Below are 561,497 nucleotides of genomic sequence, written 5' to 3'. Positions count from 1 at the left end.
TCCCTATAAAAGGCAGAGCATGGGGTGGTTGTACCTCTCTCACAGAGAGCCCTCAGCTGGAAGGAAAACTTCCCTGCGGTCCCCTGAGGAAGGAAGCGAGGCGACAGTGGCTGATGACAATAACCACAAGCCTTAGATCTGGGCCTCTTTCACTTCCATTCCCGTGTTTGATGATGTCAGTAGGGCAGGGACCATTATCCCATTTTACAGATGAAGAAACTGAGGCTCAGTGAAACTAAGTGCCTTATCCAAGGCCACACAGGTAAAGTGTGGCTGGGCTCACCCCTGAACCAAGTCTTCTGTTCAGTGCTCTTGAGAGGAATATCCATATGTGGCCTTCCTCCGTGCTCACTGCCCTCACTCCCAGGCCCTCCTGGGCCAAGCGCCCTCTGCTCACCATCAGGGCCCTGGCAGCCAGAGGTAGTGAAGGCCGAGGGGTGGCCAGGAGCAGAGAAACTCAGGGCAGCCATGCGGACTTCCGAGTCTGGGCATCCCAACTTCTCCACAAGTTCCCTGGGAAGCGTCCGCTGGAATGGGGTGCAGGGAACGAACTTTATAAAATTCTCCACGACCAGCCAAGCGGAACCTATTTTCCCTCACAATGCAATTAACGGCACCAACATTTACAAAATATGATTACAAGCGCTTTGGTTAAGTAGAGGAAAGTATATTAGATAGCAGTGAGGGGTTGATCTTAATGTGCATTTTTTCGAGAGACTTGCATTTTCTTTGTGCAAATAAAGAGGCCCTAAATTCTCCATAGGCACTAAAATCAATGCAGTGGAACCATGATAACAAACACAGGCTCCACTTTTTGCTACATCCCCCAATTAATTAAGCCTTTCACGGGCATGTAATTAGGAACATTAGCAAGTCATAAAATTGCCGTGAGTCTTTAAATTATGTGCTGGCCCTCAGCAATTTGTTTTTAATTCCTTCTGAAGACAATGGCACTGCGGGGCCCAATAGATCTTCACTCGGCCTACTGTGCTCTCCTTTATGGCGGGAGGGCCGGCCTGCCAGGGCTCCCCTCCAGGCAGCTGGGGTGCCCTGAGTTTGGCTCTCAGGGCCCAGGAGTGCCGTGCGGCTCCGCTCTTTCTTTCCCTTTCCTTTCTCTTCTTTGTTTTTACTTCCCCTTTATTTCTCCTCTTTTCCTCTCTTCCTTCTCTTTTCCTTCTTTCTTCTCTTCTCCTTCTGATCTCCTTGCCTCCTCCTCCTGTCTTTCCTTCTCTCCTTCCTTCTCCTTCCTCTTCACTGCTTTCTTCTCTTGCTTCCTCCTCCATCTCCTCTTGTTTCCCTGCCCCCACCTCCCTGGGCCACAGCACCAGGCTCCTCCCTCCCTTCCCATGATCCTTCAGGAGCAGACTGGACACACTTTCCCTTCCCTGCCCTCCCGCAGGACCCAGCTCTTGGCCCCACGATTCCTATCTGTGTTGTAAAGGTCCATGGAGGCCATCTAGCTGGACTGCCACCTCTATGATTTGTGGCATCAGCTACACTCCTTGAGAGCCAAACCCTGAAGCAATCTGGAGGTGTTTGGGGGAATGAGGGGCAGGGGTTATGACCCCACTCCTGCCACCCTCCTCCTCTGAGGGAAGGGCAAGTGGGAGGCACTTCTGACTTCTGGCTGGGGCCCCCTTCCCTTTCCTCTGTACTGTCAGCATCCCCTCCCCACTCCTGGAGATCACAAGGCTTCTGCGAAATCTTAGAATCTCAAGGTTTAGAACTGGGAGGAGCGTTATGAAAGAGCCACTGAGGCCCATACCAAGCCAGAAGCCAGGAACAAAAGACCTGCTTGCTCAGTAGCCAACAATTGTAACCATGTCTTGTTCATGGCCACCATGGGGCTATGTGGCTCCTCTCCTTCCGTCTCTTCTCAGCTTTTCCCCTCACCAAGAACTAGTTCTCTCTCTCTGTATTCCCCAAGTGCAATAGACATTACTAGTGCTCAATGGTATTTTGGGTTCTGCTTACCTTCTGGGAACACAGGAAGCTTGTACTCCCTGCCCCACTGAAGTTAGGCAAGGCTGTGTAACTTATTTGGGCCGATGAAATGTGAGAAGTTGTACGTGTCACTTCCGGGTAGAAGGATTTAAGAGCCGATGTACAATTCTACATGCCTTCTTCCATGGCCCTCATGGAAGCACTTGTTGGTATGGAGGTGCCGTGGTGGAACTGGCCTGGAACGCTCAGCTCTGACATGGTGGCAGCTGCCCTGGAGAGTGGCCCAGACCCAGCGAAGAATTTGCATGAGCCAGAATGAGGTCTTTGTTGTGTTAAGTCACTGAGATTGGGTGATGTTTGTTACCACAGTGTAACCTAGCCTGTCCTGACTAACCCACTGAGGAAGAGCCTCTGGCTGCTCCAGCTAATCTTTCTGCCCAGGCCAGGCCATGAATTGAGCCCGTGTGGGGGTTAGTTGCTTTTGAGTCAAATGCATACCCTACCCCAGTCAGGGAAAACAGTTCCTCAATTTGTAAGTTACCATACCAAACAGAATCAATGTTTAACTTGTTTTGGGCTACAAGGTCCTCCGTGGGCTGACCCCTGCCTGCCCCTCCAACCACATTTCCTGCTGCTCCCAACCCTGTTTCACATCTCAGGCCCCACAGACACTGAGTTTCTCCTCATTTCCTCCTCACATTGAACTCTCTCACAAGCCATCTCTTTATACATGCTGTTCCCTTTGCCTAAAATGCTTTTCCACTCTTCTTCTCCCAAGGAGATTCTACTGATTTTTAGAGTCCCAGGTCAAGTATTATGTGTTCTTTTCAGCCTTCCCTGGTCCATCCTGATCTGTACCCCTCATAGCACACACCCCCTACTTTGCACATAGTTAGCTTATCATGTGTACTTGTTCTTAGTGGTTTGTCTGTCTGTATGCTCAGTCCTCCCTAGACTGTAAGGTCCTCATGATGTGACCAGTGCCTTGGTCATCATTTCGTGTCCCCTTTCACTCCAACACATTGCCAACAACAACAACTACGGTGAGGCCAATGTGTATTGATTGCGCTCCACTGCCCCACACAGGGCTACACACCGTACCTGGCTGGTCTCTTTGAACCAGTCTTCTTATTATCTTCATTTATGTCCTCCAGAACCTCTACCATTCTACCATCTCCACTTAGAGTCCTGCAGATTCTCAGGAACACTCTGTTGAATGCATGAATGTTGCCTGCATGAAATGAATGAATGAATGAGTGAATCCTGACTTAGACACAAAGAAGCAGCCAGGACTTCATGTCACACACCTGCGAAAGCACACCTCCTCCCCTGGTCATATATGTCTGCTTTCTAAGCTTCCCAGGCAGCTGGGAGCTCGTCTGCAGGGAATCTGTGGACAGTCAGGGCTGTCCCCAGTGGGAAGGAGGCACACTTCCCGCACCCAGCCCACAGCCAGCACATGCAGGCACTCCCTGACTTCGGAGCCTTCCAGCCCCAAGCAGCGCCCACCTGCTGGCTCAACACCCAGGAGCCCAGCCTGGGGCTCTGCGGGGCCCATTTTGAGGCAACTGCCTTCCCTCAGGACAGGGTGCTGTGACTGGGGGCCTGGCGAGCAGAGTCTAACCTTGAGTAAGTGCTTTCTCGTTGTCATCTGCAGATCTAACTCAAAGCCTGCTGAGACTGTGCGGTGGAGACATATATTACAGCCGGAGCTTTTTATCTCGCACATGTGACCCTGCCCATCATGAGCTGTACGTTTTATTCTCGCTGGTGGGACAAAAACCACCTCCCACTGCAGCATATATCAAGGGGAAGAATGTTGAACTTTCTTTGCATTAATATAAATAGCTGTTTAGGTCTCATTCCCCAGCCTGGGACCCTCTGTGCCCCTGTCCTTCATCTACTCTATTTGGCATCTAGTTCAAGTTTGGTTTATTTAGAGCCCAGGTCTGCAGGCTTTTACATATTAAAGGTGCATTTTAAAAGAGCATTTTCTATTCTAATTTGGGGGAGCCAAGCTCTTTAGGGCTTTCGGGAGCCGTGTCCACCTGATTTACATTTCCCCCACTGGAGCTGTGCCACAAACGCACATTAGAATGTAAATAATAGTGATGGATACATGTATCTTTAAAGATCCATTTTCTCTCCATTTTTTCTCTCTTTCAGGGGAGGGGACAGGCCAGGGAGGAACGGAAGTACCCAGGCTGTGGGGGCAGAGGAAAGAAAGAGGAGGCGGGGAGAATGCGATGGGTTTCTTGGAAAGGCTGCCTCCGAGGGAGGGAAGGTGGCGGTTCAGAGGTCCAGTTTCTGCAAGATGGTGGTCAGCAAGCTTGGCAAGGCCAATGCCTCCTTTGTCTGGGGAGAGGCTAGTGTGTTGCAATTAAGCCAGTGTTCAAATATTGGCTCTAGTGTGGCTTTGGGAAACTTACTTCACCTCTCTCAGCCTTAGTACACCTACTGGGTACTATGGGGATCATCATAACCCTCCCATACTGGACTCTCGTGAGGAATGACACCTGTAAAACGCGGCACAATGCCCAGCACACAGCAGGTGAGCAACTTAATACATGTTAGCCATTGTTGATGATTATTATCCTTGTAAATCGTGTCTTCTATCCCAAGCCCCAGTGCCCTGCACATGGTACCCACTTTATTAGAGTGTATTAGCTGAAATCCACTCATTCAATCTCAAAAAATTTACCTGGTTCCTACTCTGGGCTATCAACCAGCACTAGGCCCTGGAGAAAGATGATGACTGAGGCCTGGTCTCTCGTGTCTGCCCACCTGCCCCTCCCACCAACGGCTCCTGCCTTACCTGCCTTTAGGGGTTCCCATCTGAGCCATGATCTCTCGTGCTTTCAATGCCCTTGGTCCAAGACCTCCTCTCCCCTCTTCTTCCCCTGAATAGATCTCATTCACCCTCTTCCAGGAGGACTTTCCAACTCTCCAAGTTGGGTTAGGTGCCCTCCTCAGGGTCCAGAGCGCCCTTCGCTTCCCTCCACCACATTGCTTACCATCCTCTATGTGACTCTTTTGTGGGTTTATATCCCCTACAAGAGTGTAAGCCCCAGGGGAAGAGGAATTGTGTCTGTTTTTGTCACCAATACATCCCCAGCCTGGCACACAGTAGGTGCTCAACAAATCTTTGCTAAATAAAAGGATGAAGTTGATCCTTTCAAGGGACTCACAATCCCAACAGGGATGGACTCACATAACAACTTGTTACAATGCAAAGTGGTCTCAGAAGGGGCAGCTGGGTGAGTCAGGAGGACTTCCCAGAGGACGTGGCAGTTGAATAAGGCCTTGAAGAATAAGTGGGGATTGTTCCAGAGAAAGAGAGAGAGAATTTGAAGGGAGTGGAGATTTTGACAGAAGAGAGACCTTAAATGGGAACAAAAAGAGGTGGAATTCTTTTCTGGATCTTGGACCAAGATGCTCTTACAGGTAGCATGGGACCCATGTGGGAGGTGTTTCCCAACTGTGGGCACTAGACAGAACTAATTGCAGAGGGCAAGGGGAGGTCGGAGGGAATGGGAAGAGGAGTGCCTGGCCTCAGCCATAGGTGGGAGGGGAGGCAGAGGAAGGAGAGGATGCCCACCTCCAACCCCAAAAGGAGGCCTGGCTTAGGTGCCAGGGGCCACGGACCACACCTGGCTCTCAGACCCTCTGAGGGGCCAGGACAGCAAGGATTGAGAAGGAGATGAGAAGAGGGCGCTTCATGTCCTCAATTTCCCCAGCCAAGAAGCTTTGGCTGATATGATTGCTTCAGAAATCCAGGGAGAAAGCCTGGGGCCTTCGCTCATGAGCCATCGCGGTGGGGCGGAGCCGGGGCGACGTCAGAGGTAAAGACAGTGAAGAGAGGGAAAACGGGGAGAGGGGAGGAGAAGGAAAGAGAATGGGGCTGGAGGTGCTCTTGGTGCAGAGAAAGGGGAATTAGAGGGAGAGAGTGGGAACTGGGGAGGTGGGGCAGCAGGGGCAGGGGGTACAGAATGGGAGGGGGGCAGGGAGAGCCTCCAGGAAGACTCAGAGGAGGTTTGATTACGGCCTGTGCTGGGAGAGGGGACGAGCAGGCAGGGAGGGAGGCCAGGAGCTGAGAGAGGAGATGAAGATGTTCTTTCATCTTCTTCCTGGAGAGAAGGGGCCAGGCTCTGATAGGGAGAATGACGGAAAGTCTCATTGGAGCTGTTGGTTTGAAAGAATTTGTCTTTGGAACAAGCTTTTTATCAGTCAGCTTTAAAGATCAGGATTCCTCCGAGGCCGCTCCATCTTCCTTTCTCTCTGTTTCTCTCTGTCTTACCCTCCTTTCCCTGTCCCTGCTGTCTCCCTTCAAAGCTCACGTTCCCTTTTTCGGCCAGGGTCTGTCTCCGTGTGCGCTTTTTTCAGTTCCTGGGAACCTCTGGCCATCCTTCTCTGCCCTGCTCGCTGCTCCCTGACAACAGGCCAGGCCCTCCTCCAAATCTCAGGGAGGCCTGGGGCCGAGAGGGCAGTGGTCGAGGCCTAAACCTTCCACAGCCACCGGTGCGTGCTGCGCCTCTTCTTGGACCAAACCATGGAGGCTGGCTGGACCTCTGTTTCCTCTTCCATAAATTGACAGGGCTGGACATCAAGACCCTGTAGGCAGCGTGTGGCAGTCCTGAAGGCTGGAGAGCCTGGAGGCTGCCCAGGAGAGGAGATGCCCTAGTTCTGGGGGGCCTTTACCCTCCTTTATCAAATGAGGTCCCAGGAAGGGGGTGCCTGCCCAGAGTCCTACAATCCTGTGCTGACCGACACCCTAACCTCACCCAGGGAGGGGGCAAGGGAGACGTCTGTGCTTCAACACCACCTGTGATGGGGTGAGCATTAGGGCCCCACTGAGATCTTTAGATGCCGCTCCCCAAATGTAATTTAACGACCCAACAACTCAGTGATGAATAGGTGTAAGGAAGGCCAACAAATTTCCAATTCCTTCATATTACTTATATGCTTTCTTTGGAATATTAAATTCTTTCCAAAACTGTATTCAGGTGGCCCCACTTTGCTAGTGCTCTTGGCATGTGCTCGGCCTGTGCAGTGTCTGATCCAGCAGGACACATCAAACCTCAAGATGGTCGGTGAGCCGAGGGCACAGCCACAAACCCCCTTCCAAGCTGTACACAAGGCAGTGAGGTTGGGGCAGACGGGGACAGGCCCCTCCTGAGGAAGAGGTACTTTGGGCTAGGCTGCTGAGGCCCTGAGTTCCCAGGGAGGAAAAGGGGTAGGGACAGCCTGGGGGCCGTGGGGCCCTTGCCCCTGCCACAAACCCCCACAAGCCGAAGCTACTTTCCCACCATGGCCGACTGTCCAGGTGTGGCTCGCACCTGTCCTGTGTCCTCAGCAAAGGCAGGTTTGAGGAGCAAAAGGAGAAGGGACTGGTCCTGAGACCCCTGCCCCCAGCCCCACCAGCAGGCCTTAGAGGGGGTAGATGGCAGGAGCTGGCCTGGAAGGAGTTCAAGAAAAATCATTTGTGACAGTCGGTAGAGACAGTAAGACAGGCTTGGTTCAGGACCATCACAATAAATGGTGGGACGGCTGCAATGGGGTTTTACAGGGATTTGGGGCTCAACTCTAAATACCGCAGGGGCAAGTGGGCCTTTATGGCAAGGAGCAGGGTGGAGGCAGTGGATGGGAAACTTCAGGGGTGTGGGGGATCCTGACTAAGCTGACCAAACAGGATTCTTGCTGAGGACAGGCCAGGGCGACCAGACATCACCTGGGTGGGGGGTGGGGGACGCGCAGGGACCTGACACAGCAGGATTCTTGCTAAAACTGGATTTTACAAGGAAGTGCACGGTTGCCCTTTCTAGAAGGTTCAGGAGGCAGACTAAAGTTTGGTCAAGCAAAGAATCTGTGTCCAAGGGAGGGGAGGAATGGGAAGCCACCGGGGCACCAGCATGGATGGAGCGCTTATGGTGGGCCAGATGCTCCCCACGTCAGCGAAGAAGGAGGCTTGTCCCCATTTTCCCCAGGGGAAACTGAGGTGTTTGCCCAGGGTCACGCAGCAGGTGAATGGAATCCAGGGCAGGAAGGGCGCTGACTTGAAGGTGAGAAGGAGGCCAAGCCAGAGAAGGGGGAGGACTGGGCCTCCTGCCTTTTTCCTGGAGTAGTGACATTTTATATTCGTCACCACCATTGTCCAGGAGAACCTGGCTCTTGTCTGTGCCCTGGCTGATGGCCTGGAGGACTCTCATTTCCCGCCCCTGGCTGTTAATGCTAAATTGTTAATGATTTGTTTTTCTTGGAAGGGATAGGGCAAGGGGTCAGAGCTTTCCTTGGAGCCACCAGGAGCTTCCTTCTTCCAATTCTGACTCCGGGTCTGAGGGCCCCCAACCCAGGAGGGGCTGTGACCTGGGGAGGAGGGAGAAAGGAGGTAGCCTGGCGGCCGTCAGACCTGAGCTGCTACCCCAGAAGCCCCACCTCGGGGCCAGCGACACAGATATCTCTGGGGGGCCTTATCTGCATCCCAACCTCCAGAGTCTGGGGGTGACCCTCTGGGGCACCCAGGTGCCCTCCTCTGCCCAGGCCTGCTTTTCCCAGGCGCCTGGGATGGGAGGGGGCCGTGCTCAGGGAGGAGGAGGGAGCAGGCCAGGCCGTGTGTACAGAGAGGCCTCAATTTCACAGGGCTTGCTCCTGAGTGAGTTTCGCATAAAAGGATTAAGGCGAGAGGAAGTGCAGAGGAAATGGGATGTTGGACACCTTGTTAAACGGGCTGTCAGGGCTCCCAGAGCGTGGGTGTTAACTCTATTCCCTGCCTCCGCCGGAGAGCAGGCCAGGCCATTACCTGAGCGATCAAAGAATCAAAGATAGGGGTGTGAGTCAGCGCCTGGAGGACCAAGAGGCTGACTGAGCTCCCCCCAACACACACACACACACACACACACACACACATTCTTTTCAGGCCTCATTCCTGAGGGAATTCCAAGGGGTCAGGGAGAAGGGGAAATGGAGGTTCAAAGTGTCTTCCCACCTGGGCCTGGAGAGCTCTCCGCCCTGGGAGAGGGAATGGGGGCTGGGGGTCATCTGACCTAATGATGTGTAGATTATCATTTCCTCCCTTATCTTAACACCGAGGGACATTCTTTTTCCTGAGCCCAGGGAATTGGCTCAGTTTGTGAATGAGTCTGATCGGATCAGCACTTTTCCTGAAGAGATAACGGGGTTATCAGGATAGGGGGGAGTACTTCCTCTGGGGAGAATGGCTGCCTGAGGACCTGGGGTGGGTGGGGGGACGTGCTGTGGGGAGGGTCCCAGTGGCCTGCAAGCTGGGACGGCTCACACATCCATGCAGGCAATCCCTGCCTTTGTCCCCGTCTGTCCCCTGCCCTGCCTGGACCATCTTCTGCGCACGTCTCCCAGGCCAATTCCGACCCATCGTTTAGGGGGTTCACAGCCCTGGTTGCACATTCAGATCACCTGGGAGCCTTTACAAACTTCCCCAGGCCCAGGCTCCACTTGAGAGGCTGGGGCGAGAATCTCTGGGGCCTTGGGTATTGGCATGGTTTTCGAAGCCATCTGGGTGATTCCCACGTGCAGCCAGGGTTAAGCTCTGCTTGTCCAGAAAGCCTTCCTAAGCTGCGGGCTGGGTTAGGCACCGCCCCCTGCGTCTGCTGCACTCCAGGGCGCATCTCCAAGTCACACCTACCATGTGGTGGTTTTCTGTTTACCTGTCTGTCTAGACCTCCTGCCCAGAATGTGAACCCCTGAGTGTAGGGCCAAGGGGCGCTGCCATTGTCCCTGGGGCTTCCTCCTGCCGTGGTGGGTTGTCAATACCCAGCCCTGAAGGAGGGAGTGGCAGAAGCAGGTCTCTGTTATCTTTCTCTCTCCACTCCCTACTGCAGAGGCTGATGAGGGCCGGTGCTCCTAAATGTGATAACGGGGCCTGGAATGCCTGATGACCACCTTCCTCCTCTGAGATACGGGGATGCTGGAAGAGTTAGCAGACAGTTCCCTCACCTCGCCTCCTAGGGGGAGGGCTTCAGGACCACTCCTCTTCTGTTCCCCCCCACCCCCAATTGATTTTTAAATGCTTTCAATTGGGAGAAATGAATTTAGATCAGGAGTCAGCTTTTATTTTATTTTAGGCTTTGCAGGCCATACTATCTGTCTCAACTACTCTGCTGTGATGGCTCAAAAGCAGCCACGAACAACGCGTAAATGAGTGGGCCTGTCTGTGCTCCAGTGACCCACTATTTATGGATACTGAAAGTCGAATTTCATATAATTTTCACATGTCACAAAATTTCTTCTTTTGATTTTTTTCAACATTTTTAAAAGTCATTCTTAGCTCGTGACCATATAAAAACAAGGGTGGGCCAGCTGGATTTGGCCTATGGGCTCTCATTTGCAGATTTCTGGTTTTGATGAAATTGTTAGTGGTAGTTTCCCAATTTGAAGCCTATAGCTGAACACAGCTCTCCACCCACACACCCTTGGGGTTACCAGAGGTCTAGGCCAGCCAGCTGCCCCCTCATAAGATAGAGGTGTGTAGATAGAGGTGTGTGTGAGGGAACACAAACCCTGATCCCTTCGGGGATGGGGGTGGGAGCATGAAGGCTGTGAATCCTAGAGGCACGCTGATAAGTAATGTGGTTTCACTTCAGGTCATTTCCTGAAAGTCAGATCCACTTTGCACGTGAGGACGTGAGCGGGAGCTTCAGAATTCACTCTCGGGGCCTCCAAATTAAAAGCCAAATAGGATGTAGCTTTTGCCTGGGCTGCGTCTTCATCTGTCAAGAGCAGTTATCTTCATCGTCCACCTCTGGGGCCTGCGGCTGTCAGTCACCAATGCCCAGCATTGTTGCCTCCTTGGCATGACACACCCAACAGGGAGAGGTGTCCCCTAATGGGCCCAAGACCTCACTGGTTATTCAAACGGGGAGGGAGGTAAGATTAGGGGCCCCCATGGGGGGACTCAACCAAGGCCTTTAAAGGAACCTGCCACTTCTGGCCCAAACTCCTCTCCAGAGCTTCACTACTTGGGGCCTGTGCCAGACTCCTAGAGGTTGTTCTCTGGAGAAAGGGGTGGGAATTCTCTATAAAGGCCCAGCTATCTCCAGAGCAGAATGGCCGAGTCTGGTGCCCAGAAACCATCAGCTCCGACCCCCGGAGGAGAGATGGGAAGGGAGGCAGGAAGATGGATGGAGACACAGAGAGGACCCAGAAAGCAAAGGCTGGAGTTATGCACTCAAGTCTAGTCCCAGCTCAGACCTTTACTTGCTGTGTGACCTTGGGCCAATTGCTTCACCTCTCTGAGTTTTAGCTTCTTCAACTTGGACAGTCTTACCAGCCCCACCCCTCTCAGGATTGAACATTTTAAGGCTCACAAGAAGCCCAAGAGAGCATCGTGTAGGCCTCAAAGTGCTATTACTGTTCAGGGCTGTGAGTCAGTGTGTCCTGGAGGAGAGCCTAGGAACTCTACAGCAGGACCACCAAGTTGGTGGGGGCCCTTGTTCTCTCCCTGGTCTCCCCCCAGCTGTTTGGGGAGAGGGCTTGGAAGCTGTGTTGGGCTATTTCTTTGTCCCCTTCACGACCCAGAACTCTCAGTTCTTTGTAATCAGAAGACTTGGGTTAAGAGTCCTCTCATCACTAGTTGTGTGATCTCTGGCAAATTACTTCCTCTCTCTGAGCCTCAGGATTCTCATCTGAAAAATGGGGATAACATCTCACTGGGCTATTGATGACAAGACCTTAGGAATGTGAAAGCACTCTGTACACATAAGAGGCCACACACATAATCGTGCAGATTTATGTATCCCCTCCTCGCTCCAGCCAGTCACAGGGGTCTCACCCAGTCCTACTCCCATCCCCCAGCCTTGCTCTGCTGACACCTCCATGCCCCCCAACCCCAGGCCATTTGTCAGTGCCAGAGCCTGGCCTAGACTCACTAGACTCGATTCACTGGAGCTTGGGGCTCTTATCCCCACTGACTCAAACCATCTCTGGGGGGGTCCCTTCTCCCCTGTGGCTGAGCCAGGCCAGGATGAAGCCTGCAGCCCTGTTCTCCGTGCCCAGTGGACCTGGCCCACAACCTTGGCTCCCACTGCAAGTCATTCAAGGCCTTGAACCTGGCCTTCCTGCCTTGCTGTCTGAGGGTCCCATACCCCCGAGCCTACTGCAGTTGAGTCCGGGAGAGTGTGAGGCCTCTACCCACCTTCTCCCAAGCCTCCTGCAAATGGGCACCATGCCTTCTCAGTAAAAAATTCAATATTTTGAGTTCTTGAAAAAATTACAAGTGCAAAACGTGCTCCTTAGAAAATATTTAAATACGAGAATATACGGAAAAGGAAAGAAAGAAATGCACTCGGCTTTCCTTCGTTTCCTCGCTGCCCCCGTCTCTATGATGTGCTCCCGACCTGCCCCTGCTGGAGCCCACCTGGCTCTGCTCTGCTCCTGGCTCATGAGTAGCGGGGGGCAGCGATGTGGCCTCCCTGTCTCTGGGCCTCCCAGCACCAGGCCCTACACACAGTAGGTGCTCAGCGAATGTCGTTTGTCGAATGACCAATCGAGGGCATATTTCCTTGGACTTTAGTGAAATCCTCTTGAGAGCAGAAGGCTGAGGTTGCCTTGCTCTTGGGGGCCAGCAGGATTTATATACCAATAGGGGTTCAGAAGTTAAGATGTGGATGGAGCGGCTTGATATCAGCAAAATGATGGTGCTTTTCACGGCCAGATAAAGATGGGGACTCAGGCTCCGTTTCCTGACTGTGGGTAGAAAGAGATATGCTGTCTCTTTTGAATGGAATTTTATCCCTTCATTCATGTACTGGGCAAACACTCACTGAATCCCTACTGTGTGCCGGCCTCTGGGCTCAGCAGTGGAGGGAAGGGCACCAAAATGAGGGAACCATGGCTAAAAAGTAAGGATGTTTTCCTGGAGGAAAAGGAAGGCAGAGTGGAGGCGGGGAGGCTGGCTCTTTCCAGTGGGTGGGGGAGCCCTGGAACCATGAGTGGTGGGTTGACCGTGAGTCAGCGGGGTGCCCTGGACTGAACCCCTAACCCGCCGCCCGCTCTTTGCTCATCTTCTACCGTGGAAGCTGCCTGCCACAGGAGGGGCTGCTCAGCTCCTGAAACCCAGCCATGCTTGTGGGGAGACCCGGGAAGGACTGGTTTGATCTGAGTTAGCCCCTTGGGGCCTGGAGGTAGGTGGGTAGGGGAGGAAAACTAGTTAGGTGAAAAAAAGAATAGCTTTGTGGCTGAGATTTCTCAACTGGAACTGCCCGGCAGCTGGGCCCAAAGCCAGGAGGCAGGTCCTAGGAGCTGGCGACCTTTTCGTGCCATCAGGAAGGCTTTGGGGAGTGAGGGGGCCTGCTGCTCCCTCCCCAGACCAGCCTCCAGAGCGTGTTCTCTCTTCCTCCAGCCTCAGGTCTCATTAGGCTCCTTAGTCTGGGGCCTCAAGAGCAATAGGGCCTGGCCCAGGGACTTCCAGAATGGGGGCGGGGGTGGGGGGGGCAGTGAGCTCTCACTTCATGAGCCCAGCTGGGCCTCAATGCCTGCTGCCCCCGCCCCTGCCAGGCAGCCCCATGCCAGTCCAATGTTAGTGCGAGGCACCAAGCGTGCAAAGACAGTAAAGCAGGTCTGCCCCTGTGGACCCCTGCAGTGCACACAAACTGCTCGGACAGTGTGATCAGTGCCATAGTGGTGGGCAGGTGCTGGGCAGGCTCAGAAATGGGAACAGTTCCCTCTCCCTGGGACCAGAGAGAAGAGGGGATATCAAGCAGGGTCTTGATGGGTGAGTAGGAGTTTGCCAGGCAAGGAAGTAGTGGGAGGGCATTCTCAGCAGACGCAAGACGTGAGCAAAGCATGCAGGGGTGAGGAAAGCTGGGTTTGAGAAACTGTGAGGCCACTGTAGGGGAAGGCCCATGTTTGAAGTCCAGCTCCACTTTCTAGCTGTGTGAGTTTGGGCAGTTTGCTTAACCTCTCTGTGCCTCCATTTCTTCATCTGTTAGGTGCTAAGAATAGCTGTGGCAGCCATTAGGTAGTCAATAGCCTTAGGCGCAGGTAGGAGTGTGTTTTCTGCCCACCTGTGGTTAGGTGGGGGCACGTAACTAGTCCAGGCCAATGAGTCGTGAGCAGAAGTGTGGATGCCAGGCCTGACGTCCGAGGAAGAGCCCCCAGAGCTCTCTGTTTCTTATTTTTCCCCTGGCCCAGTGCAGTGCCCAACAACAGAGATGCGACTGTGCCATCAGTCCGAGCCCCTGAGTCTGTCCGATGAGCAGAGTCCCTGCCAGCGCACAGTGGACGCGGAGCTTCAGCAGGACAGGAACCTTGGTCGTTTAAGGTGCTGGGGTTGGGGGGGTTGTTTGTTATCACAGGTGACTCAGCCCGTGTTCACAGGGTTGTGCTGGGGACGCCATGAGCGGGTACAGGCAAAGCACCTCACATGGCACTGGCACTGTCCGTTTGCTAAGAGTCGGCTGCTAGTAGTGTTCGTGATGCTAGATGGGCAGAGAGGAGGCTGCAAAGGGAAGCAGAAGCTGGCTTGTGCAGGCTCTTCAACAGCAGGCTCAGAGCTGGGGATGGATGCTCAAAGCGCCAGGGGGGAATTCAAGACTTTTTCAATAGAAGAATGACATGTTTTACAGACAGTTCACTCCAGGACCTGGCAAACAGCAGGCATTTAATAAATACTTCTTGAATGAATGAACGAATGAATGAATAGAGCTTGGAGGCAGACGGAGCAGTGAGGAGGCCATCTCAGCTACCCAGGCATCCCATGGGGAGGGGCAGATCCAGGGCAGGTGCCGTCCCGCTGGGTGGGACCCACAGCTGGGCACTGGGCTTCCACGCCCACCCCCAGCCCAGCCTGGGCAGGCAGGTTCTTTGGCACTGCTGCTGGTGTGCAGTGCACAGCGCCGCCTTGTAACTCCCCGTGTTCATGATGAAGCGGAGCGGTTGTTTGGGAAGACAGCCACTCTGATACCCAGCAGCCCCCAGGGCCATTTCTGATGTTTCTCCTCCACCATCCACTGCTTAACATGCCAGCTCTCTCTCCCGCACCCTGCTCCCCACACCCCCACCAATGGTACGGATCTACCCCCCCCCCAAGCCCCCGTACACACACAACCCTCCGCCTGCCTCTCCAGCGCAGCAGCCAGGAGGAAATTTATTGCAGCCCCAGACTGCTATGGGCAAATACTAATAAAATGGTGTTTTGCTGCAATTTGTTTAATTGGCCACAGAAGAGATGTCTTGAGCATGTGCAGGCTCTGCCCGCCTCTGCCGCCTGCCTGCCCGGCTCACAGATGCTCTCTCCTCCCTGGGCCTTGTCTGCCTGGCTGTGACCACCGAGAACGGGGCAGTGGGGAGAAGAGGAGAGAGGAGATGGGAGGGGAGGCAGAAGGAGGCTGCCGGACTGGACAGGGCAGGAATGAGCCCACCTCCATTTATCCTTACGGCACTTTATTGAGCCCCTTCACCCACAAACCCTGAGATCCTTGTGATCAGCCAGACTGTCTGGGTTCAAATCCCACCACTTCCTCTTAGCTGTGTGACCTGAGGCAAGCTACAGAACCTCTCTGTGCCCCAGTCTCCTCATCCGTAAAATTGTGAGGATTCAATGAGTTGATCCACGTGAAACACTCAGAACGGTGCCTGGCCTATAGGAAGCACAAAATCAATGTTCAGAACTTAGACTGCTTGGGTTCTAATCCCAGCTCTGCCACTTACCAGCCGTGGGACCTTGGGCAAGTTAGTTATCCACCTGGCAGCTCAGTTTCCCCATCAGTGAAATGGGGATAATAACTGCACCTACTTCCCAGAGTTGTGTGAAGAGTAAATGAGTTAATTGACGTAAAGGGGTTGGAACGGAGCCTGGCACATGGTAGGAGCCACGGAAGTGTGAGCTGTTGTTGCTCAAGGAACCACGGCAGCAGAGTGAGCTAGTGCCCTGTCAGGGTCTTTGGGAAGACTTTGTGCCCCGTGCACCTTCCCTGGAGTGAGTTGTGGGGCAGGGGTGAGTCTCCAGAGATGGGCGTTCCCAATGGTAAACAGCTTGAGCTGGTGTGCTGTGGCCGGCTGGCGTGGCTAGCAGGCAGTGGGAGACCCTCACAAAGTGTCTCAGGGGCTGGAAGGGGCAGGGACGCCACTGCAGCTCCCCAGACAGAGCCCTGGGGCTGGGCTGCTGCTCATGGGGTCAGCCCAGCCTCCCAGCTGCTCCCCTTTTGGCCCTTGGCACCCATACCCCGGGGGTGGGCACCTTGCCACCCGCCAGATGGCACCAGCAGAGGCTGGGGCAAGGGGTGGGATGGAGAGGGTTAGGCCAGGCTACAGGAGCTGGGCACCCGGGTCTTGGGACAGATGGGCTTGTGTCTGTCCCTAGCACAGGACGCCTGGGGCAGGGAGGGGGCAGCCCCCTCCTCACGACAAATCTGGGCTTCAAGACTTCCCCATGAGAAGGGGTCCCTTCCCTCCTCTGAGTCTGTTCCTCCCCTGGAAGAGAAGGGGTTGCACTAGGTGGCTTATCTGATAATCCAGGTGAAATGGTTGGCCCAGTGCCGGGAGCGCAGTAAGCCATCAACACCTGTGTTATTGTTGTTATTTCACAATAGGGCAGATGTTAAGGTTGTGGACTCAGGGGTCAGACGGCCTGAGTGCAAATCCTGACTCCCACTTTCCAGCTGTGTGACCTTGGGCAAGTGGCTTAACCTCTCTCTGCCTTGTTTTCCATCTGTAAATGGGCCAATGATGGAAGGTACCTCAGAGGGTGTTGTGAGGATTAAATAACATAGTATCGAACCCTCACTTTGTGCCCTATCAAGTAGGTGCTATTTTTCTCCATTTTTCAGATGATGAAACTGAGGGTCAGAGAATTGAAGCCACTTGCCCAGAGCCTCACGACCATGTAAGTGGAAGTCCGGCAGCATTCTCAGCTGCTGTGGCCTGATGCCTTAGATCTACTCCTGGTTCCCCCTTAAATGGGGCTCCTGATCGCTGACTCTCCGATGCCCACAAATGCGGTGCACATGCGTGTTCATGCATGCACAGTCACCCACGCACATCTATGTTCTATGTGTGTCTGGTGACCTTGACCCAGCTGGCTCAGGAACCTTTGTCCAAAGAAAGCTCGCCCCCCGGAAGAAACCTCTCCCCCTGACCTTCAGGCCGTGAATCTCGGGGGCGCCCCAGGTGCAGGAGGCCATAGGGCATCTTCACATGCCCTACAGTCAGATCCGCCTGGGACTGAACATGGCTCGCGAGTCGCTTACCCAGCCCGTGCCCTGCTTCCCTGTCCCCAGAACGGGAGGAGGTGCGTGAGGAGACGGCCGCTCTGAGGTCTCTTCCCTGGACTCCTTGGGGAGGAGGCAGGATGGCCCAGTTTCAGTGCCGCCTCTTCCCCTGGGAATTCAACTCTGTGCTCTTGGACCAGGAACTCCCCCTCTCTGTGCCTCCCTTTCCTCATCTCTCAAATGGGATGGTGAGGATGGTACCTGCCTCCCAGGGGAGTTGTGAGGTTAAAGACGAGTTAATGCTCATGAAGGGCAGGACAGAGGGCACGGCACCCTGGCCATCCGTGGATCTGGGCACTCAGGCGCTCCTTCCCAGTGGCAGTTTCCGTGGTTTTGCTGGGCTCTCTGATGGCCAGGAGCAGATACTTGCCTCTTCCCTGGCACACGGCGGGCATGCGGTAAATGCTTGCTGGCTTGTTAGCCAGATGAATGGCCTGTGTCAGGGCCTGGTCTGCCGGTGTGGACAGGTTGCTGGACAGCACCCCAGGCCATCCTCCTAGGCCCTGGGCCCTGCTGCTTCTTTGAGGATGGTGCCATGGGCAGGGCCATAGGCAGCCCCACCCTAGCCCTGCCCTGGGAGGGGTTCCTCCACTCTGCAGCTCTGGGCCCTGGGCTCTGTGCTGCCTTCGCCTCTTCCCACAGCCTCTTCCCGGCAGCGTCTCTGCCCGTGATTGCTCCCCTCCCCAATTCAGGCACATCCTCCTCCAGGCAGGGCTCCAATCCTGGCTCCTCACCTGGAACCTTTCCCATGACCCCCTGGCACTGCCCAGGAAAGTGTGAGTACCCTCTGGCCTATCAAGGCCCTTCCCCATGAGGTGAGGGTCTTCCTGAAGCAGGCTACTCCCCATTGCACAGAAGAGAAAACAGAGGGCCCGGAAGGGTGACTGGCACCGCCTCTCACAGTTCTGAGTGAAGGCAGCTAGGAAAGCCAGGACTCAGGAATTCAAGGAGGAAGGGAGGAGGGGACACCATCAGTCTGGGCCTAGGACCGAACAACCGTGTTCTGTCCCCAGCCAGGAACATCCCCAGGTTCTGCTCACTCTCATCCAATCTCAGGCATTAAATGGAGTGGGGGGGAGGGAGAGGGCAAAGCTGATGCAGCCAGCTGTGGCGAGCAACAGCTGGATACACACACCCGGATGCATGGTCCCACGCCCTCTGCCAGGGCCGGGCAGCTGGAAAGGAGAGGGAGGGCCTGGGCCCAGGCAGCTGCCAGGGAGGGCAGTGCAGCAGCTCGTGAGGCTGGGGGCAGAGCGGGGGAGGCCTGCTGAACACTCAGCCAGCCCCAGAGCCCAGGTCTCCTCCAGGAGGCCACTGCGACTCAGGCAACCACACCCGGACTTGTGGGTGACTTTAGGGTTTCTTTAAAAGTAGCCCCAATCGGGAGCCTCGTCCCCCGCTCTCCATCTCTGGGGAGTAGGCTGCTCTGTGGGAGCAGGAGGGTGGCAGGAGCCCTCTGGTTAGGCCGGGTCCCAGGAATGGGTGGGGAAGATAATCCTTAAGAAAAACTCAGGTTATAATAGCAAAAAACTGGAAACAACAGAAGAATGAGTGCATAAATTGTGATAGGGCCGTATAGTAGAATACCATACAGGCATTAAAAAAGATACATCAGGGGCCAGCCCGGTGGCACAGGGGTTAAGTGTGCACGTTCCACTTCTCAGCGCCCTGGGGTTCACCGGTTTGGATCCTGGGTGCGGACATGGCACTGGTTGTCAAGCCATGCTGTGGCAGGCGTCCCACATATAAAGTAGAGGAAGATGGGCATGGATGTTAACTCAGGGCCAGTCTTCCTCAGCAAAAAGAGGAGGATTGGCAGTAGTTAGCTCAGGGCTAATCTTCCTCAAAAACAAACAAACAAACAAACATGGACTGAGAATTGCCTGTGAGCTTGCCTTCTGTCTGTCTCTTCCACTGGACTCTAAGCTCCAGGAAGGCAAGGCCTGTGTGCCTAGTTACTGGGATCCGTTCTCAGTGAATATTGTGAAGGAACAAGCACTTGACAACATCCCCTGGTCTCTGGATTCCTTTAACTCCTCAAAGGGACTTGGGCAGAGAACTCTTGGGGGGCAGGGAACGGAGGTCATGGAGCCCACCCTGGGTTGTTCTTTTTTTTTTCTTACTTTGTCAATTGCCTTTTAATGTTTATGATATTTTTGATGTACAGTTTAAACCTTTAACTTTTATTTCAAAAATGAAATATATCATTTGCACAAAAGGACTTATAAATAACATACATAGACTGTTTGAATAATAATAATAAAACAAGGAAGCCAGTACTCATATCCTAGGTTAAGAATGGCATATTTCTAAAACTTTTGAAGCTTGTGTGAGCTCCAGTCATATCACGTTTCCACTTCTCTCCAGAGGTAACCAATTTCCTCAGTTGTGTTCTTATTTTCTTTCTAGTTTTATCACATATGTACAATTGCTACGCACTATGTTGTTTAATTTTGTATATTTTTGAACTATATATAATTAGAATGATGCTTTATGAATTCTTTTGTGACTTTCCTTTTTTTAAACTAAATATTATCTATTGAGAATCACCTACGCTGATTTTTTTTTTTTTGAAGGCTGGCCCTGAGCTAACATCCATGCCCATCTTCCTCTACTTTATACGTGGGTTGCCTACCACAGCATGGCTTTTGCCAAATAGTGCCATGTCCGCACCCGGGATCCGAACCGGCGAACCCTGGGCTGCCGAAGTGGAATGGAAATGGCGCACTTAACCGCTGCGCCACCAGGCTGGCCCCTCAGTCCATGTTCTAAGGGCTGTAATTGGTGCGTGCAAAAGCTTGCTTGGACAAGTGGGCACCCAAGTCGGTAGGAGCAGGGCGTGATGAGGAGGAGCCAGCTGTGAAAGGATCCAGGGCAGGGAGGAGTGTTCCTAACAGAGCTGGGTATGTGCAAAGGCCCAGGGCAGGGTGAGGGGGGGCTTCCTGAGGAACCCAGAGTTCAGTGTGGCCAGGAATGACAGGAGGTAAGGCTGGAGTGGTGGGCCTGAGCCGGATCCTAGGGGAGTTGAGACATTTGAACTGGATTTTGAAGGCCTTGGAGGCCCCGGAAGGTTTAAGCAGAGGAGGGACAAGCTCAAGTTTGCATCTGAAGAAGGGTTCTCTGCTTGCAGCTGGAGAGTAGACTGGAGGCCGGGAGGCCAGTTAGAAGGCTGTTGCAGCAGACATGGTGGCAGCCCTGGTGGCCAGATCTAAAAGAAATGTGTCCGATGCAGAACTGACAGGACTTGGCAATGACTTGTTGGTGGGGTGAGGGAGCAGCAGGTGCGGAGGGGAGAGTCAGGAGTCTGCTTGGCCAAGTCGTGGCTGTGGTGCCAGTCACCAAATATGGGACACCAGGGCATGAGCAGAGTTGACTGATGGGGCTGGAGCAGACCCTGGGTTCACCTTTGGGCCTAGAGAGTGTGAGGGGCCAACTCCTCCTGCATCCCTCTCCCCTGGGGTTCCTCCCTGCCCAGTGTTCCAAGCGTCAGGTCCAAGTTTGCGCATTCACTCAGCAAACATCCTCAGCATGTCAGCAGTGTAGTGAAGACACAGAAATATACAGCCACCTGGTTCTTGCCCCTTGGGCCCTTCCAGTCAGCAGGGAGGTGGGCCACGGACACAGATGGCAGCAACACAAGGTCTGATCTGTCCAAGTCAGAACTTTATTGCTTTGAGCAAGGCTGTTTGCAAGGGCAGTAGTGATGAAGGGCCGCATGAGTGGCGCAGATGGTAACTACCTGAGCCGGTCAGAGAGAGCAAAAGTCCTCCTCTTAGGGCCTCGGCGGGGGAGAGGGGCAGGGCTGCCGGCAGACTCGCACCCAGGGCACTGGGTTCAAAGTCCCAGCTACGCCCTAACGTGGGTGACCTTCGCCCAAGGGCTGCATCTCTCTGGGCCTCTGTTTCCTCATCTGTAAAATGGGAACAAGGACAAAGCTCAAGCTCCCTATTCCCCAGGCCAGTGTGGGCTCCACAGAGCGAACAGACCCAAGCCACCTCTGAGAATAAGAGTCACTCCTTTGCACGGGGTTGGGGTCCACTCTGCCCTGGTCAAAGGCTTTGTTCTGGAAGCCAGGGTTTTTGGAATCAGGCAGACCAGAGTTCAAATCCTGGTTCTGCCACTTTCAGGCCTGGCACCTTTAGGCAAGTGAAATAACCTGTTCAGGCCACAGTGTCTGTAAAATGGGATGGATACTCCCGCCCACAGGGTGAATGAGATCACTGTCTATGCTGGAAGGGCTCCAGCAGTGACACCCATTGCTGTGGGAGTGGCACCAAATCTCTGGGACAAGTTCACCCCCGCTCCAGATGCCCCAGGGCCCTGGCCATTCTTAACCACAAATCTTTCCAGCCACACAAGAGATCCTCATCGCCCCCTTCTCTTGTCATCCAGAAGCTGCCCAGTGGGGGAGGGGACCCCCAGGCCCCAGCTACTGGGGCCCAGATAACACACACACGCCAGTGGGGACCCCGGCCTGCAGAAACTTCCCAGAGAAGCGCTGCCTGCCCCAAATGTCAGAGACCTATCAGCCTGTCATCTTGTTCTGGTGATAAAGGGATTGCATGCGGCTGCATCTGCCCGGGCCCAGGGGGGCAGGTTTTCACAGGTTCTTTTCCCTCTCTCTCTTATTAACGACAAACGTTTGGCCCCTTCCGGGACAAACCAGTCCTCTGGCAGCCAGTGTCTCACAGCTCAGCTTCCCCTTCCTCCCTCCCATGCATCTCTTTGCAAGAGGGCCATTTGTCCCGTTTGTTGGACTTCCAACGGAGGAAAGGAAGGATGGGAGATGGGCTTAGGCAGTGGCAGACAGGCAAGTTCTCTTAGGGGTCAATGTGGTTATAAAAGGCTTGGGGTGAGGTCCCCTTGTTATAGGGACACCTCTAACAACCAACATCTATTCAGTGCTTATTCTGTATTAGCTATAGTTTATTTGTTCCAATGGGAGAGGCCTCTGACATGTCCCCTTTGTTTCCATTTCACAGGTAAGGCAACTGAGACTCAGAAGGTCACAGACACAGCTGGTAAATAAAGCTGGAATTGAAGGCCAGGTCTGAAGGCTCCAAACCTGTGCTTTTGCTCTCTGCATGCTGTTCCCAAAGTCCGCCCCTGCGTCTGGCCATTGCTGGGGCGTGGAAGAACACAGGTGGCTGCTCTCCTAGGGACAAGTAGGAAAGTCTGAGCCACAGCTGGAAGCTGGCTTTGGGCCAGGGCTGGGGTGCTGGGCAGAGCACCTGGGCCTGCAGGAGTCTTGCTGGCCCCCCAACTCTAGGGTCTTCATACCCCAGGGCTGGAACGGCCTTGGAGGTCATCTAGAGCCAGGGTCTCATGGGCCAGATGGGGAAACGGAGGCAAAGAGTAGAGATATGATGTGCCCGGGATCATCCAACTAGTGAGTACACAATCTGAGGATTTGGGCTTCAACTGGTCCCAACCCGCTGATTTTACAGATGAGGAAACTGAGGCCTGGAGAGGGGGAATGACTTATAAAAGGCTACACAGGTAATTAAAGCAGAGCTGGGAATCAAACCCAGCTGGGAATGGAATCGATCTGCAGCATAGGGCTATTTCCACTCTCCTGTGTTAGACACGCGCCACCAGATACAGACCCTCACACAGAAACATACCCACAGACCCGCACGGACAGAGGCTCAGAAGCCCAAGCAAGGGGCCACCCAGGTGGACACAAGACTCACGCACACTTCCAAGGATACATGCTCACGCTGACATTCCCACGACACTGAGGGGCCCACTGTCCACCTCCCCCGCCCAAGGCCTGGAGGCAACACCACCGCTTGACTTGTTCTCACTCCCCTCCCCCTCGCCCCACCCCGCCAGCCCCCCACCTCCAGAACAGCCCCAAGCCAAGGAGCTCCATGCTGTGCTTAAAAAGGGCACTTAATTTTTCATTCTTAAATGCTGGGATGCTCTTGTCTTCCAGCTTCACCCAAACCCCTTGGTGGAGATGGATGGGGGCGCGGAACACAGTTATCAGAAAGATTAAGCCGGGACTTGTCATTTTTTTATATCACGGAGCAGTCAGCCCTGCGAGTGATGTCCTCCACTCCGCCAGGATGAGTCCAGAACCTTTAGTGCCAGTAGTAAAAAAGACTATAAAAAACACCATCGGAGAAAGGGTAATGATGAAATTTAACTGCTCCCGATCACACACCTGGGGTCTGCTCACCGCGGAACCGGGGGTTCGGCCACATCATCCTTTACTGCCGTGTCCTTGTCTTGGAGTTTAAGGTCCTTCCACTGAACCAGAACATTGTGTCCACTGCTGGGGCCCTGGGGCCCTGGGGCCCGTCTGCCCCACCCTGCCTTGCCTGGCCAGGAGAAAGGAAGGGCACTGGCCGACTTGGTCATGGGAGGCCTTGTGGCCCATTGGCCTGGCAGAGGGCTCGTGGGGCTGGGTATCCCAGGAGGCTGGCTGAACCACAGGTTATGGAGGAGCTCCAGCCACAGCTGCTGCTGAAAACTGACGTGAGGCTTGACTGTGGTTGGCTCAAATTTTATTTCCTTCCTTTTTTCTTCCTCCCTCCTCTCTCCCCCTCCAGCTCACTTTTATGTGACAGGTACCACGTCACATACATAATGGCTACCAAGGTCTTCCATTGCTCTCAGGACACAGTACTCTGCTTACCTAATTTCTAGCCATCCCCCTACTCCCTCTTGCCCCACAACCCCATACCACGCTGCCGCTTTATTCCCCCTAATGCTCTGTTCTAGCCGTTTTGAAATTCTTCAAAATAATTTGCTCTCTCCAGCCTCTGGGCTTTCGCACATGCTGTTCTCTCTGCCTGGAACACTCCTTGGTTAACTCCTACTGGTCTGCAGGTCTCAGCTGTGAGTTCCTCCAGGAAGCCCTCCCTGCTATTCTCCGGGTCCACATTCGGCTTCCTCGCCAAGAGCTCGCTTAGCTCCCTGCGTTTGCCTTTCAAGACATGTATCATCACAGTATGTTTGTTTAATTGTGAGGTCTTTGAGGCCCTTGTTGACGGCACTATTCTGGGTCTGGGGATTTAGTGGTGGACAAAACAGACAAAATCTCCAGCCTTCATTAAGCTTCTACTCCAGTGGAGGTGGGTGGACCAGGCCTGTCGGTCTCCTTCAACCTTCGCGGACATGTCACTAAAGGTGTAGTTGGGTTTCAGCCTCAGAAGGCCCTGTGAGGTAGTGGTATTGTCCCGACTGTATAACCAAGAGCCTTCAGGTCACCAGTTAGGGAAGAGCAGGACCGAGGTTCAGACCCATATCTGGCAGGCGCCGAGCTGCAGGATCTCCACTGCACAGTGCTCCCTGCTCAGGCCTTGCTAGCCTCCTTGCTAGTCCTTAGCATGCCAGGCATCCCCTTGCCTCCAAGCCGTTGTATATGCTGTTCCCTCTGCCTGGAATACTCTTCCTGCTGGTAACCTTGGCTCACTCCCTCACCTCCTTCGAGTCTTTGCCCCAATGTCATTTTCTCAAGAAAGTCTTCCCTGAACAACTGCACACGCACCCACACTCCTGTGCCCGCTCCTCTATCTTTCACCTACTGTGTCTGCCCTTACTGGAGCATTAGCTCTGTGAGGGCAGGGATTTTGCCTGTTCTGTTCGTTGTCATATCTCCAGGGCCTGTAATAGCTGCTCAGTAACATTTGCTGGATGGACGGATGGGTGAGTGAATAGACTCGTACAAGAGACAGAGATCTGAATAAGGCTGAGTCCCCGTCCTGAAAGGCCTGGAAGTCCAGCCAAGGGAGACTTTGTCTAACAGAGGTGTGTGCGGAGAAAGAGCAGCACTCCCAGTACTTGTCCCCTCCCCACCTCAGGACATGGTCTTCTCCAGAGACTCGCCGTCCTCTGAACACCCAGGCTGTTGGTCTGTGGACAGAGAGGACCCCAACCTGGCCCAGGGAGGGCAAGCTGGATGGGGCTGGATGCAGACGGCTAACCCTGGCACAGCTGGCACAGTCTCTGACCCCGGCACGGCCCCTCATCAGTTCTGGAGCATAGCAGGGGCGGGGGGCGGGGGGCGGGCGGGGGGAAGGGCAGCGAAAGCACAGGATATGGAGCCCAAGCCCCAGCCCCAGCCCCAGCCCGTGGAGGGCGGCCGCTCCTGTGCCCCCAGTGCCTGAAAAGGGCCGTTCCCCAGGGCCCAGGAGGCTCGAATGCCCGTTCAAGACCCCCACCCCTGACCCAGCAAGGGACCTCGAGCAAGTCACCTTCCCTGAGTCCCAGTGTTTTTCTCTCCTGTAAAATGAGAAGATTTGAACACATGGATCTTTCCAGACCTTTCAAGTATGAGAATCTCCTTCCAAATGTTTTTATTGAAGCATCATGTACATACAGAAAAGTATGCACATTATATTCAACGATTTTCACAAAGTAAACACCTGCATATGACTAGCACCCTGATCAAGAAATAAAACATCACCAGCTCCCCGGAACCCCTAGGGGCCCTTCCCAGTTCCTATCTCCCCTGAAGGTAAAGATTCTCCTGATTTTTAACATCATAGGTTAAGTTTTGCCTGTTTTTTTGAAGCTCGAGGATCCCTTTTAACCTCTACAAAATGCTCTTTTGATTTCAGTATCTGTGGTAGCCAGCCTCCAAGATGGTCCCCAGGGATCCTGCCTGCTGGTGTTCATACCCTCGTGTAGCCCCCTGGCACGCTGAATCAGGGTGGTCTTTGTGACCCGTAGAGTATGGCAGAGGTGACAGTGTATAGTTTCTGAAGCTAGGTCATAAAGGGCACTGTGGCTTCTGCCTTGCTCTGTTGGGTCACTGGCTGAGAGGAAGCTAGCCAACATGTTGTGAGCTATCCTGTGGAGAACTCCACACGAAGAGGAACTGAGGCCTCCCACCCACGGCCAGCACCAACATGCCAGTCATATGAGGGCGCCATCTTGGACGCAGATCTTCCAGCCCCAGTTAAGCCTTCAGATGGCTGCAGCCCGGGCCAACATATGATTGTAACCTCATGAGAGACCCTAAGCCAGAACTGCTAGCCAAGCCACTCCTGAAGTCCTGATCCGTGGAAACTGTGAAAGATAATATATGCTTATTATTATTTTAAGCTGCTAATTTGGGGGTAATTTGTTCCCAGCAACAGATAAGTAAGATAGTCTTCATTGATTAAGCAAATATCCAATGAGCCAAACCTCCTGTGCTTTCAGTAACCCTTTAAAGGAACTCCTTTAAAAAATTATCTTGAAAGTATCTACTCACACCTGAAAAAAGGGCCTCCATTGTGGTGAATGACTAAGACATGGTTTGGGCTAAGGACTGCGAGGACTTCAAGGTCCCTCCAGGGTCTGAGGTCCCAGGACTGGGCCAGGGTGGGGAGCTGCTGCTGACTCAGTTGATCTCCATAGCCCTTCTCCTGCTAAAACTGCAATCAGAGCCTTCCAGGAACTTGACTCCCATTCCTTGCTCCCTCCATATCGGGCGACAGAACGTGATAGCGAGAAGCCCAAGCTTTGAGGTCAAGCAGACCTGTGTTCAAACCCTGGCTGCTCCTCTTCCAAATCCGTGGGACCTTGAACAAGTAGCTGCACTTCTCTGAATCCCAGTTTCCTCATCAGAAAAATCAGAGAACCGACGCCTTGCTCATAGGTTGTTGTATAAAGCGGAAATAACACTTGACCCTTGGGAAACACTCAAGAGGCAGGTAGTGATCATCAAACCACAGACTGGCGGGTGCTCCCAGGGCTGTTGGGGACTATAGTCCCCCTCACCGAGGCTGAGGTTTGGTCCTATTCGGCTGCCCCGTGTGCTGCTGCACCCCCTCCTGGCTCGGCCGCGCCCTGACGGCGAGTTTGAAGGGCCAAGTGAGCATATGGCCTCATGACAGAACTTGGTTGGAGACAGGTCTGCTTCCTCTCCCTCGTTAGTGTCGCCCGGGGGCCTCGCCCTCCTTAGCAGAGGCCTGGATAACGAAGGCCACAGCCTATTAATTGCGCTGACAGTGATAAAGGAAGAGGGGGAGGCTGCTATTTGTCTTGCCCGTAACCTCTCGCATCATTCCAAGATGAATGAAAACTCATTTTCTGCTTTGATTCGGTCTAATTTCTCTGGGCCCCCTGGGCCTCGTGGGGGGAAGGGACTCATAGCCCCTGCTGAGAAGGAATTGAGGGGAGGGGGACAGGGGTCAGAGGTCACAGAGGGAGGAGGCTGGGCTCCACCAGGGAACCAAGAACTTGTTGGGGGGAGTAATGGGAGCATCCATTCATTAAGTGTGGGGCTTACACAGGTGCTAACCGATTGGATTCGCAAACTAATCCTGTGAAGGGGGAATCTGCTACCCATTGCATGGATGACACCATGGTGGTGGCAGAGAGAATGTGGCTTGACAAGGTCACACAGCCAGTGAGGGCCAAAGCCCAGCGTCAGCAAGGAGGGTGTGTCTAGTACCATCACTGCTCTTTCCTGTTACCACCACGTTGCCTCCCAGCTGGACAGTTGACTTCATCAGCACCCAAACCCCTTGGAGGGGAATTGACAGTCCAGGTCGGGGAGCTGCCCACCCCAGCTGTCCGTTCTCCCCCTGCAGACGAGGAGAGGAAAGGGATGGAGGGTGGACCTTTTTCCGCATCAAGGAACAAAGACTGACTGGGGGCCTTGTTGGAATAGCCATTTTCTCTTTTGTAAGATGGAGCCTGCCTCCCAGGACCACAGGTGGCTGGAGAGAGGGCAACGAGAATGTGTGTGAAGGTCCCTCACACCTGGCACTGCCTCCTGTTTGTGGAAAGGGAGAGGGAGCCAGTAGCCCCGAGCGACTGGAGCTGCTTTATCTCACACTGATCAACCATATGTCCGGGGGTCCTGTGAGGCCCTGCACGGCCCCTGCCTAGTTGCTCTCTGCATCAACGGGGTCCCCTCTGATGATCCAGAGGACCTATGAGGCCCAGAAAATAGGAGGAGCCTGGGCCCCATGACCTGTCTCCTCCTGTGGCCTTGGAGCCCCAGAAAGCCGCATGGACTGTGAAGAAGGTAGAGATGCCCCCACGTCGGGTTCACAGGAGAAACTCAGCAAAGTGTGTTGAACACGCTTCATACAACATCCTCCCAGGTCTTTGGGGCAGAAAGTGGAGGGGTGCCACTGGGAGGAAGTTTTAGGAGGCGTGATGCATGAATAACAATGTAGGCCCTGCAGTCAGGCAACCTGGTGTGAGTGCCGGCCCTGCTGCTGACTACTGTGTGACCTTGGGCAGGATGCTTTACCTGTCTGGACCTCACTCCCCTTATCTGTAAAATGGGGTAATAATGGCATCTACCTCAAATGATTATCAGTTAACTTATGTAAAGTACTTTGAGCAGCGGTGGGTCCAGGTCAGAGCCTGGGTCTGCTCTGAGGGGTAGTGGCCAGGAAGGGCTGCTCTGGGGTCGGGATGTCGGGATGTGTGTGAGAAGTAGGCAGCTGACTCCACCCATGCCCCCCACAATGAAGTCCTCCCATCTGCCCCACATCTGAATTGCAAATGGCCTTCCCTTCCCCACCCCTCCGGCTGCAGCTGGAGCTGAGGACAGAGGAGTCCAGCCAGACGGGATGCGTTCCGGCCCCTGCAGGATGCCTGAAGCCTGGCTTTGTCTCCAGGGGTCTGCAGGCAGAGCCCTCAGACCAGGGCCCCTTCCCAGCAGCCTGGGAACGAGGAAGCGCGGCCCAGTTAGAACCACCCAGCCTGGCATTCATGGCCCTCACAGCCTGGTCCCACCTTCTCTCTCTGCTCCTGTAAGAAACACCTGCTCCCAGCCCTGCCCCCAGTCTCAGCTTTGCCTCCCTCTACCCAGTGGGGTGTGTGCTGCTGATAGTCCCATTCTACAGACGGAGGTGCTGAGACTCAGAGAGGGTCATAGCTAGCGGGGGACAGAGCTGGGTTGCACAACCATATCCTGCTCACTCCAGAGCCCAGCTCTTAACCATTGCCCTGGACTGCCACAGAGCAGACTCTGCCAAATATACAGGAGAAATGAAGCCAGGGAGTCAGGAACTGTACTGAAGATATAAAGCAGCTTCTACAGGAGGGCATTGATTCACCGATTGGACATTTACCAAGCTCCTACTGGGTGCTAGGCACTCAGCGATACTGGTGATGATGAGAACAGCATCAAGCATAATAGCGGCACTAACGCAGTAATAATGTGAAGCAATTGCTGACCTTGCTGAGCTCCTGCTGGGCACTCGGCTGAGCTGGGGGCATGTGCACAGAGCTGTAGTCCTTAGAGTAGACCTGCTGGGCAGTTATTGGGATTATTATCACGTTATAGGTGAGTTAGCTGAGGCTCAGAGAGGCTAAGTGTCGAAGGTCACGCAGATTCATGACCTGAGTGAGAATTCGAATCCTGGCCTGTCTTTGAATAACAACAAAACAGCAATGACGCTCACTGCCCAGCAGGTGTGGGCTACTTTCAGTGTCCCAGTCAGCGCTCAAAATGACCACGTAAGCTTGAGGAGAGGGGACAGGGTCTAGACTCGTTAAGCGGGTCCATTCACCTACTTCCAGGCTTACTGGGAGCAGAAGGCCTGGCCTCGGCCTCTTCCCAGATAGTCAGGGGCTGCCTGCAGGGTTAGACAGTCCCGGGTTCGAATCCTGGTCCCACCTCTTCTTGTGGGACTGGGATGTGTTGCTTATGTCCTCGTCTGGAAAATGAGGAAATACTCCCCAACTCACAGGACTGTTGTGAATGTCTGGAACATACCTTACCCGGTAGGACTGACATTTTCTAATCTGAGAATAGACCTCCCAGCTAGGGCATGGGAACCAGGACATCACAGGTCCCAGGGCATCCCATCTTCCTCCCTCCTCGTCTCTCACCTCCACCCCTTTGGGGCCCTCTGTCTCCATGAGAGTCTCAGCTGCTTCTGCAGTATGTGCACGCTGGATTTGTGTTTCTTCCATTAAATTGTAAGTAGGGACATAGCAGAGACACTTGGGGTTTCTGGTAAAGGGAGAGTCTGAGACTTAGAGAGAGAAGCGGGGAAGGGGAGGGGAGAAGAAAGAAGCCAAGAAGGAAAGGAAATTTAGGTAAAATAGGAAAAAAAAAAAGACCAAGACACTAAGGGACACAACAGAGATGGAAAGATGGAGACAAAACAGAGAAAGAATGAGAAATGACGGAGAAGTATTGGAAGCTGGAAAGATGCTACCACAGAGAAAGTGGGTCAGAAGGGAAGGGTGCCTCAAACAGCTGGGCAAGGACAGACGGAGCCACCCCTCCTCAGCCCCCAGCTAAGCAAGGCTTTCAGAGGAGGGTACCTTCTGCTGCTGAGGAAGGCGAGCCTCTTCTCCCACATTCGAACGAATTTGATATTCAATCAATGAAGATTAACTCGCCCAAGGTAAGGGGGTTTTTACATCCTAAGGAAGTCAAATACGATTATGCAGATGAGAAAATTATCCTGAGATGAGGAGCGGCTCATATGATAATTCCTTGGAAGGGTGGACTCCCACACTGATTAGCATATCTTCAAGACAGACGAGATGGAGGAGGCCAGGACCCAGAGATGGGCTCTCGGGGATGCGCTGACCAGGAATCCCACTTGGAGAAGTTGGTCACAGATATCTGCTCCCTGATGGCCTTTTCTGGAAAAGATGTTTTGTCCATGAAGCTTTGGTCAGTGAAGACCTTGACAGAGAGGCTTGATCCTGCTGTGGCAATCAAAACTCCCCGGACCTAGGGGCTGGCTCCATGGCCGAGTGGTTAAGTTCGCGCGCTCTGCTGTGGCGGTCCAGGGTTCGGATCCTGGGCGCGGACATGGCACCACTCATCAGGCCACGTTGAGGCGGCGTCCCACACCCCACAACTAGAAGGACGTGCAACTAAGATATGCAACTGTGTGCAGGAGGGCGTTGGGGAGATAAAAGCAGAAAAAAAAAAAAAAGATGGGCAACAGTTGTTGGCCCAGGTGCCAATCTTTGGGAAAAAAAAAAGAAACTCCCCGGACCTCGCCTCGCTCTTCTCTCAAACCAGAGAGCATTCCAGAGCAGGGCGTCTCAAACTTTCAGATGAACACAAATCACCTGGAGACCCTCCTGAGACACAGGTTCGGATTCAGCAGGTCTGGGATAAGCGTCTGCTTTTCTAATAAGGTCCCAGGTGGCACTGATTCTGCTGGTCCACAGCCCGCACTTTAGAGAGCCCAGCTCAGCTGTTCTAATGATGATTCCAACATGCAGGCAGGGTGGGACCCTCTAGCCTGAATAATGCCTGGGATCTTGAGAAGACCACGGATCTATTAAGTTTCCAGGGACCCTCAGGCCCACAGGCCCTCAGAAGCCACAGCCAGGGGCAGGGGCCAGGTTGGGGCCATGGAAGAGATAGGGAGGGACAGGAGAAAGGGTGAGTAACTCAGAGTGGGAATGAGCCAAGGACACTGCTCTGGGCCTGCTGGGGAACCTTGACGGTAAATGCTAAAAACAGCCATTGTGTGTTAAATACCTACTATATATAAGCCTACACATATATTCTCTCCAACCCTTACGTGGAGATATGATCATTTCCATTTGACAGATAGGAAATTAGGCTCAGAAGGGCTGGCCCCATGGCTGAGTGGTTAAGTTTGTGCACTCTGCTTCCAGTGGCCCGGGGTTCGCTGGTTCGGATCCTGGGCAGGGACCTAGCACTGCTCCTCAAGCCATGCTGTGGCAGCATCCCGTGTAGAACTAGAATGTTTTACAACTAGAATATACAACTATGTCGTGGGGCTTTGGGGAGAAAAAAAAAAGAAGATTGGCAACAGATGTTAGCTCAGGGCCAATCTTCCTCACCAGAAAGACACAAAGAAAGAAAGAAAGAAATTAGGCTCAGAGAGGCAAAGTGATTTGCCCAAGGTTGCAGAGTCAGGATTCAAACTCAGCTTGGTCTGACCCCCAAAGCCCATGCGCTTTCCATTTTCCTTTGCCTCCCACACCCTGGGTGACATTGCTCAAGGAAGTTAGTGACTGGACCCTGGGCCCTACAGCCTGACTGAGCCAGGGGGTCCCTCCCTGCCTGCTGTGCCTGAACTAGGCTGACCTCACGTGGTGGAGGGGAGTGAGCAAGGGCTTGGCAATCAGGCAGCCCTGGATTCAGATCCTCTCTTATTAACTCTGTGGCTTTGGGCAAGTCATTCCCTTTTCCAAGTGTCAGACAGGCTCCTCCTTGGCCAAATAAGGGTGATAAGACCGACTTCCAGGGTTGCTGAGAGAAGGAGATGAGGTCAGGTAGCACATGAGTGGCATGGAGTTCAGACAGGCTAGATTGTCCCCTTGCAAGGGGATGGAGGCTGGCTGAGCCAAGGCTCAAAGATTCTAGAACTTATGACTCTTCACTCCCAGCCTCAGTGGCCCAGAGCCTTGGTTAAGTGACCACAGGCTCCTCCTCCATTCTGTTGGTGTGACACCAACACCAACATTGACCCCGTGCTTCCCAAGCGATGAGTCAGGGCCCAACCTAGTGTTAAATACCTACTATATATAAGCCTACACATATATTCTCTCCAACCCTTTGGGCAATCCCTGTGGATTGAGCCGAGCCTGGGCTCGTAACCACTATCCCCACAGGACGAATGGCTGGGACTGGACCCTCTGCCCAGGAGCCCACCAGGGCAGGTCCCCTCTGCCCTCCCCAAGGAAACATGGGGTGCGGCCCCCAGCACCTTTCCCATGCAGACACCCCATTACCTGTTGACGAGCAGGTGTGAGGGAGCTCTGGCCCTTGAGTTTCCCTCTGTAAAGAGAGGCAGTGGGCCACATCCAAGGAACCTTCTAGCACCAGGCAGCTTTCCTTTCCTTTCCCAGGAATTCGCCTTGGAGAACCATCACGTGTCCACAGCTGCCGAGTAAGGTTGCACCCTACGTGAGGGGCTGAGTGGGGCTGCAATCCATCCCCTGATCCACTCACCAACCTGTGCTGCTTTTCCTAAATGTCATGAAAGCACTCTGTGTGTCACTGGGGAAGAGCGTACCTTCTGTGGGCCTCAGTCTCCTCCTCTGTAAAACGGAGACAGTAATGGTGTGCAGGGAAGGGTAAATCCCTTCCTAACTCCCTCCCCCTTTGTGTACGCAACCTCTCCTCACTGCTAACCCCACCCCAGCGCCCTGGTGGCCACCGGTCACACTAATAAACAGAAGCCTGGAGCTGGGGTGTTCTAGGCACCCACAAGTTGTAGGGGGGGATTGCCCCTGTCCTCACCCTGTCTGTGTCTCTATCTCCATATTAATCCCCAGGATCTCCCCGCCGAGCCAGGGCAAGTGAGGATGAGTGCGAGGAGAGAAAGGGAAAGAAAAGAAAGGAAAAGTGGTCTGTGGTGTGGAAGCCGTGTGCTGCATTCATGCGCGTGCGTCTCTGTGAATGTGTTTCCCTGCCTCATGTGTCTGTGATTCCATATTGTCTCTCTCTGTCAGTGTGTGTCAGGTAGTTGTCTGGGCACCTATGTTTGTGTGTAAATGTATCACTGTGACTTTGCGCCCATGCGTGTCATAGATTTCTGTGTGTCTCCTGCTCTGTGTGCCCACCTGTCTTTGCGTGTGACGTGTGTGTGGGTCTCGATATGTGTGTGTGAATCAGGGGGGTGTCTCTGTGTACACATGTGTCTGAACAGGAGTGTATAGTGTGTGGTGTGTGTGTGCGTGTGTGTCAGTATGTATGGATGTGAGTCTGTGTGTGTGTCTGCATGGGTGCGTATCAGTGTGGGTGTGAACCTCTGAGTGTGTGCCCAGATGAGTGTGATTAGTGTGGAGGATGACTGTCTGACCGGGGGTGAATCAGCATGTGTGTGTGTGTGTCTGTGTAGGAGTGCATCAGTGTGTACGGGTGTAAGTAGGCATGTATCAGTGTGCAGGAGGGTGTGACTATCTGGGGGTATGTCTGGCTGGGGTGATCAGCTTGGAGAGTTACTGCCTGAATATCACCGTGTGCATCTGCTTATCAGTTTACGTGGAGTGAGGCGTGAGTGTGTGTGTGTCTGGATGGGGTGTGTAAGCATGTGGGGATATATATCCTATGTAGACTGGGTGAGTGTATAGCAGTGTGTGGGGGATGTGTATTTGTGTGTATCCGTGTGGGTGAATCAGTGTGTGGAGTGGGTGTGTGCCCTTGAGTGTGTACAAATCTCTGTGAGGGTCTGAATCGGTGTGTTGCAGTGTGTGGGGAGTGTGTTTATCTGTGCATGAATCGCTGTGAGAGTGTGTTTCTCAGTATCTGGAATGTAGGGGCTGTATGTATCTTTGTGTCTGAGTGGGGTGTATCAGAGTGTGTGAGTATGGGTGTCTGCGTGTGTGTCTATGAGTTTCTGTGTGCATGTCTATATATCTGTGTATCTGTGTGGGTCTGCACCTCTCCAGCTTGGCTGGGCCCAGGCACTGTAAATCCATCAACTCCACATGATTTTGTCAATTCTGACAGCTAACTTCAACATGACGACAAATCTGGCCCCAGAGGATATTAAGCAAAGACACATGAGCCTATAATTTTCTGCTTCCACGTGTGAGATGCTATAATAATCAAAAGAAAATGAGTTTCTAACTACCCCAGCTCTTTGTGCTGTTGCCTTCATGCCGGCTGCACTAATTGAATCACCCGGCACCACTGTATCAATGGTAACTTGGGTATTGGGGGGTAATCAGGCGTGTGGGGGGGACCAGCTTGGAGAGGTGCGGGGGCTTTTGTGAAGGGCCCATCTGCCTCATGCACCAAAGCCGCCCGCCGCCCGCCCGCTGCCCACCCGCCTTTGGCTGGACAAGTGAGCGAGTGAAGGGCAGCCCCTCACCCGGGGGAGGGTCTGGGAAGAGATGCCTGGGGGAGGGGACACCTGTACCCAGATGCTGTGGCTTGGGTCCCTTGGTCCCAGAAGAACTGTGCAAAATAATAAAGATCCAAACTTTGGAGATGGGGCTACCTGGGTTCAATCCTGCCTGAAGGCCCTTATGTCGTTTGACCTCTGACGCTTGGTTTCCTCACAGAAAATGGAACGCCCCCTCTGCCTCACGGGGGTGTTGCAGGAATACGTGAGAATATACAGATTAAACCCTCCCAGTTGCCTCACAGAGGGGAGGCACTTGGAAGTTGTCATTATTTTTGCCATTACCAAATGTTTGCAGTGCCTTACCGTGCCTGGCTGGCTGGCTCTTCACAGCGTGAGAGAGGGCTCGTTACCCCATCCCGTATTTGAAGAAACTGAGGCTCAATGGAGTTAAGTAGCTTGACTATCTGAGACACAGCTCTCTTTCCATCTGTGGGTTTGAAACAGATGCGTGCGTGAGTGTGTTTTCAAAGAGGGAGGAGGAACAGTTCCTGGTGGCTCTTGGAGGTGTCCGCCCCCCAACAGTCCTGTGATGATAAAATTAATAGTTGCTCACCCTTGTATAGCACTTACCAGGGGGCGTTTACTGTGTATTAACTCATGTAACCCTTACACAGAGTTTACGAGGTAGAAACACAATTATCCCTGTTTTACAGATGAGGAGACTAAGCACAGACAGGCTAAGTAACTTGCGCAAGGTCACACGGCTGGCAGACGGTGGTATTGGTCTTCAAGTCTAGGAAATCTGTCTTCACAGTCTTCATTTCTATCTACCACCTGTTCTTCAAAGATCCAGCTGTACCCCTACCCCCGCATTTACCCCTCAGAGTCTTCTAAACTGAATTCCTCATTTGTTTCCAAGAAACATCCTCTCTGCCCACTCAAGGGACCATCCCTCCTGAAGCGAGCATCCAGAATGGGATGGAAATTCCCCCATCCCCAACCCCACTGTGCACCCCCACATCATGGTGGGAGATCACCCCATCTCGTTCTCCAGCTTGTGCCTCACCACTTCCAATCTGCCAGTTTTCACCAAGCCACTGCTATGTATTTGAGACTGGGCAGGAAACTGGGGGCTACAAAAAGGAAATTGTTATAACCCCATATTTTTGTACAGCACTTTACTGTTTGCAAAGTTTGGGGCAGTAGAAAGGGCACAGGCTTTGGAGCCAGGCAGAACTGGGTTCTGATTTTGGCACTGTCACTGCCCACTTGGGGCCTTGGGCTTGTTCCCGAACACTCGTGACTCAATTTTCTCAACTATAAAATGGGGACAATTTCCCCCCTAATATCAGGAACAAGGCAAGGATATCTGCTCTTACCGCTCCTATTCCACACAGTACTGGAAATCCTGGCTAGTACAATAAGACAAGAAAAAGAAATAAAAGACCTACAGATTGGAAAGGAAAATGAAAAACCATCTTTATTCACAGACATGATCATCTGTACAGAAAACCCTACGGAATCAACCCCCACCCCCCAAAAAAGCTACTAGAACTAATAAGTTTAGTTAAGTTGAAGGATGCAAGGTCAGTATACAAAAATCAATTGTATTTCCGTATGCCAACAATAAACAATTGGAAAATGATGTGGGATGTTAATCTCACCTCATAAAATTACAGGAAGGAATAAAATGAGGTAACATTTATCCAGCAGTATGTAGCTCACCTACTTCCTGATAGCTTTCTTGAGAGGGAGAGAAAGAAAGAGGCTGGTAGAAAATAATCCCCAACACCCATCCCCTCCTGTCTGTGCCACCACCACCGGGAGGGGGTGTTTCGCATATGTCCTTAGTAGCTGTGCCAATTTATTTATCTACAAATTCAGGGGAGCAGGGGGTAGAGAGGTGGTTCATCAAAATCTGGGGGCTCCCTGGGAAACATGTTGCCATGAGCATTGTCCACCGTGTGGGCTCCCGGAGAAGGAACTCGCCACAGCCTATATGAGCTCTTCCCCAGCTCTTCCACCTGCCCTTCTCATCTTCCTGTTACCCCACACTTCTGCTAAGCCAGGCCCAAGGTGTACAATGCAACCTCATAAATCTTAGGTCAATCTCAGCCTGGATCACATCCCAAAGAAATCCTAAGAGCCTCCAAAAGCACTGACTTTCAGTGAAGACTTTACCAAACTGTTTTGGACAAGCAGCAAAGTGAGAAGGGAAATTATTCCCCAGAAGGCAAAACTCTCAAAATCCTCTTCAGTCTTGTCTTTCCCCAAAGTCTCATAGGGCACTAGCTTTCGCACCCTTTTTCCTTTTGTCTTCATCTCTCCTAAAACACCAGCTCTACTCTCTCTTGCCTCCACTGCTTGCCAACTGGATCAATTCTATTCTGATCCAGCTTTGGCTCCTGATAACTTTATGCTCTTTTTTGGGAGGGAAGCTTTTCAGCTCTCTATCCCTATCCATATCCCCCAACCAGCTCAGGTGTGGGAACGTGGGGAGAGGAAAAGGCTGCAAATATTTACTCCTTAGTATTTTGGTTCCTGCTCATCAGAAGCCCTCAAGTCACTCACAGGCTTGTACAGGGAGGATGAGTACAGATGGCTGCAGCACACTGCAGTGACAAACACTCTCTTCAAGGCAGGCCCAAAGCACTACAGCTGCAAAAAGGGGGGCCTCAAAGGGGGAGTGACATTGACCCAGGGCTTAAAGGACGAGTAGCCATTCACGTGATGGGAGGACGGAGAGAAAGGGGGAAGAAACGGGCGGTTATGCTTCACCTCCTGGCACTCTTCATCCATCATCATCTTCATTACCTACCTCCCCCCGATAGTCTTGTGAGGTGGATGCACATTAATATTCCCATTTTACTGATTTGGAGATTGAGGCCCAAGAAGAAAAGGAACTTGTTAAGGTCACCGCGGGGGTAGTTGGCATAGGTAGGATTGAATTCTGGTCTGTATGGCTTCAAAACCTTTACGGTGGACAGTGGGAGGGAGAGGAGAGAACTTCAAGGAGTCCATGTGTGTGGAGGGGTGGGGGTAGACAAAGGGACTCTGGCCACTGGGACATAGCAAGCGGAAACAGTGAGGTACAGGCTGGTGTGTTCAGTGCACCACTATTTGTGGGAAAAGGTGGAAAGATTATCTATATGTTTGCTTGTTTTTGCATAACAGATCTCTGGAAGGATACCCAAGAATCTGGGGATGTTAGTTGCCCCTGAGATGGGAACTAGGGGGTGGGGGAGACCTGGGGGCCTGGTGCAAGGTGGGAGGGAGTCATTTCACCCTTCCTTTTATGCTTTTTGAAATTCAAATTATGTGAATGTGTTACCTATTCAAAAAATAAAGTAAATTGGTCTTAAAGGAAAATAAACAAATAAGTACAAGAATAAGCATTATGCAGTAACATTAAAATCCAAAATAAAACAGTGCCCAGACACTGGCCATGCCCTTGAGGGAGCTTGCGATGGGTCACCTCTGGGTCCAGGCTGTAGCCCACACTCAAGGCTTAGCCCTGGTGGAGAAGGGATGGGGAGGCTGCCGAGGAAGAGAGCTCCCTCAAGTCTGAGTCAGCAGTAAGGCCCTCTCAGCTCACTGGCGCCATCAACGCTCCCTCTCCAGTCTGATGGGTAAGGCGCTGTCAGATGGAGGAGGGGGATACAAGAGAGACGTCCGAGACGGGATGGGACATTTGGGCAGTTGGGGCCTATTTGTCGCCATTTTCACGGGCAGACTTGGGAATTAAGTGGCATGAAATTGAGCACAGACCAGGGTCCCCCCAGAGACAGGCAGCCCTCGCCCAGGAGGGGAGAATGCTGAGGGGGCGGGAGTGGGAGGGGTGGCTGGGCCCCACGCTTGGCTGCTTCTGGGTGCAGATGGAGGGAGAATGGAAGGGGGCTGGGCCGGCTCCTCCTCCCGGCCCCTCCCCACCCTCCTCTCTCCTCAGACAAGCAGAGGGTCTGCCAGACCCCAGAACTGGGCTGAGCCTTGGCTGGTTCCCTTGTGCCCAAGGACCCCTGGGAGTCAAGGTTGGGGGTGGCGGCCAGGCTGGAACCCCATTCAGGGGTCCCCTCAAACCCTTCACTTATCTCAGCATCTCTCTGCTGCCATTTTGCTCAGTTCCCAGGAACGGTGACTAATGAGAGGCAGGGACTCTTCTCCTGCTTCCGAGTGGGGAGGAGGTGAATGGGACAAAGCATCTCTTAGGGAGATAATGGGGACCTGGGTTCCAGTTTGGGTTCCAACAGTACAGCCATGAGTGAGTTACTTACCCTTTTCTGAGCTTCCATCTCCTTATCTGTAAAATAATAATAATTTCCAGCATATATACGATGCTGACCATGTGCCCGGCGCTGTTCTAAGTGTCTTATACACTTTGTGACAATTCATTTACTCTCAAAAATACCTTATCAGGTGGTACTGTTATCAATTATACCCCATTGTACAGATAAGAAAACAGATCATCTGCCCAGTGAGTGATGAGTATGGGATTTGCTGTTGAACATTCTGCTACCTCAGGGAGTCAAAGGGAAGATTCAACGAGATCGTGAATGTCTTTGGTCTCACACATGGTCCATCTGGAACCCATGTAGGCTGCTCTTCTCTCTGCTGCATTTGCCCTTCAGTGGGGAACACGAAGCTCAAGTGCAGAACGTCAGAACTGGAAGGAATAGCCCAGATCACCTCATTTGTGTTCTCATGGACTTGACAGATGGAAAACAGAGGCCCAAGGGAGGGAAGTGACTTGCACAGGGTCACATATTAGGATGGGGGTGGGCTAGGACAGAAGGGTCAGTGGTCCAAGCCCCTGCTCTTCAAGACCTTGAGGCAGCCCCAGGGCTGTGGGGAGGCAGTGACTTTCCTTTCCCATGAGGAGAGGCATCTGCCTGGAATTTCAGTCCCGGCGGGCTCCGAGTCCTCCCTCCCCAGGCGGAGTGAGAGCTAGCCTCAGCACAGTGGGGGTGAGGGGAGTAGACAGCCTCAGTCTGCCAACCTGGGCACCTCCTCCTGGGCAGAGCTTTGCCCTACAATTAGGAAGGCTGTGTTTGCCTCAGCGCCAGGCCCAACAAGCCCATGAAAGCCATGAGGAGCCCCGCGGGTGGCCGGGGAAGGACAGGCCCCATGGTGCTTAATAGGACCTAATCTTTGCCAGTGTTGTCGGAAATGAAAATGAAAAACAGCCACGATTTTGTGGTTTAAAAATTAGCATGTGTGCCTACATCATAAGCCCCTGGCCTACATTACCATACAGATTTATCCCAGGCCCAGCACGCGGCCAAAATATGTAATTACACACAGGTTCAGGATGGAAAAGTTGCTCTCCTCTTCGCTATCTGTATAATATGGATTTTTAAAAATGAGAGCTAGATCTGGAACTTTGTGAGGGAACTACTTCACAAGGGACTCTGCCTGTGGTGGATTCGGGAGAGGGAGGGTCTCAGCTCCATCAGCAGTATGGGATGAGGGGCACATGGATGTGTCAACTTAGAACCCTCTCCCTGGGCTGGGGGGAAAGAGGGCAGGGAAGGGAAAGCCTTGCTGTAAAATACTGCTGGCCCTATGCTCCAGGTCCCATTCAGTGCTCCCATATACATTCTCTTCTTTAATCTGCATAGGAAACCTGAAAAGTAGGTATCCTTATCCCCGCTTGAAAGATAAGGCAACTGAGACTGGTAATTGGTGAAGTCCAGAATTCAAACTCATGACTCCAGAGTCTATGCTCTTTTTGGTGTGCTCATAGGGCCCCCAATTTCATTAGGTCCTCTTCCTCTGACTGACGACCATAGAGCCTAGTTGAAGTCACTGGGGGAGGAAGAATAGGTAATGGATGTAGGAAGATGGGCCAATGTTAAACTATGGAGATTGAAGGGCAGTTGGGGTCTTCACGTGAGGACCGATGGTAGGAAGAGAAAGAGAAACAGAGATCCCAACCATTAGCACAAAAACTGACTCACAGTATTTGGAACAAATGATTGATTGATGGAATCAATGGACCAAAGCCCTAAAATAAAAATCAGTGCCTTTATTCAGGGTTGTGGTATGTGTATGTTAGTGCCATCAAGTTGATTCCAGCTTGCAACCCTGTGTACAACAGAGCTGAACTCTGTCCCATCTTTTTGGGCCATTACTCAGAGTTGGGTCATGGATAATGTCCAGATACTCAGAGAGAAGAATAAATCAATGTCCCAATGTGGGATCAATGTCCCAATCCAGAGTTGGATGGGAAAGAGAGTCAACATTCCAATGTAGGGATCAATACCCCAGTGAAGATTTGGTTGACGTAATCAGTGTCCCATGTAAGGGTCAATGTCCCGGTACAGAGTTAGTTCAGAGGAATCAATGTCGTACCATAAGAATAGGTAAGAGAATCAGTGCCCCAGTTCAGAGTTGGTTAAGGGGAACCAATGCCCTGATATCAGGATCAATGGCAGTCAGTGATATACCATGATGGATATGACAGTCGATGTCCCAATGTGAGATCAGTGATGGCCAAAGTCCCACTATAGGAATGGATGGGGGTTCATGTCCCAATGTAGACACCAACTTGCCAATATGGAGAACAATAGGGTACCTATCCATGCCCTCTAGGCTTCACTAGGTGCCTTTTCCTTCTCTTATTTGTTCTAAAGGGACAGTTCTCAGGCTCCCTAGCCCTTTCAACCCCCTGGCTGAGTCCACTGCTGGAAAATTTGGGATGGAGTCAGTGTTCTGCCTGCAACATGGCCCACCTGGTCATCCACAGCAGTTCCCCTTGGAGGACTCCTATTCCCTAGCCTGTCTCCAGAGCTGGCTTGCAAGTGTGTCCAGAGAATTCCACCAGCCTGGAAGAAGCTACTTACTTTCCAGGGATTATTTCCTGTGGGAAGACCAGGCCTTGGGCTCCCACAGGCTCAACGCAAACCAGTAGCAAGTAAGATACAGTCACAACCAGTTGGTTCTTGCCTCATTGACCCGATACAGGTCTAAAAACCAGTTATCCGTGATATTTAACATTACATCTGTCATTTGAATGGTGCTTCCCCCCATCTTACAGATGAGAGAAGTGAGGCCCAGAAGAGTGAACTAATTGGCCACAGAGAAGTGGCAACAATAGAACTAGAAGCCTGATTTCCTGCCTGCCAGCTCAGCCCTTTTCCAGCTGCATTATGTTGACATGACAGAGGCCTCCCCCCGCCCCCCCCACCAACACCACCATCCCCTGACATAGGTGGGTCTTGAGTTTATCACACAGTTTGGGCCGGGGGTTTCAATGCATCTCTCCCCTAAACCTTCACATTCCTACATCTTCCCCATCGCCCCTCCAATTTCCAGAAGGTGGGGGCAAGATGAAGGCCCCTGTTGCTTTCCAGGGTTGGAGATGGAGCAGGAGGGTGAGATGGGTAAACCTCCCAGCTTCAGCCGCCGTAGGGGCTTAAGGGAGGGTGTGATTTTTCTCTCATTCAGACAAAGGCTGGGCCGTGGCATCTGTCGGGCTGACTCTTGTGTCTCGCAGCTGCTCAGCAGTCAGACCCAAGGCAGGTGCCAGTTTGGGGAGGGAGGGGACCACGGACACATGCACTCACACTCCGCTTCCCCTCTCACACACACCCCTGAACATGCAATGTCTCCTGTTGCCCATCCCACCCCAATAAGCCCACCCTGCTCCTTGAAGACCCAGAGCTTTGGGGACAGAAACCGCATCCCCCATGGCCCCGCTGCCCTTCCCCCCATGTATTTATCCTGCCAAGCCTGCCACCAGTACCCTTGGGCACCTTTGCCCTGCCAAGGAGGAGCTGGGAGGAGGGGGTGTCTGGCAGGAGATGGGGACCCTTGTGCCTGATGTGTTGTCTCTCACTTAAGCTTCTCTTACTGGGGGCAGGGGGCTTCCTGTCGACCTCCTAAGAGGCTGGAATCTCCAGTTCTTCAGACTGGGAAGAGGGGAGGAGAGACACACAGAGATGGGCAGACACTGATGGTAGGGGAGTAGGAGAGAGTATGGTGTATTGTCAGACGAAGAGAAAAAAGCAGAGTGTGTGCGCGTCTGTGCGCGTAAGAGTTACACATGAGAACACACCCAACACACATATTCATGCATGTTTTTGCACACACACATGTGCACACACACACAAAGCCATGTGACAAGTTGGAAAAGTGTTTCAAACGCTCGAAAGTCAGAACTATGTGCTCGTCATCTTTTCAAAAGTATTTAGTTGTGTACTTATTTATTTAAATCAAATTACCACCCCACTCCCCCTCTGAAAAGAAAAATTTTAAGGCAGCTGAGACGCCTCCGTTTAGGCGACTAATTGTAAAATCTATTTTATCGTCCACATATTTTATTTTTAATTCTACAGACAGAGGAGAATGTGGTAAGGGCAGCGGGGTGGGGGGTGAGGGTTGCCCTATTAAGAAGATGATGCAGGAGGAAAAGAATATTTCCGTGAAAGCTGCTCGGAGGGAGAAAAATGTATAAATTTTATACGGAGATGCTTCCGAGCCCCTCCCCGGCGCAGTCCTCTTGACCTCTTCCTCCCCACTCCCAACCTCCCAGCCGCCTCTCTCTTCTCCTCCCTGCGTGCCCAGGCCTCTCCTTCTTCCCTTCCTCCCTCCCTTTCAGCCCCCACCCCTCCCCAGAGCCCCCTCCTCAGATGCAATCCCCCTGCTGTAATTTCTGGGGGAATTGCTTCATCTCGGGTGCAGATATATTTGTGTCAAGGTGCAGCTGCACAGATAGCCTTCCTCTATGCATAGTAAGAGGGTTTCAGAGAGAGAGGTTGTGCCCAGAGCAAGGCCTTATCAGAGCAAGCTGCCTGCCATTTATCTGATTCCCCATCAAATAGGAAAACGGGCCTCAGGCTGCTGCTTCCACTTTCCTTGGGAAAGCCATGGGGGGAATAATAATTTACTCCAATCTTTTTGTTTCCAGCTCTCACCTTCAGCCTGACACAGCCCAGGGTCTCTCTACTCAGCAACGCCAGCCTGGGAGTACAAGGTTGGGCCCCAGCCCCCAAGGGCCCACCCCGGGGACACCCCCAGAAATGCCCTTGCTGGTTGAGTGGACCTTCATAATGGATTGGCACGGGCTGGAGAAGATACCCTTTGGCATCAGGGAGTGTAGACACAGGGGAAGGGAGGCAGGGACCCAGTGGGAGTTGGGGGAGGGTCAGCCTGTCTGCAGGGGGCCTGGCTCCTTTCCCAGCCCCCACACACATGCAGATCCCCCACCAACACTCACTCTGTGTGTGTGTGTGTGCATAAGCAGACATGCACATGCACATGCATTTGTCAGACTTGACCCTATGAGCATCCTTGGATGAGGACCTATTGGTACATTTATCTGTGTGTGTCTGTCCATCTGTCTGTCTATCTGTGTCTGGGGTGGAGATGAATGGAGGACTGAGGGTAGTTTCTGTTCTATGTCACAGACTCTGACCTCCCATCTCATTTCACAAGTCCAACAGCCAAGAGTAAGCCCAGGACAGGATGACAGGGACCATCTGAAAGGGGGTGAGCTGTGGGTGAGGGGGGGTCCGAGCCAGGCCTGGCGACAGTCGTCTTGCCTCACCCTCCCTGGCAGAGCTGCTCCAGGGAGCAGCAGGCAGCCCATCTGGTGCAGGAGCTGCAGAGAGGTGGGCAGCGGGGAGGGGGCCGCTCCCCACAGGCCAGCCATAAATCACAGTTATGTGGTCAGGGGGCAGGGGGTGGGCAGGGGCCAGGGGGCAGCCGCAGCAGCACACACGGGACAGGGCAGAGAGGCCAGGGTCAGGTGCAGCTGTAAATCGTCACCTAAATGCTTCCAAGCCAAGGCTAATCAGGGCGCAGTGACAGAACCCACCCGACCCCACCCAGCCCCAGTGGGCACACTCACGTCTGCAAGCAAAAACATACCTGGACATGTTCTGCATACAGAACTATGCAGGCAAAGGTGTCACACCCATACCTGGATGCACAAGGACACATGTGACGCCAAAGTTATTGCTGCCACATGTGTGTGTATTCACAGATATCCAGACAGCTCTGCACCCACTCGTGTTCATTCAGAGCCAAGGACACAAAGATCTACCTAATACACCTTAGAATATGCACACACACACACACACACACACAGGAGGACGTGCAAAGTGGTGGACAGACTGCACAGCACCCAGAACAAGTACGGCTTGGAGGGCAAGACATGGAGATAAAAAGAGGGAGACATGCCTAGTGGGGCTGTGACACCCCCAGCCCTGGAACCCCAGCGCCTGGGTTCTCTTCCCAATCTCCCCCTGCTGGGCCTTCGGCCCATTCAACAGTCCTTCTTCAGAAGTTCAGCTCTCATCTATCAGGAGCTCACACTCCTGTTTGACCTCTCCCTGCACCCACTCTGGAGTAAGACTCATTCATTCATTCATTCACCGGCACTTAGTAAGCACCCGCCTACTATGCTAGGCTCTGGCAATTGGATCCTGCCCTCAAACTGAAAACTGAGCAGAGAAGAGAGATAAAGGAGCAATTACAACGCTCAGGGATTCTTGCTACAAGAGAGGCTAGCCCTGGACAGCGGGGTGCAGACGAGGGGCATCCAGTCCAGTGTGGAGGGGACAAGAGGGCTTTCTGGAGGAAGCTGGTCCCAGCTGAAGCCTGCTGGGTGGAGAAGTGGAGCAGGAGAGAGGAGGTACCCAACGGTACTAGAGCATGTCAGTGGCAGTGGGGAAATTCTGGAGGGATGCAGCAGGCCCTTGACCACGTGGTGGTGTACCCCACGAGGTCCCACTTTGGGACCTTGATGCCGGCCAAGAGACCTAATGCACTCCCTCACCTGGACCCCACTGGGGATGCCCAGCTTCATGTCCCAGGATCTCCTGGTAACCCTCACATCTGTCCATGGAGAGACCTGAGAGCTGAGGCCAGCCTTCCCAGCAGGTGCCACAGTCCGCTTGTACACAGGGTGAGGACGAGGGGGCTCATGAGGGGGACTGAGGGCAGTGCCCACTAAGCCCGAAGACAGGAATGCTGAGCCCTCCAGCCGTCCTCGCTCAGGCCTCCTGGTTTTTCTCTGACTCATTCTCTATTGTGGCGGCTTTTAACCACTGCTCAGTGTAGCCCTGTGAGTTCCGTGGAGCCCTTCCTAGGACCAGGGATGGTGGAGAGAGGAGTTGAAGAGCAGAACTTTGGAAACCCCCAGCCTCAATCCAACCATTTATCTGCCTGCCCTATTGGACTTCCAAACAGGACCTCATTTGGACAAAGGACCCCATGTGTGAAAACCATTCATCCATGGGACAAAGTCTAAAGCCAGCTTCACATTCAGAGCCCTCCCCAACCTCTCCCCCAGCCTTACTCCTGTGATGCAGCCTAATGGGCTCTCCGCGCCCTCAACGCCACTCTACTCCCCTTTTCTCCTGGACCCATTCTCTCTCCTGCCCATCCCACCTGGACCCTCCCCTCCAGCTGAACTCTAACTCATCATTTTCATTTTAAACATTCCTTGAGTGCCTGCAACATAGCAATAGACGCCTTACATCATTTAATCTCCTTTATGAAACTCTGGGAGGTGTGGCCTCATTTCACAAGTGAGGAAATGGAAGCTCACAGAGCTTAAGTGATCTGCTCAAGGTCACTGTCACCCTGGGAAAGCTAAGGGAAAAGTCATTCTAGGTCCAACCTGTGCCTAGATCCATCTCCCTCTCTTCCTGTCCCCCTCTCTTCCCTCCCACCCCAAAACAACAATGCGGCAGGGCCTCCCCCGTCATTCTTGCGCCAAGGCAAGAGCAGAAGGAGTAGGTTTCTGGGGTCAGTGGGCAGAAGGAGAGGAGGAGGAAGAAGAGGACCCAGGCATCCTCAGAAGCAGAGAGTAGGTACAGGGAGTCCCGGCTGAGGACTAGAGAGCCCCAGGGCAGTCACTGGGGGAAAGGGGTGCTCGCGGGTCACATATTCATAAATGGAGGCCGCGCCTGGCACTGTGGCCATTTACATCTTCAGGTGTAAGTGTCTCGTCTCCTACCTTGATGGAGTCACTCCCTGAGGTCAGGCATATGTGCCTTAGGGAGGCAGAATAGGAGAGAAGAGACCAGAAGCTCTCAGTCATGCTTCTGAACTTCTTGGAGCCTCAGGTTTCCCATCTCCCAGACGAGGATAATAATAGTATCTGCCCAGGATGGTTGAGAGAATTAAATGTAACTGCGCCAGGAGCCTGTACATAGCAGACCCTCCACAAAGGCCGCAGCTTGCTCCAGCCCTGCAAACAAGGGGGCAGACCACATGCTTATTGATGGATGGAAATGGTCAGAGGGGGAGTATTACGTCTTGGGTTGCTGGGACTGCAAAGGGCTTCTGCTCTGGGCCTGGCTTGCAGGTGACATGGTGAGGTGGTGAGGCAGTAGCTCCTTTTTCCTCTTCCCTTCCCCACTGGCTGTCCTTCGTGCTTCAGGAAAGGACTAGCCCTCTCGGAGTTTAAGTAGAGAAGGAAGATCAAAAACATTGAGGCAGCCCTTTTCCAGTGGAGCTCAGCTGGTTAAATGTCTCTCTCCCTGTGTCCGGCTGTTCCTCTGCCCCCCTCCCAGCCGTACCCTCACGGTTCATCGAGAGTGGGACCAATGCTCCCTTCACTGAAACAGACAACGGCCTGATACAAATTGGCAGGCAAAGGAGGGAGCAGTCGATGTGGATTAGAAGGAAGGGCCTCCCCTGGCCTGGGGCCCCCATTGATCAGCTTCTTCGCCAAAGAAGCCAGATTGACCAGCCGCCAGTGGGCATCCAGATGGGGGCTCCCACCTCAGCCCACCGCCTCACCCTGCCACAGAACCCTGAGGAACTGAGGACCCCCAGGTGGACCATGTAGAGAGAAGGGCCAGAAAGCAAAGAGGGTGGGAGAGCAGGGATGGGGCAGCTCAGCCTCAGGCCCGGCTAGCTTCGCTCCCCCCAGCCGGAAGACAGTTCTTGGTGTTGAGAAAATGGTCAGCAGCTTGTCACAGTCCACTGAGTCCAAACAGCCCTCTGGAAACATCGTTGAATTTAAATCCAAACACAGATCCCCACATACATGCCTGTCACTCCTCTTGCCTCCTCCTTAAACACAAACATAGTTATCTCATGGCTGCAAACACACCGTGTGATTCACTCGAGTCCAAAAGCATTTATTGCGTACCTACGTGTGTTAGGCACTTTAACTACAAACAGCTTTGTGCCCTAAAGGAACATACATTCTAAGAGGAGAGATAAACGTGGGAAGAGGTCATTGTAGGTCAGGGGAACAGGTGCAATGGCAGGAGTCCAAGCCACTTATGAAAGAAAGAGCCCTTAATTCTAGGGTCAGTGAGGGTGCTCCCCAGAGGAAGTGATATCGCATCAGGGTTTTTAAGGATGAATAGGAGTTTGCCAAGTGGACAGTGTGGCAAGGGATCGTTATCATTGCCTGCCTCCTCCCAACATCTCTGGCCACTCCTCTCCCTTTTGCTGACTATGCACTTTCCATTATGAGCTTTTTTCCTACCCCAACACTCTCTACATTCCAATTGCCTGAAGTGCTCTTCCCCTGCTCCGTTGACCATTCCCTACTCAGTCTTCAAGGATGCCTTAAAGATCTATCCCTTCCTCAGAGAGAGCTACAGCCCCCTTCTAGATGCTGCCATGGCATCCTATGTCTCCCCTTTCCTAACTCTCAACACACCTGTATTCACTCATTTGCTCCATGAGGGCAAGGACTATGTGGTACCTACAGCATCTGGGACAGTGCCTGACACATTTCAGGAGCTCATTGGATGAGTGGGTGGATAGACAAATATGGATAGATGGATGGATGGGTGGATGGGTGGATGGATGGATGGATATTTGAGGAGCTACAAGTAAATGAGAATTCAGAACTGCAGGGGTGTGCAGAGCACAAGGGAGTGGGATGATGGTGGGAGAATTGTGGGAGATGAAAGTGAAGAGGCCCACAGGGCTGGGAGCGTGGAAGGTCCTTTGAGCCCTGCGTAGTACACACCGGCATAGAGAATGAATTCTAGAACATTAGAAGCACAAGACCCTTTTAAGATAATATAGTCCTACACTTCACTTTACGAAAAGCTGAGGTCCAGGAAGTGGGGCTTGCTCCAAATCACCCAGAGAGTGAATTAATTGCTCTACAGGAATTATCCCCTTGGGTTTGACCTCCTAGTGTAGGGCCCTGTCCAGGGGCAACTCAGCCTCCTATATCTCTGGAGGGATGAGGAGGTGGTCAGACCACCCTCAGTCTCCTGGGTTGGGCCTGACTCTCTGTGTACACTGCTAAAGGACATGTACTCTGTACACTCACAGCACACGCAAACACACCCCACACCTATACCCATCAGAGCAAGTAATGGAAACCCAACTTAATCTAGCTTAATCCACAAGGGCAAATTTTTGGCGTGTATAACTGAGAAGGGCAGGTGGGGCTGCCTTCAGGTGCAGCTAGATTCAGGCACTCAAGCAATATTGCCAGATCCCTCACCTTTGCTTCTCTCTATGTGCTGGCCCCATCCTCGCCTCCTCCTGACAGGCTTCCTCCATGTTGGGTCAGGGTAAATGGGTGGAGAGGGACAGGGCATGGGCCATGGAGCTGGTAAGGGAGACAGGGGGAAACTTGCATCTCTCAGAGTCTGTGTATAAAATCCCAGCTAAATATTCTGATGGTTCCAGCTCAGATCCACAGTCCCTGTGGTCAGAAGGATGGGGCACTATGATTGAGCAAGTCTGGATCTCATGTCCTTGCCGGAGGCTGGCAGAGAGCATGGTACAGGGACTGAGAGCTCATCGAGTGACATGGAAAGGAGAAAGCAGTCCTCCAAAGGAAAGGGGTGCTCTTAGCAGCAGAACAGGGAAGGCGAGCTGAACAGTCAAAAACGACAGGTGGGGGCCAGCCTGGTAGTGCAGCAGTTAAGTCCACGCAGTCTGCTTCAGAGGCCTGGGGTTCGCTGGTTTGGATCCTGAGCGTGGACCTACACACTACTTATCAAGCCATGCTGTGGCAAGTGTCCCACATATAAAGTAGAGGAAGATGGGCACAGATGTTAGCTCAGGGCCAATCTTCCTCAGCAAAAAGAGGAGGATTGGTGACGGATGTTAGCTCAGGGCTAATCTTCCTCAAAAAAAAAAGAAAAGACAGGTGGCCACAGCTGTGCCACTGTAGTACTGGGTAATTAGACCATATTACAAAGAGTACTTAGAAATAACAACAACAATAGTAATAGGTTTTAGGGTATGCCGTGGAAGTACTCTGCATACAGTGTCTCATTTCATCTCATTTCAATCTGGAGTGAGAAGACCCAGATTTCAGGCCCAGCTCTGCCATTTACCAGATCCCGGGCCTGTCACTGAACCCTCTGAATCTATTTCCCACCTCCAAAATGGGAAGAAGAGAGCCCGTCTTCCAGGAGCTGTTGGGCGCGCTCTGTGAACTGTGAACAATGTGTACCACGTTAGGAGCGCCAGAGGGTCACTGATTCCAGGTGGAGACGAGGAACAAGATGCTTTCAGCGACCTAGAAGGCATTCAGGCCAAAGAAACTGCGGGCTGGCTCCCAGTCTGACTCAGCAGGAGGAACAGGTCCACGCAGAGCATAGGAAGCCCTGCTCTGGGACCCCCTGGCCTGGTCACTCTCCACCCGGGTGAAGGGGGTGAGAAGAGGAGTTAATGGATTACAGGGCCGGGCAGGAAGAAGAGGGGATTTTTCATTTTAAAATGTTCTGAAATAATTCATATTTGCTTTGCAGGACGGCGTTGTGCGCTGTCAGTTCTGTAATAACTTCGAGGCCTTTATTTATTGTTTTGCCTTAATGATTTCGTGTTGCTCCTGTGTGGAGAATTCACAGTGTCTTGTAGCACATAATGGCAGAGGGGGCCCAGGCCGTGGCAGGCCCCAGGGGGAGGGGGTCGCGCTCCCCCATAGACCCTGCCCCGCCCAGTGGAGAGGGCAGAGCCTAGAGCGGGAGGCGGCCGCGGTCGAGCTCTGGGGAAGGTGCATTATCCACGTTATCCACGAGGGCCAATTCTCACAGCGCCCTCCGGAGCTGGCACTATTATCCCATCTTACAGAAGTGAAAACTGAGCCTAGGAGGGGTTACAAGACTTGCCACTTGACTTGGCAGGAGCAAGCTGGGATTTAAACAGAGGCCTGTTGGAGTCCAGCCTTCTGTATACTGCTGAGTCTTCAACTCTGGTGTGTAGGAATCACCTGAGGAGAATCTTGAAAATGTGGGTTCCCAGGACCCACCTCTGGAGACCAGGCTTTAGTAGGGCTAGGACAGCACCCGAGGCTGTGTATTTATCAAGCTTCCCAGAAGAATCACAGCCACTTGTGGGGACTCAGCTGGTGGCTGAGGCCACACTAGCCACACACTTGGATCCTGTTCCTCAGGAGTTGTGGTCCCACAATCAGCCATCTCCCCACAGCCCGTCTCTCTCACAAAGGTCCCATCAGCTACTCCTGGCCCCTTGTCATTCTCCATCCTGTATCCCTAAGAGCTTGGGCTCCCCATCAGACCTCTAGCCCCTTCAGTGAGGCCAGGAGAGGAAGGGGAGGGGAGGAAGGAGGGCTTTCTTGGTTGCCATGGTGATTCTCCACCTCCCAGTCTGTGGGGGGAGGCAGCTCCATTGTGAGCCTCCAGCCAAGGCCTGGAGGGAAGCAAGCTGTCCTGGGCAGGGAGGAGGCAGAGGGGTGGGAAGAGGACTCTAGTCGCTGGGGAGAGAGGAAGAGGGAAAGAAGGGGTGTGGAACAGGGTGGGGGACCCTAGGCCCAGGGCAGCCAGAGCAGAGAGCCAGCCCCTCCAGATGCTGGGGCCGCCAGCCTTCAGCCGGGGGGCGGGGAGGGGTGTGTGCAGGAGCCGAGGCTGACAGGGCCTGATGCTCCCTGAGCCCAGAGCTGGCAGGAGACCCCGGGCAGGTGGTGACAGAGATGCAGGGACGGAGGAGACAGCCAGAGGCTGGCGCAGGACAGAGACAGAGCCCCAGGGCTGGGAAAGACCAGGGTTCTGAAAGCAGAGGAGATATGAAAAGATAAAACAAAGCGGTAGAACCCTTCACAGACTGCAGACTGCAGCCCACTCCCACCCCTAGACTGACCTGGGCTGGCACGGTCTGGACACCCAGCCTGCTGGGCTGGGCTGGGCTGGCAAGCCGGATGGCACAGGCTGTGGCAGAGGCAGATGGAGCGAGGAGGGGGCCTGACCCCCAGCCCACCAGGGAATGGCTGGGATTGTCTGTTCTTTGGAGCCCTCTCACTGCCCCCCCAAACCTCCCGCCTCTGGGCGCATGGCTGGGGAACCAGGGGGGAAAAAGAAGCAACATTTCAGAGCCAGCGTCTCCACCTCCTCCTGCTCCCTTTGGCTTTCTTTCCTTGCCAATGGCACGCACTGCCTGCTCCCAGCCTGGCTCTGGCAAAGAGCAAGACATTGTGGGGGGGCTGGGGTGTGGGGAGCACGATGTGAAGGAGAGGGAGGAGAGAGGGAAAGACATTGGGAGGCGACCACCTGGAGAGGAGTAAAAGGAAGATGAGGAAAGAGGCCTGGAGGGGCTACTCTCCCCACCACCATTTTCTAAGCCAGCGCTTACTTTGTCCCAGGCCCATTAAGCACTTTACATGTGTTAACTCATTTAACCCTCACAACACTCCTAGTCAGCAGGTGCTGTTATTCTAATCCCCATTTAACGGATGAGAAACTGAGGCAGAGAGAGGTTGAGTGACCTGCCCAAGGTCACAAGCTAGGAATCGGCAGAGAGAGAATTCAAACCCAGGAGAGGTTCAAAGTTCATGCCTTTAGCCCCTACACTCTACTACCTTTCACCCCTCCCTTCCCATGTTTTCAGTCTTTAAATTTCCTTTTCCTTCTTTTACAGCATCTTTTCTCGGCACTTCTCTAACCCACCTTTATTCCTTCAGGTCGTGTGTTCCAGTCTAGCCAGGTCGTCAAACCAGCACTATTGCATGAATGGACAGATGCAAACCCGTACATGTGTGGACGCTCATGTGCATGCCCACGTGCATGAATGTATGTGCACACCTCTACACGGTAAGCACACACATCTGTGTGTCTGTGTATATGCACACGCGCCCGTCCACATGTATATCCACCGTCCACACCACAACCTGGGTAGGTCTCGAGTGTTCTCATCAACAGAGCATTAATTGTGGCAAAGTAATCCCAAACACTGCTTGAGCCAAAAAAAATCTGTTTGGCTTTGCAATAAAGTGCTGCTTGGCATATGGGGTTTTTGGCAAAACATTTACCTTTCTAGGTTTAGCTCGGGCTGATGTGGCTTCCTGCATGTCTGCGGCTTGGCAGCCCTGGGTTCCAGGGTAATCAGCCCCTGAGAACCTGCCAGATGCCAGGCCCTCGGCAAGGCACCTACCAGGCGTTCTCTCCAATCCTTGCAGCAGCCCAGTGGCAGGTCTTGCCGTTCCCGTTTTATAGGCGAGGACCCCGAGACTCAGCGAGCTCACATGGGGAGAGTGAGGATTCGAACCCCAGGTCAGCCTGAGGGTGGGTAAAGCTTGAGTGCCTGCAGGTGGGTTGGGAAGCCAGACATGTGACTTCCCAGGCGTGCCTCATCCGTCTGGAATGTGGCTGCCTCACCGTCTGGTCACGTCTGGGCCCCTCTTCTGTGGCCAGGCTGGTGGGTGTGGATGGGCAGCAGTAGGTTCATGCTGAGCCACTCTACAGAAGGCCCCACACAGACCATGTGCAAGTACGTATGCAAAAGGCCATCCCCAGGGCCCATGAAGATGATAATGATGCTCAGATGACGCAAAGACCAGACAGATGTATCAGCCACCACCGAGACTGAGGCATACCTATGCCTTCAGCATTTCCTGAATGCCTACTATGTGCCTAGCCTTTTATTGGGCTCTGAGGACAGTACAAACAGGAATCAAACTTGGACTCTGCCTTCCTTCCAATAGCCTAGGAGAACAGCTTTTAGGTATGGAAATAGCTTTAATATAAGGTTAAAAGAAACCTCAATGCTGTAAGAGAAGGCAGATAAAAAGTGAGACTTCTTCCAGCTTGAGATATCAAGGAGGCCCTCCTGGAGAAAGAGGTGTGAGGTGGGCCTGGAAGAGTGGGGATGACTTGATGCGGCAATGGAGGGGAAGGGGTTCTTGGTTTCCCAAGGAGCATAGTCCAAGGTGCAAGTGGGAATGCAGAGAGCAAGTGGTTCCATTTTTCTGTGGCGAAGACCGTGTGAAGGGAGTGGTCGGAGGTGGGTTGAGGTCAATGATAGAAGATCCTAAGACTCGGAACAAGGAGTTTGGGTTTTATAGACAATAGGGAGCCATCAAAGATTCTTGAGAAGGGGAAGGCCTTGGGAACAGTGTTTCATTTAGGAAGACTAATCTACAGTTGTGAGCAGTTGGAAATGTGCAAGCATGCACACACACACAGATGTGCATGCTCAGAAATGTGCAGACAAGTGCACACAAATATACAGACTCAAAAGCATAGGGTTGACCTCAGAGCCCAGCTCTTTTTAAATTTTGAATTAATTTGTTTATTCAAATAGGTAACACATTCACATGACCTAAAATTCAAAAGGAACGTAAGAGAATACACTGAAAAATATACTCCATGCTCCAGGCCCGCCCCCAGTTCCTTTTCCTAGAATTAAGCACAGTGGGCACTTGGGGAGCTTCCTTCCAGAGATGTTCTGTGCACAGACAAGCAAATATCCAGCTGAATTTTTATTACACACGTTTTTCTGCACCTTGTTTTTCTCATTTAATAATATATCTTGGAGATCCTTACACATGGGTACTTAGACAGCTACCTTGATTTTTTTTAAAAAAAAAATATATATATATATTTTAAGCTTTTATTTTTCCTCTTCTCAACAAACCCCCCCAGTACATAGTTGTGAATTTTTAGTTGTGGGTTGTGGCATGTGGGATGCCACCTCAACGTGGCCTGACGAGCAGTGCCATGTCCATGCCCAGGATCCAAAGGGAGAAACCCTGGGCAGCCAAAGCAGAGCGCGCGAACTTAACCACTCAGCCACAGGGCGGGCCCCCTACCTTGATCTTTTTAACAGCAGTATACTATTTCATTGTAGTTGGATGCTTACATTATTTCGGGTCTTTGGCTCTTGCCAAAAATTGTTCAATGAATAATCTTGAAGGTATGTCATTTTACATATTTATCCATCCACTCATTCATTCATTCAACAGATGTTTATGGAACACCTACTATGCATTGGGCAGCAGTCCAGGTGCCAGAGATCGGTCAGTGGACAAAATGGGCAAAAGTCCTCGCCTTTGTCGAGCGTGCCTTCTGATGCGCACGTGTGGGTAACTCTGCGGGATACTTTCCTAGAGGTGAACCATCGAAGCGAAGTGTCTGTGCATTTTAAAATTTTAGTAGATAAAGCCAGAGAGGTCGTACCAATTTACCCTTGAAGCGTAGGAGAATGTGTTTCTCACCCTTTTACCCACAAAATGTTATCAAACTTTTTGATCTTTGCCAATGTGATAGGTGAAAAATAATTGCTTTAATCATTTTTTAATTGCGTTTCTCTCAAAATGAGTGAGCTTAAGCATCTTTTCAACTATTTAAGAACAGTTTTCAGGTCCTTTTCTGTCAACTCTCTACTATGCTTTTCTCACATTTCTATTGGGTTGTGGATCTTTTTCATATGGATTTGTGAATTCTCTTTTTCTATTAAGGAAATTAGCCCTTTGCCTATGGTGTGAGTTACAAATAATTTTTCCCCAGTTTGTCATCTGTATTTGGACTTTGTTTATGGTGTTTTTTTCCAAATTCAGGCTTCTTTTTAAATGTAAAATAAAATTTAAAAAGAATTCTGCTCATTTCCAGCTTTGCCTCCTATAGTGAAATGCTTGCTGGGATTGAGAGAGAAATAGGTCACAATAACATGATCTTGGGTTCCATTAATAGAAGCACAGCTTCTAGGCAAAGGAAGGTGATAGTCCTACCCTGTTCTGGTGCCCCATCTCAATAGGTCTTTGGACAAAGGGGAGCAAGCTCAGAGGAGGGTAACCAAGAGGTTGGATAGGTTTGAAATCAAGTCACAGAAGGAATGGTGGTGGAACTGGTGTCTTTGAGCCTGGAGCAGATCACTGTCTACGCATATATTCTTGGGCAATGGGACTGGCCACGTGATGCAAAACCAGGGCCTGTGATGGAATCTCTGGGAAGCCAGGTGTCAGATATTGGGGCTCTTTTCAAGGCAGAGCTGTCTGAAAGTACAATGGCCTACCTTTTGAGGAAGTGAGTTTCTTGACATTAGAGATGTGCAAACCAGAACTGGATGACCACCTACTGGAGATGCCAGGGGTTAGACCAGATTCCTTTCAAAACTTCTTCTAATGCTGAGACTACAAGGAATCTGAAAATTCCTCATTTTACAGATGAAGAAAGGGGGGTGGGAAATTGACAGGCACTGAGCACCTACTTTGTCCCAGGCACTTTGACACATATGACCTGATTGAAAAGGATGAGGACCAGAGAGGTTGAGTGATTCACCTAAAGCTGCTCAGCCAGAACTGGAACCCAGGTCCCCAGACTCCAAATCTAGAGCTCTCTCTGCTGAGCCATCTGTTCCTGTTCAGTAATTAAACACATGTTTATTGCGTGTCTATTGCATACCTGCTCTGAGGGGATACTAATGTGGCCAATGAGAGCATGTTATATGCAGGCTATTAGCAAAGTCACAGGGTCTTTGCTCTGCAGAAGGTCACGACTTAGTGGGCAAGTACGGGCACCGTCTCTGCATTGCCTGGCTCGGTGTGAACGGTGCACTCTGGAATTGTGCAGTGTGGTAGCAGGCATAGGGTAGACCTATAATGACATATGAGGCAATTTGTAATAAAAGTGTGTACAAAGTGTTAAGGCTTGATTAATTCCACCAGGGAAGGGAATCCAGGAAAGCTGCCCAGAGGAGGTGACTTCTGACCGGGCTTGAAGAATATGTAAAAGAACAAAGACCAAAAAAGAATAGCTTCTATATTCATTCCACAAACCTTTATTGAGCAGCTCCAGGTTTCCGGGAAGAGATGAATAATTCACAGTCCAGTAGAGGAGACAGACAAATCACCAATAAATTTCCATAGAGTATTAATGCAACAGTGGAAACATGCTCATGGTACAGAGGTGAAGATCACTCCCTCTAGAATAAAGGAGTGGGGGGTTCGGGAAGGTTCCTGGAGAAACGATGCCTGAGATTTTTGGAAAGGAAATAGAAAATTTCTAGGCTGTTAATCAGGGAGTTGAGAGAGATGGAAAGGCATTCCCAGCAAAGGGAATAGCATGTGCAAAGTTTCTGAGTCCTGAGAGATCCTCCTGTCTTCAGATACCCAAACAGATCTGAAAGGCTCGAGTGTAAAACGTAGGGTGGTGGGGAGCCAGGCAGGAGGTGGAACTGACATACAGGATTTAGGCAGGACCTGCCCCGTTTCCTGCTGAATGGGGAAACGGCATTGGTGTGCACGAGGATTTAGCAGGCTTAGTGACCTTCCTTCCAAGCTGTGCCCCAGACTGAGAGCTGGAAGAGAAACGTGTGAGCCACGAATCCCCAGCTCCTCCTGCTGTGCCCAGCGCCGCAGAGCCAGGAGTCTCCATGGCTCTCCAGTCCCACCGCTGCGACCCCGGCTAATCCAGCCTCCTGGCCCATCTGACACACACTTCCACTTAACATTTTGTTAGCGACTCTATAAACGAGCTCTCCCTGACCTTCAATCCCTGGCTAATTGCTGGTTTCATGTACAAGACTAGCTTAATTTTACGTGATAATTACCTGAGAGTGGCAATACATATGGCATTGCATGTTCGAAATGTCAGGCCTGGAAAACTACCAAGTGGCCGTAGTGGGGGTGCAAAAGGAGGAGGCAGCTGGGTGGCGGGGACCTTGGAGAGCACCCAGGGGCACAAGCCAGGGGAGCGGCACACACTTTTCACAGTCGCACACGCACACACACACACATAGTGGAGAAACACGGACGAGGTCAGAGGCACAGCTCCTACGGGCTGTCAGTCACCCCCTCAACAAATGCTCCTGGGGCCCTTACTGTGTGCCAGGCAGCGTGTGGGCACCCTCCCCAGTGGGAGGTCAGAAACACATGAAGGGCATGTTTGGTTTGTCACAATTATTTGCAGGGATGCTACCGGTACTGAATAAACAAGGCCCAGGGATGCTAAATGGCTTGTAATTCCCAGCACAGTCCCACTCAGTAAAGAATTGCCCACCCCAAACACGAGCTGAGAACCCCCACAGCTAAGCCAGGGCTACAGCCATAAAGAAGCTGAGTGCCCCCTGCCCTCTTGGAGTTTATAGTCAGGAAAGCATGACGATGGCACAGGATCACAATGTGTGAGATGCTAGTAAGGACAGGGGACTCAGAACTTCAGGTTCAGAAAAAAACCTCCCTTAAAAAGTGTCATTTCTGTTAAAAATAGAACTACCATACGATCCAGCTATCCTACTACTGGGTATCTATCCAAAGAACCTGAAATCAGCAATTCCAAGAGTCCCATGCACCCCAATGTTCATTGCAGCATTATTTACAATAGCCAAGATGTGGAAGCAACATAAGGGCCCATCAACAGATGATTGGATAAAGAAGATATGGTACATATATACAATGGAATACTGCTCAGCCATAAAAAAGAACAAAATCGTCCCATTTGCAACAACATGGATGGACCTGGAGGGAACTATGTTAAGTGAAATAAGCCAGATAGAGAAAGAGACTCTCTGTATGACTCCACTCATATGAGGAATTTAAACATATGGACAAAGAGAACAGATTAGTGGCTACCAGGGGAAAGGGGGGGTGGAGGGTGGGCACAAAGGGTGAAGGGGTGCACCTACAGCACGACTGACAGACAATAATGTACAACTGAAATTTCACAAGATTGTAACCTATCATTAACTCAATAAAAAATAATAATAATTAAAAAAATAAGTGTCCTTTCTGAAATAAGCCTGACACAAAAGGACAAATACTGTATGATTCCACTTACATGAGGCTCTTCGAGTAGTCAAATTCATAGAGACAGAAAATCGAATGGTGGTTGCCAGGGGCTGGGGGGAGGGGGGAATGGGGAGCCGTTGTTTCACTGGAGCACAGTTTCAGTTTGGAAAGATGAAAAGAGCTCTGGAGCTGGATGGTGGTGACGGTAGCACAACGATGTGAATGTACGTCGTGCCAGTGAGCTATACACTTAAAAACGGTTGAAATGGTAAATTTTATCTTATGCAAATTTTACTACAATAAAAAAAGTGCCATTTCAGCCGCAATCTGAAGGATGGGCAAGACACAACTCGATCGTTCGTTCATTCATTCATTCAGCACGCAATAGTTGAGCCGCACCGGTAATGCACGCAGTTGAGAAGAATTTCTATCTTCTGCGTTCTAGCTTGGACAAATAAGGCCAGGTCAGCGCCCCTCAGTGTTTTAGTCCGGCAGGCAGAAGAAGCCACAAATGCACTCCCTGGGTCACAGTAGGAGTCCAAACAGTGGGACTTGGTGAAAACATGACCAACACGGCCAGGGAAGAAGGCAGTGCATCTGGGGAGACTCGGGGAATGAATGCTTTGTGGAGCAGTGGCCGTGACACAAGCTTGAGGGGTGAGCAGCAATTGTACAGGCTGAGATCGGCTGAGACGGGGTGGAGAAAGGGCCCCTCTGGCCCCAAGACAGTTTAGGGGAGAAGGAGCTGTTAACTATAGGAATGGAAGACCCATTGTGCCCCCAGCATCCTCAGCTCACGCTAGAACAGTGCTTGGCACACAGACGAATACCAAATGGTATCCGTGTGTGTCTATACCACATGCCACACACATGAGTGCACACATGCGCTACAAAGGGATGGCTGGGGTTCTTTTCTTATCATTCCAGGGTACAGGACAAGGCAGGTGGGGTGTGGGGTGGTGGGACAGGGGAGTATAGGCAAGAAGGAGAAAGGGTGCCCCTGGCCCACTGGAAGGGCCCTTCTGCAGGAGGTGCATGTGTGCACCCACTGAAACACACACAGGCCCCACGATCAGGTAGGAAGCACAATCCCCAGATCAAGGCGAGTTCTAACAACCCCTTTAGCCTCCTCACCCGTAGAACGGTGGACTCCTGAGCTGTGTTGGAGTAAATTACTTGCTTAATGAGATTTCAATTAACAAAAACAAATTAAAATCACTTTGGTAATTAAGCTGCTGTGACCCTCGCCAGCAGCTCTCCCTCAGACCTCGGATGTCCACAGGGAGGGAGCTGGGAACAGGGGTCCACTCAGGGATGCTGTTGAGACCCAGGCAGGGCCTGGAGCTCCCTGCCTTGGGAATTCCACCCCTGGAGCCACAGGTTTCTGGAGCCATTCTGCAGGCACGGAAAAGGAGGGAGGGAGGGGGTAGCACAGAGCAGGTAAAACGTGGGCTCTAAACTTAAATACAAATTGTAGCCCTGCCACTTGGCTGTGTGAGCTAGGGCATGTTAACTAACCTCTCTGAGCCTCAGTTTCCTCATCTGTGAATTGGGGATGATAATAGTGCCTAGACCATTGGGTTGTGGGAGGGTTTAATGAATGAGTGTACGTAAAGAATTTAGAAGATGCCCTGTCCCAGGGTAAGGGCTTTCAATCCGCTTTCCCCTGTTCAGGCCTGAGCCTCTCACAGTGTGATCTTTCCAACCCTGTAATTTGCATTGTCCTGCACCCCAAACCCCTCCAGGGCTGCCCTGTTTCTCTGAGTTAGGTGAGTAAGAGTCTACCACAGAGGTCCCTTGGAGGTGACGTTTCTAGCACGTTTTTTCCCACGCAGGCGCCCATCTCTCCCTATTGCAGCCAGTAGCTCAGATCTGAGAGCTATAAAGCTTTTTCTTCTCAGGTGGCCTGGAGAATACTCCTTTCCCTAAATTACAAAATCACCCCCACCCTTCCACACGAAAGGCCTGGTGAGTTAAGCAGTGCAGTTATCGCTGGCTCCATTGCACAGATGGGAAAATCAGCTTAATGACTTTCCCAGTGGTTGAAAGAGAACAATGCCCAGTGCTGGCAGGAACACAGAGAACCCATGTTCCCATAGACCGCTGACGGAACCGTAAATTAGCACAGCCTTCCTAGAGGGCAATTGGCAACAGGCAGTGAGAGCTTTAAAACGGGCATTTCCTTTGCTTCAACAATTCTCCCTCTAGGAATTACTCCTAAGGAAATGGTCCGAGATGGATGCCAAGTTTTAAGTGCAAGAATGTTCATCCCAGCGTTATTTGTTTTAGTAAAAAATTTGGGAGTAATGAAAAATGTCCAAAAACATGGTTAAATATATTACAGTGCATTTGTGTTCTGGAATACCATGCAACCCCGTAAAAGCACGTTATGGACATGTTTGTAAAGGAGAAAGCACGCATATACACAGAGAGAGCGCTCCAAAAGGCTTTGTGCACTTTAGAAGCCTTAATAACCTTAGAAATATGAGTGCTACCAGCTTACAAAAAATACCATGGCACATTTAATTATTCAGATTTCCTTTACACATAGTTAGTCTCATGAATTTTTAATAATAAAATTTTAGTTTTAATTTTTGAGTCACTGTTTGCTACCGTCATTCAGAGGGACTAAAGTAGAAACTTAAAATTTAAAATGTATTATTCAAAAAGTAACAAAAAATATTATTCAAAATTCACAAAATTAAGTGCATAATACATCTTAAATAATTAAAGTTTTAAATGTTTTTTTTGTTTTTTACAGTTTGTAGCACTTATTCTTTAGAAGTTATTATAGCAAAAACTGTACTAAGCCTTTTGGCCTAGATATTTGTGTTATATATATGTGCATTTTATATATACAGAACATATATTTTATATGTTATATAAATATAAAAATACACATACACACGCACCAAATGTTGTTTTCTCTGTGGTGGTAGAAATTACAGATGGTTTTGTTTCATGTGTTCATTCATTCGACAACTTTTTCTTCATCCTACATATTACTCAACTCAATAGCAGCTTTTTTACTGCCCAGGAAGCACCACAATGGCCAAGCCAGACCCGAGCCCCACGTCAGTGGACTCACAGCCCCTTGGTGAAGGTGGACACTGGACATGAAACAATGAGGTGAATCTTGCAGAAAGGGAAAGGCAGGGCCTATTACAGAAAGAAGCATTCCTGGGGAGGGGGAAGGGGGGTCTGCGATAAACATTTATTTCTTTTGTAATTGGACTACAATAAAACAATTTATATATTTTTTTTTAATGAATCCCAAGAGTCTCATAGCTAGTTAGTAACAGAACTGAAAGGAGACCTAAAAGTCTTCTGGTTCCCAGGCAAATGATTTTTTTTATCTGACACTAGTACCCTGGATAATTTGAACAGCATCCCAATCTTGAGTAAAAAACATCCCAAGATGGGCAAGGGAGATGTCTGACAGAGGTGGGCCCACCATCTACGAACCTGTCAGACGGAGGAGGTAACTCCACTGTCACATCCGTGTCAGATAGAGGAGGTCAGCATCCACACGACTTTGTCAGATGGAGGAGGGGTGTGTGTGTGTGTGTGTACACGTGTGTATGCACCCATCCCCCCCGCCAGGCTGCCCTCTGGTGCGCTTTCAACTCACCCTGGGAGCCAGGCCATGGGGCGAACATCCTAGCACCCAGAACCACCTACCGCCGGTTCCCTCCCACTCCCTGAGAAGTGCAAACCTTGCAGGCCCTTGCTGCAGCCCCCTCTGCCCAGAGGGCAGGGTGCCCTCCTCCAAGCACCCAGAGGCTGTGATGGCCTCTACCTGGAAATGCAGATGGACGGGTCCTCAGACTTCACGGCCAGACCTCCCCAATCAAATTTTGTGCTGACTTCAGGCAACCGAGAGAGGAGGACACAGAGTTGTACTTTCTAAGTAGCTGGAAACCCTTAATCAATGTTAATTGGCTCTAATTAGCATATGTTAATTAATGATATTTACTACAAATTAAAGGTATGAGTGCTCCCAGAGGGTTTCCTGTTCATCCAATTAGTGCCAATTAGTTGCAATTAACACGTGTAAATGAGATTCCATTGAACCCAAAACAAACAGCACAGAATCTCTCAGATTCCCTCTTGCACCTTTTCAGTCAGCCAGGGAGCTGGGGGTGGGAGGCGGAGGAGGGAAGGAGACAGAGAGAGAGAGACCCTAGGGCTGACCTCCTGGAGCAAGATGCTGACTCTCCACACACCAGGGAGGAGAGAAGGAAGAGCTGAGCTGGGCCAAGCAAGCCTCTGGACAATCCTGCCTTCCCCGAGGGAGGTCCCTCGAGGCCGTGACCATGTTCCTTAGGACCAGGCCCCATCCCTTGGGGACGTCTGTACCTGCCAGGGCCTATTCCAGTGTATCGCATTTAGTTGGTGCTCAGTAAAAGGTGGCTGAGTGAAAGGGTGATTCCTTTGCATCAAGGTCCACTGTCTTTAGATATAAAATTAAAGGATGCATCGATTAGAAACACATGCAGTGTTCTTTCTCCATAAGGTCTTCCAGGGGTTCTACCACAGAGCAAGACAGTTTTTGCCTCTATGACATCATTTTAATATAATCCGTGTATGTCTATGCAGGTTTTACGTTATTGCCAATGTTGCCATTTTGTAATTTTATATCCTTTTCACTCAACCACTATCTGAGGCCCAAACATCTATCATGGAGGGAACTGGATAGAGAAATAGCCAGAAAAGGCTACCATGAAAATGAAATGCTACCCCAAATTCTCCACTGCACAGAGCCTTCTATGAAACTGTGATGTAAGATGTAACTCCCAATAGGTTGTTTATTCCTAACTCACTTTTGCTACACCAAACCTTCCATTAAAATTGACATTCGTTATTTGAAAATATTTGTTGGGTGGCCTGGGGTTCACTGGTTCAGATCCCGGGTGCGAACCTACATAGCATTTGGCAAACCATGCTGTGGCAGGCGTCCTGCATATATAGTAAAGGAAGATGGGCACGGATGTTAGCTCAGGGCCAGTCTTCCTCAGCAAAAAGATGAGGATTGGCAGCAGATGTTAGCTCAGGGCTAATCTCCCTCAAAAAAAGAAAAAAAAACTTATTGGTCAGGGCTGGCCCGGTGGCATAGTGGTTAAGTTCACATGCTCTGCTTTGGTGGCCCAGGGTTTGCAGGTTCGGATCCCGGGTGCGGACCTACATTCTGCTCATTTAGCCATGCTGTGGTGGTGTCCCACATACAAAATAGAGAAAGATTGGCACAAATGTTAGCTCAGGGACAGTCTTCCTCACACACACACAAAAATAATAAATTTATTGGTCACTGTGTGCCAGGCACTATTCCAGGGGCTGGAGATAACAGCAGTGAACAAACGTCTACAAATCCCTGCCTTCAAGGAGCTCTTATTCCGCTGTGTGTTATTACCCTCCCATTCAGGATCTTGATGCATCTGGAGTCAGAGAGACCTTGGTTCATAGCCCAGTTCTGCCTCTCAGTAGCTGGTGTTTAGAGGCTGGGGGGTGGGGGGGGGTGGGGGTGGGAGGGCAGTGCTTAATCTCTCTGGGCCTCAGTTTATTTATCTGTTCCTTGGGTACAATAATAATATTATCTATCTATCTTACAGTCATGTTATTGGGAGGATTAAGCTTCCTCGCTTGTCCCATTCTTTGGCAGGACAGAATTTGGAGTTAAGCCACAAGGAAGGTAGGAGAGAGGGAGGCAAAACTCAATCTGAGCCCCCAAATGAAAGTCTGATTAGGTCACTCTATGTCTGGATCTCTCCACCCAGGCTGGCCACCACAGTCCTCCCATCTGTGCAGCACTTTGCAGTTTACAGAGCTGTTGCACAGCCAGCCTCCCAGCTAACCCTCACCACCCCCGCGCTGTGTTAAGTGGGGCAGGGAGGAAAGGGGCTCAGAAAGGGGAAGTGCTTCCCGGGTCACGCAGCTGCGGAGACTGGAGCCCAGACACCCGGCCCCTCTGGGCACATCCTCCTTCATCCGTGGCCCTTCTGAGTGATGAGAGACACCAGTGGGGTCCAGAAAAGGTCATTCCAGCTGGCCCACCCATGCCAGGATGAGCCTGGCTCAAGATGGACCTTTGTACTCCAGGCTCCAGGACTCTTTCAGCTCAGCCAGGCCGCCCCCAGGCCAGAGACCACAGCACCTGCAGCTTTTGTGTCCCCTCCCTCACGAACTCAACTCTGCCCTCCATGGACCCTCAGGGAGGCTGTTTGATCATTTCACATTGCCTCAGTGCCCCCTTTACAAAGCAAGAGAATCTGCCCAGATGGTCTCTAAAGCCCTTTCAGACCTCATGTTCTAGGATTTTGGATGTCCTCTGAAGAATACGGGTCTGCCTCTACAGTGTATATACAGTATACACAGCCTCGACATTCACAGCTGATGGGCAACCAAAGAAAGCCTTGACTTCCTTCTTCTCTTGGGGATCTCTCCCACCTGTGATGGCCTAATGTGTCCCACATATCCCCAGGCCTTCCCATCACTCTACGGCATCCTCCACCCCGACCCTGAACTCTCCTGAATAGTAATGAACCGCCAGACGTGGCCCCCAAGACAGTAGACCTCAGAAAAAGTCCTCCCTCACTCTGATCAAATCCAAAGTCAATTTGGAGGCCAGTGGGAGGAATGGAGCTGATTGCGTTCAATAAAAAGAGCTCAGCTGGGTTATCTTCCCGGAAGGGCATGTAGCTGTGGAATAGATGTCTACACTGGGGCTTCTGGGGGCTCAGTATTCCTTCCCCACCACTGCACCCCACCCCAGGGCCAGTGGGACACTTTGGGGTGGGAGCAAGTGGAAAAGACCTTTTTCAGACTGCTCTTGCTTCCAGCAAAAATAAAACCACCACTCTTGGATGCCCGCCGTGTGCCAGGCCCAGCGCTAGGCCGTTTACTCGCATTATCTTCCTTTAGAGGGGACGGCATTTGCTCCATTTTCATCTCCAGGTGCCGTGGGCATCTTCAGCTGGGTCTGCCTACCTTTGAGACTGGTAATCCGCCAAATTTGGCCTTAGAAGGAAGGTTACAGGGAAAGATGGGGAAAGTGCTGGCTGCTATGTCCAGAGGACCAGTGCACACACACACTCGCACCAACCCAGATGCACACTCCCTCCTCTCTTTTGGCCAGATGGATGCTGGCTCCACCAGTCTGCAGAGAATAGGTCCTGGGGGAGGAGGCTGCCACTAACAAGGCTGAGTGCGAGAAGCCTGGGACACAGCAGGGTGAGTTCTCAGCTCTTAAGGACAAGAACGTTGCCTCCAAACCAGGAGTCCTGGGAGCCCTGGAAACTCTAGGATGGAGAGAAGGGACACAGGCAAAGTGTCTGCTTTTATCCCACTAATGCCTCTTGAGAAGTGATATCTCTCTAAAGCCAAAGTTCCTGCGATGAGGCTTAACATGGCCACTTTGGGGGAAAAAAAAAACCCTCGGCTCCAGGAATGTAACAACAGAAAATAATTAAGGTCTAATAAGGTCAGTGTTCCACCTTAACACCTTTTCAGTTCCAGTTAAAACCTCTACTAATTTGCCAAGAAAAACCAGCCTCACTTGGGTCTTATTATTTGAATCACGTCCTGTCTCTTAATTTAAACGAGAGACTCACATAAGGATTTTTTTTATGTTAAATTACAATGCCGACTTTCTTCCCGTTGATTACGGTATATGACTCTCTGTTGGAAGGCCATTATTTTTCGCTATGATTTACAAAGCATTTAAAGCGAAATCAATGTAATAAATATTGAAGTATTGTAATAGATAATTCCATATATTTAACTGGAGACACAGTGCAGCCATGCTTTGGGCAGCCAGGAGAGGAGCAAGGAAAGGATGGAGTGGGATGGAGAGTCACCTGATATTCATGTGAGGGGTGACGTCTTCTCTCTTCTCCTGGATTCATTTAGCTGGGATTCACTGAGCCCCTCCGAAGGTCCTGCACCCCGGACTTGGGACAGTGGTGAGTTATGCGGTGCCTGGGACCTGTCCTCCAGGTGCCATAGACTCTCTGGAGAGATTCCCCTTCAATAGAGGGGACCAGGAATGGAGGCCACCTGTATAAGGAGCCTGTGATGGGAGAAAGGGTTCAGAAAAGGGAAAGTCAGGGGGCAGGGGGGATGGAGGGGAACAAGTCTTCCCTAGCCTCTCCTCCTTTCTTCTTCCCCTTTCTTCTCTCCCCTACTCAACTCTTCCCTCTCCTTCCCCTTCCTCTTTCCTCCCTGGGCTGAGCTGTCTCTAAGTGTCCGGCTGCAGCCAGCATCTGCTGGCCTCTGAGCTGGCCAAGTGCAGCTTAGAATAAACACCCCAGCGTTCACAGCCCTGAAAGCCCACGGTTGGGGTGAGAGGTGGGAAAGGGGAGATGGTACAGCAGTCTCCATCAGCCCTCTCAGTGTATGACCTCATGCCCCACCCCTGGTACAGACCCTGCAGCAAGGAGATGTACACCCTCCAGGCTCTGCACCTGCGGGCAGTGAGATTTGCAGCATTTTGCTCCATCTCTCCAGGGAGCCCAGTGTCTGCAGTACAGGCCAAGATGGTTTCCCCAAGAGCCCAATGGGGGCCTGCCTTCCCTGAGGACAGGGACCAAACTTCAAGCTGCCCTCCTACCCATCCTCCCTATCTCAAAAAGTACCCAGGAGCAGGTTCCTTTCCAGCTATCCCATGACCCACGGTCCCATGGGGAGCATCCCTCTTCTTCCTGTCCTTGGAGTCATTGCCTATGGGTCACACATATGCTCTCAGGTGGGCTCTGTTCCCAGGTTCCTGGTTTGGTTGAGAAACTCATGCCCACCAGTGAGGGAGGCACACACGAGGCACCAGCCCATGGGTTGGCCTGCATAACACACCTCTAGTGCAGGCAATGCACTCTGTCCTCAGAGCCATTCCCGTGCTGGGGAGGTCTTAATAAACACTTTGTGGACTACCCACTGCGGGCTTGTGATGGAACATGGGTAGTGCACACACACACACACAGACACTTAGCAGATCTCAGAGGAGGAAGATGTATTGTCCCTTGCCTTCCTGCTCCAAGCCTGAACCCAAGCCCCCAGTCCCTAGCTGTGAACATTTTCCACCATAAATCCCAGGAGGGGACACGCAGAGGGAAAGGGAGCAGAGAGAGATTTACAGCAAACTTGCTTCCTGACACCTCTTTGGCCCATCCCATAAAATAACAATATCACCAGATAAATCACACAAAGGCTCAGGGGACCTTACCCTTGTCTTTGTGGGGTCTTTGGTGGGAGTCAGTGGGACATGGTCAGAGGATTCCACCCATCTGGGTTCTCCAGGACAACATCAATCCCTTACTGATGGGGGGAGGGGGGGCAGATCTAATCCCTGGAGTATAGGCAGGTGGAGAATGGGGGGAGGGTGGAGAGCATTAGCTATCATCACCCAAGAGACAGCATGGCATAAGGAATTCAGCATGGGCTTTGAGCAAATCCTGGCTCAAATTCCTAGCTGTGTGGGACCAGCCCTGAGGCTGAGTGGTTAAAGTTTGGTGAGCTCTGCTTTGGAGGCCCAGGTTTACAGGTTCGTGTCCCAGGCGCAGACATACTCTGCTCTTCAGCCATGCTCTAGAGGCATCCCACATCCAAAGTAGAGGAAGATTAGTAATGGATGTTAGCTCAGGATGAATCTTCCTCTCACACACATGAAAATTCCTAGCTGTGTGACTTTGGGCAAGTTACTTAACCTCTCTGGGCCTTGGTTTACTTCTCTGTAAATACAGGACATCGAATATCCACCTGGCAGGATATGTGTGAGGATTTATGGAGAATAATGTATGCCGCACTGCCTGGCATAAAGTAGGTACTCAGAAGATGGTCACTGTAGTAATCAAAGATGTTTTCCCTCATCTAGGATACACAACACCATGGCCGTATTCCCAGCAGAGGGGGTCAGATGCTGGGCCCTCTACAGAGAGACTCTGTGCTGTCGTCTTCCCCTCTGGCTGTTGTTTCAGTGTTAGCCTGCTGCTGTGACCTTAGAAAGGCAGGGCTCCCCATTCGCTCCCATTGTGACTGTGGGCAAGTTTCTCCCCCTCTTCAGGCCTCGGTTTCGCATCTGTAAAGTGAGAGGATGGAAAGTACTTGGTCTTTAAGGCCCAGTCCATCATAACATCATAAAACCCAAGAATTAGGACCAATTCCCAGTGGCCACCGTAACTGAAGAGGAGCGGGCAGGACAGAGGCTGCAGGCCGTGAGCCTGGCAGAGGTGGACACGGGCACGCAGACCAGGCAGAAGCTGTCACCATCCTGGGAAGGGACAGAAGGGCTCCATCTGGCCGGTCCTCACAGCCCCGACCACCCCAAGCAAGAATCTCCCCTGGTAACAGCCTGGATAGCCAACAGTGTGGTCTGTGGCATTGTAGTGTTTATCCTTCATCCAGAGGGAGGACCGTGTTCCCAAAAGTGGAAGCTGGCTGGGCAAGGCTCCTTCCAGCCTCAACCCTGTCTGTCTCTCCCCTCCCCAGAGCCCAGCATCTTCAGTCGTTCAGGGTGACGGCTCGCTAGGAGTTCCTCCCTCCCCTGTCGTCTTCCTTCATCTATCCTCCTCCTTTTCCATCTCTCCTTTTCCACTTCTTCGCCTCTCTCTTCTCCTCCATGTCCTCCTTTTCCCTTTTCACTCCTGCTTCTCTGTCTTATTTTTCCTTCCTCTTCCCCGCTCTTCTCCATTTCTTCCTTTTCCATCCTCTTCTTGGTTCTCCTGCCTGCTCCTTCGCCTCCTTCCTTTTCTTCTCTCCAGGTCTGATTCAGGGGAACTGAGGTGGCACTACCTTGGGGGAGGGAGTATGTAGGGGCACTGGGGGCCTGGAAGGGGGCACGCTCTGGCCTGAGCCCCCCCTAGTATCTCCCCAGCTGCCAGAGGATCAGGAGTTCACCAGCGGGGCAGCTGTCAGCGGCTCAGTGGATGGATGAGGGAAAGTGTAGGGGGTGGGGAGGCAAAGGTGCTGGGGAGGGAGCCACCTTCACATGAAAATGAAAGGAGCACAGTGGATGGATGAGGGGGCTGCTCAATAAGAAGGCCCACCCCGAGGCACCTCTGCCCCAGGACCCAGCCCTCCTGCCCACCTCCCTCCAATCTTGTGCCCCCATCCCTGTCTCGGAAGTTTCCCTCAGCACAGCGGCCCATTAGTGTCCCTGATCCTTTGGGCAGGCTAGAGAGCAGGAGACCCCCCTCCCCAAATCCCCAAACCCCTGCCCCCTCCCAGCCTTCCCCATCTCCCGCTGAGGGGCGGCCGGGATTGGGACCCTGGGCAAACCTGCTCCCGGGGTGATGTCTGGGCAGATTAGCGCCCCAAAGCTGGCAGGCCTATTAGGAGGCCTTTGTGGGGGAGGGGGCTGGGGGAGGAGAAGGGGATTTTGCATTCTCCGAGCAACTGGATTACACAGTCAGGGGATCAGGAAGGACTCGCTGCTTAAGCTGCCTCTTCACAGCCCAGCCTCTGCCCTGGCTCTCAGCCTCCTGCGTCCTCAGCAGGGATCTTGGTGAGCCTCGCCTTGCCTGCTTCTGAGGTGTCTTTTTGTGATCTGACTCAGCCTTGAGGGTGAAACCAAGTCTCATCTCGCCCCCCAACCCAGAGCTATGACATCAAAGAGGGGCTCAAAAGGCATCAGCTTGCTACCAGTTCCACCAACCCTCACCTTCCAGAAAGGCCTCAGGTTTGGAGATGGATCTGGAAGGTGCAGCTCAGAGAGGTAAAGTGACTTGCTCTGAGTCACACAGCAAGTAAAGGGCAACCAAGATGGTTTCCTGACTGTGGCTGGATTTGTAGGAGCATGTTCTCTGCAAAGAGAGCCAGGTCCATGCCTGGGACTGGAAGGAGCCCAAGACTCTGCTATTCTCCCTTACTAGGAGATTTGCTCCTGAGCTTTCCTCAGCCCCAACATGAGCTTTAGAGGGAAGGGAACTCTCCTCCCATTTGGTCTCTCAGGCTTCAGGGGACCAGATCATAGCAGATGATGGAGGGGAGGAGAGGTGGAAAGATTAGATTTAAAGAATCCAAAGTCTTAAAGTCTAGCCATCAGGTACCAGCCTTACCACTAATTTACTGTGTGGCTTTAGGCAAACTACCTCCCCTCTCTGAGCTTGTTCGTCTTATCTGCAAAACGGAGATAACATCTCTTTCAGAATTGTTTTGAAGGTACTGGAAGAGCATCAAACATAGTAGCTGGTACATAATAGCTGCTCAAAATAAGGTGGAAGTAGAATTGGAGGTGATTTTATTTCCTTTACCCGGAACTGTGCCCATTCCCCAGAACAAGAGGCTCGACTGCACATTCAGGCAACTGGCTCTTCTCACTGGGAGGGCAAATCCATCATGTTCAGCAGCTATTGGCTGCCCCCACCTGATGTAAGGTTATTGGGGGGTCAAGCCCCCACACCCTGTGTCCACTTTCTAGAAAGAAGCCAAAAGCTCCGCCCCCCCCCCCAGGCCTGTGTGGCCCTTAGAGGCCTTTTGCTGACAAAGTGGTCATCTCTGACCTTTCTAATGGCCTATGTTCCTTCCAGCCAGAAAATTCTATGATCCTGTGACCCCTAAAAGCCCTGCCCCACTAATGGTTTTATGATCTTCCCTAGGAATCCTCTCTTTGCCCTCCCTAACCCCGAGTCCCCTTTCAGTAGGTCCTAGTCAAAATAAACAACATTTATGACCAGAGCAGGATTCAAGGTCTGCCTTGCACACAAACGCGGAGCCCTTTGAAGGGGCCTGGGGAATCCATCACCCTGGGTGTGATGCTCCCCAGGCCCAGGGGAGGCGGGCCCTGGGCCGGGCGCAGGCGTGGGAAGCTGGGCTTTGGATCCAGATTTGGACTCTGAGGATCCTGTGCTGTATCTGGGGCTCCCTCCTCAGCACCAAGCCGGCCCGCCCTGTGAGGGAAGTGAGGAGAGAGGAGGAGGGGACCGCACACGGCCCGAGGTGTCCACCGCGATCAGCAACCTTTCCTGCCCTGTGTGCAGGCTCCCGAGGGGGCCAAGACCTGACTTGGCATGTCATCAGGGGAGAAGGGGACAACATGAGAGAGAGGGGGAAAATAAAGAGGCAAATGGAGAAATAGTGAGTAAGCGTGAGTGGGGATGAGAGGGCGAGAGCTGAACCCACAGAGATGTCAGGCCCCATCACCCCCTCCACTGCCCACCTGCGTGGGGGAGAAACGACACCCACCTTGGACAACTTTCCTAAAGAAAACTAGTCCAAAAGACTTCAGGAGAAAACCAACCCAGCCTGGCCTGCCTGGTCAGCCGGCCAGCGGAGCTAAAGAGAGAAAGGGAGAGAGTGGGAAAGAGAGAGAACCACACTCTGTTCGAGTTCTTCTGGCAGGCCAGGAACATCAGCGTCAGTGGGTGATAACACCGAGGGAGCAGTGGAGGCCCTCCCCCTCCATTCTGCCCCAGGTGAAAGGCAGAACCCCTCCACCGACACCCTCTTCAGCATCCTCAGCCAGAGAAAGGGGCCCACAGGGACAGCCCACGTTGTCTCAGCGCTGCCTTCCCCTGGCACGTGGAGCAGACGCCTCGGCTGGGCTCAGCCTCCTCTGGCAGGTGCGGCTCGAGCAGATTTGTTTTCAAGAGGGACTGGCTCTGCCTGGGGAACTGTTGTTGGAGAATATTAAGGTAGGATTCCCAAAGGCCCGAGTCTGAGAACAGCTTTCTAGGACATGCAGCTCAAGGCTCTCTTCAGCCCCCGCACCAGCCTCCAGAACTGGGGCACGAGCCTAGGGGCTGGTGTTCTCTGACTCAGGGCTGGGGGAGGGAGAAAGCGTTCCCCAGAGACCCGTGCCTTATCATTTACCCTACTAAATACTGGGCTACCCGACAGGTTGGGTGAGGAGCTAGACAGGAAATGTGTGCAGGTAGCAAGGTATCTACCACATTTATCAGGCACCCGCTTATAGTATTTGCATATATGGCATATAATTAACGTTTGATGAGTAAGAGTCAGAGAAATGGGAGATTGGAACAAAGATGGAAGGGAACAAAGAGACAGAGCTGGAAATGCAGGCATGAGTTTTTCCAGGATAAATGTAGTTTGTTTAAAAATTATCCTTTTCCTGGGGCCAGCCCAGTGGTACAGCAGTCAAGTTTGCATGCTCTGCTTTGGTGGCCCAGGGTTCGCCCGTTCAGATCCTGGGGGCAGACCTAGCACCCTTATCAAGCCTGCTGAGCCGGCATCCCACATATAAAATGGAGGAAGATGGGCATGGATGTTAGCTCAGAGCCACTCTTCCTGAGCAAAAAGAGGAGGATTGGCAGCAGATATTATCTCAGGGCTGATCTTCCTCAAAATAAAGGGAAAAAATTTATTCTCTTCCTAAACTGAAAGAAGAATAGTTTTAAGGACTTTTTATGATCTTAAACAAGTGAATTAGAACTTTCAGCAGGGTGCCCTGGTGCCCAGCATGGTGATTTAGATATAAAAGTTCCTCCGTGGCACAGAGTGTTAGAAGGGTCTTGGAAAGCACCTAGGCCAGTGAGTCTCAATGTTGGTTGAATATAGAATCATCTGGGGCACTTTGAAAAAAATAAGATTCTGGGCAACCACTTCCAGAAATTCTGATCTAATTGGTCTGGGGGGAGCCCAGGTGTCTGTATTTTTTAAAAGAGCTCCAGATGACTTCACTGTGCAGCCAGGGTTGAGAACCACTGGTCCCGGCCAATACTTCACTTTATAGAGGTAGAACTGAGTCCCGAGGGCTGGCCCTGTGGCGGAGTAGTCAAGTTCATGCACTCTGCTTTGGCGGTCCAGGGTTCGCCAGTCCGGGTCCTGGGCACAGACCTACACACTCCCTATCAAGCCATGCTGTGGTGGCATCCCACATAGAAGAACTAGAATGACTTACACCTAGGATATACGGCTATGTACTGGGGCTTTGGGGAGGAAAAAAAAAAAACCGAGGCCCCAAAAGCAGGTTATCTATGCTCACATGGGTAACCGGCAGCAGAATCAGGAGCACAGAAGCCAGTTAGTATCCTGACTCATTTGTTAAATGAGCAAATAAAAGACTGATCCTCTTTCGGAGGCATTTCTGTCTGCAGAGACCAGCTACCCAACCCCTGCCTCCCATCTCTACATTTTCATATTATTTTCATCATAAGCCAGGCAGGCTGGCATCTTGACCCTACTCCTCCTGGCCTCCCAGCCTAAAGAACTCAGGGCTCATACAGGGCAAACACCCAGTTCAAATGCTGTCCACCAGGTCTGGAGCCTCCGAGAGTAACAGGGCAGCTGTTTCACCTTGGCCATATGGAGTGTCGGTGTACGCCTGAAACAGGGATGTAGGAGCGTGAGTGAGCAAATGTACACATGTACACAGACACCCACGTATGTAGGAGCCTGTGCAGAGGATTCTCCTGCACGTGGGCACTTATCCTTCCAGGCACATCCACACTTGCCATGAGACCACTTGCATGTGTACGTATGAATATCCACATGCGGGATGGTATATGTGCTCACGTCAACAGCCGTCTATACAGCAGTGTAGGTGAGCGTGTGAGGAAATGTGTGTAAATGCACCAAAGATTCTGAAATGCCCATGTGTCCACGCAGACTGCCAGTCACACATATTCCCACGGCCGGCCAGCCACGTACACGTCGTCATAAACATTCCTCCACTGGGAAATATAAGTGGAGATTCTGTAAATGTACATCCAGGTTTCTGCACTTAGGCACATCTAGGCTAACACGTACGTGGCTGGCTGGCCGTGGGAATATGTGTGACTGGCAGTCTGTGTGTGCAGGGTGCAAGTTTATGGGGAGAGAGAAAAGGTTTCTGCCGTTTCCATCACATTTCTCCTAAGTAATCATTGGGAAATATATGTGTTGGAAAACTGTATCTTTCATGCTTAAATATATCTCGGCGTATATAAATGAAACATGATATTGTGCCAACTGAGACGCTACACATTAACATTGTTTATCATTGATAGAATTAAATAACGCACGCCAGACCCTGGCCGCATTTCTTACAATTTTATTTAACACTGTTTTGGCCAAGCAGCATTTGGCAAATGCCGCATATACACTGTAGATTCTTGCAATAAATGCATAATTTGTAGGATATAATATACAACACATGAGAGGTATAACAAAGCATCATCAAAAAATTCCAACTGTCCCCATCTTTCTTTGGGTTCAACTTATTCCCCTTCCTTCTCTAAACCTGATTAAAACCCATCCTTTCACACTTCCCTAGGAGGTCTCTGCATTTGTAGCAAAGAAAGATAAAATGGAGGGTGAGGATTTGGGATGGAGGAAGAGATAACACTCTGAGACCTGATCTCTGGAATGTTTCTACTCCTCCCGTCTGTCAGAGGCAGGGCCAAGCCCCTGCATGTGTTAAACAGGGAGACCAAAGGACACATTTTTATAGGTTCGGCAGCCGCTTGGGTTGACTGACAACGTTATTCACTCAGAATGAGTAAAAAGAGCATTGAACTTATCAAATTAGTAGTAAATCCTTCGTTAAAAGATTCATAGAAATCGTTTCCTGCTTCTCTCCTTTAAGGGGAAACTATATCCTCCCTTGAGCCCGGATGAAAACGACCTTGCACACAGGAACAGGCCTGCTGGCTCACCTTTCAAAATGTGTGTGGGCCAATGGCCTACAATGTTGGCTAGATTATGAATGGCCTGAGAGAAAAGAAAAACACAAGCGCTGGGAAGTTTGGGGTTTTCATCTATAAGTCCAAACTGGAACATGAGCAAGAAAATGATAGACTCCCAAATGAGGGCCAGACAAGCTGGAAATGCTCCCCTACCAGCCACTGAGCAGTGAAAAGAGGTCGCATTTACTGCCCAAAGATTATGAATAAATGGCTCTTGTAGGACTTTCCAAAACTTGCAGAGGAATTCTTAATCTCCCAGGAGCCAGGGCCAAGATCCCACCTGGAACCTCACAGCCCTGCTCTCTGGGATCTCTTTCTACTATCCCTGGGCTTTGCTTTAGCATGGCAGTACAAGGACTGAGACAAGGAGCCCCCGACATCTGCCTTCCTGTGTTCTAAGTTTCTGTAACTTCTCTCCTACTGAGACCCCTGAGACTCCTGAGGCCTCCGAGGTAAAGACTGCCAAGTCTAATTTGAACAGCGATTGGACCCCAAATCCTCTGCCACCCTGTCAGCAGAGCTATATTTCCAGACAGCCCCCAGCCCCTCTCCACCAGCAGGGATATCAGCGAACCTGCCTGGGGGACAGCTGAATGTCAGCACCAAAAAGTATTGTACCATCTTCACACCGCTGAAGTCAGGAAGTCGTCTCTCCAGAGCCCGGTGCCACGGACTGTCTCCTGAGCAAATACAGAAAAAAAAAGTTTCCTAATGTTTGGATTAGAAGTAAGAATGGTGAAAAGTACCCATCAATATGTGTGTGCCCCTCCCCCCCCCCCACACACATATACACGAACACATGCCCTGTCTGTGCAGATAAATCGTGAATCATCTCCAGGGCTGAACATTTTAGCGTTCAGTAATATTCTCAGAGGCCCAAGGTTTTCAGGCAAATCCCAGGTCTGTGCACAAGGACACTGCATAAATCCCTCCCCTTATGAAAGGCCAGTCTGAGCAGATGGGACCACTCTTAAGTAAACTGGGGAGCCCTCCCCTCGTCCATCTCAAGAGGAGCCGCAGGGGGCTGGCCCTACCAGCCCGGAGAGCAGAGAGCAGCAAAAGCTGCTAATTCTGAGGCTAATGTTCACAACCCCAACTTATCTCTCTGGGGAGGGGTCCATTTGACTACACAGGCCTCCCTCCCCTCCCCCAAGGGGAAGTCAGATCTTGAAGTCGGACTGGTGGAGGCCCATGCGGACCAAGTTGTGGCCAGAGCTGGCTAACACAAGCATTGGAGAGCTGGCCGGGACTAGAAGGAGGTGAGAGGCAAAAGGGCCCCTCAAACCCAGTTTCTTTCCCTGCTAAGTCTGGGTTAATAACCTCAGAGCAGCTCCACTTTCTGATAACCTGCCTCATTAATATTTATTAAACAAAAGATTTTTTTTAAAGAAGAAATAAGGGCCAGAAGGCTTCCTCCACCCTCTTCTCTGTCTAGCCCCCCACCTACAGCCTAGGCCAAAGATACACGCTGCACCGGCTACCACCCCAGCCCCTACCCACCTCCCAGGTGTGTCAGGAAGACATAAGGCAGGTGGATGGAGAAAGAGACAGACCCGGGCACCCCAGGTGCTCACCAGGAAATGCATGGACTGTGAAATTACACCAGGGCTGGACAACTTACCACCACACTGGAACCCTTGGGGTACTGAAATAATTAACTTGCTAATCAGCTACACCTTGCTCTTTCCTTTCTTCCTGGAAAAAACAATTGCAAATCGCCTTCACATCAGGTTCCTCTGTCAGTCACTTGGAGACAAACTGACTCCATATCATACCTAGCACGGCCGCCTCCTCTTCCCCACCCCTTCCCACCAGGCCTGGGGTGGGGGTGGGGGACACAGAGAGAGAATGTCTCTGGAGATGCAGGGGTTTTTCTGTCCACACCACAGAGCTTTTCCATCTCCGCTAAGCTTTCTCGCTTTTGGCCCTCTTTAGCCTGCTTGCTGGCGCTAAACAGCCGAGATCCATGTGGAGAAAAGAGGATTCATTAGAATCGTAATAAAAATCCCTGGCATTCGTCCGGCTTTAGCGTTCACAAAGTGTTTTCACACATTATCTCATTTGGTCAGAGGAGGTCGGAGCTGGAAGGGACCTTAGCAATCATTTAGCCCAATCCCCTCGTGTTACAGATGGGGAAATTGAGGCCGGGAAAGGTTAAATGTGTTCCCCAAAGGCCACAGCTAAGGACAGTATGGCCAGGTCCCCCACGTTCATTGTCTAGAGATCCTGTGCCACCTCCGATCCCCCGAAAAGAGGGAAAGAGCAGGGTCCCCTTTTTGCTCCACAGTGAATATAAACCAAGATATCAAAAAATTAAGAGTAGGTCATGAGAATGAATAAAAGCAACTCTTATAAGAAATGGTTTGGGAGGTTGGAAGCGGGAGAGACTAGTCTAAGTCCTGAACAGAACATGTTAATTAATACCCTCCCCTCGGTCTCTTTGTCCCCTCCTCTCCCCCTTCTCTCCAGGTTTAAAGACATGAACATTATGCAGTTTGGGATCTAAGGCTAAATCCGGCCGCGGGTCCCGTGGGTGGGGCGGCTTTTCTCGCATTCCAATCTGGCGCCCACGCTCCCAGGATTCGCAGCATGATGGGCTCATGTGTGCATATGTGTGTCCACTCAAGACATTGGATTTAGCAGAGAAAAACAGGCATCTTGATCCTTTCACAGATCAGATGATTTGCAAATTAATAGCTCTTTCCCCTCAAGGCTCTGAGGAGGTGAAAAGCGATTTCTGGTGAAGGGGGAAAAAAAGGGCAGAAAAATATAAAACAAGAAATTAAGTAAAGCAACATTGGATGCAGGAAAACACTTCCCTGCGAATGGCACGCGTGTTTGGATGCGGGTCTCCGCACTCCCACAGGGCCACCTTGCCCCACTGCCCAAGCCTGTTGGAAGGTAAGCGGTTCCTTTGTGTGTTCGTTTATTACTAAGCCCAACTCTTTTCCCTCTAAAACTCCTTCTTCTCCCTGTTGAGCTGACCATGCTTCTGGATTTATGAAGAGAGATGTTTTAGCAGAAATCCCCCAGAGTGTCTCATCGGCCCTAAATCCCAGGCCCGCTCCCCCCCCAAGACCCCATGACACACAGCATGCCAACACGGCTTCCTCTTGCCTATGCATTAGCCATCCATTGTGGCAACCTGACATCTCTCACACATAAAACCGTAAGAGAGAAATAAAATATCTGTCTCTTGGCGAAAATAAAGCTTTGCCTCCCTCCTGATGTATAGGATATAAAATAAAGCCGCGGCTCCAATAGTGGCTTTTCCTTATGCGGGAGTTGCCTTTGCACACACGGAGACAATGAAGACGGATGGTTTGGGACGAGGCCCAGCCTCCTGGGGCGCCTTCACCCTTTTTTATTAGCGTCTCTCCCCCCTCCCTGCCTTTTTCTTTCTTCTTCACTTTCTTTCCTTTCTGGTTTGGATTTGCCTTTTATATGCCCTTCTCTTGCTTTTCTCAGGAACTTTATTCCTCCTGCTCACTTTCTTTCTAAAGCATGACAGACCCAGGGAGAGAAGAGTCAAGTTTCTCACCTGCTCAAACATGACCACCCGGCTCTTCTCACCCTCTCCACGCCCCCCCCCAACTCCCCCAACCCCCACCCCAAACCCCTAATTCTGGACTGCCAGCCCTTGTGACGAATTTTGCTGTTACTGCTTGGGGATTTGCTTTGGTCAAATGTACAAATGTTCCCAAGGGACAACTAAGAATGTGGTTAGTGTGTGGGGGGGTGGATTTCTTTTTCTGGGGAGCTGCCCTTTCCCCTCCTTCCTCTCCTTCGGCTGGGTGGTTTATGGATCGCAGTAATTATTTATTTAGCCTCTGAGGAGACCACCAGAGCCAAGCTGCCACCTTGAAGGGGTGAGAGTTGACATTCACCTCCCAAACCCAAGCCTCAAAGCTGCATCACCAGACAGCCTGTGGGCCTTGGGCCTCTTCCCTTGCCGGCTCAGCTACCAGGGGGTGATCTGAGTCCAACACTCTCTCCCCTGCTCTTTCCCCACTCCTGAGAACTGGAGAGTGCTGTGGGGAAAAACAAGAGGGGCCTGGGCCAGACTGGTGGCGTAGTAGTTAAGTTTGCCCGCTCCACTTAGGCAGCCCAGGGTTCACAGGTTCGGATCCCCAGCATGGACCTACACACTGCTCATCAAGCCATGCTGTGGCAGTGTCCTACATAGAAAATAGAGTAAGATTGGCATGAATTTTAGCTCAGGGACAATCTACCTCAAGCAAAAAGAAGAGGATTGGCAACAGATGTTAGCTCAGGGCTAATCTTCCTCACCAAAAAACCTCAAAAAAAAAAACAAAACAAAAACCAAGAGGGGCCCCTGCCCATGCTCACACAGAGAGCTAGAACTGTCCCCTTCATAGTCACAGAGACATGGTCACCTTCCTGCCCTCCTGCACACTTGATGCTCTCTCCCACGGTGTCCTGTCTACCTTTTTTCTCCTCTGTCCCCAGAGGCCTCATTCTTGCCAGGCATGTATTGCTCTCTTCTCTCCTCTGTGATTCTGTCTCTCTCCACCCATGTCTGAGTGGGTTTATCTCTAGAAGCTTCTTCCCATCCTTGCCTTGACCTCATCCTTCTGGCTGCTTTCTCTCCATCTACCCAAGGCTACTAATCAAGCCATTCAAAACCTTACCTGCTCTGCTAGGAGTTGCAGGACACATCTCAGGTCCTGGGAAGAGTAAGTAGTGACTGAAAGGAGGGGGTGCAGGGTCTGGGCTCCCAGGGGGGAACAACAGGAGAGGGGGAGCTGTGGTGTTGCCTGGAGGGAGGAAATGTCCAGCAGAGGGACAGTGGGTGGCTTTCAGCCTCAGAGATTGATGAAGGGCCTCAGGGTGTGTGTAGAGTAGGCTCCTGGTCACCCCTAATCTGAGATCTTTATTAATGCAAACACGGAGGGGCTGATGAGGCAGCCACCTCTACTGAACCTTGTTCCCCAAAAGAGAGGGAGCTTAGAGCTTCCAGATACAGAAAGAACTCAATACCAGTCCCAAAGGTGATTAGCTGGGGGGGGGGGGGTCTCTCCCTCTCCCCCTCCACTTGATATCTCTCTAGATATCGGCAGTGACCACCGCCATTAGGTAAGGGGAGAGAGTCAATTAGTGAGAGGATTAATTACTCCGAGGCACGAGCCCCGTTTGTCTTCCTTACCGGGTGCGAGTGTGTGTGCAGACAGAGGAACACGGGCACGCACCCAAATACACATTGTTGTCACGCCGTCTTAGACGTTTTATTTATTTGTTGGATTCCTGCCCAGAGCCGCTCACACGCTTTTCCACGGGCGCTGAGTCTCCCACCTAACACGCCGCCTCCTTTCCTGCCGCCTACGAACGCGCCTGTCACATACCTGCACCCCCGGAGTCCCGCCGGACGCCCCGCAGCGCCTGCAGGGTCCTCGGCTCCGCGCCTTTCCCCGTTGCCGTTTTTTTTTTTTTTTTTTTGGCGCTGGGTGTCTTTCTGGGTCTCTTTTCCGTTCCTTTTCCTCTACTCTTTCACGCATTTCCTCCAACTCCTCTTTCCTCCTTTGATCCCAGCGTACTTTTCCACATTCCTTCTCTTTTTTCCTCTGTTTTTCGGCCCTTATTCTCTTTTCCCGCCCCTCTCCGCACGCTTGCTTCTCTCTGTCTCCTGCCCCCTCCAGCTCACCCTCTCCCTTCCGGCACTATCCACGTCCTGTCTTTGCTCCGAGGCGCGGCGCTGACTTGCGTCTGAGATCGCCACGCTCGACCTCGCTCCCCAACCTTCCATGCCCAGGGTCCCTCCAGCCCTCGTGGGAAGCCACATTGTTTACCCAGACCGAGCGCACACCGTGAAGCCCGGCCGGATGCCGCCCGTCCCGGCCTCGCGGTCCCTCCCCACCCCGCAACTCCTGACTTGGAAAACGTGCCCAGGGCAAAATACACAATGGAGCAAGATGACAAGCCCCCCAAACTTCTCATCTTCAATAGTACACTGACCCAGGGATCTCGGGGAAAATCCCCTAACTTGGGTTTCTTCCTCCAGGAAAAAGAAAGTAATATCGATCCCCCCTCTTACTACGCGATTCAGGGAAGATAGTGATATAAACTGTAAAGTGCAGTACACAAGTAGGTCATTTCCAGTAGAGAGTGATGGAGTGAGATTAAGGCAGCCTGAGGCAGGAACGAACGAGAGAGGAAGAAGGATAGAGCGGGAGCTCCGATCAGATCCGAGGGACCCGGGCCAAAAGTTTCCTGCGTTGAACCTGCCGCGTCCTCACCGTGTCTCTACGGAGTTTGCGTGGTCTCCGGGTCCCGCAGGGTCCAGGACGCACCGGCTCGCTCCCTGCTCTTCCTTCAGGGACCCGCTGGCATTCCTGCAGCCCGGCGCCCAAGCGCCTCCTTTCACGGCCTCACCGCGCTTTTCTGGGGGTCCTAGGCGGAACAAAGGCGCGGTGGGCAAGGAGGGAAGCGGCCAGGGGCGGTCGCCGCTCCCGGGATCTATAGCAGCTGAACACGCCCGCCCGGAAGGCTGGGGTCCTGGGCCGCGCGAGCCACGCGGGAACGTCGGGTAGCAAGGCGATGTGGGGCTTTGAACCGAGAGGCGGCTGGAGGAAAGGGGGCGCAGGAGAGGGGGCCATTGGCAGCGCGGCTGGGGAGGGTTGGCAGAACTCGCTCCATCTCCAGTTTCCCAGGCAGCGTCCCTGCTTTCGGGCTGATCCTCAAGGCGCTCTCGGAAGAGAAACCTGTGGTACCGTGAAAGCCACTTCCTGGGGCCTCTGGGGCCTTTTCCAGGAGTGCCTGGGGATGAGGTGGAGAGGAATCTGCGGCCACTGAGGGACGACTAGGCGGCGAAATTGACCCTCACGGCACCCCGTCCAGAATTTACGGGACCCGGGGCGGTGTGCGTGGTTGTGGGTCTGTGAGACTGGGAGGGCGTTGGGCAGGGAAGCGCGTGTATACTTAGGACGCAGGCAGTAAGTGTGGCGGTGAGGGTGAGGCGGGAAGGTTGGCGCTCTTCGCCAAGCAGACATTGGTTTAAATGCAGAGCTGAACTGAGAGGCTTCGGAGACAGCAAATTTGGTCAGTTTTCTCTCTCTGTCTCTGCGACCAATTACATTTTAAAATAAAAGCTCAATGGAAGCGAACAAAACCCAAACCATTAATCTCGTGTACTATCCCCGTGGAGGCGTTAAATCTGGACTTAAACCTACAATCAGGAGCCAAGAGGAGCGCCTCGAGTTGCGCTCTCGGACTCTGGTAGACGCCGGGGTTGGTTCCCGTGGACCAGTTTACGGAGCCATCTGGACACCGGGACAAGCAGAGCCCAATGCCCCAGAGCCCGCGTCCTGTCCTCGCCCTCAACTCCCCTACCGTGCTGGTCCTCCCGCGGGTGGGGCCCTCTTTCACCCACTTCGAGATCCCGAGGTCCCTGCACCCCGAAACGGGTGGATCAGCCTCCTCCTGTCCACCTGAAAGGAGGCGACGGGCCTTGAGTTCAGGCAGGACAGGCAGCCGGGTCCAGCTGTCGCCCCGTAGGTCCCCGCCAACCACCCCCACCCCCGCGGCCCCTCTGCTTTGCATGAGAAGGAGCCCAGCTGGGGCGGGGGCGGGGGCGGGCCACTCGGGACTCGGTCAGCTATAGATTCCAGAAAGGGGCGGTTGGGTCGAGAGCGCTTGCGGCGAGAACCGAGACAGCTGGGGAGGGGGGGAGCGTGGGGACCGCTCGATTGGACCAGCCCCTCCCCGCGGACCTCACCCAACGCAGAGGGCTGGGGAGGCGCCTCGGGGTCCGGGTGGAGGAGGAGAGGACCTCGCGACACGCATCTCTTGGCGCCTCCCGGGGTCCTGGAGCACCGCGTAAGGGTCGGCTTGTTCCTGGAAGTGTTGGGCCCGCAGGAGGAGCACAAAGCCAAGTCTGAATCAGCGAAGATAGCCTGCTAGGTTGGAGAACCGCCCTTCCAGTCCCCAGCCCTGCCCTGAGCCCCGGCCTGGGAGAGAGTCACCGAGGGGGCTGATAAAGAGAGAACCAGCTCCAACGCCGCCCTCCCCGCAGCGAGGAGCCAGAGCCCAGGTGTAAGAGGAGGGGGTGCGGAGAAGCCCCCGCACCCGGAGGTCAGGATGGGCGGAGCGCCAAAGAGGCGCACCGCGGCCTCTGCTTCGGCTTCCAATGAAAAGGTGGCGGGCGGCAAGGCAAGGACTGCCGGCGGGCCTCGGGGCTGCAGGGCGGTGAGGGCGGAGGCGAGGAGGCAGGAAAGGGGCGTTGGCAGAGCCCTAAAACCCCAGTCCAACGGAGCGCAAACCAAATTCGCTGTAGCGGCTTCCCGGTTCGTCCGAAGAGGGTATTCCAGTTGCAGAGCGTTGGAGTCCCTGCTGGCCCAGGTTCTTTGCAATTGCGGTTCGGCACGCACTTCCCCCAACTTAGCTCCCTGCCCTGAGTGGGCTCTCTGAGCCCCGCACTGGGAATGGGGTCAAAAGGCCAATCCCCAAATACATGGCTGGCTATGCATCATTATTTCCTTCCCCGCTAGGGCCGAATGCGCCTTCCTAGCACCCCTTCCCCCAAGAAACAAAAAAGGGGAGCAAAAGCGAGACTGCCCAACCCTGCCACCTCAGACTTCACTTCGGGAGAAATCCCGGTAAGCATAGAAATGAAGCGTCGAAACGAAATTTGCTATTTGACTGGCATGGGCCAGGGATCTAGAGTGACTCTTCGAGGCTAAAGCTCTCAGGACCGGGACCTGACCCCCACGTCTGGGATAGTCCGCCCCCGTGGGCAGTGATCCCGCGTTTATACTCCAAGCAGAAAAAGGGAAGTATGGCTCCACGAGGAGTGAAATACGGAGGGTGTCGGGGGAAGCCCAGGGCCTGGAAAAGGGGAGGACGAGTGCCAGTGCCGGGCCCGCTGTGCCCTAGCGCTGCACACCCCAAGCCACTGCAGCCTCTCTGTGGAGCCCCGAGGATGGCCCCCCTTTCCACCGCCACTACCACCATCCCCCAGCCGCCGCCGCTGACACCCCGCAGTTTCCCGCCTAGTCGTTTGTTTTTGTGTGTAAAAGGTGTCTCCGGATCACAGTTTTCTCACAACTTCTCGCCGGGGTTGCAACTCCTCACCCGAGGCGCTTCCCCACCCACTCCTTTCCCCCGCCCCGGCGCCGCGCCTGTGGTCTCCCCCGCCCCCACGAGGAAACCTCCGAATCAACTTTGCAAGACCGCGCTGGGAAACAGACACCCAGATCTCCCAGAGATCGGGACCCGGTGGACTTTGGCTGGATTGAGGGAGGGGGCACAAAAGGAGGGACCGGAGGAGGGAGATTCTGCTGCCAAGCGCCCTCCCCTATCTACTCCCCCAAGATGTGCGCTATGCCCGGGGCAAACTTCTAGGCCAAGAAAGGAAGAAGGGGAAAAAGAAAAGAAAAGAAAAGAAAGCCAACACCTGCTGAATTGCAAAGTCCAACAGTACACCAGGGCCGCCGAGGCTCCCGGACCCAGCTGCACCCCAACTTTCAACAAGGCTCGATCTTAGATGACTCCCACCCTCCAGCAGAACTTGGCCCTCCGCCTGCGCCTACACCCGCGCTCTCTCAGTCCCTCCCACCGAAACCGACGCCTTACCGGAGCAGGAGGGGGCCCGGGCACCTCGCTGCCCGCCGCCCGCACCGCGCCGGGCCGCGGATGCGGCCGCCACTGAGCCTCTAAACGCGGTCTCCCGGCACTCTCCCGGGCCGGGGGATGCAGAATGGTTTACAGAGGGACCTCGAGCCGCTGATTGGTCGCTGGCCGCCGTGACGTCGGCGGGCGCTGCATTAAGGCGAGGGGGCTTCCAGAGCTCAGCCAACAGCCAGGAGCAGTGACCGAGCCGCCGGAGCTGGGGAGAGACGCGCCGGGGCGGCGGTCTGGGCCAGGAGACCAGGGACAGAGGGACGCTTGTCCGGGGACAGCCAGCAACGAACCGCGGCCCGGGCGGCGACAGCGGCTGCCTGTGCGGAGCTGTTCCAGTCGCACAGAACTGTAGCTGCTGCACCAGGACGTTTTTTTTTTTTAAAGCTCTCCAATCTACTCTCCCTGCCCCCCGACTCCTCCCGCTGCAAAAGAAAAAAAAAAAAGGAAAGAAGGGAAGAGGCTAGAAGGGAAACTCAGATTTGCCACCACAACGAAAAAAGAGGGGAAAAGGAAAAGAAAAAGTCGAGCGACTGTGGGGTTGGACGCAGGCCGCCGGAGCGTGGGCCGAGCGAGGCGGGGCTGCGCGCCCAGGCGGCCGCGAGTTGAGACTGGAGCCACGATGCACGGCCAGGCGCGGTGAGGAGCCAGACCGTATCACCTCCCCGAAGGAGTCCAGGCGCAGGGAGGGCCGTCCCGAGAACACGGAGGCCGCCAGGCAGGCCACGGGCCGAGGTGACGGGGCTAGGGCGGTGGGGAGCGAGCGAGCGCACCTGGCCGCGTCCGCCTGGAGTTCTCTCTCTCCGCTCTCGATCCACACAAACACTTCTCCAAAAGGGGGGAAACCTAAGCAACAACAACAATCAACAACGAGATCTTCCTCCCGCCCTCCCCTCCCGCCCTCCCCCCTCGGCCTGCCCCCGCCCCCTCCCCCAGGCCCACGCCGGGCGCCCAGCGTGTCCCGACCCGCTGCGCGATGCCGGCAGTTTAGGATCCAAAGCTTCTCTACTCGTTTTGTTCTTTTCTATCATAAAAAGAGGAGGGGAAATCCCGGCGGCAGGCAGCCCGGCACACACACCCTCGCCCTCATACCCCGACAAAAGCAGATGCACTTTGACTTCTGACAGCTCTACCTCAAGCCGGAGAGAACTCAGCGGCGCTTTCCCCGCCAGCCGAGCTCGCCGCGTCGTCCTCTTCCTCCTCCGTCTCCGTCTTATTTATTTATTTCCGTTCCCGTCGCCGTTCTCGGTGACCTTCATTCCTCCGCGGGCTCCGGGCAGAAGAGTCGCTTTCTCGCCCGCCTGAGACTCTTCCTTGCCCCAGGAGCTGCGGCGGCGCTGCCGTGCCCCGGGGCCCTGGGACTCCCGGGCTGCACGCTCCGCCGAGGCGCCCCCCCGCCCCCCCATCAGCCTCGTTTCCCCTCTTTTGATTTCCTGGTGCGCGGTTTTGGCTCGCACCGCCGAGTGTGTCTCCTCTTTTTGGAGGGGCTGGGGAGCTTGTGCCGGTCGTCTTCAGGACTCGTCCCTCGCCTCCGCCTGCGCTTCTCCCTCCGGGCCTCACCCGACCAAACCAAAGACCATGGTGCACTGTGCCGGCTGCAAAAGGCCCATCCTGGACCGCTTCCTCTTGAACGTGCTGGACAGGGCCTGGCACGTCAAGTGCGTCCAGTGCTGTGAATGTAAATGCAACCTGACCGAGAAGTGCTTCTCCCGGGAAGGCAAGCTCTACTGCAAGAACGACTTCTTCCGGTGAGTACATCCCTCGCGCGCCTCTGCTGCTCCGTCCCCGCGGGCCCTTCGGATCTGGCCAGCTTCGGATCAGAGGTCAGCGTGGCCACCTTAGGAGCTGCCTTTGGAGAGGGCAGCCAAGTGCCGCGAGCGCCTGCCTTTTCGCCAGCTGGCGCGCTGGGCGCCCGGGACGCGGCCCTGCTTGCGTCCTGGAAATTGTGGGTCCGGGCTTGGCTGCACGTGCCTGGAAAGAAAGGGTCTGAGCCCGCCTCTGAGCCAGAAGCCCCTCCAAGCTGGGAGGCGATAGCGCAGCCTCCGCTGTTGTAGCCCAGGCTCCTGTCTTTCCTCCCGCCGAGCTCTCCAACAGCTGCATTCTCTGGGCCTCCCGGGTTGCTCGCCCTCCAGGCTGAGCTCAGAAGCCCGGGCTAGCTCCATGCCACTACCTTGCAGTCTCAGAGAGGTCTTGGCGGGAACCACGGAGCCTTTTGCGTGGAGTGTCCGAGTTGCCTGCGTGGCAGCGACAGGGCTCAGCCCTGAAGCCTATCCTGCACGGCCCAGGGTCTTCCTGAAATCCGGATGGGCCTCCCAGCGCCGGCCTGGGCAATCTACTGCACCGCGGCCTGTGAAGCGCCCCGAGGCTGCAGCCTCCGCGAAGACCTTTCCCCCTGCTTCCCCGGCTGCCCCGCTTGGCAAGAGGTTAGGCCTCCGCGCAACGCCGACCTCGGCTCTGAGGCGCAGGCTCCGCTCGGAGCTCTCGCAGGCACTGACCGCCAAGGCCGGCCGCCTCCTTGCCGAAATCCGGGAAAAAGCCGAGACCTGGCTCGTCTGAGTCAGGCGACTTCTCCGGACGCCCCTCCTCCATTTAGCATTTTAATTGTATCCTCTTAAATTCACTATCTTGCCGCCGAATCCGCACAAACACACAAGTCAACAGAGAAGAACAGGAGCAAAAGCGAATTGTAATCCCCCTGTACGAGTTAGAAATCTCCCGGGTTGCTTGGCTGAATTGGTCTCTGCTTTTCTCTGAGCTTGCGGTGACAGATCAAACTAGGGGACGGGGTAGGGGTTCGAAACCACCCGGGGCGCTTTGCTCAGAGCCCCGGGACGCGCTGTTCCCAATGCCTCCCCGAGACGGGCGGCTCTGGTTGCGGGGGACCGCAAAGCGCTAGGTACGCTGGTATTGCTGGGAGGAGGCACAGGCTGAGCCTCTGAGCCTCAGTCCGCCACGCCAGCGGGAGCCGGGCCGGAGAGTGGCGAACGGTGCTGGCTGCCAGTGGGCCCCAGAGGCCTGGCTCCCGCGCAGCGCGGCCCGGCACCTAGAGCCCCGCCGCGGCTCCAGCTTGCGCCAAACTGCCCGGCTTGAACGTGGCGGCCCTGCTGCGGCCGTCTGGGCTCTCCGCGGCTGTTGACCCGCGGAGGGACTGGACCTTGCCAACTGCCAGCCTGTGTGCGGGTCCTTTTGCGGTGAAAGGTGACGCTAGGAGAGAAAAGCAAAGCTCGGGGTGCATTTATATGGAACTGTAATTCGAATTTGACTGTTCTCTGAATCTAATCGGAAAATAAGTGCCTCCCTCCTCTTCCCGTCGGCGCCTTGCCTCCTTCTTAGCAGCGCTTTACTTTTCTCCTCTGAGACAACGCTGGGTGTGAGGCTAGGGGTGGGGGCAGCTTGGGCCCCTCGCTCTCTCGCTCTAACCATGTATATTTCCTCCCTGACTTCACTGGTGCCCCGCGCTCTCTCCTCCTGCATTCTTGCCTACTTAATCGGCATTCTGCCTTTCTTTTTGACTCTCTCTTCTTTTTCCTTTTCCTCGTCTCCGACTTCCTCCACTTTCTACCTTTCTTTCTCTGTCGTCCTTCTCCTGGCCCCTGTCTTCCCCTGCCCCTCGCCAACCTGCCCCCCTGCAGGTGTTTCGGTACCAAATGCGCGGGCTGCGCGCAGGGCATCTCCCCTAGCGACCTGGTGCGAAGAGCGCGGAGCAAAGTGTTTCACCTCAACTGCTTCACCTGCATGATGTGTAACAAGCAACTCTCCACTGGCGAGGAGCTCTACATCATCGACGAGAACAAGTTCGTCTGCAAAGAGGATTACCTAAGCAACAGCAGTGTCGCCAAAGAGAACAGCCTCCACTCGGGTGAGGCCCCAATTCCCGGCTCGCTAGGGGCGGGCGGGTCCTGGGGGAGGACGGCCTGCCAGGGCCGCTGCTCACCTGTCCCTTCCCTCTCCCCAGCCACCACAGGCAGTGACCCCAGTTTGTCTCCGGACTCCCAAGACCCGTCGCAGGATGACGCCAAGGACTCGGAGAGCGCCAATGTGTCGGATAAGGAAGGGGGCAGCAACGAGAATGACGACCAGAACCTGGGCGCCAAGCGGCGAGGGCCGCGCACCACGATCAAAGCCAAGCAGCTGGAGACGCTGAAGGCCGCCTTCGCTGCTACGCCCAAACCCACGCGCCACATCCGCGAGCAGCTGGCTCAGGAGACCGGCCTCAACATGCGCGTCATCCAGGTCAGGACCCCGGCGTGCCACTCAGTTCCCCCCGAGTCTTACATGGCTCTTCCAGGCAGGCACCCAGGCCGCCCAGCTTCGAGGAGGGGAGCTAGTCCCTGGAGGCTGGCGGAGGGGTAGAGGAGAGGTCCGGACCCATCCCTATCGCGTGCGACCTTTGAAGCGCCGCTTGATGGGTAGAGCTTCTAGAAATCCCTATGCTTTCTCTTCTCGGTCCCACGCAGGTGATAGTGGTGGAGGAGAGGGAGGGACGGGGAGCTCAGCATGAGGCCGGAGGAGGGGGCACTGTCGGACAACGCGGCCAAAGTTGGGATCTTTTTTCTGCACCACCACCCCCTGTTGGGAAGGAGCCGAGAGGTCGCTGTGCATACCGGAGTTAATCGATTCCGCTGGCTTCTGCACAACGTGATCTTCCTCTGCGTCCCCAACCCCAACTTTGTGGGTCTCTAGCCCCAGTTAGACAAGCCCCAGAGCAGAGACTTTCCCTCCAAAGAGAGGTGGAGCGTCCTGGTTTGAAGGAGAGGTGGTGGGGCGGGAGTCGGGTCGGGACCGCTCTGCCTCGGGCGGTGCAGAGTGGGATGGGGAGCCGAGACGGCCATCTGGGCACCTGTGCTGGGTGCGTTGTGAGAACTTGAGATTGCTTATGATTCGGGCCCCTAGCGTTGCGCGCAAGGTTAGGTGTGCGGTTCGCCAAGCCTGGAGGCTCTGCGAGGGGGTGGATGGACGTGCCTGGGAGGCTGAGTCTGCAGTGGGTACACATATACAGGCTGCCCTCGGAGGAAGGCCCTTTGCCTCTTCGGAGACTGTGTCAACGTGTGCACACGTGAATGGGAGGTTGCATGTCTGTGTCACTATCAGTGAGAGGCTGTGGATAAGTATGTTTGGCACTAGGAGATTGTGCGTGGGTGTGAAAAGGAGATTTTGGGTTTTGGTGTCACTATCGTTGGGAGACTGAGTGTCAACAGGAGGCTGTTTAATTCACTGTCACTATCATGCAGGGGAGGGGGCTGCCAGGAATGCAAAAGGGAAGCTTTGTGTGTCTGACACTGTTTGGGGAGGTTGAGTGTCTATGTGTGTACAGCCCCCAAGAAGCTGTAATTGTGACAGTGACTGTTAGAAACAGCTCCAACTGCCTCACGTCGGGCAGGGCGGCTTGCCCAGGTCCTCCTGTGGGGAATCCTGTTCACCATTGGCTCAGAGGCCACCCTGAGCGGTCCTACTCAGAGACACCCCCCCATACACAACACACACACACACACACACACACACAGACATGCACACACTCTGGTAGCCCAGAATAGGCGAGCTAGGCTGTGGAGGGGTGAGGGGCCAGGCCCAGCACACCCGAAGTGGGAGGTGCAATCTCGGTGGCCTCACCCCGCGGCGTCTGTGCTTCAGGTCTGGTTCCAGAACCGTCGCTCCAAGGAACGGAGGATGAAGCAGCTAAGCGCTCTGGGCGCCCGGCGCCACGCCTTCTTCCGCAGTCCGCGCCGGATGCGGCCGCTGGTGGACCGCTTGGAGCCGGGCGAGCTCATCCCCAATGGGCCCTTCTCCTTCTACGGAGGTGGGTGTGCTGCCGAGTGGCCCGGCACAGCCAGGCGGAGTTAGCTTCGTTGGAAGCGGGTGGTAGCGCGGGAGGCGCTTTCGCTTTCTATAGAGAAGCGAAGAGTCGGGGAGAGATGGTAGAAGGATGAGGAGGAAATCAAGGGGAGATAGTGAGACCAAAGACCAAATTCCCGACCCTGAATGAGGCGGGCGGGCAGGTAGGGAGCAGCTCCTGTGTTAGCACCAAGCCTCCTCTCTGCTCCCAGGCCCTCAGGGGAGCCCCCCAAACGGCGAGTTCCCCGCGTTGCCTTCCCGCTCCACCCAGGGCCCCGCCCTGACATCCTCTTTCCCGCCGCTCCGCAGATTACCAGAGCGAGTACTACGGGCCCGGGGGCAACTACGACTTCTTCCCGCAAGGCCCCCCGTCCTCACAGGCTCAGACGCCAGTGGACCTGCCCTTCGTGCCATCGTCAGGGCCGTCCGGGACGCCCCTGGGCGGCCTAGAGCACCCGCTGCCCGGCCACCACCCGTCGAGCGAGGCGCAGCGGTTCACCGACATCCTGGCGCATCCCCCAGGGGACTCGCCCAGTCCGGAGCCCAGCCTTCCCGGGCCTCTACACTCAATGTCGGCTGAGGTCTTCGGGCCCAGCCCGCCTTTCTCGTCGCTGTCGGTCAACGGCGGGGCGAGCTACGGGAACCACCTGTCTCACCCCCCAGAAATGAACGAGGCGGCCGTGTGGTAGCGGGGTCTCGCACGGTGCGCGGAGTTCGTGGTTGTACAGAAATGAACCTTTATTTAAGAAAAATAGAAAAATTAAAAAAAAAAAAACTTAAAAAGCAAGTACCCCCTCCCCCTTCCTCCAGCCTCGGGGACCATTTTCCGTCTGGGGAGACCGGATGGGAAAGGGGGACACGAAATAGGATCCAAATCCGCCTGGAGGTAGGACTGGGATCCACGCGCTGGCTGGCAAGGTGCAGAACTGGGGCTCCGGAAGGGAAATGCAGACCTCTCCCCACCTCCCACCTGGAGCCAGATCCGCGGACACACTCCGCGGGTGTGCGTGCCTGGCCAGCGGGCGGCACAGCAACACCCGTGGCTGCCTCGGGGGCGCACAGCCAGTGGTGACACCAGGAGCCGCAGGGAGAGAGGCCTCGAGGCGCAGCCGGGTGAGGGAGGTGAAGTGGCCAGGGCACTCCCAGGCCAGCCAGGAGGGTTCTGGCTCTGGGAAATCTCTTATTAGTGTTGTCTCAGAATTCAGCAACAGCGACAACAAACTCTTATAGCTTCAGAAACGCCGACCTGCTGTGCATCAGGTGGGACTATATATATATATTTTTTGTCTGAGTTTTTTGGTTTTTGTTTTTGCCAAATTGCAAAATTCTAAATGTAAAGCCCTCAGTATCAACTCTTCTACCTTCACAAAGCTCACCACACACCCACAGATACACACACAGACATACTCCATAGAATGGTCTCCAGCCAGACCGCTCAGTAAAATGACTTGAACATCAGCTGTACAAGAAAAGTATTCTACCTTCACACACAAAACGTTAAAAAAAAAAAAGACTATTGAACTAAAAACAGTCAACTGTTTACGTATAATGTTAAATTCAGGAGTTCAGTGTTTTACTAATATATCCTATTTTGAAACCTCTTGTTCAAAAACAAAACGTTTTGAGCAATCAACCAAAATTGTTCATTTTCTTTTCCTGTAGATGTTCTGACAGATTTGCAGGGCTCACAGCTCACTGTGCTAGTATGTAAAAAGGTGTTGTTTACACAAGGCAAAGAGAAAACATGATATTCAGACACTTGCCAAATAGAATAATTATAGCACAAATACTGTAAAGGTGCCTGGCACCACAACCTGAGAAAGTGTTAAAAAATAAAAAAAGTGTTACAAGGTTTAAAAAAAAAACATCTTTGCTAATTTTTAGTCCTGTTGAACATTCATGGAATTGTTAATATGACTTATATAGACCCACACAGGTTTTATTTTTGTGTCTTTAAAATAAAAGTCCAAAATATTTAAATTTTATGGTCAAATATGCAGTCAACAGCTGCTACTTTTTTCTTTATATTTTAAATTTCTCATATGTCTTTTATTGTTCTGATAAACCTAAGCTTGTGTGACCTCCAGTGCATATTAGACCATTCACTGTATGAAAGAAAACATGTTGAATAAATTTGTGAGTTTTTAATAAAAATAGAAAATCTGATGTTTAGATAATTGGTGTGTTATTCGATGTTTTAACAACTGGTGGGGAGACCTGTTGGGGAGCTGAATGACCCCTCAGAAACCAGGAGAAAGAGAGGCAGGACTAGGGTATCTGTTTTTACCTTGGCTGGGGCTGAACTCCTTTGCTAATGCCAGCCAAGCTTTTCTCCCTGGCTCCCTGCTGTTATTAACTACAGATTTGCATTCTGTGGATTTAACTGATACAGTTGAAGAGATATTTGCTGATAAGTTAATACAGAATTTGAAATAGAAATCAAATCCATGGCTAAAAGTGAGTGGTCCCAGTCTGTGATTAGACATGAGATCCCGTGGACTCTCTCTCTCCAGCTCTCTGCGCATGCAAAACTGGACTTGTAAATGTCAGTTACCTGTAAATATATAGTTAGAGGTGGTCCTTTTCAGTTTCAATTCACTTCCCATAGATAATCCTGCTTTCTAATTTAGCGGTTTGAAAGATAACATAAAATGAATGTACAGTACGGCTAGCAATGAAATACTTTAATCCCTTTCACAGAACGGATATGAAATAGTTGTTTTATAGTATTTGTTACATTTGAAGTTCCCCAGAAGGAAAACTATTTTGCCTGGCACAAGATACATATTACGTTTCTCTGAAAGATGAGCAAAAATAACCAATATAGAAATCAAATTTCAACTGGGAGTTGCCAATAGGTTCTGAAAAGTACTTCAATCTTTTCCAAGCCTTCATTAAACATGGAAGGAATTCAAATGTTTTATCTACTATGAAAAACACCTGTGTGTGTTTTAATATCAGATGCTATTAGAGTTCCAGAATTTCTTTTCCATATCACCTAGATTTCAGTCTGGATTATTTATTTCCTTATTTAAAAAACCAAAGGTTTTACATTAAATGGTATGTAATTTCTAGTATTGTTTTCATATTTTAAGACACAACCAAGTGTATCTTTCCTGCAGAGAAGGCTTTAAAATAAGCAATATTTCACTGCATCCATATGACGGCTTATCTAATGGGGAGGATTATCAGGGAGGAACCTGACAGTGTTCTTTCAGAAATCCAAATTTATGAAATACAGGGGAGACTTTTACAACTCCTAGCCTCTGCATGCAGCACATTTCTTTATCTGCTTTGTATGCAATCACTGGATCGGCTTGTTTTTGCCCGTTTAGTGTTTATATACATTAAATCATAGCCAACTTATTCATTATAGCTACCCCCTTTAAAGACATTCATTTAACTGAACATACGCTCATTGGAAGCTGTATTTTCCTATCAAGGCTGCTGAATTATTTAGCAGCTTTATTGTGGAATTGGGTACTTGATAAGAAGCGTTTTAGAGTTGGGTGCTCAGTGTGGACTTAATTCTTCTCTCTGACTCCATGGCAGCAGTGCAGTCTCTCCCCCTTGGTGCTGCATCCTGAACCCCAACAAATACCTGAATAGGTGGCAAGGCTTAGCAGCCAAATTTGAAGCCACCAAGAGAAGGAGATCTAGAATTGTCAGGGACTGTTCTCCGTCCCAGGAGAGCCCCAGTACCTACCTCTGGCCCTGAGGTGCAAAGAAGCACTGCACCATCCCCATGAGGCCCGGCTGGGAGCTCCTGGGAGAGGCTCGAGGGCAGGAGGGGATCACCACGGTCCTCTCCCACCCAGGAGGGAAGTCTCCTCTCCGGCTTGGCTTGGTAGCCTGGTTTCTTCCCGCGGCCATCTTAAAGCCGCCACCTCTGTGCCTCTGGCCACCTGCCCTGAGGGTTCCAGCAGCAGGGAGCCACCATCTGTCCGGGGAGAGGGAGTTGAAGCTCACCCACCCAATTTCTCCAGACAGGAGGATGCTAGGGGGGCCTGCTCTAGGGCGAGACAAGATGAGGGAGCACTATGCACGGAGAACCAGACAAACACTGGCAGGGGCCTGGGACCTGGGGTTTGATGGCATCTGAGAAGAGAGGCAGGTAAGTACCTGGTTTTCCTAAGCTCTTGAAACTCCTGGTCATGTGAACAGTTGATTGGGACAATGAGGAGGGGTATTCAAAGTCACACCTGCCCATCCTCTGCTATTCCTACATCTGTCTGCCACTTTGCAGCCCTTGGGCAGCAGGAAGAGGAAGTGTGAGTGGGGAGACCCTCCGACCTTCTCTGGAGAAGGCTGTTCTTTTGGGAGAGTGCTCCCCTTTACACCCATTCCCCGTCTCATCTCATCTGCTGTCATCTCTAGAGCCCTCAGATGTTTCAATTTCTTCCAGGAGGTATAGTCTTGAAATATCCCCTCTGATAGTCCACCCTCTATGTTCATCTCCATCCCCATGAGGAAACCCCTCCTCCCTTCTCAAGAAACTAGAATGCAAGTAGGGAGGGCCCCCCAGAGAGGGCATTTAGGAGGCTGCTCTCCTGCCGCTCTCAACTTCTCTCAGTTGCATCTTAAGTCCTAGAATTCTTTCTTCTTTCCTCCACTTCTGGAGTACCCCCCCCCACCCAGTATGTTGTGAGAAAGCAGGGGAAGCATTTTGGGGTCCTGGGATGTGTGTGTGACAGGAGTAGAGTGGTCTTGATTTCTTCCTCCAAAGGCTTCCCAAGTCAGGGGGGACCAGGACAGAAAAGGGACAGTAGGTAAGCAGGTGTAGAGCATTTCCTGCCTAGAACTATCCAGCAGTGTCCAGTTTGCATGGCAGCTTAGAAATGATTTCTGACCTGCTTGTTTCCCTCCCCCTTTTCTCCCTTTTCTTTACCCCAAGGCCAGGTTTCTAAGCATTATTAGTGTCCAAAATAGGAAGGGAAGAGGACTGGGGGAGGTAGTTTCCTAAATGTCGGGTAAGAGAAACATTTTTGTCCTTTGAAGCCCAGGGCAACGGCCGCCTGTCGAATCCTGCCGAGCATGCTTTTGCTCTGGACTCCCCAGGCACAGACCCCAGACTGCAATTACAGGGGATGTGTTAAAAAAAAAAAAAAGCTGTTTCCTTGCAGACGGTGAAACGCAGGGGTTTTTTTTTGCCCGAGTCCCCTGCCTTGGGTGCCCCAGCCTCGTCTGGCATTCTTTCCCTTCCCTGTCTGAGGGTGGCTATCCTAAGTCAGGTTCTCCTTTCCCTCTGCAGCCACCTAGGAAGGGGACATGGGACAAGCCACACTAAAGTGGTGGTCTCTCATTGTTCTTGACACTGAGGGCATATGAAGGCTGTGAAAGTCAGGGACCCTCCCTTCCCTCGGGTTCCACAGGAGACACTGGGGAGCTGAAGGTTCCCCAGGGTGTCCAGCTGTGGAATCCAACTGGTGTGGGCTGTACTCAAGAAGGTACACACAAGGTACCCCTACCGTCTGTTTTATGGATCCTTTTGAGGCAGTTTCTGGTTAGGGTGTTCTAGGTCTCTACAGGTGACCTCAAACAGATACTGGAAGGATAGACCACTTTGTACTCACTCTTATCACCCCTTATTGCAGTTTCTGCTTACATGTCTGTTTGCCCCTCTGGGCTGCTCACCGTCAGAAGAGAATCTAACTTACACATCTTTGTATCTCTTGTAGTAGTGCCTGCCACATAGCGGGCAGTCAGGGAATGCTTGATGAAGGAAAGAGAATATAAAGGGATTGTATCTTTCCACGTGTCTGGGTGCAATTAAATCGATTGTATTAAGTCTTTACATTTAGAGTCTGCCTGTGCCCCTCTAACAATAGACCAGAGTTTTTCTGCATTTGTGTATCAGTTTCAAGTGTCTGAGTATGCCCTCATCTTTGAACAGCCAGGATATCAATACCGACGGGTGTGCAGTAGAATAATCCTCACTCCACCCCCTTTTCCCTACTCAGATACAGCTACTTGGAGAAGCTACAGAATCAATCTTTATTTATGTACAGCCATAGCGATTTCTAATTATTCCTGTTGGTGAAGATGCCAGCAGTCCGCTGCACACTTACACATGCACATCCCTGACGTAGGATTCCCAAATCCCAGTCAGCGCGTGGTCCCGGACCCAGACTCCTCCAAATTGTGAAATGCCAAACCTGTTTTTGGTCCCAGTCTGTGCGTGCCTGAAAGCGTACCTGAGGCTCTAGAGGCTTACCCTTCACTCCCTTCTTCTTCCCAGATCAGCCACCATGAATCACGGCTACATTACACTTTATTTCTAAGCAAATCTCGGACAAAGCAAATCTCGGATAAACCTTGCGGCACATTTTACGCAAGGCGACATGGGCCGCGCGCCTCACAATCTCTGCTCGGCACCAGAGGCGTCCACGTGCCCTTGCGCGCTCCCGCACCACCGAACACACCCCCTCGACGCACGCGCACGCGCGCACGCGCACACGCTCCCGAACTGCGACGATCTCTTCAGCCTTCCGGGAGCTTCCGCCTTCATCCTAGCAACGCCCCCAGTGACGCGGAAGGCCCCGCCCCTCCCGCGCGCCTCCCGGAAGTTGCCGGCCCGAAGCTGGGCGCAGGGCTCCGCGCGGTGCGAGCGGTGCTGGGGAGCAGTCTCCCGGCGAGAGGATTCGGCGAGGAGACAGTGTCCGGGCTGGGGCCGCACGTTCACGTGCGCGGCGCGGAGCGAGACCCGCTGACGATGGCGAGGCCGCAGCCCCTGGCGCTGCAGCTGGAACAGTTGCTGAACCCGCGACCGCGCGAGGCGGATCCTGAGGCCGACCCCGAGGAGGGTGAGGCCTGACTGGGGCGAGGCCACGTGCGGACCCGGCGGGATGTGAGGGGCCAGCAACTGGGCCGCGCCGCCTGGCCTACTCTCCTTACCCTTGCGCAGAGGGAAACTGCCTCCCGGGAGGGTTGCCCCCGGGCTCGGGAGGAGGGCTTCGGCTTCTTTCTGACAGGCACTCTAGACTTGGTGCTCCGGTGGGCGGAGCATCCCGAGGACTGGCGAGGAGCTGGTCCTCGGGTTAACTGTTGGTCCAGGGCTGTTGCAGGCAGCCAGAGTCTGGTAGCAGGCTGGAAGTTATCTTTCAGGATGCCCTTACTGGTATTGCCTTAGAAATGAAGAGCAAGTCTCCTCGGCTTTTAAACTCTGCCTGCCGCTGAGAACTTACTTGGAGAGTGAGGAAAGAAGTGGGTTCCCATGGTTCTGTTTAAGCCTCTTTAGGCTTCAAGACACTTGCTCAGGGCCTGACGAATGAGACTCCTGTTCTGTAAGCTGATGTTCAAAGTCTAGTTGCGAGTAATCCTGCTTTAGACTTGAGTCAGAGAAGTGTGAGGAAGGGAGAAGAGGAGCGATAAATGTGAGTTGTGGACCGTGTCTTAGGAATATCAGTTGAAGGAACTGGGGCTGTTTAGCCAGGATAAGCGAAGAAAACTCCCTGCGGATTGGGTTGGAGTGAGGATAGAACAGGATGATGGCTGACTTAGAATATTTGAGCGACTGTCACACATGGAAGAGGACTTAGCCTAGTAGTGTACGAACTAAGGCGTAGAAATATAGCCTACTAGTAGTAGCGGAGTCAGCTTACAGCAGCAAGGTAGTAAGTGGTCTCCCTTGGGAGGTAATGAGTTCCCTATTCCGTGAAGTTGGTGGGGATTTTGCAGAGGACATTCAAGTATGAGTTGAAAGGGTTTAACAAGGTTATCCTTAAAGTTTCTTCTAACCTAGAGATTCTGATTACTTTCCCCCCTTCCCCACAGCCACTGCTGCCAGAGTGATTGACAGGTTTGATGAAGGGGAAGATGGGAAAGGAGATTTCCCTGCGGTGGGTAGCATTAGAAAACTGGCGTCAGCCTCCCTCTTGGACACAGACAAAAGGTATTCTGGCAAGACCACCTCTAGAAAAGCTTGGAAGGAAGACCACTGGGAGCAGACTCTGCCAGGTTCATCTGGTGAGTAGACATATTTGCATGGTACTCTTTGTCTTTCTTCCCTAATTTTTTAGGGCTAAAATCCTTTTTTTTTTGTTAATGATCTCTGCAAGACTAGTCTGTGTGCCCTCGCCTCTTATGTTAGGAGAGACCATTGATTTGGCCTTAGAAAGGGCTTTAGAGATACTTAATTTTTGCTTCATAAAGAATCTAAAGCCCAGAGCAATTAAGTTGCTGTACTCCTTATGTTAGACTAATGGTTCACCCTAAAATGGGGTCAGAGAGAAGGTAGGGCATATCAGGTACTGGAGAAGGCTATGTGTTGAAAAAGCACTGTGTATGCTGCTCTTGGATTTTGACACTTCCTTCAGTTTTCCAAGTCTTGCATTGGGTCAGTGTATAACATTAGTTTGTGAAACTAATTTTTTGCCGATGTAGAAGTAACGTTATCCTTCCCTCTTCCCTGCAAGAGAGTTAGGAGAATGTGAACTTGTAGTTTTAAAGCTGTGTAAGTTTCTCAGAGTGGAAGAAGGAGCTGCATATGGTGATTATTGAGTGGGTGCCATCTGTTTCCCTTTAGACAGGTTAGAGGTGCCATGTTGAGGATCCACAGATGATGTAAAAGAAGCTATCATTCAGGTTATGATATCCATGATTTAGTCCTTAATATAGTTCTGGGGGCTTCTGATAAACTCATTTCATATCCTTTGCCTAAAGACTGATAAAGAGGCCAATCATGAGACAAATATTATAATATTTATTGAGCTCTCACCATGTGTCAGACACTGTAGTAAGCTCTTTCAATTAAGTCCTAAGAGCCTGGGACACAGTAAGTCCTCAAAAAATCTTCTCTCCATTATCATAACATGTATCATCTCATTTAATCCTCCCAATAGCCCTATGAGGTTGGCACCATCTATTCCCATTTTACAGTTAAGGAAATCGGGGGCAGATTGGTTAAGTAACTTGCCCAAGGTCACATAGCTAGTAAGTAAGTGGGAAGAGCTGGGACTCAAATGAGGCAGTCTGACTCCAAGATCTATACTCTTAACTACTACTATGTATGAATATTTCTTAATATGAGAAATGGCATACTTTTAAAGAACTTAAAAGATTATTTCTGTTTACCATTTTTTGTACTTAGTTTTTTAATTTTTATTTTTGACAGCCTTCTCTGTCTTGAGTTTATATATAGTTTTTAAAAGAAATACTGAAGACCTATCACATTCTCATAAAATCTTTTATGAAGAAAGTGGTTGGTAACTGATCCCTGTATCTAATAATTATGCTTGCTGTACATGGGACCTTTATGTTCTACCATGGAAGAGATTGACTAATCAGTAAAAACCTGTAAGTATCAGGTGATACCCTAAGCATAAGTAAAACCAGGAGCCTTAACTAACGTTCTGTTTACTTTAGGATCAAATTCAGACTTCTTCCTGACTTGGTCCCTGAGCAACTCTCTAGGCTCATCTCCCACCGTTCTGCACTTCAGTGCACTTTTCCAGTGCTGGACCTTTGCATATGCTGTTTTTCTTTTCCTTTCCCATTCTCTGTCTGATCAGCTGTTACTTATGTTTAGTAAGTAAAATTATAATGTCTCCTACGCCCTTCCAGGTGAGTTAAGTGGTTCCTTCTCTATACATGGTGTACTAATGACATTGTAATATAATTATTGGTACGCATATCTACCACTCCCACCAGACTGTGAAGCCTTGCCCACAGATATTGCATTCTATTTGTCATTCCCTAGCTTTTATCTATGCTATAATAGGTGCTTAATAAGTATTTAATAAATATGGCACACTTGTGTGATAGAGACTGTGCATTTGAGATAGTTAATGATAAACTATGTTTTTTCAGATGCGGGTTTGGGAAAACTAGTAATTCCCTCACACCAGTTGAAATATTACCATTTTTCAAGGTCCAGACCAAAGGCAGCCTCTTCCTTATAGCCTTGCTGAAATTCATTTGCCCTATAGTTAACATTTCTCCCTCCTCTGGGTTATTAAAATTTTGTCACAGCACTTTTAATTCTTCTCTGTATTTTTTTTATGGTCTGTCTTTCCCACTAGAACCTTACATTAGGATAGGACCCATGTTTTATTCATCTTTGTTTCTGTGTAATAAATGTTTGTTGAATTGAATTGAGTACAATAATATATATACATTTTTTGGTAGATGCCAAAGTCCTCTAGTTGAAATGAAAGATATGGCCCGGTATTTGTCTCAAAGTAACGTCCATTTTTTCCTTCTTCCCTGCCTTGTTTAGACGAGGAAATATCTGATGAGGAAGAGTCTGACGATGGAGATTCAGAGGGGCTGGGTCTGGAGGAATCTGATGAGGATGCCATGAGCGCTGCTGAGGAACAGGAGTGTGGTGATGATGGGGACAGTAGTCTGGGCAGGAAGAAGAATAGCAGAAGTGGCTCTGTGACAATGCCAGGCTTCAGTGTCCAGAGCATCAGTGACTTTGAAAAATTTACCGAGGGAATGGATGACGTTGGTAGCAGTGAAGAGGAGGAAGACGAAGAGGAGAGTGGCGTGGAAGAAGGGGATGGCGAGGAAGACGTCGAGGGTGAGAGTGAGGAAGACAGGGGTGAAGACAGGAACAGTGAAGACGATGGCGTGGTGATGACCTTCTCCAGTGTCAAAGTTTCTGAGGAAGTAGAGAAAGGCAGAGCTGTGAAGAACCAGATAGGTTTGTACATGGTTCCCTGTTTGCTTCTTTTTCAGAGTGCATCTGATCTCTTTTTTGTTTGTTTGTTTTTGGCTGTTTGCTCTCTTCTGTGTCCTTCCAATTAGTTTGTGACATGCCCCACTTACCTAGAGGCCTAAAGCCCCATTCCTCTCTGCTTAGCCAGCCATTTCTCCACTGAGCTGCTTAGTTCTGCTCTAGTACTTCCGGAAGATTGAGGAGTGTCTTCTCCTCTCCTTGGGCTTTAGCATTCTCTCTCTCATGTAGCAAATATTTGCTTCCAAGATACTGAATTTATTTTCTATAATAGCGAGTGTTTCCCTAGCACAAAACTGTAATAAAGCTGTGCTGCTTAGAGACTGGCATGATGTCCTGTCCCTCCCCTCCCCGCCCCAGAAAGATTTTATAACTGAGAAGTGGAATTCTCCTTTTTTCTTTCCCAGCGCTGTGGGACCAGCTCTTGGAGGGAAGGATCAAACTGCAAAAAGCTCTGTTAACCACCAATCAACTTCCTCAACCAGATGTTTTCCCTATTTTCAAGGACAAAGGTGGCCCAGAATTTGCCAGCGCCCTAAAAAACAGTAAGGATACTTATGCCATATTGGGATACTTAGAACCACTGGCGTACATTTGAATACACTGGGTTCGTATTTGCAGCACCACGGAGTTGAAGGAGAGAAGATTTGGGTTTAGTGATAATGTGGTATAAAATAGTGGGTTTTAACTTTTTTTAAAAATAGCAATATAACTCTTTTGTCAAATGAAGACAACTTTGATTGAAATGGATTGGGTGCTTGAGTCATGTCTATTCCACTTTTTTCTCACCTGCCCTCACTTCCCTCTCCCTCTCCCCTTGGCTTTATGGGTTATTTCTTTTTCTTTTTCTTTTTTTTTTTAAAGATTTTATTTTTCCTTTTTCTCTCAAAGCCCCCCTGTACATAGTTGTGTATTTTTAGTGGTGGGTCCTTCTAGTTGTGGCATGTGGGATCCCACCTCAGCATGGCTTGATGAGTGGTGCCATGTCTGCGCCCAGGATTTGAACTGGCGAAACCATGGGCCGCCAAAGTGGAGCGCACGAACTTAACTACTTGGCCACAGGGCCGGCCCCTATGAGTTATTTCTTTAATACTCAGAGAACACTATTTGAAAACCCACTGGTATTGACCAAAAGGGAGAGAATGAGTGACTAGACTCAGTTCATTTAAGTTAGTTGTGTTCTTTGTTGGGAGGTTTCTAGCATGACATGCTAAGATGATTGTAATCATATCCTCCTTTTGGTTGCATAGAGTGAGAATAGATGATGACTGCAAAGAGAGGGAAAGTTTTGGAAGAGAATTTTAGAAGAGAAAAGGAATTTAGGAATTTTTTGATTCCCAATCCCCTCATTTTACAGATGAGAGAACTGAGGCCCAGAGAAAATGAGTTCCCCAAAGTTACAGAGCTCGTTCATACATTTCAGAGACAAAACTTTAGCTTTTCTGCCTTGCAGTCTAGGAGTCTTTCTCTACCACACTGCCTCCTGTGTGCCTGTGTGCCCAGTGACATCAAAACCTAGGGCAGGGGGAGATTTTGGGTGACTACACAGTGGTTGGAATTTTTGTTCCTTGTTTGTGTGCTGAGACTTAATGTTTTCATTTGCTCTTTAAAACTTACTATTTTTTTTATTTTTTTGAGGAAGATTAGCCCTGAGCTAGCTGCTGCCAATCCTCCTTTTTTTGCTGAGGAAGACTGGCCCTGAGCTAACATCCGTGCCCACCTTCCTCTGCTTTATACGTGGGATGCCTGCCACAGCATGGCTTGCCAAGCGGTGCCATGTCCACACCCGGGATCCCAAACGGTGAACCCCGGGCCGCCGAAGCAGAACGCGCACACTTAACTGCTCTGCCACTGGGCCGGCCCCTAAAACTTATTTTTATAATGTCATGGAGTTAGAGTTGGACATCTGATTTGGTGTCTGCCCCTAGGTAGAGTCACTTAAACCATTCAAGATAAATGTGTAGATTTCTAGGGTAGGGAATTCTATGACCCTTTCTTGTAGGAGAATACCTGGTTTAATGAGGAATTACTTCCTAGGGTCCAGTCTTTAGCTTGTTTGTCCTGCCATGCTTGAAATCTCTTTCCTATGTGAAGTGCCTGGACGATCCTTCAGGAACCCTGCAGATACTGGGAAAGTGGGTCTTTTATATCTGCTCCCCCAGTTTTTCTGCTTTCCTCCCTTAAATAAATGATAAATTGGCAGTTTTCAACATTTTTTGAGATTTTTGGAGCACTTCTCTGCTATTTTTAATGCCCTAGTACCCTAATTCCTGTTATGCCTTTGGAATGAGACCTAGGCTGCTCTATATTAAATGTCTGAAATGTTTCAGGGTAAGGCCTTTGCTATTTTGTTACTCATTACTCTTCTTGCTTGAGCTTTTCCATTTTTTTTTTTTGGATTCATCTTAAAACATTGATATGTTAAGGGTTAGCCCGTGTCCAGTATAGTGGACACCTTCTTATTCTTGGATACAATTTAGTCTCTTTAGTTATTTTACTTTTATTTTTCAACAGTTCTGATCTTTTTAATCTGTCTTTTTCGTACTTAACCAGTTGCCTCTTTGCCTCATTGGTGAATTCCAGATAATCTGACAGATGTCTATTAGTCTGACAGGGTGGGATGCGGTGGAAGAGGGAGAGAAAGGAATGTTTGTTTGGTATCACATATTCTCAGATGGGAGGGTGGCGAGTTTTCTAATAACTGGAATGTCTGTGCATCTGAAGGGTAGCTAATTTTTGTTTCTAACCTTATGACAATGTGATATAATATGTTGTATAGCTCCCTGTCTTGGTAAACAGATTTTAAGGAAAATTTCTTGGCTACATTCGTCTGGATGAACAGTTTATACTGTACTATGTAGCTGGTGTGGAACGTAGGCTGAATTTGTGCTGCCTCCAGAAGAAGCATTGGAACTTACTGCTTGGGCTTCCAGTAGTAGTTAGAGTCAGACTGTCTGGGTTTAAATCCCATCTCAGCAGTGGATTAGCTATGTGACCTTGGGCAAGTTACTTAACTTCACTGTAAAACGGGGATAATATGGTTGTGAGGATTAAAGGACATAATCGATAGAAAGCATAGGCACAGTGTTGGGCACACAGCACACCACGAATGTTAGGGACCAGTGTTATATTTTTCTGTGAAAGAAGCACTTGGCAATGTTCAGCCATGTGAATGATGATCATCAGTGTAACTAACATGATCCCCACTGTCTTCAGTGGTTTTAGGCTTTTTATTAATGTTCAAATTCCCTGAATAATTTACATTAACCATTTGTTCTGGAAAGTGGTAGTGTTGTAGTCTACTGTAATACTTATAATTCAGCTTCTGCCTCTTATAACTATGGAAAGGTGACCAGAGATTTCCTTATTGCCAAAGCAGGCTACTGCCTCCCTGAAGCATTGCCCCGTTCCTTGAAATCTTTCCCTTTGGCTTTGGTGACACTGCATATACTGTTTGGGTTCTCCTGCCTTTCTGATTCTTCTCATCTCAGACTCTTCTTTTAGCCTCTCAGTGTCAGTTTCATTGCATTTAGGGTCCTGTTCTCAGGTTGTTTCCTTGATATATTCTTTCCTTGGCACTGTCATTTACTCTCATAGTGCTGTCAGTAACCTCTAAAACAGCAGACTTCAGCTGCATTCTAGCCACAGTAAACTGAGCAGCATGCCTCTGTGCCTTCCGCACCCTAAATTCTACTTTTCAGAAACTAAACGAATACCTTCTTCTTTCCCACACTTAGTCCCCACTCACCTTGGTGTTACATGTTGTTATTGATAATTCTTGAACTGTGAATGGATTTCAAAGACTTTTTTTTATATTTTAGTAGCTGCGTAAGTGGTAAGTCATGAAGTAACCTTAGTAAAATTAAGGGATTTTCTATGCACGAAACGGTTTCTCTAAAGAGATTAGCTTTTTCTCTGATTTTCTTTTAAAAAGTTCTACAATTTTAGGAGGTGGGTCTTTTATATTGGTGGCAATAATATATAAGGAAGAAGGCAAGTTACTTAAGGAAACCTCAGCATGGGTTATTTAAAACTTTTCATTATGGAATGTATCAAGCCTATATAAAAGCAGAGAGAATTGTACAATGAACCCATATGCCGTTCCTAGCTAGCAGTTGCCAACTCACAGCTAATCTTATTTCACCTATACTTATACTAACTCTCCCCCTACTTCTGGATTATTTTGAAGCAAATACCAGACATCCTATAATTTTATCAGTAAATAGCATGTAGCTTTAAAAGAAAAGGATTTTAAAAGAAATCACAATACCGTTATCCCACATAAGTACATTAACAATGATTTCTTAATAAGCATAACTGATTTGAATGGATGGGAGAGGTGAGAGGGCATTTCTGTAACAGGCACTGTCTACTGTCTTTTTCAGAGTTTGCGCTATAGCTTTAAATGAAGTGATTAAAGGAAAGCCAAACTTCAGCCATAATAAGTTGACCTTTTAGTGAAATGCATGTTATTAATGTATTTAATGAGATGCATTACAAACTGCAGTGAGCACCATGTTTCATTACAGGTCTAAAATGCAATATCATTAAAGACCTTTAATAGAAACAATGGTTGACATTTTGATATTTCCCATAAGCAAAAAAACCTAAGAATACAGAATAATGTAATACAAATATAGAGGAAGTGTTGAAATTTTTTACTTGCCTAAGAGTGTAAAAACAAATTCCACTATTAATAAATTATACTTTGTTTGCTCCTCCTCATCTTCCCACTGCCAGTTCATGTTCATCCTCTCCTCTCTCTGTGGTTCCCACAGCAGCTCAACTATTTTGACTTGAATAGATTAAAATTTTTACTGCTAACTTGACCTCAGCACTGATAGACACGTTAAAGAATAACTTTTTGAATTTTGAGTAAGTCATGGGCACTCATGGAGTCTTGATAGATGATGTTTCTGTTTTGTTTTTTAAATGTTATGTATTTTTAAGCAGACAGCACATTCACATGGCTCAAAATTCAAAAGATACTAACAACTCTATGGAGAAAATCCTCCTTCCCACCTGTGTACCCCTTGCCACCCAGTTCCCTATCCCATAGGCAACCATTATTATCAGCGAAATTCCCCCCTTTTTTAATTACTTAGTTGCCTTAGGTGACGAAGTCAATGAACATCTATTTGAGTGTTCTCTCAATTAACACTTTATGGGTTCATGGCAGAGTTCTCACAAATGATCTGTAGACCCTTGAAATATTCTTAATTACTTGGAATAGGTTTAAGTATTGGTTGGGACAAAGGCACTTGTAAGCTTCTCCGAGTGCAGCATTGTGTAGGATTGAGGACCCTTATTACCGTGAGTAGACGGTAATATTACCGTGGCCTCCATCTAGCCAAGATGATATGAATAAAATTGATCTTTTTGTTTCAGCCGATGGCTATCATTTTTAAAATAGCTTTGCTGTTCTAATTATGAAATTATGTCATGCTTACTTGAAAAATTCAGAAAATACATAAAAGCATAAAGAGGAAAATAAGGATTACCTGTAATCCTACTGCTCAGAGGTAAACCACAGTTGTCATTTTGATGAATATCCTTTCAAACCTTTTCCTTTGCTTACACACACACACACACACACACAGACCCTTTTTAAAACAAATGGAATCTTATAAATATATACTATTTTGTAAGCTTATTTTTTCTACTTAATATGTCATTTCATGTCAGTATATTTAGATGCACATCAGCATTTTCAGTGGCTAAAGAATATTCCGTTTTATAGATTTACTGCAATTTATTTAACCAGTCTGTATTGATGGCTTCTTAGGTTTATTCTAGTTTTTCACTTTTATAAAGCATGCTTTGATAAAATCCTTGTACATACATATTTGTGCAATTTGTCTAAAAGTAGCACTGTCCAATAGAAATCTAATGCAAGCTACATATGTAATTTTAAATTTTCTAGTATCTACATTAAAAAAAAGTAAAAAGAAACAGGTAAAATTAATTTTAATTCTTGTAATATATTTTATTTAACCCAATATATCAAAAATATTATAATTTTAGCATGTAGTCAATATACAAATATTAGAGATATTTTTTGTATATTTTTTCATGTTAAGTTTTTGAAATCCCGAATGTATTGTGTATTTACAGCTCATCTCAATTTGGACTAACCTTCAAGTGCTCAACAGCCACATGTGGCTAGTGGACACTGTATTGGACAGCACAGATCTACATTTCCTGGAAATACAATTACTAGGACAAAGGGGTTGTACTTTTTTTTTTTAAGGCTTTTGGAATATATTGCCAAATTGGCCCTTAGAAGAATGGTAACAATTCAAATTCTCATCTGTAACAGTTGTTTTCCTGCATTCTTGCCACCACAGAGTACTATTGATCTCTTATTTTTCCTAAACTGTAGTTGGGAAATGAAGGCAATCATTTCTTGATAACTTTCTGTTTGAGATTTACATAATGCCTGTTGACTTAGCACTGAAATGTATGTTATGTTTTGTGTATTTATTAGAGAATGAGTTCTGTGTAGGGAGACTTCTGGTCCCTATTGAGCTACTACCTAATTTGTCCAACCTGGTTCGTTAGGCATTTCTATTACCTAGAGGGTAAAGTTGGATCACTGAGCAAGTGCTTTCCCGACGTCACCAAATGGTGGAACGAGGAGGAGAGTGTGGGATTCTTATGCAATGATTCCACCTATCCTGAAAAGATGGAGCCCTGGATGGGTCCCCAGCTGTGGAGGCTTGAAAACTACTGAAACCAGTTTAGTTGGAAACTTTGTTTCATTGTTTTGGGTTTCTTAGGAATTCGGGTTGTCTTTGGCCCCAGAAGCAATCTTGAGAAGAGATGAGTTAGATGAGGAAGCAATTCTGACTTGGAGTAGCTAGTAGCAGTAGTAATTCCATGGTGGGGTCACTCTATCCACTGTATTCACGGTGAAGTTGTACACAACGTTCTGTGTTGGAGCCTCTTGACTGTATATGGACATCTAATTAGCTCACCTTTAACTATATGTGCCTGGCCAAAAGAGAAAGAGGGAGAGAGAAACAGTTTAAATAGTGCCAGTAATTCTTCCTGCCATTTTACTCAGTGAGAGAGTGCCCTGGAGTAAGCAGAGATGGCAGGCAAAATCTGCCATTGCCCGAGTTACTGTGTGTCTCTGGGCACCTCTGCAGTGCGCATCTCGTCGGACAGACTTGACTCTCATGTTTCAAGTTACCCCATGCAGTCCATACAGAGTGTCCCTCAGGGTAACTGGCTGTGTTTGGTCAGTAAAGTAGCTGCATGCTCTGGTGTTTGAGGGGAGACACCGCTTCTGCTGAACTTGCAGAGAGCGCGGTGCTGTAGTTTATGGATGGTTTTAAAGTATGGGAGATTTTAAAGTAGTTTTGTCAGGACTTGATTTTTGCTTTATGCTGAGACTTTAGAACCTAACCACTGTGTAAGATGCTTCTCTACTTTATTGTTGTTATTTATGTTTTAAAACCTGTTCTTAAATCGTTTTATTGAAATTGTACATGAATATGATAAATAGTACAGAAGTGTTCAGGAAGACAACAGTCTTTTGCCTATTTAGTCTCATTCTGAATATTTGTTTTACTTCTATAATTTTAGATAACTTGTTTATACCTCTATTTCTTGATTTATTTATTTTCTGGCATGAAAGATGAGAATGCTACTGTGACAGGTTAAGTACAATGAGGATTGCAAATTGACTATCTAATTTAGGCACGTGGTGGTCACTGTGACCTTGATGAGCAGTTTTGGTGGAGTGGGAGGGATACAGGCTTGACTGGAATGGGTTCGTGAGAGAATGAGAAAAAGGGATTTGACATAGTGAGTATACACAACTCTTTCTAGGGATGTTCCTTTAAAGGAGAGGAGAGAAGTGGGACTTTAGATAGAGATGGATGTGGCGTCCAGAGAGGTGTTTTGTGTGTTTGTTTTTGCGATGGGAGAAATAACAGCATGTTTGTATATTGATAAGAATGATCCAGCAGAGAGGGGAAAATTGATGATGAGGGAGAGGGGGGAAGTCTGCTGTAGCAATGTCCTTGAGTGGGTAAGTGGACATGGGACTAGTGCACAAGAAGGGTGGCCTTCGATGGCCACGTGGACAATTGAACCATAGTGACAGGTGGGAAGAGTATATAAATAGACATAGATGGGTAGGAGTCTTTTGATTGTTCGATTTTCTTTGAACTGGAAACCAAGGTCATATTGCAAATGAGGAGATAGTAGAAATTTTGAGAAGATATCAAATAGTCATTCCATCTTCTTTCCACTACAGTTTGACATTCTGCCCTGCATCTACAACCAGGATTTCAGTGCTTTATCCATATGTTGACCTAGAAGTTGAAAACCAATAAACTGCATTCATAGTGTTGTTACCATGTAAATAAGGTATAATACCAAGGCAGGGAAGAACTGGAAAATGACATTTTCTTTCCTGTGTGTTCAGATTCATGGCTCCTAGGCCGCTCAAAGGAGAATGTTCCCAGATTCGTTCAAGTAGCTTTGTTATTATCCTCCATCAGTTGTTTAAAGTCATGCTGTATTTTAGTTTGCTTCACATTTGGACTATTAGTTTATTGTATTGTATTGATTTTTCCTAAAGTCTCTAGTTTCCTTTTTATTTTTTCTGTTGCAGATTGGTTTTGTTATTTCAGTTTTTTCCCCAAAAAACCTTAAACCATGCCATCTCTTCTGTTGTATTTTTCCAATGTGAACTGGTTGTTCTCTGGGCCTAGTGCATGGCTGTGCTCCTGGGACTTCCTTTCATTGCTCTTCTAGGATAGAGCTACTGCTCTGCGCTTCTCTTGTCTTTTGTCTTAGTTTACTTTGTCAATTTGTTGCCAAACATGTATGGGGAATAAATTATCTGAGTTCCTGTATATTTAAAAATACCTTGCCCCTCATTCTTCAGTGATATATTCTTAATTGATTGGGTATAAATTTCTAGGTTGAAAATTACTTTCGCTCAGAATTTGAAAAATACTCCTCTGTATTAGCGTCTGGTTGCTACTGCACAGTTACCACAAGCTTGGTACACCAACAGCACAAATTTATTATCTTACAGCTCTGGAGGTTAGAAGTCCTAAAACCAAGGTGTCAGTAGGGCTGTGCTCCTTCCGGAGGCCCTAGGGCTTCTGTTTCCTTGCCTTTTCCAGCTTCTAGAGGCTTCCTACGTTCCCTGGCTCACGGCTCTCTTCCATCTTCAAAAGCAGCAGTCTCATCACTCCAGCCTCCCCTTTTTTGACTCTCTTCCTACTGCCTCTCTCGTGTAAGGACCTTGTGATTACATTGGGCCCACCTGGCTAATTCAGGATCCTCTTCCCATCTCGGATCCTTAACTTAATCACACCTGTGAAGCCCTTTTGCCATGTAAGCTGACGTATTCCCAGGTTCTGGGGACTAGGATGTGGACATCTTTGGGGGACCGTTATCCAGCCTCTCACAGGCCCTATTGTCTGCTGTCATCTGAGTGTTGTCAACGAGAAGACAGCTGTTGGTTTGAGTCTCGTTCCTTTGTAGGTGACGTGTTTTTGCTCTCTGGAAATGTTTGAGATCCTCTATTTTTGGTTTTCTGAAATTGCCTGAAGAGATCTAGGTATGGATCATTTTTCATTCAATGTACTGAGTACCTACTGGGTGCTTTTAGTCTGAAGACTGGGATCTTTCAGTTTGGGGAAAATTTTCTTCTAATATTTCTTTGATAATTTCCTTCCCTCCATTTTCTCTGCTCTCTTTTAGATATCAAACTTGGATTAGTGTTGTGTCTCTTATGTGTTTGTTCTCTAAGATTTTCCATCTTTTTGTAATCTTCCATGTCTGTATTCTGAAAGATTTTGAGTTTGATTTCCAGTTCTTTTTTTTTCTGCAATCATATTTTTAATCTCTAAGAGGTTTTTGTTTTCTGAATGTTCCTTTTCTATATGGTTAATATACTTAGAGAGTATTATGTACATTTAAAGTTTTTTTGTTTTTATATTCATTTAGTTCTATATTCACTTTAGTTCCTGGAATTGTTCTTGTCTCCATGAGCTTTTCTATTTATCTTGGACTTTTTTCTTCTCTTTTTTATTTTTATTCAAGTTATATGTGTCTATATTTTAAAGATTCAAATAATTCTACCATGTTTGTTATGAAAACCAGTAGCTGCTGCCTGTGCACACACCCCCTTGCCATAATGCACTCTTCCGAAGCCCCAATTATATTTTAAATTGTTCTATTTTTTTGCAATCCTTGGATTTATCTCCATATCTCTAATTAATGTGTTTTGTTTCTACTTGACTTTTCAGTTTTAGGCATTATCTGTTGACTCCTCATTATGAAAATGAGGATTTAGCTCTCATTCCTCCTACACTCAGACACACTTTCTGTCTCTTCATGGTTATATTGTAATTTGGTTAGATCAATAGTCAGTGTTTACATTATTATGTCTCTGTAAACACTGTTCATAGCTGAGCTGTGTAATATATATGCTTTGATTATTTTTCCTTTCCCACACATCATTTTGTTTCTAGAGTTAATAATTGTTACATTTTTGTTTATTTTGTTTTCTATGTAGTAATTCAAGTCCAGACTTTTCTCTGGTTGCCTAAATCTCCCCTCCATATATTCACTTGCATCAGATATTCTGCCAGCTTATCTTCCTGAAGAATCTCTCCCAGAGCCTTTTGAACTGCTGTAATCTGGGCTGTTCGCCTTCTCTGGTGCGCAGATCTCCCTTCACCATTGTCCTGGGGATTACCGTAGTTTTTTGTTTCTATGAATCTCCGTTTCCAGAATCTTTCTTGGCTTATTCCTTTATTTTGGTGAAACATATCCTTTAGTAGCTTGCTGAGAAATGGTGCATGAGAGGTAAACTTTTTTAGACCTTGATTGTCTGAAAATATCTTTATGCTATCATCACAATTGATTGGCTATGTATAGAATTCTATAGAATATTCCATTGCCTTCCACCTTCCCAAGTTGCTCTTGGTAAGTCAGAAGCCATTCTGATTTCCGGTCTTACTGTTTCTTCCTCCTTTTTTGGAAGGTGGGGACTTCTCTCTGTCCACAGGATTCTGAAATTCTGTGATGCTCCTTGGTGTGGATCTGTTTTCATCTACTGTGCAGAGAACTTGCAGGGCCTTTTCAATCTGGAACGTATCTTTCAGGCTGGAAATATTCTTGAAATTATTTTGTTAGTGATTTCCTCTCCTCTGTTTTCTCTCCTTCTGGAAGGCTCTCATTTGATGTTAGACTGTTTTTCTGGTTCTCTTCTTTTTCTCTTCAGTTTTCCAGTTCTCTTTCTCTCTTTCCTTTTTTGGTTCTACTTGCTAAGACATTTCTTCAGCTTTATTTTCAAACCCTTCTATGGAGTATTTTTATTTCTTATATTATTTTAATTTTATTTCTCTGAGGAAATCTATACATGTTATCTGTTTTCTTAAGTGTTCTTGCATATACTATTTCCTCCAAGCTGCTTTCTTTTCTTTTGTTTTAACCCCTGTATAACATGTTAGATGTTTTCGTTAGGTATTTGGTGATCCTTTGCTCTCTGTTGACTTTTATGAGTAGGACAGCAAAAAGTTGATTAGGAGCTTTGTATGTTTAGACAGGGCTCTTTGTGTGTGGTTTCCATTGTAAAATGACCTATGTGGGCCATATTTCAGGAGCCCCCAGTGTCAGTGTCTTTAGATCTTTGCTCTTTAGGAGGTCACAGTTGCTAGAGGACTTCCAGTCTCCTGCCTGGCTGCCAGCATTCTTGGAGGTGGGTAGGCTGGAGATCTCAGCATTCAATTGGTGAACTTCAACTTATTCCCTCTGTTTTTAATCTTACAGCTTTGCCCTCAGCTGTGTGTGGTGTCTCCCTATCCAGAGACTCTGTATTTAACTCTCCATAAGGATAAACCTTTCAACTTCTGCCTAAGCAACAGGATCTGGTAATGTTGACTGTTTTAGGCCTACCTTCCTCTCCTCTTCTAGAGGTGCCCCACACTGCCAATTCCTCAATCTTCTGGGTTCTGCTCGTGGACCGTAAGTGGATTGCTTCTCATTCTTCATGCTAACACCAGAGTCAACCTGCTCAGGTTTGCTAAGTCACTTATTAATTTATCCATCTGCTTTTTAAAAAACCTGGTTTATTGAGGTATAATGGGCATACAATAAATTGTATGTAGGTCCCATTTCTCTGTTCCCCTTTAATGCAACATCCCTAGAAAGAGTTGTGTATATTTACTATCTTAAATCCTTTTTTCCCATTCTCTCACAAACCCATTCCAGTCAAGCCTGTATCCCTCCCACTCCACCAAAACTGCTAATCAAGGTCACAGTGACCACCATGTAGCTAAATTAAATGGTCAGTTCTTTTTTTTTTTTTAAAGATTGTCACCTGAGCTAACAGCTGTTGCCAATCTTCTTTTTTTTCCTTCTTCTCCCCAAAGCCCCCCAGTACAAAGTTATATATTCTAGTTGTAGGTCCTTCTGGTTGTGCTGTGTGGGACGCCACCTCAGCATGGCCTGATGAGCAGTACCATGTCCATGCCCAGGCTCTGAACCGGTGAAACCCTGGGCTGCTGAAGCAGAGTGCCTAAACTTAACCACTCGGCCACAGGGCTGGCCTGTAAGTGGTCAATTCTTAATCCTCATTATACTTAACCTCTCAACAGCATTTGTACAATTTGACATCTATATCCATGAAACCATCACCACATTCAAGAAAATGAACATATTCCTCATCCCCAGAAGTTTCCTCAGCTTCTTTGTAATCTCTCCTTCCAGCCCCTCCCTTCCCTAAGCAATCACCAAACTGCTTTCTGTCACTGTAGATTAGTTTGCATTTTCTAGAATTTTATAGAAATGACATCATACAGTTGGTATCTTTTTTTGGTCTGTCACTCAGTGTGATTTTTTTGAGATTCATCCATGGTTTTTTTGTTTTGTTTTGTTTTTTGAGGAAGATTGTCCCTGAGCTAATGTCTGTGTCCATCTCCTTCTACTTTATATGTGGGACACCACCACAACATGGCTTGGTAAGAGGTGTGTAGGTCCACACCTGGATCCAAACTGGTGAACCCCAGGCCACTGAAGTGAAGCATGCAACCTTAACCACTATGCCACAGGGCTGGCCCCTGAGATTCATCCATGTTTTTGCATATGTCACTAGTTCATTGTCTGTTATTGCTGAGTAGTATTCCATTATATGGAATATAATATATGGATAGCACAGTTTGTTTTGTTTCCAGTTTTTGGCTGTTACAGATAAAGCTGCCACAAACATTTGTGTCCATGCTTTTGTATGGACGTATGCTTTCACTTCTGGATAACTAAGAATGGAATGGCTGGGTCACATGGTAAGTATACGTTTAACTTTTAAAGAAACTGCCAAGCTGTTTTCCAAGGTATTTATAGCATTGTACAGTCCCACCAGCAGTGCATGAGAGTTCTAGCTACTTCACATCCTCGTGAACACTTAGTGTGGTCAGTCTTTTTATTTTTTATTTCTTTTCCTTTTTCTCCCAAAGTCCCATGGTACATAGTTGTATATTTTTAGCTGTAGGTCCTTCTAGCTGTGGCATGTGGGATGCCTCCTCAGCATGGCTTGATGAGTGGTACCATGTCCATGCCCAGGATCAGAACCTGCAAAACCCTGGGCCGCCAAAGCAGAGCGCACAAACTTAACCAATTGGCCACGGGGTTGGCCCTAGTCTTTTTAATTTTAGGTATTCTGATAATTGTGTAGTCTGTTGGTTTTTGTTTGTTTGTTTGTTTTTGCTGAGGGAGATTCACCCTGGGCTAACATCTGTGTGAACCTTCCTCTTTTTGTATGTGAGTGGTTGCCACAGCATGGCCCCTGACAGACGAGTGGTAGGTCTGCACCTGGGAACCAAACCTGGGCTGCTATAGTGGAGTGTGCTGAACTTAACCACTAGGCCACCAGCGCAGGCCCCCCATTGGTTTTTTTAGCTTGCTGTCATATTTCTCATTCTTTGTCCTTCCCTATGGGTTTATTTGTTTTAAAAGTTACTTTAATCAGTGGAATAGAGCAGTGAGTTCAGAAATAGATTCACATTAATATGGGAAGTTGCCTTTTCATGAAGGTTCAAAGTCGGTTTAGTGGAGAAAGGATAGTCTTCAACAAATGGTGCTAGAACAATAATACATTCATTTGCAAAAACATAAACTTCAACCTATAGCTCACACTTTATATGAGCATTAACACAAAATAGACATCAACTTAAATGTAAAACATAAAACTATGAAGTATTTTGAAGAAAACATGGGAGAAAAATCTTCACGACCTTGGGTTAGACAAAGAATTCTTAGATATGACATCAAAAGCATAATCCATTAAAGAACAAATTGATGATTGGGCTAAATCAGAATTAAAATCTTTTGCTCTGAGAAAGACATGTTACCAGAATGAAAAGACAAGCTTACAGACCAAGAGAAAATATTTGCAAATCACATAGCTGACACAGGACTTATGTCCAGAATATATAAAGAACTCTCAAAACCCAACATTAAAAAATACCCATTAAAAAAAGGGGCAAAAGATTTGAACAGAAACTTCACCAAGGAAGATACGTAATGGCAAATAAGTGCATGAAAAGGTATTTAATATAATCATTAGTGTTGAGGGAAATGCAAATTAAACCCACAATGAGATGCCACTACCTACCTATTAGAATGGTAAAAACACCCATACACCTGAGAGAGAAGTGCCACCAAGTGTCAACAAGGATGCAGAGCAGCTGGAACTTTCATCCATTGCTGGTGGGAATGCAAAATAGTGTAGCCACTTTGGAAAACAGTTTAGCAGTTTTTTATAAAGTTAAACATAGATTTACCAGATGATCCAGCAGTCCTACTCTTAGATATTTACCCTAGAGAAATGAAAACATATGACCACACAAAGACTTGCGTATGCATGTTTATAGCAGCTTTATTCGTAATCACCAGAACCTGGAAACAGCCCAGATATCCTTCAATAGGCAAATGGATAAATGAATTGTGGTATTTTACTCAGCAATAAAAAGGAACAAACTTGATAAATGCAAAAACATGGATGAATCTCAAAGGTATTATGTAAGTGAAAGACGCCGGTCTCAAGAGTTTATATACTTTAAAATTCCATTTATATGACATTCTGGAAAAGGTAAGACTAAAGGGGTGGAGAACAGATCAGTGGCTGGCAGAGGATGGGGTGGGGGAAGGGTTTGACTACAAAGGGGCAGCCCTGCTTTCTTTGTTTCCTGTAAGTTCTATTTTCCTCTTCAGTAGGCTCATTTCCTTGGAGTATTTCCCACCTGTTTTTCCACAGCAGCTCATCACTGAACCCTTCAGCTTGGCTCAAGTGGGAACATTTTGCTTGGGGGGGAGTGCGGGGTAAATAGTTGTTTGCTTATTTCCAGATAAGTCTGGGAATATTCTTATGGTAATGGATACATGATACAGTACTTCTAGGGATGGAGGAATGGGCTGCATCAACCTATGGTGTCATTTTTGCTTGAAAAATATATCTTTGGTACTAAAACCTTACCCAGAAGAGAATAGTAGATTACACAGAGCTTCTAGATTTTGATGTGGGTTAGAACTGAAAAATGAGATGTCTTTAAACTCTTTTTTCCTTCTCTCTTTGATAAGTGATATAATGTGGTTTGGACACTCAGAGATTCCTGAGATTCCAGGTTCTGGTTGATGATTTACTGCAAAATTGCTTATAAATTGAAGTAGAAAATGTTTTGCAGACCTGGCAGCTTTCTGGCTTCACACCCATTTGTCACCCAGCATTTCCCTTTGTGTATAGAACAAGAATTAATTAGGCTGCACTGCAGGAAAAGTTTATGGCTATAATTTATATAGGATGAATTTCTTTTTAAAGAGACAGCATTGTTTTGTTATACCTATATACATATAAGTGTGTATGTAGAGAAAGTGTTTTTTTCCCCTTAAAGCAGTGTCTTTGAGCTTCTGGAGTAGACACTCATTTTTCTGCCTAATGCGAGATGTTGGTGGAATAGATGCTTTTTATAGTGATTGCTTTCTGATCAAACTGGTGATTTTTTGTTTCTTGTTTTTAAATTCACTGTATACTAGTGAGCAGCCCTCAGTTTCAGATTTTCATTTTAGACATTGGTCAGACTTGTCTGGTTTCCAGAGCTTTGTATTCTTTTGGTCTCTTCGAAGACTTAGGATTCTGCCTTTTTTAGGGTCTTGTTCATTCAATTAATGTTTTCATAATCAATGCAAGTCAGAACTTGCAATTTGTTCCTGATTTGCACATTAAAGAGCTCCATTAATTAAGAATCCTGGTGTTTGGCGTGTTCCCGCAGGCTCTGTGCATTATTTACATGGTAAAAGTGCAAGATGCAAGTTTCTCAGTTGTAGTGGCGATTGCAAGTAGTCCTGCTTTTCCTTTCTTTCTTCTTCTTTTTTTTCTTTTTGCTTGTGAATAACAGTTATATTCGCAACTCATTGAATCTCCTTAGGGATACATTGTACCAAAATAGGAACAAGTGATCCAAATGAGAAGGCAGCAGTGGAAGAGTAGAAAGTAAATCCTTTGTTTGAAGGGGAAAATTCCCCTGGAAGACAGAATTTGTGTGTTTGGTTTTTGTTGGTTGTTTCACTTGGCTAAGTATAGGAAGTGTAATAGTTGAGTAATATTGAGTTGTAATTCTGTTTACTCTGAATTTGCAGATTTTTTTCTCTCGATAATAGTGGTTGTACGGATAAATGAAGTTGCCTTTCATAACCCAAATAACCCCAGAAATTGAGACAAACATATCCCTATGCTTATGTCAAGTAAGCTGTTTCAGGTTTGGAGTTGCTTTTTCATGAAATCACTTTCCAGAGGGTTTGGGTTCTGTTACTATTTCTTTTGGAAGCCTGGTGTAAGCCATCTTGATGTGTAAGAGGGTATAAAAGCAGTTGGAACCATGAAATCAGATCACTGGTTCAGCAGGTTCCTCCTCTCCAATGTTAACCATGGCTAATGCTTACCTACTCATAATGTATTTTCTTAATAGTAGCGAGTGTCTTTAATAGCATCTTTAAAAATACCATGAGAAGCTGCAAAGCATTTTTCAAAAGAGTAGAGAGACATTTTTTCCCTGATATTTATGAAACTAGTTAGGGATTTTATGGGAATTAGTTTAATTTGTCCTTATGCTCTTCTATTACGATACATATATACATAAAATCTTCACTATAAAGAACGTATAAACAGTATACATGTGTGTAAAAGAAAAAGTAAAAGTTCTCCCACTTTCCCAAATCCCCATACCTCCTTCTCAGAGAAAACCATGTGGGGTATTCTTCCAGGCATTTCAAAATGTCTATATTTTCTTCCACTATTTATATTTTTCCATGAAGTTTTAATGGAAGTTTGACAAGGAGAGGAGGTGGGTGTGTGGGTGTGAGAAAAAAACATAGGCTATAATGTTACTTATGAATTATCTTAGAGAACATCTATGTCATGATAACTTTAAGATATAATTCTCTCTTGATTATTTTTAATTATTATATTGACCCCAAATAAGTATGCTGGTATGATTTGCTTTGAAAATTTGTTATCCTTGACTTTAGCTTGAGTTCTTTGGTAATTTTTAATTACCTTTCATATAATATTGATTATTTTGCTTGGTGTTTAGTCTCAAATCTACTGGATTGTATTTTTCTTGGGGCAGTTGAGTAAATTTGCCTCTGGATAAATCCAAAATGCTACTATTTTGAGAAGAGTTCTTGCTAGCTATTTACACTATTTCCTGTAAGAAAAATTTTTATAGGTAGACAAGCTGTTCAGACAGTCTTAGAGATTCTTACATCCTAAAGATGGTACATAATCTATGCGACATGAATGTCAGCAGTGGTGAGGGTTAGCGGGAAGGGCCGAGACAAACATTCTAACTCAGCTAGTTAGAAAGCGTTTCTGGTCTTCAGTAAGACTTGTAAGATCCTAAGAACATGAGTGAAAAGGAAACAAGTGCGACATTTTGAGAATCAGGATTATCAGTTTGCTTCTATCTTGGTATTTTTACTATGCAAGTACAATGCTAGATGCCAGTATACTCTGAGAAAAATAGCTCCCAGTTGTTAACTGTGCGCCACTCCCCAAGCACAGTATTAAGTTCTTTACAAATGTCTTGTTTAGTTCTCACAGCGACCTGTGAAATAGGTGCTCATGACTGTGTTGTACGTGGGAGGAAATCCAGTCTTGGAGAAGCTGAGGAACTTGAGCCAGGTCACAGAGGCAAAGCCAGTGTGGAAAGGGAGGTCGACCCTTCATAACCTCTGCTCTTGGCCATACGGCCCAGTCACCGTGCGTGCAGTTTAACTCTTCTTTCTGGGTTTCTTTTTCTTTTTAAAGAAAATGTGAAGGATTAAAGAAATGGAATAAATGCCAAAGCTTAAAGGAATGAAGGCAGAAGAGATGTGGAGATGAATTTGTTGTAGAACAGAAGGCTTCGAGTGCAAGTAGTAAATTTATCCTTCCATTTTTCTGAAGACTTTCCTGCACACTGTTTTTTCAGTAAGAGAGCTAGAGGGGCACCAGGAGATCAGCTGATCTGGTCCCTCTCCCGTAGGCGGGTGAGACCTTCTTAAGTGATAAAGAAATAGATAAGTAGATTTTTTTTCTTACTATAAATGTACTTACTCATTTTATAAAATTTAGAAAATGGCCATGTGAAAGTAAAATAGTCTTCCCTGATTCCAGCAGCTAGAGCTAAGTACTTTTAATATTTTGGTATATGGTATATGTATCTTTTCTAATTTTTTCTTCTTCCTGTGGATGTGGAGTTAGAACAAAAATGGAACCATATTCTGTATTCTGTTTTGAAATGTTTTTTTCTACGTAGCACAGATCATGAATGTTTTTCCGTGTCATTAAATATTGTTCTACAGCATTATTTTTAACGGCACCATAGACTTTCCATCATATGGATGGTTTAACCAGTTCTCTATTGGACATTTGGATTGTTTTGTTTTTCATTTTTATAAGTAATTCAATAAACATCATTGTTACTAAATCTTGACTCACGTCCATGATAACTTTGTTGCATGAAAGAAATTTCTAGATGTGGAATTAGTATGTTTTCTAAGAATATACAGAATTTTAAGGCTTTTGATCTGTATCACCAAGTTGCCCTCCAGAAAGGTTGTTATCAGTTTACGTTCTCACCTTCTCTATGTGAATGTTTTCCCTTATCCTTGTCGACACTGGCTATCATAACTTTGTTTCGTCTTTGTCACTTTGATAGGAAATGATTTCTGCTTATTTTAATTTACATTTCCCAGTGTTTAATGAGGGTAAACATTTTTTCCCTTACGTTCATTGGTCCTGGGTGTTTCTTTGGTGAATCCTACAGGGAAATTTTTAACCTAGTTCTGGGGATGGGTGCTCTCCTTGTCAGTCAACTTTATGGCCACCTCCAGTGTCTCCTGCTTTTATTTCAATATGTTTCTTGTTTGATTTCTGTTGACAGGGAGAATTACATCTACCTCAGAAGACCTCTTTGTTTTCTTGAATGACTTTATTTAATCTTCATTACCTTTTAAAAAAAAATCATAAAAGTTGGTACTAAAAATATTCTTTTTCAAACAGTACTGACCCCTGCCCCTGAACAGTACTGACATATGTAACCTGGATTGTGAAAGTCCTTTTTTTCCCCTACTCTTAATAGTGCTCTCCAGAGATTACCATTTTTAACAATTTGTTGTGTATCCTTTCAGATACTTTATGTCAATTTAAACTTTTTTAAACTATAAATGAAATCATGATTTCATTTTCGCATGTTATTGAATATAAATCTACCTTTCCTTTCTTTAAAAAAATATTTTGCTACCTTTGTTTTCTTTTTCGTGAGGTAATTTAAAGTGAATTGCAATCATCATGCCATTTTGCCTCTAAATACTTCGTAAATGGCTCTAAAAAGTAAGGATGTTTCTTACATAACACTATCATCTCACTTAACCAAAATTACTTCCTAATAGTCATCTAATTTGTCCACTCCATATTGAGATTACTTCAGTTATTCCAAAAAAGTATTTTATGGTTTAGTTTATTCAAACCAATTCCATTTATACTCCTTTTCAACAGCTACACAGAAAGTTATCTACCTAAACTAAATTAATTTAACCAGTCCCCTATAAATGAGCACTTAATGTGTTTGCAACTTTTACCTATTATAAACCATGCTAAAAAGAATGTTTTTTTACCTGCCTCTTTGCTTTCTTAGCTGATTGTTTTATTGGGATTAGTTTCTAGAAGTGGAGTAGCAGGGTCAAGAGGTATGTGTGTATAAAACTTGGATATGTTTTGCCAGATTGCTTTCTGGATATGCTGTGCTCATTAAAGTCTTATCAGTTGTGTGTGGAGAATGCCCCCTTCTTACATTCTTGCCAGCACCGAGCATTGTCAGAAAAGATCACATTGTTTTGTTTGTTTTGTTTTTTTAGAGAGGCTAAGCATCTTTTCTGATTTATTTGGCCATTTGAATTTTAGAAACTATTAATCCATTTCTTAGCATTCTCTTTTTGAGATCAAGCAAATATTCCCTTATTTTGTCTTACTGGACCTGCCTTCTGTCCACCTGATTTGGGCTTCCTTTAGTTTCTCCACTCTGTTTTTCAAGTGTGGAAACCAAATTTGGACATGACGTTTTAGTAAGCCTCACTAGTATTTTTCTCATGTGGTGGGATTGGGGAGGGTGGTTTTGTCTTTTTAGTACTTGAAAATGTCATTACACTTTGTTTTCCAGATAGTTTTGATACATAACCCATAAGGATACATTGATCTAGAAATGAAAAAATGTGCAGTTGTTTTTAAGCTTGTAGTAGTGTTTCATTTTCTTCATCTGCATAATGGTGACATAATAATAGTACCTATCTCAAAGGATTGTTAGGAGGATTTGAATGAGTTAATACATATAAAGTGCTTAGGCTAGTGCCTGGTACTTAGTAGGTCCTCCTCAGTAAGTGCTGTTAATCGTGATAGTACAGTCTGTTCTTTTCTTTGCTTGCTTGCTTGCTTGAGGAAGATTAGCCCTGAGCTAGCATCCGTGCCAGTCTTCTTCCACTTTTTTTTATATGTGGGTTGCTGCCACAACATGGCCAAGGAGTAGTGTAGGTCCATGCCTGGGATCCGAACCTGTGAACCCCCGGTTGCTGAAGCAGAGCATGCTGAACTCAACCACCGCACCATGAGGCCAGCCCTGGTACAGTCTTTTCTTAGGCTATATCTCTATGGCCCCAGTATTTGTTTCTCTCCTTTTAAAAGGGTTATGTAAATAATTACTAGTACTGTCCTTACAGTTAGTTTGAAGACTTGAAATGCGCACATAAAAAGTACCTGCCCAGGGAATATTAGGATCTGTTTTTTTTTTTTTACCAGTTATTCATTCAACAACTGGAATCTACCAGACCAAGCACACCAGGGTGAATAGTTCATGGTCCCTGCCTCAGGGAGCTCCTAGTAAGGGATGGAGATAGGTACACCACTTTTAAAGCATAAGACATCGTTTAAGCAGCTTCTCAAAGTATTTCATTTTGGGTTGGCAAATAAACAGTGCTAGTCTTACTAAATTCAAAGAAACACAAAATAATCTTTTATTTTCCGATGCTGTTTTTCCATCAAAGTGGTGATAATTACTAAACCTTAATGAGTACGAATTGTAACATTTGTAAGTTCTTATATCTGGTAAAATGGTTTCGAGTCTCTTAGGAGTTGTCTGTACATCTTACAGTTAGTGTCTTCTAATATGGAAAAATTTGATTACTTTGCTTCTGTTAACAAAGGTCAGTTTGTTGAGGATACATAGTTATTGAAGTTAGCCAACATGCAGTCCACATTTTGTTTGCTTGTCGGCATTTAGATTTGGAAATGATAGTGTAATTAGATGTTCTGTCATGTGTCTTAGGAATTGTTTCTCTGGAACTGAAATATTTGTGGAATACTTTTTATGGCCAGGTGACGTGTTGGATGGTAGAATGACAGGACACGGTCTCTGTTCTCCAGCGCTTACAGTGTAGTGCCATCAGACTCACAGTTCAATATAAGTGCTGTAGCAATGATATGAATGATGCTGAGAGAGGAGTGATGAACTCTGTGCAGGAATCTCCGTTTTTGGAGGAGCTGTCTCCAGACCCAGACTAAACAGAGAATCTGGGCACTTGCTTAGGAACAGTTTCACTACCTAAGAGGCTGTTTACTTAGAGACTTTTTAATATGAAAGGATCAGGCTATCATATGAAACAAGAGGGTTACTTGGATTGTGGTTCTAATTTTGTTTTAAATGTTTCTTTACTTCAAAGTTTACTTTAAATTTTAATAGTATTTTAAATTATAAAAGTAATACATGCTTATAAAATATTCAAACAGTTCAAAAGTGTATCAAATAAAAATGAATGGGTCCCCACTCTCCCTGGGTAACTCTTGTTAGACAGTTTAAACAATTACTTGTAAATAAACTTGGATTTTAAGTACTTTGTATTCTAAGCATTTACTCTGTTTAAAGGGGAAAAATAAATGTCCCTTTTTAGGAGAGTACTCCAGAGCAGTGGAGGTTGTCTGGGAACTGTGAAGTGGAAGGTAACTGTAGTGGATTTCAGGAAGTACATTGATCAGTTAGATTGCTGTGTCCTATAGGGCTTTTTAAGGATTTATTGACACACTTCATCAAGGTATTTGAGAGAGTATTCAGGGAAACCTAAGAAATTCTGCAGTTCTTTTCCCTTCCTTATAAATTCATGCCTGGTCAGAAATTACAGCTTGAGTGGGATGTCCCTTCACAGAACTCAAATGCACACTATCTATCATGTTACTTAGTGTGGCAGTAATGTAAAATGTTAAGGGTTTTTTCTTTTTGTTTCTTTCTGTGAAGGGGCTCACCCAACATATTTTATCGTATGTCTCTTCATCTCTCCCTTAGTTCACCTTCCACTTACTCCCCCAATTCCCCACATCGTTCTCTTAAGAGAAAAAAATAAGTTTTGTCCACCGAGTCCTCTTTGTTATTTGATTTAATATGTCTTGGGTTGAATGTTTCTCACAAAAACACTTTGCATTCAGAATTAGCCTCTCAAACCGTTTCCTCCACAGGCCCCTCATAGATTGCGCGCCTTCTACTGTGGTGCCCTCTGAGGTGTGAAAACCCAAGTCTGCTTTCTACTTAGCTGTCATGATTTTAGAATATAAGTCCCCACGCTCTGCTTTGAAAAGTGATCCTGGTGGTTATTTTGTACCATTAAAAAAAATTCGACTTTAGGTCCACAGACCCAACCAACACACTGGGGTAGAGCTCCTTATGCTATTCCAGTTAAAACCACAGTCCTCAGGATAGCTCATCCATTTATCTCTAAATGTGGGAGTACATGCACACACGTGTAAATGTGTATACATCCATGGATATATAAAAATTCTAGTTGGACACACACTCGAAATGATAGCAGCTCATCCATGTGGCTGGTGGTAAGGAGTTTGTAACCTGCAGTCCTCTTTCTTACTGCTAATGCCATTCTGCTTGGGGAATATAGAACAAGCCCAAACAGTAATACTGACAGAATTCGGAATTATGATACAGTGGGGCCTTCACGTAATTCTTTGTTGAAGAAGTTAGGGCCTAAATGTTAAGGCTTATTGTTATTCTGAGTTGATAATCTCTGCCTTGCTTTAATAATTTTTCCTCATGCCTGGGTAGCCTGCGAGTTGCACAATAATCACTCACACAGCTTTGTAATCAATGCCCAAAGTAATAGGATTCCTCTGGCCACCGGCAATTAATAAATTTGTGTCTTTTTTAAAACACTAGCAAGTCGGGCCTGAAATACGACTGACTGGCTCTCCTCATTTGCATATTTATTGCAGTGGAAAAATTCTTACCAGATGATTGATGCTGAGCCTGCCTCTTGAATTCCAAGCAGCACATTATTATGAAATGAAAAATGCCGGCCATACAGTTGATTAAAGTTGAAGACAGTGGAATCGGTGTTTTTTAAGATTGTGGGAGAATTAAAGGCATATTTTAATAGATGTTGACAAGAAGTGAACTAACAAAAGCAAAGCAAAGGATTTGCTTGAAAAGATTTAATCAAACGTCTTTCTTGGGGGATTAATTGCCGGGGATGACTAGTGCAAGTGGCAGGCTTGTGTGGATTTGAATGAAAAGTATTGTTCTCAGGCCGATATCTCGTGTGTCATTTTGACCTATAGTTTAGCTCTAGTTCTAGAGTTACTTTTGAAGGAGAAAAAAAATGCTCTTGTATTCTGTACATTCTAGTTCAATATATTTATCTGGGGTAATAGGAATGTGGGAGTTTATGTATCCTTGTACATAAATAATTGTATGTTTGCATATTTATTTTTAAAATAACTGTATAGATATTTAAAAACTGATAAGGTAAGCTTTATTTTACATTATGCATTCACTGTTCCTGTTCCCCCCCATCCCCTTGCCAGAAGTTTTACTTATTGGTTTATAATCTAATTAATGTACTGTGTGCCCATGTCCAAACTCATTCTCTGCCTACAATTTTGTTTATGTCGAACAGCCTAGATGAATCAGGGAAAAAAATAAAGCTGTTAGGTGAAAATGGTTTTTAGATTGGTGACATTTTATATATAGAATGCTTGCATATGGGTAGCATGTAAATGAATACTTAATACAGGAATCTGTGAATACTAGTTCAATCCTAGCTCTGTAGATCAGTACAAGCAGAGTTTAAGATTTTCAACATGTGAAAGATGATTTTTTGGTAGTAATATATGTTCTATTTCTACAGCATTTTTAAATTTGCAAAATACCTTAATATATAAAAACATATTTATTGTTTTTCACCTTAATGCTGTGAGATAAACAAGCAAAGGATTATCTGCATTTTATAGATGAGAAAATTGAGACTCAGATTAAATTGGTCCACTCAGTATAAAATGCCTGGTCAGTGATAGAGTCAGTTAGAATGGGGGGGCTCCCGACCCTTAGTGAAGTGCTCTTTTCCTCTATTCTCTTGGAAAATTATTCCTAAAGCTGGTGCCCAGATGCTTAGGATGAATCTTGGTAATATGGTGAGGCGTATGTCCTTCTTATTCTCCTCTTAAGGGAAAGGCCTCTGGAAATGGACCATGTAGGACGAAATAAACATATATATCCTTGACAGTCTCCATTTGTTTTGTGGCCACATGCCAAGAGGGGGACACAAGAAAGTATATTCGTCTGCTGCTTTTCTCAACTGTTAACTCTGACAGTAATTGGGAGAAAAATTGGAGGTGAATTAGAAACTGTTGATTCCATTCTCTTCATTATTCAGAGCATTGAACAAATAGAGTTCAGCCCTATGTAAATGATAAAGGGGGATTGTTTTGTTTTGTTCTGTTTTTTGGCTGGGAACAATTCACTGTTGGATTTGAGCCCGCGGGAGGGAGTCTTTCCCCACTCTTGTCAGCTGTGGCTTTGAGGAGGCCTACCGTATCCAGCAAAGGATTGCCCCTGGTCTCTTCAGGCTTCCCATAAAATCTTACTAGAAGGCCCTAATATTGCAAAGAAATGGGAATTGGGTTCTGTCTTCTAAATCTCTTTGCAGGAAGTTGTCCATGTATTGGCCACCAGTGACTTTACTTTGATAAACATTTTTTTTCTTGGTGGTTAGAAGCACAGAATTGCAGATTTCATCTCTGGTAGGTCTCCTGACACTTTGATGCATGGTGGTGCTATCCCTGAATGGAGCTTAAATACTTCAGGGCTACTTTCTGACTGGGTGAAGGGGTATATAAAATGAGAACATATGAGAGAGTATTAACAGAAAGGCACACTTTGATTTACTGATATTGGCTCTCTGTTTTCTTGTTGGATTGATATGCTGTCTAATATATCTGCAATGGATTTTTTAAAACTGACTTGAACAAAATAAAAGGGCTTGTATAGCTACTTGAAAGTAGCCCTTAAAAGTAGTAGTCGTCTCGTTGGATGTTTTCACAATTCTTGGTTATGCTACGTGTTAGAGTCAAATTATGACTTGCTCGTCGGGGGCAAGAAGCTATAAACATTATAGAGTGCTTTGCAGCTTCTTCCCTGCATGGTTCTTGAGTTCATATTTTAGATCATGGACACATGATACCTAGAGGAAGTAAGGGACAGGCACTTGCTTTTGCTGTGCTATGTAATTTTTTATTGTGGTAAAAAACATGGCATAAAATTTACCATCCTAACCGTTTCTAAGTGTATAGTTCAAAAGTGTCAAGTATATTCACATTGTTGTGCAACCGATCTCCAGAACTTTTTCATCTTGCAAAACTGAAGCTCTATATCCATTAAACAACAACTCTGTATTTCTTCCTCCCCAGCTCCTGGCAACCACCACTACTTTCTGTCTCTATGAATTTAACTACTCTAGGGACCTCGTATAAGTGGAATGATACAGTATTTGTCTTTCTGTGACTGGCTTATTTCACTTAGCGTAATGTCCTCAAGGTTCATCCATGTTGTAGCATGTCTCAGAATTTCCTCCCCCCCCTTTTTTTCTTTTTTGAGGAAGATTGGCCCTGAGCTGACATCTGTGCCCATCTTCCTCTGTTTTATGTGGGACACCTGCCACAGCATGGCTTGATAAGTGGTGCGTAGGTCCATGCCAGGACCACCAAAGCGCAGCATGCAAACTTGACCACTACACCACTAGGCCGGCTCCAGAATTTCCTTTCTTTTTAAGGCTGAATAGTATTCCTTTTTGTTGTTGTTCATTTTGACTAGAGTCAAGACTGAAGGATTATAGATGATTTCTTCTATATAGAGATGACTGAGATGGTAGAATTATTTATTATACCCTGGTCTTGGGATTTTTAAAAGTATTTTTTTAATTGTGGTAAAATACACATGACATAAGTTTTTACCATTTTAACCGTTTTTTTTTTAAAGATTTTATTTTTTTCCTTTTTCTCCCCAAAGCCCCCCAGTACATAGTTGTATATTCTTCGTTGTGGGTCCTTCTAGTTGTGGCATGTGGGACACCGCCTCAGCGTGGACTGATGAGCAGTGCCATGTCCGCGCCCAGGATTCGAACCAACGAAACACTGGGCCGCCTGCAGCGGAGCGTGCGAACTTAACCACTTGGCCACGGGGCCAGCCCCCCCATTTTAACCGTTTTTAAGTGTACAGTTCAGTATCAGTAAGTACATTCACATTGTTATGCAACCATCACCACTGTCCATCTCTACAACTTTTTTATCAAGTAAACTGAAACTCAGTATCCATTCAACCATAAGACCCCATTCCCCGCCTCTCCCCAGCCCCTGGTAACCAGTATTCTATTTTCTCTTTCTGTGAATTTCACTATTTTAGGTCCCTCATATCAGTGTAATTATACAGTATTTGTCCTTTTGCAACTGGCTTATTTCACTTAACCTGATATTTTCAAGGTTTGGTCTTGGGAATTTTGAAGATAACTTTGCAAATGCAAAATTGATTTCTGGCTTCACTTTGAAAAATGTGGAGTCTGTCTCTTAAGATGTAGCCATTTCTAGAAAAGGAGGTGAAAACAGTGGTTAAGGCTTGCGTAGAATTTTGACAAGATGAGATCTCTGCATTTTTATGGGCTTCCTTCCAGGTATTAGTAGTATCTTTTCTATTTTCTTAAGGTTCTTGCTACAACATATACTTTCAGAACCTTAGTTATTATGGGATATCTGTTTACAGTTCTCAGCCCTTTTGCAAATGATCATTTGTGGTAACCTAAAATTTGTGGATATCATTTCTATGTTTTGCTGTCCTCATTTCTTTAAAAATTTTCCATACATTTACATAATTTTGCATTGTTTTACTTACACACTTAGCACATTTAGACTGAATAATTCTTGCCTTTAAAATTGTTACATGTTTATTCTTCTTTTTCTTCTTGCCTACTTTTCATCTTGTTTATACTTAATCCATTTCCCAAAAACTGACAGACCAAATAATAATTCTGTATTACTTTTTTCTTCTTCATGAGAATTACCTTTTCATCTCCATATTTGGTGGAAAGTTTTTTTGTTTTTGTTTAAGATTCAGAGCAACAAGTTGAGAATCTTGATTTGGAATGCAAGGCATTTTGGATTTTGGGGGTAATATTTATGTATTGAGGTCCTCCCAAGTGGTATGGGTGTGTACCGATTAGAAAAGGATTAGAATATAGAACTTAGGAAAGATGTGATCAAGGGTCTTATGTTATTTTAAACAAGGAGGTTGTATTTATATAGCTTATATGCAGATTACTGAAGGAATGCAAAGTACTTATTGGGTCAGACCCATCTGAGAAGGCTTTCTCAGGTAGGTTAGTTCTTAGCCTTATGTTGAAATATAATGCTCTAGTATGATAGAGAGAGAGAGCTTGTCCATCTCATGTGTTGGGGTCCCATTGATGAAACGGGTTGGGATGTAAAATAGTGAGGAGGCTACTTACGTTGGGCGGGGTAGAAGCAGAAAAGATAGAATGAGACTCATAAAACATGACTTAAACTGAAGTTTGTGTGGGATGAAGTTAGTGTGGACTATAAAATAAAAATGAAAGTAGGGATAGCTGAATGAAAGTAGGGATGTTTGTGAGGTGATTACAGTTACTTAAGAGAAGGAGGGAAGGAGTGACAGAAGCGTGGCCAGAGATAAATGGACCACTGTTAGTGATAATAAGAATGGGAAATACAAGATTTAGCAACTGATTAAATATATAGAATAAGGGCACCAAAATGTCAGTGATCTCCCATGAAAACACATTAAACTGAGAAGAGGAAGTCAGACAAGGGAGAAGTATCAGGTAGGAAGAAAAGAGTTCTGTTTCTGACGTGGTATGTTTGAAGGAGTGATGGAGCATCCATGTGAAGATTTTCTTGCAGTTGCTGGAAATGTGAACGTTTGATTATAGGAGAGACGTCTGAGTGCTGTCAACACGTGACTAGTGATTATCAGTGTCTGATTAGCCCCTTTAGTAGGATGATGCTGATGAAGAAGGTGAGGCTCTGTTCTCAGAGGGCCAGTGTTTATTCTGAAAGTTCTTAGCCATAGACTGTATACTTAATCCTGACCAGCTTTATTACAAGTATATCCTGTTGGCTATGGTGAGAACATATTCTCAACAGGCAAATTTTTTATTTTATTTATTTTTTTGCTGAGGAAGATTTGTCCTTAGCTAACGTCCATGCGCTATTCCTCTGTTTTTGCCTAAGGAAGATTAGCCCTGAGCTAACATCCACGCCAGTCTTCCTCTGTATTTTTGTATGTGGGACACTGGCACAGTGTGGCTCGTGAGTGGAGTAGGTCCGCACCTGGGATCCAAACCTGCAAACCGGGGCCGCTGAAGCAGAGTGCACAGAACTTTAACCACTTGGCCATGGGGCTGGGCCCTTGACATACAAATTTTTAATATACAATTCACTATAAACAGTGAGTCATTAACTTGGGTTTTCATACGTGAATAGAAACTTTCCATAAGGATATGTATGGAAAGATTGAATGAATGAGGTGGCAGCTCAAACCAGAGGCAAACAAGATATCCTGGGAGAGGCGGTGGTGGTAGGAGGGATCCCAGGACTAAGTTGTGCTCTTTAGGAGAAGAGAAGGAATTGCTTAAGGGGTTGATCGATAGAGGGATAAATCCAAGAAGTTGGTGGGTAACCTGTAAAAAAATACCTGAGAAACTAACACCAAAGGAAAAAAAATGATTGGTTATGATGACAGGCGGCAAAGGATTTTGTCAATCTTACTAAATTTAAGAACTCAGAATTTATTGCAGACACTTTTCTAAGCACCTTACCTGTTTCCTTGCTCGTTCCTCGCAACAACCATATGAGGTGGCCACTGTTCCTATTTCCTTTCGGGGAGTCCCTATTTCAGAGAGTTCTTAGTCCCTGCGTACCCTGTGCCCGTCATGTCCCCCTCACCCTCAGCCAGAATTGCTCAGCAGTCATGAGTTCTAGGCATTGCCTACTTTGGAGAATTGTGGATGGTCACTTGTTCCTTCTCTGTGCTTTATTTCCCAGGTCACAAGGCACTTAAAGCATTGTTGAGGTCACTGGTAGATCTTCAAGAAGAGTTGCTTTTCCAGTACCCAGACACTAGGTATCTAGTAGATGGGACAAAGCCCAAAGTGGAAAGGTAAGGAGGGAATGGAACTATGGAGTCCCTAATTTTCTTTTCATCTGAATAGTTTCCCATTATTTTTTAAAAAGAAAGCCAGTCCTTTCCAGGCAGGTATCAGACTTATGTTAGTAAAATAGGAAGAGCTTCTTACATTTAATTGATGGCCAGGATGGCATATAAATTGGAAATTAGGTTTTGGATTTTTATACTTACTTGTGCCTACTTCTGTTTGTGGGCTTCAGCAAAAGACTTGCCTTCTCTTTAGAGCTATTGAAATTAGTAGATGAATGCACATTTTTCAAATTAATGCTTAATTAATGTTTATGAAGCACTTCGTCCCCATCCCATGGAATCACTGGTCACAACCATCTCCTTTGCGTGAGGGAAGAAGCAGTTATTTTGAAGGGTGGAAAGATTTCTGAAAACAGCAGTATAAACCTTTTTCTTTACTGAAATTATCACCTTGGATGAAGAATTCCCCCGTTTATTTGAGCCTGATGTGTGTGGCACCCACTTGCTGTTTTCCCTTGGTCTTATCCTTTCCTCCTTTCTTTTCTACTGAATCAGCTGGAGGGATAAAAGGTAAACTCACATTTATTGAGGACCTACTATGTGATGCAGTCAGTAATCCAGTGAGTGCAACTGGCCATCTGGTTGGAAGTTGCATTGCTTTCTCGTCGCATGTATTGCAGTTTAACAGTGACTCTATTGCTTCCCGCTTTGAGTGGTCTTCCTATTCAGCTTCTCCTCATTTGGCTCAACTAACGTTATTTAGCTTTCCTGAACAACTGGTTACAGGGAGACACATTTCCCTTATTGATTTGAGGATTAAGGTCATAAAAGTATGATTATGTGTTTAATTTTTAAAGACCTTCTTGTAACAGTATGGGCCTGGTTCATATGCATTTCTAATAATGTTTTTACAACCTCATTTATTTTTACGGTTTGCTTACCTTTTAAAAAATATTTTGAAACCCATTATTTTTATATTTATTTGAAAAGTTATATGAGTTTTTGATTGACCTCATGAACATTCTTTTCAAACCAAAAAAAGCCATCCTCCCATCTACGGTGTTATTTAAAATGTAGACAGAATAGGGAAGGCCTAAGTACTCTCAACTTCATGTGAGCCTAGCTTTTTATTTAGGTAATGTTTATTTGCCTTGGATTTAATGTTCTTACTGGCTTTCTAGTGAAGAGGAGATTTCCAGTGAAGATGAAGAGCTGGTAGAAGAGAAGCAGCGGCGGAGAAGGGCCCCAGCGAAGAGGAAGCTGGCGATGGATGACTATCCCGGCTTCATGGCCAAGCGCTTCGCTGACTTTACGGTCTACAGAAACCACACACTTCAGAAGTGGCATGATAAAACTAAGCTGGCTTCTGGAAAACTGGGCAAGGCAAGTGTGTGTGTGTGTGTGTGTGTGTGTGTGTGTGTGTGAGATAGGTTGTGGCACCCTGAAGCAGTTATAAGAAATTGGAACTATAGCTTATTTATATGGATGATGTCATGATATAATGGTAATCAGTCATTTCTGTAGAAAAATTTACTGAATTCCTCCCATTGGGGTTTATACCGTTCAGATGTAGGATTTTAACTATATTAGAAAGAATATTCTATTCTAGAAATTGTGGCCTTGTAAGCGTTCAAGTGTTGGAAATACAAAATACTTTAAAGAAATGGATTTTAAAGCAATTATTATTAAAGGAGCAGAAGTTAATCTCTGGGTATAGGAAAGTAGTATGACCTGCTTAAAACTAATTTTTTTCTGAGAACAATTATAGCCATTCACAAACTCAGTCTTTAACAGAAAGTCCCTCCTGAAAGGAGGGTTGTCTTTTTCTCTGCTGACACAGAAAGATAGAGAAACCAATGTAGCTGCCTTCAGCACAGACTTTCTGCATTATCTGACATGGTTAATGTTGTTTGCAGGGTTTTGGTGCCTTTGAACGCTCCATCTTGACTCAGATTGATCATATTCTGATGGACAAAGAAAGATTACTTCGAAGGACACAGACCAAGCGCTCTGTCTACCGAGTTCTTGGCAAACCTGAACCGGCGGCGCAGCCTGTCCCAGAGAGTTTGCCAGGACAGCCGGTAAGGACTCTATGACGTAGGGTGATTATGGGGAGCACTTTCTAAGAGGCTAACTGAAAAATCTGATCACTTACTTGTGGTATAAGGAGTTAGTGAAAGAAAGGAAAACAATACTATATGCTTTACTAGATTGTTGAGAAACAGAGTATGTAGGAGAACATTCATGAAAAATGGAGCTGTTATTAACTTGTGTATAGTCTTCTCTAATTTTGAGTTTGATATGAGTCTGGTGATGGAAGCATTCATAATCCAGTTTTCTAAATTCAGTTTTAAAGCTGCTTCTTTAGAAGTGTCAGTAGTGGAGCAAGTGTGTACTTCAGGCTTTCCGTTGGATGTTTAGATACTCCAGAAAAGGATCCAAAATTGGAATAATCAGGTTTTTTTGTTTAAAGGAAACTCTTTTATTTATAGAAGAAATATATACTTAATAAATTTTTTTTAAGTTCAGAAGAATTTAAGATGAGAAGTAAAATTCCCCCTAGTCTGAAAATTCCACTCCTCGGATTTAATCAGTGTTCATAGTTGTAACAAGCTTTCAGGTATTTTCTATTCATATAACAATGTACATATACATAAAACACATATACACATATAAAAATATGGTTGTCTCTTTTTTTTAACTAAATTGGATGGATATGTATGTGTGTGCATAACTATATAAAATATTATAAACTATATTTAAAATCTTACAACTTTTTAAATTTAATATATCTTAGACACATTTCCATATCATTACGAAGAGATCTGCCTCGTTTTTCCTGATGGCTACAGGGTATTCCATTGTATGGATTTGTATTATAATTTATTCAAACAATGGATATTTATGTTGTCTCTGGTTTTAGAAACAATTCTAAGGGAAACATTCCTGAGCATTTATATTTGTGTATTTGTGTGACCATATGGATAGATTTCTTGAAGTGGAAATGTTAAATCAAAGAGAAGATGCATTTTAAATCCTGATAGATGTTGCCAAATTGCCTCCAAAAATACTGCATTAATTTCCAGTCCCACCAGCTGTGGGAAAACACAGCTGTATTTTCCAGTACTGAGTATTGCCAGTTTTAGAGGTGAAAAATGGTGTCTTCTAATTTTAATTTGCATGTATTTAATTAGAATGAGGTTAAACGTATTTTTATATGATTATTGACTATTTGTGATTCTTTTTTTGTGAAGTGCCTATTAATATTTTTGCCCATTTTTTGTTGGACTATTTTTCTTCTTTGATTTTGAGAGCTCTTTATGTCTTAAGGAAAACTGTGCTTTGACTATTATACACATTATTTATAGTAGCCACCATACTTTGATAACCCCATTGGGCTCACTCTTTCCTCTCTTCTCTGGTATAGGAGATCCTTCCTGAAGCCCCTGCCAATGCTCACCTGAAGGACTTGGATGAAGAAATCTTTGATGATGATGACTTTTACCACCAGGTGTGATTTTTACACTCTTGTTACAAATCAGGCTTTGGCATTTTAAAACAGCTAATAGAATTCTCTGACCAAAAGGTAGCTTACTTTGGAAGAAGGATAGAGTCAGACAGGGAGTTAGAACTCCTGTGTTCAGAACTGACTTACTGTGAAGTTCTGGATCTGTTGCTTTTCTTCTGTCCTATATTTTTCCTTTTGAAATGACAACAGCCGCAGCTACTTTGTTAGTTGCTGCAGAGTGTAAATTATCTGTGAAACAGTTTCAATTTCTTTGAGTCAGATGGTTACTCTTTCTCAGCCATTTTTGATAATGTTAATGGAGGACTTTTTGTTAGTCATTTGGTTTCTTGTCCTATTACTATTACATTGGGATATGGAGCTAAAGGGCTGGGATCCCAGAGTTCTTGAATTGCTCTTGTAGTCCTATTACCTATTAAATCTCTTGCCTTTAATGTTTTTTGGTGCCTGTTCAAATCAGTTAAGTATGTCTGATTGTCTGCTACTGTTGATTATAATAATAGTGTAGTGCTTTGAAGACAGAAAGAATTGGTAGAAGTTGAGATATGGCTCAGTTCTCAATATCTCTTCACAAAACATCCCCCAGTTCTTTCCCTGACATTATCGTCTGCTGGCATGCTGCTCTTTTTAATGATTCAGGTGACTGTTAAGGTAGACTAAACATTTGGGCTGTTCTAAAGAACTAAAATAATTTCCTGTAATCCTGGGTCTCCTGATAAGTCGTACTTCTTAATGAAATGTACTTGAGGACGTACTCTTTCTAGCTGTGGAGAGTTGAGGGTGCTGTTCAGCAGTGATGTGCCAGTTTTTGTTGAGCCATTATTGATCAAGATAATATTTTTTCTCTGCTGAATTTTTAGTATGATAACTTTTGCCAAAAAAATTGCAACTGTTTATGAAGGTTTAGCCATGACAGCTGTATTATGTGTATGGAATATGAAGGAAGGAACTTAGGAAAATTACACTATAAAGCCAGTAGATCAAGTGATTCTGTATAGGGGATGCCTCTATAGGCTTTGCCCTAAAAAGAGAAAGAGACTTTCTATTAATGTTTCCATCCACTCAGTAATATTCCATAAGATGATTGCGGTAAGTCTTAAAAGTAATGATGAGAGGGTGTAGGAAAGAGGATTGGTGTGGCCTCAGGTGTTCCTAGTCAGAGGTCCTGATTCTTTTTTCCCTTTCTTCTCTTATTATATCAATTTGTCAGAAGAGTTGGGAACTCTATTTTGTTCTAGAGTGTCTAAAGAAGTGCCCAATATGGGATATTAATGCTATGTAATTATGTGAGATCCTGGGAGACAATCAAAAATGTTTCAGTCTTCATTTAATTGAAGTGTACATTGTTCGATGGAAAGTGCATCATAAATTAAATAGGCTTAATAAAATAAACTGAAATTACTGGGGAGAAGTTGCTTCCACTGGCAATCCTTAGTCTAAAAGATTTTTTTTTTTTTTTTGCCTGGAGGTCTGTTTAAAAAGAAATAGCATTACTTGATTGGCCCTTCAGCCCAATTAATAATTTTAACTTCGATAAATTCTGATTTCAGAGTTATGACTAGTCACATCTTAGCTTTTCCCCTTGCTGGTTAATTGGGGTGCTAGGGTTAATCTAAATTAAAACTTAAACTAATAGAGGTCAGCAAGGCAGCTGAAACACCTGAGTGAAACAAATGGGTCTGCCAGGCGCAACTTTATCTTGGCTGTTTCCCAAGAGGAAAGTGGCAGCAAATTGGAGTTGTTTCAGCCTTCTGTAAAGGTGAATGATGGGTGACACTTGTTAATGTACAGCATCTCCGGAAGCATTCCAGATTGCTTTGCTGCTGTACCAACTGCTGCCATCCATGCACAGTCAGTAGGAACTGGACCAGTTGCCAACATCTGGCAGCACAGCAAGGAATGGGTGCAAGTCTTGAAACCCCGCGGATTCTAAATATGGGGCTTAGAACTGTGCGGCTTTAATCACTTACCAGTCTTTGGCAGCAGGCTACGACAGCTTATCCTAGCCTCGTACATCACATCCTGGCATCTGCTGAGCCGCCAGGCAGCTGCACATTCATTTTCTTTTCTTGCCTTTTCTCTTTGCCTCCTATTCCTCCTTTTCTTCCCACTCCCCCGCCCCCCACCTCCCTTCAGTTTTCCTCCCCCTCCCCAATATGCTTCTTGGGGGAGATGATCTGTAAAGATTACTGCTTCATTGTGTGCAAGTAATTGTGGCAATGCCAGGCCCTTGACAGACACAACGTAGCACCTGTTCTGCTGACCTGGTTAATTTCTTCTGTTGAGTGGGATTTGCCAGAGATTGGAGCTGAAGCCAATTCAATGATAAGGCTAAAGAAAATAGCTGTATGTTTTCTGTCACCTCCCAATTAAATTGGCTTCATAAAGTGCTTTCCTTTATTTGTCAGGGTAGTAAGCCTGAGCTAAGTGTTGCATTCAGAAGTGGTACAATGTATTACAATGGGCCTGTGAGTTTTCGTTTGTGTGTGTGTTTTTTTTAATGTGGTCATATGGAAGAGCTGGGTGGTGAATATAATACATTTCGCCTCTTTTTTTTGTAAACCATACTCGAAGCCAAACTGTTTGGGTCTGTGTTTTGTAAGGAAGAGATTATAGCCACATTGAATTTTAATGTTTCATTGTAAGGGTTTAAAGGCTTACTTGGTTAATTCAGGTGTCACAAGGCTGTGTAAATGTCCTAACTACTGAGATGATGTTCAGGGTCAGAACACCCAACACACACACACTCTCTTTGTTTCATAATGGGCCTTCAGTTACTACAACTTTAAAAATATGTCTGTATTGTTTAATAAAAGATATATATGTATATATGTATGTGTGTGTGTATATATATACATATACATACAGAGAGAGAGGCACTGAAGAATGTCAGATATCATAAGTAATCATATCATTTTTGAGCTGAGAGGAAGCTTACAAGAAACAATCCCTGAGCAGTTAAGTACCTTCCCAAAAGTCGTATAGTAAATGGCCACACTAGTACTTGAGCTCAAGACTTCTTAGACCAAGTCCTATTCTTTCCATACCTTTATTTCTTAAATATTTCATTCTTGAGCCATAAAAAGACTTCACTATTGTATTACAGTTTTCAGTTTGTAAATAAATAAGCCTCATTTTCTTAGAACTGGAAGAAATATTATGTATGTTAGAAAGTAATTTTTTTTCCTTAGAAGGCAAATGATTTATTGAACTCCTGTTTCTTAACAGTTCTAATAAAAAAATTAGCTTTGTAGTTGTGTTACTGGTTTGTTTGGAAACTGGAATTGCTGAAAGCTTGAAGTATGCCCAGTGGTGAAGATTTTATGAGGGGAACTGTTCACCTGCTACAAGCATTGCAGTTTTACTCCCAAATGGAATTAGTTTGCGTTTGGCCTATTTCTTGTCAAAGCTCAATTTAAAAGACAATTTCATAAAACATGAAGGCTGTAAATGACCATGAAGGATGAGCCGCTTGGAAATGTTTTCAGTATCTACTTTTCATTTTCATTATCCTATTTGCTACTTTTTAACATTAAGTTCTTTTAAGATGTGTTGTGTATATCACCATTTAAGGTTTTTCTTTTGTTTCAATTTGCTTTTTTAAACCATTAGTTGATCTTTGACTTGCTAAGCCTGAGTTCTTAAAGAATTGAGGAAGGACTGACATTTACTGAACACTAGTTATGTGCCAGCCCCTGGGCTACTAAGTAGATAGGTACTAGACATACATCTTTATTTAATCTTCACAAGATTTCCATATTGAGATGTGACTGCACTTAGCAATGAGCTATATAAAGTGACTGGTTTTATTTTTTTCATATTCCAGACCTCAGACTAGTTTCTTGTCACCTCATGAGGTATTTTGTTCTGAAAGGACTAAATTGAGCTTAGCTATTGACAGAGCGATACCTGGATTTCTAAGGGTTCATTAGGATTTGTCTCTTGCTCCTAGCTCTGTTTAGTTTTGATCTGTTTTGTGCTGTCACGTTGAGTTTAACCAGGAGTGTCTAGAGAAAGGCATAATAGGGTTTGCTCTTTGGGTGACACTTTGATGGGTTAAATTCCTCCTTTCATTTGCCATCGGGACGTGTCTATAACTGACCTTGCCACATGCTGGACTTCTGTATCCAAGACATTTGATAATGCCATAAACAAGTAATTACTAATTCGATAAACTATTAAAAGTCAATAATGTTAGGAAATAGAGAAGAGGCAAGCTTTCTGACAAGACGGTTTACCTTAGTTAAATCGGTGAGTGGTTAATGTGGACAGTTATGTGGTGGCTTTAGTTATACGCATTTAGATCTTAGTGTAAATAAGAGATATCTGAAGCCATTGCTATGGTTAATGGCAATACAATATTCTTACTGTTGGCATGTATCTTTCCAGTGGTTCAGTTGATGGTTAATAAGGTGTTTTAAAGTTTGATTTGAACCTGCTCCTTTTAATTAGTTGTTGGAAAACAGATACCTACTGTTAGGAGCAGTATTTTGTTTTTAGTTTTACTTTAAAATGTTGCTGTTACTTGAGATGTGGATAGTGTTCCTTGAAAGTTTGATAAAACTTATTTTGTTCACATTGACCTGTATGGTGATTTTAGAGAGGATAGATATATGAAGTACATAAACTTGGAAACTGAAATTATGATTAAAGAAAATCAGAGAATTAATCAGTTAGGTTTCTTTGGGCATAGTAAAGGTGTTAAAAACAAAAACAAAAACCCCAAACTAAATACCAATGTCCAATTAAAACCCCAGGTTTAATCATTATAGGATTATTTTATGTACCATGTGTAAGAATTGTACTTGAAATACATTCTAGTTTCTTTGCTGCCATTGTCTATCCGTCAATGCTTAGACCCAAATACGGCACCAATATTGGTATTTGACTGCTAGTGTTGGCTCACTATTGTGGAGGCTGCACAGAACAGCAGGCCAAAAGCCACGTTTTAAATGCAAGGTCCAGAAATTTCATCAAACAGCAGCGTCAAGGGAAGCTACACACCACTGGCTCTTGTTTCTTTCGGTTTCCTTGCTTTAAAAAACATCAGAGCATGACTTCAGTACTACTTCCTTTAAACAAAGTAAAACCTCACAACAAAGCCTAACACAGTACATTTTATGGAGCCAGCTAGGAAAGAGATAAGAACTGGCTTAGAACTATTGAAGAAACTTTTTCAAACACAAGTGGTACCTCGGGAGTTTACTAGGCAAATATGTGGCCCACATTGCCTTTTCTGTAGTAATAAGCACAATGTCAGTCGGCTGAGTATAAATTAAACACAGGATACCAGCAGTATTTTAGTAGCCCCAAGTGAAGAATTTGGCACCCCTCAAGAAGTGGGCAACACTGCCAGTTCACTAAAGTAGGGATGATGTCTTCTTATTAAATCATATTCAGTGTATAGCTTCTTTAAAGTAAATTATAGGGACAATGACTTAGTACGGAAAGGAGAAGTTAATAAGCATCTTTTAAAATTTACGTATATTGTGGATCTAGAATAGAACAGAATTGCTTTAAAGTTAGATAGCATCTTTGAAGATCGTCAAGTCCAAACTCTTTTTACAAACTGGAGCCTAGGGGAAGTAAATGACTAGCATAGGATCACCCCACTAAGTGAGTTAGGACATTGAAGACCAAATGTCCTTGCTCCCAGGTTGATTTCCTTTCCAGCATATTATACTGCCTTTTGAGCTGACATATTTAAAAATCCTTTTGAGAGTTTCCTTTTCAGGTTTATGTCTGTTTAGGAAATTGGGGATCCAGTGTATCTCTTTGCACTCTGACAACTTACATGTATCACTTTTGTGCAATTATCAACTATTATACTAGATGGTAGGTTTATACAGACGAATAAGAAAATCCCTGCCCAAGGAATTTGTCGTCTAACAGGAGTGAGGTTCTCAATTTTGTAAAGTCACATAACTCCTCTTAAAGAGTATGACTTTAGTAAAATTTAAGTGGAGAAAATAAATGGTGAAAGGGAGCAGTCAGGTCCGTGATATAAAAACATATGTGTAGTTCTCTGTATTTGTCTTACCACAAATATACCTCAAGCATTTATTAGCATACTGGTTTTCCCTCAGCATACACCTGATCTAATTCCTAAAGTCATTTCTCAATAACTCTAAAAGGCCCTAAGAGATGCTGTTAGATAAAAACTCTGGGTAATATAAATTCCCTATTTTCCAAGAATAGAGTCATTGTTAGAAGCCAGATTGACATGCCAGTAGCCACTGAAACTTATTTCAGGTTAAAAGAACCTTCAGAGTGGTGATGATTATTTCATGGTTCCTTTTGCGGTGGCCTACTTCTGTGTATTTCTGAAATTTTCTATAGTAAAAAGTTAAGGAGAAGAAAAGCCATCAGGTTTCTTTCATCCTTCCATTCATTCATTCAACAAATATTTGAGTACCCACTACAGTCACACGCTACCTAATGACATTTCGATCAACAACGGACCACATATATGACAGTGATCCCATAAGATTAGTACCATGTAGCCTAGGTGTGTAGTTGGCTATACCATCTAGGTTTGTGTAATGCATTCTATGATGTTCGCACAGTGACAGAATCGGCTAACAAAGCATTTCTCAGAATGTATTTCTGTTGTTAAGCGATTCATGACTGTATTTATTGAGTAACTGCTGTTCTAGGCTGTGCTGTCTAATGCAGTAGACACTAGTCACATGTAGCTATTTAAATTTAAATTTTAATTAAAATAGAATAAAGTTAAAAATTCAGTTTCTCAGTCATACTAGCCACATTTCAAGTGTTAAGTAGCCACATGTGCTACCATATTGGACAGTGGAAATACAGAACATTTCCATCATCACAGAAAGTTCTGTTGGAGCTCTGTTAGGGGCTAGAACAAAGCACAGTTGTGCTCTCATGAGCATTCGTTCTAACTTAGAGGTAGGATGAAGTGGGGAAATATACTGTGACCCTGCAGTAGAAAATGATAAAACTGGGTATGGGTGAAGGGTGTACTAGGGTAGGGATGGGATGGTTACTATTTTTATCTAGTACATTCAGGGGGTAAGGTGATGTTTGAGCAGAGACTCTAAGAAAGTGAACAACAGAGCCATGCAGGTATCTGTCGGAAGAGTGTTGGGGACAAAGAGAATGGCAAGTGCAAAGGCTCTGAGGCACAGCAGAGGCTAGTCTGTTCTAGAAAGATCAAGGAGACCAGTGTCATGGAGGTGGAGTAGGCAAGAAAGAGTGTGATAAGAGAGAAGTCGGAGGTCATGGGAGGCCAAGTCCTGGAGGACCTTGTAGGCCACTGTAAGACTTTGGCTTTTACTGTGACTGAGGTGGGAAACCACTAGAGGGTTTTGAACAGAGGAGTAACATGATTGGACTCATATTGTAAGAGAATCACTCTGATGGCTTCATTGAGAATAAACTATAGGGAGACAAGGTGGCAAACTAGTCTAACTGCCCTGGCCAGATTCCAGGAAACCAGTTAGGAGACTCCAGTGATACGTCATCCAGGCAAGAGATGGTGGTAGCTGGGACTAGGGTGGTTTTGGAGGGAGTGCTGAGAAGTGGTTGGATCCTGAATTTGTGTTGAATCTTTAACTGACAGGATTTGCTGTTGGGTTGCATGTGGGGTGTGGAAAGAGAGGAGTCCAGGATGACTTTAAGGGTTTTGGTCTGAGGAGTTGGAAGGATGAGTTGCTATTTACTGAGATGGGGAAAAACAGTGAGGGAAGCTAGTTTGGAGGAGAAATCTGGAGCTTGATTTTGTTTATATTAAGGTCCCCCCCCCAACCCCATGAACCTGTGTTGGCTTTAATTATGTTATTCAAAAATCACTTATTTTAAGTTTAAGATACCTCTGAAACATTCATATGGAGTTGTTGAAGAAGTAGTTATATATATAATTTTGGAGTTCATGGGAAGGTCTGGGCTGAAGGTATGAATCTGAGAGCCGTCAGCACATGGATTGTCTTTAATACCCTGAGACTGAATTAGATCACCTGGGGAATGAAGGGAGAGAGAAAAAGACAAGAGATTCAAAGTCTTGGGGCATTCAAAGGTTTAGAGGTTGGGGAGATGTGGATGAACTAGCAAAGATGATTGAGAAGGAGCAACCAGTGGGGTAAGAGAGAGTAAATGAAGAGTGATTTCCCAGGTTCCATGTAAAAGTCCTTGAAGAAGGAGGAATCCAGTATCATCCTGATACCAAAACCAGGCAAAAACATCACAAGGAAATAAAATTACAGACCACTATCTCTTATGATTATTGATGCAAAAGTCAACAGACTACCAGTAAACTCAATCCAGCAACACATAAAAAAGATTATACACCATGACCAGGTGGGATTTAGCCCAGGAATACAAGATTGGTTTAACAACGAAAATCAATTAATGTAATCTACCATATTGATAGAATAAGGACAAAAACATGGTCATCTCAGTACATGCAGAAAAAACATTTGATACCCTTTCATCATAAAAACACTCAACAAACTCTGGATAGAAGAGAACTTCGTTACCTGATAAAGAACATCTATGAAAACCCACAAGTAATATCCTACTCAATGGTGAGAGACTGAATTCTTTTCCCTAAGATTAGGAACAAGGCGAGGATGTCCGCTCTTGCCACAGATATTCAACATTGTACTGGAGAGTCTAGCCAGGGCAGTTAGACAAGATAAAGAGAATAAAAGGCATCCAAATTGGGAAGGAAGAAGTAAAACTCTCTTATTTGCAACTGGCATGATCCTGTATATAGAAAATCACAAAGAAGCCACCAAAACTCTACTAGATCTAATAAACTCATTCAGCAGACTTGCAGGATGCAAGAAGAATATACAAAAATCAATTATGTTTCTATATATCAGCAGTGAGCAATCTGAGAAGGAAATTAAGAAAACTATTCCGTTTATAGTAGCATCCAAAAGAATAAAATACCTGAGAACAAATTTAAACAAGGAAGTGAGAGACTTGTATGCTGAAAACTATAAACATTGCTGAAAGAAATTTTAAAAGATCTAAAAAAATGGAAAGTCATCCCATGTTTGTAAATTAGAAGACTTAATATTTGTTAAGATGAGAGTACTCCCCAAATTGATCTACAAATTCAACACAATCTCTATCAAAATCCTGGTGGCTTTTTTGAAGAAATTAACAAGCTGATCCTAAAATTCATATGGAAATGCAAGGGACCCAGAATAGCCAAGACAATCTTGAAAAAGAACAAAGTAGGAGGACTCATACTTCCTAATTTCAAAACTTAGTGCAAAACTGTAATAATCAAGATATTGTACTACTGGTATAAGGTCAGGCATATAGATCAATGGATTACAATTGAGAGTCCAGAAATAAACCCTTACATGTGTGGTCAATTGCTTTTCAACAGAGGTGCCAAGACAATTCAATGGGGAGAGAACAGTCTTTTCAACAAATAGTGCTAGGACAACTGGATAGCCACATGCAAAACAGTGAAGTTAGAGCCCTCCCTCATACCTATACAAAAATTAAGTCAAACTGTGAACAGCTAATCTTCGACAAAGGAGCTGAGGGCCTACAATGGAGAAAAGAAAGTCTCTTCAACAAATGATGCTGGGGAAACTGGACAGCCAGATGTAAAAGATTGAAAATTGACCATTCTTTTTCACTGTTCACAAAAACAAACTCAAAATGGATCAAAGACCTAAATATTAGGCCTGAAACAATAAGTCTTCTAGAAGAGAATATAGGCAGTACACTCTTTGACATCAGTTTCAAAAGAATCTTTTTGGACACCATAATTCCTCAGACGAGGGAAACAATAGAAAAAATAAACAAGTGGGACTTCATCAGACTAAAGAGCTTCTTCAAGGCAAGGGAAAACAGGATTGAAACAAAAAAACAGCCCGCTGATTGGGGAAAAATATTTACAAGTTATTTATCCGACAAAGGGTTAATCTCCATAATATATAAAGAACTCACACAGCTCAACAACAAAAAATCAAACAACCCGTTCAAAAATGGGCAGGGGACATGAACAGACATTTCTCCAGAGAAGATATAAGGATGGCCAATAGATACATGAAAAGATGCTCATCATCACTAATCATCAGGGAAATGCAAATCAAAACTACACTAAGATATCACGTTACACCTGTTAGAATGGCAAAAATATCCAAAACCAAGAGTGACAAATGTTGGAGAGGTTGTGGAGAAAAAGGAACCCTCATACACTGTTGGTGGGAATGCAAACTGGTGCAGCCACTATGGAAAACAGTATGGAGATTTCTCAAAAAGTTAAAAATAGAAATACCTTATGACCCAGCCATCCCACTACTGGGTATCTATCCTACGAACCTGAAATCAGCAATTCCAAGAGTCCCATGCACCCCTATGTTCATCGCAGCATTATTTACAATAGCCAAGATGTGGAACCAACCTAAGTGCCCAGCAACTGATGATTGGATAAAGAAGATATGGTATATATACACAATGGAATACTACTCAGCCATAAAAAACGACAAAATCGTCCCATTCACAACAACATGGATGGACCTTGAGGGTATTATGTTAAGGGAAATAAGCCAGACAGAGAAAGACGAACTCTATATGACTCCACTCATAGGTGGAAGTTAACATATAGACAAAGAGAACTGATCAGTGGTTACCAGGGGAAAGTGGGGGGGTGGTGGGGGGAAGGCACAAAGGGTGAAGTGGTGTACCTACAACATGGCTAACAATAATGTACAACTGAAATTTCACAAGGTTGTAAACTATCATAATCTTAATAAAAAAAAATACACAACTATGTACCGGGGGGCTTTGGGAGAAAAAGGAAAACAGAAAAAAGAAATTATGAAGGATTTTACCAGAGTCAAATAATCATATAAAAGAATTCTCCTTCCAGCCAGGTTAAGTGAGTTGCCTCTGTCCTAGGACTTAGGAATCCGTTCAGTCAGTAAAACAGTAAGAGGGACCAGTTAGTTGAATTCCATTCTTTGTAAGATTTTAATTCTATAACATTATATAAAGGCATCCAGGATGGAAGAGCTCTTTGATCTAATTCCCCTCTTCCAGACGTTCTCCGTCAGGTTGTTCCTAATGGGCTTGACTAGGACACAATGGGTATTGCCACATTCAAAAAAATGGGGCATCTCTGTCTCTTCTGCTGGATAATTGGATAGTTACATGGTAAAAGTTCCCTCTCTGGGATTTCTTTTTCCCTCTAAATGTGTAATGTGAAGAGGCAATTTAATGTAAAGGGATTCTCTAAATTTCACGTTTAGCCCTTGCCAAGGAATTCAGCATCAAGCTGCATGGATCTTCTCCAGATGACATGAATTAAGAATGTCCAACTTGGCAATACATCCCCGTTACGTACTGGCCTCCCAGAAGCCTGATGTCAAAAAAAAAAAAAAAAAATTAAGTCAAAATAGATCATATACCTAAATATAAGAGCTAAAACTATGAAACTTTTAGAAGAAAACATAGGAGTAAATCTTCATGAGCTTTGTTTAGGAAGTAGTTTCTTAGATATGACAAAGTACAAGTGACAAAAGAAAAAACAGATAAACTGGACTTTATTGAAATCAAAAACTTTTTTTTTTAAAGATTTTATGTTTCATTTTTCTCCCCAAAGTCCCCTGGTACATAGTTGTATATTTTTAGTTGTGGGTCCTTCTAGTTGTGGCATGTGGGATGCCACCTCAGCATGGCCCGATGAGCGGTGCCATGTCCGCACCGAGAACCCGAACCAGCAAAACCCTGGGCCGCTGAAGCAGAGCTCGCAAACTTAACCACTCGGCCACGGAGCCGGCCCTGAAATCAAAAACTTTTATGCTGCAAAAGGCACCATCAGCAAAGTGAAAAGACCCACGAAACGGGAGAAAATATTTGCAAATCTTATATCTGATAAGGGGCTGGTATCTAGAGTATATAAAGACAACTCCATACAACTCAATAATAAAAGACAAATAACCCAATAAAAAAAAATGGCAAAGGAGCTGAATAAACATTTCTCCAAAGGATACATTTAAGTGACCAGTAAGCACAGGAAAAGATGTTCAACATCCTTAGCCTTTAGGGAAATGCAAATCTACGTCACAATGAGATACCACTTTACACCACTAGGATGGTTATAAGCAAAAAGACAGGTCGTGAGTGTTGGAGAGGATATGGAGAATTCAGAACCCTCCTACATTGCTGGTGGAATATAAATTGGTGTAGGCTCTGTAGAAATCAGTTTGGCAGTTTCTCAAAACATTAAACATAGAGTTACCATATGACCTGGCAATTCTACTCTTAGATGTATAGCCAAGAGAAAGGAAAGCATATGTCCACACAGAAACTTGTACATGAATATTCATAGCATTATTTGTAATAGCCACAAAGGAAACAACCCAAATGTCCCTCAACTGATAAGTGGATAAACAAAATGTGGTGTATCTATACAGTGGAATATTGTTCGGCCAGAAAGAGGAATGAAGTACTGGTAACTTGCTACAACATGGATAAACCTTGAAAACGTTATGCTAAGGGAAAGAAGCCAATCACAAAAGACCACATACTATGTGATTCCATTTATATGAAATGTCCATAATAGGCACATTTATGGAGACAGAAAGTGGATTAGTGGTTGCCTAGGGCTTGGGATGTTGGGGGTGAAATGGGGAGTAACAGCTGATGAGTAATGGGTTTCTTTTGGGGGTGATGAAAATATTCTAAAATTGATTGTGGTGATGATTGCACAATTCTGTGAATATACAAAACCATTCAATAGTACAATTTAAATTGGTGAATTGTATGGTATGTGAGTTATATCCAAATAAAGGTTTTTTTTAAAGAAGAGAGTGACTTACTATGTTAAATGTTGCAGATAGATCAAGTAAGATAAGGACTGAGAGTTGACCATTTGTTTTAGCAACATGGAAGTCATTGGTGACCTTGACAAAAACTGTTTTAGTAGAGTGATGGAGTGGTTCCCAGAGAGAACGAAATGATCCAGGAGAGAGAGGAAAATGAATGTTTCAGGGAAGAGGAGAGAATTGCTGGTGAGTACACAAGTAGGGAGGGGTTGATCTGATGGACAGTTCATCCGTAGATATTGGAGGGGAGGCAGAGTGTATGGGTACGGTTTCAAGTAGATATGGGTGGGAGCATGTGGAAGTTCTCATGTGAGTGCTATTATTTTATTTTATTTTATGAATTAAGAAGCTGAGAGTGAGGGGGCTGGCTAAGTTCTCGAGCTCCGCTTCAGCAGCCCGGGGTTTCACTGGTTCGGATCCTGGGCGTGGACATGCCACTGCTTATCAGGCCATGCTGAGGCGGCGTCCCACATGACACAACTACAAGGACCCACAACTAAAATATGCAACTCTGTACTGGGGGGATTTTGGGAGAAAAAGCCGGGCGGGGGCGGGGGGGAGGGGGAAGAAGATTGGCAACAGTTGTTAGCTCAGGTGCCAATGTTTAAAAAAAACAGAAGCTGAGAGTGAGAAGATGTGGCATGGGCTGGAGGTTTGAGAAAAGAGAAGGCGTGGCAGAATCAGCTAAGAGAGTGCCAGAGTGAGTGGAAGAGGAAGCTGTGGTGGATTGTCAGGTAGACTAAAGACCCACATGAGGTTAGTGGTAATGAGTTTAAAGTGAGTGAGACCAGTTCGCTCTCTCTTGTCTTTTTACCTAGTCAGTTCAACCGCACGGATGCAGGTACTGAGATTTGACACAGTTTGGGGTTTTGCCAAGGAAGTACAAGTACATAATCCCTTATGTGCAATTCTGAAATTAAAAAAGTTCTGAAAACTCATAGTTTTTTATTTGTTTGTTTTGGCAAGTTTGGGAAACCACTGTGGTGGCAACATCTGATCTGAATGGTCATGAAGCTGTATAAACCTATAATAAGGCTTCATTTATCCCACTTAGTGTGAGTATTCATGCATTTTATTGCAGAAATATCGATGTATTTGACTTTGGGGTGCTGCCCCTGAATCCTCTGGGGCATTTATGGTATATACACTGTCGCCTCCCTAAAATCCTAAAGATACCGAATTCCAGGTTACATCAATCCCCAAGTGCCGTTAGAAGAAACATTGCCAAAGAATGCCCAGAAATAGTCAGATTGAGTTGGTGTGCCAAAGGATATATAATCCCTCTCCCTAACCTTTATTATAGATAGAAAAAAAAAGATACAGACCAGGACATCTGTCTGGTGACCAAGGGGCAGAATACTGGAAATGGGGACTATTGGAAATTCTAAACAATAGCACTATCTGTACATTGTTACTTTTGGTATGGATTAGGAAGAATGTCTTAATGCAGTCACTTAGTCCTTGTAAAATTCTTTTTATTTGAAAGAAAAAGGAAAAGCAATATGGCAAAAAGAAGTTCTTTAGCATTCGAATTGCCTAATTCTTACTCTGTCTTCACACATCAAGGCCTAATACTGATAGATTTACTTACACTTCTAGTTAATAATTAGACATTGGGAGACACCATATATCATACCTAATGGAATATATGGGGTCTGGTGAGAAAGTTTTCTGTTTTGACTAATAAATTTTAACTCAAATGGCCAAGCCTAGTGAAATATTAGGGCCTTTGAAATATTTTAGAACTTGTGCTGAGAAAACAGTGTTACTTTATTCAGTGAATGAATTTATCATCCCTTCCAAATCACAGGCCTTAGCTGTAGCTCTGGTGTGGAGGCAAGATGCAACACTGAATCAGAAAGTGGAAAAACCAATCAAATCCTTAAAGACCAGGGGCAGTGAGGCGGAGTTAGGCTGACTTTGTCAGTGGTAGCCTCTAGCTATACATTTTCTTATTTTAGTAACCAAAGGGTTATTTGTAACTTGAGTGTTAAGCTGTGCTTGGATTTTATTCGCACATCCTGATTTCCCTCTGTTCTTCCCTATATTATTATTCATGTCAATATTGTACTTGCCAGTGCCAACGTTGGATGCTTTTCATCTTTGATCACAAGATCTAGAAGACTGCTTGCTACTTAACTCTTTCACTTCAGAAATATTATTGAGTAATCACTGTGTGCAAGGCACAGGCAGAGTCCTGTGGGGGTGAGAATTTGAGTCAGACTGTGCCCTGCCCTCAAGAAACTTACAGCCCAGCAAAGGAGATGACATAAGCATAAACAACCAGAATGCTTGGTGAGGGGGTGTTAACGAATTCAGAAGAGGGAGAAATTAATAACAGTTTGGGGAATTAGGGAAGGCTGCAGGGAGGTGGAGCTGACCTTCGACCTAGGTTTTCAAAGAAGGAGAGATGGGAATTTAGATAGGGTGAGATTCAGGGAGAGGGCTTCCAGGGAGAGGGCTGTGTGATCAGAGGACCGTGGGGGTGGTTGCAGGTCATGGGATGGGAATAGCAGTTAGCTGTTCAAATAGAGTAAATGATAAAGGAAAGGATCACTTTTGCTCCAATTTATCATAATCTAGTTTAGAGAAGTCCTGAAAATAGCATACTTTGCAAGTATTGACTTACCATTTTTTGTGAATTTTCTATGCTTTTTACATTTTCTTCCTTCCATTGTGCTTTTCCTTTGTTTCATATATTGTTGGTTATCTACCAATAAGGTAGGTATTGGTTGAAAATCTGTAGAAAGGAAAATTAATTATTGCACTTGTTTGTTGTTAGCAGCTGTGGTGATTTAGCTACGGAAGGTGTTGAATTTTTTGTCCCAAATAGGGTTTTGGGATTATCTATGAGTATTATTATCTGATGTTGACAATATTTCTATTTATCACATACTTACATTTTGCTAAGTGCTTTACTTTTACCATCCTTTAAAATCTCAGATCAACTTTATGAGGTACAATTATTACCACTTTATAGATGAAAAAACTTACTTAGAGAGGTCAAATAACTTGTCCCAAATTACACAGCTACTAAGGATCATTGCTGGAATTCAAAACTCAGAGATGTCAGACTCCAAAGGCATACTGATTCTGCAGATATTTGCAGTTATACTGAACCATGCAGCACACACATTCATGTAATTGAAGTTCATATCTGGAAGCATTAGATCTTAGAAAATGGGAGATGGAAACCTGTAGCTGGGATTTGACAAACCTATTTCATAGATAAAAGATATTTAAATAGAAAACACTATGTTGAAATTAATTCAGCTCTTTATTACAAAGATATCAAGACACCTTTCTTGCAGTAAAAGGACCAACTCAAAGATACTACAGAAAGTGTCAGGGTATGCGAGGGTTAGAAGCAGCACAAACTTGGGGGCTTGGCCCCATGGCCGAGTGGTTAAGTTCCTGTACTCTGCTTCGGCAGCCCAGGGTTTCACTGGTTCGAATCCTGGGCACGGACCTAGCACTGCTCATCGGGCCATGCTGAGGTGGTGTCCCGCATGCCACAACTAGAAGGACCCACAACTAAAAATATACAACTGTATACTGGGGGACTTTGGGGAGAAGAAGGAAAAATTTTTAAAAATTTAAAAAAGAAGAAGCACCAAAGATCTATTCCCTCTCTTTTTCTGAGAAGAACCAACTTTTTTCCTTTGGGAAATGAGACCCCAGAGGGAGGATATATCTACATCATTTTAACAGTAAAAGAATGAGAAGTATTTTAAGATCTTTTCATTCATTTGGATTAAATAATTTTTCATTCTTGTTTTTTTAATTCAGGTACTCTTGGGATGGTTAAAAAAAAAAGGGAGGTAATTCTCACCCACTTAAAACAAACCACTTGGTTCTCTAGGCCATATGTAGTATGTGAGACGTGTGAGAAGAAGAATATTGTTTGGGGAAGAGGAATTGCTAATGATGGTAATGACAAAAACAAGGAGGTTCCTCAATTGCTTAGGTAGATAGTGGTAGTCTAGATTAGAGTCAGGGTATTATATAGTATGATTCCTTTTGTTTAAAAACAATGAAAAGGAGTACGTGTATGATAAAGTAAACAAAAATTTGGTATTCACTCCCAGAAACAATTTTCTCCCCTCTATGAACATATTTATTGAGCTCCTTCAGTGGGCCAGTGCAAGGGGTAAAATGGTGAGGACAGTCAGATATACTCTCTACTCTCTATGAAGCATGCAGTTGGCTAGTGGAGGAAATAGAGATTAATCAAGTAATCCACTAATAAAATGTAAATTAAGTACAACAAAAACATAGTGTGTATGTGTGTGGAAGGGTGCAGTTAAGTAAGGTTTCCCAGTAAGAGATGATTAAGCTGAGATTTAACAAATGAGTAGAGAAGGAGAGGGGATGTTAGCAGGTAAATGGTTAGGGAAGCATGTTCCAGGCAGTGCATGTACAAAAAAAGGGCTCTGTGGCAGGAGTGAACCTGGGAGCGTTTCAGGTACAGAAAGAACGCTGGTGGGACTGGAGCATGGAGGTAGAAGGTTAGGCTGGAGAGGTAGATAAGGAGCCAGACTGTGTTGGGCAATTAGGCTGCAATTAGAATTTTATCCTCTGGCATATTTGCTTTTTGAAAATGTTACTCTGACTATAATGAGGAAAGCAAAATGGAGGAGGGGAAGAAGAAATGTAAGGAAATCATTATACTAACTCCAGTGAGACTGTGTCTGTTTTTCTTCATTGTTTTCCCAGTGTACTCAAATGTTTATGGACTGAATGAAGATGATAATAGCCTATACTAGGGTATAGGCAGTGGAGATAAAGAAAAATGGACAGATTCATGGATTGGTAGATCACATATATATGACCTGGAGATAGATTAGATATTGAGTGTAAGGAAAAAGGAATTCCAGGGGTAGCTCTTAGGTTGTGGAAGCCATGAAAATAGGTTGAAACTCTTGGGGAAAGCTTATGGAGTGAGAAGAAAAGAAAGCTTGGCACTGAGTCTTGAGGAATGTTAGCAATTAATGTTTGGGTAGAGGAGCTGGCTGAATATGGAGTAAAACCAGGAGGGTGCCTCAAAGATGCCGAGAAAAGAGTGTTTTAGGAAGGTGAGAATGTCCAGTGTCACTTAGTGCTTCAAGATACCCAGTAGGATGGGTCATGACAGATGTCCAGTAGACATGGAGGTCTTGAGACCTTGGCATGAGTTATTTCAGTAGAATAATGGAGGCAGAAATATTAGGTGGTATAGAGTTGGTTGAGGAGTGAGTGGGCAAGGTGGGAAAGAAACAGAGAAAAAATAGTTACCTATGGGGAGTGGGTCATTTTATGGCAATTTTATACTATAGGCATGTACAGTAATTCCTTCCCAACTATTTGAAATTATATGTGGATTTATTTTTTGTATACTTTAAATATAGTATATAAAAATTGCAGGTGACTCCTTTGGGGGATCATTTAAAAGACTGAAAAGCTGAGAACAAAAAAAAGGTGTTAAAGCAGAAAGTAGAGCAGAAATAGATATATTTTCACTAAGAATTCTTGTGGGAGCTAGAGAGGAAGGTGAAAGAAGAGTAAACCTAAGCCTTGTGTGTCTGCTTTTGTATCTCTCAGTGAGAGAGGGATGGAAACACCTGTAAGAGGGGTTGACTGCACTTGTTTCACCTGCTCTCTATGTACTGGGGAGGGAGTTTGAAAAATCCTGACTCAGCTAGGCTAAGTAAGTTAAATGGAGAGTTGCCCCAAGCTTTTTTCCTTCTCAAGCATTTGTGGCTATGAATCATGGAAGCCTGAGTAGGAATCAATAACTGTGTGTCACAAATTCAGAAAGGCAAGGAATACATGACCATAAAACCAAATGCTTTAAAAATTACCTGGCTTTTTGACAAGGGTGCCGAAATAATTCTATGGTGAAAAGAACAGTCTTTCTGCAAATGGTACAATTAGATGTCTACATGCAAAAGAATGAAGTTGGACCCCTACCTCACACCATACACCAGAGTTAACTCAAAATGGATCGTGGATGTAAAGATAAGAGCTAAAACTATAAAACTCTTAGATGAAAACATAGGACCAAATCTTCATGACTGTGGGTTAGGCAATGGTTTCTTAGATATAATGCCAAAAGCACAAATGACAAAAGAAAAAAATGGACTACATCAAAATTAAAAACTTTCCTGCTGTAAATGATACCATCAAGAAAGTGAAAAGACAGCCCACAGAATGGGAGTTGATAAGGGACTGGTATCTAGAATATATAAAGAACTCTTACAACTCAATAATAAAAAGACCTACTTAAAGAATGGGCAAAGTATCTGAATAGACATTTCTCCAAAGAAGACATACAGATGGCCAGTAAACACAGGAAGATGCTCAACCTTATGAGTTATCAGGGAAATGCAAATCAAAACCACAATGAGATAATACTTTATACCCACTAAGATGGCTAGAGTCAAAAAGTCAAACAATAGCAAGTGCTGGCAAGAATGGAGAAAAATTGGACCTCTCAAACACTGCTGGTGGAAGTGTAAAGTGGTGCAGCTACTTTTGGAAAACAGCCTGGCAGTTCCTCACACTGTTAAATGTAGAGTTACTACATGACCTAACAATTCTACCCCTAGGTATACAGCCAAGAGAGATGAAAGCAGGTCTCCACACAAACTTGCAATGAATGCCCATAGCAGCATTATTCATAAAACCCACAAAGTACAAACAACTCAGATGTCCCTGAACAGATGAATGGATAAACAAAATGTAGTATTTCTGTAAAATGGAATATTATTCAGCCATAAAAAGGAATGAAGTAATGGCACATGCTATAACACAGATAAATCTTGAAACTATGTTAAGTGGAAGAAGCCAGTCATAAAAGACCATGTATTGTATGACCCCATTTATATGAAATGTGCAGAATGGGCATATCAGAAAGACAGAAAGATCAGTGGTTGCTTAGGGCTATGGGGGATGTGGCTGTAGTATACTGGGGATGACAGCTGATAGATATGGGATTTCTTTTAGGTGGGATGAAAATGTTCTAAAATTAAATGTGGTGATGATTTTGCAACTCTATGAATTAACTAAAATACACTGAATTATATACATTTTCAATGGGTGAATTGTATGGTAAGTGAATTACACTATCTCAGTATAGCTGTTAACATTTACTTGGCATTATATGCAACAAATCAAAATAAATATCATTGGTATTATTTCTAGTGTGTTGCTATGTTTTATTTTAGGGAACAGAAAAATATTCATAAGGGCTTTAATCAATATATCCTTGATTCTCCTGCTCTTTTTTCCCCTGTAGGGCTTGTAAAATTTCTCAGTGTGAATTTGCACACTGGGAAGATTTTTCAGAAACATCTATACTCTGTCCTTTGGACATTGCTAAACAAATACTGACATTCTTTTTGGGTTCTCCATTACCTAAGAAACCTTAAAATACTATGGTGCGGAGAAGTTTATAAGTGCTTGCATATTTGTATGTTTATATGTTTATACTAATCTTGATTTGTCAATTTCAGTCATTTATGAAATCATCTCTTGACTTCCCATTATGGGAACAAGGCCCTGATGCTTCTATACCCCCTCCCCCCACATTTCAGTTCTTTGTTCTCCTGGTGTACTTTCTGTCACAGTTTTGTGGAAACAAGTCAGTGTTTACAATATTATGACTAAATAAATGTTGTTCACAAGTAATGTGCTTAGCTTACATTTCCTTACAAATTTGTTTTTCCCTCGAGTTAATGCCTGTTTTTAAAAGATTTGCAAAATGACAGCCCACCAACTGGGAGAAAATATTTGCAAATCATATATCCAATAAGGGGTTTAATAGTCATAATATATAAAGAACTCATACAACTCAGCAACAAAAAAATAAACAACCTGATAAAAAAAATTGGCACAGGATATGAATAGACATTTTTCCAAAGAAGATTTACAGGTGGTCAACAAGCACATAAAAAAATGTTCAGTATCACTAATTATTAGGGAAAAGCAAATCAAAACTACAATGAGATATCACCTTACCTCCGTCAAAATGGCTGTTATTAAAAAGACAGGAAGTAAGTGTTGGAAAGGATGTGGAGAAAAGGGAACCCTCATGCACTGCTGGCTGGAATGCAAACTGGTGCGACCACTATGGAAAACAGTATGGAGATTGCTCAAAAAATTAAAAATAGACATACCATATGATCCAGCTATTTACTTCTGGACATTTATCCAAAGAACATGAAAATGCTAATTCAAAAAGATATATGCACCCCTGTGTTCATCACAACGTTATTCACAATAGCCAAGACTTGGAAGCAACCTAAATGCCCATCAACGAATGGATAAAGAAAATGTGGTGTGTGTATATATATATATATGTATACACATACATACATACATACATACATACATACAATGGAATACTACTCAGCCATAAAAAGATGAAATATGCCATTTGTGACAACATGGATGGACCTTGAGGGTATTATGCTAATCAAAATAAATCAGACAGAGAAAGACAATTACCATATGATTTCACTCATATGTGGAAGATAAACAAACAAATAGATACAGAGAACAGATTGGTGGTTACGAGAGGGGAAGGAGTAAAGGGGCACGTTTGTATGGTGACTGATGAAAACTAGACTTTTGGTGGTGAACATGATGCAGTCTATAGGGAAGTTTAAAGATGATGTACATGTGAAATTTATATAAGGCTACAAATCAATGTGACCTCAATTAAAAAAATTTTTAGTTTTCTATGTATCTTTTGCTAATTTTTCCCCACATACACCAAATGCCTTGAATATATAAAATAACCTGTTATTTTCCTCCTCCCTCTGCCTTTTTCCCAAGAGACCTCACTCCTAGAGCTCCCTAGATTCAGTTGCTTTCTAGAACGGCTGCTCTCCAGGACTCTGCTGTCTTGTGACTTGCCTTTGCCTTTTCCCTGATTTAGACCTGTTTTCTGCCATCTCATGTCTGTCTGTTTCTTGCTGTGCTCTCTTTTCACTGAAGCACATCTTCCTGTGAAAGAGTGTGTGGAAAGTAAATTGTTGAGTCCTTGCATGTGTGAAAATGTCTTTATATAAGTCTCATACTTGGTTAATACTTTGGCTGTATATGGAATTTGAGGTTGAAAATCATTTTCCTCAGAATTTTGAAGTCATTGCTCTGCTCTCCTCCGATATCTGCTATTGCTATTGAGATGTCTAATCCCTTTTAGGTTTTCATTCCTTAATATGTTGGGTGACTGTATAATTTATTGTCGAAACTGGGACACGAGGTGCTAGTCTGAAAGAATACTAGGACAGCAGGCATAAACCAGGACTCTCTGGGGTAAACTAGGATATGTGGTCACCCTCTTTATGTGTGACCTAGTTTTTCTCTAACCCTTTAGGATCTTCTCTTTACTTCTGGCGTTCTACATTTCATGATGATTGTCTTGGGAAAGGTCTTTTTTCATTCATTGTACTAGATCTTTGTAGGCTCATTCCTGTCCTTCGATTTGGGAAAATTTTCATTATTTCTTTAATAATGTTCTCCCAGACTTTGTTAGTCAAATGTTTGACATTCTGGATTGTCCTCTAAATTTTTTTCTTCTCTCATAAATAAGTAAAGATTTGCTATCTTTTTGCCTTTTTGTTTCATATCTGAAAGATTTTCGTACATTTATCTTGTAGTTCTTCTGTTGAAATTTGTGTTTTTGTGTTTTGTGTTTAATTTCTTGTTTTACTCTTTTCTCATAACATCCTGTTCGTGTGGAAGCGTGTCTGCTTTCACTTCTCTATGGGTGTCCATCGTAGATTTTTTTCTTTCTCCGCCTTGCTGTCTTGAGTCCTCTTTTTTCTAGTTGTTTTGGCCTGTGTCTGAGGCCTTCCTCAGATGCTGGTGATCCCTAACTGTCTCTTCCTATTTAAGAGTAAGGCATTCAAAAGTAGCTTGGAAACCTGAGCAGAGCTTTTTGGCTCCTTTAACTATAGCTATGCTGTGAGCTAACCTCTTGGTTGGGAATATTCTGAAATGTCAGAACTTGGAAATCTTGTTTTTTCGGGGGAGGGAGGATCGACTATGCAGTTTCCCCAGAAAAGAATCGTCTGCTCTCCTGCCTTGGGAATTTTAAATCTGGGTGCCAGCGTTCTGTATGCAGTAGGCCCCCCCCATCCGCGTTTTGCTTTCTATGGGGTCAGTCACCCGCAGTCACCAACGGTCCAGAAGCGGGTGATCCTCCTCCTGAGATATCACCAGGAGATCAGTGGTAACCTAAGGCTACGTCACAGTGCCTGCGTCCTTCGCCTCACTGCGTCTCTTCACAGACGCATTTTATCATCTCACATCATCACAAGAAAAGGAGTACAGTACAGTACAGTAAAAGATTTGGAGAGAGACCACATTCACATAACTTTTATTACAGTATATTGTTATAATTCTTCTAGTTATTAGTTATTGTTAATCTCTTCCTGTACCTAATTTATAAATTAAACTTTATCATAGGTATATATGTATACGAAAAAACATAGTGAATAGAGTTGGTACTATGCGCAGTTTCAGGCATCCACTGGGGGTCCTGGACTGTGTCCCCCACGGATAAGGAGGGACTACTGTGCAGGATGGGGGAAGGAGGCAGAAAGTCCCAGAGATTGGCATAGTGTCTTTCCCCTGTACCTCATCCAGCCTCTGCCTCATATCCCTGAGTCTGGAGCTTCTGTGGCTCAATTTTTCCAGAGAATAAAACTTCTCTTCCGGTGAGAGGAGATGGTGCAGGGGGTTAGTCACTTGGCTGTGGGATAATGGAGAAGGCCCGGTGATTCCTCCCCCTCCCCCTTCTCCACCTTTCCTGGTAACTGCGCTCTAGGAACTCATCCTCACAGGGATTCTGTGGGCCTAATTAGCTCCACCCTCCCCTCTGTTCCCTCTGGGCACTTGGGTGATAACTTCCTTTTACTCCTCCATCTCCTGTCTTTGAAAAATTTATGAAAATCTGCTCTCATTAGCTCTCCCTTTCTCTTCTTTCTTGTGGGTTAATACATTTATTTTATTCCTCTACTGTCTTTTAGAGGGTTGAGAAGGGAGAAGAGAGAAACTAATGTGTTCAATCTGCCATTTTTAACTGATTCTGGCATGCATTTTTCTAGGCAATGTATTTATAAATGCTGATTACATACTGAATAGTACTGTCAGTGCTATTCCTCATCTATGTTGTTATGGGTTAAATAGGTTTTTGTGGGCTGACCTGAAAACCTAACTACATCTATATATGATTTTCCCCTAGAACTAGAGAAACAGTCAAGCCTTTCTGAATTAACTCTTTCTCTGGAGGAATTATAACTGACTAGAACAAAAATATTTCATACGTCTCTCCATTTCCGAGTCACATGGAAAATTACAAAATTGTATCATTGTTGAAATAGAAAACTCCAATAACTAACAGAAACCTAATTTTTTTTTCTTTTTAAAGATTGGCACCTGAGCTAAGAACTGTTGCCAATCTTCTTTTTTTTTTTTTTTCTGCTTTTTTTCCCCGAATCCCCCCGGTGCATAGTTGTATATTTTAAGTTGTGGGTCCTTCTAGTTGTGGCATGTGGGATGCCACCTCAACGTGGCCTGATGAGCGGTGCCATGTCCACACCCAGGATCCGAACCGGCGAAACCCTGGGCCACCGCAGCAGAGCGCATGAACTTAACCACTGGCCGGCTCCTTAAGTTCTTGAGCAACATCCCTAAAGCTTCATTTTCCAGCAGCTTTTTTGGAAGCAGTTTTCCGAATTAAATTTAAACCCAGTGATAGTGATACCTGTGGGAAATAGCAGTAGCCATGGGACTAGTTTTACTTGTATTTTCTTGCTACATTCTCATTCTTCCTTTGTACACAACAAAATCTTCTGAAACATTGGACTGAATAAACTAGATTTGGCCAGATAGACTCATAAAACCATCTTCCTACTCATGAATGACTAAGAATAGCTGTGCGAGGCACTTGGGTACTGGAAATGCAACCCAGAACACAGAGAGTACACAGAGCACTTGCAGGTGAATGCCGGACCAACTTGGTGTCTGAACGCAGAGACCCCTGCAAGTGGGAGATCCGCTGTAGTTGTGCAGCCCCAGGTTCCAGCCCTTGGGAAGGGCGTTTGGGCTTTGTTCCAGAGCATCGCCCCTCTTGTGCTGGGGCAGCCTTCCGTGAGCACTTGCTCCCAGTGCTCCCAGTCCAGGGATCAGAGATGATTAGGACAACAGGAGCGGTTGTTGTAAAATCTCTTATGTGGCTGGGACGAGGTAAGGACAATAAGATGTAGCCATTCCATTATTTTCTTCCTTTTTATTATTTTCTTTCTCTTCGTTTTCTTCTTCCTCTTTTTCTTTATTTTTTATTCGTTTCTTATTAACCTCTCTCTCTTCTACCTCCCAACCTTTCTTTTGACAGAATATTGACTAGGAACCAGAGCCCATTTTTGCTTAGCCTTAAGGGCAGCTGTTTACAGAGTGGCAGTGTTACACAGGTTTACTGTGTCGTATGTCTGTGTAACACTGGATTTGGATCTTGTATTTAGCTGCCAGAAGTGACTGTGATGAAGTAGGAGAGATAAACTGATAGATTGGCTGCCAGAAAGATGTTGGGAATCAATCAGATAAACAGGGTAGAGAAATAGCTTGCTGTTTTCTAGTGATAATAAACCAGTGCCCTCTGGTCCCCACATTTTTAAACGTAATTGCTGTAGTAATGTCCCAAATAAGCAAATGAAAAAACATCACAGGAGGTTTTTTAATTGCGATTGAGATACCCTTTTCCCTTTTGCAATAAAGATTCATCTTATATGGAAATGAATATTTTTATAAATTTGTTTTACTTCTTCTAGAGCCTTCTTACATAAACAAATGGAAATGAGAGCGTGAACTGCTTTCATAGGAATTCATTCCTCCTTTTCTATCCTCTCACAGACTTCAGCTGTTTACCTTGGTGAGATAATTATATTGCTACCATGCCTTTCCTACAAAAGAATTACTTATTTCTGTGAAGAAACAACTTTTAAAGTCAAACCTGTATTATTGACAGAAGATTAGCAGGAACTAGTTTATTTTAGTGTCTTCTCTTAGATTTCTCTCAGAAGATTTTTGGAATTTTAATCTGCTGCTATTTCCCTGCATAGAGCGCTTGCACAGGAGAGATGATATCTAGTTTTAGTGTTGTAATTTAAAATTCTCCTCCTTTAATGTTTAACTTTTAAATCCATTGCGTCTCTTCACCTAGGACTTGAAGATCCAATGCAAATTCTTAAGTCTGTGTGAATGATATAGATTTAGACTCCGATTGCATGCAGTGGACTACCCAGGGTTAAGAGGAGAGTGGGAGAGTAATTTAGAGTTCCCATGGAGTTAATTGTATAGGATGAGAAACTGGTTCTCTGTGTTGTATTTGCAGCACACACATATGACTTCTTTTAGGTTCCCTCTCAGAATAGTTGTCACTGTGAATGTGTTGGTGTCATATATGGTTAAATCACTTAATAGTAAGCAGGGTAGAGTACCAGCCATGGAAAGCAAGAGGATGAAGTCCGCACTTTTAATTATATATAATAAAGGCTTTTGCCTGGGGAAGACCTTCCTGACTGCTAGAGGTTATAGGTCAGAAGTTAACCATGTACCATTATCCTATTGGTGAGAAGCTGATGCATTTTCCTTTTTGCCACGTAGCCCTTCCTCCCTGACCTTTTAAAGATTCTCCATTGATATCGATGAGGTGGACAAAACTAATCATAAAAACAGTGAAGGGAATGTTGCACACTCATTGACCCATTTGAAATGAACTGCAGCACAATAAGTCTTCCAAATGGACTTCTGTTCTCAGCTGTTGCCATAGCCCCCTTTTTAAAGATACATAAATATGAAAGGGTTAACGGGAATTCAGTCATGCTCTTGCCACTGACTTGTCCCTTATTGATTGTAGTTTTAGAGCTGTCACTATGCCATTCAGAATTCCTACTGTGCCCTTTTAAAGTCAGGTGGTGCTGGGAGATGATAAATAAATCAATGGATTTCCTTTTGCCTCTAGCTCCTTCGAGAACTCATAGAACGGAAGACCAGCTCCTTGGATCCCAATGATCAGGTGGCCATGGGAAGGTAATTTAGATATGGCTTTCTGTTCATGCAAGCAGCCTATGTAATAGTTTCTCCCTTTGAGTCCCCTTCATTCTGTCTCCAAGGCAGAGATTGGCTCTATTATTATAAAAGTTAAGCAAGATAATAAAAGTTAGAAAGACAACGTGATGGAAATCCTATTTGTTTACCTTATAAGCCTTAAGTGCAGTTTGAATAAGAGATTATAAAACACCTATCGGTGTTTGTTTTACAAAGTCCTTCTTATGCTCTTTGCTCTCTGGTTTGGATTGTGATTGTATTTGTATCCATCTCTGACCAGAGGATAAAAAGCACCCACCCAAATGTGTGCTCTCAGCTGTCAGAACGTGGCACTGTGCACAACAGGTTCCCTGCTCGTAGTTGAATCTGCTTTGTTAGAGTCTGCCCTAATTTAGACCTCCACCCCTTCGGTAAAAGCTTCAGCACAATTAGAAATGGAACATGGCAGCATTACCCAGATGTCAGGGTAGAATGTAAAGTAGTGAAGGAAGGCTCTTGTGTGTATGCGTCATCCTGTGGTTGGAAAATAAAAAGGGCATTTAGAGTGCTACCTAATGAATAGTGTACATTTAAATAGCCATGAGCCATAATTTGCAAAAGCATGAAAGGAAACAAAAGCTGCACGTGCTAGAATGGAATCTGGGCAGAGAGCGTTTTGAGAACGCAATGAAAAATTTATATTGATGAAATAATTTTATTTGAGTAAAACGATGTTTGAATTTTAGGATAGGATGTTGTTGATATTTTGTATATCTCTGGAATGCTATAGAGAGCTGTTAACTATAAATTTAATGTGATAGAGCAAATTGCATTTAAGTGGTGATTATATTGTACATTTATCTGACTTTACAATAAAATAGATTATGGTAATTAAGATTATATTAAGATTACAGTAATTGGATTTCCCTAGATTTTTCTTTTCTGATGTTGAGTTTTCGTTGTATAAATCAGGTAAGATGACTAGCTGCTGCTGTTTCTCCTTCTTTCTTTCACATTTGTTCATATGAGCAATTTATGAAGATTTTCTGAGCTCAGTATCCTTTATTTGAAAAATTAATTCCTTTTAATCTAAAATGACTGCAGAATATATGAATCTTGTTTGGATCCTGATTCAAACAAACCAACTGTAAAATTGAGACAATCTGGGGAGTTTGAAAACTGACTGAATTTTCGATAGTACAGAATTATTGTCAACTTTTTTTGGGTGTGACGGTGGTGTTGAGATTATGTTGGGGGGGAAGAGCCCTTACCTTTTAGCAACATATTCTGAAATATTATAGGTGAAATGAAAATTAAATAAATAAAATGACCGTAAAAGTAGTATTAGTAAAGGATAGTCATTAAAACTTAGCAAAAATTGGAAAGCCCAAGAAAAAGCAGTTGGGTATTAACAAAGGGAAAATTAGATTTAAAGGGTTCACATGTTCCAACCAAACAGCAGTGGCAATGTTAGTAAGAGAACACGCTGCACAGCTCAAACATGAAGAGCAAACCGAATCAGCTCTCCGCAGTTTGATGGGTTCTCCTGCAGGCTGGTAGATTTAGTGCTTGTCACAGCAGCCCCAAATCTAAGGAGCATTGTTAACCAAATTTGCTGTAGAATTTCCCAGCTGCAGTTTGTTTTTTTGCCATTGCACAAATCCTCTTCAATTGATTAGTCGCTTTGGCCCCAGACTATTTTGAGGAACTTGATAGAGGTTGATGATTTCTTTCTGCAGGGTTGTTAGTGAGAAAAATTCCAATTTGTCAATACGTATAACTATTTCTCTTAGTGATGATGCATAACATGTTTGTGAATTTCCCAGGCAGTGGCTTGCAATCCAGAAGTTACGAAGCAAAATCCACAAGAAAGTAGATAGGAAAGCCAGCAAAGGAAGGAAACTTCGGTGAGTTATTTTTAGAAAAAATGTTAAGATGGTATGTTGTATCCCTTCTCTTGCCGTTTGGCTATTATGTCACTTTTCTGTTTCTTCTAATGTCTGTTTTTAAGGATCAGAAAAATAACTAAAACAATATTTGAGGCTTTTTTGAGACTCAGTTTTTCTTACCCTAAAATGGAGATAGAGTTTCCTTTACTTTTTGTTCTCCTGTTGTGAATGGATGGGTTAAATAATATTTGCATTTTCCTGAAAGAGAAATAATAGGAAAATAAGACACGATAGTTCCAATTGTCTTAGTTTTAAAAAGTGATTTCTGTAGAACAATATAAAAATTTTATTTTGGAGTCTTATTTAGAATAGGATTATATTGGTCCATTTTCACAATGCCATACGTGTACACACAGTATGCTAAAAGGATATAAATGAGGGATTCCAGAGAAGGTTAACAATATGCTTAAATGAGATGAGAAATATAATTTTTATGAGAAAACAGAATTTTCTGACTGTAGGAAACCCCTCAACCCTGTGAGCTCTTTAAGGAGTCTTATAAGTATGCAGACAAAAGAAGGAACAAGAGTAGGACGTGACATTGCGATGCTTTTGGACTTAGATTCCTTGTGACTATATATATATATATTACATAATATTCACATAATGCCTCAGTGTCAAAGAAACAACTTGTAATTCAGGTGCACATTGAAAAAAGTCTTAAACTCATTGCGTTCAGACGGTTTTAGGCAGATAGCTAATCCTACATCCTTATTAGAGCCTGCCTGTCATTAAATTCCCTTTAGACAAATGTGGATCTATCTCATTTTTAAATATCTTCAGAGAAGCAGATTTCACAACTACTTTAATTAACCTGTTTTAGTATTTAACAAAACTCATCAGGAAATGCTTACCTTTTTTTAACTTTGCAGAAGTGCAAAGTAGCTTTCATCATCTTTTGATTCGAAGTCACTTCTCTTAAATCTCAGCTTAAATTGTCATAATTTAACTTTTTTCATATGTTGAAATCTCCAAATCTTCATACTTCTCCAGGTTCGTTTTCAGTGTAATGGTTGAGAGCAAGGACTCAAGAGGCTGGCCCTGTGGCCGAGTGGTTAAGTTTGCACGCTCCGCTTTGGCAGCCCAGGGTTTTGCGGGTTTGGATCCTGGGTGCGGACATGGCACCACTCATCAGGCCACGCCGAGGCGGTGTCCCACATGCCACAACTAGAAGGACCCACAACTAATATATACAACTATGTACCGGGGGGCTTTGGGGAGAAGAAAAAAAAAAGATTGGCAACAGTTGCTAGCTCAGGTGCCAATCTAAAAGAAAAGGAAAAAAAAGCAAGGACTCAAGAGCCTGACTGCCTGAGTTTGAATCCCAGCTTTGACATTGACTGGTAGTTACTTTGGGCAAGACCCTTAAACTCTGTGCTAGTTTCTTCATCTGTTAAATGGGAGTGGTGATAGTACCAGACTAGTAGGCTTGCTGTGAGGATTAAGTGAGTAAGTATATATGCAGCTCTTAGAACAGTGCCAGCTACACAGTCAGCACTATAGAATTATTTGTTGCCATTATTACCATCATTATTATTGCTATTATTATTCCAACACTGGGTCAGTCTCCTGGCCTAGTGCTCATTTACTTGCTCACTCACATACATGCCTCTTTTCAACCTGTCTCTTCTGCACCCCTCACCTTTGTAAGGATTTAAAGAAGAGTGTTGCTAATAGGACCTTATAATTGGCCAGGCTGAATGAGTACCTTATTCTTTAATTTTTTTTTTGTTTTTAAAGATTTTAGTTTTCGTTTTACTCCTAAAGCCCCCTGGTACTTAGTTGTGTATTTTTAGTTGTGGGTCCTTCTAGTTGTGTCATGTGGGATGCCGCCTCAGTGTGGCTCAATGAGCGGTGCCATGTCCGTGCCCAGGATTCGAACTGGTGAAACCCTGGGCCGCTGAAGCAGAGTGCGCAAACTTAACCACTCGGCCATGGGGCCGGCCCCAGTTTTGAGATCAAATTTTTCTCCAGTACTGTACTTTTAAATTAAAGCTTTATGAGGCTGTAAATATTCCCTCGAGGGAGGAGCCAGGATTTCAAATCAGGAGATGGGCTCTGTCTGGCTATACGATTTTTGACTGTTATTTTCTTTGCCTTACTTTTCTCCTTTACTGAGTGGAGATAATAATCCCTACTGTATAGATTTGGTTTGAAGACTAAAATAATGTGTAAATGTCTGGTACATAGTAAACATTCGAAACTGTTAGTTTCTTTGGTTTCTCTTGTGTTTATCTGTTGGTGTTGCTGTTGCAAATATATAGTCTTCAAAAGAACTGAGAGAGGAAGAAAATGCCTTTTCTACATTATTGTATTGTTACAAATTTTAGAACTGTTGGGGCAAGTAGCTATATTTGTATGCCCCTTGAGGGCAAGAACTGTGCGGCTTTATACTTTAAGGCAGTTCCAACCTTATTATCTACTGTGGTGCCTTGTAGACATTAGTCAGTCAGAATATGGTTTTGGATGATTATGACAGTAGAATTAACATGCACATCAGGTAATGAGAATGGCTATAGCTTTAAACATGACACAGATAAAGGAATCTGGATGAGTGTTGGAGAAGTGAGTACTTTTCTAGCATGGCAAGGAGAACGTGGGTCTGTTGTTTCCCAAATCAAAATAAATTTATCAGAGTTATTATTTATCAGGTTGAAATTAAAAGACAAGATTTTGTTTTAATAGCACCTTTCTCTTTTCTTTCTTTTCAACAAAGTCCTTTTTATTTATTTCACTAGAAATTATACCTTATTGATTAAATCACCAGGAATTTTCAGCACGAGATTTAACATCTTAATGACCGCCAAGGCCTGGGCTCTGGGGCTTGTCTGCCTCTCCCCATGCACAACAGGGATTACTGGAGACTTCCTTAACAGAGACCAGGTTAGGTGGTTGCAGGCTTCTTCCCAGTCATTGGACTGCTTTTCTTATATTAATTTATTAAACTAACCTCATGAAACTGTTCCTTAGAGGTTTGTGTCACTGAAATTATATAATTCTGTTTTTCTACCATTTTGATAGTGATTTAGATTCCCACAGCGCTACAAATCCAGAGGCATTTGAAATCTTATTCTGGCAACAGGCAAGTGGGAAACAGACATTCTATTTAAACAGGGGCTAAACAGTAAAATATGGGAAGTGGTTTACTAAAATATAAGAAGGCTTCTTTCTGAAGTTCTAGGAATAATATTAGGTGCTGCGTGATACCCATTCTGCCCTCAAGGCACATGTAGTATGGAGAGGATGGCGGACGATAAGCAGACAGTGATGCTGTGTGGGAAGTGCTGTGCTGGAGATCATCCTGGTGTCGGGTTACCTGACTGCTCAGAAAGTCTTTCTGTAAGATGCGACATCCATACTTCACACCGAGCAGACTAGAAAGAACTGAGTTGGTCCAGAGAAAGGCCAAAAAAGAATAATGTTTGCAAAAATGCAGACTTGAGAGTGTGCATGGTCATTCTGGGAACTGCAATTAATTTGTTTTGGGAGAGACTTAGAGTGGATATGGGGAATGGCAGGAGATGGGGCTATATCAATAAGAGAGTGCTAGGTCATGGCTATACTAAGAATTTGGACTTTATTTGTAGACTGTAGCGAGTCATTGAAAAACAAGGAAGACTGAGGGACTGTCACAGATTGGAGGAGACTAAGGAGACATCACAGCTAGGTGCAATGTGGGGTCCTAGATCGGATCCTGGAAAGAAAAAGAACATTAGGGTAAAAATGGGTGAAAGTTGAATAAGGTCTATAGTTTAGTTAACAGTATTGTACCAATGTTAATTTTCTGATTTTGTAAATTACACTATGTTTATGTAAGTTGTTAACAGTAGTGGGAGCTGGGTGAGGGTATGTATGAACTCTCTGCACTAGTTTTGCAACTTTTCTATAGATCTAGACTCATTGCAAAATAAAAAGTAAAATAAAGGTAATAAATAAGGTCACGTGTTTGAATTGTTTGCGGTTTTGTTGTCCGTATTCTCCTGGCTCTCCTTGTGACTATGAATGTGTGCAATATGGTCAGGATCAGAGTGACCTTTCTTTATAGCAATAGTGATAACTAACTCACTGTCGGGCCCTCCTGAGCAGTTTACATGCAGAGGTAGGAAAAGCACAGTCCCTGATGCTAAGCTATCCAGGTTTGCAATCTGACTCTTCCAGTTACTGGCCTTTTGACCTGAGGCAAGTTACTTTACATCTCTGTGCTTCCATTTCCTCATCTGTGAAAAAGTACACTAATAAAAGTCACATCTCAGGATTGTCATGCAGATTAAATTAGCTAATTTATATAAAATGCTTAGAGAAGATAAGTAACTCATGCTGTGTTACAGAACTACTAAGTAGCAAACTGGGATTGGAGCCAATTGGTCTGATTCCAGAGCCCATGCTTCTAACCTGTGGCTGGTGAGTTGGTTCTCCGGGCAGGACCACCTGGCCTACGCAGGCACCAAAATGATGTCTTGGCTATATTAGAATTCTGCCCTTCAGACAACACCTTGACTGAAGGCCTAGGGATCAAACTTATGTACTCAATTGTGCTCCTTCATTTAAACAAGTGGTCCAGGCCGGATGAGAATATTATAAATAACTCCTTCAATTAGACCTCGGGGGAGTTGGTGGGGTGTGCCAGCTATCATCACTGATACCAAGTTCCACCAGTGAGCAAGTTTTGCTCTTGGTTTGTGATAGGGTTGGAGAGAAATTTCCAGAAATGTCATAGCAAAGATGAACACGTTACCTTGTGGAAACATTAGTTTACATGATAGCTGGTCAGTGGCATCAGCCTGGTCGGACTTGCTAGTTGGATGCTAGAAAATGATTTATATAAAAAGAAATATTTTGGTTTTTGGAAGTAATTATAACGATTGATTATTAGTATTTTACTCAGTATTATATATAAGTGGATCTACAATACGACTATGAAAAAAGAATAGAATATGACGTATGGTTCAGTGGAAAAAAGCATAATGCAGAATATTAAGTATATTATAATCTCATTTTTATATGAAAAATGTCTTGTTTATGTTTGTCTTCTATATGGAAAACGCTGCAGTCAAACTTAACAGTTTTAACTAACAGTGATTGTTGCTGGGAGAGCAGACTACGGGGGACTTGTCAGTTCTCTATACATTTCTGTATTTGGATTGTTTTTACAAGAATTATATATTTTTATAAGTAGGAGATAGATGTTTAAAAAAAGTATGATGCACAGAGATTTTGTTTTTGCATCTTATAAAAAGTGAAGAATTGGAAGCAATATAAATGTTCAAAAATATGGAAATATATTATGGTACTTCCACTCCTGGAATTGTATATAGCTATTCAGATACAATGCTAAGTGAAAAAAAGAGGATATGAAATTGTGTGTGTGTGGGTGTGGGTGTGTGTGTATGTGTGTGTATGTATATATATATATATATATATAAAACAGGATCACTATGTAAAACAAACATAACTAACCAAAATGTTAATAACAGTTGTCTGTAGGTGGAGGAACTATGCATTTTTGTGTGTGCTTAGTTGGTTTGTTTTCCAAATTTTCTATAGTGAATTTATACTTTTTCTATTATTCTAGTAATGTGAAAAATGTCATCACTGTTATTCTTGTAAAATTCATTTGTTAAAAATAAGAATGAGAGGCTAGCCCAGTGGCACAGTGGCTAAGACAGTGCTTTGGCGGCCTGGGGTTCACAGGTTCGGATCTTGTGTGCAGACCTACACACTGCTCATCAAACCATGCTGTGGCAGCATTCCACATACAAAATAGAGGAAGACTGGCACAAGATGTTAGCTCAGGGCCAATCTTCCTCACCAAAAAATTTTTTTTTAAAAAAAGAATGACATTTGGGAGGCTTAGTGGTGGGTAGTACAGCAGAGAATCAAATTATTTGATATGCATAAAAGTGTTTTTAAAACTGTAACATTATGCACATGAAAATATTTATCATATTTTTGTTTGTGGATAGTGTTTTGCTCAAGAAGAGTTTTTGTTTTTGTTTTTAAAGATTGGCACCTGAGCTAACACCTGTTGCCAATCTTTTTTTTGTGTGTGTGTGATTATAGTTGCATATTTCAGTTGTGGGTCCTTCTAGTTGTGACATGTGGGATGCCACTTCAACATGACCTGATGAGTGGTGCCATGTCTGCGCCCAGGATCCGAACTGGCAAAACCCCGGGCTGCCTGAAGCAGAGCACGTGAACGTAACCACTCGGCCATGGGGCCGGCCCAGAGGAGAGTTTTTTTGGTTAGAATTTTATAATATGCATATTGTCGTACAGCCTCTTCAATTATAATGAACAGAAAGGGATACCTTCTTTAAATTCTCTTTGGTATAATTTGGTCTGTATAAGGTCATACGTTTATTCAGCTCCTTTCACCAAAGGATCTCAAAACACTTCATAGAACAGTACCATTTTTTTCTATTGGTAGAATATGGAGGTGATTTCCATAACACCTTGACTGAACTAGGGCTCAAACTTGTATACTCAGTTGTGCTCCTTCATATGAAGATGGGGACATGAAAGAGTCACTGGGGCTAGTGAGTAAAGATGATGTGGAATTCTGGAAGCCTTTTCTGGCTCAGGGAAGCAGTGCTAGTGAGTGATAGTGGTGGCGAGGTTTCAAGTGTTAAACCACTGCCTGTGCTACTGCCGGTAGGTAGCTTTAGTGACACTAAAAAAGGATTAAGATGTATGGAGAGGAGGAAAATGGAGCAGTCAGGTCCTCACTGTCTTTTGCCTGGAGTAATGTTTAAGGGTGAGTGTCTTGCTCAAGGACACAAGTGTATCTACTCTTCTTTTGGGCTGTGAAACAAATGGATCTGTGTTGAACTGCTGTCATTTACCATGTGCTTTTATCCGACTTTTCTCCTGTAGCATTAAGGGAAAAGGGGGAAATATAGTTGTAAGTGGGTGTGTGTATGAATTATCCCCTATTCCACTCTGGAGCCAAATGTTCCTGTGATCAGTTCTGGACTTTGTTAGCTCCTAGAATGTGTTTCCTTTTCTAGGCTAATAGTTACTAATGTTGCTGTCTGTTTGTTTCCTGCTTTATTTAGGTTTCATGTCCTTAGCAAGCTACTGAGCTTCATGGCACCTATTGACCATACTACAATGAATGATGATGCCAGGTGAGTAACAGATTAATTATATATCTCAGATGGCTTCATGACAGCCTGATAGTGACCTGTTCTACAGCCTGTCGCCCTCTCCTTTTCTTCTTATCAGTTAACCATTCATCATTGGCATCATAGCAAGGGTCTTTGTCACGTCTTTTCACTCCAATAATTATTGTAAAACCAAAACAAAATTTCCATAAATTTCAGCGTGCCTCTTGTGGTTTTTTGTTTGTTTTCGCTGTTTTGTTTTGTTTTTAACTTTAGCCACCTGCCTAGGACATCTGAGCTCTTCTCTAAACAGATGGGTCAGGACACCACATGCACTTGTTTGGGAGTTATATGCATACGCTGTCCTTTTTAAAGTGGCTCTAGAGATTGCTCTAGAGATGTGCATTCGGTTGTGTGTGTTCAGGCAGCTGTTGAGGATTCTTTTTTGGAGTGTTTTTACAAAAGAAGTACATGCTCATTTTATCAAGCTGGAACAATATAGAAATGTGTACAAAAAAAGTACACTCATAGTATTACAATTCAGAGATAACCATTTTTTAAAGACTAATTCTTTCTATATTTATTAGTTGGCATTCTACAACGTAATATTTTTATAATATTACTTATTTAGCCTTATCCTTTCTTCATTTGTTCACCATTCATTTATGTTAGTATAGACTCGTGCTTTCCTATTTTATTCAATTAATCATAATCTGTTACTATCTTTATTTATTTTGATTTAAAATTTTCTCAGATTCATGGAAGTCCCTTCAAGCTTCAAGCTGGCTTGTGTCCTTTTGAGATGTCCTGATCATTCTTTGAGTCCTTCCTTACTTTCTGGCACAACAAGCTATTCTAGGCTCATCTTATACTTTCCCTGTTCCATCTCTGGAATCAACCAATCTTTCTGCAAAGAGCCCTGATTCTTTTTAGTGGATTCTGGTATTTAGAAACCAAGATCTGGGTGCTAGGGGTGCTCATTGTTACTGGGTGTCATTGTTTCTAGGCCCTCTCAGGGTACAGGGCTAGGAAATGTGTGTGTATACATATACACACACGTGCAGGAGATAACCACTGTTAACGTTTCAGAATATTTCCATTCATTCTTTATAAGTCTCCTGTCAATATGTTCTTGTTTTTATTTTTTATATAATTAAAATTATATTCTACTATTGTGAATTTTTTCTTTAACTATTTTGTATACTGTGAGCAGTTTCCTATCATTAAAATTATTCAAAAATTTTAAATGACTATGTAATATTTTTATAATATTACTTATTTAGCCATTCACTAATTGTTTTAAATTGTCATTGTAAATAATGCTGCAGTAGATGTTTTTATTTATTTATTTATTTATTTATTTATTTTTAAAGATTTTATTTTTTCCTTTTTCTCCCCAAAGCCCCCCGGTACATAGTTGTGTATTCTCCGTTGTGGGTTCTTCTAGCTGTGGCATGTGGGACACTGCCTCAGCGTGGTCTGATGAGCAGTGCCATGTCCGCGCCCAGGATTCGAACCAACGAAACACTGGGCCGCCTGCAGCGGAGCGCATGAACTTAACCACTCGGCCACAGGGCCAGCCGCGGTAGATGTTTTTAAACATACATCTTCGCCAAGTGAAATTACTGGTCATAAGGTCAGCGCGTGTGGGTTTTGCCAGTCTTATCCCTTAAGCGACATTTAACCTTCTTATTCGAGAGTATTTGGTTTGCTACTAAACCCCATCAGACTCTTCCTCCCCACCCACTTACCCCCTCACTTGAAAAGCTTAGGTGAACAGAGTGATTATGAATTTTTTGTTTGCTTTTGTTCAGTGCTTTGTGTACAAAACAGCTTATGGATGGTTCTGAGTACATTTATACTCAGAACTTCGTGACCTCATATGCTCTCCTATGCTTTGCAAGTGAATGCCTCTGTCTGGCTGGGTTTTTTTCATTCATTTCCGGCTCTAGTCTGTTTTTAAAAATTACAAAGTGAAATGAGTACATCTTAGATTCTCTGTTAGGATGACATAAAAAAATTATTTCAACAAAAAAGGAAAACTAGAAGCTTAAAAACTAAAACAAACCCATTAAGGTAACATTATTATCCCAGGCATAAAGTGAAACTTAGTTTAAATATTAGTAACATCTTTTTTTTTTTGAGGAAGATTGGTCCTGATCTAACATCTCTGCTCATCTTTCTCTATTTTATATGTGAGACTCCTGCCACAGCGTGGCTTGATGACCAGTGTGTAGGTCCGCACCCAGGTTTCAAACTGGAGAACCCCAGGCTGCCCACGCAGAGCGTGTGAACTTATCCACTATGGCACCAGGCCGGCCCCGGTAACATCTTTTGCATATAGAAGTCTGAATATTACTAGATCATTTGGAAATCAAGTTTTTGTCATTCTTAGTTGGAATTTTTCTTGAATCACCTAATACCCTAGGGGCACTTAATTTTTCAGAATTATATTTATTCACTCATAATTTTTGAGGGTCTACTTGCTAGACATAAAGATTATTTGAAAATGACTGTATTATTTAGGATTATGTTAGCCTTGGTCTGCAAGAAACGTAAATCCTGACTACAGAAGCATAAGCAAATGAGTTTTTTTTTTTTTTGACAGAATAATCCTAGTGGCAGACAAGTATTGGTGATGGTTTTCCCTTCTCCTTGATATTAGGGCCAACATCTCTTGGTCTTTCCCCTGCAGTCCCTAGGTGACTGCTGCAGCTTCAGCCATTGAACACGCATTTTAGGCAACAAGGGGAGAGGAGTGGTGTCAGCCATGCCTATTTTCGTTCATCAGAAAAGTAAAAGCTTCCCAGAATCCCCTCCAACAAACTTCTTCTGTTTCATTGGCTGGAGCTGTGTTATGTTGGCCAGAGCTGTGTTACGTTGCCCCTTCAGGTAGAGTAGGCAGGGGAGAAGGCGCTGAGAGAAGTTTGTTGAGTAACATTGTAGTATTCAGTATTTGCGGGGTGGGGGGGGGGGGGGAGGAGGCTATCCTTTGTGGACTGATTATCAGAGTTGTTCTCCAGTTGGTTTAGCCACTTAACAAGGAATTTAATGAAAGCCTTGTAGCTGGAGAACTGAGCATGTGTTTTTATCTAAGTGCACTCCCTTCCCACTGTGTTCGTAAGGGTACACAGGCGCACATCCATGTTACTGCTCATGCTCTGTGGTCTGAAAAGGCCGGATTAACTGTGGGTGGAGTACCTGAGTATTAGCTCTTTCTGCTTCTAGTATCAAAACTTCCAGGGCCAGGAGGTATCGTTACTTTAACTTAAGAAGGAGGCAGTCGTAGCTTGGCCTGCTTTGTCACAACTGGAAATAATCTAGTACTGTTTTGAGGAAATAATCTGTACTATTTGTGTCCTACTTTCTACACCACAAAATATCATTGAGTAAGGGGAAACTTTCATAATTGTTAGAATGTCAATATCTGTGCATACTACTTTTCTTCAAGTGAATAGTTTTGGTTCTGCTAACTTACAGATATGTCATTCTCGGTGTGCATGTCTGAATAGAGAATTTTTTTATCACTTTGAGGTAGAGAAGGACTTTGTAAGCATGACACCAAGGCCAGAAGCATAAGGGAAAATATTAATAGATCTGACTACATAAAAGTCACATTGAAAAAGACATCAAAAACAAGATTATAAGTAAATGACAAACTGGAAAGAAAAAGTTCCATATATGACATATTACTTTACTATGTAATAATACAATGTAAAGAGTTTTTACAGATCTCTAAGAATATCCCATGGGGCTGGCTCAGTGGTGCAGCAGTTAAGTTCACACGTTCCACTTTGGCGGCCCGGGGTTTGCTAGTTTGGATCCCGGGTGTGGACATGGCACCACTTGGCAAGCCATGCTGTGGTAGGTGTCCCACATATAAAGTAGAGGAAGATGGGCACGGATGTTAGCTCAAGGCCAGTCTTCCTCAGCAAAAAAAAGGAGGATTGGCAGCAGCAGTTAGCTCAGGGCTAATCTTCCTCCAAAAAAAAAGAATATCCCAATAAAAATAATGGGCAAAGCAAACTTAGAAATCGTAAAAGAAAAATCTCAAATGGCAAAAAACCATAAAGTCTGTCAACCTCATTAATCAAAGAAACACAAATTAAAACAATGAGATTTCATTTTTTTCCTTATTAAATTGGAAAACATTAAAAGATTGGTAATCCACAGTGTTGATGGTGTGAGGAAACAGACACTTCCGTATGCTGTTGTGGGGAATGTAATTGGCAAAATCACTTTGGAGGGCTGTTTGGCAGTGTGTTTCAGAATTTTAAATGTATATGTCTCTGTTGACCCAGAAAAATCTACTTCTAGGAATTAACCTAAAGAAATAGCAAGTGGGCAAATATATTTGTATCAAAGGTCTTTATTGGAACATTGTTTATAATAGGGAAAAATAAGAAACAATCCAAATGACCATCAATAGGCAACTAGTTAAATAAATCACAGAAAATCATTCAATGAAATTATAAGCAGCTGGTAAAGGAGGAAATGGCGCTGTATGTCTTAACATAATGTTGAGGGACCAGCCCCGTGGCCCAGTGGTTAAGTTCTTGCCCTCCGCTCTGGCAGCCTAGGGTTTGACTGGTTTGGATCCTGGGCACGGACATGGCACCACTCATCAAACCATGCTGAGGCAGCATCCTACATGCCACAACTAGAAGGACCCACAACTAAAAGTACACAACTATGTATTGGGGGGCTTTGGGGAGAAAAAGGAAAAAGTAAAAAAATTAAAATACTGAACAAACAATGGATTATTGAAGAAATTAAAAAAGAAATCAAATATTATCTGGAGACAAATGAAAATGAAAACACGCCATACCAACTCATTTGGGACACAGCAAAAGCAGTCCTAAGAGGGAAATTCATTGCAATACAGGCTCACCTCAGTAAATAAGAAAAATCTCACATAAGCAACCTCAAACAACACCTAACAGAATTAGAAAAAGAAGAACAAACAAAGCCCAAAGTCAGTAGAAGGAGGGAAATACTAAAAATTAGAGCAGAAATAAATGATATTGAAACAAAAAAGACAGTAGAAAGGATCAATGAAACAAAGAGTTGGTTCTTCGAAAAAATTAACAAAATCGACAAACCCTTAGCCAGACTCACTAAGAAAAGAAGAGAGAAATCTCAGATAAATAAAATTAGGAATGAGAGAGGAGAAATCACAATGGATACCAAAGAAATACAAGGGATCATAAGAGAATACTATGAAAAACTGTATTCCAACAACTTGAACAACCTAGAAGAAATGGACAAATTCCTAGACTCTTACAACCTCCCCAAACTGAATCAGGAAGAAATAGAGAATCTGAATAGACCAATCACAAGTAAAGAAATAGAAACAGTAATCAAAAACCTCCCCAAAAATAAGAGTCCAGGACCAGACGGCTTCTCTGGAGAATTCTACCAAACATTCAAAGAAGATTTAATACCTATCCTTCTCAAACTATTCCAGAAAATTGAGGAAGATGGAGCACTCCCTAACACATTCTATGAAGCCAACATCACTCTGATCCCCAAACCTGAGAAGGACAACACAAAGAAGGAAAACTACAGGCCAATATCACTGATGAACATAGATGCAAAAATCCTCAACACAACTCTGGCAAACCGAATACAGCAATACATCAAAAAGATTATACACCATGATCAAGTGGGATTTATACCAGGGACACAGGGATGGTTCAACATCTGCAAGTCAATCAACGTGATACACTGCATTAACAAAATGAGAAACAAAAACCACATGATCATCTCAATAGATGCAGAGGAAGCATTCGACAAGATCCAACATCCATTTATGATAAAAACCCTCAATAAAATGTGTATAGAAGGAAAGTACCTCAACATAATAAAGACCATATATGACAAACCCACAGCCAACATACTCAATGGACAAAAACTGAAACCCATCCTTCTCAGAACAGGAACAAGACAAGGGTGCCCACTTTCACCACTCCTATTCAACATAGTACTGGAGGTGTTGGCCAGAGCAATTCAGCAGGAAAAAGAAATAAAAGGAATCCAAATAGGCAATGAAGAAGTAAAACTCTCGCTGTTTGCAGATGACATGATCTTATATATAGAAAACCCCAAAGAATCCATAGGTAAACTATTAGAAACAATCAACAGTTACAGCAAAGTTGCAGGGTATAAAGTCAAAATACATAAATCAGTAGCATTTCTATACACTAACAATGAACTAACAGAAAAAGAACTCAAGAACTCAATCCCATTCACAATCGCAATGAAAAGAATAAAATACCTTGGGATAAATTTAACCAAGGAAGTGAAAGATTTATACAATGAAAACTACAAGACTTTCTTGAAAGAAATTGATGACGACATAAAGAGATGGAAAGACATTCCATGCACATGGATTGGAAGAATAATCATAGTTAAAATGTCCATACTACCTAAAGCAATCTACAGATTCAATGCTATCCCTATCAGAATGCCAATAACATTCTTTACAGAAATTGAACAAAGAATCCTAAAATTCATATGGGGCAACAAAAGACCCCGAATTGCTAAAGCAATTCTGAGCAAGAAAAACAAAGCCGGAGGCATCACAATCCGTGATTTCAAAACATACTACAAAGCTACAGTAATCAAAACATCCTGGTACTGGTACAAAAACAGGTGCACAGATCAATGGAACAGAATTGAAAGCCCAGAAATAAAACCACACATCTGTGGACAGTTAATCTTCGACAAAGGAGCTGAGGGCCTACAATGGAGAAAAGAAAATCTCTTTAACAAATGGTGCTGGGGAAACTGGACAGCCACATGCAAAAGATTGAAAATTGACCATTCTTTTTCACCACTCACCAAAATAAACTCAAAATGGATCAAAGACCTAAAGATTAGGCCTGAAACAATAAGTCTTCTAGAAGAGAATATAGGCAGTACACTCTTTGACATCAGTTTCAAAAGAATCTTTTTGGACACCATAATTCCTCAGACGAGGGAAACAATAGAAAGAATAAACAAATGGGACTTCATCAGACTAAAGAGCTTCTTCAAGGCAAGGGAAAATAGGATTGAAAGAAAAAAACAGCCCACTAATTGGGAAAAAATATTTATAAGCTACTTATCCGACAAAGGGTTAATCTCCATAATATATAAACAACTCACACAGCTCAACAACAAAAAATCAAACAACCCGATCAAAAAATGGGTAGAGGACACGAACAGACATTTCTCCAGAGAGGATATAAGGATGGCCAATAGACACATGAAAAGATGCTCATCATCACTAATCATCAGGGAAATGCAAATCAAAACTACACTCAGATATCACGTTACACCTGTTAGATTGGCAAAAATATCCAAAACCAAGAGTGACAAATGTTGGAGAGGTTGTGGAGAAAAAGGAACCCTCATACACTGTTGGTGGGAATGCAAACTGGTGCAGCCACTACGGAAAACAGTATGGAGATTTCTCAAAAAGTTAAAAATAGAAATACCTTGTGACCCAGCCATCCCACTACTGGGTATCTATCCTAAGAACCTGAAATCAGCAATTCCAAGAGTCCCATGCACCCCTATGTTCATCACAGCATCATTTACAATAGCCAAGATGTGGAACCAACCTAAGTGCCCAGCAACTGATGATTGGATAAAGAAGATATGGTATATATACACAATGGAATACTACTCAGCCATAAAAACGGACAAAATCGTCCCATTCACATCAACATGGATGGACCTTGAGGGTATCATGTTAAGCGAAATAAGCCAGACAGAGAAAGACGAACTCTATATGACTCCACTCATAGGTGGAAGTTAACATATAGACAAAGAGAACTGATCAGTGGTTACCAGGGGAAAGGGGGGTGTGGGGGGAAGGCACAAAGGGTGAAGTGGTGTACCCACAACATGGCTAACAATAATGTACAACTGAAATTTCACAAGGTTGTAAACTATCATAATCTTAATTAAAAAAATAAAAATAAAAAATAAAAAATAAACAATGTTGAGTGGAAAAAGTAGGTTACAAAATACTATATTATAATCCCACTTTTTGAGTAAAAACAGTTCTTATAATATGATCCATTTATGTTTTTAAAATAAAAATTAGATATATATGTACACGTAGTATGTATATGTTGTAGTGCTTAAGAAAATGCCTGGGAAGACCATACATCATATTAACAATGTTTCCCTAGGGAGAAGCCACTGGGAGGAAGAAGAGGATGAAGGGAGGCTTTCAATGTTTTATATTTCTATTTTGCTCTAATCTTCTGCCATGAGAATGCCTTTGTATTCATCATCATTGAAAAATAAGCTCTGTAGCTCTGTACACCAGACTCTTCACATATTTATTGCTGAATGGGGTGGAGCAGAGGACAAATTTTACTTTCTAGTCTATGTATTTCTGTAGTGTTTGAATTTTTTTTACAATAAGCTTGTATTGCTTTTCATCAACAGAAAAAAAGGACATTTTCATTTTGAAAATTGTGTATATAATAGAGAGGAGGTGGGAAGGTCCTGATTATTTCTCTATTGAAGTATATAAATGGAAGATCTTCTCTCCCTTTATGATTTCTGCCCTATGGACCATATGGATAAAACTGGCTTTTTAATACCTGACTAGCTTCGCTCCTCCCGGTTTTTAATCATGGTAAAGTACACATAACATAAATTTTCCAGCCCTTTTGATTTCTTATTCCCAGAGGCAGCTCCACCTTGGTTCCTACTTTACCCAGATCTGGAGAGAGAAGAGATCTCGTTTCTTTCTGTGTTTCTTGGTTCCAGTTTATTGTTCCATACGCATGGCTAAGTTGGGTTAATACCCGGTGTTTGGTTTTTTGGAGGGGATGGGGAATCTGAGGGCTGTTACTTGTTGTTGAATCCCCCATATCCCTTATCAAGGTCGAGTTTAAAAAATTTTGCACGTGGTCCAATATAATTGAACGTGGCACATAGCTCTCATTAAGGGAGAGAGAAGAAGAGATCTTTAACACAGAGAATTAAGATACCCTTAGTGGAGAAAGAAGTACTATCTTTAACAGGATCTTTAAAAAGGTAGTGGCAGCTTCATTTTGTTTTCCTGTGGTGTGGTCTGTGTAGTGTTATCTATTTAGTTAATTTCTGCTGATACATATTCTTTTCTCATGCTAGGAATTTTTCTCTTCAAGTGATCTATTTTTTTAAAAACCCTTTTTAAATGCAAAGTAGCCAAGTTTGGGTCCCTGTGTTAACAAATTCCCCTTTAGGGGCATTTCTTTCCAGACAAACTTTGGATACTGATTTAAATGCTTTTAGGTGCCTGCAGGTCTCCTTTGTTAGTGAAAGTCTCATGTAACCCCTGATCCTTTGTGTGTGCTGGTTCAGTAGATCTTTACTCTGTTACGAGGTAGGCAGGTGGTTTCTCTTTGCAGGCCCTGTGAACATTCCCAGGATTGAGAGAAAACAAAAGAAATCCCACTTTCCCATGTATTACGTGTTTGCATGCAAGGGAGGAGATTACCACGAGCCTGAAAGCTTTAGATCAGTGGCTTTGTGAAACCCTTGATGCTCTTGGCACGGGGCAGCTCAGCTCCCAGAACAGCTACTGTTTGCCCCTCAGAGTAATCTGTGCTATGAGGGCAAAGTCTCGTGGGAAATGGTAGAGACAGAGTTATCAATGGGCTAAGGTGCGAAGAGGTGTGATGTCTCATTGGTGGAAAATCCCTCTGAGCATATTGTCAGCACCAAGAACAGGTCAGCATGTTACTTGCATGTTTACAGGATTGCTGTTCACTTCTCTGACTACTGAAGCTATTCTGGGGTGACCGAGAACATTTTAGAAACAGCTTCTTTTACATGATGTGAATCCCCTGGGGTGCTGTTAGACCAGGGGAGCAGGAGGTAAAAATTCAGATGATCTCTTATTTATTATGGTTCTAACAAAAGGAAGAATTTGGAAGTTGTGGAAATAATCATCTGCTTTTTGCCTGTGCTTTTGCAAGGCCCTCTGAGGCAGACTTTTAAAGAAGTTAATTCTTTCTCATTTGCTGTGTTGATGTAGGTCAGATAGTGAAATGCTAGTGTGACAAGTAGGAGAAGCAAATTCTCAGTAAGACCTGTGAGATGGATCGAGATGTGCTCCTCAAACTGGCCGCTGCCTCAGCTTTGGGAAAGGGAGTCCATGGGAACTGCTTACGCTGCCGGCATGGGTTTTGTTGTTGTTGTTTGTTTGTTTGTTTGCATGGAACAGGTCTGAGTGGCACCGAGCAGCTCCATGTACACCAGAGAACTTGGTGTTTGTCTTGCACTTACCGCTGCTTCAGAGAGCAGTTATTCGACAAACCCAATTCTGGTACTGTTCATTAAAAGGGTAGGTTATTGTATTTCCTAAATGGCTTTTTTTGTATTAAAAAAATGATAGCCATATTAACATTTTATAGGTACTCCATTCCTTTTCAAAGAACTTAAAGAAATTCTCAATAAGAACAGGAAGAATTTCCATTTTAGCCCCCAATTCCCTCCCCCAAAATAAAAAACTGCTTTCCCTCTGCTTTTATAAGCTACTGGCATTAAGACAGAACAAGGAGAGAGTCTTTTAATGATAACTACTAAGCACCAAATACATTATTGTTTTACATCTGGAGTTTTAGAAAAGAAATGTACAAATGTAACCCAGCCTTGTAAAGTGCTTTGTCAACATCACTGCCACGTTGTTCTTGAGGTGCCTTGGTATAATAGAATTTGTACAGGCAATTTATCTTCGGCTTGCCATTTTTGTGTGGGTCTGAACCCTAAATATGGCATATTCTACCACTCTGCTGATATGTTCCTTTCCTCCTGCGTGGTAACCCAGAGGTTACTTAGACCATGTTTGACTGCCCTTGCCAACTTTACCCCTTTATTTAATAGAAACGTGCACTGGATCATGGTGAATATTGGGTGTAGTTTGCTCAGCATTTGAGAGCACATCAGCTAATAACCACACAAATACCATCTCCATAGAGCATTTTTTGTTGGTTAAAAGCTTGCAAGCAAGAATGGTTAAGATACAGATGTTTTCTCTGAGGCTTCTTATCTCCTAAAAAGACACAGGTTCTTCTGACAGGTGAGACAGGTCCGGGCAAATATGCAACATTGATCTGATCAGCAGGAACAGAGCAATATTTTCCCTGGTGCTGCCTTTTACCAGCGTCATTAAAGGCTCCCATTACTCTTTTATTAGAGGTTCCCTCTCTTCCTTATCAGATTACAGAATGAACATAACTCATGGCAGTGATTTGATCTCTTGTTAAAGAGGATTACAGCTTTGCATTAACTCGGATTGACACAGTTTATAATTCGCTTGTTGCTACTTAGGCGGGCGGTGGCACATGTTTGACCCCCCAACCGTGCAGAGGAGAAGGATCACCATATATCATCATTAAAGATGGTGTCCCGCACAGAGATAGGAGGCATGGGGCTTCCTCCTCCAGGAACGTCAGAAGGACAAAGGAAACATTCTCAAGTTCAAACCCGAGACTTGGGCCAGATTAAAACTGGGTTGCAAAGGAAGCAGTGCCATTGTCTCTTCTATCTTTTCTGATTCACTGCTGTGCAGTTTTAGACAATTCTAGAGAATTTGCATTCTCAAGTTGAAGCCTTGGTTCTGAGCAGCATGTGGAGTGATAACAGCGCATCTTCTAGAAAGAGATTGTAGATGCTGAACAGATAAATCTTTCCTCAGAATGGGACTTCTTGACTATAGTTCTCATTTCTGCAGTCAAATGCCCATCGTTTCTTCAAAGGATTGTGAATCCTTTTTTCCCCCAAAAGAATCTGTCATGTTCTTTAAAGTGAATGTGTATAAATGTTCTCTTAAGGAGTTATTGTTTTTAAGTTCTTGTATTTTATTATTATTGCTTTTTAAAATATATCGTAATATCTTACATAGATATTGTGTTAATCACAACTAAGTAATTTGCAAGTGGGTAGGCAACAGCTAGGTGTTTCTCACCTTCCTTTACACTAGTCGTACATACACACTGTTAGCACATTTGCTGGAGTGATCACTGAGCCAACATTAGGTTGCTAAATGTGAAGAGCATTTCTTTTTCTAAGGTCATTCATCCTTTGCTCTGATTTATCCACCCTAAGGCTGCCGCCCTATTTCTGATTGGCAATGAAATAACATAGAGTAATAACATCATATTCCACTTATTGAGCATTTACTATATGCCAGACACTGCACTAAGCCTTTCACGTACGTTTTCATTCAATCCTTATGAGAAACCACTGAGGTGGTTTACATTATCTGCATTTTATGATAAGAATACTGAGGCATAGAGCAATTAAGTAACTTACCCAAGTTAAACAGCAAGTAAGTATTGGAGCCAGTATTTGCATTTAGGAGTGTGAATCTTGACCCCTGCCACTGTTTCCAGGAAACCAGCAAGCTTTTAGAAATATGTGGGAATAGGGGCCGGCCCAGTGGCACAGCGGTTAAGTGCACACGTTCCGCTGCGGCGGCCTGGGGTTCGCCGGTTCGGATCCCGGGTGCGGACATGGCAGCGCTTGGCACGCCCACATATAAAGTAGAGGAAGAGGGCATGGATGTTGGCTCAGGGCCAGTCTTCCTCAGCAAAAAGACGAGGATTGGCAGCAGTTAGCTCAGGGCTAATCTTCCTCAAAAAAAAATTTTTTTTTATGTGGGCATGATGTACCCAAGGGAAGCTGCTTCCTCCCACTCCCAGTACACATGCGAGAGCCTTTCTCTCGATTAAAAACTTGCTTGGAGGGGGAGAAAAACTTGTTTGGATTAAAATTTTTTCTTTTCCTTTGCTTTCTTTTTATCATGGAGATGCTTTCTATATAGGAAGGTTTTGCCTATCAAGTCATTCACATTTTAGTGTGAATCACTGAATTTCCAGACCTGCTCTTATGGTTGTACCATTCTTCTGATTACAAAGACCCTATCCCTCCTAATGAACTTTGAACCCAGATCCAGTATATTCAGTCAGTTTGCTCTTACAGTTCTGCCTCTGCCAGCTCAGATGCATCTCACCCACTGTCCTTAGAGACAATATCTTTTTCCCCTATAATAAAAATAATACATGCTCATGGAAGAAAACTTGGAAAATACAGAAAAGACAAAGAAAAATTCATATGTTATGTGCTATTGAGACTTGAACATTAATACTTTTATATGATTTCTTGCAGAATTTTTTTGTGTAGATATTTTATAAAGATATATACATATATGTTTGAATCCCTTTTTCTGGTTAACTTTATAGTATAAGCATTTTAATGCCATTTTTAAAGACGTTAATAACTTCATAATATTCAATTATGAGATACTTATTATTTGACATTTAGGTTGTTTCTGATTATTTTTATTTCTCTTTAAGTAATGCTGTAATGAACATATTCATACAGAAATCTGTGTTCTAAGTTTTGCTTGTGTCTTTAGAATAGGTTCTTAGAAGGGTAATGCCTGGGTCAATTTCTAATGATTCTTGATGGGTTGTACTGATTTATATGCCCCCCCCACCCCCGCCCCCTGCAGCTGAGGCTTATGTCTCTCGCTGCACCTTTGCTAATAAGGAGAGTTATCTTTTAAAAATATTTTCTGTTTTGGGGCCTGCCCCGTGGCCGAGTGGTTAAGTTCTCGCGCTCTGCTGCGGTGGCCCAGGGTTTCGCCGGTTCGGGTCCTGGGTGCGGACATGGCACCACTCATCAGGCCATGCTGAGGTGGCGTCCCACAAAGCACAACTAGAAGGACCCACAGTTAAAATATACAACTATGTACTGGGGAGATTTGGGGAGAAAAAGCAGGAAAAAAAAAAAAAAGAATGGCAACAGTTGTTAGCTCAGGTGCCCATCTTAAAAAACATAAAAAAATAAAAATATTTTCTGTTTTGATACGCCAGCAGTTATCATTGATTCTTGTTTGTGAGTTCATAACAAGTAACCCCTTATGAGGATCTACAACGTGCTAGGCACTGGGCTAAGGATCTGGGGATTATTTTTTCACTTAACAGTGAACTTGAAAAATCTGTATATTTATTAATCATTTGTATTTCTTTTTTTTACCCTTTGCCCATTTTCCTCTTTGAGTTTTAGTTTTTCTCTGCATTTTGTATGAATTCTCTATTTTATATTATTATTATACACCATATTTCATATTTTTTATAGATTTTTCCCATTTTGCTTGCCTGTTGATATTAATGATTGTTATTGGTCACATATAAGTTTTACTTTTTAATGTAATCAAATATATAAAACTTTTTTCTTTTGAATATTTTTCATTGCTTTTATACGTAAGCAATCCCCCCTGTATCCCAAGATCAGTTATTCAGCTATATTTTCTCTTAGTTTTGTCTGATTTCTTTTCTTTCGTATAATCTGCTTGCAGCTTTATTTTAACATATCATTCAGTGATGTCTACTTTCCATTTCTGCTGCTTCTTTTTGAGTCCAGATCTTTTCTTATACTTCCCACGTAGCCTACTGCACTAACCGCCTCTTAACACTAGTCTGACCTGATCAGTTGTGTGTAGCGTGGCCAGATTAAAGCCCCCTAAGTATCTCTTAGGGCCCGCTCCTCCTCCTAGCCTGTAGAGTAAAGCCACACTCTCGAACCTGCCGCTCTGGGCCTGCGGTGATTTGCCCCCCTGCTCCCTCTTTCTCCCCATCACCTTTTCTTTTCTTAAGATTTTATTTTTCCTTTTTCTCCCAAAGCCCCCTGGTACATAGTTGTGTATTTTTACTTGTGGGTCCTTCTAGTTGTGGCATGTGGGATGCCGCCTCAGCATGGCTTGTTGAGTGATGCCATGTCCGCGCTCAGGACCCGAACCGGTGAAACCCTGGGCCACCGAAGCAGAGCACATGAACCCAACCACTCGGCCGCGGGGCCGGGCCCCCCATCACCTTTTCAGTGTGCACACCACTGCGATACCCAGAACACACTCCATACTCCTCCCACTTGTGTCTCTTTCTTCTGCTCACTTAACCTGGAACACCTCCTCACCCCGACCCGACCGCTGTTCTTTCCTGTTGAAATGGTCATAGTCCTTGGCCAACACCAGCCTTTCCAGGGACTGTTAGGACCCCCTGAGCTCCACTGAGTTGGGGGCTCTTTATTCCTTGAACCCCTATTTTATTTGTTCCTCTCTAACGGTATGTATTACAGTTCACAAAAACACTTGTTAGGGGTTTTTTTTCTTGCTAAGAATGCTTAACTTGTAAGTCAAAGTACTATCCATAGTTTACTGGAATCTCGTATTTGGTATCATCAAGGTTTTATGCTCATACATTTGGAATAATATTTTTTGATTCCCATTGTATCTTGCCTTATTATATAGCATTTTTTTAGACAAGTATTATTTGCAAAACAGTTTATTTAAGGTCTTTCCCCAGTTGCTGTCAGCCTTCTCTAAGACATAGAACTGATTCCAGCTTCTTGAGTGTGTGTCACCCCCTGGCGCTCATATGCAGTGTGACCCGGAAGAAGTCTTCTCTATGTGCCTTGGTTTCTTTATTTTATAAGGTGAAAATAGTCCTTCTTGCTCATTAGCTTCTTGAGAATGAAATGTTCTTTTAAATTTTTTGTTCCTGAGAAGAACTGTTTTAAGTGTAATCTGTACAGATAATTGTGTGCGAGGAAGATTTGCCCTAAGCTAACATCTGTTGCCAATCCTCCTCTTTTTTTTGTTTGTGTCTGCTGAGGAAGATTGGCCCCGAGCTAACATCTGTGCCAGTCTTTGTCTACTTTGCATGTGGGACACCTCCACAGCATGGCATGGAGCATGCAGAACTTTAACCACTCGGCCATGGGGCCAGCCCCTGCACAGATAATTTTTAAAAAAACAAAATGTGTGTTTTCATGTATATATATATTATGTCCTTGCCTCTTTGCCTGAAACACAGACATATCCATTTCTGTGTAAACCTGAAAAAAGGTTGGCTATAAGTCTCCTGTCTGAAATGCCTTTAAAGGCCTTCAGCTTTAAGTCTATTTACAATTTGCTGGTAAGATTATTTTTGCAAACAGTCCTATAAAGATGGATGAACAAAGGTTTTTTTTGCCTCTTTTACTGAAATCTTTCCAAATCATCTCACTCCTTTAATACACTTTCCTCTGCTCCCATAGCACTGTACATGTCCATATTATGGACAACATTCATTACCAGGCCATGTCCTAATTCTTTGTGGGTTATGTTTCCATGGTAGAACATTGCACTGCTTGAGGGCCAGCTCCATATTTTGTTCTTAGCTTTTGGCCATGTTGGAAAAGCCCCAGAAATGAAGAGTCCAGTCTTGGGACTTCTCATTCCCAACCCTTTACTTAGAGAGTTCTTGAGGTCATTTTTACTGAGGATGAGTCCTGGGGAAAGATCTCTCAAGAACACTCTTGCATTTCCATTCCTTCCAAGAGTGTGCAGCACAAACTTTGGGTTATCCCATAGGCTTTCTCCTGCCCTTCTTGGCTGTCATAGCTAGACTGGCTTTGGTTTCTGGTGGCTCTCCTACAAATTCTCAGTTACTATAGGTCAGTTATTTGGCCCGCTTTCAGAATTTGTTTGGTTTAAGAAGACAGTTCTGGAATGGATTCTATATGTGCCTTAACAAGGCATAAGAGGCTCTGGTTACCCTTTTTATTTTGAGCGTTTGTGTTAAGTATCAAACCAAAGAGGGACATTTAGATCAAGGGCATTTTGCCTCATTGTACTTTGAGTTCAAGGTGCTGGGAAGCGCGGTGTCTGTAACGGGAGCTATTACTAACTACCCTGGAGATGAGGTCTGGAATGAGCCGTAACCACACCTTGTGTTTCACCCATCATCTCCCTCTGGGGAGCAGAGCACTTTATAAACATTAACTCTTTTACCCTCTGGCACTGCACTTAAAAGGTAAAGAAGACTGAAGGCTCTTTCTTCTCCAATATAGATGAGGAAACCTGGGCCTGGAGAGGGAGCTGACTTGATCAGAGGCAGAGGAGGCATGCGTGGCCCAGGGTGTTTGGAGTCCCAGCGGTGGACCCGGATAGCACGGTGGCCGCTGACACCCAGGAGACGCTGCTCTGCACAGCTCCCCTTTCTGCTTCTCAGAGGCTGGTGGGGGTTGGGCCTTTTGTCTCGTGTGGAATGTGAAATGCTGCAAAGACGAGCAATTGTTCTTCAATGCTTTGTGCTCCTTTATAAGAAAGAAGAAATCAATACACATTTTCTCCTACGCGCACTTGGCAGTACTCCGGCCGCTCGTCCCCCTCCCGGTCCTGCAGGGGAGGCGCAGCTATGCAGCAAAACAGGCCCACCAGCTTTCAGGGGCAGAAATGCAAACTACTCATTTTCCACTTAGCAATCAGGCTTTTTAAAGCCAGTCATATAACTGGTCGAGGTCATCAAATTGCTCACTTGAGTGACTAGTTGGTGAACCAACTGGGGGAGAAATGGCCCTGTTGGAGACATCCAGAAGCTGAGGGGTCCTGGTCACTACTCCTGGCGAAGGTTTACCTGGCAGGTGTCGGGGACAAACCTTCCTTTTTCCACATTTCTCTCTGATTTACAGAGGAGAGAGGGAAGTTCTCTGAAGGATACTGTTAGAACCACAAAGACTGACAGATAAAGGACATCAATTTGCATTTTATCAATTGATGTAGGTAAACTGTCTAAACTAGAGCCCGATCTCAGGGTGGGTTTTATTTTTTAATCAGAAAATGTGGTATTGATACCTGTGACTTTGTTTATAGCTTCCTGCCATTAAACAGTTAAGTCTGGGGCATGAATAACAAACATTTTGCCGCCATTATTAACACAAGTGGCAGTTTAGGTGACAGCACAGTCTTGCAGCGTCGGGGGTGCGTTCCGTTTTATTCGAGTTGGTGGCAGTATCTTGGTGAGCCTGTGGGCACTCTGGCTGCGGGCCTCCTTCGTGCAGAGGAGATTGTTAGAGCTGAGAGCAGGGATGAGACTGCCAGGGGAGGGTGTCGAGAGAAGCGGGGAGAACAGAACCCAGGAGAAGGGCTGCTCCCAGCCAGGAGGAAGATCAGAGGACAGAGGAGGAGAACAGGGATCATTCCACCCCAGGGGGCGAGTGTCAGCACCGCGGGGCTGGTCAGAGGTAGGTGCCCCGCGCCTCCGACCCTCAGCTCCTTTGTGGCACGCCAAGTCCGTGACATGCAGGCGTGGCGCCTTACGTTTGTCTGCTCAGTAGTTGCTTCTTACATGATTAGATTGGTACTGGGTTTTTAAGTAAAATAAGTCCTCCAACTCATTATGGGAAGTAATAGAATGCTTTGCTGAAACTCTGTGGGTTGACCATAAATACCCTCACTAATTTCTGTGTGTTTTGACCCCCTAAACGTAGAAGTTAAACGGGAGCTGAGCCGCATCCTCTGCTGCGCCCGGGCCCTGGGTCGTCGGGCAGTGGTCTGGAGAGGGATACAAATGTAACGCTAGTGTCAGTCTCACCTTCGTGCGGTTGGAGGAAGTGATTCACGTCTAAGCAGTGAAGCATCCCCTGGCTTCCAACAGGAGCTGTTAGCGGGGCTGCTGTTTGAACAGGAGCTTCATCTTCCTGAAGCCAGCAGTCACAAAACCGTAAACACAGCACTGGCCAACTCTATTGCCAGATCGTGGTGGCTTGACGTTAATATTAAACATCTCCAGCAAGGCAGAGAGCTCTGCAGCCCAGCTACAGAATAAAAATAAATAAAAATAAAGAGAAAACCCTGCTAAAAGCAGTGAGATGATTTGTCGTCTTTCCTTTGTGAGGCCATTTGTCTTCTCTCGCATCAAATCTGTTATAAAACAGTCAAACTGTGAAAGTGGAAATCATCCCAGGAATATGGAATATTAATGCACAGGAGAGGAGGCCGCGTCCCTTTTGTCTACAGTGCTCCTGGCCACCCCCCCCCCCACTTTTTTTTGCAAGTCCACCAAGGAAAATTATTTTTCTTTAAAAGAATTTGAAAGACTCAGAGCTAGTGGTAGGGATGATGGAAGTTTCGAGTATTTGTGTTCCTTTGTTCGATGGGAGTGGATCTGTAACTGACTTGGGGATGAGGAGGGGGTGCAAGAGAGAAACACTGCCCGACTCTGCCTCTGGTTCCCTTCTCATCTCTCTCCCCCTCTTCCCTCGCCCTCCTCTCCCCAGCCTTGCAGTTCCTTTGTTTGGGGCCTGAACCTGCTTCTCTGAACATTTATAAATCTTGAGTCTGTCTGATCTTTAGGAGACAGGCCAGAGGCCACGTGTCACCATCTGTAATTTAAGGCTGTAGGGCTAAAAGCGTTTGCAGAGGTTTGAAGGACCTAGTTCTGACCTGACCAAAAGAGCGAATTGGAGCAGACCTTCTAGAGTCTCCTTCAAGCACTAGGGAGGATGTGATGAGAGCAGACCCGCGAGGTAATTTATGGGCACGGTTGGCTCCAGCCACGCAGGGTGGCTGGCCCACTCAGAAATGCGTGGTGCACTGCCACCTCGTGGCAGATGCAGGCAGGTACGGTTTGGCTGGGAGCTTCTGACGAGTTCAGCTGGTGTCTGATTGGAGATTTGCCTTGTATCCAGATTCAGGTAATTAGTGATAGATGAGGGCGTTTTCTGAGTCACTATCAGTTACTTTGCTAACTTGATCCTGTTAAGAAGTGAGTGTTAAGTGAGAGAAGGTTGCTTTCTTTTTTACTTCATTTCTTTGTTTTTTGGGTTTTATTTTTTGGCATGGAATTGTGATGAGATTTGAGGAAAGAAGCCCCTGGCCCACATTTTGTTGCTGGGGGAAGTTGGGAGGAGAATGAGGGAGAGTTAAGTGCGAACTTTCGGCTGCATTCAGGAATCCTAAGTTTTCTGCTGTCATGACTTTTGTCTGTCATCCTGAGTAGACGAAGAGTTGCATCTGTCTCTTCACTTGGATTGCGTCCCCAACCATCTAGTGTCCTTGAGAGATGAAGTTCCACTGTGTGTCATCTGCCTCTGATCCCATTCCTGTGACGTGCATAGGTATACCACCACCCCACAACCCCTAAAGAGCACAGGGCAATTGCTTGCCATTTGGATCAATATCTTTCCCCTTATAGGTCCTAGAAATATTTCTCAAACACTTTTCTCTCGCCTGTGAAGTCCTAGAGTAGAATGGATTTGGGTCAGAAGAAGCAGAAGGAATGAAAGAGAAAAGGAAGGTGCCATTTTGTCTTGGGTGTTCTGGGGTGCACACCACAAGGCATTCAGACGGTTAGGGCTGGCGGTTAGGTGGGTCCCCTTGTTTGGTGTCGTTAGCATGTGCCAAGTGATAATTGGCAAGATGCCTTTCTCAGTAGCTATTTAGAATGCCCTGGGCATGGTGGGAGCAGAGCAGAAGAGGTGGCAGCTCTGTGAAGGCAGGGAGAAGGCTGTGTTGAGAACGCAGGAGGCAGTGCAGTCTCGCTCTGCCCGCTGTGGGCCAACCAGGCTGCACCAGACCTGTCGGGATTGGCTCGGGGGGTAAGGGCCTCCCTGCCGGTTCTTTGGCACACAGGAGGCTCCGAGGAGTTCAGTCAGGATGGCAAGGGAACTCCAAGCTTTGTCATGGCAGGGATGGAGTGAATTGTTTCTTCTCACCTAGAAAAGAACAGATTTAGTTAAGGGAAGACATCAAATAGGTGAGGGGCTGCCCCAGGGAAGGGCAGTCGGCCTGTTCCTCTCCTGGCTCTGGAACCGCAGAGCTGGGTCCAGCGTGAGGAGGTGTGTTCATGTGTCTCTCCAGATGGACTGGGTTCTCCTGGATAGATCTACTGGATACCTTCACCTTCCCGCTCAGCTTCTGCTGCGTCATTCATGTCTTCGTAATCCTCCACGAAATCTACCAAAGTTCAAACAGGCATTCAAATATTTTTATACACAACTGGAAGGACCTGGAACTAAGATATACAACTATGTACCGGGGGGGAGGGTTGGGGAGATAAAACAGAAAAAACAAAAAAAACAAAACAAGTATTTTATAAATTTATTGTACCTTTGTGTTAAACTTCGAAGCCAGAGACCATAGACATCTAATGTGTGTCTGTACTTATTCCACAGCACCAATAAGTAAGTTGTTTTCAAAACACAAACGTGAAAAAAGGCAGGCATCAGTAACATCACCAATAGTTTTTAAAAGCACGTGTCTGTCACCAGTGACCATGCTGGTCGGTGTGAATTTCTGTTCCGGCTGCGCCTATACCGACTCTAAGGATTCGGATTTGATCAAGACTCTGCTAGACGTGAGCAGGGTTGGAATTGGAACCCCTAGTCTCACTTCCCCTCTGTGTGCTGCTTCATCCTTTGATTCTTAAATGTAGGTCTGAGGGATTGAGTTCAGCAGAGACAAATGCTCCACCAGCGTGTGTGCAGCACGGGGGTCCTCGGGGTGTGCAGAGAGAGGGAGAGGATTGGAAAGGGGGAAGGGCCAGGATGCTTCCTGGGATGTGTCTTGTGTATTTCGGGAGACACCCCCCCCCCTCCCATGAAGCAACAAGTGAACAATTTCAAATTAATCAAGGGCAAATTAGGTGTATAATTTTAATCAGGAAAGCAGCAATATTGTCTCCGCTGGCATGTTTGGAAGACTGGCTCAAAACTCCTGCGTGTAATACTTGCTCAGAGAGTAGAACGTACAGTTTCTTCAGGGAGTGGTGGCTTGCTTTCTGCTCTCTGCCTCTGGCCGCAGGGACAGGTAGGTGCAGCTCGGGGATGTCTCGGAGGCGTGGGGGTTTCTGGGCCAGAGCAGGAGGAGTGCGTGTCCTGGAGTGCGGCTGGTACAATTCTTCAGTATCCCAGACGCTGCAAGCTATTGGCCTAGCAAATTGAAAGCCCCACATAGATCATCTGCAGGTTTACTGTGCTCCTTTGTGCCGTTTGCCCAAATAGCAGCGTGAAAGACACCGGGCTGGGCTGTAGTCGGTGAGGAAGTGCACACGTGGGGCTGAAGGAACACGTTTGGGTGCACATGTCTGGGGCCGCATTGTTAGACACGTCCACCCCCTTTCATTCAGGGCTGTGTGAAGCCGTGCCCGCCATAAAGTGAGTGCATTTCACAGCCAGCTAGACTGTGCGGACTTCAAGGTTCTTCAGAAGAATCACGTAAGAAATAAGCCGAGTCCTAAGACACGCACACACACGTTCTCTCTTTATGGAAAATGGCTGCTAATCCATGATCTTTTTTTTTCCAGAAACAGGTTTTATGGTAATATAGTAAAAATATTAAATTAGAAAATGCCTCACTAAGGGTTATAAAACCTTACTACACTAGAGATAGGTAATTATCCCCTCTACAGCCTAAATGACAGTTTAAAAGAAATAAAAATGTTAGTGCTCATTACTTGCTTTTGTAGGTTGCAATAAAGGGTAAGTTAAATTTTAATTCAAGGAAGAGCCCCTGCTATCGACCTTCTACCTTAGGTCCGAGTCCTGTTAATTACTCCGTAGGCTGTTCTCCCGCATGATACCCACATTAATCCATTTCTACAGTGGACATTCCCACTCGCCATCGAGGCCAAGAGTGTGGGGGAGGGCTGAGTAAGGGGGAAGGCATTTCAGCTCAGTGATTCAAATCTTGATTCTTAATGTGATAGGGAGCAGGAATTATGCATTTTTTTTTTTAAAAGTTCATTATGCATAGCCTTAAGGGGACCTCGAGTATGAACTATACACTTACCCTGGAGAAGCGGATGGAGACAAGGTTAACCTGAGGGATTGCTAGTTTAGCTTCTCAGCAGCTAAATCCTGGCTAGGAAGGCTGCTGCAGAGGGGTGTCCGTGCAGCAGAAGGCAGTCTGACCTCGGTCCCATGTGGCTTCTTGTTACCTAGTTTCATTTTCAGTTTTTTTCCTTAAGATGGGGTACGGGGTATGGACATGTTCTGTTTCTCTTCAGATGCTTTTACCTTTCCCAGGGCATCGCACCAGATCTAGCCCCTGTCTGGGTTTGGGGAAGATCTCGCTGCTCTCTCTGCCTCTGTCTTCATATTGGGGAGCAGAGACTTTCCAAGGGGAAGGTAGACAGACTGCCCAGGAGTCTATTTCCAGTGTGTGCTCTCTCCTCAAGTGGATCTGCCGAGATGGCGCCCGCGCTGGAGCCGAGGTTCTCCTCCCTCTGGCTTTCGCAGTCGTCCTCCCACCTGACACGGAGCCCAGCCCCGCCCTATTCTGACGTGGGACATCGCCCCGAGTGGGAAAAGCTCCAGGGCAGCAAACGAAAGGACAGTTCCCACAACGGTGCAGGGATTGAGGAGGGTGTGCCCCGTAACAGCCCTGCGGTCAGGTGGTTCCTGGGTCTTTCTTTCCAACAGAATTGCAGGAGAACCTCATGGAGCTCTCAGCTGGGGGATCATTAAAACTAACCGTGGGTGGTAGATCACTATGGGACTATTTTTTGGCATATGATTCAGACGGACTTAAAAGAATTGAGCAACATTACTGTAACAGAACTCTCTCATTCCCATCTGCTTGTTCATGTGACAAGGTTTCTCAGCACGTATATGTCTACAAAAATCAAAGAATAGAATAGAATCAGGGGGCTGGCCCGTGGCTGAGTGGTTAAGTTCACACACTCCGCTTCAGCGGCCCAGGATTTCGCAGGTTCGGATCCTGGGCACAGACATGGCACCGCTCATCAGGCCATGCTGAGGTGGCGTCCCACATGCCACAACTAGACGGACCACAGCTAAAAGTACACAACTATGTACGGGGGGCCTTTGGGGAAGAAAAGGAAAAATAAAATCTTTAAAAAAAAAAAATAGAATCAATGCTGAGCCCTCTTTCATTCTAGGTATAAACAATATTCGTTCGTGGATACATGAAGGAATGGAGGGGAAAGCCTCATCCATATCATTCAGAGATGCATTTCCAGTAACATTTTATGTATTTCTTTATATTAAATTTTTACCAAAATTATAATACATTTAATTACATTATTATTGCATATTTTGATTGTTTCCTACTAATAATGATAATGGTAACACAACCCAGAAGTCATTTTTTTTAATTACTTAAAGGCTTATGGTTTCAAGAAATTAAAATATTTTCATTTCAACTTTTCAGAAGGTGTTTCAATTTACATACTTACTTTTGTGGCCAAGAAGTATGATCAGGTGATCAATAAAAGACTTTCAAGCATAAAACAACTAGATTAGGACAAAAATCTGTAGGGAAAAATCAGATGGAAATAAAGTTTAAAAAGAAGAAGATGCTGTACAATTTCCAAGTTAAAGAGTTTGTTGATGTGTTATTTAAATGATTGATGATGGGTATCAAATCATTATGGCGTATAGATTCCATTGGGTGTATTACAAAAGGGATGTAAGAGTTTTATTTTAAAAGTTAGTATTCACAATATTCTGGTAATTATATCCTTTGTGATGATTAAATTTCTCGAGAAAAATTTTATATGTCAGCTAAAAAATGTATAAGGGGGCTGTGTGATTTTGTAAAATTCTGTTGGGGGGGCGGTGCAGCACAACTCAAGGACTAGGACCCTAAGCCCCACCCTAGTGGCCTGGTTACCCCAGCTCTGCCTGGTGGCCAGCGAGTGGGAGGTGTGGCCAGCACGGAGCCTCGGCAGGGAAAGGAGGGTTGGGCCACACTGAGCAGCTGGAGTCTGGGGTTCTTCATCCTGCCGGTGCTCCTGGACCCCGGAGCGTCTGCTTAGTCCTCTAGCGTTGGGGCTGAGGGCAATGGAGAGGGGAGGAGGAGAAGGGAGCAGAAAAGTCGGTTAGGAGGCTGTCGCCACATTCTTGGTAAGAGATGGCATGATCTGCAATAGTGGAGGCGTTGTGGGAGCCGGAAGTTTGAGAGGCTTTGAAGGTGAAAACCCTCACCGATTTGTGGTGGTGGGTGAGGAGGACACAGAGTTGAAATTCCTTGGGGATTTTTAGGTTGGAATAATCCCTTACTCATATTCTCTCTCAAAATGTTTTAAGAACCCTGACCACTCAGCTTTCCAAGTTGCTTTGCCATGAACAGCTGCATATGTTTGTCAGCTCTGCCCACTTGAGTGTGAAATGATGTTCTATCAAAACATGGGTTTCAGCATTTCCCTCTCTGCTCCTGACTTGGGAACCCTGCTGCGGACAGTAACTGCTGCCCCGGCCCAGGCGTTCCGCTGATGTCGTGGCACCGAGCGGGAGCATTCGCTCCGTCGTAATGATGGGGTCTGGTGCAGGCAAGCAAGGCGAGGTTCCAAAGGGTATGATTGCGAGGCACTAAACAGCGTCGCGCCTCCGCGGCTCCCTCTCATCAGCCGGTGCAGCCTTAAAGTCATACTGTCCTTTTTGTCATGGCGACTCTCCCCTTCATGCCCTTTCATTTTTTTTGTTGAAATGGCTAGAGAGACTTGTAGTTATTGGCAAATAGGCAGGCCCTAGTGTGATGGAGTGAAGCCTGGGCCGGGCGTTGCTGTCTTTCATGTGATGGAGCTGGTGATTTGGAAGCGAGGCTGCCAGCCTCTCATTTGCATTTGGTCTGAAGCTGCCTTCCACCTTTGTGCGCCAGCCTTGGCCGAGGGCGAGTGAGGCGGATGGAGACAGCAGAGGAACAAAAGAGGCGGTGGAGCTCGGGGTGAACCTGCTTCCTTTGTCTGTAGGCCCAGGGGCTGGTCGGTAGTTCAGGCTGGGGGTACCGGCAAATTCTTGGGATCACATTCCTGTAATAACGTTGGAGGCCCGCTCTTTTCTGGCCTGTACTTCCCTGCCTGCCCTGTGGCCCCAGCATGACAAGGTTAGTTTACATTCTTGCCTTCTGCAGTTTCTTCCTTAAGACTTTTCCTTTCTAAAAGTTTTAGTATGCTCCTCCTGTTGCTGCGTGTTCTAATTCCAGTACCTCTCTTCCTACCCGCAACTGGAGCAGGGTGACCTCAAAACAGACTAGTGGGTTTTTGTGTGCAAGTCTTGCTTAACCAAAACAGCTGTTTGAATGGTGGGTTTTGGTTAGTTTGTTTACTTTTTGTTTTGTTTTGTTTTGAAAGTCACATTTGCTGGGATCATGATGCTCAGATAATGAGAGCACTTTTAAAAGCCTGTTTTCTTAACAGGGATGGCAGACTATATTTTATGGTTAGATCTTGAACATAGAAAACAGAACAGGCACAGCTTTCTTCTGGGGTCATTTACTTGCTGGCCCATGACCTTAGCCTGTGTGTGCCCACCCTCCTTCCCTGAGGGTTGGTGGCTGGACCTTCACGCAGAGGGCAGCCATGGACCACTGGCCTCAGTTGGCCATGTGTCCTCCACGGCCCACTTCCCTAGGGGGTTTGACCTGCTTGGACCCTCGTGGCTCCTCGTCTCTCTGCAGGGAGAGTCTGCTCCCTATGCACAAGGTTCTGGAGCTTCTGTCACAGTGATAGAGGCATCCTTCCCCCACCCCACCCCTTTGTGGGTTTTCCAGGCCTTGACGGATGGCTTTGAGCAGGTGGCTGTGGGTATGTTGCATTTGATAGCAGAAACAGGTTGGAAGTGATAATTAACTTTATTTTCAGGGACCCCAGACCCTGGCTTATTATGGTTTTTTTAATGTCAAAACCCAACTTTAGAAATGAATTAGCCAATCGAATTCGTTATTATGTTGAGTCTGGAGAAGACTGGGGGAGTGGAAGGGCCTCGGTTCACTGCTGAGCAGCTGCACGCGGGCTAGTAATTGGAATCTTGTTGCTGGGGCATTTTCATTGTTTTTCAAGTACTGCCAAGTCCGAGAAAATGTATGAAAACTAAATGATATCCTCCATCCCACGTCTGCCTGAGCCCTCCTCATCCTGCGGCAGTCTCAGACATCCTATTAGAATATTCAATCTTGTTTTCTTACTTGAAGAGCCTGTCTGTAAAGGGCAAACTTACAGAAAACTCATTCCCCAGACACAGGGTATCCAGCCACACTGGACTGTTTACATATCTTGCTATTTGATTGGCTTCTAGGTGTCTTCCTTCCCTTAGATTTGTGAGTAAGAGCTGCGGGATGCATTTTTAATTCCACGGCTGTGTTTGCAATTGAAGAAGCAAGATTAGGGTATTTCTCAGCTCCTTAGTTCTTTTTTAACCTTAAAAAGGTAACCAATGTGTTAACCAATTTGTTTTGTCTCTCTTCTAGGACAGAGTTGTATCGATCGCTTTTCGGCCAACTCGGCCCCCCTGACGAAGGCCAGAGGGACTGACACCCGCCTCTCCTGCTGCGAGGCCACGGGACACCGGCCACACCCTGGCCAGTTGGCTGCTCCTCCTGCCCCAGTGGAGGAACCTGTTGGCCTGCAGGGCTGAGCTAGTCGGAAAACCCCGGGGAAGGTGTGCTGTTCAGAACACATGTCTATAAAGCCCGGGGAGCCTGGACTCAGGTGTCTGTCTCCAGTACTCCAGTGCGCCACGGACACTGCCGCGTGCTTCTCCAGCCTCACAAATAAAGAGTGTCTTCCCGCACTGCTGCCAAGTGTGCTTTTCTTACACAGCCCGGAGTAAGTCTGATGTAGAGCTGAGCAGGGTGACACTTCAATGTTTTCTAGTCACATGGCCGCCTCCTCCAATATCACGTCAGAGCGGGAACAGTTCTGGGCAGTGTGCTGCCTTCTGGGTGGGTAATGTCCAGTGAGCGGTCGCGGCTCTGAGGGGCAGGGATCCCACAAACCCTCTGAGCTCTGCCTAGGAGGCTCTGTAACCTGGCGCTATGGGGGCATTTACCTATTTGTGCTAAATGCAAACCTGTGACTTCTTTTGTGTTTCCTCTTTTCACCCATAAACATCTCCCAGAGTCCTTCTCTCTTCTCACCATTCCTGAATCACTTTATTGAGATGAGCTCTGGTGTAAATCTAGCAGGAGGAAATAATTCACTTGTTTTTCATCCAAAGGTCAAAAGCTGGAAATTAAATCCCCATAAGGAGGATTTATTGGCCTGCTGTGGTCAATATGCAATGGAGATTATCTTGCATAAGTAATGTGCACACCAGCATCCGAGACTGACCATCTCCCATGTCCTTTGCCCAAATCTTTATTTAGGGCTGTGAGATTAGAGGAGAAACGTTGCATCCAGGCAACTGAGTGCAGCTGTAGTTAATACCTAGTCATTGTTTGTAAAGTCAGATTTTGATATTATTGTAAAATGTCAAAACCAAGTGACAGATTTTGGGCCCAGGAGTCCCACGTGTCATTGACTTGGTGTCTGGGGATGGCGGCATGGTGCCCGAAGGCTGGGCTCCAGACGAAGGGAGTCCTGAGGAATCGAGAGCCCAGTGTAGTGCTCACATCAGTGTGTCTGAGTGCGGGATGGGGCCGATGCGGGGCGGAGGGCGTCTCCGTCTCACATTGAGTGGCCCTTGGTACTTGGTGATTTGTTTTTCTTGTCTCAGTGTTCACCTCTTGGGCTCGACTGTGAGGGAAATGTATAATTTTCAGTGTGTCTACAGTTTCCCACAAGACCTGTCAACAGAAATAGGAGAGTTCCCTACATTCACTCCCTTCAAAATGACCACTTTTTAAAATAGCGAACATCCCGCCCTGTCCATCGAGCCCATCGAGAGGATTCGGGTAATGCCCGTTTTAATGGCGAGTAGTGACCCCTCAGTGTGGACCTTCCAGTGGGCCTGATGCCAGCCCACATCTCCTAAAGAGAGAGAGCCTTTGTCAGAGCCACTCTTCACCTGATGAAGAAGATTTAAACAGGTACTTCAAAATATTTGGAGTCCGACATGTTTAAATAAATGACTTAAAATCAGGAGTGATGAGAAAGAACAGACAGAATCTTCAGTAAAGGGAGACCTGCATTTTAAAATTCAGAAGACTACCCTCCTTCCAGCCAAGAATAAATTGGAAACTATTTTAATTGACACGGATACTGCAATTCAACTGTTACTAGAAAGACAGATTAGTTGATTGATTTGCATTTTAATAAAACTAATACTTTACATTTTGGTCGCTAATGCTGATTTTTAAATGAGTTGAGAACTGTTATCAAGAGTTGCCATCCAGAGCCCGTTTTCAGTGTTGACTGAAGCATTCCTCCCTGTTGTGTGGAGTTTGCTTATTTTCTTTTTGCCCAGCTGACTCCTTCATGCACAACACTCACGCAGCATTGACCTTGAAGACCTCAGCCCGCCGGGGCAGCACGACAGCGAGCCAGCCACGCGGAGACGCGGTGGCACCCGCCCAGCCACCCATTTGCCCCAGAGACAGAAGGCGGGAAGCAGGCAGTGGGCCTCTCCTTTCAGGATAGAGAAGATAAGGCTGCTTTCTTGTCTTAGTTTATTTCATGTTAAAAATTAATTGCAGAAAAGTAGAAAGAACAAATAAAAATAAGACTGGGCTATAATGCCATCACCTGGAAATGTCCATGTCTCCTCGTTAACATTTCAATACTTCATCACCCTCTTCTGTGTGTGGGAGCAATGACAGCAAGTGGCCCCATCTCCTGTCCTGGGGAGGGGGGACAGGAGGGAGCTGGGGTGGAAGACTTGGTTTTTACTTTTGGACTGTTTGACATTTTTCACTTACCCCTTTTAAGTTTATTTTTTTGAGGAAGATTAGCCCTGAGCTAACTACTGCCAATCCTCCTCTTTTTGCTGAGGAAGACTGGCCATGAGCTAACATCCGTGCCCATCTTCTCATGGGACGCCTACCACAGCATGGCTTTTGCCAGGTGGTGCCATGTCCACACCCGGGATCCGAACCGGTGAACCCCGGGGCCGCTGAGAAGTGGAACGTGCGAACTTAACCGCTGTGCCACCAGGCTGGCCCCTCACCTACCCTTTTAAAAACAATAAAAACAAAGTGCCTGGTAGCCCTGCCTTCCATCTGCCTGGCCACACGACACACAGATGCCAGCAGCTGGGAACCAGTGGCACGTGGTAGTATGCACTTTATTATAAATACTACAGTAAGAGATTATTTCCGTGTTTTTACAGATGTCATTTAAGTATTTTAATTGCTAACTAATAATCCATTTGGGGCATGTCTTCACTACTTAACCAAATCCCCAGTTGTTGAACATTTAAATTGCTAGCAATTTTTTGCTGTTTGAATAATGTTACGGGAAAATATTTGTGCATAGAGCTTGTTTATTGTCATTTGAAATTATTGTTTTTCTTGGCACCTATTTTTAGGAGTAAATTGAACCAGGCTCTTGGTGCTTCCGGAGGCTGGTTTAGGGCCCTTGTTCCCTTTCACTTGCCTTAGGCTGGGCCGCCCGCCGCAAAGGGTGTTGAGAGGCAGAGAGGAGATCGGCCCTGGGGTCTGACGCTGGGGTTTATTTCTTGCTCCCCAGGGAACCCTTCAAATCAGCATCCTCCTCTGGGAGGATTAAAGAGCTGCTGTCTGTAATGTGCTTTGAGATGCTCCAGTGAAAGATGGTGGATAAATAGGAAGTGACACCGTCGTCTCCCTCCCGGCCCCCATGTCCTCCTTCTGGCTAGATCGCATATAATTTGCTCTCTGCTCCCCTCTGGTTTTCAAGCTCTTGCTACTTTCAGTACCTTCATTCTGGGGACCTCTCAGGTGGGTTTTCCTTGCCTTGTATGAGTTTGCATTCCTCTCAGCTGCTCTGTAGTGTTTTTGGTGTGTAAGCTCTTCTCTCTGGGGTCACCATCCAGGACCCCTTACTGAGCATCATTTGGAAACCCTGAGAGACGAGAGAACACAGGGACAGCTCAGCTCCAGCAGCTCACCAACAGACTGCATCTCCAGTTTAGAAAAATAGTTCCCGGGAGAGGCCGAGTTTCCTGGCCCCCACGCGGATTGCTGAGACCTCTCCAAGATTGCTGCCTCTTCACCTCCTACCACTTCATCCAAAGAGCTGAGTTCGAGGTTCAGAATAAATCCAAATGTGACATTCATCATAAACCATGGGACTTCCCTAGGACACAGCAGTCACTCTCTATATGGAATGGATAGTTGCCAAGATCCATGTCTCCTTAGGCCAGACTCACAAATGTAGCCACGTGTCTCAGCAACACTTTACAGAAGAGCAGAGGTAAAGGATGTCCCAGCAAGTGCAAGGTGGTGGGGGCAGAGCTGTGGGTGTTTTATGCCCGGGCAGCTGCTGGCCCTCTGGTCGTACCCTGAATGTGCTGCCCTGGGTACTTGCATTAATAACGGTAAAGACAAGCAGCCAGCCTTGTCTGAAGCAATTCAACCTCGTTTTCTGCATCTCCGTTTGTGTTTTTACTTTTTAAATTTATGTATGTGCTTGTGTATTGGGAGCAGATGTGCTAGGAATTAAATTGAGCTTGCCCTAGTCATTCTTTTTTTTTAATAAAGCTTATCTACCTCATTTTCTTTCCATCTTTTTTTTTACTTTCTCTTTTTTCATAACATTTCAAAAATAATTGCCAGTAATTTGGTAAGTTCATTAGCTAATTCTCTCCTAAGTCCAGGGGATCCATATCGCCCTGCTGATTTGTATAAATTCAATTTGTCCAACAGCTCTATTGATGGAGCCCCCATTACCTGCTCCTTGTCTGGAGAGGAGAGGGGTGGTGTAAATGTGGAGTGAGTATGCCTTATCTAACTTTTGCTTTTCTTGTACATCTATAGATTTCCTTTACCAGGCCTTTCTCGCCCATCATGTGGGGTCTGCCAATAGGGTCATTGCCTCAGGAGCATTTATATTCCTGAGAAGTTTGCTTGGTTTATTTCCCCTGGTTCAGGGTTCTCAGTTCATTTGCTGAGGTCAAGGACACTGAATTCTCAGGAAAGAAAATTTAAAAGAATGTAGAAAAAAGAAACCAATCCCACATTACTGATAGGGTAGAAAAAGAATATAAGGTCCCCAATAGGCACTGTGACAGTAACGCATAAAGATTCCTGACCCCCCCCTCCCCCCCATCTTCCTCTTTATGACCGGATTGAAAATGAGCTCAGTCTGCTCTGGGCTGGCAGGCTCCCCGCCACGTGGTGCAGACTGCTCCCTCCTCTGACCTGCCCTTCCCCGAGGTGGGTGGAGGCTGTGGTTATTTAGGCGCCTGTTACCCGGTTCTAATAGAGACTCGGGGGCACAGGGTTAGTCCTGGAATGGGCTTCTGTGACGTTTTGAGTAACGGACAGATGTGAATGAAAGACAGAGCAGTGGAAAGAATCCTGGACTAGAAATTAAACCTGCTAGTGTGTGACCTGAAGGAAGTCTTTTGACGCCTGGGCCTGAGTCCTCATCAGTAGGTGAGCGTCAGCTACACTGGTTTCTGAGGCCCTTGCCGTTGGAAAGCAGCCATCTCCAAAGGCAGCCTGGGAGACTTGCGTTGAGCACAGGTGCAAGAATCTTTTCCACATCCGTTCATTCTTACTGACCTCCTACCTCGCCGGACACTGCTGGAGGCTTAGCAAAGGGCTGTCTTGGCAGGTGACACAGGCTGCAGGTGGGTCTCCATTCTCCTCCTCTGGAGAGGTCTGCATACTCTAACTTGGGTCTGATGAAGCCCGTCACCTCCACTGCACTTGCCTATGTTAATCCTGGCTGGTACTCCTGGAAGCCCAGCTCTGAGCCCTTTCTCAGGCATGGCATCACTTTCCCAAGGTTCTGGATCTCCAGAGTGAGCTCAGCCTGGCAGGAGGGCAGTAGGCCTGGTGCTTGTGGGCACTTGCTCCTGGGGCTCAAAGCCAGGCCTGCAGGCCTGCCGGCCGCATTAGTATGCAGGTGTGGCTGATACTGAGCACAAAGCAATTAGCCTGCTGCTCGGTGATTTCTGCCTCTCCACAGCGAGGGCAGCTCCCAGCTCTGAGTGGTTCCTTCGCCCTCGTGGCCAGCTGCCTTCCTCTCTCCTGTGGGGAGTCCTGGGGAGCCCAGGAGAAGCCTCTTGGAACCCTAGGAGTGTCCAAAACATCTAGACCAGAGCTGTCCAATAGAACCTTCGGGGCTGATGGGAATATAATCCTATCATTCTGTGCTATCCCATACAGTCACTAGCCACATGTGGCTTTTGAGCACTTGCAGTGTGGCTACTGTATCGGACAGCTCAGGTCCGTATGAATGTTTCCCAGCCTTTTACAAGTTGCAGCAAACACCAAAATTGAAAATGAGGTAAATAATCAACAGATGGGGCAGCAGGAGGGCCAGCTGTGCGGGGCTGAGGGACGCAGTGTCTTCACACACGTGTGTGCAGGCTGGGCAGCAGCCTTGCTTTGGACTTGAGAGGTGGCTGGGAGTGTGGCCCAGGTACTCTGAGGGGTGAGGAAGTGGGGGGTTTCCTGCCTGGGTGCCCAGTGCGGGCACCTTGGAGCCGAATGGGCCCCATCTCCCCTCCTGAGCGATTAGGCTGCGAACTGACTCCTTGATGCCATACAATTATTTTCCAGTTTGACTTCTGTGTCCTTTAAAGTTGTAGCACACTGCACTTGGTTTTAAGAGCTAACTGTAAGGCTAATACGGAACACCTTCAGTGTGATAACTCCGAGTTCATATTGTTTGAGGAGATAAGCAGTAAGGAGCAGGTGCCTTTGAATTTACTTATCAGCGTTTGAGCAGGCTCCTGTCCGCCTCGCCCCCCACCTGGGCGCTGTGATGTTCTGGGAGGATCTTGGGAGAGGAGGCTGCCCCAGGCCCCAGGGCCACCGTTTCATCTGCTGACCTTGCTAGTAAGGTCAGGCCTCTGTTCCCAGCGGGGAGTGCCAGGCCCTGGGATGCACGGTGCCCATGGAGAGGAGCTCAGCGTGCCCGGCCGCCCGGGGAGGAAGCCCCCTGGCTGGGCGCCTCAAGCCTTCAGAGCCCCACGGAGAGTTTGCATTTGAAGGTCACATCCTGATCTTTGTGGAGGAGGGTAAGAGGGGACGAACGTAAGCCCTAGTTCTCGGTTATATAATTAAATAGAGATTTTCTTTCCTCAAAGAACAAAAAGAGGCCAAGGACAGCCAAATTGAAACTTCAAGATTGCTTCTCCAAGAGTGGTCTGAGCAAGGGGGCCAAGGCAGGGCCCTGGGCCCACTGCTGACTGCGGTCCACGGGGCGGTGGGGGGGCTTCCTTGCTGCTTCCTGTTGGGATAAGCCTTTGTTCTCCTGGCCCTAATGACTGACGAGGCCCACACCGCCTCGGCTCTGTCACGACCTTCCTGTCCTCCTTGCAGGTCTGTGGCCCCCTGTAAACCGCAGCAGCACAGCCCACGACAACCAATCTCAAGGGCCTTTAAAAGGCATGCCCCTCTCCACGAGGACATCAGCTGGGCTGGCTCTTCTGAAGTCGTTCATTACCAGATAAGTGATGGTAAAATAGTGATGCTTTATTAATTGCAGATATGGCTGCTAATTAGAACCCAGGCGTGTGTTCTTTATACCTGTTTATACACTTGCTCCAGAGTGGAAGGACTTTCTCATCTCTCCTTCCCTCTCCCCTACCCCCAGAAGAGAATTTCAACTTTAAGACAAACAACTTCATTTACAAGTGTGTCTCTAATTAGCTGCAGAATTAGGAAAGCTGAGTTTCCCCCCATAGATCGGCTAAACCCTCAAGGGAGACTGGTGGAATAGAGAGAATCGCATTTCCAATTATTTTGTTGAATTGCTAATTTAGTTATTGTGCCTGGTGTAATTGTGATGGGTATTGGGTGTGCAATTCAATTTGTTTTAAATATTTGTGGGAAGGCTGATCAGTAATGGAGCTGACCTATTTTGTGGCCCAAATTGAGAAAAAAAGACTAAAACACAACAGCCACAAAGATATAGTTTGTTTCCATTTTTATTTTGATCTCCCTCATCCCTCTTAAGACCACTGATGCAACAAAAGGCTTAAATTAAAAGATGACAGCACTTTGATCTTCTTCCTTTGAAAGCGTAACTCTTCCTGGTGGCTGAATATGCAGATACTTAGGGTAGAGTTTTAGGTGCATTTGGAGCTGCGTAGTTTCCGCCGCGCATAATTGCATTTCTGTGAGCACCTAGGAGTGGTTTGGGTGTTTGACTTTCGAATAGTGTGTAAAGTAGTGGCGGCGGTGTCTGCAGCAAACAGTGCCCAGTCCTTCTAGCTACTGGGCAGACGTCCACTGGGGAGCCTGCGAGCCCTGTGGGAAGGAGGGCACCTTCCCTCCGGGCAGCGCCACCCGGGTGGCCTCTGCATGGAGCTCTGCCTGAGGCGGCTCCTCCTGTGGGTTGGTTGAACCTGTGCAGTTGTGACCAGGGTCCTAACTCTGGTGAGGTTACCTTGCTGCTGGCGGTGACTCCAGGTGGCTCCTTGATGGCCAAGGTCGAATTCCCCTCTTCAGGGTCTCCCCAGCCCTCAGCTAGAGTCTGGACCAGAGGGAGGATTTTTGATGTAATACTGTTTCCCAGCCTGTCAGGTGCTAAGTAAATCCCAGTCTGGGCCTGGAGCAGGGCTGTCGCTTGTAGGGAAGAGCAACGGAGAGGGGCTCTGCTGGGACTTGAGGTCACAGAAACAGCGCAGAACTCCGAGCTTTCTGCCCTGCTTATTGTGAAATTTGTGTGTGAGTACCAGGTATTGTTATGGGCAAGACTGCTCTCGGGGGCTGGCCTCGTGGCCCGGGGCCCGAGTGGTTAAGTTTGCAAGCTCCACTTCAGTGGCCCAGGGTTTCGCTGGTTCGCATCCCGGGCGTGGACATGGCACGGCTCGTCAGGCCATGCTGAGGCGGCGTCCCACATAGCACAAGCAGAGGCGCTCACAACTAGAATATATACAACTATATACTGGGGGCTTTGGGGAGAAGAAAATTTTTTAAAAAGATTACAAAAAAAAGATTGGTGGCAGGTGACTGCAGCCCCTCACCGTTGTAACATCTCACCAGCACACCCCCAGCCCTCCCAGACACAAGGTAGGGCTTGACTGGACTAGATCAGAGGGTGGCAGACCAGAGTAGATTTTGAGGAAAGGTAATAACAAAATGGGTCATAGAAGCAGCTGTTATAATGACTTTGATCCTAAAAGGATCATTCTGTAACTTGATTAACTTAGAAAGGTGCCAGGGTCAATTTCTGCACTTCGTGGGTGAATAGTAGTTTCAACTTTTAAACTTTATTGTTCCTCTGTGAGGGGCCACGAAGGCCCACAGAAGGGACTTCAGACACAGGTGGTCTTGTTCTCTCTTAAGAAGCTTTTCTTGAGGAGCTGGGAGACAACAGCTAGTGGACAAGCTTGAGGAGGATCCAGGTCCTGTGGGAGGATAGACAGGAAGACAATCATCACAGAGCAACGTCCTCAGCTAAATGTAAACCACTCTCCGGGGGTCCGGGAGGGTCTCTGCAGGGTGAGCAGCGGGTGTTGGAGGAGGAGGAGTTTGTGGAAACAGGTGTGAAGGCAGGAGGGCAGGATGTTGGGTGTTGGTGGTAAGGTTACTACACCCCTACCCCTTGCTGGTTCTAGTTTTTGACGGCTTTGATATTGAGGTGTAATTTACACAGCATAAAATTCACCCATTGTAAAGGTACAATTCACTGGTTTTTGGTAAAGGTGTAGAGTTGTGCTACTAACAACACACTCTTATAACGATTTCGTCACCCCAACAAATAAGTCTGTGCTGGTTTGCAGTCGATCCTGAGTCCAGCCCTGCCCCAGGCAATAACTGATCTGCTTTCTGTAGCTAAAGATGTGTCTTTTCTGAATGTTTCCTATAAAAACAATCATACGATATGTAGTGTTTCTGTCTAGCTTCTTTCACTTAGCATAAGGTTCATCCATGTTGTAGCACACATATGTCAGTTTCTTTCTTTTTATTGCTGACTAGTACCCATGGTGTGGAAATGCCACCTTTTGTTTATCTGTTCGCTTACTGGTGAACATTCGGATTGTTTCCAGATTTTGGCTATTGTGTATAAAGCTCATAGACACGATCCCCAGTCTTTGTGGTACCTGTTTTCATTTCTCTTGGATAGATAGCTAGGCAAAGCATCGCTGTGTCATATGGTAAGTTTATGTTTAACTTTTTAAGAAATTGCCAAACTGTTTTCTAAAGTGGCTACACCACTTTACAGCCCCACCAGCAGTGTGTGAGGGTTCCGGGTGCTCCACATCCCTCCTGATGCTTATGTCTGTCTTACGATTACAGCCATTCTAGTGAGTAGTGGACTCTCATTGTGGCTTTAATTTATATTTCCCTAGTGATTAATGATGTGGAACAGCTTTTTATGTTTGTTAACCATTCATATATTACCTTGATGAAATGTCTATTCTAATCTTTTGCTCACTTTCGTGTTGCTTGTTTTATTGCATTGTAAGAATTCTTTATATAGTCTAAATGCAAATCCTTTATCATATACATGATGTGCAAATATTTTCTCCCAGTCTGTGGCTAGTCTTTTAATTTTCTTAAGCTGTCTTTTGAATGACAAATGTTTTTAATTTTGATGGTCTAATTTATCTTTTTTTTTAGAGATTGGCACCTGGGCTAACAACTGTTGCCAATCTTTTTTTTTTTTTCTGCTTTATCTCCCCAACCCCCCCCCCCCCCACATAGTTGTATATCTTAGTTGCAGGTTCTTCTAGTTGTGGGATCATTTTTTTTCTTTTATGGATTGCGTTTTTGGTGTCACATTGAAGAAATCTTGGCCCAACACAAGGTCACAAAGATTCTCTTTTCCAGTTTTAACTGGAAATAAAAATTCTAGTGCTGGCTTGAACCTCTAATACTGAGTTGGAGTGGCAAGAGTTGACATTCTCGCCTTGTTCCTGATCTTAGGAGGAAAAGCATTCAGTCTCTCACCATTAAACATGATGTTAGTTGAGTTTCTTTCATAGATGCCCTTTATCAGGTTGAGGAAATTCCTTTCTCTTCATATTTTGTGAGAATTTTTATCTGGAATGGGTGCTGGATTTTACCAAATGCTTTTTCTGCATCTACTGAGATGATCATTTCGTTCTTTATTCTGTTAATATGGTGTGTGCCATTAATTGATTTGGATGTTAAACTAACTTTGCACTCCTGGGACAAATCCACCTGGCTATGGTGTGTAACTTTTTTATACATTGCTGGATTCGGTTTGCTAATATTTGCAAGGATTTTTGTGTCCCTCTTCATGAAGGATATTGGTCTGTAGTTTTCTTTTCTGTTGATGTCTTTGTTTGGCCTTGGTATCAGGATGATACTGGCCCATAGAATGAACTGGAAAATGTTCTCTCTTCTGTTTTATGAAAGAGTTTGTGAAAGATCGATATTTCTTCTTTAAATATTTGATGGAGAACTCATCAATGAAGCTTCCAGAACTGGGCTTTTCTTTGTGGGAAGGTTTTAAATTACTAATGTATTTTCTTTACTTGTTTAGGTCTTTTCAGATTCTCTGTTTCTTCTCAAGTCAGTTTTGGTAAATTTGTGTTTTTCTAGGAATTTGTTCATTTTATCTAAGTTGTCTAATTCGCCGGCATAAAGTGGGTTATATTATTCCTTTATAATCCTTTTAATGTCACAGAGACACTAGCAATGTCTCCTCTTTCATTCCTGACTTTGGAGAATTTGTCTTCTCTCTCCTTGTCAATTTTGTTGATTTTTTTCAAAGAACTAACTTTTAGTTTTATTAATTTTTCTCAATTGTTGTTTTCTGTTCAGTAGTTACCACTCTGATCTTTACTTTTTCCTTAATTCTGCTTGCTTTGGGCTCAGTCTGGTTTTTTTTTTTTTCAGTTTCTTAGGATGAAAGTTTAGGTTATTGAACTGGATCTGCTGTTGAATTGTCTAGTTCTTTCATTTATTTCTGTCAGTTTTTGCTCTATGTATTTTGGGGCTCTGTTTTTAGGTATTACACATTTTTAATTGTTATAGCTTCCTGGCAAATTGATGCTTTAATCATTATAAATGTTCCTCTTAAGGGTCTCTAGTGATATTTATCTTTTTTTTAAAAATTTTTTTTCTTTTTTTTTTTTCTGCTTTATCTCCCCAAACTCCCCCTGTACACAGTTGTATATCTTAGTTGCATGTCCTTCTAGTTGTGGGATGTGGGACGCCGCCTCAACGTGGCCTGATGAGCGGTGCCATGTCCGTGCCCAGGATCCGAACCCTGCGCCTCCCAGCAGAGCACACGAACTTAACCACTCTGCCACGGAGCCGGCCCCTCTAGTGATATTTATCTTAATGTATGTTTTTCCACTGTTAATATAGCCACTCCAGCTCTCTTATGGTTACTGTTTATCCGCCATGTGGTTTTCTATACTTTTACTTTTAACCTATTTTTGTCTTTGAATCTAAAGTGTGTTTCTTTGACTTTTTTTTTAATATTGGCCCCTGAGCTAACATTTGTTGCCAATCTTCTTTTTTTCTTCTCTCCAAAGTACCCCCGTACATAGTTGTATTAGCTAGTTGTAGGTCCTAGTTGTGCCATGTGAGATGTTTCTAGTTGCCATGTTTGCCATGTGGGTCCTTCTAGTTGTGCCTCAGTGTGGCTCAGTGAGTGGGACCGTGTCTGCACCCAGGATCTGAACTGGCAAAACCCTGGGCCGCCGCAGCAGAGTGCGAACTTAACCACTCGAGTTCAGGGCTGGCCCCTAAAGTGGAGACAGCTTAGAGTTGGATTTTTTTTTTTTAAAGATTTAATTTTTTTTCCGTTTTCTCCCCAAAGCCCCCCCCCCCAGGTACATAGTTGTATATTCTTCGTTGTGGGTCCTTCTAGTTGTGGCACGTGGGACGCTGCCTCAGCATGGTTTGATGAGCAGTGCCATGTCCACGCCCAGGATTCAAACCAATGAAACCCTGGGCCGCCTGCAGCAGAGCGCGCGAACTTAACCACTCAGCCACGGAGCCAGCCCCAGATTTGTTTTTTAACTAGTCTGACGGTCTCTGCCTTTTGATTGGAGTGTTTAGTCATTTCAAGTTTAATGTAATTATTAAGGGTTTTGTCCAATTGTTTCTCTTTTACTGCCTTCTTTTGTGTTAAAAAGTATCCCATTTTAATTCGATTGTTGTATTTACTATATATTTATTCTTAAGATACATAAATTTACTATCTTAACCATTTTTAAGCGCACCTTTCAGTAATGTTAAGTATATTCCCATTGTTGTGCAACGGATCTTCAAAACTTACTCATCTTGCAAAACCAAAACTCTATGCCCATTAAGCAACAATTCCCATTTCCCCCTCCCACCTCCAGGTGACCACCATTCTACCTTCTTTTCCGTGAATTTGACTACTTTAGATATCTCATATAAATAGAATCATACAGTATTTGTCTTTTTGTGACTGCTTATACTAAGCTTAATGTCCTCAAGCTTCATGCGTGTTGTAGCATGTAACAGGACTTCTTTCCTTTTAAGTCTGAATAATCTTCCACTGTATTTCTGTACCACATTTTGCTCATCCATTCATGAGTCAGTGGACATTTAGGTGCTTCTGCATCCTATTGTGAATAACGCTGCTGTGGACACGGATGTGCAAATCTCTCTTTGAGACCCTGCTTTTGATTCTTTTGGGCATGTACCCAGAACTGGGATTGCTGGATCATATGGTCATTCAATTTTTAATTTTTTTGAGGAACCACCATACAGTTTTCCATAGTTGCTGCATCATTTTACCACCTCACCAAGAGTGCACAAGGGTTCTAATTTCTCCATATCCTTGCCAACACTATTTTCTGTGTTTTTCACAGAAGCCATTCTAATGGGTGTGAGGTGATATCTCATTGTGGTTGTTTTGCATTTCTCTAATAGTGATGTTGAGCATCTTTTCATATGCTTATTGGCCATTTGTATATAATCTTCAGAGAAATGTCTATTCAAGTCATATGTCCATTCTAAAATCAGGTTGTTTGGGTTTTTCTGTTGTTGAATTGTTGAAGTTCTTTATATGTTCTGCAATATTAACCCCTTATTAGATACATGACTTACATATTACTAATAGTACGTACTATTTATTTTCTTAGTGGTTGTTCTAGGTATTCACATTACAATCTATTTGAGATGAATACTAACTTAATTCTGGTAAAATATAGAAGCTTGGTTCCAATATAGCTCAAGTTTTCTTCCTCTTCCTTTGTGTGATTATCACATTACATTTCTATATGCTATAACTCCCACAATACAGAGAGAAAATTGTTTTCTGCAATCTTATATCTCTTAATGAAGTTAAAGAAAAGAGACTAAGCACATGCAGTCTTTTATATTTATCCGTATATTTACCTTTTCAAGTGGCTCTTTGTATCTTTGCATAGATTCAAATTACCATCTGGAATCATTTCTTTTCAGCCTGAATGAGTGCCTTGAATATTTCTTGTAAGGCAAGTCTTCTAGCAATGAATTCTTAGAGTCTTTTTTTTCTGGGAATGTCTTTATTTCATCTTTGTTTTAAGGATAACTTTGCTGGATATAAGATTCTTGGTTGGCAGGTTTCTTTTTTCTCGTAGCACTTTGAATCTATCAGCCCGCTGCCATTGTTTCCATTGCTGTTATTTGTTTTGTCATTCCTCTATATGTAATGAGCTGTTTTTCTCCAGCTTCTTTCAAGATTTTCTTTGTCTTTGAACAGGTTGGCTGTGATGTGTCTAGGTATGGATCTCTCTGTTTATCCTCCTTGAGGTTTATTGAGCGTCTTGGATCTGCAGATTGTTTTCTGTCATGTCTGGGAAGTTTTCAGCCGTTATTTCTTCAAATATTTTTTCTGCCCCTTTCCCTCTCTTCTGTCCTTCTGGCACTCCCATTACACATATAGTGGTAGACCTGATGCTGTTGCATGGGTCTCTGAGGTTCTGTGCATTTTTCATTCTTCTCTCTGTTCTTCACTTTGGATAATTTCTATTGCTCTATCTTCAAGTTCACAGATTCTTCTTTCTGCCTTTTTTTTTTTTTTGAGGAAGATTAGCCCTGAGCTAACATCCACCACCAATCCTCCTCTTGTTTGCTGAGGAAGACCGGCCCTGAGCTAACATCTATGCCCATCTTCCTCTACTTTATATGTGGGATGCCTGCCACAGCATGGTTTGCCAAGCAGTGCATAGGTCTGCACCCAGGATCCGAACTGGCAAACCCCGTGCTGCCGAAGTGGAATGTGTGAACTTAACTGCTGTGCCACTGGGCTGGCTCCTCTTCTGCCTTCTTGAACCTACTGTTTAGTCCCTTTAGTTAATTTTTCATTTGTTATTGTACTTTTCAACTCCATAATTTCTTTTCTGGGGCCAGCCCAGCGGTGGTGTAGTTAAGTTCATGTGTTCTGCTTTGGTGGCCCTGGGTTTGCTGGTTCAGATCCTGGGTGTGGACCTACATACCATTAATCAAGCCATGCTGTAGAGGTGTCCCACATACAAAATAGAAGAAGATTGGCACAGATGTTAGCTCAGCAACAATCTTCCTCAAGCAAAAGGAGGAAGCTTGGCAATAGATGTTAGCACAGGGCCAATCTTCCTCACCAAAAAAAAGAATTTCTTTTTTTTATTATGGTAAAATATACAGGACATAGCCATTACCATTTTAACATTTTTTAAGTGTATAAGTTCAGTGACATTAAGTAAATTGACACTGTTATGCAGCCATGACTCCTATCTATCTCCAGAACTTTGTCATCATCCCAAACGGAAACCCTGCGCTCATGCTTTAGTCCCTGGTAACCACCATTCTACTTTCTGTCTCTGTGAACTTGACAATTCTAGATACCTCCTATAAGTGGAATCATACAATATTTCACGCTTTGTGTCTGGCATAACGTGTCACTTAGCATAATGTCTCCAAGGTTTATACATATAGTAGCATGTATCAGAATTTCACTCAGAATCTACTTTAAAAAAATAATTTCTGTAATAGCTGATTTTGGAGTCTTTACCTGCTAAGTCCAACATCTGGACCCACACAGAAACAGTTTCTATTAACTGTTTTTTGGTTTTGCTTCTGAGGATGGGTTATACTTTCCTGTTTCTTTGAGTGTCTCATAATTTTTTGTTGAAAATTGGACATTTTTGATAATATATCACAGCAACTATGGATTCTGATTTTTCTCCCTGAAGGTTCTTTTTGTTTTGGTTTTGGTTTGTTCAATAACTTGACTAAATCTGTGGATTCTGTTTCTGCTGTGGTGTGCAGATGCTGATGTCTCTGTTTAGTTTTTTCTTTTTAGAAATTCTTGTTCTTATTTTTAAGCCTAGATTCTTAGGTATCACCTTTGTGCCTAATGGTCAGCCAATCACCTAATGGTCAGCCAATGATTTGGGCAGATGTTGTGCTCAAAGACTTTGTGCCATTAAGGCGTCCACCTTCTTTTGATAGGGGTGTGTGTGTGCACGTGCATGCATGCGTGTGCGCATGCACATTAAAAATGTAGGCAGTTTTTAAGCCTACCCTGGCTTTGACTTTCTGATGAGCCTTCTTGCGTCTCCTCTTCATGTGCTTACAGGTTCACCGTCAGTTAGGGATGGGTGGATAGCCTGGACCCTCTCTGATCTCTCCTGCATGGAGAGCTTATCAAGGTCCCCTATAGCTGTCTCATTTCCCAGCCTGTTAAATTTTTGGCTTGGCTGCTGGTCTGTTGTTTGCCAGTGAGATTACTACTATTACTGACAATGCCACTGGGTATGGAATATTTTTATCTAGACTGCAGCTTCATCCACGATCCCAGATTGGAATCTTTCTAGAGCCGGAAGAGATCTTAGGGATCTTCTCATTCTGCCTTCTCCTTTTGCATTCCAGGAAAAGCAAGACTCCAAAACGCCCTTGTGCTGCTGCTCAAGGACCCACTGTAGGGCAGCCAGGCTTTTCATTTCCTTTGGACATGTGTACCCAGAAGTGAGAACTCTGGTTCATACAGTAGTTCTATTTTTAATTTTTTGAGGAATCTCCATACTGTTTCCCATAGTGGCTACACCAACTTACATTCCCACCAACAGTTCACAAGGGTTTCCTTTTCTCCACATCCTCGCCAACACTTCTCTCGTCTTTTTGATGACAGTCATCCTAATAGTGGCTAGTGTGAAGTGCTATCTTATTGTGGTTTTGATTTGCATTTTTCTGATGATTAGTGATGTTGAACACCTTTTCATGTACTTGTTGGTCATTTGTTTGTCATCTTTGGAAAAATGTCTATTCAGTTCCTCTGTCCTTTTTTTGATCACATTGTTTTTTGCTACTGCATTGTTATGAGTTCTTTATGAATTTTGGATTTAACCCTTTATCAGATATATGATTGGTAAATATTTTCTCCCATTCCCTAGGTTGCCTTTTAATCCATTTTTGTTGATGGTTTCCTTTGCAGAAGCTTTTTAATTTGATGTAGTCCCACTTGTTTATTTTTCCTTTTGTTGCCTTTGCTTTTGATGTCAAATCCAAAAAAACTATTGCCCAAACTGAAGTCAAGGAGCTTAGCCTCGGGGCTGGCCTGGTGGAGTAGCAGTTAAGTTCACAAGTTCTGCTTCTCAGCGGCCCAGGGTTTGCTGGTTCGGATCCTGGGTGAGGACATGGTACCACTTGGCAAAAGCCATGCTGTGGTAGGTGTCCCACGTATAAAGTAGAGGAAGATGGGCATGGATATTAGCTCAGGGCCACTCTTCCTCAGCAAAAAGAGGAGGATTGGCAGTAGTTAGCTCAGGGCTAATCTTTCTCAAAAAAAAAAAAAAAGCTTCTATGTTTACTTCTAGTTTTATGGTGTTAGGTCTTATGTTCAAGTTTTCAATCCATTTTGAGTTGATTTCTGTGTATGGTGTAAAATAAGGGTCCAATTTCATTCTTTTGCATGTGGCTGTCCAGTTTTCCCAGCACCATTTATTGAAGAGACTGTCCTTTCCCCATTCTGTATTACTGGCTCCTTTGTTGTACATTGATTGACCATATGAGTGGGTTTATTTCTGGGCTCTCTATTCTGTTCCATTGATCTATGTGTCTGTTTTTATGCCACTATCATACTGGTTTTGATGACTATAGCTTTGTGAGATAGTTTGAAATCAGGGAGTGTGATGCCTCCAGCTTTCTTCTTCTTTTTCAAGATTGCTTTGGCTATTCAGGGTCTTTTGTGGTTCCATATAAATTTTAGGATTCTCTTTCTGTGAAAAACGCCACTGGAATTTTGAAAGGGATTGCACTGAATCTGTAGATTGCTTTACATAGTATGGACATTTTAACAATATTAATTCTTCCAATCCATGAGCATGGAATTATCTTTCATTTGAGTTTCTTCAATTTCTTTCATGAATGTCTTATAGTTTTCAGTATACAGATCTCTCACCTCCTTGGTAAAACTTATTCTTAGGTATTTAATTCTTTTTGATCCAATTACAAATGGAATTGTCTTAATTTCTCTTTCTGATGGTTCATTAGTGTATAGAAATTCAACTAATTTTTGTATATTAATTTTGTATCCTGCCACTTTACTGAATTCGTTTATTCTAAGTTTTTTGGTGACGTTTTCTGTAATTCATGTCATCTGCAAATAGTTTTATTTCTTCCTTTCCAATTTGAATGCTTTTATTTCTTTTTCTTGCCTAACTGCTCTGGCTAGGACTTCTAGTACTATGTTGAATAAAAGTGGCAAGAGTGAGCATCCTTGTCTCGTTCCTGATCTTAGAGGAAAAGCTTTCAGCTTTACTCTGTTTAGTATGATGTTAGCTGTGGGCTTGTCCTATATGGCCTTTATTATGATGAGGTAGATTCCCTCTCTACCCAGCTGCTTCCACATTTTTAGATTTGTTCCAGCAGCATCTCACCCCTGGTCGTTTTTTTCTTAGTTCATTTGGGCTGCCCTAACAAAATACCACTGGCTATTTGGGGTAGCTTATAAACAACAGGAGTTTATTTCTCACAGTTCTGGAGGCTGGAAGTCTGAGGTTAGGGTGCCAGCACCGTCAGGTGAGGACTCTCTTCTGAGTTGCAGATTTCTCGCTGTGTTGTCACATAATGGAAAAGGGAAGGGATCTCTGGATCCTCTTTTATAAGGCACTAATCCTATTCATGAGGGCTCCACCCTCATGACTTAAGCACCTCCCAAAGGTCCCCCCTCTTCTAATAGCATCACCTGTGGGGTTTAGGATTTCAAAATATCAACTTTAGGGGTGGGGGACACGACACAAACATTCAGACTATAGCACTTCTCAATGATGCTTTTGCCTAGTGTCCACGTAACTCAGTGCCTAGAGACAATCTCTAGATCCTGCTCTCATGGGGGGAAGGTACTCCTGAGCGATGAAGGTCCCCTATCTTGTCAGCATAAGAAGGGGCAGGGCATGAAAAAACCTGACACATATTGAGAATTTGCTACTAATGCTTACCACTTGGTTCATGTTAACTAATTTAAGGTAACTTTTCAAAAAGCCCCTTTGAGGTCCTTGTTATTATCCACATTTCACAAATTGAGGAGGCAGGAATTTCTCCAAGGACAGGAGTGAAGGACCAGATATTTGAACCCAGGCTTATTCCAAAGCCTATGTTCTTTAAGTGGCCATGAAAGTACCTGTCAATATGGGCAAAAATACTCTATTAGCTTTTCCCTAATCCAGGGCCTGCACATCTTTCTGTCTTTCCTTACCCTGTCTTTCCTGCTCACTCCAGACGGCCAGTCATAGAATCAGACTGTTTGGGATTAGGCCCATCATTCAGCCCCCTCTGAGCTACGGTCTGTCTCCTCTCCTTACAGTTTCTAACAGGCTGAGCCAACTGGGTGGTCCCAAGTCCTCTCAGAGCTGAGGCTCTGTTATCATTTCACCCTTCAACCAACCACAGGGAATCCCATGTTTTGGAAGATTTTGCTTACTGAAATACTGCATTTATGAAGATGTCCTGTTCCCATTATTTATTATTAACTGCTCCTTGGAGCTTCTGGCCAGCACGAAGTAGCCAGTACTATTTCCGAGTTGGTCAAACCCTTAGTCATCAGGAAAACAACATGAGCCATTGCCGCCTGATTGAGGAACGTGCAGGATTTCTGGACTGTTGAGAATAGCTGGCACTCACCCATTATTATTTCTATTCCTCCTGGGGTGGCCTGGGCTTACCATCCTGGGTGACCCTCCAGCTTGGGGACACACACACATGGAGATTTGTTGGCACCCAAGGCTGTGCTCTTTTTATGCAATTAGGCTACTTTCTAAACTTTTACACCAAGTCTTTCCATGCCCTCAAATCATCAAAGGTGTCCCACTCTTTCCAGGACATACCTTGTTCCCTGGCCCAGCACTTTAAGATCATCGCAATCTGTCGCCCACTTGCTTTTTCAGATTTCATTATCCATCCTCCCCCAAATGATTGCTGTGCTCCTCTTCAACAGTCCTAGTTGAATAACTTTGCAAATGCCGGTGCCCGACTTGGGATACTGTTTTACTCTCCCGGCTGGAAGCCTCTCTCTGCCAGTAGGCTTCAGCCCTTAACTGTCTGCACCACTCCTGTGGCCCTTGGCACTTTCTGCCTCATTGTGTGGATCAGGGCAGGCCCGGATTTTACCCTTCTTGTGCCCAGGCTTACGAGCCAGCATCTGAAGCAAGGTTTCCAGCTCAGCGCCTCTCCAGGCCTCTCACCACAGCCTGGCACAGAGCCTCGCACATGGGAAGGGTCCTCCCTGTGATGGTCAGCAGGCACTTGCACGGGTCCCTGTGTTCTTGTTTTTCAGTTGGGGAAATATAGGTGGGCTCAGGACTAGAACACAGAACCCTCACTGTTCAATCTTTTCCTTATTACCCCAAAGTAATACCAATGGAAGTTTTAAATTTTCTTTTTTAAAAAGACTGATGGGGGCTGGCCCCGTGGCCAAATAGTTAAAGTTCTGGGTGTTCCGCCTAGCGGCCCAGGTTCATGCGTTCGGATCCCGGTGCAGACCTACTCCACTTGTCAGCCATGCTGTGGAGGCATCCCACATAGAAAATAGAGGAAAGACTGGCACAGGTGTTAGCTCAGAGCTTATCTTCCTCACACACACACACACACAAAAGACTAATGAAGGAAATATCACTCCTCAACAGATGAAAGCACTGTACCTATCAGGTAAGTTCCCAGAGGCAGAAGCAGAATCTTTCCCCACTCATCCTGTCAACCTTCCCTGGAACCACCAGCAGGTGGTGGCTGAGAGGAGGGACAGCTTCACGTTCACGTCTTGGGGTCTGGCTCTCATCTGCCTCCTTAGGGAGAAGGGAAGAAGGCCCAAGGCCTCTATGCCGACCAGGACTCCTTGCCCATGGAGTGCAACAGCTAGAGGCAAAGCATAGCAATTTTCCCCCTGGATCCTGAATCTCCCTTCTTGTTCTACTTTCTAGAACATCTAGCTTAGGATTCAAACTGATATATATATCAAATATATATATATATATATATTTTAATTAACATTTTATTGCATTTTGAAAAAGCCACCCTTTGCTACCATCCCAAAGAGAGAGAGAGAGACAGCCCTGAGTTTAACAATCAGCAAAGGCTGGTGCTCCCCTTCCTCCTCTGTTGCGGCCTCTACCTCTCTTCGGACGTGTTTAGGGAATGGTATTTGTTCCTGCTTCAACTACATGGATTCAGAGAGAAACTGAGGCAGAGGGTTAAGGGCACACAATCATGAGTTTCCTGTCCCTACTGCCTTTTTGTGCCCAACGTTAGCCTTCAAAATCCATTAAGTAGCTAAATTATTAAGAGGACCTAAAATCTCTCCATAAAAGTGGCCTGAGATAATTCCTGAAAATGGCTCACTATTCACTTGACCCAGAAAACCCCACAAAATCATGCAAACCAAGAGGTTCAAATCTTTATGTCGACTTTAAGTACACCCACGAAACTGCCCAGGCCATCAAGGGTCTGCGTATCTGAAAAGCCGCTGAATCTCTGAATGTTGTCACTGCAGAAGCAATGCAGGCCATTCTGTCCTTACAGTGGCTCTCCTTTCAGCAGAGGAGCTGGGGCTCCCTCCCCACTGCTGAATGCTCCCCTGCTCAGAGTGGGACAAGCATGAGGTGGCTGGGTATGGACTGAAAGGATAAACAGCGACTCTTCTACAAATGTGGAAGTTTATTTCAGCAAAATGTGAAAAGAATACATTTGACTGAAGCTCCTTGCTCATCAGGGTATGTGTCCATCGACTTCTCAATGAGACAAGTGAAGGCTGCTTTGTGAACAAAGTAGACAGACAATATGGCAATCTCAGCTCAAGCAAGTCTTGGTCAATACATCATTTATACTCCTCCTGCCTCAGTAACCTTGCATGTGTAATGGGCTGTGGGAATATCAGATCACTCATGTTCTGTGGCTCTATCTGACTTCCCCACATGAAAAGTCCCTGTCCCGGGTAAGACCTAAAGTCAAGTGCGCCAGGGATAGGGGAGTAGGCATTACAGGGTTGTAGAGAGGAAATGTATTCATTTAATGTGTCATAATTTGGCAGAGGGGAGAAGTAAAATGAGTATAACCTGCCCTGCCTCTGAAGAAAGGCCAGGGCGAGCACAGGATAGGACAGGCCAACTGGGGAGGGAGTGCATGACTTCATTCCATAACCTGTAGGTGTGTGTAGTTTTATTTACTGCGGAAAAGTATAGAGGAATAATCGGTCAAAGAGGAATCCAATTCTTACTTACTGGGTAAGGAGATACCAGGAACAACAGATGCTTCCTCCTGGACTGAATTGCTCCCCACCTTTCCCTGCCCTTCTTTGACGGTGCCAGACACCTGCAGCAGGGCAGCCTGGCTGGGGCTCTGAGTTCCTGGGGGCAGCCAGCGATGATGCAGCCACAGTGCCGATCTACACAGCTCCCGAAGAAAGGGGAGGTGCAGCTCTTTCTTGTGTGTGAACTATAGGGTTAAGGCTCAAAACTGTAGCTTGTACAAAAGTGTGCATACCACTGCTTTTAAAACGTCTTAGTGATTTCCTCCTTGGTCACCAGTGACAAATGCAATTAGCTGCACCGTAGGAACTGAATGCTCCACCAGCCCTGATCACCTGCCACTCTTGCTTTAGGAATACCAACAGGGGAATCAGTAAGCTCTTTCCTTGAATAAACTGGTTGTTGAAAATAAACAAACTCTTTCCACCACCCGTGAAGAGGCCCCCGCTGCTGGCCAGGAAAGGACCAGTGAGCCTGGAAGACAGCAGCACCATGACGGAGTTGTAGATAATCTTAAGGTCACGTGGAGTCTGTGTTCCCTGGGAGCCTCCCCACGCTGGAGAAGGCCAGTTTCTGGTGCCGAGAGCATAGATGTCACCAGGGTTCCTTTCAGCAGCTGTAGGGAGACCTGCTGCCCCTGTAGCCTGTGTACATTCCAGGAAGAGATAGGACCCGAAGGGAGTAGGAGTGTCAGCAACTGGGAGAGTTGCCTTGGAAATAGAGACGAGTGACTCGGTAGGCACTATTCCCCTTTGTAACTATCAAAGCTCCAGGCTTAATAGTAACAAACTTCTAAGTTCTAAAAAGAGAGACTATCTGGCCCACTCTCCCTGTGGGATCAATGACAGAAAAGGCAATTCCACCTGGTTCCTCCTCTGCCAACTCAGGCTGCAGCACTGCCTTGGGGCCCCTGGAGGAAGGCTCTCATGCTCTGGCTTTACAGCTCCCGCCAGGTGTAACAGGTAGTTGAGCAGTGACATGCAGGGTAGTGGCAGGTCAACCGTCTTTCTATTTGTTCCAAGAGAACTGAGCCCAAGGTCGAGGCCCCCAAAATCCACAACAGTGACTTAGTCTATTTGCTTTCTCTGCTTCTCGTATTATGGTTTTGCCCTCATCTTTGAATTCCCACGGACCTTGCAGATTTCATGCTCTAATTTTTCTTCATAAACAGGTACCTTGGTGTGACTGGGCTGGGAACGATTCCTCTTCCAGCGCTTAGCATGTGCTGGGCTGAACGTGAGGGTAAAGAAACAACGGAACGAACCCGAGGCTTCTCCCTCTCCCCAGACCTGGTGCTGGGCCTATGGCCTTAGCCCAGCCCTCCTCTGCTGCCTGTGGCTGCAGGCTCATGGGGCCAGGAATGAGGGAAGGCTGGGACCAAGGAGCTGTCAGGACAGGAGGCGCAGCCCTGCTTTTGTGTAAGACCTCATGGTACGTGCTGTACCCTTCATTGCCTTCGCAGGTCCTGTGCAGGCAGAGAGAACCTGCTGTCACAGCCAGGGTAATAAATACTGAATGGGACAGGTGTGACCAGTGGGCTGGAATAGGGGCTTGTGACCCTGTATCCTAGGATGTCATGCATAACCTGAAAACATTCAAGGGGAAGCAAAATGCCTCTTTGATCCCAGTGCTGGGCCTCCTGTGCCTTCTCATGACAGTGGTTTCTGTTGTGAAAGGCAGCTCTAGCCCTTTTCTCCAGAAGCAGGGCAGGGATGGGCAGGAAGCTCTTCCTACGTCGAAGGGGAGTCCATCGTGGAGAGGATCCGTACGACTTCTGCTCTCTGAGTGGGTGAGATGTGCTGGGTCATATGGATGATCGAATCCATGGCAACCTCTGGATTGGCCTGTACCAAGCTGGAGAGGAAGATTTGGGATGGTGAAAAAAAGAGGTGGCAGTATCTAGATCAGGGTAACTTGAGAACTGCCCAATCAACATGCTGACAGAGTCCCCTGCAGACACTTCAACCACCGCCTCACCTGACTTGTTTTCCTACATGAAAAATATCCCCAGCAGCAAGGCAGGCACAAGATGAACCGGAAACATTTTGCTATGTCAGAAAGTAAGGAAGTATTTCAAAAACAAAAAACAAAACCAGTGGGGGCATGTCACAAAGATAGTGGACCCAGCATGGAGGTGCTCACACCGGCTAAATCTGGGATATGTTGGGCATCAAAATAAGTCTAATAATGAATTACAAATCACTGAAATAGAAATTCATTAGTGTACACCAATAATGAATATATAAATGAATGGAGGAGGAAAGAGGACTTGTGCTTACAGAAGAACTGGAGTGGTGACTGGTGATTGTGGAGGACGTGCTAGAGTTGGAAAGTTATCATTTCGCAACCTCACTGTAAAGACTGGCTCAGGCAAGAATCATCAATGGATGCCAAATCTAGGCAGAAATTCTAATAAGGAACAGGATGTTTGCATGGCCTCAAACTATCTCCCCAGAGACTGCCTATCAGGCGAATCAGTAATTATACAGTGGAGAAATCGAGTAACACCTTGACCAGGTGAACAAAACTAACATCAGGAGGGGCAGATGACATTGTGGGTCTTCAGATGTGGTACTGTGAAGACCCCATCATCACATATGCTAATATTCTGCCGAGAATGTACAACCTGAATCTAATCATGAGGAAGCATCAGACAAAGTCAAAATGAGCAATGTTCTACAAAAGGTGGGTTAGATAAAAAGTTTCCATCAATGCTAAATTTACTAAAATTGATCATTTTATTGTGGTTATGTAAGAGAATATCTCTATTAGCAAATGCACACTGAAGTATTTGGGGGTAAAGGGCCATGATATATATAACTTATCCTTAAGTGGTTGAGAAAAAGGAAAACATATATACACACACACACAGAGCAAACAAACACAAATAAGCAAATGGGGTGAAATGTGAGTAACACATACATCTGGGTACAGATTTGTTCTTTGTACCCTTTTTAGTTTTGCAACTTTTCTATAAGTGAAACGTTTCCATAAAATGTTTTTGAAAATGTCCCCAGCAGTCTCCACGACCCGTCCTATGGAGAAGACTAAAGACTAGAACACAGCCGACTCTCGGCTGGGGGAGAGGAGGCAGTTTCCCAGAAACTACCTTGGATCGGCTTTCCTCTCAGAAAGGTTCATCCAGTTTGAGTACCTGCATTTGGAACTAACAGTTGGGCACAAAGCACTAAGCCTTTGTCCAGCAGAGATTATTAAGTGCCCCTGGGGACCAGGAGCTGAGGAGGAATGGGACTTCAGGGCTCGATTTTATCTGTGGGTCAATTACAGCATCTCAAACAAAGAGACCACAAAGATCGTAAGGCCTCAGCATCCCACTATTTGTTCTTAAATCTTCCATTCCAAAGAAGTGAGCCCCACTTCTCCTACAGAGGAGCTCCCCCTGCGGGTCTCACCTGCGGATCTGCTTGAGGACATAGTCTCTGCTGATATATTTGATGTTTTCCTCTATTACTGAGCGAACACCATCTTCCTCTGTTAGCTGTTTCTCCAGCCACTCCACCAGATCCTTGTTATTGTCCCAAACGTAGGCCTGCGAACAGATGACTCCTGGTCAAACACCGATTATTCAATATCTGGAAAATTCACTCTAAAAGCTGCTCAATGCAAAAAAGTTGTTCACAATTCTGTTTGGAGGAGGAGGAGGAAACAGGCCTCAAGGCAGGAGCTGTCCTCTTCTCCCTTTCCTCCTTTCCATGCATATTTGAAGCGTCCAGTTGGGTCCTCCCTCCAGAGGCATCAGTGCTCACACTCTGACTCTGGTCCTGTCCCTCTATGTCCCTACTTATTCCACAAAGGCTAAGAGAATTTAATCACCAGACAGATTTGAAAGAAATAGTTAAAAGCCCAAACTGTGTAGTCAAGTGCTGATTGAGAAAGGTTGTTTATTAGGCGGTTTAAAAATGAAGTGTGTGCTTTCTGAGGAACTGAGACACAACAACTAAAATGTAAGTCTCTAGCCCCAGCCAGGCCTGGCAGATGAGCTGCCTGGCAGCGGAAGTCTCCTGAGAAGGAGCCACAGTCTCTCAACAAGGCACAGAGGGGGACTGACGTGAGGGAAGTCTTGCCGCTAGGGGAGAGCCACCGGGTCAGAAACCTACCCCCCATTTTACTTTCTATGAGAGTATTCCAAAGGGTCAAGACGTCTATAACCCTGAAAGTCTCAACAAACCACCTCTTGCCTCCTTTTTTTCAAGATCATTTAGCTGAGTATTTCCTGGGTAGTTGACTACATAATAATTCAGGAGTGTGTTAGAAACCTAATAGCCTTCTCCTTGCTCTCTTCTCTCATTTTCTTTACAAATCATTTAGGAATCGTTTTGTTAACGGTTTCCGGAAAACCAAGTACCACCATTAGGGCTCATTCATATTTATGTCATTTTGTTTGGGCAATTAAACACAAAGCTCGTCATTTAAAGGTGCGCTATCCTTCTCTGTTATCACTAACGAAGTCAAAGTCAGAATGACAATGAGTTTGGTGCTGTAATTTAATAGGTGGGTGCATTAGGGAGTCTCAGAGGCTTTGAGGCTTGAGATGTGGCTCAGGAAAACTGTACAGTGTAAGCAAAGGTGCCAAAGCCACAGCTGTGACTACAGGGCCAGCGAGGCACACAGGAAACATTTTCATCACATCCTTCAAGAGGCATCAGGCAGTAAGCAACTGGGCACTGCACTGTGTCATTGTTTTCTAACTTTCTATTTCGTGCCTTTAAAAATAATTGTTTCTGGGCAGGTCCGGTGGTGCAGCAGTTAAGTGCACATGTTCTGCTTTGGTGGCCGGGGTTCGCTGGTTCGGATCCTGGGTGTGGACATGGCACTGCTTGGCACGCCATGCTGTGGTAGGCATCCCACATATAAAGTAGAGGAAGATGGGCACGGATGTTAGCTCAGGGCCAGCAAAAAGAGGATTGGCAGCAGATGTTAGCTCAGGGCTATTCTTCCTCCAAAAATAAAATAAATAATAACAAAAAAATAATAATTGTTTCTTTTTGTGTGTGTGAGAGGAAAACTCACCCTGAGCTAACACCTGTGCCAGTCTTCCTCTATCTTTTTTTTTTTGTATCTGGGATACCTCCACAGCATGGCTGATGAGTGGAGCAGGTCAGCACCTGGGATCTGAACCTGAGAACCCAGGACACTGAAGCAGAGCATGTGGAACTTTAACCACTTGGCCATGGGGCCAGCCCTCTTTTTAAAATTATTTTTTTTTGCTTGAGGAAGATTGTCCCTGAGCTAACATCTGTGCCAATCTTCCTCTATTTTGTATGTGGGATGCTGCCACAGCATGGCTTGATGAGCGGTGTGTAGGTCTGCACCCAGGATCTGAACTGGCAAACCCTGGGCCGCTGAAGCAGAGCACGCAAATTTAACCACTAAGCCACTGGGCTGGCCTCCTAATTGTTTCTTTTCTGACTTGCACTTCCCTATCTCTAACTTGGCTGGCAAGTTAGCTGTGACTGATTATTTATTATAGGTCATGCAACGGACTTCCACACTTCTAACAGTTCTTAAAGAGTCCTTCACAGTTGAAGGCTTAAGGAGCCCCAGGATTAAGGATCAGCAAATGTCCCTTTTCTAGCTCTTTGTTCAGTTCTTTTACTGGCCCCAAAATTGCCCATCTCTGTAATTAGATAAAAAGATCAGCTCTCCTAGTTAGAGAAGTATGGCCAAGACAGTGCAAGCCTGAGTGAGCCTTCCCACCTCTCCATGCTTTGGTCAACAGACATCTCTGAGGCTAAATGGCAGGAAAGTGTTTTGTTCTGAAGAAGAGGAGGAGCCACATGAACCTGTACCGACAAGGGGGTAGGTGGTGATGCTGTCCACACAACGTGGTTGTCCCAGCTCCTGCACACCCCACGTACAGATGGATACACCTGGACTCCTAACCACTGCCACCTGAACTCTGACGTTTCCATTTCCATCACTGGTCATTTAGACTTCTGCTCTATGGCTTGAAGACTTCTGAACATGCCCCTACTTAGGAAGATTCGAGGGTAGGAAAAAATAAAACAACGAATGCTTCCTGGGTTTCAGAATGGAAAAAAAAGTTAGATTTACCCAAGAAACCCAAAGCTTTTAGTTTAGGAGAATATTTAATACTCTTATTAATCATTTTTAATCCGTTTGCTTTTAATTAAGAAACAGCATGATGCTTTCCTATCAACATATGCCAGGGAGCAGATTAATTGTGGCTTAAGATAACTCTCCTTGATTGGTGTAATGTATTAGCTAACGAGATGCCTGCTTCTAACGATGCTCAAGACACTACACTTGAAAGCCAACTACCCTCTAGAGAAAACTCTTCTGCCTTCTCCTCCTGCAGCCACAGAATATGCTAGGTGTTTAAATTAAACGTTAAAAAATTTCCCAGACAGGATTAGAGCAACGCATTCCAAGTTTCAGAGTTGTTGCTCTACAGATTTGCCGGTCACTCAAAGGACAACTGGATGACAACCACCAAGCCCAACCCCAATAAAGTTCAGACCACAGCACGGAGGACATGAAGGCAAAGGGGTGCAAATCCCAGTCAACTGCATTTTTAGCAAGAATCAACGAACTTCAGCACTCACAGTGCCACAGGTTTTTCTCACTAGACCTGGGAGGGTTTAATACACTGCAGTGAGCTGACATCCTCCACCTAGGAAGAGCAAGGCTCCCTTCCGCTGGGTTAGCGTATAACAGTTCCTTGTCTGCCCTCATGGAACAGCTGTTAAGACTCAGCATTCCAGCCGTTCAGAAGGAAGAGCCAACGCTATTCCCAGGAAAAAAAAGCCATTATCACTTCCCTCCTTAAAATTATGAAAAGGTAGCTGATTAATGTTCCAGTGTGGATTTTAAGTAAGTGTGAAATGCTGGGCTGTGAACCTCATGACAGGCCAGGGCCCATATGTCACCTGCCTGATGCTCATCCCAATCAGAACATTTTAGTATCAGTAAAGTAGTGATAATTAAACATCACAACAGCAGCCTTACAATAAGTTCAGCAGATACTTTCTCTCTCTCTGCATCACAGATAAGTATCTCTGACACTACTCAGCCTCACTAATTGTATGTAGTAATTAGTCTATCTTACAAAATCTAAATGACCTGTTTGGAAAGTTTCATTTCTAATGTATCAGATGGCGCTTAAGCCCTCCTCACTCAATGGTACAGGGAAGTGACCAGGGCAGAGTCTGATGGATGTGAGCCCTGATTACCATGCCCTACAGATAACTCACCTTGTGAGCTGCCTTGAGATACCTCTAGCAATGTGATTTTTTTCTAAGGCTTTGGGGTACAGTAGCAAACAGCCATATGGGCTGGGGTGGCCCGCTGGACCCCCATCTCCTCAGAGCCACTCTAGTCTCAGCCCCAGGCCCACCCGGAGCCAAGCAATACTTTCCAGGTTCAGCCTCACCCTCTCCCTCCCTGGCCCTAAATCAGAAGTTTGGTGGATGAGACTTGTCCACAGGTAACTTGAGGCCAGGCTCTGGGGACAGTGGAAATCAAACGATCATACTGACGGTGCTTTTTCCTCTATCTTCCTCACAAGGGCCTCCAGTGACCACTCATCTCACTTGGAAATCCAGAATAAGAGTGAATGGGTAACTATAAGAGTGTATTCTGGCATCCTAGGTTGAGGATAAATTAGAGCAAGCCAAATCCAAGAATTTACTATGCTCATGGAACCAACCCCCCTCCCGCCAAGACCATTAAGTTACACAGGTTTAACTCTCAGGCTCTGTTATGTCGTTATTTTTACCCTCTAATATGCTGTGCTGAGGCAGGAGGAGGAAACTGGCATACTTTGAGTGTCTGCTAAGTGCCAGACACCGTGCTCCATACTTTACTTATGTCATTTAAAACTCAACCCTGTGAAATAAATATCATCCCCATTTTTTTTTTTTTTTGAGGAATATCTGCTGCCAATCCTCCTCTTTTGTGCCTAGGAAGACTGGCCATGAGCTGACATTCGTGTCCATCTTCCTCTACTTTATATGTGGGATGCTTGCGACAGCATAGCTTGACAAGTGGTGCACAGGTCCGCACCTGGGATCTGAACTGGTGAACCCCAGGCTGCCGAAGTGGAATGTGCGAACTTAACTGCTGCACCACCGGGCCAGCCCAATATCATCCTCATTTCACACATCAGGAAATGGAGGCTTAAATACTATGTCCATGCCAGTAAATGGCAAAGCTGGGATCCAAAAAGTTTGTGAGATTTCAAAACCCATGTTCTTTTCATTGCTCCATACAGAATTCTAATCTCAATTTCTACTGCTGGGGCTTAGGAGAAAAAATTAGTCTGTTTGAAAAACCATACACTTCAAAACTGTGGATCTAAGAATCAAGAGAGAAAACATGCCCATGAAATGACCCAGTTTAAACCTAAGTTCTTGTTATTTTTTTCAGGGAGCTGGAGTGATGCTTTTCTTCTGCCTGCAGTGAAACTATGAACTATAAACCCTGCTATTTCCTACAATAGGACTGTCTCAGGGGACTCAAACAGAATCCCATAACTCATGGTAACAGATTCCTCCAGGGGAAATAAAAGAATTACACTGCTCAGTTATATAACATCACTGTGTCTTCAAATTTTCTGTACCAGAATTTCTTTTTTCAGGATTAAGATTAAAAAAACAAATTCTCTGGGAAAAAAGAACACACAGCACAGCTGATAGCTGCCTCTCACTGAACGTTTTTGCCTACAGTAACCACAATACGGAGTAGAGGGTCACTTCGTGGTGCAAAGCCAGGGTCTAGACTCAGCCAGCCTCTGTACTTGAGAGACACAGCACACAGTATCTAGCACTGCTTGAAGGACCAAAAACAGCGACGGTCTTCAGACATTCCCAAACATACAGCAGATTCCTTGTCAGCCCTTCAGAGGTGGCACGGAGGGCTTTGAACACTGCAACACTTCCTTCTCTCAAGGGCGCTGCTGATTTTATCCTCCACCCCACACTAAACGAGGTCCTGCTGAGCCTGCAGAACATGGAACGAGGTTTCAAAGCCACATCGTAGGATCACCCGCCCTCCCTTTCTCTCCTCGGCAGTCCTGCTGGACTAAGAGCTTAGGAGAATGCCGCCTTTTATAGATGGGGGCAAGGGAAACAGCCTCAGTTCTTGGGCATAGTTGGTTCCCAATAACGCAGGCAGCCTCCTCCTGAGCTATGGGGCTGGGGTTGTCTTCCGCATTTGATTTCCAGCCAGGAGTCTGTGCACATACAGTCAACCGTTCTCTCCATTGATAAGACATGGCAATGACCTATTTCTCCAGACACACTGGCACCCCAGAGCAGGATGCTAAGGAGCAACTGAAGGGACTATCCACTCACTTCATGTTTGGAGGGAAGCTATTCCTTCTCCTCATCCTTGTGCCTACTGAGGCCCTGCAAGACCATTAGTGACTAATGTGGTAGGAAGGCAGTGCAGGCCTCTTCTGGCCACACACACACACACTCCATTTACCCTAGCCGGCCACTCTTAACTGGAGAACAACCTCTTATTTTACACTTGCGTGACTTTCAATGCCAACTTCCACTAGAACCTGCCAGTAGCCACTGAGAGAATTGTCTCACTCAATTATGATGCCAAATACTGACCTTAACCTGAACCAAATGGTGCATAAGTCTACGCTCCCCAACTGCACACCTGAAATATTTATCCAACAGAGCTTTTCAGTCGTAAAGAAATGGGTAGACTTAACACAAAAGTGAATCTTAGAAGCATCCTGATTCACTGACTTTAAAATTGATGGTAAATCTTCGGGTTCCTTCCTGAGAACAGTCAGCAGAGACTTCAGGCAACAGTTCCCAGGAAGAGGCTAGAGTGCCTGCCATCCAGCCCTCCCTCAATACTCTAACCTAGTCACCAAATGTTTTTGATCACAGAGCCATCAGGAAAAGAGATAAACATATTTCCAGCACATACTATCAATATTCTGTAAGATGTATATATGACATATGTGATTTACTTTTAATCCATATACCAGCTACTAATAAAGGTTAATTTCTTTCTTTTTCTTAGGACAAATAAACAGAAATAAAAGTTCTAGCCTTTCTTTCCTATGCTTCTGTGGACTGTCTTGTGCAGCCCACAATTCCAAGGGCAAATGCTGGTGCTCATGTTGGTGTCTGGTTGTCCTGGCCTCAGACCCACCCCATCCTGAGCTCTGGGGCGACAGCACCAGGGACACCATCTCAGCGGGGTCACTGCTCCAAGGCATGTGCCATCTCTGTGAGATCACCTCAAGAAGATGCCAGATTCATAGTTCCCTGCAGGCAGGGTGGACACTTCCTTCCAGCTCAGATTTGAAATCAGATGATCTTTAGCTGTGGTTATAGCACCTACTGCCTAAATTACTATCACCTCCTATTAGGCTTCTTGCTCCTGCCTCCTTCACTTCCACCCTCCACATAATCTCCTGAGTGGTCTTTCTAACAATACAAATCAGAGCAGGTCACCCTGCTGCTAAGTTTCCACAGACCTCAGGACCAAGTCCAAACCCCTCAACACAGCTCCCACGGCCATGCACAATCCCAATCTCCGAGGCATCCGGAAATATCTGCTGTACCTTAGATGCACAACATTCTTGCTATCAGGCCTTGCAACATGCTGTTCCTTCTGCCTAGAACATTCCTCCCACAGCCCCTTCCAATCTTTTCCTCTGGTTCATTCCTACTTTGTTTTCAGGTCTCTGCTGAGACATCACTTCTAGAAGTCTTCCCAGACTCTCCTCCCCCTTCCCAAACAGTGGGTCAGGTGTCCTTTCTCTGTGCTCTATGACTTCCTGGGTTTGCTCTATTTAACATCAGCCTCACCGTTGTATGTGTGACCTCTTGGTCAATCTCTCCCCCTCTAGATGGTGAGCTCTGTATGGACAGGAACAACGTGTGCCTCTGTCCCTGCCATGTCCCCAGGGCCTAATGCTGTGTCTGATATGTAGTAAGTATTAAAAAAAGTTTGCTGAATGAATGACCTGCAAAAAATGCCCTACCACCTCTTCTAGTAAGCCATCATGACGTGCTATGGTGAGGGGAGGAAACAGGGCTTAGGCCTTATGCTTCCCTTCTACTCCTGCCCTTAGAGGCCTGGGGACTCTTGGACAACAAGCCTTGCAGTCCTCAAGTGGGGGTAAGGAGCACAGCATGAAGGCTCCTCTGAGGGCACCCACCTACCTTCACTGTCCCTTCCACTTCCACAAACCAGCGCCTTAACATGGCCTGGATCTGGCCATCAGTCAGCTCAGGGTTGGCATTGTGGATTTTCTTCTTGACCAGGTCCTCCAACAGGAGACGCCTCAGCCGCCAGTAGAAGAAGGTACGGGATGTTTTCCAATCCAGGATGTCCTACATACAGACAAGAATAAACTTAGTCACTCCCCAGCTCTAATCCCCACTTAGTGCCCAGTCCAGAGGGAACTCTACAGGCACAAAAACCTACTCTCCAGTAAGCCTCTCAGAGACTTGAGCTGGCTGCGAGCTCCCAGCCCCTGGAGATGTCTCCCCAGTTCAGAAAGCAGCCCCGACATTCTGCTGACCACAGCACTGTGCACAGGGCTGGGCCAGGCTAACGCTAACCCCACCCAGGGCTGAAATGTTCTGGGGAAGGGGCTGTGACTTCCCAGGTAACCAGAGAGGGAGCAATTGGTTCTGAGCAGATGGCTCAAATACCTTGCATGCAGATCAAACAGTGCAGTGAATTAGTTGCTGCTGGAACCTTGACACTAGTAATCCCCACAGCCTGAGGACCACCTGGGCAGCTGTCCCCAATGGAGGCACATGTGACTCAGTTTCCCACCAGTAAAATGGAGCTTGCCTCCTGAGAAGTCCATGGTAACCTAAATCCTAAGTTGTTTTAGGATGATGATGGATATAGAAAAAGGGAAAAGTCTCTCCAAAAAAATTGAAAATGGTTTGATCTGCACAAGCTGTTCTAATCCAGCCCTAACAGCTCCCTGCTTGTGAGCCTGTGTGCACGAGACATACACTTGCTCACTCGAGGGTCTCTGACAAGTCAGGAGAAGTGGCAACCACTGTACTTACATTAATAATACCCTTCTCCTGCATCCGGCCTGGTGTGTCGTGCAAGTCAGCAAACTGCACAGCTACCTGATGGTAAATGGGAATCAGGAATTCCTCTCGCTCCTTCAACTTGTTCTCCAGCTCCTTCCGCTCAGCTGCACTTAGCTCTGGGGTGCCTGCAATTAAATAAACCTGCCCATCAGACCTGCCTTGTGGTGACCAGGAATCTCTCTGCCCAGAAGCAGCTCCCTCCCTCTGTGACCTCGTTCTCCACTGTCTTCGCCACCTCTTTGCTGAGTAACTGGACTCCATGAGATGCCAGACCTGTCCTTACCTTGCCATGGGGAGCCAACATGTCCTCCTCCTTTCCCTGTGGAGATCACAATTATGAAAGCAGCCACGGGAGTGAGTCCCTTTCCCCAGGCCTCTCCCTGAGCAGGTGCAAACAACCACCTGGGGCCTGTGTCTCTCATCATCTCACTGACTGACAGCCAGGCCCCGCCTTTCCCATGAAGGACACCATGACCATGCCCTGCTGACCAGCATCAGAGCGACTGGAGTATTCCGAGTGTGGACATCCCCTACACTTCTGAGCACAAACCAACAGCTCTTCTTTCCTCGTGTCCACACCAGTCACCCACCCACCTTGATAAGGCTCCAAATGACTTCTAAAGTTGTAAACTGCTTTAGTCCACAGATTCTAATCTCAGCTTTGGATACTTTTAACCTGAAACTAATAGAATCCAATCTAATTAGAGCCAGATCTGTGTGTCTTATGCCAGCTCAGTGGATTAGCCAGCCCCTAGTCTCCTACCTGGGCAGCTTCTGCCAGAACCAACCCCTGACCACAGTGACAAAGACTTTCTAGTTCTTGGGCTAAAAGAAAAGAAAGAGGAGAAAAGAAAAAGGCAGTTCACAAAGCCCATTTGGATTACTGAGCTTAGAAAGCACACAGTATCCTCACTCAACAGATAGGAGACTTTGAAATTCCTTATAACAAGGAGGACCACTTCTCCAACCCCAATCTACAGTGTCCCAGTACAGATGCTGCTACGTTGTGCTTTTTTTCCTAATTACTCTCAGAATGGAAGTTGCAATTAATACTGAAAATTTAGCTGCCTGCCTAGTAAGGAGGAGTAAGTTTAAATGAAGGAGCAATAGGTGATAGCCCCTGGTGCTGGGGACAATCTGAAGTGCTTTGTCACCAAAGCTGACAAATAAATACATGACCACAGGTGATGGGATGCAGAAGAGAAAGGTCTATTTCAAGCATGTCTGTCTGGGAACAGGCCTTGCTTTTTATGTCACTATGAATCATATGCCATGAACAGTCTCGGGCTGCTGAGTGGGCCATAAGTATTATACATAAACACATGTTAATAGAACAGGGATGTAACTAGAGTATCTAGTTTCATTTTTATGAGGGTTTTGGACACCCAACTCCACCTCTTTTTTTATTTTTATTTTTTTAAACTCATAATTACTTTAAAACTGTTGAAGAATGCTGAAGGCCATCTTTTCTTGGGCTTTCACAAAGAGGGCAATCACTAACCTATTGCTTTAGGCCCCTGACACCTCAGCAGACTTCTTTCCAAACCAGGGAAACAGCATGGCAGCACTGGGCCTCACAGTGTGGGGTAAGATGAAGGCCCATTCACTCTAGTGTGGATCTGCTTGGACTTATGGGAGGAGGGCCGACTTGTCTCCTCTGAAATGAGATGTCTCAGTTATAACATCCTTGACAAGGAAGCACACATTTTTTCCTTCTCTACTAAAAGGAACCAAGACTCCTTGGAGAAATGGTTGATTCCAGGGCTGAGGCAGGAAAAATATAAGATGAGCCTGGAATGTATTGTCACCAAAAGCAAGGAAGCACTCAAAAAATGATTGGGACATGTTAAAAGGACACAGGACCAGTTTGGGACAATTAAACCCAACCACTGGCCAAATCAGGGACAATTTGAGCATCAAATTTATCAAAATAGGATAATGATATTTATTATCAGAGACAATATTTATGGAATAAAGTAAGAAAATGTGAATCCACCCTGATATAAATAATTAAAGGAGGGAGAAGGGAAGGGAAAGCTCTCCCTTCTAGCAGATAACGATTAATAGACGTAGAAGGAATGATGGAATTAGAAAAATCATCATTTTACCACCATCACAGTAACTGATTCTGCCAAGAATTATCAACGGATACTAAAACTAGTGGATGAAAGTTGATGAGGAACAGGATATTTACACAGTCTAAAAGTATCTCCCTACAAATTACTTATTAATTACAAAGGGAAAAATGGTAACTTTACTGTGGATTAACCTACTGAACAAAACCTTAAACAAGTAATCAAAGTTACCATCACCAAGAAAATGACAAACTGACACCATGTGCCTCCTCAGATGATGTCCTGAGAAGGACATACATCACTTTTGCAATATTCCTGCCAAAAAGGCATAATCTGACTACAACCATGGGGAAACATAAGACAAATCCAAATTGAGGAACACGCTATAAAAAAGTGATTTGTACTCTTAAAAAACAAAGTAAGATCATGAAAGACAAGGAAAGGCCAAAGAATTATTCCCGATTAAAGAAGACTAAAAATACTTGACAACAAATTGCAACATGTGGTCTGGGATTAGATTTCAAATCTGCCGTCCCCCCCCCCCCCCAAAAGCTACAAAGGACATTATTGGGACAATTGGTAAAGTTTTAATATGAATCATGGATTAGACAGTGTTCTATCAATGTTATAGTTCCCGATTTTGATAAACGTATTGTTGTTATATAAGAGAAAGACTGTTCTTAGAAACACACAGTAAGTATTTATAGTTAAAGGAGTATGATGTCCACAGATTACTCTCAAATGGTTCCAAGAAAATGTGTATGCATGTGGAGCAAGAGAGTGAGCTAGCACATGCACATAAGCATGCAGAAGTGATAAAGCAATTGGGACAGGATGTTAACAATGGATGAATCTGAGAAAAAGGCATCAAGTCCTCTGTATTATTCTTATATCTTTTCTGTGAAATTATATCAAACGGAAAGTTAAAAAAATAAGCCAAACTAAAACAAATGTTTTTCCTGGCTCCCCAGTGCATATAATCAGTAATCAAAGCTGATAATTCACAGGGCGCTGGGCATTATTCTAAGTGCTTTATATCTATTACCTGGTTTAATCCGTTCAACAACTTTATGAGGGTGGTATTCTTTTTTTTTTTTTTTTTAAGATTTTATTTTTTCCTTTTTCTCCCCAAAGCCCCCCGGTACATAGTTGTGTATTCTTCGTTGTGGGTTCCTCTAGTTGTGGCATGTGGGACGCTGCCTCAGCGTGGTCTGACGAGCAGTGCCATGTCCGCGCCCAGGATTCGAACCGACGAAACACTGGGCCGCCTGCAGCGGAGCGCGCGAACTTAACCACTCGGCCACGGGGCCAGCCCCGTGGTATTCTTTTTTTTTTTTTTGAGGAAGATTGGCCCTGAGTTAACATCTGTTGCCAATCTCCTTTTTCTTCTTTTTTCTCCCCAAAGCCCGAGTACATAGTTGTATATTCTAGTTGCAAGTCACCCCAGTTCTTTTATGTGGGATGCTGCCACAGTACAGCTTGACGAGTGGTGTTTAGGTCCACATCCAGGAACCAAACTGGTCGACCCCAGGCTGCTGAAGCAGAGCACATGAACTTAACCACTTGGCCATGAGGCCAGCCCCAAGGTTGGTATTATTCTTATCCTCATCTTACAGGTGAGGAAACTGAGGCACTGAGAATTTATGTAACTTACCAAGGTCACAAAGCTAGAAAGGGGCAGAGCAGGGACTCAAGTGCAAGAGCGTGACTCCCAAACACTGTTACATTGTCTTTCCCTGCTTAAGTGGGGCAGAGGACAAGTGCTTCAGCAGCAGGATCCCTTTAATTTCAGAAAAGGCTTAATGATGATGGCAGACTCCTGGCTGGTAAAGCTGAAGTTCCACCTTAGGCCCATTCCACAACTGAGACTAAGACGATGTCTCTAATAATTCTCATTCTGTAGGTCAGACCCAAGATTTAAGGTAGCTCCTCCTGTTATTGTGAGATCAAGAACTAACACAACAGTAGGTGGAATCACAGCCCTGCTGAGGGGCAAGAGATGGCAAGACCATGGATATGGCTAATAGGGAGTTCCAGACCCTTCCAACATTCTCCCTCTGGGAAAACAACCAACATTGGGCAGGTACACACACATATAGATATGTGCACTACACACCATTTATTGGGCACTTACTACGTGCCGGGCACCACACTCAATGCTTTCAGGACCACAGAGCTCCTAAGTCACTAATTCAGACTTAAGTCAGCTATTAACACTGCTACCAAGCTGAATACCTCCATGTTACTGAGCTTTTTCCAAATTGCTTTACATACATCATCTCTAATCCTTATAAGACCCAACCTTACAGGCAGGGTATCTATTTTACAAATGAGAAAACCAAGCATCTAAAATGTAAAGTGACTTGCCAAATGGCATCCAGCTCTTAAGTAGCAAAGTCAGGATTTACACTTGGGTCCGGCTGTCTTCAAAGCCTGTGTTCTTCCACAGTAAATGGTAGTGAAGGCAGCCAAGCAGGTATCCTGGCAGTGGCCAGCAAAGGGCAATCAGCTGGAGAGTTGGGCCATTGTGTTAGAGAGGAGTCAAGAGCACAGCTCAGCACTGGGTACAGGGTGTGGGGAGCAGGGATGGGATGGGACGGACTTACAGGCTTAGCAGAGCACTCTGTGAACAAGCCCTTACCAAGTGGGACAGACAGAGGAGGCTGGCTCCTGGACTAACAAAGGTCTTGTCTACCCAGTTAAGCTATTCTAGAGCTTTGAAAGAATAACACAATAAATACCTGTAATGCCCTGGCCCTCCTGAGACTAGGAAGATCACAAAGCATTCCTCCAAAGGCCACCTTGTTTGATTTGTTCAGTAATGCCTCTGATTGCAGTTCAAGAATTACCTCAAAAAAGTGTCAAAGCAAGGAAAAACACCAAGTAGAGAATGTATGTATTTTATTTATTTTTTTGCTGAGGAAGATTCACTCTGAGCCAATATCAGTGCCAATCTTCCTCTATTTTGTATGTGGGTTGCTGCCATGGCATGGCTGCTGACAAGTGGTGTAGGTCTGCACTCAGGAACCGAACCAGGGCTGCTGAGGCAGACTGCACCGAACTTAACCACTAGGCCATGGGGCCCCGAGAATGTATTTATTTTAAAGTGCACATGAGAAAGCCAAGAATTTGTGTGCTTTGTTTTGTTTTTTTTCTTAAAGATTTTATTTTTTTCTTTTTTCTCCCCAAAGCCCCCCGGTACATAGTTGTATATTCTTAGTTGTGGGTCCTTCTAGTTGTGGCATGTGGGATGCCACCTCAGCATGGCTTGATGAGTGGTGTCATGTTTGCGCCCAGGAATTGAACTGGCGAAACCCTGGGCTGCCGCAGCAGACCACACGAACTTAACCACTCGGCCACGGGGCAGCCCCGTGTACTTTGTTTTAAGGAAGGGAAAGAAAAGGGTTTTCTAAATTTTATTTTCTAAAAATAAAAGGCTGCTCTTAAGCTAGTTAGACCCTTCTGTAGCACACCAAGGACCCCTCTCTCCTTGTACAGCAAAGCAGCCAGCCCCGGTAATGATTTAGGGGAGATTAACAAATATGTCAATGTCTATTTTCTGCTTAATTTAAAAGCGGCATCTATAAAGATTTTTGACTTCTGAACCCTGTTCTCCTGAAAGAAAGAAGGTAAGAATGAGGACGGGGATAAAGAGTGATTATCCTATCATTGATTGTTTGTCAGGAGCATTTCTTATTCACTGGACTATTGTGAAAAGCTAAGCTCTCGATCAATCCTGTAAGCTCCCTGTACAATTAAATATCTTGGAATGGTTTTCTTTCTTTCCTAGCCAGATTGCAGGGCCTCAGGGTTTTTAGGAAAGCAAGTAGGGGTGCACGCGCATGTGTGTGTGTGTGTTTAAGAATATGCTACAGAGAGAAAAGTCATTCTTTTCTAGAATCCTACTTTAGGAAAAGGCTGAAATGGGGAAAGAGAGGTAGATTATTCCCATTCCTTCCTTCCCCAAATAAAAAGTCCCCATGAAATCTTAAAAATTCAAGCTTTAATTAAAAAGTTTTAAGGTAAAGTGTTAAATACAGAAGAGGCATTACCAGTCTGATCAAATAAGAGCTGACGTTGTTGAGATGTCACCATGTGCCAGGAGGATTGTTTAAGTACTTTTCATCTCATTTAATCCTCACAACAGCCCTAAAAGACCACTACCTTCAGATGAAGAAACTGAGGCACAGAAAAGTGAGTCACTTGTCCCAGGCTACAACGCCAGGAAACGGTGGAGCTGGGATTTGAGCTCTGGTAGGCTAGCTTCAGAGCCCATGCTCTTTAAATGAAACAAGTTAAACTGACCCACAAGTGTCCAGAGGGCAGCAGCCTGTCAGGTGTTCCCAGGGCCAGGACATAATGAAAAGCCACATCTCTCCTCCATGGGGTCAAAGCTGAAGAGAAGCTCCCAAGGAGACAGCTGATTTCTGCAGCAGGAGGTGTTCTGCACCCCGCCATGACACTAAGGGAGGGCCAGAGGAGGAGCCTGACCCTGAGGATGAGCAGACCACACCCTGTGCAGGAGGGTGAGACCTTCGAAGTTTGGAATAAAAACCAGATTGATAGGCTAGAAACACTCTACTCAGCCAAAGGCACTAGGTGACCTTGCAGAAATCTCTTTCCTCTTTTGAGCTCTGTTTCTCATTTATGTAACAACCCTAATCTGGCAAATAGGACGAATGTTTTATGAAAGAATATGATGTTAAATTAAAGTTTTCTCTTAAGCAAGCAATTTGCTTTGATTGGTTAAATACTTATGAAGCTAAAGAAAAGGACTGGACCACCCTCCCTACTAAGCTCCTGAAAATCTCAGATGTAAGAACACACACCATACCTCAACCTTGAGACTGAAAAATCAGCATTAAAAAGACTGGAATCTTATTAAGATTCAGAAGTACAAACATAAGTAGTTGTTTAAAAGATCTATGTAATCACATTTTCTATGTTGAAAGAAATTTCTCTATAAAGATAGTAAGAGGGTGAAAAAAATCCCTGCAAAACTATTTCCGTATCCATAACAGGTGTGCCTTTCTTATACAAAAGCATTCTTGAAAAACTGCGTAAATCAGATCCTGTTTTAAATGCGTTAAGGGAGCTATTTAGAAGGAACCCTGCAGTGAATCCTTTGGTAAAGCAAATAATCCTTTTGTAATGGGAATAATTTCTCCCAATGTATCTAGTTTTTTTCAAAATCCCATTTTCATATATCTGCTTTTCTTCAAAGGGGGCCATACCTATCTAAATACAACTGTATTTGCATATTGATTTTAACAGCAATTCTCTCAAGGGATGTTTAACCCTAAGGTTCCTTGCAATGGTGTTAGTGCTCTGCTGTTCACATTTTTTAAAATCATTATAGTAAACCCAGAGATTTCCAAAGAGGAGTAAAAAATTATATTACCCCCCTGCAGGCCTGTCCCCTGTGCTCCCATGCCAACATCTCACACAAGAGTCAGGAAACAGCACAGAATTCTCTGAATTCTAGTGGCAATAAGCCTTGCAGTCTTTACTATTTTCTTTCCCTTAGTTGCTCCCCTGAGTCTGGCAGGTCGAGGAACAGGGATCTGGGTTAGCTGTGGCCAACCGGGGAACAGGCTCTCTCAGACATATTCTGATGACAGACTTCAGGCAGGTAGAAGCTGAAGTTCAGTCTAACAAAATGCCTGCCAGGTCTCTCCAGCCTGACAGAACTGTGAATCACTGCCTCCTGGGAAGAAGCAAGCCCAGGTGCTTTTCTTAACACAGAGTACCGGATCACACCAAAACGACCCCTTCTTCTTCCCAGATGTGGTCACTATTGTACTAAATTGCACCAAGCCAAAGAGCTTCTGAATGAGTGTGATGAGGTGGGTTTTAAGCTGCTGCTAACTTAAGGAGAAGACATGATCCCATCATCTCTACCTTCATTATGGAAAAACTTATGTTGTTTCTCATTGGCCTACTTACCACAGAGCCCAGTGTCTGGATGGCCACGGTGCCAGTAAGGATACTCCATGTACAAGAGGTGAGAAGGCCAGAAGCCACTTCCCAGACACAGGTATTGGAACTTCTTTCTTTCCTAGGCTTAACTTTCCAGGTAAGGACAGTGCTTTCTGCCTCAAATAAGCAACTCTGGCTTTTCTTAGCTTACGATATCTTGAAGATGGACACAAGAGATGGAAAAACATGCACAGCTCAGATACTTTGATCACCTCTACTACAAAAGCAGCTTAACCCCTGAATCCCCTTAATCCAAGGAAGTGTCCTTTTCCTGTTATCCTGGCTGCTAAATAGAAGGCCTGGGAGGAAGGCATTCCCAAAGTGTGTGTGTGTGTTTTTTTTTTTTTTTTGGTAAAGAAGATTGGCTCTGAGCTAACATCTGTGCGAATCTTCCTCTATTTTGTATGTGGGATGCCACCACAGCATGGCTTGATGAGCGATGTGCAGGTTCACACCCAGGATTCAAACCTGTGAACCCCAGGCCGCCAAAGTGGAGCATTCAAACTTAACCACCATGCCACTGGGTTGGTCCCCAAAGTTTTCTTTTTTCTGCTTTATCTCCCCAAATCCCCCCTGTACATAGTTGTATATCTTAGTTGTGGGTCCTTCTAGTTGTGGCATGTGGGATGCCACCTCAACATGGCCTGATGAGCTGTGCCATGTCTGCACCCAGGATCCAAACCGGCAAAACCCTGGGCCGCTGCAGTGGAGCGTGTGAACTTAACCGCTCGGCCACAGGGCCAGCCCCCAAAGTTTTTTACAGACACATTTATCCTCACCTGCAGCCACAATACTCTATCTGCACCTGAGGTGCCTCAGGCCAGAAGGCATGCTGGGTGCTGGTTAGGCCTCGCAGGGCCAGCAGCAGTGCTCAGCCAGTGCTGCCTCTGCCCCTGTCAGACTGTCACTCCCAGGGCACGATCCACGTGGGCATAGCTGAGGTGCTGCATGGCAGGCTGCCCGGCTGCCTGGGAACAGGGCCATGACTAAGATGTGTGTCTGGAGCAGAATAAAGTGCCAGTATTGGGCACATTTGCCCGGGTGTTCTTTGTATTAAGGGAGAAGGACAGTGGGGAACTTACAATTGCTTCACAGTAGGGCTCGACAGTTCTCTATCTAAATTGATTTGTTACTTCCCTCTGAACACAAGAGGAGGCTGAGGATCCAGGAGGGGACCTCAGGTCACAGCAACTCAAGAGGCCAGGCAAGGAGGCCGTCCCGCTCCACAGCCACTCTCCCAGCTCCTGGCTCTGTGAGGAGGTAGAAGGACGTCAGAGAGACACAAAGAGGCCTTGGAGGGCTGGGGCTCCAATTCCAGAGAAGGAATTTAATTTCCTTAAGCCAACTAGAAAGGTAGGATGTTCACCTCCCTGCACAGACTCTACTGAGCCCTAGTTCTGAGAATCCAGGGTCAGGACTGGTCCAACAATGCAAGACTCTGGTAATGGGGATTACACCACATTTCTTTCTGGGTTAATTCTTCCCTTTAGCTCTGCCAGGAATCAATGTAGGTACCATTTTCACACTCGCTGTCATACTCACAGAACTGCAAACCAGTAATGAATAATCTCTCACCCAGACTAACTACATAAAATGACAAAAAGGCGTTTTTTTAAAAATAAAAATTATGAAAGAGATGAAGTTACCTGCTAAGAAATGAAATATTACTAATTATCCTTAGAGAATAAACAGTAATTCTGTTTCTGAATACAGTCAATCAGTTGTGCATTGGTTTGTTTTAGTGATACGACAGCATGCTCCCCAGTGCAGAGGCCGGTTTGGGAAGAGATTGGGAACCCAAGATAACAGCCACTCCCACAGGCTTTCTCCTAAATCAGATTTTTCTCAGTGGAATTGGCTTTAGATCACAAGGGGAAAGAATTCTTATTTAATTTTGATCAGGCACAGTATTTAGCTGAGGTAAAATCTGGGGAAATCCTAAGAAAAGTAGAACACAGGGAACTAGAATTCCATCTGGGCTCTGACATACATTTACTTTGTATCTTGGATGATTGACCAACTCTTCTTTTTGCCTCAAACTCCCAATCTGGAAAATAAGGTCATTTTCACCCACTTTGTGAAAAAGCATTTTGGTATTTTGGTTCTAGGCATTGAGAAAGGAGCCAAAAGCTAACGTGAACCCACAAGGAGCTGGGTTCACAGCATGTTCTGTTACATCCCTGCTCATCTGTGGTGTCACAGACATGCCCGGGTGTGTAGGATCTCCCTGAAAGATGCAAACACCTGAGGGACAAGACCACTGCGGTTTCTCATTTCCTTTCCTATACCACTTGCTCCAAAAGCGGACCTCAGCCACAGAGAATGCTCGATGCCAAATACAGCATCTGCTTCTTCTAATGATTAAGAGAGAAAGGAAACGATGCCAATCCCCATGTGTGAAAAATGCCTCACAGATTCAAAGCAAACGCACATTCATCTGATCCTCACATTAGCTAGGTGGGGGTATTATCCCCACTTTCTAGATGAAGAAACTGATGTTTGGAGAAGTTGAACAGTTTATCTATAAGCAACATAACCAAGTCTTGTACAGTTATTTTATTCCAGATCTACTGTTCATATTCCCACACTGCCCTGGGCCAGAGCCTGCTTCACATTTAGCAGACTAAGGATTCTTTCTCTAGTGCCCTTTTGGTCAAGGTTAAATAAATATGGTTTTCTTCAATGCAGATAGGAAATTGATAATGAGATGATTTGTAACAAATGATTAAACGACCATCACTTGGGAGTCTCCTCCCTCTCCCCTTCCTGTGTTTCAAAAGCTAAAAGGCGCTGGGTGAAGACGGGAGTGGTATCACTTTCCTTCAAGAGAAAGAAGCTTCAGCCCCACACTCCTCACCATCCAGTCGTTCTGCAAACAGATGTCAGAGAGGATCCCTCTTCCTACCACCCAGTTACTCTGAAGGGATGATAACAGCCATTGGGGGGTTAAAAAGAGGCAGTGAACCCCCAGTTAATGAGTAGGAATTCAGCAGGCAGTGTAAGATAAATGGAGCTCTCTCTGCTTCTGCTAGAGTCAGCATGAACTGCGGCCCTGCGGCTTGTTTGTGGCAAATGGAGTGCGCGAAATATCAAAGGGCAGTGATCCAGAAGAAGACCGACTTTGACAAATTTTAAATTGGCCAGAAAGAAAACCAGCAAAAAAGAAAAAAAAACAAAAGAAAAAAAAAAGAGAGAAAATTATGCAATTCACTGTGTCCTGCAATTGTGGCACTGCTGCCTTTGTACAGAATTAGTGGTAAAAACAGCAGCAACGATTGCCGGATGCTGGGAGCAATTATGAGCCATCTAAGTGAGATGCTTATCAGTGGCTGAAGCTTTTAGAGCTCTCTCTCTGTACAGTTGTGAGTAACTTGCTCTTGAGCTGCAGTTACTTTAATTAAAGTGTATGGTGTTGGTCAGAAGTAATTATCCTCTTTGGAGAAGAAAGAGAAAAAACCCACAACAATTCTGGGTGGCAATAGATTTTAGAAACAAGTCTGCCAATTTCTTGTTGTATGTGTGTACTTCCCATAAAAGGATCAGGCTGTGGTGAGTTAGAGTTATTGGTGGTTGTTAGCTAATGGCAAACAATGGGACACAAATACGGTTTATTGTAACCCAAGTCACTGTGTTTGGCAGGCAACCTGGCTCAGGGCTCCAAATGCCAGGATGTGCAGGCAAACACTCAGAAGTTCTTGTGTCTTTAGATGGTGAGGATATGAAGAGTCTACAAATGGTACTTTATTAACTAAATTACTAATTGGAACATAAATGAGCTAGCATTTCTTCTTTATGCCTTTCATTCACCGTTTCACTACCTTTTAAAGACAATCTCTGTTCCTTTAGAAAAAATCAAAACAAACCAGCAAACAAAAGAACCTCAAGCAATTATCTTTACTAACATAGTAAGGGGCTCCATGGGAGACGTTGGCGGAAAATCAGTGTTTTAAAAGACTCGGAAATTCATTCAGACTCTGGACTCAACACAGGGCTCCCATGGTTCAGTCCTATGTTCACACTGCTAGTGCCTTCCAAGGGCTCCAGAAACGAACGAGCAACGGAGGATGGCTGGAAGCACCCAATGCAGAGGCTCCAAGGCAGTGGCTGCCGCAACCTCTGTTTGGAAGCACACAGTGCAGTCTCTACTTCCATTTCTCTAGCTCAGGGTGGCCCCACAACACTGCCTGGGTAGTCTCCAGCTTTTCCATCCCATGACACTGACACTCACATCCCTCAGAAATGAGGCTGGCTTGTCCAAAGAGACAAGTAGAGACAGGACATCTAAGTCTAGCATATTCTCTGCCTGATTAGCCTGCCCCCAACAGCAACTTCTAGCTAATCATTCTTTACAAGGACATCCACAAACCTAGAAAGATGGGCTATTTGAACTGTAAAGAAATATCAGAAGAAAAATCAGGTGACTTTTGCTTTTTTAGAGCCCACTTTCCCTCCTATTACACACACTATTTCATTCTACTAGGTTTCTTACCATATAGAGGACAGTAAATAAAGATTATCATGAATTTGATCAAATGCTTCAGTGCCTCCTCCCCTGGCCTATGAATGCACTCATTACAAATCAGTTGAATGGCTCATTGATTTGCCAGGAGGACAAGCAGACATACCCAATCGCTCAGCCAAGTGGATGTAGACCGGGTCCACCCGACGCATGGTTTTCACCAGATCCTTTCTGCGGAATTTGATTTCTACTGTCCCTTCTGGCTCCAAAATTGAGCCCCTAGATCAGAGAGAAAGAAAACAAAATAAAAATAAAGGCACTTTAAAGGAAGGAGACTACAGAATGAGGCCAGTTACAATTTGTGGACCAGGAAATAGCTTCATTATGGTTTTGCCCACCCATGGTTCACAGAAGTAACCCCAGGGGGAGAAGCAGGCACCAGAGAAGTGTCTAAGTGAGGTATGAGAAAGGCCTGGCAAAAAGCAGTTAAAATAATTCTCATTACCACACCAGGCTACTTCCATCTCAGAGGCAGAAGAATACAGATTCCACCACCTATAGCTGACAAGGGTAACAGGAATCCATTATTTTCCAGGAAAAAAAAAATGATGATGTAGGCGCAGTGGTAGGGAACAACCTCCAGTACGTGGGCCATACAATGAGGGGTCGATGCTGGTGAGTCCGCTGGTAGGACTCAGACAGACTAGGCCAGGCCAAGCAGTAGAGAAAATGTTCTGCCTACTGATGGAAAATGAAAGGTCTCCGCATTACTTCTAGTGCATACTAATAATGCTCTGTTACCAGGAACTTTACCCTAAACACCTTTAAAAAAAAAAACAAAACAAAACTCCTTTTACATTTTTTTTTTTTTTTGAGGAAGACTAGCCCTAAGCCAACATCTGTCAATCCTCCTCTTTTTGCTGAGGAAGACTGGCCCTGAGCTAACATCCATGCCCATCTTCCTCTACTTTATATGTGGGACGCCTACCACAGCATGGCGTGCCAAGTGGTGCCATGTCTGCACCCGGGATCCGAACTGGTGAATCCCAGGCCACAGAAGCAGAATGTGCACACTTAACCGCTGTGCCACCAGGCCGGGCCACCTTTTACATTTAAAAAAAATTACAGCTAATGCTTACTGTGTGCATGGCACTGTTCTAAGTGCTTACATATCAATCTTCACAATAATCCTATGCCCAGTCTACATAGACTACGAGGTAAGGTACTATTACCTTCATTTTACAGATGAGGAACTAAGGTACAGGAAGTTAAGAGACATGTCTAAGTGTAACAAGCGACAGAGTTGGATTTGAAACCAGTCTTTTTTTTTTTAAAGATTGGCACCTGAACTAACAACTGTTGCCAATCTTTTTTTTTCTTCTGCTTTTTCTCCCCAAATCCCCCCAGTATTTAGTTGTATATTTTTTTAGTTGTGGTCCTTCTAGTTGTGGCACATGGGACGCCGCCTCAACATGGCCTGATGAGTGGTGCCATGTCCATGCTCAGGATCCGAACCCTAGGCCGCCGAAGCGGAGCGTGCAAACTTAACCACTTGGCCTCAGAGCCAGCCCCTGAAACCAGACAGTCTTGTTCCCAAGTGTGCAGAGGAACTGTCTTTGATCTGACATCAGATCGGGGCTAGGTTAGGACTTAAAAATAATAAATTCCTACATACAGAATGCTAGCCTATGGATTTGACAATAAAACTACTGGACTCTACTAAGCAGGTTTTGAAATGGGAGGCTGAGGTTTTTGGGAAAAGAGACACACAAGTGCTCTAATAAAACAACTGGATGTAGGAATTGGCATGGAAAATGTCAAGGAAATATGGCGTGAAATTTACCTACTTTGGAAAGGTTTGAAAACAGATTACGAAAGGAAGCTGGATTAGATCTATTTACTTAAGTACTCTCGTGTACCACTTCCCAACAAAAGTCTGGGACTTTCTCTTGCAGTACTTTGGGTGCTACAAACACAGTGTCGTCCCAGTCTCCTAAAATGCCAGAGTGAGACACTGGACTCTGAGGGAGAAGCCTTGGTCTGGAACCACAGAATGCAGGTGCTGTGGTGCACCTCAGTGATCCCTCAGCTTGTTCTACAGACAAGGAGAAGCAGCCAGGGAGAGTGAGGACTGATCCAAGTTCCTCACCAGTCAGTGGCAGAGCTGGGTTAAGACCCTAGAACTCCAGACTAACGATTCAGTCCTTCCACTCTGACTAGCTTAAAGCTCCCTCTGCCACACACCTAAGAAAGAGATAGTGAACAGGCATATCTGAACAAGAGAAGGAGAGATCTCTCTGAGTTTGGGGGTGCCTGGTTTAGAGGACTTTGTGGTAAAAGAGTCCAGGGTGGGGGAACCACATTGAAAAAGCCTGACTCTAGCCTGGTTTCTTTCTCATACCAGTAGACTCTACTTAGAAAGCCTATTTTTCTGACTTTGAAGCTCTCTGGGAATGGACATATTCAAATAAAGTTCTTTTGGTTATAACATTCTCCAGGAGGAAACCAACAGCTAGAGGATCCTTAGAGGCGGTGAATGGAAATAAGGAAAGAGTGCTACCTGCTTTCTCGGTCAGCATACATCTCCATGTGCCGGGGGTTGATGGTGGGGTCAATCACCACCCAGGAGCCACCCCGAAGCTCGGCCTGGGGAGGAATGTAAACCATCACAGGCTGAGAGCACTCCCGTAAGCCATCCACGATGTAAGCACCAAACTTCAGCACTTGGTCGTACATATCTATGGAGAACAAGACAAATCAGAAATCATGAAACAGGGCTTCCAAACATTGTTCACATCATGGCACACAGAGAAAACAGTATTTATATGGCTCACTGTGCCTCCATGAGGAGGATGCTCATGGCCAGAGGTGACAGATCTGGGGGTTCAAGACTCCAGACAATCTTCACAAGAATAAGAGAAGTGTACTGTCTTTCATAAGATACAGTGTGCAGGCCGTATGGATTGCATATCCATTTCATATCCTCCCTGAATTTCTGTACTCAGGTTTCACCACATTAATTCACACTTGCTCTACAGATGTTGAGTATTTTTCATGTCAATATGTGATCTCTCTCACTACATTAACTTTTCTGAAGGAAGGAACTATTTAGGCTCTTTTCAATTCTTCTCAGGATACTTAGCATGTGATAAGCTCTTAAAATGTGCAGCTAATGGAAATGGATCCTTCAAAAATTTTGTCTTCGGGGCTAGCCCAGTGGTGTAGTGGTTAAATGTGTGCACTCCACTTAAGCAGCCCAGGGTTTGTGGGTTCAGATCCCAGGCGTGGACCTACATACCACTCATCAAGCTATGCTATGGTGGCGTCCCACATATAAAATAGAGGAAGATTGGTACAGACGTTAGCTCAGTGACAATCTTTCTCAAGCAAAAAGAGGAGGATTGGCAACAGATGTTAGCTCAGGGCCAATCTTTGTCACCAAAACCAAAAAATTTATCTTCAAAAACTGCATCTTTCATCTTTGTATCCCCAGTGTCCTGTCTAGTGCCTGGAACATAGTTAGTCCTCAGTAAGCGTCTGCTGAGTGAATGAATGAATGAATGAATGAGCACATAAATACTTGGGAAAGAACACAACAAGAAAGGAAAACAAATTAAGTCTTTAACAGTTGCATTTTTATTATGGTATCAATGAGAGAAAAAAAATTTAAAATGCTTAGGTATTTACTGGAAATACCACATAGCCCATATAAAAAGAGGAACCACCTCTTTGTTCTGCTCAAGAGTATACTTTGTAATCCCTCCAAGGCCAGGAGAAACCTGAAGAAAAGGGACTCCTGATGCACAAATAACGTGAGTCCTTGGAAAGCAGGATCAGTTATTTATTTCCCAACAATCTATGACTTCTTCCCATTTCCTAGCTCACTAAAGTCTAAATATTGCTAAAGTTTTAGGTTTATGATTCCAGAAGTTTAATGAGTATTTCAGTGGAACCACAATGGATCCTTTTTAAACACCAAATAACAGGTTCAGCTGTGTTCAAACTTTCCTATCAAAGAGAGGATCTCAATTTGGAATAAATCAATTCTGGAAATCCAAAGCAAAGAAGCATTTTTCAGTAAGTTTAAAGCAAACCAAATAGAAAACGTTTTCAGCATAGTTACTGACAAATTAAACTGCCACCTTCTCCAAAGTGAAAATGGCTCTCTATATACAAGCCATCAGTGAGCACAGTACACTGCAAGGCATGTTCCTTTCTCCCTGGCTGGTCTGTGAAGACTTCAGAAATTCCAAAAATTCAGAAGTTGCTCCAGGAAAAACTCCCTATTCTATGTGGAATGTGTATGGTCATATACTCTGCATATATGATCAGAGAGCAAAGACATTTATTCCTTTGGGAGGAAAGCAAAGACCAAAAAAATTTACTGCTAATTACACAACTGCTGTATGAAGAGCAGGGAATAAAGGACTTTAAGCGCTTAACGCTAATTCTGTGGTTATGAAAATAATTGCTCAGTTCAAATTATTTTAACTAAATTAATTCTTTAGTGGATATTTCAACCAGTGTTACATAATAAAATAATTGTGTAATTAGCAGTACATTTTTCAGTGCTGCCAAGAGTACAGTCTCAGAAAAAGTAACAGGAAGACGTGGCCCAATGGAATCAGGCACAGAGAAGAAATGAGAGGCACAGATAAAAGGAGAAAGTAAAACAGAAAACAGCACCAAAAAAGTCACTCTACACGAAAAAGAAAAAAGCAAGTTAGAGGTAAAGGAAGACAAAGTTTCCAACCTCTTCACTTACTTCTGCTTATTAAAGGCATATCTACATCAAAATCTGCCTCTGCACCATGATTAACAGACCCAGCTTCCAAAAAGAATGGGACTTTATTTAAAACGTACTCTCATTTATTTAATTCAAAAAACTTAATTTCATAGTACATGTAAATAGTGTGTTTGGCATAAAGTTGAGTATGTGTACATTTTATTTTTGTGGAATGGACTTTGGTCCCTCTTTTTCAGCATCATGGCCAGCTTACTGCGTACCAGGGAGTGTGATTACATATACACACATACAAGCCATTTAATCATCAGAAAAAGCATCTTCTTCTTATATTGAAGGTGCAGATGTGTGAACTGAGGCTTAGTTAAATAAGTGAGTAAGTGGCAGAGATAAGACTTGAATACAGATCTTTCTGGCTCTAAAGTCCACATTCTACTACCTCATTCTTTTCTTTTTTTCTTTTTTTTGAGGAAAATTAGCCCTGAGATAACTACTGCCAATCCTCCTCTTTTTGCTGAGGAAGACTGGCCCTGAGCTAACATCCGTGCCCATCTTCCTCTGCTTTATACGTGGGACACCTACCACAGCATGGCTTTTGCCAAGCGGTGCCGTGTCCACAACCGGGATCTGAACCAGCGGACCCTGGGCCGCCAAGAAGCAGAACGTGCGAACTTAACCACTGCGCCACCGGGCCAGGCCCAACTACCTCATTCTTACCTCATCATTCTTATCGCTGGGAAAGAGCATGAGGCTGGGGCAACCTTTCCAGCATCTGATACAATGACTGAGTAAAATAAAAACCAAAAAAGAGATTTGAATAAATGAATATTTCTAAATTTTGCCTGTTTTTTTGGGATGTTCCGAAATGTCAGAAAGGGTACTGATGACAATACCAGCTATGTGAAGGGCTTGGAGCTAACTGCCACACAATTACCTTCAGGCCCCAAGACTGTGAGTAGAAAAGTGGCATCAAGTTTCATTAAAGCTGACAAGCTTAGGACTGAAAACAATGCTTCCATCTAACCTGGAACACCAAGAGACCACAACCCATTCACCAAAACACCCAAAAAGCAACAAAGGCTATTCAAATATAAACAAACACATCTACACACAAACTCCACAAATGACATTATTCTGAATCACAGCTGCCCTAAACCACCATTTTGAAAGGCACTTGGCAACAATCTGACATACTTGTCTGAAATCCCTTCACAGTTAAGAAACAAAGCAAAAGCACAGCCAAGAGTAGCAGAGGAGGGGCCTCCCAGGGTTTAGGCCAGCAATCAGTCTAGTGAATTTTTGAGCTATGTATATGCTGACTGTCAATTCTCCAGCCCCGAGAAATGAAGCTGGGAATGGAAAATACTGATAGGTTCTTCACTGAAGAGGCGGGAGCTTGGAGCTTTCTGAGTATTCTGGGCAAAGTCCATCTGCCTGAACGGTGATCACACACTATGTTCTCAGCACCCAGGCACCACCCCTGCCCAGGGCCTTCACTGTTACACAACATGGATAAAGCGTGGCATCCACATGTACCAAACAAGGGAGCAGGGTGGCAGGGTCTTTCCACAGTGCCCCATCTAGAAACTAGAAGGATCTTACTGGCTTGAGGCGAGATTATGTGTGAGAAGCTGAAGGTAAACATTAGGCATACACACACCGCATACACATAATGTTTCTTGTGAGTTCATTATGGCCAGCTGACATTGTATTTCTACATCCAAGTAATCAGAGAGTTTAAAATAGACTTTCATTCCAGTTAAAGTTTTCAATAAATGTTTTTTTATTGTTATTTATAACCTGTCCCAGGAAAAAATAATAAGTATAACATGAAAAGCCAACTGAGAGTGACCCTGTAGCACTAGCAGTGAGGCAGCTTAATATCACTGGGATTTGCATCCTATCAAGCTATTCATGCTGAGGCTGGGACCCTGGTGCTAATTTCTAGTAAATTTCACGCTTGATGTCTCCCTGTTGTGGGTCATTGCCGGTTCGTCTAAATAAACTGCTTCCAAATGGCTCTTCCATCTAAATATTCAGCCAGTTTTTATAATTTAATTTTGCATTATGCTGAATAGCCTTCCGGCCAGATAGAACTCATTGGAAAAAAAGCACCAATACCATCTTGACATGCTTTTATTTATTTATTTATATTTTTACTGCTCGAATTAGACCTCCTAGGCCGACTAGTAAAGAGTTTTTTTTTCCCTCCACTAATGTCAATTTTCAGCATAGCAAGAGCTGTCTCTAATCTTTTCCTACTCATTACACACAATTTTGGAGTCATTTTACCCACAGTGCAGTCGGCTCCTGGCTGTGTGTTTGTGTGCACTGAGGGATGGCATAATTGTTTATTTTCCCTCCCTGCATAATCCCCAGCCAGTATTGAAACCAAAACTGCAAACATCTCCCCAAGGGATATGGAATGACTCTCAGCTTAGGTCCCTTTACATGAGATAATACGTAGGAAACATCCTGACCTGTATGTAAATATGAAAGGCAGATGTTCTTTCCCTTCCTACTTTCACACTGATCTCTATCTTCCCCAAAGCTTATTTGTCTTAAGTGATGTATAAATGGATGTAGCAGCACCAAAATTCAGAAGACAAGGCTGGCCCTGGTCTGTATCAAGCCAATAACTCATTTTTGACCAGGGGCATGGGGGAGGGGAAAATGGGGAGTTATTGTTTAATGGGTACTTTACATCAGGGATGACGGAAAAGTTTTGGGTATATATGGTGGTGATGGTTCCACAACACTGTGAACACATTTAATGCTGCTGAATTATACACTTACAAATGGTTAAAATGATAAATATTATGTTATGCATATTTTGCCACAATAAAAAAACATAACATTTCTGAGCTCTTGAAGTTTCTTCTCACAATAACCAAGGACAACCCCAAAGCAGAGGAGAGGTAGATGGATAATAACTTTCTCAGGAACCTAGATATTCTATTCTAGGGATGTTCTGGTAAATCTAGTTCTGGTCCTAGGCTCTAAAATCAGCCAACTGTGCAACAGGAAGTCAGACAGATCTGTGTTCCTATCCTAACTCTGTCATTTTTTAGCAAAATCATCTTGAGAAATTTACTTAACCTAAACCTTTATTTATATAAATTGCAGATAATAATATAACCTACCCCTTAGAGGTGCTTGTTGTGATGATTATGTAAGATAATGCATGCAAAACGCTTAGCACAGTTTCTAGTGAAAAGAGCTCAATGAATCTTATTGTAGTTCTTATTGTTGCAGGGCTGGCAGCCAATCTGGGCCTGAGCCAAAATATGTAGCAGAATTGAAGCTTTTCCTACAAGTGGCACATGGCTAACTTTTCAACTCTGAACTTATTAGGACAAAATAGCCAGGCTGACTTACTCCTAAGTAACGTCAGCAAGAGTACATACTCACTGGCCCCTTAGAAGAGAGGTAAGTAAGGAGTAATACTATTGAATTCTCTCCTAAACCTTAATATAAATCTGACAGCCAAGGAATTTGGGATCAAGTGAAATCTGATGCTAAATGAACCTCAGATATATACATGAAAGGGGTTTCAGGCCCCTCCTCCAAAAAGACCCTTCAATATAGTATCATCCTCTTTTGAACACTTGGTGTTTTGTTTATACATTACAGATTTATCATTCTGCCCAAGACATTTTTCTTGACTCCTTGAGGCAATATCTGTTTCTGACTTATTATTGTTTTCTCTCAAGTAGCTGGTATAGTTCCTTGAACATAAGAACTCAATAAAAATGTGTAGGATTGACTTGTTTGACCTATACTCTCAATATTTCATGGTATTTCCACTGATTTATCATCTTGGTCAAAAAATAATTCACCTTGATAGCCTAAGATAAAGTACAGAAACATTAATTTGCATGTGTAGTCCAAATCTGCCCCAAGAAAAGTGTAAAATGTAGTAGTTTCCAGCAAAATGAGCAAAGGGGAACTTTTCAACTAAAAAAAAAAAAATCATCCTAGTTGTGTACATTTTGCCAGGGAGGCCTGGCAATACAGGGCTTTTCCTTGCCAGGAAAGGGAAAGTTCTTGGCATAATGCTCTCTCTACACATGACTGCTGATCTATAAAAAGGTAACTTACTCAGGCTTTTCCTCCCTCCAAGCTAGAGATGCTCCTGCCCAAGGTATTTCTGGGTGCCCTATTGAGAGTTCATTCTTTCACATTTTATATGCCCTTATTTCTGATCACACTATTCACTTCAACAGTAGCAACTCCTCCTTCCTTCCATTCCCCTAACCCATGCTATTCCTTTGGAGCCCTCAGGCCTCCCCTGATGAAGGAAGTAGACACTCATCAGCAAACTCGTCCCCTCCTGAAATACAGTCTCTGGCCTCAGCATGGCCATGAATCTCTAGCCACTGGAGAGAGTGCTTCACTACTGAAAGAGGTTATTGAGTGTGTTTCCTTTGGCTTTCCTGAACTGTCCACAGTGGCTTTGCACATAGAGGACTCAGTAAATGGTGATACTGGCTGCCTAATCACTAAGCAATGCCCATAGCACAGAGCAGAGCTTTTATAATAATGTTCTAATATGCTGGAGCCACAGGCCCAGGGCTGTTGCTGGATAACAATAAAACATATCACAAATTGCCACAAAGAACAGCCTCTGGTACAGAATTCGTTTGTTTTCTTCTGGTGAAGGCTAATTTCAAGATCTATCTTGGTCATCATGGAGCATTAAAGAGTAACATCAACAAAGAGCATGGCCAGAAAAAAGGGACAGAGACTGGCACAATCATGTTTCCCTAGACCATCAGAAGAGTCCATCACTTACCTGTGAAAGCCAAATCCACAACAGCAGCCCACCTAGGTAATACTAGTAGAGTGTTGTGGAATTTTGTAGGGAATTGTAAAACGTATTGAATTTTCCCATTCAATTGCAACTCAGAAGATATCTCAGAGGGAGCATAATCCCCAAAAAGCCTAGGGTGATGGGCTGTCAGGACAACCACAGGCTCTGCCCAGTATAAACCGGCCCTCTCCCCACTGCAGGGTTCTGGAGAATCAGTCATGTCCCTCCGGCCCACAGCTAAGTCAATCACCTTTCATTCCACCAGAGAAGCCTCTCCAGTTGGCAAAGACCATCAGAGGCAGCCCTTCACGGTTGAAGTCCTTGATAGCCTGATAGGTCTTAAAGGCAGAGTCTGGGAACCAAACCTGGCCAGCTTGTTGGATGATCTATTGGGAAAAGTCAGAGAGAAAGAGAAGATTAACAACATAGTCTGAGGGGGAATCTCTCTGAGGTGAACAAGGTTTTACTGATTAAAAACTCAAAATCAAACCAAACAAACAAAATCTGTTGTTCATCAAGAAATCATCCTTGAAGTAAAAAAGAAAGGATCCTAGATCTTTGACTTTGTTAAATACTCCTCTTTTTAAGTCCTGATTACACCACTACTCTTTAGTTAAAAGGGGGAAACCTTACTGCTTCTAATGGAAAATGCAGTGTTAGGAATTCTTGTTCTAGGCTACCCGAAGGCACCTTTAAGTGACTCAACTACACAACTCTTCAAAGGAAGCCAATTGTAGATAGCCTCCAAGTCCTGTCACCCCTGTGCTTAGTACATCTTTTCTTGTACTGTGGCTAAGGAAAAGACACTTCATGTCACCCTACTGAATACCTCCACCCCAGCATTCCAGACCCCACATTTTCTGGATGTTGTCAGGATGTGAAAACATAATCATCTTTCTTAAAAAAGACGGGTTGTGGTGTTCACAATTGGCGTTAGGGCAGACTTCATTATTAATTCCAGTAGTAGCTCTTCTATGTGTGTGCTCAGAAAATCTGGGACCAAAGAGTCCTCAGCATTGTCTCAGATGCCTTTCTATAAGACCACATCCCCAAGAAAAGCAGATTCTTGGGCCGGTGCCGTGGCTGAGTAAGTTTGCGTGCTCTGCTTTGGTGGCCCAGGGTTTTGCTGGTTGGGATCCTGGGCGTGGACATGGCACTGCTCGTCAGGCCACGCTGAGGCGGCATCCCACATGCCACAACTAGAAGGACCCACAACTAAAATACACAACTATGTACTGGGGGGATTTGGGGAGAAAAAGCAGGAAAAAAAAAAAAAAAAGAAGATCGGCAACAGTTGTTAGCTCAGGTGCCATTCTTTAAAAAAATCAAAGAAAAGCAGATTCTTTTCTAGCATCAACAAGACCACTGAAAATGGCCTATTTAATTTGTTAGGCAGAATTTAACTCACAGTCCATTTAGAGTCATCTTAAAAGTGAGCACATGATGGTCTGAAATCATTCAAGGCTGCTAGACTGCCCTTCCTTCCAAAGTCGGTGATTTGGGCCAGCCCGGGGGCATAGTGGTTAAGTTTGTGTGCTCTCCTTAGGCAGCCTGTGGTTGGTGGGTTCAGATCCCAGGCACGGACCTACTCCACTCATCAAAGCCATGCTGTGGTGGCATCCCACATACAAAATACAGGAAGACTGGCACAGACATTAGCTCAGTGACAATCTTCGTCACATAGATAGATAGATAGATAGATAGATAGATAGATAGATAGATAAAGTCAGTGGTTTGCAATGCTCCCAATAAATCTCCAGGCTCCGCAGAAGGGAAACAGAACTCCAAGCACAGGTGCACAGGGGACTTGAGGTGACCTACCTTGGCTTCAGAATCCAGGTTTGCAGGATCAGCTGGGATACTTAGTTCCACTGTTCGGGTTTCCACGGCAACTACTCCCACAGGTATTCCTCCTAGCCTGATAAAAAATGAGCCACATAAGAACTCAATGTATAATGTCAACATTACAGCTAGTCATTTATTTTCCAATCCCATATCAAAACATTGGGGGGAAAAAAACTGGAAACAAATACAGACAGCAGGGGGAAATCTGATTCTTCTAGGGATAAAATGTGAGACTCTACAGATTTGGTAAATTTGGTACATTTTTGCAAATATGGTGGGAAATTGCCCTCAAAATCACTCCTATTCCCCACCACAGGATAAATTCAAACCAAGGGTTGTACTAGGGGAGCCTCTGCATTTGTGCATTCTGCATTGTGCAATAGCCTGGCATGTGTGCATGCACACATACACACACACCCATCTTTGTGGTTGCCAAATTAAATTTCTCAGTTCACCCTAGAATATCTCTTTGGTGAAGACGGAGGGAAATGGTCTGAAAGGCAGGAGGAACCTGAAACTTTCAGTAACTGTTTTAATGAATGCTGGCATTGCTGGACCAGAACTGCAGTTTGCTATGGAGTACTAATAACGTGGTTCCAGATAAGATCTGAGGGTACAGTAGGTCTTATCACTGGGCATGTGGATGGGGAGTGTGTAGGTGTATTATGGAGATGATGAAAAACGTGCCAAGTATAGGGAGGTGGTTAAACAAGCCCTTAACTTTCTCTGTCACTGGAAAAGAGCAATGGGACAGGGATAACTTTCAGTAGTAATCTTGGCAGAGTAGGTGATCTATATTCGGAGTATATATTTAATCTCCAAGCTACATTAATTTAAAAAACTGTTGGATCTCAAAGCCTCCGCATCCATACTCCATGATACCTTCCCAACTTGGTCCTCATAAAGATTTCCTCGTGAAAATCAGGGGGAGAGAGAGAGAGCGTGACCGCATGCTATAAGGTATAGGTTAAGTTCTTCCTCTGGAAAATGTGATTCAATCTTCACTTTCTCAGCTGCATTCCTTGGGGTTTGGGCTACGATGGGATATAGTCTCTCATTCCCCACAGCATCTCCATAACAAACTTTTCCATGAAGGATGATCTTTGGTTGTTACATTGGTTACTGGAAATGGATTCTTGTCATCACCAGAGGCCTAACAGGGGCCTGACTGGGGACCACCCAGCCCCTTGTCACTTGCTTGCACTGAATCAGAATCAAAAGCCCTCTAGACAACCAGACAACGAGCAGGAGGTACACAGGAGGGTTTAGAAATATTTCTGTTCACAATGATTAACAATCCAACTGGAAACTTGTAATTGCAAAAGCCACCCTAAATAGGTAACTTATAACTTATATATTAGGGCCCATGTGACCTAATAAAGAACATCTTTATCCGAGTATTACAGTTATTTATTGAACTTGAAAACAGCTCAGAACAACTTCTGTTTTCTATTATACTTCATATAAATTTTATCAGGCTAGCACATGAAGATGCTACATCTTGTTTTATAGTGTGTCCCTGGACAAGGTGCCATGGAATAATAAAAGACAATTTACAGCCAATAGCACACATATTCCAAACATACATACCAAAGATGAGTTTTGGCAGCACTTACAGTAACAATCCCAGAAGAATACATTTATATTTATTTCTTGAAATGTCACTGCTTTTGAAAGAAGCTAGCTCCATTTGTGTTTTATATACTTGCAAGCATGTGTATGTGTTTGGAGTAAGAAGCCCAGAACTCATCAGATAGAAAGAAAGGAAGAAGTCAGAGTGAGTGTTGCAATAAACAATGGCAGAGCTAACCAAAGCCAAGCTTGACTGATCTTTCTCACAGACAATCCCTATCCTTCCAATCATAAGTGTAAAGCATTATTCTCTTGTTCCCATGGGAGCATCTTAAAGACCTTAACAAAGGTTTGGCTTTCTCAGGCTTAAAATCTGTCGTGTTTTTTACAGACAGGAAAACTGAAGCAGAATAGATAAGAGACAAATTTTCAAAAAAGTTGGTCTGAGTGTGATGTGAGGACTCTGTTTAATAAACCTATACATCCTGGGTAAGAGGTTCTCTCTCTGGTGCATTCCCCTCCTCCACTTCCCCAGTGGGAATTTTACCAGGCACAAAGAATAATTCTCACTGGGACCCAGAAGCCACTGGTGAGGTAGAAAATCTGAGATGAGAGAAAATGGGAGCTAGTCCCTCTGACTTTCAGTCTGGGCTGACTCCAGGGCTGACTTATTAAGAATCACAGCGGAAGATCCTGTCTGTGGGATCTGCCATCTGATGGCTCCTTGTCACCGGCAGCATGAGGCATGCTGACCTGAGGTACTGAGAGAACCACAAAGCCTAGAATTATTTTCAAGGCTAGAATCTAAATCTCAACCCAATGTGGCATGTTTGAGAATCTTGAGCAGGTGCCACTTTTCACCAAGATAAGGAAAACTGATTGCTCTCGAGAGGAAGGTGAGCTCCAGATGTGGGTCCCTAGGGCAGCATGTCTCTGCAGTACAGAACGAGATTAAGATCAGCCTTGGCAGGTGCTCGTTATAGTAAGCGCTACAGATTATTTCGTGCAGGGCTTGCTGTTGAGTGAAGCACTATTCTTAGAGTGGGTATTAAAATTTAATAGAAACTTCAATTTCCCATTTGAAAAACATAAGTATCCCAGCAACCTATCTCAGCTTATTTTACTCACTCCTCTTTAAGGTAAACTTTTTTTTGGAATTTAAATCTGATGATGAGCTAATAAAGTACATTTGTTACTTAAATAATCTCGATGTCATGAAGAAACTTCTTTCAGGTTACACAGATCTTTCAAGTTACATAGAGAAGTAGATGAGTTTGATTCACCGTCACTTACTCCTGAAAGAAGCTGGTCTTTGGGGGAGAACGGAGTGATTGGTGGGCTATGGCTATTGTAGCTGGGCTTTGCAGCCCCCAAAGAGCTTTTCTTTCAGCATTATAAAAAGGAAATGTTGTCAAAACCAGACTTCAGATTAAACGCATCATTGGAGTAACACACTAAACGACTATTGGGAACCAGTGCTCCAGTTATGCTGCCTTGGGCGTAACTATAATCCAATATTCTCAGAAAGTTTAGACAAAGAGTATTATTGGCAAAAATCTATATAGCCATGGCCCTTTCCTTTCTTGTTTGCAGTTGGGAGGAAAAAGAGCTTCCAAAACAAAAGAGCTCTTACCTGGCTCTGCCAACCACTACGGTCTGTGCCCAGGGTTGCATGATCTCTGAGAAAGATCCATAGTCAAAAAATCCACTCAACCACTGACCTTTCTGGGCTACGGAAGGGAAAGAAAGGAAACAAAGAGCGAATAAGACAATCAATCCATTGAAAATACACTGGAATTGGCAAATTTCAGGTTAGATGTTGGAGATTATTTCGGGGAGTTTGTTGTTTTTATCCATATTATAATAGACGGAAGCATTAGGCAGCTGAATGTTTATTTGCCTTCAGACATCATCTCCTATTTCATTTGCTAGTCTGCATAAAAAGAATCATTTATCAGCAAAAGCATCATTTATTGTTAAACGGTGGGGTTCAGCTAGCAGAGAGAGTTTGCATGCTTTTAAATAAATAACTTGGCTTTTTTCAAAACACGGCAAACATTTGTCAAAAGGCAGCCAAGTCATTAAAGATGTTTTCAAAATGTCTACTTCTATTTTAAAACTTAGTTTACAATTTTTTTTGATTCCACTGATTTTCTTTTAGTGGAAAGCTGAAGACAGCCAAATGCTAAGTATTAATGATCAGATGAGGACCCAAATTTGGGGAAAAGGAAAGGGACTCAGCTTCTCTGCTAGAAAAGCAACAAGATACATCCACTTCATTTACAACTGACAAAGTATAATCTTTCTATCAGAAAGGGCCATGCCCATATACTTTTGACAGTGAAATGTAACGCTTAAGATGCAACAGAGGTCATTAACCTCCCTTGCACACAGAATTTCCTTCACTGGCAAGACACGTAACTTTCAACATCTTAGTTTAAGAAAAGAACTTTCGTTCCACAGGTATCCATGTTTGACCAAGGCCCCATAAAAGCTTCTGCAAATAACTGTTTCCTAGCTTGCCCTCTCAGTTCATGGTTTCTCAGTGATTCTTCTAATTTGAACATGGCCCTCCGCCCCCTAAAAACCCAAGTCCAAAACCAATTAAAAGTGGAGATTCAAGCAAGCTAACCTCTGCTGACTTAAACAGGATAGAGAGTGTTTTATCAAGACTAAATTTGTAATTACTGTGTTCTACATTCCTTGCCTCTATGGCCCCAGTGTAAAATGTGATCATCCATTTCAAAATTATCTCTCTATCGTGAGCTGAAAGCCGATCGTTTAGATTCTGGTCTCGTGTTGGGCGTCAGTTTGAAGAATATCACAGCACTATCTTCTCTAATAAATGACTTTAACTTTTCACCTAGAAGATATCTGCTTTTACTTATCACAGGGAATCATCTGCTTTCTTTAACGCTTCCACTAAATTAAAATCTGAAGTCACTCGATTTGGGAGCGAGTGTTAGCTGCACATAGACAGCAGGATGAATTACTAGGGAGTCAATGAAAAAATATTATCCAAAAACAGAAAACTTAGTTTATCACAAATTTCATTTTATTCTGTGGATCTCATTAATAATGGCCAGGATAATGTTCACCTGCACACACACACACACACACACACACATCTGTTCACCCCATGAAAGAGGGCTCAAATTTTGATGAAGCTTCTAAACCAAACTTCTAAGTGCATCAGAATACTGAAATTTCAACTTTATATGCTTGGATCATTTTATGATTCCTACTTCAATGACAATGATTTGGAACTACAGAATTCATTTCAAAGTGAAAATATTTTTTTCTTTAAAAACCCTCCTCCCTTATATGTTGATGAGGGGAGGGGAGTCAGGTGGGCTATCACTACTGTAAGGTGGGCTTTACCACCCTCTTGAAAGAGCAGGTCATGTTCAGTTCAGGTGCAGAGCTTAGAAACCAGCTAAGATGGCTCCCCATAATACCCAGGAGAACGCTCACTGAGTCTTGTTCTGATTTCTCCCAGAAAAGCCCTGGATTTTAAGGCTGATAGGTATCTTAGATTCATAGTTCTTATCATAATCATGGTATAAAAGTGAGAGGTAAGGAGAAGATTACTATGGAGATTTTTCTAAAGAGTTTTAAGAAAAATGATTTAGTCTTATTAAGATTAACAAGCGAAGACACTGAAGACAACAGGTAAAATTTTAAATTAAAATCAACTTTCCTCTGGTGATTTTTATACACTATTTACAGTTAGGCTTCAGATTAACCCCCAACTCCTAAGTAACAGCTGTGTAACCTTGCACAAAACACAACTTCTCTGAGCTTGCAAAATGTTGATCTCCTTTTATCTCTGAGAAATACTAAGCCCAAATAAGATAATGTATATGGAAGTGCTTTATAGTCCCACTTGGCTTAGAGCGGGTACCCACAAAGGGTTATTAAGTCTTCCTTATGAAGACCTCTTTCTCTTTCAACAAAATCACAGTGACTCGAACTTTAATAAATTATCTTCTGCATTCCACCCTTCTTTTAGATACAGCCTCTCTTTGAAATAGTTGCAATAAACATGCAAAAAAGAACAAGCACTTTCTCAAACAATCTGAAAAAATAGATTCAATATGTAGCAGCGGGATTTGGGGCTTCACAAAAGAACCTGATACGTAAGGTTTGTTAAAAGAGCCAAATGGCCTGACAAACGAGAATGTTCATTTGTCTTACATGGAGTTATCTAATTTTTTTCTGTTTTTTTTTGTTTGTTTGTTTCTGTCTTTGTTTTTTAAAGATAGATAAAATCAGCCCCAAGACAGAGGGATATATTAGATAAACATGGAGGGAGGGCTTGTTCTCACTCTATGTGTTTATAAAATTAAAAGTTCTGGGCAATCTCTTCATGAATAAATAATCTTACAAAGTAACCTTACATTAATAACTAAAGCAGGTACCAATACTATTACCAACATCACAAGAAAAGAAGGACACACGCAGGCTGGGTGCTCAGCAATAGCTCGCTGAGAAGAGTGTAGTCACATTCTACACTGAAGGGTCTCAAAGACCTTTTCTAAAACTGATCTGACTAATCTCTGTTGATAGAGACTAGATGATGGAAGATTCTGGTCCTCTAATTCTATGGCTTTATGGCTTATATTTAACTGTTTTAAAGTCCCTGAACCCATTGAGTAATAAGTGCTTTAATAACAGAAGAAACAGAAGAAATGCATAGTGACTGTACTGCTTATGACTCAATGGCTGATTTATAAATCTCACTTCACTTATTTTTCATTTGTTCTTGAAAGATTGTCCACCTTTTTCTTTGGAGAGCTGTTTTTCAGATTTTTCTCATTTCCAGGTACTTTAGTAGCTCTGTTTTCTTTGTCACATGCTATTGTGCAGGAATTGGTTAGTGATTGAAAGGAAGACTGAAAGTTTGAGGGCCAGAGACCCACAGAAACACATACGTACTTGGGTGAGGACGGCCTGCTAGCATCCATCGAGGATCATATGGGGCCTTTGTGGGAACAAACTCGATGATTCTGTCTATAGGATCCTTGGAGTTCAGGAGAGGAACTGAACTGTGCACACTCTAAAAGGAGATTGGGAGGGAAAGAGCACAGCAATCAGTGAACAACAGCCCTATACTCCAACTCAGCATCAAGTGTTACAAAGACAGCAGGGTCCACATAAGGAATTACACCCATTAGTCCCAATCATCAGCTAGATGCATCCCAATTGCATGCCAAGCCCTGAGGAACATGCATGTCTCAAGTCTCACATAGGAGCCTGGCATAAAGTGGCACATTCTGACTCGATTTCAGTGTGCCCAGGCTTTCTGGGAAGCTCCCCAGAAAGATGGAAGGCTATTACAAAGGAGAAAACCCACAATGAGGGGAGGCCTTAATATGCTGAGGTCTGAGCCCAGACAGGCCATGAAGGCCTCTGTGGCTGGAAAACATCAGAAAGGGCCTAACCAATGAAATCCAAAAGCATTTTAAAAGGTAAAAGATGGCTTTAAGAAAAAGGGAAATCAGCAGCTTTCAGAGGAATGTTTCGGAAAAAAAATTCCTCCCCATAAAGAGACCTCAAATACAGAGGCAGTGAGTTGTGGGGGAAAGGCGTGGTTCTGTGGGCTCTGTCAGTGCTGGGTAGGAAGGGCTCACCTTAGGCATGTAAGACAGCCAGTGCAGGACAGTGAAAACCCCTTCAAAGTCATCACAAACTTTGCTGTGGGTCACTCCATTGTTGTGCATGATCTGGATGCCTCCGAGCTGGTTATTGGAGGTATATACTTCCCGCCCAAGGACCTAGAGAAACAAGCAAGAAAAAAGACATTTGTCTTGACAGAAATAAAGGTAAAGTCTATTTTCTAATTCTCACTAAGATGGGTTCTTTTCTCCACAAGACAGTGATTCCAGCTTCCGTGGGTTGTTCTGAGGTGCTATCTGGACCTTCATCCTAAAAAGAAAACTTAGAAAACAAAAAAGGCTTTTAACAATTTGCAGTTTAAAAACCAGCAAGCCTCTCTCTTTCTCTACTAGTTGCCATAGATATGCGTGGGCTGCTTTGACTCTGAGCTGAAACCACGGTAGTGAGTGAGGCTGGGACCCTGAGACACAGGCAACCTCATCATCTGCAGGCCTGGCAGAGTTGCTGTGCATATACACAAAAGAGGTAACATGCTTGTCTTTTGATCATCTTTGGTGACAGGTCTCAGTTAAAGAAACCTGTGAAGTTTGGGTTCCTTGTTTTTTTTAAAGGATTACTTTTTCCCTTACATTTGGTTTTCAAAGCTGGTCCCTGCATACAAACCCTAAGGCTGGCAAAATTCTGAAGCAACTCATGGTACATACACGAACCCTTGAGTCTAAAGTCCTCTTTGTGTGCTGAGTGCAGGGCAGTGATTTATACACAAGCCCACCTCTCCTCCATCCTTCCCTCACAAGGTTCCAGGGAATTCAGGGCCTCAATCCCTGGTGTACTGCTACAAGAGTTTAACCCTTGTGAGGTTGAAGCCATCTGCAATTGGAAACCACAAAGTTTCCTTTAAAGAAGAAAAAAGAAGAAGAAAATATTCTTGGACTTGGAGATTGTAGGGTTTCTTTTTCCTTTGAAGATTGGTTAATAATTTCGTTCAGGGAGGGAGGTTTTCTGACCCAGCAGATGGAAGCTGGGCAGCCTGATCACTGACTATTGCAAACTGCTGAGTGTGTAGTAATTGCCAGTCATCTAGGGTAGCCCTGGAGAGCTCTAAACAGTTGTAGAGCGCTTACTGTATTCTACCTTTTCTTTTCCATCCTCCCTCCTCCTTTAGAAAATAACTACAACACAAAGTTTCTTCCTTACTAACTTTTATTCACTTCCAGCCTCTGGGGAGAACGTAATAAATGAAAGACCAGCAAATTCTACCTGTATCATTCCCATTTTGCCCCTTCTTGTTAGGAGCTTTGAGAGGTTCCCCTGCCTGCTGGGTCAGCCCCTGCATCAAGACCTTCCAAAGGCTGCAGAAGTTAGTGACCAAAGTAATCACCTCAATGTGACCTAGCTGGACTTGGTTCCATTTAACTTCAGCTAGCAAGGGTGGAAGAGACTCTTCTGAAAGGAATATGGAAAGCAAAATTGCTCTCGGATTACTGCTTTCCTTGATAAGGAAGTGCAGAGAACAGGTCTTTGCAGGCAGCCCCGAGCTGAGCAACATGCCGGCAGATCCTTTGAAGGAGCCCCAGGAACAGGGGAGACCCTATCTGACCACTGGGCTCCCATCCTCCTCTCAGTCTGTCTTTAATCTCAGCCCAGGCACTGCGGCTCTTTTCTCATTCTCCTGCTGTCTCTTTCCATTTGCCCTCTCTCTGACTGATACACTGATCTCTCGGTCACTCGGCTTTCTGCTCTACTGAGTCCATATTACTAATAACACCTCCGCCATGGCCAGTTTACCTCATGAAGGCAGGAGCACATCATTACAAAATAAACTCATAACTTTGACATTCTAGCAAATACACGCCGTTTGTTATTTTTATGGCTTTAGTCTTTCTAACAGGCAGAGGGCATTACATACCTGTTTCATTTATATCTTTAAATGTGTGCAAACATGCACACTCACACATGCATCAGCAAACAAAACAGAACAAAAAACCAAACCAAAACAAATATCCAAAGCAGTCAATTGATGGGGGACCGTGGCGGAGGCAGAAACCCTGTCACTCAGGGAGGCCACGCTCTGATCTGGCTCTGGTTTTATGGATGTCATAAACCCGATGGCCCACATCTGGTCCTTCTGGGACAGACTGCCTCTCTGCCAGAAGCCATTCAGTGTGATCAGCAATATTTTTAATTATTAAAATAAAATTGGAAAGGGGGAAAAGAAATAAAACGGAGACATTGCACTGACCCTGAATACCTGATATTCATAATCTATGCCAGGAGCCAAGAACTCCTTGCTGCCTAGGAGAGAGAGCTGGGGCCATTTTCTACTCAGAAACACTATTTTCTTTCCTATGAAACATTGTCTCTAGTACTTGATAATGTCCAATCACTTAGAATCTCACACCTCTCCAAAACCAGAAATAGACCAGTGAAGGACTAATCTTGGAAAAAAAGACCAAAGCCAACCAAGCGCTGCTCAGCTGTTCAAATACACCTTCCTCAGATGTCTTTGCCCCCTCATTTTAAAGAGGAAGACAGCATCCAGGCCCGGCTACTCCCAGAGGCTCTGCACTTGCCCATTCCACCCCATAATCTTACAAACTAATGGGAGACAAACCTGGAAGCAGTAAGAGTGTAATACCTTAGCACGTCTTCCCTTTACAAGCGGAAACTCAGGTTCTGATGCTTTGGCATTCTTCTGAAAAGGCAGCTGTATTTCTACATTTCTTCTCTTCTGAGTTCAGAAAGAAATCTAACCAGGGCTTACCACAACCAAGAACAATATTTCTGGGCTAAACAAATGTTTGTCACGTGAGAAGATTCATTTAATTTGGAAATTAAAGAGAAAAATTAAGGGCCGGCCCTGTGGTGCAGAGGTTAAGTGCGCACGTTCCGCTTTGGTGGCCTGGGGCTTGCAGGTTTGGATCCCGGGTGCGGACATGGCACCGCTTGGCAAGCCATGCTGTGGTAGGTGTCCCACATATAAAGTAGAGGAAGATGGGCACGGATGTTAGCTCAGGGCCAGACTTCCTCAGAAAAAAAGAGGAGGATTGGCAGCAGTTAGCTCAGAGCTAATCTTCCTCTAAACAAACAAATAAATAAATAAATAAATAAAATAAAGAGAAAAATTATAGGAGAGACTGAGTATCTAAATGGCTCTCTCTGACCAGCCTTATATTAGGAGGTGGGGGATGGGGGGGAAGGACACACAGATATGAAACCTGCTTCACTAACCACAAACAAATGCTAATCATCATAGCTACTTAACAATTGGTGAAGAGAAAGCAGTACCCTCTAGTTCATCTTCAATGACCGTATGTCTGGAGCATGAACCAGTAGAATGAGGGCGCACACAATAGCTCCTGATTTATAGGGGTCCTTGCTGACTCAAGTGGTTTTAATGATTTTAGAATACTTCACAATAAAAGCTCCAACCAAAGAAGCAGAATCTGAGCTAGGACAAAATCCATTCTGCCTAACTCTAAAATGATCATGCTGGAACAGTTATGCAAACCCTGATCAGCATCTAGGAAGGCAACGAAAAGAGCCCACATAATTAGCCCACTGTTTTATTCTTCAATATGTTGCCCTACCAACCTCCTACAGAAAAATTTGGGGTAAAGAACCCTCATCAGCATAATGTTTTCATGAAATAGGTGAGCTTCATTCATCAGTTTTTTCAACTTTGACATATGCATTTCTACAGAAGTCAAGTTGCCTGCCATGTTCCATTTCCCAAAATATTCCTCTCACATTTTCTATGGCATGATACAAACCTAATTTATCTGCCCAACAAGCATCAATAACGATTTAAACACAGGAGCCATTTAAACAGAGGTGACTCTCCTGAGGCCCCACTTTGTTGCCCCCCAGGTCTAACTGGAGAAGCAGTACATGAAATATTAGGCACAGGCATCATCTGAGGGTCCCCTGCTGAAGAGTGCCCACGCCAACAGAACTGAATAAGGGCTGAGTCTGAGAGGGAACAGGATCTTCATCCACTCTCAATATAAACTTAAGCCTCATTCAGCACTTCATTCATTGCAGCTGGCAGACCTGAGAATTAGGGGCACCACATAAAAGCCAGTGATTAGCAGAGACAGAATTGTTAAAGGTTCCACCAAAGATGCTACATAGCCTTTAGAAATTGTGAGATACATAAGAAGTACAAATGAATGCAGTCATACATACATGCTAAGGCCTCTGCTGCTGTTGCTGCTTATCTAGAGAAACTGCAGACAGCTCAGGTTTACCATAGCTGACGGGCAATGAAAACAGTCTAATATACCGCCTGCTCTCTCCCTTAAATCCCCTTTTGGAGATCAAGATAAACACATTCTTCCTTTCCCCAGTGCTCCAGACGTTTGACTGAAGTGGCAGAGCATTGTGAGGTTTTGCGCAAATGAAATCACGGTGTAATACTGAATGAGTGTAGTATTTACTTGTCAGGATATTTGTCAGCACAGGCATTGAGATTTCCAAGTTTCACAGATGCAACTTAGTTCAATTTTTTAAAAAATTGCTTTTGTCCTAATATACATATTATGTTGGGGACCCTTACAGATTTACAGGCAAATATCTGCAATCACGTGTTGAGGATGTGAAAAATAACGATGCATATCAATGGAATAAAAAATGAAATCTAATGCTGTTTCCCCCCCTTAATTCAATCCTTCTCCCTTTAAACAATCCTTGGTGGGTCAGGGCAATGTTCTATTTTTAAAGAAGCAGGGAGTACAAAATTCCTCCTGCATCTAAGAATTAGGCTACACAAGCTGAGTCCTTGCTGCACTCCTCCTTCTCATTAGGATATTTCCATTCTCAAGAGGATATGAGGAGGAGTTTTGTAAATTCACTGAGCAATCGCCCTCACTGTACTTCATCAATTATTCTAGAAGTTAAAGTCACTCTAAGATCTGTCAGATTATTGATAAAGGTTTGGCTAAGGCAGAAAGAGAGATAAATATGAGAAAGAGCAAGTAGGAGCAGAGAAAAAGAGGTAAAATAGGGACAAAAGAAAGGAGAAAGGATGAGAGAGTGGAAAAGGGAGGGGGAGAAGAAAGAGGAAGGAGAAAGAAAAAATGCAATAGCTCATCTACTCAGTGCTGCTCACACCACCTCCCTGACCTGGGAGGACTACATTTTTAAAAGCTGACAAGTAATTCAATCTCCAATTAACAATTTTAAGTGGTGCAGCACATATTACTGTGTAAATGTTTCTCCAGGAATATATCCAAGGGTGAATGGAATCCAATCTCTAGGAAGACAGGATCAGTGCCTATGTGACCACGAATATTTGGGGGTTCCAATATACAGTCTTTTAATACACAGACTCAGGGTTACAACTTCCTCTTCCCCCTTTATTCCACTACTGTCACTGGTAACTGGAGTGCTGGTTGGCAGCTGGTAGACGAGGGTAGGGGTAGAGAAGGGGCACAGTGACACACTGCTGGCACAGGATGGAAAAGTCTCTGACTTGAGTCACAGTTGGATTCAAGACCATTCACTGCAAGACCAAAAATCTTTCTATAAGCAGCAAAATTATGAAGTGATCAGGTTTGCTGATGGATAAACTGGAGTAAAGGGACTGTGCCACTGTGGTAGGAAAGATATTTAGCCAAAAAGAGCCTGAGATATAGGCCAGAAACAACACTGGATGACCTTTGTTTACTGAGATATAGAGAAGAGAGGCATGAGTTAGATGGGTGGCATGGGTGGTTTCCAGTTTTTGGCAATTATGAAAAAAGCTGCTATAGACATTCGTGTACAGGAGTTTGTGTGGATAGATATTTTCATTTCTCGTGGGTAAATACCTAGGGGTAGGATTGCTAAGTTGCATGGTAAAATGAATAACTAACTTTATTTAAAAAAAAAAAGCACACTTTTCCAAAGTGGCTGTACCATTTCCATCAATATGGATGAGAGTTCCAGTTGTTCTGCAACCTCATTAATACTCAGTATTATCAGTTAAAAAAACTTTTTCTATTTTAGTGGTATCTAACTGTGGTTTTAATTTGCATTTCTTTAATGACTAATGAAAAGCATCTTTTCATGTGCTTAATTACCATCCTTATATTTTCTTCAGTGAAATGTCTGTTTAAATTTTTTATCGGTTTTTTAAATTCCTGGGTTGTTTTCTTATTATTGAATTATGAGAATTCTTTATATATTCTGAATACCAACTGTTTATCAAATGTCTTCTAAAGATGGAAAATTTTAAAAAATCTCTGTTTTCCAGTCACCTCTCAGTGGTTTTTCTGAATATACGAGATGTGAAAAGCAGATGTCTATGTCACTGACTGCCTGTGCCCACCAGTGGCTAGGCACAGCCTTTGGTGAACGCTGGGTCCTGGCTTCTTGCAGAGTAGCACCGAACGATCATCTCTGCAGCCTTTTTGTTTGCGTTTTCTCGTTGACATTTGGTGGGGAGCAATTTTATTTTTTTCCCTTAGAAAACCCTGTTCTTGTCTTTTAGCCGAAATTTTAAGCTCCATGAAAGCAGGAATCATCTTTGTATACTCACAGCATAAGAACAAAACTTTACACATAACAGGCATGCAATAAATAAATGCATGTGAATTGCCATAATTCTTAGTGCTCTATAAAAACACAGCTTCGATTTATATTTTCAGCAAGTTGGACTACTATAAGCAAAAGAAATCTTTCGTATTAGTGTTATAATGTGTAGCAGTTTTCTTAAGCAAAATGAGTGTTTCAATTTTCCTACCCTGTTAGTTTTCTCTAGTGCAGACACTGGGATTTTCTTTCAAAATTCGTTACCTGGACTAGAATTAAGCTAGTAACTCCACATAATATGAAGTCATGTTACATTAGGGTTGCTCTACTGAGCTGCATAAACCTGCTTTATCTGTTGAAAAAGGCATACTTTATCAATGGGTTAGACAGAAATGAAGATACGTTACTTAAAACCTGATTATATGTTTCAATGGTCTTGACTTCCTGTATTTGCATCTTATGCTGTCGGTTAAATTTGGGTGGGGTTTCTCCCTTAATAACACTGATTTCTCAATTTCTCTTATGTGCGTATTATTTTACAGGGCTTAAATTTCAGACACTGAGACATTATTAAAATTAGGAACCAGTCAAGAATCAACCAGAGAAACCTGAAGCCTGGGCATGGTAATCTGTAGGTCAATAAACAGCTCTTAAAGCTTCTCCTTTCATAATTCAACACTCCTGACTGTGTACATTAGCTGATTAGACTGTGTGAAGACAGCCACTCTGAATGAGAGGAGGCAGAGCTAGATTTGAATCCATGCACAGGGGACATTTCCTAGAATGATGAACAGCCAGGAGTTAGCTTTCTAAACAGACTCATTTCCTGCGTCTTTATCATATTCACACAGCAGTCTGTTCTGAGCCAGGGCTGAGGTCTGTCTGCCTCCTAGAAAAGAGTGGAGTCCTTGCATTTCTAATCTACCAACATGTGCAGTTCTTGCACTTTTAATTTATGAGTGTTTGGGGGGGACCTCTCTGACTTGGGAACATATTGGCTCGGTCTAATGCTTGGAGATTATTAAACTCGGAGCTATGCTCCACTATCAAGTCTACAGATCTTTTATTTAGAAGATATGGTGCTCTAAATGCACAAAGAGCTCCCTGTCACCTTCACATTAAAGCCCCTAGTGCCTGGTAAATGGAATTATATAGCTGTCATCTCCTTTCCCCAAAGTTTTAAGAGTACAATGGGCTCATTTTTTCACACTCCATCCCAGCTTCAGAACTAAGAGACCTACTTTGTATTGATTTAAGGTCTCAGAAATAAATAAACCTGCTTCACCGCTGTGATTCACAACAAATTCATGATACACTATTGCATGATATATTTCAAGCTCTTGCTCTGGCTCTCTTTTTCCTCTGGTGAGTGATGGGGGAGGTGGGAGGTAGTGGGGAGTTGCAAAGCTGACAGCCTGATGGTTATTGGAGATGGCTGCTGACTGCAAATCCAAGAACAGACACTGTTGGAGGAATATGGGTTTTTTTTTTTGTTTTACTGGGGGGCAGGGATGAGAAGCTAATTTACTTGGGCTTCAGGTTGGGGTTGGGGGAGAAGAAAGGCTAAGGGGAGAAGTGAGGGGTAAGTGGAATAGTAAAGCTTCAAGTGAACACTAATTTGGAAAGACAGAGCTATGAACATTTGTAGAAAGAGAGAAAGGTGAAGAAAATCCAGCACAAGAAGGTGTAACATACGAGTGACGGGAAAACGAAGAAGCTGAACTGCTCTGACTAAGGGACCATGTTCACAGTCCTATGAGGGTGCTTAGCTTGAGTTCAGGGACCACGTTTTTTGTTGTTGTTGTTTTAAACTTTTTTTCCTGCTTTTTCTCCCCCAACCACCCCCAGTACATAGTTGTATATTTTAGTTCTGGGTCCTTCTAGTTGTGGCACGTAGGACGCCACCTCAGCATGGCCTGATGAGTAGTGCCATGTCCGCACCCAGGATCCGAACCAGCGAAATCCTGGGCTGCCGAAGAGGAGCACGGGAACTTAACCACGTGGCCATGGGGCTGGCCCCAGGGACCACATTTTATTAGAAGTAGAAAGTGCAGAGGCCCTACATGCCATAGAATGTGTGGAGTAGAGGCATTTCTTCATCCCAATACTCAGGAAGTATACAATCCTGGAGGCTGAAATGGACGCTCTGGAGACAGGGTAGAGATGTAATGGAGGTCCCCATGCATGAAGTGAGCCACTTCACACTGCTCACTGAGATGAGAAGATGACAATTCTAGCATTTTAGATTTGGTTTGCGTGCCCTCAGAGCTTTATGTACTCAGTCTACATTACCTTTACTGATTGCTGAAATAATTACCACAAAACCTTGGATCCAAAGAGTTTTAACTAGTCTCTATATATACAGCCCCAAAAAGACCTATCCTCCAAGCATGTATCAGGATCCTGACTTTCAACAAGGCAAGTGATGGGAAAGCAGGGGATACTCAGGCTCTAAAGCCTTGCATGACACTGTGCAGATGACCCTTAAGGTTCCACAGAGTAATTCACAGTGGTCCTAAGTTTTAGCTGTCTCTCTCGTAATCACTACTTATTTCATATTTTTAGCTGGCAAGAATGTTATTTATGAATCCAGTTTCTTTTCTGTCTTTGAATAGCATTTTTATCTTCATTATGTTTGTTCTTGAGACAAGCCCAGACTCTGAAAGCAAAAGTACATGGGAAAGTTTCTGGTCCCATTCAATTCTACATAGGTTAGACCATAAAACTGGGCGTCACTTTGTTAATTTTGGACACTACTTTTTAAGACACATTAGTCTGCCTTACAGAGAAACAGACTTTGGCCAAATACAAGGAAGAACTTTATACAGATGAAAGAGATTGGCTCAAAAAGTACTCAGCTCTCCTTCATTTGAGTTTTTCAAGCATAATGAACAAACATTTGGCAATGCTGTCACAGAGGAAATTCAAGCAATAGTTGGGTGGTTGGACTTTTGAGGACCCTTCCACTCCCGACAATTACAATTCTATGGCCACTTCTCGTGCTCATCAACAATGACACCACCACCACTACCACATTGCATTTATTTTTTCTGTAATATGGATAAGAAACGACATGAAATTTTTTTAAGTCATTATGCCTTATAATTCCCATTCCTAATCTCAGTAATATGTAATAATTTTACATATCACTAATATGCAATCTCACTAATATATAATACTCTCATATGTAGTAACTTTTTAAGATCCCCTCCCCCTCAATCTATCCTCTCCCTGCCTCAGCTTAACATGGTTCCCTGGCTACAAATCAATATACATCTTGATAGTATAACACAACACTAGAAATTAAAGAGAATTTAAGATTCAGAGATCCTCTGGTCTTCACCTTAAGGTAGGAAATGTATTTACAAAAAGGAAATTGAGGCCCAAATAGATTAAAGCCTAAAGTTGCTTTACCTGGTAAATGGTAGGCAGGAGAATAATCAAAAAAGTTTTTTGTTTGCTTTTTTTTTTTTCAATTTAAAGGTTTTGTAACTTCAAAAAGTTTGAGCACATTTAAAACAGGTTGTTAAACACGATAATTCCTAGGACCCAAGCAGGGTCTCCGAGCTTTCACTTCATCTAGAAGTTCTTGACTGAAACTTGCTATAGGTTCTCCTAAGTCATTAGTCTCTAAGCCATCATACCCATACTGGGCTCTCTTAGAAAGTCAGAGGCAACTTCTGTAATGGAGCTCTGAATAACAATCCCACCCTGCAAGATCTTCAAACCAGACAGTTCAGGATCAGGCTGCTGGCAGCTTACCATGACTCACTAATTGAGTCAAACATATCCGGTACAGTTTCTACCAAACTTGAGGAACATCAAATGAAAAAGAAACATAACAATGCAAAAAATGGTGCCAGGTTTGCCCATATTTTGTGTGTGGTGTGTGTGTGTGTAGAAGGGCTTGAAAACTAGGGAGATGTGCCCATTAAAATCTTTACTGAGAACTCATTCATAATGCTAAAGTGAGGCTTACTCAGAAAGCAAGCTCAAATGCCCTCTTTAGAACGGAGAGTGATCCCATCTGGAGCTACGGGAGTACAGGGACTGTCTATTGTGAAAATAGGTAGTTAGGGACTTTTAAAAATGCAAATTGCTGGACTGATCCTCAGAGTGATTATGGGCTATTGTATCAACAAGTCCTTAGGGACTCTTAAAGACAGATGACTGACACATATACTGCCCTATCAAGGACTGAACATGGTACCTCTCACATTAATGGCTTTCCAAAGTGCAGTGATTGTCTTTAGATAACATCTACTGGGAAAGTCAATACATGAATGTACTGCCATGGTGAGGACTGACATCTAACATTTTCTTAAAGGAATTTTTGCCTTCAAAAGATCAGAAGTATAGAGAATGTTGTGTTTCTATTTCCCTTCCAGAGCCTGGATATGAGTTGCAATGAGAAAGGACCCTAAATGCATCTTACGGAAGAGGAGAACAGTCCCAGTGATTTACCTATATTAACTCATTTAGTCCTCACAAGACCCTGGTAGATAGGTACTATTATTATTTCCGTTTTACAGTTAATGAAACTGACCTAGAAAGGTTAAATAAATTGCCCAAGATCACACAACTAGTAGGTTGTAGAGCCAGGAATTAAACCTGGGCAGTTGGCTCTAGAGTCCACGCTCTGAACGATTCCACTTCTAAGTTATGTGAAAGTTACAAGGCTGCCTCACAGCAAGAGCTAAGTAATCTCTCCTTCCCTTCTTGAGCCTCCATGACTCTCACGTTGTGTGTCAGAGTCATGGGTGAGTATGGAGAACATATAGTGCAGGTCCCTGGTGCCACAGGCTCATGGGAGGAAATCTGATACTGTACCCAATAGCATCAGCAACAACTTCACATTCCATATTAAAAATACATACAAATAAAAATACGTATTTGGAAACTGAGATCCAGACAGAGACTTACACCAAGTCTCAAAAGCAAGATTAGCAGAATTAGCCCCTTACAGGCCCCACATTTAACCCTAGCCACACCCATCATATAACTTCTTTTTTCTTGGCAGATTCAGTGGAAATAGGGGCCTGATCTTGCTAAGGTGGATGAGATTATGGGATTTCTTTTTTCCTAAAACAGAAGCAGAAGTTTTAAAATGTATATTACAAGGAAGTCACATATCACCTCCCGAGTGAGTCTGTAACCCTTTTATCAATCCACCAGCACATGCCTCTCCTCCACAGACAGTTACTGTCCAGAGGACAAGCCATAAACTGCAAATTCTGATTTCTCTGTGTGCAAAGAGGGCTCTCACCAAGTTTGGGGCAATGGACCCAAGAACCATCAGGGTCTAGCCTACACATCAGTGTTCTTCTACAATATAGGTCCTCCTTCCAGCCTAGCTACCACCTGACATTCTGTTAAACATATTAAATGGAAACAGAGAGGAGGAATGATGGGGGAGGAGAAGTAAATCTGAAACTTACTGCAAAGTCCAGTGGCACCTTGACTTAAGAGTTTATGACTCTACAAATTATCTTAGCCCCTTAAGGGTTTATCATACCAGACCCCCAAGCACACAGATTACTGCCTTTGCCAGGCCAGCAAGACTCCCTTTAAGCAGGGTAGTTTGTCATATCCATCAGGTCTGCCCTTTCCACTTAGTAAGGCATTTTGAGGACTCTGCCACCCATAGCCTACAGATCAAGGAGCCAGGAACCTATGATCTACTACCTTGAGAGACAGGAAATAGCAGGCCTTAGAAGCTTCTTTTATTTATGTCATCATTCTCATGGCATTTGGACTAAAAGGAAAATGACCAGGCTACCTTCTCTTCTCAGGTCTTGTGGACACAAAGCACAGGGGATTGAGCCCATCTTAAATAAAACCTGAGGACATGGAAGTTCATGTTTTGAGAGTGATCTAGTTTCTGTTAGTGGAACTAATAAGTCACCTTACCTCTTACTATTTTAGTCTTCCCACCTGTAAAGTGGCCCTGACACTACTAGCCTAGCCCAGAAAGTAGCAAGCAGCCAGACAGATGTTCCTGATTTTAAGTTTCAAATACAATCATCCAGACTGCCTCTAATCACCAGCCCATTGCCTTTAGTTCAAATGTCAGGTCTGCTTCTGCAATACTCAAGAAAAGCCAGATACTGTATCTCTTCTCAACTTGGTAATACTTAAACCACTGAAAATAAAAAATAGGAAACCACTGGAATATTTATGTGCAGGTTACTACCACTGGCTATAGAAAGAAATTCTTAAAAGGAAGAGTCTTTGGAAGCAAAAGGTAGGAAGGTCTAAACTAATTAAAAACAGTTCAGCTAATGACAGGCAACATCACGTGTGCGCTGAGATGGAGTGTAGCCATAAAAGCTTGATGCATACATGCAATGTATTAAGTTGGGAACGTGTCTCTCTCCAGCTTCATATCTATTAAAGGAACAATTTACATGTTGCTGCATTACAGGAGTAGGATATGTGGAGTGTCAACCCTTTTCTTCAAATCGAACCATGTTAAGCCAAATCAGAGATGGGGTTTGGGGGAGTGGGGCGGGAAGGAGAAAAGCAGGTAGAAAGAAGTTTTTTAAAAATCTCTGCCTCAGCAAAAGTTTTCATTAAAATTTTAGACAAATGATCCCTGTGTCCTTCTCCCTTGCTGCCTGGGGCTCCATGCTATTTCTATGCAAATAACAACCTCGTGGTTTATATCTTATTATTTCCACCGGAGCTGCAGCGACATGACCTGAGACGTGTAAGGGGGCGGGGGGGGGGGTGGGGGGAGTTGGAGAGGAGAGAGAAAGAGAGAGAGAAAGAGAGATGGAGAGGGAGAAGGGGAGAGAGAGATGGAGTGGGTGTTCACTCAAGTGTGAAAAAATATTGTCAGGAGTGAGCGTCAAGAACAAAAAAAAATTGCAGGGATAACGTGTTTATTTCAGCCCCCCATCTCCACCCCCCAGCCACCCCCCTTGCAAACCGGCACCTTTTAAAATTCATTGGGCATCAGGCGATCATGCACAATCCATCTGCTTTCACTTTATCATTTGCATTTCATGCCTCCTGGCTTTTGATGTGCTGATACTTTGATGCAGTCAGGAGACGCGCATTATCATTATTTCAATTTTCAAAGGGGTCAACGGGATCGGCACTTGCACACACAGATTTTTTTTTCCCTACAACCTCTGCACACCCGTTCCCTTCTTATTCTTCACCCCAATGTTTAACATAAAGAATGAAGACTCAAAAAGGTGGGGGTCAAACGTTTACAGTCTAAAAGCTTGCATATACTGCCTACGTTTCCACTTTATGCAGGTACACACATACTAGAAGCAAAATGGTCAAGGCTTAAGGAGGCTCTACAGTGTTTCAGACACACACAAAGACTTTCTCACACATGGACACTCAGGGAGGCACAAAGACAGAGAAAGAGAAGGATCGAGAGGGCACAGACACAAAGAGACAGAGAGACCAGCACTCACACAGGAAGAGACTTGCACTCACAGTGACCCGCACACACTCACAGTATGCAAGACAGAGATCCTATAGAGAAAAAGGCAAACAGAGATGTAGAAAGACACCAGGACACACAAAGACAGAACATGCACAAGGAGTGAGTCGGAGGAAGCAATCTGAGCATGTAGCTCCCTGTATAATTTCCTTTTTCATACCTGATAGGCAAAGGGGCATACAGGATTCTTAATGAATTTGCATGAAATTGGGTATCTTCCAGCAATATTATACTTAAGAGGCACTGACATGAAGATAGTGAAACAGGCAGAGCAGGATTAGGTAACCTCTATAACTGATCACTCCCTTCAGCTACAAATGATCATGTCTTTCTGAAGATGAGCATTGTTTCGCAAGTTACAGCTGCAGCTTTACTTGCCTTTTCCCTGCAACTAGACTTCTCTCTCTCTTTTTTTTTCCCAAAGATTTTATTTTTCCTTTTTCTCCCCAAAGCCCCCCGGTACATAGATGTATATTTTCAGTTGTGGGTCCTTCTAGTTGTGGCATGTGGGATGCTGCCTCAGTATGGTTTGATGAGCAGTGCCATGTCTGTGCCCAGGATCCGAACTGGCAGAACCCTGGGCCGCCGAAGCCGAGCGCGCAAACTTAACCACTCGGCCAGGGGGCCGGCCCCCTAGACTTCTCTTTTAACAAGCAGCCCTGTAGGCTAGGAAGAAGGTGAACATAATGAATTTGATCAGAACAATTCAACCAGATTTTAAGGAAAAAAATCTCCAATGCTTTCTTTATGGCAATAAATAAAATTCAACTACTAAGGTTTTAGGTAAAAAACAAAAAAACCAGCAGCAGCAACAACAACAAAACCTTTGTTTTTTGTAATATTCTTTGCATATAACAGTATCAGGGAGAAAATAAGAAACTCACTGTAACAAGATACATTTCAGAAATTAGCTCTTTGTCCAGGTACGGGAACATTATGGAAATACAGGTGTCGTCTTTAAATTGTATCCTCACAGACAGTGGTACCTACAATTATCTTCAACATTCATCAATATCTCACCCTAAGAAGACATCCAAAAGAGCAACTTAAAAAAAATTTAAGACTCCCCTCACATGAGGGAAACAATAGAAAGAATAAACAAATGGGACTTCATCAGGCTAAAGAGCTTCTTCAAGGCAAGGGAAAACAGGATTGAAACAAAAAAACAGCCCACTAAGTGGGAAAAAATATTCACAAGTTATTTATCCGACAAAGGGTTAATCTCCATAATATACAAAGAACTCACACAACTCAACAATAAAAAATCAAACAACCCAATTACAAAATGGGCAGGGGACATGAACAGACATTTCTCCAAAGAAGATATACGGATGGCCAATAGACACATGAAAAGGTGCTCATCATCACTAATCATCAGGGAAATGCAAATCAAAACTACACTAAGATATCACCTTACACCTGTTACAATGGCAAAAATATCCAAAACCAAGAGTGACAAATGTTGGAGAGGCTGTGGAGAAAAGGGAACCCTCATACACTGTTGGTGGGAATGCAAACTGGTGCAGCCACTATGGAAAACAGTATGGAGATTCCTCAAAAAGTTAAGAATAGAAATACCTTATGACCCAGCCATCGCACTACTGGGTATATATCCTAAGAACCTGAAATCAGCAATTTCAGAAGCTCCATGCGCCCCTATCTTCATTGCAGCATTATTCACAATAGCCAAGTCATGGAACCAACCTAAGTGCCCAGCAACTGATGATTGGATAAAGAAGTTGTGGTATATATATACAATGGAAAACTACTCAGCCATAAAGAAGGACAAAGTTGTCCCATTCACAACAACATGGATAAACCTTGAGAGTATTATGTTGAGTGAAATAAGCCAGACAGAGAAAGACGAACTCTGTATGACTCCACTCATAGGTGGTAGTTAACATATGGACAAAGAGAACTGATCGGTGGTTGCCAGGGGAAAGGGGGGTGGGGGGAGGGCACTAGGGGTGAAGTGGTGTACCTACAACATGACTAATAATAATGTACAACTGTAATTTCACAAGGATGTTAACTTTTATAACCTTAATAAAAAAAAAAATTTAAGACTCTCTGTAGGTTCTCCCATTGCAATAATCTGTGGTAGTTCACAATCTTTATTTCTAGGCTACCCTCCAAAAAGGGAGCAGGATACCCAAGTTTGCCATTGTTACTGCTGCTTCTTCGCCTTTCCCTGGAGAGAAAAGCAAGTCCAGAGAAGGACACAGAGTTCATATGAATGCAGAGAGCAAGCTAATCCCATCAAACAATTCTCTTCATTTCTGACATCCCCAAAAGCTAACTGGACCAACAGAAGTATCAACTTTTTCTAAATGGGAATGATAGAATAGGACACTAAATTCCTATCCTTCCAATTGAAAGTTAAGGCTTGATGAAGAGGTTGTGCAAGTCTAGTAAACACAATATCCAATACAATTTGGCATGTGTATAACTCTACAAGCTCAATCAGCAAACCATTTAAGAGAGGAAAAGGGAACTGGAATTGTAATGAGTGCCAACACTTTGTGCCAAGTACTAAGTACTTTTACTTATGTGTTCTCAGTTGGTCTCCACACTATCATTTAAAGGTGTAAAGAAAACTGAGGAGCTGAGAGGTTATAAGAGTTGCACAAGGTCAGCTAGCCAGCCCCAGACTATTACATATTCTTGGCTCTGGAGAGAAAATAACTTCCCTATGCCTGCAAAGAAGTCAGAACTACATTGCTCTTTGTATATTCAGGTATTCTTAGATAGTTTTCATTCTTATAAGCAGTGACCTCACCATACATTTTCTTTTTCCTTTGGAAAAGTCCCTATAAGCTTAGATTGAAAAGGCACAAGCCTTTCTTTTGAAGGGAAGATAAATCTCTATGTCATACATTTTCCCAGCAATTCATCCATGCATCCATCCACCCATCTTTCCATTCAATATTTACCAAGTACTTCCTCTATGTACAAGGGGCCACCATAAATGCCCTTTTTTAGAGGAATATTCAAAGATTCCTCAAAACATTAAAACTTACTATCCTCAACATGTTCAGAGGATGTTTCCGAGACAGCTCCACATCTGGGAATAGATCTCCTTATATCTCTTACTCACAGATGAGAAAAAGAGAAGGAGGGCAGAACAGAAGCATTCAATTAAGTCCCTGTCTTTCTAGAGACATACTAGAATGTAAACTCTTTGGAGCAGGAGTTTTATATGGTTTGTTCATTAACATACCCAGAGGGCTTGGAACAGTGCCTGGCACATTGTGGAGTATTCTGAGTAGGTACTCAGAATATTTGTCGAATGAAATGAATGAATGAATAGGCAAGCTAGCCAATGGGCAGGGAAGATGGAGGAAGAGGGGGAAAGACAGACTGAGGAAAGCATGGGTTGAATGGCTTTCTCCCAATCAGGGTCTTGAATTAAGGATTCACAATAATTGTCAAACAGTTTCATATACTCTCCCAAACCCTAGGAACTTACTTTGTTGAGGGCGGCAGCTCCTGTCAGAATTAAGTGAGAGTTTTCAACCTGGATGGTTCTCTGTCCCAGCCGGACAAGGTAAGCCCCAATCCCAATGGCCCGGCACGTAACCTTAAAAAAGAAGAAATTCTGCATGTCACATATTTATGTCACCTCCCAAGCTGTAAGAACTAAGACACAGATATATAAAATCCACATTAACAGAATATTGCTTTTTATGAAGCCTGTGTGACTAAATAACAATACAAGAAAACAATTTCCTGGTCAAAGAAAAGATTTAAGTATTCAATGATTTAAGTATTAGACACTTAAAAGATCACAGACCCTTCACTTCTCTTATACTTTTGCCCACTTCACAGGTGTTTGGCATCTACACTAGAGGTATAAACTAGGAAAGCAGTAAGAGAAGAAATTCAAGCTGTCAAAACTCTAGTAGAATATTTAGAGAAATAAGAAGTTAAACTAAAAGCTAAAATGAGGTGCTAGGTTTATCTGAGAAATTCAATTATATTATCCTATCTTCCCATTATTATGCACAATTAAAACCAAATTGTAGGTATACAATTTTTAAGAAATGCTCTCATTTGGGACTGAATAGCAGTGATGAGGGCAAAAACAAATCCTAGCCAGACAGTCAGCTTTTCAAAAGTTTCATATTCTGGGGGCTGGCCCAGTGGCATAGTGGTTAAGTTCGTGTGCTCCGCTTTGGTGGCCCAAGATTCGCAGGTTTGGATCCTGGGTACAGACCTACATGCCACTCATCAAGCCATGATGTGGCAGCATCCCATACACAAAGGAGAGGAAGACTGGCACGGCTGTTAGCTCAGAGACCATCTTCCTCAAGCAAAAAGACGACGATTGGCGGCAGATGTTAGCTCAGGGCCAATGTTCCTCACAAAAAAAGAAAAAACAACCAAACAAACAAAAACACATCCAAAACCAAACAACAAAACAAAACAAAAAAGTTTCATATTCTGGCAAGATTTACCAGGCTGATGGTGATGATCTCATCATAGGCCAATGAGGATTCTCCTGCAATCATTCCAGAACTTCGAAGGTTCTCTACTCCAAGTCCCTCTTCTTTCCCAATAATATCGGTTATCTTGTACCTATTGGATACAGACATGCCAAATTACAAAAGCTAAAAACAGTCACAATCTGTTAAAAGAATAATCACCATTAAAAGCCTGCTAAAAGCATACTAAAAGCTTATACTTAATACCAGGGCTCTATGCTCTTCTTATACTCTTGATTCTTGTACCTTTCCTCTTAGCTTGGTGCCTATTTTGTCTGGAAGTAATATGGTATAGCACAAAGAGCAAAATCTGGAATTAAGTAAATAAGTTTCAATCCCAGCTCAGTGTGACTGGGGATAACTGTAACTTCTGTAAAGTGGGGATAATAGTATCTACCTCTAGGGGTTGACGTGAGACTTAAATTAAAGCAACAAGGAGAGGCCTTGACACATAGAAGGTGCTCAGATTTTAGATGCCTTCTCTTACTCTCTATAACAAGTTTGTTAAAAGCAGGGTCAGCATATATCTCCTTACATTAAGCAGTAGCCATTAAATCAACAATTTTAGAAAATGTTACATAGGAATAAAAATCCAGAGGCATAGTGAGACTGCTTAGCTCAATTTCTCAAGTCAAAAATCCTCTCTTTTCAAGACAGGGATGAAGGAGAAGGTCAAAACAGAGCATTCCCATTCTGGCTCCTTTGTAAATATCAAATGTATACACAAGGGTTCCTGGCTATAGCCCTCTGCAGGGGTAAGTGGAATGCGTGTAGAAAGGAAAAGCTGGCCAAGTTGTCCAGAAAGCATCCTGTGGATCCAGCGGGAGCCACTCATCTGTCTTCTTGGCAGGGCATTAGGAGTGACAGCTGATAATGGGAAATGGGAGATGGGGAATGTAACTAATAAAAGAAAGGAAGAATACAAAGTTGGAAGTAGAGATGGGCATATATTATTTATTGTTCCATGTGTACTCAGAAAACTTGGCACTGGACACAGTTTTCTAAATTGAAATAATAAATAAGTATACCATAGTGGTTCTTAAACTACTTTTTTTGCCCCCATATTTCTCTGTTCCCTTCTTTACTTCCAGCCCACCATCAGGTCCTTTCCTTTGCCCTTGCTGTTGGTCTGCAGCTTCCCTTGCCAGGTCTCAGATTCCCTTGCCTTTCTATTTGCAGCCTCTCCCAATAATTCCCCAATTCTTCCCTTTGCTTTGTATCTAGACTCTAGATTCTAGAGTTATGTTACAGGTAAAGCTAATCTCTCTTAAGGGGTTAATGAGCCACATTAATTTGAGGGGAGGGTAATGTGTTCCTTTTATAAGGCCCACATGCCATATAGTCACAAACACTCATGGGCCTAGTCAGCCCTGCCTGCAACGCAGATCTTTTCCCTCTTAAGGAGTACCTGTCGCTTCACAGGTGTTCACGATTTGTTAAAGTGGTATCTTCTCCCACTGTATTACTCAAAAAAGAGTAAAAATTTCCCATTTTCTGCTCTATGATCTGTGTCTTCCACCACTAAGACTATCATCCTTTAAAGCAGTACCAAATTTTACTGTTATTTATAATAAAAACCTTTGTATAGTATAATACAATTAACAAAACACATTCATATATATTATTTTTGATCCTCACAACAATCCAATGTGATAGGTAGTATCACCTCCATTATTAGATAATAATAATAATATCCAGGATTTTTGACTGCTTACTATGAGCTCAGCACTAGGCTAAGAGCTTTACATATATCAGTTTACTTGATCTTCATCTTACAGATGAAGAAACTAAGGCTCAGAGGAGAAAAATGACTTGCTTTAACAAAAGCAATACACAAAAATCAATAGCTTTCTAAGATACCAGTAACAAAGAGTTAAAAAATACAATGGCGGGGAGCCCAATCAGAACAGCAAGAAAAAATGCAAAATATTTAGCAATAAACATTAAAAAATTTATAAAATCCCACTATACCCACACTGGGCACCAAGGTGCCCTGGGATGCCACAGTGAACTGCCAGGGGCAGTGCAGGATATTTTAAATTTTTGAGAGAAATATTATGATATGTGATACCTGTTGCATCCCATGTGAACTACTAGTTCACAGTTTAATATTAGACAGTGCTACATTCCTTTTGACAATGCCCTATCTTTGCAAAGATGGGTTTTCCTGGTTTCTGTGAAAAAAACAAAAAACAAAAAAATGTTCTGCACAAGAATCATTGCAGAACATGAAACAAGTGTGGCCATATCCAAGCTGACTGCAAGGTTTGAGATGTTCAGATGCAAATATCCCATTAGTAAGTAACTCTAATTACTAAACATGAAAAAAAATTTCAATTTATGTGTATTAAGTTTTCACATGATTAAGTTGTTAGGGCATAAATACTTATGAAGTCGTTTAGGTCTGACTAGTTAATAAACAGAAATATTAGGTATATCTTTTAGCCTAAAGGCACTATGAAAAAATTACTGAGACAGTAAGAGTGCTGTGAATCAAGAAAGACTTGGAACTTCTGGCATAACCTACAGGAAGAACACCATAAAATTTAAATATACACTTGAATAAATGGAAAAACACTGTTTCTTGTTGGGAAGAGTTAATATTATGAAGATGTCAGATCTTCCTAAATTAATTTATAAACCCAACGCATTCTGAATCAAATCAGTACGGAAAGTTTTTGGGAATTAAAAAAGTGAGCCTATATATAAAAAGACAAAGTAGCTAACAAAACTTGGGGAAAAATTAAGAATGTGAGGAAATCTGCCCGACTAGAATAGTGAAAAAAGTGTGGCATTAGCCCACGAATAGACAGACAGAACAAAAGACAGAATACAAAGCCTAGTAACTGAGTTAAGATTATTAGAAAAGGGAGGAAAGTATGAATTATTCAATAAATGGTAGAGGAGCCACTGATTAACATTCTGGAAAATACTTGCAGATAGATTATAAAAATGTTCAACTTCACTGGTAATCAAAAATACCCGTTAAAATAACAATTGCTATTTCTATCCTATTTTATTAATTGACAATAATCAGTGTTGGCAAGGGTGGAGAAAAATTAAAGAGGGGAAACAATCACGTATTGCTGGTGGGGGTGCAGATCCTGGGAGGGCAATTTGAAAATGTCAAAAAATCTTAAAAATAGACAAACTTTTTGACCAGTAATTCCACTTTTAGAAATTAACCCAAAGGGAATAATTAGAAATATTCCTAGAAATTTACATAAAAGAACGCTCAGCCCAGGGATAAAACAGTAAAAAACTGTAATGGTCTGAACGTTCAAATATGATATATCCATTAAGATAAAATACTATAAAGCCATTAAACATCATATTCTCAAATGATATTTTAAGAATGTACAAAACTTCTCCCAAACAGATTTTAGTGAAAAAAAAACCAATTACAAAAGTTTTTCTATTACAATCCCAATTATGTACAAATAACGGTGTATAAATACAGAAAAGTCAGCAAGAATATGAATATAATATACATTAACAATTGTGATCTCTTGGTAAGACTGTAGCTAATTTTTATTTTTTCTACGTAACTGTTTACATGTCCTAGCTTTTCTAAAATGAATAAATATTTATAACTTAAAAACCTCAATCAATAATAATATCTTTCAGTTAATAAGTGGTAGAGCTAAGACACAAACTTAAGACCTCTAGATTATGTAATAAGCAATCTTTATTGCTCTTCAGGGTCACAATCAGTGGGACAGTGAGGAAAAAACTATCATATTCTCCTTTCTTTAATCCATGGCCAAGTTATTCTGATAAATATATACCTACCTGGATTCTCCTTCATCCTCCACATGTTCACAATGCACAGAGTTGAGAGCACTGACTCTCTTATAATCTTGAGGGGTCAGATATAAATATTTGTATCCCTGTGAAGCACAAATCATTTCTAACTCATTATTCGCCATCGTTACATAATCAGAAGACACAGAAAAGCATGTGGAATGCAGCTTGTTCCAAAGCTAGGTTTAAATTGCCACATCACTTCCTAGAGTTACTGTCTAATAGAACACGAGCATAGATAGTTCTCCTTTGAAAGACGGACGTGCTTATTTCTCCAATCACTGACTGACTGTCCTTAAAATAGATATCTTATAGCTGCAACTCCAAGTATATTTCATTCATTTCATTTTCATCAGGGTTAAGGGTCATTTTCGATCTTTAGTGATAGCTCTATTAAAGATATCAACACAAAATTAAAGGACTGTGTGAATTACTATTCTGCATTTTTCAAATCCATAGTATCATAAAAATATAAATGGGCAAGGGATAATTGAGGGGCCCGCCTGCTGGTGCAGTGGTGAAGTGTGCATGTTCCACTTCGGAGGCCTGGGGTTTGCCAGTTCACATCCTGGGTGCAGACATGGCATCACTTGGCAAGCCATGCTGTGGTAGGCGTCCCACATATAAAGTAGAGGAAGATGGGCACGGATGTTAGCTCAGGGCCAGTCTTCCTCAGCAAAAAGGAGCATTGGTAGCAGTTAGCTCAGGGCTAATCTTCCTCATAAAGAAAAAAAATAAATAAATAAATATATACATATAAATGGGTAAGGGACAATTGAGAGGATCACAAAACTGGGATATTCAATATTAAAATAAGAAGTCTATGCAGTGTTAATGATCAGTGAACACTGAACTCATACCTTTAGGTTTTTTTTTTTTTTTTAAAGATTTTATTTTTTCCTTTTTCTCCCCAAAGCCCCCCGGTACATAGTTGTGTATTCTTCGTTGTGGGTTCCTCTAGTTGTGGCATGTGGGACGCTGCCTCAGCGTGGTCTGACGAGCAGTGCCATGTCCGCGCCCAGGATTCGAACCGACGAAACACTGGGCCGCCTGCAGCGGAGCTCGCGAACTTAACCACTCGGCCACGGGGCCAGCCCCACCTTTAGGTTTTTTTAAAGTATACTCCTAATTCCTATTTACATTAAAAAATTATACTAACATTTCATAACTGATTTTTATATATATATATACCCACTCACATATAGAGTTATGTATACGTGTGTTTAACTTAAGTGAATTAGTCCCTCAGCCAAAAAAAAAAGTAAACAGAGGAAAACATTTTAAATACTATGAGAAATCAAGCCCACCATTTAACTCAATGAATTTGTCCCACAGTGAGCACAACATGTTGGAACAGACATGAATCTGCTATCGATTTTACATGACTTATGATGAGCACCACTAAGTGTCAGTAGTATGTCAATTAGCACAAACTTACTGAGTGCCTATTACGTGCAAGGTACTGTTCAATGCACTGGAGAAACAGGAAGGAACAAAACAGAGCTTAGAGAACTTATCTTCTAGTAAGAGAGACAGAAAATATACAAAATTAATAGGTAAAATATATAATGTTAATGGGAATAATGTTTAAGGAAAAAATAAATAGAGAAGGGAGACAGGAGAGTTGGGAGAGTTGAACTTTTAGAAAGAACAGCCAGGGAAGGCTTCATTGAAAATGTCATTTGAGTAAAGACCTGAAGAGCTGAGGAAATAAAACATGAGGATATGTGGGGGAAAAGCATTCTAGACAGAAGGAACCATAAGTTCAAAAGCGCTGAGGCATGACTGCCCAGCAGGTTTAAGAACGAGTAAGGAGGCCAGTAGAGCCATAGTGTGGAATGAGACAGGCTGCAGCAAGAAATGAAGGCAGAGAAGTGCTGGAAGGCCAATCTTTGTAGGATCTTATTGATAACCATATGGGTTTTGGCCCTTTCTTGGGTGAACTGGGACACAATTAAAGGGTTTTAATCAGAGGAAAGTTTTGAGCCATGACCTGATTTATATTTTAACTGGACCATTCCACTTTCTGTGAGGGTAGACTTTAGGTAGGGGTAAGGTCAAAAGCAGGAAGGTCAATTAGGAAGCTACTGCAATAATGGAGGTAAGAGATGACAGTGACTTTGAATACTGTGTAGCAGTGGAAGTGGTTAGAAGCGGTTGGATTCTGGATATATTTTGAAGGTCGAGATGTAAACATGATTTACTGCCAGAGAGGATGTGGGACATGAGAGAGAAAGAGAAGTCACGGACAACTCCAAGGACTTTTACTTAAATGGAAGAACAGAGGTACCATTTATTGAGATAGAGAAAACAAATTTACAGAAGAAGATTAGAAGCTACATTTGGGCAGACATGTAAGTAGAGACAGTGAGTCTGGAAAAATGAATTTGAGGTTTGGGGGAGGATATAAATTTGGAAGTTTATCAGTTTACAGACGGAATTTACATCTTTAAGACTGGATGAGGGGCCAGCACCATGGCCGAATGGTTAAGCTCACACGCTCCTCTTTGGTGGTCCAGGGTTTCTCCGGTTCACATCCAGGATGCAGGCATGGCACCACCTGTCAGGCCATGCTTAGGCGGCACTCCACATAGCACAACCAGAGGGACCTACAACTACAATATACAACTATGTACTGGGGGGCTTTGGGGAGAAGAAGAAGAAGAAAAAAGAAGATTGGCAACAGATGTTAGCTCAGGTGCCAATCTTTAAGAAAAAAAGAAAAGAACAGTTGCTTAAAAAAAAAAAAGACTGGATGAGATCACCAAGGGAAAGTGAATATAGAAGAGAGGAGAGGTCCAGGGACCAAGTCCTGAAACACTTGTTTTCCTTCTCTTCCACCTTCTATACAGGCTATCTTGCCAAAGCACCAGGTGAGAGGGCACTGGGCCTGGTGGGGTTGAAACTGGGAAGTCCAGGACTTCTTGGTCCTATCATAGTCTCTGTGGTCCTGACATCTGCCTCCCTTCACTTTTTTTGATAATGTTTTTAAATTGAGATAAAATTCACATAATATAAAACTGGCCATTTTTTTTTTTTAGGAAGTTTAGCCCTAAGCTAACATTTGCCGCCAACCCTCCTCTTTTTGCTGAGGAAGCCTGGCCCTGAGCTAATATCCATGCCCATCTTCCTCTACTTTATATGTGGGATGCCTACCACAGTATGGCTTGCCAAGTGGTGCCATGTCCGCACCCAGGTTCTGAACGGGTGAACCCCGGGCCACTGAGAAGCGGAACGTGTGAACTTAACCGCTGCGCCACTGGGCCAGCCCCTGAAACTGGCCATTTTAAAGTGTACAATTCAGTAGTTTTTAGTATATTCAGAAGTGCAACCATCACCGCTATCTAATTCCAAGACTTTTCCATCACTCTAAAAAGAAACTCTGTACTTGCTAGTGGTCACCAAAAATTTCCAGGAACTTTTAAAATGAATTTTACTGAAGTATAATTTATGTGCAATAAAACTAATCAGTTTTAAGTGTGGTAGTTTGATGAGTTCTGACAAATATACATACTTATGTAATTCACTACCACAATCAAAATACAGAATATTTCCATCATCCCCTGAAACACTCTTCTACTTAAAGATGTGAAAGGCAGCAAAGGAAACTGAGAAAGAGCAGCTAGGAGGGTAAAAAGGAGACTCCAGGGTCCTGGAAACCAAGAGAAGAAAGTATTTCAAGGATGAAGGAGTGACCAACTGTGTCAAATGCTGCTAAAACATCAAATAACTAAGATGAAGACTGAGATTCACGACAGAATTTAACAATATGTAATCAATGGCAACCTTGACAAAAGCAGCTATAGTGGAAGGTGAGGGTCCAAGTTTAACTGAAGGGGGTTCCAGAGAGAATGGGAGAAGAGTATCTGGAGACAGCAAAAAGAGACAACTCTTTTAAGTTTTGCTGTAAAAAGATGGAAAAAATGGGGCAGGGGTCGTGACTGGAGGGTTAAGCGTCTGTATGCTAAAGGGGTAGATCCAGCAGAGAGGGAAAAAGTGACGATGCAAGAAAGAGTGGGGAGAAGTACTGATCTACATTCTTTCGTTGGCAAGAGGGGAAAGGATCAAGTGGACAAGGGGAGGAAAGGGCCTTAGACAGGAGTAGTGACTGTTCACCCAAAGTATGGGAGAGATGGCAGAGTAAGGACACAGATACAGATGTGTGGGAGCTCGTGGAAGCTCTCTTCGAATTGCTTCTGTTCTCAGTGAATTGGGAAGCAAGGTCATCAGCTAAGAGTGAAGAAGAGGAAAGAGGGTGTTAGAGGTTTGAGGAGAGGGGAGAAGATGTAAAACTGTCATTCAGGAGATTAGTAAGCTTGAATTTAAAGTAAGACCAGTCAACAGCACTATGTATTTTTCTCCATCAATGTTCAGCTATGTAGGTACAGGTATAGGAGTAGACGGAGAGAGTTAGATTCAAACAAGGTTTTTGTAGAGGCACAGAGTAAGGAGAATGAAGAGAGAAGCAAAAAAATTGAGGCAACAGGAAAGGTGGTGATTATAACAATTAACCTTTGATTGACCTTGAATTTAAGCTGGATAGGAATGAAATGAGGAAGTGAGGAGACAGCAAAGAGCAAAAGAAAGGTGGCAGGATCAACAATTGTAGGTCCTGGTGTGTTCAAAGAATTGTTGGGCTTCAGGTACTAAACAGAGTGAGCTGGAAAGACAGGATGGAGAAGTAGCAAAGAAAGGGATGCCTGAAATTGAGATTATAAGGAATGAGAGGCTGAGCTGGGGTGTAGGAAGGATAGGACTATCATAGGAGAGGAAGTCAAGGATCCAAGAGGCTAGATTATGGGATGGATTCTATGTAGTTATAAACAATCAGCAAGAACTATAACAGGACTAATAGCATTGTAGACAGTGACAATGTGCCAGCAACTAAAAGATGCAAAGAAGGAGGAGTGACCAAAGGGTCAGGGAACACTACAATAAGGAGCAGTAGTGATGTGGCACAGTCTGTTGACATGAGATTCAAAGATGGGGGTTTTTAGAGAAAAGGGAGGAAAAGAGTCTGGAAGTAGCAACAAGGCACAAGGAAGACACTATTCCCCCTCCAGGCTCAGTGGCACAGGGAAAGAGAGAACTTAGTCACTACTTAAGAGGGTTACAGGGAAAGCAATGTCTTTAAAGGACAGGCTGGTTTCAAGTAGAACAAGAAGGCTGGAGAAGAGACAGAGAAGCAGCTGAGGATATAAGGGATTTTGCTGATGATTCACCATAAGTTCTGGGAGCCACAGTAGAATAGTTTAAAGATATATATTTTTGGCTTAGCATGTCTCACACTAAATGCGTACCAACTTTTTTATCTAGTGTTCAACCAAAGAAACAGTAACCTATTTCAGAGCTGAAGGAAAAACCAGGTGAACATATTGAAGAGACAATTTGTTTCTGGAATGGTTGTGGTTCACCACTAAGTGCTGACTTTTGAACTTAAACCTCTACCTCTCCCCCACCTCTCTACACATGCACACACACACACGTGCATAACCACCTAGTATTTTGAAGAATTATCTTTTCATAGTCTGTACCTTGTAAGGATCCTCAGGATCTACCCAGGCCACGTGAAACATATGACGAATTTCCTCTGCCAGTCCAATTCTTGCTCCACTGTTAGCTGCTACGAAGATGCGGGGGATGCCCTCTGCTCTGGCAAGCTCAGAAGCTCTGAGAAACAGCAAATCCTCCTGGGGCCCAAAGGACCCAATTCGGTATGTGATATCATTGCCAATAACAATGATATCTCGGCCTTCTGGATATTCAGGACTTTTAAGGGTCATTTTCCAAGCTACCATGCCAATCTGCAAAGGCATAAACAAACAAACAAATAAATACAAGCTTACATGCAAAATTGTTTTTCAGGTTCCTTAAAGGTATTAGATTGTACCTATGTATTGCTAAAGAGCCAAGGTCTCTGTGGGAAACTAGAACAAACATTCTGGCATACTTCCCTAGATTATGCTGAGAACAGCTGGTTTACTACGTATTTCACAGTTCTCTCAATTCCTTCTTTGAGCCTGCTCAAAGAAGACGGAAAAACAAAAATCTAAATGCACTCAGAATATGTGTGGAAGAAGTCCATGGTACTGGGAACTAAATCCAGAACTCCCTAATTTACTATCTTATCAACTAAGATACGAGTTCATTTGTGAGATTCTTTCCAAGAAACCTTTAACACATGAGAGGAGAGCAGACAGGGGCTCACTTCTTGCGAACTGCATAACTTTTGTGATCCTGAGTCTTTTCCTTGTCCTCTAGCTTTTGACAGGAAAATTGGCAACATTCTTTATTGGTTTGCTTCAAGTATCTTCCATTTCTGCAAGAATTTACTATAGCTCAACATCGCATCCTCTTGAGCATCTCTTGCTGTCTTCTCCCAGAACCAGAACACCAAAGGATTCAAGGAACTAATCTCTTGCTGCACTATGATATATGTAAATCTCTGCTCTCTGTTCAGCAGCATCTGACCAGCCACACAAATAAATGATATTGACTTAAAAGGCAGGGGTGACATGTCTCTTCCCAAACCCTCACAGCCCTCTCCTCTTTTAATCCCCTTCCATATGAGAACCAGTCAATCCTTCTACTTGTTTATTCGCTAGTTCCATTTCTTTTCTATTCACTCATGCCCGTTACAGCTACAGTTTTTCATGTCTGCCTGTCTCTTTCTCCATACCTAGATAAGTAATGTTTTCCATTCTTTTTTTCCTGTTTCTTTCTGCCTTCCCCTCTGCCCCTTCAGATCCCCTCCTCTTGCCTCCAAACACAAAGCCTACCAGATGAGCATTCCTGGTCCTGCCTAATGGAGCCCAGCCACATCTGCAGCCTTGGTCCCTCATCCCCAGGCTGCTGCATATCACCTCATTGGGGAACCAGCCATCAAGAAGGGCCATTAACAGATGTAAATAGCAGCATCCCTGGAAAGCCACATGCATCACCCAGACTCAACCGGGCCAGTGATCATAAGCTCTGAGTACACATTCCTCAATCCAATTGCACATCCACTGTAATCAGGCTGGTTGAAGCTTTCTACACAGCTATTTGTGATTCTCAGCATTAAGAAATAGATATATGAAACACCCATAGACAAATATAAGCTATTTAATATATCATACTATTGGCCAAATACAAATCAAAATTGATATAATACACAGGAAAAAAAAATCCAATCACCTTCTGCAATACAGTATTACTCTATCTGCTCATTGAAGACAGAGAAAGAAAGGAGAGACAGATCATCAAAAAAAAAAAAAAAAAACAGAGAAACACCAAATATCAGGATAATTTTGGTCATGGTTTTTAAGAAGCTGGTTAATATAATGCCTGTGTGGAGAGAAATATTTTACCTGCCTCCTCATGTGGCTCTCTAACCTAACATCTCTTTTGTTTTTCAGGAAGGAAAAGCTATTTCCTCTAAATGCATTTGTAGTTAGGAAGATTGGGTTTTACACAAAATTTTATGATATATTAACCTTAGCCACGTAGGCCAGAAGCAGCTTACATACAAGCCTTGAAGAATCTACTTCAGCATTTGCATGCTAATGCAAATATTGTGTCTATGTTGCACTGGGCAGGCAAATAACACTCTTCTCTTTTGTTATTACCTGGGGACTTTGTGTCACTTGGGCAGTCAGTTCAGCAATTGGCCAGGTCATTATGCTTACAATACTGACTTCTAATTAGGTGTCAACACAGCAGCACCAAGAACACACAACTTTTTATCAATGTCTTTCCAAAGTGTGTTCCTCATGGACTGCCTCCCTCCCCCCTTAAAAAGTACCAGTACAGAATGGACAGTGCTATCCCAGTCTTAGTATAGCGAGTTCCTTATTGGAAGGGATTAAGTTCTGAGTAAACACAACGGGTAAACATCTAAGAAAGCATCTGTTGTTCAATTTACATTCAAATTTAGATTTCACTGCTAATCAAATGGTATGGTACAGAATGGTGAAGATGGGCTTTGGAGGCAAAAAAAATTGGATCCACATCCAGGTCCTATCACTTATTAACTGTGTAACCTGAGGAAGATTAGTTAACTTTATTGAGCTTCAATGTCCCCACATACAAAATTAAGAAACTAATACCTATGGGTTTGATGAACAAACTATTAGAAGCAGAAATCTATTATCTTAACTTCAACATTCAAAGTTTGCCCCCTTTTCTCCTCTCAATCTATCCAAATCTTACCCATTCCAAAAAGGTTCATTCAAATTCCATTTCCTCAGTAAAGCTTGCCCTAGCCTAAAGTGAACTCTTCCTTCTCTGATCTCCTACTAAGTCCTTCAAGTAGAGATTTCATTTGATAATTAATCATGTACTGCCTAGGGCTGCTTTTAGCCTGCCAACTTGAACTGTTACATCATCTCTTCAAGTGCCTAGCAGGATCCCTACACACAATATTAGAGTAATAAATGTTTTGCTGGTTCCATAGTCATCTCATTTTCTAAATGATACTTGTAAACTAATCAACACCAAGGGCTTAGAACATTGTCTATGACTTATCTCTAGGGATCCTAGAATAACAGTCCTAAACATCAAGTAAACTTATTTTATTTTTTAAAAATAACAAGAATAAAAGCTACCATTAATTCAACAACTATTAAATGCTGTGCTATACTAAATGTTGACAAATACTGATAGTAGTTAAGAGGTTAAGCTGAGGTCTCAGGCTTTACACTAGTTGATAATCTTGGACAAGTCACTTAACCTCATAGAGCCTCACATTTTCTAACTATAAAATGGGGATAATAGTAAGATTAGGGAGGGATTATTGTGAGGAACACCACATTAAAGTAGTACACAGCCTGGCATGTAACATTCCTCAAATATTAGCTGTTATTATTATTAATTCAAAGGCAGTTGTTACCATTGCCATGAGCAAACTAAGGCACAGAGGAATTAAGAAACTTGTCTTTATAGCTAGTATGAATTGTTTAGTGATACCTAAAATGCAGTGTATCCTGGATTGGATCTTGGAACAGTAGAAGGACATTAGTACATAAAGTGGTAAAATACAAAACAAAGTCTGTATTTTATGTAACAGTTCTGTACTAATGTTAATGTCTTAGTTTTGATAATTATACCATGGTTGTATATGATGTCAAGATTAGGGGAAGCAGGGTGAAAGGTATAGGGGAACTCTCTGTACTAACTTTTTAATTCTGTAAATCTAACATTATATTAAAATAAGTTTAAAAAAATAAATATCATGATAAAAAATTTTTTTGGAGGGCAGTAAATTGGCTAGTGAGGTCACTGTTAGTGTTCTGTACAGCCTTCTAAAATGATGGCTATGAAGACTGTGAACAGCACTTTAGAATACCCGTGATGTAATACTAAATTTGAAGAAGTGGGATAACAAATTTGAAGGTGTACCATAACTGTGAGAGGCAAAACAGTGGGGGGCATTAAGGACACAGACTCAGACACCAGATTCCGAAAATCTGAATCTAACAGAATCTGAGGCTGACAGAATAGAAATTCAGTCAGTTTTCTAGCCACATAATCTTAGGTAAGTTACTAACCTCTATGTGCTTCAGTTTCCTCATCAGTTAAATGGGGGTAATAATAACCTACTGGATTAAGTTTGTTGTGAGGATTAAAGGCATGTTAAATCTTAGAACAGTACCTGGCACATAGTGAGTGTCACTACTATCTAAAAGCATGCTGGGGAAAAAAATCAAAACAGAAATAAAGAAACATAGCAAAATGAGGTGATTATTTTAGGATGATAAGATTGTGAGGTTTTTGTTTTCATTTTCAAAATTTTCTTTAATGTGCTTATATTGCATTGATAACTTAAAAAATTTATAAATTAAAAAAGTGGCTGAGAAAAGACTATTAAATACCTCTTCACTGGGTGACAGGTACATGGGAGCTTATATTATTATCTCTAGTATACATTTGAACATTTCCGTAAAACAAAAAAGGTTTAAAGGGGAAGAAAATCTCACCAGCCTAATGGATTTCTCATATTTTATAAGGACTGACTTTAGGTTTTAGTCATACTATACCAGATCATATTTATGTAAAGTTAGAAAGAGAGATATAAACATATGGAAATTAAAAATCAAGACTCACCTGAAAGGGAGAATATTAAGAAGTGCCTCAGTTTGTTGGGGCTCTCATTTCATTTTTTAAAAAGAAATGCTCTGCAATGATGTGGTAGAATGTAAACACATGTATATATAGGTTTATACAATATTAATGTCTCTACCTGAGAAGTAACTGCTTCAGTGTTTTTCTGGTCTGATGGTTAAATACATATTTATACTTTTAAAGTCAATATTTGTACAATAGACAAGAACAGTGCCTATCAGCTAAATACATATTTAGGACTGTACCACATGTATTACAAACATGTACTAAAATCGAAAGCTTATATTTATATAGAGGCTTTCATCTTGAAAGGGGCTAAAGAGCTTTACAAACATATGTACATAAAGGGACGTTTGCACTGATAGGCAGGTATCAATTCACCCACTACCCTATTTCTCTAGCAGTCCAGGGTAGGAACACAAGGTGTCAACAGATGCAGGTCTGTACCAGCTGCAAAGACATGTAACACAATAATCCCCAGTGCGATGCAGTCACTGAAGGAGGGCATGCAACTTGAGAATAGCAAATGCTCTTCTCAAGTGTGGAAGTACCACGGCCATTTCTAGCTTTGTGTTTTTAAATTATTCTCTACCAAACTCAACTAATCACTTGACAAAATTGAATTTGATACTGCAAATGGTTTCTGAATGCAAAATACTTTCTGTCTGATGATGAGAACTAGGTTGAAAAACACTTCCCCCTGCCCTTGTTAGATTTAGAGGGAAAAAAAGGGTCACAACATTCAGGAGAAATGGTTCAAAATATTCTATCTAAGAATAGCTTTGTCTCAGAGGATCGGGTCATTACTTCAGAAGACGGTCATATTTTCCCCCCCATTTAATTAGGACACCGTAAGTTTTTCAGGCAAATTACTTTATATAGATGGGTCTATCTATATTATACACACAACAGAGATTTTATATTGAGAATTCTGCAATCACTATAAAAGCACACACAAGTGTGATAATGTGATTAGGAACGTGACATTCACTGGTTTCACCTAAGCCCAAGTTGCCTTGTATATTAACTGGAAAATAACAACCAAAGGAAATTCCATCACTGAATCCCCTTGTTTCAGCTTCTCTCTCCCTCCAATGTTTTCCTGCGGGTGAAACCTAGTGAAAATGACACTCCAGGACTAAGGGCTAAGGGCCAACAAAAGGGCAACATGCAACCTGAAATAGGTGATGAGAGTGGGTGGGTTTACAGTCCAGTGAGTTTCAGACTCTGGTTTTCTGGCCCTGGCAGTGCCACAAACCTCTCCCCCTGACCACTGCCTCCCCAAGGTGCTTATCAACCGAGTGGTTCTAGGCACTCACCGCAAATTATGTTTTCATTAATATAGCCATAAATAATTTTAAAAACACTTAATTTCAGATTCTTTTTTGATAATGGAACATTCCAATTAGTAGATTTCTTAGGTTTAGGGTTATCAACCTAAACTAATTATCTTAAAGTAAAAAAGGGAAGAGGATCAAAAGAGCTACTGTGAACAAGCTAAGAATAAGCAGAAATAAATATCTGTTTTCCTTACACAAGTTCTAAGGAAGAAAATATTTCTTTGGGCACAGTCTAATTCTGGAATAAACATGTGCAAGTGAGGGAGGAGGGAAAGGGGAGGAGAAAGCAAGCAGAAGAGAACAGTCTTATTTAACTGTTTTTATGTAGGTAAAATGATTTGTGCCACAGTATTTCCATAAGAAGTGGGACCATTATTTTCCTGTAGAAACACATTTGGTTTGAAAAGTATCACTGGACAGGACGTGAAAATCAAACCAAATGAATTATTCACAACCTCCGATCAGAGGTGATCATTATTTCTGATGCTCCAAACAGTGATTAGGATTCTGCCCTGAGATGTCATTTTCTCGCTGAGTAACACCAGCGATACAGAAAGGCATTATCCATCTATCCATATATGTATTTTTTCTCCTGGGAGGACCTTGGTTTAATCTTACTATAACAGATACTAAAACCATGATAATATTAACATTTATTCTGATGGTGCCCATAAATGCCATTAGTCTGACACAAAGTGTCAACACTAATCATGACCCAAAATTGACATCAACATTAATTGTACTATCAGTGTGAACAGAATGTGCAAGTGCACACATGCATGCACACACACATGCACTTTCCAAAGCTGCTGTTACTACAAAATCAAAAACAACAATATTAAGCTCCAGAAAGAAATCTGAAGGGAAAGCTAAGGGGCAAAACAGGACAGGATTTTGTTTCTAAGGATGTAAGAAGCATCCATCAACTTTAGCTGTGCTGTGGGAAGCAGAAATGGAATATCCCTGCCACGGTTGCCTTTCTTACATCTCCTCCCTTTGAGTTCAGCTGTACTAACATTTTTCTGTATAGACTTAAATACAAGCTAGACTGTGGCTGAGATGTTGAAGCTTTATTTTCCACGCTCAAAGTCTAAAAGTTGAGCTTTTCTGGCAAAGCCTCCAGTAGCTATTGTTCTACTACTGCTAATGCCAGGAGGATGACCATCCTGCAAGGCCATGGAGCAGCAATACAAAGAATCCTAGAACGTGAGAGCTGAAATGGACCTAAGCATCATCTGCATCATGAAGATGAGAAAACTAAGACACAGAGAGAAGGATCTGAACTTGAGTTCCTTTACAGACACATAACAAAGTGTTACCTTTTCCCCCTTTTGTATCTTGTATGGAATATTAAATCTTCACTTTTAATTAGATACTGTCAAAAAATAATTATAATTTTAACTCGTTAGAATCTTATGAAAAAACCATATTTGATGAAATATTAGAAAATACTGTACTGGTGTTAAAATGCGTATTTTTAAACTATAAAGTGATGCAATATTTGACCTAATTTGAGCCATTCAGAAAAATCATGCTGAAAAAATGTCAATGCCTGTTCATATAGTATTAACTGCTGGATATCATGTTCCATTGCCAAGTGTTGTATGATCACATAAAAGAGCTGAAAACAATTTTCTTAACAGCTGAAAAACTCTTTTTTCATGCTTGGATAATTCAAAAATGGCTGAACAAACTTACCTCAATCCTTCTAAAAAGCAATAAAACGGTAAGAAAATATCCTTTTTAGAGCAAAAAATTTTCATCCCAGAGGTAATTCTTTGAAAATGTTACCAAAGATTAGAAATAATAACTTTGAACAGGGGAATTATTTCTCCCTGCAATATTTATATAGGTGAAAACACAGTAACTTTACACATATATGTGCAATGCTTTAATAAACATACCAAATTCTTAAAAACATGCAATGGAGCACATACAAGCCAAGGTACTTGAGAAATGGGGCAGAGGAGTAATTGGTTGATATGGAAATTAACCAAGTTGGCCTACTACAGTTCAGGAAGCCTTGTCCATTAATCACATAAACGAATGTTGAACTCTGATGCCCCACACTACACCTCATCCTCTCGTGTCATCTGTTGCTGTCCTGATGTTCATTATTGCCTCTAGTTGGAGCTGTCAAGTTTCTTGACATAGGGTACTATATCACATCCTTTTCCAATAAAATCTTAAAACTTAAGATGTATAAAAATGCTGGCAAGTATATCCCCTTGTTTAAAAGCTATCTCTAGGACCTACTTTTGAAAGGAACTAAGGAGCCCTCCACAAATGCTGCTTTTATTCAGCCAATGGATGCATTAGGATTTTTAAAGTCAGTCCAGCTCATTGGGCCTTGGTTTACTACTAATGAAATGAGTCAAAATCAACTAATCAACCTGATGAGAAATCTCCAACACCAGTAACAGTCATTCAGAAGGAATTCTAAGAAAAGTATATGCATCCCAAAAGAACAGTGTTAGAAATCCATTAGAAGTAACTCCATGGCAGGAAAACCTATTTTCCAAAATTAGCTTCAATATTTTTCTAATGAGGGACTCAACTTTTGTTCTGAAGATCCTTTTAGACAAATAATTGTAGCCAAATGTGCTTACTTAGAATGAGGATGCAAGAAGAAAAGCACATAATTTTAAATAAAACTATCTTACCACATATTCCATAATATGTCTTCTTCTATACTTGAGATTCCTATCTTGCTAGGCCTAAAAGGATTCAAAATTGGTTTTTTGAAGCCCTTGACGAAAAACAAGGTAAATTGTGAATGTTTATATGTAATCAGTGGTATGCGATACTTTTTTGCTGGGGATCTCAAAGCACTTACAAACATTCTCCCATCTTCAGGGATAGACTGGTGGCAAGGACCATCAGTCTCTTTTTAGAACTTGAATAATCAGTGCACAGACCACGGTCCTGTTTTTCAGATCTGCTTTTCTCAGGTCTGTTTCAGAGCTTACCTTTAACATACTACAACACGAACATGCCTCTTTTCCAACACTTATCTAAAAGACTGACATGGACTCAATTTCCATACCAAGCATGAAAAGGTACACTGATTTCAAAAGAATGAAACAAAAGCACAGCAAAATACACCCAAAAGTAGCTTCATATTCATGGAGCTATTGTGAGGTTAAATCGAGTAAAACAATATACAAAAGTCTAATGTTAAAACAGAAAAATATTTCAGTTCTGTGTGCATGAGAAATGGTCAACCCCTTACTTACTCAAGCCCACAAACATACACACTCTCTCCAGTCAGAGTCTCAAAACATAACGGGTTCCACCAGAATTTGAGTCCAGGATAACCCACGCAATTCCTCTGAGAGTATGGGAAATGTCAACCAAGTGAATTAAGACCGAGGGTTACGGTGGTTTTTCTAAAATAAGAGGTCCTTTGGGTTAAGACGTCCAGCCTAAGAACTGTCAAAATGGATCTGCTAATTAATTTCTTCCAATCTTTTAGGCTTATATAAGCTTAGCAACTTCCTTTCCCTACACAACTCCTAAAATCTTTTTGTTTTTATACTCAAATTAGAGATTTCAAAGGATTATAGCAACACATAAGTGAGGAGCAGTGTCAAAATGGCAAGATTTCTTTAAGCTAGTCAGTATATGCAGGGGTATTTGTCACATCACTCTATATTTTTCTATAAGTTTGCAATTTTTTATAACAAAAAAATTAAAGAGACACTTATGCCTTGGTGGAACTGGACAGTAGCACATTGCCCACAATTAAACAACAATTAAATAGGGGCAAGGTTGACCAGTTCTAGAACCGAATTCCTAATCCCCACCATCCCTACCATTTCTCCCCCCAAACACATAAAGCAGAACCAAAACCAAGAGATCAGTCATGACGGCAGCTAGTCTTTAAACTTTAATTTACACTACTTTTTTTCTTCCTTGATTAGCCTCTTCCTAAAACAATGTTTCCAGTAAAAACATGTAGAGCCGTGATGTAAAGTTCAACAGATCTTCACCCAAGAGTTAAAAATGCAATTGCATATTGTAGGAACACCAGGCAAAGCCCACCATACCAACCGAAAAAAAGAGGGAAGGATACTGCTGGATTTGCCTCCCAAACAGGGCAATTCCAGAGGCCTGTCTGAACGCTAAGAGCTGAGAAGGAAAAACCCTGACATCTAGTGCCCATCTGAAAAAATGAAGCCTTGGAGCCACTACAATTGTCAAGTGTGGTAGTGTGTGTGGAGGTGATCATCAAATTGCATTAAACTTGGAAATACCTATCTCCTAGAAAAATTTTAAGGAAAAAATTTAATACCCTGCAAGAATTCCTGTCTCTAATTACCAATCCTTTTTGAAGTACACATCCTGTACTTAATTATTATAACTGCTTCTAAACACAGTGTCTCCTTCTCATCTTAGTTTTTCATTATGACAGATGGGATGAGTAGGAATGGATAGGTTCACATTATTCAAAAGCCAATGTTCTGAAATGGTAAGGAAAATAGGGTCCTAATTTCTATCCACACTAAAATTGCTATAAAAGTTGCCTCTCTATCATATCTTTAATCATTGCCCAATTTAGAGATTCATATCTAGTTCACAGAGCTGTGAAAGGAAATACAATAAAAGAATGCTAATAACATTTCAGAACAAATAAGAACATAGTCTCAAGAAAGCTAGTGTTTTCTTTGTCCTACTAAACAAAGTTAAGTTGTTCTTTGTCAAGTCAGTTACAGCCCTTGGCTTGATCTTAGCCTGAGCCTTTTAATAACAGGATTTAGTGCGAAAAGCAGCTGCACTGGATTGTGAACTGTTACTCAAAATGTTCCCACCTGCAATTACAGCTTCCACCAAATGATCAAAACAGATTAGCAAACTGGCAGGAAAATGAAAACAATTCCTCCAAAATCGAGAAGCGGTAAAAGTAGAACTGTTGGTTAGCTGCATTTCTTCTGTATCCAGGCTCAACAGCACACATTCATCTAGCTGTGAATTTACATACAGTGCCCATCACTGTAGCGCCATAGCAGCTCAAACTAAAATCAGTTTAGTCTATGTTGCAATCACATTTTTCTCAATTTCCATCTCTACTTGAAATTATTAAAACAATCCTGGACAACTAATCTTTTGAGCTATTTGTAAGTAACATAGTTCATAGATTTGGTCTACATCTTTTTTTTATTTCTATTCTAAATTCATACTGAACACTGAACACAGTGCCATTCAAATCTGACAATGAGAAAAATGTGTTCTCCTATATCTTTTCATCATGCATAGAGTAACATTCCTTCAGTTATCTTTCTTAATGGGGAAGGGACAACGAGGAAAATAAGAAGAAGAAAGTAGCTAATACTACATCAAATAAGCTCTCTTTCTCCTGCTTTTAACATGGGCACAATGTTCAAAATGCAGGTCACATCTCTGCTGAAATAGCCAATATTCTTCCTCAAATGGCAAACAAGTTACCTAAAAGTAAATGGAACTGAATTGTTCCAAGTCCTAGTCCCATCACCATTTTACCTATTTACTGTCCTGGAAAAAAAATAGGGGAGAGAGACTGGCCACTTTTATAGCTGATGGTCTGGTAAGTACGGATTTCTGCCTTTGATTACGGGGAAAGGCATCTCAATTTATGGAGAAACTACAGGAATCTCTTGTTTTACCTTTATCCCCTATACCCATGTGCTAGCTTTTAAACCCAGAAACTCCAATCCTTCAAGGTAATGCAATATCACCCACAATGATGACCTGGTAGAGCCGTCACCTTTGGAGAACACCACATTATGATGATTTAATGTCTCTGTAGTATCAATGCATTTACATTGAGCCTTGGCTCTCAGAACATTAACAGGTCAATTTTTTATTCCTTTTTTAATAAAACTATTTCTCAAGGCTCTTTTTCAGATGCCCATTCTCTTTGGGACAGAACAGATTTGCACCAAATCTCATCAGCATGTGCTCTTTTCTTTCCCCTCCTATCATTCTTGGGGTAATATGTAGAGTGCCAGGCTCATAACAAACTTGTCTCTTTGGCCAAAGAAAATTAAACTGCAATAGCTGAAAGTCAACTTGCCCTGATAAAACTGGGCTCAGCATGAGGAAATACATCCTACTGACACCCTGTCATTTCTTAGGCATAGCTGTCCCTCAAGTTCTGACTGCTGAAACTCCATCTTTAGATTGGCCAGTCTCTCAGTACACATGCTCTATTGTATGTTCCAGCTATTGGTAACAGAATTTGATACTAATACCCCAACCTCATTCCTGTCATGCAGTGCCCTATAATCTAGCTATGGCCACTGACTGACTTCACCCGCCATCCCGGGCATTAGTCACTAACTGCTCACAAAAGAACATCAGTCTCACTCCTCCGGAGCTCAAAGACTAAGAAACAGCAAGCTAACACTCAGCCTCAATCCTAGCGAATCATTTGAAGAAAAGGTAAAGAGAACAAAGAAAATAGGCAACTACGGCGGGAAAATAGTAGAACAAGAAGAAAGTGAGAAGTGACAAAAAGCAAAAAATTTTTTTAAAATACTATTAGATTTCTAGATTTATTAAAGCACTGGGCAAAGAAAAACATGTAGTCCCTAGACTGACTCTGCTTCTCATAGATATAGTCCTCTGTGGCTAAGACATCCCTTTCCCACGAAGGTTTGTTGGGTCTTACAAGGGTTAAAAAAAACCTTTATTTTTTTTTTATTCTTTGGTGTGTGTGCATGTGTGTGTGCGTGCGTGTGTGTGTGTGTGTGTGTGTGTGTGTGTGTGTGTGTGGTCTTTGGGTACAGAGTCCTGTATAATAAGACTATTTGTATTCATACTGGCAGAGTAAACACTACATGTTCATGCCCAGGCAGCTCTGTGCTTGTAATTTCAGCAAGAACAGAGCTCTGTCCCTCTGGGATTTCACTATTTCCCCAGTCTCCATTCACTCAAACACAGAATGAGAGCAGAGAGGAAGCAGGAGAGAAAGATCATGGCAAGAGGTTTCACTAGCTCTGCAGCTAGCTTTCACATGGCCAAAAATCTCATTTTGTGTTTTAATTACATTAGTTAAAACCGTTTTTCTCTGGTGCCTTCCATTCCTGAAGACTACACTGTTCAATGTATCAGAATTTAAGTCTAGCACAAAGAAGCTTTCTTTGCTGTTGAGGGGCTCACTAAGTGCGTAGATGCTACACACAGTGGCACAAACCTCTGCTTCGACTTTGTGTGTTAATGAGTATATATCTACTCTCGTCAAAATTCTATGCATCCTTTCTTGCCTTTACTATTTGTTGAGGCATTAGATTAGTACTCCTACAAGTCTGATACACTCCATCTGGTCCAACAGTTGCAGCCATCCTGATACCAAATCATCCCCTTTTGGCATCCACTGGTATACTTACTGAACCAGCCATACAGCTTGAACATATAGTGAAATTTTTTGAAAAAGTTACTGCATAAAATGGAAAAAATGCATATTATCTCCAAAGGTCTACCCAGTCTGTTTAGGGTGAACACCCCAGTAAAGATTACTCCTTCTAAGAAATGAGATTTATCTAGAGATTATATCTAAGGTTGAAATAAAAACATATCTCTTTATAGGTTTACTACTGTTATCATTGTTGTTACACCTGTACATTAGAAGTACAGTTAAAATCAGGAAGAATCTCAATGAATATAGGAGGGCACAGGGTATAGGGCAGAATATGATTTCGTATCATTATTAACAGTACACTATAGGAGAGAGAACTCCAAGGCCAGAAAATGTATTCTTGGATAATGCAGAAATGAGTTCTCTGTTACTTTCTTTGATTTTTAAACCCCTGGTTCTGATTGAGCCCCTGTAGAAAGAATATGTTGACCATGTTCACAACAGCACCAGATCAAATTACCTGAGCATAGAAAATGTACCAGAAAATGTCTATTAGTATGCAAATAAGTATCCAAACAAAGAAAAACATCAAGCAAAACAATACTTTAAATTTTCTTATTATAGGAAATCCCCATATTTTAAGCATATAAAAAAATAGAGGAAATAATCTATTTCTATGTATCTATTACCTAGCTTCAATTAATCCATAACCAATCTTGTTTCATCTATACTCCCACACTCACCTGTCATTATTTTGAAGCAAATCCTAGACATGTAGTCATTCCATCTGTAACTATTTAAGTACGTATGTCTAACAGAAAACAATACTTTTTTTAAACTACTATGCTGCCTATGCCACTTGGATCTTTAATACTATTTAATGACCATCCCCACAGAAAGCTGGTACTAGTGAGCACACACATAAGAAAGGGGGAGGGCAAATTTAACTACTTGCCTCATTTCCTCCTGGCAGCCTGTTCATGTGGACCAGTTGACCTTGATCGTCCAATACGAGCTCAGTATACGTCAGCATGTCAGAAGGCAGAGGGGGTGATGGAAGGAATGCATGAGTGGACATAGACTCCCAGAGTTTGATCAGGGACTAGTGGAGGAGAGAAGTTTGACTTATCAGTGACAACTAGCATTTCAACATGGACAAAACTAAATATTAAGATTTAGTCAAGCTGGTTTTGCTCTTTCTTTTTCAAGTGTTCTGCTGAGTTTCTAAGCATTAGATCAAATTCTACAGCTCTCATTCTCAGTTAAAACAGATTTTTAATTATTTTTCACGTCATGTTTTTTACATGCCAAAAATCAGGCACTTTTTCAACAAAATCAAACTACTAAGTGATTCTGAGTCAGGACTAGAGCAATAACAAACACAAGAGACCTAACAATATCCAGGAGAATTAAAATTAAAAACTAAATATGTAGCATCAATGTCTCCTTAAAAAAGGAAGAAAAATCCTAGAGAGACTTGGCAGAAGAAGAATAACCAGGAAAGTGACATGACACTCAGCTAACACAAAGAAAATCCAAGAAGGCAAGAATTAAGTTTCTACTAGATGTTCAGGGGAAGCATCCTTCTTCTAATGTCTTTTCAGAGCTACAGGCCCCTACACAAGAATTAGCTCACTAGAGGTGTATGACTATTTGTAAACGTGCAGATCAATCCTGCTCAAATCTGAGAAAACAGACAGACACACCTATCCATTTTAAAACCATTGTGATTTCCATTTCCAACTTCATATTACTGAAACAAATCCCTCATGAAGCGGGAACCTAGTTCGGTTGTTTCTTTGCTTGCCTCAAAGCAATATCTAAAGCCAATATGAGTCATTCATACCTACATGTCCTAATCATAGTGTTTACGTCTATTCTATATGAAGAATTAGATAGAATGTGACTTCTTTTTCTAGCATTGGCATTGGGGAAAAGAACCTACAGTCAACTTTTAAGCTAACAATTCCAGTGATACTGAATGAAGATAGCTATGTTTCAAGAGCGACAAATTGTAAACAAATGGTCACAAAAAAGAAATCTCCTGTATTTGTGAATAATACAGGAATTAACAGACAACTTACTAACACTACATATATTATTTTATTAAAATTCAAATGTGGTAACACTGGTAGTATTGACTAGCATACCTGGAAAAATCTTATATTCATAGATTTATTTTAAGGACAAATTCAGTATTCCTTTGATACCTTATTCTTTATCTGTTGTACTTTGCTGGTGATATACTTTTCTTGCCTTCTATTGATGGAAGAAAACTCTGCAGCACACAGATGATTCACCATACAGATCAAAGGAATTTATTTTCATATAGAGGATGAGATTCATAATGTCGTAATTTTCTCACGCTAGTTTTTATTCAGCTATAATAAATCTCCCACAAAAGAAGTGATGCTTTAAACTGTGTACCATGAACTCTATATCCATTTGTATATGTTATCTATATTGAGTCTCATCATATTAACCTAGGCTATCAACTAGGGACTTGGGTTATCTTAGAAAATAGGAAAATGAGAACTAGAGTTTCAAACCTCTTTCCTAATATGCGTAATTTGAATATAGGCTAGGAAATATATACCTGAACATAACTCCTCACACAGGTCATTGTAAACTACTATCACAGGCATGCAGTCTCAGATTACTCTCTTCTACTCAACAGAGGCTTCTATCCTCATCATTCCTCCTGTTAATTCATAAAGAATTATCCAGCATCTGAGTTGGCAGTCACCAAATCCCGAATGAGACAGAAATGAGAATACTGTCAAGATACATCCTGTCCTTTGGGAGTGCCCCATTTCAGTCTAAGTTGCATCTGATGGAAATTCAGGAAAAACTTTGCCTCTCTGCAACACGTCAGCGCGCCCCGCCCCCCACCCCCCTCCACCCCCGCCAGTTAGCCACTTTTACCTGCCGAAACATCTCTGGGATATCATATATGTATGTTGTCCCTAAGGACTGTGCCTGGAATCTCTTTGATTGAAGCAGGTCTTTGGTCACATATGGAGTGTTGATTAACATTCCATGCAATGGTCCCTGTTTGTCTCCATAGGCCTGGAACATGATCTGCAAGAAACAGAGGATGGCATGGAGAGTTAAGAGAGAGAGAAAAAAATCAGATAGCTGCTTAGAGGGGCCTTTTTCACAAATGTTATTTCTTAGAACATATTTTTTGGTGGGTTGAGTAGCTAAGACATGCCTCTTCACATTTGATTTTTAGTGTTCTCACTTCTCTACAGATTAACCAACTCCAAAAAATGCTATGTAACCAACCATACTCCATAGGCTGCTCTCACTTTTGGATTAGTTGAAATCAACAAGAAAGCACAATGTGAATTTCACATCTCAGAGACAGACTGACAATGCTCGCCTTCTAAAGTGTCTTGAATCCCATATATTCAGAAATGAAGTATGTCCAGTCTGACTAACGAGTCTGAACAGTCCTAGTATTTAAGTTGAAGAACAGCTATGCACTAAAGAGAATTCTGTTCTTTCCCCAATGGTTGAAGGCCAAGTCAAGGCTCTACCATATCTGTGCTTCAGTCTACTTGACTAGAAGGTGCCACCTAAGTAGTATTAGCTGCACAAAGGCTTCAAAGATTTCTGCCAGAAGTAGATTTCATCCATCCATCTAGCTGGTTAGTCTTATTAGCTTGTAAGACATAGCCTATGGTAAAATATATTTTACTAAATTATATTTATATAATATATATTTATTTTCCTTAGTATACTATGTCTGCAACTAGTGAATAGTCCCTTTAATACCCATATTGTTACATAATGAAATCACCAAACCAGTTTTTAATCATTTTAACTCAAATATTTCTAGAATAGTACTTCATATTCCATAAATTTAGTTTTATTTGCTTATGAATATTTATAAGGGATGCCATTATTTCAATTCAATTAATATTTATTGAGTGCCCAGAGACTGTATGACACTAAACTAGGCACTTTATGCATGAATACATAAGATATAGATTCTCTATGCAGTGAATACAAATGGAGACAGGAATGTAAGGGTATGTGTGTATACCCACACATCTATTTGGGCCTAAAATATACAAGCTTAAGTCTAATATTAATGAATAGATTTGTGGACCTGATAGACAGACCTAAGAAGAGAATTAAGTACTTTCCTAAATCCTGGGTATGGTTCAGCGAGGTGAATCCTTAGCCCTTTAGTTCAAAGGAACAAGCATGTTCTATTGACTTGTCAAGTAGGTCCTATTCTGGGCAAAACTTGTCTGAGGCTGCTTAAAACTCCACAGAATGGAGCTCTTAAGTCCTCTTTCACATGACCAATGGTGAAAGTCATCAGGTGGGCAGCAGAATTAGCAATGTTTTAGGAATGTGAGAGGTAGAAATAGTAACGTTTTTAGAGATTCAAAGTGTTAAGTCAGGCCAGGGTGTGAGTATGAGAAAACTGGATTCAGAGGAGGTAAGTCAAATCAAAATAAGAAAAAGGAATAAAAGCAGCAGGTTCTTGGAACTACATTCCCATTTATAAGAAAGATAAGACGTGTGGGGTACAGGGTTTGAGACTCAGTTTTGCCACAGTCTAGAATGAAGTTAGGCTTGTCACAGTTAAGCAACATAACTGTGTAGACTGAGAAAAGGCGTTGGAGAAAGGCTTCTAGGTAATTTTTGCTGGTGGAAATTTTAAATGGTACAACCATTCTAGCAAACAGTTTCGCAGTTTCTTATAAAGTTAAATATATACTTGCTATGACTCAGTAATTACACTGTTGTGTATTTACCCAAGAGAAATGAAAACATATCTACACAAATATTTGTAAATGAAAGTTCACAGCAGCTTTATTCATAATAGACCAAACTGGAAAATAAAACCTCAAAGTTTCATCAACACATGAATAAATATAAAAATTTTGGTATATCAGTAAAACAGAGTACTACTCAGCAATGAAAAGGAATATACCCAAACTCCATGCAACATGGATGAATCTCAAAAACATTATGCTGAGCAAGAGAAGCCAGACACAAAATAGTACATATTGTCTAATTTCATTTATATGATATTCTAGGACAGGCAAAACTAATCTATAATAATAGAAAGCAGATCAGTGGTTGCCTGGGGCTGGGGCTGGTGCCTGTACCTTTAACTGCAAAGGAGAACAAGAGAACTTTCGGGGTGTCACGATGTTCTCTATCATGATTGTGATGGTAGTTACACAGGTATATACAATTTCAGAATTGAAGTGTACTCATAAAATGAGTGCATTTTATTATATGTAAATTTATATCAATAAAGGTGATTTTAGATGTATATTTCTCCCTTACACTACACATTGGAAATCAACTGACTTATGCAATGGATTACCCAGATCTCTTCTCCCCACCATGACTGCCTGATATCAGTGTTCATTGTAGCTAATACCACAAAGACTATACAAGGAAAATGAAACTCAAGCCAGTCAACCTTCCTCCTTGCCGGCAGAAAGAATACATGATGTGCTGCAACAAGAGGTTGATAGTGACGGACAGCAGTAGAAGCCTCTGAATGATTAGCTATCTGTGTTAATTCCGTTTTCTACTATAATGGAGAAAATAATTACAATTGGTGAAGTGTATGGTTTACAAGTTCATGAAAATACGTACACATTTTCTATATCACACACCTTTCACCAGAGGCCATCAAAAGGGCTTCTCTTGGAAAACAATCTGATTCCATATAGTCTGTCCCCTTAGAGCTCTGTACTTACTTTATGATGGCATGAATCTTAATCACACTACACAGAAGCTAATTATCTGTCTTATTCCATCGTGATGCAAATTTCTTGAGACTAGAAATCATTTTTTTATCTTTATATCTGTAATGCATGACACACTATAGGTGGTCAATAAATATTAAATTAATTAACAATGAATGATATGCATGGTTCCACATTATTTTAAAATCATATAATGACCCACTAGAGCAAAGAAAGGGAAAAAATATATAGGCAATAAGCATCAAGTAGGCATTAGGAGCACGAGAAGTGAGTTGGATGCTGTTCCTTTTGATGATTCCCTCCTCCAGCCCTGGGTCTTGAGTTCACAAGTGGCAGTGGCTGTCTCTTTCAATTGAAGACCGTGAGGGAGACTCCTTCCTTCAAGGTTTCCTAAATACGCAGGACCCCTGGTAAAAGGGGTTCTCCCTCTTTCATTCTAAAGGTAGCTCATTCATTCTTTGAGATACTTGTCGAATGCTTATTTTGTGCCAGGCACAGTACTAAACTGATTGAAGGCTTCTGCATCTTTTATGCCCCTGTGTCACCACTAGCCAGCATGAGGGAAATCTAAGAGCTTTCTAATAAAAGAAAGGGGAGAAAAAGTAGTTATGAAGAACAAACATATTTATCAAAAACATTAAAATCTCAAGTGGCCATCTTATTTTTCAGAAGAATAGACCTGCCTTGAAGCCACTTGGAGTTAATTAAAAACATCCCTGCCCATGGAAAGTTTCGACTGAAAATGTCTTTAAGGTTGTCCTGAAAAACATCAAATGCAGCAGAAATTACTGAATACTACTCTTTCTCTTGCTCACCCCTCACACTCTTGTGCGTGCTCTCTCTCTGTCTTAACTGTTCACTTCTCACGGGATAGATATCTCTGGCTATCTAACTGGGAATCAAAGCACAAAATGAAAGGTCACTCTGTCTATCTAAACTCAGATCTTTAAAATTCATCTTCGAAATACTGGCAAAATGTCTTTTCTTACCTCTGTTCCCAGATTTAAAAGGACATAGATAAAAACAAGAGACATATGATCTTTTCCTGGCACCCAATGCATAGAACAGGCTGAAAACTTGTGTACACATTCTGGAACAAGTTCGTCCTTTAACCTGAAGAAATGCACTTCCCAAGTTCAGGCCAAAGACCTGAAATAACATCCCAGTTCTTAAAAAGACATGAACAATGGTAAACCAACCTAAATCCAGTATCATGCAAAATAGCCCAAATATTTAGAAACTAAGGTAGTAAAACAGATATAAATGGAATTTTCTGTTATGACAGAATCTACTGAAAGTCACTTTTCATTTTCATAGTCTCCATTTTTCCATCCGAAAAGTGGGTTCAAGTTTGCCATTTTGCTCTTTTCTAGATATATAATACTCTGAACCTTTGAAGGAAAGATAATGTGTGTAAATGGAATAATATAATGCAATGTTATGTTAAATGGTAAACATGATAAAGTCACTGTTTACTATTGCTCAAACTTATATTATGTTGAAATTTTCCTTCTTTAAGACAGAAGTGGGTGACATATTTCGACAATTCTCTTTCCTTACTTGCCAATGAGTAGTCTAACTGGGCTGAAAACAGAAAACAGGACAAATCAGACCCAAGATTGCTCAAGCAGCTCAAGAGCCCACTCAAAAAGGGCCCTAAATTGAAGAATTATCTCTGGAGTCAGGTTCACTTGGCATCTCTTTGGGCTCACCACTATGTGACAAAAGTTTGAGGGTTTCATAACATTCATGATTAGGAATACAGATACATCTTATATGGCAAATGAAGTTTTTCAGATTTATGCAACTATTTAAGCTGACAGAGGATAACCCCACGAGGTGAACCAATGGGATTTGTGAGTTTGGGTCTTCAATGACAAGGGCACGTGGCTTATCCACAGGACCAAATCAAAACTTTGAGGACCCTGCTTGACTACCATACCTGTGCTGTCCTGGAGTCAGTCACTTCCTTGTACAGGCTGATGTCCAAGTAATAGCCAGACTCGTTTGTAAGGAAGAGGCGAATGGGAATTGCTTTTCCAGTTGGTGTCAGGCGAATGTTGATTTTCAGTTCTGCCTGGAGGACGCGTAATTTCCACAGCCGACTTCCATAGCGCATTACCATGCTCCGCACAGATTCCTCAATCTGACACAGACACATCACCAAGCACAAAACTTAAATACCTTGTAACTAGGACGTGTTTCAGGTCTGCCCATCTTTGGAAAAGGAGGAATGGAAAAAGATGCTGGTTTCTGGAGATGTGTACTACGTGTGTTCCTTACAAAAAGATAGTTTCTCCCCATCTTTTCTCTTGCTTAGAACAAGTAAGGGACAATTTCATGCTGGCCTGGTGTTTGAGTGGTTTTCTCTGGCTTACAACATCCAAATGCATGCAACTCCCTTCCCCTTTACCAATTACATTCATACTCTACATCAAAGATCTACAATATCTAAATTACAAGCCATGGGATTTAAGAGAAAGCCCCAAATAAGAATAAAATCTCTAGTTAAACAGCTATTAAATAGCATTTATATGCACGGTAACTATGTTTCATTGCACTTACAGGACCTTAAATCAATGCAGCAATTACTACCATGAGCTTTTTTCCATACAATTTTATTAAACTTTATAATATATGCTTCTTGGTAAATTGCATGAATTAAAGAAAGGCAATTTGTAGGTGGTGTTAGAATGTTCTCTCTAAAGAGAGCTCTGATGCTTGGTCATTGCCACGTCCAACTGGGATTTAAGTAGATGGGGCAGACATTCCCTAGTTTCTCTAAGCTTTATACCAAGGCAGCTTAGTGTTCCTAGTTTTCAGGGTTAGGGGAGTTATTTAACCATATGGCCTTAGATGTGGTTTCTCTTTATTGATATACTAAAGCAAAAAAATTTTTTCCAATATGGTTGTAGGCAGCTAGGACATACTACTCAAAATTAATGTTTTCTTAAATCATCTTTCTAAAATGCTTTCATAACATCTTAAAAATCTCAAAAATATCTCATACTGCCCTCCTCTTGTGGGTCTTCAGGAGTATGTGCCACCTTTGTGGTTTGTTTCTGTACCACAGAATTTTAGGTTAGAATGAGTTTCAAGGAGCTAACTTCTCTATTTCCACATTTGCTTGTTAACCAAGAGATACATACCCATTCTTTTCTCAAGGGAACAAAAGTCAACAATCTCTATACACAGGAAATTGATAGCTGTCTATGACTAGACAGGCAGAGCAAGGGCATATGGATGTTTGGAGTGGAAGCTGAGAGGCTGATACAAAATACTCATTGGGAAATGGGAAGTCAAATCTAAAAACATATATTGTTCTATAGCATCCAGGCCATGTTTTAAGTCTTCCGGCTTTGCCAGTCCCAGAATACTCAGAAGAACCTTGCTTAAACTAGATGATGGGACTTGATACTCAGTGAGTAGCCCTGTCTTGGCTTTCCCAACAGACTAAAGCAACTGACCAGTAGCTTGCAGTCTTGAAGAAAAAAAGTAGAAAACGATTTCTCAGGTCTTAGGTACTAAGTTCGAAAAGAAAAAGACCATGCCCACAACTGACCTTGAAAAAGGGTTCTCCTACCAAATTCCAAAATATCATGACAGGAAAAGGTTAGAAGGAGCAGAGACAGAGAGTAGCCTGTCTTTATTACACGTGGGATAAAAGGTCAAGTACAGAATCACCTTGTTTTCCTTCATTAAATTATATGGAATGCATTTTAGAATAGAGCATCAGGGAAGAAAACATACATAATATATATGAAACTCCTTATCAACCAAGTTCTTTCCCTGTGGAAAAACACTAGAGAGAAATAGGTTAGACACTTTGGGAAGGTGCATTACCTCCCTAAGGCCGCCAGGTTAAGTAACATTTAGTACAAAGAGGCAGTGATTTTGCCAAAATGCCCAAGAATAGGAAAGTTAATTACTCCAGATGAGAAATCCTAAGGGATTATATAAAATAAGACCACTATCATGGCAAATATCATAAAAGAGGTATCAACAGAAGAAAAGAAAGAGGTTTTATATTTTTGTATTACTTATAAATGACCAGCAAGATAACAGTATACCACCTTCAGTTTTGAGGTCTGCTTTCAATGGCTATATCAAATTTTTGACACCATCCCATAAACTCAGTCTCCTATGCACTCTGTAAATTTTAAAGATCCAGGGTTCAACCAGCTGACCAAGAGTACCGGTTTCCAGGTCTAAGTGCGAACAAATAAGAATGACTCTCTCTGCTTGTGTTGCTAGTGCTAGTAGAGAAGCTAAGGAGAAATGCACCTTTGATGGGTCCATGATGACCGTGGGGACAAAGTTGAGGAAGATGTGGTTGCAGTCAGTACGGACATTTGTATTGTTAAAAGCGACTTCCAACTCATCCATGGCTTCGAGGAGTAGCCGCTCCCCTTCATTTTGTAGATATTCAAAAGAAGCTTCCTATGTAGGAAGAAAATCACCATCAACATTAATGTGTTTTAAAAGAGGCAATTAAGAAATGGCCACCATAATTAGTTAAGCAGTGGTATATCATGAATCATAAGGCACCTGCTGCAGATGTTATTTACCTTTCTCCCTAGAGTCAACCCAGTGACCACAGGCAGAAAGGCAGAGAAGGGTCAGATAAAGAGTTCCTGCCAGCCCTTCCTCTTGCCTCTTAGTGTATCATTTCCTTCCAATAGGTGGAGATGCTGGGCATCCCCATATATGCCAAATAGAACAGTTTTGAAAGGAAATCTGCTTAGAAAGGAAAAGGTGAAGAAGGATTATGGCTATAGGATGCAGTAATAACTAACACTAGGAAGCGCTTTGCTGTGTACAGAAACCACCCCACCTCTAGAGAGGTTTACAATGCGGTCACCTCTAACTTTTCTACTTATCCTCTATCATCACCTAATTCTCCCTCTGGTTTTTCTGTTAGCATGCTTTTCCTTTTCTCAAGTGAGTGCTATCATGCTTCCATTACCAAGAAAAATCAAAGGAAAAAAAAGCCCTTTTTATATGGAGTATTTATTTCTGTGAGGGAAATAACTCTCATATTTCTGCTGGTTATTGGAGAGTGGGATGATTGAGAACAAGAGCCTTGATTCAAAAGATGAAAACTTGATTTTGAACCATGCCTGTTTCTCTGTCTCTTGCTTTAAGGATAACTTCCCATGAAGGTATAGCACCCACCTTGGTGACCAGATCAGAATGTCTGATGATTGCACGAACAAAGAACCTGTAGTCTGTCACTTCTGTGCCCACTTCCACCTTGGCTGCCCCAAGATACAGGTGCATCTTGTGATTAGCACATGGAATGGCAGTAAGGTCAAAATTTCTCATGCGGTTTAGCTCCAATTGGAAAGCTAGGGCAGGCTCCAGGTGACGATAGATACGATCCTCCTCAAACTGAGTATAAGGATTAAAAAAAAAAAACAGCTCACAAGAAGCAATTACAAAATTATATTATAAATGTATACATAAAAGAGGTGCTTAAAAATAGAAACATAAGCTATGATGTGCTAATAAGCAAAAAAAAAAAAGGAGCTATATATAAGGATAATGCTGTAGCTTACATAAGATTAGGCACAAAAGCACCTATTTACTTCCCAAGCTTCATCATTTATACTTTTACAAGTAGTGCTGCTCTCCACTAAAAACAAACAAAAAACATCAATTACCTCAGAACTCCTATGGTATTTAATGTATTTACAATTCATTTTTTACAATTAACCACAGACTGCTTCACATTCACATCTATTTCACATACCAGTGTTTTGAGTTTACCCAACTAGTCTAAAATGTTTACGGGCAGGATCCATGTCTTATACTTTATGGTTAATTTTTTTTTTTTTTTGAGGAAGATTAGCCCTGAGTTAACATCCACTGCCAATCCTCCTCTTTTTGCTGAGGAAGACTGGCCCTGAGCTAACATCTGTGCTCATCTTCTTCTACTTTATACGTGGGACGCCTACCACAGTATGGCTTGCCAAGAGGTGCCATGTCTGCACCCAGGATCCGAATCAGCGAACCCCGGGCCGCTGAAGTGGAACATGTGCACTTAACTGCTGTGCCACCAGGTCAGCCCCTGTCTTATACTTAAAAAATTTGTTTTTGCTAAGGAAGATTCGCCCTGAGCTAACCACTGTGCAAATCTATCTCTATTTTGTATGTGGGTAGCTGCCACAGCATGGCTGATGAGTGGTACAGGTCTGCACCCAGCATCCAAACCTGTGAACCCAGGCCGCCAAAGTGGAGTACGCCAAACCTAACCACTACGCCACAGGGCTGGCCCCCTTGTCTTATACTTTTATCATCTCTGGCACAGTACAAAGGACATAGTAAATACCTGACAAATAAACATCATATTTAAAAGTAGAGATATTCAGCTTCAGAATATACTATATCCATAGATATTTAATTATTTATGTATCTTTTTTAAAAGTTGTATTCACATTTACTTTGTACGTTTTGTTGAAACTAAATTGTGTTTCCAGAGTACATGTCAACTAAGTGAATGGAGAGAGAGCACCAAAAATATGAGCTGGTAATAGGAAGAAAGCAAAATGGTCTGAAATTTCACATTTTAAAATTGAAAAACAAATGCATATAAACAAAGCTTGAGTATCAATGAACTATCTACAGGTAACAAGAATAATCCTACTAAGTATAGTAGTCCTTTAATATCACATCATTTAGGACTGTCCTAAAGCACAGGGATGATTTTGAAAGTTATTATTTTCTTTGGATAAGTCAATACATTTGATTGTTTCCTAAACCAAACTCTTTCAGAAGGGAGTCTTCTTTAGTTCTAAGATACATGTAAGGCAAAGGGAAGTACAAGTTTAATTAGAGAAAGGAGAATGGTAAGAAGAGCATATGGCAAAGATAAGCCACTCTTGAGGTTTTAAGGAAAAAATAAGAATAAAAAAGAAAAGAAGGAGGGAATCAGTTCTTACCTTATCCCTTGCTCGGAACGTGAAAAATTTAGGGAACTCTCTCTGTGTTAAAGAAAGGGAAAATGCGTCAGTTCTTCATAGATATGGCTCTTTGGGGATAAACACATAGTACAGAAGCAGTCAAGCAACTAGAAGACAGTTTCCTAGAAAACATGCTCGTTACCTTAGCTTAGCCCAGGGAATATGAACGATCTTCTGGGTAACCATCACTTTGATCCCACTTCCAAATTTGAGAATCACCACACTATTAACCTAACTTCAATAGCTACCCCCTCCTAGGAAAAAAAATTAGTATTTTTTCATTTCCCAGATGAAAAAACAAAAATCTTTCTGGGTGTTGCTCTTGGCACAACCTGGCAAATAAAGCCAACATACCCTTATGCTGCAGCACTGCAACAGTAGTTACAGACTGATTTCCCAAGTTTCTCCTTAAGGAACTCTTAAAATGTAAACTAACCAGAAAGCATAGATTCCCCAATTCATGGTTTTTTTCCACATTCACTCTCGAGTCAATAATTTCAAGGGTTTAAACAACAACATTTCCAGACAAAGAAAAGTACAAAATGTTATTTTGGTCACTACCACTATATGTATAGGCAAGAATGGGGTGAAACTAGTGAACTTGCAATCATTTGGTCTTACTGCTCTTTTGCAGGGCATTACAAAAGAAAGCAACCAATTCACTAGAACCTTATTAATTAACAAAGATGAATTCAATTAGCAGAGCCCATTAGTTTCTGAAATTTAACTTATTAACACCAAATACCCCTGTTTCTCGGATGGGCTCTACTGGCAGTGTTGGAATCAAGTCATTACTATTTGCCTCTATAGGAGGTTTCATTAGGCATCTTCATTATGAGTGCAATATAATCAAACACTTATTGGTACAAGGCTGAGAGACCAGGACTAACTGCCTAAATATCCCTCAATGAGCTTTAGGAACCATGAAGGAAACCTGAACTAAAAGCCTTCTAGGTAGCAGGCACTCTCATGTGTTGTCCCCTTTTCAACAACCTCTTGAAGTAGGTATCACGATCCCATTTTACAGCTGAGGAAGCCTAGAGCAAGTGATATGCCCAGGATCACAGAGCCAGAATGTGAACTTGGGTCTCTCTATTGCCAGAGCCTAGGCCCTTTCATCTCTACCACTCTACCTCTCAATTGGAGGACATTCCCTTTATATTCTTGTTATAATCCAAATTCCTTATTTAGAGGACTTTTATTTGATGAAACAAAAAACACAAACTAAGACTTTAAAGAAAAAAAGCAAAACACAAAGGAACACTCATGCTGAAAACTTGTGGTTCTTGAATTTACTGAGAACTTCTTGAATACTTTCCATAGGTATTATGCCTCACCCTCACCTTAAGTATAGCTTGTGCAGTTAACAAATTTTTTAAATTTTCCTTGGCATTTTAACTGTAAAACTGCATTTAATAGGCTTCTAGGAGCTTATTTAGCAAGCCCAGGGAACCCCTTGTCTTTAAAAGCCCTCTGAAAGTGGATTTTACACAGCACTGATCTTTTACTGATGATGTTTTCCTTCTAAATAGTTCTCTAATTCCCCAAATGATAGTGAAGAACATGAGGATGACTTGAAGGTTAAGCCATAAGGTGTTCAGCTGAGCTGTCAGTTGATTTCAGGCTCAGGCCTTTACGCAGTCTAGTTTGGGTTTTATTTTTGAGAGGTATGGCTTTCGGAGCATTAGGTGAAAAGTGACATGAGTAAAAAGGACGGGTAACAAAATCCTTCCATGAAATTTCCTGAAAAGTCAACGAAAGTGATAATATAATCTTTTAGGCACAACTCTTGTATTCTGCTATACTATTAATTAATTAATTAGTTAAATGAAATACTTATTTTATATATCATTTATTCAAGTCTGTACTGTTGTAGGATCAGAATCATTTTTCTTCAAAAACACAATGATAGTAACTGAAAAAAACACTTTCTTTACCATTAAACCAATTAAGAAAATTTATAGTAACTGAGAGCATGAAAAACCAAACAATTTGAATGGACATACCTTTATTACAAATCATGAAAGAGATTGACTAATTCTTGGCAGAGGTGGGAAAAGACTACCAATCAGAAAAATCACTTTCATTAAGGTTAGCTAAGAAAAGGTGTTATGAGATGATATAAGAAAACTTTTTTTAACTTTTAAGTAAATTTTTAACTCCACAGTATAGCCCTCGATTTCAGCACTGAAGCATTCAGATTAAGAGATGGCAAGAACTTCTGTGCAACGAGAAAGCAGGATTAATGAGTAATTCTTTGGGAGAAATGGAAGTCTGAGGACTTTTATAGAAGTCACCTTTTTTGGCACTCAAAAATCACAGCAACATAGAAAAGAAGAAACGCAAATGTCTGATCCTGTAAGTTTTAGAAAATTCTTTTATCCTACCTTATCCTTATACTGCCAATTTTTCCACTAACAGTATTCATGCTTATTCAATCACTAATGTAATTGCTTTCCAGGCACTCTACTAGTGTTATGGGCAAATATCATAATTGAATGTACACAAAGAAAAACCCTCTTAGTGTTCTGGTACCAAAAAACAAAAGAATGCAACATTTCTCAGGAAGGAATTATACCCCTGTTGTGTTCTAATCAACCAACCATCATCCAGACAATCAAAATAATTCGCCTAAATTAGCCAATCAAGACACCCTGCAAATCAGAGAATGTGAAAACCTGCAACAGAAAACATCATAGCTGATTATGATACTAATAATCGTGTTAAAAACCTAATGAGATGAAGAAATTGGAAGCTTGCTGGTGCAATTCTCTTTTACCTCAACATGCTGAGAACTAATTATATAGACTGTAATTAAAACAAAAACCCAAACCAAACCTTCTGAAAAACTAATAGTTGATCCACTAGCAAAGAAAACTACCAATTTTTTCCAGCTTTATTGAGATATAATTAACATATCAATTTTTTTTTAAAGAAATGAACTACTAACCATGATAATTGTTTAGAGAGTGGGTTCCTCCTTCAAGCCCAAATATCCAAAACATTTAATTTTAAAGTGGGAGTCATTCACATAAAAATCAGTGAAACTACCACTATCTTCTAGGTGATTTATAGCAGAATTGATAAAATCTCATAAAATCTTACAAACAAGAAACAAAAGGAAACTTAACAGATGCAAAACTGATTTAGAATCTCATCACAGTTTTTGAATCTAATGCTTTTGTTTAGGTGGCAAAGGATAAGAAGAAATCCTGAAAATAATCATTTTAGTATCCTTAACAAAACTTTGCCGAAAAAAATATGGAAAGCTTCAAAAAGTATAAACTTACATTGCAATTAAACAGCACCTTCTGCTGCACTTTTTGGAATTCTAGATCTGAAAAGTGAGTGAACAGAAACTTAATCCCACATAAAACTGGAGAACCGCAGCTTACATAGCTGCAGAAATTCAGAGCCCGTTCATTTGCTTTCAAGGTTTTAATCTTTTTTCTTATTTAATATGAAGGAAATATTTACAAGGATAAGACTAGTTTTTCCTCAAACTTTCTGCTTAAATATCAATGTTAAGCAGTTATTCAGGTCCCATTATGGGTACTTGATTTAATTAGATGGTTATGGAAATAGATGACACCAAGCCTCCTTAATGCTGGTGAATATTGCTCACTCAGAATAGTCTCCATCTAGAGTCAAGAGACTAAGGCAGCAGCAGACATTGCAGTGGACAGCTCTCTGAGGACTGAGGTGATTAAACAAGGAAGTTTTGGAAATGCTTATAGCCTTCACTGGCATCAGAGTAAACACCTAACAATATACACACTTTTTAGGAATATACACACTCTCTACTCTGGTCCTCATTTGCCTTATTCTGGTTCTGAAGCAGTCTGAGAGATGACGACTGTGAAATAGCACAGCTGCTTCATTCCACACCAGCCAACACTGCTCTTGAACCAAACTTAGTAACCTTCCTCCTCTCCTTGCCCCGTCATGTGTGCATTCTCTCGTCTATTCCATAATATAGGGATTTCACAGTGTAGAACAGGGGAGGCTGCATACATCACAGTGGATTACCGAAAAAGCCGGAGAGATCAAGGGATTCATCTCTAACACTCCCAGAAAGCTTCCTCTTTTTCACACTACACTAACTATGGGGCAAACACATATCAGATGACATGACAGAGGCTAAGCATTCTCCATGAATGGCAAGCTACCACCAGCAGAGGAACTCATAGCAGCACCATGGCAGTGAGCCCCGGATTTGTACAGCTTCTGCCAAGGCTTCCTGGCTATGGGAGATGCTGGCTAGAGTTCAGTAATAGTTGCCCTTGCCCCATGTGTAACCAGTAGTCATTTCTAAGGGGGCTAACATAAAAACACCCCAATTCCTCTGCCATTCAGTTCTTCAGAGCAAATCCAGTTCACACCTAAACCTTAATGTTTTTATGTCCTAAAACAACCTTTCCTACACTCATGACAAACCAAGTCACTTGATAATTTAACTGATTTCCCCATCTGATATCACTGTAAATAGGAACTGGACAATGATTCCCAGGGAAGACCCACTTCTGGGCTCATTTCCCAGTAGATTTTGCCTATACATGTCCCTATTCAACCTAAATCCAGAAATATTAGGCTAGCAGGAAGAAGATAAAATGTTTTAAAGCTGTAGATATACTCTAAGATTCAAAGAAAGGGTTTTTAGTATGTATAAAACACACAAAAAAAGTCTCTGAGAATTAATCACTTTGGCTTTTTAAAAATTTCACTGGAGAGTTTTAATTTACCATAGAATGCTTATTACAGGAAACCATTAATGTGCTATGGACATGAAGATTCCATCTGAACCATTAGGAAAAAGGAAAACAATTTTACAAATTCTGTACTATTTCCCAGATTACATATTATTCCAAACTCAGTGAGAAAATGAAATCACGTTAACGCTTAAGAACTTAGCCCAAGACTCTTCCCAAGTCCAGGGTCTGGCTCTGGCATGTCTACCTTAGCTCTGATCTGCATCTACCAACCACAACATTTATTCATGGGCTCTCCTATTCTATCCCCAAGTATCAATTTTATTCTCTAAGCTCCAGATTTTTCTTCCTAAAGTCCCAGGGTTCTCTTTAAGCTTCTCATTCTTCTTCACTGTCTCCAGTTTCCTATCTGAAGTCATTGATTGATATATCTCTGCACTCTGCTTGATTTCTTGACATCAATAATACAGGGGAGTTGTGCGGTCCACAACGTTTCCTAAAGCATTTCAGAAAATCTTAGCTCTTTAGTTTGCAGGGTAGGTTCTCTTGTTTCTCAATAAGGTGAACTGTGAGAAAGAAAACAAAATGCCAAGTGCAAGAGACCTAGTAAACAAAAGGGCAATAAAGGCAATCACACATAAGTCCTTGAGTTTAGAAAGTCCTTTTTGGAATCTCAAATGTTACCTCCATTATTGCAAATGGGTAGAGCTTGAAAACTAACTTAATCATCTTAATTGCTAAAACAAAACAAAATCAAATTCTTATCAGGAAAATTAAGACTTCCTAACATCCTCTGGAATGTTACTTAGCTACATTAGGATCAATTTTTAAAGAAATATTTTCACTACAATCAGTCATTCTAGAGAATGACATCTTGTTTACAAACCGGATTTTTGGCCTTATTGCTATTATCCTACTGGCTATGATCATTTCAGACACCAGGCTATTACCTTAATTCTCTTTTCAATAAAATGTTCAATCTCATTAATATTAACAGTTAACTCACTTAAATGGGAGAATAAGCAACTTAATGCTTAATTTTTATTTATTGCCTGCTCCTAGAATTAACTTAAGACAACACTATCAATTTGGACCCTGTTAAAGAATTTTAAATAATAAATAATTGTTTTTCAGAGTTGAGAATTCTTAGTAATCGAACCTGAATCCATCTTTGGTAGAAGCCAAGACCCAAAAGTGCAACTGGCAGTTCCTGACTATTGATTCACTGTGTGCATAGAAGAAATTACTAATTAGGTCCTGCTTCTCCCTTATTCATCTGCATAAATGCATATACTCATTCTTAACTATTTCTCAGAGATATACTGAGAATTCGTTATAGAGGGAAAAAAGAAAAAAAAACCCTTTAGCCTGAATACTCTATAGAAGAATTGAATATTCATGATACTACTTTCTAAAACAAGAGGGAGCAAACATTAATCCAGCCCTTCTAAATAACTCACACAAATTCTATGTTTACATAATCAACGGCAAACAGGTATAACAGTAAGTAATCTTTCGTTATTGTTTCTTTTACTTACATGAAATCTCTGATCCACCTCATAGTTGACCTGTTTTCTGAAATCCTTTCAAATGAGAGACAGAAAGGAAGAAAAAACAGCAGAAGCTGGAAATTAGTAATAAAATTAAAAACAAACTGAGTAAAAGGTGATGAGGTAAACTAACGTTTTTTCTTAAATTTATAAAAAAAGTTATTTTCTGCATAAATTCTACATGTAAGCATATGATTATAATTCCATTTTATTTTAAAAAATTCTAGTAGCACCATAAAAAATATTAGAGAGGTATAATTCACACACCAGTACCTTTTGCGCAACCAGGAACGTAAGGCGCCGGATCCCATGCTCAACCAGGGTAGATTTCTATGAACAAACATGTAAAACAGAAGCTAAATGAGATCTCCATTCATCCTAAATTTTACCCCACTTGATCCTCGTAAGGAATTGGGCTAAGCACCCTTGTTGGATACCCACATCTTGGCTCAATACCTTCAAACTTGCAAATAAACAAATCTCAACCTGGTTCCTGGGACAAAGTCTTATGGAATAGGTTTTATATTGATCTGAACAAAGGTGAGAGGGAACTTTGTGGAGGAGAAAGGGTCACATGAGGTTACCTAAATTATCTAAGGACTAATTCACATCAAGGTAGACCTTAACACAATTTCTGCTAATAGAAATCATACTGATGGGCAAGTATTCAAATGTGAAGATTAACAGATACCGAAGCTAAAAGAAATCAAGCAGAGGGAAAAGAGAAAATTTCCATAAAAGAGAAAATTCTGGTCCTATCCTGTTGTTTAGATTATTAATATTACCTACCATCAGATACAGCATTCCTAGAATTCAAGCTAACAAATTCTGACCTTTTCAGTTCTTCTAAAATACTTCCCCCTACTTTACATTAAGGTACTTTAAAAAATATTCTCTTTAAAAATTGTTAAAAGCAATATTTAACAGGCTTTTAAATTTAGTGATTACTCATATTGCCATTTGGGCACAGGGGAGTAGTATATTAGAAGTCAATAGAGATCATCGGTTTCAAGACAGCCCCTTATACGAGTCTTGGGCCTTTGGATCTAAGCCTTCCCCTACCCTGTGCTGCTCACTTATCTCAAAAGGCAGAGACAAAGAAACAGATTAATGAATAAATAAAAGGCATGCTTTGAAAGGTCCCTAACAAAGAGGGGCTACATGGCAACAAGAAGAAAAGCAATCCTACTAGTTGGATGACCTGAGAGAATGCATGAATAATATAAATAGAAAAAAATACGTAGACTTTCACAACCTACATCCAGACTTTAGTTTGATCACATTCCTTGCTATAACTCTAACCAAGAGCTAAGTTCATAAGCCAATTCTTAACTTTCATGATATTACATATTTTTTAAATCCAAATTGGCCTTCCATATAAACAAACATATTCCTGGGCCATTTCCACCTATTTCTCCATTTCTGCTATGGCATTTGCTTGAAAATAAAATTAATAGCATAAGCAAAAGATAACTAGAAAAATAAATTTTCTAATAATAAATTCCCTGGTCATATATAAACAAATTTTGGTCTAACCACATTTAAAAATGACCTGTACTTGCATCACACCCATTAGTGTAAATAAGCAAGTACTGATACTACAATAAGAAAAAACTGTGCTGAAAGAAAGGGGTGGTATGTGGTGGGCGGATGGCGGTTCTCAGTCTGTCACTGTGCCCAGGAACAGAAATGTTTCTTCTGACACCAACAAAGAATTCCACTACAGCCAAGTCCTTCAAAGACAAGCATCAATAGCTATGTTCTGGCAAGGCAAGAAAATAACTTTAATAATGCCATGATTTAAAGTCAAAATTGTTATTGCTTTTAAAATTCCACAAGTGGCTGACAATAACGGCAGAGCAACAGGATTCTGATTACATTGTAATAATGCGGGTCTCACAGCAAGTCCACAGCTATTACCCAGCGATTAGGCGTCAGCACCTGGAGAAACTCCATTTACACTGACTGCTTCAATCTCCTCCACAAGTCATTTACAAATATATGATCCTAATTTCTATGAGAGAAAAAAAAGACATGCTGGGACTAGAAGATTATTTGGACAATTTGGATCAACCTATTTGATAGTTTAATGTGTGCTTTAAAAAAAAAACTTTTTCTAAACTGCTAGGAGCATGATTATGAAGTGAAAAACAAAACTAGTTATCACTTCAGCTTTTTTTTAAATTGTTTTTCCTTCCTTTCCTTTTCATATTTTTTTCAAAACAAGGAGGTGAAGACGGCAAATACTCCTGGATAAGCACAGTACCTGATGCAGTTAACAGCTTCTCTAGGCTTGGCATGTCAGCACAGTCTACCCTTACCCTTCTGAACAGCCACAGGCAAAGACACTGGATCTCTCTGTGCCTCAGTTTACAAGTCCAGTAAAAGAAAAAAGTAATTTCTTATTGCCAATTAATGTTACAAATATATATGGTGAAAATGAAGAAACTCCCTCTTTAAATCAACGTGTGATGATACATAACACTTAGATCTGAGGGTAATAAAAAGCCTAAAGTGAAGTCAAAACAATCAAATATGGGCAGTCAACCCAGTGCCTCAAAACCTGGGAAAAAACTTTCATAAATTATCTCATCAAGCAGCAGAATTAGCAGCCATGCACAACATTAGGACTCTTCTAGCTAAAGTTACCTTGGTCACTGGTCTTAGGTTAATTTTATGTGGTCACTAGTCAAGGGCCAGAAAGAGAGTAAAGTACTCTTCTAAGGAAATTCCCAGGCATATCTCTTATTTTCACTTCTCTGGAAGTACCTTTTCCCCATGTTGGCTACTGCAATCTCACAGTTTATGTGCTGTGAGAGCATCATGGAGTAAATGCTAATAAGACATGTTAAGCACAAAGGTACCATCTTTTCTTGGGTAGCTACCATTAGCATTACATGATGTGAATGCCTATGGCACTAATTGTTTACACTGCTGAATTGAATTTAAAAACATCTACTGGATTCTTTCTTTATAATAAGCACTATGGGCTGGGTGCTTTCCATTCAAAAGAGACACATGGGTCTTGTCACTAAGAGCAATTGAAGAGGGGCGCTTTGGCATCTATCATGTATCACAATGAAATGTAACTATAGATTATTGTTTTGAGCAGGTCTAACCAGTCCCCTGAACTAGACTATAAGCATCTTCACGGCTAAGAATGTACTATCACTAAAGCACCTAGCTCTGGGCCCCTAAAGCTGGCATCAAAGACTTAAATTCTAGTCTTTGCTCTATTACTTACCAGCCGGTGACCAAGGAGCCTTAATCTCTCTGAGCTTGAGCTTTTCCCGATGTGTACAATTCTAATAAATCCTAACTAATCTAACCTCATGGGATTGTGGTAAGGTGCGAATAAGAAAATTCACATGGAAGTTCTTTATAAATAAAAAGTCTTATTATTGCTAATAAATGTACATTGAATGATTAGAAATTGAAGGGAGAAAAACAGACTTTAGTTAGGGCTACTCAGAGAAGCCCTGATAAAATTGAAATCTGAGACTGTTCTGAAAACAAGCATAAAAAAGGAAGGAAGGAAGAAGAAAAGGAAGAAAGAAAGACGAAAATATTCCAGGTGAGGGGCAGTAGAAAAGACAGTCTTTCTACAGAAGGTAGATGAGAAAATGATTTAGGTCTTTTCATGGAACAGCAAAGGCTAGCTTGTTAGCCTTCAAAAATGGTAGGCTGATGGTAAATATCAAGTTAAGGAGGTATCTTGAATGTAAAAGGGAATTGCTGTTGAGTGGGAGAATAACTTGGTAAGGGGGTATTTTGTACATTTAAGTTTTGGTGGTGAGCAGAAGGGAAAGTCTGGACGGGGAGACTTAAGGAAGATACACAGCTCAAAAGTATACCTACTGCAGTGTCTCAGGTGTGAGGTGAGTAAGGTTTTACACTAGAGAGATGGTAGTAGGAATTAAAAAACCAAAAAGGAGAAAGAGTAGGAGACACTGCAAAGAAAAAACTAACAGACCTTGGTGACTGACCAGATACAAATAAACATGTACACATAGCAGGTAGAGGATGGAACATTGGACAGCAAGAAAACAGAAGTCGTCATGATTTCTGAACAACTAGGGAGACAGGGTTTGGTTGCTTGGATTTTTTTTGTTTTTGTTTTCTTTTCTTTGGGGGGGGCTTGGGAGGTCAGAAGAGATGAAGGAAAATGATGAGAATTTAGGTTTAAACTATAGAGTTTGATGTCGACATGAGATATCTAAGTGACATAAAGTTGAAAGGAGGATGGAAGCATAACTCATATTTTCAAGGGAGAGGCAGAACAGACCTGAGGGGAGTTTGGGCCTGGACACTTAAGAGTTAAGTCACCAAAAAAAAAAATTCAGCAGGTGACTGGAAGTTCAAGACTGGAGCTCTGGGAAAGATTTAGGAACACAACTTCCCTTCCTTAAAACATTTTAAATATTTGAGGTCTATATTTTAAATATTTGAGGTCAATATTTCTTGACATAAAAAGAAATTCATTATATACTATTAAATCACTTTGGAATTTTACTCATATAGGCAGAACTATGTAAAAGACACAGCCATTATCAGTGATAGGCCTTACAAGTAGCATTGATGAAAGGATGACACACAACCAGCAGGAAACAGGCCATCACCAGTTTCTACCCAATTGAGGACTTACCTTTTGCTGGGTAAACTCTCTGAACATAGCTGCCAGCCTATCATCCTCAATATCACCATCAGTCTTGATAGCCACATTCAGAATATGAATTGGTTCATTCCTGGGGACCTGCAACCCAAGAACACAAGACAGAGAAATTAGGAGGCTGGCTAATACAGAGGCAGGGAGAAGTTACAGTGCTTGGTAGAATACCTGAAAAAGAGATATGCCCCAGAGGACATTTTGGTTTGCCCACTAGTACGAATAAGCAAATTGAAACCACTGCCCAGCATCTACAACTAAGATTAAATCAAGTAAAACACCTAACTTAAAAGACAAGGCAGCAAAGGCATTAGCTAGAGGTGGCTCCAAATCTTGACTTGACATGACCTTGAAGACCACTATGTCTCAACTTTTTCACCAATAAAATGGGAATGAAACCATTTCCCACATCTCTTCACAGAACGTGAAGAAAAATGAGTGAAAGAGGCCATGTTCACACATTCCCATATATTATATTTCCTAGCAATTTATCAAACAATGGAAGTATCAGACCATGGGAAAATAGCTGGTAAGGAACAAAATAGAACAAATTGTTTACCGAGAAATGAAAAGGAGGGATTTAATAAAAGGACAAAGTTTTAAACAAAATGTCTATTTTTTCCTGCTATCTTCTAAAGTCCATCATTCCCTGAAGACTACAACAGCACCACTCTGCAAATACACAAGCCATCACTAAGTAAGAATTAAAGCAACCAAAGCTCAAGTCTTTGAAAAAACATTTAGAGACCCAGAGGCAACTGCAATGGGTATAGTTGAGCCCATTCTACACTATGGATTCCAAGATTAATACAGGCTTTTTTTAGGTTAGAATTTATTCATATTCCACTTGTTTCCAGAAATACTTGGATGAGGCAGAGAAATTTAAATAATATAAAGTAGAGTAAAAAGATGAATTCTTGGGGGCTGGCCCGGTGGCAGAGTGGTTAAGTTCGCACGCTCCGCTTCAGTGGCCTGGGGTTTGCCAGTTTGGATCTGGGGCGTGGACCTAGCACTGCTCATCAAACCATGCTGTGGTGGCATCCCACATAAAGTGGAGGAAGATTGGCACAGATGTTAGCTCAGCGACAATCTTCCTCAAGCAAAAAGAGGAAGATTTGCAACCATTGTTAGGTCAGGGCCAATCTTCCTCACACACACACACACGCACACACAAAGATGAATTCTTCCCTATAATGTTCCAAAGTCAGAAAGATAGAATATGGTACAAATCCTATGTCTAAAGGAACAAAGGTGACACTATACCTTGTCTTCATCGTACAGAGATGTGTGACCTGCCTCAGGGAATGTGGGGCTTTGAGGTGGGGAATCGCAGAAGCAGCCCATCACTTCATCAAAGATCCTGAAAAATATCAGAGAAACACCTACCATGAAAACCCAAGTGGCAGAAAACCTAAGTGGCAGGAAACTAACACCGCCATTGCCAGCTCAGTCTAAAAGAATAATCTACCCTACCCTGTACTCAACAGTCAACTGAATAGAACCACCAGTGGCTAGAGGTGACATGCAAAATTTCGCCAAGTGGCAGAAATTAGGAGGATGGATTGTTTAAACTTTAATAAACCATATATATTTTTTCTTTTTTAAAAGAATGATGTAAAGCTCTTTGCTTTGTTTTTTTTGTATGTAAGATATGAGTACTGCTGTCATCATCAGTCTTAAAGTAACAGAAAGAGCCTGGGACTGGAGCAGTGACAGACCAATGTAATTACCCCTCCCCCTAGGGTAATGCATCAGTATACATCAAGAGATAGATGCTGAATGCATTTAATCAAAAGATGTATCGTCTCTGGTGGGGCTCACTCTAGTGTTGTGTTTAATTTCTCCTGACATTTCACTCATCACAGAGCAGACAGCTTCTTCTGTTAGCTCCTAAGGAAAAGATGGTTTTTGTTTGTTTCTTTTTTTTCTGACCAGGCTCATATAACAAGTAGAGGCTTGCAGAGTCTGAATGAGAGGTGGAAATGAAAGGATATAAACCTCTCCGAGGGCGTATACAGCAAGGGCTACATGTCCTTAGCCAGCTCATGGCTATCCTGGGGACCTTTATTCATTTGGCAGAAATCTGAGACCCCAAAACAGAGATGCCCATGGCTCCCCTTGTACAGACACAGTTCCATGGTGTCTTACCTGACAAAATCTTCAAAAGTCCGAAAAGAGACCATTCCGCCCATCCTCTGACATGGTGGCGTGAAGGAGTTGTCCAATAGCACATCGCTGACACTAGCTACATGAGTCATGCCATAGTGGTTGAGGTTGGAGGAGAAGGACATTCTAAATGGTAATTCAATCAAGTGCGTTAGACAAGGAGGGTAGGAGCAAGGATTGGGAGAGTAACAATAGGAAAAAGGAGCTAGGAGAAAACTCTGAGGTAGGGTTAGGTTGAAGAGCAGATTTGGTTTTTTACCCATTGTGGATAAGGCTGTCTTGCTAGATTCACATTAACCTTTTTATTTGAACTGCTGCCAATACAAACCATATTTTTACCACCCCAAAATTTCTCCAAATAAAAATTAAAGACTATCAGGAATTTCACAGCAGTTTTAATACAACATTATGACATGTCTAATGAATGAACAGCACACAGGGTTAAAAACCATCCTGCATCTTCCCCTTCCCTAAAACATTCCCTCTTTTAAAAGGAAGTCAGCATGCCAAGTGAGTTGTAACTAGGCAACACTTAAGACATTTTTCTCTAGGAATTGCAATAGATTAAGTATGCACAGATAGATATATGCACGCACAACAACAACTCTCAGTCACTTGGAATGGTTTAGTAAATCATTATAAAAAACATTGTTTATCATACAGAAACAAGTTACAGTCTATAAAAGGAACTTTACTGAGGTATTTACTTTTTCCTTCAATGTGCTGATAGGGATACCAGTTATAAGCATTACAGCTCCTCCCTTTTTCAAAGAGACATTTTTCAACCCCAAATCGCAAAATTTCCTTTTTACATTTAAACACCTCTACAGCAAAGTAAACATATCTTTATCGAAGGCCCTTAACAAATCTCAGCAAGATACAAAAGGGCAGAGCATAGGTCTCAAAGCATGTGTAAGCATGACAAACAGGTGCTAAATGGAGATGCTGGAAGAGAACTGAACTGATTTGTTCAATCTAAAAACATAATGATCTGAATATTCTTTGATGCACCTCAGCAGTATGTACTGATAAATAATACTATAAAGTGTTTCTGAAAGCCCAGTCAATCAGGACAGCCTGTTAGGAAGGACCAAGCTAAAGGATGCCTCCAGGACTTGCCTGACATGTTATCAGCATACTGATATGAAGCAAGTTCACAGCAATGCAATGGCACCTGAACCTGGGGGAGCTGCTCAAAAATCTTGAAGTGCACCACCTGCAGAGTTGCAGGGGGAAGAGAGCCAGCAATGCAGACTTAAGATCTGGTATATATTGTACTCTATTGTAAATTTTAATTATAAAAGGTAACGGAATTTTTTATAGAATGGAAGTGCTGCTCACACAGACTATAGAGACTGACACTCCAGGCTTTTATTCCTTTGGCAAATGATGACCATGAAAAAGGTACTTTACCTTTTGACAGTACTAGGGAATAGAAAGGCAGAGGGGGAGAGGAAACCACTGATACCATGAATGAAACAAACAAATGAAACACACATCAAGCAAGACATGCACATGGTGTTCACTAGAAACTGGGATTCAAAGTTGTATGAACTCAGAAATGCTTTCATCTTCTTTTCTAGGATCACCAAATATATTTACTAAAGTAACAAGTTTGTGAGGCAGTATAACTTTTCTACCTGTCTGGCATTAGACAGGAAAGATAAAAGGGTTTCACACAACAAGTAAACGGAATTCGCTCTGAATAAGCCAACAGGCTGTGTTTGTGGCAAACATGGGGTTAAGTCTCTTTTTACTCAACTGAATCCCATGGGAAATATCCACTATTCAGCTTCCCCCACCACTATACTCATGGGCGATTACAGAAAATGGTAGGCAGGAATGAACGAAGCCCATTCTCCAAGGGCAGACAAGAGGACCAAACAGAAGTACTCCCTTTCCTCTCCTCATCAAAACTGGACTCTAAAAGCTATAATAAGTTCTGATTACTTAATATTTAAAGGGAGTGGGACAAAATAAACATAAGTCTATAAATATTTCCATGTATAATTGATCATCTACAAAGAGCTCGCCACCAACTTATTACTGCTTTAGCATTTTGTGGATTCCATTCCAATCAGAGTTGCTGTCCTCTCAAACTTGCATTGTGTTGCCTTGCTTGGCTCAGGAGCAGGAGGAACTCAAAATACTAACATATCACTCATGTTATTTTGGCCCAGAAACCTCTTCAGAGGGCTACACACATCAAAACTTAAATACAGTTTCCCAACGTTAATCTTACTATAGGTCTGAAATAGAACTTGACTTTCATATCATTACAACACTTTAACACTTTAGAAAAATAGCTAACAAACTGATAAAACATGAGATCAGCTATTTCTGCATCTGCATTCCTCTAAAAGGAGAAGCAAATTAGAGAAACTAAAAACTGAAAAACTTATCAACAATTTGCCAGGATAGGAGTAACCTTAAAGGTTTCTCCCCTGAAAGCCCCAAATTAAACAGAGAACGTAGCAAAAAAAAAAAGATGTTTACAGCAAAGCTGAACATCAAGCAGACAACTCCCCTATCACATACAGCTAAATGGGAGCTTTTCCATACTGAGGCTTTCAAGTACTGCTTTTTGAACAGCTAAAGAAAAGCTGAAGACATGTTTTCCAAACAGAAAGAATAATTTAGTATGTCCAAAGGGGAGCTCGGGACTCCCTAGCAGAAGATAACATATTAGCTTGTCAAGCGTAGTGTTATTTTTCCCCTGATTTCACTATTCTAAGTTACAAAAAGCTGCTTTTAATTGGAAAAGAAACTAAACATACGGTACCTGTTTAGCGTTGGGATGTTCCCTCTGTAATTAAACAACCACAGTTAGTTACTGATAGGTTAGTGAAAGCCATAATAAAAGAATTGTCAAAGCAGATACAGACCAGTGGTGAGGAGCTCCAGTTTGGCAGCTCTGGCACTCAGCAGACATAATTAAGTGCTCATTACCCTTCAACCCCCAGGGTGCCTCCTAAGAGGCAAGCCTCCTGACCTACCTCACCACAGCAGCTGTTGATGGAAAAGGGTCAAAATGTATTTACCATGAATTTTATTTTATAGCTCTATTATAAAAAATAACGCAGAGTAGTGATAAAACACAGGCTCATGAAAATTAATTTAAGTTATATGATACAGTATATTATCTTAAGCTTCAACATGAAATATAATTCTTGACAAGATTCTTAGAGAATCTCCTTCCTCGTTCCTGTTTTACTAAAAACACAATAACGAGGTTCAGAGAAGTTGATTCCACAGTCCCCATCACCTTAAATGCTTTCGAAGATACATGATGAACCTACAGACTCTCTTCCAAGGAAAAGAAGCCAGTAATCTGGGTTGCCAGCTACCCTTTCTAAGTCTCTTTAGCTATGCTCTTCCTCCCATAGACTGGGGTGAGGGGGTTGGTGTTAGAAAGGAGGGTCCTCTGTACTGTATGAGCTTAAAAGAACTGAAAATCATGCAGGAAATGTAATGATAAATGAATTCTATGACTAGAGTGGTACAATTTGTTAAAATGAATTAATACTTTTTAAACTAAATGAGTTTAGGGTAATAACGACTTCAAAACTGCTGTAGGCTTCAAAACTCAGGGCCTCTCATAAATAAAACTTTATCTAAATTTGACTAGCCCTAGAATTTACTGATAAAGAATGTGACAAAACCATGAAAGAAAGACTAGGATAAGAACGGAAACTGCAAAGCAAACCTCCTGCATTCTCTTTGGTCTTAGCCACCAACTCTTTTTTTACCCCTTAATATGACATCAGTCATTTCCTCAACTGAAAAACAAAACCCCAAAAAACCCCTATTTTCAATGTTAAAGGACAAAGTTATACTTACCACTCACAATTTAGGAGGACTGTAAGGGGGCTGATTGGTTGATATCTTAACCTTCTAACATTCTTTTATCAGCATTTAATCATTGTTGGGATTTTCTGGCACACAGACGACTTAATGGGCAGAACATAGTGGGTGGTGCTGATGATATGTGGGAAGGAGGAGAGAGGGAGGAAAATGATGCACTTTCCTTAGCAGTGAAAGGAGCAGAACAGACTGAGCTGGCCATATAAATAAAAAGCTGTGACACATCACTGCACACAAACTGTATACCTTGTGTGATTTGTGAGTAGCAATGCTCTCTGCATCAAACCTGTATCACAGAGTGAATTCCTAAGGCAGGGAGAGCAACTGCCAAGTGCAAAAACCTGCACCTTTGCTGTGTGGATTCTTTGAGCCTCTTACTTAGGCAGATGGGTTTCATTTTACAAGAGATCCTTAGTTATAATGCACCTGACCCTCATCAACAAACAAAAAGTACGCACAGCTTCTAGAGCTGAGGGAGGTGGAACTAAGCAGAAAACTAAATGTAGATGCTAGTGAAAATACAGGAAAGTCTCCCTTTTAAGCTATAAAGGATTCTAAAGAATTAGGCAACCTGCACAGCCTCTTACCGTGAACCTCAGTTCAGAGAAAAGAACCTTACAACCAAAGCAAAGCAATCTGAGGCTCCATCCATCCAGGTTTCTGGAATTTAGAAACCAGTATAATCTCTCTCAACTGTTAACCAATTTCTTAAACTAATAAAATGGTCTCATTGCTTCTGTAGCTACACTCTAATCCCTTAGGGAGTCTTCACAGGATGAGGGCCAAGTTTTCAGTAGAAAAGGGCCTGAATTGAAAAGAACACCACCAACAAAAAGCCAGCCCCTCTCCATCAGCAATTCTCAAGCTCTCATAGGGAGCCCCCTGCTGCTTTGTTATAGGAATTGTGCACCATCTACACAGTATGGGGTAAGAACAAAAGCTCCCAGCATCTCCAGTTTTTAAAGGAATGGCCCCAAGTCAATCATGTAAGAGGTTAAGTTTAGAGACAGCTTATCCTCTTTGGTAGAATAAGAATCTTTAGGGCTCTAGGGGAGATGCACAGGGAAGGAAAGATAAACTCTCTATTACCAGGTAAACACTTAACCATGTCCATAATGATCATTTTTATGTTTTGTTACCCTATAGAGGAACTATTTGATCAATTTAAGACTATGACCAACGTGGCATACTGCACACTATGGTGATACACTAGAAATCTAGATCCATGGTCTATACAAAAACAAAAAACCAAGAAGAGACTGCATGGAGTGAAATATTCCATATACATAGCTAAAAATAAAGTAAAATCTACCACATTCCACTGCATACTCATCATGTGAAAATATCAAATTGCTCAACCTCTGACAGGACGATCAAATGCATTTTCAAATACATAAATGGGATATAAATTCACGTCTCATAAAACATTTGCTGTTTAGACTATGCAAAGCACTTACAATGAATCTTCACTCAATGTTTTGATAAATACTGGAATGATTTTCCTTCTAATAGATTAGCTCCACTTTACAGATGTGATAACTGAGAAACCAAAGGGGATGCTTTCCAAGGACACTGTTCAATATGGTGTCATAATCCAGAATCTAGACCTGGCATTTTCTCATTTCAGTTCCTGTGGCTAGCATTCCACATCAATATAGAATAAATTTAAAGAAGGACAAGAGAAATCCTTTGAATTCTGAGGTTCCTGACATTAAGTCACCTCTGATTTTATTGATCTGCCTGCCTAGAATGGCTGGAGAGCCTGCTTCAATAAGAATGGAAAGTCAGACTTGCTGCCTGCTAGCTGAACCCTCTTTTATTTAAGGAACACTGACTTCTCTGGCAGTTACAACTTCTCTGAGCCTTTTACTATCCCTTCCAGTTCAGTTTCATTTTGCTTGATTCTAGCTGGCCCTACGTAAATCTTTTATCATATAAAAATGCTCCCAATTCTTTTGCCTGATAACTTGAAGAAAAAAAAAATGACCCTATATGAAAATGATGGGGATGCATGCAAACAAGCAGCGGTTACATCAAGCTGTGACTGAGAGCCAGTATAGGGCAAATCTTTTGAAATCAGGCAACAAAGGAGAACCAGAAGAGGTCGGCTGAATAACCTACTAGCAGTCACTAACAGCAGTACCATAGAAGAAAGAGCAATTTGACTGGCTGTGACCAGTGGTGGTCTCCTTGAGTAACTATATTTCTACAGGAGAATCCAAATCAAGAGCTGTAAAATACATCTGAACCATGTATTTCTACTGGCGTCTCCCCTACCACCTCCTTGCAGTTCCGATGCCCTGATTCCACTGCAGACCTTTAGTTTACAATAAAACGATCACAGCTTCATTCATTTGCAGCCCCTTGAAAGCCCCTTCTTTGCTCTGCTGGAAGATTTCGCTCTTTCTGAAACAAGTACGCCAACAGAGCTACAGCATATTACTGTTGCCTGCTGTATAATTAGCTACAAATCCACAGCACAAAACTACAGGGATTTACAGGTGCCCTGGATTCTGCTTTTCCTTCCCCCTGGAATCAGTTAGTCTTCCTTGACAAGAAGGGACCTTGGGCTACCCTAATGATATATTGAGAGTTTTAAACTCGACTCTCCAATCTTACAAGTCTAGAGTGCCAAAACAACACAGCAGAGACTGGAAGCTGAGCCATGGATACAGGAAAGCACTCTGGTAGGCACTTAAACCTGCTGAGAATCTTCTCTTCTGCCAGCTGCTTGCATCTTATCAGCAGACTACCCTGAATGAAGGAAGCAAGCACTGTAGGATTTTATTTATTTATAGCTCATTCTGGCCTGCTAACTACAACCAAGTGCTCCCATTGCTAAAAAATGCTACAAGTTGGATGACTTTTGAGTGTCTCAGTACGAGCCAAAGAAGGGTCTAATCTCTGGGTGTCAAAGATTATCAGAATTCTCAAGAATGACAGCAGGCTGCTGATTAGTCACATGAAAGGCTTCTCATTTCTAAACTTCTTCACAACCTTCCTCATAAAAAAGGAGGTCCAGAGGCCAGCCACCGACAGCTAAACACTGAAGGTGCCAAGCAGCCTAAACTCAGTCGTGACCAAAACATGTGCTATCAGAGGAAAACATAGCCGACCTCTTCTGGATGTAAGACACGAGAAAAGGACAGTGCTTGAATTAAAACATTGTAACACAGAAGGCCAAATTTGCAAGGAGTAAATAGCAGAGAAGGTACAATGCAACTTGACTTAACTAAAGCATCGATTTCCATCTAAGAAATAGGTGGAAGTAAACACCAATAGGTCCTCACCCATTATATACGTAGAGAAACATACAATAAAGTATACTTCCACCTCCTGCATCAATTTTGATGCTTCTTGTTTGAATCACAGATTAAAAGTTAAAAATAATGAACTATGTTCACTAATGTGTATTACTCACGAAAATCATCTGGAGTTTTAAATTTCATACTCCTAGACTGTCATAATATGCACAGCCACATGAATTGCCACAGAGTTTATGGGATAATAGCTTTTACACGTTTGTATAAATATAGCTATATTTTAGAAGATCAAATACAGAGGCAGACTAAAGAATTTATTTGTTTTCAGATTATTCTGAGTTACTTAATATGCCCAAAGCAAGCTAAGGGAAATCCTGAATGTAAAATGAATTGGTGAATTGTCAAAAATAAAGACATTCAGGACGATGCTTTAGTGTAACAAGCTTTGCCATCACCAGCACCAGCGAGTGATAAACTAGGGTTTCAGAACGAGAAAAATGTCAAACACACACATACCTCAGGCTCTAAACCCTGAGCCTCACTGGAGGAAGAAAGAGAAAACGGAATGCTAAACCATATAGTCTGAGCTCCAGGATTAATCCGTGTAAAACAGTGGTTGAACTTACTAAAGAGCTGGGTTGATGGAATCTTAGACCAGAGAATTAAGTCCTAAAAGTCTGGATAATAATAAAATATTCTCTTACTGTAGACCAGCTGTCCTGACTATTCCTGAACCAAGAAAACGACTGAAGACACTCAGTAACTTCTCCTTTAAAAACTGCTAACTGGCTACAAGTTACCTTTAAAAAAAGACAGCGACAATCCTCTCCCTTCAAAAAAATTCACATTTAATAGGACAAAGCCTTTAAATGCTAAGAAGATAAAGAAGGAAAAACACACACACCCCCCCCATGTGTCACATACAGATAGGTTTCCTGCTACGCTAAAGTCAGGAAAATCTCTGTAGCTGCTGTTCCAGTGAAGGGAATGTAAGAAGAAAGGGGTGTATCTAGATTAGGAGCTTCCCTGAGTGAAGCTCTAATAATTGGATCCTCTGGTGACTAAGACCTGTGGATGTCAAAAACTTGCAACTATAGTTCCCATAAAAAAGTTCAGAAGTCTTGGGCAGAAGATCAAGAATATGATAACGTTGCTTGATTGAAGCCCATCTCCTAGCAAGAAGGATGATGCAGAAAGTCACAGAGATTAGAAAATAAACGGTTTACGGGGCTGGCCCCGTAGCTGAGTGGTTGGGTTCGTGCGCTCTGCTTTGGCGACCCAGGGTTTCACCAGTTCGGATCCTGGGCACGGACATGGCACCGTTCATCAACGCCATGCTGGGGCAGTGTCCCACATGCCACAACTAGAAGGACCCACAACTAAAAATATACAACTATGTACCAGGGGGCTATGGGGACAAAAAGGAAAAATAAAATCTTTAAAAAAAAAATAATAAACTGTTTAGTCAACCGCTACTTTTTAAAAAATATATTGAGAAGAATTAGGAAAAAACACAGTCAAATTATACTGAAACACAGAGTAACTGAATGTCAAGCAAAAGTCTCAGTCAAGCAATGAATAAGTGCTAGAGATCTGTTGTACAACACTGTACCTAAAGACAACAATAATATATTGTACACAAAAATTTAAGAGCAGAGATCTCATGTTAAGTGTTCTTTCCACAAAAAAATAAAACTATTAAAAAGTACTGAAAGAAGTCAAGCCATACAAAGTCCTATGATGAATTTAAACAAAAATAAAAAGGCACCAAACGTGTTGGCCATGTACCTACTGCCTAAATGTGCTAAAAAAAGGGTGTCTTCTCCTTTCTTAGAGGCTGCTCCATGGATTTGCATTGGCAATTGCTTGTGTTTTGCCTACTTCTCTAAAAATCAAAACATGCCCGAATGGGACATGGGTTTTCAATCCAAACAGCATCCAAGGCATTTTCCTGAAAAAATTCTCCACTGTTCTTAGTTTGCAGACAGAGAGGCATTTTTCATCCCAACCCACAGGGGCTAAATTACTAGTCAAAAACAAATGGTAGGAATGGAATTCCACCAGGTGACCCTCCACACAACAAGAGACTGTAGTCTTGCTTTGATAATATAGCTTAGAAAGATACTCATTTCTAAGGACGTGCTGGACAAATTTAGTCTACTTCAAATGAAGGCCTGGCTAGGAATGTGAAGACCAAACGCCTGGGGAAAAATACAAAAAATTGGTTAAAGAATGTATCTGTTTTCTCCCTCAAGAATTTTTGGTTTGCTAATTCCAATTGGGAAAAATATTATAAAATTCTGTTTTGCATTGATAAGTAAAATATGTATATTCATATGCCTGTTTTCTATTATCACAGAATAATTTTTAATGCACATATAAAATACTGTACCATTTCTATAGTATCAGATGTGGATAAGTCCTGTAACTACTTAAGAACAAGCCACATAAGGATGAGAATTTTTCTTAAATCTCTCCTAGGGGTACCACCATTAACATAAAACAACGAAAACTCAGTATGATTGTCCAAATTAATTTTTGGTCTTGGGTCAAGCTGTTCATGTGGCTACAAGGTGCTTGAAATACAGCTGGTCTGTATTGAGACATGCTGTAAGTGTAAAACACACTCTAAATTTTAAAGACTTAGTATGAAGGATGGAAAAATATCTCAATTTTTATTACATATTGAAATGATATTTTGGATATAATAGGTTAAATAAAATGTTATTAGAAGTAATTTTATGTTTCTTATTACCTTTTTAAAATATAGTCAATAGAAAATTTCAAATTATATATGTGGCTTGCATTATATTTCTATTGGACAGTGCTGGTCTAGTAGTAGTGATTCTCAACCGTAGGAGTTCAACAGAGTTATCAGAGGAACTTTTTCAAAGAGTGATCCTCTGGTTCAAAATGAATCAGAATATTGGCAGTCAGGATCCCAATGTGTGCATTTTTAAAATACTTCCCAGATAATTCTGAGAATCATTAATCTAGAGGTTAGTGGACATAGTTGTATCCTTGAGCCTTACAGGACTGAGAGTAGAATGGATGCCGGTAGATAGTCTCCTGGAACTTATTTCTGTAGAATAAGAAACAATATGCTTACTGCCTGCTTGTTCAAAACAATAAGAACAGACAAGAATAAAAGTACTGGAGTTAGAAAAAAGTTGCATCTTGCCTCAAAACTAAAACTAAGAGATCTTAGAATTCTTTTGTAAGGTGAGCAGGCCTCCCATGTAATAAAGAATTTGACTGGCCTTTCTCCCTGGTTCCTGAGAGAGACTCTAAACCCTTAGAATTTCTCAAGTAATAGAAGTGTCTTCATTATTCATGAGCCCCTTGGATCACACTTGGGTTTATGCTAAGAGATGATATAACTCAGGACATGGGCTGCTCACTAGAAAGACCAACCATGTGACTAGAGGGTTGGGGGCTTTGAGCTAGCTGGACCTCTGAGGAGGGGAGAGGGGCTGTAGACTGAGTTTAATCATGCGGCCTACCATTTAATCAATTATGCCATGGTAATGAAGCCCTTATAAAACCTCTGGACAGTGAAGCTCAATGGAACTTCTTGGTTGGTGAACACAATGATATGCTAGGAGGAAAATATATCCTGATTCCACAGGGAAAGAACAAGGGAAATTCCGTGTTTAGGTCCCACACTCAGACATTCCTCTACATGTCTCTTCATTTGGCTGGTCCTGGTCTATATCCTTTATAATAAAACTGTGATTGTAAGTACAGTGCTTTCCTAAGTTCCATAAGCTGTTCTAGTGAATTACTGAACCTGAGGGGGTCATGGGAACCCCCAAATTTGTAGCCAGTTGATCAGAAGTATGGGTGGCCTGGGAACCCCACTTGTGGCCCTATCTGAATAGGGGCAGTTTTTGGAGAACTGAGCCCGTAACTTGTGGCATCTAATGCCAGGTGGTTAGTGTCAGAATTGAATTGCAGTTGGGGTCAGAATAAGGTAATAACTCCAAATTGTAACAAAAATATTTTTTTAAAAATATATATAAAATCTTATAAAATGAAATTCAAGTAGCAAATCAGTAATAAGTGAATAAGCTCTACTCTAACACTGAATATATCACTCTGTGATTAAATCTAATAATACATTTTACATTCTTAAACTAACAAAAGGACTTTAGATCTAAAAAAGCCTTGAAGCAATTTTAATATTTTTCTGATTTTCACAAAGATTATCTTATCTTTCCTTCTTTATTTGCCCTAATCTTCACTTTTACATCTATGCAAATAATGACAATGATAATAATAATCCAGCAGTTTATAATTTTATATCCACACAACCAAGGAAGACTTTAGATCAGAACTACAGTTCTGTTCTTGTCTAGTTTTTATCCATACATACATAGAGGTGTGTATACCTCAGACGTTGGGAGGGACAAGTACACAAGTTTTAAAACCATATCAGGAATAACCAAGCTTCACATGCTAGAGATGGAAAGGTAAATAAGATTCCTTAACAAACAATTAAGAAGCATTTCTCTCATTTTCCAGTTGACTTTCCCTCAACAAACTGGACACATATCCTCAAATAAAAAAATAGGACAGGGAGAGCAATTCAGAAAGACAAGGGGAGCAATGAGGAGGGAGGGAAATCAGAAGCAGCTCTGCAGTCTGACTACAAATCACTGCCAAAAGGGAAGAGGTAGTAGAAAGCAGGGAGAAAGGAGAATGTCCTGAGAATTACAAAGAGCACCAGTATAGCATGTAGTTCTCTACAATTATTCAGGGAATGCAGGAAAAGAAAGAAGACGGAGTGCTGAGCCCATGTGTGCCATGAGTACTTCGCCGCTCGCTGAAGGACAACCATTCGTTTCTAGAATATGAGATTCTGAAATCCATGGAGGCAAAAATGTACTGAGAGATGCTTGCTAAATCAAGGATATATGCTTCTCTGCCAGCCATAAGGTATTTTTGAGGTAGAGAAGTGAAAGGATTTTCTGAGACAAAGAAGAGAAGTACTTTTTCTGAAGATGTCTCTGCTCATCTGCTGACCTCTGCTGGATCAACAGTGGCATCCAGTGGCCAAAAGTCTCAGCACAGACTTCTTTGTCTCTAGGAAGGGTTTCTATTGCTTTGGGTGAAGTGGCAATTCAGAACAAAACCATTTCTGGTGTCTATAACTAAGGATCCCCAAAGACACAGTACTTGTAATACAAAGTGAAGAACCAAAGGCCATAAAGAAGAAATGGAGGGGGGCAGCTTAAGATTGGCTGTGGTATTTATATTTCCTGTGGTATTACTAAAAAGAATGAAAATACAGCAGGGGATGAACATATTGCATAGGTGGAATTCCTAGGTTTTCACTGCCTCAGAATACTTTTTAAAAAATGAGTATACAAGATAAAGTATTTTCATTTTAAAACCAAAGCAATACTGGAACAAATTTCCATATGTATATTTTATTTTTTAAAGGGCTTAGGAAGGGAAGAATAATGGAATCAGCAGGGCTTAATTAAGTAATTTACTTGGATTTACGTTTGCTTCTGAAGTGTGATTTTTAAAAACTGATTGAGTTTCAACGGCTAAATTCAGGTGTCTGTTTTTAGGGAGATAATGAAATTGGCTCAGGTATAACCTTAACCCATAGCAAACATACAGAAAAGAAAAGCATCCCACCCAAGCTATTTTTATATTCTAACTGTTAACTTAAACTGCTAACAAAGTGATTTTCTGGCAAAGTTCCCAGCATGTAAAATGCTAATAAATTCTTTCTAACTTAAAAGAAAGAAAAGAACTATGTTTCCTCAGTGACATAATACAAGCAAAAAATGAATGGATTAATCCTAAACTTTTATCTTAGTCCATACTTTCTCTCTCCAGGTCAAAGATCAAAAAAAAGAAGTGGGCACCAAGAGGCTCTTCTCTAATGGTTTAAATTTGTTCATTTTCTGCTCTACATTTCTAGCTAAAAAAAAAAACAAGGAACTGTCATACACATTACTCCCCTCAACTCTCCTGATAGAGTTCTGGCTGGCTCAGGTGCACAGACCAGCTCAAACTCACCTGTTTGGATGAGATGTGGGCAGCATGAACTGGAATTCCACCACGCAGGTGTTGTCCTTAAGCTGGCGGTGTTGTACACTGTTAAGTTCATAGGCAATATAAGCCCTTCGAACATACACCTGGTTAAAAAGTAATCCTCAGTAAATATACTTCAAAAGCAGAAACTAAGAGATGGCTAGCCCAGGAAAAAGACAGTCTTAAAAAGAGGTATCTGATGCAGAAGAAGGTGGTTTGCAGTGACAGAAGTCCCAAGGCTCTCTCTGTGCATACATACCTTGCTTTAATTAATAAAACTGGAGTCTAAAACTATACCCATGACTATAAAAGGAAACAAAACTAGCCTCTCTCTGCTGGACACATCTAGGTGTGTGGTAAACTTTTCACGCTAACCTAAACTCTGGAGAATGTTTGATCTTTAGCGAAAGAGAGAATACAGAACCACGACCATTAGCTCATTAAGCACGATGATTTCAACAGAAGATAAAAGCAAACAGTGAGAAAACGGGAGGTGCTGATTCTGGGCCACTTAAGGAGTGAAAAGAGAAGACAGAAGCAATCGTAGTACAGTTCAACTCTTTTACCATCTTGTATCTTTGTTTTGTTCTGTTTTCTAACTGGCCAAAATCAATTTTAGGTTATTTTATCCCCTTAAACCCTAGGCAAAAGCAGTAAGGCACAATTTGACATATAATATCTCAAAAACATTAACTTGACCCAAGAGTTAAAGAAACAGCAACAGGCTGTATCTCAGCAAAAACCATCAGTCCAACCTCTTGCACTTCACAGCCAACTTGCCATGCACATAAAATGCTATGTGGGATTCTACCAGCATGTGAGGTATATAGAGAGGTCTCATTAAATGACATGAAAGCATTGTAAGACACAGATACTTTAAAAATTTGGTATTTACTGAGTAGGATACATTACCCTCTACCCATAGAATACAAATAAAAAGTAACCAAAAAGAGCTGGCAACAGATTATAGTGATGTCATATTACATAAAATAATCTAAAAACATTTAGATTCTTTTCCTCATTTTAAAAAAACATCACTTGGTAATTTTACAGTAGTATTCGGGGCCTGCAATTTTTGTGCTTAATGAGGTAATGTGCTGTAGTGGAAACATAAAATCTTTGCGTCAGATTGACCTAGCTTCAAATGCAAACTCTTCTATTTATTATCTATGAGATTTTGGACAAGTCATAACCTTTCAGAGTCTCACTCTCTTCTTACTTCATAAAGTAAGTGTAGGATTAAATGAGGAAAATAAAGCACCTAAAACACAGTTCATTAAACATTATTACCTTCTTTCCCATGACGACATAGTTCATAAGAGCTGCCTGACAATTTCAAATATAACTAAAATCCATTTTATTTGGCCCAAACCACAAAACAGTACATGTTTTGATCAGCCATGTATTTTTTCATTTGTTATGTTACAGGGAATCCTAATTCATTATGAAATAGGAGAATTCAAATACCTGGAAAGTAGACTATTGAAAAATTCTGGCAGCTATTTTCCTTTGACTGGAGCCCAGAAGCTGGTGATGAGTTCAAATGAAACACTTGAGTAAAGTAAGATCATGGTTTAGTCTTTATCATTTCAGAAGAAAAGAAGATTCCACTCTTAAGAACCAACATTAAGGCCAAAGAAAAAGGACTCACATCATAGCCAAACAGAGAAAATCAGCTAAAAACCAAGAAGAAGGTCATGTCACATTACTATGAAAGCTTACCTCTAGAGCTGCCATCCTTACTACCTGGTTGCTGTGATAGAAGAAGTTTGGAAGGACATCAAAAATAGATGTTTCAGACAAGATGAGTTTCTGGAAGGTACAAAGGCAGGCTTAAACCATTACATCCAAAAGAGAACAATTTCAATGGACAATATTTGGTATTTGAAGCATTTAGTGAAACAAGAATTTTGTCCTTGAATGTCATGTATGAATACCTTTTCTGTGCCTCAGCTACAAAATGGGAAAAATGATAATACCTCTTCTCATAGGACTGGTTGTGAGGATTAAAAGAGCTAATATATGTAAAATTCTTAGAACAGTGCATTAACAATACATTAATGATATACTAATATAGGTGCTTATGACTATTATTATCCTTTCTGACATATATCTGTACTCTACTTCTTAAATATTTTCTCAATATTCCACCATGCTAAACCAGAGATTTGAATCCCAGTCGAAACCCTATATTTCAACAATGAATCAAATAAACAAAAACATCCTTCTCCCCTCTCTAGGTTCCCCAGAAGCAAATCTGACAGAAAGCCTGAAGATTCTCTTGGCTAGATATAACAATATTATCCTTATTTCCAGGTAGGAAAATAGAAAGTCATTCCTGAGAACATGATGTTGTTTAAAAAATAATAGTCAAAGCCCTTCCAATTAGTAGTAAAATTAGTCAATATTCTTTTACAAAATTGGCTCTATATAAAGATTAATAATAAACATTAAAATAAAATTAAATGATATTTAAGTAGCTTTGTCTTTAGAAGACCAACAACTACCTATTTATACTTCTGATTCAAATATCAGAAATCAACCAGTGCTACCACTTAATTCTGGCCCAGTATACTTCCTTAATAAAAGCACAAGAGGTAAAGACTTCAATAGAACACTTCTATCAAGGCAGGCCTATTTTACTTTTAAGCTAAACCATAATTCTAACAGCAATTTTTATGAAAAAATATGCATAAGTATAAATTATTTTAGAAAGTTAAGGTATGAAACTTCATTACACAGAAAGTAAAAATTGACTGATTGATTACTTAATTAAACTTGCTTGAGAATAAACAGGACAAGAGTGCAGAGTGGTAGAAAAGGACTGTATGTATACCTGCAAGTTCTCAATGCAAAACTGATGTCCATACATGTCAATAGCTGATAGGAAGATAGACTCTACTTGGTTATGGCGAAGCTCATATGATGGCAAATGGGAGGCAATAAGAACCTAGAGTGAAAGCAAAATAAGAGGCATAAGTTCCCGAGGGAGTGATTATTCTAGGCTCCTATTAGGCAGCTCTGATACAAAAGCAATAAATATAAATCTGTAAGTGCAGGCATCAAAGATAAAACAGACACCAAGTAAAAGAACTTCTAGGTCCTGTAACATAAAGCCAATGCCACCAAATACAGCATCTCAGTTGACTCACCATGATTTGTGTTGTGGGCAATTTCCCACGGGGGTCAGGGGGAGGGGAGAGAAAACAGCTTCAATCAAGTTCCATCAGTGCATGTGATTTACCATTGCAAAGCTGCTAGTCCTGGGGACTGCATGACTAGCTGTTAATTGGGAATCGGGTCTGGCAGGGAGCAGCTGTGGGGAAGGTGGATGCAGCAGAGCTAACCTTTTGCAACTCTGAAGTGGAAAAAAAGACTAGGAAAAGCTGCTCTGACAGCCCCAGGTACTCAGTACCAAGGAGAAGGCGTCAGGATGTAACACCAATGCATGTGATGGGCAAGAGAGTGAAAGCAGTGTCACAAACAAACAGACACACGGTAGGACCTGAACACTCTCAGTAGGTCTCTGAGAGGTTCAATAACTTGTAGTAGTTCAGTGACATGGATACAATTGTAGAGAAAGCAGAAGGTCACTGAACAGCTTCAAATGCTGCTTCCTTGTCAATGCCCATGCACAGAAACACAAAGGGAGCACCAACTCAGCTTCCCTGCTGAAACCTTTTGGAATGGATATGAAGACTACAGGGTGAAACTAACTGGACTTCTCTGGGGTCGTTCTGATTGCTATCACCTAAGATTGATTTCATCATCTTTCTGCTTTCCACACTTGATTTTTTCCTACACAATTAAAAGTTTTCAGCACTTCTAAACTCCCCTTGGGAAGTAAGAAATATTGAGTCTATTGCCTTCCCTCAGTTTCCTTTCCTCCACATGGCTCTGGTTTATTATCACAGAGCTACTAGGAAGGGTAGGAAACAAAAACAGGATTTTATAATGGGGAAAGGGCTGCTATTTTAAAAAACTCAATGTTAATCTTTTCCTTTTTCTTTAAAAAACATATACCAAATGAAAACATTTGTTCTGAGGTCAATGAGACATAGACAGAAAACTGCATGATCTTTGTAAGATGATTGAGTAAAAGTTAATTGTTTCTAGGACTGCCCAATCTATGAAAATCATTCCTCTCCCAAGATAACCAATACATGCCCTTACCTGGCGTGCTCGAAGTGCCACTTTGGCATTGGTGGTCTTACTGAGTTGAGTTAGCTCTGTGAGGATATTCAGCAGCTCATCAGTGAGAGTAGGGTCCCGGCCACACAGTTGATCCTAATTATTAACGTGGAACAAGAACATACACATCCACATTAAAAAGAACTGAGGTGGACAGGACTTTGAAATGGGAAAAGCGAATAAAAACAAAGTTGAACATAGCTGGATTAATAAGAAAATGCAAACGTTCTGCTATTTTTATCCCAAATAATGTGGTAAAGAAGATCCCAGAGGAAGCTGCTGCTAAAGAGAAGCAGCCCAAATCCCTCAGTCATTCAGATTCAAAATTCCTAATGTATTTCTTTATAAATCAACATTATACTTTTAACATGCAGAAGAAACCATCAGAGACCATTAAAAGGGGTCAGGGGATTCTGAGTAAGAAATAACAGACGATCAAAGTTTTAAGAGGTTTTAAATAATCTAGGGACTAAAGGCTCTTCTGTTCCCTCCCCCACTTTTGGAAAGAAGGCAGAATAAGGCAAAAGGAACCACTTCTGGTGGTTTTCATTCCACAAACCAAATGTTCAGCACCTCAGAAGGTTGCAAAGCAGAAACAAAAGAACAAGTTATTCATTTATAAACACACACTAAATAAAAACACCATCTTATTTTCTGACAACTCTGAACTCAAAATCATTTATCCTCTTGCTGTACCAAGAGTCATTCCATGATATCTAAACATGGTGAATCCTTAGAGGAATTAGAAGGAAAAAACCAAGCTCTTACTTATCCATAGTGTATTTGGTATTGGGTCCTTACCCTCCTAAAAATTAAAAATTAAGAAAAAAATCTGTATCTTATTTTGAGAAAAATACTTCTTCTCCAGTGGAATATCAGTTTATTCCCTAAATTCATCCATTATCCATGTAATTTTCATCTAAGCTGAAAAAGCAGACAGTCTTCACAAACTTCTGTCCTTTTCGAAATTTACAGAGCTATTTGTAGTAGTAGTTCTTAACACCACACCATATAAAATACACACGTTTAGGTATAGTTCCTTCTACTCAGTTTGAAATAACTGCCTTTACATTTTAGTGAATTTTCATTCTCCTTCTACTATCAACAGGACATGAAAGATGATCAGACCTCAAAAGGCTTCCTGTTGTTGCTTTTTAATCTTCCCTATACCTCGATTATCAGCCTTTTTCTTGAAGAACCTCCATTTCATACTTAACCTTCCCCATGTCAGCGAGACTCTTTATAGTCCTCTACCACAGTAGTATAAAGAAAATCTTGGGACTTTGGGGGAAGATATGCATTTCCCAAAACACTTTTTCCACAACCCCCACTACCGTCCACACCACAGGGTAAAGAGTTTTGGAGTACTCAACACTGTTATGCTGGAAAGAAGGCTTCTCAAACATTTTAAAGCAGGAAATACTTTCTGGTTCGCCAATCCACCAACCAGTGGTCTGCTCCAACTGTCCAGAGTTGTAAAACACATGATGGGATTTATACTTAAGAAAGTTCAAGTATTGTTTTCACCTATTTAATGCAGGGAATTCACTCATCTGAGTGGGAAGAAGATAAGCTCCTATTAAAGTGAGTATGAATCCAGGGTTTGGTTGAGCAGATAGTCACAGACTTGAGGACCTTTCCACCTATCCTAGGGCATAAAAGCAAAGAGGAGGGAGAAAAGGCAATTCAGTCTCACCTTTGTTGAGATCTAATGAGCAAAACAGAATTTCAAGGGAATATATAAAATCACCAGAAACAAGACCACAAAAACACAGAAGGAAAGAAGAGACAACAGCAGGTAGGGAAACCAAGATAAGTTCTTTCTTCCAAAATCCCTCTTTACCTAATGTTCCTAATAGAGAACAAACATTCATTTCTGAGGACTTACTTCAATCATCAGATCCACTGAAAGATCTAAAAACCTAAAAAGGGTCTTGGATAATACAACTCAGCTACTTGGCAAATAACCAGATTAAAGTCTCAACATTAACAACAAAATCCAACTTGACAGTATAGGAACACTCGCCACTTACCCAACCTATATCAGATTTGGTATAGAATGTTTTCCCTTGAAAGGAAATTCAGGTTTACCTTTTGAGATTAAACTAAAACAAATAAATAAAAGTGGCATTATCCTCTTACCTAACTACAGATCATGTTCTAACTTAACAAAACACACAAAACTACTTTTTCTAAAAACCATTTTTCCATTTCATCTTTCTACTATGTGAAAAAAGGACTGAGAAACAGGGTAGGGAAAAATAAACAGTGTCTGTAAGAAAAGTGAACCATGGACTTTAGAAAAAATAATATAGAAATAATTTTTCATTCAAAATCACCAACTGACAATCTTTGTGGGCTCCTTTTGATAAAGTTCAAAAAACAGATCCTTCTGGGATACGAAATATCAAACAGAGTATGAATAAACCACTACTTTCATTAGTTTATCTTGACTTGGAAATTTTCTTTTCAAATATTATTTTCTCCATTGTTGTCATTAATACTTAGAAAAAGATTGGCAATAGAAAACTATGTGTACAGTAATCTTCGCAATCCTCTCTTGTCCTTGACCTAGACAGAGTGTTTACGTGCTGAAAGAAACCACCAGGGGATGGCAGACCATTCTGTTCATCAGAACCACCCATCCTAAGATGCAAACATCCAAAAAGGAAGCTTACAGCCCTCTATCCTAGTGACAGGCTTCCTTTGGGGAACTGGACAGCCCAACGTCACCATCCAATCCTGGTGGACATATTGTAACAATGACATTAAACGGTGACTATGTCAGCAGATGTGTTTCCTCAACATAAGGAGGTTCGTTTAATGAGCCTACCTGCTGATTTTGGGATTACAGGGCACTTGCATAAATCTGAAGGCTGAAGTAAAAATTATTATTCAGTAACAGTTAAGATTAGTACCACAAAGTTATTTGTTTTTATTCTTAACCTGGATGGTGCCTAACCACAGGGAATAGTTCAGATTTGCAGAATTATAACAAACATGCTTAAGTGTCAAATCCATAGCCAAAGTTATACAATTGACTGCAAGAAGAGCCCAATATAGTCCAATTTCATCTTAGCATACTAAGATTTGAAGGCAATTCAAAATGTAGAGAATGTGACCTAATGTATAATGTTCTCAAGACAGTAACTATTATTCAGCTGGGTGAGGCACTAATCCCAGTGTCAGCAATGAACTGGCAGCTTCTTCCAGTCACAGCTGGATGTTCTGACATTCCAAGGATGTCATGGGACAGATTTAACAAGAAATTGTTATAATCACACTTATTCAGTAAACTTGGGTTCACTGAGAAAGACTTTTCTTCTTTACTTACACACTGGACAAAATTATTTGCAGTCATGTTAAGAGGAGGAAGCAAAGGCGCTGATCAGCATTTTAAATGCTCCCTGTCTAAATCAAATCAGAGGCTCCTAGGCATGTCACTACTCATAAGGAAGCACAGTTAATATCATGTGGACCATACCAGAAATAAGATATAAGTAGTGAGGGGAAGACTCCTCAGCATCAAAGTGGCTATCGGCTATGTACTTTGCTATCTAGACAGCTATGAGGATGTTGATGCTTTTTATTGGTACAAAATTCCTGGGGGCTGGCCCTGTGGCCGACTGGTTAAGTTCACGCACTCTGCTTTGGCGGCCCAGGGTTTCATCGGTTCGGATCCTGGGTGCAGACATGGCACCACTCATCAAGCCATGCTGAGGTGGCATCCCACATGCCACAACCAGAAGGACCCACAACTAGAAATACACAGCTATGTACTGGGGGGCTTCAGGGAGAAAAAGGAAAACTAAAATTTTTTTAAAAAAAGAAAAAGAAATTGCTTAATTTGGCTAAACAGTCCCTTAAATATCTCTAAATAAACAAAAACAATGTTCTCAGCTCTAACTTTTTCCTATAAAACTAAACTTAAGATATAAGAGCTTTCAAAAAATAAACTTGGGCCAGCCCCAGTGGCCTAGTGGTTAAGTTCGGCACATTCCACTTCGGTGGCCTGGGTTCGGTTTCTGGGCACAGACCTACACCACTCATCTGTCAGTGGCCATGCTGTGGTGACAGCTCACATACAAAAAGAGGAAGACTGGCAGAGGGTATTAGCTCATGGTGAATCTTCCTCAGCAAAAAAATAAAAACAAACAAAAAAAACACCCAAATCACTTACCATTAGTCTTTCAGACTTTGTTTTCCATTGTGGCACGATGTTCCTCCAAATGGAGGAAACTGGACAGGATTTATGCATTTTACTTTATCTCTTGCATTCCACATAGGGTGAAAGATTAGAAGAAATATGTTTGAGAGTCCTTGAGGCAAGTTACCACCAGGCAAGTTATGCTAGTACCTAGAAGTGACGAAGGCTTCTTTGGAGCAACCCATCTTCTATAACATTGATTCACAGAAGCCAGATGTTCTTGATCCCTCTCCACTAGGTTCAAAAGCCCCAGAAAAAATCATCTGGCTCAGCAAAGCACACCATCAACATTTCTACTTACTAGAAAGCAGAGAGTGAAATGCCAGGCACATAATCATCAATTAGGAAAGCAAGGTAAGCAAAGAAAAGGGAACCAACAGAGAGCCCAAGCTGGGGGAAACAAACGCTACCATGTCCAGGTGATACGTGTGAAAGATAGTAACACCTACAGAAACTGAATAATCCAAACAACTAAAATGGCTCTGACTAGTACCACCATTAACGCAGACGCGAGGTGGGGATGGGGGACCTGACCATTGCCAAAGAAGAAAAGAGGAGGCCCATGTCTGGTATTCAGTAATATCAGATCAGAAAGGAGCACCTTTTGAGCTTTCATCCCTGCTCCTTAAATCACTGTTAGCTGTCCCTCAATCATATCAATTAACTTCTTGATTTCCACTCCTCTAAGATGAGGTGAAAATAACTGATATTTCAAAAGAAATTTAATGATATGAAAACCTACAGAGCCTATTATGTTTACTGTTTTGTTGTGTTTCTTTAAAGAAAAATGTGAAATGCCAGAAAAAAGAAAAGGACAAATCCATCTTTCTGGTTCACATCTTCAACCTTCTTCCTCCTCTCCCTCCCCCTCTCTTCCTCATCCTATTCATACAAACCCAAACACTAACAAACAGCTCTTTTCTCCAAAGAGTTCAGCCTGCTGGAAAGAAAGTTTGGGTACTATCCATGCAGGTAAGAAGTAATCAGTATGACAGGGTGGGGGAAAAAAGAACAGCAGCAAGTCAGAGTCCCATTGGCTTCTGCCTGTCCTGACTGGCAAAAGCAGAAAGCAAAGCCTCAAACCAGTTCTCTGACAGGGCCCAACGCCTCTGCAGCACCCCCCGTGTAATTACACACTTGAGTGACTGGACTCTGAAGAAAATTGAAGGCCTGAGCTCCGAACAGCTGCCATTTTCTCTCTCCATCACACCAACGTGATTACTTGAGAAATGAACAGCCCCGGCTCAAAGCTACTCCAGAATTCTCAGAGGAAATATGGCTCCGTGTTCCAATAATGAGATTCTTAAGGCAAGCGTTACTTACAATCACTCCGCAAAAGGAGCGAGCCGAGCCCCTATATCTTACAAATTAGAATTTAAGAAACCCAGCGACAGTCTTGGACGATCATTACTCTTCTGCTGCTCCAAGGATTCTGGGCTTTGGTCTATTTTTAGTGCAGAAAACTGTTAAGTCCTTAAAAAGGTAATCATAATAAAACGAAAACTCACCATAATTAACTTCCTAAAAAGGCAAATTCCACCCCATTTTAGGTCCAAACTGACAGATTCTTCCATTTCCTCATCATTTCCCTTTTCTGCGAGAAAGTCTTGGTTTTATCCAAATGAGAATTAGCAATCCTTGTATTAAAATTAAAAAAAAAAAATCTAACTAGTCAGAAATTTCTTCCCTCTTTTGACTGAGGAAAAAAAATAGCAAGTTGTCATAGATTGTATCACTTCTTTGCTGAACTCTGTCACTTGGGGAAGTTGAAATATTACATAGTGCTGATATTTTTTTTTCTTTCAGATGCATCTTCTGTTTTCCCCACCATCTAGCCCTTCTACAGTAGCAAAGGTAATGAACTTTCCCTGTAATTACATATTTTTAAAAGTGGCTATTCTAAAAAACGTTATATCCTTGAGAGTTAACCAGCTAGGCAGATAACTCAATGAGTGGCACTGTCGCTAACCAGAGATGGGAGGTAGATAGTTTCCCTTCATTCTGAACTATGAAATAAAAAAAAAAGCAGTGAAGATTTAGTTTTCTTCCTCCAAAAAGAAATGATGCAATTAAAGTACCAAACATGCCAATTCCACAAAGGGACAAGAAAGGAAACTCTAGGAGCAAAAAGGTACCATACGCCCCTCAAAAATACAAACACGCAGCAGCATGCAATTGTTCATGGGGTGGGGGACTCTAAGAATAGTCAGTCCTATTGTTCTCTGATTCCTAGAATTAACTGAACCAGAAAAATCTAGCGGTGAAGGACTTACAAATCATCTTTAAAAATCCTCAAGCCCACAAAAATTCTACCCACTGGTCAAATGTACATTAGTCCTATTCACATTTACTAGTCTCACCTCTCTTTCCTACTTTCTACTAATTCTCATAGTACTAGGTTATGGAGATAAAAGCATGTATCTACTACCAATACAATAATTGAAGCTCAGATTTCCATGTAAATAAAACAGAAAGGGAACAAAAAAAGCCCATAATAAATTTAAATTTCTTTGGTAGAGGAGGGACAGTACTGGATTTCTAACAGTTGTTTTTGGTTTTTAAGTTTTGGACATGAGAGCCATTGCTTATATTCACGGAACAAATAAGAGTTACAATGAAAAAGTACACTGGCTAGATAAGACTAAATTTTAAAGCTACTGTCATGAGTGAAAGTAGGAATGGAGAAGCACAGGGCATCTCTAAGTAGAGTGAAGAGGTTTGAATTCCTGTGCACCACTATATGCAAAATAGCCAGATCAATCCTTTCCCCCCAGAGCAGGTTCCTTCAGGTCAAAGACAAAGGTAGATGTGAGAAACTGTTAATGCACAACCCAAGTACCACTCAACCCACAATTATAAAAGACAGGAGGGGGGCCAGCCCCATGGCTTAGTGGTTAAGTTCGCCTGCACTGCTTCCCGTGGCCCAGGGTTTCGCTGGGTCAGATCCTGGGCACGGACATGGCACCACTTGTCAGGCCACGTTGAGGGGGTGTCCCACACGCCACAACCAGAAAGACCTACAACTAAAAATACACAACTATGTGCTGGGGGGAATTAGGGAGAAAAAAGCAGGGGGAAAAAAAAAGAAGAATGGCAACAGTTGTTAGCTCAGGTGCCAATCTTTAACAACAACAACAAAAAAAGACAGGCGTTTTTCTCTGACCACAGCCATGAGAAGAAATGCTTTTTCATTCCATCAACCATCCTTAAAGGTTCTGAAAAATGATACTCACAATAAGCATTGTGACCAGAAGATTCTTCTTGGTGACTTGAGCGTGAGAGAAGATATAGTTCAGTACAGTGTTCATGTCACTCTTGTTCTCCTCCCGAAGGGCAAACACACATTTGTCATAGTGACCTGCAAGTAACAAAAAGAAATGGTCCTCATCCATGTATGAATATTCATGTTTACATGCCATTTATTTGTTTTTAATAGGTCTATAATGGACCTGATAAGCAGTGAGAACAAACACCTTAAGAATTTTCTTAGATGGATTTGTACAGAGTTGGCAGCATGGTTTAGGAAAAAGAATGCTGGACTAGGAGTCAGGCAATCTGGTATAAGCCCTGGGCTCAAAGCCTAGCTCTGTTACCAACTTACTATGTGCTCCTGGGCAAATCACTTTACCTCTCTTGGCCTCATTTTCATTAAAAAAAATTGGGAGGTGAAGGGAGGGTGTGCTTTAGAGTCTGAGGGGTTGGGGATAACTCTAACTCCCACCCTTACTCTAGAGCCTCTCATTTAGCTCCCTGGAATGATCTCCTTAGAAAAGAGGATTCTGCTTCTTAACAAGAAATGTCAATAACATTAAACCTGATGATCTTTAGAGTATACCCCAGTTTGCAATTCTGGTTCCACGTGTGACTCACTGAAAATGTTTCATCCTAAGTAGAAGGAACAGTTTTAGCAAAAATAAAACCATATAAACAATCATTAATATCTTCAAGAAGGATGGCTGCTACCTCCGCAATCAACATTTTCCTCTCTAAGTCCACAAAACAGCTAAGCAATACTTAAGAATTCCAAATCCACACTAAGGCATAGATCAAGGAGAACCTTGCATTAAGTCAAAAGGTCTGTAGGGAGAGTACAGTTATGTATATTTTCACTGGTCTTTCATAAGGCCACCAGGGGCAGGTTAGTTCTGGCTGGGAAAGCTATGTTTTGCAACAGAAGCATAAGCTTCAGGTATACTGTAGTAATATCTATGGTGGGATATAAGCAATATTCAGTTCTTTAGAAAACACTGTACCTCAGAATTAAATTTCCAAGTAAAGGAGAATTAGTGTTTGAATAGCCTCAAGAGTCAGAATTTTATGAAACTAGGGAAGGATTACCACCTCAGTTCCGACTCCATATTAAGTTACAAATCAGAACAGTGGCATTACCATGGATTCCTAGAATATTGAGTACATTCAATCAGGGCAACTCTGCTTTTATCTGTTTTAAATACTAGAGATTGACATAAGATTTTTTTTCAAAATGAAACTAGAACAAAATAGAAGCTGTTTAAAAATTGGTTATCCTATATGAATTCATATTTTTCCTGACCAAGACTTAGCTTTGAAGTGAGAACAGAAATACATCTTGGCAACAGGAATTAAGAGGACCACGGGAAATAGAAAGAATATTTACCCTGGGGTAGGCAGGGGAGACACTAAGCAGAAAGCAAGTAATGATACCACGTGTTCTCTTTTTAAAAACTTTTAATGGTGAAATATACATTCAGAAAAATAAAATAAATACCCATGTAACTACCATCTATGTTAACAGAGTATCTTTAGTATCTTTGAAGGATCCTATGCGCTCCTTTTCAGAAACAACTACTAAGCTGAATTTTATGCTAATCATTCTTTTGCTTTTTTCTTTACTTTTATCACAAATATATAGTTTCATTTTCCTGTTTTTCAATGATAACAATGGAATCACTGTGTATGGATCCTTCTGTAACTTGTTCCTTTCCCTTAACGTTACGTTTTTGAGATTGATTCTTTTGTTCACATGTGCACCTTGGTTTACCCATTTTCACTGCTGTATAGTAATCTATCGTAGAAATATGCTAGAATTCAATTATCTATTCTACTTGTGTATTTTGGGATTGTTTCCTATCTTTTTTGCTATTACGAACAATGCTGCCACAAGAATCCTGAATATGTCTCCTAATAACATGTGTAAGAGTTTCTCTAGGATATATTATCTAAGAGTGAAATTGCTAGGTTGAAGAGTCTTAAAAAATTCCCCTCTATTAAGTATTGACAAACCGTTTTCCAAAATGGTCTGCACTTTAGAAATTTGTACTTCCAATTACAGAAACAGGGAAAGAAGACCATGTGACTTTTTAATTTTTGCCAATCTCCTTGTTGTTTTGTCCACATTTTTCTTATTAGTAATGAGACTGAACATCTTTTCATAAGTTTGTAGATCATTTGTGTTTCCCTTTCTGTGAATTATCTTTTTATATCTTTTGTTTATTTTTGTATTAGGTTGTCTTTTACTTATTGATTCACACTAGTTTTCTATAGATTCTAGGTACTAATGTTTCTGTTAGGTATATGTTTTGTAAATATTTTCTCCCACTTTGTGGCTTGTGTCTTCAGTCTCTTTATTATCTCTTCACGAACAGAAGTTCTTAAGTGGGGTTGAATTAATCAACCTTTTCCTTTATAGTTTGCACTTGCTGTGTCTTTTATGACAAAATCTTTCCTATTCTGAGGTCATGAGGATATTCTCCAAAAAATTTAGTAGTTTTGCCTCTTTAGTACATGTTTAAGTCTCTAACTTATCTGGAATTGATTTTTGTGTGTATGGTGTAGGTAGGGATCCAATTTCTTTCTTCGGTTTTGCAAATGAATAACCCATTGTCACAGTATCATCTATTGAAAAGTATACCCTTTCCTCATGATCTACAATGTCTGCTCTGTTATAAAGTAAGTTTGCACATATGTGTGGATCTGTTTCTGGGCTGCTATTTTCCATTGGTCTATTAACCAACATTAGAATCTCTTCATTAACATGGCTTTATAGCAAATCTTGATATTTGGACAAATCCCTCCACCTTGTATTTCTTTAGAAGTATCTTGGTTATTGTCAAACCTTTCTTTCATGCAAATTTTAGAAGTAGCTTGACAAATTCCATGAAAATATCCTACTAGGATTTTTATCAGAATGTGATTGAATCTACAGATGAATTCAGGGAGAATCAATACTTTGCAAGTGTATTTTCCAACCTAAGACCACAATATTTATTTAGGTCTTCTTGATTATTGTCCACTGATTATAATTTTTCTCCAAAAGAGGCTTGTACATTTTCTGTTAGACTTATTCCTTAGTGTTTCACTTTGGGTTGCCTTTTTTTTTTTTTTAGGGAGATTAGCCCTGAGCTAACATCTGCTGCCAATCCTCCTCTTTTTTGCGGAGGAAGAGTGGCCCTTAGCTAACATCTGTGCCCATCTTGCTCTATTTTATATGTGGGACGCCTGCCACAGCATGACTTGATAAGCAGTGGGTAGGTCTGCGTCTGGGATCCAAACCAGCAAACCCCAGGCCGCCAAAGCAGAGCATGCAAACTTAACGACTATGCTACTGGGTCAGTTTGGTCACTGTTTTAAACGACATATTTTTCTAAATTGCTTTTCTAAACAACAGTTATACCATAAAGAAATACATTTGAATTTTCTACATTAACTTTTATATCCAGCAGCCTTGCTATACTTTAAATAATTCTAATAATAAATATGTGGCTTCTCTGAGGCTTTCCAGGTAGATATCATATCATATCTAATAGTGGAAGGTTTATTTCCTTATTCCTTTCCAGTCCTTGTACCTTTTAATTCTTTTTCTTCTCTTACTGCCCTGGTTCAGACATCCAGTATGACAATGAATAGAAGCAGTGATAGCAGGTGTCCTTGTCTTATTCCTAATATTAAAAAGAATGCTTTCGGAGGGCCAGCCCAGTGGCTTAGTGGTTGGGTGAGCACCCTCTGCTTCAGCAGCCCAAAAGTCACCGGTTCGGATCCTGGGTGTGGACCTACACACTGCTTATCAAGCCATGCTGTGGCAGGCGTCCCACATATAAAGTAGAGGGAGATGGACACAGATGTTAGCTCAGAGACAATCTTCCTCAGCAAAAAGAGGAATATTGCTGGCAGATGTTGGGGCTAATCTTCCTCAAAAACAAAAGAAGAATGCTGTCAACATTTTGCCATTATGTATGATGTATGTATCCTATAGATTTTTTTGTGGAAGATCTTCACATAATTAAAGAAATTCCATTTCATTTTTCGTTTGCCAAGAGTTTACCATGAATGGATATTAAATTTCTTAAATGCTTTCCCCCCCATATCTTGAGATGATGACCACGCTTTTTCCTCTTCTAATCTATTAAATAAGTTACATTAAATGGTTTTTCTAATATTAATCAGGCTTGCATTAATTAAAGTGGGATACAGCAAACTTGATTTTGATATTGTATATATTGCTGGATTCAGTTTGCTCATATTTACTTGAGGATTTTTGCTGGTTATGATTGGCAGAGCCATCCTTTAAAGGATGTAAAAGGGATCAAAATAGAAGAAAACATTAGAAAATATTTCAAATTCTATGGTGTTTCACTGCCATCTTGTGGCAGGAAGCAACATCAGCAATATGTACCTTTAACATCTTAGCCAGGGTGTTTCACATTTAGAAACTTTAGACATCATTTAGTGAAGCTCTTCAGAGAAAGCCAGGGATAAATTCCACCTAAATGATACACTAAAAAATACTAGAAAATCTGAGCCTTTTTCAGATGCCTATGGTCCAATCCATGGATTAGCTGCTGAGAGGCAAGCTCTTCAGATACGGTTTCTCAATTTCAACCTGGTCATGAATAAACCAACTCTCACTACACAAGATCAAGAAGACATCAACCGTGAATGCTAATCTCTACTAGAAAAATTATCTCAGGTCCTTCCCAGAAGCACACTGAATTCATAAGCTCATCAAGTTGTGTTTTGTTGTTCTTTCTTTGGCACCCGTGGGATATGGAGGTTTAGTTTTTAAGGGAGTGGTGAAAGGAGACAGTTCGTCAATGACAAATGTTAGTGACAGGATGAACTAGCTCAGCTGTTGCACAGTCGTAAAGGAGAAACTGTCTCAGATACAGAGTCCTCAGGAAGAGGCTTACCATTCTGGAATTGTGTCTCTACTCGCAGGTACTGTCGCAGCAGATCCATCACCACAGCCTTCATGTGGCCTCGGATGCCACTTCGGTACCTAGGCAAACATAAAAAGTCTCCACTGAAAAACCTGAGAGGTTAACACTACTAAATAACAGACTATTAAACAATAAACCTGGGGCCCAGATTTACTTTCTAGACTTTCTACCGAACTGCTTTCCCTCTGAATAGAGGGCAGGACAGGGGCCAGCCTAGAATCAACTAACCAGATTAATTTAAATTTCAAGCCTAAAAGAAACCCGGCTATAGACAAGATTCTTTTCTAAAGAAAAAGAGAAAAAAGGAGAACAAAACAAAATCAAAAACCATGTGAGGGGCCAGCCCGGTGGCACAGTGGTTAAGTTCACACGTTCCGCTTCTCGGCGGCCTGGGGTTCGCCCGTTCTGATCGCGGGTATGGACACGGCACCACTTGGCAAGCCATGCTGTGGCAGGCGTCCCACGTGTAAAGGAGAGGAAGATGGGCACAGATGTTAGCTCATGGCCCGTCTCCCTCAGCAAAAAAGAGGTGGACTGGCAGTAGTTAGCTCAGGTCTAATCTTCCTCAAAAAAACCAAAAAAAACCACAAAGAAACCCACGTGATAGCCCTACCTAACAATACCTTGGTAAGTTCCCACTGCTTGGTAGAAATGATTACCATACCCTTGAAATAGCTAAGAGATATCTGAAAAATTTATAAGTATCTGAAAGTTGAAAACGTTCTGTGAATATTCCTTTAATTCAATAGTTGGCTCCATAAACTAAGAACAAATGTCACATTGGGCCCTGTGCCAGAAGAAAAATTAGGAGTTTCAGCAAAATTGCAAGGCAAAAGAAAACAATGAAATTTCTGTGCCTTAATATTTGACAGAAAGATGCAGATTAGAAAGGAGTAATCAGAAATATTGAGTATGAGCGTTAGCTTTAGCTCACAAGTCTAAGATATTTAGAAGATAATAAGGTATTTTCTAAGATGCAAGTACTTCCTAATTTCTCTAAGTCGAATCTCCTCCTGACTACTTAGAAGAAAAGAAAGTATGGGGATGGACAGGTCTGAGAATCCAGAGTTACATGTAAGTACCTCTGCACCAGTTGGACAATGCTCTGAGTGTTCATGAAGAAGACTTCCCGCTCAGATTTCCGGTTCAGTGTAGCTGCATGACTATCTAGGATGTTGGCAATCTAAAGCATAAGAAAGGGAAAAAATGAAGCCCAACTCAATGAAGGGACCCAAAACATTAGCTTGTATAGCATCACCACTAGGAATCTTCAAAATTTAACATGACAATTACCATCTTTCACTTGTTGGGAGCAGCTAGAAGTTACTGGACATAGTTTAGGGGCTTGTGTTAAATAAGCAAGCAACTTTTCTTTCTTTTCACTCTTTCCCAGATGAACTAAAGAGTGCATCATAAAAACTACCATCCTACCAGAGGCCCTGAGAGGCAAGATACACTTAAGGTCAAGGTCCAAACTTTACTCCCCACTTGCCCAGCTTTACTCTCTAAATATAAATTTGCTTTATAGGCAAAGGGTAGGTATGCTGCTGAGGTAGGAAGGAAGTCTGATAATAAAACTATGAATATCCCTCTACTTTAAACTCACCCAAATACTTCTAATTAGGGCATAGCCCCAAGAACAAACCTCTATGGAGTACGTGGCCAATATGCTTTTCTCATAACCAGAGATACTTTACACTTCACAAACAGCACTTTCATTATTGGGCTTGTAGCCTGAGGCAGTTTTGTGAAGGGCAAAATGCTTAAAACTGCAAAAGCACAACACTCAGATAGTAAGGAAGATGCAAATAGGAAGGAATCCTACAACATGAACTCCAGCATTGGTAGCCGGTAGAAAATGATAGTGTTACTCTATAAATACCTGCTGGCTGGGAAACTGACAGAGGACAGATGTGATGTTGCTAGCATACTGAGCCATTTCCTTCTTGATAGACTTCTCCACATTCGGGGGGATACGGCCAGAGACACTGGTCATGATATCTTGCAATTCTAGGAGAGGCAAGGAGGGATCTCTGAGGGTCTTCATCAACCGCTCTACCCAGTCTTTTACCTGAGAAGGAAATAATAAAATAGGATCCAGACAAAATTACCATAATCACCCAAATAAAATGATATATCTGAATTCACTATTATATAGTATTTACTGTGAAACTGCAATATAAGCATCTAACACTGCCCTTGTTCTCTGGTTTAAATTGCAATTAAATGTGAAGTCAATGACACAGCTAAGAAGCAAGGATTTAAAGACTTCAAATCCCACAACTAAATATGGGAGAGTTCCAGGCCAAATAGCTTTCTTTCCCTCCTTATTAAAAAAAATTCTTATGCAACTTTTAAACTATCTTGGAGAACAGGTACCTTATTTGTACGTCCCTTCCCCAAGAGAAATGATTCATACCCTGCTGCTAAAAAAAGGATCTGGAAGGCAGTATCCATTCATTACGTTGACCAGATTATCCAGGACATAGTGGAACACTCGATGGAGCTTCTCGCCTCTGAGTGCTGTGCTGTGGATCCGTGGCAGACTACCCGTGTGAAGCTCAGCCTGTCAACCCCAATGAGAGATCAAGTCATCTATTCAGGGTACAAACACACCACTGCAACTTAGATTCATCATTCAAGATCAAGACATCCCTTCACCATACCCTACTATAAGGAAAAGTCAATGGAAGAAGCATCATGAGGGAATCACAGAATCTTCGTATTATAGTAACCCTTGCAAACTCTAGTTCCATAATACTATAGGCACAAATACAAGGCATAAGATCAGGGGGAAAAAGTTTAAGAAAAACTGTCAAACCAAGCATTAATATCACTTGCTCCTCCAAACTACCCGCCATGTAATCAGCTCTTGGAGAACAATATTAAAACTACCTTCCTGCTCACCTGCTGGACCTTGCTGGGGTTGTCCAACTGCATTTTGGCTATTACACAACCAGGGTCAAGAGCTGCTCCAGGCCTTTTGACATAATGGATACAGCCAGACTCTGCAGCTGTTAAGGTCATTACCATCTTCATCACCTACAATGAAAAATAAATAAAATTAGAGTTTGACCTCTCTTTACACAGACGAATTATTTAAACAGGTCAGTTTTTCCCTCAGCATCTAGGTTGGACTATATCTAATTCAATCCAGAAAAATGGGAATCTATCAAAACCTCCAGACTACAAAGGAAGGCAATTAGAAAATTTTTCAGAACCTAGCTTTAGGGATTAATGACAGCTACTGACATTTCCTGTTCCTAACGTTGAAATCCATTTTGCCATAATTTGTGTTTTTACTTATTTGGTACTTAGAAGTGATGAACAACTTAGCCTCCTCACACTCACGGATCCAGGTGCTCACTCTGTCTATCTACCTAGGATATCCAGGCCAAAACCTAAGGCTCATTCTTTACTCCTCTTTCTCCTTTATCTACCAACTACCAAGCCCAGCCAAGTATATCTTCTAAACCTCTCTCAAAAATCTTCCTCTCTTGCTGTCCCTTTGGTTTAGGCCCTCATCATTTCTGGTCAAGACTACTTCAAAAACCTCTCAACAGATTTCCCTGCCTGGTATACACCTCCAAGAAGGTCACTAAAAGCAATCATTCTAGACCCCAAATCTTATATCACTTTTCTGTGTAAAATCCTTCAATGATCCCCACTGTCTTCAGGATGGTCTAAACTTCTCAGTGTGTCTTATGAAGTCCTTCACAATCTCAAATTCTGATTACTGATTTACATCTTTGCTTGCCATTTCCCATTAAACGTTGGTCCATTCTCAAGCAATACCAATATGTACTTGCAGTTCCCTAGATATACCATACTCCCTAGCTTCCTGCCTTTGTACACGCTGTTCCTTCACCTTTAAACATTCTTCCCTGTCCGTCTTCACCTGGTGTATTACTATCGATCTTTCAAAACTTATATCAAAGACTGTCTTTCAGGAAGTCTTTCCTTACTATCCACCCACCTCTACCCAGCCCCACACTGATGTGGGTTAGGTAGCCCTCTGCACTTTTTGCTTAGCTCTCTCAGAATTCACATTTCATTACTTGTCTGTTTTGCGACCCCACTCCACCTATCATATTTTTTCTGTGCAACCAGCACTTAGCATAACACCTAACACTCAATAAGTGCTGTTGCCTAGTATCTATTTTTAGAGCTAGAGATTCCTCATCTGTCAAAGAAAAACTGTGAGCTTTCTACTTGTTTTTAAAATCTTAAGGTTCATAACTCCAATTAAACCAAATGATGTTCTTTCTTTTCTATTTTCTATTTCCTTTCTGTTACTCTTCAGTCCTAGTCCAATCCAGCCAACACTTTTCCCACCTTCCCTCCCATGACCCAAAAGTCCAATCACCACCCTGACCTCAATCTCAGCATAGCACTGGCCAGCAAACACATGGCCTCCATCCTCCACAATGTACTGGATCAACTTCCCAGCAGAAGGTGAGCGCATCACTGAAGGGTCATTTTCCTTCTCAAACACACATGTTTTATTGCCAATCGTGATGCGATACCTAGGATATAAGTGGGAGTACGTAAGCCAATAAAGCACCTCAGCTTGTAAAGGAGAATGGTAGAATAATGTCAGTCTTAAAAAAAACAAAATGTGAAAACTTTATTCATACACACACACACACAAACACACACAGAAGATCCATTCTATCTTTGTTTACAATGCTAAATAACCAAAATTTCCTTCAATAAGAGTCAGATTAAATAAATTATGATACATCCATATAATGCAATACTATACAACCATTAAAAAGAACAAGTACGTCTATGCAAAAAGAAACAAACAAAAAACAAGATGATGATGATGTAATAGCTAACATTTCTTGAATCCTTACTATGTCCCAGGCAATGTTCTAAGCACTCTACACATTTACTCATTTAAATATCACAACAATACTGAACGACTGGTGTTGAACAGTCTACAACATATCTTAAAGGGAAAAAATAAGGTGCAGAACAGTATCTAAAGGTTATTTTTATTTGTGAATGTATTTAAAAGAAAACACCATATGTACATATATGTAACTTGCATATGCACATAGCAAGAAACTGTTAACAACGGTTGCTTAAAAAGAGGGGAAGTTATTTTTCATTGTCTACTCATATGGAGTGGCAGAGACAACGTTTTCATTGTAAACACTTTTTGTACTCTTGAAATTTTTGGTAACTGCATGTACTGTTTCACTTTTTTTAATTAAAAAAAGAGCACCGGGGGCTGGCCCCGTGGCCAAGTGGTTAGGTTCGCGTGCTCCGCTGCAGGCGGCCCAGTGTTTCATCAGTTTGAATCCTGGTCACGGACATGGCACTGCTCATCAAACCACGCTGAGGCAGCATCCCACATGCCACAACTAGAGGGACCCACAACGAAGAATATACAACTATGTACCAGGGGGCTTTGGGGAGAAAAAGGAAAAAAATAAAATATTAAAAAAAAGAGCACCAAAAAAGGCCTTGAAAAATCCCAAGAGCTAGTGACTGCTGAGAGGAAAGGTTGATACAATGACCAGCAAATGGACCTCAAACAGCCACTCACCTATCCACTTCCTCCTTCATGTACGTGGTATAACTGCTGCCATCATAGGACAAGAGCAGTCCTCCATCACTCAGCCGATGTACATCTACTTCTACACACGAGCCGTTCATGACCACTACATAGGAGTTGGGGGACTGTCGAGTCACCTATAGGGAACAAGAACCAGAAGGGACAGTCAGTGTGTCCCCAGGTGGAGTCTCAGAAAAAATTCAATACCTCAAAGATATAGGTAAGGAAGGTCTGTCAGAGAAGAAGAAAATTCATGGCACTGGTGCTCTTAGCATCAGTCTGTGGGCATGGCTCAGCCCTGCTGCAAGCAAATAGGGTGACCTTAGATGCTTCCTCTCCCTGTTCTGGTTGCTCTCTGTCCCCTTTAACGCTTGGCTGCAGAAGTCAAGTTGAGAAACAACTTAAATATTTCATAGAATCATACCGCTTCAGGCTACTGACACAAATAATGACCGTAACTTCACTAATACCCAGCCGTGCAGTAAATCAAACTTTCTTCCTGTCTCTTGACCTATAGAAAGCAAGCTAACAAAGAAAGAGAAAAAACAAGCTGTAGGCTTCAGTGGGTTTCAGCATACCTTAAGCACATACTTGACTCCTTCATAGATAAGTTCAACATCTACTGTATTCAGAAGGGTATGAGCAGGAAGGACTTGACCCCTGAAAGAACAACAATGTGAGAGACACTTCTAGAAAGTTCTAAAAGTTTATAAGGGAATCTCAAAAGTTATTGATTAGAGCATTTTCTGGACTATCAACTGGAAACAACCTAAAGGACCATGAGCAAGAGACTGGTACATAAATTATGAAAAAGCCATGTAATGGAATATTATGTAGTCATTAAAAAGAAAGATGAAGTCTTATGTACTAACATGAAATACTCTCTAAAATACACTGTTAAGTCAAGAAAGCAAGTGAAATTGTATAGAACAGTTTTAGAGTATGCTGCCAATTATCTTTTAAAAAAAACAGAGGTGGAAAGAAGAATATTACATATATATGCTTATATAAGTTTACAATAAGCCTAGAAGGTTAAAGAAGAAACTGGTAATATGGGTTGACTAAGGGGAAGGAAACTGAGTGGCCAGGGAACAGAGATAAGAAGGAGACTTTCCACTATATACCTTTTCGTGCCTTTTGAATTTTGAACCATGTGAATATATTACTTGTTTTTAAAAATAGACAAAATTAAAACTTAAAAAAAAGCCCCAGTATAATCAACCCTCACCTACTCCTATAAACTGGGACTTTATCTGGGGTCTTAAAAAAACAAAAGGCAGTAGGCCATGGCTGGGAACAGGGGAAAGGGAAGGACACTGCCAAGGAGGGAAATATTCTCAAGAAAGACTTTTGATAATAATAGAGGGAGTGATAAAGCAAGCGTGACAAGTTGTTAATAATCGGAGAATCTGAGCAAAGAATATGCAGAAGTTGTACTTTCATGCAACTCTTCTATTACAAGTCTGAAACTATTTAAAAATACAAGCTGAAAAAAACATGTTAAAAAGGAGTGGGGAGCTTGTAGAGGAGATTACACGTGATACATTTGTACACCAGTAGGAAAACCATTTAACTAGGTTAGAGATTGCATGTTGAGAAACAGAAATAAGTAAGACTCGACTGCTAAAAAAGGGCCGAAGTCTATAGGGAGTTGAAAGTCACACTGAGGGATTTAGATTTGATACAGAAGGGTAATGTGAGCTGCTGAAGGTTTTAGTCCATGAGAGTAACATATTGAAAGATATTTATCGTAAGACTTGAATAACTGAAATCTTGGTTCAATTTTTAAAATTTTGTTTCTTTTCTTCCTTTTAGACACCTCAAATGGGAGCTGATATAAGTCTAACAACACAGAAGGAAATAAAGTGCCTGTGATTAAAGTGCTTTAAAATGATTAGCCTCTTGGAAAATTCCTCCTGGGACTCAAAGGCACAGCTTAGTCTCCAAAACCAGTGTTAGAAATTAGTTTAGCCCCATACCATCTGATCCTCTACTTGAAAGACTCATGAGGCCATCTTGAATATCAGCCTCAAGTATTAATTCCTGAAAGGTGTTGCAGGTAATATAGGACATATTCAGGGTTCAAAGTAAGAGAAAAATACCAGATTTTCATCACCAGGTTCGAAGAGATTTGATGCTTGTACAGGACTGAATGTTTACTTCAGCTGGATTCCAGTTTTTAAAAAGCAACCTATTCTAATTGTGGTGTAAGCTAATTTCTAGAATCAGAAGTTAGAACTCTAAAATAATTTGCCATAAATCCTATATCCCTTCTCTCCCCTGCCCCATAGTCAGTTAACAACAGGTAGCACTCACAAGCTGCCAAGAACAGAGAAATGAATAAATGGGTCTCTGAACTTTAGTCTTGCACTCAGGACCATCAGTCAGCCTGCACAGTCTGTGAGAAACAAAGCCTACCTTTCTAAGGAGTGAAGGAAGTTAGAGATGCTATTCCGCAGGCTCACATCTGCCACGTGGAGAGCCCCACACACAACGCCCAGCATGGTGTCAGGCCGCTCTGCCTACAAGGAAGAAAAAGAGAGCAGATCAAAAGCATGGTCACTTGGCACCATGGCCCCTCAATTTAAATCAGGCTCAAATATACTGTGAAGAAACAGACAGTATTGAGAACCTCCAGTCTTATGCCCCAAACTGATTTTTTAGATAAAAACACATTTACTTTTAGAATTTGAATAGAGGCCTCACCTGAACAGAGATGAAAAACATCTTCCCCTTCACTCTCCCCAAGATTTCCACTGAGCCAATCAAAGAGCAGCTCAAAAGCAAGCTATTGTCAGAAATAAATTCAAAAAGGTACAAAGATCTGGCTATTGATAATCTCAAAGAAAAATGGTATATAACCAAAATTTGGACCTTCAGATAATTTACGTGAATCTAATGATTTTATACAAAATCTTGGGTAATTCAGAATACTCCAGCAATTCAGGAACAAGGGGTAACTCTGTCGATTTAAATGAAGCCCCTCATTAGCACTTGGTAGACAAATGTAAAAGTTGGTAACTGAACCAGATTTAGCATCAAATGAGGAAAGAGAAAGCATTTCAATCCCTACACTCCTCTCTTCAAATATATCCCAGGAAGTAACACTAGAACATATAAAATGACTGCATAACACAGGCACAAGAACTCTTACAGCGCTAAAATTACACTAACTCCTAAATTTTTCCAAGTAGATCAAGAACCACTCACATTAGAATAAAATAACTTTTACCTAGTGACATGGACTGATCATACAACAAGTCTATAAAAACTCAATCCCAGGGGCTGGCCCCGTGGCCGAGTGGTTAAGTTCACGCGCTCTGCTTGGGGAGCCCAGGGTTTCATAGGTTCAGATCCTGGGCGCAGACACGGCACTGCTCATCAGGCCATGCTGAGGCGGCATCCGACAGGCCACAACTACTATAAGGACCCACAACTAAAATATACAACTACGTACTGGGAGGATTTGGGGAGAAAAAGCAAAGAAGAAAAAAAAAAGAAGATTGGCAACAGTTGTTAGCTCAGGTGCCAATCTTTAAAAAAAAAAAAAACAAAATCCCCAATCCCAGAAGCTGTTTCTGCAAACAGAGAAACACACACCTGTACTTTTTCCGCTATCAGTCTGTCCAACCAGCCAGTGTCAATTCTATTCAACTGAAAGCTTTCAGTCTCCAACAATTTGATCAGATATTCAACTGTAGTTCGAAAGTCACCCCGAATAGACAGCTCCTTCAAAGCCACCACCATGTTTCTGGGAGAAGAACAAAGGCAGATCTGTTTTAGCAACAAATGTTTAGTGTTTTTCAATCATTTTAAAGAATCGTTTCATTCCTTTGGAGTCTTAGGAAGGAGGAGAGAGAGACAGACAGTTCCAAGAACAAATGACAGTACAAACGTAAGTGTGTTCATTACGTGTGTTCCAGATAGGAGAATTTGCAAGAAGCCAGTAAACTTATGAATTCTGGTATTACCCTAAGTGCACCAGCAAATCACATACATTTCATTACACACAGTACAGAACGAATTATGTGCAAACTATCCTCAGCTTTCACTTACTGGGTTTCCATTATTCCATTTGTTTACTGCTAACTAGAATTAGGGCATAATTCTCCTCTCCTTACACTTTATTTATTTTATTAAGGCATAATTTACATACAATAAAACATACTTATTTTAAGTATACCATTCAATGAATTTGGACACATGCTAATACTTTAATTTAAAGGTTTCCAGAGGCTGGCCCCGTGGCACAGCAGTTAAGTTCACACGTTCTGCATCAGCAGCCCCGGGTCCGCCAGTTCAGATCCTGGGTGCAGACATGGCACTGCTTGGCACGTCATGCTGTGGTAGGCGTCCCACATATAAAGTAGAGGAAGATGAGCACGGATGTTAGCTCAGGGCCAATCTTCCTCAGCAAAAAGAGGAGGATTGGCAGCAGTTAGCTCAGGGCTAATCTTCCTTAAAAAAATAAAATAAAATAAAGGTTTCCATACAATGAGGCAACTGGCTGGGTACAGTCAGGTATTAGCCTGACACTGCATGTGAGAGTTTTGTTTTGTTTTGTTTTCTTCTGGTGAGGAAGATTGACCCTGAGCTAACATCTGTGCCAATCTTCCTCTTTTTGCTTGACGAAGATGGTCCCTGAGCTAACATCTGTGCCAATCTTCCTCTACTTTGTATATGGGACACCACCACAGCATGGCTTGATGAGCAGTGTGTAGGTCTGCACCCAGGATCCAAACCTGCAAACCCCAGGCCTCTGAAGCAGAGGGCATGAACTTAACCACTATCCCACCAGGCCAGCCCCTAGAATGTTTTTTTTTAAGCTGCATTTTCGACGTCTATGGAATGACTTGCTCATTACTTTTACTGCTTCTCAATTAAAAGAAGCAGTCACACAAAGCTTCAGTTAACTTTTGCCAAGTGGAATATAAAACCAACAGTGTCATTATCATCCTATTTTTAGAGAAGGCAGAAATCCATATATTTATTTCCATCTCCCAATTTTTAAATATGGGCAATTTTAAAAAATTAACATTCTGTAAGCCAATCAAAACACATCTGTGGCTGTGACTTGTCAGAAAGTCATTGATTTGCAAGCTCTAGCGTAAACCTTCTTCACTTGAGCAAAGCAGGATATGGCTGTGAAAGAAAAAAAAAGGGCAACTTTATACCAGATGGTTTTTCTGGTGGCATTGCTTTAATTTTGAAAAATTCCACTTACAGTTTTGAATAAATGGGAAGAATTGCAGAGGACAAAATAGAGAAAAATTGAGACTTCCCTACTTCTAAAAAGATTATTAAAGACCAATATTATTAATAAATACTTATGGATTGCTAGTCTATGTGTATAGTTCAAAGGTCAAAGGAATGGCATTAAATGCCACAGGAAGGCATTTAGAAGGAAACAGACAATTAAAAAATACAAGGAACTAGTTGAATTTTGGATATTCTAAAATACCTAAACTGTCAAAACTACCCCTAGAGCCCTACTTTTTAATTGTTATTAATTTACTGTATATGTTTAATACAATATTAACTAATAACACTTATGATACATTAGTTATATTTGTATAAGCTGTGTATATATTTCATTGCACACTGAGTTCTCTTATATAAACAATGTGGACAATTCTCTTATGCCATTTTCATATAACAAGCAGTTCAGTTTATTATTTTAAATGACTATAGGACATTTACAGCTATACCTTTATTTTGGTGACTAATAACAGATCTTATCTGTGATTTATATGATGCCAAACTCTTGGTCAAGAATCGACCTCTCTCCAATAACAATATTGTTTCTATGGAGAAATATGATATCTTTAAAGTAATAATTTTCATAAGTTTATCAAAAATATTTGAAAGCAGAAATACTTGAAAAGGCTCAGAACAACAAAAAGAAAAACCTCTGCCAAACACTGCATAATTTAACACAACATTAACGTAAGTACAACCGAAGATGTATTTCTTCAAAAAGGTTGTCCATGACAGTACTTTTGTAGCAGATAAACGAGTCTCATTCCCTCGCTCACATCTTCACTGAAGATTAGCACAAATTTATTTTTAAAAATGCAATCAAATGATATTATACTCACGAAATTGCTTCCTCTCTGTTTTCTCCCCAGGAAAAGCAGTGACCAAACTGAGAATCAGCAAATTCATGAAGTCCTCCTGCAGCAGCAACACTGAAATAACCCCAAACATTCTTATTGCTACGGAAATTCAGTTCCTGAACTGTTCCTGAGCTGGGCTTAAAACCCTGTCAGGGAAAAAAAATTAAAAATTAAAAAAAACCCTGTTAGAGAATGAAGAATATGAGAGACTGTATTATATTTCCAAAGAAGAGAACATTTATGTACTCATTGTTTAGGCTCTGTGTTAATCACATACAAAAGCAGAAACAAAATTATGCACAATAATCATAAAGACTTGAGAGCCAACATCCACTGCTACAAACCCACTGAGGACTCTACAGTAACTAAAGTAGGATTAAATGACCAATGGAAGAGTGATCACTTAACTTGTCTGCTCTGATGAAACCTCATAAATTTCCCTCCCCAGACGAAGCCCCAAGATATTTCAGAAGTATGCCCTCAGATACTATCTTAATATTAAAGTTCACAGGAAAAATAAAAGTGTAAACCTTTTAAGTGATGGGTTACCTCATCTGGATTTTCACTAGTGATCCGAGCAGCAATAACATGGCCCCTTGGGCAAGGAACGTGAGCAGAATTTTCAAAATCAATGGGAGCATCACCCCAGGGGGATAACCCATACATCATACGGATATCCTTGATTCTGTATAGAGGGATTCCCATGGCAATCTAAAACGTAATAAAACACACATCACTCACTTTTCACAGTTACTTTCCTTAAAATGTGTAGGCTATCAGATTACCTACAAGGCTTTTCATTTTAGTAGCCACCATCTAAAACATTTTAATTTTATAGATTGTATTCTACAACCATTGAATTAGTAACTCTATGTTACTTGAAACAAAATATGTCACTGCAGATTAAGTTGCTAAATACTTCCCACTCCTTAAAAAGTTCCAAATTCCTAATGCAATAGGACATGAATTTCCCTCGATTGTCATTTCTCCATCAAGGGATCAGAATGAAAACATCCAAGGGAAGAGTCAGTGTCAATGGCTATCCAAAAAGTTCAGACAGCTAAAAAGTCTTAACTATATCATAACTACCTCATAATTATCCCCACAAACCACTGGGGGGGAAAAAAAATCAAATCAATCAATCTGTCAATCAATCTGTCAATCAATCAATCAATCTTTAGTCCTTAATTGGAATCCAGAAGAGGTTCCCAATGTTATGTTATGTCCCAAAGAATATGTTAGACACAAATAATATCAAACCTCATCATTAGCTATTACTGCATCCCCTAACACTTGTTTCCTGAGCTGAATGCAGAAAATAATATTGACAGCTACCACTTTAAATACTATAAATATAAATGTGTATTGCCACAGTTTTGCCAGGAAAAACCTTGATCATCACTCTCATGTGGAATTGCTCCAATATAGAATACCAGTAAAAACGTGTAGAGGACAATTACAAACTTGCAAGGTTTTCTATAATTAAAACAACTGATTAAAGCATATTACTTTGAAAGTTTTTCTGAAAGATGACAGTTTAAATCAGATGTGTCTGGATAAAAAATATAATAATATTCCTAGACTTGTACGACATCAGGAAAACCAACCTACACATCACAACCCACACGGCACGAGAGATGAACATTACATGAGACTCAGCTAAGAGGTGCTTTTCTCTTATAAGACACTGGTTAAACCAGTTTTTCAGGCATCTCTGACATTCAGAACTTCTCTAGGCAACTCTTTGGGCCAAGATCAGGGTGACTCACCTGAAGTTGTGCTGCAGGGAGGTTGACATCAGCCACCATCTCTGTACAAGGGTGCTCCACCTGTAGCCGAGGGTTCAGTTCCAGAAAGTAGAAGCTGCCATCCTGGCTGTAGAGGTATTCCACAGTCCCAGCACTCACATAACCAACCATTTTGGCAAGTTTCACAGCACACTCAAAGAAGAAAGATAAACAAATGTAAATATCTCATTTGTCCAGCTGGTGGACCACTGCTTATCTATAGCCTCTCCCTGACTCAAATATCCTGTGTTTATAAGGACCACCAAAGGCTTTTAGGACATGAAAATAAATTTCACCCTCTCTGATTATTACATAAGATCCCTGGTCATGGATGACAAAGCCAAATCAAAGCTGGGGGAAAACAGTATTTTTCACTTGGGATCATGGGCAACCTCACCCTATAAGGCATAAGTACATGCAGGCAAAACAATACTGTGGCAAGACTCTTCATTGAGCTCTAGCTTCCAGCATTGAGCTCTAGCTTCCAGCATTCCTAGTAGTCTTCCTAGAAACATGGCGATCAGCTAGAGACTAGATTTTCCAACATCTCTTATAGCTGGTGACTAAGTTTTGACCAATATAATATCAGCATCAGTTAGTGATATGCATAATCCCTGAATCATCTTTTGACAAGGAAATTGCTTGTCCTCTATGTCTGGCTTTCCCCTTCTATGGACTGAAATATGGTCATGATGCTACAAACCAGTTTCAACCATGCCAATGAGAACATACTAAGAATGGTTAAAACAAAACGGAAAGAACCCGAATCCCAAGATGGCCTCAGGGAGCAAAACTGTCCTACCAGCCCTGGAGAGGTCACCTCAGATTATGATAGGAAGGAAAAATAAATTTCTATCATATCTGGGTCATTGTATTTTTTGGATCTCTTTATTACAACAGCTTAACCTGTACATTAACCAAATTATGAAATTTGGGTAGGATGCTGCTATTTAAAAAAAATGAAAATATGTGATGCTGGCTTAGCAATGAGGTAGTGGGTAGCAAGGAAACGCTGCAAACTGGAAAGCTGGTGGCCTCCTTGTTATAACAAAACATTTGGTAAACTGTCTCCTACAATAACTTGGAATGCAGATAACACGCCAACTAAGCCCTAAGAAAAATGGTTAGAAACAGTCAGAAATTGAAAAAACTAACAGCTTTCATACTCCAAAACTAGAAGTAGATTCTCACCCCAATGCAACCCAATGTCAAAGATCAAATAAAAGAGAAAAAGTTATTTATCTAGAAATCGTGGAGTGTGGTCACTCATCCCTCAAGCAGACTGGAAGCAAATAGTCCAGAACCTTACTAAGTTTTGAAGAAATTGTATTTCTAAACAAATAATAAACCTGGCCTTCAAAAGCCTGTGACAGATAATTAGCATAAATTTTGTGGCCCAATCCTGCACCAGCACGAAGTGACCTGTGAAAGCTCTGCCAAAGAAGGGATGGTCTCCAAAACCCAATCACAGAGAAAACTGAACAAGGAAGAACTTCCTAGAGAACCAAGCCAGGTGCTTGGGATGATGGGCAAGGGATTTACTTCCAGAGAGGAGAACCAGGGGCAGCCAGACGGCTAACTGAGGTATTACTCCATGACATGGCAGGAAATCACCACAATTCCTGCCTAGAAAGATTCAATAACTGCTATGGACCAATGATTACTGTGTATTTTTCATTCTTCTTTTTTCTAAATGGGAGTTATCCTCTTCCTATTCTACCACTGTATATTAGGTATATCGGGGAAGGAGGAATGACAAGCGGTGGATAACTTATATTTCAGGTCACTGGCCCATGAAAAGCCACAAGCACAGTTAATGGAGAGGACTGTAGATATTTTGGACTTTGAACTGAACGTAATAACTGGATGGGACTTTGGGCTGTCTTCTTTGGGGAAAGACTAAGTATGTTCTAAAGAAAGAAAAAGGGTGTGGAAGGATAATGCAGAGCAAGAGGAAAAGACTGAGGCAGATTATTAAATGTTCTCCAGTAATTTTTCTTTGCATCGTTAATTCTCTGCATTTAGTAACAGAATCTCCTGAATTTCAGCTGAGCATATGGCCACCCAGTAAGTGACTACAATTCCTACCATCTCTTGCAACTAGGTGTGATTGTGTAACTGAATTTTGTCCAATGGAATGTGAGCAGAAGTAATACGTGTGAATTCTAGATCATATTTTTATATGCTTGCCCTCCATGTCCTTCTTTTCTCCCTCTCACAGACTACAATGTAAACATACTCTTGTGAGCAAGCTTTAATCAGGAAGATGATGACACCCTAGAGAAAGGGGTGGCATCCTTTCTCAAGAAAAGGCCAGACAGTAATTATTTTCAGCTTTGTGGGCCATATACTATGTGTCACAACTACTTGACTCTGTCATAGCAGTGACAAAGCAGTCATAGATAATACATAAATGAGCATGGCTATATGCCCATAAAATTTTATTTACAAAAACAGGTGGTAGGTTGGATTTGGCCTACAAGCTGTATTTTGCTAACCCTTTTCTAGTGAATGGCCGACCAATAAACCTGGGTCCCTGGCGCCAGCTCATCTTTGAACTATGATGAGAGAGAGAAACAGAACTTACACCTTGTTTAATCCACTGTATTTTGGAGGCCTCTTTCTTAAAGCAGTTAAAGAATACATCTTAACACACACACACACACACACACACACACACACACACACACACACACACACACAGAGGAATTAAACTTCCAACACAGATGACCACATATTTAGCTTGTTTAGAATTCAAGAGAAAAAAGAGATGAAAAATATGTCTCCAATAAAATGAAGACTGAGTCACAATTCCAGAAAAGACCATGTTCAGACCTCTAAACTACAACTATTTCCAAGGGACCCTGCAAAACTGTTGGGGGATTCTTTTCTATACAAAAATAGAGAATATGTAAACTTTAAAGATACTTAGAGGGGGGCCAGCCCTGTGGCCGAGTGGTTAAGCTTGCACGCTCCACTTTGGTGACCCAAGATTTTGCCAGTTCAGATCGTGGGTGGGGACCTAGCACCAATCATGAAGCCATGCTGAGGTGGCGTCTCACATAGCAGAGGCAGAAAGACCTACAACTAGAATATACAACTATGTACTGCGGGGCTTTGTGAAGAAGAAAAAAAAAAGAAGATTGGCAACAGATGTTAGCTCAGGTGCCAATCTTTGAAACAAAAAAAGAAATTTAGAGGACCTTTTAAGAGAGAATGGATTTGAATAAATTCACCTGAAGATTCAACGACAATCAATCTAGAAAATGGAACTACTTGCTTACCATGAGCTTGTTAAAAAAAATAAATAAATAAGATTAAAGATCCCAAACCATTTCTCTTCTTTGTCCCTAATGAAAAGAGTACACTGATTTTTTTTAAAACATACCTGTTCCATATGTTCAAATACTGCTGGAGTAGCAATAGCAGCAGGTGCCTCTTCAATAATCTTCTGATGCCTGCGCTGTACAGAGCAATCACGACCAAACAAAGAGATTGCATTGCCATACTGATCTGCTAAGATCTGTACCTCCAGATGACGAGATTGTTTGGCTAGTCTCATCACAAATATAGGAGACCCAGGGACTTCAGCTTGAACCTATATTAGAAAAGGAAATAAAACAAATTCTTAAGTGGTAAGCATTTTTTTCTATGATAAGCTACTTCAATTTCAATAGGCAGATGCCTAGCAGTGTGAGGGACTGTGTTAATCAGTAATACAAAAATAAATAAAATATAGTTCATGCCCTCATCTATTTTTAAGATATTGCATTCTTAGTTATACAACCAATATTAAATGATGAATACAAAAACATACAAACATCCAATGTATTACAAGGGTAAAAACAAATTATTCTGAAAACACACACACACAAATCCCACAGAAAGGCAAAATACTGTCATCAACTTCAAACAGCCAAATGAACAACTTGCTCCAGACTAGATGCTTTCCTATTAACATGATGTCATATATGATATTGCTGTAGTCAAAGAACTTTCATCTTCATTTCAGAGCATATTGTCACTGGATGCAGAATTCTACACTGGCAATTTATTTTCTTTCAGCACTTTAAAAACATCACAATGTTTTCTGGCTTCCACTGTTTCTACTGTGAGACGTCAGCTATCCTGCAAGTAACTCCTTTGAAAGTAATCTTATTGTTACTCCTCTGAAAGTAATCTTTTTTTCCAGCTGCTTCAGGATTTTCTTTCTCTGTCTCTTTTTAGGGGAGTGGGGTGGTAGATTTACTCTGATAAGCTTAGATGTGGTTTTCTTCATACCTGTCCTGTGGAACTCACAGTGCTTTTTGAATCTATGTTTGGTATCTCTTATCAATTCAGAAAAATTCTTAGCTGTTATCTCTTCAAATACTGCTTCTGCTTCAAGATTACTTCAAATATGGCTTCTGCTCCATTCTCTCTCTTTTCTCCTGAGACTCAAAGTATATGATGTTAGATGATTTCATGTATCCCATATGTCTTTTAAGCTCTGTATCCTTTATGCTCTGTTTTGTTACATAACAAGTCACCTCAAAACTCAGTGGCTTGCTTAGGACGTCAACCATTTTATTGCTCATGATGCTGTGCTCATCTGGGCACTTATTCTTCTGGTCTTCCATGGGGTCACTCATATTATGATTTGGTGGCTTGAGTGGGGCTGAATGGTCTCACTCAATGTCTAGCGACTTGTGTAGTAAATGTTGGCTGGTAGGTCTGGAGAGCCTCGACTGCAACAGCTCATCTCCATTGCATACGGCCTTTCCTTCCCCAGTAAGCTGGACCAGGCTTCTTCAATGCAGTGTTCCAAGAGAGTGAAGGTAGAAACTCCAAGGCTTCACAAGCTCTAGGCTCTCGAATTTAGCACCACTCTGGCCACATTCTAATGGTCTAAGCAAGCCACAAGGCCAGCCAAGATTCAAGGGGTGGGAAACAAGATGCCACCTCTTAATGAGAGAAAAAGCAGTGTCACATTGCAAAGGGACATACATATAAGGATGGGAGGAGTTACTGCAGCCATCTCTGTAAACAATCTACTATGGCCTGCCCTCCAGCCACAATAAGTCACATATCTCCCACATGCAAAATAGACTCACCCCCTCCCAAGACCCCCAAAGTCATCCAATCATGGCATCAGGCTTGCCATCCATTTTCTCATGAGTCATATCCAGAAGCAAATGAAACTTCTTGGGTACAGCTCCTCAGGTGCTATTTCTCTTGATCTAAAGATCTGAGAACTAAAAAGACAAGTTATCTGCCCCCAACAATCCCAATATTTAATGATGAGATGGGGAGCAGATAACTGTAAAAGCACTCCTGTTCAAAGAAGAGGGGATGAAAGATACACAGCAGTCACTGGTCCATAGCAATTCTGAAATTCAAATGGGTACATGTTGTGGGATTCCCTTACTACAGAAGCATGGAATGTCTTATTATTTTAGGGTCTTATTCTGCTCCCTGGGAGTGGTTTCTTAATCCATGACTTCCCTCTGCTCTTAGCTCTGCCCTCTGGGCTCCTGGCTCTGCTCTCCAAAAAATTTCTTTTTATTAGAAATGATTAATGTTTACAGGTGATTAACTTTTTCAGTCTGTTTCTTATTCATAGAAAATTGAAGGCCCAGAGGCCTCTTTAAAGTTTGACCTGTCTCTGTCTCTTTTAGTCCCTTTGGTGCATTCATCAATATAAGTCTCCTGAAAATTTTGTTGGCTTCCTATGAATCATATTGGGGGATTCACTCTTTGCCCCAAAAGACATATCCATAACTTTTCTGCACAGATCTCTCTGTACTTCAGGCATATCAGGCTGCTGTAGGACAACAGCCTTAAGATTCTTACAAGCCCTTTTTTTGCTAGCTGAGAGGTAATCTCCCAGGTACTGTCTTAAATATTTCTGACATTGTAAAGGATCTCACAGGCATTCTTGACTTGGCCTTTACCCTGATGTCATTTTGAGAATCTTTTGCCAGCTCGAGAAACTGGGAATGAGAAACAGTTCTATTTTCAAACTCAACAAGTTTGAAACACCTTCTTGAGCTCATTTCTCTTTCATAGTTCCTTAGCATAAGCAACCTGAAGTATTCAACAGATACTTTCAACACTTTGTCAACAGATCTCTTTATCTAGGTCCACAAGTTCATTAAATACATTCTTTATCTTCCAAGTTACCTCAGGCAATTGTTCCATCATTACAGAACATTGGTACCTTTTTTCCCAGATTCTAATAACAATTCCTTTACTGCCTCTCCAGTCTCCACTAAGAGTTTGTTCACTATGCCTCCAGCTTTCACTAAGAACCTTCTCACCATTTTTCCAGCCTCCACATATGAGGCCAGTCTCAAAGTCAATGCCACATATTTTACCTTTCTTTTTTATGACAGTATCTATCACAACTTTAAATGTTAATTTCTGTGATAGTTATGCAGTGATACCTAACATACCACCCAAAATTTAGTGACTTAGGACACTTAGGATAATTTTATTTTATTTGCTCAGTGATTTGAGCTGGGCTCAGTTGGCAGTTCTGCTGCTGATCTAGGCCTAGAGACACTCATGCAGTTGTAGTCATCTGGAAACTTGACTGTGGTTGGATAGTTTAATACGGCTTCACTTACATGGCTCAAATGTTGTGCTGTCAGCAAGTAAGTCTAGGAAGCCTCAGCTGAGACAACTCATCTCTGCTTCATGTGGGCTGTCTTTCTCCAGAAGGCCTGACTGGGCTCTTCACATGGCATCTGAGACTCATTCCAAGAGAGCAGAAACCACAAGATCACTTGAGGTTAAGGCTCCAAAACGTGTATACCATTTTTGCCACACATCTATTGGCCAAAACAAGTCACAAGGCCAGTCAAAATTCAAAGAGTGGGAGAAAAAACTCTACGCCTTGATGGGAGAGAGGTAAAATCATACCGTAAGGGGGTGTGTATATAGGGATGGGGGAATTATCATGGTCCTCCTTGCAAATCATCTCTCACGTGTTCTTTTTATATTTTTCATCCTTTTCTCTATGCTTTGGTCTGAATTTTCTTCCAACCTATCTTCCAGTTGCTAATTCTCTCTTCAACTGCATCTAATACGCTATTAAATTCTATTGATTTAATTTTAGTTATTGCATTTTCAGTTCTAGAATTTTCATTTGTTTCTTCTTTATGGTTTCCAGTTTTTTGCCAAAATTTTCAATCTTGTCTTTAATTCCATTGAATACATTAAGTATGTTACTTTAAATTCCTTGTCTGATAGATCCATTATCTAAACTCTCTGTGGTCTGCTTCTACCGACTTTTATTTTTCTTGATTTTCAATCATGTAATTTGATATGCCTGCTTCTTTTTAACTGGCTGCTTGATAGTACATTTGAAAAATTAACAGAAATAATTTGAGGTTCTGAACATTATCTTTCTCTGGAGAGAATTTATCTTTGCTTCCTGCTAGTGGCTAGGGATACTAGAAATCCTAGAACACCTTGCTTCAATCAAGGGTTGAGTGTTTTGAAGCTGAGATTTAGTCCCTGTGAGGGCTGGCCTATTTCCAGTTCATTCTTACTGCTCCAAGATCCCAACCTAGGGGCCAGCCCAGTAGCACAGTGGTTAAGTTCATGTGCTCCACTTTGGTGGCCCGGGGTTCGCAGGTTCAGATCCTGGGTGCAGACCTAAATACTGTTTATCAAGCCATGCTGTGGCAGGCGTCCCATATATAAAGTAGAGGAAGATGGGCACGGATGTTAGCTCAGGGCTAGTCTTCCTCAGCAAAAAGAGGACTGGTAGCAGATGTTAGCTCAGGGCTGATCTTCCTCAAAAAAAAGAGTGCAAATAAAAGGTCGCTAGGGGTACTAGTAAAAGATGGTGCAAAGTAAAAGATTCTGGGAAAAAATAAGAAAACATGAGAAGCTAGGAGAGTGACAAGGCCAGAATGTGCTGCAATTTTCCTTTGCCTGACATCTTTTTCTGGGTATCGTTAGGAGAAAAAGAAGTGAGTCAAGAACATGAGGGTAACTCTGAGGGCAAGGAAGAAGAAACTCCTGTCTCTAGCTTCTCTCTCTAAGATTCCAAAAAAAGATAATTTCTTTGACCTCCAGAACCAACATATAGTATGGCCACATCAAATTGGCTGTAAATCACAGGGTTAGGCAGAGAAAGATCCTAAGTTTAGTTTTCCTGAGCCAACCTCAGTTCTCAAGAATCTGCGCCTGCCATAGGGTTTCTGTGCCAGGGTATGGTGGCCATGCAGCACAGGCTAGGGTGTAGACTGCTGGGCCAGCAGGGTAGATGGCACATGTGGCAGAAACTCAGGAGCCTGCAGCCAATTTGAACTGAAGTAAGGTAAAGTCAACAAAGAGCCTGGGCCTGGCCAAGCCTAGAGCATCCAGATCGAGTTAACTACACCACATACTTTATCTACAGTGCCAACAGAAGAGGGACACAAAAACGTAGAAAGGCATTGATTCTTCCTTGTCACTATGAGGTCTTTTGAGCCACACATACTATACAGGCAAGAGCTATCTGAGAAACTGAGCACTTTTAGTATAAGAGAAAATAACTCTACTGTTTGAATTACCTAATTGAATGAAACTTGAATTGGACATTTCATTAACACTTTTTCCCTGATAATAAGCAGGTAGAGGCTAGAGAAAAAGATTAGATTAGTTACAGACAAAATAAAAAATTAAATATTTTCTGGACATCCAAATTATGGTGTAAGTTAAATCATTTATCTCTGATATACATGTTAATTCAAACAAACGAAAACAACTTGTACTCTACCTGTCTGAAGAGGTTAGGGAAGTCATCTGCATTGTTGACTTTTCTGATTCCCTTCCCTCCCCCGCCTTCTGAGGCCTTGATCATTACTGGATATCCAACTTCCTCTGCTGCCTTTAGGAAGAGAAAAATGGAAACAAGGGAGATATGAGTAGGTAAGGAGAAACCTGGCATTTCCTGCCCTTAAAAATGCTATCATTTTGTAGGTCTACATGTAGTAAAATAGAAAGATCTTGAAGATATACTATTAGGTGAAAAAAATAAGTAATAGAAAAATATTTGTAGCATTAGTTTGAACCAATAGAAATTGCCTTTTTTGTAGGTAAAAAATAGTTGAATATTGGCAATTTCTTATGGTTCAATCTAAGACAGCCCCATATCAGTCAAAAACAAAATAAAACTGTATGTTTATATATGATTATGCATGCATTCATGCACCCACATATGTAAGTGCAAAAAAATAAGTCTAGAATAGACACCAGTGGTGATTTATAAAAGGAAGATGGGTAGATATAAAGTTTCACTTTTTATTATATATATTTCTGTAATATTCACATTTCTTATAGTATGTTGGTATTCATGTACTACTCATAATTTTTATTTAAAAACAAGACACAAGTAGTTCACTTAATATAAGCTGATGGTCTCAGTATAGCTTCTGATAACATATAAGTAAGACTTAACAAATCACAACTCTCACGTATCCAGGAGTTTTTTCTCACTCAACTTTTTGTAAAAGAGAAAAATAACAAGATATCAAAATATTAATAAAATTAGTCAGAAAACTAATTTTCAACATATGTTCTAAATGTGCTTTTCACATTTACAGCATTTTATAATAAGGTGATGATCCTAAAATTTTTCAAAAATTAATTACACATCCATTAAGTAGGGAGCTGGTCAAATCAAGATATACCCACATATTAGAATACAATGCAATTATTAAAAGGAATGAGGTAGTTTTTACAAGTAATAATATGAAAGATGGCCAAACTGTACTGTTAAGGCAAAAAGTAAATTGAGAAAAAGTTAACCAAAATTTTAAAATGAGTCATTCCTTTGTCAAAACATTCCAGTCTTTTAAAGTTTACGTTATAATAATATCCAAAAAATGTGTCACTAGAAAAAGACCATTTCAAATTTTAATTTAAGTCAGTAGATTAGGCATGAAAATCTTGTACTTATAGTCCCATCTCTTCTAAATTTCTCTTAACTCTATCCATTACTATGCTTATAAACAGAGTTAGCATGATGAACTCAATCACTGGGTGATAAGTGATCAAAGAAATGGCCACAAATGGAAAAGAGCTTAAAAAGTAGGGTAGCTCATATGCCATCAGTAAGAAAGAAGGTAGGCCTTTGAAAAATATATGAAAGCTCTAGGCACAGGTCATCCATTTAAAATATTTTAGAATTTTAATGCCATGAGGAAAGTGCTTATATACAATATTAAGAAGAAAAAAACCTAGGATTTCTCAGTAATATATATAGTAGGACCCTAATTTTATAATTATCACAATAATTATAATTATGGGAGTCTATTAACAAAGATTATCAATATATGAATCTATGAATCAAAAAAGGCTGGAAGAAAATAGATGAATACGTTAATGGGATTTATCTATGGATGGTGGGTTTATGGGTGGTTTTATCATCACATCTTTTCTGGCTTTCTAAAGTTTCTACCAGAAAACTTTATAATTATAATCAGGAAAAAAAATGAATTTTCGTTGATATGTACAATAGTTCCTTACAAACAGCTTCTATTCTTTTGCAAATTAAGCAAATAAAATATTGCATTTGCAATTCAATTAGAAATATTAATTCTCCTTATTAAGGACATTACAGGATGCTTAACTTGAAATGCAAACAAAAGAGCAAAATTAATGGAACATTCAGTGTTCCTCTTGAATTTATCACATACAAGTCAAACACAAGTACTGTGTTTTTCTAAAATAGTCTCTTTCATCAATCTACCTGGAGGCAAAACTGATCCTTCCAACTAGTTAAAAAGTGAAAAGGGAATAAACTGGAGACAAATATAACAGAAAGAAAAGGTAATGTTGGAGAAAAGATCTTCTTTTGCTTGGGTCCATGTAACACTTTCAGCCTCTCTCAGCTCCCTCCTTCACTCCTCCCCAAGGGAAAAAAGAGTGAATTATGTGATTGGTCAGTTTGGAAGGAAGAACTAAGCATGCATAGCTCAGCCTCTTCCCCTCTGGGATCAGCCCACTGCACAGATCATATGCTCCTCGTCAGCTCTCGGCCATACAATAAGCTGAATGGTAAAAAGCTGTCTCTGTAGAGGGAAGTCTGTGCTTATCCAGCACCACTAGTAACCAGTGAGAGAGCCTGTTTAACTCTAACGTTCAGTTTACGAATCTGATTTGTTGCTACACACTAAAGCCATTTTCGTCAACATCTCTATTTGTAACAAAGCTGACATTTTGATCTCTATCTGCCTAGCTTCTTGGTTCTGAACTCAAGCAGGGGAAAAAAGTGTGCTGTTTGTGGCCACACACCCCTATCCCACCCCTAACCAGCCCACACATACTAACAGGGTGGAGATGAGAATCAGTACCTCCTTAAAGCTACAATTTAATCACCCAAGAAATGTTCTGTCCAGGTGAGCAGCTTGTTCAAAACAAATTTAAATTATTTTTGTTAAATCTGGGTCGCATCCTCACTCTGTAAACTATCTCCTGGTCTTAGGTCAAATTCTCGCTCTGTAAACTATACCTCCTGCTCTTACAACCCTAATGAGTATGTATCATGAACCAGGCTCCAAATCCCTGTATTTGTGACTATAATTGGTCACTTGAAAGACATCATTCCCTAGAGTTAGTAACCTACCTTTAGCCCATCATCCACATCCTTCACATAACCTTTTTCATATAATTCCTGGGGAACATTCAAGATACGTTTTGTAAAATCATTTTCCTGCCAGTCCACACGAAGACCTGTAATAGATAACAGTGACTTAAAAGCAGCTATAAGAGCTTCTCTCTTGTCAATATTCTGCTATACCTTCTTGAAATGCCCTCATCTTTATCCAAAATTGAGGGGACATGGGAGAAAGAAGGATGCCATAAAACCCTGATCAGTTCTTGGAGTTAAAGGTAGTGTTTAGCCACAGCAGAACCTCGCAATTTGGGTTCTTATGCTAGAAAAAGCCAGGAGAGCTAACAGGCAGCAACTTATAAAAATGCAAGGACATACAAGACCAAAAAAAAAAAAAAAGCACGTCAAACTTCTCACAGCAACTAGCAGGCAAAATACCTTCCATTTGTGTGTTCAGGGCTGCCCCAGGGCCAGAAGTCTGAGAAATAATTCAATCTTTATGAGCCCTTGGAAATGGAAATGGCAGTTTTATTGGCCTCGGCAGAGCCATGATTCCATGCTCCCTGAATGCCCCTGTACTCAGCCACAAGGGGAATGCTATCATCTCTCCATTCAAACAAGAACGAATTCAACCTTTTATTTTAAGCTGTTTGACCCAGCAGGACTGGAGAGAATATCACAATCCCCCTGGAGAGCCAGAGTAACAAGAGTTCAAATCTGTTCAGCCTCAAGACAACAGTCGTTCCCATTTGGAAGAGGTTTTAGTGAATGTCTGCTCCCCGTGCTTGAGTACGAAAGAAAGGCAAGTTCATATAGTTATCAGCTATGATTCACATGGCACTCTTTAAGGGATTTGTCAAGAATAAATTATTTTTAGAAAAATTTTATCCTCCTTCAGGCCTGGAAGAAAAGTTAACTACAGATCTCATTTTCTGCATCAAGGACAAATGAGAGGTTGAATGGTACTAAACAGGCAAAGCTAATCATCTTGTGGGCTGACATCAAGAAAATACTGGCAGGCAAACATTGATGGGTGGGCTTTAGGTTTTTCTTAGTGATCCAGGTCACCTCCCAAGCAGGTTCACAGGACTAATTCTGCCTAGGAAGTCCATCTCTATGGAATATTCTAGCTGACCCAGAGTAGATCCAAATCTACAGAATATGAGTTTTCTCAGAGTTTCTCCAAATTAAGTCTCAAGATCGCTTAAATCATAGTTTAGCATCTGTGTACCTGGTACAAAATTTATATTCCTAAGACATGATAAAATCACAGGTGTATTTATTAAGCCAGGAGATACAAGATACCATTAATCAACCTGGACTCTACTTCTTATCAAGTATCCAAATAAATTTTAAACAAACCTAAGTTCTAAGTCACAGTCCCAAATATCCCACTGAGCTTTTCTGCTCAAGATACAAACAAGAAATACTTTCTTACCACTGCCACTCCAGGGAAGAGTTGGGATACCTGCAGTTTGAGCCACTATGGAAGATGCAATCTTATCCCCTAAAGCCCACATGGCCTGGCTTGGAGGACCTAAAAACAAAACAAGAAAAGAACTCTGTAATATTTTGGCTACATTTCTGTCACATTTTGTCTTTTATATAATTATTTTTGTATTTGTCTTGTCTCCCCTACATCACATATCATGGAGATACACAAACTTGATTATGGAGATTACTATATCATCTTTCTATCCTTTATAGAACCTAATGCAGCAAGCATTTAGCACACACTGAGAATTCAACATATATAAGTATACACTGAATTAAATTCTTGACAAATATAACTCTGATTTTATCATCCTTCATGATCCAACTTTATCAGATTAATAAAGTCCTTTTTTCTTTTTTTTTTTAGCAATATCCTAAAATAAGGACTATAAAGTTTTGGGATCCAAGTCTGAAATATTACACTCTCCTTGGTCTTGGAGGAAGCCAAAAGAGAGAAACAGAGAGAAACTTTGAGCCATATAACCTCAATTTCTCTCTCTGCTATAGGAGAGCAGAAAAGTCAGAAGAAATAGCTCTCATTCATAGTTATATAACCTATCTGCTTAAATGTGAAGGTGCTGATTTACATTTAAGGGCACACTGCCAAGGAATCCTAAATATTCAGCTATCTTCGCTACATAAAAATAGGTCCTTTCTCCACATGTTTTCTTAAGGTTAGTGGCAAAGTCTTAAAAGCCCACTATTTTGGAAATCAAAGCCTCCTCTATATCTCATGGAAAAGAACCCGGGGACAGAAAACACGATCAACATGTAGAGAGATAAGCAGGGTATAAGAAATGCGGAAGGGAAAGAAAAAGAAAGAAATAAAGAGGGTTACTCTGAGAGTTGCTGACCGATAAAAAAAAAAAAAAATAAGAGGCCAGTACACATTAAACAGAAGAAAAGCAGAATATAGAGTCGAATACGGGCAAAATTGACAAGACAGTACATCAGAAAGGCTTACCCATGAAGGCAATGCCATTTTTCAAAAGTAGTTCTGGGAGTTTGGGATTCTCAGAAGCATGACCCCAGCCAGCCCACACTGCCTATAAAGGAACACAATATGATTCATTCTTAAAATTCATACTAAAAAACCCACAATAAACTGTATTACTCTCTACCAAGACTGGCCCTTCTCCATGAGGTACAATAGCTCCACAGCGGCCTAATGCTTAATTCAGCTTCTATGCTTGATTCTTGGCAAACGTTTTACAGAATAACAATAAACAGTCCATTATGGCAAAACCTCTGAAGAGGTCAAAACCAAGTAGAAACTGATATTAAGATCCAGGCAGTCTTGCTGCTCTTTCAGAAACTCAATTCATAGCCTTTCAACTAGACTCTATAGAGCCTTTTCTAGAAATATTGGTTATCTTTCACAGATTCGATTACTTTGGCCACCCAAACCCAGCTTTATATCTAGTGATTATATGGTCATACAAGTCTCGAGTTTTTTTCTCTTTGGGCTTTAAGATACTTACCCTAAACTTCTTAACACAACGTGACAGAAAAGAAAGAACCTATTTCTATACCACCATATTCTGAGCCAAGAATATTCCATGGGAAGCAGGCAACTTCTACTTACATGGAATGGTTTGAAGGTGAAACGGATAGAGTAAAGAATCTCTGAAAGACCCTTCCAAACCTCGTGTTTGTATGATGTTTACTCTATTCTGACTCATTCCATTGTTTCCATCTTTTCTTTCTCTGTCTGTTATCCCATATAAAGGCATTGATCAATTTTCAACAAAGATGCTTTATATAAAATTAAAAGTTCTTCTCTGGATATCCCCTTGTGTCTAACTGTAATTTGGCTGAATTTTGTTTTAAAGGACACACTGGCATCTCTTACTTGTACTGGGATCCTTTTAGCAATATCAAGAATTAACTCCACATTTGCATAGTTGTTGTTGTTTGGTCCTCCAGGCACTGGGACATAGTGATCTGCCATCTTAATGTATTCTGAAAACACAAGCAAATTAATAGATAAAACATGCTTTATTTTCAGAAATGTAACAGCAGAGGAAAACTACGTAAATGACAGGTATCTTCATAGGTAACCACAGAACAAACTGCATTAATGGGGTGATATCCAGGACCATTTAGTTGGAGGCTCTGACTTGGTTAAGTCACAGGCATTAATATACACTAATCTCATATTTAGGAAGTTCTTATACTAAAACAGCAGTTCTCAAACATTTCACTGCGACCTTTCTGAAGGGTCTTGATGATCCCTTTATCAAGGATGATGTGTCTGTTATTTAGAGACCCACGTACAATTATTCTATTCTAAGAAAAAGTTCTAGTCCTGATACTTTTACCTTTAACTTACGCCGTACTCTGGGAAAGTCTTTTTCCTGGTATAGAGCTGTAACAGAATGGGGAAAGAAGGTAGAATCTGGAGGGTTTGTAGACTGGCTAAACAGGAAAGGTTACTTCTAAGAGTCTACTAAATACTTGAAAAGGGCTTAGCTGGAATGCCTGAGATAACAGGTATTTAAAAGACACTTTAAAAAGACAACTTCTATGACCTACAGCTAGGATATACAACTAGTATGGGGCTTTGGGGAGGAAGAAAAAAAGGAAAATTGGCAACAGATGTTAGCTTTGGAGCAATCTTCCTCACTAAAAAAAAAAAAAGGCAACTTCCTTACATATTATTTACTCAGTATTCCCTTTCAGATTTGTCATCTGATGTCTCTCTTCCTATTCTGGTAATAATTGTAGCAGAGCAGCTACAATGTGAAGGGACCGTACTAAGCACTTTATACATATTGTCTCATTTAATACTCAACAATCCTATACATGACAGGTATTATTAATACCCAGTTTATAGGAAATTATGGCTTGGAGCAGCTAAATAACTTGCTCAATGTTCATCTCCACCATACTGATTAACATTTCTTATACCTTGTTTTTAATTTTTAAAGGTTTTTAAATTCTTCTAAAAATAATTCCACCCAAAGATACAAGGCCCTATAGTTTGCTCAAAACAGAAATAGGTTTATTGTTCTCTTTAATTATAAGAGGGAAAGCATGTTAATTATAAAAATATTTAGATAATATATCAGGATGTAATAACACTATTTTTGAAAAGTCAAAATCACCCATTGTCCCACCACTCAGAGATAATCAGTTCATGCTTTGATATACTACAAACCATAAATTGTTAACCAATTTAACAATATATTGTAGATATCTTCCCATATTATGACATAGAGATATATTTAACATATATGCTCAATATTTTAATAGATGTCTAATGTTTCTATAGTCCATAGTTCATTTAACCACTAACTTATTGATGGACATATAGGTCATGAATAATTTGGAAAATATTAAAATAACATAATGATGAATATCCTTGTGCTGCTATCCAATTACATCCTCAGGATATGTTCCTAAAAGAAATAAAGTTATTGGGTCAAAGGGTATATACGCTTTCAAAGATTAAACCACTTTAGACCCTCACTAGCAACATGGGTACCAAATTGCCTATACTCTCACCCATATTAGGTGTTATCAATCTTTTAAATTTTACCAGTCTTATAAATTTTTAAAAATCCCAATTTAACTATTGTTTTGGTTTGCATTTCTTTGATTATCCTTGGTACTGAATCTCTTTTTATATGTTTATTGTTCCTTTTTAATTCTTCTTTTATGGACTACTTTTTTGTGTTCTTTGTTCACTGTGTGTTGAAGGGTATCTTCTTCTAATATTACAGGTAGAAATTCTTTGCTGCTAATATGTTTTCCCAGATTATCATTTGTCTGTAACTTTTTCTGTTTCTTTTTTTATTTTCTAAATAGAAATTTTTATTTTTATGTAGTCAAATCATCTAACTTTTCTACTGTGGTTTAGTCTTTTCTGCAGTTCAGTGGCCCTAGATGTAGAAAAAAGTTACTTTAATTGCTGACCTACATCCTACACACACACACGCACAGTACTGCTACCACCAACCAACAACAGTTTGGCGTTCTATACCAATCAATCTTCTATTATCATTATCGTAGACACTAAAGAAAAGAGAAGCCCCGGCAAGTAGAAAAAGAAAGATTATCCTAATTATTTGGCTTGTATTTCTCCATCATCTCCTAGTTCCCACAGTTCCCATAACTACCACCAGAGATGCTATTCTAGAGCATATTCACAAATAAATTAGAAAATGTCCCTCAAAAGAGAATACTCAATTCTTTACTATGGATTTCACTAATCATCCACCTCTCCAACTGTTCCAACAACTATCATGGAATAAAAACATGCAACTGATCAACTATTACCATCCTCATCATCCCTTAACCTGTCAATTTTGCCTATCCCTCTCCAGTCTCAGAGGATGAAGCCCTCTCCTCATGTTAATAACCAACTCTTCTATCTAAGCCTCCTTTTCCATCATCTTTCAAATTGTAAAAATAATTAGTATTTTAAACTGGATTACAGTGATGATTGCACAGCAGTACAAATTTACTAAAATTCATAGAACTGTACACTTTTAAAAGGGTGACTTTTATTGTATATAAATTATATTCAACAGTTACCAAAAATAATTAACATAATAGAAAGGTTAAAAAAAACGAAAAAGGAAAAATCATCTGTAATACTAATTCCTTAATTCAATGCCAGTGGTACTGTAATTCTTCTAGAGTTCTATTTTTTTTTTTTTTTGAGGAAGATTAGCCCTGAGCTAACTGCTGCCAATCCTCCTCTTTTTGCTGAGGAAGACTGGCCCTGAACTAACATCCATGCCCATCTTCCTCTACTTGTTTTTATATGTGGGACGCCTACCTCAGCATGGCTTGCCAAGCAGTGCCATGTCCGTACCCGCGATCCCAAACCGGCAAACCCTGGGCTGCTGAAGCGGAATGTGCAAACTTAACCGCTGTGCCACTGGGTCAGACCCTAGGGTTCTATTTTTTAAATAAAGAAACTGTGAAATTATATAAACTCTGTCAAAAAGTTGGAAAAAGCAGAAACAAAAACAGAAATAAAAACACTCCAGAATTCCACCCCCAGAAATAACCAGTACTGCTGTTTTGGTATATGTCATTACATCTTTTTTTTTCTATGACTATACACAATGTACTTTTTTTCTATTATTATATCATGCTATCAATCTCCTCATAACCAACTTTTTTCTTAGCATTTGTGATAGATAGACAGTAATGTGTCTGTCCCCATGCCCCAGTCTCCAGGTGTCCATACCTTATTTAACTCCTCCCCTTGGGTATAGGCAGGATCTATGACTTGCTTCTAGCCAAGAAAATATGGCAAGATGAAGAGACGTCATTTCCATGATAACATTGTCTAAGAGTGTAACTGATCTTACTTGCTGGCTTTGAGGTAGCAGACAGTCATTCTGGGATGCCTCATGTTACAAGGAGCCAAGGGTGACCTCTAACCAACAACCAGCTAAACAGGCCCTCATTCTCACAGCCCACAAAAAAACGAATGCTGCCAAGAACCATGTGAGCAAAAGTGGATGCATCCCTCGTCGATCCTCAGATGAGACTGCAGCCCCAGCTGACAAATGACTGCAGCCTTCTGAACCCTGAAGCAGAAGACTCAGCTAAGCCATGCCCTGACCTACAAAAGTATAAGATAATAAATGTCTGTTGCTAAGTTTGTGGTAATACTGTTATACAGTAAAAGATAAATAATATAACAAAATTTGTCAGAACACATTCTCATACAAATACATGTTATTCCACAAAACTTTTTTAATGGCTGCATGGTATTTCATGGAATTGGTATAGCACTAATCCACTAATGTTGGATGTTCAGTTACTCCCAGTTTCTTACTGTTTTAAATAACACTGCAATGAATATCCTTGTATGAATATATTTGCCCCATTACTGATTTTTATTTCTCACAATAAATAGCAGGAAATAGAATTTCTTGGTCTAAAGATATGTAAATTGTTGTCCACTTGTGCTGTTGATCCCATTCTTCCTTCTCGTCTAGGTCTCTCGTGTACCTCAACTCTTCTCCCTTCTTTGGCTCCTTCTTCTCCAACTATAAACATTGCCAAGTCTTTTTCATTCTAAAAAATAAAAGTCCTCCCTTGACCCTGAATTTCTCTTTAATTTACTGCCTTTTCTTCTTCCCTTCTCAGCCAAAATTCTTAAGACACTTGTCCACATTTGCTATCTGCATGTCACTTCCTATTCATTCTTTAACATTGTATATTAGTCTGCATACTCATATTGTTCCACTGAGACTATTTTTGCAAAGGTTACCATTGGTTTCCTAATTGCTGGACAGGTTGCTAGTCTATTTTATTGGATTTCTGACACATTTGACCCTTCCTTATTGATATTCTCTCTTCTCTTTGCTTCTCTTTTTTGTTTTTTCTATCTCTCTGATAATTTCTTCTCAGCATTGTTTATGAGTTATATTCCTGAGTCTATCCCTAAATTTTAGTCTTCCATAAAATTTCATCCTTAGCTCTCTTCTCTTCATTTTCTATCTGTTCTTTCAGGGAGTAGAGTTAACTATCACATATTTGCTGATAATGCACACTCTTAATCTCCAGCTCTCATTATTTCTAAGTTCTGGAAGGATAAATTCAATTTTTTGCGAGATTTATAGGACCTGCTTGTACCACATGTACCTCAAACCTAATCTGTCTCTCTCCAAAAAAAACTTGCTCTTCTTGCTATATTATCAATTATTTTGCCCTAGTTGATGGTACTAGCATCTGCCTAGTCAATCAAATTAGATTAAATTAGATTAAAGCAATCGTTAACTCTTCCCTCAATCACTAAATCTTGCCAAGTCTACCTCCTAAAGCTCTCGAAACCACCCCTTTTTAGTCTGTTCTCAGCCTCATCATATCCTCTAGTATTGCCTTCCACAAATGGATCTTCGTAGATGCTACCTGAATCATCCATCTAATTGTTTTTTTTAAAAAGTATCTATCTTTTTGAGACATACTGAAACATTTACAGATGAAATAATATGCTATCTAAGATTTGCTTAAGAAATTGTGTGGGGAGGAGGTGAAACATAGATGAAACAGGATTGGCCATGAGTTGATAATTATTGATGCTGGATGATAGGTAGATGGGAAAGATTCATTATATTCTTCTATTTTTGAAACAACAACAACTAATCCATTTAAAATGCAAATCCTTTAATGTACCACACACACACACATACATTCCTAAAAGGATAAAGTTTATGCTCTTAAGGATGAAAAACAAGGTCCTCCTTGACAAATAACTAGATCACATCTTGTACTTGAATAAGCCACCTATAGTTTCCAGAAAACCACTGTGTCACACCTTCATACATCTGCATATACTGTTCCTTTTGCCTCAAACACCCTTGTCTTCCCCCAATTGCTTCACTCTAACTCATTGTTAGCTAGGCATAATCTCTTTCAGAAAACTTTCTCTTAATCCTGCCCCCGCGGAGTTAAGAAGTCTCATCTCTGAGTTCTCACAGTACCCTGTGTGTATTTCTATTATAGCACACGCCTCATTGCTTTCTCAGAGCAAGATCACATCTCATTTAACTATAGGTCTCCATGTACAGTAAGTGAATGAATAAATGAATTAATAGGAATATCAAGTAGAAATAGATGGGAAAAAATCATGCAAGGTAGTTTCCATGTATTATAGACAATTTCATCTTTATAACTAACCAGTGAAATAGACATTATGATCTTCCTTATATGGATACAAAAACTGTGGCTCAGAGATGTTAAAGGGTCAAACTAAGTGATTTCATATAATGACATCTGCTTTCCAACAAATTGGTACCTTCTCCATTTCTAAATAAGATAACATAATAACGCTTACTCCTTAGGAATAGTCTTAACATCATTATCTCAATATGGAGAGAACATATACAGACCAAAACAGGTTTAAAAAGATAGTTCTTGGGGCCGTCTCTGTGGCCGAGTGGTTAAGTTCGCGCACTCCACTGCAGCAGCCCAGGGTTCAGATCCTGGGCGCGGACATGGCACCGCTCGTCAGGCCACGTTGAGGCAGCTCCCACATCCCACAACTAGAAGGACATGCAACTAAGATATACAACTGTGTACAGGGGGTGTTTGGGAAGATAAAGCAGGAAGAAAAAAAAAAGAAAAAGAAAAAAGATTGGCAACAGTTGTTAGCCCACGTGCCAATCCATAAAAAAAAAAAAAAAAGATAGCTCTTTATTTATTTATTTTAAGATTGGCCCTGAGCTAACATCTGTTGCCAATATTTTTTTTTCTCCTTCTTCTCCCCAAAGCCCCCCAGTACATAATCGTACATTCTAGTGGTAGGTCCTTCTAGTTCTGCTTTGTGGGACACTACCTCAGCACAGCTTGATGAGTGGTGCTAGGTCCACACCTAGGATCTGAAGCAGCAAAATCCTGGGCCACCAAAGTGCAGCTCACGAACTTAACCACTTAACCGCTTGGCCATGGGGCTGGCTCCAAAAGATAGCTCTTTAAAGAGCTAATGTTATCTGTACTCTACCTTAGAGATTATACTTTAGTGATAAAAAGTATGGAGAGGAAAGACTAGCCACAACTCCTCAGCTATAACAATAGTCTTTATCTACAACTCTCAGATGGAGGACCATCTGAGTAGAGAGAATAGGCAGAAGAGCTTGCAGAGTGAAACCCACTTGGGTCCCAAGAGGTCTGTCCCTCAGGAGAAGGGGAAAAAAGAATCTTAACCCTAAGATTCTCTAAAATGTAATGTAGCCCATAAGAGAAATAGTATTTCCTTCCAAACCATTCCACTTACACATCCTAAAGTATGTGGCTTAGCCAATACATGACACCGAAAAAGCATATACCTGCAAACCCAAATCAATACTTCGGTTAAATTTCTCCCTATTTTTATTTAGGACACAGGAGTCTGTATTGAGGTTGAGGTTAAACATAGTACCATCACCTGTACATGCTTATTATTGACACTGTTTAAAAGAGAAATCCTTGGGTTTGGAAATCCCCATCATTCAACATTCTCCTACTTAAAGGCTGTGCTATTCAATGTTTTATGCTCCAGGGTGACACTTGACTTTTTTTTTTTTGAGGGATATTAGCCCTGAGCTGACATCTGCTACCAATCCTCCTCTTTTTGCTGAGGAAGACTGGCCCTGAGCTAACATCTGTGCCCATCTTCCTCTTGTTTTTTATATGTGGGACACCTACCACAGCATGGCTTGCCAAGCGGTGCCCTGTCTGCACCTGGGATGCGAACCAGCGAACCCCAGGCCGCCGGAGCGTAACGTGCGAACTTAACAGCTGCACCACTGGGCTGACCCCAAGCGTGATGATTTCTTACTGCTAAAAACTCACCTGCGTTGGCTTTAAGGTCTTCAGGTGTGACCATGACAACAAATCGGATTGCACGTTCATTTCGAAACATCTCATAAGACCACCGACGGATAGATCGCATGCATTTCACTGCTGCAATGCCATTGTTGGCAATAAGAACCTGGGAGAGTGAGCAAATGGGAATTAGAGAGAAAGGTAGAAAAGGCAGGCAATGACGGAGGAAAAGAGATGACATGATTTTTGCAGATCTTTCTCTGAAAAGCCAGATTTTCAACTAGGAATTTGTATTGCTGGTCTAGGCAGTTAGGAATCAGATCCACGGGATCAAGGGATGTTTTAAAATGTTAGCTAAGCAAATACTTTAATACATGCCAGCTATAATTTACTCCTTTCTAATTTCATTTCTGGAAGGGAAAAATCACAATGACTTAAATCTTGTGAGTTTGTGAATTATTCTACCATACCTATTTCTAGAGAACAGAAGACGACAAACTTCAGAGGGATGATGTATTATCAAATAAGGAATGGGGCAAGACTAAACAGTGTAGTGTCACGCACTATTCTCTGTTGTAATAAAACAAGGCACAGAGGCTTGAACATGTTAGAAGAATGCTGGCATGAACCACCACCTCTCTCCCAAGTGCTAAACCCCAAATGCCTCAGAATTATAGAGACTGCCTTAGAAGCAATGGTCACAAAAGAAAAAGACTAGAAGAATCAATGATACTGAGACTTCTCTGAAAACAAATCTTTCATCTCCTTACCTGTCCTGCAGTCACGACCCCAAGCATAACATGGGCTCAGAGACACATAATCTATCTTTACTGAAAGACTAACAGAAGGACACCACTGAAGCAATACTTTTAGGAGTGGGACTATAGGTCCCCATCCTTTAATCTTTTAATCACTGTAAGCTATTTCAACCAAGTCATCCTCTCAGCTCTGACATGGTTTACATAAAAGTAACACAGAATTACTTAAAACATTTCAAAATACCTGTAATCTTTTTTAAGTATTTCATGTGGTATATTTCCTCTAAACATCTCAAATACCCGGGAGAAGCCAGTAAATCACAGTGTATCAAACTGTTTAAGCCTTCTGTTATGAAACTCTCTACTCCCTTAGCTCTAAATCCAGTGCTATGACATATTATCTCCTCACCACTAGCCTAGAAGCAAATCCATTTCTCATACCCTCTCATATCAGTGCAGTCCCACCCTGTAAAACCAAAAGATCTTTTAAAAAGAACTTTATGAGCATTGCTTCATCCTCTTAATTAGCTATGATTAAATTATCAGTGGAAAATACATATTACAGAAAATAGCGAAATTATTTAATAGGACGCTGGGGAGCAGAAAGGATAATTACGGAGGAAGAGGCAAAGTCTCTGGAGATCTAAATATCAGTTTTAAGCAAATCTAGACAACAAATCTAAGCATTGAATCTCATGTACTTTTGAAAAGATAATTTAGCAAGTTATAACTTACCTTCTCAATCACTTTATTCCCCCCAAAACGAGTAACGAATTCTGCTGGAGAAGCTACAGTGAAATCTCGCTGTGAGTCTATTTTCTTCCGGTCTCGACCTTGCTTTACGATGTGTAAGCCAGACATGCTGGACCTATAAAAATAGAGAAACCGTGAAAGTCTATAGATAGGATTTCTTCATACCATCTATCTCCCCTGGAGACCTGCTTTTCACTACCATACTTATAAAGCCCTTCCAACTGTACCCTTGTGAAGATTACGAGCTCACAAACCACATACTTTTATAGGAAAGAGAAAAGAAAAGGTCTTTGGTTGTGGAAATTAAAGAAAAAAATAAGTGTCCCTGAATAATAAAAAATAATATTAAGATTTACCAACAGACGCCTCACAAAGAGATAGGCAAAAGAATGAAATTAGATGGTATAAATAATAGACTCAGAGAAACTGTTAAAACTAAAAAAAAAACAAGGCTGTTTCTAGATCATGAGTCTGGCATACAGATGACTTTCACCTCTGTATCTCTAGCCTCTATCATTCTTATAAACTATAAACTCACATTTTTAACTGCCTACTAAAAGTTCTACTTGTGCATCCCAGAAGCGCTTCAAAATCAACAACTCCAAAACCAGATTCTTTACAAGGCAGCATAATACACCATGTTTCATCAATTTTTAGATGCCCCTCTTTTTTTTTTAACTTTTTAAAATATCTGAAATTGCTATGTATCTTACAACTGACAGTGTGCTCTATTTAATTGGCAGTATTTTTTTTTCTCAGTGGTACATACAATAATGGTGCCTCTAGCAACGAACAGTGTTTGAGATTAGATGAATACAGTAGTAGAAACAACATAGGCCTGGGTTAAAATTCCAGATCTGTCGACTTAATACCTCCTCCAATGGGCTTTAGCAAGGAATTTAACTTTACTCAGCTTCAGTTTTCTCTTTGTAAAATAAATCATAGTAGTCACTGTTCTAGTTATTTACCTATTGTGTCTCAGCTCCAAGCCCACCCTTTTACTCTGCGACATAAGACTGCAATATGTTTAGTTTTGCCAATGGGAAGGCAGAAGGGGTAAGAAAAGAAACTTCCTTCTTGTTTTCCAGCTTTTATAGCATTGCTCCACAGTAATAGAGAGTTAATTTCAGCCTCTAGCATCTTTCGACACTCCCAGGAAGAGCCTGACGCTTTCCCCTAGAGGTACCAGGAGGCACCACGCAAAAAACAAGGGGATCAAGTATGAAGACAGACTAGATGTCAAAATCTTCGTCTCTCACCTAGCTTTTCTCAGAGAGCTATTAGAGAATGTTGTCTTCCCAAAGATGGAGTAAACCAAGAAAAAGGAGGACAAGGAAAGCAAGAAACAGAGGATCCATCACAGAAGAGAAGGGAATTCCCTAAATGATTGTTCAAATCAGAGGAGAGACTGCTCTAGAAGGGATGCCTCCTTGAAAAAAATGGACCTATCACTTGTCGTATTTAACCACAGAAAAACAAAACTTTGTGTGTGTGTATTATATATAAATATATATATGTTTTGTTAATTTATGTATAGATACATATGTTTGTTTTATATATATAAAACCATAAAACAATGTTACATATAAAAATGGTTTACATATGCACATATAAAACAATTATTTTTTATTATACATATAAAATATCTCAGTTGCTTTTTACCTATGTAACTCTCAGCAGAAATTTTGCTTGGTTTTCTCCCAAAAAGGTGAAAAAAGTCAAGTGAAAAGGAAAAGGAAAGGATGATTGTTCTAAAGACTAATTTTACTAACTTGGTGTTTTCTGTTTTTGCCTATGTCCAGTTTAATTTTCCAGTAACATTTTTCAAATAAAAACTCTAGATTGCAAAAACAAGCAAACAAAAAAGATAATGGAGGAACCCTTCATGACTGCTATCAAGCAAATCATTCAGGTCTTTTATGTTAATCCTCTGCTGGAAAGGCAGAGACCTGCAAGAGGCTTGAAGGCGGCCAAGAAGGCCTGATTTATCTCCTCCTTAGCCTGAGTTCCAACAGTAGGAAGAAGAAAGATTCCAGGATAAGAAAGCTTGGCCCCCTCAATAACTCCAGTCTGGTTGCCCACTGTCACATGCCAGGACGATGGCAGCAGGCAACCTTTCCTGGCCCCAGAGACACATCCTAAAAAAGTTTTCTCAAAACTATCTTCCACAGGATGCTACATACTACACAGAATTGATATCTTCCTTCACAATAATTGAAGTAAATTTCACTCTTGAAAAACCAGCCAAATCCAGTGAGCAACTCTGGCACAGACTGAGTGAGATCCTTAACACAATTAATAGTACAGCAAGGTCTGCGCACAGGTGCTTGTTTTACAATATCACACATGGGCTCAGCTAACTTTGGCTCAAATTCTGAATGTAAAATAAAAGTTTAGAAATACAGGAGCAAATATGAGAGTTTTTATTCATTTCCTTTAAAAAAAAAAGCTTCTTATAGATACAGAAAAATCATCAAATCTCCCATAAATTCTAGTGCTTGGCTGTTAATGCTTTACTGATTTTTAATGGTATATATTGCCCAAATATGGCACCTAAAACTTACCTTTGAAGCATGTAATATTTCATCTCCTTATTTTCCTCTGCAGAACCCTCCATATCAAGATGGCAAAGGAATGGAAGCTTTTTCTTCAGATTTCAGCCTTGTAAACACAAGCCGCCGTTCGTCCTCCTATCTGTTGTAGGTGCTTAAAACCCAGGAGTACGAAAGATACTGTGCCTTCTGACTACTTGGCCCTGCTTCAGTCAGACTAGAGTATTCCTAATGGCTTCAAACTACAGTCTTTTTGTCTTTGTCCCCAATTTCCATATTTTCCCACCTTTCCTTCTTTTTTCTATTTTCCCCCTACACTTCGCTCACACACAGAATTAGCTGATTTCCCAAAGAGACTGACAGAAGGGGAGAAATATAAAAGCCTGTATATCTATATCTTAGCAGCTCTGTGTTAGCTGCAGCAGACACATTTCAACAATCACTTTCTTGGGACAGCCACCAGAGAAAAGCTCCACAGCTTCTCCTGATTGCCAGGGCATATAACAGGGAGGGCCTGGGGCAAAAAGAAGACAAAGTTTACAAGGACAACTAAACCAACAAAATAATGGGGTCACAAAATCCAGAGGAAGGACAGCATAGACTAAGTAGGCAATTTCTGAGATCCAATGAAAACAAATAATACTATCAGGCTGCAAGAGGGAGAAAAGCAGGTCAGGCAGTAAACGGAGCAAGTAGAAAACACAAAACTTGCCACTACTAAGGGACTTTGAATAAAATGGGAGCCACAATTCTAATTTTCAGGCCAAAGTAGTGATATACACATACAAAAACCTTTTTTAAAACAATAAAATCTAAGATTTCAGTCACTAAAACTTGAGAATAAAAATGGAGCTGGTACAAATAGGATACAGAGAAGATGTGGATAAAATCCTTGAAAGGAAAAGGGACCCAGACAAATATTTTAGACTCAGAGGTCTAACCGAGTGTGCACAGGGAAGAAAAATCCTGCCTAGAAAGGCTACTGGGACAAATCTATCGCTGTGAAAGCAAATTTGCCACAGAGGGACAGATGGCTTAAATGAATGCTAGCTGAATGTTATACAGTATCATAGTCCTGCTTTAGCTTTTAATTAAGGAAATGCTCATGATATTGCTCCCTTGTAATTGGAGGAAAGACTCTAACAGCTAGATCTATAGAATCACAACTTCCTGAGATGAGTCCTCAGGAACAGTATAATTCCCCAGAGTCATAGCTAACCTGACTCATGCACCATACAAAAATTCTTTCCCACCAAAATGCTGAATAGAAATAGTCAATAATTTGATAAAACTATGCTGAGGACCTATTAACTTTCCAGAAAAAGCACCAAAACAGAAGTACACAAATGACCTGTAGCACAGATAGAAGATGAATGATCAAACAGAAGATAAATGATTAAAGCAAACAAACCTCGATCTTAGGATACTCAGGTAACCCAAGTTGAAAAGACTCAATCAGGCCACTCAACATGACCACCAGCCATAATAAAAAATCTAAGTCCTGGGTCATTTTCTGGTCTGTACCACTGTGTGTCATTCCTTCCATACTATGCCAATGTCTGACAAAGTTAGTCAAATATACTTTTTCCCTTAAAGAACCAAACTGACGCAGAGGAGCCCTCCTATCTTTATGTCTCTTCAGAACAACATGTCTCAAAAATAGAGCACTGAGGCCTTTGTTCAGAAGAATTACAGTGACCACAGATGTAGAAGCAACTCAATTTCACACACATTTAAGTGTCTCCAGACATAGACAGTTCCCAAAAGAGAATCACTCTCTGCCTTTGTTATATAAGTTCAACATTCAAACACCAAATAAAGCACTGAGTGTAGAATAAAGCAGGCTATTTTGCTTTCAATCGTATCAGAAAAATACACTAAAGAGGCACACTCAGTAATCGAGTTTGTGCTTCCTATCACCAACAGAATATTTCTAAAACAACCAAACACTAACACAGCACACCTAGATCCAAAAACAAAGCAAGAGTTTCTAATCTTTTATGGATGCTGCTCACAATCCTTCTGTAATATTAGAACACAAGAAATAAAAAGCCATATTTATTCCTCTAAATTCAAAGCATCCTCATTTTAACCTACCATAAATAGTGAGTGTCCAAAGTAGACCCATACCTGGCACAAAATCCAACTAGAAGCCCACACTGATCCCAGCATTGTAACATGCCAAGCACCAAGGATGACGGAGCAGTTTATCCGGCAGACAGTGATGCATTAGCTGGCTTGATTGCAGTGCAGTCTGAGTTAAACTGCAGCACACACTGTGAGAGGCTGTTTTACACTGAGACTTTTCCAAGCAGAGAAATCTTGGATCAAGGATGCACCTCTTGAAAACCAACCCACCACATATTCAAGGTTTAGTTGTGGACTCTAAATTCTGTTCCACTGATATATATGCCTATCCTTGCAGCAATGCCACACAGCCTTGATAATCACGGCTTTATAGTAGGTTTTCAAATCAGGTAGTCTAAATCTTCCAACTTTGCTCTCCTTTTCCAAAACTGTTTTGTCTAGTCTAGGTCCTTTGGGTTTCCATGTAAATTTTTGGATCAGCTTGTCAAATTCTAGAAAGAAAAAAAAAGGCTGCCGGAATTTTGATATGGGCTGTGAATTTACAGATTAATTTAGGGAAAATCAACATCTCAACAATATTGAGTTTTCCAATCCCTGAACACGGGCTCTCTCTCCATTTATTTAGATCTTTAATTTCTTCTTTAATTTCTCTCAGGAATGTTCTATAATTTTTAATGCACAAGGCTTACACCTTTTTTGCTAAATTTTTTCCTAAGTCTTTTAGTCTTTTTGATGCTATTATGAATGAAACTATTTTAGTCTCATTTTTTGCTTGTTCATTGCTAGCTAGTATATAGAAATACAACTGATTTTTGATCTTGTATGGATCTTATAGCCTGTGACCTTGCTAAACTCATTTAAAAATATTTTTAACAACTTTATTGAGATATAATTCACATATCCATATATTTCAGCCATTTAAAGTGTATAATTCAATGGTTTTTACTGTATTCACATAGTTGTGAACCATCATCACAATCAATTTTACAACATTTTTATTATCCCAAAATGAGGTATCCCAGTAGCAGTCACTTCCTACTTCCGAGTCCCTCCCCGGTCCTAGGCAACAACTAATCTACCTTCTCTCTTTAAAGATTTGCCTATTCTGGATATTTCATATAAATGGAATCATATAACATGTGGTCTTTTGTGATTTGCTTCTTTTCACTCAGCAAAATGTTTTCAATGTTGTAGCATATATCCGTACTTCATTTCTTTTTATGGTCAAATAATTTTCCAGTGTATGGACATACCACATTTTGTTTATCCATTTATCAATTGATGGATATTGGGTCGTTTTGATTTTGTCACTACTATGAGTAACGCTGCTAAGGACATTCATGTACAAGTTTTTATGTGGACATATGTTTTCGTTTCTCATGGGTATATAACTAGAAGTGAAATTCTTGGATCATATGGTAAATGTTTAGTTTTATAAGAAATTTCCAAATTATCTTCCAGAATGGCTGTATCATTTTACATTCCCATCAACTATGTACAAATGATTCAATTTTTCCACATTCTTGCAAACATTTGGTGTTGTCATTAGTTTTTATTTTAGACACTCTGATGGATGTGTAGTAATGCCTCATTGTTGTTTTAATGTGCACTTTCCTAATAGCTAATGATGTTAAACATCTTTTCACATCCTTATTTGCCATCTGTATATCCTCTTTGATGACATTTGCTTCTTTTTTCTCTCTCTCTCCTTACTGAGAATTTTATTTATTGATTCATTGTCATTGTACTTTAAAAAAATTCTTTAAACATGTTTTCCTTTGGTTCTCTGAACATATTTATGAGACCTGCTTTGAAGACTTTGTCTGCTAAATCCAGCATCTATGGACACTTGGGGAGTTTCTATTGACTTCTTTTTTCCCTAAATATGGGTCATACTTTCCTATTTCTTTTCATGTCTCATGATTTTTTGTTGAAAACTTAACATACTAAATAACTTATCATGGCAACTCTGGATTCTGATTTCTTTTAGCCATGAAGGTTGTTGTTGTTACTACTGTTTGCTTGTTTCTTTCTTTCTTGGCTTTATAACTTGCCTGGGCTAAATCTGTCAAACCTGTCTCCCCCAAAGTATTTAGCCAGTGATGCTTCAGTTCATTTACTTTTTATTGGTTGTTTTTATGTTTAAACCTGATTTCTAAAGGGTTTCCTCTACATCTGTATAGCTTAGATGTTAGCCAACAATTAGGCAGGTGTTATGCCCAAACACCTGAAACAAGTAAGGTTTTTTGTACTCTGTTCATGTGTCTATGTGCAGGGTAGGGTAGCACATTCAAAGTTCTGAATATTTTCAAGACTGCTCTGGCTTTTATTTTCTATTGGGTCTTATCATGTCTACTCTGTGCCTGCACGCAACCTCAGCCAGCAATATGCTTGCCCCAACCACAAACACACCTCAGTCTAGTAAAGCCGTTGGCCCAGCCCCTCATCAAATGCCAAGATGGTCACTTCCACTGACAACACTACCAGGCATGAGCATCATCCACTACCCAAAATGAGTAAGCTCCCTTCAACCGTAGCATCAAAACTGCCAGTCCTCATGGCCTATTCACATTGGCAAAAGCTCCATGCCCACCTAGCTGAGGGAAGGGAACAGGAAGAGTCCTCGGCAAGAACACCCCAGACTCCTGCTGTTCTTAGTGAATTTCACCAGTTTTTCAAATATACACTTTACTGAGATTGTTGTATGCTTTTTGGTTGATTTCAATGGTGCTGAAACGGTTTTGTCAAGCTTTATAGTTGCTTTCTGGGTTAAGGATTTGTCAATCTCCTCACTCAGCTATAGCTGGAAGTCCCTCCTGATTTATTTACTTTTTGAGATAGAACTTCATACAATAAAGCACAAAAATCTTAAGTATACACTCAAATTAATTTTACATATATATACAACCACATAACCAACCACTCCATTAAGATACAGAATATTCCCCGAGTCTCAGAGGGGTCCCTTCCCAGTCAGTATCATCCCCAATGTAAACACTATTCTGAACTCTACCACCATAAATCAGTTTTACCTGTTCTTGAACTTCAAATATATAGTGGCATAATAGTATGTCTATGAAATTCATCCATGTTGTGACACAGCAGCCGTTTGTTCATTTTCATTGCTGCAGAGCATTTCACTGTGCAAATATCCCATGATTTATTTATCTATTTTACTATTGAAAGACATTTGGGTTGTTTATGAATTTTGACTATACTTGTTCTTGTGCTTGGTTTTTGGTGGATATGTGCACTCATTTTTTGGGGTAAATCCCCATGAGTGGACTTGCTTATTCACAGAATATGTGTACGTTTAACTTTAAAAGACACTGTCAAATAGTTTTCTAAAATGGTTGTGCCAACTTATATTCCCACCAGTAATGTATGAGACTTTCATGAGCCCCAAATCCTTGCTACAACTTGATATTGTCAATTTTTTAATTTTAGCCTTTTTGGTTGAGATAGTATTTAGTCCATTGTGATTTTAATTTGCAAATCTCTGATGACCTATGATATTGAACATCTTTTCATAAGTTTGTCATTTGGATATCTTCTTCTATGAAGTTCAAGTCTTTTCTCCATATTTTTACAGGGTTGAAATCTCTTTATAAGACACTGAAATATCTTCTTATTGATTTATAGGATTCTGTTAGTGAGATATCTTATTTATTTTTATTTTTCACTGAGGAAGATTAGCCCTGAGCTAACATCTGTGCCAAGGTTCCTCTATTTTATATGTGGGTCGCTGCCACAGCATGGCTAACAAGTGGTATAGGTCCGCGCCTGGGATCCAAACCTGCAAACCTGGGCCACCAAAGAGGGGCGTGCTGAACTTAACCCGTAGGCCACAGGGCTGGCCTCAAAATATTTTAATATTTTTTTTTCAGGAACTGATAGAAAAAGTAGGCAAAAAAAAAATTAAGGATACAGAAGAATAATATAATTGAAAAACTTGACATATATAAAATTCTATAACCAACAAAACACTCTGAAGTATTTATAAAACTTTACCAAAACAGACCATATGCCAGGCCATAAAGTCAAGTCAACAAATTTCAAAGATTTGAAATCACATAGAGTATAGCCTCTGAATACAATGGATTAAGCTAAAAATCAAAGACAAAGATGTTAAAATATATCCAAGTGGTTTTAATATATATCTAAGTGTCTTGAAATTAGTGAATACAGTTTGAAATAACTTACGGGTCAAAAAACATCACAATGGGGGTGAGTGAAATAAGTGAAGGTGTTCAAAAGGTACAAACATCCAGTTAAAAGATAAATAAATTCTGGGATATAATGTACAGAATGGTGACTATAGTTAACAACACTGTATTGTATATTTGAAAGTTGCTAAGATAGTAGATCTTAAAAGTTCTCAACACAAGAAAAGGAAAAAAAAAAATTTTTAACTCTGTGTGGTGATGGATGTTAACTAAATTTATTGTGGTAATCATTTCGCAATATACTTTACATACACCAAATCATTATGTTGTGTATCTAAAACTAATAAAATATTATATGCCAATTATATCTCAATAAGATAAGAAAATCATAATAAAAATAAGAAAATATTTTAAACTGAATGATAATGAAAATACATCACATCAAAACTTGGAGGATACAAAAAGATGAATTGATTGACAGATACACAGATTCAGAAATGGACAGATAAATAACAAAGCAAGTATACAAAAATGTTAACAGTAGAATCTAGGTGATTACTATACAGGCGTTCTCTGTAAAATCCTCTCAACTTTTGCTATATGCTTGAAATTTTTCATAATAAAATGTTGAAAAAAAACCTTGTGGGATATAGCTAAAGTTGGACATTTGGGAGAAATTTAGTCTTTAGTACATATCTTAGAAAAGAAAGGGCTGAAAATCAGTAATTTAATCATCTATCTCAAAAGACTAGAAAAAGGACAGCAAATTAAAGGCCGGCCCTGTGGCCGAGTGGTTAAGTTCATGCGCTCTGCTTTGGTGGCCCAGGGTTTTGCTGGTTTGGATCCTGGGCGCGGATGTGGCACCGCTCATCAGGCCATGTGGACGTGGCATCACACATGCCACATCTAGAGGGACCCACAACTAAAGTATACAACTATGTACTGGGGGGATTTGGGGAGAAAAAGGGAAAAAAAAAAAAAAAAGGAACAGCAAATTAAACCCAAAGAAAGTAGAAAGAAGGAAATGAAGATGATAACAGATATCAATGAAAGAGAAAACAAATGAATAATGGGGAAAAAAATCAACAGAGACAAAAGGTTCTTTCAAGAGGTCAATTAAATTAGCAAACTTAAGTATTAAGACTGACGAAGAATAAAAAAGAAAATGTTAACTGTCGATATCAGGAATGAAGAGAGGGACTCACTACAAAACCTAAAACATGAAAAAGAAATGAATATCTTATTATGAACTTTATGCCAATAAATTTGAAAATTTAGATGACATTGATAAATCTTTTGAAAAATAATTTTCTATTCCAGTCAAGAAGAAATAAAAAATCTGAATAATCCTAAATCTACTAAAAAATTGAATATATAGGGGGCCGGCCCGGTGGCCAAGTGGCTAAGTTCGCACGCTCTGCTTCAGCAGCCCGCGGTTTCGCTGGTTCGGATCCTAGGCGTGGACAAGGCACCGCTCGTCAGGCCACATTAAGGCAGCGTCCCAACATGCCACAACTAGAAGGACCCACAACTAAAATATACAACTATGTACTGGGGGTATTCCAGGAGAAAAAGCAGGGGGAAAAAAAAGAAGATTGGCAATAATTGTCAGCGCAGGTGCCAATCTTTAAAAAAAAAAAAAAGGAATATATAATATGTATAATTTAAGATACAATTGCTTTTTGTGACTGTCCCTGGCCAATCTTTAGATCTCTCCCATTTATTCAACAAATATCTATTGAGTGTCTACTATATGCTACAGTAAGTGCTAAGTATACAACTATAAACAAAACATGTACGATCTCTGCCCTCATACTGGTTACAGCATAACAGAGACAAGCAATAAAATAAACATACCAGTAAAAATATTACAAATTGTGATAAGTGCAATGAAAGAAAAACAAAAAAAGATTATGAGTAATAACAGCAGGCCTCTCTGAGGAAGTAATATTTAATCTGAAACTTAAAGGACAAATACCTCAAATAATGACTGAGAGAGTGAAAGAGAATTCCAGGCAGAAGGACAAACACATGTGGCCCTTAGAAAAAAGACTGGCACACTAGAGGAACTGAAAGGCCAGTAAGATTGAAGCATGGCCATAAATGGGAGTTGACAGAGGTCAGAGCCTTCAGGGTCTCAGAAGCCAAGTTAAGAATTTGGTAACTCATGATAAGTGCAACAGGAAATCAGGAGAGAATCTAGTCAAGTGATCATTCTAGTAGTCCAAGCAAGAATAAACAGACTAAGGCTTGAAATAAAGTGATGTCAAGTGAATGCGTTGAAGTAAATATTGGAGACAGAATCAACAGAACTGAAGTATGATGCCCCAGGTTTCTGGCTTGAGCAGAGTGGGTGGAGGCAATATTTAGTAAGATGTGGAAGATTACAGGAGGGTCAAATTTATGGAGAGGATGGGAGAAATCACGAGTTCAATGCCTATAGGACATTCAAGTGAAGATTCCACATAAATGGCTGAACAGAACAAGTCAGCTTGGAAGATAAGCTTGGGATGGATATTATAAATTTGGGAGTCACTGGCATATAAACGGTAGCAAAGGTATGAGATTACACGGGAAGAAAATGTATATCAAGTAAAAAGAAAGTAAGGGCCAAGACCAAGCAGGACTAAATGTTGGAGATTACATGAAACAGGAAGAGCTTATGAAGGAAATTGGAAAGAATACCAGGGAGAAAGGAGAAAAGCCAAGAAAGCATGGTTTTTAGCAGAAAAGAGAAGTCTGTTTCAAGGAAAAAGTAGTCATCTGTATAGAACTCTTGAGAGGCCTAAAAGGATGAGAACTGAAAAGCATCCACTGGATTTAGCTATACAATAGTCACAAGTGAGAACAGTTTCAGTAGCATAGTAGGGCAGAGGCAGACTAGAAAAGCTTCAAGAATGAATGGGAGATGAGGAAGTAGAGGAAGCACTTCTGAAAATCTTAGCCATGAAGTGGGCAGAAAGATAGGGCAGTAATCCAAAGGGAATGTGGCGATCAAAGAAGGGTTTTATAAAGATGGGAGTCATCAGAGCATGTCTGAATGCCAATAGGAATGATTTAGTAGAAAAAGAGATATTTAAAATGTAAAGAGGATGACCAAAGGAGGGAGGATCTTAAGAAGTCCTTGTAACAGAAAGGAAAAATGAGAATATAAGTAAAGATGTAAATAATTTTGAAATTAGGTGTCGGAAGGAAGAATTTCTGACCTGATAGTTTCTATTTTCTCAATGAAATAAGAGGCAAAATTATGAATTGAAATTGTGTCTAGAAGCGACAGCGTCTAGCATAAGGAGAGACTGCTGGTTTAAGGACAATGGAGAAAGATGAAATTGTTGTTGTGGAAAATGGAAGGCCAAATTATCAGAAGAGAAAAATAAAATATGAGAGACAACACGAAAAGTTTCACAGCACAGGCAGCATTTGAGAAGGACCTTAAAAAGTGATGACTTCAAAGGGTGAATGGAATTTTAACAGTCAGGGGAAGGACATTCCAATAAGAAAACAAGAGGGGGTTTGCAGGGGGGCAGGTAGCTTCTACTCTCCTTTCAAGTAACTGTTCTATTTTCTTTCTTGCTATCAACTCTTAAAAGAGTAACATACTGTTAAAATTCCTATTCCTTCACCATATATTCACTACTTAATCTCTTGCCATCTACTAAAGCTGTTCACCCCAAGATCCTCCTATTCACTAACACAGTGCTCTTTCTCAGTCTTTTATCTCATATCTCTATTCAACACTGCATGCCACATCTCTTCCACCTTAAAATTATCTTTCCTTTGGTTTTCTTGGTTCTCCTTCCACTTCACTGATCATTTCCTGTCTTTTTTCCCCCTCCTTCCAGCTCAAGGTAGACATTTCCCTAGATAGATTTCCCTTCTACCTATATACTCTTCCTCATAGTGATCTAATCTACTTGTCCAATTTTAATTTCAATACGACAAACATTTATTAAGCATATACTTTATGCCAGGCACTGTTGTAATCTTTGAGAAAGTGGTTCTCAGCTCAGGCTTCATATCAGACTCACCCGGAGAATATTAGAATGAAGAATATTGGGATCCATGACTAGAGACTGTAATTTAATCAGTCTGGGATAGGGCTCAGGAATCCTTATTTCTTTAAAGCTCCACAGATGATTCTGTTGCAGAGCCAAACCTAAATATTGTTTTCCATTTTATGTACGTCTTAGTTTGACATACAAGACCCTTAATGACCGGACCTCTATCTCACCAGCCTCTTCTTCCACTGCTCACTAACCACCCTGTCCCCTTTACATTCCAGTAATACTCAATGACTTATAATTTCCTGAACATGCTAGATGTTTCACAGTGTGGTACCTTTGCACAAGTCAACCTCACCATCCCTATCCTTCCTACTATAAACACACCTATCTCTGTTAGCTTGTCTGTTTTCCATTCATCCTTCAAAACCCAGTTCAAACATCTTTGAGACATTATTGGACCCCTAACAGATCTCATCAAGCCCACCATAATAATTAGAGCTGCTGCGAGTATTAGTAACAACATTAAGTGCCTGGCACAATGTTTGGCTGACACTAACATAGCCTATGGGTAACAGGGACCCACTTAAATAGTGCTGTGAGATGATCACTTCACCTTTCTTTCATCTTTCTAATTCATCTAAGATCCCAGTGGCCATGTGGGGCTTATACTGAAGAGAGAAAGAGATTGGAGAAGAGCTAAGATCCAAATCCAAAATTCCGCAATCCAAATAAGAAATAACAGCAAGAGCAATGGCAGTAACAATGGAAAGAAGGGGATGAATTCAAGAATTGTTAGGGGATAACATCAAGAACACCTAATTAGGTGTGAGGGGTGGAGGAAAGAGAAATCTAGCATAACAGCCATATTTCTGGCTTGGGAAACCAGAGAAATGGGAGTGTCATTAATTAAAATAGGACAAGGGAGAGAACACAGCATAGGAAGAGAAGAGCGCTGAAGCCAGGAAGCCTTGCAGAAGACCAGCAATTAAGGGGCATGTGATAAAAGCCAAGCCTATTCAAGCACCTAAGAGGTAAGGGTCAGAAAGGAGAATTGGGAGAGAATGTTCATAAAACAGAGAGAATAGTTTTAAGAATGAGCAATGTGGAATGCTGCCATTAGGAGGTCACCAGTGAGTTTTCTAAGTGTAGCATCAGAGAAGTGGTAGATATAGAAGCCTAAGTGCAACAGCTTCAGGAGTGAGGGGAACTCCAAGTGAAAATGGCAGACTGAGCATTTGTTTATTGCTGTCCTCTACCAAAATCACACAAACACGACAATAACATAATGAAAGAGGCATAAAGACATAAGAACAAAGTGAACGGAAGAAGAGACTCCAACAGATTAGAGATGTCAAAAAAATTTTGGAAAATAGAAAGTGGATGGTCAAAAATTAACTGCCTCAGAAACCAAAGAGCCTACAGTAGGGAAAGTCCTTTAGAAATAAGGATAACTCTACTTTAGCACTCCAGAAAAACTCTGGAATTAGAAGTGTCCAGTATATCTCTATTAGTAAAGGGAGAGAGAGCGAGCTGAAAACCAAATAAAGTCTGTAGTTTGCTTAAAAGTACTGTATCAATATTAATTACTTAGTTTTAATAAATATAAGGTTGGCAGATAAAATACAGGCTGCCCATTTAAATCTGAATTTCACACAAACAACAAATAACTTTTTATGTAAGTTTATCTCATGCAGTATTTGCAGTATTTAATTTTTTATGTTAAAAAATTATTCATTGGTTTTTTTTTCTTCTTCTTCTCCCCAAAGCCCCCTGATACATAGTTGTATATTCTAGTTGTGAGTGCCTCTGGTTGTGCTATATTGGAACACTGCCTCAACATGACCTGATGAGTGGTGCCATGTCTGCCCCCAGGATCCGAACCAACAAAACCCTGGGCCGGTGAAGCGGAGTGCACGAATTTAACCACTCGGCCACGGGGCCAGCCCCAAGCATCCTTTATTTTTAATTGTTAAACATGACAACTCTAGATAAATGTACCATGGTTATGGAAAATGTTAACATGAGGGGAAGCTGAGTGAACGATACACAGGAACTCTATAGCCTATCTTTGCAACTCTTTTGTAAATCTAAAATTATTTCAAAATAAAAAGCTAAAAAACATAAGTTTATAAAAGATTTTTAATAACATGAGAAAATGTTATGTGAAAGAAAAGCAGGAAACAATGCTGTGTATTCATTATGATATCATCAATGTATACATTTTTTAATGAAATTTATCCTTAAGGGGTAAAATACACTGAAAGGAAGCATAGCAAATATTAACAGAAGTTATCACTGGATGATCATATTCTGGATTGTTTTTATTTCTTTCTTTACACTTTCTGGTCTTCCAACTTTCCTCTAATAAGCATATACCTAATCATTTAAAAAATTTTAAGTAGCAAAGTTCACTTTTAAATTTATGTTAATTGGAAGAAAGAAGAGGGAAAATGTATGCATTACAATAGAAGTAAAAAAATAATATCAAGCGGCTGTCCTGAGTCCTACTTGGCAACTTTCATAATTCCATTTGTACAATTAGCTAAATTTATAGAATAAACTCTGGACAATAATACATACAGGGACAGACAGCTCCTGTTTTCTGAATGAAAAGAAGGAGGGGGTCGGAGACAGAGAGAGGAAACTATTGCCCTCAGTAAAAGGGTACCAGTGCTGATCTCATAATGACCTTCTCTGTCTACTCACTTCTGAGGTGCCATGGCAACTGGGAACCTCAGAACATCAAGGAAGGAGCATTGAGAGTAAAAAGTTTGCAGAGCTGTTGGGGGAAGGGAGAAAGCTCAGGAAAGTTAATGAGAAATGCTAAGAAAGTCAAAACAAAAGAACACTTTCACGGACACATCTACAAGCAAAGCCATAAAAAGAAACTCAAAACTAGAGCCAATTCCCTTATTTCCCATGTCAAAGCTTGAGAGAGATGAGCCAAAAGATAGGAAGGGGAAATGAAATTTCCTGACCTCTCAATGATGGTTATTCTCAACATCTGTGTTATCACATTGACAGTATATGTCTGCTGCAATCAAAAGCCTTTCAAATCTAAATTTCCAAGTTTTAAGCCCAAATATGCAAAAGACTTAAAGAGGTTTTTCCAGTCAAACAATTTTACTTCACAAAAGGGCTCCTCCATAATAAATATCATATGATACACTATGGCACATTTTACTTTTCCAAAAGCTTTTGCAGCTAGGATTTAATTTTACCTCCATCACTAGATTTAAATAAAATAACTTCAAACTCAGGAATTTAAAGTGAGAGACTAAAAAGAAAAGAGAATCCTTGTTTCTTTCCAGGTCAAAACACAAACATATACAGCTAAAACTAAAATGCTCTGTCCTTCATAGCTTTTGATTAAATCATACTGTATTTTATAATGTTCATTTTCATTATGGTTATAAAATTCATTAAAATATCATCAATAGTGCAATAATAAACTTTTGTGCTACAAATGCTATAACTATAACAAGTAGAACGGTAAATTATCCTTTATTTTTCCTTCCGTTTCTTTCTATGCCACCAAACTACCACTAGTAGCCATGTGCTTTCATGATTTGCTGACTTCCTTTTAAACAAGTCACTAGTTACTGTTACCAAAAGAATGAGGAGGTAATATGATAGATTAAGAAATTTGAAAGAGGGGGCAGCCTGGTGGCGTAGTGGTTAAGTTCGTGTGCTCTGTTTTCGTGGCCCCGGGGTTCACCGGTTCGGATCCTGGGTGTGGGCCTACACACTGTTCATCAGGCCATGCTGTGGCGGCATCCCACATAGAAGAGCTAAAGTGATTTACAACTAGGATATACAACTATGTACCCGGGCTTTGGGGAGGAAAAAAAGGGGGAAGATTGGCAACAGATGTTAGCTCAGGGCCAATCTTCCTCACCAAAAAGCATAACTAAAAAAAAAAAGGTAACAAGAGCAAAAGAACTTACAGGCACTGATAATTCTTAAAGAAAAAAAAAAAGAAAGAAATTTAAAAGATATAATACACAATGTGCGCTCTTGGATTGGATACTAGTTTGGATGAACCAATATACTGGAGTCAATTGGAGAAATTTGAAGATGATGTGTATATAAAATTTATTGAAATAAAAAAGCACCAATTTTTGACCAAAAATAGCAGCAGATTATAAAAGAGTGTGTACAGGATGATCTCATTTCGGTAGAAAGAAGTGCACAGGTATACATATATGCACAGAAAAGGATTCAGAAGACTATAACAATGTAGGCGTAATCTCTGGGTGGTGGATACACGAGACTTCATTTTTGCTTTCTTGTATTTTGTTTTTAATTGTCTTCACTGCTTCTTTAATAAAGCTTTTTTTTTGAATATTTTTTCCAACTCTATCCTCCCTTTTTTTTCTTTCTGTGAGGAAGATTGGCCCTGAGCTAACATATGTTGCCAATCTTCCTGTTTTTGCTTGAAGAAGATTGTCACTGAGGTAACACCTTGTGCCAATCTTCCTCCATTTCATGTGGGATGCTACCACAGTGTGGCTTGACAAGTGGTGCCAGCTCCATGCCTGGGACCCGAACCTGTGAACCCAAGGCCATAGAAGCAGAGCACACAAACTCAACCACCATGCCACAAGGCCAGCCCCAATTTTCCAACTCTCCCTTTTTAATAAGGCTGACTTTTAAATAGAGAAAAACTGCTCATAGAGAACATAAGCACATCTATTATACCCAGGGTTCCAGTTTAGTGTAGCAATTGACAGAATGAACTCTGACTGGATTCAACACACAACTAGCTGTGTGACCTCTGGCATGTTATTTAACCTATGTCTCAGTTCCCCATTTATAAACTGTGGGTAATAAGAGTAAACTACTTACCCCATGGGGTTGCCATAAAAATTAAGAGTAGTACTCTGCATAAAGCATAGCAGAGTATCTGGCATATAGTAAAGCACTTGATGAAGTTACCTATTATTACCATTATTTTTCTAATTAGTCACTGAGAAAACATGACTGCTAGTTCTTACAGATAATGTGAAAAATAGGATAAGATGCAGCAGCAACAGATCAGCTTAATTCCCACACTATTCTTGTCCCCTTAACTTCCTTCTTAATCCAATAAGAGCAGAAGCTGAAAGTCACTCCCAGATTCTCTCAGAATCTCACCTCATCACCATTATTTCCTATGGATGAAGGTCTGTATAGCTCTACATGAATTTTTTAAAGTCCATGACCATGAAATGTGACATCTAGGAGCTGATCCAAAATTCAGTACACTACCTGTTTGCATTCCATGGCATCGCTGGAGAAGCTTTACAGATTATTTCTGATTACAAAATAGCTTCAAAACTCTCTAGTTAGATTCTTCTGATGAGTCAAACACCTTATAGGCAATTCCACAATCCTAAATTTTCTAAGATATTGGTAAAGTACTTTTCTTTCTATACCAGAAAGGAGATAAGGAATATAACTCACCTTCAAGGAGCCCTCCCTGAGTGAATTTAACCATTCTCTCCTTCCAAAGCAGTAACTATTGTCTTAAACCCCAGGTATAGAATACCTTATGCTGAATCTATGTATATACAAATAACAGCAATTACAGCCTGTTCTCAAATGAAGTCATTAACCAAACATGCTAAGTATGAAATGTTGGCCATTTGATAATTAGAGCATATATTTTAAGATGTTTAAGAGAAAACTGAGATGCAGTTTCAAATACTATAACATGAATTATAGGACAAACAAGGTTTAAAGAAATCACCCTACTATAAGAGGTAAAAGATCCAACTGTGGGACTAACCTGTTTTCTACTGGACTTCAACTAGGAACTCAGCATTCTAGTTGACAAAGCTGATTACAATCTCTGTTTGGTTGATAACCTAATAGCATGGGATGATCTGGATTTAAATCGAATTGTAAATATGCAGAACAATCTGACCTCAAGTGGCATTCCACAAGGAGCAGAGAAAACGTCAATATACAAAGAGATGGCTCTATTATACGACACAAAGTCATACATTAGTTATCAAAATCAGGATGCTCATATTCTGTCTTTAATGTTCTTGTAACCATGGGCCTATTTAGAGCCAGTTCGAACAGACCCCATCTCTTATTGACAGAGTGATTAATTGTCTTTGGGAAAATTTGCAAAGTCACGTAGCCAGAGCATGTGCACAAGAAGAAATCTTGACCTGAAATGACTGTGCAACCAAAGATTCTCCTCCCCACGGATCCAAAGGTCTGGGACAACCTAAAAGTCAGACTCTTATCAGAAGCAAGAGGCCCATCATTGAGGAAGATCTGACATTAAAATTCCTTCCCCACCTTACCAAAAATGTATAGAACCTTACCACAAATGTTCAGAACCTTACCACAAATGCTTGAAGCCCACCAATCCAAACCTGTCCCACGAGCATTTCTGTGTGCCAGCCTGTTCTCCCTAACCTCTTAAATTTTGCCCCAAATCCTGAATGAGGGAGACAGATCTGAAAGCATACACTCCCTGTCTCCCTCTAGATCAATCTCACAGAATAAAGCTGACTTCTTTTCCCAAAAGCTGATGCCGTAATTAATTGACTTTTTTATGCTCGTCAGGTAGGAGAACCCCATTTTGTGCAATAACAGTCTTTCTTCTCAAATGTTCAAATATTAATAATGAGGTTCAGAAAGAAATCAACCTAGCTGATATTATCAAACCCTACCTGATCTTATCTAAAAATAAAAAGCCAAAGCACAATGGTCTACAATGAGGCTTATATATTCCCACCAAGCTGTAACTACTTTCTTAGGGTGTTATTTTCAAATGTTTGGGACATAAAGCTTAGAAAGTGATTCATCCAGTCTTTCATTGGTACTCTAGAAAATATGTGATGCAAGACATCTCCATCTCTGGAAAAGTCTATTTTCTTTTCTTGCCTAACCATCACACTCACTAGACTTCTCATTTAGCACCTACAACCAAGCCCTAAACTTGAGAGATATAAAGGGGCAGGTACATTCCCAAGAGATGTTAACTAGAGGTTATCTAAGACCAAGTGAAGAGATTGCCATAGTATAGGGTGAGAGTTGGGCTCTCTCTCAAGTTTAGGAAGGATGAAGCTATTCATTAAGGGAGCTGATCTTAAACTCAGCAAGTCTCTATTTAACTTTGGGTTCATAGAGTGAAAAGGAGTATCTCAACTGATTAAAAAAAGAAATAACAGGACCAAAATGGCCAAAATTTGCCTCCACAACAGCAAACCAAGACTTAATCGCAGTTTCAAACTCTCCCAGGGTGAATTTCCTGATTAGCTCTAGTGAGGTAATCTGCATAAGACCCCTGCCATTCCCTTCCCCCAAAAGATGACCTGGTCTGAAACAAGTCTTTCTTCTCTTTTGCTAATAAACTTCCTTGCCCCACCCTCCTTCTGCTTATAAAAACCTTCAGGTGGGGCCAGCGGGTGGTGTAGTGGTTAAGTTTGCATGCTCCGCTCTGCTCTGCTGGCTGGGCGTTCAGAGGTTCAGATTCCCAGCGGGGACACAGCACCACTCACCAAGCCAAGCTGTGGCAGCACCCCACATAAAATAGAGGAAGATTGGCACAGATGTTAGCTCAGGAACAATCTTCCTCAAGCAAAAAGAGGAAGACTGGCAACAGATGTTAGCTCAGGGCCAATCTTCCTCACCAAAAAACAAAAAACTTTCTAGTTTGTACAACTCCTAGGAGTTATCTCTCTACTTGCCAGATGGGATGCTGCCCAATTCATGAATCACTTAATAAAGCCAATTAGATCTTCAAATTTACTTGGTTGAATTTTGTTTTTTAACAGAACCAAGATCCTCGTTTTCACAGAAGGAAAATGAGTTGAAAGAGGTAACATGAATTGTCTGTGTTCACATACCTAATTGATGGCAAATGTCAGAACAGAGTTCTCCCTAATACCAAGTGAGGGGCCAGCCCTGTAGCTGGCACACTCCACTTCAGTGGCCTGGGTTCTTGTGGTTTGGATCCCAGGCGCAGACCTACACTACTCCTCAAGCCATGCTGTGGCAGCAACCCACATACAAAATAGAGGAAGACTGGCACAGATGTTAGCTCAGAGCAAATCTTCCTCACCCAAAAAAAAAGTCTTTCTAATACCAAATGAATTTGACTCAATTTAAATTATCCCCAAGGACACCATATCCACAAGTGACTTAAGAAATAGATCAATGGAGAACCTTTGTTCTATTTTGGAACATAAGCTAGCTGAGAAGCGAATGAACTTGCACTGTCTCCTTCCCACTGTGCTGATCACACTTCAATCTACAGCTCCTCCATGAGCTACAATCATGAGTTTTACAACAGTAGGGCACGCAAAGAAATTCTTAGGTGCTCATACCACTGACCACACAGTCTTTGCAATAAGAGCCATCAACTTTGAGAACGACTTGGCAACTACAAACTGCCTTATAATATCATTAGCTGAGTTTCCAGTAATGGTGTTTATCTCACCACAGCCAAACTCACAATTTCCTAATCCAACAAACGTCTATTTTGTTTTACATGGTATCAAATGAGACAAATTAATCAAGATGCTGTGTGGCTTTAAGGACGTAGATTTAACCCAGCCTTTCTCAAGAGGGGCACTATGACACTTTAAGAACAATGCTTGGTTGTGTGGGATTATCCAGTATTGCAGAAGGTTTAGCATCATGGTTCCTCTGTCCTCTAAACGCAAGTAGTCCCACCAGTCACAACCTGCATACATTTACAAATGACCTCGAGGGGGAAGATACCACCACAGAGTATTAGCCTTCAAGTTAATCATTAAGTGAACTATAAGTAATAAAAAAGTTTACATAAAGATAAAGACCTGACCCTTTTGCCCTGCCACAAATACTGCCCTCTATTCCTCTTTTTAGCCCAGAGATTATACATAATACTTTGTTCACTAACTCCTTAACACCAACTCTGTCTGAACTAGTTATATAATTAAGACACCTGCATGGTCAGAAAAGCAGAGCAGAAAAGTTACCCAAAGAGATTCAAGACATTTGACTTTGAATTCCAGTTTTCTGGTTATTCACCCTTTGACAAGTTATTTCCTCTCCTTAGGCCTCAGTTTTCTGATTATTTAAATACACAGCATTAGGCTAAATAATCTCTCTGGTTCATTGCAGGTCTAGGAATCTGTGAAGTAAAATACAATTAACATGCTTAACTCTTTTCTTTCCACCTCCACACAGCTAAATGGGGGTGACTGCTGACACTCACGACTTCATCTTTCAGAAGCAAAGACTCCAAAGCCCCAGGGATAACCATAAGGCAGGACAGTCACATTCAGCCAGACTCTGTATGGGATTTTATTACAGAGTCTGTATCTTGAGTGCATAAAAAGTAGCTAAATTATTTCATGATCCATTAATAATAGAAGTGCCAAGATAACAACAGCAGTAATAGCCACTCTAACTTATGTTTATCTAGGCTAGACCTATAATCCCAACCCTGGCTATGTAGTAGAATCACTTGGATAGCTTAAAAAAAAAAAAAAAATGCCCCAGCTCCAAGGCAAGCCAATATCAAATGAATCAGAATCTCTGGGATGGGACTCATTTGTTAAGGAACCCAAAGTAATTCTGATGTACAGTGAAAACTAAAAACCACTAATTCAGATCCTTTAATGGAAGAAATGCAAAGCAAACGACTAAAGGTTAGTATATCACACATTGGTTGTATAATCAAACATCAATAAATAAAAATAATCCAGTGTTACTATTTACTGACCTTCTCAATTACATATAGAGAATTGTGTTTCTAGAGAAAAAGGAGAGCTCTATAACAATCTTTTGTTCTGACCACAGCTTTTTATTGAGGACTAGCTCTGCCGGAAATAGAATATAATTTCCTGATATGATGAAGCAATTCAAACAAAGATTACTACAAAATTTGCCCTCCTGCAAAAGTCCTATCAAAGATCAAGATAGTTATGGAGTTCTCGTCAAGATGGCACTGTGAGCAGACGTTGAACTCGCCTCCTCCCACAAACACAACCAGGTTACAACAATTTTAGGAAGAATCACCCTGGATTGAAAACTGAAAACTGGATAAAAAGAACCCCCACAACAAGGGACAGTCCTGACGAAAGCAGAAGAGGCAGTAACTCCGGCCAGAGAGGAAAAAAGCCACCTTTGGGAGCAGCGGAACTTCTCAGTTGGCCAGGCGGGAGCCAATCTAAGGTATGCAGCCCTCCCTGGAGGAGTGAGGTCCGGAGCGGGGGCAATATTGCTATAACCATCCTTTGGACTCAGCCCAACTGAGAGGGGGGTCTTACGGTCTGGGTTTGCTGGCTATTAACTGCAGCGAGGACACCCCAGAAAAGCTATCGGCCGAAAGCCGAAAAGATCCGGGTCTTAAAGGGCCCACGCACAAACTCACTCATTGCAGCAACCTAAAATCACCAGAGAGAAGGCTGACTGTCCTTTGGTGAAACGAGACTCACCTGGTGGGCTCTGGGGGGCATCTTGGTGAGAGGAGGATTCTCTCCAGAGACTGAGACATTAGTGGGGGCCTTTGTTCTGAGCTGGTCCAGGCGTGCTGATATGGACACAGGTGGGGGCCATTGAGGTGCGTCCCTTGGGCTGTTACCCCAGGGGTCTGCCACACCCACTAGAGCACAGATTTAATCCACTTCAGCCAGGGCAGGCAACCTGCCCTAGGGACTGGCCCCACCTAACAGCAAGCCCTCAGGCTACTTTTCAGCCTGCATTGACTGAGTGCCTTGATCCTCTACAGGCAGGCAAAGGTGTCTGCCTCTGTGGGGCAGGGCTTGTGTGAGTACCAGGTGAAATGTGGGGGGCACTGGGGCAGAGGTGGGGGCCTCTGCAGCGTGGCGGTGGGGTACGCTCCAGGGGGTTGAGAAGTGTGCACGGACCAGGACTGTGCTGACAGTGTATGTGGTCCAGAGGCGGGTGAGGCTTATCAGCAGCAGAAGACTTGTGTTTCACAAACAGCCATAAAAAAGATCAGCCCCACCTTCCAAAGTCTGAAACAACTGAGTGCCTCTATGCCAAGGGCTAGCCCTACTCAACTGCACTCCTAAGAGAACTGATATCAGCCTTGTTGGCCACAGGCCTATCACAACCTGAGCCTAGCAACCAGCTACACTGGGTATCAACCCAATTAAGAGGACAACTGCAATAAGAGTGTGCTAATAGGCGGCACCAAGATGGCGGAGTGAGTGATCTTCTTTGTCTCTCCCCCGTCAAATCTACAACTAACTGGACATTCACCAATTAACAAAGGATATCCAGATAGCGTCTCAAGACGCCTCAGAGTCTCGTGCTACTATACATCGAAAGGTGGATGGACTTTCCCCCGGGAGGAGGTGGAAATAGGTGAAAACTCTTCGACCCCTGACCCCTGACCCCTGGACAGCCTAGTTCCTGCAGGAGGTTCTCTTCCAGCGGACTCCCCCACAGCATTGCCACACACCAAGGGCACCCGGACTTCCCGTGGACGTGCTTGGGGACAGGGTTGGAGCTCCAGCGCCCGGCTCTGCAGCTCGGGGGGAGGCTCCGGGGTCCCGCAGCACCCCAGCAGGGAAAGCCTCTGCTCGCCATTAGCTGGGAGGCCCCGCCCAGAATCCAGAACAAAGGGAAGCTCCCGGCGGACGGATTCCCTGGCACTGCAGCAGACCGCCATCTGCTGCTGGGCCCATGGTCTCCAGCGCAGGGGGTGCCCGGACTTCCCGTGGACGTACTTGGGGACTGGGTGGAGCTCCAACACCCGGCTCTGCAGCCCAGGGGGATGCTCCAGGGTCCCGCACCCCCCCAAGCAGGGATGGCCTCTGCTCGCCATTGGCAAGGAGGCCCCGCCCAGCATTCGGAACACCAGGAAGCTCCCTAGAGCAGAATTCCCCACAAGGCAGCAGCTTACAAGCCACTGCCAGGCTCACGGACTCTGGCCATGTCCCAGATGAGGCAAAGGGCTCCCAGAGATCCCGTGAGAGTGGAGTGGGGCAGAGTGGAGCTCCAGCGAAACGGCTACGTAGCCCGGGGGGAACTCCAGGTTCCTACAGCAGCCTCAGCGAAAGCCTCTGCACAGCACTAGTGGAGAGGTCTCGGCTGGCAATCGCAAGGCGGGAAGGCCCTGGGGCAAAAGTAGCACAGCTAGGTGAGCTAACAACAGATTGCAGAAGATACCCATAGCTCTGCTGGGACCTATAGTGGACAAGTGTGATCTTGTGGGCTCTGTTAGGGACAAAGCGGCAATTATAGGTGATCCTGCTCCTGGCTGTTGGGAAAGCCCACAACACCGCTGCAGACCACAAGGAGAGAGCGCGTCCAAGTGGGCTGCAACAGTAGGCACCAGCAGCCTGAGGCCCCCTTGCAATTGCCCACACAACTGACGAGGGACCCCACAGGACCACTGTGACTACGAGGAGGGGTCCAGGTCCAGTCAGTAACAGCTGACAGGGTTCCTGGTTGGTGCAGTCTAAACAGCTGCCCACCCCCAGACCAGCTGCAACAAGTGGAAGGAGGGACTAAACTCTAGCTCTATGCGGAGGCACAAATCCACACCATCAAGCAGTATGAAAAAATATATTAAATCTCCAGAACAGAAGGAAAATGATAAGCACCCAGAAAACAATCCCAAAGACAATGAAATCTATAACCTAAATGACGATGATTTCAAAACTGCCATTATTAAAAAACTCAACGAGTTAAGAGAATTCAGATAGACAACTCAATGAGTTCAGGAGCTATGTCACAAAAGCGCTTGAAACTATAAAGAAGAACCAATTAGAAATACTGGAGATGAAGAACACAATGGAGGAGATTAAGAAAAATCTGGACTCTCTGAACAGTAGGGTCGATAATATGGAGGACAGAATTAGTAATTGGGAGGATAGGAATACAGAAATGCTACAGACAGAGGAGAGAGAACTAAGACTAAAAAGAAATGAAGAAACTCTCTGAGAATTATCCGACTCAATTAGGAGATGCAACATAAGGATTATAGGTATACCAGAGGGAGAAGAGAAGGAGAAGGGGGCAGAAGGCCTGTTCAAAGAAATAATAGCTGAGAACTTTCCAAACTTGGGAAGAGAGATGGAACTTCATGTGACAGAAGCCAATAGATCTCCAAACTTTATTAACGCAAGAAGACCAACCCCAAGGCATATAGCAGTGAAACCAGCAAAAGTCAATGACAAAGAGAAAATACTACAGGCAGCCAGGCAGAAGAAAATAACTTACAAAGGAAACCCCATAAAGCTATCAGCAGATTTCTCAGGAGAGACCTTACAGGCTAGAAGAGATTGGAATGAAATATTCAAAACTCTGAAGGACAAAAACCTGCAGCCAAGAATACTCTACCCAGCGAAAATATCCTTCAAATACAATGGAGAAATAAAAACTTTCCCAGATAAACAAAAGTTAAGGGAGTTCATCGCCACAAAACCTCCTCTTCAAGAAATGCTCAGGAAGAACCTCATTCCTGAAAAATCAAAAAAAGGAAAGGGGTTACAAAATCCAGAACAAAGGAGAGAAGCAGAAGGACAATAACACAAAGTAACAGCTCTCCATCAGGACATAATGCAAAAGAACCGGAAAACAAGTGATAAAATGGCAACAGTAGGCCCCCACGTTTCAATAATCACTGTAAACCTGAATGGATTGAACTCTCCAATCAAAAGGCACAGAGTGGCAGCATGGATCAAAGAACAAGATCCGACAATATGCTGCCTCCAGGAAACACACCTCAGCCCCAAAGACAAACAGACTCAAAGTGAAGGGATGGAAGACAATACTCCAAGCTAATAATGAACAAAAGAAAGCAGGTGTTGCCATACTTATATCAGACAAAGCAGACTTCAAAGCAAAACAGATAAAGAAAGACAAAGAGGGGCAGCATATAAGGATAAAAGGGATGCTCCACCAAGATGACATAACACTTTTAAATATATATGCACCTAACAAAGGAGCACCAAAATTCGTAAAGAAACTATTAACAAAACTAAAAGGAGACATCAACAGCAATGCAATAATAGTAGGGGACCTCAACACCCCATTAACACCAATGGACAGATCATCCAGACAGAAAATCAACAAGGAAATTATAGAATTAAATGAAAAATTAGATCAGATGGACCTAATAGATATATATAGGACACTTCATCCAAAAACAGCAGGTTACACATTCTTCTCAAGCGCGCATGGAACATTCTCAAGGATAGACCATATCTTGGGAAACAAAGCAAGCATCAACAAGTTCAAGAGGGTTGAAATAATATTAAGCATCTTTTCTGATCATAATGCTATGAAACTAGAAATCAACTACAAGAATAAAGCTGGGAAAGGGCCAAAAATGTGGAAACTAAACAACATGTTACTGAACAAACAATGGATTATTGAAGAAATTAAAGAAGAAATCAAATATTATCTGCAGACAAATGAAAATGAAAACACACAGTACCAAAAGATCAAGATAGTTACAACAATGTTAGTCAAAGTAGTACAGAGACTGAAATTCCTCAACCTAACTCTCACCCACTAGGTCTCACCAGATGATTTACTACATAGGAATAACAGGAAAAAGTTCAGAGGAACATTTAGGAAAATACACTTGTAAAACCTGCACTTCAGGCAAAATACATCATTTCTCACTTACTCATCAAAGCTTTAAGTCCAGTGATATCAGAGAAGGTGAAGCAATCTTGGCCAAAATTATTCCTGCTCTTTTCAGAACAAAATCAGTGAAACCAATAGTACAGATTAAATAAGTGAAACATTAAACTTCTCTCTCTTACCTCATGTGTAAGGCCAAGCCATCCTGTAGGCTAGAGATCCCCAAATCAGAGAGGGCATCTGAGCCAACAGAAGCTGGTGATAGAGAGCCCTCCTTTTCCTCCAGCAGGTCCAACTTCACCAGGCTGCTGATCTCATCCTCTGAGTTATCTTCAGACACGGAACCAATTATGAATCGGGAGTGCTGGTTCAGCTCCAGAGCAAGTTTGGCCAAGGGGGATGGTTCATCCATTATTCTATCAAAATGAGCTCTCAGAGCTATGGAGAAAATGAAGTAAGTGAGAAAAGCAGGTTATGGATAATAACCTGTATCTGAGGATAGCCCCAAGTTATACCTAATATACCACAGCTGGTACTTGGAAGTAAGGCAGAGTTTGAGAACTAGTTCCCTTGGCTATTCCATTGCAGGGCTTTTGTTTTCTACAAGGGAGAAAAATCCAAATCATAGTAACTATGCCTAAAAAGTTAAAACCAGTTCCCTTTTCCTCAAAGAAATCTCTCTCAAAAAACTACAAGCCATTGCCAATCTCTTTATCAATTTGGTGATGTCCAAGAGATAATTATGATCAAAGGAGAAACCTTTGCAGTAAGTGAGAGTCGCTTGTTGTGATATTGCAATTTTGGTTGTTGGTATGGGGAGAATGCGGAGTAAGAGTTTGGGGAGAGTGCTGGTCATCTCAAACCTGGTGTTCAGAGTAAACTACATCACTACCACCTAGTTCCAAACACTTTACTGTGAGAGGCTATGAATTTTACATAAGTATATTTATGTATAAACACACAAAATATATTTTTATATGTGTGTGTGTGTGTGTGTGTGTGTATATATATATATATATATAGTTTGCTTTAAAGTAAACTCCAGATGGGTATTTTTTAATTAAAAAATTAATTAAAAAGAAAAACTCTTTACTTGTCCCCGCAAGTTTTTTTCTTAAACTACATCTGTTCAAAATTTAGTGAAGGGGGCTGGCCCAGTGGCATAGTGTTTAAGTTCATGCACTCTGCTTTGGCAGCCCAGGGTTCACAGGTTCGGATGCCAGGGGTGGACCTATTACTGCTCGTCAAACCATGCTGTGGCAGTATCCCACATAAAATAGAGAAAGACTGACACAGATGTTGGCTCACCGACAATCTTCCTCACTAAATAAACAAATAAATAAATAAGTCAAAAATGTCTGCTTTGGGCTCTAATGTACTGACATTTATAGCAAAAAAGTGAATCTACTATCAAATTTAAAATCTATAATTAAAATAATGGAGATATCACCTTAATTAAGTTTTCTAGATATAGGGCCCTATTAGTCAGGATTAGGTATTACCAATCACTAGCAAACTAATTAACAAAGACCAAAACATAGTTCAAAGACCACAACAATAAAAACCAAAACTCAATGAAACAATATTTATTCTGTCATTCCAAATATCCTATAAAAAAAACCTTCAAAACTACACTTCGACTTAGTATTAACATCTTGTAGCCTGACCAACAATTTTAATTCAGAATAATGATTCCCAGTCCCGATTTTGAGGTACTCTAAGAGATGGTATATCAACAGAGAATAATAAATTTATTATTAGTAACTTTTATATGCTGTAAACCACTCTGAGTTATAAAAGTACATTGAAAGCAGTGTTCTTTGACACTAGACAATAAAACATCAAGATTTTAAAACGTTTAGCAATCACTATAAAACATGTTAAAATTACACACACACCATTATTTTTGTGTAATTTGTGAATCAGAGCTTATTCATTTACAAAGACAAAACATGGGGCCAGCCCCATGCTGAGTGGTTAAGTTCACGTGCTCTGCTTCGGCAGCCCAGGGTTTCACCAGTTCAGATCCTGGGTGTGGACATGGCACCGCTCATCAAGCCATGCTGAGGCAGCATCGCACATGCCACAACTAGAAGGACCCACAACTAAAATATACAACTATGTACTAGGGGGATTTGGGGAGAAACAGCAGGAAAAAAAAAAAAAAGACAAAACAGTATTTATAAATGCTAGAGTAGTGGTTGTCAAAGTGTGGCTCCCAGACCAGCAGCACCTTGGAACTTGTTAAAAGTGCAAATTCTTGGGCCCTGTCAAAGACCAACTAACTGTATCAGAACCTACAGGTCGGGGCCCAGTAAACTATATTTTAACAAGTCCTCAAGTTTGAGAACCACTGTGTTAGAAGAAGAAAACAGTACGGGCTGGCCCCATGGCCGAGTGGTTAAGTTCGAGCACTTTGCTTAGGTGGCCTGGAGTTCACAGGTTTAGATCCAGGCATGGACCTAGCACTGCTCATCAAGCCATGCTGAGGTGGTGTCCCATATAGGGGAGGTAGAAGAACCTGCAACTATGTACTGGGGGGCTTTTGGGAGACAAAAAAAAGAGGAAGATTGGCAACAGATGTTAGCTCATGGCCAATCTTCGAAAGAAAGAAAAAGAAAACAGTAATAACGAATTGCCAGGAATGCTAAAAAAATATCTTTAGACATTTCCTAAAAGTGAGTTGGAGATTACTTAAGCTTTTATTTTTAAAATTAGAATCAAATTCAAAAGTATCATGCAACAGGAAAAACTTGACATCCAAATTTTACTATACATTTCTCCCTTAGAATACTCAGTTTCTTTTAAAAAATTTTTTAAATGTCTCTAAGTTTTACAAAGAGGTTAAGTTCCAGAACCTTAAAAGAAAACCAAATCATTTAAACAGAGAAAAAAAGGAAGAGAAGGAGGAAGCGGGGGGAGAGGGGGGGAGTTCTAACAGATTGACCACTCTGAACACCAAAAGTCACAGCAGCAAAAAGGCTACTTCTTTTACATGTTACAGCAGTGAATAGCAAGTTTAAAAATAACACTAGAGGGCCAGCCCAGTGGCACAGCCATTAAGTCTGCACGTTCTGCTTCTCGGTGGCCTGGGGTTCACTGGTTCAGATCCCGGGTGCGGACATGGCACCGCTTGGCAAAAGCCATGCTGTGGTAGATGTCCCACGTATAGAGGAAGATGGGCATGGATGTTAGCTCAGGGCCAGTCTTCCTCAGCAAAAACGGGAGGATTGGCAGTAGTTAGCTCAGGGCTAATCTTCCTCAAAAAAAAAAATAATAATAAAATAACACTAGAACCCCCTCCCAAAGAAATTTCATTTCAACAACATAAAAAATAATAGCTGCCTTTTTCATAAGAAAAATAAGTAAGGCACTCAGGGTAGATTCTAGCTTATAATGTGACCGAAATTAGATGATTCCACAAAAAAATAAAATTCATGCGAAAGGAGCAAGTCTCTGATGCCATGGGAGAAGAAAAAGAAAGGATTAACTAATAAACGAAAGGCTCCATAAGGTCAACTTCAAATTTTTCTTTCCCAGCTGAGAAGAGCATGAAGGTATCCTTCCCATGAAGGTATCCTTCCCTAAAGGCTTGGAAAGATTGGAAGCAGCTCAGTGTTAACAGTTAAAGAGCCTGTTCATTAACCAATAACTCTACTGAATGGTATTCCCAGGCACAAGCCTACAAACCACCAGAAAAGACAGGCCATGTATGGAAAATCACTGAGTAGCTATCCAGACACTCTAGAAGCTACTCCACAGCCTGTCCCATTTCCACTGATTCTAGTCCTGAATTAAAGAGAAAAGGTGGTGGAATACTACCACTGTCAAACTTGTTCACTTCAGGTTAACCCCTCCTAAATATACCTATATTCTTTTGTGGAAGGCAACTTTTAACATAGAAGCCTACAGTTTAATATTTTAGCATGTGAACATAACATTTTTATCACACTGTAAACACGAAAAGAATTATTTGTAACTGACCTCTTATAATTCTTTCTGTCTGAGCAGATATCCACCTCCAAAAAGAACTAGAGAGAGAAAAAGAGAAATTTTAAATTTTTTAAAAGAAATCCAAACTTTACCAATTCCTGCTTTGCTCAGCATAGGACAAAAGTAATAACACTCAAAGCATCATTTTTCTGGTCAAATACATTATTTAACTTGAAGCATAAAGTTCAGTCGTTTAACTATTATTTGTTCAAATCTATAAATCAAAAGCATTACACATTCAAAGACTTTATTATTCATGAAAGTGTGAAACAATAATCCAAGCTTACCATTTTACCAGGTGCCTGTTCCAATTGTATACTTCCAACCTGATGATTTCCAATACTTCACCAAAAAGGAGGCAGTGGGGAGAAGAGAACCACTAGATTCTCGACAACTCAGTCTGGCTCTGGTTATGTTTCCAAACGGTTAAACCCACGCACAAAAGTTGGGATTCAGAGAGAAGACAGATCTTCCATTATATTAAGTCCCTAAACTCTAAGGTACCAAGGGATCTCTAGCTACTTCCCAAATCCTGGGTTTCCTTCTATGCCCAACAATTTAAATGTATCCAGGGTAGAAATCCTCAACTTTAACTACATATAACAATCACCTGTGGAGCTTTTTAAAAACATTTATGTCTAAATTCCACCCCAGATCTACTGAATCAGAATTGCTGCTAGAGGCCCAGAGATGTGAATATTACGTTCCACAGGTGACTGACACTGACATAAATCCAGGCTTGAGAACCACTGATACAGGGTGGAGAAGAAAACAGAAGGAAAGAACCTATTACACAGATAGGGATATCCAGAACTTCTAAGAGAGGACCCGGAACGACAAGTGACAGGATTGGGGACAGTGCAAGTATGTTAACTGGGGAACTAGGATTTACCCAATTATGGAGTCTGAGCCAGTACTATTCCCTACAATTGTTGTAGGGAAGAGGGTGAGTAGAGGAAGAAAAAAGGGAGTCGCTTAGAACAGATGTAACCAAAGGTGTAGCAGAGCTGGAGTCAAAACCTAGGACCCAAGATCAAACTCCAACTCTGCCAAGTATTGGCAGTGCAAACTTGAACAGGTCACTAAACGTCTCTAAGCCTCCTCATCTGTAAAAATAGCAGAAGGTCGGGGCCGGCCCTGTGACGGAGTGGTTCAAGTTTCACACACTCCGTTTCAGTGGCCCGGGTTTGCGGGTTTGGATCCTGGGCATGGACCTACTCCACTGGTCAGCCATGCTGTTGGATGCATCCCACATACAAAATAGAGGAAGACTGACACAGATGTTAGCTCAGGGTGAACCTTCCTCACACAAAAAAATACGTAAATAACAGAAGGTCATATGTCCCTCATCAGACTGCTGTGAGGACTGAGAGTATACGAAATGCTTTTGTAAATTATGATACACTAGACCAGTGTTTTTCAAGTGATGGGTTACCATCAAGTAGAATATTAAGCAATCAACTAAGTGGGTTAAAACCAACATTTTAAAAATGAAATAGAATAGAAAATGTTAAGAGCACATCATAGTTTATAAGGACAAATATTGTTTTATACATTTTTGAATTAGTTATATATATGTCATGATGTCAAGGACATCTTATTGTGAGTTACGTCAAAAAAGTCTTAAAGCCACAATTAATCCCCCCTCTCCCACCCCCTCCACTTTATGTTCTCACTAGAGAGAAGCACAGTGAGTTAAGTACCTAAACCAACGGTTCTTAAACTTTCCTAAGTCAAGATAATACTAGAAATCTGATAAAAGCTTTGGACCCTTTCCTGACAAAAATTCACCCTCACACAAAATTTTGTTTGCATACAAGTTTGGGATCCCTAAAACCTTGCCATAAATTAGGTTAAGACCTGTCTAGAAAGAGGACAAAGAATGCTGTCTTATCACCTCTGAAACAAGGACTCTACCCAGATTCAGCTATAGGATATTCTGCTTATGCAAATAAAGACTTTCTTCATTGTATATCAAATTGTTGCCAATGTCCAACCCTCTTTTAAGAAAATATAGTCCTTTTTTTTCCTTTGAGGAAGATTAGCCCTGAGCTAACACCTGCCGCCAATCCTCCTCTTTTTGCCCATCTTCCTCTATTTTGTATGTGCGATGCCTGTCACAGATTGGCTCGATGAGCAGTGCGTAGATCTGCACTTGGGATCCGAAACAGCAAGACCCGGGCTGCCAAAGCAGAGCATGCAAATTTAACCACTATGCCACCAGGCCAGCCCAGAAAATATATATATTCTTGAACTTTTATCTGGGGACTCAAAAAGGCTGTGCAGAAAGTTGTCAAACTGTACCCTAAGTTTCTGAAAATGGGGTAAAGCTAATTATAGCTAATGCACTTATTTAAAGGTCAACCAGCTTTTTATTCAGAGACATTTCTCTAAATAAAACAGAACAGATTTTAGCAAACTTAGTTAACATGTTCTCCTTGAACTCAAATGACATTGTATTTTCCAAGCAACTCTAATAAAGAGGTAGCAATTAGTTTTCAAAACCACTGATAAAAGTATCCAAGCTAATACAACATGTCCTTGCCTTTTAAGCCATAGTAACTTCCTTTATATTTTTTCAGAAAGACTCATTGAATCTGCTTTAACTTTTGTCATTTTATTAAAGAACTTTTAAATAGATTTTGGTATTAATACAATATCCATAAGAGAGTTATAGAGTTTTTTTTCAAGCTGCACTTTATTTTCCTGCAAGTTTTAAATTTTAAAATAACAAGCACTTGCATTCCAAATAGTGAAATGGATGAAGTATATTCAAAGATAAATAACATTTGGTCCCTGGTGAAGTGGCCACAGACACCTAAATGAACAATTACAGTAGTATAATAATTGCTAAGTGTGAAACACAAGAAAAGGATATTTTATCCAAACTTGAAGGTGGTAAAGGTGGCAGGAAGGATCCAGGAAGACTTCCTAGAGTAGGAAGACATTAGCAATGAAGCACTGGGGAGATAATCAAGAAAGAATTACTAGATGGCTGAGAAAACCTCCAACATCAAAGAATCAAAAAGAACCCCAAAACCCTTACCTGCAGAAAAAGACGCAACTTGGACAAAGAAATTATGCAGAATAAGAAAACATTAAAAATTAGAAGGAGGGGGTGGCAAGATTACTTCTGTGGTGTTTTCCCCAAAAATTCATAACCCAAGTATAATCATGAGAAAACATCAGACAAATTTGAATAAAGGGACATTCTTCCAAATGTCCTCTTCAAAACTGTCAAGGATGGGGCCGGTCCAGTGGCACAGCAGTTAAGTGCGCATGTTCCGCTTCTCAGCGGCCCAGGGTTCACTGGTTCAGATGCCAGGTGCGGACACGGCACCGCTCAGCAAGCCATGCTGTGGCAGGTGTCCCACATATAAAGTAGAGGAAGATGGGCACGGATGTTAGTTCAGGGCCAGTCTTCCTCAACCAAAAGAGGAGGACTGGCAGCAGATGTTAGCTCAGGGCTAATCTTCCTCAAAAAACAAACAAACAAAACCCGTCAAGGCCATTAAAACAAAAAAAGCAAAAAAGGAAAGACTAAGAAACTATCACAGATCAGGGAAACTAAGGAGATATGGCCACTAAATGCAATGTGGTATCCTGGGTTAGACCCTGGAACAGAAAAACACATCGGTTAAAAAAAAAAAACTGTAGAAATCTGAATAAAGTCTATAGTTTAGTTAATAGTATTGAGACAATGTTCATTTCTTAGTTTTGACAAAGATTCTGCGGCTATGTAACATATTAACATTAAGGGAAGCTTGGTGAAGGGTATACGGGAATCTTTGTAACTTTTCTGTAAGTCTAAAATTACTTCAAAATTCAAAAAGAATTTTTATTTTAATTTTAAAAGACTACCATGATACTGAAAGAGCTAAGGGAAGACAATATGTACATGAAACACAATGGAATGTTTTTAAAAGAAACATTTAAAGAACAAGAAAGAGTTCTTACAAGTTAAAAATATGATCACAACAATGAAAATACTCATTCCACAAGTTAGAAGACAAAGTTGAGAAAAATCTTTCATAAATCAGAATAAGAAGACAGAGAGATGAACAATAGGAGAGAAAAGGTAAGAGCATTAGAGAATCTGTTCAGAAGGTCCAATATATGAATAGGAGCTCCCAAATGTGAGAACAGAAGAGAGGGCAAGATATAAGTAACGTAATAATCCAATAATAATTCAATTCAATAATTCAATTTAGTGAATGATTTAGTCTCAAGACTAAAGTGCATGACTGTCAGATTAAGAAGGCCCACCAAGGGCCTACTACAATGAATAAGAACAGACAGACACCAAGGGACACCAGTGAAATTTCAAAAATTGAAGACAAAAAGAAGATCCTACAAGCTTGTAGAGAGAAAAAGGTCAGATACAAAGGATCAAGAATGAGAATGCTTGGGCTAGCCCAGGTGGCCTAGCAATTAAGTTCAGTGTGCCCCACTTCGCCAGCCTAGGTTCAGTTCCTGGGTGCAGACCTACACCACTCGTCTGTCAGTGGCCATGCTGTGGTGGTGGCTCACAAACAAAAAGAGGAAGACTGGCAGTGGGTGTTAGTTTAGGGTAAATCTTCCTCAGTAAAAAAAAAAAAAAAAAAAACAGAAGGAATGAGAATGAGAATGCTCTTCAGATTTATCAGCAATAACCACGGAAGCTTGAAGATAATGAAACAACGCCTTCAAAAGTCTGAAGGAAAATTATTTCCAACCTAAAATTCTAGACCTGATCAATCATTGATCTACCGTGAGGATAGGATAAAGATATTTGTAGACAGCAAGATCTCAAAATAATCACCTCCCAGAATGAAGCAATTAGAAAATATATTTCAGGGGGCTGGCCCCGTGGCCGAGTGGTTAAGTTCGCATGCTCTGCTGCAGGCAGCCTAGTGTTTCGTTGGTTCCAATCCTGGGTGCGGACATGGCACTGCTCATCAAGCCACACTGAGGCAGCATCCCATATGCCACAACTAGATGGACCCACAACGAAGAATATACAACTATGTACTGGGGGGCTTTGGGGGAAAAAGGAAAAAAATAAAATCTTAAAAAAAATAAAAATAAATATATTTCACTTTACAATCACCAGTGCAATAGCCGATACAGGCAAGGATCATAAATGTAAGTTAAAACCACTGGATAAAAGGTTATTCAATAACAGGATATTCCTGTGGTCTTTAAAAAGTCAACTTACAGAAGAGGATTCTGGGAAGATGGCAGAGTAGGAAGCACTAGGAATCTCTGTTCCTACCTAGACAACAACTGCACTGGCAGGATCTGCCTGATGTAACCATTTTGGAACTCTGGAATGATGGAAGGCTTGCAACTTACAGGGGAAGACTTTGAAGGTTAACTGTGGTTAATGATAGTCAATTTCATCTCTTAGCATAGTAACACCTATCCATCCTCAACCCCCAGCCACATGGCAGACAATTTTGTACATGTTCCTCAAGCAACTTGAACACAGCTTGCAGGAGGCAGGGCAGGCAAAAACAACCCTGTTCTCCAAATACTGGGGAACTGTGCTCTAATCACTAATTGCTGCCTCTGGTCACAGAGGTGCAGCCAAAGAGGCAGGCAGCCATTATTTTAGTACCTCCCCACACTGTTACAAGTCCTTCCCCCCCGGCTGAAGTGACTTCCAGGGGACTTAAATGACCAGCACCTTTTTATCCCCCCATCATTTTTCTCTTTTCCTCTTTTGGGAGCTAGACATTAAATACTAGTACATTCAAAAACTACTGCACACACAGGGAAAAATCAGAAAGTGACAGAGCATGCTCAGAGAAAGACTCAGAAAAGACCTGAGAAGACCTTAAGTTTACACCTCAGGCTGACTCTCAACACAGAGACAGCCTACAACAGTCCAAAAAACAAAAATGACAATAAAAAACATCAAACTCTGGAAAGGAAGAGAATCTGATTTCCGGAGTTGCCACATTATTAGATTCAAATGTCCAGTTTTCAACAGAAGATCAAAATGCAAAGAAAAAAGGGGAAGGTATAGCCCATTCAAAGGAAAAAATTAAATCAACAGAAACTTGTCTTAAAAAAATACCTGATGGCAGACATACTAGACAAAGCTGTTAAAACAACTGTCTAAAAGATTTTCAAAGATCTAAAGGAATATGTGGAGAAAGTCAAGAAAATGATGTCTGAACAAAATGGAAATATCAATAAAGAAATACAAAACCTAAAAAGAAATGCTGGAGCTGAAAAGTACAGTTACTAAGATGAAAAATTCACTAGGGTACTCGAAGGCAGATTTGAGCAAGCACAAGAAGGAATCAGTGGGCCAGCCCTGTGGCCTGGTGGTTAAGTTCATCATGCTCCACATTGGCAGCCTGGGTTTGCAGGTCTGGATCCCGGGTGTGAACCTACCACACTCAACAGCCATGCTGTGGTGGTGACCCTCATACAAAACAGAGTAAGATTGGCAGAGATGCTAGCTCTGGGCGAATTCTCCTCAAACAAAAAAAAGAAAAAAAGAATCAGTGAACTATAAGATAGGACATGGAAATTACTGAGTCTGAAAAACAGAAAGAAAAGAGATTGAAGAAAAGTGAACAGAGACTAAAGGATTTGTGGGACACCATCAAGCAGACCAACATACACATTGTGAGAGTTTCAGAAGGAAAAGAGAGAAAGGGACAGACAGAATATTTGAAGAAATAATGGCTGAAAACTTCCCAAATTTCATAAAAGACATGAATATATACATCTAAGAAGCTCAACAAACTCCAAGTGAGAAGGATTCAAAGAGACCCACACAGACACACATTATAATCAAACATTCAAAAGTCAAAAACAGAGAGAATCTTGAAAGCAGCAAAAGAAAAATGACTTGTCACATACAATAGATCCTCAATAAGATTATAAGTAGATTTCTCATCAGAAATTTTGGAGGCCAGAAGGCAGTTGGCTGATATATGCAAAGTGCTAAAAGAAAAAAACTGAGAACCAAGAATTCTCTATTTGGCAAAACCGTCCTTCAAAAGAGAAGGAGAAGTTAAGATAGCCCCAGATAAACAAAAGCTGAGTGAGTTCTTTACTACTAGACCTCCCTGCAAGAAATGCTCAAGGGAGTCCTGTAAGGTGAAATGAAAGGACACAAGACATTAACTTGAAGCCATACAGAGAAATAAAGATCTCAATAAAGGTAAATATATAGATAATTATAAAAACTAGTATTATTATAATAATGACTTGTAACTGTATTTTTTGTTGTCTACATGATTTAAGAGGCTAACACATTTAAAGAAAAGAAATAATTATTAGCCTAAAACCTAGTGTGAGTATAACTTTAGTTTGTAACTTCAAATATTGTTTTTAATATAATTTAAGAGACTAATGGATTTAAAAGAATTATTAGTTTATGTTTTTGGGCACACAATGTATAAAGGGGAAATTTTGTGACATCAACAACTAAAAGGGTTAGGAACAGAGCTGTAAAGGAGTAGAGTTTTGGTATGTAATTGAAGATAAGCAGATATAAATTCAAATTATGGTGTTATAACTTCAGGATGTTAAATGTAATCCCCATGGTAACTACAAAGAAAATAGCTATAGAATATACACAAAAGGAAATGAGAAAGGAATTTAAGCATTTCACTACAAAAAAATGACTAAACACAAAAGAAAACAGTAACACAGGAAAAGACAAAAAAGCTATAAGGCATATAGAAAACAAATAGCAAAATGAAGTAACCAAAAGAGAATGAGGTGGTTATACTACTATCAGACAAAATAGAATTTAAACCAAAAAAAGTTACAAGAGACAAGGAAGGACATTATATATTAATAAAAGGTTCAATACAGCAAGAAGAAATAATTATAAAAATATATGCACCTAATGCCAGACCATCAAAATATACGAAGCAAAAACTGATAGAATTGAAGGGAGAAATAGACAGTTCTACAATAATAGTTGGAGAGTTCAATACCCTACTCACAATAATGTACAGAACAACCAGAGAGAGAGAGAGAAATAAGTAAATAGAGGACTTAAAACAACACAACAGACCAACTAGATAAAAGACATATATAGAACACTACCCAACAACAGCAGCATACTTTCTTATCAAGTGCATATGGGGATATTTTCCAGGGTAGAGCATGTATTAGGCCACAAATTAAGTCTCAATAAATTTTAAAAGATAGATAGCACACAAAGTATCTCCTCTGACCACATGGGATGAAGTCACAAATCGATTAACAAAAGGAAAACTGGGAAAAAATGTGGAAATTAAACAACACACTTTTAAACAACCAATGGATCAAAAAAGAAGTTACAAGGGAAATTAGAAAATACTTAAAGAGATGAATGAAAATGAAAACACAACATATCAAAACTTATGGGATGCAGTGAAAGTGGAGCTATGGGGGAAATTTACAGCTACAAACACATTAAAAAATAAAGATATAAAATCAACAATCTAACTTTACAACTTAAGGAACAAGAAAAAGAAGAGCAAACTAAACCCAAAGCCAACAGAAGGAAGGTATAAAGATTAGAGTAGAGATAAATGAAATAGAGAATAGAAAAACAGAGAAAATCAATGAAACCAAATGTTGGTTCTTTGAAATGATCAACAAAATTGACAGATCTTTAGCTAGATGGACTATGTAAAAAAGAAGACTCAAAGTACTAAAATCAGATATGAAAGTGGGAATGTTACTACTGATTCCACAGAAAGAAAAAGAATTATAAGAGAGTACTATGAATAGCTGTATGCCAACAAACTGGATAACCTAGACGAAATAGACAAATTTCTAGAAACAGAAAACATACCAAGACTAAATCACAAAGAAACAGAAAATGTGAATACACTTTTAACTAGTAAGGTGATTGAATTGGTAATAAAAAATCTCCCAACCCAAAAAAGCCCTGGACCTGATACCTTCCCTGGCAAATTTTACCAAACATTTAAAGAAGTAGTAACACCAATTCTTCACAAATTTTTCCAGAAAGTTGAAGAGGAGGGAACACTTCCTAACTCATGCTATGAGGCCAGCACTACCCTGATATCAAAGACAAAGACACTACAAGAAAGAAAAACTAAAGACTAATATCCCTTATGAATATTGATGCAAAAATCCTCAACAATATACTAGCAAACAGAATTCAGCAGCATATTAAAAGGATTATACGCTATGACCAACTGGATACAAGAATGCAAGGAGTCTACTAGATTGCTAGAATGCAAAAATGGTTCAATATACGAAAATCAGTCAATGTAATATATCACATTAACAAAATTAAGGAAAAAACTAGATGATCATCTCAATTGATGCAGAAAAAGCATTTGACAAAATTCAACACACTTTCATGATGAAAACACTCAACAAACTAGGAATAGAAGGAAACTTCCTCACACAATAAAGGTCATATATAAAAAACCCACATCAAACATAATACTCAACGGTGGAACACTAAAAGCCTTTCTCTAAGATCAGAAGCACAGCAAGAAGGTCCACCTTCACAACTTCTATTCAACACAGTAGCTGAAGTTCTACCCAGAGCAATTAGGTAAGGAAAAGAAATAAAAGGCATCCAAATTGGAAAGGAAGAAGTAAAATTATCTCTGTTTGCTGGTGATAGGATCTTATATGTAGAAAACCCTAAAGATTCCACACAAAAAAACCTGTAAGAACAAATAAATGAATTCAGCAAAGTAGCAGGATACAAAGCCAACACAGAAAAATCAGTTGCATTTCTATACACAATGAACAATCTGAAAAGGAAACTACAAAAACAATTCTATTTACAATAGCATCAAAAAGAATAAAACACTTAGGAATTAACTTAACCAAGGAGGTGAAAGACTTGTACAATAAAAACTACAAAACATTCCTGAAAGAAATGAAAGAAGATATAAATAAATGGAAACACATCCCATGTTCATGGATTGGAAGACTCAATATTATTAAAATGTCAATACTACCAACCCAAACTGATCTAGAGATTCAATGCAATCCCTATCAAAATCCCAATGAAAGTTTTTGCAGAAATAGAAAAACCCATCCTAAAATTCATATGGAATCCCAAGGGACCCTGAATAGCCAAAACAATATTGAAAAAAGAAGAACAAAACTGGAGGACTCATGCTACCTGATTTCAAAACTTCTACAAAGCTACAGTGATCAAAGCAGTGTTGTATTGGCATAAAGATAGACAAAAAGACCAATGAAGCAGAGAGCCCAAAAACAAACCCTTGCATATATGGTCAAATGATGTTTGACAAAGGTGCTAATACCATTTAATGGGGAAAGGACAGCCTTTTCAACAAATGGTGCTGGGAAAACTGGATCTCCACATGCAAACAAATGAAGTTGGACCCTTACCTAACACCATATACAAAAATCAACTCAATATGGATCAAGAACCTAAATGTAAGACCTAAAACAAGAAAACTCTTAGAAGAAAATATGGAACAAAAGCTTCACGACATCAAATTTGGCAAAGATTTGGCAAAGATTTCTTGGATATGACACCAAGAGGAGAGGTAACAAAAGAAAAAACAGACAAACTGGACTTCTTGAAAATTAAAAAATTCTGCACATCAAAAGATACTCTACAGAGTAAAAATGCAACCCAAAGACGGAAAAAATATTCGCAAATCACATCTGATAAGGGATTAATATCTAGAATATAGAGAGAACTCCTAAAACTCAACAATTAAAAAAAAAAACAATTCAGAAATGGGCAAAGGACTTGAACAGACATTTCTCCAAAAAAGATACATGAATGGCTAATAAGCAAAGTATCAATCAGCTCAACATCACTAATCATTAGGGAAACGTAAATCAAAAATACAATGAGATACTACCCCATAGCCATTAAGATGGCTACCATCAAAAAAAGAGAAAACAAGCGTTGGTGAGGATGTGGAGAAATTAGAACCCTTGGACACTGTTGGTGGGAATGTAAACTGGTACAGCCTCTGTGGTAAACAGTATGGTGGTTCCTCAAGAAAAACAAAATAGAATTACCAAATGATACAGCAATTCCACTTCTGGGTATATACCCAAGAACTGAATACAAGATCTCAAAGAGATATTTCTAAACTCATGGTCAAAGCACCAGTATTCACAATAGCTAAAACATGGGGAAAAACCAAGTGTGCACTGATAGAAGAATGGAATAAGCAAAATGTGGTATAAAAGTACAATGGAATATTATTCAGCTTTAAAAAGGAAGGAAATTCTGCAATATGCTACAACATAGGTGAACGTTGAAGACATTATGCTAAGTGAAATAAGTCAGTCACAGAAAAGATAATTAGAGTATGATTCTACTTATATGAGATACTTAGAGTAGTCAAAATCACAGAAAGTAGAATGGTGGTTGCCAGGGGTTGCAGGAGAGGAAAATGCGAGTTATATAGAGGTTCAGTTTCACAAGATGAAAAAAGTTCGGGAGACAAACGTTAGTGATGGCTGTACAACATTATGAATGTATTTAGCAGTGAACTGTACATTTTTAAATGGTTAAGATGATAAATTTTATGATCTATGTGTTTTACCACAAGAAAACTCTTTCAAAAAAAATCACCCCACAGATTACATAATAATTAAAGGGGCCAGCCCAGTGGCGCAGTGGTTAAGTTCACACGTTCCAATTCAGCGGCCCGGGGTTTGCTGGTTTGGATCGCGGGTGCGGACATGGCACCGATTGGCAAGCCATGCTGTGGTAGGCATCCCACATATAAAGTAGAGGAAGATGGGCACAGATGTTAGCTCAGGGCCAGTCTTCCTCAGCAAAAAGAGGAGGATTGGCAGCAGATGTTAGCTCAGGGCTAATCTTCCTCAAAAAAAAAACATATCATAAAGCTATAGAAATCAAAACAGCATGGTACTGGTACAAAAACAGGCACGCAGATCAATGGAACAGAACTGAAAGCCCAGAAATAAAACCACACATCTATGGACAGCTAATCTTCAACAAAGGAGCCAAGAACATACAATGGAGAAAGGAAAACCTCTTCAATAAGTGGTTCTGGGAAAACTGGACAGTCACATGCAAAAGAATCAAAGTAGATCATTATCTTTCTCCATACACAAAAATAGACTCAAAATGGATCAAAGACTTAAAGGTAAGACTTGAAACCATAAAACTCCTGTAAGAAAATACAGGCATAGGCCGGCCCCGTGGCCGAGTATTTAAGTTCGCATGCTGCTCTTCGGTGGCCCAGGGTTTCACCAGTTTGGATCCTGGGCGCAGACATGGCACTGCTCATCAAGCCATGCTGAGGCAGCATCCCACATGCCACAACTAGAAGGACCCACAACTAAAAATACACAACTATGTACCAGGGGGCTTTGGGGAGAAAAAGGAAAAATAAAATCTTTAAAAAAAAAAAAAGAAAATATAGACAGTACACTCCAACATCAGCCTTAAAAGGATCTTTACAGATACAATGTCCACTCAGACAAGGTAAACAAAAGAAAAAATAAACACGCAGGACTTCATCAGACTAAAGAGCTTCTGGAAGGCAAAGGAAACCAAGATCAAAATGAAAAAACAACCTACCAGCTGGGAGAAAATATTTGCAAATCATATCCAATAAAGGGTTAATCTCCATAATATATAAAGATCTCACACAACTGAACTACAAAAAAATAAACTCAATCAAAAAGTGGGCAGAGGATATGAACAGACATTTTTCCAGAGAAGATATACAGATGGCCAATAGGTACATGAAAAGATGCTCAATATCACTAATCATCAGGGAGATGCAAATCAAAACTACACTTAGGGGGGGCTGGCCCGGTGGCATAGCTGTTAAGTTCGCACGTTCCGCTTATTCGCGGCCCAGGGTTCGCTGGTTCAGATCCTGGGTGAGGACATGGCACCACTTGGCATGCCATGCTGTGGCAGGCGTCCCACATATAAAATAGAGGAAGATGGGCATGGATCTTAGCTCAGGGCCAGTCTTCCTCAGTGAAAAGAGGAAGTTAGCTCAGGGCTAATCTTCCTCACACACACACACACACACAAAAACTACACATAGGGGGCCGGCCCCGTGGCCAAGTGGTTAAGTTCATGGACTCTGCTTCAGAGGCCCATGGTTTCGCCAGTTCAGATCCTGGGTGCGGACATGGCACTGCTCATCAGACCATGCTGAGGCAGCGTCCCACATGCCAGAACTAGAGGGACCCACAACTAAAATATACAACTATGTACTGGGGGGATTTGGGCAGAATAAGCAGAAAAAAAAAAAAGATTGGCAACAGTTGTTAGCTCAGGTGCCAATCTTTAAAAAAAAAAAAAAAAAGACTGCACTTAGATATCATTTTACACTTGTTAGAATGGCTATAATCACCAAGGCAAAAAATAATAAATGTTGGAGAGGTTGCGGAGAAAAGGGAACCCTCATCCACTGCTGGTGGGAATGCAAACTTATGCAGCCACTTTGCAAAACAGTATGGAGATTTCTCAAAAAATTAAAAATAGATGACCATATGACCCAGCTACCCACTACTGGGTATTTATCCAAAGAACCTGAAATCAACAATACAAAGAGACTTATGCACCGCTATGTTCACTGCAGCATTATTCACAATAGCCAAGGCACGGAAGCAACCCAAGTGCCCAATGACCGATGACTGGATAAAGAAGATGTGATGTACATATATATATACAATGGAATACTACTCACCCATAAAAAAAAGACATAATCATCCCATTCGAAACCACATGGATAGACCTTGAGGGCATCATGTTAAGCGAAATAAGCCAGAGAGAGAAAGACAAATACCAAATAATTTCACTCATATGTGGAATATAAACAAACTTACGGACAAAGAGAACAATTTATTGGTTACAGGAGGGGAGGGGCGGGCGGGTGCGGGCACAAGCGGTGCAGGGGCAGATTTATATGGTGTTTGACAAATATTAATGTACTGAAATTTCACAATGTTAAAAACTATTTAGACCACAATAAAAAATTTTTTTTTAAAATAAAACAAAAAAATGTTAGTCACCTCAATACTTATAGAAGTTTTTTTAGCCAACAAGTCTTTAGTGTTCATTCACTTCTATAATCTTATTGTTTTAAGGGTCTGGAAAGATGCTTGATTCATAGCTCCTACTATTATTAATCTTTTAAGAACATGTTATATAATAATATAATGACCTTTTTATCTGAATTGTAAAAAGCGTCCTCCAATTAGAAATACTAAATTCCAATGTATTACTCCAAGAAATTTATTTTAATGTATCTTTCTCCAACCAATATTAGCTATTATTAGGCTTATAGCTATCAAAAAAAATTTTTTAAAGAAAGAAAACACTAGCCCCAGATCTGTTAAACCAGTTTGTGTCACAGGAAAAAAATCTTCCTAGTCAATGACTGAAAAGGAAATATGTAGGATGTTATGTAGTGCTCTACATCTGAACCTGTTCACAGAACTTTAGAGAGGTCAACATCAGGTGAGAGAGTCCTGAGGTCGGCTTTCACAATGCCAGTTCTTTGACATAGCCTAATCATCATCTGAATTATACATTTTTAAGCCAAATGCCACGGATGCTCAACCTTTCCTCCCATTTTACACACAATTAAATCTTATGCTTGACGTTATTTCTATTCTGCAATGGTAATTCAAAACAAAACTTCTGCAACACAAACAGAGGTGGCTTCATAAATTAAAACTTTGTCTTTGACATCTTTCATACGCCCACTTTACAACGTTTCTTAATTATTCTTGGATTCACAACAATCCTCCTGTTATTAGAAATGAGGAAACTGAGGTGAGAAAGTGGAAAGACTTGCTACTCTGTAGCAAACAGGCACCTATCTGGACACTGCAGCTGCTGTCCTGCTCTCTTAGACCACAATGCTTTCCTTAAAAGTGCCTGTCAAACTAGCAGCACAGAAATCCTTCTCATCACAGACATCCAAGACATCCCCACCAAGAAGCCCCAGGCAAATCAGAGAATTTCTACCCCCTAGCAAGAAGAAACCACGTGACCAAAGTAAGCAGCTTCTCAAGCTGTACTACTGCACTTGGGGAGGAAATATGAATGAAAAGAGAGATTCAAAGGGGACCGACTTCTGAGACTGAAGACCAGGTTATTAGGCTTACTCCTCATGTCGGGAAATTACTGAAACACCGCTCAAGTAGAAAATGGAATCAGTAACTCCTAGGGTCTTTTGATTTCAGTCTTAAACTTAAACCCCAAACAAAAATATCTGAAATTAAAGTATTTCCCCTACCTGAACAGTTATATTCTTACATTCTTCTAAAAAACCCACAAGGCCTACATGCAGGGCCTGATATTTAAAGCTGATTCCAAGTGTCCACTAGTGTCCACTTTCCCGTGTCCAAATGCAAAAATAATGTTGGCACTGACCCGGGCAAGACCTTCACGCACATTTTCCTCTGAAATCATTAGCCTCACATCACCTTCCGACGTCCTATCTCCAATAGCTTCCCTTGATCAGTATGGCGAACTTCCCTGAGAGTAGTAACAGGCACGAACACTTACTACGTCCCTCACAGAAAACAGAATCAAACCATGGGAGAGGGACTGGCAATGGACAATTCGCCTGGCTCTGCCTCCCATCACGATACAAAGACACAGCGAGAGCAAGAGAAGCCCAGGTCTCTGCACCCCACACTTCTCTCTCGCAAGAGAGAGAAAGAAGACTTAATGCAACTGGACCCAACCCTCAACACCCCCGCCCACGTGGGTCTTCCTCTCCCGAGCGCAGGGTCGCACTGGAGAGAGGGGTCTGGAAGGAAGCGAACCACGCCGGGGCTGAGGCGGGAGGGGGGGCTCCCACTCCCAGCAGACACTCTAGCCCCTTCCCAGAGGCCCGGGGCTGTACGCCTTCCAGTTCCGGAGTCCGAGCGCCCACTCCCGAGACCCCAAGCCCCTCCACGTCGCCCGAAAAGGGAACTCAAGGCCCCAGAGCGGCGGAGAGGGCAGGGCTGCCTGGCGCCGGGTCCTGACGGGATGGAGCCCCGGCCGCGTGCGAGCGGAAGATGGGAGGCGGCTCCCCGCCGCCGTCGCCCCTCCCCGGGCCACAGGCTCTCCAGCTTCCGAGTCATAGGCTCTAAGGGCACCCTCACCTCACCTCAGGGCTGCAGCGTCCGCGGGCCGGCGGTCCCGGAGCCCCTGCGCGGAGGTGGCGCTGGGCGGGAGGACACGACCGCAGCTCCGGCGATGGCTGACAGGCGCGCAGCACCCGGCCGGCCCGGCACACGGGGAAGGGGCGGGGCTTCAGGGGCGCCCGCCCCGCCCCTGCCCCGCCCCTGCCTCCCACCTCAGCCCTCAAGTCCCATGAGGTGACTACATCCGGGGTTACTCGAGGCCGTTCACCTCCGACCCGGCTCCCGGCTGTGGCGCTGTCTGGCCGGCGGTGAGGCGAGGCGCGGGCCCCCAGGGCTAGGCGACAGCCAATGGGAGGGCGGCGCGGGGCGGGGCGACGTGAGGCGATGCCGATGGTCCGAGCGCCGTTCTGCCATTCGGGGCCGAGCGGCGAGAGGGCGGGCGGGTCCCAGGCGGTCGCGGCTCCCCCGGCCTGGCCCGGCCCGGCCCGGCCTTACCCACCCTCTCTGCCGGGGGCGGGCGCAGAGCCGGCCAGCTGGCTCCCCCTCCCGGCGGACAGGGGAGTGGGGGAAACGGCCCCACGTGCACCTCCCATCAGGGAGAGAGGCGCCGGGCCGCAGTGAGAGGCCGGGATAGCCGGCTTGTAGCGCGGGAAGGGAGCCCGGAACCAAGGAGGACTGAGTAGGGTAGGCGGTGTGCGGGCCTCGTAAGGACCTCACCGTGTTCCATCCTAACACCCTGGAGAGGAGCGTGTTGCATCCATGAATTGCCCAGGATCACACAGGCTGGTTTCCAAGTTAGTGCAGGCTAACTAGCCCCTGCTCTGAAACAACATAACCAGCCTCCCTTGGCTTGCTCCTCAGCCCTAAAGCAGCCCGCCCTAAAGGAGTCTGAGGTGCCGGATCCTGGAGCAGTGAGGGGAAGCCTCAGTACAGACGCTCAGTAAGAAGGACAGTGTGCCGAGGACAAGTCTTTTCTGCCTACCCTGAGCAGAGAAAATAGACGGCAGCAAATTCCTGACTTATGGGATCGGAGTGTGCTTCCCAACCTCCACTTGGTTACACCAAGCCTTTGAGAAGAAGCCAACCAATTTCTCTAGTTTTACAAATTATTTCATAACAAGACTTTCATCGTGGCTGTGTTGAAAATCAATAGTAACTAGAAAGAATCCCAACATATAAATACAACTATTGGGCAGGAGAGAAAGAAAATTGGAGAAAATTGCACTTCAGAAGAATGGGGTGAGTTTAACCCCTTCCAAGAATTTAATGGAGCACCCACAGTACTTTTCTGATCCTCACACAAGCTTGTGCTGTGTAAGGATGACAATACGGATGACAATTTGGTAGGAAAAAGTTCTATGCCAGAGGGCAAAAAGTGAACAGGGTAGAAATACACACCTGAGGTCTGAAGTTCTTGGGTGGAAGTGGAAGCAGGAAGATAAGAAGATTGGTCAACAAGGAACAATATTCATCTACGAGCCCTCCTAATACCACCAGGTGGTGGCTTCTCTAAGAGTTTACCAGCCCACTTTAAAATAATAGGGACTGAAGATGTAGACTTTACAGAGCAGTGACCCATATTTCCCAATAACTTTGCCTGTCGGATGCATCTGTCAGTTGAATAAAGATAGGAAAATCAGAACTTAGACATAATTGAGCATGACTTCCTGGTTTAACAGGATATTTGACCTGACTGACTGAAAAAAAAAAGGCCTGGGAAGAAGAAAGCTTTGCTTCTCCCTAATAGTGCTCTCTAAAGCTGGCATGAAGGAAACTTTGGAAAGAACTAAATATCTTGAGGTTGTCTCTTATTTTTCGTCTATCTTTTCTAGTTCTTATTAACTACTAAGAACTCTAATAAGAACTCTGGCCCCAAGATTCTTTCTTAGTGGTGTTGCTCTTTATCAGCCTTAGGAGCACTGCAAAACCAGGAGCTTACCCTCAAAAAGTGTCGATATGTGAAACTTCAGTAAGCCCTTACAGGTCCTGCTTTTTTTTTTTTTTCTGGTGAGGAAGATTGGCCCTGAGCTAACATCTGTACCGGTCTTCCTCTATTTTGTATGTGGGACACCACCACAGCTTGGCTTGATGAGCAGTGTGTAGGTCCACACCCAGGATCCGAATCTGCAAACCCGAGGCTTTCAAAGCAGAGTGCACAAACTTAACCACTATGCCAACAGGCTGGCCCCACATGTCCTGCTTTTGACCTGACTGAATATTTGAAGGAATGAAGCTTTCTAAAGAACTAGCCAAGGAGAGGCCTAATGAAAGAGGTACAGTGAAAGAAAATGAAGGATGAGTTAGGATACACCAAAACCACTTACATAGCATCTAATAATCTAATTATTATTATCAAATGTTAAGATAACTGGGCAGAGAATGGGCAGAAAGCTGTGTCTTTAAGACAATACACCTGGAATTTCAACAACTCCTAAGTGTGGTGGTGTTTGGTGCATGCCGCAACCTGCCCATCTCTACTACAGGCTTTTTAGAGCTGTTCCTTGAGTTCTTGCCACGCAAACCATTATGTCTGTAAGAAGCAGTGGAGGAGAGCCAAAGGGTGGAGAGAACTTACTATATAAGACTAACAAGTGGAAGAGAAGGAGTGAGTGGCACATTCCTAAAAGCTGAAATTAGATGGCTGTAATGAGCTGAATTGTGTTCCAAAATTCATATGTTGAAGTCCTAACCCCCAGTACCTGAGAATGTGAGTACATTTAGAGATAGGATCTTTAAACAGGAAATTAAGTTAAAATTAGATCATCACAGTAGGCCCTAAATCCAAATGACTGGTGTTCTTATAAGGAGATTGGGACACAGACACACACAGAGGGAAGACCATCTGTGAATTACAACTGATGAAGCACTTTAGCAAAATTGTGGCTCTTATGCTAGAGAAGATGGCCAACTACAAGCCAAAGAGATAAGCCTCAGAAGAAACCTACATTGGTGACAACTTGATCTTGGATTTACAGCCTCCAAAACTATGAAGAAATAAATTTCTGTTGTTTAAGCCACCCAGTCTATGGTACTTTATTATGGCAGCCCTAGAAAATTAATACAAGGTCCCAAATATCAAATGGTTGTCTAAAGGTATCAGGGAGGGGCCAGCCCTGTGGCCAAGTGGTTAAGTTCCTGCGCTCTGCTTTGGCAGCCTAGGGTTTCACTGGTTTGGGTCCTGGGCACAGACATGGCACCGCTCATCAAGCCATGCTGAGTTGGTGTCCCACATAGCACAACTAGAAGGACCTACAACTAGGATATACTACTATGTACTGGGGGGCTTTGAGGAGAAGAAGAAGAAAAGAAAAGAAAAGAAACAAGATTGGCAACAGTTGTTAGCTCAGGTGCCAATCTTTAAAAAAAAATAGGTATCAGGGATTTATCCTGAGCATTCCAGCTACCTTCCAACCTTAAAGATGGTCTCTCACCCCAATGTGGGGAAAGTAAGAGAAGTCTGAGGGGTCCTTGTCTTTCAGATGATCATAATCTATTGGGAAGACAAAACTAAACAGCAAAACAGAGTGTCTACATCTTGCTCCTTAGATAACAGCCACATGAATTTTATAAGAGCCATAGATGGGAGAAGATGAATTCTTAAAAATGAATAAGCCCAGGAATACATAAATAGTATCTGTGTCAACATCCAGGCCATTTTGGCCCTTTATTGTCAATTTTACTTTAGTTTATGGCAGTGTTTCTCAAAGTATGTTCCACTGACCATCTGAAACATAATCACTAGGTGCTTGTTAAAAATGCAGATTCCCAGCCCCACTGCAGACTTTTTTTTAGGCAGTAATTATTCACTCTCAAGTTTGAGAACAACAGTTTAGTATTTATCCTTATTTTTCCCCTCTGCTGCCAGTGCCTCTGTTAAACAGCAACGCCTCCTACACCTGCATTTCCAGGACAGGAAAGTCTTTATCAGGTAAGGCTAGAGTTGAACCAAGGGAGGAAAGAAAGTGCCGTAATAGAAAATGGAACCATGAAAAGCTCCCTGTCCTGGCGGCTGTCTGGCCATGGTTCCAGATTCCTTAAGCAGGAAGGTCAGTGATCCAGCTTTAGGATAGAGGATAGAAGAAATACTGGGATGTTATTTCCCACTGGTCCCCAATATATAACATAGACTCTAATTTGGCTTCTAGCTCTTGCCATGCTTATTCTTACATCTGCTTATGCTGGTAAACTGCTCCTTCCTCCCTCCTAATTTTCTGAATCTTTCTAGTCCTTGGAAGTCCCATTTTCTCTAGGAAGATCTCTTCTCCAGCTTCTACTGATCTATCTCTTCTTCGAATTCTTGCAGCAATCTGGTCCCCACCACACAGTTCAGCATTTATCAGGCTATAATTTTTTGTGTGTATGTTGGTTTTAGCTCTCCAGCTAAATTTTAATAATCTTACATGCAGAGAGCATTTCTTATAGTCTGGTACTCCCCTCTATGGCTCTTAGAGTAGGGCTAGGTACAGATATTAGTAAGTGCTTCATTGACCAAAGTAAAGATTATCTCCGTACCTGAGAGGCCACTCTACTCCTGATGTCTGCTTATCTGTCTTCACATCACCTCTGGGAGGCAAAGCCTCTAGTAGGATACTTAGCTGCTTTATAGATGGACAGACTTCCTCAAGAAAGTCAGTGCCTTGACCAGAATTGTGGCTCCAGTCATGAAGAAGAGAAAAAGAAGACATAATGGCCTTATCTGAACAACATGTTCCTTTGCTCTGGTCAACTTCTCAGGTTTGTCTAGAGTTAAGAGCCTGAAGGAGTTTCACATCATAAGGTCAGAAGATGCCCTCAGAAAGGCCACTTTATAAGTCTGGTCCTGATGATGAAAGGTATGATTGCACCATGAAGGGCAGTGTTCATAGTGGAGACTCACTTACCACGATGTTTTCACATGGACATCCAGGTCTTCACATGGGTACTTGGGTTTTCACAAAGCATTTCAGCTCTCCCTCCCTCCTTATCCACTCCCAAACACTTCCAGTACCTATCTATGCTATCTATATTTGGCAGTCACCAAATCTTAGCTGCTTCTTCTGTGACAGCTCCACTATATTTTTTTAAAAAATCTCTTTCTAGGGGCCAGCCCTGTGGTGTAGTGGATAAGCCCAGTGCACTCCACTTCAGCAGCTCAGGTTCACGGGTTTGGATCCTGGGCGTGGACCTACACCACTGGTCAGCCACACTGTGGTAGCGACCCACAGACAAAACAGAGGAAGACTGGCACAGATTTAGCTCAGGGCTAATCTTCCTCAAGCAGAAAAAGAGGAAGATTGGCAACAGATGTTAGTTCAGAGCAAATCTTCCTCACTAAAAAAAAAAATATATATATATATATATATATATCTTTCTAAGTCCTACACACTTCACAACTAAATACCTGGAAAGAGTTTAAAGGCCTTTTTACCTAAAGGCAGGGAAATGGACAAGATGACTTGTTTAGGTCTTGCTCACTCCTGGGATTCTGACATTTTATATTGATCAGCTTTACAACCTTCTCATCTCTGACCTCAGTCTCCTGAAACCCATGAAAGCACTCCTGGTGAGTTTACTTCTAACCCCCTCCCCCCTTCTCTTCAGACTTCTCCGCTGCCTCCATTACTCCTGTATCAGACTCAGATTTTTTCTGCTACATATTTAGGCCTCTACCTGTCTACCCCAAAAAATACCTTCACTTTCCACTGTTATTATTATATATGAAGCATAATAAATAATAAAATACAACATTAATAATTTTTATAGAGCTTTAACTTGAGCCATTGCTCAACTTCCTTTTATCCTTTTCATTCTTTCAGTTTAAAAGTTTTCCTGTATTGGGGCTGGCCCCGTGGCCGAGCAGTTAAGTTCGCGCACTCCGCTGCAGGTGGCCCAGTGTTTCGTTGGTTCGAATCGTGGGCATGGACTTGGGACTGCTCATCAAACCACGCTGAGGCAGCGCCCCACATGTCACAACTAGAAGGACCCACAATGAAGAATATACAACTATATACCGGGGGGCTTTGGGGAGAAAAAGGAAAAAAATAAAATCTTTGGAAAAAAAAAAAGTTTTCCTGTATCATAACTTGGATCAAAAGATTTCACAATATCCCTGTGTTTTTTTAATCTCTCCTCTGGTTAACATACCAGAGCAGCAGGTAGAAAGTTGTCTCCCCACAGTGGACACGCTGTGATGAGGGGCCCAATTTTCTTAATGAAAACAAAAGTTAGAAAGAAAGATAAAGGAAACCAAAAATGAATGAAAATAAAATGTGGTTTAAATCAGTGAACGAGATGGCCATAATCAATGGAATAGCCTAGTTTTGGGAGTGAATATAGGTGAGAAGAACTGATTTCTGGTATTGAAGTCTAAGCCAAAGATACCTCAAGAGCAGCAGGGACGTGCCTTCTCTGTGTTCTGTAATGAAAAGAGTTTGAGCTCTTTAATCAGACAGACTAGGCTTTAAATCCTAACTCTGTTACTAATTAGCACTGTGACCTTGAGCAAATGACCCCATTTCTGAGCCTCAGTTTCTTTGTCTAAAACAGAGAAATAATACCTACCTTGTAAGGTTGTGTTTTGGATTAAATGTTATAACCAAGATGTAAAGTTTCTAACACAAGGTTTGGAACATAGTAGGTACACTGAAAATATTTCTTCCCCCTTTCTCTCTATGCCTCCATTTCCTCCTAGTGTTCAGTACAAGTACAAAATATCCTATGGATGTTCACTTGATTCAGGTATGATTATGTTATTAAATTTACCAGTCTACCCCACCATGGGGCCAATATTCCCAGAACAATAGAGCATATGACCCAGGGATAATTTGAATCCTTTACCCTTACTTGGAGGGAGCAAGTAAACAGGAGGAGTGACTGTGGCCTGAGCTGCTGAGAACCAACCAAAGAGTAGGCACTGTGAAGATATGCCTGGCCCTGCTCAGTTCCCTAGTTGTGCCACACTGAAAAGGCTCTTTGGCCCCTTTGGCAACTTTCATATACTACAGATGGGAGTGTAAATGGAGACAACCTGTTACGACAGCAGCTGGGCATTACTTAGTAAAGTTGAACTTACACTGCATAACCTATAACCCAGCCTCCATTTCTGGATTTATACTCTGGAGAAACTCTCAAATGTGCCCCCAAGAACATTGTTCATTATGGCCCAAAACTGGAAACAACCCATTGTCTCTCAGTATTAGAATGGATAAATAAATTACGGTACACTCATACAATGGAATATTAAAAAGCAATGAGAATGAACCAACTATTGCTACAGAAAACAATATAGATGAATTTTACAGACACAATGTGGATTAAAAATGCCAGACACAAAACAGTGTGTTTCCTGTTATACAAAGTTCAAAAATAGGCAAAACTCATCGGTGGTGGTAAAAATCCGGATAATAGTTACTCCTGATGGTGGGCAGTGACTGGGAGAGGACATGAAGGGAGGTGTATCCACTTCGTGTTATACATAATAATAAATTTACTTTAAAATACACAGGGTATGACCCATCCATTTACCTGAGTTCAAAAGCAGGCAAAATTTTAAAAAATATTTTTCATGATACATATATAGATAGTTCACTATTTTTAAAAAGCATGGGAAAATAATGATTAAGAGGAAGGAAAGGAGTGTGATCAGAGGAACAGACATATAGAGTGCTTCTAAGACATTGGCAATGTTCAATTTCTTACTTTGGGTGATGGCTACATGGTATTCACATTATTATTATTATTGTTGCTCTTATTATTATTACTGAAAATATACTTATGGTCTACATACTCCTACATGTATGCTATATTCCACAATAAAAGAATTTAAAATAAATCCAAACGAATAAAAAGCATACACCCTTAAACAAAACAGTAGCAGAGTGTGGCATTGAAATAATAATTTTAGAGTTGGAAGAGGCCTTTGAAACCATCTTGTCCAACCATCTCATCAAAAAAACCAAAACAGAGGCCAGAGAAGTTAAGTGACTTACTCAAAGTAATTCAGTCAGTTACAGAGTCTAATCCAGAACCTAGGTAAGCCCCTCCGCTTCTTGTCAAGTGTTCCTCTCATAGACCCACCCTGATGCATCCGTCAGTCATAGTTTCCTATTATCCTCCAGAGTCACATCTCTCATCTGCACACATCATAAAACTCACCTATATTATAGCTTTTTTCCTCCTAAATTTGAAATTTTTGTTGTGGGGAAAGGAGATCAGGAGAGATATCCTCTCCTCCACAGATACTCCAAACACTTAGAAAACCAGTCAAAATATTTAGTAGTAGAGAAACAGTTCTGGGTCTATTTCTCTGCTACTAGATATCTTGACTCATTAATGCAACTCTCCCACTTCTCTGTACCCCACAGTATGGCTGCTCCAACAAGCAGGCTGACTTTTGGGCCTCTGAGACACCAAGAAAAAGGGAAGGGTCTGAGAGTCCATAAAAGAAAACTCTTCCACTTTCTCTCTCTCTGTTCAAGCACAAAGGCTCTCTCAGGAGGACTGAGCTCTTCTGCCACCTTGTGACATAGAATGAGAATAGCAGGCCGTCAGATCCTTTCCTATCCCTACCCCAAGGGGACAGCACTATAACCTGGCATCTAGGAACTAACCTACAGAAAATTTCAAATACAGCAACAGGGGGGAAGTGTCTGATACCATAAGGGAGCTCTTAAGAAACTCATAAGCAAAAACCATGAAACCCACGAAAGGCAATGGAGCTCCTTTATTCTGCCCTACCCACCTGCCCTGCTAAGAGAATTGGGCAACTGCAGAAGAGAAAAAAGAACGAGACAGTGATGCTCTGGACCAGTAAACATCTGAGGCACTCATGTTCCCTCTACTCAGTTGACCTCACTTCTCTGCTACCTTCCATAGCAAAAGCTCTTGAAAAGATGATCTACACTTCTTCACCTCCAACTCCCTCTCGGCCCTCTCCTACTTTCACCACTCTGCTAGAACTGCTCTTACAAAACCGTCAAATCCGGTGGACATTCTGTCCTCATTACACACCCCTCTCAGCATTTAACCAACTGACCATTCCTTCCTTGAAATCTCTCCTTCTTGGCTTCAATGACATCCACTGTCATGGTTTTCTTAGCTCAGATGTCACCTCCTCAGAGAAGTCTTCTCTGAGCACCCTACTTAAAGTGGCCTCTGCCAGTAATCCTTCACCTCATCGCCCTGTTTGTTGCTTCACAACAACCATCACAATCTTTAATGATCTTGTATATGTATTTATAGATTGTTTATTATTAGCCTTCTGCACTAGTCTATTTTTCAACCTTGTGTATTGTCTGCTTCCCATTGTTTCATGTGAACATAAACTTGGTCTTGCTCCCTGCTTGAATAGTGTCTGGCACAAAGTAGGCCTACAATAAATACGTGTTGAATGAAAGTCACTGTGGCTGGAAGTTCAGCACTTCCTCTCCTCCTTCCATGTTTCAGGCAACATGGTGTCCTTCAGTGTCATCTTTTTCCTCTCCGTTTCCCTACCGAGATTTTCCTCAATGCTCAATTTAGCTCAATCATATTTCAACCTAAATTAAAATGTCAGGAAACAGGGTAATATTTAAATTATGATTTGACTCAGAGCTCATGAACTCCCTCATGTGAAGTCCATTGAATCAAGCTCCCTTTACATCATTATCAATCAAGTGTCAGCCTCTAGAGCCTTCATAAGCATAGTCAAACCTATGTTGGCTCCAATGGAGTACATTTAAATGAGTAGAAAGACTGCAGAGGCTCAGGACTGGGGCAGGGGATCTGAGAAGATCTTCATTTCTGCTTTACGATCCACCTAGCTATGCTATCACAAAGTCTACAGAGTATATGCTGTATTTATACTCTTCACTAAAAGATACAATTTTAGAAAAATCTTCAACAACAGTTATCTGTCTAGGAAAACTAGACAGATAGTCTAAACTGCAGATAGTATCACTCATCTGGAGTATTTAGCTCTTTCTCACAACCTCTAAGCCCAATATTCATGGGAATATGGTCTACCTATACCCATCTCACTATTCAGAAGTGTGAAAATGTGCAAAACTAGATAGTATGTCTGGGCTAATGTGAGGTTATGTGCATAACTGTAAATGAATTCTAGTGGTCATTTGATCAGAAGTCTCCATTTATACAGGAGAAAATTGAGATCTGGAGAAGTCAGCCAAGTTTCTCAAGGTGATATAGTTAATAACAGGGCCTGGACTGGAACTCAATTCTATTGATTCCTAGTCCAGCGCTCTCTCCAGTGTAACTCACTGACTCATTCAGTCCTAGTTTCCTTCTCTATTCTAGAAATCATTTTCCTTAATAGAAATCTCTACATCTCTTTATGTCAGCGCGTAAATCTATGTGCTCATGTCAATGACCATGCATGCATATGTCTACATGTCTATCTGGAAGTATTTGTAAAGCATACCACTGGGTATTCCTGGCCGTTCTTCTAGGGAAACCTGAAGGCAATTACAGTTGCTTATATCGGCACTAGCAGTGAAGTCAGGGGAAGACCTTCTGAGTCAATCATTAGCAAGCAGACTTGGTTTTCTCTCCAATTAGCTCTATTCCTGGGTCTTCAGGAAATGGGGCAAAATAATTAGGGTGCAACCAGACTCTCCCAGGGTCAAACTTGGTTCTACGGCAGTGAAAGCACCTAGAGACAAGGCTATAAGAGAGTGTGACAAATTAGCAGCATACTCTCTCTGCAAGGAGCATGTGCTCAAGCTAACATGGATACCATCTTAGTTTTCAGCTCAATCATTACATCCTACGATGCCAACAAGAAAGGTAAGTACTTCTCTAGCCTAATATCCTGGAAAATCCAAAGAGAGGCCTATAAAGTGTCTGGGGGTCTATTCCCCAGGGTAGAGATATATACAGCCAATACTCAGTAGGTGATGCTTTCCAGTGATCCCACATATCCTCTAGCCTCTAAGCAGGACTGTGACTTACCCAACCCAGAGAGATAGCTGTCTGTTTCATGGCAAGAAGTCTTGAGAGAATGTGATGCATTCTCTGTCTTGTTCACGTAACTAACATTGAAAGTCCGTTCACCGTTAGATGGCTTTCTTTCTTGGAGGGTGCTGTCACAATTTCAGTACTGTCATCACCTAGGACTCCCAAATTCATAATCCCTCAGAAGACGTTGTCTTCCTTTTTTAAGGTGTTACATCCAAATAGATGGGGATGCTCTTGGGTGGGGAGAGCTGAGGGAATGGGTGGAATGGCACTATTTGCTGCTCTTTGATAACTGTTTATTTAAAACATGATTGTTCAAAACGTCCTAAATATTTTATCTCTAAAATTAGCTCAACAGAGCTAAGGCCAAACAGTATAAAGTGCAGCAGTAATAAATCCAACAAATGAAGAAAATTCACAACACCCTGTGAGTTATGTGCTAAAAAGCATAAATAACTATGACCTACGGTTTCTTGGAAACCTAGAGAGATATCTCGTCCAAGGTTACATCTAACAAACTTTCAAGAGTTTTAATACAAGAAAGTAGATAGAACAGGAAGGAGAAGAGATAATAAGCAGTGTTTGGAGGAATAGGTTGGTTAGTCTTTCATTAACTTAGTTAAGTCACTAAACTCTATTTCACCTTTTTTTCCCCTAAGAGTAACAGACTGGTCCTCAGTTTTCTTTATACTAGGCTAACTCCTACTTACCTATATTTTAAAGTCTTTTTGAGGGGAGTGTTTGATCTCTCCAACTGCAAGTTTTATGAGAAGGAACTGCATTCTTTTATATCTCCCTCTCCAGTGCCCAGAATTCTAAAGAGTAAGTTTTACCCAGTAAATCTTAACCATTTTTTTTTCCCAGAACTCAGAGACAGCAGTTGCCAAGCCTCTTCCCAAAGAATGTGAGAAGGATCAGGGATGCACTAATGCAACGCAGGGAACAGCCCCTTTCTGAAAAATCACCTTGCCATTTCAGAACATTTTTACCTCTGAAAGAGGCCTGTCTCCCCTATTCCTTGCCCAGATCTCAAATATCCTATTTTAAAGATATGTATCCCTCCAAGAGGCTTTCTGGAAACCAATTTTTAAATTAACTGTTATTACCTAAGGCATGGCCACATAAATCAAACAGATGGGGGTGAAGAAAGAGAAGGAGGCAGCACTCAACCCTCTCTGCATTAGAGAAAATAATCTATGAACATTTCCCTGGGCTGAATTTACTGCAGTCACCTATCTTCATGGGACCCAAGGCAGGAGAGAGGGAAGGCAGGGCTTGTATATTTATACCATAAGCACATGCTGAGGAAGAAGTAAACTAAAAAGAGAAGAAAGGAGGCCGGTCCCGTGGCTGAGTGGTTAAGTTCGCATACTCCGTTTCAGCGGCCCAGGGTTTCGCTGGTTCCGATCCTGGACGCAGACATGGCACCGCTCATTAGGCCACACTGGGGCAGTGTCCCATATGCCACAACTAGAAGGGCCTACAACTAGAATACACAACTATGTTCTGGGGGGCATTGGGGAGAAAAAGGAAAAAGAAAATCTTTAAAAAAAAAAAAAAGAGAGAGAGAGAGAAGAAAGTACAGCAGTGGAGTTTAACTGGGGTCATGAATGGAAGTGGTTTAGCTGGGCACCATTTAGATTAAGAACTAGTTTCATTTTTCTGCCTGGCTTTTCTTCTAGAAGTTCAGGCAGAAGCCAAAAGGTCCAAATTCATCCAAAATCAGACTGTGGCTACCCTCCACTGCCTTGGCTCTGGGAGCAAAGTAAAAGTCAACCTTGTATATCTGGAGAAAAGGTCAAAGGTCAAGCATACTCTGAAGAACCTGAGAGTCACTGCTGCTCCCTACAGAAACAGCACTGCCTCCCTAAGCTGTCATCTAACCCTTACATCCAAGTTTCAGACTGGATCCCTTCTAACAGGCAAAGGTGAGACTGGAGAAAGTCAGGTAGACACTGACTTTTAGTTGACATCTTTGAGTGGAGTGGAACTCAGTAGCAGCTAAAGCCTCAAGGAAACGGATTATTGTCTCCTTTTGGCAAATCTATGTCCTCTCTGAGACTCAGTTTTCTAATCTCCAAGGGCCCTTTTAGTCCTGACATGCTGTGATTTTCAAATGATCTCGGTTTCTGATGGGTGTTCTTTGGATAATGGTTATTTGAATTTTATTTATTTTGAACGCACATAGTAAAATATTCAAATAGCACAGATACATGGTAAAAAGTCAGTCTCCCTCCTACTCTGATCTCTCAGTCCTCCAGCTCTCTATCCCTGAAGGAACCACTATTACTGACTTATTCAATTTCCTTCCTACGCTCAGCACGTATAGGTGTATATATTTTAAAAACATAAATGTTAGCATACAATACACACTGTTCTGTACACTGCTTTTTTTCCACTTAACAGTGTATCTTATAGGCTGTTACACATCAGTATGTATAAATTTGCCTCGTTCCTTTTTAACAGTTGAATAATATTCTGTTGTATGGCTGTACTATAACTTATTCCACCAGTTCCCTATTGACGTATATTATGGTTGTTTCCAATCTTTTACAAACAATGTTGCAAGCAATGACTTTACACGTTTTTCTCTGTGTACCTACAATTTAGCAATAGGATAAACTCCAAGAAGCAGGATTGCTGCATGAAAAGTTTGATAGACATTACTAAATTATCCTCCATAGTGGCTATTCCATTTTGCACTCCCACTCACACTGTGTGAGAATGCCTGTTCTTCCACAGTTGCTGGGCAATGGTTTTCAATCTCAGCCTTAAGTTTCTTTGCTTCTGCCCTCCTTTCCTTCTCCCACCCATTCTTTCTGTCAAGTAGTTTATGATCAATAAATTGGCACTGGCAGTTCCCCTTTACATACTGGCAATTCCCTAGATGCTGCTGCTGCACTGATGGAAAAATAAAATAAAACAACATTTTTAGAGAAACTAGGGGTTCACAAGCAGAAAAATAGAAAAGAAGAACTTTAAAAACTACAGTCTGTTGAGAGGACTAGAGATTGGGAAATAACTGGATAAGTTCTTGGGATGTAGCCCAGGTACAGCAAATTATATCCTCACATGACATGAATGTTTTCACTCCCTTTATTATACTTTCTAAAGTTCACACAGGGATAATTTGTGTGAAAAAAAACTCTCAAAAACTTAAAAGCCTCTGACAGTGTTCAGGAGCTTTCAGTCACTCAATATCAACATAAAGTAATTCAACTAGATTGTTTTCCTCCTAACATGTGACACCTCCCTTGAGTCAATGGCAGGTGTGACGGGTAATAGGGAACTTAAGTCATCTTGGAGTCTAGAGCATTCTGCGCAGGGTGGATTTTTCTTGGATATAGTGTTATGCATCCTAGGACTCAAAACAACTAAGGATACTAGCTCTTAGAAATTCAGGACAAGGAAAACTGGGAGATTAAGGGGAAAGAAAGATGCCAGTGATCAATCTGACCTAATTCAAAAATTTGCCTTGGGCTAACCTAGAACCCAGAGAAAAAGGAAGAGCTTCTTCCTCCCTCCTGCATGACATGGTGGTTGGTTCCTAGATGCAGAATTTAAACTAATACCCTGTACTATTTGAGCCACGCAAAGAGATTAAAAGGATGTTTGTCTGTTAGTTTGGAGAGCTAATCATCATTCACGATACAAATCTATGGAACAATGATGAATTCCAAATAACCAACTTATGAATGGAGTTTTGAAATATCACCCCATTTATAAGTTTGAAACTGCCTCTTCTGAATTTAAACTTACATTGGGTACCGGGATGTGACAGACACCAAGCAGCACAGAAATAAAAATTAGGTAAATGGTCAAATTTACAGAGTCAAAAACAGATGCCCTATGAAGTTACCACACTACAGGTGACATGAGTCTGCACAGAAGGATGTCCCAGAAAGTCAGAAGACAGTTCACGGAAATGTCCCCAGAGCAAAGTAGAAACATGAAACCGTAAGGATGAGAATGTTTTGCAACACAGATGATCATCATAAGACGTAGGTCGACATGGAATGTGGAAAAACGTAAGATGGAGACTATTTGTTACTGTTTACAGAATTTGGCCAAGGAAAAGATTTTCTATTATAAATATTCTGAAATTTCTTTCTGGTGGAGAAAGATGAACCATTAGGTCTTTATCATTTATGGTATAGTTTACACCATCTAGTTCCCATTGCTCAGATTCTCTATTAATCAAGAAACTTTCCAAATATGCATTAGGTTTCACAGGAACCTATATGTTTAGAACAGGGTACCTAGAAAAGAAAAATGTCCTATCTGATCCATTGACAGATACATCCTCCTATGTAAATTTTCTGTGTGTGTGGTGTATGTGTATGTGTGTGTGTGTGCGTGAGGAAGATTGGCCCTGAGCTAACATCTGTTGCCAATCCTCCTCTTTTTGCTTGAGGAAGATTGGCCCTGAGCTAACATCCATGCCCATCTTCCTCTACCCCATATGTGGGAAGCCTACCATACCATGGCTTGCCAAGCGAACCGGCGGACCCTGGGCTGCCAAAGTGGAACATGCAAACTTAACCACTGCGCCACTGGGCCGGCCCCGGAGCCACCTTTTTTAAAGAAGGAAACTTTCAAGTGTTATACCCTCCATCCTTATTATTATTATGGCCTTAAGAATGATGGGCAATTGGGCCGGCCACGTGGTTGTGTGGCCCAGGGTTTCGCCAGTTCGGATCCTGGGCATGGACATGGCACCGCTCATCAGGCCATGCTGAGGCGGCATCCCACATGCCACAACTAGAAGGACCCACAACTAAAAATACACAACTATATACAGGGGGGCTTTGGGGAGAAAAAGGAAAAATAAAATCTTTAAAAAAAAAAGAATGATAGGTAAACAAGACTTAGTCTACTCCTTCACTCTGATCCGACTTAGTCAAAGGCCCCCTGGGGATTTAATCCATATCTCTTATTAGTATCTCTATTCTCATTTATTCTTGGCATTATGTTGTGCCTACACCCTAAACTTATGGACAGATCAATGGGACCACAATTAAAAGTTTAATATCAGCTGGGTAGGCCTAGAGTTTTGTCAGGTAAAATAAAGTTTTTCCTTTGTCAGGTAAGATAAAGTTTTCTCAGTTGTCCCTTAATTGCTTCTTTCTTGTTTTACAGCTTTTTTACCAGGCATCTTCCAATGTAAGGTCTATCTAGTGATGGGGGCTTTATTACAGACTTTTCCCACCATTACCACCTCCATGACTCCTGGGAGTAAAGAAGGAGAGAAAACTACAAGCACTGATTTTTCTAGCCCTTTCAAACAACAAGGTACAGAATAAGTAGGGGGTGAGACAAGAACAGAAGGAAAATAACTTCATTTCTTATTGAAAAAATCAGCTTCTCTATAAAAGAAGGTCCGAGAAATGTTTGTAGTTTGACACTATTAATAATACTTTACCTCTACACAAGTGAGCTCACCTTGTAGCCAGATTTGGGGACAGAATAAATTGTATTCGTAGGGAATTCCAGCCATAGCATGTATAGACAGACGACATTTAAACACTAAGCAATCATTACAGAGATGACAACAACCAAGTGTATGGTTTCATCTGCACTGTTTTCAGAAATAGCCCTCCTTAAACTGGCCAGGACTCAAATTCTATAAAATTCCAGTTTGGGTTACCTTCCAGTTCCAACAGAAGGAAGGTAAATATGAGATTAGTAATAAGATGCAGACGAGCCATTTGTCCCCATATTTGGCTCATGACCTAAAAGCAATGTCAATTCACCTTTGTTCCTCCTATGTCCCACTAAACCCAACAGGAGTATAGGAAAGGTGACTTCCTCACCCCATACAGTGTGTCTGTCAGAGCACAAGGGTAGAGACCCTGAGAGGGCTACTGGTAAAAGACACATTTAGAACTCCTTGTGCACACCCAGCCCATTTTCTCCCCTCAGGGCAGTACAATCAGTCCTACTTGATCATGGAAGATGCCAAACCCCAGGGAAAATGACTCAGTGGGAAGAGGCTGCAAAGGAGGTTAGAACAGAGCCCTTGATGCCTACCCGGCTCCTGACTCTGAATCTGAACTGGATTCTCTGGCTGCTCTGTCTCGGAATCAGGCTGGGCTCCATGAGGCACGGAAGCCAAGAAACCTTCAAGTCAAAGGACTGATCTCTCCCCTCTCTCAAATTCTCTCTTCTTTCTCTTCTACTTTTCTCCCTCCTTTTAGACAGAGATGAGAATCTAGAGGAGAGGCAGAAATGAAGCACTGTGATCAAATTTCTGATTGCTGTCACCTTACTGCTCAGTAGAGTCACCATTACAATGTTTGTCATTTTTGAAGTCCCATGCCCTGTAGTTTGCTGATGTACTGGGTCCTTGGACTTGATCTATAAAGATCTCCTTCTGTTCCAGAGGCAGGCTGGCACAATGAGAAAAGCAAAGACTTTGGGGTTTGGATAGACCTGCCACTCACACTCACTAGCCAAGTGGCTTTGACAAAGTTGCTTGACTTCTCCAACCTCAGTCGCCTTATCTGTAAAATGGGACTAATGATATTTTCCTCTCATGGTGTTTTTGAAGGTTAATTAAGATCCTCTGTGAGAGGTGCCTGGCATATAGGAGGTGCTTGCTAAATGCGAGTTCCTTTCCTATGCTCTGCTTGGACATTCTCTAGGGAGGATAGATCCAACAGGACTGAAGATTTCCTTCAGAACAGATGATTTTCTTTTAAACAGTCTGACATGAGGTTTGGAAGATAATCAAATGCATACCAGCCACCTGAAGTTAATACTAGTTATTTTCTCCCTTCACAGTCAATGCCTGGGAGCCAGAGAGCTATGCCAATGCCAGCAGTTGTGGAGAAGGCAAAGGAAAGAAGACCAGCAACCTGGGGCAGGTGAATCCCAGCTTGACTCTCAGCCCAAGAAGGAAAGCGTTCTCTGTAGAGTTTATGTCATTTGCTTGGAGAAAATGGGGTTAATATGTAAGTGCTGGGAGACAGGTTGCTGCTTCAGTTATGGAGCAAATTTGGGTAATTCTTTTATGTGTCAGGAAATAGGTAGGTATCTGTACTACTATTTTCTTCTTCTTCTTTTTTTTTCTTTTTGAGGAAGATTAGCCCTGAGCTAACTGCTGCCAATCCTCCTCTTTTTGCTGAGGAAGGCTGGCCCTGAGCTAACATCATGCCCATCTTCCTCTACTTTATATGTGGGATGCCTACCACAGCATGGTGTGCCAAGTGGTGCCATGTCCGCACCCGGGATCTGAACTGGCGAACCCCAGGCCACTGAAGAAGAACGTGCATACTTAACCACTATGCCACCGGGCCAGCCATGTACTACTATTTTCTTAACATCAGCGCAACCATAACACAGTAGGGCACTTATTGAAAACATGTATTTCTGGGCCCCAGATATAATGAATCAGAATATCTAGGAATGTGATTTTTAAGATTTTTTTAAGAAGCTTCCTAAGTAGAAGTGGATTTACTATGAAATTAATGAAGCTTAAACTTCAGGACTCATGGGACCTGTACAAGGCCTTGCATCCAATTTTATCTTGTTTTTGGGGGAGGCTTTTGTTTGTTTTTTTGGTGAGGAAAATTGGCTCTGAGCTAACATCTGTTGCCAATCTTCCTCTTTTTGCTTGAGGAAGATCATCACTGAGCAAACATCTGTGGCAATCTCCCTCTATTTTGTATGTGGGATGCCGCCACAGCATGGCTTGATGAGCAGTGCATAAGTCCATGCCCAGAATCCGAACCTGCGAACCCTGGGCCGCCAAAGCAGAGCATGTGAACTTAACCACTATGCCACTGGCCCCCAATTCTTTTTACAATTTGTATTCTTTTTCCCCCAAAAGAGTTCCCGAAAATTGTAAGAATCCAGATCCCACAGCATATGCATCCATCCCTGCCCCTAAGTAACTCTTACATACAACAAAGTTTAGGAACCACCACACTTGAATACAGTTTGAACACTTGGCAAAGCAGCTTCTTTCCTCCCCGCTCTTGGGTTTCCTGACAGGATTATAAGTTCCTATTGCCCTTTGGTGTCTCAAACAGACACCACACCACTGGTTGAGAACTGCTGCTTTAAATCCAGTTTCCCCATCAGAAGTGGATGCAGCCTTTGAATATTAGAAATTGAAGGGTGCCTTTGCTACAACATCTAGAGTATTCACTAGGGCAAAGAGACAAGGTCTCCAATACTTTTAAAATTAAAGAAGGTGTGCACTTCTACAGAACTACAGCACTGAGAATGAGTCTCAAAGGTTATCTAGTCCAGGATGGTACACATGCTGCCATTCTTCAATTCTATATCGACTGCACATATCAATAATCAAGTACAATGCAAGTAGAAGATGAAAAAGTTCTGGAGATCTAATGCACAGCATAGTGATTGTAGTCAATAATACTGTATTATTTACCTCAAAATTGCTAAGAAACTAGATCTTAAATGTTCTCACCACAAAAGGAAAGATAATTATATGAGCTGACAGAGGTGTTGGCTAAAGCTATGGTAGTATTCATATGGCAACATATAAATGTATCAAATCAATATGCTGTAGACCTTAAATTTACACAGTGTTATATGTAAATTATATCTCAATTTAAAAAAAACCACATGCCACAACTAGAAGGACCCACAACTAAAATATACAACTATGTACTGGGGGGGATTTGGGGAGAAAAAGCAGAAAAAAAAGAAGAAGATTGGCAAGAGTTGTTAGCTCAGGTGCCAATCTTAAAAAATAAATAAATAAATAAATAAAAATAAAAATCAAGCACAGTACTCTTTCCACCCAGGCATGACACTGGAATCTTTCTTATCACAGCGCTTCAGGTACCCAATGCCAACTTACTTGTCATCTCTCTGGTCCACGTTAATATTTTCTACAACCTTATTTCTGCTAAGATTGGGTGATGAGCCCATGTAAATTAGTATGATTTTACCATATGGTTATTCTTAGTTCTTTACTCCAATCTACATTAGCATTTCTACAGAACATTGGAAGAAATAGGCCTAAAGGGGACTAAAAAGTCTAGTCCAGAATTAGAGGTAACCCTGTAGCAGCAACTCTGATTGAATTTCTCCCATGAACAAAATTAGCTACTAAATGATACAAGAATTAATAAAAATAATAAGCAATTTTATACACCTTACCACACTTGAGTTTCACAAAAACCTTGGGAGTTAGCTGGGCAAGTATCTACATTTTATTGATACTTAAACTGAGGCTTAGAAAGGATATGTGACTTTCCCAAGGTCACACAGCTGGTTGAAACAGAACAAAAATAAAATCCAGGTCTTTTAATTCCCATACTGGATTTATTGTCTCATTCACCTATTCCACAAAATTTTACTGAAAGTCTTCTGTGTGCTAAGTTCCCTGCCTTCAAGAGGTTTACAGTCTATGTCCAAAATAGTTAAGCATTTAGAAAGTATATACAAAATCAGATGGGGCATGGAGTCAAGTGTAGTGAGAATGGACTGCAATTAGTAAAAAATATTTGGTCCACATAGACTCAGATCTCTGCCTCTTTTCAAACATAGTGAGATTGTTTGGGCCTGATTCAAGGAATGAAGAAGAATCCCTGTCATCTGGGATCCAAAGCAGCTGCATCCCCAGGGCTTTTCCACTCAAGGCAAAGAGGTCAAGCAAGGGACAGATGGGCCTTTACAAGTGGGTCATAGGGTCCAATCAATTGTAGGTTCTCATACATAAGTGCACTTTGCTGATACTTTCCCAGTGTAAGCACAGTAACTTTTCCTAGAATTATTGGCCAATAAAGAAGCAAAATGATGTGTATTTGGAATTATATGAGGTTTTGTACTAAGCTACTTCTTTATTGGTACAGGAAGAAATATCCATTTGTATCCTTCTTTATCTTTGATATTTCCTTTCAATCTCTAGGTTGGACAAGATGCTCCCAACTCATCAAGTCCAAAGAAAGCTGCAGGGATCACTTCTATCCACCAGACATACTTGTGAAAAGTTCTGCTCTGCCTCACACAGTGAATGAAGGACACCACACTGTCTTCTCCCTGCTGTTAACCAATATGGGCAGAATCTTGCCAATTTTACCCTCTATCTTCAGCAGGGACATTACAATCAAACAGTGATGCGAGGCCAATGAAGGAGGAGCCCAGGCTTAGCAGTCAGATTACCCTCATGACCCTGCTACTGGCTTAGCCATAAGCCTCTGAGACTCACTTTGTACATCCACAAAAAATGAATATCTTTTCATCCCATCAAATGAAAACAAAAGGTCTTCCCTCTAAGACTATGAATGGACCTACTGCTCTCTTTGACAAAAGGTTTAAACACAGCCTCCAAGGAACTGGGCAAAGCAGCCACGAGTGTGGCACAGTTTGCCAACTCCTCTGCTATCCTCAGAGCTGATTTCACGCTCACTGGCTCTCAACTGGCTTAGGGTGGGGTTCCTGTTTTCTCAGGTTGACATTCATAGGGTTTTATCATTTAGCCTCTGCCACCACATGGAGCTACCCACACATTGGTGAAGGGAGCACGACCCTAAGCATTCCCAAAGTCCTCCTCCTAAGTCATCCCCAAGGGGCTTAGGGACTGCATACAAATAGGACCCAGATGAGATCTCCTGATAATCTACAACCCCTAAAGTGGGTCTGACATGATACCCTACTGCAATAGTGATCTGCATACATTTTGAACAAGGATTCCAGGGCCAAATGATTATGATGATCTTTCTCACAGAGGCAAAGCTATGAGCCAAGTCTGACCTGCCTAGGTAAGAGTTTGGTGAGAAAGTGGAAACAGCTGATCTTAAAGTAGCATTTAGGTAAAAAAGGGAACAGCAAGGGGATAAGACAGAGTGTAGTCCTGCTTCTTTTCATAAAAGTCTGAAATCATTCCATTTCATTTTGGCGAAATGTGCCTGTTTCTAAGTAATTCTATTTTTGTAGTTCTCTGGTAAAAACCATATATTTAATTGTATCCTTCTTTCTTTCACTTCAAGTACTGTCCAAAAAAGTGATTCTCAAAACTATACCAACAGGGGAAAATATCTCACCCTGAGCCCTGATTTAAAATTCAGGCTGACTAACAATGAAGTAGCAGAAAGAGAAATTAAGAATACAATCCCATTTATAATTGCAACAAAAAGAACAAAATACAATAAAATACCTAGGAATAAATTTAAGCAAAGAGGTGAAAGACCTGTACATTGAAAACTATAAAAGATAGTTGAAAATATAGTTGAAAAATAAAATATATTGAAAGAAATTGAAGGAGAGAGAAAGAAATGGAATGATGCTCTTGGATTGGACTGGAAGAATTAATATAGTTAAAATGTCCATACTTCCTAAAGCAATCTACAGATTCAATGCAATCCCTATCAAAGTTCTGATAACATTTTTCAGAGAAATAGAAGAAAGAACCCTAAAATTTATATGGAACAACAAAACACCCTGAATAGCCAAAGGCATCCTGAGAAAAAAGAACAAAGCTGGAGGTATCTCACTGATTTCAAAATATGCTGCAAAGCTATCGTAATCAAAACAGCATGGTACTGGCACAAACACAGACACACAGATCAGTGGAACAGAATAGAGAGCCCAGAAATAAAACCATACATCTATGGAGAGCCAATCGTCAACAAAGCAGTCAAGAACATACAATGAAGAAAGGAAAGTCTCTTCAATAAATGGTGTTGGGAAAACTGGACAGCCACATGCAAAAGAATGAAAGTAGACCATTATCTTACGGCATACACAAAAATTAACTCAAAGTGGATTAAAGGCTTGAATGTAAGACCTGAAACCATAAAACTTCTGGAAGAAAACATAGGCAATACACCCTTTGACACTGGTCTTAGCAGCATATTTTTAAATACCATATCTGACCAGGCAAGGGAAACAATAGAAAAAATAAACAAATGGGACTACATCAAACTAAAAAGCCTCTGCACAGCAAAGGAAACCATCAACAAAATGAAAAGACAACCTAACAATTGGGAGAAGATATTTTCAAACCATATATCTGATAAGGGGTTAATATCCAAAATACATAAAGAACTCATACATCTCAACAACAACAACAAAACAACCCAATTAAAAAATGGGCAAAAGATCTGAACATTTTTCCAAAGAAGACATACAGATGGCCAACAGGCACATGAAAAAATGTTCAATATAACTAATTATTAGGGAAATGCAAGTCAAAACTACAATGAGATATCACCTCACACCCATCAGAATGACTATAATTAACAAGACAAGAAATAACAAGTGTTGGAAAGAATGTGGAGAAAAGGGAACCTTCATACACTGCTGGTGGGAATGCAAACTGGTACAGTCACTATGGAAAACAAGTATGGAGATTCCTCAAAAGATTAAGAATAGAACTACACTACGATCCAGCTCTCCCACAGCTGGGTATTTATCCAAAGAGCATGAAAACATCAATGTGCAGGGGCCGGCCCGGCCGCGCAGCAGTTAAGTGCGCACATTCCGCTTTGGCAGCCCAGGGTTCACTGGTTCAGATCCCGGGTGCGGACATGGCACCGCTTGGCATGCCATGCTCTGGTAGGCGTCCCACATATAAAGCACAGGAAGATGGGCACAGATGTTAGCTCAGGGCCAGTCTTCCTCAGCAAAAAGAGGAGGATTGGCAGCAGATGTTAGCTCAGGGCTAATCTTCCTCAAAAAAATAAAAAACAAATAAATAAAAAGAAAAAAAAGAAAACATGAAATGTGTAAAGATATATGCACCCCTATGTTCACTGCAGCATTATTCACAATAGCTAAGACTTGGAAACAACCTAGGTGTCCATCAGGGGACAAATGGATAAAGAAGATGTGGTGTATACACACAATGGGCTACTACTAAGCCATAAAAAGGTGAAATCTTGCCATTTGTGACAACACGGATGGACCCTGAGGTGAAATAAGTGAAATAAGTTAGAGAGAGAAAGTCAAACACCATATGATCTCTCTCATAAATAGAAGATAAAAACAACAATAAACAAACACATAGATACAGAGATTAGATCGGTGGTTTTCAGAGAGGAAGCGGCAAGGGAGGAGGACGAAAGGGGTGACTGGGCACATGTGTATGGTGATGGATGGTAGTCTTTGGGTGGTGAACATGATGTAATTTACACAGAAGTTGAAATATAAAGATGTACACCTGAAATTTATATACTGTTATAAGCCAATGTTACCTCAATTAAAAAAAATAATTCAACCTGAGCCTGGAAGAGACGGAACAGATACAAAGCATGGATGACAATAGTTTTCAAGGAAGCCCTGGAATCTTCAAGGTGCCCTAAGGTTCCATGGAGCTTTGAAAATAGAGTAGGTGGAAAGACAGAGCACTGGGGCCGCCACTGGGATAAGTGAGTATATTATTTGCACCCCGCCACCATTCACAACATCGCCGCCAGTTCATCCTGCCATCTATGGCTCAGTCTGACCATGAAATAGAGAAAAAAAAAAAAAGACTGCTCCTTTCCAAGACCCCTAGGGAGAAGGATTAAAAGCCTTCTATACTTAGAAGCTCTTGATCTAGGACTGATGCCTACATTCACCCCCACCATTCCAGCCTCATCTACCACAGAATGTCCTTTAATCCAGAAACATGAGATTTCCCAGAAGATAAATCTGTGGCAAAGTCTACACTCATTAATCTTCTGCAAGAGTATAATTTGGGTCACATTTATAGCGACTTTCTTTACAGAAATTCACTGACGGAATCAAAATTGTTTATTTTGCATTGGGGACCACTTATTTCCCCTGACAAAGCAAGGTCCCTCTGAGGATTTTCTGACTGCCTAGTCAGTCAACCATTTTGAATCCCATACCCTTGTGCCACCAGGGATCTCTGAAAACTAAGAGATAAGAGAAAGAGCAGAAGGGAAGGGAGAACTCCCATGTGGACTTTGGGATGTGAACATTAGTCTGCAGATCACTTCACAGCATGTCACGATTCTCCCGTCACCATGACAGACTAAGTTAGAGACTCAATGTGATAAAACACTGTTTCTATGGAGTAGCAATTATTCCTCTGGGAACTGACTAGCTAGCAAGGTTTTTACTGCAAATTCTTTCTCATTAAGTTACTACACTTTGTTTTTCAACTATTAAGGTACATTTGCATTATAACAATTTTTAGAAAAGACTGGAAAGTATAAAGAATAAAAGAAAAAAATTTAACCTAATCCTTCCTTCCAGAGATAACCACCATTAACACTTTGATGTATCTCTTTATAGACATTATAAGTATATACACACATACATAAAAAGATATATGTTACACAAATAACATAATGCTCTTCATACCATTTTAAACCTGTCCTCTGTTTTTTGGCTTATATTACAACCATATGTCCAGTTAGGACAAGTATTAAGTTGTGTTTTTTTCAAGTCTTAGAGTACAGAGGATACGAAGTTACTCTACCTTTTTTTTTGAGGAAGATTAGCCCTGAGCTAACATCTGCCACCAATCCTCTCTTTTAGCTGAGGAAGACTGGCCCTGAGCTAACATCCATGCCAGTCTTCCTCTATTTTATATGTGGGACGCCTGACACAGCATGGCTTGATAAGCGGGACATAGGTCCACACCCAGGATCCAAACCATTGAACCCCAGGCTGCTGAAGCAGAACATATGAACTTCACCACTGTGCCACCAGGTTGGCCCCAATTCCACCTTTTTTAAGGGTCTAAGTCACCTCAATACTTTTTGATAGGCCCAAAGATTAAGGTGTAGTTGCTTAGGGTAGAGAAGGCACATTCACAGAAACCTCCAATTTAAACTTTTGAAGGGGGCCAGCCCAGTGGTATAGTGGTTAAGTTTGTGCGTTCCACTTCAGTGGCCCGGGGTTCACAGGTTTGGATCCTGGGTGTGGACCTAGCACCATTCGCCAAGCCATGCTGTGGCAGCATCCCATATAAAATAGAGGAAGACTGGTACAGATGTTAGCTCAGGGCCAATCTTCCTCACAAAATAAATAAATAAATAATTAAACTTTGAAGGTACTGCTGAACATTAAATAAATAGTCATAATTATGTGTTAAAAGCATGGCTTTGTTCAATATAAACACTTAAAATATACAACAATTTTATATCTCTGTTTTGCTATTTCTTCATCTTTTTAGATACACCCGTGATCTCAAAAATCAAAGTGACCAAGGACTCTCTGGGCTTCAGAAAGAACTGAACAGACCATTAGCACCCCTTGTTTTCTGGGTTACTAATCAGATAGGGACTTAAGGGAGGTTCTTGTCCTAACTGTTCTCCCCTCCCCTTCCTCCCCTACCCGTCCTGGGTTTGGAGCCTCTTTAAGTATTGTCCAGAAGATTCTGACCTAGAGCACTTTTCCTATCTTTATGTCGAGAACTCACCATTTTCCACAGAAGAGCTGCTATATATACTATGACTAGGGGCTAGAATCCCTTCTCTTTTTCGCCCTGGACAGGCTGACAATATTATGGGCCCTCCTCCCTCACATTCTGATCCTCCACTCCTGCCTCTACCCTTCCCTCCTACTCTCAGAAAGGATTCTATTTCCCGAGTTCACACATGGCCCTCATGCTGCCTTGAGTTATTTATCTTTTTTGTTTTTTTAAAGTGTGGGGTCCCCGTATGACGGAGTCCCCCTGGAGGTTTTTTTTTTTTAAAGATTTTATTTTTCCTTTTTCTCCCCAAAGCCCCCCAGTACAGGGTTGTGTATGTTTAATTGTAGGTCCTTCCAAAAGTGGCATGTGGGATGCTGTCTCAGCATGACCTGATGAGCGGTGTCATGTCCGTGCCCAGGATTCAAACCAGTGAAACCCTGGGCCATCGAAGCGGAGCATGCGAACTTAACCACTCGGCCATGGGGACGGCCTGTTATTTATCTTTTTATGTCTACTTCCTAGTTCTTCTGCTTGATGCCTGGAGTGTCTGTGTTAATTTGTATATCTCTATATTACTTTGTATCCAACAAAGCACCATGTTCATAGCAGACACTAAAAAAATTTGTTGATAATGTCACCATTAAATGGACAGATGAGGGTAGCATAACTGACTTTGCAGAAGAAAATGAGGTAACCTTTATTTTTACATCAAAGCTGCTGTTGGTTACTAGGTAAATGCAAACCAATGAAGGACCACCCTGTAATTGCTGGTAACACTTGAATTCATTTCTCTGGACTTAATATATTCTTTTCTCTCATATTTCTTTATCTGTTCATTCTTCTCTTCCTGCTCCTTATCTCAATGCTTCTCTTTGTCCTTTTCTTTTCTGTCTCTTATTCAGTGACTTGACTTGCCAGTTATGATACTAAAAACTCCCTTAATCTGAACTCCTAGGGAACCTGGATCCACATCTATTCTTAGATTTCAGGCCCCAAAAGTCTTTCCTTCTACCTAACCCTACTTCACAGGGTGCAGTGTACCAACAGGTGCACCTTGGGCTGTAATTTAGGAACTTTCACCAGACTTTTGTGAATTTGCGCCACCCAGTGGCTGAAGTTGCTATCTTTATCCTCCGAAAAAAGGAGTGGACATAAATAATTAAATGTAAAATAAGCCAATGAGAACAAATGTGAAGCCTGTATTACTGCCCTAAAGGAGAAAAAACATTCATAACAGCCAAATTTTGTCCTGTTTTAAGTTTTCTTTTCTTTTTTTTTTGAGGAAAATTAGCCCTGAGCTAACTACTGCCAATTCTCCTCTTTTTGCTGAGGAAGACTGGCTCTGAGCTAACATCCATGCCCATCTTCCTCTACTTTATACGTGGGACCCCTACCACAGCAAGGCTTTTTGCCAAGTGGTGCCATGTGCACACCGGGATCGCAACTGGCGAACCCCGGGCCGTCGAGAAGCAGAACATGCGAACTTAACCGCTGCGCCACTGGGCTGGCCCCTTAGTTCTACTTTCATTTTTTTTTTTTTGAGGAAGATTAGCCCTGAGCTAACTACTGCCAATCCTCCTCTTTTTGCTGAGAAAGAGTGGCCCTGAGCTAACATCCATGCCCATCTTCCTCTACCCCATATGTGGGATGCCTACTACAGGTGGCTTGCCAAGCAGTGCCATGTGCGCACCCGGGATCCGAACCGGCGAACCCTGGGCCACCGAGAAGCAGAACATGCGAACTTAAGAGCTGCACCACCAGGCCAGCCCCTTAGTTCTATTTTTTAAAACTTAAAATCGAAGGGAGAAGGATATGTCTGGAGGTATGGTGTCCCCAGAATAAGATGATGCACAGAAGACTCTCCAAAGACTTATTCAGGTCACTACTGCTCCCTAATATACTGGAAAAGAAGAATAAACAGTGCAGGCTATAGGGTAAAGTCCTTATTACCCTCTAGAAGAATCAAATATTCAACAGAAGAGACTGAAAGTGAAGACATAAACTATGCATATGATAATATCAGACAGTTTATTTTTTCTACAATGAATTTTCTTGGACGTGACTAAGTCTGGACATATGCCAAGGAATAGGACTCATGAGTCATAGGACACATACATCTTCAACTCTGCTAGCCTGCACATGGCTCTACAAAGTGGTTGTACCAAATACATTCCTACCATCAGCAGAGTCCCTACTATTCCACATCATCCCTAACCTGGAAATTTCAGACTTTAAAGTTTCTGCCAATCTGGTGGCTATTGAAGTAGTATGTCATTATTCTTATGTGTATTTTCCTGCTTAGCAGTGAGGTTGAGCATCTTTCCATAAATTTATTTGCCTTCAGATCTTTTCTTGCTTGCTTATAACCTCTCCCTTTTTTTCTATTGGGTTATCAGTCTTTTTTATTGAGTTGTGGAAGTCTCGTATTCCTGGCTATATTCCTGAATACTAATCCTTTGTCTGTGAAACATGGTACAATCCAAAGTGTATTTCTAATATAATATTCCTCAACATGCAGATTTACACATAAATTAACCAACTGTCAGGCTATGAAGCTCTGGAAGTCCCATTTGACTCCAAGAATCTAGTTTCCATTTTGCCTCCCTGACGGCATTTAAAAAGCTACTGACACTTATGCCTAAGTGTCAATATGTCCCACAAAACTGACCTTATTTCTTAGAAGGATTTCAAGGACTCCAACCTTGAAGGACTGTGCTTTGCTGACACGTACCTGACAAAATAGGGTAGTTGGGTCGTCAGCACGTTCCAACCCTATTCAATTCTTTATGGCAGGAAGAGAAAAGAGAAGCTCTCAAAAAACTACTAGTATCTGTCATTGTCTTATTTTGAAATTAAATCAGCTAGGTAATGCCTAGGTTCAATTTCAGAATGATTTATTTATTGTTTTCCTACACATTTATAACGACTCCATAGTGTTGAAAAGAACTGCAACATGCACCAATATCTAAACTCTTGGGTCTATTTTCCACTAAAAAGCACTGGGCCCTCCAGGGTAAGCCATAAAGTACCTTTGCCCAACATTTTTATTTCTCTAAGCACAGGGAAGACGAACTTTGGCAGAACAGATAGTCGCTGTGCCAGAGCAACACAACATTAGGGAAGTCTGTCTGGCCTCCTTCTCCCTGCTGCATATCACTGTTTACCCTTCTAGCTCCCTCCCTCCTGTCTAGAGAGGAAATAATCTGATCCCATATCTATACTTTCAATGAAATTCACTCCAATGGGCTCATTCTTCCTGGTGGATTAATTTTAAGCCTTTTATCTCTAACTGTAGATAATAATAATAGCTAACATTTGATGTATATCTACTATGTAAGAATAAAAGCGTTGTCTTCTGGTAAAGTACTGATAGGAAAATAAGTTAGGGAGCATTATCAGCATATTGGCCTGAACTACCACAATAGCCTCTGAAACTACCCCCCGCAGCCGCTCTCTTGCCTCTCTTGAATCTCCAGACTGCAGGCAGAGTGAGCTTTGCAAAATGTAAATTTGATCTTGTTACTCTTCTGCTACAGAAACCATTCAGTGACTTCCCACTGCCAGCAGGACAAAGCCCCAAATCCTTAACAAGACTGCCAAGGCCCTAAATAGCCCAGCCTGCCTCCCTCTCCAGGCTCATTTTCCCCTACAATTCTCATTATTCTAGCTTTGGCCACAGTGGACTAGCTTCCTTCTTTCTTGCCTCAGGGCCTATGCCGATCTGCCTTGAACACTCTTTCCACTCCCTCATGTCACCTTCCCCTTCCTTCATTACTATTTGCCTATTTAACTCCTACTCATCTTTCAAGTATTGATTCAATAGCCACCTCCTTAATAGAGCCCTCCCTGACTCCCAAAGTCCACCAGCTTCCCTGCTATACTCTTTTATAATGTACACTTCCTTCATGGTGTTCATCTGTTTGTAGTTATGTATTTCTGTGGCATTGGATTGATGCCTCTTTGTCTTATAGAGGTAAGCTACACTGAGGGCAGGGACTATGTCTATTTTACTTACACTGTATCCCTAGGTTTAGGGCTGTGCCTGACACTCGTAGGAACTTAGTAAATAACTGCCCTTAACCAAACAAGAGACAGATGGGAGTTGAGTTGGTTCTCTTCCCTGAATCTCTTTACCCTTGAAGGTTCCCAGATAACCAGAAATTCAGAACCCATCTTCTCTGTGTCCTTCCTTCTTTTACCATGAGTCGCCAGCCTGGCATTCATCTCACTTAACCCTCTGAAGTAGCTACAATTATTACCTTTATTTTATAGAAGAGAAAACAGAATCAGAGACTTGCCCAAGAGCTTGTCACAAAACTAGCAAGTGGCAGAGCCAGGATGCCAACACAGGTAGCTGACCTCAAAATCTCTATGCTCTTAACCATGACACATGAGCCCTGTGAATTTATATCTTTCATTGATATTTCTTAGAGTGATTGATCTCTTTCTTATCTATTTCTTTATATTAGGAAGATTAGCCCTTTGTGATATAAGCTGCACTTTTTTCATTTATGTTTTGACATTGTGTAAGGTGTTATTTTGCTCTGGAGAAATTTTTTTTTTTCGGGAGGAAGATTAACCCTGAGCTAACTGCTGCCAATCCTCCTCTTTTTGCTGAGGAAGTCTGGCCCTGAGCTAACATCCATGACCATCTTCCTCTACTTTATATGTGGGACGCCTACCACAGCATGGCTTTTGCCAAGTGGTGCCATGTGCACACCCGGGATCCGAACCGGCGAACCCCGTGCCTCCGAGAAGCAGAACGTGCAAACCTAACCGCTGTGCCACCGGGCCGGCCCAAGCTCTGGAGGAATTTTGAGTTTTGTGTGGTCAAATGATTAACTTCTGCTTTTATGCGTTCTGTATTTGGAGTCACAGTTAAAAAGATTTCCTTTCCCCATGCCAAGATTATGAAGGAATTTTCTCATATTTTATTATAGCTTTCAATTTTTATTTAAATATTTAATCCATTTGGAGTTTATCTTGGTGTGCGGTATAGATTGATATTTATTTTTTCCCCAGATGGTTATGCCATAGTCCACACCACTTATTCAGTAGCCCATCTTTATCATATACTAAGTTCCTATATGTTTTTTGGTTTATTTCTGGGCTTTTTATTTGTTCCACTAGTACATCTGTCTACCCACATGCTGGTATAATTGGCACTTTTTCTTTTCTTCCGATGAGGACTGTTTAACTGTTATTGTTGACTTCTGTGTAGTATCTGGCATTGTTGACTAATCTATTTTCCTTGATGTACTCTCAGTGCCATATTGCTAGATTCCTGAGCAGGTGAATACACATGTTCTTAGGGCACTAGCAAATCAGGAGCACCAAAATAATGACGATGAAGAGGATACAATCAGAGGTCCCCACAGGGAAAAATCAGAACTTTGGCAGACCTCCCTTACACGTACTTTATAGCTTATATTATTTTAAATTACACAGGAAGCACCATAATATTTTTAGTTATTTAGGGCCTATCAGGCCTTAATAATGCTCTGCTGACTACCTCCCACCCCCCATCTTTACTGTCACTTCTCTCAAATCGACTTCTCCCTTTCTGGCCTAGGGGCTCTTCCTCTGTCTTATACCTGTTGTCGTCAGCCAAGTTTCTATTCTTCACCCTTCTTTGCTTTTTCCATTCAATGAGCTCAGGCAATCTCATCTTCTCCTGTGGCTTCAAAATTTCCATCATTTTGTGCTGATTCCCTAATCTGTATCTCTGACCTAGAGCTCTCCTTTAGCTTTTGAATCTGCCTAGTGAATGTCACCTATCCATCCTCCAGACACCTCAAACCAACACATCCTGAACAAAACCTGTCCTTTTCCTCTTCGTGTCTGCTCTTTGCCTTATGTTCCCTCTCTGGTTGAGCAGCACCATTATTCACCCAGCTGAACAAGCTGGGCATTTGAGAATCATCTTTAATTCTACCACCTTACTTACTTTTCTCCGCCCTATTTAATGACTTACTTCTTAAACACCTGAAATCCATTTCTTCTCTCTCATCCTCATTCCAACGGTGCTAGTTCAAGCCCTCATCATTTCTTACTTGTACTGCTGACGTTTCAGTTTGCCACTTTTCAGTCCACGTCACCGCCAGAGAGATAGGTCTAAAAACCCAGATTAGTGATAATACCACTCCTCAGTTCAAAATGCTGCACTGGCTCTCCATGGCCTCTGGAGCAAAGTGCAAAGCCCGCCATGGTCTGACCTCTGTCTATCCATGCAACTTCATGTAAGTGGCCCTCCTCTTTCTTGCTCTCTGTACTCCAGTCAGACTGACCAAACTGGCCATGCTATTTCATGCTTTTCCCATTTGAATAATTTGTTCTTTCTGCTTGGAATTTCCTTCCCACTCCTCTCCAACACTTAACTCATCACTTCCCCAGAGACCTAACCATTAATTCTCCCTAGAATTGATTAATCTATTCTGGGAATCCTCAGTGTACCTAGCACATCTCTGTTACAGCACATACTATCTTGTACTGTAATTATTTGCCTGAATATCTGTCTCCTCAACTGGACATTGAGCTTCTTTCTGAGAGCAGAGACTATTTCATTAGTCTTTGAATCCCTAGTACCTGGCACAGTCCTTGGCCTATAGTAGGGCTCCATAAATATTTATGGAATGAAGGAATGACACATAAGAACGCCCTAGAAATTTCAAATTAAAAAGTATGCTCTGGGGGCCGGCCCCATGGCCGAGTGTGTAAGTTCTCGCACTCTGCTTTGGCGGCCCAGGGTTTCGCCAGATCAATTCCTGGGCAGGGACATGGCACCGCTCATCAAGCCATGATGAGGTGGCATTCCACATGCCACAACTAGAAGGACCCACAACTAAAAATACACAACTATGTACCAGGGGGCTTTGGGGACAAAAAGGAAAAATAAAATCTTAAAAAAAAAATTAATTGGGAGAAGTGGTCAGGAAAAAGATGTCTAAAAAGACTCTTTAGGGCTGGCAATAACGATAAAAAGGTTGAAGGGCCAGCCTGGTGGTGCAGTGGTTAAATGTGCACATTCTGCTTCTCGGTGGCCCGGGGTTCACTGGTTTGAATCCTGGGTGCAGACATGGCACTGCTTGGCACGCCATGCTGTGGTAGGCGTCCCACATATAAAGTAGAGGACGATGGGCACAGATGTTAGCTCAGGGCCAGGCTTCCTCAGCAAAAAGAGGAGGACTGGCAGTAGTTAGCTCAGGGCTAATCTTCCTCAAAAAAAGAAAAAAAGATAAAAAGGTTGAGAAACACTAGTTTGACCCCATACTGATTTTTTCTTAAGGAATCAGAATAAGGAGAATTAGTTCTAAAATTCAAATATTTGACGGCACTAGGCTGATATGGTACCGCTACAATATAATGGCCTATAATGGAACAATTATGCTTGAAATTCATTGGCCAAGATTCTTCCTTGAATGGCCACTAAGAAAGTTAGCTTCAATAGGCTCCAACTCTTCCATTACTAACTAACCCCTCCCTCTTTCAGGTTGAGTCGTCCTCCCTTTGGATACATTATACATATTCTGTATTTCTCAGAAGCCATTCCATTTCCTAAAAACTTTACATATTTCAGCTGGGATATACTACCTCCTGAGGTTGTATAAAGTAGTGGTTAGAGGTTGGGGAAAGAAGTTTGAATCTCTGCTATGCTGCCTGCTTACACTCTCTGAGCATCAGTTTCTGCATTAATAAAATGGGAGTTACAGCACCTCCCCTAAAGGGTTTTTAAGGAGTAAAAGGAAAAAATATATACAGAGAGCCTTGAACAGTAGCTATTTTTAGTACGAAGTTGGGAGGAGAACCCTGCTGTTTTGTTTTTTTTAAAGATTTAATTTTTCTGGGGCTGGCCCAGTGGCGCAGCGATTAAGTTCACACGGTCCGCTTCTCGGTGGCCCGGGGTTCACTGGTTCGGGTCCCGGCTGCAGACATGGCACTGCTTGGCAAAAGCCATGTTGTAGTAGGCATCCCACATATGGGGTAGAGGAAGATGGGTATGGATGTTAGCTCAGGGCCAGTCTTCCTCAGCAAAAAGAGGAGGATTGGCAGTAGTTAGCTCAGGGCTAATCTTCCTCAAAGAGAAAAACGATTTTATTTTTTCTTTTTCTCCCCAAAGCCCCCTGGTACATAATTGTGTATTTTTAGTTGTGGGTCCTTCTAGTTGTGGCATGTGGGATGCCGCCTCACCATGGCTTGATGAGCGGTGCCATGTCTGTGCCCACGATTTGAATTGGCAAAACCCTGGGCCACCGAAGTGGAGCGCAAGAACTTAGCCACTCAGCCACCGGGCCAGCCCTCACTGCTGTGTCATTTTGAAGATTGTGTTTGTGCTTGAGCACATGATTAAACAGTAAAGGGTTTCAGAGAAAAATGTTGTCCTTGGCATGATTGTAGATTCTAGAAAATTAATAAAGTGAGCAAATACTAAAAAATATCTTTGGCTGTGTAAAAAGAACCAATTACAGTCATTTATGTAAACAGCTTAACATTTAAGGCCCAATTATCATGCAGCTCAATAACAATTACATATATTATTAAATATGCATCAGATTAACCCTGTTATAAATTTTATTTGATTACAATAGTAAAGTACTCACTCTGTACTCTAAGGAACGGTCTTATAGGTAAATGCTTAATGCATAAGTCTGTTCACTATTTACATTAATTAAATGGGACACAGCTCCTAAGTTTGTTCTGCATTTGAGGTAAGGCTAGATAGTCCATCCTCGATTGCAACTACATATTTGCCCTGTGACCTGTCAGATAATGTATACCCTCCTTAGTTTTGTATAGTAAGGAAGGTGCTAAAGAAGCGGGTAGCAAAAAAAATCAGTTTAATTGCTCGGTGTTCTGGAAACCTATAGGTTTCCAGGAGATAGTTCTCAATTCAAATAACAAAAAAATTCCATTGCTGAGAACTAGCCAGCCTAGCCTAGAACAACTTCTAAATGAGTCCCAGGGTCATCCTCTAGAGGACTTCTGGAATTAAAATGAAAATCACAATTATAATTCATTTGACTCCCACCATGAACTAGGTACTAGACACATATCATTACATCCTTACAAAACTCTTATGAATTAGGCATTATTTTTATTTTACATATGAGGAGAAAAGAGGTAAATAGATCATAGAAAGATGATCACTTGTCTAAATTCTTGAAGGTAGTAAAGGGTAGAGACAGGATTCAAATTCAAGAAAACTTCAAAGTCCATGCTTTTTCAGTTACATTAAACTGTGCCAGGTTCCTTACAAATCATATTTCCAACATTTATTAGGCACTTATTGGTTGCAAAAGAGTAGAGACTGCCTGTCATCAAATGACAATACTTTAGGAGCTGTTTTGATAGTCAAAAGGTGGACGCTCTGTACTTCAGGCTGAAAAGGATGCAGCTGGGCTGCCTAGCAGGCATTTTAAATTTTTCTGATAAACAGAAGTCACTCAGCACAATACATTCCTAGTTCACGTAATTTTTTGGATTCTACCCAAAGCCTGGTGACTCATGAGACAGATATCCTACACTTTGTGTAGATCAAAAAGAAGTGAGTCAGGTGAAGAAGAGGCAGAAAAGATGGGCAGCAAAGGCCTCGTCATGTAAACTCTGCTTAACGGCCATGGCATTATGAAAATCCTGACACCAGCTAATTCTTCAGTTTTAAATAGTCAGTGGCAGTTTATTAGCTACAGTTGGACAGATCTGATTTTAATTACGGCTGTGCTACTTAGTAACTGAATTACTTTGGGCAAGTGGTTTTACCTCTCTGAGCCTCGTTTTTCCTCATCTGTAAAGTGGGATGCAGCAGGGCCCTTTAGTAGAAATTGCTTTTCCCTTCTGTTCATTTTTGAGACCTTTAGGGTTCTCTTACTTACATAGAAGCACCCCAGACAGGCCACTGTGTGGAGAAATGGCTATATGTAGACCATATATTTCTTCAAGTACATTAGCAGAAGTGCTTCAACCCTTCCTCTGCAGACTGGTCACAGGTGGGGTGGATCAAGTTAAATAAGCAGTCAGGAACCTTCTGGAAGAAAAAGGATTCCCTAACTCCTTTGCTTAGGATGGCCACAAAGGAACAAAGATAGGGGTACAGTAAGGGAGACAGAAAGGAGGGGGGCAATGTTCCTGAATACAAGAGGCAGCAGCAGAGTCTAAGAAGCTGGAACCAATCCTCAGCTGGGCTGTGGGGGAGTCAGCACTTCTGTGAAAGTGCCTTGGTGTATGAACTCAAGGAGCTGAGAGCTAAGAGCCGAAACCCTTCAGGCTCAGGCCTTTTGTGGGGTGAAGCCCTTTCTACTGAGTGGGTCACAGGAAAACTCCTGGCCTTGAAGAGCCCCTGTAAATGGCAAAGGGCTCTGCTGCGGACCTCAATCTCTGACTAATTTACAATGACTGGGTATACCTCAGAATTTAAAGGGGAGGACGTTGCAACCTGCAAGATATAGGTAGACTTTTAGACTTTCTGTTTTTATCTGTTTGTATACCAAACTACAAAGAGCCACCTTGGTTACAGGAAAAATAAGTATTAAATGAGAGAAAGTTGATAAGCACTCAGGACATAGTAGGTAACGGGAAATGGTAAAGAATCATTTCCACAGGGAGGGAGGCTCAGAAACTGCACTTCGGATTCTAACCACAGCAGCTGAGTGGTTGAAGAGGAGCTGTGGGATATTCTGGACTCAGTCAATGGTAGCCACATTACAGAGCCTGACAGTAAGACACAATTTTCCTTGGTGGGTTTCGAGTTCAAAAGTCAGTCTCCTCCTATGGACAGATAATCTTTGACAAAGGAGCCGAGGGCCTACAATGGAGAAAAGAAAGTCTCTTCAACAAATGGTGCTGGGAAAACTGCACGGCCACACGTAAAAGAATGAAAATTGACCATTCTTTTTCACCATTCACAAAAATAAACTCAAAATGGATCAAAGACCTAAAGATTAGGCCTGAAACAATAAGTCTTCTAGAAGAGAACACAGGCAGTACACTCTTTGACATCAGTTTCAAAAGAATCTTTTCGAACACCATAACTCCTCAGACGAGGGAAACAATAGAAAGAAAAAACAAATGGGACTTCATCAGACTAAAGAGCTTCTTCAAGGCAAGGGAAAACAGGATTGAAACAAAAAAACAGCCCACTAAGTGGGAAAAAATATTTACAAGTTACTTATCTGACAAAGGGTTAATCTCCATAATATATAAAGAACTCACACAGCTCAACAACAAAAAATCAAACAACCCAATCAAAAAATGGGCAGGGGACATAAACAGACATTTCTCCAAAGAAGATATACGATGGCCAATAGACACATGAAAAGATGCTCATCATCACTAATCATCAGGGAAATGCAAATCAAAACTACACTAAGATATCACCTTACACCCGTTAGAATGACAAAAATATCTAAAACTAATAGCAACGAATGTTGGAGAGGTTGCAGAGAAAAAGGAACCCTCATACACTGCTGGTGGGAATGCAAACTGGTGCAGCCACTAGGGAAAACAGTATGGAGATTCCTCAAAAAACTAAAAATAGAACTACCATATGATCCAGCCATCCCACTACTGGGTATTTATCCAAAGAGCTTGAAGTCAGCAATCCCAAAAGTCCTATGCACCCCAATGTTTATTGCAGCACTGTTTACAATAGCCAAGACGTGGAAGCAACCTAAGTGCCCAGCAACAGACGAACGGATAAAGAAGATGTGGTACATATATACAATGGAATACTACTCAGCTGCAAAACAGAACAAAATCATTCCATTTGCAATAACATGGATGGACCTTGAGAGAATTATGTTAAGTGAAATAAGCCAGCGAGAGAAAGATAATCTGTGTATGACTCCACTCATATGAGGAATTTAAAACTGTGGACCAAGAACAGTTTAGTGGATACCAGGGGAAAGGTGGGGTGGGGGGTGGGCACAAAGGGTGAAGTGGTGCACCTACAACATGACTGACAAACATTAATGTACAATTGAAATTTCACAAGATTGTAACCTATCAATAACTCAATAAAAAAAAAATGAAAAACTACACTAAGATATCACCTTACACCTGTTAGAATGGCAAAAATATCCAAAACCAAGAGTGACAAATGTTGGAGAGGTTGTGGAGAAAAAGGAACCCTCATACACTGTTGGTGGGAGTGCAAACTGGTGCAGCCACTACGGAAAACAGTATGGAGATTTCTCAAAAAGTTAAAAATAGAAATACCTTATGACCCAGCCATCCCACTACTGGGTATCTATCCTAAGAACCTGAAATCAGCAATTCCAAGAGTCCCATGCACCCCTATGTTCATTGCAGCATCATTTACAATAGCCAAGATGTGGAACCAACCTAAGTGCCCAGCAACTGATGATTGGATAAAGAAGATACGGTGTGTATACATATATACATACACGTACACACACACACACACACACACACACACACACACACACACACACACAATGGAATACTACTCAGCCATAAAAAAGGACAAAATCGTCCCATTCACAACAACATGGATGGACCTTGAGGGAATTATGTTGAGTGAAATAAGCCAGACAAAGAAAGACGAACTCTGTATGACTCCACTCATAGGTAGAAGTTAACATACAGACAAGGAGATCTGATCCGTGGTTACCAGGTGAAGGGGGGGTGGGGTGGGGGGAGGGCACAAAGGGTGAAATGGTGTACCCACAACATAACTAACAATAATGTACAACTGAAATTTCACAAGGTTGTAAACTATCATAGTCTTAAAAAAAAAAGTCAATCTCCTCAGTTAGTTAAGAATGGAAGGGCTTGGAGAATGTGCCATTAGTCTGTCCTGAAGATCAGTCTTCAAAAGTATTAGTCCAACATGGACTGATCTTGGATATTATTAACACAAATTTCTGCCTTAAAGAGGACAAAACATGTTTTTTCAGGTTCCTTCACAGACATATTTAGTCAGGGGAGCAACAAGGCACTTAGTCATCTCTGCTATGACAGGTTAAACACAGGGTGCACTGGAAGCATGTAAGAGGGCTACTTAACCCAGACTTGGGGGTCAAGAGACATGTTCCCAAGGAGGTATGTCTAAGTTGAAGTGGAGGTACACTGGCAAAGGAAGCTTGGAAATAAGAGAGCGTATAAGGGGAAATAAAAGTATTTCATCTGGCTGGAGAATGAGGTGTAAGACAGGGCAGCAATGACAAAGAAACAGGGAGACGCTAGACCCTGATGGGCCTTCTACAAGGAGTGACCATGTAATTTATTGTACAAACTGAGACACTTCTGAGAGTGAAATGAGACAATATTACTAATTACACGGAGACAACAGCAGTATATCAGACTGTCCCGAGCAAATTGGGACTTATGGTCACCCTACTTGTAAGTCACGTTCAGGTGCTTGGACCTCCAGTGAAAGCACAGATTGGATATCTTCTCTTTTTACCTTATACATTTTGCCTGAGTGACTTCATCCATACCTTTGCCTTTACTTGTTCATTTCACAGATATTCGTCCAGGATGAACTTCTGGGCACTGAGGTTACAAAGAAGAAAAGACACAGTGTCTGTCCTCATACTCTGTCTAAAGAACACACACATCTGAAGAAATAACTCTAATACAGTTAAACAGTTTTAGCCCTGGCCTCTCCTCTGAGCTCTAAACTCATGTTATTTCCACTCAGACTGCAAAACACATCTGAAACAGAACTTTTAATTTCCTCTCAAAAAGTGTTCTTCCTTCAGCTGGTCTTTCACTTTCCCTTTAGCTGGTCTTACAATTAATGCCATTATCTACTACATTGCTGAAGGTGAAAACCCAGAAAAGCACTGGTTTATCCTTCCTCTCACTGTGCCTTTTAATTTCTCCACATCTATCTTAAGCACAATGACTAAATTGGGGCTTCGAATTCTAAGGAGGGCCTAACATCAATCGAAGAGGCAGGGTAATTTTCAGGTGCTTGAATGCTATGTTTTTAATGAACAGATTCCACTATTATGTGGGATTGTTTTTTCCACAATAGTACAACACTGATGACTCATATTCAGTTTGTTGACAATTGTGACATCCAGATCTGGATATATGCCCAAGCCAGTCTCGAAAAATTTCAGTTTAGGTGAGAAAGACATGAAGGTATCCTAAGTGTTTGACCCTATCTCCTCCTTGTGGAGGTGAGAGTCGCTGTGAAGGTGTAAAGGTGTGTACGTGAAACACCAGTGTTAGTAATCTGCTGAACTGCTGTGTAAAAGGACAATTTTGCTTTAAAGGGCAATTTTAATGTTTCTACCATCTACTCTCCACACAGCTGCCAGCGATCCTTTTAAAACAATCTGGTTACTCCTTTGCTCTCAACCCTTCCATGGTAGTCTATCACATCCCAACAAAAATCCAAAGTCCAACTATGGCTTACCAGATGATACATGATCTGGCTTCTGCCTGTTTCCCAACTTATTTCTCTAATTTGCTCTGCTCCAGCCACACTGGTCTCCTTGCTTCTTCTCCAACATGCCAAGCAAGTCCCTATCTCAGGGCTACTGCAACCGCTGTTTCTCTTCTCCTAGAATAGTTTCCCTCTAGAAGTTCACATACCTGCCTCCCTCATTTAATGATTAGATTTCTGCTTATGTGCTCTTCCATTGAGAGGCCTTCCTTGTCTACTCCATCTAAAAGAGCATCCCCACATCAGTCTTCTCTCTTTATCCTGACTTATTTTTTTCCAGAAAACCTGCCACATTACGGGGCATTATCTATTATTTAGTAACATATTATGTGTATTGCTTATTGTCAATCTTCCCCACTATTATATGAGGCAGAGACTTTGTTTCGTTCACTGCTGAATTCCCAGCACCTAGAACAATGTCTGCTCTTTAAATATTTGTTGAATGAATGAATAGATTTTCAGGATACATCAAATGCAAAACTACTCTGTATTTATTGACACGATGCATAGGAAAATGTCTGGAAGAGCATCTACCAAAATGTTAACTGCTTATTTAATATGGTGGGAGCTGGTTTTCACATTATTTTTGCTCATGCAAATTCTCTGATTTTTTCTTTAGAATGAACTTGTATTACTCATAGACTAAAAAATAACGAGGCCACACAAGCAGAATGTGAAAATGAATTCTAAAAGACTTTGGGCAAATTTATGAAAGACAGAATTTTAAAAAGACGTAACAGCATAATGGTTAAGATAAACCACAGTTTGAATCACCTTCCCCAAGGCTTTCTGGCAGTAATGGTCCCAAGTTATTTATAAGCCCAAGTCTAAATATCTTCACCTAGAAAATGTGGATAATAATAGTGCCTACCTCATAAGCTTGTTTTTGAAGATTAAATGAGACCATGTATATAACCACCTTTGTACAATACCTGGCATGCAATAAATACTCCACAAGTGGTAGCTATGATAATAATTAGTAGTAACAAGAGATGTTGGGACATACCTAGCCCTCAAGATTGACATCAGAGTGGACCACCACATCCTCTCATCATTGCGCCTCAATCTGGGCCTCTGAAGCCCAAACAGGGAATGGTTCTTTCCAAAGAAGGTAATTTCGACGTTCCCGAAGCATCTGAGTAAAACGTCCCCTGTTTACCCTTAAACCATTCAGTCAGTCTGGTTAATCCATGAGCAGCACTGCAAGACCTGGACTGGAGAGGCGGTCACTGCTCGCCGTCCTTGGGCCCAGTCCCTTAGCCTCAAATTTCCTTTGCTGCAACAGGGGTGGGGGTGGGAACGTTAAAAACACAAAAGCAGGACAGTACCAGCCCGCTCCACCTCACCGCCCTCTGGAGGGGATCAAACGGCACCACGCACCGGCAAACCTCTGGGGACCGGCAACGCGCCTCACTGGCAAACTGATAACTGGTCGGGCTCAAGTGTCGGGGAAGCTGCTCAGCCCCATCCTCCCGGGCCCCTGGCGGAGGACAGCGACGAGCACGCGACGAGGGCCTGCACGGGGGCCGAGGGGGCGGCGGCGGGCGCGCGACACGCAGCGGGGTCGCGCCTGCGCCGCTCGGGAGCGAGCACGCAAGCCCTTGGGCGCGCGTGCGCGTGGCTGGCGGCTCCGCGGCGCGGAGGAGGGGGACGCGGCGAGGTGAGGCACGAGGCGCCGCAGGGCGGGTGGCGGCGGGCTGCGAGCCCCTCTAGCGGGACAAGGGGGAGCGGGGAGCGCGAGGTGCGCTGGCGGAGAGGGGCGGGCGCTGGGTCCCGGCGGCTGGGGAGACGTGGCGGGCGGCGCTGGCCACGCGGGCTGTGGGGGAGGGCGGCACGGGACCCCTCGTGACCCCTGGGCCCCGCCCCGCGGCGAGTCCGGCCCATCCCGCCCTCTGGGCGGTGCCGCACGCCCACAGCCGCGGTATTCCTGGCTCCGCTGCGCTGGTGACAGCCGCTGTGTGTCCTGCCCCTGCCCCATGTTCCCCGTTGAATTTCCAGGTAGGCCTTCTAGAGTAGGTAGGTCAGCTCCGTCTCAGAGCTGAGACTGACTGGGGCTCGGGTAAAATGACTTGCCCAAGATCATTCAGCTAATAGGGAACGAAGTGAGGATTAGAACCTCGTCTGCAAAACTCCGAAGCCTGCACCTGGCTTCTGCACCACGCTGAATGCTGCTCTTCCCACTACCTTCCTTCCTCCTCCCAGTAACTTCTCTGAATTTGGCAAATGTTGATTTGGAGCTAGCACCCATTCTTTCAAGCAAGTTAGTGTCACAGATGTCTCGGGGGAAGAAAGGAGAGGAAGAAAGATTCTGCGTATCGCAATATTGTGCTTATGACATGGAGGGTTTACCGGACTGTTTATCCATCCTTTGCTTGACCATTTCTATTAACCTCTGTTGAAACAGCGCTGCTATTCACTACCTGTAAGGCATTGTGCAAGTAACGTTCTTTGAGAGCATCCTATCCTTCTTTGAAAAAGCAGCGTGTCGCAGAAGGTTATGAGGATTCAAAGAGATAATCCACATACAGTGGTACGACAGTTCCTGGCATGTCAGAAAAGTTCAATAAATGTTGGCCATTATTTTGTTACTAAGGGCGTAATACCCCTTGCCAAACTCATTTTACTTCAAAGACTAACTTTTCCTGGAACTAGAGCAGAGGGGGAACCATCCCACCACAGCCCACCCCAGAAAAGAAAAGACAAGTTCGTTGACAGCCATGTTATATGAGTGTTGCATACACTTAATGATGAATTATTCCCCAACCTAAAAATATCAGGTAATGGAAGTCACTCCGGGAGAACTAAAGATGAATTAAACTTTTGTAGAACTAATGTTTGTGTTTATTGAGTTTTCTGTGTACTTGGTACTTTAAGGCTTACAAATTTGTATTGGATATAGTCCCAGCTTTCATTTAGTCTAAAAATGGGGGAAATTCAGAATTTCAGCAATCAGAAGTAATCCTCGGAAAGTAGAATGTGAAAAATGCCAGAAAAGAGATAGATAAGAAGCTGTGGGAGTATAGAAGAGGAGAAATGTTTTCTTGGCTTAGTGTGAAATATGATTTCATTTCTGCTTTCAAAAAGATACTTTGTACATTGTACATACCTATTACATTTTGTTCAAAGAGTGAACAAATGTATGTTGTAACAGATAGGATTCCTTGGTTTCTAGTAACAGAAACTCATTCATATTGAAGTATTATTGGAAAGAGAAACGAGAAAAAAAACTAAGCAGTTGGGCCACCCTTGGAGATGGGGATTCAGCAGCTGGAGCTCATAGACCAAATTCTTTGACTAGTGAATGACTGAGCGCCAACTGCTTTCTGTCCTTATATGTCTTACTGAATATTTCAGATTTCTGTAAGAAGAGGTCTGGTTGCCTTAGCTGCTGTGTTGTGGGGGCGGGGGTTGGAGTATTATGATTGGCAACCCCACCAGAACCATATGAAATGTGGGAGAGTCAGTTTCCCAAAGGAAAGAAGTGATGCTGGGCGGAGAAAACCAATGGCTGTTTATTAGGGATATGTAGCCTTTATAGAGGGCTTACTATGAGTTAGGCACTATAGTACATTATTTATGTGGATTTTGATATTCTCACAACAACTTTAGGAGGTCGATGCTGTTCTATCATACCAATTTTACAGAGGAGGAAACAGTCTTGTAGGGAATGATATGCTTAGCATTACAAAGCTAGGTTGTGGTAGAGTTGAGTGCGTTGTATCATCTCCTCTTTATCTTGTCCATTTGAATTATTTCCTGATCCATGTGCCACTTCTGTTTGTTCATAGGGGGTCGTCAAGCTTTGGTGTATGCGTTGGCCATTTCTGAAATCTTGAAGGAGCGCTGCATTGAGGAGGATCAAAGCAGCAGTCTTTGCCAATTAGGGCATGGACCGTTTGGGTTCCTTTAGCAGTAAGTACTGTGGAAACAAGTCCCAGGTGAATATTAGTAGCAAACTGAAACGGAAGTTGATCAAAGAAGAAAAATAAGCACTTTGAAGTTAAAGCTCTGTGAATCTGATTCTAAAGGATTAAGAGTATCAAATCGAAATAAAATGAACCAATATTTATTGATTGCCCACTGAACACATGACACAAACATATTACTCTAGGTCTTATAAGAAAACTAAGCTCAGATGGACCAGGCATAATATGATTAACCTGCAGTTAGGCTTAAAAAAGCAGTTGGATTTTTCATTAGAACCAATAACATATTTTAGATGCCTTGATAAGAGTCAGTGGTAGAAAAAAGGAAATGCCCCCTCCCCCCTTTTAGATGGAACTTGTGTTCTAAGAGTAAAGCACAGTGTAATAATAATGCAGAGAGTGATGGTGTATGTGTGAAATAAATTCAGGCAGCCACAACTATGGAGAAAAAAATATATTGCTTTTTCTCTGATTCTAAAGATAAGACATTTGGCAGAAATAGAAATCTGTTGTTAGGTGTTAGTAGTACCCCAATGGGAAAAATCCGATAGGCACTTTTGGGTGGTGTTTCTTCTTCAGCAATTTCTTAAAAGGGCTTTAATTTATTCTCTCATCACACTCCCTCCATAAAGTTAGGACAGAATGGAGTCTTCAAACACATCTAGTTCAAATCTCTCATTTTACACATAGAGAAAGAACCTAAATGAATTGTCCCAATGCTGGGAATGTAAACTCATATATTTATTTGTTTATTTATATTTATAAATAGACATATGCACCTTTTTTTTTTTTTTTGAGGAAGATTAGCCCTGAGCTAACATCCACTGCCAATCCTCCTCTTTTTTGCAGAGGAAGCCTGACCTTGCGCTAACATCCATTCCCAACTTCCTCTACTTTATATGTGGAATGCTTGCCACCGCATGACCTGACAAGTGGTGTGTAGGTCCACACCCGGGATCTGAACTGGCAAACCACAGGCCACCGAAGTTTACCATGCGAACTTAACAGCTGCGCCTCCAGGCCGGCCCCCATATTTTTTTTTTCAGTCATTTGCGAGTATATCATGGCCTTTTACCTCTAAGTACTTTAGTCCTTATTTCCTAAGAATAGGAATATTCTATTATATAACCTCAGAAAGTTATCAACTTTAGTAAATTCAACATGGATCAAATACTTTTATCTAACCTACCATCCGTATTCCAGTTTTGTCAGCTGTCTCAATAATGTCTTGGTGGTGGTGTTTTCTTTCTAGTACAGGATACAGTTAGAGGTCAGATCTTAACATTAAGTTGCTCTTTCCCTTTAGTCTCCTTTAAACTGAAACGTCTCCACAGCCTTTGTCTTGAGTGACATTGACACTTTTGAAGAATATAGGCCCTTTCCCCTTCTTTTTCAAGATAGAGGTTTCTCGTTTTGAGTTTGTCTGGTCTCCCTCCACCCCTCATTGGTGATGTTAATTTTGAAAACCCAGTCAAGGTGTCCGTTTGAGTTCTCCACTGGATAATTTCTATTTTTTCCCTTGGATATAATAAGCAACCCATAGGGAGACACTTTCAGGCCATAAAATATCTTACTCCTCATTAAAATTTCTCTCTAGGTTTAGCATCCATTGATGATTTTTGCCTGATCTAGTCTTTACTGTAATGGCTGCAAAATGATGATTTTTCCCCCAAATCCAGCACTCTTCACATTTGCTAGTTAGCATTTAACATTCTACTGTAATCAAGGGACCTCCTGTCTCCCTTATTTGTTAGAAGTATGAACACATGAATTCCTATTTTTTCACTGGTTTATGCTTATTGAACTTAATTATTTCAGTTCTCAGATTGTCAGAGTTTGACCACTGTGAGTCCCTTCAAGCTGGCTCTTACATCTTTGTGACGTATCCCCCATGACATTTTTGAGCATCTCCTTACTTTTTGGCATCTTACAAGTTCCAGGTGCATCCTGTACCTGCTCTGCCCCAGCCCTGGAATCAGCACTTCTCTGAGGAACCCTGGTTCCTTTTGGAGGGAAATGACATTAGAGACCAAGATGTAGTCATTGCTTATTGCTGCTCGTGTGTCGTTGCCTCTTGGCCCTTTTGGCCCACAGAACTAGGAAATATATGTACATATATGCTATATACATACATACCAATATACATACATATTCATATATACATGCATATAGCCATACGTATACTTTTTTTTAGAAATTGTGTCTTCACGGTAGCACCTCCAGTTCATCTTCATAGGCTTTTTGTTTGTTTGTTTTCCCCCATTTCTTGTTTGTATGTCCTTTCCTCAGTGCAAACCAGGCTGCCAACATCACATTTACTTATTTGCTCAGTCATCCAGAATTATTTCAGAATTGCTTTGTACGTATCACTACATAAAACAGACCTGCTTCAATGAGTTCAGGATTTGTTTGCAAGTCTCCCCTGTATCACCCAAGACTGAAGGTAGATTGTTAAATATTCATAAGTTACCTAGATTGGTTCTTTTTTTTTTTTTCTTCTTCGGCGTGGTTATAGTATTCTTTTTTTTTTAGATTTTATTTTTTCCTTTTTCTCCCCAAAGCCCCCCGGTACATAGTTGTATATTCTTCGTTGTGGGTCCTTCTAGTTGTGGTATGTGGGACGCTGCCTCAGCGTGGCTTGATGAGCAGTGCCATGTCCGTGTCCAGGATTCGAACCAACGAAACACTGGGCCGCCTGCAGCGGAGCGCACGAACTTAACCACTCGGCCACGGGGCCAGCCCCGGTTATAGTATTCTTTTGAAATACGATTGGGTTTATCTGTTCCTTCTGCTTCCAATTTTCCCTTCTCACATTTACTGACTTAATTTTTTTATTTTGTAGAACATAAATGTACTTCCAAAAGTCAAAACCATACCAGAAGATTTATTTGGAGAATTGTCACCCCTTCCTGTATCTCTTCCACTCCATTCCATGCTCCCTCCCCCAGCCCTTTGCAGATGTCCAGCTTTATTGTTTTCTAGTTTACGTGTCCTTTATTTCTTTTTGCAAAGATAAGCAAACATATATATATGTTTTTTAAAAATTTTCCTTAATTTCTTACAGGAAAGCCAGCATACTATGTATACTCTTTTGCACTTTGGTCTTTTTCACTTAATAGTATTTCCTGGAAGTGTTATATTAGTTTATAGAGATTTTCTCATTCTTTTTTATAGTTGCATAGTACTCCATTGTGTGGGTACACCATGGTTCGTTCAACTACATTCCAATGCTTGGACATCTAGGTAGTATTTTGCAATTACAAATAATATTCTAATATGTTCCCATCAGCAATATATGAGACTAGCGATTTCCCCACAGCCTTACTAGGAAAGAAAATTCAAGCTTTTGAATTTTTGCCAGTCTGATGCATGAGAAGTTATATCTCAGTGTAAATTTCTCTCATTATGAGTGAAGTTGAATGTTTTTTTCATATGTTTAAGGGCTAATTTTATATCTTTTTTTCTAATTATCTCTTCATGTCTTTTGCAACAATATTTTTGGTCTTTTTTTCTCTCAATTTTTAAAAGTTCTTTGTATATTAGGGACGTTAGCCCTTTGTCTCTGATATGTTTCCAAATATTTTCTTCCAGTTTATTTGCTTTTTTACTTTGCTTATGGTGTTTTTTGCCAAAACAGTATTTTGTTTATTTTGTTTATGCAGTCAATTTATTAGTCCTTTATTGTCTCTGGATTTTCTTTCTTTTTTTTTTTTGAGGAAGATTAGCCCTGAGCTAACTACTGCCAATCCTCTTCTTTTTGCTGAGGAAGACTGGCCCTGTGCTAACATCCATGCCCATCTTCCTCTACTTTATATGTGGGACGCCTGCCGTAGCATGGCGTGCCAAGTAGTACCATGTCCAAACCCGGGATCCAAACTGGTGAACCACCGGCCGCCGAGAAGTGGAACGTGTGCAGTTAACCGCTGCGCCACCAGGCCGGCCCCTGTCTCTGGATTTTGTTTTTTGCGGAAGATTAGCCCTCAGCTAACATCTGCTGCCAGTCCTCCTCTTTTTGCTGACGAAGACTGGCCTTGAGCCAACATTCGTGCCCATCTTCCTCTACTTTATATGTGGGACGCCTACCACAGCATGGCTTGCCAAGCGGTGCCATGTCTGCACCCGGGATCCGAACCAGCGAATCCCAGGTTTCAGAAGCAGAGCCTGAGAACTTAACTGCTGTGCCACCAGGCCGGCCCCCGTCAGCATTGTTTATAATAGTGAAAAATTAGAAACAGTATAAATGCCCACCAGTAGGAAATGTTAGATTAGTTCTCAACCTTATGAGACCTAGTAATTTCTTTTTATTTATTTATCTTTTTTCGGGGGGAAGATTAGCCCTGAGCTAACATCTGCTGCCAATCCTCCTCTTTTTGCTGAGGAAGACTGGCCCTGAGCCACCATCTGTGCCCGTCTTCCTCCACTTTATATGTGGGATGCCTACTATAGCATGGCTTGCCAATTGGTACCGTGTCCATACATGAGATCCGAAATGGTGAACCCCAGACCACCAAAGTGGAACGTGCAAATTTAACTGCTGCACCACTGGCCAGCCCCTTATATTTTTAAAGCCCCTTTTACTATTTGGAAATGAAATACACAGATAATATAATATATCTACACCCATGATTTAAAAAAATAATAATGCCATAACTATAATACAAAGGACAAATAAAAGCGAAGTAATTTATAATGAAGTAATGCAACTTATGATAAACTAATATGTATTTTCATATGTTTAGACGTGATTACAGTAGAAGACATAATGACTTAAGTAGTCAGATGCTTGCACCCATATGTTGAATCACTGTGCATCTTACAACTACAAATGCAGTGATTCATGTGTGTCGCATTGGTGACTCAGAGAAATTCCACAAGCTTGAACGACTCTTGGTAAAGTTCCGAATGAAACAAGGTGCAATCTCCTCTAGAAGTACGTGCCATTGCCTTCTTGGAAAATTCAATATATATTAAAACTATCAAAAAAACATTTTGTCTTATATGTAATATGGAATTAGGTTCTAGGTCATGTAATTATGAGCAGGTTTTTCACCTACTTGAATGTCTGGTGGGACATTTGAAAGTTGTGCAGGATGCAAGTGAGTTCTTTGTTGTATAAGAATGTCTTGAGTGTTGCAGGGTATCTGGCATTCCTGGTCCCTGCCTGCTAAATGCCAGTAGTGCTCCCGAGTCATTGTGGCAACAAAAAAGCATCTCCTCAGATTTCCAAAATGCCTTCCTAGGGGGCAGTTGAAAATCATTAGGTTAGATAATTGATATAATAGAATATTATTCATCCATTAAAAAGAATGAGGAAGATCTATGTATACTGTCAGGAAAGATGTTGACAGTATATGAAGTGAAGTGAAAAAAACAGGCTACAAAACATCATATATACTGTCTTACTTTTGTTAAAACATATATACGTAGATAAACAAAGGCTGGAGATTGAAATGTTAATAGAGGATGACTTATACTTTATACTTTTATTCTCTAAAATTTTTTTTTTTTATTTAAGGGTTGGCACCTGAGCTGACAACTGTTGCCAATCTTCTGGGGTTTTTTTTCCTGCTTTTTCTCCCAAGATACCCCCGGTACATAGTTATATATTTTAGTTGTGGGTCCTTCTAGTTGTGACAGGTGGGACGCCGCCTCAGCATGGCCTGACGAGCAGTGCCATGTCCGCGCCCAGGATCAGAACCAGCGAAACCCTGGGCCGCCACTCGGCCATGGGGCCAGCCCCTAAAATTTTTAGAACTATAAATTGGATTACTTTTACAAAATAATTCTTAAGGGTTTAAAAGCTGTTTTAGTCAGTGGCTGATTTTTTTCCTGAGGAAAGAAAAACAAGCTTTTATCCTTAAATTAAAAAGATAGGAGGAAGAAAATAATTTGGGAAAAATTGGCATCTAGCACTTAATATAAAATAATTTTTGTTCTTCCATGTCAAAATTTAAAATGGGGCAAGTTGGGTAGTTGCTGTTCCATGTATTTATTTTGAAGCTATTGCTAGAAGGATTGTATTTCTTTCCCCTGTCATTTTCCTCCAGGTCTTCATTTAGAAACAAAAAAACAATAATCACCACTTGAAGGAGGGAAAGGTGCCTTGAAAAGTGTTCCTTGGACTTTAAGAAGGAAAATGCTATTACAGAATGTGAGAAATCCTGCCCCAGGCCTAACGGATTAAGTCCCTTCATCTACCTTCGAAGCTTGTGTTTCCTTACACTCCTGCTGTTCATCACAGGAGAACAAGTCTGCTAGGTTGCCCTGGCTCTGGAGAGGCAGAGTTTCGGACAACCAGGAAAACAAATATCTGCATTTTTATGACTTTAGAGAATTTAGATTATACTCCTTGCCTTAATATTTCAGAGACAATGCTGTGATTAGAACTGAAGGAAGGTCTGCTGTGTCCTCTGCTTACCATGGGAGAAGGGAGGGGGCTTTCCTGGATTTAAACCCCAACTTAAATGTAAAGTAGTGTATCCAAAGACATATGTTTAAAAGAGGTTTTTTTCCCCCAACTTTTTATTTTGAAAATTTTCAAACTTATAGAAAAGTTTAAAGAACTGCACAGTGATTACTTGTTGCCCACTACGTAGATTCAGCAATTGTTAACATTTTGTCAGATATGCTTAATCTATAAGTAGATATGTGTTGTGTAGATATGTGACATTTTTTTTCCCCTGGAAAAATAAGTTGCAGGTATTATAAAACTTTAGTTAGAAATTGTGTTTGTAAATTTCTCTGCAAGGCCAATATCCATTTAAATGCCTTTGAAGGGGCTGGCCCTGTGGCCGAGTGGTTAAGTTCGCCCTCTCCGCTGCAGGCGGCCCAGTGTTTCGTTGGTTCGAATCCTGGGTGCGGACATGGCACTGCTCATCAAACCACGCTGAGGCAGCGTCCCACATGCCACAACTAGAAGGACCCACAATGAAGAATATACAACTATGTACTGGGGGGCTTTGGAGAGAAAAAGGAAAAAATAAAATCTTTAAAAAAATAAAAAATAAAAAAATAAATGCCTTTGAAGTAGTAGATACACTATAGGAAGGAACAAAGCTGCCCTGAAATAAAAAGGAACATAATTTTTGTTTTTTATTTGGAATGAGTTCCTCTTATCTCCGTGAACTTAGTCATCTGCAGATTTTCACCTTCTTGCACTTAAGATAATCATAAGGTGTTTTGAAGCTAGTTTATTTTTCTTTTTGTTGCAGATGATCCCTCTGATAAGCCACCTTGCCGAGGCTGCTCCTCCTACCTCATGGAGCCCTATATCAAGTGTGCTGAATGTGGGCCACCTCCTTTTTTCCTCTGCTTACAGGTAACTCATTAAAGAGAGGCTTGCTTCTCCTAGCCTAGTTTTGTGGATAGAGTAAATTCAGAGATGACTATCAGTTGCTCAGAGGGACCATACCTTATTAAATCTGTTGCTTCCCGTCAATCTTCTATTACATGTTTTGCCAGTAAAATGTTGGGGAACAGAGCAGAAGGATGAGATAGACTGTTTAATATTCCACATCTATATATCAGCCTAATGCTTAACACTGTTCTTGCCAGTAGCTTTAAAGTATTGGGACTACTGGAAACAGAATTGGAGGATTATTCCTTTTGATAGCACCTATGACACTGTTTATTGTCTTTTTGAAGAATGATCTTTTGAGCAGGTGACAAACAAGGGAACAAACCATTTTAGTGGATGATGGCGGTAATAATAATACTAATTATAAGTGTCTACTCTGTGCCAGGCACTATTTTGAATACTTTACATGAATTAACCTTTAAATCATCACTACAACCCTGTGAAGTAAGTATGATTAGTATCCCCATTTCATAGAGGAAACTCAGGCAAAGAGAGGTTAAGTAATTTGCTAAAGGTCACACAGCAAATACCATATTTTATGGGATCCCAGACGCTGTTGATTATAAGAAGCATCCCAATTTCAGAAATGTAAAAATGGCTGATAGAAGTTGTAATATACTATTTATTTTAAGATGAATCCTCATTTCAGAATTTTAAAATAGGAAAAAATGGTATCTTACAATTGCTGAAATGTGATAAATATGGAGCCAGGGTTCAAATTTAGGCAGTCTGATTCCAGGGCTTATGCTCTTATCAAAGAAGGAGTTGTCCTAGAAAAAAGTCTTTTTTTAAGGTTGTTTTTTCTCTAGGTGGGCCACTGAAAAGCTGGGATCATGAATATAACCCCATCCTATTGTGGCTCCTCACAAGATTAAGTGAATTCTTAATAACTCATTACAAGTAGAATACCCTGAAATCATCTTCTGTCTTTTAAGAAAGGATTTTAAAAAGTAGCTTTTTGGTTAACTTAATTTTCCTTTGTTTTGCAGTGTTTCACTCGAGGATTTGAGTACAAGAAACATCAAAGTGATCATACTTACGAAATAATGGTAATGATGAAGTTGCGGGGAATTTCCATTCATTTTTCGAGTATTATACTGGGCATTAGTCTTTTTTTCTTCATCTCCAAGTCTCTGTTTCCCTTTTCTCTACTCTTCTGAATTAGGTAATTATTATCCAGTAAGCTTTTTAAGGTTTTATGTATCTAACAAGGCATTTAAATCTAAAAATCATTTTATATACTCAGATTTTTGTTTCAAATTAGAAGGAATTTAAAAGAAGTACTTTTTGAGATTTAATGATGTAAGAGTAAGAGGTATGCTACTGTTTAGGTCCATTGATAAACATAGAGTAAATGTGTTGTTGCTGTGTTTTGGCTAGTGGTATTTTTATGTGGTTCATGTGAGCAGTGGTGAAGTTTATGTCTGGCACTCCATCTCCCTGCCTTGGGGAAACTAGTTACCCCTGAGAGTTAAATTATAAAATGAACATAGAGTGAATGATGTAATACATAAAATCACTTCAAAGAGACAGAGTGGCTTATAGGCCAGAATAAAACTTGGCTGTAATTTGATTGATGTATTTGCCACCTCTAAAGAAGAAACGAGAGGTGGTTGTTGATAGTGTCCTTCCAACTCTAGCCAGAGGAATGGGCGCTTTAATAAATCAAAGTGAATATTTGATCTGCTTGGCAGTTAGAATTACCTTTGTCAGGATAGTTTTCTCAGTTATCAGAGCATAACTCCTAATTTACCAAGTGGTTTTCTTATATTTGGCCTTCCGTGTAGTTTTTCTTACAGGAAAGAATGCTGGCTAGGCATCTGCTTGACAGTAATAATTTCACATTGTGGATTAGTCCATTGACACTTGTGTTAGTTTTCTATTGCTGCCATAAATTACCAAAAATTAAGTGGCTTCAGACAACACAAATTTATCATGTCACAATCCTGTAGGTCAGAAGACCATTAGGCCCCGCTGGTTTGCTCCAGGTCCCACAAGGCTGTAATGAAGGTGTTGGCCATCCTGAGCTTTTATCTGGAGGCCCTAGGGGGATCTGCTTCCGGTCCACTTCCATTATCATTCGGGTTGTTGACAGAATTCACTTCTGCTACTACTGCGTGTAGGACTGGTGCTACTGTTTCCTTATTTGCTGTTGACCAGGGCTTGCTCTCAGCCTCTAGAGGCTCCTGGCCCCCTTTCTCCATATTCAAAGCCAGCAATGGCAGGGAGTCCTTGAGGGGTTATTGATGAAATGCTTGCAGTCTCTCTGACCTCCCTTTCTGCTTCATCTGTCCTTTGCTGAATCTTTCTGACTCTTCTGCCTCTCTTTTTTACTTTTAAAGGTCCATGTGATTACATTGGGCCCACCTGGATAATCCAGGATAATCTCTCTATTTTAACGTCAGTTGATTAGTATCTTAATCCCATCAACAAAGTCCCTTCACAGCAATGTCTAGTTAGTGTTTGATTGAATAATCAGGGGACAGGAATCTTGAGAGAAAAGGGGGACATCTTTAGAATTTCTGCCTACCACAGCACTGTAGTGTATCTACTTCAGTCTCTTAAAAGTTTAGAAAGGGGGCCGGTCCAGTGGTGCAGCGGTTAAGTTTGCACCTTCCGCTTCGGCAGCCTGGGGTTTGCCTGTTCGGATCCTGGGTGCAAACCTACACACTGCTTGTCAAGCCATGCTGTGGTAGGCATCCCACATATAAAAAGTAGAGGAAGATGGGCATGGATGTTAGCTCAGGCCCAGTCTTCCTCAGCAAAAAGAGGAGGATTGGTGGCAGATGTTAGCTCAGGGCTAATCTTCCTCAAAAAAAGAGAAAGTTTAGAAAAGGTGAATCATCATCTCTGAGTCTGACTATTTGTGGAGTCCTGTTTAGGATGAGTTTCTGGGCCTTTAATCCTGAGAGTCAGTTACTGGTCCATAATGAATTAAGCAAAGAAATGCTCCTTAGTAAGAGTTCTTGGCAGCCAACTGGCTAGCCTTCCCCTACCTCTTTCTAAACACCTTCAGTCTTCTAAATAGTTTCTTCACTAATTATAAGACTTGGAATAGACTTTTTTATATTAGCCTGGGTTTTAGAGCAGTTATAGCTTCATAGCAAAATTGAGTAGAAAGGAGAGATTTTCCTTATTTCCTGACCTGACAAATGTATAGCCTCTCCCATTATCAACATCCCCCACCAGAGTGGCACATTTGTCATAGTTGATGAAGCTACACTGACACCTCATTATCACACAAAGTCCATAGTTTACATTTTAGAGTTCACTGTTAGTGTTGTACATTCTATGGGTTTGTATAATTATATAATGTCATGTATCCGCCATTATAGTACAGGAGTTGTTTCATGGCCCTAAAAAGCCTCTGTGCTCTGCCTCTTCATCCCCCTACTCCCACCCCAAGCCCTGGCAACCACTGATCTTTTTTACAGTCTCCGTAGTTTTGCCTTTTGTAGAATGCCATATAGTTGGAATCATGTAGCCTTTTCAGATTGGCTTTTTTCACTTAGTGATATGTATTTAAGTTTCTTCCATATGTTTTCATAGCTTGATAGCTCATTTCTTTTTTGCACTGGATAATGTTCCATGATCTGTGTGTATCACAGTTTGTTTATCCATCCATCTACTGAAAGATGTCTTAGTTGCTTCCAAGTTTTGACAGTTATGAATAAAGTTGCTGTAAACATCCATGTGCAGGTTTTTGTGTGGAAAGGTTTTCAACTCCTTTGGGTTAAGACCAAGGAATGTGATTTCTGGATCACATGGTAAGAGTATGTTTCGTTTTGTAAGAAACTGACAAACTGTCTTCCAAAGTGGCTGTACCATTCATTCTGCATTCCCACCAGTGATGAATGCAAATTCCTGTTGCTCCACATCTTCACCAGCATTTGTTGTTGTCAGTGTTCTAGATTTTGTCTATTAGAATAGATATATAGTGGTATCTTGTTGTTTTAATTGGCATTTCTCTGGTAACTTGATGTGGATCATCCTTTCCTATAAATAAATTTTCCCCCTTTTGTTAGTTGCCAAATGACTGAAGGGTTGGGAGAGTGTGGTCAAAGTGGCTATGGCTTTGAGTTCATTTCACCAGGTTATCAGATCTTCAGAAAAGTGGTTTATTCTTTCCCAAATTCACACAAGAATGCCCAGAACCAGAATACAAATTTATTCATTTGAATTGTGAGAATAATTCCTTCAAGGATAATTCAGTATAAGTTGAGTAGATTGATGGTTATCCACTGTAGGAAAGCTGACCATGAGCTCTCTTTAGCTGTTCTGAGCACCATGCCTTCTGCATAATGGTGAAGGCACTGACTAAGTTTCATTCCAAGTCTACTTAATTCTTCTGATTACATCATTCTTTTCTCATGTACTCAACACCCGTACAAACACATGTCGGAATTCTGTCCTTTACTTTGGGGAGCCTTTACAGGTTACTAATACTCCTTTTTTTCTGCCAGTCTTATCTATTCCCAGACAAGGGAAAGAAGAATCTTTCTTGTGTAGGAATGATGATCAAATTTTGGCTTTTACACATGAAGCCACTAAAAACTTGATTTTTTTTTTTTGCATATGAAAACTTTAAATGGTTTTCAGTACTTTTGTCATCTCACAGTGCTGTATTTTTGGAAGTTACTCATGCTGTGGTGGGTGGTGCATTAATCAAGATTTCTGAGTTCTATGCCTAATTTTGTCTTATAATTCTTAGAACCTTGAACAAGTTAAGGCACCTTTTCTGCCACACCCTTTATACAAGTGATTCTTTTTTTTTTTGAGGGAGATTAGCCCTGAGCTAACATCTGCTGCCAATCCTCCTCTTTTTGCTGAGGAAGACTGGCCCTGAGCTAACATCCATGCCCATCTTCCCCTACTTTATATGTGGGGCGCCTACCACAGCATGGCTTGCCAATTGGTGCCGTGTCCGCACCCGGGATCCGAACCGGCGAACCCTGGGCCACCAAAGCGGAATGTGTGCACTTAACTGCTGTGCCACTGAGCCGACCCCATATACCAGTGATTATTAAACTTTAGTGCATCAGAATCACCTGGGGCTTCTTAAAATTATAAATTCCTAGACCCTGCTGTTAGAGATTCTGATTTAGTAGGGCTGAGATTGGGTTCAGGAATTGAATAACATTGATTCATCCTTAAGAAAAACTGCCTTATGCCCATTTATTTATTTTTTGGTATAGAAAGTCTTTCTCATTTATCTCACAGTAAAGTTGGTGAGGGCTAATTAATATTCCAAAATACAGTTTTTGAAATAACATAGGCTCTTCAACTATGAGTTGTCTTATTTAAGTATAATAATGGTACTTGCTAGATTGAGTGATGATTGTGAATTTAACATAGACTGTGAAATTTCTCTCTTAGATCTCATAGAACCTCATGTGCTAGATGTATTCATAATATGTGCTCAGATAAAAATGTATTGCTTATTAGTATTGTAATCTCACAAATCATCACAGAGATTTTCTGTCATTAACAAAAGATGTAACAATTTCTGAATGCCTGTGTAATCTGAAGACCTTGTGTCACTTTTTTTTTTAATTTATAGAAAATTTTAGACATACACTAAAATAGAAGGAATGGTGCTTCAGTTATCTATTGCTACCTAACAGCTACCTCAAAACTTCTTGGTTTAAAGATATTTTTATTTTTCCTCTTTCTCCCCAAAGCCGCCTGGTACATAGTTGTGTATTTTTAGTTGTGGTTCCTTCTCGTTGTAGCATGTGGGAGGCCACCTCAGCGTGGCTTGATGAGCGGTGCCATGTCCGCGCCCAGGATTCAAACTGGCGAAACCCTAGGCCGCTGAAGCAGAGCGTGCAAACTTAACCACTCAGCCACAGGGCCGGCCCCAACTTCTTGGTTTAAAATAACCATTTTATTATCTCCCACAGTTTTGTGGGTCAGGAATTCAGATTGGGCACAGGGACAGTGGCTTTCGATTTCATGAGATGTGCTGGGGCTGGAAGTCCAAGGGCCTTTTTTCACACTCTTGGCACCTCAGGATGGCTTGAATTGATTGGAGGTTAGCTGGAACATCTTAACTGCCAGAGGCCCTGGTTCTTCTCCAGGTAGCCTTGAGACCTCTCCTTCATGTGGCTTCTCCACATGGTCTTTCCAGCAAAGAGGCTAGATTTCTTGCATGGTGGTTCAGGGCTCCCAAGAGCACAAAAGTGGAAGCTGCCAGGCCTTCTTAACCAAGTCACAGATGTAGCCCATATTGAATGGCAAGGGATTACACAGGATGTGAATTCTAGGAGTTCATTGGAGGCCACCATTGTAACCAGCTACCACACATAGTATAATGAATTGCCATATACCTGTCACTAGCTCTGAAAATTATCAACTCATAGCCTATCTTGTTTCATCTAACCTTCTATCTCTCCAGACTATTTTGAAGCAAATCTCTCAGACGTTATATCATTTCATCTGTAAATATATATATTTTTTAAGATTTTATTTTTCCTTTTTCTCTCAAAGCCCCCCAGTACATAGTTGTGTATTTTCAGTTGGGAGTCCTTCTAGTTGTGGCATGTGGGACGCCGCCTCAGCATGGCTTGATGAGCAGTGCCATGTCTGCGCCCAGGATTCGACCCAGCTAAACCCTGGGCGGCTGAAGCAGAGTGCACGAACTTAATCACTCGGCCATAGGGCTGGCCCCTCATGTGTAAATATTTTATTAGATCTCTCTCTAAAATTAATTCGAATCACTTTTCACATTTCCCTAATCATCTTGATGTGGATTAAGGCTGCCCCAGGTAGAGAAGCCCAAGGTGACCTGGCCTACATGCCAAACTATATGACGCGGTGGATTTTTATGGTATGAATTAGGGCTGCCCCAGGGAGAGAAGCCCAGGGCATCCTCACCTACATGCCGATCTATTTGACCAGATTCGTGTCTAAAGTTATATGACTGCACAATAACTGGACCCCATCTGCACTGAAATCATTTAATGACTTTTTACATCATCTTTTCTTTTCCCAGTAAAAATAAGTCACATACCCATGCCTTATAAAATTAACCCTAACCCTCAACTCAGGGCAGCAGCAGGAGCTCTGACTGCCCATGGGTCCTGTCCCCATGCTATTCCATACTATTCTCTAAATAAAAGAGCACTACTGCCAGACCTTGAGGGTCCAAGAAATCTTTCTTTCGACTCTTCAGCTCGCCGTCCCCGCATCAATCTCATGAAAGCTTTTTTAAAAATCTCTGCTCCCTTCTCACCCTTGAGACAATCACTCTTCTGATTTTTATCAACATAGATCACTTTTGCACATTCTAGAACTGCATATATATGGATTCATACTGTATGTACTCTGGTTTGTTTTTCTCATTCAGCATGTTTTTGAGATTTATTCATGTTTGTTCATAGTAGTTCATTCCTTTTCTTACTGAGTAATATTCCATGGTATGAATATAACGCAGTTTATTTATCCTTTCTCCTGTTGATGGACAGCTGGGCTTTGCCTAGTTTTTGGCTATTATGAATAAAGCTCCTATGAACATTCTCGTATGAGGCTTTCTGGTAGACATATATTTTCATTTTTCTTGGATAAATAGTAGTGGAATTGCTCAGTCATAGAATACATAATTATTTAACTTTTAAGAAACTGTCAGAAAGTTTCCTAATTAGATTGTATCATTTTACACCTCCCCAGCAATGTATGAGAGTTCTGATTGCTTCAGATGCTTGTCAATTTTTGATAGTTTCTTCATTTTAGCTGTTCTAATGGGTATCCTGAGTGTGTAGTGGTATCATAAAACTTTTTTTCTTTAAATTTTATAGTTTGTTCTAATTGGGATACAAATAACATCCAAACATTCCAATGGTTGCCTCTTATGTATTTTCTATTCTGTGAGTTCTCCCTCCCTCTCCCTTCCTCCCTTTCCTCTCTCTTTCTCTCATTTCTTATAGTTTATTTGATTTTTAAAAACCTAGGTAGTTTGTCTTACAGATCTTAGTACAGTCTGGATTTTGCTGATTTACATGTTCCTTGGTCTTCTGTTTCCTATAAATTGGTAGTTACATATAGTGGCTACATCAGATTCATTTATGATCATTGTTTAGGTCTATTCATCAGGGATTGCAAAATAGTTATCTTTTAATTATATCACTCCTTTTAATTTATGAGTTAAAATAATTCTATAAAAAGAAACTTTTCATCATTATTTTTGTGGCCACCCTGTGGTAAAGTTTGTACAGGAAAGGCGGGATAAATACCTGGTTATTTCCCTTTATTTACTAGTTATGAAAATATGAGTTGGTTCCCTGGCATCCTCTAGATGTTTATAGTTTTTGATGTGTTTCAGTCCTTTGCAGTTATTATACTTATTAATACTGAAAATGTTCCATTTTTGGTTTGTGGGGGCCTCTATAAGTTGGCCTCTGAATCCTTTTGACATGACCCTTACAGTCTTTAGAGAGCTTCTTTGCTTTCCAGTATGACAAAATGTTCCAGTCTCGTCTTGTGCATTTCCTGACCCAAACCTGGAAGCAGCTTTTCCTTCAAGGAGTCTTGGTTGCTTTAGTGGGAAATAGTATTTAGAGACTGCATACTGGCTGCTAGAAGTGTTCATTGCTACTGGATTGGTCATTATTTCCAGACCTTTTTATTGAACAGTTTTAGGAAATTATTCTTTTAAGACAAAATACATCCTGAGTTCATACTGAAACTTTCAATTCAAATACAAGGCTACAAGGTTTTTACATAACCTCGTAGATCTTACTTCTATATCTTTTTTTTCCCAAGCCAAAAATCTCGCTGCCCAGTGATGCCAACACACTTACTTACTTGCTTTACCCCATAACACATCCACATAGCATAATCTCAGAATCACTATGCTAACACTACTGAAAACAATTTAAGATCTTTTTTTGGCAGTTCCTTTTACTTTTAAGGTATATTCCGCTAGTGATATATAGTCAAATTACTGTGTTTTAAAGTCACTTGGGATAGCTTCTTTCTGTGTGATTATGCCTTAAAATTAATTTGTGAGTTCATTTGGTACATTTTGCATTTGATTCTTATGATCTTGAAATTTAATAATGAATGTACAGTATTTATGTATTCAAAGTCAAATCTACAAAATAAGAAATATCCAAAGAGGTCTGGCTTCTATCCCTGTCCTTTTTAAACTATTTTTTCCCTCCCTCCCCCATAGGTAACCTTTTTTTTTTAATGTATGGTTTATTCTTCCATTTTAAAAAACGCAAATACACACATTTGTATTCGCCTCTTTCTTAGCTAAATGGGAACATACTATAATGTTTATCTCTACTTTTGTGATATGTTTAAAAATATATATATATTTCTGCATGAGTTACATGGCATTTATGGCTGATAATATTTATTGGAGACTCTTGTAGTTAATGGTAGAAATAGGAATGGGAGTAGGACAATAGGTAGGAGTACGAGTGGGACAACTAATTAGAATGTACTTTAGGTACTTCTCAATACTATGAAAATGATGGTCATTTGACTATAAATTAGTATTACATTTGAGGTTGCTGGGTTCCATTTCTATACCTGTTCTTAGGCAAAATTTTTTCCTCATTAGACCTCAGATTTTCCTGTTCTTGACCCGAGCTGGACTGCTCAAGAAGAAATGGCCCTTTTAGAAGCTGTGATGGACTGTGGCTTTGGAAATTGGTAAGAGCTTGGTGTTAAAGGTTGTCCTGCCGTAGTGGGCTCAGAGAACGTGCTGTTGAAGTGTAAAGGAGGAGCCTTAGAAAGAGGAGTCTGGGGGCCATGTGTGGCTTTTCTGTTGCCCTGTGACTTAGAGACAAGTCCTTTTCCCCTCTGCAGATTATTTTCCTGGGCTGAAATGCCTCGCGGGGCTGTGGGTTGTTTAGTGATTCATGACTGGGCAGTTCTAAAAGGCCACTTTGGATTTATCAACATGGAGAAGGTTGGTTATTCTTTTCTGAAAGGTGGGGAAGTTTAGACTTACTAGTCGTTGCCCCTGTCTGATTTTATGAATTTTTCTTGGCTATAGATGCCCTCGTCATTTAAGTGAGTCAGATGTTAGGGAGCTGGCCATAGCTTACCTGAGATTCCAGTTTGACAGACTTCCTATTTGCATTCCCTGTTTTCAGCTTGTGGATTCCTGCCTTAGTCCAAGCTTGGCAGAATTAAACAGTACTCATTGCTGTTACCCTAGGAGGCAACACCACTTAATACTAATAACAGCACTTTTGCTTTTGCCTTTTGGGAGTACTTTCACACTGATGATTTAATTTTGTGAACTCCACAGCAGAGGCATTATTAAATATATTTTGTTCACAAAGAATCTGAAGGGAGTTAAAATGATCTCTCATGATCACATAGCTTATTAGTGAAGGGCTCTTAACTAGGTCTTCCCTGTCCTGACTTTCTAGTCTATACAGTCTATCCGGATATTAATAACATGTACTGTGCTGCCTCTCTTATGTCCAGGCCCTGAAGGAGACTTGAGTTTAGTTCACATTTTGCTTGTATTCATTCATTCAGCATTTATTAAGCATCAAACTATTGTGTGCTATGGGGAATGCCAAAAAAGATAGAAAAATTGATCACCCGTGAGGAGCTTGCTAGTCGTCTTTGGCTTTTTTGGTTTTTCATTTTTTGCTTTCCGTTCTAATGCTCTAAAATGGGCTAATCCTCCCTGTCCCCCTTCCCTCTTAACAAAGACCACAAAACAGACTATTATTTTTCTATCTACTGTGGGTGAGGTGCTAAGCTTGTTGGTGAGGGTGCTAGAATTATGATATGTATCCTACCTTCAAGAAGCTTATAGTCTAGTAGGGGAATCAAAATATACAGAGAGATGATCGAAGTACAAAGCAGAGCATAGTAATGCTTTAGAAGAAGGACAGATGAAGTACTATGAAAGAGAGAGGTTGAGAAAGGACTTGGAGGGGTTTCACCTCTACCTCTCTACCATATGGGCTAGGAGTCGGGTCTCGAGTACAAGTTCTGGCTTTGTGAGCTATGTGCTTTGCGTTCTTGAGCAAGTTTCTTTTTTTTTTTTTTTTTTAGATTTTATTTTTTCCTTTTTCTCCCCAAAGCCCCCCAGTACATAGTTGTATATTCTTCATTGTGGGTCCTTCTAGTTGTAGCATGTGGGACGCTGCCTCAGCGTGGTTTGATGAGCAGTGCCATGTCCGTGCCCAGGATTCGAACCAACGAAACACTGGGCCGCCTGCAGCGGAGCGCACAGACTTAACCACTCGGCCACGGGGCCAGCCCCATGAGCAAGTTTCTTAGTCTCTTTGGGCCTGATTATTTTATCTGTGAAATCAAGATAGGAAATACACCACATGGTTAATACTAGGATTAACTTAAATTATGTTATGAATGTTTGTAGTTTAGTACTTGGCCTATTGCAGGAACTCCAGTAAAGAAACACTTGTTCATGTGAAGTGTTTTGTAAACTATAAGACACGCAAATATAAAACTATACTTATGTACATTTTGAATGTTCTGAAGTGGCTTACTATTTATAGCAATTCTTTTCCTGGGGAGGGAAATTTACAGATTTGCTAGTGATCCTCCTTGGTGGAAAGGAAAGAGCTTTTTAGATATTGCTTCTATATCTTGGAACAGCAAGATTTGGAACATCAGATTATATCAATGCTAGACTTATATTTGTGTCATTGTTCTTTTGACGTCTCCATGATAATCAGTTTGGAAGTATCAAATTCCAGACATTATGTGGACAGGACGTGACATATGGAAAGAACAAACCATGCTTTGACCATTGTTTATAAATGAAAGCACTACTTCCTTCTCTTTTTTCCTCACACTCCTGTAGGCAGGATGTAGCCAATCAGATGTGCACCAAGACAAAGGAAGAGTGTGAGAAGCACTATATGAAGCATTTCATCAATAACCCTCTGTTTGCATCTACCCTGTTGAATCTGAAACAAGCAGAGGAGGCAAAAACTGCTGACACAGCCATTCCATTTCACTGTAAGTTCCTTCCTGTGTTGGTAAGAGATACTTAGTGCATCCTTGGGCCCTGTTGCTGTAGTAGATAAACAGTAGTTTGGTGATCTGGACAGCTAAAGAGCTTATGGGAGTTAGGAGGAGTTGGCATGGCAGTTATTGAGAGTCAGGGCCATAATGGGGCAAAAAGATAATGTATTTCAGAGGTCAGTTCTATAATGGATATCAGGATGCCTGGATCAAGTGTGTAGTTCCACCTACTCTGAGGCTCTTGAACATATCAGTTAACTTTAAGCTTGCTTCCTTGGGACGAGATGTCCAAAATGAACCAAGCTTTCCATGCTCTTGTGAGTACAAGCCTTTTTATAACCCCTTTGGAGGGTTTCTGACTGTAGATGTTAGTTATTTAAGAGAGTGCAGTATTGGACTTGGTGTTAATCATCCCAGTATTAAGTCCAAGAAGCAATTTGTTATTTTTGTTCACTTGGTTGTGGTAGTAATAGCAAGCCTTTTTTTTACATCTCATGTGGCTGAGGGACTCATGGGTCTTCTAACAAAACATAATGAGAACCATGATGAATTATAAATGACATCGCTCGTGAATGACTCCCAGAGCACAAGTAATGAGATATGAATGTTTTCCTCCCCCACCCCATTCCTCACATTCTCTAGAAACAGTTTCACTAAATCAAAGCCTAATGATACCTCCTATCTGAGTAGCACTTTGGATGTTAGTGCCTTGTTCTCAAATCAGTTAGATCATTTCTTCCTCATAGCCACCCAGTGAGACAGGCAGAGCAAGTGCTTTGTTTTAAACACGAGGAAGCTGAGATTCAGAAAGGTTAAGTAATTTGTTCAAGGTGATGGGACTAGTGGATGTTAGAACTGGAACTCAATTCCAGCTAACTTCCAATTCCAGTGTTTTTTTTGCCTCTCAGTTAGGTGATATTTGTAAGTTGAGGTTGATCCTAAGGGGTCAGGGAGCTGAAACAGACAGGGTTATGTTATCACAGACAGGTACTTATGTTCTGTAATGTTAATGGAAGGATCCTTGGTTTTCTCTCATGTTAGAAAAGCAAAAATCAGAGGAAATTTCTCCATATTTGTTTAGAAGATTCCCAAAGTCTTAGTATCCTTTTAAAGAAATCAATGTGTTTCCATAATACTTTATCTTTTTCACTTTTCCATTTATAAAAATCTTTTGAATTTTATTTATTCTCTCAGACACAGTCTTTCTCCAAACAAAAATATTTCAGAGTATAAATGAGAGCTATTTCTGTGTCAGTTTTTTCATGCTCATATTTTATTAAGTAACTAAGAAAAACCCTAAATTCTTCCAGCTGCAGATGACCCTCCCCGACCTACCTTCGACTCCTTGCTTTCTCGGGACATGGCAGGATACATGCCAGCTCGAGCAGATTTCATTGAGGTAGGAGAAACTTGTTTTTGTTTTGGATATTTCTCTTACTCATAGATTCCGTACCCCTAAAAAGAGATTTTCAAAGCACTATAATTTGGAGGGCCTTATTTAGGCAGCTACATTTTCTTCTATTTGAGTACCTTTTCTCATTTGTAAACATTTTCACGTGGAGAATAGTAAAAGTTCTTCAGACCAAGAACCTATTTCTTAAGTTGCGTTGGTGTTGGTTCCCACTTCGTTAGGAGGTCTGGGCTTTCTGTAGTCTGGTTCACATGCCACACCTTGGGAGTTTCAAGGTTGTACTATATCGGGGGTTGGCAGACTTTTTCTATTAAGGGCCAGGTAGTAAATGTTTTATGTTTTGTAGACCATAAAGTCTCTGTTGCAACTAAACTTTGTCATTACTGTGCAAAAGCAGCATAGGTAATACATAAACAGGTGAGGATGCCTGTGCTTCGATAAAACTTTATTTACAAAAACAGGCAGGAGACTGAATTTAGTCCATAGGCTGTAGTTTGCTGCCCCCCATACTGTAGTCACAGGTATATAAAGAATGATGAATCTGTATAAAAGCTGTGTTCCTCATTCAGCCATGGAGTTAAAAGCCATGCGACTAGTCGCAAGTATCGATTTATCATCTAATCCACAATTACTGTGCTTCTGAAGGTAATTTGAATGTTTAGCAAACTACAAATAATTTTGCTAGCCACGCCCAGGTCAACATTTTGTTCATGGCAGCTGACATTGTAGAGTTACCCCATGGACACGATGCAGACGGTTTTTTTACCTAAATACTTGAAGGCCTAGTCAGAGTTAGATTTTCTTGGGTTGCATTATATGAACAGATAACTTTTAATTTTTAGAACAATAGGTTTTGCTTCATTCCTAGACTCATAACTTACTCCTTTTTTGCTGTCATTACTGCCTGAAAGCCTCTGAGACTTTTCCCATGACTTATTTGTGGCAGTATCCTGGCCTTGTACCCCATTCAGTACTTTTGACAAGTGTTTTTGTATTTTCTGTTTGCTTCTAAAGCATGGCTACTATAAAGGCATTACTCAAAGCTGATGGGTTTGGGGTGGGAATTTTTTTTCCCCTAACAGGAATTTGACAATTATGCAGAATGGGACTTGAGAGACATCGATTTTGTTGAAGATGACTCGGACATTTTACATGGTAACATTTTATTTTAGCAAATGTTTTTATTGAGTGCAAACTGTGTGATGACACTGTGTTGGGTACTAGGAATATAGGATGAATAAAACATGTCCCTTGCCCTTATGGGACTCAAAATCTAGTGGTTAAGTTGCTGAACTTACACTGTTGTTGGGTTTTGACTACAATGAAAAATAACATTTGTGATGATGGTGAGAATGTTGATCACGTAATGGTAGTTGGCAATATCCCATCCCTCGGACTGTGTGATCTTTCTTTTGACCAAGGTAAGCCTACACTGAGGTAATTGGTTAAATGGCCCTCACTACCTCCTTAGAAGAAAGGGAATCAGTGTGAAGACCTTGGGACTTTAGCAACTGCTGATACTAGATGTTCACTATAATTTGTTACCCTGAATTTCCCATAGCAGGGAAAAAGAATGGAAGTTCTTCAAGGGTTTTTGGAGCAAGATTGGGATTTTATTATTTTTCAGAACTGTTGAATTTTTAGCACTTCTGAATTCTCATCTAAATTTAGCCCTGTAGGGATTTATGTCAATTCTTTTGTTATAATGTAATTGGTTAATGCCAACAGGGCTCTTCAAGTGGACAGTTCGACTTTCATTGAATCTCTTTTTTTCCTGTCTTTCCATTTTCAGTGAACTACGTATTTAAAATGATCCCCAGTCTTCTTTCATTTTAGTCCATAATTGAATATGATGCAGTAGATGAATAATGCTCCCTTGCATTCCATATTCCCCAAACAGCATCTTCATTGTTTCTCTTAAATCTTTATCCCAGGCAGGAAAGGCAAGTGGAATCCTTCTTGAATTATAAATCAATTTTTCATGTTGTCTTAATTGGTACTTTGTCACTAGAAGGGGAATTTGATTCTTCTCTCTAGAGAAGCTCTGTCTAGGTATTCATTACATCAGAACTGGGACCAAGAAAGAGTCATAAAAGTTTTACCTTCAGAATTTTTTCTCTACGTGTATCTTGAGCCATTTTCTTTGCAAAATTTCATTCCTCTTATCTTCTCCCACACAGCTTTAAGGAAAGTCAAAGTGACGCAGGTTGAACTAAAAGAGGAAAGCTTGAAAGCAAACTACTTTAGCATTCACTAGATCTATTGTATTTGTTCAGTCTTCCATGTCAATCTCTTCTTTTCAACCCCGGTTATCATCTTTTCTCACCTCTCTGTTGTTCCCTTGAAGGTAGTGTGCAGATGGCTGTTCAGTATTTCTTCTCAGACACACCAGTTTTAATTAAAATGGTATTGTTTCCTGGCTTGTGTCCTTCTTATCCAGAATGCAAAAAAAGCAGCTTCACAAATATCCTTTTAGATACTGTTAATAAGTGCCGAACTTTTAAAAGTCAGAATGTAATGTCAGTAATGGCTCGACCATGTAAGGGACTTGCTGAATCACTTCTTTAGGCCCTAATCCAAGGTCTTCATTCTTAAGCCTCAACATTATTAAGAAAACTGTAGTAATGGTTTGTATTTCATTTCACGCTTCATTCTTTGTAGATGCAGGATTTCTTCTGGTACATTTGTGGTCCTTTAAGTGGTGGCAAAAGGAAAAAAATCAGAAAGAAGCAGTTGACTGATTAGCAATTTTTATTTCAGTTACCATTTCAAACCTATAATGACTTTAGTTATTTGTGCTCTTCTTACGATTTCTACAACCTTGTAAGTCATTTGATTCTAGTTTATTTGAACTAGAACTGAAGTGTCAGTTATTGATTGTTATACGTAAGTAGCTTTAATAGAAGGTAAGTAATAATCCTTCTCTCGCCTTTCCCTTCCTGTCTAGTAGCAAACTGTAAGATGTTTAGATGGGTGCTTTTTAAAAGGTGTAATGTTTTAAAGAGATTTGGCAGCACTAGATTTCAAAGGGATGACTTGCTGGTGCCACAAAGGGGATGTTTTGTTTATGGCTGTGAGTTCTTATATAGCTCCTCTGGTTGCATGACCTACTGTCCACTGGGGCATATTGCCCCTGACCTGAACAGTTTCTCCCAGAGCACTTAGTGAAGGGGATTAAGATCCCAAGGAGACTCAGGAAGGAATGAGAAGGAGTTTCCTAAGCACACCTAGAACAGAGAGAGGGCATGTATTTTATGCAAAACAGGACGCTGATTCAACCTCAGGCTTGCTTCTGACTCACTGTGTCATCTTGGGCAAGTCCTTGGAATCTTGCTTGCTGTTTCTTTGTGTCCCGTGCCATAAAGAAGGGATAACACTGGTTAGTCAGAGAGTGTGAATGTCTCTAATGAAAGATGGTACATAATTCAGATTGGTGTTATTACCATTCCATTATACCATCATACTCTTAATATTACTGAGCATTAATAACATTCCTTTGATGTTCCCTCATTTATGGTGAGGTTCCCTCACTTAGGCTGCTAGAAGGAAGCAAACTGTTTGGCTGGGTTCTCTATTCCATCCTAGGACATCTAGAAGATCGGCTGATGCCACCAACCCTTTTTCCTCACCCAAAGACTTTTGCTATGATTCACGGAATTTGTCTAATAAAATGGGTTTGGATGGTAATTATAGAAGCCTGGGACACAATGGAGGGATAATTAATTGCATTCTAACCATACCAGAAGGCTTTCAGAATGGGCTCAAAAAGGATACTGCAAGTGAAACAGTGCCTGAGGAAGAAAATAAGGAAGTTCTGGGATCCCGTATAATCCTCATATGTTATTGAAATTGCAGAAATTATTGGTTCATAAAGAGATTCAGAAGACTCATAACCTGGCACTCTCCTGTGTCATGGTATGTTGTGGGATCTCAGTGCAGATGCATAGTGTAGTTCTCTTTTCCTGAGGAGACATCACTTCCCAACTACTTTTGTTTGGGAAAATCTCTTCTAAATTTGTGGATTCCTCTTTCCCAGAGTTGCATGGGTTCTAAAACCCTGGGTGCAGCACCTTCCCATCATTGTCGTCCCATAACCCAGGCAAGCAGGAGGCATTATGAGCTTCTTCCTATATGTTGGGTCTGTGTTTTCAGAGCTTTTCAGGGTAGCACAGTGAAACAGTTTACTCTCCCTCTGTTTGGAAAGCTAATTTCAGCAAAATTTCTTGGCCAGGCATGGATACTCCCCCTTTAAAAATTTTCTTTAGGGGCTGGCCCTATGGCCAGTTGGTTAAGTTTTGCGTGATCCGCTTCGGAGGCCCAGGGTTTCGCCGGTTCGGATCCTGGGCTCAGACACGGCACCGCTCATCAGGCCACGTTGAGGTGGCATCCCACATGCCACAACTAGAGGGACCCACAACTAGAATATGCAACTATGGACCGGGGGGATTTGGGGAGAAAAAGCAGGAGAAAAAAAAACGATTGGCAACAATTGTTAGCTCAGGTGCCAATCTGTAAAAAATAAATAAATAAAAATAATGTTTTTTTAAATTTTTTAAAATTTTTATTTCTTTGGCCCATATTGTCAGCCTGTAGATCCTTTAACAGTTTAGTAGGTCAGAGGTCCACTTGCCTACCTGTTGGCAATGCCCTTCCCTTTATAGTGATTTGGCTGTATTCTGCTTTGGAAATTTTAGACATAAATGTTATTAATAATAGCTAATGGGGCTAGCCCAGTGGCTCAGCGGTTAAGTTCGCACGTTCTGCTTCGGCGGCCCAGGGTTCACTGGTCCAGATCCAGGGTGCGGACGTGGCACAGCTTGGCAAGCCATGCTGTGGCAGGTGTCCCATGTATAAAGTAGAGTAAGATGGGCATGGATGTTAGCTCAGGGCCAGTCTTCCTCAGCAAAAAGAGGAGGATTGGCAGCAGATGTTAGCTCAGGGCTGATCTGCCTCAAAAAAATGATAATAGTAATAATAATAGCTAATACATATAGCACTTACTGTTTGCCAGGTACCGTTCTAAGCCCTTCACACATGTGAATTCATTTAATCCTCACAAAACTCTGTGAATTGGGCCTTATTATTATTATCTCCATTTTATAAATGAAGAAATTGAGGAATGGAAATATCAAGTAACTTGCCTGAGGTCGTGTAACCTGCGAGTGGCAGAACCATCTCCAGAGTCTGTGCTCTTAATACTGTGCTGCACTTTACTGTCTTTACAACCTTGAATTTTTGTTGCTTTCTGTTTGTGTGAGTGTGAGATTTCACATTGGTTGTCTTCAGTAGCTTAACCACATTCCTGAGAAGTAGGAGTGATATTTTCCCATTTTACATTCAGGGAAATGCCCAAAGGAGTTAAGTAACTTGCCTAAGGCTTCTTACTTAACTTAGGCAAAGTTGCTGACTTTAACCATTAGGTCACATAGTCTTCTTTCCTTCACAGAACTAATTGTGTACATCTTAACCAAAAATTTAGGGGGGAAATGACTTAAACCGCTTTGCTTCTGGGGAATACCTGAGTCACAGGTTTGTGCTTGTGTGGTTGCAATTGGGATTTTGATTGGCTTCCCTGCGTTTAAGGCCTCTGAGTTGGTTTTCTTGCCAAGCAAGCAGTAAGTGCCTTCTGTCAGGAAAACAGAAACATGTTGCCAGCTATTTTGAACAATGTTAGAAATACATTGCAGTGGGAAGGAGCTGCCTCTGACTTCTGCCCACTTCTTGAAATATTTTAAGGCCAGCCGTTTGAAACTTTCTCAGTCCCCAGTGTAATCACAGGGAGACTGTTCTTCCTTCAAAGCTGAGATTTCAGAGACCTTGCATCAGTGGATAGGTTATGGGTGGTTTTAGTTTGTTTGCTTTTAGTGATCTCTGGTTCTTTGTTTGTCCGCTTTACTGGAACCTCTAGTCACTTTAAGTAGGATGTGAACCAATGATTCTCATTCTTTCAGTGTCTGTCTTCTCATTTCTATTCTGCCTGCTGTACTGTGGTCCTCCCTGGGCTATTCGTGCAGTTAAGATGTTATAATCAGTTGCTGCTATCTCAGTGTGCTTTATAAGGAAAAGACATCACTTCAAGTATGAATTTTTCTCTGGGAGAGTTCTAGTTCTCCTCCCCTTGTTTCTATGTGTTCCTTTCCTTCTCTTTGTTCTCCAGAGCCAGTTGTGCAAGTTTAAACTACTGAAATGATCAAGCAATAAAGCCAATCATCAGCAGTATTTATTTATAGATTTTTTTTTTTGGTAAGGTTTGCTTTTTTTCTGTTTAATTAAGTCATTCCCACACAATCTCAGGAAACAACATCGTAAGGTAATGTTTTAGAAAAATTATAGAAATGTTTTGTGAAAATTAGCAATAATTTCCACTGGATCTTCAGGCAGTCTCTTTCCTGTTGAACTCATCTTGTTATTGGGTGGATATACGAGATAAGGTGCGTGAAGAGCCTGGAACATGATAAATTCTCAGTGTATGTTAGCTATTTGCTTAACTATTTTCTTTTCTTCTCTTTCTCCCTTGAACTGTTGATATCTGATTCTATTTGTCATAAGAAGTAGAGTTAGAGTTCACTATAAAACTTGTATTTGGTTATACTGCTTGTCGGAGACACATCCTCTCCTCCCTGTTCCTACTGCCTCTTCCACCACACAGGCGTGTAAAGTGCATCTCCACCAGCATAGTGTTCTAAAGCCTGTCATTCCACAGCAGTTGTGTTAGAAGACAGTGGCAAGGCCTGGGGCATTCTATGGTACCTGGGCTTTTATATGGAACAACCTTATAAATCAAGAAAGAGTTCGTTTGTAGAAAGAATTCTGCTACCTAAAAACAATGCTTTGAAAACCATTGCCTTAAGTCTTGGACCTGATATTATTGAATTATTTTTGGTTTGTGAGCAGTTATGAGGAAAAATGAAACAATGTTTAAAATTTTGAACTTGTTAGAAACAAACAAATCCATGGTAGTTAATACTTCTTTATTTTTATACTTAAACTTTAAAAAATACTGCATTCACTCACTTCTTGAGGTCATTCAGCTGGAACTTATGTTATTTTTATCTCAGACCCAAGGAAGAATGGCCTGAATAGAGTATTCCTGGTTATTTCCCAGTGATTGAATTTACATACGTAAATAGTGCATCTGCTTATAGCCCAGCATGTTAGATTTTGGTGTTTCTTCCTTCTAATCTGAGACTACCCTGAGGGCAAGTAGCAGTGAGATGCACAGTAATGAGTCAGGATGGAGTATCCAGAATTTATTTCTGTCATCTTGCTGGGGCTACCATATTGACAGCGCATCAGGATTGTACATTGTTCATCTTCTGTTTGCTCTCATATAGTGAAAGAAATTGATGATTCTGTTGAGCCATTGTGTTCTGTTCTCTTACTTGATTGATTCAATTTTTTTCCTACCCTAAAATCTAGTTACAGCAGAAGTGTGTGTTTCACACTGTTCCGTGGAGGTACCCTCAAGGACTATGACTGGGAAAGATAGCTGTAGATGGAGTAGGGAGAAGCGAGAGGGTCAGCTAGAGCAGATCTAACTTACCTGTTCCAAATAAGAATTTATTTGAAAACAAGGTTTAAAAGTTATCCTAGTAGAACATAGCAATCTGTGCTGACTCATTGCCCCCTGGGCTAACCTTGAACTTGTGTCTCATGTTCTTTGGATCAGCAATGAGATTGTATTGCTGTTTTTGTTTATCAGTATTACAGAGGCTCTAGGCTGTATTTTGGAATGAAACTTACTATCCTGGAAGAAGTGATTGTCAAACACAACTAAATTCTTTGCTGCAAAGGCTAGTGTGTTATTAGAAATTGTATTACCTAACAGTTGAATAATGTATTTTAGTTTTTCAAAGGACAAATGTCAATTCAGTATGTTGTGCTCTAGAGCCTCATTCTTCTGTGACTACTTTCAGTAATTGAAATAAAACAAAACCTACCAAACTCTCAACTTATACAAAATTTAAGGAGATAACAAGTTATTAAGATAGTTCCAGGGGCCAGCCCGGTGGCTGAGTGGTTAAGTTCGCGTGCTCCACTGCAGCGGCCCAGGGTTTCACCAGTTCAGATCCTGGGCATGGACATGACACCACTCATCAGGCCATGCTGAGGCAGCATTCCACATGCCATAACTAGAAGGACCCACAACTAAAATATGCAACTATGTACTGGGGGGATTTGGGGAGAAAAAAAAGAAAGCTCCAGAATCTACTGAAATCATTTTTTTTCTTTTTTTCTTTTTTTTTTTAAAGATTTTATTTTTTTCCTTTTTCTCCCCAAAGCTCCCTGGTACATAGTTGTATATTCTTCGTTGTGGGTCCTTCTAGTTGCGGCATGTGGGACGCTGCCTCAGCGTGGTCTGATGAGCAGTGCCATGTCCGCGCCCAGGGTTCAAACCAATGAAACGCTGGGCCGCCTGCAGCGGAGCGGGTGAACTTAACCACTTGGCCACGGGGCCAGCCCCTGAAATCATTTTTTCTCTTTTTTGAGGAAGATTAGCCCTGAGCTAACTGCTGCCAATCCTCCTCTTTTTGCTGAGGAAGACTGGCCCTGAGCTAACATCCATGCCCATCTTCCTTTACTTTATACATGGGTCACCTACCACAGCATGGCTTGCCAAGTGGTGCCATGTCCACACCCGGGATCTGAACCGGTAAACCCTGGGCCGCCAAAGCAGAACGTGCGCACTTAACCACTGCGCCACCAGGCCAGCCTCTGAAGTCATTAAATCTTAAGATTCCCTCAGAATCCATAGATTATAGATGAGAACAGTGGTTTAATGTAGCATGGCACTGTGTTATGTGCTCCTCATATTTTCTTCTAGAGTTGTTAATGATTGATCTTCATTTCTTAACCCTAGAGATCTTCAGACTATAAAAAGCCTGTGGGATAATTTTTTACTTCTGAGGTTTTTTTTTTTTAAATATACATTTCATTTTTAGTTAAGCCAGATTTAGGATATAGGACTAACAGAGAAATTAAACATGTTGGGCAATTTCAGTGTCTTTCCTACTCGGCTCTGGAACCAGACTGTCTGGGGTGGATCCCTGCTCTGTACTTTAGCTGCTGTGTGGTCTTGTGCAGGTTGTTTTGTGTGCGTGGTGTATAGGGTATATGAGGGAATGGTAGGGAACAAGACCGGAAAGATAGGCAGAATCAAGACAGTAAGGGGTCTTAGATAATATGTAGGAATTTGAACTCCTGTAAGTGGATGGGAAGCCACTGGAAAATTATGAGCAGGGGAGTTATACCATCAGATTGTGCTTACAAACATTACTGTGGTTCCATTTGAAAGGGATGAATTGCAGTAGGTCAAGAATGGAGTCATTAAAAGAGTGGATGTAGTGATCTAGGTCAGACAAGATACCTGAGCTAAGGAATAGGATTAGAGACAGAGAGGAAGACATGAATATGAGAGAGATTTAAGCATTAAGTATAAGTAAGACTCACTGACTGACCAGATACAGAGACGGGGGGAGGGAAAGTCCAGGTTGATTTCTGTCTTAGCTGGGTGTACTGTGATGCTGTTAACCAAGAGAAGTGTTTTTGGAGCATGGGAAAGAGAATATAAGTTTGTAACGAAAGACTGTATGAGTAGAGATAGCCAAATAGGGTCTGGAGCTTAAAATAAATATCTGAGTTTGAGATGATATATTTTGATAATACTTGGAACCACAGGAGTGGCTGAATTTATAGGAATAAGGTGACAGGTGACAAAAGAGATGAGAATAGAACCTGAAGTACTCCAAAAAGGGAAAAATTGGCCAGGGAAAGAAAGAGAACCAGAACTATTGTATTTTCATCAGAAAACTTTTGCTATCCACTAACACTTTTCTCCTAATTCCCCATGTCTTTAACATGAGACTAAAACCAGGAAAGGATTGGGACATGGGCACGCAAGCAGGGCACAGCTTTTGGATTGTTAGGCTGTTTAATGGTACTTTTCACTACTAAATGCAGAACTATCCCCTAAATAGTTGCTGCTCCCCAACTGAAAACTGCTGCTCTGGGAAAATGTCTGTGCCGCACCTTATTCACGTCTGTCTTGTCTTGACGTTGTCTCCTCAGCTTACTCCTGTGCAGTTATAACCTCAGTCAATATTCATTTTTTATGACTATTCTAATAGACGTAATTTCAAGCCCATGTATTACCAAAGCCCATGTTGAACTGTTACATGAAAGCTAGTCATCTACGTGACAAGGCATGGCCAAAAGAGGTGTTCAGTAGAAAGCAGAAATTGTTATCCATAGGGTAATGCCGTATAAATACAGACATAGGAAAAGAGAACTTCACTATAATTTACTATTAAAGAAATTCAGTATCCTAGGATATTTTTGTTTCGAAGAGACAAATTTCCTGGACCAGTGAGTGTGGAATAGTTAGCAATATGAGATTCAAAGTTTAGGACAGTTTGGGTAAAAGATTTATTTTTGTTATAGCTTTATTTATATGCCATGTATTTATTTATTTATAGCTCTGAAGATGGCTGTAGTGGATATCTACCATTCCAGGTTAAAGGAGAGACAAAGGCGGAAAAAGTGAGTATAGAAAAACATCTTGCTTCTTTTACTTTTGGACTGTTGACCATATATAGCCCATAAGAACATTCCACTTGTGGCTCATCTTGTGACCTTGAGGAAGACACTTAACCTCCTTGGGACTCAGTTTTTCCATCTGTCAAATGGGGATAAGAATGCCTGTTCTTGTTTTGTTTTTACCTCCTCCTTCTCTGTACCCTTTCTTGATTTTATGATGACCAGTGAATAATGTGGGTGCACTGTTTTAAGGAAAAAAGGAACAAGATAAATTCAAGGTGTTAAGTTGTTTTGCTTTTTTTAATGCTCTCATTCTAACTGCTCATTTTTTATAAGTCTTTTATCTAAAAGGACTTCAAAGAAATTCTGAACAAGTTTCAGGCACTCTTGGTTATTCCTTCTCTTTGGAACAGAACAAAAAATATACATTCAGACTGAGAAATTATGGATCCTAGACCCCTGTTGGATTACAGAGATTTTACAAAGTTCAGAGAAGGGTATGCAGAGGGTGTGAGTGTGCACGTGTGTGTGTATGTATATGTGTGCCTGTTACTATGGTGTTACTAACTAGAAACACAGTGGTATCACAACAATAGAAAGAAATGGGGCGGGGCCTGCCCTGTGGCTGAGTGGTTAAATTTGTGCACTCCACTTCGAAGGCCCAGGGTTTTCCTGGTTCGGATCCTGAGCACGGACCTAGCACTGCTCATCAAGCCATGTTGAGGTGGCGTCCCACATGCCACAACTAGAAGGACCCACAATGAAAATATACAACTATGTACTGGGGGGCTTTGGGGAGAAGAAGGAAAAAAAAAAGGAGGGGCTTGCCCAGTGGCTGGCGCAGCTGTTAAGTGCACACATTCCGCTTCTCGGTGGCCTGGGGTTCACCAGTTCAGATCCCGGGTGCGGACATGGCACCGCTTGGCAAAAGACATGCTGTGGCAGGCATCCCACGTATAAAGTAGAGGAAGATGGGCATGGATGTTAGCTCAGGGCCAGTCTTCCTCAGCAAAAAGAGGAGGATTGGCAGCAGTTAACTCAGGGCTAATCTTCCTCAAAAAGAAAAAAGAAAGCAGTGGGGCTTGGGAGACTCTCCTGAGGGACAAAGACGTGATCTAAAGTAAATCCTACTCTGCATGTCTGGAGTAAGCTTCCAGGAAGTGCTGAAGAAGATTACCCAGCTGCTTTTCTGAGAAGCTTCATTGCTAGTCATGAATACGTCTGATATAAATCAAAGGTTCCAGACACAAAACTCTGCATGGTTTATTTAGTTTCTCTTTTGCTTAAAACACACAATTAGAGCAAGACAGTTTTGTAGAACTCAGTTGTTGAGGTTGCTATAATGCCCTTCCATTAAACATACACAATATTTATTTCAAATAGCTTCAAAACATTATGTGAATGTACAGTTGTTAATGTTGAATGTGGGATCATGGTGCCCTTCTGTGGTTAACAGATTTCCCTTAAATGGCCATTCTCAATTATTACTTCCTTAAGCTGAATAGATTTTTTTTTTTTTTTTTTTTTTTTTTTTGGTGAGGAAGATTGTCCCTGAGCTAACGTATGTTGCCAGTCTTTCTCTTTTTGCTTGAGGAAGATTGTCCCTGAACTAACATCTGTGCCAGTCTTCCTCTATTTTGTATATGGGACACCGCCACAGCATAGCTTGGTGAGTGGTGTGTAGGTCCGTGCCTGGGATCTGAACCCATGAACCCTGGGCCGCTGAAGCAAACCATGCAAACTTAACCACTATGCCACCAGGCCAGCCCCTGAATAGATTAATTTTTATGACATGACACTGATTTCCTTCTATTTCATCTTAATGTAGACATGTATTTTTCAGTATTTGCGCGTGCTCATTAATTGATTTGTTCATCCAGCAAATAGTTATTGAGAGTCTACTATGCCCAAGGAGATGAAAAATATATGATGCTTGAGAGCCTAAAATTGTGTTAGTGACTCACTGACCTGCAAAACTTTGTGGGGAGTGACTTCTTTGGACCTCAGTATTCTACCTCATAGTGTTTAGGATGTCTAATAAACACTGCATGTGGAAGACATTATTAAATATGAAACTAATTATAATACATTATTGTGGCTTTTATTCTAGAATTATAAGAGACCATGGATTAATCAACCTTAGAAAGTTTCAGTGTAAGTATTAGCTGCTTTCTTTATTTTAAAATTTCTTCCAACATTATTGAATTGTTTTAAACAAATCGTTTATGGCAGTAGTTCTTAATCCAAGTTGCGTATTAGCATCACCTAGGAAGTTTTAGGAAATTCTAGTGCCTGGGTGTCACCCCAGACTAAGTCAGAATCTCAGGGTAGAGCTAGAGCATCTGTATTTTAAAAAAATATTCATAATGAGAGTTAAGAACCTGGAGCCAGCCCTGTGGCCAAGTGGTTAAGTTCACGCGCTCTGCTTCCGTGGCCCAGGGTTTCACCAGTTTGGATCCTGGGTGTGGATGTGGCACCGCTCATCAGGCCATGCTGAGGTGGCATCCCACATGCCACAACTAGAAGGATCAGCAACTAAAATATACAACCATGTACGGGGGCACTTTGGGGAGAACAAGGAAAAATAAAAAATAAAAATAAAAAAATCATTAAAAAAACCCAAACATTAATGTATAGTCAATAGTGCTTGCATGAGAATTCTTTTTTTTTTTAATTAGTAATTACAGCACAAATATTAATGGATCATTTCTGGAACAAGGTAGGGTCATTGTTTTGGAACTGTATGTTAACATAACCTTGATCTTCAGATTTTGAAAACGTTTTTATGGAAAAATCAACAGAAAATGATGTGTTTATTTTGCATGGTAGTGGACAAACCAAAAAAGCATTTATCATTTTATGATGGTGATAATAAACCTATAGTGATTTTTAAGTGAATGCTAACTTTGACCTCACTGTTTTAATATTGGAGATACCTAGGCTGGGCAGAAAGAGGCCCTGTTCTTTTTCTTCCTCTGTACTGTAGAGTTTATTTAGCAAATAAGAATGATGATCTCATAGTAATTATAGTATTTATATTAAAATCTTTATAATACTTATATTTCACAATAGTCTTTTTTTGTAAAAGTACCTAATGACTTTCGTGCTTCACATCCTAGACGATAGAATCTTAGAGCATTTGGCACTCTGTGCCACTGTCGGGTTCAACTCAGCCAGACATGGGTTAAGTGTTTTTTTAATATAGTCATAATCATAAGTATGTTACATTTTATTTTGTTTAATTTTTTGCTTTCTGTTATGCATTTTTCAAGTGTGATGTTTTGAGGATATCACTTTTAATAGTTACATAATATGTTGTATCTGTACATAAATATATATTAATATGCTTAACCTGTTTTTTATTATTATTTAGCTTTAGAATTTTTTTTTAAGGTAGATTCCCAGAAATTGAATTAATATTTAGGTCAAAGAATATGATGATAAAAATGCTTGACACAGGCTGCCAGATTGCTTTCCAAAAGATGGTTATGTGAATTTATATTCCTTCCTGCAATGTACAAGATTGCCTGTTTAACCTTGTTCCATTGAGAGCTGTGGGTTTGCAAAAATAACTCAAGATCATATTTCCATGCCCTTTCTATTGACAATAATTGGTCATGTTCCGGTAGCCACAGTAGTGGGTTCCCCTGTCTGAATTCCAGGACTTTCCGTAATAGGTCTGTTGGGTTTTAACCTTTATTCCTAGTAGACCTTGACTTTTATATAAATTCTATTCTCAGCTGGTGGACAGAGGTCAGTTTAGCCTCATTATTCTTTCAACTATATTTCTTAGGTATAGAGCTGAGGGGAATCTCTGTTGCTTCCGAGAAAGAAGTGGCATGTACAAGGTGTTTTCAGAAGTTTTTTTAAAGATTTTATTTATTCCTTTTTCTTCCCAAAGCCCCCCGGTACATAGTTGTATATTCTAGTTGTGGGTCCCTCTAGTTGTGGCATGTGGGATGCCCCCTCAGCATGGCCTGATGAGCGGTGCCATGTCCACACCCAGGATCCGAACCGGCAAAACCCTGGGCCACCAAAGCAGAGTGTGCAAACTCAACCACTGGGCTATGGGGCCAGCCCCCCACAAGTTTTAAGTTACCGTTATACTGAACCGATATGTGACCTTAATATGGTAGGCAGAGTTGGTTTTTTTCATCAAATTTAAAAATTTTACTCCAAATTCTTTTGTATTATCTCTGCAATGAGCAGGAGAGGGAGTTGTAGTGAAAATAATCAATCTGTGGCTGCCCATCAGATCAGCTCCTGGAATTTGTGGACAAGACTGTCTCCTGCAAGGGAAGAGATTCATCTAAAAAGAGGACTTAATTTTAATAACTGTCCTAAGTGAAAGCCTGTATCTTTAGTCCAAGAGTGGACAAACTATCCTAGTTACTACTGATTATCTGATGGAAATGACCAAGTAGCAGTTTAAGAGTTCCTGACCCCTCCACCCTACCAGTTATTGTTGGTGGGTTTTGCTCCCTGTCATCTTTGCCAATACCTCTTTTTATTAGAAATTTGGTCAGTAGTGATCCTCAAAGTTGCTGACCCTGGCTACCCTGTGTATGTGACCATTTACTTGCATGATAGTTATCAAAATTAGTAGTAAATTAAGTTATGGTGCTTGCTTTAGTTTAGAGAAAGGCAAAATGAACCATGTAGAGAGTGAAAAAATAAATGCCTCACTTAAGGATGTGTAGGTAGGGAGAAGATTTTTGGGAGGGCATGCGAGAGATTACCTACTTTCTCCAGGCTAATCTGCCTCTTCCAGATGGATCATTGTGTCAGCACTTCTCTTGCTTTCCTGTGGAAGTTAATACCAGAAATTTTGCCCAACACTGGGTTCCTAATAATGTGTGATCTGCCTTTAATTGTCTTTCCCATTACTGCCAACAGTTCCTGCCCCTGTTCAGATTAAGAGACAGTGAGATGTGGAGGTCACTTGGGTGCTCAGTAGTGCAGATATCTCCAGTGATGATAACATCACTCTGTGATGCTGTTATCATTATGATTAATGTTTTGCATTCTTAGCATTTCTGTTTGCTTTCAGTCATAGGTAAGTTAGTCATGTGAGGTCAGGAATAACGTCCTTCCATTTCACTTCTTGTGAAAGAAATGCAGAAAACTTAGAGTTACTTATATTCTCTGTGACATGGTTGTGTTTCACTTTCTCTATAGTAATGGAGCGGCGGTATCCCAAGGAGGTCCAAGACCTTTATGAAACAATGAGGCGATTTGCAAGGATTGTGGGGCCAGTGGAGCATGACAAGTTCATTGAAAGCCATGCACGTAGGTAGTTTTTGAGTGTTAAGCAACTATTTGTGTGTGTGTGTGTGTGCGCGTGTGTGTGTGTGTGTGCGTGTGTGTGTAAATAGGAGAGAAAATAGTCTGTTTTATGTGATGTTCTGTAAACAAATAAATGGATATTTTCTTCTGTCTTCCCCTTTATTACCATGAGATAAATTTGGGACTTTAGGAGTGGGAGAAGAGAGGTTAAAAAACCTATTGGCTTCCCCCCCCACCTCCCAGGTAAATAGTAGTTTAGTGGGTTTTTCCCCCCCACTTTTTATTATGGGAGTCTTCAAATATATACAAAAGTAGAGATAATAGTATAATGAGGATTCATGTATCTATCACCCAGCTTTAGTAATTACCAACACATGGCCAGTCCAGTTTCATCTTTACCACCCACTCCCCTCCCACCTTCAACTGGATTATTTTGAAGCAAATCTCAGACATCATATTATTTCAGTCATAAATATTTTAGTATTAAAACTAGTTTTTAAAAAGGGGGCAGAGTTGGATGACTCATGGAAATAGTACTGCCATCATTCTTTTCCCTTTCTCTCTGAGAGAGCTCTACCCAGTTACCATTTGATTTTTTCACTATAAAAAATTGAAGTTGTTAAGGCAGTAAGGCCTAGACTTTAAAACAGTCTGGACTGGGTGACTTGGTCTATGCTTTTCATTGTGAGATTTGTGTATTTGACCCCCTAGTGTAGTTCTGGGAAGGTACTTTACCAAGGCTCTTACCCAGATCTCATCATGCAGATATTTCTTGCATGGCATTGTAGGCATTTATCTGAGCCAGGTTGGTTGTCCTCACGAAACACCCTGTTTGGTTGGCATTCTTTGTGTGGTTTCTACTGGTGACTGATCCCTTACTTCCTGTCCCAGTTTGTGCCATCCCTGGTTTATGTGTCACTCCAAAGAACTACACCCCGTGGATTGTCAAGGCTCTTCCTTCATCCTCTATTTTAAAGCACCCAAATTTGGATGTTCTATCACGTAATAACCCAAGCAGTGCAACCTGATCTGTGTGCTCAGAGAAGGCAGAAATCTTTGGTTTATGGAAACACAATGCTCTTTTGTTCTATGGGAGAAAAGCTATAACAAAACTATCTGGGACTTGAGCACAGAGCTTTTGTCCTTTCCTTGCAAACGAGCCACATCAAGTAATACCAGAGACCGGTTTCTTAAAAGAGTTTGGTTATGTGGATAGAACTTTTAAGAGGATAAATAGAGCAGGGAAACTTGCTTATTTAGAAAATTATATTCATTACTTCTGTAGCTAAATGAATTCAGCCAGTTTACTCATAAGTTTCTAGGAGATGGTTCCAGCTGCTTTCTCCAGCTAGAGACAGCAGCCAGAAGACAGCTGGAGTAGGTTTTTCTCAGCTCTTGGGTAAAATTTCTAATGAGATGTTACCAACAAATAGGATTCCCCAAATGGAAATGCCCAGTCTTTTATATAAGGCAGAATTACTGAAAATAACAGCAAAAGTGCTCATTTTTGTTGATTTTGTTTTTCCGGTTTTTCTCTTTCATTCTTTTTGGGATGAACAGTGGAATTTGAACTCCGAAGGGAAATCAAAAGACTCCAGGAATACAGGACAGCAGGCATTACCAATTTTTGTAGTAAGTATGCTTAAGCTACACACTATGTCAGATGGCAGGTGTCTTCCAAACACTTAAGAGTCTCTGTCTGAGGTGGTATGGATTTTTTTTTAAACAAGCTTTCTTTTTTCACAATGAGTTTTTTATTTTTCCAGTAAAGTTGCATCTATTTAATCCTTATAAATACCATTATATGCATTATCTTAGATAAAATAAAAGTTATGACACAAAAAAGAGAGGTGCTGCTTTAGACTTAGGATTCCGTGGCCTCTTAAAAAAAAAAAGGAATTTTGTGTTCCAGTTTTTAGCCTCAACCTTTTTAAATTTAATGATGATGGTCTCATCATTCTTTTCTTTTTTTTTTTTTTGAGGAAGATTAGCCCTGAGCTAATTACTGCCAGTCCTCCACTTTTTGCTGAGGAAGCCTGGCCCTGAGCTAACATCCATGCCATCTTCCTCCACTTTATATGTGGGATGCCTACCACAGCATGGTGTCCCAAGTGGTGCCATGTCCACACCTGGGATCCGAACCGGTGAACCCCGGGCTGCCGAGAAGCGGAACGTGGGCACTTAACCACTGTGCCACCAGGCCAGCCCCTCATCATTCTTATTAACCAAGCTTCCACTGGCTCTAGGTGCTTGCCTCCCCATTACTTGAGGTAGTAATAACAGTTATTTAAGAGCAGCTAACATCTAATAGCAGCAGTTTACCATGCACCAGGCCCTACGCTAAGCATTTCACCTGGATCGTGTCATTTATTTCTCATAGCAAACTAATGATGTATGTATTGTTAGTTCCATTTAATGAAGAAACTAAGACATAAAGTGATAAAGAGATAGTTGTAGTAGAGCCAGGTCATGAGGGAAGGCAGTCAGTGTGTTATAGTAGTTAAGAGCTTGAGGTCTAGACTTGGACAGCTTGGGTTTGGATTCTGGCTCTCCTGCTTATCAGATCTGCAATTCTGTTCAAGTTTCAATTTTCTGAGCCTCTTAGAGTTATAATGCATGAAAACATAGCACAGTATATGGCACACAATAAATCCTCGATAAATGTCAGTTTCTATTGTTTTGTTGTTATTGTTGGAAAGATCTTTAGTAGTTCTTCCTTCTTCCTGTTGATTGCAAGCTACCACCCACTACCCTCAAGAAGTAGCCCTGTGAGTGTAAGTGCACCCTAGTATAATTGTTCTTTATTTTTAACAACGGAAACCGTTTTTGAAATGAAATTTTATGTGGAGCCCTAATCTATAAATAAGATAAAAGAAACGACTTTGGTCTAAGTCCCATAGTTTGGCATGTGTGGAACCCAGGACCACCAGTATGTGGTGGTGCCCTTGTTCTTCACAATAACGCCTGAGATATCTTCATGGTATCCTGGGGCTCTGTGGCACATAGTTTGAAAGCCACTGGTGCTGTATTTTGGAATCTGTGTACCTTTGTTAACATGAAAAAACACTGTGCAACCTTTGTTTAATAAGATGCCTATCAAAACTCTGATACCAGGCTGGCCCCGTGGCCTGGTGGTTGAGTTCGTTGCTCTCTGCTTCGGCGGCCCAGATTCAGTTCCCAGGTGTGGACCTATACCACTCATCAGCAGCCATGCTGTGGCAGTGACCCACATACAAAGTAGGGGAAGACTGGCACAGATGTTATCTCGGGTGAATCTTCCTCAGGAAAAAAAAACTCTGATACCAGGTTTTGGTTACCTGATGTTGATTGCCTCTGGGAAGGAGGGGAAAGGGATAATACTGGTCAATGACAACTTATTTTTATTTGTAATTTTAATTGGGTGGTTTTTTCTCTTTTTTTAAATGTAGGATCTTTTTCTTCTTCTTCTTCTTCTTCCCAAAGCCGCCCAGTACATAGTTGTATATTCCAGTTGTAGGTCCTTCTCATTCTGCTGTGTGGGACACCTCCTCAGCATGGCCTGATGAGTGGTGGTAGGTCCACGCCCAGGATCTGAACTGGCAAAACCCTGGGCCCCCGAGGCGGAACGTGTGAACTTAACCACTTGGCCACAGGGCCAGCCCCTCTAATTGGTTTTTAAGGAAGAGTGTATGTTCATAGTGCTTGTGCGACTTCAAAAAATACATAGATGGAAAAAAATAGAACAGGAAGCAAATATGACAGTGTTAAAAGTTAGTTACTTTTAGGGGGTGAAAATATGAGTTACTCTTACTTCCTTTGTACTTTTTCTTTGGCAGGGGTTTTTTGCCCTCAAATTTCTTAAAGGTAGAAAAGGAATAAAAATATTTTTATTTCTTGTGAAAAAAGGGACTTCTCACTAGAGGAAATCTACTTTGCTCTTGGAAAAATAATTGTGAGGGCAGTTTTGCAAAGGAAACCAAAAAGACAAACTGTTTGCTGGTCAGTTAGGTAGCTCTGCAGGTAGTTCTGCTGCCTTGTTGTTGTAGTCCTCGTGTTTGTTTTTTACCCCTCCAGGTGCCAGAACCTATGATCACCTCAAGAAGACACGAGAGGAGGAGCGTCTTAAACGCACCATGCTCTCTGAAGTTCTCCAGTATATCCAGGACAGTAGTGCTTGCCAGCAGTGGCTCCGCCGGCAAGCTGACATGTGAGTAATTCGTCCAGAGTGAAGGAACATCCCCTTGGATGCTTTGGCCTTTATGTGTTTTCAGAATTTCCGCAGGCACCCTACCCTGAATGGCAGAGAAATAGTAACTGGGTAGCTAGAAGAATTCAGAAAATTTTAGCAGTCTGTCTCAGAAACTGTGTGGTAATGACAGTTTTGAGAAATATATTTGGCTTCCTAGAATCCCACTTTGATCTTATTTTTTAAAATTAGTAAATTCCCTCCACCCATGCCTTCTCTTTGCCTCCGTATCTATAGCTTTGATTTCCATTGGAGAATCATGTTCCTGTCCTTTCCCTGTGAATGGTCTCAGTGATGTTCCAGGCTAAGAGCTCTTCTTAACAAATCCAAGCGATTCCCCCACTCCCCCAGAACAGATTCCTTTCCTGGTTAGTGCAGTGGGATATCCTGGAAAATGTAGTGCAGTCTATCTTGTTAATCTCTTCAAAGTAACCGACCCGATAAATGGCGCCCAGTCCCCCACGGGGTTTTGGAAATTGCTTTCTTTGCTGTGACATAAGTTTAAATTCCTCTTTGTTGTAGTGATTCTGGCCTGAGTCCTTCCGTTCCAATGGCTTCAAATTCAGGTAATTATTTTTCAGGCTGGAGCAAGTCTTGATTGTGAAGCTTTCATTCTAGAGATTGTGGTGACCCAACAATCCCTCCCTACTTTGTGTGAGCAGAGTGTTTAGGCAGAGTAAAGGTAACTTGAGTGTTATCCCAATTTATAAACATCAGCAGGTTTTCAGAGTCTTCATGGCTAGACAGACACTTTCCTCAGAATTAGAGTACAGAGAAAGGAGAAGAAAGGACTCCAGAGAGGTGTTTGCTTTATTTTACCAGTGTTCATGGGCAGTTAGTTTACTATGGTTGTATCTACCACAAATTTTTTTCTTTTTCTTTCTTTCTTTTCCTTTTTTTTTCTTTGCTGAGGCAGATTTTCCCTGAGCTAACATCTGCTGCCAATCTTCCTCTTTTTGCTGAGGAAGATTTGTCCTGAGCTAACATCTGTGCCACTCTTCCTCTATTTTGTATGTGGGTTGCCGCCACAGCATGGCCATTGACAAGGGGTGTAGGTGTGTGCCCAGGAACCACACTCGGGCTGCTGAAGTGGAGAGTGACAAACTTAACCACTAGGCCACAGGGCTGGCCCTCTCTACAACAAATTTTGAGATTTGTCTTGCCGGGGATAAATTAAAGGTTTTGTATCCTATATGAGCAAAGAGGCATGTTACTTGCCAGAAATGCAAGAATTTCTTTATAAATTGGAGGCTTAAGATATTTCTGTTTCTGGGGCCGGCCCCGTGGCCGAGTGGTTAAGTTCACGTGCTCCGCTGCAGGCGGCCCAGTGTTTCGTCAGTTCGAATCCTGGGTGCAGACATGGCACCACTCATCAAGCCACGCTGAGGCAGCATCCCACATGCCACAACTAGAAGGACCCATAACGAAGAATATACAACCATGTACCGGGGAGTGTTGGGGAGAAAAAGGAAAAAAATGAAATCTTTAAAAAAAAAAAAAAGATATTTCTGTTTCTTATCTTACCTCTTTGGGTATGTACAGAGCAAGATTAAGCCGTATACTATCTGGTAATCCCTTGGTGCTTGGTAGTCAATGACTGGTAGTTCAGGGTAGTGTTAGTTACCCTGCTCCATTTGGTAGATTAGCCACTTCAGGGTGGTATTAGTCACCTCTGCTCCATGTGGTAGGTTAGCCACTTTCCTAATCAGAACATACGACCCCTCCACTGATTAGAGATGGACTAGTCCAGAAGATGACTCATTTGCAGTTTTATCATTCTTTGGAAGCTTGGAACAACAGACTTCGTGATCCCATGGACAACCTCTCAGTAGATTCAGGATCTAGGCAGGCCTCAGAGAAGGCTGCTTTCAGGATGATACCTTTTCTTTTCCATTTATCCTTTTGTTTCAAGTAATTATTTCTTAACTCAAAGGAGAAAAGAGAGTCTTTAAGGGAGTAGCCAAGACAGCTAAATCCAAGTTTTATCTTACAAGTTTTTTACTTCCAACCTGCCCCAATCTAAATACAGAAATACAAATAACTTAATAATTGGCTAACTCAGGGCCGGCCCCATGGCCGAGTGGTTAAGTTCGTGTACTCTGCTTCAGCAGCCCAAGGTTTTGCCAGTTCAGATCCTGGGTGCAGACATGGCACTGCTTGTTAGGCCACACTGAGGTGGCATCCCACATGCCACAACTAGAAGGACCCACAACTAAAATATACAACCATGTACTGGGGGGATTTGGGGAGAAAAAGCAATAAAAAAAAAAGAAGAAGATTGGCAACAGTTGTTAGTTCAGGTGCCAGTCTTTAAAAAAAATATATATGTATATATTGGCTAATAAAATGAATGAACTAATATGACCATGCAACTTTGGTATTTGTGTGTTTTAGACCATCTGCACTCCCTTATTCCTTGTTGCTTCCTAGACTGATGTTAGCCTTCCTCATCCTCTATAGTTAGGTTGAGGAAACCCCTTGCTCCCCTTCATGCTCTGAGTTGCTCCTAAGGCAATGCACAGTTAGGAGCCTGGATCATTGAGTGTAACTCAGAGTCTGGTAACTTTAGTAAGGCACTAATGATTTTAGTCTCCCTTTTTCAGCATTTAGGGTGAGGCTAGGCCTGTCGGTTATGGAGAAGCCCTTACCCCTTTGTTGATGTTGTAGGTAAGCCTGTTTTCTAGCAGAGCCGCCTATAACAGTCCCTCCCCTTTTCCTCCACCACCTAAACGGCAGCCCCCATAAAACTTGTTAATATATTATTCTACGTTTTCTTTTGCTTGACTCAGTCCATCCATGCCCAACTGAACAGTAATCCCAAATAGACATTCAAAACAAAACCAAAAAATTTTGCACATCAAGCTTCCCATCCTGGGCAGTGACCTCATACTTGGGTTTCTTTCTCAGGTATGTGAGTTCACCTCAGCCTCTGCTTTGCCATATAATGGTTCATTGTTCCTCCGTGTAGATCTTTCAGGTAAACAGGGCTACTTTGGAAGGAACAGATATTCCCTCACATAATAAATAAGAAGGGACTTTTGCTGGCCTAACAGTCTGCCTTTGATCTGAAGGCAAATGGTACTTGGTTAATTACCATGTTTGCCTTGTACTGCTGGCAGAGTAGCAAGGGTTAGGAAATGTCTCTCCTGCAGAGTTGTTATTTCTACTCATCAGCTGCCAAGGCCAGCAGTGTATGACCTTTCTTAACTGGATGACATCTGGGCTTTAGATTTTAGAATCTCCTACTGGTTAGGAAGAAATGGGTGATAACTACTGTGGTAAGTAGTCATATTTGATGCTAAGGGATATGTGATTGTATGTGTGGTGTAGCAGAGCAAAGGGCACATGAATTACCATTTTTATTTTCAAGTGAACATTGGGGTGCCCATGTTCCTAGCTAAACTGAGGCCTGAGGTGATGGGTAGAGAGTTCCTACAGCTAGATATAGTGATCTTGTACCTAACTGGCCTGGCGTTAGTGGTGAACTCTGTAATACTTTATACTTGAGGAATCGTCACTCCTATGAAATTTATTCTCTTTTCTGTCTATGTGTATAGGTAGACGAAGTGCACCACCCTTGAACCTCACTGGCCTTCCTGGCACAGAGAAGCTGAATGAGAAAGAAAAGGAGGTAAGAAAAAGAAGGGGAGCTAGAGAAAAGAGAGTAGGGGCTGATTATGCTTTGGGTTGTCATGATCAAACCCATTTTGCAGGATCAAACCCATTTTGTTTTGCTCATGTAACATACATGTCCAGGTCTAGTCCATGCTAGAAGTTGAGCTGAAGAATGAACATTAGCAGGTTTCAGAGAGCTCCTTTCCTTATCGACTGCCACCATTCATCTTCTGAGAGAAGAACATGGGATGTGTAAATCTGAATAATAGCAGCTGTCATTTATTGAGCATTTACCATGTACAAATACTGTGCTAAGTGCTTTATGTAAATGAAATTGAGTTTTTATTAACTTAAAATCACTTGTATATGAAAATGATTATTTCCCATTAGAGTGGTCACTTTGAGAAGTTCTACACTTATTCCAACAATATAATCATCACTTAGAAGATTTTCGGAATTGTTTCCATAGCATGTTTATAAGCATAAAGAAAGGAATTTGTCATCATATATAGTCGTACATTAATTTTGATTAAAAAATGCCATGACCTATTTTTTTTTCCCATTATAATCATCAGATTTGTCTTCATGTTACTTTTGGCTGTTTCTAAAATTTAAGTCCAGCCTCAAGAGTCATCATCAAGCATTTTCAAAAGAATGTGCGATGGCTCTGAAGTGCATTCCCCAGGGGAGTTTCTCTTTTATTGCTCACGTGTTTTTACAGTTCCAAAGATCAGGCCCCACATTGCCGCTCCAGGTCATCAACTCAGGTCAGAGAGTGAGGAAGAGTCGCGGAGTAGGGGCTAGTTTAGTCTTTCCTTTTCTCCACCAGGAATGGTAAAGATTAGTTTGAGAGTAGAAGGAAGTACGTGTTCCATGGAAGTATTGCCGAAGAAGCTCACAGGCCCTTCTGATTTACGGACGGAATGGCCTAAGTCCCAAGCAGTTGTTGTTCTTACCTACAAAGTGGTGGCCTCGAACTGCTTATTGCTGGATAATAGCAGGTGAACTGGAATTGAGCCAGCTTTCTAGACAGCTAAAGTGGCCTCTTAGCCATGTCTCTGTCTCCTGTCCCTCTAAAGTGGGAAATGTATCACAAAAGCAGAGACTACTTACTACTTTATGCCGATACTAAAAATAATGTGATTCACACTTGGGCATCCAAGTAGCTGCACCCCCGCCCCAACTGTGTCCTGTGGCTCTTCCCTGACTGGCTGTGTTGGAATGTGCTGGGCTGGGCCTCAACCCAGGCAGCTCCTCAGGACACATACTTGTCTTCCCTGACGAACCCAGGCGAGCCAGCCAACTCCTGCTAAAGGCTCTCCCAGCATCCTACCCCGGCTTTCTCTTCCTGAGTGTCTGTCTTTAGGGAATAGTCTCTCCAAAGAGGAGACTAAATGGAATGCGGTCCAGCCACCTAACAGCTCCTATAAATAGTTGGAGGTTGATGTCATTTTTAAAATTTCATTTTGGCTATACCTGCTGGATTAAATTATGAGAATGACAGATGTTAATGTTTATTAAATTTGCCATGTCTTGCAGCTCTGTCAGATGGTGAGGTTGGTCCCAGGAGCCTATTTAGAATACAAATCTGCTCTATTGAACGAATGTAACAAGCAAGGAGGCTTGAGACTGGCACAAGCAAGAGCACTCATCAAGATAGACGTGAACAAAACCCGGAAAATCTATGATTTCCTCATCCGAGAAGGATACATCACTAAAGCCTGAGGCTCTAAGAGCTTGGGACCAGAAATCACAAGTCTGGGATGTGCTGGGCCAAAGGACAGTGCGGGCATTCTGGATAGTTTCATTTTTGAGCTGAATTCTCATTGTAAAAAAGAAGGGAAGGACAAAGGAAACCTTAAGTTGTATTAATGTCTACTTTCCTCTCCACCCTGCTCTAAAACACTCCTGTTGTTGGTATTGTGCTGTAGAGTTATGTGCTAGATAAGCTATTATTAAATGTGAGTGGGCCTTCATTCCTAACACCTCTTGTAACTAAAACAAGAACCATAGTACCTCACATCACAGTGTTGGTAGAAATAGAACTAAACCAATCTTTAGTCCCAGGAGTCCAGCTCAGATCCTTGTATTTGGGAGGTTGGTTTTCTGATCATCTGTTTTGCCTTCAAACATTACAGACAGATTTAAAATAAAGAGAAGGGTTATAGAGCCTCTCTCTTTCCTTCTGAGGACTTTTTAAGCTGACAGCTTAAGTTTATGATCAAGGGGAGGAAAATCTCCCCATGATGGTCTTGTCCCAAACTGCATCTTTAACTTTAATGTCTGGCTTTGTACTTTGCAGTCTGTCTAATCTGCAGTAGACTTTTGAGGAGGTGGCACTGGATATAAAATGTGTTATTTTTAGAATTAATGGATTAAAATGTTTTGCTACCTGATTTGCGGGTGTGTCAAATATTCTGGTAACGAAAGCACACTTCGGGTGTTGGATGCCCGCCTCATCATGCTGCAGTGTCTCTGCTAACATGTGTCTTGGACTCACCCTGTTCTTGCCCTGGATACCAGGCCCCTGAGGATGGAGTTGATACAACTGACCTCAGCTTTGCTTGGATTGAGACCTGAACCCTAATTTCTCAATGGTTAAAGGCTAGCCTGCAATAAAAGCTACTTTTAAAACAAAAGTAAAGTAGTTTCATATATGGGACTCACTAGGTGCGGGGGTGAGTACCCCCCACATCTGAAACTTGGTCTTCAAACCTTTCTGCAGAGTAAGAAGCCACACTCAGAGCCATGGTTATCCCATTGCTGCTAGAAGCAAAGTTCTGTATAGAAATAACTTCACAGTCTGCACACATTGCCTCAAGTAGCTGACAGATTCTTTAATTCCTTCAATTTTCAAAATATCTAATTGAAATATTACATGCTTTGTTGGAAGTATCTGCTCAAACGTTTTGACTGATGTAAATATGCATGCAGCTTGCTAATAGACTTCTCCTAGAGAGTTACAAATGAAAAGGAAACTCTTAGGATCTGGGGGAATTAGAATAAAGGACTTCAGTCTTTAAAAAGAGTGGCTTGTGGAAATGGTGTCTTTTCTTTGCATAGTTATATCTCTTAGAAAACGTATTCTAGGGGGGCTGGCCCCGTGGCCGAGTGGTTAAGTTCGTGCGCTCCGCTGCAGGCGGCCCAGTGTTTCGTTGGTTCGAATCCTGGGCGCGGACATGACACTGCTCATCAAACCACGCTGAGGACAGCGTCCCACATGCCACAACTAGAAGAACCCACAACGAATAATATACAACTATGTACCAGGGGGCTTTGGGGAGAAAAAGGAAATAATAAATCTTAAAAAAAAAAAAAAGAAAACGTATTCTAGGGGCCGGCCCTGTGGTGCAGCACTTAAGTTCGCACGTTCCGCTTCTCGGCGGCCCGGGTGCAGACATGGCACTGCTTGGCAAGCCATGCTGTGGCAGGCGTCCCACGTATAAAGTAGAGGAAGATGGGCATGGATGTTAGCTCAGGGCCAGTCTTCCTCAGCAAAAAGAGGAGGATTGGCAGCAGTTAGCTCAGGGCTAATCTTCCTCAAAAAAAAAAAACAAAACGTATTATGCTACCACCAGCACCCCTAGTTGGTATAAAGGGATTGTGTCTTATCCCTGAAAGGTAGTTCCTTTTCTAAAAATTTGGGATGCATGAGACATCAATGTCAGGTGATGTCTGTTATAGTCTGAAGAGTCCTTAGTCTTGGTATCGGAAGGCTTCCTGGGAGAGGTGAGCTTTTGAGCCAATGACAAGATCAAGAGGGGAGAGAGAAAACAGCAGATGGTTGGGGAGACTGTTCCAGACAGTGGGTGGAGAATGGTGTGGAGGCAGCAGTGGGAGTAAGGAAAATGGTGCCGAGAGGTTTAGTTGGCTAGGACACAAGGGGCAGCTGTGGTAGTTAGGAGTGGGAGGATGGTAAGACAGTCTGATAGAAACCTTGGAACCAGTTGAACTCTGAAAAAGTGATGGGGAATCAGTAGATTAGATGAAAATGGCATGGATCAAAATAATGATAGAAGAAGAGGTTGTAATTTCAAATACTGGATTTTAGAAAGTAGGATTATTATTATTTTGGTAAACCCAACTTTGCAAAATTTCGCATTTATAATAGAAAAGCACTTGCTGATATTTGATGTGGCTGGCTTAAGTATGTTATTTCCTTCCACGCTCTTATCACCGAAGGAAGGCCTGCCTTTTTTTTTTTTTTTTTTTTTTTTGAGGAAGATTAGCCCTCAGCTAATATCTGCCACCAATCCTCCTCTTTTTGCTGAGGAAGACTGTCCCTGAGCTAACATTCATGCCTATTTTCCTCTACTTTATATGTGGGATGCCTGCCACAGCATGGCTTGACAAGCAGTGCCTAGCACCTGGGATCTGAACCGGTGAACCCTAGGCCACCGAAGCAGAATATGCAAACTTAACCCCTGTGCCACTGGGCTGGAGAAAGCCCTTTCTTGTTACTAAAAAATCCAGAGCTAACAAGGACCTTTCAAAGAATATTCCATCCTTCCCCTTTGCTGCTAAACGGGGTTAGCTATAAACCCAACTACACTAACAGAGGTCTCTCTTAGTTCAGATCATCTCAGAAGAGGGAGAGTTTACTCTGAAACTCAACAACATGAATAAAGACCTTTTACTCTTAGGAATTTTTATTGCAATTTAACATTAAAGGTTCCTGCTGGAATATTATGCATATCCTTCTCTGTCAGTGGTAGGAAATAAAGAACAAAAATTTCTTTCTATGTAATGACCCTTTCTTGGGCTCAAAGACCTACACTGTCTCTCATGAGACCAACTCACTATTCAGTTTATCTTTTCTTAGGTTCCAGTTTTCATCCTTTTATTGTTTACAACCTACCCCCCCCCCCTTTTAAATCTGGACTCAGTTAATTAACCAGTCCTTGCTGAGAGATAAGAACGAGTTTCCCAGTTTTGAGTAAGGAAATCATCAGCTTGTGGTTAGCTGGAAAGGGAAGAAAACCAGTGACGTTGATCAATAACAATAAAATTCCAGTTGGTAAGTCATTCTAGCTTTAGGAAATATGTAGATATATAATAAGAGAAAAAAAGTTTCCAGTATGAAGAATCAGAGGCCCAAATTACATAGAGAATCTTGGAAAAACTCACTGAGATTTACTCCTAAGCACTTTTCACTGGTCTCTAGGCAAGAGCATGGTACCCTGATTCTAAACAGCATTCTGGGAGATCGCTCATCCATTTTTAAGGACGTCTTTGGAAATACCTTCTAGATATACACTGTATTATTGTTAACACAAAAAGCTTTTCCACAACTTACACATACCTGGCTTTTTCTTTGAATTTCTAAAAATTAAAGTTTGATTCGAGAAGTACTGATCTGGAAGCTTTGTTTTCCTTTCCACAGTGCTTAGCCAGATGTGGTTAACCTCTCCTAGATCTGCCAGAAAGGACCGGCTCTGGTAGAGTGGGACACTGCCATGTCTGTGGCCTTGTGTAGAAGAGGTAGCCCAGCTAAGGCAAAGGATTTCTCTTCAGTCAGACAATAACCAGCCCTTTTGACTGCATGTAAGTGAAATTGAGCAGGATCTCGGAGTGTAAGCAGGCTCAGGGCAGCTTGGAGAGCGTAGTAATGGTCCTGCTGACATAGGCCCTTACTTTGGGAGTGAGAACAATAGTGAAGAGCATTTAGGGAATATTTTGGAACCTAAGTAGCTTATCCATGAAATATGCATCAGTACTGAGTGTTAGAGCCAGCCCTGGTGGTGTAGTGGTTAAGTTTGGGGCGCTCCACTTCAGTGGCTGGGGTTTGGTTCCCAAGTACGGACCTACACTACTTATCTGTCAGTGGCCATGCTGTGGTGGCAGCTCACATACAAATAGGGGAAGATTGGCAACAGATGTTAGCTCAGGGTGAATCTTCCTCAGCAAAAAAAAAAAAAAAAAAAGAACTGAGTGTTAGTGTGCTGCTTTTGAGGGGTGGGGGGACAGGTGAATAATTTCTGAGAAGTCTGGAAAGCCAGTTTCTATATCTGTCTTTTTCTCTTCAGTGATTGCCTTCTGCCTTGGCTTCTATCAGTTGAGATGTACTGTGATGAAAGAGTATCAACTGCCCTTTGATGTGATTGACTAGGCTTACAAGCCAAGAGACATAGGTATTTAAGGGAAGGATGAATGTCTTTCACCTGCCATTAAAATTCCTTTGTCACTGTGAATTACTTGATGGTTATGCATTGTATACTGGGCCCCCTTCCCTTTCAAGTGCATTGGGTACTGAGCCCCCTTTCCCTGTCAAGAGTAGGAATAAGGAAGTTGAGATAAGAATGTGGAGAGTGACCATTAAAAGGTTTAAAACCCAAAATGGAGAGCAACAAAAAATTTGATTTAATAGGCGTATCCCTGAATGTCACAGTACTTCCCCTTGTCTTTGGAAGCCCTGCGGTTAACCTTTGCCAGCCCAGACTTGCTTCCCGTCTTTGATGGCTGAGTACTTAAGTCTGATGCACTTATTTTCTACTTTGGAGCACAGGAGATGGATTTCCGTGGCACCAAACTAATCATTTGGTTGAATTAATCTCTCATTCTTAACCAAACAACACTTTTTTTTCAGCTTGCTCTGTTTTCCCCTGAGGTCTTATGTGGCAGAAAGGTTCCAGGTGGCTTGCTAATAATCCTGCCTTGGTCCAGAGTTATGTTGAACAGAAGTAGCATCTTAGGAATTGTGGAAAGGAGAAGACCTCATAATTGTTTTAAGAAACCAACACTTTCTTAATCAAGGCAAAAATGCTGAAATGCTGTCATCTTATCACCCTTCTTCAGTGAACTGACAGCTAAGTGCCAACTCCTGACACTTCTAATGAATCTCTCTTCTCTTTGGAGAGCTATCTGCCAAGTATACTCCCTGTTTCTAAAATTGTTCACAATGACCTAACCTTCTCTTTTCTCCCATTAAATAATAGATACCTACTAATTTGGATCGCCCCCACCCCACCCCATATTATCCCTCTTCATTTAGGGAATTCCTTTAAAACATAAAAAATATATCATTTTAATAAGTAAAAAAATTAATCGACCTGCACTTGGAGCTTAATTTTAATGTTGCCAATCAATGTCCCATGCAAGAAAACTGATTTTGAATTGGGGCTAAGTGATGTTTTTCAGTTTCCAATCTTAGGACGTTATCTAAGATGAAAAGAGCATTTTTCAGGGTAATTTAATAGCTTTCCCCCCAAAAAAATATTATAAGGGAGGGAAAAGTTCAGAAATGCCATGAAGACCCTAGCCAGGGGCCTTAGAGATGGGTGGACTGATTTGACCTTTCCTTAGAGGAGGAGGGCAGCAGTGTTGCAACCCTGGTCCCATGGGAATTTGCTGTCTGCTTTGGAGAGGTGGAACAGCTTTTTCACACCGTGTCTCATTAGGAGCCTCTTTTTAACCAAGGTCAAGCTGCAACAGAAAAAGCCACTCTAAGGTGGGGGGGGGGGGGGGGGGGGGGGGGCGGGGCAGGCAGGAGCCAGAGCCCTTATTTTTCCCTAGTGGATGACTCCTTGATATATTTTTACCAAAGGGCATTCATCTAAGCTCTAGCCACAGGTGACAGCAATGTCAATCTTACCTGGTGGCCCTGCCCCAACAAGAAAATCTTTGCCTTGTTTTGGGCGTGCATACTTTCAGATTCAGGACACCTGTCAGATCTAAGTCAGCATCGGTTTAACTTCATGATGCAAAGCAAAACGCTTTTGAGAGCAAAATCTCCCAGGAGTGCCTCCACCCCCAGCAACTGCACAAAAGAAGGCGTCTGTGGGAGAGAAGGGTGGCTATAGACGTCATTGCATCTTCCAGATCCCAGCTGTGACCTGGCTCAGAGTTTTACAGTTAAAAATAACCGTGGCTTAGAGTTGGGGGAAAAAAGTAAACTGTTGCGTCTCCATGGAAACTAGGAGAGGGAAAAAGGCAAGCCATGGATTTCCAGCAGATGTGGCGAGATGCGGTGGATATAGGGCTGGAAGTTTAGAGGCCCTCTGGTGAAAGGAGATAGTCCTGATTAGCATCCAGGATGTAGCCAGACATTGCTCCAGGGCTCTAGAGACACATTTTGCGGGCAAGATATGTTCGCAACAACAGTGTATACGTCAGGTGCAGAATTATTTGAGGCTTCCAACTTCCTGTAACACAGATTTGCTACTATTTGGCAAACAGCAGATGAGCAACACAGTAGGTTACATGTTGCCTTCTAACCAATCTGAGAACCTCTGCTCTTTGCCCCTCCCCCGCCCCCGCCCCATTCACATTCCATTCTTTCATTTGTATAGTCAGAGGCTTCACAGAACTAGTAGCAATATAAGGGGAAGTCTTGAGGCTCTTGGGCTGACATGGACATTTAATCCTATTTAGTAGGACCCGATGTTTTCTCTTTGGTGTTGTAGGAGATTATGCAAAGTTGCCTTAATTACCAAGGATGTCCTTAAAAGTATGCCACTTGCCATTTCTGGTACTATCAGAGGTGACTAACTCTTAGAGGGATATTTTCTTTATTTTCCCTTTCTTTAATGGTTTCTTTAAAAACAGTCTTTGGGACCTGCCCAATGGCATAGTGGTTAAATTTGTGCGTCTGCTTCAGCGGCCCAGGGTTCACAGGTTCAGATCCCAGGCGTGGACCTACTCATCCTTCATCAAGCCATGCTGTGGTGGCGTCCCATATACAAAGTAGAGGAAGATTGGCACAGACGTTAGCTCAGGGACCATCTTCCTCAAGCAAAAAGAGGAAGATTGGCAACAGATGTTAGCTCAGGGCCAGTCTTCCTCACAAAAAGAAAAAAAAAAACCCCAATCTTTCTCCTCAAGAAATACATGAATACATTCTAGTTGTAAAAATTTTTTTTAAACCCCTCTTTTCCTTTCTAAATGAAGAGTTTATATGCATTCTTGTTTACCTGCCCAGTGCATGTATTGGAAAGACCCGTGTGCTAATCTTTGTTCTGCTACTTAATAATACAAACTTGGGCAAGTTTGTCAACCTCTCATGTCTAATGTGTGGTTGATAATACCTACCTGACTGGGTTTGATGAAGATTAAATGGGATAACACATGTAACACACCAGGTACCTCCCTCACTTCCCATGGGGCCTTTGGTATTTTCATTTAACTCCAGCCAGGTTTGAGCAAGCACTTGATTTTCCTGTACCACATAATTCACACCATGCTAAAGTCTCACAGAGGGCTACTAAGATCTGAAAGACCTTAAATGTTAAAACAGGTACATGTGCATTTTTCAAGGATGTTGTTTATATTGGAATTCTCATCACTGTGCATCATTGCCACAGTCCCCAGGTTGAATTAAGGGCAGAAAATTTCAGAGACAGACAGATATTAAATGACCTAGTTATCCTAGACATGTTGTAATATTCCCTTATCTAATGCCTAGCTTGAGAAGCTTGAAGTCAGCTTACAAAACTGTATGCACACTATGGTTGTAACTGTGTAAAGAAAACTAAAAAATCCTGCATACGAAAAAGACCAGAAAGAAAAGATGCTAATCATTGTTTTGTTAAGTATTAAAATTATGGGTGATGCTTTTTCTTTCTTCTTCTTTTTTTTTTTTGAAACCTGACATTTCTTTATTAACAGAAAAATAAATTTTGTGAGAACTATGAAAACTCTAAAAGTAGAAGTTTAAAGTATTTTACATTAATAAAATCTAGTTAATCCTTAATCCTTATAATAGCCATATAAGGTGCTATCTTACATCTTATAAAATCACACAAGCCTTAGGCAGATTTCTGTAGTAGATGAAATATGTTTTGGGACGTCTGTCCTCCTAGTTCTTTTATCTTTTCCATATTTATAGAGTTTCCTCCCAGATAACTGGTGTCCACTGTCCCTATCAAATGTGTCAAAGGACAGTAGCTCCAAGATTTACTTCTCTGGAGGATTTGCATTTTTATAGCTATCAATGGCATATACTCTGGAATTACAGGCCTTAGCAAGCAGGCGTTCCAGACATCCGTGAGTCACAGGACCTGATGACACCCTGAAATCAAACTTCTGTAGTCTCAGGAGCCCTGATCACAGCTGTTACCCAATTCTGACAGATATATCTAAGCTGTTGCCAATTTGTTAACCAAAGGCAATGATGCCAATGGAAGATGCAACTATTCTTTCTGAGGGACCCATAAAGTTCTGATTAATCTGAGGAGCAGTATTGTCCAAGCAATTAAGAACAATTTTGGAAAGACAGACATCAGAAGCCAAGCAGAGTAGAAGTTTCCACCCTCTACTCACTCTGTCTAATCAGATCAGCTCTCATTCTGCACAGAAGCTGCACTGCGCAAAAGCACTGCTTATTTAGACGTAGTCAGGAGCACCACCCCTTCCCGGGACATAGACAAGTCATACGTTTGTCGCTGACGGCCTCTAAAATGTTTCTACGTCTAAAATAGTTGATACGTATAAAGATACCTATTTATAGTCTAGTAATGTGCTATCCAGTAAGGTAGCCACTAACCTCATGTGGCTATTTAAATTGGTTAAAATTAATTGAAATAAAAAATTCAGTTTCTCAGTCACATGAGCCACATTTCAAGTGCTCAAAAGCCACATGATGTCAGTGGCTACTGTATTGGACAGTACGGACACATCACACAAAGTTCTGTTGGACAGTGCTGGTCTAGAAGATAATATCTTCAAATTGCATTTCTGTAGAGGCATACATAAGCCCATACTTTCAAGTTCTGTAAAGGTGTAAAGCCCCTCCCTACCCACAGGCATATATGCAGAGTCATTAAATGGTCTTATGACTTTAGCACTTCGTCCTACTTTCCTTAATCTCTAGATCTTTACACATACATCACACTCAACACGAACTCTATTTTAGCCCTCTCCCTCCTCTTCACTGACGGGGATGTGATTCTTCGTGGTAGGCTTAGTTCCTATAATCCATGGAAATGCTCAGCTCCTTGTCACTAACTAGAGCTGTTCTGGAAATCTGCCTTCTGTGTAACAAACAGGCTTGAATATGAAGAGGGATGTATCTATTTGTGCTGCTGAGTCATTGAATTGACTGAAGGAAGGACTGTAGGGGGAGAAAGCAGCATACAATCGTTTCTATTAGAGATTTTGCTATTTTGGTATTGGCATGTCAACAATAAGTCACTAGATGAATTGATGGTGGAGCAATTTCGTGCTGGGAAGATGCCTTTCCCAGGCAAGATTTGAACTCCTCGTGTTTATCCTGAATCAGATTCTGCTTTGTTCTCTTGCAGAAAGATTAAATTTGCCTAATTTTAAAGCTTTAATTCTCTCTTATGAAAGCAAAAATAAATAAATCTCTCCATTCTAGGCCTTTTTAGCTCCCCTCAGATTATCACTAAAGTGCCTTTGACGTTATATTTTTGTCTGGAAGCAGCTAGAACTTTTAGATATTCCTGCGCCCACGAGATGACTCTGAATCCGGTCAGAGATCAGGAAGAGCATAGAAAAGCCTCAAAGCTTTTGGCTGAAGGTGCTGGGAGATGGAAACCCAAAGCGCGGTTTTTACTTCCCGCACCAAACCCTCCCCCCCAACCTAGGACTACTCGTTTGACTATTCAGCAGTTCTGATGCCAACGATTTTACAACGGTGAGGAGCTGGGTCTGGCAAGTAAAGGGCTGGGCGCAGAGTCAGGACTCGGGTGTCTAACTCACTGCGGAGCCTTGAGGAAGTCGTTTATACCTCCCCTCACCTGCCAGGGCAGGGGTGTGCTGAAAAAAGTCCGTTTTGCACCTACTCTTGTTACAGATGGGCACGTTTAAATTTGAAAAGACCCTCAGAGTGACACAGCAAATAAGCTCTCAGAGAAACCGTGTGTTCAGCCTGGGCTCCGAGCCGCTGCAGCTCTACCTGGGGGGCACGGACTGTGGCTCCGGTGTGTTGACTCGGATGGCACCTGTGGGTTTTGGTGGTGGGTGGGGGTCTCCGGCAGGCAGAAGATGGCCATATCTATAGCTACTTTTGAGTCTCGGACAATATGACCTCTCACAGTTACTACAAACTGCCTATACCTGCCCAAGCAAAATTCATCCAATAGTTGCCATGAGATTCATTTTCCCTTCGTTCTTCGGTCCTAACTCCAAGGCTCTTCCGTGCAGGATAGAAGGTGGGGGTGGGGTGAGAGGCGGTGATTAGTCACTAACTGCAGTCTTCACACCTTTTATATTTGTTTTCTTGCCTTTAACCCTCTCGTATCCAGAAAGTACCCTAGAGCATCACCCCTGCACTCCCGTCCCAACCCCGGCTGGCGGGTAGACGCTGAAGCGGGGAACAGAGGGCTCGTATGTTGGGAGACAGATGAGGAGGCAACACGGGACCTCGGGCAGAGGAGGGTAGGGGGAGCGGGCGTCCCGGGCGTCGGGGCGGTGCGCCTTGGCAGCCGGGCTCGGCGGCGGAGGGCGCAGTGCGCACGCGCGCCGCCCGCCGCTCCGCGCGTCCCCCGCCGGCTTCCCCCCCCGCGGCGCGCCTGTCCGCGCCGAGGCCCCGCCCCCGGCCCGAGCGCCCCCCCTCGGGAGAGGGCGGCGGGGCGAAGGGAGCGTGCGCGCGGCCCGCCCCGGGCGCGGGCGGAGGGGAGAAGGAGGGGCGCGCGCGGGACCAGCCTGCAGAAGCCGGGAGCCGCGCAGGAGGACGCAGCGGCAGCCGCGAGCCGAGCCGAACCGGTACGGGGCCCGCGGGCCCAGGCGGGAGGCGGGCGGAGGGGATTTGGCGCCGACGCGGCTCCGGGGCGCTAGGGGGACCGGGCGGCCGGGGCTTCGCGCGACCCTCGTTTCTAGAAACTTTGCGCCGGCGCCCCCACCTGCTTCCGGCGGTTCTTGCATCTCTGAGCGGAGGGGAAAAGAGAGGCCCGGGGCCCTCCGCAGCGCCCTCTCCTCACCGTCCGGCCCCCGCCTCGTTGGCTCTCGGCGCGCACCCATTGCTGCTCCCCCTCCGCGGGCGACGCCCCGGCCCCGGGTACCGGCCCTCTGGCTTCTTCGCGAGCATCCTCGTCTGCTCCCTCCCCTCCTCCTCCGTCCTGACCCCTCTGCTCTGCGGGCCCGCCACGGCCTCTTTGCCTCCTCACCCCGCGGTCAGCATCCACCCGCTCTGAGCCACAGGAGCTGACGGCGGCTTTTGCATCTTCCAAAGGTTTCTGGTGTCTTTGTAGAAGCGCCGCGACTTTCAGCAGTGCCAAGTATTCAACTTGAGTGTTTCTCTGCCGTGGTGGATTGGCATGGGCTAACGTCTTTTTATTTCTCCTGAGTACCCTTGCTCCAAAGCGAAGTTGTGTTGTTTGTGTGTGAGAGGAGTTGCGTCTTGTAGCTGCCTTAAGTGGACTGTATAACTATATTTTATTTAGGAGGGTGTTGCCAATGGTACCAGCCAGTGTTATGGTAACTGGACATCCCAGAGGCAAGGGAAGGAGGAGTGACTTACAAATGAGGTTCTACTCCGTAGACGTTAAGAACAAAAACAAAACAAAACAAAACAAAACAAAAAAACTACCCTGTACTTTTCACCCAGCAGGCATTTTGCATGTGTTAACTAGCTGTTCTTGTAGTTTTATAAGAGAGGTAGGTAGAGAGCATTGCCGTCCCGTTTTATAGATGTAAAAATGGAGGCAAAGAGCCAAGCCTGATTCTTTATTAACCTTAAAGGAGTATGAACCAAGAGATTTAACCCAGAGTTTCCTGGCATTCCTAGTCCATAAGGCCAGTCGGAATTATCATGGAATGTTGGAACATCCTCCCTGAGGTTGTACAGATCAATTAAAAGTCAAAGAGGTTAGGGCCAGCTGTCAGCAGCTCCATGCTTGGGACTCGGCTCTGTCACAAAGTTACAGCTTCTCTCTCTGCTTGTTTCCTGCTCTGTAAAATGAGGGGAACAAAGGTGCTGTATTCTTTGCGAAGTTGTGTGAGTGTGTCTGGAAGCTCCACTCCCTCGTGCTGCATTTGGTGATTGTTACTTGTTGTGGACTCACGAAGGCCCCCATCCTCCGGTTCCCCTTAGGAATGCAGGGAATAAGGCACCCCCAGAAGGAATAACCACCTCTTCTTTGCCAGAGCCACCTGAGAATTCAGGTCAGGGGACAGGCTGGGGCAGGGACCCTGACCTGGGTGGTTGGGGGGGAGGGTTGCGGCGTGGAGGTAGGAAGAAGCCTGCACAGGCGGCTTGACACATGGGCCCTATTCCTGCCTCCAGCTCTGACTCATCTTCTGACGCTTGGGGGAGGAGAGGTAGTTGCTTGATATTTTTGGCTTTCCCCCATAAAACCGGAGACAGTTTCCTTCATTCCAAGTCTTTTCAACGTCAGTGTCGAACGTGTCCGTGCTGAGTTCTCACCTGAAATCTTTCATATTGGTTGAATGCAGGTATGATTTCAGTCATATTCTTTAATGGAATGGCATAAATGTATATGCATATCCGAAAAATCAGACCAGCTATAAGTCCAGGAAGTCCTTTAAAACTTTAAAACAAAAACTTGAGCATTTTTACAAGGTAGTCCTTAGGGTGGGATCTGTCTTTGGTGCATTCCTTGGCAATTGGGATTTTATTTTAAGGCAAGGTGGATTAAAAATGCTTTTTCCCAATAGCACAGGAAAAACATTAATCACTCTCTGTGTTGAAAATTAAAACTTTACAGATAAGGTTAAAGCCTTCTTTTGAGCATCTTTCCCAAAAGTTACTGATGCGTCTATCTTTATCTGTTTGCGTGTATCCTTTTAGATTCTTCTAAGCATTTTTATAAATGTCTGTTTGCACAGTGATTTTTTTAATTGAAATGAATTATAAGTTAACTGGGTTCTCTTTATAGAGATTTGGTTTCTGTCTAGAACAGGTAGCAGGCGTTTTAAGTACAGCTGGTTGTAAGGTTTTATTAGTCCTGATAGCCTGGTAGTATTTCTCAGGACAAGTGGCGAATGACTCCTTCTTAAACATCTTCAAAGCAGTTAAATCATTAAGATCCTAGGCATTACTCTCTGTTGCAAATGAAAAATCTCCCGTTTAAAAAAATAATCTAGGGCTACTAGCGTGTTCATCTTTTCTTATATGGAGGCATAAAGGGAGTGGAAGGTTGGGAGAGTTGCTGGAGCAACAGTACCTGGGTATAAACTTACAGAGTGAACACTTAAGGTGGTAGCTTTAGTTATTTATGAAAGCATCACTGGGGTGAAGACAAAGGGAACAGTTCTAATCAGCAATTTCAGGAGATGGGCGAGTTAAAACAAAATTTGCATCAGGAGTTCATGGGTTTATGTTGGACTTCTGTCGAGGACTGTTGCCATGCTAACAGCACTGAGCTGGATCCTGGGGTGGAAGGCAGATAAGGCCCCTGACCTCCGCAGGCTGCCAAAGCTTCATGACTTTCAGAGATGAAGTATTCTTTCCTGAGATGGGCCAGAACCATAATGGTTCCGAATTCCTGCAAATCAACATTGTATTTATTTAACCTTTTTGATTGTGAATTATTACACACAGAAAAGGGTATAAAACATAAATGGATAATTTAATGAATTTTCTTAAAGGAGAGGCAACTGTAACCATCTTGTGGGTCAAGAAACACCTGCCTCCCACTCTTTTCCCAATGACGACCTCTCCCCTCACCCCAGAGGTAACCTGGCCAGTAACCAGCCTCGTTTTTGTGGAAATCACTTCCTTTCTTTTCTATAGTTTTTTTGGGGGGGTGGTGGTGAAGAAGAGTGGCCCTGAGCTAATATCTGTGCCAGTCTTCCTCCATTTGTATGTGGGTCGTTGCCATAGCATCGCTGCTGACAAGTGATGTGGGTCCACACCCAGCATCCAAACCAGTGAACCTGAGCCACTGAAGTGGAGGACGCTGAATTTAACTACAACGCCACTGGGCTGGCCCCTCTTCTATAGTTTTTATCCCCTAAATATCAATTTCTAAACAACATAGTTTCATTTTGCCTGCTTTTCACCTTTATCCAAATGAATCAAAGTAGGTATCCTTTTAAATTCTTTTCTGGGGGTCAACATCAATATATACACATACACACATATATGCAACTTTTTGTTTAAATTCTCGCAGCATTATATTTTTTAAAAGATTCATCCATGTTGTTACCTGTGACTGTAATTAGTTCATTTTTGTATGAATACCGCAGGTTATTTATCTGTCATCCATTGTTGATGGACATCTGGGTTGTTTCTGGTCAGGGCAATTATGAACGGTGCTGGGTCATAGGTATGCATGTCTTCAGCTTTACTAGCTGATGCCTATTTTCTAAAGTGGGTATACCAGTTTACATTCCTCCAGTGGTGACAGCCTTGAATTTATAATCCACCGTGTTTGCTTTTTAACCACAGTATGTTTGGGATATTTCCTTTTTTTTTTATGCTTTATTGGTGAGGAAGATTGGCCCTGAGCTAACATCTGTTGCCAGTTTTCCTCTTTTTTTTTTTCTCCCCAAAGCTCCAGTACATAGTTGTATATCCTAGTTGTAAGTCATTCTAGTTCTTCTATGTGGGATGCCGCCACAGCATGGCTTGAGTAGTGGTGGGTAGGTTCATGCCCAGGATCCATACCAGCAAACCCTGGGCCACTGAAGCAGAGTGTGCAAAACTTAACCACTTGGCCATGGAGCTGGCCCCTGGGATATTTCTTGAATGAATGAATAAATGTCACCCAAGTGGTCTGATCCCTGGCCCTTCATGTACCAGTGTACTTATATATACTTATGTTTAGTTTTATGGTTTGCACTAACATGCTGCTCAAAGGCCTGAGATGGTTCTCCCACTCTATTTGGTTGACAAATACCCAGTAGAATCCTTCCATCATCCTTTTTTTTTTTTTTTTTAACAGATGTGTAGTTACAGGGAAATTTAAATATGCAAAATGAAGTATTAAAAATAAAAGTCTCTAGTACCTAAAGGTTTTGGGTGAATCCTACCTCTTGGGCCACCAGATGCCATGACTTGATGACTTACATGATGCTGGTGAATGCTTGCCTTGTGCCCAGCCCTGAATGTGCAGGCCCCCCGTGCCAGCTTTCGTATGTGACGTGTGCCGGAACCCAGGCCAGTCCTTGTTAAACTGCCCTCTGGGGACGGGTACTCCACATGCTTGTATGCATGTGCAGATCCCCCAGGAGGCACTGAGCACAGACTGTGGCTTGTCCTTCCCTGGCAGTTCCAAAGGGACTGCAGCTTCTTTGCTACAGGAATAAATGACTCGTTTACAATCTTTAAAAAGTAGTTTTCTCCAAATCTTCTTTTGTATGTGACAGTAGAAGTAGTTTAGAACTGGGTTGGACACAGAGAGTTCCTGCTTTCTGAGTATACAGTTGCCAGATTAGCCTCTGTTTGGTGTTGCTAGCTGGATTTAAAGCGAGGGGAGTGTGTGTGTGTGTGTGTGTGTCAGAGAGAGGGAGGGAGGATGGGGAGAGATGGGGAGGTCACATCAGGACAGTTTTTAAATTACTAAATTCAGGTATTTGTTGAGTATCTACTGTGTGCCTAGTATTATCTGCTAACAGTCTGTTTCTGTCCTTAGAGCAGAATGTTCTGCAATTCTGTAGGTTTAGACTATATCCTCAGGGAGAGCCTTTTTCTTAGCTGGAGGGGTGATGGAAGAACAGCAGTCCAAAGAATGTGAGGTTTGTAGTTTCTTTTTATTTCTTCTGTAAAGCATCTTTGGAAAATGGCTAAATTGCTCTCTTTTCAGTCTTTACAGAAATCACGAATACTTTTTTGCTTACACATTAAAGATTTTTTTTTAGATTCTCTAAAAGAATCATAACTTTAAAAACTACTTATGTATAAATTAGAAGTTTTTATCCACAGGGAGAGGATAAAAAGCAGTGTCAGAACCTCTTCATCAGGGGAGCGGGGCGGAGTCCTATTTATGTTCTTTGCTCTCCCCCCGGCGGGCAGTCATTCTCAGAGGAGCTGTGTCCACCTGTTGCAGGGAAGAGGAGGGGCCCAGGGATGAGGTCATAGCTGTGCCCTGTCATATGTGCCCATGGCTCCCCAGCTCACCTTGCCACTTCCCATTCTTGCTCTTATACTGATGGAGAGTGACCTCCCCTGCGGTTTGTTTAGCTTTTCCCTCTGCCATCTTGAAGTCTCAGTGGACAAAAAGGCCCTTTTGAAACTCATGTGCAACTGCCGAGCTTCCTTCTGCCTTCGTCCCAGAGTAGTTTCAGCATCCATCGTCTGTGGCAGGTCTTTTTGACTCCTAGGTCTTTGCGTTTGTGCATACACATGAGAAAACTCTTTGGCCAGGGCATGTTGCTTCTGTGGACTGGTAAACATTTATAGAGCAGAGAGGGCGTGCGAGCACCAGCCCTTCTCACCGGAAGAGGGAAACTCTGAGGTGAGCTTGCTTGAAGTTTTGAGGAAGCACTGGAAAAAATAAACTCCAGGAGGGTACCATCAGCACACAAGTTACATATGAACCTGGAATCCAGATTTATAATTAAGAATTTGGCTCATTTAGCCATTGTGCCATGTTGGTGTCCTTGCCAGTTTCTCTCACCAAATGTCCTGTTAGTCTGGCTCCCGGGTGAAGAGCACTGCCAGGCGCAGGTGGAAGCCTGGAGGGGTTTGGATTGACAGCCGTTTATTGTAGTTAATTTTCTCCTATTACAAATAATTTTTATTTTTGGAAATTACGATCACCTAGAAAATTACAAAGAACAAAATAAACTAACACCATTACTCACAACTCAAAATTGGTCATCCTTCATCTCTCTTTTCTTTTATTTAAAAAAAAATAATAGTAAATCATTATAAAGTTGGGCCCCTTTTCTTCCTTCCCCACGGAGACAGCCACCCCCATGAATCTGATAGATTTCCTTCCAACCCACTGTATTTATTTAACTATGTATTTATTTTAAATTAAACCGTGCATTTTTGATGAGTGTCGAAAGGACATAGAAATCTCAAATAGCCTTTAATTTGCACTGTCACCTATGTGCTGCTATGTTTAGGGGATAGAACCCTCTCAGCTAAATTGTACCTCATTTCATATGATGTTTCTTGTTAATAACAATCGGGGAAGTATTCATTGTTTCATAGAGCTTCAGTCACTTGGTATGAACTTTCAGCTGAAGATGACCCAAAATATGAATGAAATGAAACTTGTTTCCTACTGGATGGTATCTTAAACCCAAATAACTACTGTGCTATTTTATTTGAAAGTAATTTTTAAAAGTAAATCCACATTTATGGAGTTTCTTGTTCCATTTGTCCTCCTAGAAATTATAGCAGATAATGTTTATCTTTTCCACAATAGCTTAATCTTAATATTATTTTAAATTCCTTCTACAGGGGTACTTGCTAGAAATATAAATTCTCAGGCCTTTACTGCCAGAAATTCTGATTAATTAGGTCTGAGGTGGGGCCTAGGAGCCTGCATTCTAACCGGGAGCTCAGGTGATTCTCATCTGGGGTCCCCAGGGCCACATTTTGAAAATACGCCTTTACCATACCATGATGGTTTTATAACTTAGAATTTCAAACAGAGGTTGGCAAACTTTTTCTGTAAAGGGCCAGGTAGTAAATATTTTAGGCTTGTGGGCAGTATGGCTTCTGTCGCAACTACTTAAAGTAACTCTCCTTAGTAGCATGAAAGCAGCCATAGTTAATGCACAACAAATGAGTGTTCCAATAAAACTTCATTCATGAACCCTGAAACTTTCATTTCATACAATTTTTATGTTTGATGAAATACTATTCTTCTTTTGACGACTTTTTTTTTTTTTTTTTTTTTTTAACCATTTAAGAATGTATAAACCATTCTTAGCTCATGGACTGTACAAAAACAGGTGGTGGGCTAGCCATGGCCTGCCAGCCGCAGTTTGCGGTCCCTGATTTGAACGAGAGTAGAGTGAGGTTCGGAGGCCATTGCGTTCTCTTGTAGCATGTGAATAATAATTAGTAATATAACCTAAACAGAACTATGTCTATTCTCTTATTGCATAAGACTGTTTTTTTCAGGAGACAGTTAAAGCCAAGGGAATAACTTCAGGATCCTCTGTCTTTTGACTCCTCTTTAGCTAAGATCTTGATTCCTCCCTTTGCTCCAGGGGGCTCAGACACATCCAGTTACCCTCAAAATGTGGTCTGCTGTCCCTCAGCATGGGAAGGTTCCCTCCATCCAGCTAATGCAAGAGACTTGCCTGGTTATCTCACTGTGCTCAGAAACTCTCGTGGATAATTATAGATGCCTTTGATTTATAAAGAAAAATGGGAAATTAATTTATCACTATTTTATAAATGAAGTTAATTTAGTATCAAATCACCAGTAACGTGGAATTGGGCCGCGGTTTGATAAAGAAGTTCTTGTGGGGAGGAAGTTGGGGCTCAGTGCTCAAGTTGTAAGGATTTGACACATCCGATGAGACATCAAAGGGTGAGACGATCAAAGGGTGATCAGCTGCTCCCTGTTGAGCTCTTAGTCCTGTGAACTGTATTCTAAGTTCTTTTTTGTCTTCCTTGAACTAATGAACATTTAAGGACTGAGATCTTATTTATAAAAAGACCTGCATTTTCTGAGATGGCGCGGTTCTCCTTCTCAAAGGGCAGTAGTGACGTCAGCAGTTTTGAGGCAAACTTACACCTACCTCGGGTTTAATTGCTGATGTGTGATTTTTTTTTTAAGTACTTTCTGTCTAGATGTTCTGACCTATATAAATCAAAGCTCACCGCTTAACCAAGAATCTATGATTCATATTTAGTTTTTTCTACTTACTCCTTGAAGATTTTAAAGTATTGTTTATATAGGCTGTGGCACAAATTGGTTTTCCCTTATCACCAAACAAGTTTAAATGTGACTGTGGAATTTTGCAAGTGTTTTCTTGGTTCAGTTTTATCAGATTTTTCACACCCAAAGACCATGTCATACCACTTAGCAGTTTAATTTTTCTCTGCAGTTTTTATTCTCTTCCCCAGTGAAACTTACGTTTTGGTGGTCTTTAGATCAGTTGATCTGTTGTGGTCAGATTGTCAGACTAATCGACAGGACACTCGTGGAAGGGGGTTCTGGTCCCAGTGGGGTTACTATTCTCTGTGTGGAGTCTGAGAAAGCCTCTTAACCTCCATTCACCTCTGATTCCTCATCGGGGAACCATGACAGCAGAATGACACTGATCTGGGAGAGGCAGAGCGTGCTTGTGTGGCTTAAACAAAACAGGTGCTCGAGTTTGCTTCGAGTCCAGTGGGACAGACTGAGGCAGATGAATGAGAGTGGTGCTTCTTATACTTTAATGTGGACACAGATCGCCGGGGTCTTGTTAAACTGTAGAATCTGATTCTGTGGGTCTGGGATGGGGCCTGAGACTCTGCATTTCTCTCGAGCTCCAGGTTGACGCTGCGGGGCCTTGCATCACCCTTTTTGAGTAGTGAGGGGCTGTAGAAAAGGGCTGTGTTCTCCATTCGGAATCTACAAATAGGAGGCTCTTGAAAGACAAGATTGGCAGCGTGTTTTAAATGGACTTGAGAAAAAAAGCGCAATAGCATAATCTGTAAGACACCTCTCCAAGAAACAGACTACTTGGTTTTTCAGTACCCTTGACTGTTTTATTTTGCTTTGACCCTGTGCCTTCTCTGCATTGCTGTGGCACCTACTGTTTTCACTCATCATTTGATTCACTTACTGTTAGTCTATCTCTTATTGTTATCCAACTGTTTTGTATGTGTATCTTGTGTCATCTCTTTAAGATAATAAAATCCTACACGGGGTTATGTATTATGTTACCTTTATATCCCTTTTCTTGTTAACTGCATACCACACCATTCCAAAACTCAGTGGGGTAAAAACAACCATTTTTATTGTGCTCACAGAATTTGGTAGGTCACAAATTTGGACCTCACATAGTGGAGACAACTTGTCTTTGCTCCACAATGTCTGGGCCCCTGGTGGGAGATTCAAAGCCTGGGGGAGGACTTGATGGCTGGAAGTTAGAATCATATTCAAGAGTCTTTACTCACATATTTAGTGGTTGCTCCTGGCTATCAGCTGGGATCTCAGCTGGGCTGCTAGCCAGAACACCCACATATGACCTGTCCACCTGATAACTCTGTTGGGCTTCTCTGGGCCTCCCAGCAGCGTGGCAGCTGGGTTCCAAGAGCCAGTCCCGAGAGAACAAGGTAGAAGTGTGTGACATGTTTATTATCCAGCCTTGGGAGTATCATTTCTGCTGTACTCTTTTGGTTGAGTTGGTCGCATTGTAAATTCTTGTGGGTTGGGAGATAGCGTTGTGGCAATTTTTGGCAAATACATTCTGCCACACTCCCCACCAACAGTTAGAATAGTGTTGAACACATGGCATGCACTCAGTAAATAATGTTGTGTGAATGAGTGACAAGTAATTTAAACACCCAGGTGGGTGAGGACCAAATTCAAAATTTCACTTCCAAATGTGAACAGATTACTCCATGGTACCCAAATAAATATGTACCTTCACCTTTTATAGATAGTTATTGCTAGTCTCTTCTCCCTACTCTACTCGTTCTGTTTCCAACATGGGAATCTATGCATTTATCATATGGAACTAAACTTCTTAAAGTCTGTGCGTCCGTATCACTATTTCGGCGTGCTTTTTCTCCTGCTCTCAGGTGGATTGCCCATGTCTGTCTTTGGGCTGTGCTGTATTCTCCCTCCAGCAGCTGGCTAGTGTCCTAATATGATCGGCCCTTGTTAGGCTCAGTTAATGGGCTGCTGGTCCACATGGGGATGGTCAGCCAGGTCACGACTGCACAGGCATTTGCTCTACGGCTCTCTGTCACACTGGGGGAATATCCGTGGCCAAACTAGAATGGTGACTCTCAGTCTTTAGCTTTATGTGTATTATGTGTATTTATCCTCATCCCAGGACACCATTATATCTGTTAATTTATGTGGTGGGAAAAGCAAAAACCCCTCCTCCGAATGTAAAGATGTCGTGGTGTTTTAGCCAAATTACTAAAGCTTTCCAGATAGCTGAGAACAATTTCTGAATATCTTTCATTTCATTTTACTTTAATATGAATATAGCATGTGTTTGAATTTTATTCTTTTTTTTTCGCTTGGTAAGGAAGATTGGCCTTGAGCTAACATCTGTGCCAATCCGCCTCTATTTTGTATGTGGGATGCTGCCACAGCATGACTTGATGAGCAGTGTGTAGGTCTGCACCCAGGATCTGAATCTGTGAACCCCAGGCCGCCAGTGAAGCAGAGCATGTGAACTTAACTGCTATGCCACGGGGCTGGCCTCTGTTTGAATTTTATTCTTAGTATTCTATCAGAAAGGTTTTTTTCCTTAATGAGAGCAGAGATGGCCACACTGTGGGTTTTATTTGTAAGAGTGAATATTTTAACTTTTTTCCCAATGGAACACATTTCTGATTTAATAGTGAAAATTAATGAGGAAAATAGTATTTATTTATTTCTGTCAGTATAAGCTAAAATGCTTCTATTTTAAAAAGGGTGACTTTACTTTTTTTTTTTTTTAAAGAACTCAATAAACATTTACTTTAATGGAAGGAGAAAATGTGAATCCATAGACTTTTCAGGTATAAAAAAATAACAGTGTAGGCCTCCAGTATATACTGTGACCCTCTGAAATTACTTAAGCTAAAAACATTATAGTCAGATCATTTCACACAGTCATCTCTATAGCACCATTGTGGCCATTTTTGCTTATTCAACATGAGGAGAAAAAGCAGTAGATAGAATTTCAGTTCTTTAACTGCTGATTCTAGTGGTTATTTGTCATGATTTTAAAAAGAACAGTAGCCTCCTTGGCAGTGGGCTGGATGCTGCGAACAGACCGTGACTGCAAGCCGGGATTCCAGTGCTCCAGGTGTGGGCGCCGGTGCCGCATCCAGGAGCCCTCCAGAGTAGGGAGCAGTCGGTTACCGCAGAGCCGCTGGTGCGTTGTTGAGATCGCAGGCCCACTGGGCAGACACTAACTCTGCAGTTTGGTTAGCGCTTATCACTTTGATGTTTATTATTCAAAGACACCAACATCATCTCTGACAAGACATTTCTTATAACTTGTAAAGAAAAAAAATAACCTGTTTTTCACCTCATCCCACCCCTTGCCCTGGCCAGGAAAGCATTTTTCCCTCCAAGAAGTAAATGCAGCTGCCAGAGCAACTTGGGAGGGCTGATTTGAACACCATGGACAGCGACGTGGACATTCCTAGGTGTTCCCTCTGGTCATCCTAGCCCAGAGACGAGTGTGCTGCAGTGGGAGTGGCGCGTTCACTCAGAGAGCACCTTCAATCTTTGATCCTTCAAATATAGGTCAATCTCTTACTCTCCTAATGGATATCTTTTCTGTATTCCAGGACAGGTTTACTGAGTTGATTTTGACACACCTGTGATGTAATACCTGTGTTTTCTTTTATTCTTTGTGATCAGAATAAGCTATTCTTAGAACTGAAGAACACTAGGACTTCTTGTTGCACCTACTCTGGGACTTCTTGTTGAGGTCCCTCTGCTATCAGGAGGGCTTTCTGTGTCCTGAATGGTGTACCAGTGTGTAGCAATATTCAGACAATCTTCTATTTGGGCAGTAGGAGAAAGTGGAGCAGCTCAGCCCATCTGGTCTCAGTCTTTTCTGTATGCAGCATTTCAATATGTTCTTCTTAGGCAGATCCAAGACCCCTTTCATGCATTGAAGGCGCTGGCTGGTGGTGTCGGAGTGCTGAAGGCAGGTCATGAGAGCACAGCCACCTGCCCTCGCAGGCTCACAGAGGGACACCTTGGATCTTTTCTTAGTTCTATTATTTGTCCTCTCCAAGTTGGAATCATCTCATCCTTTCTGAATCTTGTATTTTCTGATCTGTAAAAGGGGTCAGGACTGTTTGTCAGTGGAGCATCTCTATATCTGCCTTCTGAGTGCTCTGGCAGAAGTTGTTTTTCTAAACCTCGGACCCGCTTTGGCACTGAAGCAGGTTTGTTGGCACGAGACTGACTAGCAGCCACAGAGAGGGAGCATCCTGTCTGTCTCACTTGGATTCTGCCCTGAGGACTCACAATCTGTTTTCTTCTCCCTGCAGCACCAAGTACCCTAACATTGCCCGACGAATGAGAGTGGACAGAACAAGCTAGGCTTCTGGCCCACCCATTCCTTACCCTTGGCCCTTGACGAAGACCTTTCTGCTGAAAAGGCCAGTGAGCCTGGGCACCCCTGGCTCAGGAGGGCAAGTGGCTTCCCAAACAGAATGATTATTTGGGAGACCACAAGACTGAGTCCCTCTTGACTAGACAGTAACTAGATAACCTGGTTGGAAATTTGATTAGCATCTTCCAGATTTTCCATATTGAGGAGGGAATTATCACCAGCAATTTGAAAGCCTAATTTTCTGTGTTTATCACCATGGTGACTTTGCTTTTTAAACTATTAGGATTCTGCCAGGGCAAGACTTGGAAGTGGCACGAGACTGTGCTCTGCTGCAGAACAGGATGTTCTCACATAGAAGTTCTGCCCATTTCCATTTCCATCTAACACTCACATCCACACACATTTCCTTATGCGACAACTTCCTTGTTCCTCCTCGTGATGCAATTTCATGTATATACATTTCCATGTACCCCTCTATCGTTAGTCACCAGATGTGGGCCCCCAAAGAGGGGTGTAACCTTGGGTAAGGCAGCTCCCTTTGGACAAGGGCAGTTTCTGGGGAGGCACTTGTGATCTGTCAGCACCAGCACTCTGAATGTGTCTCAGTCTTGAAGGGGGAGTCCGGGTGGTGCACCACAGCATCCACCTCTGCATTGATTCTCAAAGCGTGTCCTCTAAGTGTGTCCTCTGACCGTCAGCATCTTCATCACCTAGGAAATGCCAGCTCTTGAGCCCCACTCCAGACCTAACTAATCAGAAACTCTAGGGGTGGGCTCAGCAATCTGTGTTTTAACGAGCCCTCCAGGTGATTCTGATGCACGCTTAAGTTTGAGAACCACTGCATTATAAAGCTATAACTTTTTATTCATTTATTTAGGTATAATTGACATAACCTTATATTAGTTTCAGATGTACAACATAATGATTCAAGATTTGTATATATTGCAAAATGATCCCCACTGTAAGTCTAGTTATCTGTCAGCAGACATAGTTATAAAGTTTTGTTTTCTTGTGATGAGAACTTTTTTTTTAAAGATTGGCACCTGAGCTAACAACTGTTGCCAGTCTTTTTTGTTTTTCTCCTTTCTTCTTCTCTCCAAAGTCCCCCAGTACATAGTTGTATATTCTAGTTGTGAGTGTCTCTGGTTGTGCTATGTGGGCTACTGCCTCAGCATGGCCTGATGAGTGGTGCCATGTCTGCACTCAGGATCCGAACCAGCGAAACCCCGGGCCACCAAAGCGGAGCGCGCAAACTTAACCACTCGGCCACAGGGCCGGCCCCTGATGAGAACTTTTAAGATTTACTCTTAGCAACTTTCAAATATGCAATACAGTATTGTTAACTGTAGTCACCATACTGTACATTATGTCCTCATGGCTTATTTATTTTATAACTGGAATTTCTACCTTTTAATCCCCTTCACCCATTTCACCTACCCCCCTCTCCCTGCCTCTCGCAACCACCAATCTATTCTCTGTATCTATGAGCACATTTTTTTTTTCTTAGATTCCACGTTATAAGTGAGATCATAGGGCATTTGTCTTTCCCTGTCTGACTTATTTCACTTAGCATAATGCCCTCAAAATCCGTGCATGTTGTTGCAAATGGCAAGATTTCCTTTTTTTGTGGCTGAATAATATTCTATTGTATATATATATGCACCACATTTTCTTTATCCATTCATCCACTGATGGACACTTAGGTTGTTTCCATGTCTTGGCTATTGTGAATAATGCTGCAGTGAACATGGGGGTGCAGATACATTTTCAAATTAATATTTTTGTTTTCTTTGGATAAATAGCCAGAAGTGGAATTGCCGGATCATATGGTAGTTCTATTTTTAATTTTTGGAGGAACCTCCATACTGTTTTCCATAGTGGCTGCACCAATTTACATTCCCACCCACACTGCATAAGGGTTCCCTTTCCTCTACATCCTTGTCAACACTTGTTATTTCCTGTCTTTTTGATAATAGCCATTGTAACAGGTGTGAGATGATATCTCATTGTGGTTTTGATTTGCATTTCCCTGATGATTAGTAATGTCAAGCACTTTTTCATGTACCTGTTGGCCTCTGTAGGTCTTTGGAAAAATGTCTGTTCAGAGCCTCTGCCCATTTCTTTCTCCTTTTTTTTTTTTTTTTGAGGAAGATTAGCCCCAAGCTAACATCTGCCACCAATCCTCCTCTTTTTGCTGAGGAAGATTGGCCCTGAGCTAACATCTGTACCCATTTTCCTCTGCTTTATATATGGGATGCTGCCACAGCATGGCTTGATGAGTGGTGTGTAGGTGTGTGCCCAGGATCTGAACCTGCAAACCCCAGGCTGTCAAAGCAAGAGCACGCAAACTTAATCACTATGCCACCAGGCCGGCCCTATTCTGTTCCATTGATTTGTGTCTTTTTTTATGCCAATACCATACTATTTTGATTACTATGGCTTTGTATTACAGTTTTAAATCAGGGAATGTGATGCCTCCAG

General features: G+C 42.4%; 5 protein-coding genes and 1 long non-coding RNA gene across 19 annotated transcripts; 4 read left to right on the top strand and 2 right to left on the bottom strand.

Moving 5' to 3' along the window:
• Window positions 1-74,747: 74,747 nt before the first annotated feature.
• LOC139040030 (uncharacterized) lies at window positions 74,748-85,090 on the bottom strand. The gene is made up of 3 exons (XR_011493715.1): window positions 84,986-85,090; window positions 81,652-81,805; window positions 74,748-76,077 (listed from the first exon to the last, which is right to left on the bottom strand). It is a non-coding gene; the product is annotated as an uncharacterized lncRNA (long non-coding RNA).
• A 427-nt stretch (window positions 85,091-85,517) lies between these two features.
• LHX1 (LIM homeobox 1) lies at window positions 85,518-93,002 on the top strand. The gene is made up of 5 exons (XM_014862270.3): window positions 85,518-86,778; window positions 88,663-88,889; window positions 88,986-89,263; window positions 90,662-90,827; window positions 91,172-93,002. Exons 1-5 carry the CDS (start codon window positions 86,609-86,611, stop codon window positions 91,549-91,551), a joined length of 1,221 nt encoding a protein of 406 aa, XP_014717756.1. The 5' UTR covers window positions 85,518-86,608; the 3' UTR covers window positions 91,552-93,002.
• A 4,319-nt stretch (window positions 93,003-97,321) lies between these two features.
• Window positions 97,322-198,435, top strand: AATF (apoptosis antagonizing transcription factor). 3 transcript variants are annotated; one of them, XM_070482841.1, is made up of 13 exons: window positions 97,419-97,665; window positions 98,636-98,827; window positions 101,079-101,507; window positions 101,948-102,085; window positions 131,503-131,617; window positions 132,796-132,997; window positions 133,531-133,695; window positions 135,042-135,125; window positions 161,973-162,040; window positions 163,864-163,944; window positions 171,042-171,113; window positions 172,492-172,725; window positions 198,115-198,435. In XM_070482841.1, exons 1-12 carry the CDS (start codon window positions 97,575-97,577, stop codon window positions 172,676-172,678), a joined length of 1,824 nt encoding a protein of 607 aa, XP_070338942.1. In that variant the 5' UTR covers window positions 97,419-97,574; the 3' UTR covers window positions 172,679-172,725; window positions 198,115-198,435. The 3 variants fall into 3 exon arrangements, 2 of the variants coding, with proteins under 2 accessions (XP_014717754.1, XP_070338942.1); XM_014862268.3 differs by lacking the exon at window positions 172,492-172,725 and having other exon boundaries at window positions 97,322-97,665; XR_006512271.2 differs by lacking the exons at window positions 161,973-162,040; window positions 163,864-163,944; window positions 172,492-172,725 and having other exon boundaries at window positions 97,423-97,665.
• A 21,349-nt stretch (window positions 198,436-219,784) lies between these two features.
• ACACA (acetyl-CoA carboxylase alpha) lies at window positions 219,785-487,156 on the bottom strand. 9 transcript variants are annotated; one of them, XM_044745744.2, is made up of 58 exons: window positions 487,018-487,156; window positions 486,644-486,913; window positions 484,645-484,733; window positions 428,876-428,922; window positions 425,074-425,329; window positions 397,505-397,637; window positions 396,039-396,177; window positions 388,591-388,700; window positions 387,703-387,784; window positions 386,683-386,781; window positions 385,257-385,363; window positions 382,407-382,517; window positions 377,043-377,252; window positions 373,637-373,807; window positions 372,417-372,578; window positions 371,850-372,013; window positions 369,352-369,502; window positions 368,170-368,273; window positions 366,330-366,411; window positions 365,743-365,888; window positions 364,561-364,711; window positions 363,093-363,227; window positions 362,605-362,751; window positions 362,068-362,256; window positions 361,268-361,368; window positions 360,156-360,244; window positions 355,224-355,348; window positions 347,766-347,879; window positions 346,429-346,542; window positions 345,315-345,404; window positions 343,578-343,696; window positions 333,197-333,220; window positions 330,397-330,540; window positions 329,512-329,608; window positions 328,228-328,335; window positions 323,856-323,912; window positions 323,571-323,615; window positions 317,303-317,344; window positions 315,537-315,752; window positions 314,646-314,801; window positions 312,304-312,507; window positions 307,540-307,695; window positions 305,570-305,716; window positions 291,372-291,641; window positions 285,826-285,923; window positions 282,007-282,127; window positions 281,019-281,129; window positions 263,589-263,732; window positions 262,894-263,014; window positions 259,589-259,685; window positions 256,360-256,456; window positions 254,789-254,924; window positions 247,542-247,719; window positions 245,148-245,260; window positions 232,439-232,593; window positions 231,572-231,742; window positions 223,808-223,944; window positions 219,785-222,248 (listed from the first exon to the last, which is right to left on the bottom strand). In XM_044745744.2, the coding sequence occupies exons 3-58, from the start codon at window positions 484,674-484,676 to the stop codon at window positions 222,125-222,127; spliced, it is 7,149 nt and encodes a 2,382-aa protein (XP_044601679.1). In that variant the 5' UTR covers window positions 484,677-484,733; window positions 486,644-486,913; window positions 487,018-487,156; the 3' UTR covers window positions 219,785-222,124. The 9 variants fall into 9 exon arrangements, with proteins under 9 accessions (XP_044601679.1, XP_070338937.1, XP_044601681.1 ...); XM_070482836.1 differs by lacking the exon at window positions 484,645-484,733; XM_044745746.2 differs by lacking the exon at window positions 487,018-487,156 and having other exon boundaries at window positions 484,679-484,733; window positions 486,644-486,783.
• On the top strand, window positions 455,255-468,442 carry C13H17orf78 (chromosome 13 C17orf78 homolog). Its single transcript, XM_070482813.1, is given in 8 exon segments — window positions 455,255-455,707; window positions 456,237-456,258; window positions 456,752-456,813; window positions 457,561-457,806; window positions 461,018-461,170; window positions 462,082-462,220; window positions 462,662-462,782; window positions 465,765-468,442. Coding segments are annotated over 8 exon segments (879 nt in total). The 5' UTR covers window positions 455,255-455,649; the 3' UTR covers window positions 465,843-468,442.
• An 18-nt stretch (window positions 487,157-487,174) lies between the features above and the next one.
• TADA2A (transcriptional adaptor 2A) lies at window positions 487,175-536,988 on the top strand. 4 transcript variants are annotated; one of them, XM_014862264.3, is made up of 16 exons: window positions 487,175-487,297; window positions 489,426-489,549; window positions 496,775-496,881; window positions 497,910-497,969; window positions 506,489-506,580; window positions 508,724-508,881; window positions 510,198-510,286; window positions 511,381-511,453; window positions 520,774-520,837; window positions 522,945-522,988; window positions 526,013-526,123; window positions 527,681-527,752; window positions 530,174-530,306; window positions 530,868-530,911; window positions 533,903-533,976; window positions 535,500-536,988. In XM_014862264.3, the coding sequence occupies exons 2-16, from the start codon at window positions 489,525-489,527 to the stop codon at window positions 535,683-535,685; spliced, it is 1,332 nt and encodes a 443-aa protein (XP_014717750.1). In that variant the 5' UTR covers window positions 487,175-487,297; window positions 489,426-489,524; the 3' UTR covers window positions 535,686-536,988. The 4 variants fall into 4 exon arrangements, with proteins under 4 accessions (XP_014717750.1, XP_070338941.1, XP_014717751.1 ...); XM_070482840.1 differs by having other exon boundaries at window positions 487,229-487,297; window positions 497,910-498,085; XM_014862265.3 differs by having other exon boundaries at window positions 487,231-487,297; window positions 489,426-489,575.
• The last annotated feature ends 24,509 nt before the right edge of the window (window positions 536,989-561,497 follow it).

The sequence above is a fragment of the Equus asinus genome, chromosome 13, assembly GCF_041296235.1.
Source record: "Equus asinus isolate D_3611 breed Donkey chromosome 13, EquAss-T2T_v2, whole genome shotgun sequence".
Lineage (NCBI taxonomy): Eukaryota > Metazoa > Chordata > Mammalia > Perissodactyla > Equidae > Equus > Equus asinus.
This window is presented reverse-complemented; position numbering and strand designations above follow the sequence as displayed.

What these genes read in the sequence shown, in the direction of transcription:
- LHX1 (XM_014862270.3), top strand. Translation starts at nt 86,609, where the DNA reads ATGGTGCACTGTGCCGGCTGCAAAAGGCCCATCCTGGACCGCTTCCTC. An exon ending in TCAACATGCGCGTCATCCAG is followed by an intron (nt 89,264 to 90,661) that starts GTCAGGACCCCG and finishes TCTGTGCTTCAG; the next exon opens with GTCTGGTTCCAGAACCGTCG. An exon ending in GCCCTTCTCCTTCTACGGAG is followed by an intron (nt 90,828 to 91,171) that starts GTGGGTGTGCTG and finishes GCCGCTCCGCAG; the next exon opens with ATTACCAGAGCGAGTACTAC.
- AATF (XM_070482841.1), top strand. Translation starts at nt 97,575, where the DNA reads ATGGCGAGGCCGCAGCCCCTGGCGCTGCAGCTGGAACAGTTGCTGAAC. An exon ending in GATCAGGTGGCCATGGGAAG is followed by an intron (nt 162,041 to 163,863) that starts GTAATTTAGATA and finishes TGAATTTCCCAG; the next exon opens with GCAGTGGCTTGCAATCCAGA. An exon ending in AGCAAAGGAAGGAAACTTCG is followed by an intron (nt 163,945 to 171,041) that starts GTGAGTTATTTT and finishes TGCTTTATTTAG; the next exon opens with GTTTCATGTCCTTAGCAAGC.
- ACACA (XM_070482836.1), bottom strand. Translation starts at nt 486,681, where the DNA reads ATGTGGTGGTCCACTCTGATGTCAATCTTGAGGGCTAG. An exon ending in ATTCTGATCTGGTCACCAAG is followed by an intron (nt 314,802 to 315,536) that starts GTGGGTGCTATA and finishes CTTCCTACATAG; the next exon opens with GAAGCTTCTTTTGAATATCT. An exon ending in CTGACTCCAGGACAGCACAG is followed by an intron (nt 307,696 to 312,303) that starts GTATGGTAGTCA and finishes TGTTTCTTGCAG; the next exon opens with ATCATGTTCCAGGCCTATGG.
- TADA2A (XM_014862264.3), top strand. Translation starts at nt 489,525, where the DNA reads ATGGACCGTTTGGGTTCCTTTAGCA. An exon ending in GTTCATTGAAAGCCATGCAC is followed by an intron (nt 526,124 to 527,680) that starts GTAGGTAGTTTT and finishes TGGGATGAACAG; the next exon opens with TGGAATTTGAACTCCGAAGG. An exon ending in AGGCATTACCAATTTTTGTA is followed by an intron (nt 527,753 to 530,173) that starts GTAAGTATGCTT and finishes TTACCCCTCCAG; the next exon opens with GTGCCAGAACCTATGATCAC.